Source organism: Hemiscyllium ocellatum, chromosome 20 (genome assembly GCF_020745735.1).
Source record: "Hemiscyllium ocellatum isolate sHemOce1 chromosome 20, sHemOce1.pat.X.cur, whole genome shotgun sequence".
In the NCBI taxonomy this organism is placed as follows: domain Eukaryota; kingdom Metazoa; phylum Chordata; class Chondrichthyes; order Orectolobiformes; family Hemiscylliidae; genus Hemiscyllium; species Hemiscyllium ocellatum.
In genome coordinates this window covers 18,606,870-19,183,585 of record NC_083420.1, presented here as the reverse complement: position 1 = coordinate 19,183,585, position 576,716 = coordinate 18,606,870, and the positions used below count along the sequence as shown (strand labels likewise).

General features: G+C 41.8%; 2 protein-coding genes across 2 annotated transcripts in view; one reads left to right on the top strand and one right to left on the bottom strand.

Moving 5' to 3' along the window:
* The window catches only part of pkd1a (polycystic kidney disease 1a), a 188,922-nt gene extending 8,720 nt beyond the window's left edge, over nt 1–180,202 (bottom strand). The window contains exons 1-46 of the mRNA XM_060840959.1: nt 179,908–180,202; nt 113,870–113,941; nt 109,940–110,011; nt 108,912–108,983; nt 105,859–106,037; nt 97,918–98,562; nt 96,909–97,083; nt 94,798–95,018; nt 94,079–94,194; nt 92,713–92,863; nt 91,632–91,888; nt 90,198–90,938; nt 89,122–89,253; nt 85,314–85,489; nt 81,653–81,789; nt 75,046–78,662; nt 69,479–69,616; nt 67,495–67,638; nt 66,318–66,594; nt 64,229–64,442; nt 63,158–63,317; nt 61,678–61,830; nt 60,107–60,251; nt 57,416–58,018; nt 54,759–54,921; nt 52,735–52,987; nt 47,155–47,350; nt 44,951–45,121; nt 44,462–44,605; nt 42,611–42,821; nt 41,500–41,626; nt 38,375–38,488; nt 36,202–36,242; nt 34,169–34,371; nt 31,682–31,790; nt 30,428–30,555; nt 29,066–29,268; nt 27,958–28,152; nt 24,972–25,123; nt 23,197–23,315; nt 21,499–21,652; nt 20,053–20,178; nt 18,055–18,229; nt 4,803–5,090; nt 2,769–2,903; nt 1,480–1,794 (exon numbers count right to left, since the gene is read on the bottom strand). Coding sequence (XP_060696942.1) covers nt 1,480–1,794; nt 2,769–2,903; nt 4,803–5,090; nt 18,055–18,229; nt 20,053–20,178; nt 21,499–21,652; nt 23,197–23,315; nt 24,972–25,123; nt 27,958–28,152; nt 29,066–29,268; nt 30,428–30,555; nt 31,682–31,790; nt 34,169–34,371; nt 36,202–36,242; nt 38,375–38,488; nt 41,500–41,626; nt 42,611–42,821; nt 44,462–44,605; nt 44,951–45,121; nt 47,155–47,350; nt 52,735–52,987; nt 54,759–54,921; nt 57,416–58,018; nt 60,107–60,251; nt 61,678–61,830; nt 63,158–63,317; nt 64,229–64,442; nt 66,318–66,594; nt 67,495–67,638; nt 69,479–69,616; nt 75,046–78,662; nt 81,653–81,789; nt 85,314–85,489; nt 89,122–89,253; nt 90,198–90,938; nt 91,632–91,888; nt 92,713–92,863; nt 94,079–94,194; nt 94,798–95,018; nt 96,909–97,083; nt 97,918–98,562; nt 105,859–106,037; nt 108,912–108,983; nt 109,940–110,011; nt 113,870–113,941; nt 179,908–180,170 — 12,582 coding nt within the window. The 5' untranslated portion in view covers nt 180,171–180,202. The remainder of the gene's footprint in view (nt 1–1,479; nt 1,795–2,768; nt 2,904–4,802; nt 5,091–18,054; nt 18,230–20,052; nt 20,179–21,498; nt 21,653–23,196; nt 23,316–24,971; nt 25,124–27,957; nt 28,153–29,065; nt 29,269–30,427; nt 30,556–31,681; nt 31,791–34,168; nt 34,372–36,201; nt 36,243–38,374; nt 38,489–41,499; nt 41,627–42,610; nt 42,822–44,461; nt 44,606–44,950; nt 45,122–47,154; nt 47,351–52,734; nt 52,988–54,758; nt 54,922–57,415; nt 58,019–60,106; nt 60,252–61,677; nt 61,831–63,157; nt 63,318–64,228; nt 64,443–66,317; nt 66,595–67,494; nt 67,639–69,478; nt 69,617–75,045; nt 78,663–81,652; nt 81,790–85,313; nt 85,490–89,121; nt 89,254–90,197; nt 90,939–91,631; nt 91,889–92,712; nt 92,864–94,078; nt 94,195–94,797; nt 95,019–96,908; nt 97,084–97,917; nt 98,563–105,858; nt 106,038–108,911; nt 108,984–109,939; nt 110,012–113,869; nt 113,942–179,907) is intronic.
* A 32,533-nt stretch (nt 180,203–212,735) lies between these two features.
* Nucleotides 212,736–575,045, top strand: LOC132825156 (ras-related protein Rab-26-like). Its single transcript, XM_060840180.1, has 9 exons — nt 212,736–213,244; nt 217,347–217,457; nt 432,820–432,861; nt 436,052–436,118; nt 455,328–455,380; nt 568,344–568,409; nt 569,213–569,269; nt 570,071–570,147; nt 574,305–575,045. Exons 1-9 carry the CDS (start codon nt 213,050–213,052, stop codon nt 574,405–574,407), a joined length of 771 nt encoding a protein of 256 aa, XP_060696163.1. The 5' UTR covers nt 212,736–213,049; the 3' UTR covers nt 574,408–575,045.
* Nucleotides 575,046–576,716: the final 1,671 nt, after the last annotated feature.

Below are 576,716 nucleotides of genomic sequence, written 5' to 3'. Positions count from 1 at the left end.
TATTCCATCAAACCCTTTAAAAACCTCCACCACAACACCAGTTTGTTTTTTTTTTCTCAAGAGCCTCAATTGATTCACTGATTGTTAAGGGTCCTCTCTTCTGAGTTGAGAAATAAACAGATAGGAATGTTATTCGGTGTCCACTAAAATCTACAGCAACACAGTAATTGAATCACTAGGAAAATTCAATATTTATAATCTATTTTTAACCCTTCGTGGCTGAAGTCAGGGCACCTGCAATGGCTTGCCCTGATGCATTTCCATACAGTATTAATTGACCGAGTTGTGCTTATGAAGGAGAGTTGGTGTTCAAGGGGACAAATTATCTTATTATCAATACAATTAAAATAAATTTAAGCATGCAGTAGTGGTGGTGGGGAGGGAAAGAGTTGGAGGCAGGCATGGGGGGTGGGGGGTGGGGGTGGGGTGGGGTTGATGGGGAGAAGAGAGGGAGGTGCAGCAAGTCTCCTGCATTCAGCTTTGCTCCTGGACAAAAATTGTTGATAGTCAGTCCTTTGGAACAGCACAGGAGGAGGTGGTTACACTTGGGTTCCTCCCATCAGCTGTCCATACATTGACACTGGCACAAACTGGACTCACTGGAAGGGTAGGGATAGGAGAATACATTTCTTAGGAAATTGGCACGTTAATAAACATATGTAATGCACATGGAAGTCCCAAACAATAGTCATAGAGACGTACAGCACGGAAACAGACCCTTCAGGCAAACTCATCCATGTTGACCAGATATCCTAACCTAATCTAGTCCCATTTGCCAGTACCCAGCCCATACCCCTCTAAACCCTTCCTATACCCATCCAGATGCCTTTTAAATGTTGCAATTGTACCAACCTCCACCACTTCCTCTGGCAGCTCATTCCATAAACGTACTACCCTCTGAGTGAAAAAGTTGCCCCTTAGGTCTTTTTTATATCTTTCCCCTTTCACCCTAAACCTATGCCCTCGAGTTCTGGACTCCCCCACCCCAGGGAAAAGATTTTGTCTATTTACTCTATCCATGACTCTCATGGTTTTATCAACCTCCATAAGCAATTTGAAAAGAATGCATCAATACTTCTTCAGCCTCCGATGCTCCACGGAAAACAGCCACAGCCTGTTCAACCTCTCCACATAGCTCAAATCCTCCAACCCAGTGCATTAGTCAGGGGAAATGTAACCTTTAGAGTAGGGGAATGGGTCTGGGTGGGTTACTGTTCAGAGGATAGGTATGAATTTGTTGGGCCTAATGGCCTGTTTCCACACTGTAGGGCTTCTATGAATGTCAGAGGATAATGACATGTCATACTGCAGGTCAGATGATACAATCACAATTCACGCAACTTGAGACAGCAACCAATGGGAGCTTTTGACAAAAGCAATTAATAGGAAGTTGTGTTGCCCTTGTAAGATTAGATACTCCACAATCCTGTCTTTTACCAGATAAAAATTGGCCCAAGCATTCAAAGACTGCACACTTACTTCTTTCTCTTTGCTTATACCAATCCACATCTTCAGCCTTTTGACGAATAATTCCACCAGCTCGTAGTCTTGTGGTTCAACTGCAGGCCTGTACATCTCCAACTTCATTGTTTTGTAATTCTGAATGAGTACCACCGCAAACAGTCGCAGTACAATCCATACCTCAATGGTGATGTAACTGGTGTAGTATACATAGCAGAGATTTGGGTACGCAAAGAGGCACTGCTTGAAGCAAACTCCTTTTTCAATCACAGCAAACAGGGAAAGAATGCTGCTTCCAAATGTCTTGAAGTCATCAAGGTTAGCAGAAAAAACCTGAGCGAGAGAGAATCAAATTTTCAGAGATCATTCTGCCTGTTCCTGGCAACATATTCTCCAAATGAAATACGCTGCTGCTTTTTGCTGCCGAGGCTGCACTGAGATGACATGTTAAAACTGAAGCCCCACCTCCCCCCTCATAGATCCCAAATCAACTGTAACATATAGTCTCTCCCTTCCCCAACTCCAAGGGCTACTACTTGATTTTCAGGGCCTATTTACTTCATTCTAACCCTTTTATGAGATGACAAAAGTTAATATCACTATTTGTTTGACAGATGTGATATTAGGACTCTCAGAAGCAATTTGAAAAGAATTCATCAATAATTACCAACTCAACTAAACTTTAAGACATGACATGCAAGGAAAATATTAATTTCCTAGATGCCACAGTACTTAAAATGACATAAGGAACTGACATTAATCAGCAAGGGTTTTTTTTTCCGAAATAATATGTGCATATTTCTACACAGAGCCACTGCCCTAAAAATATCTTGCAAAGACTAATGATGTCATAGCTTTGTTTCCATTGCATATTCATAAAGCGCAAGTATTTTAGCCAGGAGGTACTTTCCTTTTTAATGCTCCCAAGATCTCCATTTCACTTTTAAATTTTAACAATTTGTGTGCTTGGCCTGCCTTTTTACCACATCCCTACACTCAGACCCCTTGCGACTTGTCGTCAACCCCCTATATTGTCCAAACCTGCTGGCAACGTTCCTTCCCAATCCCTAGACCTGGTGTGCAGACAGCACATCCCAATGTGCTTCACAGGAACCTATTCAACATTTTACACTGAGGTATGAATACTACAACAAAATCTTGATCAAAGCTATGTGTTTTCTTAAGAAATATCAAATATAGAGACAGCTCAGTGAATTCCAGAGCTTAGGGCTTTGGCAGCTAAAGAAATAGTTGCCAATTGTGGCAAGTAATATAGATATAGTCAACATGTATAATGAAATACATACCAAGTAACCAATCTGTGCGTAGGCAAGGGCAAGACCAACCAATGTTGCACCAATTACCATCAGTTCCTTTGCAGAATTATACAGTGTTTTCCCAAAGATGGACCACTTTCTGATAAACCGCAGTTGTCGAGCAGCCTAATTTTTCCGTAGAAACCAGAAAATAAGTTTTAATTAATTCTGATTTAATCCATTTCAAGTTACTAACAAATGTTTCAAATGAATAATTGGACTAGTTTCTGGGTGGGAGCAAGAGTTAGAGGCATTCAGCCTCTCAAGCCTTCCCACCATTCAATTAGGCAGTTGCTGATTTGCTACAGGACCACAAGTTGTAGGAGCAGAAGTGCGCATTTCAGCTCATTGCAATTGCTCCATTATGCAATGAGATCATTGCTGTTCTGATCATTTGCTCCCCCCAGGACTCTCAATTCTCTTATTAGTTAAAGATCTGTCTATCTCAGCCTCTCAAAAGGTAAAGAATTCCACAGATTCACTACCCTCAACATAGTTCTTCCACATCTGTCTTAATTGGGCAACCTCTTACTTTTGAGATTAGACAAGGGGAAATAACCTTTCTACATCTTCCCCAAGAATCTCCTAAGATTTTATAAGGTTGCCTCTCATTCTTCTAAACTCCAGTGACAGCAGGTCCAACCTTCTCAAGCTCTCCTCATAAAACAGTCCCTCCTTACCTCATATCAACTAGTGAACCTTCTCTGCACTGTCAGTATATCTTTCCTTAGATCAGGGTATCTAAACTTTATCCATATCATCTAATGCTGTTGTCTAACAAAAACATATGGATCACAGTTTCGACACTTTCCAAATGATAAGGCATTCATATGAATATACACTGCGTAAGAAAAATAAATTTTGCTATAATTAGAAGCATCATTCACTTTTGAAGTAACTTTATTACTGGATATTCAAAGTGAAACTGAGAAGAATGAATTTAATCAACTGAGACCCATAGAGGGCGATAGGAGATGGAATAGTGTCCTTGACTAGTAATGCAGAGGCCTGGTTTAGCACCCTGGGGAATGGTTAAAAATCCCATTATGGCAAGTGCAAATAAATCTGGAGTTGAAAGCTAGTCTTAGTAATGGTGATCATGAAAACCATTGCTGCTTGTAATAAAAAAAATCCATCTCTTTAGGGAAGGAAATCTGCTATCCTAATTGGTCTGGCCTACAGCAATTTGTTGACTCTTAATTGCCCTCTGAAATGACCAAGCAACCAAATAGAGACTGGCAACAAACACTGACCTTGCCAGTGATGCCCAAATTCCTAGGAACCTGTCTGCAAACCATTTTCACTCAACAAATTCCCAGATCTTGTTTTAGGATGAGAAAACATGAGAGAATCTGAGGACATTAAGCCTTCTAAGAGGGTGAGTTAACGGGGGTCATTACACAAATATAGAAGACATTAAATATTGTGAACACAAACAATTCTGCTAAGATGGTCAAAAGGTTGGGATAGTGGGATTATGGACTAAACTGGGTGAAGTAACATGATCAATTACCACAAAATGTTTAATACTTATGATCTGAAATAACTTTCCTGAAAAGCTGTAGGAAGCACAGCTAATAGTAACTTTCAAAAGGGAATGAGAAATGTACTTGAAGGGAAAGATATTATAGGCTATGTCAAGTTCTTCCAAGAGGCTGACATTTGCTCAGGTGTGCTGAGATGAATGGCTTCCTTCTGGGCTGTGCCATAGTATGTTAGTCAGAATAGTCCCTTAGGACTGCAATTAAATACAGTAATGTGATGGCTTTGCAATTGATTGGTGGTGGGGTGGGGGTAGATGGTACCATAAATTTGTTCTTTGGATATATGATGGGCATCCCTCCTTTCTTTCACCTGGTGTTTGAATAATACAGTCACATTATTCTTTCCAATGTGCCGTAGCTCCAGTCAACCAAAGTGGAGGTCACCTTACATAGTATCAGTGAGTTGAACCTAAAGGTTTGCAATGCTTGTAATATTTATGAATGAACATTAGTTTCAGGCCAAAGTTTCTCTGGATCATACCTTAATGGTTAGCAGAAAAAGGAGGGTGGCAGTCACACTGGTGAATACGTAGCTCAAGTATGCCATCTCATAGAAGTTGGTGAAGCTGTTTGGACTGGAACGAAATATTGCCCACTGCTTGTCGCCAATTCTGGCACATTTCAGATGCAGAACCACACAACAGATACTGAGAATAATGATGCACCAGTGCAGATAGTTCCAGAACTGAAGAAAGTAAGATTTGCCCCTGCGGCTGATCAACACCAATTCGGTAACGGTGAAGTAAAGAACGAAGAGCATGAGGAAAATCTGCAAGGAAGCAAATAGTGAAGCATTTTCTTAATTGATAGCTAAACAAAACAAAAAGACCGATAACACAATTTTAAGGTTTTGCTGATAAACTTACTATCAACTTCACCGTTTTAACATGGTGAATGTATTTCAGAACGTATTTCATCCAGTGAGGTATAATTCAGTAATGAGAACATTGAAGGAGCAGCGACAACCAAGTATTTAACAAAGATGATATGAACATGTATGACCCCACATCCATACATGACTGACTACATTAAGATCACCCTTCCAGTTTATCTGACTGATATTACAGAAGAATCTCTGACAATATGTGGACCAACATACATTCACAAAGGATAACGCACAAAACTCTAGAGATGTAGAAAAATGTCTTAATTGAGTGCACCTTCCTGTTCCAATGTCCACGTCATGTTATCCTGCATGGCTCAATATCACTACAAGCATTTTGTTATCTAGGAGCAGAAGGTGGCTATTTAGTCCATCAAGCCTGCTGTGTCATTCAATTAGATCATAGCTGATTATCTACCTCAACTCCACTTACCTACAATTTCCACATCTATTGATGTTGATAGTCTCCAGAAATTGATCAATTCCCCTCTTCAGCAGAGTAATGATCAAGCTACGAAAACACCCTGATTCAACATCTTCACTAAAGGAATTCCTCCTCATTTAGTTTTAAATTACCCATGTTATCCTGAGATTATGTCTCCTGGTTTTGGACTCACCAGCCAGGGGAAATTCCTTACTTTCATTTACCCAGCCATGACCTGTATGCAATTTTTAATGAGGTCCACTCCATATTTTTTGAAACTGAGGAATATAGATCCAATCTCCTTAATTTGTCCTTATAAAACAATCCTGCCACCCTAGAGATTAATTTGGTAAACCTCCGTTGCACTCCCTCTATGGCAAGTATATCCTTTCTTCGCCAAGGTCTGACCAAGGCACTATACAACTGCAGTAAGACCTCTTTACTCCTGTAAAAATCACTCACGACGAAGGCCAATGTAGTAACTGCTTCCTAATTTTTTTCTGCACTTACCTGCTAACTTCAATCACATATGAACAAAGACACCCTTTGGATACCTACATTTTCCAATACCTCTTCATTCCACAATGTTCTGCCTTTGTTTTATTATTCACTTTGGCAGAATCAACACATATTCATCTCTTCACATACCTCTTCACATATTTCAACACATACCTCTTCATTCCAACTGACATGTTCTAGCCCACTCAGACTGTCCAGGTCCTCCTGAAGCCTCCTCAAATTGTCAGAATGTAAGTTCCCAGCCAGATTGGTAAAATTAACAAATTTGGAAATATTACAGGTTTTCTGTATTCTTTTCCCAGAATGACAAACTGTTCTAGAACATAGAATAATACAGCAAAGAACAGGCCCTTCAGCCCAAAATGTTGTGCTGGCCATTGATCCTCATGTAAGGTAAACCTAATGTACGAACCCTCAAATTTCTGTGACCATATGCATGTCCAGCAGTCTCTTAAATATCCCCAATGACCTCGCTTCCACAACTGCTGCTGGCAACGCATTCCATACTCTCACAACTCTCTGCGTAATCAACCCGCCTCTGACATCCCCTCTATACTTTCCGCCAACCAGACTATGACCCTTCGTGTTAACAATTTCTACCCTGGGTAAAAGTCTCTGGCTATCAAGTCTATCTATGCCTCTCATTATCTTGTACACCTCAATTAGGTTCCCACTCTTCCTTCTTTCTTCCAATGAAAAAAGTCCGAGCTCAGTCAACCTCTCTTCGTAAGATAAGCCCTCCAGTCCAGGCAGCATCCTGGTAAACCTCCTCTGACCCTCTCCAAAACATCTACATCTTTCCTATAATAGGGTGACCAGAACTGGAGACAGTATTCCAAGTGCGGTCTAACCAAAGTTTTATAGAGCCGCAACAAGATCTCATGGCTTTTAAACTCAATCCCCCTGTTAATGAAAGCCAAAACACCACATGCTTTCTTAACAACCCTGTCCACTTGGATGGCAATTTTAAGGGATCTATGTACCTGCACCCCAAGATCCCGCTGTTCCTCCACACTGCAAGAATCCTGCCTTTAATCCTGTACTCAACTTTCAAGTTCAACCTTCCAAAATGCAACATTTCGCATTTATCCAGGTTGAACTCCATCTGCCACCTCTCAGCCCATCTCTGCATCCTGTCAATGTCACGTTGCAACCTACAACAGTCCTCTATACTGTCAACGACACCTTAAACCTTTGTGTTGTCTGCAACCTTGCTAACCCATCCTTCAATCTCCTCATCCAAGTCATTAATAAAAATTACAAAGAGTAGAGGTCCAAGAACAGAGCCCTGTGGAACACCACTCACCACTGACTTCCAGGCAGAATACTTTGCTTCCACTATCACTCGCTGTCTTCTGAGGACCAGCCAATTCTGTACCCAGACAGCTAAATTTCCCTATATCCCATTCCTCCTGACATTCTGAACAAGCCTACCATGGGGAACCTTATCAAATGCCTTGCTGAAATCCATATACACCACTTGACCCTCATCAACTTGTCTAGTAACATCCTCAAAGAGTTCTACTAAAAGAGGCTGGATAAAGTGGACATATATTCTCTGGAATTTTGAAAAATGAGAAGTTTTAGGACAGAGATAAAGAGAAACTTCCTCAGCCAGAGTGGTGAGTCTATGGAAGTCAGGTCATTGAGTATATTTAAGACTGAGATAAATAAATCTTGAGTATCAAAGGGAGAAAGCAGGAGAATGGAGTTGAGAAACCTATCAGCCAAAATTGAATGGCGGAATAGACTCAATAGCTGAATGGCCTAATTTCTGCTCCTATGATTGAAGTGATGTCATTGAAACTTACAAAATACTTAAAGGGGATAGATGCTGTAGATGCAGGCAAGATTCTTCCCCTGAGTGGGGAGTCTAACACTAGGGGGCACAAAAAAAGGGGCGGGGTAATGGCACTTAAGTCTGAGATGAGGAATTATTTTACTCAGAAGGTTGTAAATCATTAGAATTAAAGCATTAAAGTAGTCGATCAGACAAGAATGGCCTTCTCCTGTTCCAATGTTGTGTGAAGACAGAGTGAAAGTAACTGTTTAGTTTCTCTGCTATTTCCTTGTTTTCCACTATAAATTTGCCAGTACCAACCTGCTAATTTTTTTTAAACTTTTCACTTACTGAGAAAGCTTTTACAGTCTACACACATGTGCCTTGCTTTCAGTACTACTTTCTTGATTGTCCCGTTCATGGATTTTAAATTGCTCCCTATCCTCAGCCTTGCCATTTTTCTTGCCATCCTTATAAACCATTCCTTTTGGATATATTGGAAATGTTTACTTAATTTGTTGACCTCAATCAATTTCCATTTTCAATTGTGCCTTGGAGAAATGTATATTGATTGTCCAATGATAGCCATTGTCTGTCTACATTCAAATCTTTTGGTGTGCTTTCCCAATCCATCATGGCAAGCCTTCCCCTCATTTCATAGAAAATAGAACATAGAATAATACAGCACAGAACAGGCCCTTCGACCCTTGATGTTGCGCCAACCTGTGAACTAATCTAAACCCATCCCCCTATGCTATCCCATCATCATCTATATCTTTATCGAAGGACTGTTTAAATGCCCCTATGTGGCTGAGTTAACTACACTGGTAGGCAGGACATTTCACGCCCTTACCACTCTGAGTAAAGAACCTGCCTCTGCCATCTGTCTTAAATCTAGCTCCCCTCAATTTTTAGCTACGTCCCCTCGTACAAATCAATATCATCATCCTTAGAAAAAGACTCACTGACCACTCTACCTAATCCTCTGATCATCCTGAATGTCTCTTGAGGGTCGATGTGGACTGGTTGGGCCGAACGGCCTGTTTCCATACTGTAAGGAATCTAACCTATTTAATCTAGGAATCTAATCTAATCTAATCTAATTTCCCTCTTAGTCTTCTTCTCTCTAATGAGAACTGATACAAGTCCCTCAGCCTTTCCTCATAAGTCCTTTGTTCCAGACCAGGCAGTATCCTGGTAAATTTCCTCTGCACCTTTTCTAACGCTTCCACATCCTTCCTGTAGTGGGGCAACCAGAACGGTACACAATATTCCAAGTGAGGCCACACTAGCATTGTGTATAGTTGCAGCATGATATCGCTGCTCCAGAACTCAAATCCCTCTACCAATAAAACCTAACACACCGTATGCCTTTTTAACAGCTCTATCAACCTGGGTGGCAACTTTCAGGGATTTATGTACATGGACAGTGAGATCTCTCTGTACCTCCACACTACCAAGACCCAATATTCTGCCTTCCTGTTATTCTTCCCAAAGTGAATTACCTCACATTGTTGTGGTTCTATTCGCTGAGCTGGGAATTTGTGTTGCAGATGTTTAGGCCCCTGTCTAGGTGACATCCTCAGTCCTTGGGAGCCTCCTGTGAAGCGCTTCTGTGATGTTTCCACCGGCATTTATAGTGATTTGTATCTGCCGCTTCCGGTTGTCAGTTCCAGCTGTCCGCTGCAGTGGCCGGTATATTGGGTCGAGGTCGATGTGCTTATTAATTGAATCTGTGGATGAGTGCCATGCCTCTAGGAATTCCTTGGCTGTTCTCTGTTTGGCTTGTCCTATAATAGTAGTGTTGTCCCAGTCGAATTCATGTTGCTTATCATCTGAGTGTGTAGCTATTAAGGATAGTTGGTCATGTCGTTTTGTGGGCTAGTTGGTGTTCATGGATGGGACCGTTAGCTGTCTTTCTGTTTGTCCTGCTGCCTGAACCCTGAGTCCATCACCCCTGGTCGGAACCCTGGCATACCAACTATATGCATAAGTGGTGAAGTCTTGGATAAGCAACCCTCACTCTGACACATCGCCCTCTGTACCTTGACCATACTAATAACACTGGGGTTCCAGCAGTGGTCCATAACTGTCCTCATCTTATCCATGAACAACAAGTTAATAAGAGGGCACTTTGCCTGTGAGGTCTCAATATCCAGCCATATTGAGCCCGGATCGTTACCTGCCCAATCACACACAAAGGACAGCAGGGAACTCAATTGATACGTCCTGATGTCTGGGAAAACAACTCCCACTCCCCCTTGAGGCATCTTCAATTTAGTAAGTTTGATGAGGGGCTGCCCACGATGTCAGACAAAGGAACCAAACCAACCCATATGTTTCTGCAGTATTGACCTAGGAACCACTATATGGAGCATACGCATAGGATAAAGAAACAATGAAGAACATTCAACTTAATTAGCGATATCTGGCCCAACCATAAAATTAGAAGAGCCTCCCATCTCTGGAGATCCACCTAATATTGTTGAGCAAATTTAGTCCGAAATAACCAATCAAACTTGGGGATGATAAAAATGCTGAGGTATCTGAATCCCACTCTGAAGTTGCCTCGCTGCCTCCAGTATTTCCTGAGCTGTCAAGGGGTCATTAAAGAGAGAGGCCTGTTCCAAGGTTACACCTGGGAGGTCCAGGTTCTTAAAAAAGGCCTCCATTTTAGCCTACCTGTTCTTACAACCTTCTGACCGATACAATTCAGAGTAAAACCTCCGAAAAGCCTCATTAATCCTTCTGGCATCCTATGTAAGGACCCTGGCGCTGTCTCTGATTGCAGTAATGGATTGGGGAACATGCTATTTCCTAGTCAGGTACACTAAATACTTCCCTGGCCTATCCCCATACTTGAACAGCCTTTGTCTAGCAAAAACAAGTTCTTTCTTTGCGTTTTGTGTCAGTATTGAATTTAAGGCAGCCCAGAGGGCTGTGATCCACTGTAGCCTAGTCACTGAAGGCAGCGCAAAATGTGCTTTCAACTGCGCCTCAAGTAGACTCTGCTGTGCCCCCATCTGTCATTTCAGGCTAGCCAAATAGGAAATATAGCTAATCTCCTGGCAAAGGCCTTAGTGGTGTTCCATAACACAGACAGACTACAAGCCGTGCCTGAGTTGATAGTCAAGAATTCCTGAAACTCCTTCAAAAGGTATTCTACAAATTTGGAATCCTGAACGAGAAAAGGATCCTGATGCCAGTGCTGCAAACCTAGTCCCTCACTTTTGGCCTTAACCTTCAAATATACCGCTGCGTTATCAGAGATAGCTATGTTCCCAATTTTACAACCCATAATTGAAGGGCTGAGGGAACCAAAAAAAGAGATCAATCCTCGTGTGACATTTATGTGGGTTTGAACAAAAGTGACGCCCCTGCTGATAGGGTGAAGACATCTCCAAATGTCCACGAGCCCCAACTCTTCCCATAAGTCAGTCACCTGCTTGGCCTGCAAAGGAATAGTTGGGGGCCCAATGGACATCTGTGTCCACTGTTGGATCCGAAAGTCAAATGAAACTCCCCCTATAATAATGTGGTGTGTTCCAAAGGCAATCAGCTTAGAGAAGGCACTAATCAAAACTTTGAGGGGATGTGCCAGAGGATAGTAGACATTTAAAATGACACATTCCTCCCCATGTATCAGGGCCTTAAGTATCACAAGCTGCCCTTGCTCATCTTTCACGTGCTCTAATAATGTGAACGGAAGATTTTTCTGGATAAATACTGCCACTCCCTTACTTTTAGTCGTAAAGGATGAAAAGAATACCCAGTCGTGACCCCCCTGTTGTAGCTTCAGGTGTTCCCTGTCATCAAGATGAGTTTCCTGCAATAGAGTAATATCAACCTTTCCCTCTTAAGTCTAGCAAACACCTTTTTCCTTTTAACAGGCAAATGACTTCCCTTGATGTTCCAGGTGCACCATTAACAAGACACTTAGCGATATCCCCTTTCGGAAACCCTTGAACCCCTGGGAGGGAGAACCCTGCTTACAATGCGCCAAGCACAAATAAATAAAGACTCCGAGTCGATGAATTATGTAAACAAAAACTGCTCTATCAGAACTACAAGCAACTATTACTACCAAAAAGCCTACAAAGAAAACAACTATAAAACCTTGAACGGAAGACTCTCCCACTTGGCCATAAGGGGCACAAACCCTACTCGTCCCCTCCTTCACAGGTCCTTCAAGCCCGGCTGGCTGCCACCTTCATCCCCCTCAGGAAGACTGACAACCTGCAGATTTGACCTCCGACCTCTATTTTCGAGGTCATCGATTTGGTCTCGTAAGGCTCACAGCTCTCACTCCAGCACCTGGATCCGACCAGATGAGGACTCCATCGCTGCTTCCGAGGTCTTGATTCCACCTCCACCTCCTCCATCCATTCCCCGAGTCTCTGGAGCCCCCATTTATACTTCTGCAGCATGGAAGTGATGGGTTGGACCTGGGCACAAATCTCCTCAATCGCAGCCCCAACCTTCGAGGTAAGTCACTCCATAGCCACCACCACACTAAGTCCTAGGAGTCTGTCAGGTCCCCGGCAGGGGGGGTTTGGGAGAGGCTGCTGCTGCAGTCTCTAGTGTGACAAGTGCTGCAGGGAAGTGTCCTCCCTGCTGCTGTTTGCTCGCTCGGTGTAATGGAGAAGGATTCACATTTTTGGATCATTAGAATCTCTTTTGGGGTAGAAGTGACCTGTACAAGAAAGACGGATTGCACCTCCCTAAATTGGAAGGGGACTAATATACTGGCAGGGAGATTTGCTAGAGCTGCTCGGAAGGATTTAAACTAGTAAAATGGGGGAGGTGGGACCCAGGGAGATAGTGAGGAAAGAGATCAATCTGAGACTGGTATAGTTGAGAACAGAAGTGAGTCAAACCGTCAGGGCAGGCAGGGACAAGGTAGGACAAATAATATAAACTGCATTTATTTCAATGCAAGGGGCGGGCCTAACAGGGAAGGCAGATGAACTCAGGGCATGGTTAGGAACATGGGAATGGGATATCATAGCAATTACAGAAACATGGCTCAGGGATGGGCAGGACTGGCAGCTTAATGTTCCAGGATACAAATGCTACAGGAAGGACAGAAAGGGAGGGAAGAGAGGAGGGGAAGTGGCGTTTTTGCTAAGGGATAGCATTACAGCTGTACTGAGGGAGGATATTCCCAGAAATACATCCAGGGAAGTTATTTGGGTGAAACTGAGAAATAAGAAAGGGATGATAACCTTATTGGGATTGTATTATAGATTCCCTAATAGTCAGAGGGAAATTGAGAAACAAATTTGTAAGGAGAAAGTGAGGACTGCAGATGCTGGAGATCAGAGCTGAAAAATGTATTGCTGGAAAAGCGCAGCAGGTCAGGCAGCATCCAAGGAGCAGGAGAATCAACATTTCGGGCGTAAGCTCTTCTTCAGAAATCAGGAAGGTGTGCCAAGCAGGCTAAGATAAAAGGTAGGGAGGAGGGACTTGGGGGAGGGGCGTTGGGAATGCGATAGGTGGAAGGAGGTTAAGGTGAGGGTGATAGGCCAGAGAGGGGGTGGGGGCAGAGTGGTCGGGAAGAAGATTGCAGGTCAAGAAGGCAGTGCTGAGTCAGAGGGTTGGGACTGAGAAAAGGTGGGGGGAGGGGAAATGAGGAAGCTGGGGAAATCTGCCTTCATCCCTTGTGGTTGGAGGGTTCCTAGGCGGAAGATGAAGCGCTCTTCCTCCAGGCGTCGTATTGCCATGGTCTGACGATGGAGGAGTCCAAGGACCTGCATGTTCTTGGCGGAGTGGGAGGGGGAGTTAAAGTGTTCGGCCACAGGGCGGTTGGGTTGGTTGGTGCGGGTGTCCCAGAGGTGTTCTCTGAAACGTTCCACAAGTAGGCGGCCTGTCTTCCCAATATAGAGGAGGCCACATCGGGTGCAGCGGATGCAGTAATTGATGTGTGTGGAGATGCAGGTGAATTTGTGACGGATATGGAAGGATCCCTTGGGGCCTTGGAGGGAAGTGAGGGGGGTGGTGTGGCCACAAGTTTTGCATTTCTTGCAGTTGCAGGGGAAGGTGCCAGGAGTGGAGGTGTGGTCCTGACGAGGGAGTCGTGGAGGGAGTGGTCTTTCCGAAATGCTGATAGGGGAGGGGAGGGGAGGGGAGGGAAGGGAAATATATCCTTGGTGGTGGGTCTGTTTGGAGATGGCGGAAATGACGAAGGATGATACGATGTTTCTGAAGGTTGGTGGGTGGTAGGTGAGGACCAGTGGGGTTCTGTCATGCTGGCGATTGGAGGGGCAGGGTTCAAGGGCAGAGGAACAGGAAGTGGAGGCGATGCGGTAAAGAGCATCGTCAACTAGATCTGAGGGGAAATTGCGCTCCTCCACCCTTGAACTGATAGGCAGAGCTGTCCACGGCAGTTCTACAGAATCGCTGCCATCTTGCTGAGTCCCACTTTTGTCTTTGACTGACGCTATTTCTACCCTAGTCATCGTTTTATTCTTCACATACCTATAGAAAGCTTTACGGTTCTCCTTTATTCAACTTGCTAAAGACTGCTCATGTCCCCTCCTTCATCTTCTTAACTCTCTCTTTAAATCCTTCCTAGCTAATCTGTAACACTCCATCATCTCATCTGAACCATCTTGTCTCAAAGTATCATAAGCCTCCTTCTTCCGCTTAACAAGAGATACAATTTATTTAGTTAACCACTGTTCCCTTATCTTATCACTTCCTTCTTGCCTGACAGGGACATATCTCTCAAGGACACGTGATAAATGTTCCTTAACCCAGCTCCACATTTCAACTGTCCCCATCCCCTGCATTTTGCTATCCTATTCCATGCCTTCTAAATCTTGCCTAATCGCATTATAATTGCCCTGTGACATGTTCCTTTTCCTTTCCATCGCTAAACTAAACGTAACCAAATTATGACTCCAAAGTGCTCACCTATGACTAGATTGAACACTGGCCTGGTTCATTACCTAGTACCAGATCCCCTCTTGTCGCCTCTTCGACATACTGTGTTAGGAAACCCTGGTGCACACGTTGGACAAAAACCGATCCATCTGACTAGAGTTCCAGCATTTCCAGTCAATTTATTCAGATAATGAACCAAAATGCATTCAAACTTTATATATAATTCTTTCTTATTATGGTCACTTCTTTCAAAAGCAATTTTACAACAGGTAGTTAATTATGTCATAGTGGCTGTGTTCATAACTCAGAGTCAGAAGGCTTGGATTGTTGCTCATCCCTAATTGCCCTTGAACTACCCTCTGAAGTGGCCTAGCAAACCATTCAGTTCAAGTCCCAACTGCTCTAGAGGTGTGTCATTACACAGAATTATAGAATCCCTACAGTATGGAAGCAGGCCATTTGGCCTATCAAGTCCACATTGACCTTCCAAAGAGCATCCCACCCAGACTGACATGTCTACTTATCCCTGTAACCCTGCATTTCTCATGGCTAATCCACATAACTGGCATACCCCTGGATACTGGGAAATTTAGCACGGCCAATCCACCCAACCTGCACATCTTTGGGCTTGGGGAGGAAACTCATGCAGACATGGAAGAATGTGCAAACTCCATACAGACAGTCGGCCGATGTAAGAACAGATTGATTAATTTCCATCAAAAGTATCGATTTACTGGTCCTTCCTTAGTGCACTAAATCCATAATACTCTGTTCCCTTGTTGGGTCCTTAAAATATTGCTCCAGACAGGCATCTTGTACAGACTGCAGGAATTCATCATCTACAGCACAACTTAACCAAATCTGTTTATAAACTGACGTCGCCATTACTATGGTATTATTCATGTTATACACATCTCTAATTTCCCAAATTATATTGTGCCCATTGCTTTTTCTTAGCTCCACCCAAACTGATTCCATATTTTGATTCATCGATCCAAGATTCTCTCTTACCTTGTCCCTTATGAGTGCTACCCCATCTCCCTTCCTTACTGCCTATTTCACCTAATTGTTAAATATCCTTAAATATGCAATTCTTAACCAGTCATGATTTCTCTGTAGCCATGTCTCTTTGATGGAAATTAAGTCGTACCCTCAATTTGTAGTCAACTCAACAAGCATTCACTTCTTCTACCACCAGCAATCTGAGCTGGCAGCAATGTGGATGATATACAAGACAAACAGCAGAAATTCACTCAAGATCTTTAGACAGCACCTTCCAAACCAACGACGAATGCAACTAGAAGGACAAGTGCAGACATCTAAAAGTTCCCCTCCAAGCCACTTACCATCCCCACCTGAAAATACAGAGGAACCTCGATTATCCGAATACCAATTATCCGAAGGAGATCCCGAGGTCCCGAAGGAAACATTACATCAAAGAAGTGTTTCCAACAGTGATCGTGTCTTTTGTTTAGCAATTAAACAGGCACCGTCTACAAATGACTGACCTCCCAGCCTGTCTCTCCCCACACTTTCCCTGGAGTTCTACACAGGGGGTACTCTAACCACCCCTCCCCCGCTTCCCCTGATGCAACCACAGGACAATGTTGGAGAGTGTAAGAAAAAGTTGTATGTTGGTGTGTGTGTATGCACGCACACACTATTTGGAGACTTTCCCCACAAAGGAAGCTGCAGCAGCAGCAGTCTTGTTGTTGATGTACAGTCCGGCAGCCAGCCCTGGAGAGGGGGCGAGGCAGGCAGAGGGCTGGACAGAGTTGGGGGCGGGGACGTGGTGTTGGATGGTGTTGGGGGGGGGGGGGGGCAGAGGCGGTGTTAGACAGGGTTCTGGGGCAGGCAGGGGGCAGTATTGGGGCGAGGGCTCGTGTGTTTTGTGCTGGGGTATGGGGGTGGTGTTGGACCAGGTTGGGGGGGGGTCAAGCAGTGTTGGGGCGAGGGCTCATGCGTTTTATGCTGGGGGGGTGGGGGATGCAATGTTGGAAGAGGTTGGGGGTGGGCGGGGGGGTAGTGTTGGACAGGGGCGTGGGCAGCGTTGGGGGTGGGGTCTCACGCAATGTGTGCTGCTAGTGTCCTGAACGGGGAACAGACTTTAAAAACTCCGAGTCCCAGAGGAAAGGCATTTAATCGATTAACCAAATGATCGATTATCCAAACGAAATAATGCCCTCCCATCCTGTTGGGATAATCGAGGTTCCCCTGTACATCGCTGGATCAAAACCCTGGAATTCCCTCCCTATGGTTACTGTGGGTCAACCAACTGCACGTGAATTGTAGTGGTTCAAGAGGCAGCTCAACACCAACTTAAGGACGACTAGGCACTGGCAATAAATGCTGGCCAGTCAGTGACACCCATGTCCCACAATTGAACTAAAAAAGTCAATCTTCTTTGCAAATTCCTCATACATTTAGAGTGCATTTGATTTAGTGTTTTTAAACATTATTCTCTATTCTGATTCTATTTGATGCTTGTCCATGCTTTGTCTGACTTCCGTTTTTGCTTTCCATTTTCCTAGTTCCTTTCCTTCCCTCAAATTGAAGTTCCTGCTCAGGTTCCTATTCCCTGGTGAGATATTAAATTTAGTTTGCTCTGCTGACCTGCAAGGAATTGAATGCCCCGGCTTTGTCTTATAGGTGGAATGTAGGAGGTTTACGTAGCCATTTCCTTGCCATTCAGGGATGATTTACATTTTCATCCAGAAATCAATAAGAACATTACAGTTAGAAATTAACTCCTCCCCTATACAGAGGAACCTCGATTATCCGAACGAGATGGGCGGCACTATTTTGTTTGAATAACTGATTATTAGGTTAATTGATTCAAAGCCTTTCCTCTGGGACTCGGAGTTTTCTGAAGTTTCCTTTTTCCTCAGCCTGCCTTGTTCCTTCTTTCTGTCTTAGGGTTTATTTTTGAGCAAACACACGCTTGAAGCCCCACCCACCGCCAACACCCCCCCCCCAGTCAGTTCAATGGGATTGACACAGTGAGCTCTTGCTAAGTCCGCTCCCTGTTCAAGAGAGTACGCAGCAGCACACCACGCGAGAACCCCCACCCTCCCATCTGCCCCTGCGAGACCCCTTCTACTCCGACACACCGTCTGCGCCCGCAGCCACTGACTATGTGACCCCCCCCCCTCCAAGGGCAGCAGGACTGGACACCAACAGTAAGCCTGCTGCTGCCTTTGGGGGGAATTACAACTTATGAATGTCACATGAGCAAGACTTACCATCATGATGAGCAGAAAATCCACTCCAGTACTCAGTTGAAGCAGTGAGAATGGTTTGATATCAATGCTGGTGAACGCTCCCCCCGAGAATGGGAACTCTAGGAGAAGGGTGACTACACTGTACAAATCCACATTTTGGAAATACTGGGTAAATTCAATGAAGACGGCCCTTGTCCTAGCAACACAAAATTACAAGTCTGTTTGAAACAGTATGTCTTTACATCAGCCTTTATTGTCTTCATAGAAAGCAGTGTATTATTGTCCTTTTGAAAAATAAATGATTTTGAACATTTTCTATTTTCTCGATGGCACTGACTGCAGGGCAAAGGTCTATGTATATGGCTACCTTTTGATACCTCAGCCATGTTCTCCTTGAGTGAGCCTCAAATTTAAGCTCCAACAAGCCTTGTGGGGTCTGAGAGCTAAGTCCAAGTTTGTTCTCACTTGCCAACCATTTATAACTTTCTTCTCGTACAACTGTTGGTTTCCCTTTTACTTTGGTGTTCCTGTGAACTATCGCAATGAGTGCAGGATCGAAAGCTTCAACAACATGTTATTTTTCAGTGGCGCTTAAGATCAGCACTGCCAAACAACAAGGTGCTTTCTGACATATTCACTGAGCAGCGCTTGAGAATTGTGGCATCCTTTCTTTCCAACCTAAACCGAGTATAATAAGCTAACCATGGAATCTTCTGAAGTGACAGCTCATTTACCAAAGACTTGGAATCAAAGGGTTAAGCTGTGGCTCAGGAAGTAGCATTCTAATCTCTGAATCTGAGTTTAGTCCCACTACAGGAATCCGAGGCTGATATTGCTGTGCAGTATTAAGTGAGAGTTTCACTATCAGATGAGACTTTTTTTTCCTCTTTTTATTCTTTCAAGGATGTCTCTCTCATTCTAAAGGCCAGCCATGCATTGCTCATCCCTAACTGCCCTGAATGAGTGGTTTGATAGGCCACTCCAGAGGGCTGTTAGAAGTCATCAACTTCATTATGGATCTGGAGTCACATATAGGCTAGATCAGGTAAGTACTGCAAATTTGCTGTATTAACAAACTTAGGGAAGAAGATGCATTTTTAAAACAATCTAGAATGGGTTTATGGTCACCATCAGATTAGTATTATATTCCAGATTTATTAAGTGAATTTAAATTTCACCAGATGCTATAGTAGAATTTAAACATGTGTCCCTAGAGCATTAGACATCTAGATTAGTAGTCTAGCGACAGATCAAGACTCAAATTTCACTCCAAGACTTCAATTCCTACCAAAGCAGCACCGAAGGAGTTAAAGGTAAAGTTGCCAGAGTCCCAAAAGTCTACAGGGTTGCTCTCTCGTTAAAGAAAGAGACACTTGGTGATTGTTTACAGAAGGTCACTACGCCTCAGGTGAGGGAAGAGGTTGAGAACTTTCATGGTAACCTCAGCCAGTGTGGAAATTAAGTCTGCGCTGTTGGCATCACTCTGAATTGCAAACCAGTTGAGCAAACTGATCCCAAGGAGTATTGTCTGTTTGGATGTGAAAGTCCTGTCCATTGTTTGAGGGTATTGTAAGATTCCATTATGCTATTCAAACAAATAAAAAAAGGGTACTTTCTCTATGTCGTGAAAAACCCATCTTGTTTTTGTATCTGAAATCTTGTTTCTGGGATCTTGCTCTGCAGACTTATTGACAGGACAGTCACTGCAACTCAAAAGTAAATCATTGGCTGTGAGGCATTTTATATTTTGGAGACTTTATGACATAGTTTTTAATTGAAAATTAATTCTTTAAAGAGCAAAATATCAAATTTGATGGTCATGTTGCTGACATAATAGTCACATCTTTTAAATTGGGAGACCATTCAATAATTGTATTTTTTTTAAAGTGAGTCTGACTTTGAACTAGCTTAACCAAAAATACCATGTTAAAAAACTACTTAGATCCTGAAGTCTCAGAGCTGCCAAACATTCAGAATCCTGTTTTATTTCTCAGTAACACTCAGTGTAATAAAGCTTACCTTACATCCAGCCAATTTCTTTCCTGTAAATTCCACAGCGTGTAATTACTCTGGTCTCTCGTCCTGCCAAGTTTCTGTATGTATCCACCACTGTCATACACAGCATTCTGGCCCCAGTACCACACCCTGAGAAGAGAAAAAGCCCCAGAAATTATAACACACAGACACATTGTTGTTTTATTGTTGAGGGCCTCATTCCCCCACCTGCATTGCCCAGTGTGCTTCCTTTCTGTATTGAATCTGCTAAATCCATTTGGAGATCTACCTCCTTCACCATTTAGCCCAGGTAGCCGGTCTATAAGTACAAGTCTATGCAACTTGGACAAACAGTCATTTAGTGTAAAAAATGTATCACATTCATGTGGAATCTATATGTGTTTTCCTCCTCCTTTCCTCCAGCACATGGATCACAGCCAATTGTAGAATTCAAATGATCCTCATGTTCAGCTCAGTAAATTCAGTCTAAATGGGATTCAAATCTAGGACCACCTCTTTGGTTTTATTCAGTACTGTACTCCAAGTTTGCATTCATTTATGAAGGGAAATGTCTTGCAAAGCAAAAACTATTTCATAACTACCTAATGTAGATCTTTCAAACAACAAAAAAGTTTAATAATGTACAGTCGGAGGAGATGCATGGGGCAGTCCCAATCTTGACGGTGTAATTATAAGATGGTCACTCTAAGGAATTCAGAAGTTTCTTTACCCAGTGTGGTGAGAATGTGGAACTCACTACCACAGACAGGAGTTGAGACCAACATTGTAGCTACAGTTAAAGATGCATGAAGGAGAAAAGAAGGATAAGAAGTCAGGTTGGGAGGAGTTTGATGTGGAAGGTTCACACAAGCACGACCTATTAGATAGAATGGCCTTTTTGGAAACTGTACATTCTACATACCATCCATTGAGGTTAATTGTAGAAGAAATAGTGTCATTAGCATGGTTAAATTAATACTACAACTAAAAAATCATGACTTCACCAGATTGATTTCAGTATTCCCCAAAATTGCAATAAACAAGGCTAGGAAATGATCTGTGGATGATGAGTTACTGAGGAAAAGTTTAAGCAGTTCCAGAATCGAAGAAACTGAAAACATTGGAAATACACAGCAGATTAGGCAATATGTGTAGGAAGATTCCGAGTTCACCAGTGAATCATCATCAGAGCACATTTGTTGGCCATTGTTCCTGTGTGGGCCTAGTCTGTGAACATGGGAGAGCTGTATCAGTTCCATGGTACTTGCAGCTGAGCCTTGTTCCATCCTCAGCTTCTTATGTAACCTTTCCAACACAAGGTGGAGGCTGGTTACTGGATTGGGGAAACAGCCCGTGCTGACTTTCATTTCCTTAGCTTGGAAGAAGTGTCTACACTCTTGCACTCAGTGATCATTACAAGGAATACACAGAATAAATCTCTCTGGTCAATATCCAGAGCATGTTCCTTACCCTGGTAGATCAGGTGACGAGTATGACCATGTATCGCTCAGATTTGTAATTGGACTCTTCCAACCAGCCTCATAATCACTGTTATCGTGAAGCCCAGGGTCTTGAAGACACTGTGTAATTATTGGTAACGACGAAGGTTGCTGAAGACATTGAACTGGTTAGACATAAGTATGAAAGAATAGAAAGTTCATTCAGCTGAGAATGGTTCACAAGAATTAGAATCATTTATGTCATTTACACGTTCTGATCCTGTAATGAATTCACTGGAGCAAAAAGCAGGCAGATGGAGTCTAAATTGGATAAATGCAAGATATTGCATTTTGGTAAAAATAAACAAAAGCAGGGCTCTGAGTCATGTTGTAGAATGGAAAAACCTAGGGATTCTGGTACATAATTCTTTGAAATTTGTGTTCTATCAGCTGTTTCGCACACTAGTCTTTATTGCTGAGACCTTTGAGTATAAGAGTTGGGATATCATGTTGAGGTTGTACAGGAAATTGGTGAGACCTCTTCAGGAGTACTGTGTACAGTTCTGGTGCTCTGCTATAGGAAACATATTAATAAATTGGAGGGGATTCAGAAAAGATTTACCAGGATATTGCCAGGAATGGAAGGGTTGAGTTATAAAGATAGGCTTGGACATTTTTCCACTGGAGTGTTGGGGGTTGAGAGGTGACCTTATAGAAGTTTATAAAATCCTGAGGGACATAGGTAAGGGGAACAGCAAAGACCTAGAGTGGGGGAATTGAAACCTAGAGGCACATTTTTAAGGTGAGACGGGAAAGATTTAAAGGGAATATGAGGAGCAACATTTTATTTTACACAGAGCAGTTCGTATATGGAGTGAACTGCCAGAGAAATTGGTGGATGCAGGTACAGTTACAATGTTGAAAAGACATTTGCAGAAGTTCATAAATTGGAAAGGTTTGGAGGAACATGGGCCAAATGCAGGCAAGGTGGGATTAGTTTGGTTTGGGAACATGGGCAGCGTGTACTCATTGGACCAAAGGGTCTGCTTCCATGCTATGTGATTCCAAGGCTCTATTGTGATTACTCATCTTGTCATATTATTTCAAAAAGTATGAGCCTTTAGAGATGTTCTATTCCATATCGAAATTTTAATTAAGTGGAACTCATTATATCCAGACTGGCCAGTCTGCAAATTGAAGCTTATGAGCTGGCGTGAGCTTTTCAATTTAAAGATCATTCTTCAACTATAATGAATCCACTTCTTTTCCTCTAACATTCTATGTTAAACTCTAAAATACATAAAAATAATTTATTGAGCCCTCAGTGTGAAATTGGTTGCAGTCTCAGCTGTGTCAAAAGTTCAAGTCCATTCTAGAGCCAAGCACATAATCAAGGTCAAGACTCCAGCGCTGCATTACAAGTGCCACATTAGAGAAGACACTTAAGTTATTCACGGGCTGCCCTTTCTATTGGATGTAAAACATTTCTTTGGGACTACTTTCTAGAAGAGCAAGAGGACTCTCCCTAGCTTCTGATCGGAACTGCAAACAATGTTACTAAAACAGACAAACTAGTCACTGTCATGCCGTTGCTAGTTGGAGATTGTTCTGTGCAAATTGTTTGAGAGCTTCCCTAACTTCAACAGCATCAAAAGTACTTTAAAAATGTGTTCAGCACTGAGACAGTAAGGTTATGCAAGGCACTTAAGAAATGTAAGTTTTATTTTACCATTGTTTATTTTTGAACGGATTTGGCGTATTCTTGGACATCCCAATAGCGTCCTACTTCTATTGTTATACAGGTACGGTAGGAGCACCTCTGCCATCCATTTCCAAAGCTCCCCTGATCTGAAAGAAAGCACCAATTTAGATGGGACTCCAACAGAAAGCATATATGGGTAGTTCTCCTATAACATGTGTCTCAACCGTAACGCGATTGATGAATTGTGGACCTTGTTTACACAACACGAACTTTCTGCTGAATGGGTATAGCAGAATTTCCATGGTGCGATTTTTCTACAGCGCGAGGTTACAGAGGAACACACCTGTCACATTATAGCAGAATGACCTGTATAAGAAATATAGGGTTACAACAATGGATATCTCTTCATTGTGCTTGAACAAGCCATAAAAATGCAGGATCTAGGCCATTTGAACCATGGAGAATGTTTTGTCATTTAATTCAGGTACCTCAAGCCCACTTTCCCACACCATTCCTACACCTCGTGTTCACTGATCTCAAAGCCACCACTTTCCACAGGCAATAAACAGCAGAATCAGCTTAACCATACTCCGACACATCAAAATGTTCCCATTCCTAGTGACAGAACAATTCCACTAGGTATTTGCGTGTTTCATTGAACTCCATTCATCGAACTCTTTGCCAAAGACTGAACTAAGTCAAGTACATTCTATTTCTTGTTGGTTTCCTCACTAGCTGCTGCAGACCTGGCTTTGCAGCCATGTCCTTCAGGACTTGGTTAGCAGTGGTGCTATAAGACTTTGTGAGATGATAATAAGGTTTTCTTGTCCACATCAAGAGTAACTTGTTGATGGGTAGTAGGCAGCCACATCCAAGAGTGAATAATTTCTGTAACTTGTCACTAGTTGAAGAGGTCCTTTGACCAGTCCTTGGCCAATGTTCAGTACCTCCACTTGGTGGCTTGGCACAGATTCCACTATCATATAGAAAACCACCACGATCAGGCCTTGTCCCAAAGCACTGGGCTGAATGTTACCCCAGAAACTAGGAAGTATCTTCACTGGATCCAAAAGCGGATCCCATGCCTGTACAGGCTCATGGCAGGACACAGGGCATGGTTTTACCCATGAAAGTCAATGCCCAGACTCCCATCCAAGTAATGTTTGTGATCTGCTTCTCAGAGTTGAGCGTTGTCAACTCAGTGACAGCACCACTGAGATGACTGGTGCTGAGGCTGAAGGGAGAAACGGATACTTCCACATTAGATGCCCTCAAGATCTGTTCTGATATTGGCAAAACGCCTTCAGGATAGGGAAGTGGTCATAACTTTGCTTTCATTCAAATATATCAATGAATTGGTAAAGTGCTGCAGGTGCTGATGGTCTGAAATAAGGACCAAAGTTCTGAAGAAACTCAGCAGGTCTGGTAGCATCTGAGGAGAGAGAAACGGAGTTAATGTTTCCAAGTCCAGTATGACTGCTTCAGAAATAGGATTCCAAAGAATACTGGACTCAATGTTGATTCTTTTCTCTCTTCACTCATTAGGTCATTTTATAGTCATGATCACACTGCTGATTGGAATAGTTTGCTGTGTGCAAATTGGCTGCCACATTTCTTGCAATACAACAATAATCAGATTGAAAACATGGAAATCCTATCGATATGGAAGTTGAGTCTTTCTTTTAATGGAGAAATATATTTACAACAGTTACAATATGAAGTGAGTAACAGGAGGTGTCAGAGTAGGATATGCTGTTTTCAATAAATAATACCTATTCTAATAAATCTGATAGCTGTCTTACCTTCTGATTTTCTGGAATTCAACCCCTTTACCGGGCCCTAGCAGGCTTTGTCTAATTGAACTATGCAGGAGTCTGCTCTGAGCGTCTTTGAATGAATCCCCATAATTGATCAACAGGACCACAAGCAGAAACAACATATAAATGATGAAGTTCTGAAACAGAAGGGATGACAATTCAGTCAGCTCTATTTAACATTAATGCAATAATTAATTAAAAAATGTAAGGACACCACAAAAGAACTCAAAGTTGATCTCATGTGCATCTGTCTGGAGTGACAGGAATCATCAACTAGCATTAAAAGTAAGAGTCTAAACTTGGAAATCTGAACAGTCTGTTAAAATAATCATCTATGTTTGTGCTTTTATTCTCTGGATACTCACATTTTTATTGCGAGTTGGAAAATTAACAGGATAGCCTCCAAAGTCTGGATATGTATTCTATGTACAACTTTACTCCAAGTATGTTATCCCGAAAGATTTGCAATTGTCTGGACAACGTATGTTCTCTCTCCTCCATGCCACTGTTAAATCAGTAAGTCTGGCTAGTGAAGGCCCTTTGTTTTTAAAGCAGGGATCCTACAAAATTGCCCTCTTCTTGAGCAGCTTGTGCCTGATGCACAAGTAAAATGTTGTTCTCACGCCCCAGGAAAGACAAAGTAGCACACAGCACTGGTTATTATTCATGCAAATAGCTCTCTTGTTTATGAAGAAGGTAGCAGCCCATTAATAATGATGGGAAAAGAAGGGTTATTCAAATTCCCTACGGTGTTGAAGCCATAGTAGTGCTAGACCAAAACAGGGGGAGGAAGTGAGAGAGGGATTAGCTACAGGTCCGAGTGAGGGAGAAAAAAGACAGGTACAGCAGCAAGGGACAGAGAGGATAGTCACAGAAAGGTGAGAGTAAAGTTATGTGAGTAAAGACAGAGAGAGGCCAGTTGTGAAAATGCTTAAGGAAGTGATGATCTGTGGTCAGTCTGCTGAATGTGATCAAACCTAAGATCATTTATTTTTCCTACAAGTGGTTTCCAATTTTAAAAAAACTTCTTAAAAGTCTATCAAATTTTTTAAAAATTTAAATAACTAAGTGGACAATTTTACCTTTAAATGTTTTTTCAGCAAAACATGCTCCATCATCTACATATCACTTATGTTGAGAGGAATAAAATTTTTGATTACGTTTTGTGCACAGCTCTACATTTCATGCTGCATTTGATGGTGTATTTGAATGTTTAACTGTAGAAGAAAATTCTGATATATTTAAAAATGTACTTTTTTTGAAAAAAATATTGCTTTTCAATTCCTTTTGGTGACTTGCAGAATTGCCTTCAGCTGCTGATCAATCATCCAGACAGAAATTAAAACTATATTATACAGGGAGGCAACTGATAGGTGTGTATTATAAATGGTAGAAGATTGATTAATCTCCTGGTCACATTGATAGTCAAGGACTCAGAAACACTGGGTGCCAAGACTAGCAATATATTTGGCCTCAGTCCTTTGATATCTTTGTTGCTTTGACACTGATGGATCAGCTGCAATGAACAGCTGGCCTCTGAACTGGAAAAATACTAATGTCAGCCACGATTCACTGAAAAAAAATTACTTTTACCATTTTTTTTCTCTCCGTATTTGTTTTGGCTGCTGCTGGGAATTTAAAAAGTTGTGTCCAAGATCAAGCAATATGCAATGCCCGGTCTGTGCCTCAGGAAAAATACATATTTACCTCAGCGATAACTGAAGTGAAGCACAAGTCATTTTTCTCTCGATTTGTCAAAGATTAAACATTTCACAATGAAAACATGTTTGCTGGGACTTCTGAAGTAAAACCAAAGAAGTGCTGAAAATATGTCAGCATGTCAAACTGAAACAACCTCAATTTGAGTGAGGATTTTTTTTTAGCAGAAGTCATCATTAATTTGTTCTTTCCACATACTAACTGACTTACTGTGTATTCTATTATCCTTATTTTCATTTTGTGTGGTTTGATGCATTTATCATGTTCTGGTAGTTAACTGAACAGATAATGGCTGAACAGATAATGGCGGCACGGTGGCTCAGTGGTTAGCACTGCTATGTCTGAGTGGGTTTCCTCTGGGTGCTCCGGTTTCCTCCCACAATCCAAAGATGTGAAGGTTAGGTGAATTGGCTATGCTAAGTTACCCATAGAGATGTTAGGTTAGGTGCATTAGTTCATGTAGAGTAATAGGGTCGGAAAATAGGTTTGGATGGGATACTCTTTGGAGAGACAGTATGGACTCACTGGGCTAAAGGGCCTGTTTCCACACTGTAGGGATTTTATGATTCTATAACATTTTGGACAGGAGCTTCTTGAGAAAAGTGCATAGCACTGCAAGAGCCCAGTCAACCGATCTGAGTTTGGCTGGTGTTTATTATTCATAGGAGTAAACCTCCCAGCTTATAGCATCTATTTCTTTTTCCCCTGTGTGTCTGTCTAGCTCCCTATTAAATGAATTCAAAGTAATCACCTCAACTCCTCCACAAGGACCTGTAACAAATTCCACATTCTAACCACTCTTTGTGTTGAAACATACATGAATCTTTGGGGATTTAACAGGTCAGATGCAAGAGGGTGTTCCCCCTTGTGAGAAAGTCTAGGACCAGAGAGCATAGTCTCAGAATAAGGGGTCACACATTTAAGACAGATGAAGAGGAGTTTCTTCTTTCAAAGGATTATGAATCTGTGGAATTCTTCACTGCAGAAGGCTGTTGAGACTGCATCATTGAGTATATTCAAGGCTGAAAGGGCTAGATAACCACTGAGGGAATCAATGGTTATGGAGAAAAGGCAAAAAAAGTGAAGTTAAAAATTATCAGATATGCCACGATTTCAATGAATGCAAAGCAGATGTAATATGCTAAACGCCTACTTCTGCTCCTATGTTCTTATGTTCTAAAGAGGCTTCATCTGAATTTTCCATTTTAGTGTTAGTTGAAGCTTTGAATTGATGGAAGTTTTCCATTTATACCTTGAGCATTCTGTGAAGAATCTGAACCTTCCTGGCCTCCTCCTTTGCTTGGAGAAGGCCATATCCTTGAGGAGGCCGCACTTTGCCAATTTTTTCCAAGGTCTGTTCAACACGTGGCTTTGCCACTAAATTGTCATCTTCATCTGGATGGATGCGCTTAGCAACCACTGTGAAGTAAAGTGCTTCAGTCAGAACCTGGATCACAAGGATCAGAAAGGGCATTGTCATTTAATGTGGAACATTTGTATTAAAGACAAAAAGTGATCACATACAATAGTAGAGATTAAACATTTAGTTTTAAAAGTTCGGACAAATTTAAGATCAGATAAACAGAACTTAGAGATTCAGAGTCAATGGCAATTCCTTAAATGCAGACTGCAAACAATTCATGAGAAAATTCCGAGTCTTTATCTTATTCTTTATCCAACTCCTTTTAATACTGAGTCGGATTCCAAGAAGCTTTCAGGCATTAAGAGGTGCTACACTGATACAAGTTGTTGCTGTATTGAAGATCACCCCAAAATACAACATTATTTATCAGATGGTCAAAAATAGACAACTTTATTGCCTGGTTTAATTGAATGTAGGCTGGAAAAAAATTAATGTCCAGCCTGGCTTACCCACAACATCCTGGTAAATCATGGATAAGACTTGAAATTACGTGATCCTTCAATATATCATATGACGCTACCACAAAACATCAGAGGCTAGAAATTTCATCAGATGTGTGCATTCTCTGCGGTGCAATTCAGCCGACAGTGTAACTTAATGTTCCTTTACGTCAACTAAATTCCTGGCACACTTTCAATGAAGGTAAGGTACAAGTTCTAAAGGTATTACTAGCCATGCAGACACACAGCAGAGAGTTGACAGTGTAGTACTAAAAAAGCATAGCAGGTCGGGCAGCCCTCTGGCCCACAAGCCTCATTCCTGCCGAAGGGCTTATGCCCAAAATGTCGATTCTCCTGCTACTCGGATGCCGACTGACCTGCTGCGCATTTCCAGCACTACAGTCTCGACCCACGCAGACACACAACCAGCCACATTTTCAAAGGAATCTAGAAAGGTTGAGACTCAAGCCATGGCACCCTCTTGTGCCAGAACCTGCCTTGAGAGGTTCCAGGAGGAAGAATGAAGAGAGAACACTGAAGATTCCTGAGATGAGCCACATGAGGGCAATCCTGGAAGTGAAGTTAACGCCAATCCATATGGACACAACGAGGCACCCAGAGAAGAGGAGCAAACAAAGGACATGGGCTGTATAACTACACCAGAATGGGAACAGACATTGTTGTGGAGGGTCAGTGAAAGCTGTTGAAACATAAGAGTATAAATTAACATTAATGGAGTTGACCCTGAATTATAATACCCTCGCAATAGTACTTAAAATGGATACAACAGACTAAACATTTGATATGAAAAGAAAAGCCATATGGTGGTTATTATAATTACAAGGTATTATACATAAAATGCATTTCCAGTATAGAAACAGGTCACTTGGCACACCAGACCCATGTTTATAGTCCACATGACCCGTCCCTTACATATCCTCATCTAACCCAGTCAGTAAATCTTTCTAATCCTCACTCCCTCTTGTGCTTATCAATCTTCTCTTTAAAGGCATTCAATCTGTTTGTCTCAACTACTCCCTGCAGGAATAAAACCTGACATTCTCAGGGTAAGGAAGTTTCCCCCGAATTCCCTTATATCTATGGCTCTGTATTCTGGTTTCACTGACTTATAGTTTTGAACTTTCGTGCAAGTTATTGCACTTCCTTGTACTCTGTATACTGGCTCACTTCATTAACAGACCAGTTTTTGTGCGAAATGTGTTTTCACCTGCCTTATGTCCAAAACATTGCAGAGCCCGGTGTTTAAACAGAAACCTCAAACTTTATCCTGGTCCATTAAACATTTTGCAGATCATCAGGCAGTCTCCTCTTCTTTGAGGGATGTAGAAGTATGCGCTTAATCAAACTCAGCACAGGCTTTAAACCTACAGCTTTCCAACTCAGTGCTAAGAATGCTGCCCTACTGAATCATAAGCAATAATAATTTAGCAAACTGTCCTTTCAAGTGTGGGATGCATGTACAGAATTTCTGTAGCACATCATAAACTCTTAATGGAACATTGACAATAGACCAACGCAAAGGTAAAGACTTTTACATCATGGGGTATGGAGAGCCAGGAAGGGTTTCTGCCGATCCTCTGCTAGAGTTACGACAATGAAGACACAGGGAGAAGCTGGTGGATTCGAGTCGACTTCAGAGTAGTGGGACTGGAGTTTCCACTGACAGTTGAAATGGTTCAAAGTTCGATAAATATAGGAGTCCTTCAACAGATACAGTAGGTATCCAGAACTTTACACCACAAAGCTGCAATAAGCATTCGAATAATTAGGGAGAATGGCTAATAGCACAGCCATGAGGCTTTTTCTGGGTATCCAGGATGTATAGTTGTAGATTTTACCTATTCTTCTGGTTGTAGATGATCTTGCAATGCCTTGGGAAGGTCTAATGATCTGACCATTATCATTAGTCTGGTCTAGGATTGGTGCCTCAGCTCGTGGTTGTTTACTCCCATCAATAATTTCCGTTCTGAAGAAGAAAAGGGAAAATGCAACTGTACCAATGACAGCTTGACAAATCTCAAGGGGAACATAAGAATTTTCTGTAACAGTAAATGCAGAACATTTTCCTATCAAGTCTGCTTGACAAATAAAAAAGATATTAGATATAAACCTTGAGGTCAGCAGACTTTTAGTTTGCCATGGACATACAAAGTTGTCATTACAGGACAGCTGCCAGTTACAGAAACAACAAAAAATGATTTACACTGATTTTTCAAAAGTCAGTTGATTTGTCAAGACAGCAAATTGAAAAATCAATCACATGATCTTTCCAAATTTTTAGCTGAGCCCAAAGAGAATATTCTGAGTGCAGAACATTAACTTGACAAGGAAATCCCAGGGGTCACTTGCTTGTCACAATTTTGTAAATTAAGAGTCACATTAGAAAATATCACGTTTTGACAAAAAAAGTGTGATTCAGGTTCCAAAGTTTTAAAAATATTAATGGGATTGAAATTACACAATGATAATAGGAGACTAAATTCATTTAAAATAAATTACTTACTGACTGAGCTAAATGAGTTATTTTGTAATTCATTAATGGGATGAGGACATCCCTGGCTAGGTCAGCATTTATTGCCCATCTCTAAGTACCTAGAGTGCAGTTAAGAATCAATCTCATCGCTGTGAGTCAGCAGTCACTGGTAGGTCAGACCAGGTAAGGACAGCAATTTCTTTCCCTAAAGGACATCAGTGAACCAAATGGGATTTTCCAACAATTGACAATGGATTCATAGTCATCATTAGACTGTTAATTCCAGATTTAAAAAATTGAATTCAAATTCCATCATTTGCCATATTGAGGTTCAAACCCGGGTCCACAGAACATTACCTGGGTCTCTGGATCAACAGTCTAGTCACAATATGACTAGGCTATCATTTCCCCAGTTGAGGAAGCACATTTCATAATAATGTTTGTTCCTGAAATTGCACCACATTATATTAACCCAAGTGAAAGGAATCCCACGGACTTGTATCTGCTAGCATTTTGGATAACAGTCATTTAGTTTCTCAATGGTAGTCAGACATTCCTGTCAAAACAATATAATTAAACCACTTTCAGTGTATTAGGGACAGATTTAAGACATACTCACAGGTTAGATATCAAGTGACTTTCGGCATCTAGTGAGACCCTGCCACTGTCATATGAGGTGGACACCTCATTGTTCTCATCAATGTTAATTCTTTGTATCAGGCGTTCATCTGAGGGAAACAAAGCATTAACATGTGTAGATGTGAAGATTCAATGCACAAGTAATTTACTACAGAAATGGGATTCCTGCACATTAGCCAGGGTTGCGCTGTGTATACAGAATAGGCCATTCAGACCAACCCTGCCAAAGCTAATGCTCCATTTGAGCCACATCCTACTTCTTTTCATTAACCAGTACAATCGTCAATTCCATTCTCCAACAATTAGTCTTTACTTAAGTCCATCCATGCTACTTGCTTGAATACTCTCTGGGTAAAGATGTTCTTTCTGAGTTCCTTATTAGATTTCTTGTGACTACCATATATTTATGGGCTTCTAGTTTTTATTCTCCACAAGTGCAAATATGCTCTGAGCCACAGACAAGGGGGAAATCAATGTTAGTAGGATTAGACGTATAGTGCAAGATTGTCGTGATTTAAGTACATAGTTATGCTTGATTTATTCCTTGTTTTAACAAAAACAGCCTGAATAAGCATATTATTACTACACAGGACAAGAAAATAAAGAGAACCAGGAAACCAGTCTTAAGACTCAGATAAGATGAGCTTGGATGAACGTGTGCTGAAAACCCCATTTTTTTGAGAAGTTTACTGGGTAACCGATTATATGCTCAAATAAAATAACATCCTTGCCTGAACTATGCAGACTCGAGAATGGTCATTCTACAGCACAGCCTTCTTTATAAACCTTTTCAACTAATGCCTTTCATAATTTGTGGATGGCACAGTGGTTAGCACTGCTGTCTCACAGCGCCAGAGATCTGGGTTCAATTCCTGCCTTAGGCGACTGACTGGAGTTTGCACATTCTCTGCATGGGTTTCCTCCCACAGTCCAAAGATGTGCAGGTCAGGCGAATTGGCCATGCTAAATTGCACGTAGTGTTAGATATAGGGATATGGGTGGGTTGCGCTTCAGCGGGTCGGTGTGGACTTGTTGGGCCGAAGGGCCTGTTTCCACACTGTAAGTAATCTAATAATCTTAAGGACCTCTATCAAGTTTCTTCTCGAGCCACCTCTTTTCAAGAGGAAGGAGATCCAGCTTGTTAATTTTTCTGATAGATACATTTTTTGTATTTCCAACATCATTCTTATAAAACACATTTTCTGACCCTCTTGACTGTCTCTATATCTTTTCCATAATGGCAATTTAATGTAGCACTCTAGCTAGGTCCAACCAAGGTTTGCTATAAGTTGCACCTGCTTTTAGTTTGCAGAATTGTAAAACATTGATCTTTCAAAAGAAAATCAGAAGGGCTTGGGTTTGAAAATTGACTGCATGTAGACAAACATTTCTATTATGTTATAGAGTTTAAACAAAAGTACCACCGCACAGTATAAACAGGAAACAAATTGAAGTCTCCGTGATCCTATTTAATTTGCTAGTATCAGTCAGTTCTGCTATAACATGTGTTTCTTCAGGGTGATTTGGTGTTAAAGCGATGGAAGAATTTAGATTGTTATTTGTAGAATGCGAACTGTCCTTATGTGTACTGGCTACGGCATGATTCTGGCCCCATTAGTTTAAATGGCATGGCTTATGTGTGATTTTCTTATAATGTGAGATCGCATGAGAGCGGAACTATCGTGCTATATCAGAACCGACTGTATTCAGGAATGAATAGCAAAGTCTGTGGTAATTGTTCACCTTGCTAAAATCAAGGAACAGTTGGGGTTTGGTTACAAAGGGTTTGAAAGTGGAGCCATGTCTTTATTTGTAGAATGTATTTCAGGAGCCAAATGGCAACTCCTGCTCCAATGCATCATATTCATTTGTGATTCTATGGCCTGGTGCTCGCAGGAAGAACAAGTTGAAGAAATGTGAGTACACAAGCACATCCATCACTTTTCATAGAACTAAAATCCTGATCGTGTGCTCCTTACTGGAGTGCTAGGTCTCATAAATAACAATCATGAAATATCTGGGCTTTTATACCCATTTGTGCTCAAGAAAGGAGTTACAGAAAAAAATTGCTAAATATTTTTTGAAATGAAGATATTGGCATTTGTCTTCTTTGTAAGTTTTTCCAAAAGGAGAGGGACCTTGAAGAAAGTTGCTTCATATTATTGTCAGAAGTTGCTAATTAATAAACATTTCATCATCCACGCAAAACATCTGAAAATGATTTTATCACAAAGCTTTTGAGTTCTGTCACTCTGCAAGAACTGGTCATTTTCACATTGCTGTTTATAGGAGGTTGCTGTGCACAAACTGACTACTGTGTTTCCCAAACTCCAACAGTGACTTCTAAAGTACTTTATCTGTTAAAGCTTTTTGTGATTGGCACTACAGATCCTTTGTACCACTTCATGGAGTCCTTGATTTCTCGCTCACAGAAGATCAGTGCTTTTGTAATATTATAAAAGATTACCTGAAGCGGAAAAATATTTGTTCCTGACTTGATCGAAGCCAAGCGAGAGGGGCTCATCATCTGAACTCAGTTGCGTCTCTATTCCGAGATGACGAGTTCCTCGGCCTCGCCTTAGCTTTGAATTGTTACTCCCTATCATGGGCTGATCGTTCAACAAATCTGGCCAATTCATCATGCTGTCATAGGCTGGCCAATTCGGCAGGCTGCGGGTGAACATGAAGTCTCAGCAGTTGTGTTACAGTAACTGGAACAAAGCCACTTAACTTTCCAACATAAACACTATCCACCTCCCAAGGGCTCTTTCTTTTCTTTTTGAAATGAAAATGCAGAAGTCCACAAATTAATAACAATTATGACTGTGTAGAGGGGGCGGAGGGGATGGTATCATTGGCCTCACATACCCTGAGCCAAGGCAAAAAGGAAGAAAGAAAGAAACTGATGTGACCGTTATACTCATGAAATTCGTGGCTGACTATATGTTAGGTTTCAACAACAACTTGTAAAGATATAGTGCATAATGCAAAACATCCTGAGGTACTTCACAGGAAAATCAAATTGGAGAAGTGAGCAACACAGGAAGGTATTAAGGCAGATGACAAAAAAAGCTTGTTCAAAGAGTTAAGATTTAAGTATCCTAAAGTGAAGTAGAGAGGCAAAGAAGTTTAAGAAAGGAATTTGTGAGATTCCAGCCTAGGCAGCTGAAGGTACAATCACTAATAGTGGAGTATTTAAAATCAGCTATCTTCAAGAGGCCAGAATTACAGGATCACAATATCTTGGGAAGGTGTGTGACTGGAGGGATGGGAAAGGATGAAGCCACAGAGAGAACTTGAAAATGAAGAGAACTTTAAGATCAATACTCAACTTGACCAGGACCCAAAGATAAGCAAACAGAGAGGCAACAGGGAATTGAGACTCAGTATGAGTTATGAGATGGATCACGTTTTGGGTGACCTTGACTTTCTGGAGAGTAGAATGTGGGAAACCAGCCAAGAGGGCATTGGAATATTCAGTTCTAAAAGTAATGAAGCCATGAATATAGATTTCACCAGTAGAGCAAGATAGGACCCAGCTACAATTCTGTCCATTAAGTAACAGCCTAGCCAGTGATGTTCACATCCCACAAATATAAAAAAATACTGAATAAGTAGTAAAGATCCATTGGTTAAGGTAACTGGGTGCAAGCTGCCACTTTTAGAACTGAACTTCAACATGAGGAGAAATATCAGGGGATAAAAAAGGATTGGCATTTTAACACTGAATATAATTAAATCCTTTTTTATATATGTCTTTTCATCTATGCCAAACTTTTTCTATGACAGAGGAGATGCACAGGAATGGTCCTCGGATATACTGAATTGTACTAGCAGATTGATCAGCACTCAGCAATTCCTCGCGAAGAGACAAGTGACATCTGATTGAAAGTGCCTGGGATTTCAGCCCTCCATTGCTGAATTGATCTCCTATATGTTCTATAATCAGATCAGGAAGAAAGGAGAGAGAGCTTCAGGCCAGAATTGACTCTACCAGGGATACTGTTCCACACTCAGGACCTCATCCAGACTAGAATTCTTCATGTGCAAACTTTATCCCCAGGTCCAATTGCCACTGAGTTAAGCTCGATCCTGCCCTCGACCTAGTTCAGCAATTGCAGGCCCAATCAGTGATTGCTATATGGAGAAGAGAGACAGCACTCTGAACTGGCATTCATTCCCCATGCCTGGTTGAGAGACACAATGGCCAGTTGTGGAACCGCTACTCCCTCACTGCTACTCCAACTGAAACTAACAGGAGTCCTGGGACCTTCTGTGGTCCTCGTGACACTTGATATGGGACACTGAACAGCCAAACAATTCTTATCTTGAAAGGAATGTGTTGAAGTTTAAGGAAAACCTGTCTTGTTCACAAAGAAACTCAGTGTGCTGATTATAAACAACAAGTTATCTTCCCTGCAAGAACATGAACCTCTTCCCCAACAGAAAAAAAAAGCAGTGATAAGACATAATTGAGATTAATATTTATGACACACTGACCTGCTGGTAATTATATCAGACTTCAGCTTCTCTTTGTAATCCTACAATGACAAAAGAAAATTATCCTTTAAAGACTTATCAATTAGAGTGCCTACAACTACAAAAGAGAAGGAAAAGTCTCTTGAGGGGCACATTTTAGGATGTAATTCACAGGCCAAGGGGTTGGTTAGTTCAGTTAACAGGATAGCTGGTTTGCAATACAAAGTAATTCCAACAACAAGGTTCAATTCCCACAATGGTTAAGGTTACCATGAAGGACTCTCCTTCTCAACTTCTTCCTTTGCCTGAGACACTGTGATCCTCAGGTTAAACCACTGCCTGTCATGCCTCGCTAATGAGAGAGCAGTCCTTTGACACCGTACCTTTTAATTTCACACTTTAGTCAAAAGTGTGTTCAGCTGCGCAGCAATGCAAGATGGGCTATTTTCCAATCTCACTCAAGCTCACTAAAACCAGGCAGTTTGAGGCACCCTCCATGCAGGTTATCTTACAGTGATAATAGTGTAACACCAGTTGAAGGTGAAGCCAAATTTTAAAACTGCCATGCTGGTCTACTGGATTACTTAGGGACTCTCAGCATATTGCAAACAGCAGCTTTCTTTCAGTAATGCATTGGAAGTGTCAGCCTGAATTGTCTGCTCAAGTCTATGGAATGGAATTTTAATGCAATTTTTTTGCTCATCCCACAAAGGGACAATGAAATGCATCTTTGCATCACTTGCAAGTAGGTTGTGTTGTTGAAATTTGAAATTGAGAAAAATAAATCGGCTTTAATGGCTCATTAAGCAACAAGAACAATTTTCTAAGCAGGAAAGGATTGTGAATTACTTTGTTATGTGGTTAAATGCATTAAATTACAAGATCAGATGAAGCTTGCTCCTCACTGCATGTAAAACATTAAGAGATCATCCAAGCGAGGTGTTTACATCATTAAAGGACTTTGTAGGGTAGGTAGAGGGAAATTATATTCCTCTAGTGTGGAAGTGTCCAGAACAATGGGACACAATGAAGCAGTCAAACACCAATAATTTCAGTAAATTTCTAATATGTACATGGCATGGCTACGACTGGTAAGTGTAATCTAATCAACTGAACCTGCGACGGGACTGGCCAGTTATCACGTGTTAAGCGTATGTTCAGCATGTACAGGGTCACAATTGCATATGCAAGGTTTACAAAGCAAAAGTCGGACAGGGCCTGTGAGGAATATAAAGAAAAGCAGCAAAGAACTCAAGCAGGGAATTAGGAGAGCAAGAAGCAGCTATGAAATTACCTCTGCAAGTACGGTTAAAGGCAATCCCAAGGCACTCTATACATACACTGCAAACAAGATGATAACTAGGGAGAAAGTAAGACCAATCAAGGATAAATGAGGGAACTTGTACTTGGAGGCAGTCGATATAGGTGAGATCCTAAATGAGCACCTTGCATCAGTATTCACCCAGGAGAAGGAAATAGAGAATCGTGAGATTTGTGTGGAGCATATTAATATGCTATGGCATTTTGACATCAAGAAAAAAGTGGTGTTAGGTCTCTTGCAGAGCATTAAGGTGGATAAGTCCTCAGGGCCTGATGGTATCTACCTCAGGTTATTGAGAAAGGCAAGAGAGAAGATGTTGGGGCCTTGACCAAGATCTCTGCATCCTCATTAGCCACTGGAGTGGTCCCAGACTGGCAAGTAGTTAATGTTATTCCTCTGTTCAAGAAGGGAATTAAGGATAATCCAGGAAACTGGAGCCAGGCCATTAAACAGTTATGGGAAGCACTTCCTCTTACAAAGTTGTGTTAATTAGCATCACTTCTCATATAAAAAACTGCTGAGGATGGGGGTCAATTAGCAAATTTCAGAGTGATGAGTTCAAGGTCAGGTTAAGTATAGGTCTATTGGAATGGCTGAGTAGGTTTCAGTGGCCTCCTCATGCTACTGTAGAGACAATGGCTTCCTTAAAATTGAACTCTCCAATATCAGCTCTCTGCATAATGGAGCGGCCTCAGCCTGGATGTTTGTTGGTTCCAAATAGGTTGGAGTTGTTTTGATGCCAGGGAAAGAGTGATACTGCACATGAAGAAATGTAATGAGAGAGAGAGACAGTGGAGTACAGGTGGTATTAACTGATTTGTGTACATGTATCAGATGATTAACTGCAGAATATACAGTAACTCTCTGACATACCTCCTCCACATTGTCTGCAAATGTTAAAAAAGAACTGCCTGCTGTTGAGGAATCAATATAATCATCAAGTTCCAGCACATTTGATTCGTGTTGACCTGGATCATGCATAGCTACCTGAGGAAATAAGATAGGAATTGGTGAGATCAAAATCGCATTATTCCCAATTTTTAAAAAATCTATCCTTTAAAATAATTCCAATACGTCACTGGAGTATGCATCTAGACCTGCCTCTGTATACGACTATAAATGTCAAGTAAATGTTTGTTAGCTATGGGATGCATTATGTAGTGTCACTGGGAAAATCCACCAAGCAAGAGTCTAACCATTGCCCCTTGATATTGAATAGCATTACTTTTGCTGAATCCCCCAACAAAATCAATGACCTAGACATTACCATTGACCAGAAAATGAACTGCATGATTCATATAAATAATGCATCTACAGCAGCAGGTCACAAGCTAGGAATTCTGCAAAGAGGAACCCTCCCAAAAACTTGCCTACTGTCCACAAGTATGGAAGTATATTTCCCATTTGCCTGGATGAGTGCAGCTCCAACAACACTCAAGAAACTCGACATCACCCAGAACAAACCATCCTGCTTGACTGATACCCATCCACTACTTTCAACATTTACTCCCTTCCTCAAAGACATATCGTAACAGCAGTGTGTACCATCTACATGATGCACTGCAGTGTCCTGCTCAGGCTCATTTACCACCTTGAAAGATAGGTCAGAAAATGCATGGGAAAACCACCAGCATCCATGGAGGTTCCCTTCAAGCAACATATCATCCAGAGTTAGAACCATAGCATTGTTCCTTTAGTGTGATTGGATAAAAATGCTGGAACTCCCTTCCCAACAGGACTGAAAGTGCCCCTACATGACAAGGGGTGCAACTATTAAAGAAGGCATCTCATCCCCATCTTCTCATGGGCAGTAAGGAATGGGCAATAAAGACCAATAACACCTGCATCCCTTGAATGACTTTTCAACAAAGTAGTTTCCCGATGACCACTGCAGTACAATAAACATCAACTCAACAGGAGGCATCTTGATTGCTTTCAAGTCTTTTTGTTGAAATCACTGGCATTCTTGCTTTTCAGACAAAGCTCTAATTCAAAAGCAGATTGACAAAGTAGATGTAGAAATTATGTTTCCTCAATTGGGACAAGCTAGAATGCGAGGTCATGGTTTTAGGTTAAGAGGTGGCAGATTTAAAACAGAGGTCAGAAATTACTTCCCTCAAAGGTCATGAATATATGGAATTCACTACTCCAGAGTTGGAGTGAATGCTTAGACATGGAGTAAAATTGAGGAGGAGCTAGACTGATTTTTAATTTTGGGTTGAAGGATTATGTAGAGTGGGCAAGGAAGTGGAGTCGAGGCCAAGATGAGATCAGCTCTGATTGTATTAAAGTAGGCTCAAAAGGCTGAATTTCCTAAGTCCTGCTCCTAGTTCTTATGATCTCTTCTATGTGCCTTAATTAATTGTGCCACAACCACAATCTCAGACAGTGCAATACAAACCCCAACCACTCAGTGCGTGAAAAAGTTTTCTTTTCTCATACCATTTGTGCTTCTTGGCTCATTACCTTAAATTTGTGCCCCTCTATTTCCTCTGTCCAGACCCCTCGTGATTTTATGCACCTTGATCAAATCTCCTCTCAGCCTTCCCTTCTAAATGGAAAGTACTGTCTCAACTCCTCCAATCTCTTTTCATTACTTAAGTCCTTCAGCCCTGGAACTAATCTTGAGAAATGGACCTTCATATTGTTCATGTATATTTATTTAATAACTCCAAAGTGGGCTAAAACTGGGCCTAATTAACATGATGAGCTTTGTTGAAATCCTGTTTTAAGAACCAGGGACCGGTGAAGGAATCATTGCACTTTTTAAAAGCAAGTTACATGACATTCATTGTAAGTGTTGTTTACACAGCTGTCTGTTTAAGCAGTCTGGGAAGTCTAGTTGCAGATGAGATTGAGTCAAGGGGTGTACGAATGAAGATTCAGTCAGAAAGAAGCAGCTGACTGGTCTGGGGAACGGTGATCCATTATCAATGACAAAGGACCTCTGTCTGCTAATAGCTATCTGATTGGCCGCCAACTAGCTGAACAGCTTGTGGGTGTGAATGTTAGGGTTAAAAGCCATCAGATTTCCAGAATTCTGCAGCAAAACAAAATCTCATGCCTGAAGAAAGCCAGTTTACATCTCCTCATCAGTTGCTGTAAACTGTGGCTTGTAACCACAAGTCAGGGATATTTTAAGTTGTGAATTAGTCACACTGCTTCCTGGAAGCAAATTAAAGTACCTGGAAAAGGAATATTGAGCAACAGCCAGTCCTGACAAGAAGAAAGGATCATTTCAGCAAACTCCGTGGGCAGGCACCATTGAGCTGCCTTCTTAGTCTTTCTCTCCGCCCTTGCCATCCACTTTTTATTTGTGTCAACTATATGTCTATGTATCTGTACGTGTAGGGGGGAGGTTTATAAAGGAGCTATAATTTTGACTAGAAGAGATATATGTCAATGGTCCATAATGTAGCTAGAATAAAATTATTTGTAATAAATAGTAATTATTATTAAGTATGGAAACCCAGCTAGACTTTCTATCAACCTGGATCTAAAAAGGCAGGTAAATGGGAAAATTTAGCTTACATTTATAAAAAATCTTGAACTTTTGAGTCAATTCTGGGAACCTGGGGTTTGCTAACTGCAAGCTATCCCAATGAGGCGTAACAGGGGCAAGTTGTGAGAAGACTTCCTGATCCCTAGGAGCGTTCAAGCAAAATCCAGAATATTCAACAATACTCACAACCTTACCATTCAGCTCTTGCCTCTACAGCCATTCTGATATACTAACTTCAAGGGAACAGGTGCAATCATATATAATGAAGTGTTTGATGGTCTGAATCTAAACCTATCCTTGTTATCATTATCCAAGTATTCACTGCCAAGTATTCATATAGCAACCATTTGAAGGGAATTGATACAATATGAATGCAGCCAGCTGTGAGAATGCTCTATTATTCCGCTTCTTCAGAAAAAGGTGATACTGAACTCCGAGAGAGAGCAGGATAAAGATTCACCTCCCAGTGGATTAGACAAGAGAGGATCAAGCTTACCCTGCTCCGGGCTTTGCGGAAAAGCAGAACGATGATCAGATAGAGTGGATAGATGATTATACTGGATACAATGCCAGCTGCTACACTCTCTCCACTCAGAGGAACCAATGTTGAAACTGGAACATCACTGGAAACATAAATTCAAATGGTGACACAATTATTTTGTTCAACCATAGTATAGAATCCTTGAACAAAATCTATCAGAGAAAAAGCCATTTAGGAGTGAAATGAGAAAGAACTTTTAACAAATGAAACACAGTGAAAATCTGGAACTCTCTCCTTTAAAAGGGTTTGGAAGCTTCAGTAGTAAAGAGAAGAACTGTGTTATGTAAGGAGATCAAGAATGTCATGTATGAAGGAAGGTTGGGGAGATGGAGATAAGTTGCAGCTCAGCCATGGTTTAATAGAATAGTAGAACAGGTTTGAGGGCTGAATGGCCTACATCTGTTTCTTTGCAAACAACCCTGAGGTATAGTCCACTCTCTTCTCATCACCATCCACTTTAAACCCTCTGGATGGATATTTTATGATCAACCTATTCAGGGATGTTATCACTCATCTCTGGAGAAGATGGAAACTTGAGCCTCTTGTTAAAAAAAAAGTGAAAATCATTTATCTGAGGCATTTAGCAGGAGTACTGTGTTTTACTTAAAACCTCAAGTGTTATAAATTCATGGCACGGTTGATAACAGGATACTCCATCTATACCCCAATGACAGAATAAAATGGGAGAAATAGATGTATTGGACGATGCTAGAAATGCAATTATTATTATGATGGAGTTTGAATCTGGACTTTGAATCCAGGTGATTAACAATCTGCAGCTTGTGGGTTCAAATCCCATCACACTAGCCTGTGAATGGCAGTTAATAAATCTGGCAAGTTATGAGTTGACAGCAGAGAGAATGACCATGAAAGCTAACAGATTGTCTGAACAACTCAAATGGTTCACTGTTTCCTTCCTTTCCACCCAGTCTCAAAGCTATGCCATTGACTCAATGCTTGTTTAAGTATTTTAGCAAGCCAAAGGAACATTGCCAAGGAGCCATCAGAGTGGTTGTCTGACAAACAGGGAAAGGGCTTTGATTAAAATAAGGAAGGATGAACATACCTTTTGCTTCCGTCACTTATCATTCCATACCACACTGCACTGGCACAAAAGAAGAGGAATATTAGTACAAGGCAGCAAGTAACCCTCTGGACTCTGGTGAAGCAGCTGCGAGGAGGACGATTCCAAATTGATAGCCAAATGTGCCCCTCCGAGAATCCTCTTTGGATTTCCCCAGTGAATATGCGGGAAAAGTCCTTCAGTTTGGCCTCCGCTATACAGGGAAATATGAATAAAATTACCACAGCCAGAACTCAACTCTGATTCTACGTTCATCTCACACAGAAAACTCTGGTACAGTTGGTTACAATAAAAAAACACCCCCCATGGAAATGTCCCAAATTCCACATGAAGACTAACCATATCTTACAACATCAGTAGTAAACACCTTTTAAAAAGAATCATTCACAGGATATGAGTATCACAAGATCAGCATTTATATGCCATCAACAATTACCCTTAAGAGAGCAATGCACCAAATTCTTCACAGCTGAGTGCCCTGCTAGACCATGTCAGAGGGCAGCTAAGATTGACCTGTATTGCTGTTGTTCTGGAATCACATACAAGGCAGATCAAGCAAGAAAGGCAGATTTCTTTCACTTTAAAAAACAATTGTGCAAACAGATGGGAATTTTAGAAAATGGGTACAAAACACAATAAGATTTATTTTATTAATTGAATTTCAACTTCCAGCTTGCATGGGATTTGAACTCATCATCAGATCATTAGTTTGTGCCTTTGAATTACCAAGGTGTAAACTCAGAAAGCTCAGAACTGAGAAATTCATCAATCTGGAATATAAGTCTTATTTTTCTCTCCAGATTTGTTGCATATTTCAGCAAATTCTCTACTTCAGACTCCCAGCACTGTTGCCCTTATGACTATAGACTTGTGACTGGACTCCTATACCCAATGTGTTTCCCAGACTTAAATGCATTTCTTTACATGTTTCTTTCTCCCAGATTTCTCTGGCTTTGTTTAACTGTAAATGACAAAACAGCCCTAAGTTTTACATATTCTGTGAATCACTGTATTAGATAATTTTACAGGCCTGGGCTATGAGGAAGTGTGGTTGTGCGAAGAGAATGGTTTTCAAGAGAAATGAAGTGTAAGAAGGTGTGCCAGACAGAAAAAGTGCAAAGATTGAATTACTGAACTGCCACACAGTTACAGCTCAAATAAAAGCATAGTACTGCATCTGCTAGAGATCTGGACTAAGAACAGAAAATGCTGGAGCAACTCAGTAGGTCTAGCAGCGACTGTAGGGAGTTACCATTTCAAGTCCAGTATGACCCTTGGAGTCACATTGGGTCTAGAGTCATAGTGAACTCGAAATGTTAACTTGGTTTCTCTCTCCTCAGATTCTGCCAGACCCGCTGAGTATCTTGAGTACTTTCCCTTCTTATTACATAGTTAGAGCTCATTGTTGACAATAGGGTGGTCTAACTTTCACTTGGCCACAGAAGATTAAGCGATCACATAATTACACATAAGATTAAAAGTTATGATAGAGTAGATAGGAACTATTCCCTTTAGTTAAGTCAAAGCAAGGGTGATATTACCTTAAAAATTAAAGCTCAAAAGGATCACAGATATCTAGGGTTCTCACCCCCAAAACATCTGTTGAGGTCCAAATGGAAATACTAAAACTGACATTGCTAAGATTTTTCATCAAGATAGGCAGGTGGAGTTAAGATCAGATGAAACATAATCCTTTGAACGGCAGAACTGGCTTAAAGGGTTGAATAGTCTCCTATTGCTGTTCTATTTGGGTGAATCCTATAATTGGTTGAGCAGACCTCAAGAGATATGACCATATTGGTGTCGATATTTCCTCCAAGCAAATGGACTTACTTGCAGCTAGGACCTCCTTTTCCACCAGACCTTCATTCTTCTCATTGTCAACAGCTAACCAGTCATTGACCAAGAAATAGTAACTGTTATTGGTCTGTAGATCCTTAATTATTACATGCTGAAGGTACCACGATGGGGTAAGACCTAATGAGGAAAAGGTCAGGCATAATCAACATTATGAAGGGCTTATGCTCAAAACATCGAATTCCCTATTCCTGAGATGCTGCCTGGCCTGCTGTGCTTTGACCAGCAACACATTTTCAGCTGTGATCTCCAGCATCTGCAGACCTCATTTTTTACTATAATCAACATTATGTTTACTGAACCTGGATTGAGGTAAACAATCATGTAAATATTCGTACCCTAATATCACAAACTATTATTTATGATTGAATGTTAATTTTCATGTCAGATTATGATGATTTGTACTTAGACACAAGATGTGACATTTGGCCATTGTTGCTGGTGATTAGACAAAGTATCTATAACCTTTATTATCGTGCCAGACCCGAATCTTCCAGATGTTACCAAGGCTGTTGTCAGTCGCAATCTGAAATAAGTCCACACTGTTCCTGTGAAAAGCATCCTCATTGTCCAGGTGTCTGTAACCACTCTTGTCCTCTCTGCCATACAGGCTGATTCCCACGTGAGATGATGTGCCTGTTGGTTTGTGAAAGGTAACTGCACATCAGACTCGTCAAATATAAACTTCACAACTCTTACTTTGATTCAGTACTATGTACAAGGCGTATTAACAGTTTTCATCACCTCATCAAATGGCAAGGTAGTTTTTCTAAGAGTATGCAGAATTAAAGAAAACCAAGACTTGCATTTATATGGCACTTTCTCACAACAATGGACGGCTCAAAGCACTTAACAGCTTTCGAGGGGAAGTTATGGTTATAATTTACGAAAGGCAGTACCCAATTTGTGCACAGCAAACTCTCAAAAACAGCAATGCAATAATGGCCAGATCATTGATTTTAATAATGTCGATTATGGAGTCAATACTGGCAAGAAGCCTTGAGGAAACTCCTCTACTCTTTGAAATAATGCCGCAGCATCTTTAAATTTTGAAGAGGGGAGGCAGTTGGGGCATTGATTGAATGTTTAATCTGAAGTATGGCATCTCTGAAAGTACAGCACTCCCTCCCCCTTCCCCTGAACTGGAGTGTTTGCCTTGAGACTTGTGCTGAAGCCAGGGGAGGGACTCGCACCCAGATCCCTGTAACTCAAACGACAGTACTACCAACTGAGTCATAAGTGACAAAGGGCTAACCAACGAAGGATATTTAGGCACCAGAAATTTTAAATAGGTGGGAAGCCAAGAAAACCAGATACACAGCTTCCTGAAAATAAAAAAAAATGACTTTGTGGTAATCTAACTGGGGGTTTTCAACATACTGAAGGGGATTCATAAAAGCAATCAAAGGAAACTTCATTCAGCCAAAGATTTGAATACCAAATTGTAACTGGTTTTGAAAATACCAGATAACTGACACAGAATGTGATTCTAGTCCAAGCAGTTCCAATCAAGAAATTATTAACTGTAAATGGTCATGCAGCAATATCTTTGACAGGGGGAAATGCTGGTGCAGAATGAAAAACACCTTTGTTTAAAACTGTTAATTAATTTCATCCCATCTTGAAATTTACAAATATCTGATCTTGGGGCCTCAATCCATCAGTGCAAACGTAACCGAGGAATTATTTGCTCCAAAAGTCTTCCTGAGCAGATAAAGTGAGAGACAGGGGTCTTTGGCTACCAGTTAGACATGGGAGGAATGTACTGGCAATGAAGGACAAGGTGGATATGTCTACATATCTGTTCTTCAGCTCTCTGAACAGAATCAGATCATTGTTGATTATTCACCAAACTGCAGCAAAAAGCCATGATAGTCTTACTATTTGTCAGTGTACAGGCAGATCCTTGGTCTGCTTCAGCCACTACTTCGTATAACAGATTTATCTGATCTTACATATAACAGACAAAGGTCTTCCCTTGTTTTTCAGTCTGATCTCAACAAAACTGCTCACTTCAAATGAGTTTCTGGTCTCTCCATTATAAGACAGCAGCTTCTGGTGCTACAACCTTGGCAGCAGTAGCTTTTTTGTACATCAAGATCCTTTGAAAATAGGATAAGCATATTGAAGCATCATAACCTCTCTTGCAGTCTTGATGTTAAATCAAGTTTCTGTCCACCAACTTTATTTCAGTGACCTTTACACCAATCTAATAGCTTTAAACTATCAACATTCTGTTAGCAATATTGAGCACAAGCTCAGGGTGTGTTTAATTTCACCCCACATTTACATTAAGGGGGCCTTGAAACCTCCCCAGAAGTTATCTGATATTTTGAAAGCCAATAACAATTTGGTAAAATAAAACGGCTTTATTCAGAACACAGATGCTTTTTACTGCAAAGCAAAAACCCTTAAAGTTTCCTCTTCGCTGGTGTTCCTTTCCCTCTTTCAAAGAAGTGGACCTCGGTAGTTAATCAAAATCAGGTCTAAACTACTTTCTAAAAGTGCACAGAACTGTTATCACTTCAACTAATTTGGGTTTACTATGCCTTTGATGGATTAATACTTTATCATCTCCTCAATGTAAAGGGCCTCCATGTCCTTCATTTCAGAACAGCTTAAGAAATAAAAGACACAATGACCACAGAATGTACAAAACAATCTCTCACCTGACCCTCTGCCCCATCCAGTTTTTACCAGGATCTCATACTTGTAGAATCCATCCTTTCCACAAAGGGGAATAATTCCAACTCGATTAATGTCGATCAGGTCCAGCTTACGAACGATGACAGCAGAAACCGCGTAGATGACAAAGCAGATACCACACGTTAGCAAGACGATGTAATTCTTTATAACAGGTGAAGGCTGATTGAAATAAAAGGAGCAGAGAGAAAGTAAGTTTCTCTTCATACTGTCAGCCTACCACATGTCTTCATAAAGCATTCTAACAGTGTGAAATTCAAACTTTTCTCTCATAGTTAGGGAGGTGCTGGAGGCAGATTAGCTACTTGTCATCCAACTCTCTGAAATACAATCAATAAATCATAGAATTATGCAGCAAGGAGACCACTTAGTCCACTGCATTTACACTCTCTCTTTTGCAGAGCTATGCAATTAATCCAACTCATCTGCTTGTTCCTCATAGCCCAGCAATTTTTTTTTCCCTTTAAGCACTTACCCAATTTACTTTTCAAAGTTATTATCAAATTGCAAGGTATGAATGGGTAGTCGAGGCAGATTCATTCAGAATTGGTTGGACAGGGAGGTTTTTTCACTTGTCTCTTTGCAAACAAAGAACACCTATTGGTCAGTTTTGACCTCCCATTGAAATGCTTTGTGGAAAAGGCCTGCAACCCAGGAGTCTTCTATTAACCTGTCTGAAACAGCTATTGTCTTCTCATGGAAGATATATCTTGGTCCTTTTTTTTGCCTTATACTCCTTGTGTATACGTTAAAAATGTTTTAAGAAGGGATTCATTTCTGATATTGTGTTCAGAGAAGTCAAATGGCCTTATTATTTATCTTGTGAATGGAGACCACTGGATCATATTCAGTTTTGAGATACCTTCTGCGATTAGTGAATGTGCTGGAGGAAGAAATGTTTTTGTGTGAAATATGTGAGTCAAGAGCAATTCCTCCTCAGCATTTCTAGGACTCATAACTGCTATAGTATTAGCTGTGGTTCAGTTAATAGAATGTTGCCTATGAACCACAAGGTCCTGGGTTCAAGTCCCACTTCAGGCTTGACTGCTTGTTCAACAAGCTTGGCAGTCCAATATAGTCTTGAGGGAATACTGTACTATTGGATATGCTGCCTTTCAAATGAAATCAACATCACAAACACAGATCATTATCTTATTTTAATCCATTCATAATATTTTTCAAGTGTCAGTGGGATAATTTATAGAGCCATCTGATGCAAAACCACTAAAATCAGAAATCCAAAACTAATTTCATACCATGATCCCCTTCCCCCAAAGGGTTGAGGGAAAATAAAAACACATTAAGTTCCAGGTAAAGAAGGGTTAATCTATCTTTCCATCTTGCGTATTGATTGACTAGAGATTACAACATTTGTAAAGAGTATGCCTTACCTTCCAAGTTTAGTATTGTGAACTTTTCATTTTGGAGTTAGGTCATTTTAGGGGTTGAGGGGAGGGAAACTTTGACCAACAACCACCACCTCCCTCCCCTCCACCAAAAGCACCCCCACTATCCCACACAGAAAGGAAGAGAACACATCCCCATCTACATCAGTGGAACTAAGGTTGAGAGGATGGAGAGTGAGCGTCAAGTTCCTTGGAGCGACGATAACTGACAACCTGTCTTGGACTTCCCAAGTAGATGCAACAGTAAAAAAGGATATCCTCAGACAGCCCAGGAAATTTGGCATGTCCATAAGGACCCTCACCAACACTTACGGATACACCAGTGAGAGCACACTGTCCGTTTGCATAACGGCCTAGTATGGCAACCGCTCTGCCCAGAGCCATAACAAACCATAGAAAGTGGTGTGCACAGTCCAACCCATCACAGAAGCCAACCTTCCATCCATGAACTTGATTTACGCGGCTCACTGCCACACAAAGGCTGCCAACATCATCAAAGACCCATCACCCCTGGTAATGATCTTCTACAATCTCTTCCATCAGGCAGAAGATACAGAAGTCTAAAAACACAAACACACACACACACCAGGTTTAGGAACACCTTCTTCCCGGCTGATGAATATACTCACTAGCCTCGAATAATACTGACCTTGCTAACGCTGATCTCACCTACCGCACACCCTATACAACGTAACCTTGTATACCTCAAAGTCTTTTTGATTTGTTACCCCCTTGCTTTCTATGATCTGCTTCTACTGCTCATAATCAAACCTTTTCACTGCACCTTGGTTACACATGACAATAAATCAATCAAACTACCCCAAACGTTTTCCAACCATGGATTGTGCTTCCCTGTCAGCAACAGCCTTTAAAAAGCTAACTCTTATAGGTCCATCCCCTGCCCAAGGAAAACAATTTTGGCATCAAGAAAGTTGGAGTTTGGAACAAATAACAAACAGCCCCAGGAAAAAAAGAGTTTGAACACATGCTACTCAGTACTGATGCAAAGGTAAACACACCATTTCTGCAGAAACGTCCGACTCCTACAAGCAGATGGAAGCCATTTGCTATGGCTTACTGCATTTTACTATGACTGATCCTCCCATTCTGTGCCTTTTATTAAAGCCTGGCGCTGCCACATCAAATACATTTTTTAAAGAAAAGAAACACAGATGTTAAGTCAATATGCTCCAAACCGGCACTTGGAACAGTTCACGTGGTTGATTTAATTGTTGAAACAAAAACTTGAAGTTATTGAACATCTTTAATATAGCGAAACCGTCCCACTGAATTTAATACCGGAAGGAGATGGTCAGAAAGACGACGCAAACATTAATCAAAGTGGTAAGTTTAAGGAATTTCTTGAAGGAGGCAGAAGTAGTTTACAGAATGAATTCCAGAACTTAGGGCCTAGGCAGCTGAAGCTATGGTCAAGTTATTGGTGATACTCAAATGTTAAGCTGAAGCTAACCTTGTAAATGAGATGGCTGCAATAGAACCATAAATTCTTATGAACTGTTTTTGTACATTACCGTAAATTTGCAAAAATGTACAATGTAGAATACGAAGTATGCTCAACAAGAGACAAAAAGCTACACAGGATTCTGCCATTCAACCTTGTCGAATGTATGTGAAAACAAGATAATCAGCCAAACTCTTTCCCAAGCCAATCCACTTCAATGCCAGGCAATTCCTCACCCAATACAACATCTCACATTGCGCCCCTCCCAATCATTGCCAGTATTATACATGTAATGAATACTTTTTCCTATGTTGCAGTGCCCAAATACACCTCCCCAGTCAGAACATAAGTCTGGAAGAACAGAATCAAGAAAAGGAGAGAAACCTATGTTCAATTTTAATATACATAGTTTAGTCCTTTTTGTATATCAGAGTGGTTTGCAATGAACAGTGAGGTGAATTGACACATGAATAATAAAAATGTGAAAAAAACATCAGAAGTGTTAAAGGGACAATGGCACCAAAAAGCTTTTTGGAAAATTTGGTGAGACGAGAGATTATACTGTATGTAAGAAAAGGCATCAGAACACATTATGTTGTGGTGCTGAGACTAAGAAACCAAGTTGAAACTACTGAACAAACATGTTTCCACCCTTAAGTGGAGTCTTGAATACTGACAAAAAATGTCCCACTACAGTGGAAGTACTTTGTTCGGCTTGCAATGAATCATTCAATGTCTGTCTCCTTCTGAAGCCTTTCATGTAAAACAGACTTTTTTGTTAAACAGACTGACATTATTTTAAACAACGTTGCTGGAGTTCTATGAAGTACCTGCAATTTGTGGAGTTACTTACTGAATTTCTCAGAATTTTCAGTAGTGTATTCTATGACCGGGTCAAAGACATTGTTTGGCAGAAAGACAAGGGTTGAGCAGGGAGGGGACTGATTGAGTATTCAGTAGGGTTGGGTGGAGTGGACCCTTAGGTTGGAGGCCTCATGCAATTGGCCCTTCTCCAGCTGCAGATGGAGCACATACATTACTCACTTGGATTGCCCTCTGTGCCCCAGATGTTTCATCTATATTTAAGGCAGCTGCACAGTTGTGGGAAGAATGTTCTTATGGTTAACCCTAAGATCTGTAAGCAGAGCTCATGACCTGTGGAACAGCCTGTGCAGCTTATAGGCAAATAAGCAGAGGACAATAAAGTTTGGCACTACACTGCAACCTTGATTTTACTTCCTTCCATGCAATGATAGAAATTGTGAGGTTTATACATATTTTTATGCAAATTTTTTAGAGTTTCGATTTTGAACTAGTGGCATGTAGTCTATGTGCATGTGTGTGTGTGTGTGTGTGTTTGAGCGAGAAGAGCTATAATGATTCATTTGCAAGCATTTGTGTAGCTATGGTGATTATTTTTTTTAAAAACAGACATGAAAGATAATTGTTGGGGGATAATGGGAATTTATATACATTCACAAGTTTCTGAGTGAATAGGAATAACAATTATGCATTAGATTTCAGTCAATAGATTTTGGAATTTCTTTTCTGGCTCAGGGGAAACGCCCACAGCTTGAAGAAAGCCTTTTTGGGTTGGGCAGTTTTGCAAACGTTGCTGCTAAAAGTGAATCTGGAAGACTGTTGCTTCGAAAGTGAGATAGTTTAAAACTGTTAAGCAATTGGTTGCAATAGTGTAAAGAGTTAATTTGAAAATTCCGAACCAGAGCTCAATTGTATAAAGATTCAAAGAAGAGTTTATTAGATTCCAAGGACAGGGAATTGAGGGACACAGTAGATTAAGCTTTAAAGATGGGAAAGAGAAGGAATTATCTCTGGTGAGGATACGGCTTTGGGGTTATTTTACACCGCGTTTGAAATCTTTCAACTTGTGTTATACATAAATAGAAAAACGGAAATTGCTGGAAAAACTCAGGTCTGACAGCATCTGTGGAGAGGAAGGCGAATTAACATTGCAGTCCACTAATCCTTCTCCAGAACTGAAGACTCCAGCATGAGTCACTGGGGCCAAAATGTTAACTCTGTTCTCGTTCCACAGATGCTGCCAGACCTACTGAGTTTTTCCAACAATTTCTGTTTTTGTTTCTGATTTCTAGTATCTACATTCTTTTGTTTTTTTTATTTTTGCAAATTACTTGGTTTTAACTACTATATCTTCATTTCTTATGCATTTAAACTTACTTTAGCATTAAAAAAACTGCAGCATTGCACGTTTGTATTTCTGGGAAAGAAGACCGCATTCAAACCAAAAATACAAAATACAATCCATCAAGCCAGATTTCAGTCTGAGATCTGACTTGTCCAGCAATAACATCAGTTGGAATTGAAACAGCGTATGGAACGACAACAAGTTTCATTTACATGTAATCGTAACATAGCAATCCATGTCAAGGAGCTCCATAGGATTATCAAAAACATTGCCAAACTGAACCATACCAAAAGATATTAGGACAGGTGACCGAATGCATGGTAATGGAGGTAGATTTTACAGAGGGACTTAAAAGGACAAAAAAGCAGAAGAGAGATTTGAGAAGAGAATTCCGTAGCTCAGGGTCCAGGTAGCTGAGCACAGCTGAACAGTGATAGAATTCAGTGATGGGCAAGGGGTTAGAAATGCAGGAGTTCTGAGATATTTGTATATTAAGACACTAAGTACTCACAGGATTGATAAATACAACTGAATTAGGAGGCACAAAAAGGCTTGCTCCAAATGCTGTCAGGTGTTGTGTTAAGCACACGGCCATATCTGGTGTTGTATCTTCTAATGGTAAAATCCCATCAGTTTTCCAGCTCATTGCAGTCATATTGAAATACTGGCAGAGTGATGTGTAGACTCCGACAGCAACTTGAACAGAGGATGAGGTATAAAAGTTTGTGATATTCAAATAGTAATCTTTTGTTGTGTCATCAGTACTGGGGAAAAAAAAAATGAAATAAATAACCATTGGATGGTAAGCACTTTGATTATTACAGTTTAAATTTCAACAATCTGCCAATGTCCTTTTCTTACTCTATTACCTACATTCTGACCATGTCATAAGCAGATATCATAGACTATAGCTCATCCCACTCAGGAATAACCTATCAAATGACTGGGGTGGGTAGAGGGTGAACAATTGGGGGAACTGGTAAGGCTTGACAGATTTGCTTTTTTTCTGCCTCCACTGGTGTTTTATCAGCAACACGTTAGATGGAAACACACTGAGATCCATAAGAAGCAAATTATTCATCTTGTCTCACAAATACTGTAACTTTACAGGGTGGGAGAGGGCACACTATGTAGCAAAGCTTGTCAAGCAGTTTACAGGCTTGTGGTCAGATCATCATGCACCCTTGCCACTCCCCTCCCTCCACTGTACCTACTGCAGAAAGGCCTTCCTGTTTTGACTATTCTAACTCCCAACATGGCAGGGCCTATCTGTCTACAGCCAACACTTCTGCCTATTTGCCCTGCTCTGTGGGCTCCCATTGTTACCCTGCTGCAGTCCAGGACATAGCCACCTTTCTCAGTGGTGTTGCTGGGAGCTTAAGAGTTGCTAGGTATCTGAATGACTGGCAGCTCATGTAAGGTGGATACCTGGCTTTGAGCAGGCACAGAAGCCCATGAATTCAGGTGACTAATTGCCTAATGACTTCTGTATCTGATTGTGGCATGCAAACTCAATGGAAGTGGGGTTACTCTCCACAAGCTCTGTGCCGATGGAGTCACTCACTAAATCCCAGTATAGGGACGGTGATTTTCCCATCTGGGATTTTTTAGCTCACGGCATGGATTGCCAGCCCAGTCTTCTGGGAGACAAGCAACGTTGAAGGTAGCACAGGCACAGTGGGCAGGTTGAGGAGATGGGAGTTTTGCCTGTGTGGGCAATCTTCACATGCCTGAAGTTAGAATGTTACTGAGGGGAGTGGGAGACAGATGAAATGGAACAGTGCATTAGCTTAAGGAAACCGCATTTATATCTTTATGACTAGCACCAGCCATGACATTAGTCTTCAGAAGATAATCGTAGCCTTGGGTGACGATGACATGGTGTTAATGTCGTTAGTCTAGTAATCCGGCTGCCAAGCTACTCATCTGGAGCACAAGTTCAAACCTCACTACAGCTGCTGGAGGAATTTTAATTAATTGATAATGATGGCTATATAAACCATCATTGACATCCTTAAGAAAACCTGCCATCCATACCTGATCTGATCTACATGTGACTCCATTCTCTCAGAAACATCACCGATGTTTGACTGTTCTCTTAAGTGGAAGCCTGGCCACATCTTTGATGAAATGATAATAAAGCTTGCTTATAAAATTTAAAACTTGCATTGCCATGGACTGCAGCTTCATGTCTTTCTTAACTTCCTTCCTCCAAAATGTCATTAACCTCTGTGCAATCTCCTTAGAAACAGGGATTAAAAAGGCAAGGGTATGGTTGCCAGGAGATGGAGAATGACTTATGGATGAACATGCAATGACGTTCAAACCAGCTGCTCAGTTTTGCCAATCTTCCCAACTCCGTCAAATCATGCTGAACAAGTTTGTCTGGCAATTAAGAAGCAAACTTTTTCACATAAAGGACAATACATTTTCCCAATGAAAGCTCTCAGGCATTCCCTTACGGTAGTTTTGGGTTAATGTTAATTGCAGATTTTGATAGAAACATTTCAAAATACATATTTGAAGAAAGCTTACTCTGGTGACAAGAAGAAGGTGTAGAGCTTATGATCTGATCCTTTTACTGATTCTAAACCAATCTTCTTTCTGGCTTTGAAATTTTGCTCATTTGGGTTTGTTGAGTTGTGGAGGAGCACCAAAATGAAGGGCTCAGCTTCATTGGCAATGACAGCTCCTGAATCTGCAATAGAATTAACAGAAATACCACAATTATATTATGTAACGTGCTATCACATATGTGACGTGTTGCAACTGCAGAACTAGCAGCTCTTGCATGTCATTATATTCCAGGGAAAACATGTCTGTGATAAGTGTCTGCAGCTTAAGGAACATCAGCACAGAGTTCATGAGCTAAAGAACAAGCTGCAGACTGACTAGGGAGGGGCAAGTTACCTGGACCCTTTTTTCCAGAAGATGGCTGCATCCTGCAGGTTTGGGATTTATAATTTGGTCAGTGGTCAGGGAAAATATTGTGAGCCTGCAAGTAAAGCAGGTAAGAGGGCTCAGAGGAAAGCTATGCAGATACCTTGGCCTTTGAAACTGTCCAACAGGTCTGACGTACTGTCAGCTTGATGATTAGGGCAGGGGCAACAAAGCAAATGATCTTACAGACCATGGTTTCATCGTACAAGAAACCATTCAAGTAGGAAGACTGGAGGGTAGCAAACGTGGTGCCACTGTTTAAGAAGGGCGGTAAAGACAAGCCAGGGAACAACAGACCAGTGAGCCTGACCTCGGTGGTGGGCAAGCTATTGGAGAGAATCCTGAGGGACAGGATATAAATGTATTTGGAAAGGCAAGGACTGATTAGGGATAGTCAACATGGCTTTGTGCGTGGGAAATCATGTCTCACAAACCTGACTGAGTTTTTTGAAGAAGTAACAAAGAAAATTGATGAGGACAGAGCGGTAGATGTGATCTATATGGACTTCAGTAAGGTGTTTGACAAAGTTCCCCATGGGAGACTGATGAGCAAGGTTTGATCTCATGGGATAAAGGGAGAACTAGCCGTTTGGATACAGAACTGGCTCAAAGGCCAGAGGGTGGAGATGGAGAGTTGTTTTCCAGACTGGAGGTCTGTAACAGCTGAGTGCCACAAGGATTGGTGCTAGGTCCTCTACTTTTTGTCATTTACATAAATGATTTGGACGCGAGCATAAGAGGTATAGTTAGTAAGCATGTTTGCAGATGACACCAACATTGGAGGTGCAGTGGACAGCAAAGAGGGTTACCTCAGATTACAACAGGATCTGGACCAGATGGGCCTATGGGCTGAGAAGTGGCTGATGGAGTTTAATTCAGATAAATGCGAGGTGCTGCATTTTAGTAAAGCAAATCTTAGTAGGACTTACACACTTAATGGTAAGGTCCTAGGGAGTGTTGCTGAACAAATAATCCTTAGAGTGCAGGTTCATAACTCCTTGAAAGTGGAATTGCGGGTAGATAGGATAGTGAAGAAGGCGTTTGGTATGCTTTCCTTTATTGGTCAGAGTATTGAGTACAGGAATTGGGAGGTCATGTTGCGGCTGTACAGGACATTGGTTAGGCCACTGTTGGAATACTGCGTGCAATTCTGGTCTCCTGCCTATTGAAAGATGTTGTGAAACTTGAAAGGGTTCAGGAAAGATTTACGAGGATATTGCCAGGGTTGGAGGATTTGAGGTATAAAGAGATGAACAGGCTGGGGCTGTTTCCCCTGGAGCGTTGGAGGCCGAGGGGTGACTTTATAGAGGTTTACAAAATTATGAGGGGCATGGATAGGATAAATAGACAAAGTCTTTTCCCTGGGATTAGGGAGTCCAGAACTAGAGGGCATAGGTTTAGGGTGAGAGGGGAAAGATATAAAAGAGACCAAAGGGGCAACCTTTTCACGCAGAGGGTGGTACGTGTATGGAATGAGCTGCCAGAAGAAGTGGTGGAGGCTGGCACAATTGCAACATTTAAGAGCCATTTGGATGGGTACATGAATAGGAAGGGTTTGGAGGGATATGGGCCGAGTGCTGGCAGGTGGGACTAGATTGGGTTGGGATATCTGGTCGGCATGGAAGGGTTGGACTGAAGAGTCTGTTTCCATGCTGTACATCTCTATGACTCTAGGGGAAGCAAAAAAGAATGTAGTGGGTATAGGGGACTGTACAGTGAGAGAGGCTGACACATTTCCCTGCAGCAAGGAGCAAGGGTGCAGAAGTAAAAACTGAAAATGCTGTTGAAACTCTGCAGGTCTGGCAGTTGAAACTCTGCAGGTCTGGCAGCATCAGTAGAGAGAGAAATAGAGTTGCTATTTGAATCCAATGACTTCTCTCAAACTGGAGAGTTCAAACAGTTGTTTTACCATGGTTTGGGACATCTGCTCAGGACTGGTGAGGAACCTCCAAGGCAATAGGAAGGATTCTTTTCCTTTCTTATGGTGGGGATGGGGCTCATCAATCTATGGGACTCATTTCCTCAGAAAACTGTGTAAGCAAAGTCTTTGAATATTTTTAAAGGCAGAGGTAAGTTCTTGATGAGAAAGGGGGAGCGTGGGCTGAAAGAACATCTGGGTAGATGAGAAGGTGGAATAATCAGATCAGCCATGATTTTACTGAATGCCAGAGCAGATTTAAGGTGACCCCTATTCCGACTGTTTATATATCCTCTTGTCCTCTTTAGAATTATCTCAATTTTCTTATACATACCGTTTAAAACTGTGTATGTGACTTGAATGTGAAGCCCAGCCTTTTCATTCAAATTTCCAGAGGTGACATTCACAGTTATTGATCTCCTCGCGGCAATAACAGTTGTATTAACAGTGACATTTCTGATGGCAGAGTTGGTCGACACGCTAACAGTAATGGCCTTCTCTGAACCCAAGCTTTCAATGGGGATCTGCGACCCATTGTCAGTCTTGAACTCAATGGAAGCCACTTTGCTGGAAATGGTGTAATTCTTTATGTAGCCATAAGGAAAGGGATTGGAGTCCACGAGGAACATGACCTGTGTTACATCACTAAGGTTGGAAAATATGCTGTTGAAGGATGGCGGGATGGAGAACTGGCAGCCTGACTTGTTGGCAAAGCACAGCAGATGGCCAGGGTCAGCCCTCTTGCCCTGTGCCCACATCCTTGCACCCGACACACTCAAAGGTTCTTCATTCAGGACCCGTGTACCCATCAGTATCTGCATCAATTTCATGGACAGATCATAGGCCTTTGTCGCCACCAATTCGGGTTTGTACATAGATGGCCTGGAGACCTTATTCATCACTGGAACCAACTGATTAGTCATATCGATCAGACCTCCTATAGAACAAACAAATTGCAATGTGAAAGACATTCATTCAGTAGCATTGTCTGCTGCTAGGAAAATGGTTGAGAGAATGATTCCCCTCCTGTACATTGTTGACATTAGAGAAAATGTGATTCCATAAAGTGAAGATACTAAGTTGCCGACTTGTTTTACATCTTTGCGCAAAGCTGAGACCTTTTTTTAATTTTTGAGAAAGACCAATGCAGTCCAATCGGATCTCAATGTTCACTATATTTGCCACAAGGTACAAAACACACACAAAGAATGGGCAAGTTTTGTCACAATCTCCCAAGGATGATGTGGGATAGAGGAACAAGAATAAAGGTGAACAGTAGTGTACTGCATTGTGACAGCAGTTCTGTCAAAAAATAGTATTAGTAGCAGCATCTAATCAGTACATAGTGTTTAGTTGTAATGTAGCAATTAATGTATGTCAACATGTTTTCACTTCTTTAACAGAGGCCTTACTACTTCATAGCATAATTAAGTCAGGCTCCAAATTTTCTTTAATGTAAGGGATTGTTTCTCCTGTAGGACATTATCAAGGACCTTAGGCTCATCCGAGAGAACGAGATCTTTCTGGACAGCATGGATTTATGAAGGGGAAATCATGCTTGACTAATCTTCTGGAATGTTTCGAGGATATAACTCTGAAGATGGACGAGGGAGATCCAGTAGATGTAGTGTACCTGGACTTTCAGAAAGCTTTTGATAAAGTCCCACATAGGAGGTTAGTGAGCAAAATTACGCGCATGGCATTGGGGGCAAAGTACTAATTTGGATTGAAAATTGGTTGGCTGATAGGAAACAAAGGGTAGTGATAAACGGCTCCATTTCGGAATGGCACGCAGTGACCAGTGGGTACCGCAGGGATCAGTACTGGGACCGCAGCTTTTTACAATATATGTTAATGATATAGAAGATGGTATTAGTAATAACATTAGCAAATTTGCTGATGATACTAAGCTGGGAGGCAGGGTGAAATCTGATGATGTTAGGAGATTACAGGGTGACTTGGATATGTTAGGTGAGTGGGCAGAGGCATGGCAGATGCAGTTTTATGTGGATAAATGTATGATTATCCACTTTGGTGGCAAGAACAGGAAGGCAGATTACTACCTAAATGGAATCAATTCAGGTAAAGGGGCAGTACAGAGAGATCTGGGTGTTCTTGTACACCAGTCAATGAAGGTAAGCATGCAGGTACAGCAGGTAGTGAAGAAGGCTAATAGCATGCTGGCCTTCATAACAAGAGGGATTAAGTACAGAAGCAAAGAGGTTCTTCTGCAGCTGTACATGGCCCTGGTGAGACCATATTTGGAGTACAGTGTGCAGTTCTGGTCTCCAAATTTGAGGAAAGACATTCTGGCTATTGAGGGAGTGCAGCGTAGGTTCACGAGGTCAATTCCTGGAATGACGGGATTACCTTACACTGAAAGACTGGAGCAACTGGGTTGTATACCCTTGAGTTTAGAAGACTGAGAGAGGATTTGATTGAGACATAGATTATTATTAAAGGATTGGACACTCTGGAGGCAGGAAACATTGTTTCCGCTGATGGGTGAGTGCCGAACCAGAGGACACAGCTTAAAAATACGGGGTAGACCATTTAGGACAGAGATGAGGAGAAACTTCTTCACCCAGAGAGTGGTGGCTGTGTGGAATGCACTGCCCCAGAGGGCAGTGGAGGCCCAATCTCTGGATTCATTTATGAAAGAGTTGGATAGAGCTCTCAAGGATAGTGGAATCAAGGGTTATGGAGATAAGACAGGAACAGGATACTGATTAAGGATGATCAACCATGATCATATTGAATGGTGGTGCAGGGTCAAAGGACAGAATGGCCTACTCCTGCACCTATTGTCTATCTACTTTGGTCGGACAAGTTGGAACCACATCCTTGGTAGAATATGCCACTGCAGAATCCAAATGTCAATCTTATTGAAATCTCTCACCTTGATGAAGAGCATCAATTTGCTATGTGTGTGTTGAGTGGCAACAGTATTGGACAACACTGATTTACACCCACAATCACTTTATAACTATACTTGTGTTTCCATTTACCAGAATTTTGAACTTACCCACAGTGACAAGGATATTATCCCCAATGGAGGTGGGTGTCATTTTACCCTGTCCAGTTTCCTTTTGGAGAACTGCTATCATGTTGTCCAGGGCAAACAATGTCTGGTTCTGACATTTGCTACAAATTAATTCTTTGCTGATGACCTGGCAAAAAGAACAAAAGAAAAGTGATTAAAGGATGAGTCAAACTTTTCCTAAGATCTTCCAGAATCCTTTCATCTCAGTAACATGTTGCAACTAATCTTAGGAAAGGCACTCGAAAGGTTTGCTAGCCCTCAAAGGTTAATTCAGCTAAAACCAATCCACTAAATTATTCAAGCAATGAATTACAAAACTGAAAAATTTTCCAATTCCTCAAATAATGCAGTTCATGTCCATGTACAGCAAGATTAGACCAACATCTGGATTTAGCTGATAAGAGGTAAGTAACACTCATACCACCCAAGTACTGGGTAATTAACATTTCAAAGAGCGAGAATCTAACCATTCACCCCTTTATGTTCAAATGGCACTACTATCATTGAATCCCCCACTATCAACATCCTTGGGGTTACCAATAACAAGAAATTGGAGTGAGAGCGAAGGATCTTCAAGGAGAACCGTTACTGGTGTTTTTGAATCTGTAGTCTGTACTATTTGTCCTGTTCAGTTCTGAACTCTGCTGGTTTAAAGGTGGTCAGGAGTCCATGTGGGTTGAGCTCTATTCCTGACGAAGGGTTTTTGCCCGAAATGTTGATTTTCCTGCTCCTTGGATGCTGCCTGACCCGATGTGCTTTTCCAGCATCACTCTAATCTAGACTGGTTTCCAGTATCTGCAGTCCTTGTTTTCACCAAGAAAATGAAGTGGACTGGCCATAGTAATACTGTAGCTACAAGAACAGAGGGCAGAGGCTGGAAATTTTGTGATGAGCAACTTCCCTCATGTCTCCTGATGTATGTCCATTATCCACAAGGCACAATTCCGGAAGTTGACAGAATACTCTTCACGTGTCTCCATGGTTGCAGATCCAATAACACTCAAGAGGCTCAATAACATTCTGGACACAAGAATTCTGCTTGATTAGCACTCATACAATCATCTTCAATATTCACTCCCTTCGCTCTGATGCATGATGGCAGCAGTGTGTACTTTTCACAAAATGCACTGCAGGCACTCACCACAGCTCCTTCAACACCACCTTCCAAACATGCTTCCTTTCCTACTCAGAAGCACAAGCACAGCAGACACATAGGTATACCCCCATCTGCAAGTTCCTCTCCAAGCCGTATGTCATCTTGACCAGGCTCAAAGAGCCAAATGGTTTCCTTCCCTGCTGTATGGTCCTATGATATTCAAAAATTATTAATGAATTTGCTTCTACCATCTTCTCAGGCAGTGCAGATGGTAGATATATGTCATGTCAAAAAAAACTCCCCTATTCTGTGGTTCTTTTGCCAAAATCATGTCATTTTAAACTTAAACCACTTAATTGCACTCTCTGAATGAATTTCCAAGTGATCGCTCCTGTTTGATGAGGTTACTAAAGGCACTATTTTTTATTCTTGAGATAGAAAATGAGCAAGTTCTTACCGTACACTGTGCCAATGCTGCAGAAATCTGCTGGATGTCATCCACAGTGCTGACCTCCAAGGAAGTAAGGGCCAACGTGATGTTACTGCGGATGTTAATCCTGCTAATTGTGTCATTTGTCCACACCTTTTCAAAGACTTTGCTTCTCTCGTACTGCAGGGGACATATTTAAAACATGAAATTGACATAATTTAGTAATGATCAGATGAGGTATTAACACTTCTTATTGCAGGCTAATGTCTGGCTCAAGTGTAACAGACCTCATGCCATCTTCACACCTCGTGTTCAATGATCTTTTAGACTGGAACTTCCTGTTATAGGGCTGTAAATTGCTCAAATCTTTGTAATTTTTGCTCATTTTTCTACTTGTTTGTTACAAGTTCAGCCCAGATTAAAGTACATTCTACAAGCTATGATTTCAGCCTTCTTTTAGTTCATTTATGTTTCAAATGTAAGTGCCGCCAGAATTTTACTGCCATACTTAATTACCCTTAAGGAAGTCTGGCTGATGCACCTTAAACCAGGCACAAATCTCAAATTCCTTCCCTAATCCTCAATGCCCCACAGCTCAAACTTTCACTCTGTGTGTCACATCCTGAAACCCACCTCTCTGACCAAGCTTTTAGTCATCTGTCCTAATATGTCCTTATGTGGTTTGGTGTCAAAGCACGTCACATAACACTTCTATGAAGTTTCTTGGGGGAATCTGTTAAAGGTGCCATATAACTAAAACTTGTATCAAAATAATTTTGGCAAAGGTTTTTACAAATTATTCTGATTTGATATGATGGGAGTGAATTCTTCCCATTAATAACTTAAAGTAAATATATAAGATCTACATGGTTTCCCACTCAAGTTACTAGCAGGAAGGACTTCCTGCTAGTATGAGATTAGGAAATGGTTGTGAGGCTGGTGGCAAATAGATTTGGGACACTCTTGTGTTGTGTTCTGGAACCTGACTGATAGCTATTAGCTCGCTTTGAAGGAGGCAGCACAGGTCTCATAATAAAAATGGCACATAATATCATACTAACTCTTGGCCTTACTTGTCAAGCCCATGTGAATGCCTAGTGTAGGAAGAGGGCAGCTGATACCTCTTCTGATACATGTCTCAACTCTGGAAATTACCAGAAATATATTTGATAAACATTGCTGTGTCATTTATTAAGTTTCATGCTCTTTATGAGATGGTGCAAAAGCCTCAGACATTGCTTATGCTACTGATACTTCTCACTTAATTTAGCAATACAAGCTTGTATATATCTTGTCCTGTTAAGGTTGTGAATGCCCTAAGGCATCACAGAGGAGAATAGTCAAAAATCTCCAGAGATGGCAGCATCAGGAACAGTGACCCAAAGAGGGTAGTTTTAAGAGGAGAGATTTAGGTATTTGATTGTAAATTAAGTGGCTAGGTAGCTGAAGGCAAGGCCATCAAAGGCAATAATAAGATAGTGGAAGAAATTAGTGAGCAGTACCCTACCTCATTGAGCACTGTGACCAGGGCAAGGGCATACTCCACAGTAGGCTGTGGATCACCTTGTTTCAACAGCTCCTGCAGTTTAGTCTCAGTCTCGAGCTTCATCCAGTCAGTGAAACTTTGGAACCCTTCAGGAGTATTTGTTATATTAATAACCACGGACCTGCAGATACCAATGGCAACAGTGGATTAAATACCTTGTCATGCAAACTTGGAAGCAGAAAAAGCTTACTGGAAATACTATCAACAATCATGCTCAGTCAGCTCCATTGTCCACTCTTTCCAACTACTTACTCTTGAATGGCAGAACAGAGCCCTAAATTTGAAGATATTAATGCCAGGCTCAAATCCTCCAAATTAGAATCTAAACCAAAAGAGCTGCGGATGCTGTACAAAACTAGAAATTGCTGGAAAAGCTCAGCAGGTCTGGCAGCATCTATGGAGAGAAATCAGAGTGAACGTTTTGGGTCAAGTGACCCTTCCTCAGAACTGAGCTTTCATAGTAATTTCTGTTTGTCCACAAATTAGTAGGATGTCATCTGATTATAACATTGTATGGGTGAAAAATACTCTTCTGCTCATTTGATCTAATTTGCGCTAATGCTATCCTATTGTTTTTCCAAAGCAATACTCAGCTATATTTTAAGTTCAACTCCCTACCTCTCGCAGCTTTTCCTGGCAATGGGACCCCTATGTTAATCTCTCCCACTATTCGAAAAGTAGTAACAAAACCTCAAGACAAGAGACATCAACTAATCAAAACTCCAGTGACAACTTGATTCAGTATGATGATTACAAAATAAACTTTAACTTGGAACATCACTGAGGTTTAGCCTTAAATTTAAATTTGAAACTAATGCAAACTATGTGTAAAGAAAGTAGCTTAAATAGAAATGCTCTCTCATTTTTATGATACAAAGTCATATAATTTTATTACATTATATTGTATTGAAGCACTTGGGATTTTTGGATAACATACTTCAATTCAACATCATTCATTGCAAATAATTATGACACACTCTTATTCAAAAACAATTAAGTCCAATGAAAATATAGATACTACCACCTACTTACCGGTTCAGAGCTATTACAGAGGCTCCCTGCTGGTTCTGAACAGTGACAGCAATGTAAGCAATGAATTGATTTGAGCTAAAGCCAGGGGGAAGGACTGCACTGTACTCAGATCTGCTGCCTTTATACACATAGAACTCATCACAGTGAGTTCCTCCAACACCACAGCGAGTAAGGATGAAGCTATACACGAGAGGAATCCCAGTAGTCTCCCAACCTACAAAACATAAAGCTAGATCACTGAAAGTAATCTTTAAAACCTGTGTAAATCTCATGTTGGGGCTGGTTTGTAAACATGGATAAAAATCAGCTCAAAGAAAAAAACTGATGAGTCGCTTAATATTAGATGTATGCCTTAATATCCGAAACTCAATCTTTGTTTTGTAGACAGGCAATACTTATACGAGTCTGTACTATTGAGACCAATTCAATTGTAAAATAGTGGGAGACTTTTCAACTTGCCCACCAACTCAGACAGTAAGAAGTTGGATCTAGAGATAAGGTTCTACGCTGACAGAACCAAACCATTATCAGGTATGATGGATGACAGGTCCAGAAGTTAGGAGGGTTTGTTGGGTCATGATGGAGAGGAGTGAGGGTACACCAGCAAGGTTGGACTTTTGGGAGGGGTAGGGGTGTCAGGGTAGGCGTAATTGAACTGGTCAGTGGGTCCGTTTACAGTTTAACCTACAGCTAGAATGGTTTTTAAAATATTTTTCATCTCCTGAATTACTATTAATATTAATGAGCCAAGACTTTCCAAAGTTTCCAGATGTAAGGATCTTTGTCAGAGGGTTCCAGACAGAGGGGAATTACCCTTATAGAAGTTTCAATTTCCTGCAGAATTCCTCTGGGTCTGCTGCATTGGAAATTCCACATGGTTACAATGTGAAATTCCAGTCTATGCTGCTACAATGGCCCTTGAAATATCAGGGTTCACGAGAAATGTTACCAGACCCTTTCTGGAGGCATCAACTTTTATCTTATCCACTCTCTGGGCTGACTTGCACGACACTAACTCCCTTGGTCCAAAGACGGTTATGGGTTACACAACACGAATCGGAACCTTCGACCCAACTAGTCCACAATGACTATGTACCCACCGAAACTTGTCCCATCTGCCTGCATTTAGCCCATATCCCTCCAAACCTTTCCTACTCATACACTTATCCAAAAATCATTTAAACGTTAACTGTACCTGAATCCACCACATCTTCTGGCAGTTCATTCCATACACTAACCACTCTGTGTAGAGTGGTTGCCCCTCATGTCCTTTTTAAATCTTTCTGCTCTCACCTTAAAAATATGCTCCTTTGTTTTGAAATCCCTCACCTCATTGTTCACCTTATCTATGCCCCTCATGATTTTATAAACCTCTACAAGGTCACCCATCAATCTCTCTCACTCCAGTGAAATAAGTTCCAGCCTATTTTTAGAACTCAAACCTTCCATTCCAGTTAATGTCCTGGTAAATCTTTTCCGAACCTTCTCCAGTTTATTATCCTTCTATAACAGGGTGACTAGAACTGCACAGTACTCCAGAAGAGGCCTCACCAATGTTCTGTATAACTTCAACTTCTATACTCAAAGGTCTGTCCCAACTTCTTTACTCAAAGGTCTGTCCCAACTTCTATACTCAAAGGTCTGAGCAATCAAGGCCAGCATGCTCAATGTTTTCTTAACCACCCTGTCTACCTCCAATGCAAATCTCAAGGTTTATGACCTGAAACCCAAGGTCTCATATCCAGGGCTTTACCATTAATTGTATTGAATCCATAAGCTGAGAATAGTACCAAGGAAGTGCAGCATTTGTGGACATTAAGCCAAGGCTCTGGCCTACGGCAAAAAGAAGAGGTTGTGATTAACTAATCCTTTGTCCATATGCCATTCATGGAACCTTGCTTTGTAAAGCTCATTGGCGCATCACAAGAGACATTTACATGAAGTACTTTGAGATGTCGCTGAAAAATATGAAACACCTTTGAACTGTTATAGAAGTAACCAAGGCAATTGAGAAATACTGGGGACATTGCTACCCAAGTCCTGATAAAGAAATTAATTACCTCTTAAATTTGCTCAGCCTGGGACTTACCTGTACATGTAAAGGTGACGCTGGTAGTCAAAGCACAGATGTTTTCTGTTGGAAAAATCACACAGTCACCTCCAGAAGGAAGGTGAATCGGTGGGATATATATAGATGCAAACCCCACGTTTTCCATCAAAGGATCAGTGACATTCAGGCTAAATGTGTACCCATCTCCATCCTCCAGAACCCCGTGTCTCATGACTAGGTTCATTCCAGTGCTCCCAGTAGAAGTGGTGGCATTGTCTAGGGTGAGCAACTGCTTCTTGGAGTTTTCTACTTTCCACTGTTAGGATAAGGAAACAGTCAGATTAAAGATCACGTGAAAGACACTTCTGAATGGTGATTTGCCTGGGGATGCTGAAATTCTAACAGTGATAACAAATGATCCAATTACTGTTTGCAATAATAAGTGGGTGATGTAAGTGGTAAGGATTGGACAGCTTCTGAAAAATTGTATCTAGGAGTCCAATGCATGGTCAGATTCAGAGATGAATGATCTTTCTGACCTTACTTTGCTTTATGCCTTTACTAGTATTTGAGATTTTCTTGATGTGCTTGTTTGGTAGGCAACTGTTGTTAGCAGCTTCTGGTGATTATGTTGCTGGAGGGAACTGTCACATGAAATTCCTTTTAAGTGCAGAATTGGGATCATGGTGGCCTCAATGGAAGCCATTAGCATTGAACCATTTGGCATTTTCTGCCTGTGTGAAGCTGGACTGACCCAACTCATTCCAATGATCTTGTATTCTTCCTTGAACATGCTTTCCTTGAAAACAGATCTACCATTTGAAGCAGCTGCAATAAACTCTTCCAAATTGGAATCCGTTTGTGAAGACCTGGATTGTACAGGTGGACATATTTCTGGACTCTTCAAAAGATGAAGTTCTACCTGAAAGCATCCTACTGGTTCCTACCTTGTGAATTGCTTCCACATGGACAATAATTCAGCCAAAAACGATAACAGTTGATGTTCTCTATTAGACATTTAGGAAATGGAACAAGAGAGATCGATTGAGGTGGACTTGAGGGCTAGAATGTATTCTATTTCCCTGCATCTAACTTGACCAACTAAAATAATCGATTCACTGTGAAATAGGTAATTCACTGAAAGCACAAAGTGATTGTTAACTACACCCCAGTATTTCTGTACTAAGTTAGAAGCAGCACACACGTTTGCTCTTACCACATATTGAGGACTGCTTTCACAGTTGCTGCAACTTCCAGATAAGGAAATATAAGAGCTTTTGCTCACTCCATAGACCTCCTGCGCTTTACAGGAGACACACTCCAGTGACACCAGTGGTGAGCTGCCTCCCTTCACCGAAATCTGTCAGGATGAATTTTTAAAAAGCAGTTAATCGCGTAGAGAAGCTACAGTTGTTCACTTTGCTTAAGAGAAATTTTAATAGAATTGATGAAAATGAATGGCTTTGACAAAGAAAAATGAGAGGTCGGTTTGCTCAGTTGGCTCGATGGCTGTTTTGTAATTCAGAATGACACCAACAATGTGAGTTCAATTCCCACACCAGTGGAGGTTACAATGAAGGACTCTCCTTCTCAACCTCTCCCTCCCCACCTGAGGCACAGTGACCCTCATGTTACACCACCAGTCATCTCCCTCTGGAACTATGACAACTTTATGTTTAATGGGCCAAATGGCCATCTCTGGTCCTGTTGTAATCGATGTTGCTACATATTTAAGTACCAGCAGATATGCAAGTGTCAGCCACATGCTACAGCATATTTTCTAGACCTTCTAATCCATAAGCATGGATACTACTACTGCATCATAAGACATCTCTAAAATAAGAATATCCTTCTCTCTCGGGTAGGAGGCAGTGTTTGAGTTCTAATTCCAGAGATTTTAACACATAATCCAGGGCTGATGCTTCAGGGCAATATTCAGAGCCTGCTGCACTGAAGTGCTGACATCTGTCCTCTCATATGGTTGCAAAAGACTCCTAGCATTGTTTTCAAGACAACTGGGAATTAGTCATACAATCCTAGAGTCAAACAGCACAGCCCTCCAACCCATCAAGTCTGCGCCAGTCAAAACCAAGCACCTAACTATTCTAATCCAGCACTGGGCTCATAGCCTTGTATGCTATGCTCACACATACTTCTTAAACATTATGAGGGTTTCTGCCTCTATCACCCCTATAGAAAAGTAAGTTCCAAATTCACATCAACCACTAGATGAAAACATTTCTCCTTATATCCCCTCAAAACCTCCAGTGCCTAACCTTAAATCTATGCCCTTCGGTCAATGATTCTATCACCAGGGGAAAGGTTCCTTCCTGGTTACCCTATCTACTCCCCTCGTCATTTTACACATTTCAACCAAGGCCTCTCTCACTCTCCTGCGCTCCAAGGAAAACAAACCCCATCTATCTTCACAGCTAATCTCTGCAGCCCTGGAAACATCCTGCTAAATCTCCTTTGCACCTCCTTCAGTGATTTCTTCTCACAATCCTGGCAAATTGTATTTTTTTTAACTTTCTAAACAATAGTTTCATTTATTATTGAGGCATACTAATAGTTTAGTCAGTGCTGCCAACACTGGTCTTTCAACTAATATTGTAGCAGATTACCTGGTCTTTATCATACTGTTATTTGGAGGATGTGGACCTGCACTAAATACCCACCACTTTTCATACATTACAACAGTAACCACACTTCAAAAGTAGTTTCAGATGTTCTGAGGTTGCGAAAAGCATTACATAAATTCAAATCCTCCTTTTTTTCGAAATTTCTATCAGGGTTATTGCTCAGACTATTTGGTTAGCTCAGTTGGCTAGATAGTAAATGCGTTGTTCAGAATAATGTCAACAGCATAGGTCCAAGACTTGTTACAGCTGAGGGAGTCTTAGGACCTACCTCCCCATTCCACCCCTGAGAGCGAAAAGACAACAGCAACTCACCACTGACAAACAATGGCAAGAGAAACATCTCAAGATGAAATGCTAGCAGATAAAAAGGCAAAGCACTTGTGAATAAATCAATTTTTTTTATCAAGCCAACCTGTTTTGGTGATCATTACTAAATGAGCAAATTCATTAGAGCGTTTGACAACTTAATCACTGAAGTAACAAATTAATCAACTGCATAACATTGCGAGAAAACACTTTGCAACGACAAATACGGCTTTCTATAGCACTTTTACTTACATATTGTTTGACTGACTGGGATTCCCGGCCAGGTTTACTGACTCTCAGACTGCACGTGTAGGTTGTATTCCGTTTCAGTTCTTCTCTAAAAATAGAGAAGACACTTCCCTTGCCAGATATATAGCAGCCAGAAAGTTCCTGAAGACAAAAGAACAGGACAGTGATTACTCTCAGCCATTTGTCCTTCCTAATTCCCTCCTACAAGTAATAGCATTACAACAATGCGGGTCTCCTCCATTACTGCAGTGACTATGCTTCAAACATGCTTCATTGATTGTAAAGCACCTAATGACATTCTGAAATCATGAAAGGTACTACATACATACACATTTGTTATTTCTTCTTGTACTTAAACTAACACTTTTTCAAGTTGAATGCCACAGAACAAGATGCTAGATTTCTGGTCATCTTTTCAAAATCTATAATGATATGTCACCATAAGATAACAATGAAAGCTCCCATGACAGGCATCATTTGTACTGAAGCCTAATATTCCAGTGCCAGGTCCCTACTATAACAAAAGATTTTAACTCATTCAATATGGTCACTGTTTTAATGTTTATATTATGAATGCGGACTAAGTTACTTGAATATCAGCATAATGCATGGTGGTCATAGCAGTGGCTCTCAATTTGGCAATGGTCCACTTCAAAATCCTCATCCCTCAATCTCTTCACCTCTCCTCCTATCTGTAACCTCTCCCAGCTCTACAGCCCTCCAGTTAGAGTCATGAAGTCATACAGCATGAAAACAGACCATTCGGTCCAACCAGTCCATGCCAAACATAATCCCACACTAAACTAGTCCCACCTGCCTGCCCCTGGCCCATATCCCTCCAAAGCTTTCCTATTCTTGCACTTATCCAAACGTATTTTAAACATAATCATATCCACATCCACCACTTCCTCAGGAGATTTATTCCACACGCGAACCACCCACATTTGCCCTTCATGTCTGTTTCAAATTGCTCTCCTGTCACCTTAAAAATGTGTCCTAGTCTTGAAATCCCCCATCCTAGAGAAAAGCCAACTACCATTAACTCTATCTAACTTCCTCATTGTAGGAGGTCGCCTCTTAACCTCCTACACTCCCAGCCTATCTTTATAACTTAAGCCTTTCAAATCTGGCAACATCTGAGTAAATCTCTTCTGAACTCTCTCCAGCTTAATAATACCTTCCTGTAACTGGATAAGCAGAATTGCACACAATATTCTAGAAGAGGACTCACCAATATCTTCTACAATCTCAACGTGACTTTCCAACTTTGATGCTCAAAGGACTAAGCAATGAAGGAAAGTATGCCAAACACCTTTTTAACCACCCTGTCTATGTGTGAGGCAAACTTCAAGGAATTATCAACCCGAACTCCTGGATCCCTCTGTTCTAAAACACTACCCAAGGACTTACCATTAATTGTATAAGCCCTACCCTTGTTTGTTGTATTTATCCAGATTGAACTTCATTTGCCATTTTTCAACCCTTGATCCATTGATCAAGATCCCTTGGTAATCTTAGAAAACCTTCTTCACTGTCTACAATGCCACCAATTTTGGTATCATCCACAAACTTACTAACCATACCTTCTATATTCTCATCCAAATCATTTATATAAATGACTGACAAAGAAAAACTGTCTTCCTTCAATTCTGGCCTTTTGCATTTGCTGATTTTCATCAAACTCCTATTGGTTCCACAGGAATCCATGCTGGAATCATTGTTGTTTGTGATACACATAAATGATCTGGAGGAAGGTATAGGTGGTCTGATTAGCAAGTTTGCAAATGACACGAAGATTGGTAATGTAGCAGACAGTGAAGGGGACTGTCAGGGAATACAGCAAGATAAATATATAGATTGAAGAGTTGAGAGGAGAAATGGCAGAGGGAGTTCAACCCAGGCAAGTACAAAATGATGCATTTTGGAAGATCCAATTCAAGAGCAAGTTATACAGTAAATGAAAAAACCCTGGAAAATTGATGTACAGAGAGATCTGGGTGTTCTGGTCCATTGTACCCTGAAGGTGGCAACGCAGGTCGACAGAGTGGTCGAGAAGGCATATGACATGCTTTCCCTCATAGGACACGGTATTGAGTGCAGATCATGTTACAGTTGTATAGGACATTGTTTTGGCCACATTTGGAATACTGTGTACAGTTCTAGTCGTCAGGAAAGGGCTGATGAAGGGCTTATGCCCGAAACGTCGAATTTCCTGTTCCTTGGATGCTGCCTGACCTGCTGCGCTTTAACCAGCAACACATTTTCAGCTCTGATCTCCACCATCTGCAGACCTCACTTTTTCCTAGACAGGGTGGATAGCAATAAGTTTTTTTCCCAGAGGTGGGACTCAATTTCTTGGGGACAGGAGTTCAAGGTGAGAGGGGAACAGTTTAAGTGAGATATGCATGGAAAGTTCTTTACACAGAGGGTGGTGGGTGCCTGGAGCGTGTTGCCAGCAGAGATGGTACAGCAGGCACGATCACGTCATTTAAGATGTATCTAGGTAGACACATGAAAGGGTAGGAAGTAGAGGGATACAGATCCTTAGAAAATAGGCGACAGGTTTAGATGGAGGATCTGGATCGGCGCAGGCTTGGAGGGCCAAAGGGCCTGTTCCTGTGCTGTAATTTTTTTTGTTCTTTGTTAGCAGTGTTTCAGATTGCCTGAGCCCTATTCTTTCATTATACATATCCACCTCAGTCACTTCTCCTCCTTTAAGTCATTCCTTCAAATTATCTATCCAACAAAGATGTAAATCCTTTTCTCTATATCTCATCAACGGTGTTGGTATCCTATTTTACTCAATAATCACTCTTGTATAGTGCTTTGTTAAATTTGCTGTGTTAAAAGTGCTTTATAAATGCAAATTATTATTGTATAGCTTGCTGTGTGACTCATCAGTATTCATGATTTAAATATTAAATTATAGATAGAGGTGATGTCTGAGGCTCTGTTCAAATGTTTTTTTCAATAAATGAACCCTTTTTCAACAGGCCAAAATGTATCCTTTCACCCTCAGTAAGCTTGTGGTGCTGCTGTTGTTCTGAATAGGAATTTGTATTACCGCCTTTGGTCAAACAGTAGCAATATCATGATCAGGGAAAGAAAGGAAAATCCAATATGTGGACAGCTTGCAACATGGACACATCTGCCAAAGACCAGACAGCAAAAGTTTAAGGTGGTGATTTAGAGGAAATCTGAGAAAATCTTATTTTCACCCAGCAGATGGTTAAAAAATCTGGGATGTGCTATCTGAGAGTGTGGTGGCACTAGGTACTCTGGAAAAAAAATTCAGAAACATCTGGATGAGCATTTAAAATGCCACAGCAGAGTAGGCTATGGACCATGTGCAGGTAAATAAGATCAGTGCACTTTGATGTTTGTTGGTTGAATTGTATTGAAATGAATTGAATTTATTGTCACGTGTACTGTGGCCAACATTTTATTGCCCATTGTATTTGCCCTGTGAACGGCCATGAATCCTTACAGTCCATGTAGTGTCGTGCACGCCCATACTGTAATGATAGGATTTTAGCCTAGTGAAGTTGGGGTGGTGATGTAGTGATGTTAGCCTAGCAATTTTCACTGTTGGTACATACATAGTGGGGAGTACAGCCATCGTAATGCCATATAACTCTATTGCATTACTTAGTTTGGATGCATTTTTTCTGAAAATGTACTTCGTATTTTTATTAACAAGCTTGGAGTATGCTTAATCAGATTAAAATCCACTTTATGAAAAATAAGTGCAGACTTTTACAAAACAATCAACATTGAGATCCATAATATTGATTGAAAGTGGGAAGGACACAAAGATTTGTAGTGAACCTTCAATGAATGAAAAATGTTTTGATGGGTTTGAGGTCTATAGTATGAAAAGTGCACCTAAGTAAGAGACGGCTGAAGGATGGGATAACACTGCAGATATTACTGTAACTAAAAAGAGCATTACCCACATCTTGTCCATCTAAAAATAAGAAATGCAATTTTTCAGTAATCCTTTCAGCAATGTCTGTCCTGAATCAAGACCATGACATAGAACTTATTTCAATAATACCATGGTGTCTCCAATCTTTCTCAGAAGGAACGGGAATAACTTAAGATATACTTTCTTCATCAATTGCCTGTCCCAAGGCAATGACTGCCATGCCCTAGAAGGTAGCATGTGCAAGGAAATATCACCACGTCCCAACTCCCCTCATGATACACAGCATCCTAATGGGGACACATATCGTCAATTCCCCAACATCACTAGGCTAAAATCCTGAAACTTCATTACAGTATGTGGATGCATGACACTACGTGGATTATAAGGATTCAAGGCCACTCACAGGGCAAATACAATGGGCAATAAAATGTTGGCCTTGACAGCAACTCCCACACCCTGTGAATACATTTTAACAAAACTTTTGGCAACTTTTGAAATTGAACAAAAACGTATCTCTCTCAATCATATTAGACTAACAGATATTAAGAGAATGCATATTACAGGGATGTTCATTAGCCATGGGCTAAATGGATAGATCGCCTTGGAGAATCTAACTTTAGCTAGCAAAGCTCCATTTCTCAAAATTAAAACTCGTGATATAGAAAAACAAAGGGACTCCGCCACAAAAATACATTTATCAAGTTCATGTGACAGGTTTCTTGAATTTCTTACAGATTGGAGGTAAAAATGCATTTACCCACACATCTGGATACTTGAACTTTATTTATCCCAAGCCAAAAGCTACATTAACTGCTTCTATGAGTTGCGATCAAACTTCAGGGGATTAATTTTGCATAAATGACAATAATTTATGCAGCCTACAAAAGGCAAGCCATCAATAATTAAACATTAAAGGGATGTATTTACATCTGCTAAAAATATGTAGTTTCTATTAATCTTTTGCATTTTGAAAGCACTTCCCTTTTCAGTGAGTTTGTCAGATTGGCTAATAGCATAAAAATGGGGAGAATACAAAGACTGGGGTAGCGTTAAGTGATTTACCGAATGACTTTGATGTCCAGACCAGGTGGCAGATGAAACTGAACATCGATACAACAGTGGAAAGTGAATTATACAGTGAATGAATTGATAGACAAACTGAGAAAGAGACCCTGGATAACTGTCTCATCAAATTCAATGACAAAACAATGTGACAAGGCAGCTGGAAATCCAAGCGGGAGGTTAAGACAAATGACAAACCTCCTGAGGCTATACTGCAGTTGCCATTTGTAGTATTGTCTTTAGTTCTGATCATTCCTTAAAAAATATGTACATGCACGGTCTCTCGTGTAACAGAAGTGGAACTGACCCCCAAGTGTAAATAGGTATACATTAAACTAAAATATACAGGATAGCCAACAGGCCTTTCAGCTTTTATGCTTCACAGGAGACTCTTCTAGAATTCCGTGTTCAGTCTAAAATTCTTTTCCAGCTTCTGCTTCAATGTAGCAAATCTGCGAGCATGGGATTAAAATTAGTGATAAATAAAACACTGCTTTGGTCCAGGTTTTATCCTGCAACAAAAAGTTATGTGACATTTGGCTCAAAGATGAGGTCATTTGAATTTGCAACAGAATCTTACCAGACATGAATATGTACACAACCACTCATAGTTCAGAGGTGTTTGACTGTCAGCCGGCTGGTCAGGATCGTAAGACTTAGTACCATCCATCACAAGATCCTGCTTTGTGGACCATGACCTGTATGTTCCTCCTTCTATTATTGGGACAAGTGCACTGGGAATGACCATTATGCTGGAATGTGTGATCTTCACATATGAGGTACCCTTAAAGGAAATAGTAAATACAATGCAATATCTTCCAATATCCAACACGAGGTTGGGCAGAAGCAGTCGAGGTCTTTTCAAGTCTACATTTGGAAGTTGAACTTGTTTCACTTCTTGCAGAGTCAGGCACCTGGAGGTCTTGTAAATCTCCCACAAATATTCTACCTGATACTCTGTACATCCTCTGAGGTCAATGTCTGCCTCCAAGTAATTTCTTTGAGATCGCTGCATAGTCTCACTGAGGATCATGCTGACCTTGGGTGGATCACATTTCAACAACAAGATAGTCACTGTAGCCTGTGCAACATAGAAGCTCACCAGGTTGGATGCATTAACTTCTACCAGGTAATTTCCAGGACACAAATAAGAGTGAGACACAACGGATGTATTTGCAAAGTTAATTTGGGATCCATCTCCAAACTTCCACGTGAAAGTTGCTTGGCTGAAACTGGGTGTCACAGCGAGACTCAAATGGACTGTTTCATTGACTGCAGTGATGGATGGCATCACTGTAAGCCTAGCTTTTAAAATTTGATTTTGTACCAGGATCCCTGCTGTAATGTCCTCCCCAGATACATTGTTGAATGCTTTTAGGAAGATGCTTAATCGGCCTTGCACCTTTGGTGTATATGAAACATTTTGCCCAGTGATAATATCAGAATAGTCTCCTAACACAAAGTGCCACTGGTACATAACCTGAAAGCCACTGGAGACTGCAGCAGTAAAGTTTTTCATTACACCTGTTGGGATGGCTTGTTCATTACAATTCACCAGCCTTAAATCTGCAACAGGTTCCTGCACATGAATCTCAATGCTGGTGTGTTCACAGCTCACTTGATTCTCTGCTTTCAAGGTTATTTCGTATGTTCCAAGGTGTGAAAAAAGGTACCTACAGTTTGTGCTGTTTAGCAGCATCGTAAAATTATCAACACTTAACCAAAACCTGGGATCTGTCCCAGAGGACAACTTAACTGAAAAAATCACATCTTGGCCTGGTGCAACTGCCCATTTAGAGGCTTCGAGCTGAAGTCCTTGTATTTTGTCTTGAACTGTGAAGTTCATCGAAGCTGTTTCCCAGCTTACATCATTTGAGGCATTTAAACTGATGTTGTATACACCAGGTAAAGGGAATGACTTATTCATTTCCTGGCCAAAGTGCTGTTCTACCATGAATGGAAGTGTCCAGAGCCAAGAGATGTTGGATCCACTGGACGTGCTGCCTTGGAAGAACACTGTGGTGTTGGTGGCTGCATACTGTTGGTTGGCTGAAGTACCTGCAGTGATCATCACATCAGCCACTGGCTCCTGGACACGGATCAGCAGAGTTACACTCTGAGAGCTGAGCTTGTTTGATGCAGTGGCATTAACTCGCTTCACCCCAGGACTTTGGAAGCTGTAACTGATAAAAGAGAGGTTGGTGGAAACCGTGGCAATTCCATCCAGTGCCCAACAGTAAGTCACCTCTGTGCCACTGCCCATGATGAGGGTGATGCTGGTGGATTTGTTCACTGCCACTGGTTCTGGTGAGGCCCACACTGAAACAATGTCAACGGGCTCCAGGACTGTGACTGACCTGTTCACACTCACGGTCCCCAGAAGGTTGCTGGCATGAAGGACAATCGCATAGAAGCCCGCTTCCTGTAAGTATATTTGAGAGGAGGTGGTGTTAGCTGACAGTAGGACCACGTCCTCCCGCAAAACAGTCCAGTTGTAGGAGACCTCAGTGCCAAACCTGCTCGCTGCTTGGAACCACAGGGTTTGGTTGACGGCCAAGCAGCAGCCCTCCACCAGGTGACCCAAGCTCATGTCCAGTCCTCGGATTTCCTCCAGCACGTGGATCTGGATGCTGGCCTGCTCAAAGCTCACTCCGTTCTCCACTCGCACCGTCACGTTAAAGATGCCAGCGTGGGTGAAAGCGTGCGAGATGTTGGCTGAGCCTTCAGTCGCCTCGCAGCAGCGGCAGAAAGACCAGGAATACCGCGCGAAGTCGCCCTCCTGCAGGCTGGCCTCGAAGCCCACCGAGAGGTTTACCGGAGCCACCGTGGCGTTGGCGGTGAGCTGCAGCCGCCGCAGCGGCGTTTTCACCGTGACCTGCTCCTCCTTCAGACGGTGGCTGACGGCGTTCGAGGCGAGCAGCCGGACTCGGAACGGGCCGGCCGCGGCGTACGAGTGTGAGAGGTTGTTGCCGGTGCCGTTTGTGCCATCGCCGAAATCCCAGCTGTAGCGGACCTGGGTGCCATCGCTCACCGCCAGGAAGGTGTACGGCCGGCGCACCACCAGATCGGCCAGCGACTGGGCACCGTGCACGACGATCTGGAGCACGGTGAGCGCCTCCTGAATCTGCACCGAGGCGCTGGCGTCGCCCCAGGACACGTTGTTGAAGACGGTCACGTTGACCCAGTGCAGACCGGGCTCGGCGAAGCTCAGGTTCGCCTCGCGGCCGTGAAGTTGCGGCTCGAGCTCCCACAGGTAGGTGTACTGGCCGTCAGGGCGGACGTCCACGCGCCACGTGCCCTCGTGGCGCGCGGCCAGGAAGCTTCTGGAAGGGCTGATGGTCACGTGGCTGATGACGGGCTGGACGCAGACGTTGGAGTAGTAGTTGACCTGGTTGACGCTGCTGGACACCACCAGGTAGAGCGGGAAGACCCCGCTCCTGGTGTAGTTGTGGCTGGCGCTCGGCTCGCCCGGCACCGTCTGGTTGGGCGAGCCGTCGCCGAAGTCCCAGAAGAAGACGTAGCCGGCCGAGTCGCCCGGCGTGTAGGCGGTGAAGTTAACGTCGAGCAGCTGGCGGACGCAGCCCGCCGGCCGGACCCTGCTGACGTGCAGCACGAAGACTCGCACCACCCGGGTGGCGTTGGCGGCGCTGACCGCGTTGCGGGCGGTCACCGCCACCGTGTAGTTGCCCACCTCGGAGTAGGTGTGGTTCATGACCGAGGAGCTGGTGGCGGTGGGCGCGCTGCCGTCCCCCATGTCGAAAACCCAGAGCAGCCGGCTGCCGGTCTGGGCCGAGGCCTGCACGATGGTGGGAGCGTACAGCTCGGTGGGGCTGTTGTCGGCGATGTGCAGCCCGGAGATCTCGTCGAGCACCTCCAGCCAGCGGTGGGTGCTGATCATGCTGATCACGTTGCTGGCCTGCACGGTGACCTTGTACCTGTCCGCCCTGCCGAAGGTGTGTGTCACTCGGCGCAGGTCGCCGGCGAGTTCCGTGGAATTGTCGCCGAAGCTCCAGCTGTAGGTCACCCCGCGGGGGGACGGCAGCAGAATGGCCTCAAATTCCGCCGGCTTGCCCGTGGCCAGGACCTCGCTGCTCACGTTGATGGATAGGTTGCTGAGGTAACTGTAGACACTCAACGGAACCAGCTGGCTGGCGTTATCGTACTTATCCGAGACAGACACCGTGAGGTTGTATTCACCTGTGGAGCAGCAGACAAGACACTCGGTTTTATTTCACACTCGGCTGAAGTGACGGACTCTCTTCCCCCCCTCCTGTGCTCCCTGCTTCCCCCTTGCAAGCACTAACCCAGATAGCGCAGCGGGAACAAAACCAGACATGGGTGGAAACATTCAGCAGGTCTGGTAGCATCCGTGGAAAAAAATCGAGAGTTAAATTTTAGGGTTCAGTGACCCTTCCTCTGAACTTTGCCCAGAAGGAAGCTGTTCAACCCAGCATGCCAATTCTTTACAAGGGCTCTCAAACAAAACCCAGCCGCCTCCACTTCCACCTTGCAAACGTTTTCCTGGATGGACCCACTCAATTAAGGGGTGGGGTACATGCAGAATAAAAATTCCGCATTGTGGAGTGCATCATTTCCCCCTCCAACTCTATTTTGATTTAGTCCCTGCCCTCCCCTTCACTGTTTGTTCACACAGCATTGCCCTTTGATGTGAAGGGCACTGCTTGTCACAGGCCACTCGGGTGTTTTCCTACTTTTTCTGGTGGTGGATATTGAATAAAGATTTGTGCACTTTGCGTCTCTCACTGTGTCTCACAAACTACACACACACACCATGGGTGCTGGGGAAAATAAGCACTAAAAGAAGAGAAAAAAAAATAAAAATTCCACATTTAATGGAAGTGGATGGCAAACACAAATTCCAGTTTTATTCTTCAAAGATATGCAACCCTGTGATTTTTGATGGACCAATTTGTAATTGTGAAAAATAGCCACATCACTTTCTATTTGAAAAAAAAACTTGCAAAAATCATATCTTCACGACTTTACAGCCAGTGAAGTACTCTTAAAATATATTTACTTTTTGGAGTATCTGAAATGGAGCAATCACTTCGGATCCAGCAAGTTCCCCTAGAGGTAATGAGCAAATAGCTTATTTTGTTTTAAATTAGTGTTGACTGAGGGATAAATAATAAAGGAAATCAGCCAATATAAATCAATGGAGTTCAGTATTTATATCAATTGCTTCTTTTTGATTTGGTAGAATGTCCAAAGAAATGGGGCATAGCATCTATCCACAGACAGGTTTGCCCAGTTGTTGAGGGCTCTGAAGGATGACAGATTCTGATGCACTTATGAGTCTGTCACACGACAGAGTCAGGTCGGGCTAGAATCAGAAATATTGCTGGAGTGCATCCTAAAGCTGAAAATGAGGGATGCTGAAATTAAACTGTTTGCCAGGGCTGCAGTCAGAGTTGACTGTCTTGCTGCTATTGATTCACCTACCCACTTAAACCTAAGGATTTCCCTCTACTCCTGGCAGTCCTAATCTCTGTTTGATCTTTACTCACACAATTCCACCAATTCAATCATTGTTCATTTGCTCTTTAAAGCTGGTCTTTGTGAGAGTGCTGTTGTGGAACAGTAGCAGTGCCCCTATCTCTGGACTAGTAGGCCTAGGTTCAAATCCCATCTGCTCCATATGTATGTCATAACATGTCTGAACAGACCGATTAAAATATCTTCCCTTGTTCTTGAACGTTTCTAAAACAAACACCTTGTCTCCGATTATAAGAAAATATAACCATTTGTCCTATCAAGACTGCTGTGCCATTCAAAAAGATTGTTTCTGATTTGTGCCCTGTTGAGGCCGAGGCAGAAGTGGGTACTGCAGATGCTGGAGATTAGCGTGATGCTGGAAAAGCACAGCAGGTTAGGCAGTATCCTGATGAAGGGCTTTTGCATGAAACATCGATTTTTCCTGCTCCTTGGATGCTGCCTGACCTGCTGTGATTTTCCAACATCACTCTAATCTTGACAATAATGATGCAGAGTCCACTCCCTGTCTGTGGAAGTGGATTCCAAAGGCTGATGACCTTCAGAGAGAAGAAATTTCTCTCCAGCTCACTCTTAAACAGGAGACCATTCAATTTTTAAACTGTGCTTCTTAAACCTGGCAAGTCTGTTATGATCCTAGTCATACTAAGCTTGCCTTAGGGCTCTCTTAATTGTTCCTCACCCACTTGTCAGTTCACATCCTTTGCTACGCTCTATGATATTCTGCAGAGGGACAGGTGCAATTTAACCTTGAACTTGTCACTGTGATCTGGAGTTTGCAGTCTGCTTGTCAATATGTGCTGTTGTGTCATACAGAATGTTCCAAAGAGATTGTATGTCCCTCTGAGCCACTGACTAACTAAAACACTTCTAAACTATCACTGACTTAAACTAATTGTTTCAAAGAGTGTCCAGTATACATAGCGTGTTTGATAAAGACTGGACATCTTAAACTACTGCACAGCTGCGGAAATACTTTTCAAGTGTGGCCCTTGCTGTAATGTAGCAAATGTAGAAAGTTATAATGTGTTGGAAGAAATTAATACAATTAGAGAAATGACCAGAAGCTAAGTGGCCCAATACTGGATTGTTCAGAAAAATACAGGAAAGCACTCAGTAATGAAATAACAGGGACGTGTGGCTTTAAAAATTGGAGAGCAGAAAGATAAGTAATTTTCCTATGCCCTAGGTGATATACCAGAATAGCTGCCCATTGTAGAAACTGTCTGATGATCACTCAGTTGTGATCAGGAATGGACTCCTATCAAAATCATCATACCATCACTAACAACATTTTTGCCAGATTCAAGGAGCATATGATTTCCCAACCCTCTCCTCACACTGTCATTCACTTCTGAAAATGGAATTTGAGAGTTCTGAAACAAAATACCACTTTCCCATTTTTAACTACAACAATTAAATCCTTTGACCCCACAGGGGGGTCAAGGGTTTTGAGGAACAAAAATGGAACTCAGGTCATTATCACACCAACCATGATGGAAGTGAATGGCAGAGGACGCTCAATGGTTCTAATAGCTCATTCCTGTTCCTACTTTCTGCTGATGTTGATAACAGCTAAACATACATTATTCTGACAAGAAGCAGCATTTGAACAAGTCATTAGGCACTCGGCACTTACCACTCACCAGGGAGTCTCAAGTTCACCATCTTACCTGGCTTTTGGTATATGTGGGTAACATTTTGTTGCAGCATGGCTTGCTTGGCTGTCAGCTGAGGGACTGAAAGGCTGAGGTTATACGGGCATGTGAACTGATAAACCTGATCGTAGCTCCCATCTCCAAAGCCCCACCTGCAAAGCAATAGAAACATTCAGCACAGATTCTGCACACCTGACGTGAGTTTCATTATGTACAAGCACAGCTAGTGCTCTAAGTTTCAGAAGCTACATTGCAAACCCCCACACTCAACTTCTTAAATACAGCTGAATGCTTAGCTCATTTCAGAGTCACGTGAAGCATCATCTGCATTGCTATAAACCTGGAGTCTAATGTATATGACATTGGGTAAGGATGGCAGATTTTTCTCCCTGGAGAATATTAGTGAACCAGATAGGATTTTACTATAATCTGGTAATTACTTGATCACCCTGATTCACAGCACATTTTTTGTTCAGGATTTATTTATTTCATTAAATTTAAATTGCCCTGGTGATATGGCAGGATTAGAACTATCTTTAAGTCTTGCTCCAAGCATTCGGACTTTGAGTCCAGGAGTCTAGCTATTATGCTACATCTGTAATCTTTTACAACCAAGAAGGCAATGGCATTGGGGTAATGTTATGGATTTGTAATCCACAAATCCAGGTGAATGCTGGATCACTCTGTGGCATATGATGTGATTTGAATTAAAAATTTTTAAATCTGGAACTAGACAACCATCCAACCACTGCGAAAGTTGTAAAAATCCATCTGGTCCTTCAATGTCATTCAGGAAAGGAAATCTGCAACTCTTACCTGTCTCCATGTGATTCCATACCCACAGCAATGTCGTTGACACTTAACTGCTTTTTAGGAATCCAGAATGTGTAACACATGCTAGTCTTATCAGTAAACCCACATGCCATGAATGAATAGAACAAAAAAAATTACACTGTAAATTCAAACCTTGTTAACCAAGCATCATAGCAAAGTCTAATCCCTTCTCCCTCAGCTGCGCAAGTAGAAAAGTAAACTGTATCGATAAAGAAAATTTCAGCAAATATTTTAGGATAATCCTACATGAATGAATCATTACTTAGAAAAAAATCAGGCTCCTATCCATCAACATTCTGCCCATTAAGTCCATTTCTGCTCCCAATAGAGCAATCCAGTCATTATCTTATCTCTGGTCTCTGCAACCCTGCAAATTAGTTTCCTTAAGGTGCCTATTGAATTCCCTTTTCATCTTTTCTGCATCCAACATTTAAAATGGCTAGTCAGCTCCAGGTTATTGCCACTCCATGCATATAAAGTTCTTCCTCGCATTGCCTCTGACTTATTCAAACTTTTAAAACTGTGTCCCCTGGATCTGGTACAATCAGCTAACAGGAAACCATTTTCCTCATCTATCTTTAACAAAGTCTGCATAATCTTATGCTGCTCTATTAAATCATCCTTCAATCACCTCTGCTGCAAGAAGAATAGCCACAGCCTTGCCAACCCAACCTTTAATTAACCAGCTATCTCTGGAACCATTCTGGTAAATCTCTATTGTGGTTACCAAACTGAGTGCAGTAATCTAGTTGGTGCCTAACCAGATCATTCAAAAAGGTTCAACTTAACTTCCCTGTTTTTGTACTCAATGCCTCTATTTATGAGGCCCAAGATTCCACATGCTTTGTTTTTTTTTAAAGATATTTTTATTAGAAATTTAATATTTTGACAGATTTACAAAAATAAACAGAACTTTCAAGCACAAACATTAATATAAAAATAGATCTTAAATATATAATCATCAAAATTCAAAGGAATGATACTAAAGAAGAAAGAAAAACAATGAAACTCAGTTAACTACTAATCTAATCCACAATTATCCAGAGTGTATAGTTGAGTCACTTACATCCTTCAAACAAGAGAAAATGTTCTCTAATACACTCATAACAGTATAATAAAAAGGAAACTATTTCCAAACAATAAGAACAAAAAAAACATGTTTGAATGGAGATCCTCCCCCTTGTTCTCAGGGGGGCTTACTTCCTTTCTAAAGGTCCACCATATCCTCTCCCAAACAGTGTCCCACCCTTGACCCGGGCGCTCCTTAATAGGATTTAGTTATAATACCGAGCTAGAGTTAACAGTGAGCGCCCCACCCATACCTGAGTATATCTGATAGCATCAATGCCACGTACAAACACACATAACTATAAAATTACAACTCCAACAAATTACAGTTAAGTATAATAACATAAAATAGCAAGGGAAAACAACCCTGCTCCCAGAAGCAAAACTAAAGTAGAGTAAAGTATCCACTTCTCCCCACGGAGTGTGGAAGAGGCAAGCCAACATAAATTGTCTCTTACAATTTATTTAAACGAGTCTAAAAGTTCCTTAGCCTCTTCTGGTGATCTAAAATTATACTCGGATCCTTCGTGGTTAAAGCATAACGTCGCTGGGTAGCGTAAGGTGTATTGAATATTTAAGTTCCTTAGACATTTCTTCACCTCATCAAACGCCTTCCTCCTTCGTGCCAAAGCCGGGGAGAAGTCCTGAAATAACATAATCTTGGATCCTTCATGGATCATGGCTTTAGGATCCTTTCCAAGATTTCTGGAGGCATCCAGGAGTATCTGCCTCTCCCTATAACTCTGCAGCCGGAACAGGACCGGGCGTGGGCGCTGGTTTAGGCCAGATCCGCGTACTGCGACCCGGTAGGCCCACTCCACCCGTACCCGGTCAATTTCAGCCCCCAGGTTTAAAAGCTGGGGCAGCCATCGCTCCAGAAATACTGCTAACTGTCCTTTCCCTTCTTGTTCAGGGAGGCCCAGAAGACGGATATTCTTTCTCCGATTTCTATTATCCAGGTCATCCATGTAGATTTCAAAGGCCCGGACTCTCTGCTCCAGAGCTCGCACCTGTTCTGCAGCTGTTTGTGCTGCAGCCTCGGAGGTCGTGGCCTTTAGCTCCGCCCCCTCCACTCGGCCCTGTAATTCCTCAATATCCTTGCTGTGCTTTTGTAACTTTTCTTCGAATGAGTTCCATCTCTGTCTGGATTCTGCGATGAAATTGACGAGTGTCGTTTCCAGCCTGGCAATCATCTCTTCAAGGCCTGTTTTTACATCAGCTGCAGCCGGAGGAGGAGAGGAGGGTGGGGGAGGGGTCTTTGTTTTCTGAGAGCTGCGGGATCCCTTTGGTTTACTCATTATCCACTTAATATTAAACTGCTTAAATATAATAGTAAGCAGCTAATTAAGGTTAGAAATTTTTTTTGGGTGGTTTGGTAAGTGTGGTGGGGGTGAGTAACTCACTTTACCCAGGTTTTGGGAAGAGCACTGTAAACTCAGACTTGCTGAGTCGCCGCCATCTTGGATCTCCCCACATGCTTTGTTAACCACCCCCTTGATATGTTCTCTCACCTTCAGAGACCGATGCAGTTCCACCCTCAGTGTTTTAAAACACTGCCATTATTGACTCTCTCCATCCTTTCTGCCAAAAATGAATCACATAACACATCTCTGTCATAAATTCCATGTACCAATTGTCTGCCTATTCTGCTAGCCTAATTGTCTTGTGCGCACTTTGTTCCCCTGATAACCACACTGCCAAGTTTGGTATCAACAGCAAATTTTGAAATTTTACATGGTGTTCCGATATCCAAACAGCAGTTTTCACTTCTTACCTGAACGTAGCATTGACAGCTGCATCTACCTTCACACTGGCAGCAAATGTGTATGAAAAGCCTCGCACAAGGATGGCTGGAACAGCAGAGACGTTGAACTCGGCTAAGGGATTCCTCCTGTCCACTGTAACATTGCAAATAATCTTTTGGTTGCACACATGATTGGATGCGATCAGCTGCAACAAAGCAATACAGGTTTTAGTAGGTACTCCAAGAAAGTGTTTCTTTTTGTCTATTGCCCTGGCCAATATTAAATCCTCAAACAGTATCACTAGGATGGAACATTATCACACTGCTGTCTATGGAGTCTTGCTGTGTGTAAATTGATTGTCACTGGTACAGTTCAAAAGTCTTTTGCTGGCTTCGAAATGTCCTTAGGTTATGCTGTATAAATGCCTGCAATTTTTGTGAAGATTTGTGCTCAGATTGTGGTTCAGGTTGTAAGTTTGTTCGCTGAGTGGGCAGGTTTGTTTTCAGATATTTCAGCACCATGCTATGTAACATCATCAGTGAGCCTCCAGTGAAGTGCCAGTGTTCTGTCCCACTTTCTATTTATGTGTCTTGGTCTGTTGTGGTCGATGACATTACTTGAGGTTCTTTTTCTCAGAGTTTGGTAAATGGGGTCCAAATCGATGTGTTTGTTGATGGAGTTCTGGTTTGAATGCCAGATCTTTAGGAATTGGAAGAAATCCACAAACACAGAAGCAACATCCATATGGGTATAAAGTTCACCAAAGAGGACAACAGTCTCCTCTTCCTAGAGTTAAAAACCAGTGGAGAGCTACAGACCAGCGTCTTCAGGAAAGCGACACACAAACCAGATACTCAGCTGTAGGAGCAATCATCCCAACACCCACAAATGGAGCTGCATCAGGACATTATTTAAACGAGCCACAACACACTGCAGTACCCAGGAACTACGCCTAAGAAAAGCACTTATACAACGTATTCAAAAACAACGGGTACCCAATAAGCACAGTTACAACAAACCTAAACAAGAGACACAATGCACCCAGAGATTCTAGCCACACTACCAACACGTTAAAGGCATCTTAGAGATGATGACAAGACTACTCCGGCCCCTTGGCATTATGGTAACCCACAAACCTACGAACACACTGAAAGAGCTCTTGATGAACCATAGACGTACAGGTTAGGTGAATTAGCCATGCTAAATTGCACACAGCATTAGTCAGGGGTAAATATAGGGTAGAGCAATGGGTCTTGGTGAGTTACTCTTCGGAAGGTCAGTGTAGACTTGTTGGGCCGAAGGTCCTGTTTCCATACTGTAGGGAAACTAATCTAAAAAAATGAATCGAAAAGACCCTGTATCAACAACCAGCAGAATGAACGTCAAATACAAACTACCCTGCAAGGACTGCAATAAACATTACATCAAACAGATTGGCAAGAAACTAGCGACCAGGATACACGAGTACCAACGAGCCACCAAAAGACATGACCAACCATCACTTATATCCGTACACATAGGTGATGAGGGCCACCAGTTCAACTGGAACAATATATCCATCCTGGGACAGGCTAAACAAAGATGCTCATGGGAATTCCTAGAGGCCTGGCATTCAACCTGGAACTGCATCAACAAACACATCGATTTAGACCCCATGTACCAAACTGTCAGAAAAAGAACCGGAAGTGATATCACCTACCACAACACACCAAGACGCATAAATAGAAAGCAGGACAGAACATCAGGGCTTCAATGGACGTTCATTGATGATGTTACCTAGCATGGTGACGAAATGTCTGAGAACAAATATTCCAGGTCAGCGAGCAAACATACAACCTGTATAAATTTGTTTCTTTCTATTAAATCAGTACTTGGTACAACATTGCATTAAGTGGATGACATTCATTCTACACGATCATAGCTTGCGAACTTTCTGTCCTTCTGTTTTCAAAGCTTTATGTTTCACTCACATTTGCACCTTTTCCTGTTTTAATAGTGTTCCAGTCACAAGATCTCAGGATAGGTTTATTTGGAGCCTTTAAGCCCAATAGACCTCATCCTGGCAAAAAAAACAACCCTACTGTTCACCAAAGATATAATTTCATTTGGCTTTGGTGGTCTCCTGAAACTGAGTGGGTTTTAAATAATGGTATCTTGCTCATATGTTTTGATTATTTGCTGCTCAGGTTTCTTCAAAGAACTCAAGAGTGTCATTATAGGTATGCATTGTCCATTCCTCTAACTGTTCAGCGTTTGTATTGGCATAAGATCGTACAGTAGAAAGAGGAGAATATGACCTCTGCTCTTGCTCCACCAGTCAATAGAATTATTGTTCTTTTATCTCAAAACCGTTTTCCTGCATTATCCCCATTTCCTTCGTATCAAAAGTCTATACATCTTAGCCTTGAACATACTTGACTGAGCAACTGCTGCATTCCAGGATGAAGAATTAAAGATTCATAATTTTCTAAGTAAGTATAAATTCTTCAAATCAGTTCTAAAGCCACTGCTTAGACTGCTGAGATTGTGTCTCTGGCTTAAAGTACTCCAGCTATGGTGAAACAATGGCTCAGAATATACCCTATCAAGCCCTCTAAGAATTTTACTTATTTCAATTACATTCCACAGAATTTTCTAAACTCCAGAGAATATTGACCCATTCAATCTGTCCTCATGGGACAGCCTCAATCCTATCCCAGAAAACAATTCAGTGAATATCTGTTACTCCCTAAGTCTAGAATCTCTTTTCGATAAGGACCCAAAATTGTACACAGTATTCAAGCTGGGATTTCAAAGCCTTAATATATTTGTAGTAAGAAGTCCATGTTGCAATAACATATATATTATAAGAGAAAGGGAATATAAAAGTATGACTGTTTTTCCACAGCTGTTCAGAGAATTGGTGATACCACACGTGGAGCACTGTGTACAGATTTGGTCCTTTTTTAGGCAGGACATAACTGCATGAGAAGAAGTTGACAAGATTCACTCAATTGACTCCTAAGCTAAGGGAGTGATCTTACAAGGAAAGATTGAATAGGTGATGTCTGTATGTTAGAGTTAGATATATAAATGTTAGATATACAAATATTTAAGGGGTAATTAAAGCAAAGTGGGCACTGAAAATCTGAAATAAAATCAGAAATACCGGAGAACCCAGTAGGTCTGACAGCATCTGTAGAGTTAATGTTTCAAGTCCAGTATGACTGTTCATCAGAACTCAAAGAAGAATCACATTGGACTCTATTCAATAACTTTGTTTCTCTCTCTGCAGATGCTGCCAGACCTGCTGAAGATCTTGAATGAAACTGACAGATTGGATGCCAAAAGGTTGTTTCCTCTTCTGGAAGAGACTAGAATTAGAGGACAAAGTTTGAAAATAAGAGGCATCCCATTCAAGAAGGAGATGTGGAGCAATTTTTATCTCGGTGTCACAGGCCAGGGTGTGGTGGAGGGAACATCATTAAATATTCAAGGAAATATTCTTGACTAACAGTGGACAAAAGGAAGCTCTGGACAAACAGGAAAATGGAATTGAAACCACAATCAGACCAATCAATCAAACATACCACTTGCCGTCCCTTTTGCTTAAATATGGCCCACTTCCTTGGTTTACACATTTAACTCAGTGGCCATGGAGGTTCAGAGCTATTTGATTGACTGAGGAACATTGGCACTACAGAGGACCCTGAATACTTCATGTAATAGAGCTTCAAATGAACCTTTTTACAATGACCAGGACATCCAACTGCTTTGGTAAAGACATTGAGAAAGTACAAGGGCATATGCATAATGAAGACCAGAGGAACAGCATGAAACGTTCAGGCCACCACTTACTGACAGTTTGTAAACCGCTTCAGTTCGGTAAATGACTTTGTACACTTGATTGTAGTGTATGAAGGAAGCTTTGTCATCAACAGTCCATTTAAATATGACATTTGTTCCAGAACTCACTCTTGCTGTATAGGTCTAGACACAGAAATACAATTTTTAAAAATAGGAAATGAAATGGATGCTTTGTTAACCTGTTAAAGGGTTTATTGTTATAAAACTACTCCAAATACAAGGAATTCGATTTTGATGACTTCCATACAATTTATCAAACATAATCTTCTTTCTTTAATGTTGATTCCACTTAGTTTGTATGATCATACCAGCTTTGTACACTGCAGAATGAAATATAATACTTCTCAAATTAGTCTCCTTTGAGCAAAGAAGGTAGAGTGGAGATTCAACTGATGCATTTGAGATCCTGCAAGTTTTCAGTCAAGTTTATAAAGAGAAACTGTTTCCACTGGTAGAAGGGTTGGTAAAAGAACAGGTGGAGATGTAGAGAAATTTCCTTGATGTGATATAGTATATACAGTTTAAAAGGGTTCAATAATAGCAGGTGGTCTTCATAAAATGGAAGTTAATAGCCCAGTTAATTGGATCAACTGATCACCCATTCCAGTCTCTCTCTTGCTCTTGATTTCTCTCTCTCTCTCTCTCACACACACACACACATGCGTACATACACATGCCTTCTGCTACACTCTCAAAACACCCCGCAGGTCTCTACAGGGTTGGTTAATAAGCCAGCCACCAATTCCACTACAAAGATCTATTTCCCTTCTGTTGAGATTGGAACTCTGTATAAAGTAGAAATTAAAGATAAACATGCTTAATTCAATGCATTATCAAAATTCCCCAACCTTTATCCATTAAACATGGCAACCTGTTGTAATATTGGAAGACAGCCTGCACAGTGACATCTGTTGCTCTGAGGCTGACTAGTATTTTCAACACTCCACCATTGTGACTCACAATAAATCAATGTAGGCAATAAACATGGCTGGGTGTCTGATTTATGATAACATGAAAAGTGCTAAGGATTAAAGAAAGACTGACCAAAGCTATAAAATATATCTTACCACTAGAGAGTTGGACAACACCCGAATACTTGGATCAGGCAAAATCGTCAGACCTTTGATTGGATCTTCAGCTCTCACTGCTAGAGTCTTATTAACAGAGCTAACCTTGTTCTTTGCGGTGATGACGATGTTGGTTAGATTGCAATCTTTGACAGTCAGCAAGATACGTGAAAAACAGGTATTATCATCCTTTTCACAGTTGGAGGAAAGCTCTGAGGGGCAAGTTATCTCGCAGCTGAAGTTTTGATTGCTCCCAGACCAACTTGTTAACGTCTTTTCAGATGACTTAACCTTAACAATGATGACAGGTCGATTCCTTGGCACATAGAACACGCCATTTTGTTTCAGCGGGTAAATAACACTGAAGTCAGTAATTGGGGCCATGACCTGAACATTGCAAGATGCATTGCTGTAAAAAGGCCCACTTTCCACCATTGCTTGGTAAGTATAAACACCTGGCAATTGCTGCCCATTGCGAAGCAGTGGGCTGCTGGCATTAATTTCTTGTCTGTGAGTATACAGCACACGGAGGTTGCACACAGTACCATCTGTCCAATTGGTATCGGTCAGATTTATCCAAAGGCCCCTGCTCTCACCAGAGTAAACTACACTGTAGTAACTCTGTTGCCAGGGTGAGGAATCATTCTGTTGACATTGAAGGAAGCTTCCAGGCTTGCCATCATGTTGAATGGCAATGATGTCATTGGACTGTACTTCAATTCTTTCATTTCTCAGCAGGAGCTGAACATGAAGAAAAATTAGAAACTTAGTCTTATAACATTTCTCTAATATTAGATGCTAAATTCAGTGAAAGGATAATATGTGGATTGCAATAATGGTCAGGTTCTGACTAGGGAGTTTAGAGAGACAATCTCATGGGAGACTTGAAATTAGAAGGATCAAAGTTGCAGGGGTGAAGGGCGGGCATGTTAATAGATGCAGGGGAATGATTTTGGGTATCACCCTGACTCCGAAGGGCCCATGCTTCATGTCTGTTCGTGCCAAGGCGCTTTGAGGGCCAGGTTGGGTAGTTAGTGAGAAATTGGCCCAATGCAATTTCACCTGGTTGGCAGTCACATTTCAAGAGTGGGGAGGGGTGTGGAGAGGGGCAGACCTGCAACAGGATGCAGTCACTTTGTGGTTAGGAGTGGCAAATGCCAAAAGAATAATCCCTGCTGAACCCCCATTCTTCCTTTAAAAAATTAGAAGCTTCCTAGGCTACTTTGTAAATGATTTCAGTAGTGTCATTAACGATTGTTGGACAGATTATCTATTCAGTACAGGAACTTCAACTTGCATATTTATGCAATTAGATCCTTGTTTCATGTGAATAAGCTGTTTGCCATTGACTGATTCACAATCTTACGAGGATCGCGATAATTAGTTACAGCCTGGGCTATGAACAGATATAAAGTTAACAAAAGATGATCTTACTACATAATGAGTCGAGCTCTCAGCTGGCACTGTGCAAGGAATTTCCTTCACGAGGTCGTAAAGTGGATGGCTTTCGCTGAAGTGAGGTGGGAGTAAATTCGGACACTTAATAAAGACATCGGTACCACAGGGTCTTTTGAGTGGTAAGCAAGTTTCAGCCAAACTGCACCATTTGGTGTCACTGTTACAGCCATGGGTGATGTTGCTGGGAGTTCGAGGTAAGCACAAAGCAAATGACGAACATATTTCTTCATTGTCTGGAAGATTAAATTGTCCAATGATTTTGAAAGTATGTAATATATATTGGAAATCTTTTCCAACTCAGTTTCAAAGAAAAAAATGCATTTTCAATTTACATTTTATTAACATTTCTAATCCGACCACCGTGAATGTCTTTGTGTAGAATATAAATCTGTGGAACTTGCTATAAATTTAAAGTCATTTATTGTGTGTACTACGGGAAGCCGTTGAAGTAAGTAGCAGGAAACTTTCAAAAGGAAATCAGACAAGTACGTGACAGAGAAAGGAATATGAAGTTACACTGAAATGTGGAGGAGGTCAGATGGAATGGAAGGAGACTTCTGTGAAATAAAAACACCATCATAGATTACTTAAACTGAACATCCTGTCTTTGCACTGTATATTATTCCTAAAATATGCACATAATGCTGATAAACATGTGCAAAATGCACATAATTATTATCTAGTTAAGGTATGAATTTGAGGTTTCCTGAAAAATTTATTTGGAGAATATACACTGCTCTGATTATATACATAAGGTGTTTTGCAACAAACACAGAATGCTGCAGATCAGCAGGTCTGACAGCAACTTCTGGAGAGAGAAACAAACTTCAAGTTTCGAGTCTGGTATGACTCTACTGGGAAACACTTAATCAGTTCTGAAGAGGACTCATTCCAGAATTGAGACATTAACTCTGTTTCTTTCCCCACAGTTGTTGCCAGACCTGCTGAGTTTCTCCATTGTTCTCTGTTTGTTTCAGACTTCCAGCATCTGCAGTATTTTGCTTTAATGAGGTCTGCAAGTTTTCTGACACAGTAACTTGCATCATTAAGTTGTTACCTGGTGTCACAAGGTGCATGTCTTTTCCAGCACATCTTGGTCGGTAGATCTTAAATTTCACTTGGATAGTGTGGTTCAGATTTTGTGTGGCCAACTCGAGCACTGACACAAAACCTTTGTGATTGAACCAAAGACCTGGGAACACCATGAGCTATGAGATCAAAGTATAAACAAAAGGATTAGGAACCAGTTTGATACAGAGAAGGCAAAACATATTCAAGTCCCTTCTCCCATTTCTAGTAATTTCTTCATTTGAAATTGCACTTGCCTGTGGTAAACACTGCAAGCAAAGTATAGGGAAACACTTTCTATTTTTCACAAACCAGAGTCAGGACCTACAACTCTTCAAGCCATGTCTGTCATCCACCAGGAGAGTAATGGATCCACTTTGGCTCAATGCTAAACTGCTTAACTGTAAATTAGCTGTTTCAGGTTTTAATCATGGGATTTGAGTATGCAATTGAAGCTGATAATGTTGTACAAGGAGATTATCGTCTTTCTAATGAGATGGTAAACAGAGGTCATGCCTGTCCCCGTAAGGGTAGAAAATATCTCATTGCCCTATTTCAAAGATGAGATCATCCCTGTTACCCTGGCCAGTTCAAAAATTGGCAACGGCATTTCCTGACATTATAGTTACTGCACTTCAAACATCATTCACTTGCTGATACTTGGAATGTCCTGAGTACACAAAAGGTGCCATATAAATGCAAGCTTTTCTTTTCATGCTAAACTTCCCTGTAATGTGCCCCAAAATGTCCAGGCTGAGTTTCATTATTACCACCTGTGTGGTATCTCAGTCGGGTGGATTTCCAGGTTTCTAAATTATGTGACAAGTTACTGCCCAGTTGGGTAATTGAAGACTCCCCTTGTATTTCAGCTTGAATCTTGGATATCCATTTCCCACTGGAATAACTTTCCTATACTCCTTAAGCACATTATCAGTGCATTTATCAGGGCACTATTCATTTACTGCGCCAGCTATCTTGTGGCCTTGGTCTGCATTCAAGATAATTTTGCATTTTTCTCAAAAGCAACAAAAAACTTTCTTAATTTTGATGATGTGTTCATTAAATCATTACTGAGTATGGCAGCTTTGCATGAGTAAATTAGTTGCTGTGTTTCTTACACTACAATAGTGATTACACTTCAAAAGTACTTAACCGACTGTAAAACACTGAGATCACCCGAGAGCTGTGACTGATGAAATAGTTTTTCATTTTTTTCTGCACACAGTGTAAGGAAAATTCAGCTTTCAAAACCTGTCTAGTATGAAGTGGACGTCTCAAAAACACATTACCATCTTTTGATGCACTCCATTGGAAGCTGACTGCACCTAAGAATAGCAAGGGAGACAAAAACTCACCTCCACCAGTCCTGACGGTGTCGATGAACTGTAGTTCACAGTGATATTTTTTACAGGTAAGTGGGTGCTAAATGCTGGAGATCCCAACAGATAGTAATTGGCACCTGGAATCTTTTCTGTTTTATAAAACAAACACACAAAAAATAAAACTTGTCAATGTAAAGTTCATGAACACTTACAATATGACCATCATACATTGTTAAAAAGAGTTGAGGTGTTTCCAATTTAAAAATGAGTTATTAATTAAAGATATTTATCAATGAATGATTTATGTCGTGAGGCTAAATTGTGGATTGTCATAATGAACAAACTGTACCTTCAGCTAATTATGAACTTGTCATGGTGTATTGAATGATAAATATTGCAGGAAGGATAGTGATGAGAAGATAGCTTCTCACTTAGTAACTCTTATTCCAGTTACTATGAAATTAATTCTCTTAAACTGTAACCATGCTTGCTTGGGGCTGAATTAGCTGAGCTCACTCCTAAGAACTGAGCCTAATGCTTCAGCATAGGGTACAAAAACACAGCAGTCAAGACACCGTGCGTAAGCATGCATCAATATCTTCAGAAAGAAATAGGGACTCAGGTGGAAAAGTATTGGGAGAAAAAGGAACGAAAATTGTTATCATCTAAAGACACAGCAAGGAGCCCCAGACTGTTACTTTGTTAAAAAAAAGAAGCCTACCATCGGCCATTTGATAATTTTATCCACTAACCTCCAGCTTTGTATTCACACACAAAATTTCTTTTCGTGGTACAGAGATCTGTTGTCCATTCTCCTGCAAGGTTTGCACACATCAACACACAGGTATTACTGAGTAGTGTATTATGTTGCCCAGGCAACCATTCCTGAAAGATTTCAAGGGTGGACCCGTCCACCCACTGCAGTGTTCCAGCACCCGCAGTATCACTAAGACCTATCCACACAGAATGCTCGCTGCAATAAGAGAGGGAAAAGGCCATTAAACTGATCATAGAACTTACAGCACAATCTAATGTAATAGAATATAAAGGCATCTTTGGAATGTGGTCACTACAATCCCAATAGGAAAGCAATGTAAATGTAATGTCAGTAGTTAACTAATATCACTGGCCAGGACCAACTTACAAATTTTCATTATAATGCATATTTTACACTAGAAAAGAGAAAACTGATTAAGGTTTTTAAGGTAATGGACGAGCTTGCAAGGCAGAAGCAGAGGAAATATTTCCATGAACAGTGCAAAAATAGAAGTAACACATAAATACAGCATTGACACAAATAAATGCAGCAGAGAATTCAGTGGAAACCTTTTCACCCAGACATCATTGAGAATGTGGAACTTGCTATCAGAAGGAATGGTTGATGGAAAGAGCATGGATGCATTGACAGGAGAGCTTGACAGCTATCTGAGGGAGAAATGAATAGAACCGATATGGTTACATGAGGTAAAGTGAATGAAGGCTCATGCACAGTATTAATGTGTACAGGCCACTTGGTCTGAATGGCCTATTTCTGTATCAAAGATCTGAGATAACTTGATATAAAAACGAGGTCCAACTGGACATGATTAAGTGCCTTGCTATATAACAGAAAAAAATAAATGTTTGGGACCACCAGCTATTGAATGATGAATTACAAGTTAGATGCATTAAAAAAATTTGTTTCTCGTTTCATGTTTTGACATTCAAAATACTTTGGTTTCATTTTGACTCTTCCTAAAGGCCCATTGCTTAGAAAGTGGAATGTACATTTAACAGGGAATCCATCAAAATCAGCTGAATTGCAAATTTCAAGAATCTCACAATAACAACAAATACTTGCATTTGACTGTGACAAATCATTGCCAATAAAGGTTTCACTGAGCACTTAAGTAAGGAAGTTGAGAGTGTGGTGCTGGAAAGGCACAGCTGCTCAGGCAGCATCCAAGGAGCAGGAGAATCGACATTTCAAGCATAAGCTTTTCATCAAGAATGAAGCTTGTGAGCCAAGGGGTCTGAGAGATAAATGGGAGGGGTGTGGGGCTGGGAGGAAGGAAGCTGAGAATGCAATAATAGGTGGAGGTGGGAGTGAAGGTGATAGATCAGAGAGGAGGGTAGAGCAGATAGGTGAGAAGGAAGACGGACAGGTCAAGACGGTGGTGCCAAGTTGGAAGGTTAGATCTGGGATCCACTTTCTCCCACTTAAGTAAGGAAATTGAGGCACTCATCATTTATGTTGTTGAACAGAATGTAGATGCTCAAAATATTCAATGGCTTTTGAATACATCAGAGATTTTTTAAAAATCATGCATACAATGGCTGGGTCTTTGACCCTAAAAGCACTACCGACAATCTATACATTTCTTTTGGCTGTTTATTTGATTTCTGCTTCTGTTTTTAATCCTGTCTTTTATATACTAAGATGGTGCCAGAGAATGGCAACTTTATACACTTTCCACTGTACTTGAGCATACATGATTAAATCTAAATCATTTGCTGTGCAGATGAAATGGAGTTCGAGCTTCCTCCTCAGGGAAATAGCAATAACTTGCTTTTCTGTTGTATCTGTACTGTAATTAGAATGAAAGGAACTTTACAGGATTGATTAACAAACTAATTTTGAATCACAAGAGGAGATATTTGGAAAGATGACCAAAAGCCTGGCCAAAGAAACAAGCTTTGTGGAGCATACTAAAGGATGAAGAGAGAAGCAGAGACATGTAGGGAGAGAATTCCAGACCTTTGGGCTTGGTGCAGTTGAATGCAAAGACTTAAAGGCTTATACAAAGAGTTACTGAAAAGAAGATGGATGCAAAATGTGAGATCGCAATTAACAACAACCTTAAAGCACTTTTACGAAGCTTACCATCCTGTAATGTTTGCTATAAAATTCTGAATTTCTGGACTCTTTACAATTGCCAGGTCACCATCGCTGTCAGATTGACAAAAATGACGAGCCATTTGCCATGAGGAACTATTTGTAACCAACCTGTAGCAGTGATTATTGCGCTGATATCCACCTAATGGACAAAATGGAGCATCTGTGGATAATAAAAATATTAGAAAGATAAATAGGGAGCCTTTCGGTATCTGAATGCAGAATTGACAAGAATAGAGTTAGTGCAGTTGACTCAAGTAAAATGCAAAATAATGCCAATTTGGGTTCAGTCCTTGCATAGTTACAATAGATCCTGTGACCTACCTCTCCCCTTTCACCATAATGATGTTATGGCATAAGACAGGATTAGCAACCCTTGGACACTGAAGATGGGATGAGTGGAGAGGAAAATCCAGTCCCACATCGTTCCAAAGCACAGGAACATAAGGAGGCTATTCAACCTTCAAGCATGTTAGACCACATCTGAGCTACACCATCTCCTTTGGTCTGTGCTCCAATTCTCTTGATACCCTTGACCATCAGAAAACTCAGTCTTGAATTTTTTTTTTAATCAGAGGGAAATGGGTCTGGGTAGGTTACCCTTCAGAGGGTCGGTATGGACTGGTTGGGCTGAAGGACCTGTTTCCACACTGTAGGGAATCTAATCTAATCTAAACCACGATCAAGCACCTTTGTAAGCGGGAAGGGTGGTGTCAAGCAAGAAATGTTCAAGATTTCTGTTACATCTTTTGTGAGAAAGATACCTCCACTTCTGAATGTTCACTCTCTGAATTTAGGATCATGCTCCCTTGCTTTGAATAAATAGGGATGAATCTTCAAAGCAAAATACAACTATCATTATCTAGACTGTCAATATAAAGAGGATAATCTGGTTAAGAGTTATGACAGTCTTTGAAAATATCCAAGGGAGAGTTAACATCTTCAAATGGAGATTGGAAAAAAGGAATTTATTAATCAAGTTTGTTTTTTCACTCACCTTTTATTGTGTCATTATTAGATGTTGTAACACTCCACGATGCTATAACACTGTTGGTGTTCCAATTTTGGATCTCAGCATCAATGCTTTTATTTGTCTGCACAACAGGAGGACAATGCAACTCCAATCTTCCTGGAGGAATGGTGACATTTATTTCTACATGCAGTGACGTAGGCTTGCTGCCTACACAGAACGCAACACTGACCAGGTATGTTCCTGGGAGACTATATTTGTGGAACACCGTTTGGCTGGTAGTGTTGAAAGGTGGAGACAGATCTCCAAAGTCCCACTGGAAAGTGCTAATGTTAACTAAAGTCTTAACAGTCAGGCGTGCAGCCTCAAAAAGGCTAAAAGTGCGTAGATCAGCAAAATTCGCAACTGTAACTTCAAATGCTTGTTCGATAATCGTGCAGCCACAGACCTGAATAAATTCTCTATCGATTTCTCCTGCTATACAAATAGAATCTGAATCTGGTGCCAATTCAGAACCGCATAGACAATGACTTTCATTGTCCAAGGCAGCGTATCGCTCACCCTCAATGAAACATAATGCTGTGCAGTTTTCTGTGCTGGAGATCCAATTTGACATCAAGGATAAATTGACTAGAGATTGTCTATCAGGTGAACAGGCTGCAAACTCAGACCCTAAGAAAAAAGATAAGAAATTTTGGTGAAAAGCCCAGTATTTCATCTACAACATTGTGAATATTGCCAAAACATATTACAAAATATATATAAACTTTAAATGTATCAAATACAGTCAGCAATTACTGAGAGGCTGGAATTGTCTTCCTTAGAATTAAAGATATTTCACCACGAAAAGAAGTCATTTGGCCCATTGTGTCCCTTCCAGCCAACATAATAGTCTTGCAGCTAAATTCCGCTTTACAGCTTTTGATCCATTACATTGTAAGTACTGGTAGTTCAAACATGTATTCTAGTGCTTTTTAAAAGTTAAAAGGATTTCTGGCTCTGACCTTCAGTGTTCCAGTTTGTCATCACCTTCAGACTGAAAAGAGTCCCCTAAAACTCTAATTTCTTATATCTATGCCTCATCATTTTGTATTCTTCAACAAGGGGTGAAGAGTCTTCCTAGCCACTCTCTTGATCCTCCATCATTTTCTGTACACCAATTTAGTCTTTGCTCAGCCTCCTATATTCCAAAGAAAATAAACCTAGTCTTTCATCATAATTAAAATTTCCCAGCCCAAACAATACCACAAAAATCTCCTCTGGACCCTCTCGAGCAATTATTCTTATCAAAATGATCCAGAATTGTACACAGTATTCTAGATGTGGCTTTTTAAAAGTTCATTCACAGGATGAATAGAGCGGCGAAGAGAGAGGGCAGAGAGAAACAATAGCTGCCGAGTAGATCAGCTTTTCCCACTTAAAAAGGGACTTACCTCGAGAGTCGGGCCTCCATTTTGAACAGAGCGGCGAGGAGAGAGGGGGAAGAGAAACTAGGGCAGCTGGGAAGTTTTTAAGGGGGTGAGATCTAAACCCGAGACCTACGCCATAGGGCCTCCCCCCCACCCACCTCCTCTAAACTTACTAAGAGTCTATAAAATCGGCATGTTTTCAGGTTTTCTCTTTTTTTTTCTTCTCTTCCTTGTTTAATCCTGTGTGGGCTTTCAGATTAGCAGGGTGTGGCTAATAGGTCAGTTGCATGTTCCTCCTGCAGAATGTGGCAGAGGAGAGACACGACACATGTCTCTACCGACCACATCTGCGGGAAGTGCACCCAACTCCAGCTCCTCAAAAACAGAGTTAGGGAACTGGAGCTGGAGCTGGATGAACTGCAGATCATCTGTGATGCTGAGGGAGAAATTGAGAGGATGTACAGGAAGGTAGTCACTCCTCAGACACAAAATAACAACAGCTGGGTTACAGGCATGGGGGGGAAAGGAGCCAACAGATAGAGCAGAGATTCCCTGTGGCCATTCCGCTCAGCAATAAGTATACTGTTTTGGATACTGCTGGTGGGGATGGCACACCAGGGGAAAGCCATAGTCGTCGGGTCTCTAGCACTGAACCTAGCACTGTGGCTCAGAAAGGAAGTGGGCAGAGTAGAAAAGCACTAATGGTAGTGGACTCAATAGTTAGACAGATTGCCAGGAGATCTTGTGGTCAGGAACGAGACTCTCCGGTGCCAGGATCTGGAATATTGCCGATCGGGTTTACAGGATTCTGAAGGGGGAGGGGGAGCAGCCAGAAATCGTGGTACATATTGGCACCAGTGATATAGCCAAGAAAGGGATTGAGGATCTGAAAAGTGACTACAGAGACCTAGGTTGGAAGCTGACGAGCAGAACAAATAGAGTAGTGATCTCAGGTTTGCTACCAGTGCCACGAGGCAGTGAGGTGAGGAACAGTCAGCGAGTGCAGCTTAACATGTGGCTGCAAAGCTGCTGCAGGAGGGAGGGTTTCAGATACTAAGACCATTGGGATGCCTTCTGGGGAAGGTGGGACCTGTACATGAAGGACGGGTTGCACCTGAACTGGAGGGGCACAAATGTCCTGGGTGGGAGATTTGTTCATGTGGTTTGAGAGGAAGTTTGGCAGGAAGTGGGAACGGGGGGGGGGGGGGGGGGGAAGAGTTGATAGATATGGGGAAGTGACAGGATGTACTGAATCTATCGGGAAGGTTATTCATGTGATGGAACAAAGGGATAGGTTGAAGTGCGCCTGCTTTTAATGCAAGGAGTATCAGAAATAAGAGTGATGAACTTACAGCATGGATCAATACTTGGGACTATGATGTTGTGGCCATAATAGAGCTGTGAGTTTCATGGGGGCAGGAATGGTTGCTAGATGTTCCAGGGTTTAGAATGTTTTAAAAGGACAGGGGTGGGGGCGGGGTGGGGGAAGGTAGAAAACAAGGAGGGGGTGTAGCATTGCTCATCAGAGAGAACATCACAGCTGCAAAAACGAAGTTTGTTGAGGAAGATTTCTCTACTGAATCAGTATGGGTGGAAGTTAGGAACAGCAAGGGATCAGCCACCTCATTGGAGTTTTCTACAGACCCCCTAATAACAATAGAGAGATTGAAGAACTCATAGGCCGGCAGATTTGGGAAAAATGCAGATGTAGCAGGGTTGTTGTTAAGGGTGACTTCAACTTTCCCAATATTGACTGGAAAAAGTGAGGACTGCAGATGCTGGAGACCAGAGTTGAAAAGTGCAGCAGGCCAGGCAGCATCCAAGGAGCAGGAGAATCGATGTTTCGGGCATAAGCCCTTCTTCAAGAATGAGGCTGGTGTGCCAAAGCAGCATGAGATAAAAGGTGGGGGGGAGGGGAATTTGGAGGAGGGGTGCTTGGAGTACGATAGGTGGAAGGAGGTGAGGGTGAGGGTGATAGGCCAGAGAGGGGGTGGGGGCGGAGAGGTCGGGAAGAAGATTACAGGTCAAGAGGGCGGTGCTCAATTCGGGGTTTGGGACTGAGAACAGTCCATCCTCCGCAGCTACACTGGCACCATCCCCCACCTTTTCCTCCACTTTCTATTGGCACTACCTCATGCTCCGATGAGGTGGTTGAATAGTTCATCCACTTTACTAACACCTTCCACCTCGGCCTCAATTTTACCTGGACTGTCTTAGACCTCTCCCTCCCCTTCCTAGACCTCTCCATTTCTATCTCGGGTGACCGACTCAACACAGACATTTACTACAAACCGATCGACTCCCACAGCTACCTAGATTACACCACCTCCCACCCTGCCCCCTGTAAAAATGCCATCCCATATTCCCAATTACTGCCCTCTTGACCTGTAATCTTCTTCCTGACCTCTCCGTCCCACCCCCTCTCCGGCCTATCACCCTCACCCTCACCTCCTTCCACCTATCATATTCCCAGCACCCCTCCCCCAAACTCACCCTACCTTTTATCTCATGCTGCTTGGCACACCAGCCTCATTCCTGAAGAAGGGCTTATGCCCGAAACGTCGATTCTCCTGCTCCACGGATACTGCCTGGCCTGCTGCGCTTTTCCAGCACCACACTTTTCAATATTGACTGGAACCTCCTTGGTGCAGATGATTTGGACGGAGCTGTTTTTGTCAGGTGTGTTCAGGAGGATTTCCTACACAATACGTAGACAGGCCGAAGAGGGGAGAGGCCATTTTGGATTTGGTGCTCGGCTATGAGTCAGGACAGGTGTCAGATCTCGCAGTGGGAGAACACTTTGGTGACAGTGACCACAACTGCCTCACATTTACTGTAGCTTTGGAGAGGGAAAGGAGCGGTTACCAAGGGAAGATATTTAATTAGGGAAAAGGAAGTTATGATGCTATTAGGCAGGAGCTGGGAAGTACAGATTGGGAGCAATTGCACCACAGAAAGGGCACAACAGACATGTGGAGACTGTTTAAGGAGCAGTTGTTGCAAGTGATGCACAAATTTGTTCCTCTGAGACAGGCAATAAGGGGTAAGATTAAAGAGCCTTGGATGACAAGAACAGAGGAGCTTCTTGTCAAAAGGAAGAAGGCAGCTTACATAATGTGGAGGAAGCAAGGATCTAGCACAGCATTAAAGGATTACAGGCCTACTAGAAAGGAGCTCAGAAATGGACTAACAAGAGCCAGCGCAGGACACAAAAAGGCTTGGCAGGAGGGATTAGGGAGAACCCAAAGACACTTTACTCATACATGAGGAATAAGAGAATGATCAGGGAGAATGTAGGGCTGGTCAGGGATAGAGTAGGGAACTTGTACGTGGAGTCTGACCAGATGGGGAGGCACTAAATGAGGTTTTTGCTTCGGTTTTCACTGAGAAAAGGGACCTTATTGTGAATGAGAACTTTGAGGAGCTGGGAAACAGGTTTGAAAAGATCAAAATTGATGAAGTTGATGTACTGGAAATTTTGGCAAACATTAGGATTAATGAGTACCCAGGGCCAGACCAGACTTATCCTTGGTTGCTCTGGGAAGCGAGAAAGGAGGTTGCTAAGCTACTGGAGAAGATCTTTGCTTCCTCGCTCTCCACGGGTGTTGTACTGGAGGATTGGAGAGAGGTGAATGTTGTTCCTCTTTTCAAGAAGGAAAAGGGAAATCCCTGGCAATTACAGACCAGTCAGTCTTACGTCTGTGGTCAGCAAGGTTTTGGAAAGAATTTTCAGGGATAGGATATATGATTATTTGGAAAAGGAATGCATGATTAAAGGCAGTCAGCATAGCTTTGTGAAGGGCAGGTCATGTCTCACAAATCTTATTGAGTCCTTTGAGGAGGTGACGATTCAGGTTGACGAAGGTCAAGCAGTGGATGTGGTGTATATGGACTTCAGCAATGCATTTGATAGGGTTCCCCATGGTAGGCTCATTCATAAAGTCAGGAGGTATGGGATACAGGGAGATTTGGCTGTCTGGATTCAGAATTGTTTGGCTGACAGAAGGCAGAGAGTGGTTGTAGATGGAAAGTATTCTGTCTGGAGGTCAGTGGTAAGTGGTTTACCAGGATGCTGCCTGGACTGGAGGGCTTGTCTTATAAAGAGAGGTTGACTAAGCTCGGACTTTTCTCTCTGGATAGAAGGAGGAAGAGAGGTGACCTGATCGAGGTATACAAGGTAATGAGATGATTTGGAGATGCCGGTGTTGGGCTGGGGTGTACAAAGTTAAAATTAACACAATACCAGGTTATAGTCCAACAGGTTTAATTGGAAGTACACTAGCTTTCACACCTGATGAAGGAGCGTTGCTCGGAAAGTTAGTGTGCTTCCAATTAAACCTGTTGGACTATAACCTGGTGTTGTGTGATTTTTAACAAGGTAATGAGAGGCATGGATAGAGTCAATAGCCCAAGACTTTTCCCCAGGGCAGGATTGACTGGCACAAAGGTCATATTTTTAAGATATTAGGAGGAAGGTGTAGAGAAGACGCCAGAGGTAGGTTCTTTACACGGAGGGTTGTGAATGCATGGAATGGTGGAAGCAGAATCATTCGGGACATTTAAGCGACTGCTGGACATGCATATGGACAGCATTGAATTGAAGGGGTGCATAGGTTAGGTTATTTTATTTTAGGTTAGGAATTATCCTCAGCACAACATTGTGGGCTGAAGGGCCTGTTCTGTCCTGTACTTTTCTATGTTCTATGAGGGTGTCACTTGTGAGGCCAGCATTTATTGTTTTTCTAACAATTAACAATGGTTTATGATCAGCATTAGCCACTTGATTCCAGATTTTCTTTTATTGAATTCAAATTCCACAGTGTGCCATAGCAGAATTCAAACCCATGTACCAAGAACATTACCGGAATGTCTGGATAAACAATCCCGCAATAATACCACAAGGTCATCGCCTCTCCTCATATCCAGTGTTTTATATTGTTTCAACATGACATCCCAGCTCTTGAAATTTTATACTTGGGCTAATAAAGACAAGTATCATATAGGCCTCTCTGATCTCTACCTGCCCAATCACCTTCAGGAACCTGTGGATAGGAACTCTAATGGCATTGTTCCTCTGCACATCTGCTATTCCTTGTGTACTGTATTGCCTTGCAGCAGTAAGCTGAAGAGGAGAACTGTTTGAGATGCTCAAAATTCATGAACAGCTTTGGTAGAGGAAATGAGGAAAAACTGTTTCTAGCAGCAGAAGGTCAGCCATGGTGAGCATTTTGGAAGAGTTTTCTAGACTGAGGTGTCACAATTTGAATGTACTTCCTGAAAAACTGGTGGAAGTCGTCACTTTCAAAAGGGAGTTGGATACACACATTTAAAGGAAGAAATTTGCAGGAATATGAGGAAAGAATGTGGAAGTGGGACTAACTCAAAGAGTCAGCGCAAGCATTATGGGTTGAGTGGACTCAATCTGTTTTATATCATTCCATACTTCTTTGATTTCACATGCAGTCTCATAGCATCTGTTGTTTGAACATTTATGGCATGCACAATGAATGGCTGGTATGTAACCGAGAGTGTTTGCTGTGAGAGATCATAAATACCAGAGAAAAACTAATTTTCCCAAATCTCAAGAGTTAATCAGTTGTATGATTGTTTAACTTAAGAATTGTTTAAAACTGTTCCAATGGCATTAATATGAAAGTACTTGAATTTACAGTATAAATTTTCAGTGTTCTTTTCTGCCATCTCTCTCACTCTGTCTATAAAGTTAAAACATTGGTGGAGATACATCAAAGATTTAAGTAATCCCTCCTAGCCTGAGTTTTTTTTGCCCACTTGGCACTATCCCTTTTAATAATGATGGACAAGACTACAGCCAATGAAAATAATTACTTTTAGGATCATGCTCCAATCCCCTGTAAAAAAAACTGAAAGACACAAAATGTGCTTCAGTTCCTTGATCACTCTCACAACCTCAGGATAACCCCATTACTGTCTGCCTTTATAGCAACACAGTTACTCAAAAGAAATTTTAGCTACAGTTTTAAAGGCTCCCAGCTTTCATCTTTGTCTCTTTGCTGTTGTCTTCTTTCGGATCCTGTTAAGTGGATGAGCCGATAACAGCCCCCAGCTTTCAGTTTGATACTGATTAAGTGTTGCCAACCCTCCAACCCTCCAATCCATGATCTGGAGTCTCCAGGAAACAGGGGTGACCAACAGCCAGACAAAAACAAAACAGGATGCTTTAAAAAATTGCATTTTTTCCCACTGTCTTTGATTAATTTTGGTTTATCAGTTCTAAAAGTAGAAGAGATGGAGTAGAAGCTGTTTGTCTGTCAGTCATGAATTGGCCAATCAGGTAACAAAATCGTTCCAATTAGGCAGCCAGTGGCAGTGAAATGGAGAACTTCCAATGTACAGTCAGAAAGTTAACTCTGTTTTCTCTCCACAGATGCTGTCAGACCTGCTGAGTTTCTCCAGCAATTTATGTTCTTGCTTGCTCTATGCTTGTTGCCCTTCTTGATGGAGTTCAATGTTTTTTGAGCGAAATCATAAGATTATAATTGATGGACTTCAACATGTTGATAGAGTGACTGCTACTTACCGTAGAGTAGGCTTGAAAAATTAACATTTAACACAGACACGTCTTTCAGCTTTGAAGGTTTGGCACACTTTATGAACTCACTATCCACGATGATCACACCATTTGCTTCCTCCTCATTCATCCAGGTTGGTAACCAGGAAAGGTTACAGTCACAGACAAACTCATTAAAACTCAAGTTTCTGAAATACCAGAACAGTAAGAATTAGTGTTATTGGCTTACTTGACTTGTAAAAAGCAAAAGAACTAAAGGCAATCCATTAATGAGTTCTTTGAGTCCATAAACTCATGACCGATTCACATCTTAAGTACTATGAAATATTCACAACACTTTATTCAACATATAATACAAAGTGTGAAAGTAATACATACCATAGTTGTGTTACAGAGGTAGGTACTGAAATAACATTACTGTTGAAATGTAATATGTTGGGAAATATATTTAATTCCTGATGAAGAAGGGCTTATGCTCGAAACGTCGAATTCTCTATTCCTGAGATGCTGCCTAACCTGCTGTGCTTTGACCAGCAACACATTTGCAGCTGTGATCTCCAGCATCTGCAGACCTCATTTTTTACTCAAATATATTTAATTCCCCGACAAAGTAAAGTTGTCTTATTTCCACTCTCACCAAAGAGCTGAGGCTCACCATCTTCAGGCAAGGGGCGAGGTTGAGAAGGAGAGTCCTTTATGGCAATCTCAGCTGGTGCAGGAATAGAACCCACACTGATGGTTTCACTCTGCATTATAAACCTGACATTCAGCTAAATGAGCTAACCAATCCATTATCCTCAATATATATCAAAACACCTCCATGTTTGTGTTGGGTTGCTAAATATAAAAATAATAGGATTAAATAAAGAAGGGTTGGCAGAGGTTCACGTGATGTATAACACTAGCATGGAGTAGCTGGACTGAATGGTCTGTTTCATGCTGCACAGTTGAGGCATTCTGTGTAATATCTTGGGACCTAAAATTCACAGATTGTTGCCCTCCTTTATCTCTTTGCAATGTCAAACATAAATGTAATTTTGTGTGGCCAGATAAGCAGTTAGAGTTTGATATTGAAGTTAACAATCCATTGAATAGCTTCAGCAATTGGGATGCCCCCAAGGAATGAACGTTTCCAGGCTGAAATTCAGAGTCTTGGCGATGGCAACACTCCTAATTTCAGGTGATCATCCCATTCTGTGTGTGGAGCATGTGATCACATTTTCCCTGGCCCATCCTCAAGCAATTGAGTCCAGATTCTCTGCAGAAAGTGAAAACAGGAAGCTTGCATTCACTGAGGCTTGATGGCATTACCAAGAGTTGCTATTACTGGGAACAGTTCACTAGCATCATTGGCGAATCCTTCACCAGCCTCCCGACAATAGGATCTTAATATCAGCTTCCTGAAGCAGCAGATTAGAGGTGCGTTTTTTCCCTTAGGATACTGATGCTGATGCTGTTTATTTTGGCATCAAAGAATACTCCCCACTGTAAATACAAATGATGCATTTGCTATATCAACAGCAAGCTGCTGATTCCTTACTCTCATATTATCATCTTGCAATTTCAGTGCAATCTATCTATTGTCTCGGGATTTTTACTGCTCAGGGAAACAGGGACCGGGAGCCCTTCAGGATTATTTCTGGGATGTGGAAACCAACACGCTTGGTTGATCTCCTGTACTAACATACATTTAACCCCTGCTGTCCACACAGAAAACAGCATTCACAAAGAACGCCAGTGGCTGATAGTTCGCAAAGCACTCCCGTTGACATTGCTCGGTTTTTTTTGAAGTCTTAAAGTCCTGGAGCCCTTACTGGAACACACACCAGACTCTACAAACTGATGACAGCATCACGTCTCAATGACACTCCTCCTAGGTGATTGCAAACATCATTAACTGCAATCTAGGTAAGGAGCCAAGTGATGAAGTCTTTTGAATTTCTACTTTCTGCAGAGAATCTGGACTCAATTGCTTGAAGATGGGCCTGGGAAAATGTGACCACATTCTCCATACATAGAATGGGATGATCTCCTGAAATTAGGAATGTGACCATTGCCAAGACTCTGAATTTCAGCCCGGAAACATTCATTCCTTGGAGGCATCCCAATTGCTGAAGCTATTCAATGGATTGTTAACTTCAATATCAAACTCTAACTGCTTCTCTGGCCACACAAAATGACATTTATGTTTGACATTGCAAAGAGATAAAGGAGGGCAACAATCTATGATGACTGACTGACTTATGTCCAATACTGGTGGGAAGTGAACCCATTTCAGGGAATGTCAGACATGTTGTTTTGGTGAAAACTCTGCTCAGAATACTGCAGATTTGGATCAAGCTGCACCCATTCTATTAGGATTCTTCAGAATCTGGAAATGTTCCATGCCAGGCTGTAAATTTTGCCCAAAATGGGATATAACAAACTAGTTCAATAATATTTAGGATACTCCACATTATTACTTAAGTAGAAAACTATCTTGATGAAAATTAGATTGGCCATACAGTTTAAAGGAATAACAACTCATGGTTTTTATTTCCCAGCTTCCAGATTGAGTCTTGACTTAGTGATTATTTTTCCTCATATGATTGTCTCTTGCCTCACATCCTGTCAAGTTCTCTTTTTTTGCTTCCCATGGGGCGAAGAAGAGTTGCTGTGTTGATCAATGTTTGATGCGTTTCCATAGAGAAGATCAGACTTTCTTACCCCAAGACGTAGTATGACACAACAGTGATCTATTTTAACTTTTGTGTCTTATTTGTGACAACCAAGGATGATGGGGCTTGTGGGAAGGAGTGGATGCTTGCGGGAAAGGAGTTTTGCAGATGTTGATGGTAGGGTATGAGCCAAGTTTAACATGATGTAAAATCAGGCCAGTTACCCAGCAATACAGCTCACTTTCTCCAAAAAATTAGTGATTCAAACAGGACTTTCCACAATGTTTGAAGGTTATTCGTTTGAGCTGCTCTTCCTATTTTACTTACTTTAAACATATGTGTCAAATTCATTGTTGTACATAGTAAGATCATCAATACTGCTATAAGGAATTGCAGAAAACTTACATTTTAGTTAAATTAAATAAATCTGCAAATATTCCATCTTCTAAAGTAGATATCTGATTGTTGCTTATGTCTCTGCAAGGAAATATTTGAAATGATTAGAATTTTGGCCTAAAAGAATTCCTCATATCACATGGCTCCAAACATTTATCATGCAAAAATAGTTTGTTCTGTACTGCACACACTTCCAGGAACAATATCTGAATACTGTTGATAATAGTTGAATCTAAACTGCAAGTAATGTCTTTGCTTTCTGTAACAACATGTCACTTTCATAATCTGAACCTACTTCTGTGTCCACAATGTGTATATCTACAAAATCCACCACCAAGAGGAACAATGACAGCTGGTGCACTGGAGCACCAACAGGGGAAGTGGCCAGAAGTGAAGGCCACTGATAAATGCCATGTCTTCCAAGAAGATATCCAAACGGAGTTGGTAACCCTAAGTGGGAAGAGGGTAAGATAATCGTCAACATGACTGGGTAAAACCGCAAATAGAAGTGGTCCATGTTTTATTTAATCTGTGATCAGGCAAGGCTGCCCCCTTTATCTTAAAACAAAACCTTCAGTCACTGGAAACACTGGAAAGACAATGCACTGCAAAAAATATAATGGCACAACATACATCAGATGATGCCAATCTCATTAACCTATCAACTGATTCTGCGACCCTAAGTATGGGTGTCTGTATTCATTGTCTGCCATCATTCAGTGAAAACTCTCAGAAGTGACAGCTGATTTTGAGAAGTAGCTAAAAGACTCCTTGTGACATATTCTTTCTGCTACCATCCTAGAAACTTGCCCTATAATGGGGTTTCTTACCATTTGGTCATCAGGAACCTTGGACTCGATACATTAATTTGAGTAATGAAATCCAATTAGAAAGAAAGATTACAAAAGTTGTCATTTTGTTTTTACTGCCCAAATAAATTGACAGATTTCGCAATGTCCCAGCCCTGGATGAGTTGTATAGTGTCCAAAGGGTACGATGTTTTTCAGAGGTATGAAGAAAATTTCCTGAAAACTTACATATCTGATAAACATCTTCTACCAGCGAAGATTTCTTTGAAAAGAATACTAATATTATTGCCCTGAAGATACCTGGGGAGCAAACAGAAAATACAATGCATTAACTTACAGCAAAGATTTAATCTACTTTTTCCAATTGATGTGAACTTCTATTAAAGCTAATAACAAATGTCTATAATGCTGGATCTCCTACTGGTTGAAAGGAATTCTCTCTATTTTATTTATGCTACCTCAACACTTAAGTAGAATAGATTGCCGCTATAATTATTTGAACTGATACATTAAGAGGCCTTCATCATGTGTACCCCATGTTCATTGCAACGACTGACTGAGAGGTTTGGCTTTGAAAGCACTTGTTTAACCATTTGAAGTTTTTAAACAATTGGAAAGTGGTCCCAAAAGAGGCAAGCATTTCAACTGATGTGTTTACATATATTCTAAGTTACTAACATCAACTGTATTTACTCATTTTTGGACCTTGATCAACTGGACAGTGAACATTTGGTTTGGATTTTGCTGTGATTGTGATGGTAAAATTGTCTGTGTTTGTCTTCATGACTCCACAAACTGACTGCAAGCTAGGGAATGTTCACATACAAAATGTAATGCGGAAATCCAGAAGTTGTTGTTATTGGATCAACAGTCATCTGTAGGACATGGTTATAAAGCCAATGTAATTATAAGCAGATGAGAAGGTCTTCTATAATGCTGTTCATCAACAGTTATCTATTAATTTCACCACCTGAAAATTTAAGTTAGAAGTGAAGAATTTTAAGCACTTCTAACTTCCTGCTTTGCTGTGCATGAATAACTTATTGTGGTTGGCTGCATAGCCATTGCATGCAAAGTCATGCCCTTGGCTTGGCACAAGATTAAATTGTTATCGGGAAAGGGGAAAACCATGACATGTCTATCACCACTGGCAAGAGGTGACCTTTCTTCACCACTGACTATGAATTCCGAACCAATATTTTCATTTTTCAATGGGTGAGATCCAACTGAGGCCTTCCATGTTTGATGACATGTGGACAGACCTTCCCTATAGTCAGGTAGGTAAAAACAATGACTGCAGATACTGGTTTAGTAGTGCTGGAAAAGCACAGCAGTTCAGGCAGCATCCGAGGAGCAGGAAAATCGAAGTTTCAGGCAAAAACCCTTCATCACGAATACAGGCAGAGTGCGTGAAAGGTGGAGATATAAATGAGAGGAGGGTGGGGGTGGGGAGAAAGTAGCACAGAGTACAATAGGTGAGTGGGGGAGGGGATGAAGGTGATAGGTCAGGGAGGAGAGTGGAGTGGATAGATGGAAAAGAAGATAGGCATGTAGGACAAGTCATGGGGACAGTGCTGAACTGGAAGTTTGGGACTGGGGTGAGGTGGGGGAAGGGGAGGAAGAACGCCTCATCTTCCGCCTCGGAACACTTCAACCCCAGGGCATCAATGTGGGTTTCCTCATTTCCCCTACCCCACCTCACCCCAGTCCCAAACTTCCAGCTCAGCATTGTTCCCATGACTTGTCCTGCCTGCCTATCTTCTTTTCCACCTATCCACTCCACCCTCCTCCCTGACCTATCAATTCATCCCCTCCCCCACTAACCTGTTGCACTCGATGCTACTTTCTCCCCATCCCTCTTGTATCTCTCCACCCTTCAGGCACTCTGCCTGTATTCCGGATGAAGGGCTTTTGCCCGAAACGCCAATTTTACTGCTCCTCGGATGCTACCTGAACTGCTGTGCTTTTCCTTCCTTACAGTCAGCAACCCTGAACATACTCCATGCCCTTTTATCACAATGACCTCTAAATACTTAGAATTACTTACTTAAGAATATTTTTGCATTGGAAGTCATTCAGAGAAGGTTCACAAGGTTGAGTCCTGAAATGGAGATGTTGCCTTCTGAGGAAAGGTTGACCAGATTGTGTCTATTCCAATGGACATTTGAAGGTTAAAAGGGGATCTTATTGAACCACATAAGATCTTAAAGGGCTGCTGGGAAATAAGGATTCAAATTTCTTGTATAACTTACACTAGTGGCCTTGGAAGAGATGTACATAGGGTCGTAATCTAAGGCCTTTCTGATTTGCAAGGCACACAGGGGCAGAAAGGGAGAGGACATTTCTTTTTGCAATCAGAATCTTCAATGTTTTAGCTTGCCGACCCAGTACAACCATCCCCCTCAACCCTGTTTGGAGCTGAAAATCTGGCCAACCCATATAAACCTGAACAGTCTAACAGGAGTAGAGGATGAATTAGCACAGGAGAAGCTAGAGGTTTGTGTAGTTTCATCAGTTAAGTTTACTTTTGTTATGTAGTGTAGAAGATATTTATTTTTCAGTATGAAAACTGCATTTTGTTCCTTCATGTACTTTATGATAAAGTAAATCCATTATTCCCAGGCTAAATCTGCCTTCTTTGAATTGCGTGAATACTCAACGCATTGACACAGACAAGTGATGCCGTATGTGCACGATGGGCTATTCAAACGATCCCTCAGGCTTCGAGTGTAGGATGCTGGTCAGAAATGAAGTTGGAGTTACAAATTTCCAACAGTGTTAATCGTCTGTTTAGAAGTAGAGAGGGCTTTGCAACAGAGGCAGACTTTCTGCTGATATTGTGGCTGCCGAAGGAGGAGAAAATACCCTCAAATTCCTGCTCTCACACTCTGCCTCCATCCATGGAAACACTACAAAGGAAGGAGGTGGCTGTCCCAGAAAAGAACAATAACCTACAATCCAACAGCACCTTTGACATAATGGAACTTTACCCAAGATACTTCACAGGGAGAAGAACTAGGAAACTAAATGGCACCAAGACACATAATGAAACAATAGGTCTGGAAACCCTGGTCAAATTGGTAGGTTTTAAGGAGTACTTAAAAGGAAGCAGGATAGGTGGAGAGCCTTACAGAAGGATATTTGGAGCTTATAGTTAATTGGAGTGAAGGAACTCAACAAAGTACAGCTGAGCATTGGAGGAACCCAAAATTCTTGAAGGATTATAGGTCTAAAGAAAGGGAACAAGATTTCTTGGGGATAGGGGGTGATGAAAAGTGAGGTCATACACGGATTTGAACACAAGAACTTGAATTTTAAATTTGAGACATAAGGATGTAGATAGTGAGAAACTTTTCACCTTAATAGAAGAGTCAATAACCAGGGGCACAGGTTGAAGTTAAGGAGCAAAAGATTTGCAGGGGATTTAAGGAAAAATATATTCACCCAGAGGGTGATAAATATTTGGAATTCCCACCCTAACAGGGTGGCAGAGGCAAGAACCATTGAGACATTTAATAAATATTTAAATGAGCCTTTGAAATTCCATGGTAATTCAAGGTTACTGGCAAAGTGCTGGAAAATGGGGATGGAATTGATAGATGTTTGATGACCAGCACAGACATGATGGGCCAAAGGGCCTTATTCCATGCTGTAAAAACTCTCCAACTCTCTGACACTGGGGCACCAGGAACCAGTGTAGGTCAGCAAATGCAGAGGTAAAGTTAGGGCATGGGCAAGAACAGGAATGAGCTCAGGTTAATGGATGAAGAAAGATGGGGGGTTAGCCAGGAGACCAAGCAGAGGTAACCAAAGCATATAAGGAATGTTTTTGTTAATTAGATCTTAGGAAAGGCCTGTTTCTGAATGTTCTAAGAATAGATCTGTAGTGTTTGTTTTGCCCTATGATAAGAGTAAAATATTTGTCTTTGTGAGAACATTATATTAAACTGTATCTGAGCCAATGTCAATAGGTGAATTGTTATGATTATTGTAGGATACATGCACTGTGACCTTTATACTGAACCCAAAGAATTCTGGGTGCAGCTACAACAGTTTTGTAGATCATGTGAAATATTAAACTGTTTGACTGAGCAAAACTATAACTTATTTTATTATTAACAGTATCATGACAAATACATCAATAAGTGAATCACTTACAACTTCTCCAGGGAAGTCAGATTGTCCAAAAGGTTATCATCTATCGAGATAATGCCATTGTATGAAAGATCCCTGGAAGATAACAAAAAGACATTTAAGCTTTAATGACCATCGCTGCTTGCTGATTTTTCATTGGCTCTCAATAATACAAACTTTTGATATTAAAATTTTCATCTTTATTTTCAAATCATTCCATGACCTCACTTCTTTCCAAGGCTCTAACCTCCTCAAGCCCTATAACCCTTTGAGATATCTGTGGCTCATTAATTCTGGCCTCTTGAGCATCTCCCTTTTAATTGCTCTACAATTTTAGCCATGCTTCAGCTGTCAGGAACAGGAGGTAGGGAGTTCTGGCCCCAGATTCCTCTATCTCAACTTCCTCCTTTAAGTCATACCTTATAAGATATTTCTTTAACCAAGGTTTTGGTCATCAACTAGTATCTCACGTGATCCAGTTTGCTTTATAAAGCCTCTGTGAAGTGCCTTTGGATGTTTTATCACACTTCAGGTGCTATATAAACATAGGTTGGTATAGGAAGATTCAAACGTACTCCATTTATAGTAAAGGAAGATGATTAAGACCAGGAGCAATAGGATCAAGAAAAGGCCACTCATTCAGCCCCTTGAGCCTGCTCCACCATTCAATATGATCATGGCTGAAACTTCACTTCCACAAACAAAACATTGTTGATGAATACTATAGGAGCAATTTCAATCTAACCCACTCATCAGGGCCCTGATGGACTCAGTGTAATGCTAGTTTCACACGCTAACCCATTTCATGCTGGAGAGGGAAGTTGGACAAGATGTAGTGTTCCACCCAATCCTAGGGGATTTCAGCCAGCATGTTCAGTTAAAATTACTCCCCATGTAATTGTTTAATCTCAGATTTTGGCTCCTTAGGAGCTCTACATGTTTATCTGGTGTGTAACAGAGTCGCTGAACTATAAAGTTCCCAATACCAGTTCCCAGGCTCTCCTGAGGAACCTCACTTTAAACAGGGAGGGTTGATAAAGTATGCAGGGTAAAAACAATGACCTGCAGATACTGGAAACCAGATTCTGATGCTGGAAGAGCATAGCAGATCAGACAGCATCCGAGGAGCAGTAAAATCGATGTTTCGGGCAAAAGCCCTTCATCAGGAATAAAGGCAGAGAGCCTGAAGGGTGGAGAGATAAGCTAGAGGAGGGTGAGGGTGGGGAGAAAGTACCATAGAATACAATGGGTGAGTGGGGGAGGGGATGAAGGTGATAGGTCAAGGAGGAGGGTGGAGTGGATAGGTGGAAAAGAAGATAGGCAGGTAGGACAAGTCATGGGGACAGTGCTGAGCTGGAAGTTTGGACTAGGGTGAGGTGGGGAAGGGGAAATGAGGAAACTGTTGAAGTCCACATTGATGCCCTGGGATTGAAGTATTCCGAGGCGGAAGATGAAGCATTCTTCCTCCAGGTGTCTGGTGGTGAGGGAGCGGCGGTGAAGGAGGCCCAGGACTTCCATGTCCTCGGCAGAGTGGGAGGGAGAGTTGAAATGTTGGGCCGCAGGGCGGTGTGGTTGATTGGTGCGGGTGTCCCGGAGATGTTCCCGAAAGCGCTCTGCTCGGAGGCATCCAGTCTCCCTACTGGGGAGACCGCATCGGGAGCAACGGATACAATAAATGATATTAGTACATGTGCAGGTAAAACTTTGATGAATGTGGAAGGCTCCTTTAGGGCCTTGGATAGAGGTGAGAGAGGAGGTGTGGGCGCAGGTTTTGCAGTTCCTGCTGTGGCAGGGGAAGGTGCCAGGATGGGAGGGTGGGCTGAAGGGGGGCGTGGACCTGACCAGGTAGTCACGGAGGGAACGGTCTTTGTGGAAGGTGCAAAGGGGTGGGGAGGGAAATATATCCCTGGTGGTGGGGAAACCAAATCATCCGACAACCTTCGCATAAACCAAATCATCCACCCACCCTACCAACCTTCACATAAACCAAATCATCCGCCGACATTTCCGCCACCTCCAAAAAGACCCCACCACCAGGGATATATTTCCCTCTCCACCTCTTTCCGCCTTCCGCAAAGACCGTTCCCTCCGTGACTACCTGGTCAGGTCCACGCCCCCCTACAACTCACCCTCCCATCCTGGCACCTTCCCCTGCCACCACAGGAATTGCAAAACCTGTGCCCACACCTCCTCCCTCACCTCCATCCAAGGCCCTAAAGCAGCCTTCCACATCCATCAAAGTTTTACGTGCACATCTACCAATATCATTTATTGTATCCATTGCTCCCGATGCAGTCTCCTCTACATTGGGGAGACTGGACGCCTCCTAGCAGAGCACTTTAGGGAACATCTCCGGGACACCCGCACCAATCAACCACACTGCCCTGTGGCCCAACATTTCAACTCTCCCTCCCACTCTGCCGAGGTCATGGAGGTCCTGGGCCTCCTTCACCGCCGCTCCCTCACCACCAGACACCTGGAGGAAGAATGCCTCATCTTCTGCCTCGGAACACTTCAACCCCAGGGCATCAATGTGGGCTTCAACAGTTTCCTCATTTCCCCTTCCCCCATCTCACCCTAGTTCCAAACTTCCAGCTCAGCACTGTCCCCATGACTTGTCCTACCCACCTATCTTCTTTTCCACCTATCCACTCCACCCTCCTCCTTGACCTATCATCTTCATCCCCTCCCCCACTCACCTACTGTACTCTATGCTACTTTCTCCCCACCCCCACCCTCCTCTAGCTTATCTCTCCACCCTTCAGGCTCTCTGCCTTTATTCCGGATGAAGGGCTTTTGCCCGAAACGCTGATAAAGTATGCAGCTCACCTTGACATACTTGATCAAGGATGGCTGGAAATCAGCCAGTGTTCCTGGGACTGGGTGGTTATCTCAAGCCCTCAACAATTTGAAACATCAATATGCAGTGTCAGTAACGTTGGAAAGACTTCTATTGCTATAACACCTTTACAATTTCAGGATTTCCCAAAGTTGCCAAGTGAGCTTTTTTTAAAAAAAAATTCACTAGATGTAAGTGTTGTTGGCAAAACAAAGATTTATTTCCCCACCCCTTGATGGCCTTGAAATAGTGGTGGTGAGCTGCCTTCTTGACAACTGAGTAACTTTGCTGTCTTTTAGTCGTCAACAATGTTGCTTAGTAATTGTAGACTAGGTTAGGTAAGGACAACAAATACTCTTCTCTAATGGCATGAGCCAGGTAGCCTTTTGTTTCAAAAGGTTACGAGGTCAACATTAATGAAATGGCTTTTGAATTCCAGATTTATTCAATTTAAATACCTCAGCAGCTGTGGTGGGATTTGAACTCATATCTCCAAATCATAACTCCAGGCCTCTGGATTACTAGTCCCGTAATGTAAACATCATGCTGGTGTTACATCTTTATCATGAAATCACTGCTGTAATTCAGGAAACGTGGCACTGAACAGTGGGATCCCACACACAGCAGTTAGTCACCAAATAACCTTTCTCAAAGCGCCCGGACAGCTGTTTTGCTCAGCGTTCATGCCAGGAGACTGATTTGCTGTGTGCAAATATGCTGCCATGTTTACAACAATATTACAGCGGAGGTCAATAGCCTGTGATTGGGATTACAGTCAGCTCACTGGTCAGCCAGTACAACTGTAGGAAACATTAAGCAATTGATTTTAGTGCACAAGCAATCGCATATATCAGAAAAGCAAAATCAGAAGGTAGCCTCCTACAGAGACAAGGTTTGAAGCTGAACCTTGGCCGCCATAGTGCAGTTATAGTGTCGCTATGTTTGAGCCAACAGGCATGGATTCAAGTCTAAGCTGCTCCAAAAGTGTGTAATTATATCACCGAACAGGTTGGTTAGAAAATATTCCCCACCTCTCGTGTGGGCTGTTGTAGTGCTAGTGTCTCTACCTTTGGGGCAAGAAGCCTGGGTTCAAATCCTGCTACAAAATTACATAATAACATCTCTGAATAGATCAATTAGAAAATATCTCCACCTTCAGGGGAAGAAGATTCTGACTCAAGTTTCTGGGAGGTAGGAAAAGGTTAAATGCAATTTGCTACAGCAGGTTTGTAATGTTCCTTGTGTTTGGTGTAACAGGAGTAGGCCTGATTTCCTACTTTGTGGTAAATCTGATGTCTCTGTAGCCACAAACTGCATGTGACTATAAGAGATTAATTGAGTAATACAAATTGACTAAATGCTAAGTGTTCCTTCACCCATTGACCAGCAACATAGCTCAAAGCCATAGAAATTGGCACAAAGAAGAGAAATTTTACACAAGTCTGTTCTATTCAGTAGATGATGAATTGCTGTTTTCATGGCCATACTACACCCAACACTCCTTCCTGCGAAACCACCTCAGCAAATTTGGTGGCACTGGTGGGAGTTCTCAACTTTTGCTCTTGCTGCCCAGCTTAAACATAAGACACTAAAAGAAAATAACCATCAGGAAGGGAAACAGTTTTTAATTGCATGGGTAACAGATGCACCAAGCCTTGTGTGAGCAGCAAGTTTGTGGTTTAACAGTCAGTGCCCTCTTCTCCAAATCCTTCAACGAGTGTGCAAAATCTGGGCAGGGATTTCCAGTACAGTACTGATGGAATGCTGCACTCACAGCTGTCTTGTTTTTTTTTGGATGTGGCATTACATCTGTGCTGTTAGATAGATGGAAAGTTTTTTTTCAAAAGGAACAGGGCAGTTCCCTCTGGCATCTTGCTCAGGATTTAATCTTAAAAACGAACATTAACGTAAAACAGGATTATCTGTTTTTTTTATCTTATTAGTATTTGTGAGACCTTGCTGTGTGCAAATATGCTGCCATGTTTTCTACATTATTACCGCGGAGGTCAATAGCCTGTGATTGGAATTACAGTCAGCTCACTGGTCAGCCAGTACAACTGTAGGAAATATTGAGCAATTGACTTTATTGCAGAAGCAATTGCATATATCAGAAGGGCAAAATCAGAAGGCAGCCTCCTACAGAGACAAGGTTTGAAGCTGAACCTTAGCTGCCAATTTCAATTATAATACCTAACCTGATAAGATTCGCAGGTTCTCAGGCTGATTATAACCACAGGTGGATTTAAGATAATTGTGAAGGAGTCTACATTATTCTAAGCATGTAGATGTCTGCTGTGGACTGTTGGGATACTGACTGTACTGCACATCTTCAGATCCATGGCAAACATTCTCCTGGCTATAAGAAGCCCATACACACATGCAAAGGCTGTGGAGGAAGCTGCAGAAAGAAGCCACCCCTTGGTTGTTTAAACTCAATTGACCATCACCGTTGCATTCAATTTGCAAATCTTAGGCACACTGGTCAACCACTTTGTTTCTACAAAGGGGTGCATCCATATGTGTATATTGCTTTTTAATCTGTCCTCTCCAAAATTTAGATTATTTCAGAGAATTAAAACAGCAAGCACAAAATCCAGGCTAAAATTAAAGACTGGCCACAGTTAGACACAGATTATCCAGTCTTAAATCTTATGCTCAATCTAGCTAACTGTTGGTCTATTATCTTTTGCAGTAAAACTCACATCCGACTGTTAACAATCAAACTGTTGTATACAATTCTGAAGAACAGTCATACTGGACTTGAAACATTGCTGTTTCTCTTTCCACTGAAGCAGCCAGACCTGCTGAGTTTCTTCAGCAGTCTCTGTATTTGTTTCAGATTTCCAGTATTCACAGTTTTTTGTTTTTATTATTATGCTGCATATATAACTCTATACTTGTAACGTCTGAATGATTATGTTCCCCACTCTTTATTTGAATAAGTATTTCACATTGCATACATTAAATGCCCAAGCCGAGGTAAAGTATAGCACACGATTCATATGGTTGTCATATTTGAACATATTGGCAAACAATCAAACAGAATGTATCCATAACATATGTTTTATGCACCTGGGTTAATGATTGCTTGTGCATAGCATCATAAGGGAACCTTACTATGTTCCTCGATTGGCAAACATCTTTTTAGAAATGAATGGGTTAAAAACTTTTATTTCAGAAGCTACTGCTGATATTAAGTCTGAAGACACTGTACAATCAAATTCAACCAAGTCTGAAATAGAAAAATTATCCGATTCACTGACCTGCAGTTTTGGCATTGTCCTGAAATATTTTTTTCATAACGTTAGGAGGGGTACAGAGAGAGGGACAGGAAAAGCCAGGCCTGAATCAAACAAAGTCTGCTTAACAAAGAAGCTGAATTCAAATCAGCTTCAATTCCAGGCCAGGATTTGTATCAGTCCCTTGAAAGGCCAAGAAATAGGTTATGCAGGACCAAATGTGTGTTTAACTGACTTCCACTCCAGATGATTAATCTCAATTCCAGTGATAGCTCAGCCAGTTTATTGAGGCAGAAGCTGAGAAAAATGTAATACAAAGTAAACATCGCAATATTGTTCCACATAAAAGTAATTTATTTTAAAGAGATATGTGTTCTCATGACAGGCAATAGGGTGCCACCATTTGTTATTTTAAAGGTAAAGCTGTGTCTCCTAACATCCCCAAAAGGTTCACATTGCATATTCAGAAGGTTTTGCACATGCCCATGTAGTGGAGGTGTTCTACCAGGAAAAAACATTGCAGCATCCAAATAGGCGCAATAAATATGAATGAACTGGATGGAATGATATCATGGGCAGTACTGACAAGGCTACTGCATATGAATACTCTACATGACTGCAGAGAGCATTTTGAGGGTATCAGCACTGAGCAACACTGGCACCCATTTTGTGCACAGCAGGATCCCACAAGCAACAACAAAGATGGACGATTAGTTTTCTCAATGAATTTCCCTGCTATTGGAGAAGGCAAATAGATCTTTTGTCTAATATCTCAACCAGTATGATGGCACATTGAATGACGCACATGGGAAATGCTCAAAGTTATTTTTAATTTTGATTAATAACTGGGTTTATTGAAGATTTACTGCACAGTTTTCTGTCAAAAAGTAAATTAGTGCTAAAAATCCTAATGTATTTGTTTTATGAGAACAAATCCCTAATTTTACAAGTTTATTGGTTTTGATATTGTGTGTTTGGTTCCTGGACCCCTGTGTTCTTGTTGTCAATGTGCAGATGATGGGTCTGGGTTAACAAGGGCCCTCTGTTTCACTTGCCCACCACCGCCCCTACCCAGGTATACTTTAATGAAACCTACTGTTGTACTCCCCAGTGCCCAGTCCCATATTTATCTCCAGCCAAAATCACAAAAACAGCTGCAGTAGTATGTCACAAAGATATTTGCACATTTCGTTATTTTGCCCTCTCTTATGGGAGGTGAAAATAAAGCTTTGAAGGAGAGTCTTATCGGACTCGAAATGTTAGCTCTTGTTTCTCTCGTCATAGATGTTGCCAGACCTGCTGAGATTCTCCAGCACTTTGTTTTTATTTCAGTTGTCCAGCATCTGCAGTATTTTATTTTTACTCATAGAGTCATACAGCATGGAACCACACCCTTCGGATCAACCAGTCCACGCCAAACACAATCCCAAACTAAACTAGTCCCACCTGCCTGCTCCTGGCCCATATCCCTCCAAACCCTTCCTATTTATGTTCTTATCTCTGTGTCTTTTCAATGTTTTAACTGTGTCTGCATCCACCACTTCCTCAGGAAGTTCATTCCACATGAGGATCACCCTCTCTGTAAATAATTTGCCCCTCATATCTTTTTAAAGTCTCTCTACTGTCACTTTAAAAATATGCCCCCTAACCTTGAAAACCCCCATCCTAGGGAAAAGACACCCAGTATTAACCCTATCTATACCCCTTGTGATCTTATGAACTTCTACAAGGGCATCTCTCAACCACCTATGCTCCAATGGAAAAAGTCTCAGCCTAACAAACCTTCCATACCCAGCAACAGCTTAGTAAATCTCTTCTGAATGCTCTCTAGCTTAATAGTATCCTTCCTATAACTGGGTGACCAGGCTGCACAGATTACTCCAGAAGAGGCCTCATCAATGACCTGTACAACCTAAACATGACTTCCCAACTCCTGGACTCAAAGGACTTTTCTGTTGTAGAAATAAAGTCAGTTCAATAATAGCTATTGAGATATTAGCTATTGATATAGCTATTCAGATATTAGCGCAGTTCCGCTGATTTACTCATTTACTGTGTTTACTGTGAGTTGGCTGTACCATCCCCAATAGTACAATAGCGACTACAATTTAAAAATTAATTGGCTTGAAAGAACTGTGGGATATCCTGAGGTGGTGGTGGACAGTGCAATTTTCCTTGGCATCCAATGATACACAAACATTCTATATAACTGGCAGTTTTGCCAAAATACTTTATTCAATAAACAATAAAAGGATAAAAATAAGTACCAACATTTTGTTGGCAAAAAATATGGAAAGGCTTTTATTTCTTTCAGAATTGGAATATTGCCATATTTCATCATGGGGTGGAATTTAATGTGTTTTCCTGAGGTGAGTATGAACATAGGAGGGCATTAAATTGAGCGTACAGGGAACAAAAAGCAAACCCCATTCCCAAGAGTGAGATCCCTCATTGTCAGGCATTCCATGCCTGATTAAGGGACCAAGTGCTGGGTTCAGAAGGAAAGATTTGTAAAAACGTGTGAATGATGCGCACAGGTCGTAACTTGTTTTGTATACCTCAGAATAATGCTCCAGTATATTTGTTTCCCAGTATTACTGGTTTTTCACCTGTTTTTCGGTAGTGTCACCACTGCTGACAGCCAGTTCCCACTCCCCTGCTGCTCAAAAAGCCTGAAAATGCCTCCCTATGACCTCCCCATTCTGCCCTTACTCACCTGTGGCTTGGCACAGATGACCCTGAGACTCTGTGGGGTTCATTGCCACCAGCCCCCTAGTGACACTGACAGACGTGAGAAGCTGCCAATTGACTCTTGCCACTGTGGTCGTCATTGATCTGGGAAGAACTCACCATCGGTCATTTCAATTGGCATTAGACCTCTGTTCCCTGGATTAAATTCCACTCATCATCTAATATTACATGAGTTCTGACAATATTGAAAAGAAACTGATCGCAAGTCATGTGCTCAATGGCTTGCCCTGCAGCACCATTTTTGGACAATAATTGACAATTTATTTGCAGCAAGCTCAGCACAATGTTAACTGCACAACTCCATTTTCCAGTAAGAGTTCCTGAAGAGTTGGTTTAAGTGGAACTTCTGATCATTTCCCTTTCACTTGGATTTTATTTTTCTCTTTGTCCCAATTAATATTAACTTGGATCATTTCCTGTGTGGGACAATTGAACCATTTATAACCATCCTTGGAACTATAACTATTACTTGGACTGTGTTTGGTGCAAACATTAGACTTTGGCTCTCCTAATCCCAGTGTCTTGCCTGTTCTCAACTTAAATCTCTCCACTGTCAGTGGCAGTGCCTTCTGCTACCTGGGTTCTGGAATTCCCTCTCTAAATTTTCACTCTTCTCTTCTGAGACACTTCTTAAAGCTTACCTCTTTGGCCAAAATTTTGGGAACTAACCTAATATTTATTGAAGTTTTTTTTTGCCTGAGAGGTGTATGAGATAATTATTTGGCGGCACGGTGGCACAGTGGTTAGCACTGCTGCCTCACAGCGCCTGTAGACCCGGGTTCAATTCCCGACTCAGGCGACTGACTGTGTGGAGTTTGCACGTTCTCCCCGTGTCTGCGTGGGTTTCCTCCGGGTGCTCCGGTTTCCTCCCACAGTCACAAAGATGTGCGGGTCAGGTGAATTGGCCAAGCTAAATTGCCCATAGTGTTAGGTAAGGGGTAAATGTAGGGGTATGGGTGGGTTGCGCTTCGGCGGGTCTGTGTGGACTTGTTGGGCCGAAGGGCCTGTTTCCACACTGTAAGTCTAATCTATTTTATGTATGCTAGATAAATGCAAGTTGTTTCTGTAAACTTGGAGGATTAGCTGAACAGATGTAAGCCAGTTTGAAAGTGTCCCATTCTGAACAGCTGACACCATTCCCAACATTGTGTGACTGGGTTTCAGACTTTGCAAATGTTGACTTGAAAGAGGATCAATTGTGTTGTGTGTTTGTTTTAGCGCAGTACTGGAACAGATGCCTTTTGTATCTCTTTCCAGCTTGTCATGTTGCCTGGTTGCAAATGTCCAGGCTCCTGCTTAATCAACCTTATTGAATTTTTTGATATAGACGGGTTTCTTTTGAGTGAGGTTACAGTTTGCAGATGAACAGTGGGTGATTATTGATAAGTTTGTATCGGGAGAAACGCTCTTCAGAGGTTTGATTTGGACTCATTGGACTAGTTGGCCTCTTTCTGCACTACCATATTCTGTTCTATACTCTAAAAGCCAAGGCCAGGAAGGTTATGTTAGCTCTGACTCTGTTGCCAGCACTGTCTCTATCAAAGACCTGCGGGTTCAAGTCCTTTGTCACCTTCTCCAGGATAATACACACAGATTGTTTGGAGGAGGAGATATTCAACTGGTATCCTCCAGGATGGATATAAAAAAATCAGCCACCATCTTAGTGAATAGTGCAGCAAACTCGAGGGGTGGAATGGTCTACTTTTGCTCTTGGTTCACATGTTCATATCCCACAGCCCTATTTTAAAGAAGAGAAAGGCTCATATTTGTCCCTCAACCAACATTTCTAAAATACACTCTCTGATCACTGTGGAAGCTCCCTGTGTGTGAATTGGCTGTTGCAACAGTCATTATGTTTCAGCGACTGCAATGCTACAAGATGGCAGCTCACCTGCACTTAAGTAATAGTAATTTATGGTTACACGTAATGATGAAAATACTGTAAAATATGGATAAGTTGCCATAAGCTGCCGCCATTTTATTTACATAAACTATAAAAAGAAATAAATTATACAAAGCTAGGACAGGAAATTCAAGCAATTTTTCAAGTTAGAGGGGATGAGTAATGAATGCTGGCCAGGCTGGCAATGCCCACATCCCATGAATGAATAAATGGCTTTGAGATGTCCACAGCTTGTGAAAGTTGCTGGACAAATGCAAGTCTTTTTACATTGTTGGTGCCATTCTCATTGAGGACTTATGCAAAATGGAGAAATAGAACAATGCATGATTAAAAATTAACGGGGCTTTAGGAAAGCGAGGGGATGTGTACCATTCTTTCCGTCGGATCATCAGACACAAGTCATGCAACCGTGAGTTTGTAGTTTGGTCCTAATGTAAATCATTTTGACCCATTTGCGTGTCTGGTGGAAAAACAGAGGACTCAGTAAACATTTTCTCCAATTCCCATCAACAGTGGAAACAAACTCATGACCCTTCTACAAACCACCTTTTCCTCCTATCTGTATCATGGAATTTGAATGCCATTCAGTGTTGACATAGCTAATTCATACTTGAAATAAAGTAGCTGAAAAGCAGTTTCTTGGTTCCAGCTGTGCTGTGTTACCACATCTGGTACAAAGCTTACAAACTGGCCTCCATCAGCAAACACCTGCAACAATATCTCTAGACCACGAATTGCCCCCAGAGGGGGCATTGCACAGAGTCTGTACTGTTGAATTCCCGACGCCTTTTATGTTCTGGCTGACTGCTGGACTTTTATGAATATTAATGTCTGCCTCATGCTCAAGATGTAAATTATATACTTTTTCTTATTGCAAGTGGAAGCCAATAGGTGAGGTCTTGACAGTGAAGCCACAGAAAGTATGAGGCAGAGTGTCTGCCAAAAATTAGGTCATTTTTTAAAAATCGATTTCCACGGGCTTCATCCAAAGTTTATGAAAGTGGAAGGGAAACGAGGGCAAATTGCCAAGAATGAAACCTTCCCTGTATTATATATACACCATGTCATTTAGGAATACAGCCAGAGGGTTAATGGTAATGTGCTTAGTTCTCGTTCAATTACTGCATGTAAAAAAGTTCATCCTACCTTCTTTTTCCAATTGACTCTACAGCATTTCATTTTTATTAAGCCTCTGCTTTCATCACTTATTACATTTCTACTGTGCTCCAAAATGGCTGTTAAAAGCGATACAATTATCCGTTGGTGTCAGCCATGCATGGCTCAGTGGGTTGCACTTTCACCTCGCTGTCAGAAGGCACTGCTTCAGACACCTGAGCACATAAACCAGGCTCACCCGCTCATTACAGAATTGAGGGAGAGCAGCACGACTGGACATGTTGTTACTTGCATGAGATGTTAAATGAGCTTCCATCTCAGGTAGATGTTAAAAATACAGACTAGGGAAGTACTTCCTGATGACCTGGCCTACATTTATCCCTCAACTAACACCACTGTAAAAAAACTTACATAGTTCTTTTCACATTGCAGTTCATAAAACTGTCCTGGACGTGGATTGCCTATACGTTATATATATTACATTACAACTTCAAACTATCCCGGTGGTTGCAAAAGGCCTTGGGATTTCCTGTGGTTGTGCAAGGTGCTATAAAAATGCAAGTCCTTCTATCTAACTCTTCCAAAGCTTGATTCAGTTTCTTTTCTTGACAGCTTTGTTTTCAGCTTAAACTCTGGCATTCCTCTCTTCAACCTCACCATCTATCCCCACTTCAATCAGACTCTCTGATTCGGGTCCTGGGGACACACCACCATGTCAAAAGTACAATATGAATGCAGGCTGTAACAATTGTGAAGAACCTTTCATGGTTGCATTCTCCTTCATTGGCACAGTGTGTAATAACAGGTAAGATCCATCTCTAAAAATGAATCCAACACTAAATAAAGGGATCCTTCTCCCAACTCAACCTTATCTCAAACAATTGATCCTTTCTTTCAACTCTGGATACAGATGGTTAACCTTGAATTCAGTGCCATATACATATGGCTTGCAGATGTCATGGGAGGTTAGAGAAAGGTGGATGTGTTCCTGCTGATCAACCATTGATGGACTTTAATAGCAAATGCATCAGTTTACCAAGGCTGCACTGCTGCGCTGTTTTCCGTTGTTGTGGCAATAAATCTCTAAGTGGTAACTTTGTGCAATCAGCTGGATAATGAAAAAATTGGGGAGATGGTCCAATACTCCATGAACATTCAGTCCTGAGTTTCTGTGCTCAATCCAATTATGTTCTTAACCACCCAGAAACTGGACTTTGACTGTTATCACAAAGCTTAGCCGCATCTTTCATGGACCATGACACACTGCAGTAGTGGATGAAATGGTGTTTATCCACCATTATTACTCAGTGGTGTGCAGGATTCCTCTTAAAACTACAGCAATAAAAGATTAGGGATTAAATATAATTAGACATTTTAGGATTGAAACAATGCAAAGGTTCAGTGTAAACAGCACAAAACAAATCCATTCATAGAACATTAAATGGATTACAGTTTGGAAGATATGAAAGATATGAAAATATTTGCTGGCTCTACAAACAAACATTCTAAAAATGTATTTAATTTCTAATCAGAAGGAAGTGGTAATGCGGTAGTATTGTCACTGGACAACTACTCCAGAGGCTAACGATGCTCCAGGGGTTATGTGGTCAAATTTCAACACGGCAGGATAAAACAAAAAAAAATTTCTGAATTGTTTAAAAAATCTAGTTTAAAGATGACCGTGAAACCATTGTCAATTGTGTAAAAAGTGCATCTGGTTTGCTAATGTCTTTTTGGGAAGGAAAACTGCCATCCTCACTTGACCTGACCTATGTGTGACTCCAGACCCACAGCAAAATGGTTAGCTCTGAAATGTCCCAGCAAACCACTCAACTGTATTTAACCACAGCTAAGTCTGACGGAGTAATGAAATCAGCCAGATCAACTAGCATTAACCAAAGCAATGGAAACGACAACACCGCGCCCAGCTCTGTGGACACTGCAAAGTCTTCCTTATTTACAAATGGGCATTTGTGCCAAAATTGAGAGAATCCTCTTTAGTCAAGCAACAGCCTGACATAACCAAATCTCACAATGTCCTAGATAATACCACCACCCTCCCTCGGTATGTCTTGTTCCACTGACAGGACAGATTAGCAAGAGATAGCAGAACATGGTGTACAGTCCGGGGAGTTTCCCTATGTGTGCTCAAAATTGACTCCATACGATCTCATGGTATCAAATCAAATATGGACAAGGAAACTTCCTGCTGATTACCTCCCCCTTCAAACATGCCCTTCCCCCAACCCACCTCAAGGTGATGAATGAGCTCTTCTCTATATTGAAAACCACTTGGAGGATACATTGAGGATGTCAAATGGATGGAGTGTACAATATCCATCACCAGGACTGGCTTGTCTGCACCACCAAACCAGTTGGGTCCTAAAGGAAACAGCAGCCTTTTTGGATCTGTGACAGATGAGGATGGAACCAGCAAGAGGAAAATACCTACTTTGCCTTGTCCTCACCAATCTACCTTTTTTCCAGGTGCACCTCTCCATGACAATATCAGCAGAAGGAACCACCACATAGTCCTTGTAGTGAGAAAGTCCCACCTTAACACTGAGTATACCCTCCATCATGATGTGTCAGTCTACCACTATGAAGAATGGGATAGATTTCAAACAGAGTTGTAACCCAAGATTGAAAAACGAGAGAAGCATAATCCCCAACATGGATCAATTAATCTGAATGATCCGTTGTTTCAATATTGTGAATTTTACATAATCCTTATGATTCTCTGAGTCATATGGACAAGTTCTAATCTTATTTAATACATACCAAAACAAATGCCAAATGTTGTTATGTAGTTAGCACCAAACAGGCAAGAACCATCATCATTATCGAATTACTGTAAGTTATGGTGTCATTATCTTAACTAGAAAATCCAGTTTGATATCTTTTCACTGTTCTTTGAATCAGATTCCATACAATATAGAATTATTTTTCTAATGTTTGTACACTTCAGATTTCATATAACTCCCCCTGTTGTTCAGTTCCAACATATCCAACCATATACATATTCCCTTCCATTCCAGCAATGTTTGTGATATCATGGTGTTAACAAGATGACACTTGCTGCATTACAGAATCATAGCTTTGTAAAGGGGTTCAACACAAAAGTTCACCATCAGCTTGCAATTACAAAGAACAATCCTGTTATTTCCACATCTCCACTCTTTCCCAATATCTCTAAAACTTTACCAGTACCAAATGCATATCCAATTTGCTTTTGAAGGCTAGTATAAAGTCAATTTCAACTGTCAAATTTAGTGCAGTCCAAATCCTAAACATTGTAAATAAAGACCTATTGTCTCATGTCACCTCTTTTCCTTTTTGCAATGCACCTTAAATCTATGCATAATGATTATCAACCCTTCAGTTATTAGAAATAATGATTCTATCTAAATGCTTCATGATTATAAATGCCTCTATCAAATCTCCCCTTAACCTCCTCTGCTATAGGGAAAACAACTCAAACTTCTCCAGCCAATCCACACAACTGTAATTCTTTATGTCTCGAACTGTTTGAGTAAATCTCTTCTGTACCCTGCCCAAAGCCTTCATGACCTTTATAAAATGTTGTGCCTAGAACAGGACAGAATGCAACCATCAATGCATCTGAAGTCCTAACTTCTAACTACCACTCTCCTCCTCTGGATTAAGTTTCAAACCAAAATAAGTTGGAGCCAAGGCTGCTGGAATGGATTATGCTTCTGCCCAGAATCTTCACTCACTGTCAAACCCAATTATTCTTTTGACCTTGCTGTAACATTGAGTTGCTGACCTCTCTCTTAAAATTTTCCTAGACCTGCAATTGGAATTGAAGTTTGGCAGAATTTCCATTAGGAAACTCTGATCTCTGCATTACCCATGAGGCAACGCCAATGGTTTCATTGAACCTTTACTACTCCTGGATCAGGATTCATTTTGACATTTCCAGCAAGAAACCAGTTTGGTTCCAATATTGCTGACATTACTTATCTTGAACTATCTGAAATTCAATCACTTACAATATTAAGAGGAATAATGCAATCCTTACGGTGAATGACACACAATGGAAGTAGAAAATCATAACAGTGCTGTTCTGGCCGAAGTGGGAGATCTTCACAGCAGGGCATGATACTGATGTTGATACAAAGTGTCTAATCATGGCAAAGGTTATGTATTAAAGTGGCAATTTCACCCTCAGGCAACTATCTGTGAGGAGCTCGCACATTCTCCCTGAGTCTGTGTGGGTTCCCTCCAGGTGCTCCGGTTTCCTCCCATAGTCAAAAGGTGTGTAGGTTAGGTGGATTGGCCATGCTAAATGGCCCATAATGTCCAGGGCTGCGTGGTTAGGTGGATTATCCATGAGAAACACAGGGTTACAGGAGTAGGGTTGGGGTATGACTCTTTGGAGAGTCAGTGTGGACTTGTTGAGCCAAATGGCCTGCATCCACATTACAGGGTTTCTACAAAAGCGACCAGAGTTCTTGAGTGTAGATATTTTGGCACTTATGTACTTGTCCTTCATCTGACTTTGAGTATTGTTGGACCAAATACAGAAATCAAATCCCTTCACCGCCTCAGACCTTCCCATCTCTGTCCCTTCTTCCAGCCCCACAACTGTCTGGGATCTCTGTACATCCAGTTCTGGCCTTTAGTGCATCCCTGATGTTCATTATTCCATCGCTGACAGATGTGACATAAGTTGCCTAAGCGTAAGCCCTGGCATTCCTTCCCCAGACTACTCCATCACTCTGTTTCTCTTTAGTATGCTCTTTGACACAACTCTTTGAATAAGAGCTGAGTGACCAGTCCTAATGTCTTGTTAAGTGCCTGAGCATCACATTTTGTCAGATAAAGCATTCTATAAAGCTATCTATGTAAAAAAAAGTACCAGATAAATGTCAGTTGTAGATGGGGACAAAATCCCTTACAACTGTTCACAGTAATTTTGGATGCCCTATACGTATGGAAACACCTTATCTACGTCTGCCCTATCAAACCCTTTAATAATACTAAAGACTGTCACTTTTCTATAGAAAAGAGCCCCAGCTTCTTCAATCTTTCTTGTTGGTGATAACCTCTTGGTTCTACAACTTGTACATTACTATGTAAAATGTTCTGACGAAGGCCAATTTCACTCAATTTTTAAAATTAGAGAATGATACTCTCTGTTGCAAACTGATGTAGTATTTCCCCAGACTAAGAAAGATGCCTAATCCAGATACGACAGTAAATCAATCATTACGTTTATCATTTTGGTAATGGGACAGGACAAAGCACCTGATCAGTGCCTGATCCATCACCTGAAACATTCACTCCCTCTATCACCCATGCACAATGGCAAGTCTGTAAGGTGCACTGCAGAAATTCACAAAGTCTTATTCAATAGTACATTCCAAATCCATGACATCTACCACTAAAACAGGACAAGGCTAACAGGTACAAAAGTACACACCAGCTTCACACTCCCCTCCAAGTCACATTCTTTCAGTGTCACTAGTTTAAAATTCTGGAACTCTGCACCTAACAGCACAATGGGAGTACCTATACCCCAAGGAAGGCAGTTTGACATCACCTTTTTGGAGACCATTAAGAATGGGCAATAAATTCTAGGCTTGACACTTCTTTTCCATTAACACTTCATTTTAAATCATGGTTGCTCTGTAACACTCAACCATATTTCTGAAGAAGGGTCACTGGACCTGAAACATTAACTCTGCTTTCTCTCCACAGATTCTGCCAGACCTGCTGAGTTTCTCCAACTATTTTGTTTCTATTTCAGACTTACAGCATTGATTGTTGAGTGTTTATTTTTCTTAAAAAAAAAGAGTTGTTCTGAGCTAGAATGTGCTGCAAGATTCTTGGAAGTTGATTTGACAGAAGCTTTCATAAGTTAATTGGCTAAATGCTCAAATGTGGAAAAAGCTGGAGAATTACGGGAATGAGAGGATGGGGAGCGGTTGGTGGTGCCAATTGGTTCATTCTTTCAAAAAGTCAGTGCATACACAAAGGACCGAATGGCCTCACTCAGTTCCATATGATTCTAAGAAACCTTTCTTCAGCAGAGTCCCAAAAAGGTGAAATATGAGGCAACTTTTGAAATTCATTTCTGTCGTTTAAGGTTGCATTAGTTTTATGTGTTTCTTTTAGGTTGTTTTATAGAATGGGATTACTGTAATGCAGGATTTTCAATGCAGAAAGAGAGTGAGGTTTGGCAGGATGTGTCACACAAGACAAAATGTTAACCCTGCTACTGTAATTCCAGTGTGGGAAGTCTTGATTGAAAAGACTGCAGTAGAACCATAAGAATCTTGTATCCAGAAAGGCTTTAGAAGAATAAACTATATAGTTCAAGAAGTAAATCCATCTGCTAGACATTTAAGAAAAACTCACACACTAACCACAATCCATCAACAACCATCAACATGTTCCTTGTGGGAGGGTGCAGACATAATAAGCTGTTGAGAATTCTGACAATCATTGTTCTTATAACAAGATGTTTAGGGAGAATGGTAACTATTATACAGCAGGTACATCTTCATTTGATTACATTAAACTTACAGCAGGCAAACAGACTATTTGGACCACTGGACAATCTTGGTGTTCATACGCCACATGAGCCTCCTAGCGTTCCCTCTTTATTTCACCGAATAGCCTTCTATTCCTTTCTCCCTGATGTGCTTATATAGTTTCCCCTTAAACATATATGTGTAATATTCCTCAACTATTTCATCTGGCAAGGGGTTTCACATTCTCACCAGTCTGAATAAAGAAAGTTCTTCTGTGTTCCCTTTGGATTTATAGTTTACAATTATGGCCCCAAGTTCTTGTTTGGCATAGAAGTGAAATCATCTCGTCTATGCCTACATTGTCAAACTCCTTCATAATCTTGAAGAACCTCTAACATGCTAACTCGCTGCTTTGCCTTTTCTAGATAAATGAGCCACATCTCCTTATTCCAATGCAATGATTACATTTATTATAATATACGCAAAATAAGCAATCCCTATATGTTCTCCTGGTTGGGAAAAAAACTAACCAAACTTGTCATAAAATTGTATAAACCAAGACTGACTAGTATTTCATTAAGATGGACACGCTGAAGCTAACAATATCAATATCGAAAGTAAATGCAAACTTATCAGCTAGTCCATTCCATTTTGGAATGGTAGGAATAGATCTGAGTTGGTCTAGGATTAAACAAAGAAAAGTCTCGAATAGGCTCGAGTCCGGTCCAGTTTAGAATGGGATACATTTCAGTTCAAGTATGCACCAAAAGAGTTTCCTCTGTACAAATGCTATGTTATATCAAGGCTTTAGTAGCACCAGTAAAGGAGAGCAGGACAAGCCAGGATGGCTATGAAATAGGGCTGTTTGGAGTTTAAGCCATGCAACTGTTCCCAAGAAATCAGTCATTTTACAATCAACTGATCATTTTTACAACTTGATGAGGACATATTTGATGAAAGACAGCCCCAAGTTTTCAGGAAACATTTCTTTCTTATATAATGGAATTGAAAAACAGGAAATGATTTCACCCTTTTTTTTGGCAGTCTCATACTAAGTCACTTCTCAGGGTGCAAGGGTTACTGATCTATCCTCCGTTGATGTCAATTAGCTGTCAGTATCAAAAACATTTTCTCACACAAACCAACTTCTTTAGCCAATTGCAATTTAATCCAGGGATATGATGAATTCAACTATTTCTGCAACAAGTAGCCATCTGATTGTGATCTCCTGCACAGGCAGAAACAGCTGGGAAGATTTATGAGATCAAATATGACTTTTTAAATTCCATCATGGAATGTAAGCAGCACTGACTGTGCCAGCATTTATTTCCCATTCTTAATTGCCCTTAAAGAGGTCCTAGTGAGCTGCATTTTTGAACCATTAAGAAATCTGTTCGGCAAGTCAGGATTTTTCTTTTAGTCAGTGACAGAGGAAGTCATAATGGAGACCAAAGAAGTGGCAAACAATTAAATATATATTTTGGTCTTTAGTCATAAAAGAAGTCACAAATAATGTCCCAAAAATGTTGGAGAACACAATGTCTAGTGAGAGAGAGGAACTGAAATTCATAACTGGAGGAACCTGTTTAGGAGAGGTCACAGCACAGAGACAGGTAAGTGAATAGTTTTAAGTGTGGCCTTGGGGCCTTGCTATAAGACTGCAGTAGTGAGTAGAGAGGGTTCTTCCTTGATTATATGTTTTATTGAGATATGTCTCTTGATTAAACTTAAAAATATAAGGCATAAGTATTAAGTGAGTCTGGAGCAGTGTTTTGTAGAGGAATAAGACGATGCTATTTTCTGGGTCTGCTGAATGGAAGAACCAAAAATGGCCCTTAGTAGATGATATGCTCTTCTTGTCTGATGTGGGAATTGAGGGAGAGTTTACGTTTAACTGAGGATTATATGCCATTGGTTGCAAATCCTATCAGATCAAATGGATCGATTGGAGAGACAGGGGCAATGAGGAATTTATAAGAACAATGGGGTGTGATGGATGGCAGCTATAGGAAGGGAGAAAAGCCACAGATACAGTCACATAGATGGGTTAACTCCAGAAAAGGTAAGAGAGGCAGGCAGGTAGTGCAGGAGTCTTCTGTGGCTATCCCCATTCTCAAACAAATATGCTATTTTGGAAAATGTAGGGGGTGATGGACTTTCAGGGGAATGTAGCACGAACAGCCAAGTTTCTAGCATTGAGACTGGCTCTAATGTAATCAGGGGTACGTCGGATTCCAAGCGATCGATTGTGTTAGGGGACTCTCTAGGCCAAGGCACAGACAGACATGTCTGTGGCCAGCAGCGAAAAATCAGAATGGTGTATCTCCACCCTGGTGCCAGCATCAAGGATATCTCAGAGAGGGTGCAGAATGTTCTCAAGGGAGAGAGGGATCAGCAGGAGATCATTGTACACATGGAATCAATGACAAAGGAAGGGAAAAGGTGGAGATTCTGAACGGAGAATATAGAGAGTTAGGCAGGAATTTAAAAAGGAGGTCCCCAAGGTTAGTAATACCTGGATTACTCCTGGTGCTGCAAGCTAGTGAGGGTAGGAATAGGAGGATAGGGCAGATGAATTCATGGCTGAGAAGCAGGTGTATGGGAGAAAGATTCACGTGTTTGGATCATTGGAATCCCTTCTGGGGTAGAAGTGACCTGTAAAAGAAGGACAGATTGCCCCTGAATTGAAAGGGGACAAAGATACTGGTAGGGAGATTTGTGAGAGCTGCTCAGGAAGATTTAAACTAATAAGCTGGGGGTGTAGAGCGGTGATTTGGGGGTTGGGGGTGGTGGTGGTGGTCGGACCTAGGGAGTTTCTGAAGAAAGAGATCAATCTGAGACTGGTACAGTTGAGAAAAGAAACGACTCAAACAGTCAGAGCAGGCAACGACAAAGCAGAGAACAAGTTAGGACTGATAAATTAAACTGCAATTATTTCAATGCAAGACATCTATCAGGGAAGGCAGATGAACTCAGGACATGGTTAGGAACATGGGACTGGGATTTTATAGCAATTACAGAAACATGGTTCAGGGATGGACAGGATGTTTAATGTTCCAGGATACAAATGCTATGGGAAGGATAGAAAGGGAGGTAAGAGAGGAGGGGGAGTGGCGTTTTTAATAAGGGATAGCATTACAGCTGTAAACATGGAGGATATTCCCAGAAATACATCCAGAGAAGTTATTTGGGTTGAACTGGGAAATAAGAAAGGGATGATAACCTTATTGGGATTGTATTATAGACCCCCTAATAATCAGTGGGAAATTGAGAAACAGATTTGCAAGGAGATCTCAGTTATCTGTAAGAATAATAGGGTGGTTATGGTAGGGGATTTTAACTTTCCAAACTGCCATAGTGTTAAGAGTTTAGATGGAGAGGAATTTGTTAAGCATGTACAAGAAAATTTTCGAATTCAATATGTGGATATACTTGCTAGGGAAGGTGCAAACCTTGACCTACTCTTGGGGAATAAGGCAGAGAAGGTGACAGGGCAGGGGAGCACTTTGGGGCCAGCGACCATAATTGTATTAGATTTAAAATAGTGATGGAAAAGGATAGACCAGATCTAAAAGTTGCAGCTAGAAATTGGAGAAAGGCCAATTTTGAAGGCAAGAACTTTCAAAAGTTGATTGGAGGCAGATATTCACAGATAAAGGGATGGCTAGAAAATGGGAAGCCTTCAGGAATGAGATAACGAGAATCCAGAGAAAGTATATTCCTGTTAGGGTGAAAGCAAAGTCTGGTAGGTGTAGGGAATGCTGGATGATGAGAGAAATTGAGGATTTGGTTAACAAAAAAGAAGGAAGCATATGTCAAGTATAGACAGGAGAGATCGAGTGAATCATTAGAAGAGTATAAAGGCAGTTGGAGTACACCTAAGAAGGAAATCAGGAGGGCAAAAAGGGGACACGAGATAGCTTTGGCAAATAGGGTTGAGGAGAATCCAAAGGGCTTTTACAAGTACATTAAGGACAAAAGGGTAACTAGGGAGAGAATAGGGCCCCTCAAAGATCAGCAAGGCAGCCTTTGTGTGGAGCTGCAGGAGATGGGAGAGATACTAAAGGAGTATTTTGCATCAGTGTTGACTGTGGAAAAGGATATGGAAGATATAGAATGTAGGGAAATAGATGGTGACATCTTGAAAAATGTCCATATTACAAAGGAGAAGTGCTGGATGTCTTGAATTGCAGAGAAGTGGATAAATCCCCAGGACCTGATCAGGTATACCCTAGAACTCTGGGGGAAGCTAGGGGAGTGATTGCTGGGCCTCTTACTGAGATATTTGTATCATCGATAGTCACAGGTGAGGTGCAAGAAAACTGGAGGGTGGCTAATATGGTACCATTATTTAAGAAAGGCGGTAGGACAAGCCAGGGAACTAGAGACCAGTGAGCCTGACGTCAGTGGTGGACAAGTTGTTGGAGGGAGTCCTGAGGGACAGGATTTACACAGGTCCGTCTCGGGATATGCAGAGATGAGTTCATTGGGGCAGGAACAGGCTGACACAATGGGTCGGCCGGGACAGTCAGGTTTGTGGATTTTGGGCAGCAGGTAGCAACGGCGGTGCGGGGTTGTGGGACTATGAGGTTGGAGGTGGATACTCTCCACTGCATCTCCTCCACTTCCCGCTCCTTCGCCTTTGAGCCCGCCCCCCCCAACCGCCACCAGGACAGAACCCCACTGGTTCTCACCTACCACCCCCCCCATCCGTATCATCTGCCGTCATTTCTGCCACCTCCAAACGGACCCCACCACGAGGGATATATTTCCCTCCCATCTCCTATCAGTGTTCCAAAAAGACCACTCCCTCCATGACTCCCTCATCAGGTCCACACCTCCCACCAACCCAACCTCCACTCCAGGCACCTTCCCCTGCAACCGCAGGAAATGCAAAACCTGCGCCCACACCTCCCCCTTTACTTCCCTCCAAGGGCCCAAGGGATCCTTCCATATCCGCCACAAATTCACCTGCACCTCCACACACATCATTTACTGCATCCGCTGCACCCGATGTGGCCTCCTCTATATTGGGGAGACAGGCCGCTTACTTGCGGAACGTTTCAGAGAACACCTCTGGGACACCTGGACCAACCAATCCAACCACCCCGTGACTCAACACTTCAACTCCCCCTCCCACTCCACCAAGGACATGCAGGTCCTTGGACTCCTCCATCGCCAGACCATAGCAACACGACGGCTGGAGAAAGAGCACCTCATCTTCCGCCTAGGAACCCTCCAATCACAAGGGATGAACTCAGATTTCTCCAGTTTCCTCATTTCTCCTCTTCCCCACATTGTCTCAGTCCCAACCCTCGAACTCAACACCACCTTCCTAACCTTCAATCTTCTTCCTGACCTCTCCGCCCCCAACCCCACTTCAACCTATTACCCTCACTTTATCACTCTCACCTTAACCTCCTTCCACCTATCACATTTCCAACGCCCCTCCCCCAAGTCCCTCCTCCCTACCTTTTATCTTAGCCTGCTTGGCGCATTTTCTTTATTCCTGAAGAAGGGCTCATGCCCGAAACATCGATTCTACTGCTCCTTGGATGCTCCTGACCTGCTGCGCTTTTCCAGCAACACATTTTTAGCAAGTTTAGATCTCATGGAATATAGGGAGAACTAGCCATTTGGATACAGAACCGGCTCAAAGGTAGAAGACAGAGGGTGGTGGTGGAGGGTTGTTTTTCAGACTGGAGGCCTTTGATCAGTGGAATGCTACAAGGATTGGTGCTGGGTCCACTACTTTTCATCATTTATATAAATGATTTGTTTATGAACATAGGAGGTATGTTCATAAGTTAGGAAGTTTGCAGATGACACCAAAATTGGAGGTGTAGTGAACAGCAAAGAAGGTTACCTCAGATTACAACAGGATGTTGATCAGATGGGTCAATGGGTTGAAGAGTGGCAGATGAGTTTGATTTAGATAAATGCGAGGTGCTGCATTTTTGGAAAGCAAATTTTAGCAGGACATATACACTTAATGGTAAGGTCCTGGGGAGTGTTGCTGAAGAAAGAGACCTTGGAGTGCAGGTTCATATTTCCTTGAAAGTAGAGTCATGGATAGATAGGATCGTGAAGAAGGTGTTTGGTATGCTTTCCTTTATTGGTCAGAGTACTGAGTATAGGAGTTGGAGGGTCATGTTGTGGCTATACAGGACATTGGTTAGGCTACTTTTGGAATGTTGTGTGCAATTCTGGTCTCCTTCCTCTCAGAAGGATGCTGTGAAACCTGAAAGGGTTCAGAAAAGATTTACAGGCATGTTGCTAGGTTTGGAGAGATTGAGCTATAGGGAGAATTTGAATAGGCTAGGGCTGTTTTCCCTGGAGCGTCAGCGGCTAAGGGATGACCTTATGGAGGTTTATAAAATTATGAGGGGCATGGATAGGATAAATAGACAAGGTCTTTTCCCTGGGGTGGGAAGTCTAGAACGAGAGGGCATAGGTTTAGGGTGCGAGGGGAAAGATATAAAAGAGACCTAAAAGGCAACCTTTTCATGCAGAGAGTGGTGCGTGTGTGGAATGGGCTGCCAGAGGAAGCGGTGGAGGCTGGTACAATTGCAACATTTAAAAGGCATCTGAATGGGTACATGAATAGGAAGAGTTTGGAGGGATATGGGGCAGGTGCTGGCATGTGGAACTAGATAGGGGTGGGATATCTGGTCAGCATGGATGATTTGGACCGAAGGGTCTGTTTCCGTGCTGTATATCCCTATAACTCTATGAAGGAAATCGGTATTAGTAGGGAAATGGGTTTGGGGAAATTGATGGGATTGAAGGCTGATAAATCCTTAGGGCCCAATAATCTACATCCCAGTGTATTTAAGGAAGTCAGCCTAGAAATAACAAGTGCAGTGATAGTCACCTTTCGAGATTCTATAGACTCTGGAAGAATTCTTAAGGATTGCAGGGTTGCTAAAGGAACTACCACAATTTTAAGAAAGAGGGAGAGAAAAAGAAATAAGGAATAATTGACTGGTTAACGGGACGTTGGTAGGGGGAAATGCTACAATCTATGATAAAACATTAATAGACAAGCACTTCAAAAGCAGTGACATGATCAGATAAAGTCAGCAAGGATTTATGGAAGGGAAATCATACTCGACAAATCTACTGTAATTTTTTGAGGATATAACGAATAAAGTTAATAAGGGGGAGCTAGTGGATGTGGTTTACTTGTACTTTCAGAAGGTTTTCAATAAGGTCCTACAGATGAGATGAGCATGTAAAATTAAAGTGTGTGGGATTGATATAAAATTGGTTGGCAGACAGGAAACAGAGAATAAACTGATCTTTTTATGAACGTCAGTCAGTGACGAATGAGGTACTGCAGGGATCAATGCTTAGATACCAGCTATCCACTATATATATTAATGATTTAGATGAGGGAACTAAATGTAATCTCTCCCAAGTTTGTAGTTTACACAAAGCTGGCTGAGAGGGTGAGCTTTGAGGAGGATGCAGAGATCTTTCAATGTGATTTAAACAAGTTGAGTGAGTGAGCAAATGCACGGCAAATGATGTAATGTGGATAATTGTGAGGTTATCAAATTAGGTATCAAAACAAAATGATTATTTTCTACATGCTGATAGTTTGGGAAATGGAGAAGTGTAATGGTGCCTTTGTACACCAGTCGCTAAAAGTAAACAGGCAAGTGCCATAGGAGATGAAGACAGCAAATGGTATGTTGGCCTTTATAGCAAGAGAATTCAAGTGTAAGGGCAGGGATGTCTTGCTGCAATTGTACATGGCCTTGGTGAGACCACACCTGGAGTATTGTGTGCAGTTTTTGTCTCCCTTGGGGAAGGATGTTATTTCTGGCTATTCAGGGAGAGCAACAAAGATATATAAGACTGACCTCTGGGATGGCAAGGCTGATATATGAAGAGATACCGGTGTGTAGAAAAACGAGGGGGATTCTCAGAAAAAAATGTCTAAAATTGTAATAGGACTAGACATGGCAGATGCAGGAAGCATGATCCTGATGACTGGGGAGTCCAGAACCAGGGATGACAATTTGAGGATGCAGACTGGGTCATTTAGGAGTACGATAAGGAGAAATTTCTTCACCCAGAGAGTGGTGAGCCTGTAGAACTTTTGTTGAGGCCAAAGCATGGAATATTTTCAAGATGGAATTTGAGCGAAAGGATTCAAAGGTTATGGGGAGAAAGTGTGAACAAAGTCCTAAATTGGATGATTAGCCATGATCAGATTAAATGGCAGTGTAGGCATGAAGGGTCAAATGGCCTACTTCTCCAACTTTCTACATTTTATTTTTTTGACCCAGTAACACTGAAAGTACATCAACCCAAGTCAAGGTGGTGTTTGGCCTGAAGCAGAACTTGTAGGTGGTGGTGTTGCCATATGTTTGTTGCCCTTGTTCTTTTAGAGACAGAAGCCTCCAACTCAGAGGTTTCTGTGGAAGGAACCCTGGTGAGTCTATAATGCATCCTGTACACACTGCTGCCATTTCAGGTCAGTGGTGGAAGGAGTGAAGGTTGAAAGTGGTGGATGGGCTGCTGATCAAAAAGTTATTTGGTTTTGAATCATGTTGAACCTCTGAATGTTGTTCATCCAGCCACATGGATAGTATTCTATTATACTGTTGACTCAGGAGTCAGAAGTCTAGATTAGAGTGGTGCTGGAAAAGCACAGCAGGTCAGGCAGCTTCTGAGGAGCAGGAAAATCAATGTTTCGGGCAAACGTCCTTCATCAGGAGTCAGGAGACTAGTTATTCACTACAGAATTCCCAGACTCTGAGCTGGCCTTAAAGCCACAGTATATATATGGCTGGTCCACTTAAGTTCCTGGTCAATACGTGAGAGATTGGTCCAACCTTAGCTTGTGAGACTTCAGGCTCAGGAGGAAATCCCCCTCATACTTGATTCAAATTACTGTAGGTTCAAATAATAGAACTGAACTCGTAATGTCAGCTGATACTTCAGTGCACTGGAGTCATGCTGTCATCTTAGACTTAAGTGAGGCCCTAAAATGGAGGATTCTTTTGCTTGCTGAGATGTACCTAAACATTCCTGCCAATCATGCATTTTGCATGTTTATGATTGCTCAAGCACAACATTGCACAGTTAATTAGTAAAACCAAAAGAACTGTGGATGCGGTACATCAGAAACAAGAACAGAAGTTGCTGGAAAAGCTCAGCAGGCCTGGTGGCATTTGTGAAGAGAATACAAAGTTAAAGTTTTGGGTTGGTGACCCTTCGTCAGAACTGATGGTAGCTGGGAAAATATCAGTTTACATGGAGAAGATAGGATCGGAAGAGGAGGTAAGGAGTAAACAACAGGTAGGGATAGAGCCCAAACAGAAAAGAACAGTTGGACAGACAAAGGAGTCAATAACAATCTGGCTGGGAGGGTGAATAGCTGTTAATGGAGACTGTTAATGGCTAACATTAGGCAGCGTGTAATGGCAGATTATGTGATCACAAGACCTGCTTTGTGTGAGGTAGGAGGCTAAGACATGGGGGAGTTCAGGCCCTGAAATTGTTGAACTCGAGATTGAGTCCAGAAGGCTGTAGAATTCCCAAGCGGAAAATGAGGTACTATTCATCCAGCTTGTTCTGAGCTTTGCTGGAACAATGCAATCAGCCTGAGACAGTGATGTTGGCCAGGTGGTGTGTTAAAGTGGCAGGCAACTGGAAGTCAGGATCTTTTTTGCGGGCAGAACATAGATGTGCTGCAAAGCAGTCACCCAATCTGCACTTCGTTTCCCCAGTGTAAAGGAGACCACACTGTGAATAGTGAATGAGGTAAACTAGATTCGAGAAGTGCAAGTAAAGTGCTGCCTCATCTAGAAGGTATGTTTGAGCCCTTGGGTAATGAGGAGGGAGAAGTAAGAGGACTGGTGTTACACTGGTGGAAGGTGCCATGAGGTTATGGGGTGGCGTTGGGAGAGAAGGAAGAGTGGACCAGGGTTGCCCAGAGGGAATGATCCCTGTGAAAGTGGTCAAGGGAGGAGAGGGGAGTGTGTGTCTGGACTAGATTACTAACAGTGTGGAAACAAGTCCACACCGATCCACTGAAGCGCACCCACCCAGACCCATTCCCCAACATTGACCCCTGCATCTAACACTAAGGGCAATTTAGCATGGCCAATTCACCTAACCTGCACATTTTTGGACTGTGGGAGGAAACCGGAGCACCCGGAGGAAACCCAAGCAGACACGGGGAGAATGTGCAAACTCCACACAGTCAGTCGCCTGAGGCGGGAATTGAACCCAAGTCTCTGGCGCTGTGAGGCAGCAGTGCTAACCACTGTGCCACCGTGCCACCCACAATGTTATTTAATGCTCTGTTACCATGAAACCCACTCTGCCACGTAAACAGGAGAGTATGGTGAGGAATTATTTAATAATGCAACTTGAAATAGTTAAAGGGTAAGTGAATACAGTGACACAAAATACAAAGGTCTCACATGCTATGCATGGATTAGCTGGTCACAAGTTCATATCTAGAGTTCTCACCTCTTCATCCAAAGAGATGTCTGCAAGCAAATGAGTCCTCCATTTTCAGGACTTACTCAAACCCAAGATGACAGCTCTTCCCTTCTGAAATGTCAGCCTACATTATGAGCTTTAGTCAATGATGTGAGACTTGAAACTTTAGTTCTTTGAATCAAGTCGCAAGAAGTTCTCCCTTTCAGCCTATATACATTTGATCTAAAGTTGGACCAACTTCTTATACATTGTCCAGCATTTGCCACAAACTGAACTGGACCAGCCATATAAATACTGTGGCAAGAACAGCAGGTCAGAGATTGGGAATTCTGTGGTGAGCAACTCACCTCCTGGCTTGCTAGTACAGAGTATAGTACTCCCAAACTATTCTTTCTTCTCACCTTTTTACCAACAGTTAGAGGGCAGCAGTGGTGGACAGCTGATAGTGTTGATGCTGCCCATCCATTCAATGAAGGATGTGGGTCCTATAATACAAGGGGGATGATGAAAGGAAATTTTTATTGATAATATACTTCTATTTCTACAGAACCTCTCATTGCATCCCAAATACTTCACAAACAAAGTTGCTTTGAAGTACAATCCGTGTTAGAATGTAGGAAATATCATAGCAAGTTAGACACACAATAATGTCACATGACTAGCATTGTGATATTGGGGGTGATTTCTTAAACAGTTAAATATTGTTAAAGGAACCAGGATAAATTCAGCTGCTCCCCTCTGAAATAGTGCCATGCAATCTACTATATCACCAAACACAGATAGGGGCTCAAGATCAACATCTGATCATTTATCCATCTGTGCAACACTCCTTCAGTAATATTCTGGGGGGCATTTGCATAGTTTGCGCTCAAATTACTGGAGTGAAACTTGAACCTAGCTCCTTCTGCCTTGCATGAACTGAACCACAGCTGACAACTGAATGAAAAATTTTGAAAAGAAGAATAAGTGACCAACTTGTACTTGTGTTCTTTTGCTGGAAAATATTCTGTCTCAGTCAGAAATGATGTTTTGTGCAGCACCAACAGATTATCTTTCGTTAATCATTTACAAGTGCTACCAATGTAGCACATGGCCCCTGCTTCCTACACATGGGACTATTCTCACTCAGTGCCTTTAGCAATTAGCTAAGCAAGTCTTATTAATATAACAACCTTATCTAGTCTGTACCTCAGCAATGCACCGAATCTGAAATACCTTTCAGTTGGGAGTGTACTTCAAGAATTCTTTTGATGACCTCTAACATTGAACACTCCAGGCCATTTTAGCATTAAGTCAATTGTCAATCACAGCATACTGCTTTCTCAGTAAAACTATAAACTGCAGCTTGTACCTGAATAGCCATTTTTTTACCATTCCAGAAATTCAGATCTTTAGTTCCATCTTTCCCAATTTTCAAAATAGCATCAAAAGAATGAAAGTCCATACAAAAGGGCTGGTAATCAGAGGACAGGGCTTCAAGGTGACCAGGAAATAATCAGAGGAGACATGAGTAAATGATTAATTTTACACAGCCAGTTGTGGTGACCTGGAATGTGCTGCCTGAAAGGGTGGTGGAAGCAGTCTCAATAGGGAAATCCAAAAGAGAATTGGATAAGTAATTGTCAGGAATTTGGTCAGGACTTACACAATTAATGGGTAGGGTCCTGGGTGATGTTGTAGAACAGAGAGACCTAAGGGTTCAGGTACGTAATTCTTTGAAAGGTGCTTCATAGGTGGTTAATAAAGTGCTCAGCATGCTTGCCTTCATTGCTCAAACATTTGAGTAGAGGCGTTGAAACGTCATGTTGAGGTTGTACAGGATGTTGGTGAGGCCACATCTGGAGTACCGTGTCCAGTTCTGGTTGCCCAGGGATAGGAAGGATATTATTAAACTGGAGAGGGCTTAGAAAAGATTTACCAGGATGTTGCTGGGAATGGAAGGTTTGAATTATAAGGAGAGGATAGATAGGCAGGGACTTATTTCAATGGAGTGTGTGAGGGACATGGATAAGATGAATAGCAAGGGTCCTTTCCCTAGGATGGGGGAGTTCAAATGTATGGGGGGCATATTTTTAAGGTGAGAGGTGAAAGTTTTAAAAAGGACATAAGAGGCAACCTTTTTACTCAGAGAATGGTTCATATGTAGAACGAACTGCCAGAGGAAGTGGTGGACGTGGGTATAGATACAACATTTAAAATACATTTGGATACGTACATAAATTGAAAGGTTTTGAAGGGTCGGGGCCAAATGCAGGCAAGTGGAACTCGTTTAGTTTGGGAACATGATTGGCATGGACTGGTTGGACCGAAGGGCCTTTTTCCATGTTGTTTAACTTTTTGACCCAGCATTTGGTAGGAGCAGGGCTGGAGGTGAAGATCAACTGAACAGCTCTACCAAAGAGTCAGCAAAAACATAATGGGCTGAGTGGCCTCCTTCTGTGCCACACCATACTATGATTTTTTGTGTTAAAGGTCTGAAGTGGGGGGGCAGGGGGAAGAGAAGGGAAATAATTAACAAATGAAGCAACAAAGTAAAATTTGGTCCACTTCTCTTGATCTTAAAAATAATTCATTCCAGACCTGTCATTTATATTAGTAATAATTGGATAGGTTAAGTACCAAATACATGGTACAGAACAATCACCATTCATGCATTGTTACCTCAGCACATTATAAAAAATCAAACTGACATACAAAATAGATTGCAATGAGCATTTTTTTTAAATCAACCTGTTCCGACATATTATGAAATACGCAAGAAAATTCTTTAGACAACACTTACAAACCCAAACCATTACCCATCTAGAGATCAAAAGCAGCAGAAACATGGGAATATTATGTATGTTCCCTGTCAAATCATGCATTATCCTGACTCAGAAAGATTATCGCCTTTTGTTCAGTGTTGTTGGTTCAAAATCACGGAACTTTCTTCTTGACAGCATTGTCAGAGTTCTCACCGTCAAGGGCTGCAACAGTTCAAGAAAGCAGCTCAAACCGCCTTCTCCATGGCCATTTGACATGAGCCACAAATATTGGTCCTCATAGGTGCTTACTGACCTGCTGGGTGGTTCTGACTTGCAAAGAAGAACAAGATAAATGGTCATTGCAGTGAATGTTATTTCTAACACTATTTATTTTATTAAAGAATGATCAAGTTGGCTGTATGAGAATGACCTTTAAAACTGATTCTGTAGCCAGCATTTTTTTGAACTGTCTGTTTTTAACCCAGAGAAATGATATTACAGATGGCTTCAGTCTGATGTGTTTGTCAAGCCAAACAGTTAACAGTTCAGTGCTGCTACTCGAATGCTCTGAAAATAGGCATTTTTTATTTGAAAAATATGCTTTAAAAGTTCAGCCTAACTTCAAGCAAATGTGCATTAAAGATTGATTGCTTCCCAATCGAAAAAACTGGTTTAATCAGGCAAAACACTTGAAGAGCAAGGGACAAAGAAATTGAAGTGAGTCACACAAAGGGGCAGGAGTCAGTAGCAGCTATGAAAAAGTGGGCCAAATGATCACTCATGTACATTTTGGTGATTCTGATTAGTAATTGTTAGAACTGTACTCATAAATTCTTACATGATTTGGTAACAGTTTTGTTCAATACTATCCTGTGAAGTGCCCTGAGATGTTTGGCCATGTTAATAGCAGACATGTCAGACATTAGATCTGTGGCAAGTGCTGAATCAGTCTCATCTGAAGATTTGATTAAAGCTTCATCATTGCAATCCACACTTTTGAATAGGTTCCATTCTCTGATTATGGCATTTTTGACTGCCCTTTGTTCCAAGGATGACGTCCACTGAGGGGCTCATATTTCTGCTGTGGATCTTCACATCACTGAATCAAATAATTGTTATAGTGCTGCAGATGGCCATTCAGCCCATCGTGCCTGCACTGCTTCTATTGACGAGTGCCAACCTCCTGCCTTTTCCCTATATCCCTGCACATCATTTCTACCCAAATAATCATCCAATATCCTCTTCAATTGAACTAGTGCATTCCATACCCCAACTGCTCACTGAGTGATTTTTTTTTCCCTCAGATCACCCTTTCTTTGTTTGCACATCACTTTTAATCTATGCCCTCTTGTTCTTTTTCTCTTTTTACAAGTGTAAAAGCCTCTCTTCCGGTCTACTCTATCCAGTCTGTTCATGGTTTTTTTTTCTTCCTAGAATCCCGACAGTGTGGAAACAGGCCCTTCAGCCCAACAAGTCCACACTGACCCTCTGAAGAGTAATCCACCCAGACCCATTCCCCTACCCTATTATCCTACATTTCCCCTGACTAATGCACCTAACCTATACATCCCTGAACACTATAGACACTATATGGCCAATTCACTCTAACCTACACATCTTTGGACTGTGGGAGGAAACCGGAGCACCGGAGTAAACCCACATACACACAGAGAGAATGTGCAAACTCCACACAGACAGTCGCCCAAGGCTAGAATCGAATCTGAGTTCCTGGTACTGTGAGGCAGCAGCGCTAACCACTGAGTCACCGTGCCGTCGTTTTGATCTCCCATCTGGTTCACCGAAGTAGGTTACAGGCATTGTTGGCTGACCAGCATTTTTTGCCCACCCCTACATGCCCTTAAGAAAGTAGTGGTGAACCCCATTCTTGAATCATTACAATCTACCTAATGTAGATAGATGCACATTGCCATTACAAAAGGGAGTTTCATTACACTGACCCAGTGACAGTGAAGAAATGGCAATATTCTTCCAAGTCAAGGTGGTGTATGGAAACTTGCAGATGGTGTTTTTCCCATCTTTCTGTATCCTTGTCCTTCTCGATGGTATTGGTCCTGGATTTGGACGGTGCTGTTCAATGAGCCTTGATGAATGTCTGCAGTGCAGCTTGTAGATGGTACACACTACTACTACAAATCATCAGTAGTGAAGGGAGTAAATGTTTGTGGATGTGGTACCAATCAAGAGGGCTACTTTGTCCTGGATAATATCAAGCTTCTTCAGTGTTGTTGGAGCTGTACCCCATCCAGTCAAATATTCTATCACAATCCTGACCTGTTTCAGTAGATGCTGGACAAGCTTTGGGGAGTCAGGAGCTAAGTTACTCACTGTCCTAAAGCACCTTACCACTAAAAAAATACTTTTGAAGTGTAGTCACTATTGTAATATGGGAAACATTGAGAACAGTCCATCGTACCCGGTGATAAAGGTCAGGTCCCAAAATTTCAATATAATTTATTACAGGAAGCATCCTAGTTTTGGTCAGCTCTTCTGTGCTAAATAAACCATTAACAATTTGTCTCAAAGTTTCTGAACAGTGGCCACTGAAACTCTGTCCCTCTGGGGTCTGTTGCAGATCGAAGGTACAAGCTCATTTGGAAGAAATGGCTTTTGTTGCCCTTGAGTAGAGTCAATTCGCTGGTTGAATGTCCCAAGCCTGATCATCATCCCCCTCCAGCAACACCTGGAAGAGGATTATGCTAAATGAAGATGTTTTTAATGTTTAATTCCTGTTACAATTCAGCTGTTACAGCTGGATAAGTCAGCTTCCCGAATGAAGTCTGGCCTGATTCATCATAATTTGTTTTGTCTTTAATTTAACGATGCAGTCTTTCACCGAAATATTATCCCTCAATGCTACGGATTTGGTTTTAACAAGAAAACAGAAGTTTATTACACAAAAGAAAGAAAAGTAAATCAAAATAGGCCAAGCTTTTTGTATATAATACTGTTTGAAAGATTTCAAAATGCACAGAAAAACCAAATACCCCCTACTCACCACATCATTTTACAATTGCTGAAAAATCCAGAGAAATCTCTTCTCTTTAAAAGTTGCAAGTTCACCTTAAATGCTTCTTCTCAATTCCAGTTCTGAGACCTGAGAGGATTTTCACATTGATCATCCACATAACTGAGAGTTTAACTTCCTCAGTTTCTCCACAACCTGCAGTGTTCTAACCAAATACTCCTTGTTACAAACTGCACCGTTTCACTGAGGTCTTATACCCTTCATTGCTGTGAACAAACTCCATTTCTAGCAGATATGAGACTTGTTGCTGACCCCAATCTTCAACCTACCCCAAAATTAATTTTTTTAAATTTTGCTCCTCCTGGATTCTGCTAATAGTATGATGTTTTCTCTCTCCAGTCCTAAACACACAAAAACATAAACAAATTTCCATTAACGCTGCAGGAAGTACATATTAATTGAGCTCATGGTTCCCGAAAGTCTGTCCTAGTTAATTGTTAAACCCCTTCCCAAAAATAGACCAACATCCATATATCATTAGTTTAAAATGCAAATGGTGAAACAGGCAATATTTATCGTACTTACAAATTGCATACTTTTCAATACAGTGCGACTATCACCTTTATCTCCATTTGAGCAAAGATAGAATCATACAGTAAAGATTCATCATTTATCCAATGGTACTATGCCAGGAGTTATCCAATGATCCCAGATGAAATTCCTCATTGTCATACACTTTATTCTCTTCCAAGTATCTATCCAGTTCCATTTTGAAAGTTACTATTTAATCTGTTCCCAGATAGTGCATTCCAGATCACATTTCACTACATGAAAACAAATCCTTATTTCTCAGCCAGTTCTTTTCCCAAATGGTGTTACCTGTGGCACAGTGGGTAACAACTCCAGCCAAAAAACTTCATCCTTCCTGATGAAGGGCTTATGCTCGAAACGTCGAATTCTCTATTCCTGAGATGCTGCCTGGCCTGCTGTGCTTTGACCAGCAACACATTTGCAACAACTCCAGCCACTCAGTCAGAAGGTAATATGGTGCTCCCGTGCAGTACTCGTGGGAGTGCTGTGGTGTCAGAGGTACAATCTTTCAGCTGAGACTTTAAACTGAAGTTTAGCCTGCCCTCACAGATGGCTGGTGTATGTGCAATATTTTGAATTAATATGAATAAATGTTGCTTTGCATAGATAATTAAGTTGCAGGGTTTAATTGTTTAAGTGATTAAGAGGGAATGAACCTACAATGGTGTTACTCAGCATTTAATACCAACACATTTCAGCTTTTAAATTGATCTAATTTCCCTGCTGATGCTTCAATCTGTCAACTGTGACTCTGCCTGTAGCACTTTTGCCTTCTGAACCAGAAGGCTATTGCTTCTGCTAACACTTCGGGGATTTGAGTATAAAAATCGAGGTTGATTTATAATACGACATTGACGGAGCATAACACTGTCTGAGGTGCTGTCTTTCTCATAAGATGTTAACCTGAGGTCCTGTCTGGGATTTTGTTTGGCAAACTGGGATCTTGCTACTGAACTGCGAACTGGGAGGAGGGGGTCAGAACTGACCCTGCTCACTGAGAAGTACCAGATCAAACCGCAGGCAACTCACATCACCAGTGCCAGGCAGACCAGCACTGCATCGATCAGAGACCCAGAATCACTGAGAGGAAGCAGGTCACAGGTTACTGAAGGTGGAATGGGGGCCAGGGGTCAGGGTGGCAGAAAAGTAGGGGTGGGGAGGAAGAGGAATTGGAGCCAAGAGCAGAGGCCTTCCTTCCAGCAGCACCCCTGCCCACTCAATATTATATCCCTCAATCAGACCCAGAAACATCGAAATTGGGAGCAGGTGGAGGCCATTCGGCCCTTTGAATCTGCTCCACCCATCTAATATGACTACCCAACTCAGTAGCCAGTTCTCATTTTCACTCCATCCCTTTTGATCCCTTTAATCCTTAGAATTAAGTCTAACTCCCTCTTGGAAACATTTTTATCCTTAACCGCTTCCTGTGGCAGAAAATTCCACAGGCCCACAAATCTGGGTCAACAAATTTCTTCTCATCTCACTCCTAAATGGCCTACCCTGTACACTTAGGCTGTAACTCCCTGGTTCTGGGCTCCTCAGCCATCAGGAATATCCATTCTGCATCTACCCTGTCTAGTCCTGTTCAAACTGAGACACAGAGCTTGCTGTATACAAATTGGCTGCTGCATTTCCTACAACCATTTCTTTGCCTTGAAAGTACTTAATTGGCTAGACAATGATTTGGAAGGTTATGAAAAGGTTCTTGAGAATGGAAATCTAACTTTCTCTGCTTTGTCATGTCCATCTGACTTGTGCACAATGCTTATTTGCATCTTGGTTGAACTGCAGGCAATGCTTTGATATGTTTGCCTATGTGAACAACTACAGCTAACTATTCAAGTGTCACTAGCGTTAATGTGGTGGAGGAGGAGATATTAGTTATGTGTTGAGTGAGGTAAGGGTGGTACTGTCAAGTATTGACAAGTGAATAATTGACTTTTCACTGCATTTTTATACATTTGCAAGTAGTACATAAAGTAAAATGCTTCCTGCTGTATGTTTTGCACTAAATTTCCAATTTGTGTTAAATTTGTTGCTTAGTTCAGTTGATTAGAAAATCCAACTTGTTTTAGCATGAGTCATTTTCTCAAGTGTGCCACAGGAAATTCAACACATAGACTTATTGGATTCCACGCTTCCAGCTGATACTGTGCTCTCTTGAAGCAAAGGTGGAAAAAAGAATGATAACATAGTCCTGATTTCCCAATCCATGGACTGTATGAAAACATCTCCCCATTGAGGGTGTGGCGTACATGGCGCAAAGTTGAGATGCAGCAGCAAAAGGACAAAGCAAGGTATGAGAAGTTCAAGACATTAGCAAACTCAAAAGGTGCTGAAATAGTGTGAAAAATTAACAATTTAAACCATTTAACTATGCTTTTATTGACATTGTAATTTGCAATTCAAAGTGATTCATTGGTGCTTGCATAAAGTGCCATAAGGCATTTCAATAGAAGATGTTTTACATGCATCCAAAATTTTCACTTTTATTATTTTACTTGGTCAATTTCAAGATTTACAGTTTGACTGGCGTTCACTTGCTCTGCACCAATATGTGACTCCCATCCGACATCAATGTGGCTCATTCTTTGCTGCCCTCTGAACTAACCTTGTAATCCATTCAGTTGCATTGTAAACTACTTGGATTAACTGGGGACAAGCGATAAATGCCAGTCTTGCTGGCAATGCTTGCATCCCAGGAATGAATATTTCTTTTTTAAAGGATTAGGAAGAATGTTGGCAGGAATCATTTTGTGGAAGGAATCATTTTGTGCCTTAACTGAAGGCAGCTCACCACTAAGACTAGACTTGTAAAATGACGGATTTTATATATACATTATATTTATATATATATATATATAATACATACACACACACACACACACACACACACACACACACACACACACACACATATATCTCCTACAATAGGGGGGTTTTGTTTCCTTTTCACTTGGCCAAGTTGAGGGGGTACTTTCCAATCAAGTTTCTGTTCCCTGATATTTCCTCTCCTTTTGTATTAGAATTGCAGAATTTCCACTCCAACAGCAAACTCTGAGTATTGTGTTTGAGAGACACTGGGAGAAAATGTCTGGAATTTTAGGGGAGATATATGTAACAAAAGACATGATTTTCCTGGACTCATGGTTTTCTAACATGTGGACAGTTAATACTGGTAGAAATAGAAGAACTTAATTGGAACAAGAAAGGATACCAGATTGCTTTAGTACTTTAAATGTTACCAGGGCTAAACAGTTGTAATGTTCATAACTCACTAGTTGGAGTAAAGTGGTAATATCACTGAACTAGTAATCCAGAACCCCAGATTAATGTCTGGGGCTAGGGCTCAAAAACCACTTTGACAAATGGGGAAATTTGAATTCAATAATGACTGTTTTTAAAAATCTGGAATTAAAAGCAAGTGTAATGCTGGTCATGTAACCATTGTTACTTGTAAAAATTACCTTTAGGGAAGGAAATCTACATGTATGTGACTCCAGATCAACAGCAATTTGCTTGACTCTTAACTGCGTTGTAGGTAATTAGGTACAATCACAAACAAATAAAGAATTCTCAAATGTTCTGCTTCTCCTAGGATTTTGCCTCTGTGGCAAGGCATTTCACCTGACCCAGCAATTCTTGTTATTCCCTGTCGCACAAGAAATGAGTGGAGGATAATGTGGTATTGAAAGATTCAACAAATGTTGATTACAGCTGGCTATTATATACAATGATTACGTTCACAAACACACAAGTGTATTGCCTAATACTAGGCTATTTTATTACAAAGAGCACGGTGCTTTCCGTAGCATGTTACTCTTCAAGTGATCTGAGTTATAATAGAGTCTAACAATTAGATCATATGCTATGATATAGAAAGGATATCACGAGCATGCCTCCGAAAGGCATTCTGACACACTGACTCTGGGATATGCAACATATTTTCCTGGTTAAACTCAAGTTTTCTGACTATGCATATTTTGAAACAAAAAGAATGCTTGCTCATAGCAAGTTTGAGCTACATATTGTCATTCCCCAATTTCCATTTCCTGAAAATTATAAATTCAGGCTTAAAATCAGCTTAATGCCACCCTACTTCTGTAATGTCTTTCGATTAGACAACCCTTTGAGATCCCTATACTCCTCCACATCTGGCTTCTTGTACATTCAGGTTTTACATCTTCAACTGCCCAAAACCTTTGGAATTTCCTGCCTAAACTATTATAACATTCTTCCTTTGCATTCTTTCATAAAACAAAGCTTTTGGTCACTACCCCTATACTGCCCTGTATAGCTTGGTATCAAATATTGTTTGAAAGTGTCGAGAGTGTGGTGCTGGAAAAGCACAGCAGGTCAGGCAGCATCTGAGGAGCAGGGGGATTGATGTTTCAGGCATAAGCCAAAAGACTTATTGTAAATTCCATGTGAATTGTAATGTCTTATTGTATAACCTTGGACAAGTCTTACAGAATCTTGATCAGTAAGGAAAGTCAAGGGTTATTGGGAAAGGGCAGGAAGGTGGACGTGAGGAGTGTCAGATCAACCATGATTCTATTGAATAGTAGGGCAGGCTTGAGGTGCTGAAGGACTTCCTCCTGTTCCTATTTCTCATGGCCTTATCCTCTTGTGAAATGCTTTTGAAGCACTTTTACTAAATTAATAGTATTGTAAAAAATATAAGAGGCTACATAGTTCCAGCTAGCTGTTAGTATATGGGTGGAATTCGAAAATGTGACACAGTAAGTTTATTTAATTGTGATTTTGAGAAGGCAACGGTCACTTTAGGACAGTTCAATTATAGCAAGCATCACCATTTCCTTTTATCTCATGGTGTAGATGAAAGATTTTCATATTTCCTTCCACCTACCTCAAGGAGGTAATGCAGGCACTGCTTCCCCCTAAAGAGGCCCTGTATACCTCCTGCAAAAAAAAATAAAATTAGATCCAGAACTATCCTCAGCGTCCAGACTGAGGTTTATTTCATCACTACTGAATCTAACAAACTCCAAATACTGTGGAGGAGATGCCATTAATCCCTATTGAGCATTTTCACTCAGACTTTACCCACTCCTAACCTACCCAAGAGGAGAGATGATACATAATGGTAATAATCATAATGACAATTTTGCTGAGTTAACCAGTGACTGGAATAGTATGCACTGAATTCACATGGAATTTACTGCACAGCAATTGGCCATTTGGCCCAATATGACTGTGCTGGCATTGTGCTTCAGATGAGGTTCCCCTCATTGTCCTTCACCTAAACTTGTCCTCTCTCTCTAACCCACAGCAGGTTTCCATGTGAGACCTTGTTTATTGATCACAAATGGGAAAATAGTGTGTACAAAAAGGCTTGCTCCAATTCTGTTTTATGCAACTTTCAAAACAAGGTCTCTGTTTTTGTGGTTTTCTTTGTGCTGTTGCTTGCAAATCTTATTCTTTTTTTTCCATCTTTATCTCATGTCACTTTAAATGCCTCTGTGTTATTTAGCTCAGCTATTTCACATGATAGTTAATTTCACATTCTGTCACAAGGCCCCTCAGTTTTCTCCTGTCCTAAGGAATCAGTACAATCTTTTCAATCCCTCCTGATAGTTTACTCTGGTGGAGAGTTACAACTAATGTCCATAGTTTTTGACTTCATCCACAGAGGCACTACCTTCACTTCCTTTATTTTCCCTTATGCCACTTCCCTCGTTTTCCTGTCAAACTCCTCTCTCTTATTACACTTGGCCTTCCCTTTCTCTTCCTCTCTTCTCCTCCTTTCTCCTGTGCTCTCTACACCTCCTCTTTTCTCTTATCCCTTCAACCACTTCTCTTTCTTTCCCCTTTCTGTCTCATTCCCACCCTCTAACTCTCCAGCGTCTCCCCTTCTCCCCATTCATACATTATCATACAGTGTGGAGCAGGCTATTCAGCCCATCAATACCACAGTGACGCTCTGAAGGGCATCCATACTGACCCAGCCCCCTACTCTATCTCTGTAATTCTGCATTTACTGTATCTAATCCACCTAGTCTACACATTCCCTAGACACAATGGGCAATTTTGCATGGCCAATCCACCTAACCCTCAACACCCCGTTCTCTTTCTCTTCTCTCTCTAACTCACAGCAGATCTCCACATGGGGTCCTTGTTCATTGATAACAAATGGAAGCAAATACATACAAAAAGGCTCGCTCTAATTCTGTTTTATGCAGCTTTCAAAACCAGCACTGTGTTTTTGTGGTTTCCTTTGTCTTGCTGTTTTAAACCTGTGGTGTTTATGGTTTCAAGAACAGGAGGGCAAAAGCAGAGGCCAAATGTACTAGACCTGTTGGTTGCTGCTCCTGTGCTTGTGACATTACCAAATGTTTATGGTGGCAAAACACAAGTGGTTTCTGGCAAGTTTGACTGTTCAGTGGATGCTCTGCGAAAATGACTGATGCTTTAATAGAACCACAGTTTGCCACTACATGTACCAAGTGCCAGAGTAGTTAATCCAGAATTAGTGCTTGCATTAACTACTTGTAGTCATCTTGTTTGAGATGGGTCTGATTTTATACATCATGGACTGCTGATCCTGTACTGCTATAGTTATCGTCCTGAGTCTCTCTCTTATTGTCTGAGCCATTACAACTGCTTGCAACCCTTCCATGAGAAATACTCTGCATGTGGTCACACATACAAAGCACATTAGATGAATGGCAATTGCATCTTTTCCAGGACAGTTTACAGTTTATTGGACTTGTTCACAATTATATTCTCTATGTTTTTCAAATTCTTAGTCCTAACTACCTTGAGCATGCTTTAATGATGCCAATGTAGCTTTATAAAAGAGGAAAGCAAGGAAATGTAATGAGTACATTGAAGAAAGTAAGATGCAGCAAATTAGCTGACTTGCATTCATATATAGCCTATCACCACCTCAGGATGTCCCTACGGGCTTTAGAGTCAACATTTAGATGCAGCTACTGTTGCCATGCAGAAACTGGAGCAGTCAGTTTGTGTACTGTGAGCTACCAATAGAACAATAAATGAATGAGCGAACTTTCTGATTTTACTGACCTTAGTTGAGAGACTAGATTTTGGACAGGAGACTGGGTGAAATCCCCTGCTCTTCCTCAGAGCAGTGTTATGGGATCTTGTCATTCTTTCTAGGTACATAAGGAGGTTCATCAGAGAAAGAAAGCCACTACTTTCACAGTTCAGTCCCTTCCTCACTGTTCAGACCAGAGAATATGGATGGAGAAAATAAATAAAGAAGCACTAAGACAGAAAATGTCATCCAGCCCTTAATTCCACAGAGACTATTCTAACCATGGACATTACCACACTCCTACAAACCCTAGTGGAGTATGTTGTGGCCTGATAATATCTGGTAAATTATCTCTTGGGTCTCTAAGGTTAAGTGTCATCGTAATAATCAAACAAAAAGATGGACAGACACCAGCTGATTGGACTTGGTTGTTATGGTGTAATCGAGGAAGATGAATTTTGCTCAGTCTCTTTAGATTGGTAATTCCAACTACATTTCTATACTTTGTAAAAAAATCATTGGATTGTGATGTTCCATTGCTCCAATGAGCAAATTCTATATATCAAAACCCTGCTCCACAGTTAACATGCATTTTCCTGTGACTGAAAATTGGCCTCATTTTAGAATAAACATGAAGATGGATGTAATTTTATTTTTTATGGTCTGCTGTGCTTCAAAGTTCATGGTAGGACATTTTAAACTTCGATTATTCCAATGAACAACAGCTGTGATAACCCCATGGAAACCAGGAGCTGTTTATATACAAATAATCACAGATGCGTTCTCCAAGGCACGCATGACTCCTAAAAGGAAGCTTGATGGAAGCAGCTTTAAAGCAGCTCTGTCTTTATGATTTACCAAACTTTTGAGGAAGGCAAAAAAAAGAGAAGGAGGGAGAACAGCTGTGTCTCATTTTTGCCTCAAATACATATTGGTCACAATATAATTTCACAAGACTTTGCCTCGTTGTAGAATTGTCTTGTGAGTAGTTTCATTAGAATGCAACGTCTGTGAGGTTAAGGCCTTTTTCAGGTCTTTTCTCATCCATAAAATTACAAACAAGCAGACTCCTTTGTGATTCATCTGTTATTCTTCAATACAATCAGTATATCTATCTGGATTCTAACAAACTTGATTGTGACCTGTTATCTACTGGAATTTTGTTATGATTCCATAATATTTGTCATTTGGAAAGTAGATAATGCTAAGTGCTTCAACCACTTCTCCCAGGCTAAAATAATCAATTAAATCTATTTACATTTAAAACTACTCAAAAGCAAATATAACACAGAAGAGTACCACAAGCGTGCATAGGAAAAGGACAGAAGACAAATCAGTAAGGGATTGAATTTCCCTAATAGACGTAAACAACTCAGTAAACTAGAGTCATAGAGATGTACAGCATGGAAACGGACTCTTCAGTCCAACTCATCCATTCTGACCAGCTTTCCTAAATTAATCTGTACCATTTGCCAGCATTTGGCCCATATCCCTCAAAACTCTTCCTATTCATATTCCCATCCAGATGCCTTATAAATGTTGTAATTGTTCCAGCCTCCACCTGGCAGCTCATTCCATATAGGCACACTCTCTGTGTGAAAACGTTTCCTCTCAGGTCACTTTTAAATTTTTCCCTTCTCTCCATATTCCTATGCCCTCTAGTTTTGTACTCCCCCACCCCAGGGAAATGACCTTGGCTGTTCACCTTATCCATGCCCCTCATGGTTTTATAAACCTCTATAAGGTCACCCTGACTGTCCAGGGAAAATAACCCTAGCCTATTCAGCCTCTCCCTTTAGCTGAAACCCTCCAACCCTGGCAACATCTTTACAAATCTTTTCTGAACCATTTCAAGTTTCACAAGATCTTTCCTATAGCAGGGAGACCAGAATTGTATGTAGCATTCCAAAAGTGGCCTAACCAATGTCCTGCACAGCCGCACCACAATGTCCCAACTCTTATACTCAATGCACTGACCAATAAAGGCAAGCATACCAAACACCTTCTTCACTACCCTGTCTACCTCAACTCTACTTTCAAGTAATTATGAGCCTGCACTCCAAGGTCTCTTTATTCAGCAACACTCCCCTAATTTGTGTTCTGCCTTCAACATATGTTGTTTCGTCAAAGTTACCTTTGGCTAGATTCTGAACAAATCTCTAGTGTATTGAATTTTAGGTTTCAGCATCAAAATAAATATACAATTAAGCAAATTGCAATTTTACTTGTTCTTGAGCAAAAACTGTTGCCTCCAAATATTAATAGATGTGCAATTTTCCTGTTCCTGTCTTTGTCTCTCCATTCTTCTCTCCAGCCTTCCCTTTCTCTCGTTCTCCCTTGTGATTAACAAATATGCATCCTTACACAGGAGAGCCTAACAGGAAATTTCCATTCACACTGTAACTCCCCGAACCTTGAGATAGTTACATTTCAGTGAATACATCTGGAAATGGGCAAAATAAGTTATTGTTTTGTAAAAGCTTTAGTTGTTTTAAGATATTTCTTTTTGCTGTCTAACAATGTTGAATGATAGTTGAGAACGTTATATTTCTTTGCAGCCCTGTGTGTCGAATTTTCAGAGAATGTTACTGAGCTGAACTCTTTCCCAGTTTTCACTCATGGCCACTAATAAACTACACTCAGACAAAGCAATGTTTGGAAAAACTTCAATTGTTTGAAGAGGGCTGGTTATAATAAACTCATCGTCCCTCGGTGATGTGATGTTACATGAGGAGAGGCCACATGCAGATTTATAATCAGTTTGCTGTGCTGTCAGAATGGAAATGAGATGGAGAATTAAAATGCCAGGTAATAGGGAGTGCAAGAATACTGAAGACGTTAACTCCAATGTTAGCTCCCTGTTACCTGCCACTATAAATCTCCATCTCACTCCATCTGCTTGACTTTCAGTGCTCTTCCAATGAATTTCCATAGAAGCATGGAGAGCAACAACTCCTCCTCCTACTTTACAGCCACCAGCCTTAAACATTGACCTTTGCAACTTCAAACCACAACCAGTACACCCAATCTTTATTTACATATAGTTGTTGTTAGCTTAGAGTAGACACAACTAGAGGTTCTGAAGATAGGTAAGGTTGCAAGTTGGTGCTGGGGATTGGAATTCCCATTGTCAGGCAACCAGCAGTATGCTCTGCAGCTGCTTTCCTTGCACTGCTGCATGTTATTGGCTGTAGACGGTTAAATTATGAGGACAGATTGCATAAACCAGTGTTTTATCCCCACGACAATAAGGATTGAGTGTACTTTATACATTTCCAAGATGTTGGAACTGGCTCTGCTCTAACCATTCAGAGATCCTCTAGGTCTCAGGTTCATATATTGTATTTCTCTTATCAAAATCTCCAGAATTTTTTACTGCAAAGGGCTGTTGAGGCGAGGCCATTAAAAAATTCGAGGCTGAGAGAAACAGATTTTTAATCGGTAGGGGAATCAAGGGGTATAGGAAAAAGGCAGGAAAGTGGAGTTGAGGATTATCAGAGCAGCCATGATTTCATGAATAGCAGTGGGCTTGATGGACTGAATGGCCTATTTCTGTCCCTACGTCTTCTGCTCTTATGCTTCCTTTCCTTTTACACTCATGTTACTTGTTGTTTATTGCGCTCTGTTTTCCCATTCCCTTTCCACCCTATGTCATCACTTCTTCTTCTGCCTACCCCACATCTTTGAGTCTATGCTTCTGTTGCAGAAGAAAAGCAAAACACTACAGATGCTGGAAATCTAAAACAAAACACTGAGCAAAATGAGGCAGCAACTCTGGAGACAGAAACAGGATTATTGTGTTGAATTGATGGCAGCAAAGAACTGGAAGAACTTACTGTCCAAGGCCATGGGATGGGGTGCAGGGAGGCAAGGGGCATGGCATTAGATTAGATGAGATTCCCTACAGTGTGGCCCAATAAATCCACAACGACCCTCCGAAGAGTAACTCACCCAGTCCCATTTCCCTCTGACTAATGTACCTAACACTATGGAGAACTTAGCACAGCCAACTCACCTGCCCTGCACATCTTTGGACTGTGGGAAGAAACCAGAACACCCGGATGGAACCCATGCAGACATGGGGAGAATGTGCAAACTCCGCAGAATGTTGTCCGAGGCTAGAATTGAACCTGGGACCCTGGTGCTGTGAGGCAGCAGTGCTAACCACTGAGCCACCATAGGATGGAGTAGAGGGAGGAATAACTCCTTATAAGCTCTAAGCTGCACCATCTTTCAGTTCTGGTGAAGGAACATTCTGATGTCAGACTGACCTTCCCCTTCTCCTCACAGTGGATACTGACCTGCTGAGCATGTCACCACTTTCTACTAACTTTCAGATATCCAACAACTGCAGTTTTCAAGGCAAGTACATGAGGGAAAGAGAATAAAAGAATGGACTCTCTGGATTAATTCAAGTGGTTATGGAGCGAGGGGAGAAGATTAGGCTTCTGTAGAGCATGATGGAAACTTTTGTTTTTAAAAATATGTTTAAATATGATTTATTTTAAGTTTGCGATTCAGGTTTTTGAGTTAGTAACTAACAAGTTTTCTATGTGCCTGAAATTAAGAATTAACTTGTAAGTATTTCTGTAGCCATGTTGAAAAGACAACAAAGCATTTGCACTAATTTGCTCCACAAATTGTGTTTAATCGAATACCATGTCTTTTTGAAGAATGCTTACCCTGAAGAAGTTTTGCTCTTCCCTCCAACAGGAATTCTGATTATCTCTCTCCCATCACTCCAACTCCCCCTTCCCCACTATTGCATAAATGCTGCCTCCTCCACACTTCACATCAGCTCTGATGAAGAGTCCTCCAAGCTCAAAATGCGAGCTTGCTTTCCCTCAATGGATGTTGTCTGACCCACTGTGATCGCCAGCATTTTCTGTTTTCAATCTCTCCCTCAATGTCAGCAAAATGAAGGAGGTGATCATTGGCTTCAGAAAGCAGATTGGAGGACACGCTCCTGTCTGTATTAATTGGGCTGAGTGGAGGTGATCAGAGAGCTTCAAGTTCCTAGGAGTAAATATCACCAACAATCTGTGCTGGTCCAACCACATTCACACTACATTCAAGAAACCCCATCAATGCCTCTGCTTATTCAAAAGACTAAGGAAATTTGGCAAGTCCACAACGACTCTTACCAATTTTTATAGATGCACCATAGAAAGCATCCTGTCCGGATACGTCACAGCTTGGTATGTCAACTGCTCTGCCCAAGACCGCAAGAAATTACAGAGAGTTGGGAATGCAGTCCAGTCCATCATGCAAACCAGACTTCTATCCATTGACTCTGTCTCTACTTCCCACTGCCTTAGGAAAGTAGCCAATGTAATCAAAGACCCCTCCCACCCCAGTTATATTCTCTTCCATCAGGCAGACGATGCAAATGTTTGCAAACACATATTGACCGAATCAATAATAGCTTCTTCCCTGCTGTTACCAAACTTTCAAATGGACCTCTTACATATTAGAGTTGATCTTTCTATGCACCTTCTCTGTAACTGTAAATATATGTTAAACATTCTGTTCTATTTACTCTGACATACTTAATCAAGGTATGATTTGCCTGTATAGCATGCAAAACAATACCCTTTTTTCCTATCTCAGGAGATGTGACAATAATAAGTCAAATCAAATCAAACTAAATGGTGATTTTTTTAAAAAGGTTTTTTGAGACCTGGCTTTAGGATGCATGGCTGAAAATGTGTTGCTGGTTAAAGCACAGCAGGTTAGGCAGCATCCAAGGCACAGGAAATTCGACGTTTCGGGCCAGAGCCCTTCATCAGGGCTCTGGCCCGAAACGTCGAATTTCCTGTGCCTTGGATGCTGCCTAACCCGCTGTGCTTTCACCAGCAACACATTTTCAGCTCTGATCTCCAGCATCTGCAGACCTCACTTTTTACTTTAGGATGCATGGGTTTGTGTGCGCCACTAATGGACTCTGGTTTATTTTTGATTGTTTTGTGACCCAGCTGGGTAAATAAAGGGGCCTTAAGGCTTGTTAGAGTCTTCCAGAACTTGTTTTTGTTTTCCTATTCCCATAGTTTAGAGATAAAGACTTTATTTTAGTTTTAGCTTGTGTTTGGGGTAGCCCATTGAAATCCGTGGATTAGGATGGCTGTTTAGACCAATGCTTCTGAGAAGGAAAGGATCGTGAACTATGTGATCCTAGAATGAAGAATCAGTGTTAGTTGGAATAAAACCCTGAAGAGGTTTCTTAGAGTTTTGTCCATTTAAATAGATGTATTAGGTACAGGAACTCTGATGTGAGTACTGTATCAGTGGTGCTGTGGTATTGTACCAGGATGTGTTTGAGTATTATAAAAAAACTCTTTTGTTCCTTTTCAATTCATAAAAGAGTATTTTGGGATCAATGGGATTATACTTTACGTTGGTTTTAAACTCTTTGAATTTGTATAATGATTAGATAGTTTGGTTTGTTTTATTTTATCTTCATTTATTATGTTAATAAGTGTCTGTCTTACTGACAAAGCAAAATCTGCAGCATTTCATGCTTCTGTATCAGTTTTAAAAACAAAACCAAATCAAAATTTGATCTATCAAGCCAGATTCCCGTCCAAGGCTGAATGAACAATGGCATGGTCCAAGTTGGCCTTTTGCAATGTTGTAAAATTCTATGCAACTCAACATAATTTCCCTTTTTGATGAGACTGTAAAAACAAGCAAAACATCTGAGTCATTGCCCAGGGCGGATTCTGGGCTTACCAATGTTAGGCCTAGATTGGACCTCCCTTGTGTATAATCAGTTGCGTTTAAGTATCATGTATTACGATTGGACTTGATTTACTGAGAATGTAGACATTACATGCATCTATTTTTTCTAGCATTTTATTCTCTGCTTATGCTTTAATATATCAGAGAAGGCTGTGGGGCAGATGTGGAGCGTTCTTGAATGTTCCTTTCAGTGAAAGTATCTGATTCTGCATCATAACCTGCTCTAATAGATCAATTTCCTCAGTTACATGAGTCATTACACTTCAAGGGCACTTCACTGGCTGCCTTGGGACACACAGGTTGTAAAAGGCACTACAGAAATGTAAGTCCTTTCCATTCAATTGCTTTCATTATTAACAGCTACCACGACGAGGACTGCAACCACAATGAAACAAGTTGATAACTTTTTTTCCGAAAAAGAACAAAACATCTTTTTAGTAGCATCTTGAACTGCAGTTATTGTTGTAATGTAGGAAGCGTGGCAACCTGTACGTCCACAGCAAGATCTGCATCTCCCAATATGATAATAGCCAGAAGATCTCTTTGTATAATATTGGTCAAATGATAAATATTGAGCAGGGTATCAGGCATAACTGATCTCTTACTCTTATTTGAAATAGGTCCTTGGGATTTTTTTTTGTTCACCTGAAAGGGCAGATGGGGGTTTCGTTCAAATGCAACAGACAGGCATCTCTGGCAGTACAGTATTCCTTCTTTATTGTGCTCGGTGTGTCAGCCTTGATTTTCTGTGATTACATTATGGAGTGGGATTGAAACCTGCAGCCTCCTAACTTGAGACTCAAAGAGCTAACATGGGCCATAATAAAGTAAAGAGGGAAGAGCATTTGAAATGTTGAAAGAGCTAAAGCCTCCAATTTGTTTTTGAAAGAAGGTCTGTCCAATTTCATTCAAAAAATAATGTGTTCAGAAACTAAGTTACCTATTGAGTGTTTGCCCATTTTGGCATGTTCTCTTCTAAGCTGAGGGTGGGGGAAGGGTTGGTTTATGGTGCATTCTGGGAAAGATAACATTGTTGGAACCATCCTGCGCTGCCTGTCTACACTATCAAACATTCCTGAGGTTTCTTCTGGAATCCTAAGCAAAGCAGACATTTTTTTTTCTTCTTTTACAAAAAGGTACGAGCCAACTTTCAGTGGAAAGTTTTACAGCATCTGTAATGTACTAGCTGGCTACGATGAGGTAATCCTAAAACAGAGCGGACTGAAATGGAGAAAGGGAATGGTAGCTCCCTGGTGGTAAATTAGCCACCGTATTACAAACCAGACTTTTCCATAACCCAGGCTCCAGAAATAGTTCAAATAAATCTTTGATATATGACATTTGCTTTGCATCTGCTCAAACTCATCTATATATCAAGAAGCAAGGTCATTATGACTGAGCTACATTTTGTAAAGGAGTATACTGGTCATGGAATAAGCCTTCTTTTTAATATCTTATAACCAGTTAAAGAGTATAAAGATATGAATTATGTCACAACATTGTTTGCGCATCACATCATCTGCATGTCACAACTCCATTACAACAAAAGACAACACTCCTGAGGACAACCAGATAAAAATTGGTCAAATAATCTTTTTCTCCACCTGATGTTTTTAATGTTTTCCTTTTCTTTTCTGTTTGAAATTTTATTCACCATGTTCCATTCACTCTGAGTTTTGCATGCTGAGAATGGGAACAACAATAGTTTGCATTGTAATAGCACTATTAGCCAAGCACTGACCCACATAAGGAGCTATTAAGAGAGTGAACCAAAAGCTTCACTAAACAGTTCATTTTAAGGAGCATCTTAGAACAGGTGAGAGAAACAGAGAGGTTTGGCCAGGGCATTTCAGAGTGACCTAAGCAACTGAAGGCATGGCAATCAATAATGAGACAAAGAAAATTTGGCTTGGTGAGCCCTCTTGTGAAATGTGCCAATATGCTTAATCACATTAAAAGTACTTTATAAGTGCAACTTGATGATGAGTATGACTCACCCCAACTCAAGTCTTTAGGGCAAAACCTGACAATCAAGTCATAATGATTCACTGTCAAGTTCAATGAACAGCACATGTAAATGTATTTACTTCATCCCATATTCTCTCAAAACTAATTTAGCGATTCCACAAAAAGCATTGTCATCCACACATATGCCAGCAGGGAACCCCCAAGTGTGGAGCAAATCCAAATGTGAAGGCTCATCAGACATATTCCTGGAACAGTCCTGATGGGATTGTCCGAGGAGGAGAGGTTGAAGAAATTGGGCAATTATTCTCTGCAGTTTAGAAGTAGGAGAGATGATCTCATAGAAACTTTCAAAATTCTTTAAGAGGTTGACAGAAATGATTTTTGTCCTGGCTGTGAGGCATGGAACCAGGGGACACAGCTTCAGAATAAAAGGCAAGCCACTTAGGGCTGAACAGAGGAGGATCTCCTTCACTGAGAGCATGGGAAATCTACAGAATTTTGTACGTCAGAACATTGTGGAAGGCATTTAAGACAGAGACTGATAGATTTCCAGTTAGCCAATAACATCAAGGATGTCGTGTTGAGGTAGATGTGCCATGAGTATCACTGCTAGGACCACAATTATTCACAATATATACATTAATGACTCTATATACATATTCATGAGGCAAACAAATGTACCATAGCAGGTTTGTGGATGACACAAAATAGGTGGAAGGACAAGTGATGATGACAACACAAAGAATTTACAAAGGGATATACACAGGTTAAGCAAGTGAGCAAAAATTTGGCAAATTTGATTTGATTTATTATTGTCATATATGCTGAGATATGGTACAATGAAAAATATTTGTTTGAGAGCTAACCAGCCACTTCATAATAACATCAGAGTTATAGAATAGAAACAGACTGTAGTGTTACAGCTACAGAGAAGGTGCAGAGAAAGATCAACTCTAATATGTGAGAGATCCATTCATAAGTCTGATAACAATGGGGAAGATGGAATACTTTGGCCAGAAAAATAGAGGAGCTCAATATTATTTTACTGCAGAAAGACTGTTACAGGCTACAGAAAAGGAGGATTTTGGAGTCCTCATCCATGAATACCAAAAGGCTAGCATTCCGGTTCGGCAAGTAAGAGGGAAGGCAAACAAAATAGAGTTGTAGATTCATACAGTACAGAAACAGACCCTTTGGTCCAACTCATCCATGTCAATCAGACATTCTGACCTAATCCCATTTGCCAGCACTTGGCCTACATCCCTCTAAACCCTTCCTATTCATATACCCACCCTGATGCCTTTTAAATGTTGTAATTGTACTTCTTTTGGCAGCTCATTCCATACGCGCACCACCCTCTGCGTGAAAAAGTTATGCCGCAGGTCCTTCTTAAAGCTTTCCCTCTTTCCTTAAACGTATGCCGTATAGCTTTGGACTCACTCACCCAAGAAAAAAACACCTTAGCTTTTCACCCTATCCATGCCCCTCATGACTTTATAAACTGCTACAAGGTCCCTGCTCAGGCTCCAATGCTCCAGAGGAAAAAAACCCCAATCTAGTCAGCCTGTCCCAATAACTCAAACCCAGCAATCTCAGCAATTTCTGCATCCTCTCAAGTTTAACAACATCCTTCCTATAGAAGGGTGACTAGAATTATATGCGGTATTCTAAAACTAGCCTCACCAAAGCCTCACCACAATATGATCTCCCAACTCTTATAATTATTGTTCTGACCAATGAAGGCAAGCATGCCAAATGCCTTCTTCACCACTCTATCTACCTGTGACTTCAGTTTCAAGGAGCTAAGCACTTTCACCCCTAGGTCTCTTTGTTCGGCAACACTCCCCAGAGCCCTACCATTAACTGTATAAGCCCTGTCCTGGTTGCCTTGCCAAAATGCAACTCCTCACATTTATCTAAATTAAACTCAATCTGCAACTCCTCAGTCCATTGGCCTATTTGTTCAAGGTCCCATTGTACTCTGAGATAATCTTCTTCATTGTCCACTACACTACCTATTTGGTGTCATCTGAAAAATTACTAATCATGTCTCCTATATTCACATCCAAATCATTTATATAAATGTTGAAAATCAGTGGACCCTGCACCAATCCTTGTGCCACATCACTAGTCATAGGTCTCCAGTCCAAAAAGTAACCCTCTATCTTCTATCTTCAAGTCAATTTTGTATCCAATTGGCTAGCTCCCCTTGGATCCCATGTGATCTAACCTTACTAACCAGTCTACCATGTGGAACCTTGCTAAATACTTTGCTTAAGCCCATATCGACAACATCCACAACTCTGCTTTTATCAAACTTCTTTATCACCTCTTCAAAAAACTCAATCAATTTAGTGACGCATGATTTCCCAGACACAAAACCATATTGACTATTCCTAATCAGTCCTTGCCATTCCAAATATGTATAAATCCTGTCCCTCAGAATACCGTCCAACAATTTACCCACCACTGATATAAGACTCATCGGTCTGTGGGTCCCTGGCTTTCCTTTCGGCCTTACTTAAATGATGGCTCACCATTAGCCAACTTCCAGTCTTCCAACACCTCACCAGAGGCTATCAATGATACATATTTCTCAGCAGGAGGCCCAGCAATCTCTTTGCTAGCTTCCCACAAAGTTCTGGCAAACACTTAATCAGGTTCCCAGGATTTATGTATTGTTATGCGTTTTAAGACTTCCAGCATCTCCTCTTTGTAATATGAACTATTTTCAAGACATCACTATTTATTTTCCCAAGTTCCCTAGCTTCCGCATCCTTCTCCACAGTACATATTTTGTTGGCCTTTATTTGAAAGGGAATGGAGTATAAGAACAGGGAACTTTCACCAAAACTATAAAAGGCACCAATACGACCACAGCTGGTTTACTGTGAACAGTTTTGGGCTCCTTATCTAAGGAATGAGGTACTGTGTTGGAAACATTCTCTAGTCAGAAAGCAGGTATGAGGAGAGATTGAGTAGATTGGGCCTGTAAACACTGTAATTTAGGAGAATGCAAGATCACCTTATGGAAGCATGAAAGATTCTTTGGGGATGCATAGGGTAGACATGGAAAAGTTGTTTCCACTTGTGGGAGAATGTAAGACCACAGGGTGTGATCTAACAATCAAACACTGAGAGGAGGGAAAATTTCGTCTCTCAAAGGGTAGTAAATCTGTGGAATTCTTTATCACAGAGGACTATCGAGGCTAGGTCATTTAGTAAATCCAAGGCTGCGATAGATTTCATTAGTAAGGGAGTCTAGGATCGTGGGAAAAGGTAGGAAAGTGGAGTTGTGGATTATCAGATCAGCCATGTCTCACTGAATGGCGGAGCAAACTCAATGGGTTGAATGGCCTACTTCTGCTCTTATGTCTTCTTGACGGAGAAATCCCTGAACTGAGCCAGTTGGTGGGCAAACAAACAGGCTGAAGTTATAATAATGCAACTAAAGGCAACAGATATCCGAGCAAGGCCTGGCCACATACACTGAATCTTCCAGGTTTATGAAGTAAAGAAAATCAGAAACAGTACTTGGTGTTCTGAGTTAGTTTTCATTGGGGTTGGTCAACCCTGTCACTGGGTCAATCTGGAATCAGAATCCTGTCAAATTGAATTTGTTTAGCCTGTACCCCAAGTTGTTGATAATTGGCCTTCATGGAGTTAAAACTGAAATGACTGCCTCACAGATACAGCCATTAAATAAGCATAATGCCAAATGCAAATTCCAAAGACCTGATTCCAGGTTTGGCAATGACTTGTAAGATGACCAAGAGGCAGCACTTCAAATCCTATCCATTTGACAGGTAAAAATATCCAACAAAATGCTACTTGTCAGGAATGAATCCTGATCAACTTCAAAGAAACATGCTACAAGCTACACACCTTTTCACAGTGCAAGGAAGTGCAGCCCTTAGTCAAGTAGGGAAGCATTCTTGCATCTGTATTACAAGAGGCTGGGTTCTAGTCAAAATCGAGGTAAGAACATAATCTGGGCTGCATGTACCAGTGCAGTCCTAATGGTGTGCTTTATTGCTGGAGTACCTGCCTTTTGAAATAGTCATTAAGCTCAGAGACCCGATTACATTACTTTGAAGAAAAGCAAGAAAACTTTGTCCAGTACCGTGGCCAATACTTATTCTTCAACCTATATCACTTAAAACAGATGCTCTTGCCAATTAATTTATTGCTGTTGGTGGACAATTGCTGCGGGCAATTTGATGGTTGTGTTTCCAACATTACAGTAGCAAGCATGTTCTCATAAAGCACTTAACCGATTGGAAAACACTTTGGAGTCGTGAGGTCACAATACAGAACAATATAAATGCAAAGATGTTCCATTGTTTTGTGGGTTTACATGACATATCCCTTTCAATGTGCCCACACATTGGAGTCCACATGCAAAATGATACAGTGCTTTTTACAACCTAAGTTCAGCTTTACTATCATGTATTTAGCCCAATGTGCTCCCTTCACAGTATACAAGTGCTTATGTACATCAGTTGCACTCTATTTTATTGAGTATAGCTTAACAAATAATCCTTCATTTTTCTTTTTATGCTTAATCTGCACTGACATAATCTCTCCAGTGGACCCTGATTTAAATCAGTGACTAATTCAGATTCACACTGAATAAGTCTTTGTAACCAGAGCTTATTAATTAGTTAGTGAAGGCAGGAATGATTGTAGCTGAAGCACAAATGAGGATTGAATTTTCGAATGAAACAGAATTGTGTTTACCAAATTAGGATATTTATTATTCATTATTTATTTTAATCACTGTGGGACATGGGCTTAAATGCTGGCATTTATTGTCCTTGAGGAGGCTGCAAGTTGCCAATTTGAACTATTCCAAACCTAATGGGGTAGTACAACCGAGGGCTTGCTGGGGATATTTTAGAGGACAAAGAGTCAAGCAAATTGCTGAGGGTCTAGAGTCATATGTAAGCCAGACTGAGTCAGGATGGCAGATTTCCTTCCCAAAAAGCAAAACTGAAACAGATGGAATTTTTGCCTCCCTCTGAATTATCTATGCTTAAGTAATTCTGGCCTCTTCAGGATCCTTGATTTTAATTGTTCCACCAATGGCCTGTCACCTGCCTGAACTCTGGAAAATCCTTCCTGAACCTCAAGAGGCACTTTCTTCTTTAAGATGTTTTTTCAAAACCTACCTTTCAGACCAACTTATCATCCATATGCTCTAATATAACTCTACATGGTTTGGCAACTAACTTGGCTTTATAGCAAAGCATTTTGGGATATTATATTACACTAACCATAAATTGTTGATCCTGGTAGTCATACAATTGCCATTTCTGATACTTGTTTTATTCCAAATTTATCTCCTAACAAATTTAAGTCCTCCAACTACTATGGACTGATGTCTCCATATCATTAGATCAGGTGACCTGTCTAGCATGCCACAGTACCAGCTAAGAAAGCAAGCTTTCCAAATGTTTTAACGTGAGTGTAAAACTACACTTTTCTTTTAAATACACTCCTGTTCAGTTAAACTTGTATTACCACATCATTTCATTACAGGGAGGTGGTGTGTTGTTTGTCATTTATATAAATAATTCAGATGAGAATATAAAAGCCATGGTTAGTAAGTTTGAGGATGATACCAAAATTGGTGGCATTGTAGACAGTGAAGGTGGTATTCTAAGGTTACAAAGGGATATTGTTCAAATGGGTAATTTGGTTGTAAAATGGCAGATGGAGTTCAATCTGGATAAACATGAGATATTGCATTTTGGTACAACAAACAATGGTTGGGCTCTTACAATTAATGGTAGGGCCTTGGGTAGTGTTGTAGAACAGAGAGACCTAGGGGTGCAGGTACATATAGACAATTTGCCTCACATATAGACAGAGATTTTAAAAAGGTGTTTAGCACATTTGCTTCATTGCTCAGTCCTTTGAATGTAGAAGTTGGGATGTCATGTTGAGGTTGTGCAGGACATTGGTGAGGCCTCTTCTGGAATACCATATCCAGTTCTGATCACCCAGTTATAGGAAGGATATTATTAAACTGGAGAGAGTTCAGAAGAGATTTTTGAAGATGTTGCCAGGTCTGGAAAGTTTGAGTTGTAAAGATAGGTTGGATAGGCTGGGACTTTTTTCACTGGAGTACAGGAGTTTGAGAGGTGACTTTATAGAAGTTTATAAAATAATGATTTGGAGGTGCTGGTATTAGAACGGGGTGTACAAAGTTAAAAATCACACAACACCAGGTTATATTCCAACAGGTTTATTTGGAAGCACTAGCTTTCAGACACTGCTCCTTCATCAGGTGGTTGTGAGGGGTATAGAAAGAGTTAACAGTAGTTGTCTTTTCCCAAGGATGTGGTATTTGAGACAAGAGATATTTTAAAAACACATTAAGGACAAACTTTTTTTACACAGAGGGTGATTCGCATGTGGAATGAACTTCCTGATGAAGTGGTGGATGTGGTACAATTGCAATGTTTTAAACACATTTAGATGTGAATAGGAAAGGTTTGAAAATATATGGGCCAGGAGCAAGTAAGTGGGATTAGTTTAGTTTGAGATGATGTTTGGTGTGGACTAGTTGGACTGAAGGGTCCGTTTCATGCTGTATGACTCTATGACTGTGAAAGATGTCCAGATGCTTGCTGGAACAGACACGTCCAGTCAACGTGCACTGAATAACGTGCCCTAATGCTGAACATTTTCTTTTTCCCAGAACTGGGGAATCCAGCTCCAGTGAGTCTGTGGGCAAGGAAGTGGAAATTTGCTCACTCACGATGAATAAAACAAAGCTTTCCTGGTGAACAAGCCAGTGAAAATCAGGCAGATGATCCCACGCATGAGTTAAACTTTATCATTTTTTATTTTGCTTTTAAGTGTTTGGGCTATGCCATAAGGTACATTCATTATCGAGTTTGTAGACATTACATCATGTTCCAACATCAGACCCTGTATAATCCTCACTTCATTTTAGTCTGCACAGTCTCAGTTTTTTTGGCTTCCATGTCCGTGCTATTTCCTCTTCATATTCATCGGGATTTTGAGTGCTCCAAATGTTTCCTATTATATTTCTTCTCACATTCTTAAGTGCTTGCGAAAAGCATTTCTTTCCTGTTACTATAGTTTGGAAACCACATTTAATGCAACAAGTTCCATTATTACAGCACCTTTTATCCACACACTTTGCAGGAAAATAATTGGAAAAATATTGATACCTGATCAAAGCATAAAACATTAAGTGACCAAGAATGTTGGTCAAAGAGGTACGTCCTACCCAGCACCTTAAAGGAGGAAAGAGAGATGTAGAGGTTTGGGAAAGTAATTCCTGAGTTTAGGAAATAGCTGGAAACTGGGGGACGGACAAAGGGCCTGAATTGGGATGTTCCCAACTCCAACAAATGTGTTTCAGAAAATGTAATGTGAATTGCTGAAGTACTGCCTTTGCATATAACAGGCTATGTATGTTTATAAAACATAAAATCAGTACTCTGATATCCTAACAGCAGAAGCATATTGTTTTATGTATTTTATGGATCTATAATGCCACTGATTTCTGGAACCTGAGATGCTGTGCACAGTAAAATGCAAGTCGCACAGAGAGATCTATATGTCTGTAGCTTTCTATCCTCCTTTCCGCTGCAATGTTAAATCAAGACCCCATCTGCCCACTAACTGGGCATTAAAGGTATATGTGGTGCTGTCTGAAGCGCAAAGGCGTTCTTCCTGATGCCTTGGACATGAGTATTCCAAAAGCAAGTCGTGTGGTTCTTAACCATTGGCACCTTAGGAGCTTACTGTTTGCGAATTGGCTGTTGATTTCCAACAGGTCAATAGTGTCTGCAATTCAAATGCATTTATTTGGATTTGTCGGTATTTTGAAACAGCCGGAGGTAATAAAATCACGAACCTTTCATTCAAGAAATAAAAACGATGTTTAGCAAAAGAAAAAAATGTCAGATAGCAATCCACCACTAAACAATCTCAGATATCTGCGCCCACCTGCTAGGCAGACAGGAGGCAGGCGGGAGGGAGGGAGTAGCTGATGAATAACTATTTAAATAAAGTTTAGAGTACTGCACATTCCATGTTCCGTTTACGGCAGATTCATCTCATTCTGAAAATGTAAACACTAATGTGGGTTGTAGATTAATTATTTAAAGAAACATAAAACAAAGTACACGATATGTCATTCCAGTCAGAACGTCACGATTCAGTGGCAGTCAGTTTGCTCCCCTGTGGTTGTGCTTAAACTGCTATCAGTTCCTGTATCCTAAACATTTGGTTCCTGTTGAGCAACTTGATGAAAATGTCCTCTTCCATTCCAAAGTCTATCCACAGAGGACTCTTAGTCATCCACAAGGAAATTATTGCAACGGCACAAGTGGTGTCAATGCACAAAGAGCATATGAAGTGATGGAACAACCTCTCAAGATTCTGTGTTAATTGACAATATTCAGACCAAACCTGTCATAAAATTCAAAAGGCATCCTTCCCTGGATGGGCCTTTATTCCAATTTTAATGGTTGGGTGAGGATTACTTCTGGGGACTTGCCGATGTGCTGTATTTTTATTCTGGTCACAATTTGCTATTCTTCATAACTTCATGTCCAGCTTCTTCTGTTTAGCATACAGATCACAACTGGTGCAGCTAAGACCTTATTAAATAGTGGAGCAGGCTCAAAGGGCAAATGCTAACTGGTTGTGAGTAACTGGTTGGTAACTACCAATGAGTAACTGGTTGTGTATGCCTCCTAGTGGATGAGGAGATGAGTATAACATTGCAATTAACTGTGGCTTCAAGGTAACACTTATGCCTCTGAGTCAAAAAGGATGTAGCTCCATTCAGGAAGTTAAGCACCAACTTCATTTTCATTCACTCGTGGAACATGGACTTCACTAGCTGACAAGCATTTTATTACCCCATTGCTAGTTTCCCTTGAGGAGATGATGGGGAGCTGCTTTCTTTAACCATTGCAATCCATGTGTTGTAGATACACCCACAATGCACTTAGAGAAGGGAATTCCAGGATCTTGACCCAGCGAGAATGAAGGAACAGTGATATATTTCCAAGTAAATATGGTGAGCGGCTTGGGGAGGAACTTGCAGGTGGTGGTGCTCCCATGTATCTGCTGCCCTTGTCCTTCTAGGTAAACATGGTTGTGGGTTTAGCTATAGGTTGAAAACTCAGTCTGGTCCTCTCATTTGCATAAGACCTTGTCTGTCATTACACATGAATATGAAAGATCCTATGACACAATTTGGAAGATCAGGAGTGGTTTTCTCTTCACTACCCTGATCAATATTTATCATTCACTCGACCAGTATCAGTGAAATAGTTTATCCAAATATTATTACATCACTGTTTGTGCTTGCTGTACCCAAATTGACTGCTGTGTTTCCTAAATTAGACCAGCCATTACATCTCAAAAACGATTTGTCTGTGGAGTGTTTTTGCCTGTTGAGGTCATTTGAGATGCTAGATAAAAGCTAATTCTTTCTTTAATGGCACTTGTAATTTAATTGGCAAAGTAATTTATTTGGCACTGCAGCTGAATGATCAAAGCTCATTGACAAAACAGAATATCAAAAACACATCGTTGAGCAAACCTATCAATCACAGCTGTAGAGTCCACCTGATCTCATACAGTACCTAGAATTCATACATGGAGGAACTTTATTGCCACTCACTTGACAACGTTGAACTCAACTTCAAATAAACTGGGATTCACATTTCTGATTGGCAAGTTCTTGAACAGTGGGAAAGCAAAGATTCTTATAGTTGTGTGACATATATTGTGATTTATTAACAGCTTTGCCTTCACTCCAACAGATTCAAATGCCAAATGACCATCCTTAATTTAAGGGAAATGGATTTCTATCAGTAATTAATGATAATGTAACCACTGTATTCTGTTATCACTTCTAGATGAGCAATCCTAAACAGTCACAAAGCAACACATTTAATGGAATTCTTTCTCACACTCTGAATGTGAATTGCACAATATTTTAAGATGCTTAATTACCACTTTAAATAATAAGTACTTTTCGAAAAATATAATTACGTCAAAGATATATCAACATTTAGTTCCCACCCCAAAGGCATCAGTGCATGGAGAAAATGTTCAATTCTTTCATGTGCTATTTTCTCATGGACAATATTCTTATATTTTGATGCTAACGCAATAATGTGAGCATATAAAGGAAATTAACACTGAATGGGGAGCAGGGAGAGCTGTCAATGATAAAAACAATATTTTTTTCATTCCTGTCCTGAAGGCTCCCCAGAGCCTGTTCATTATTTACAAGACTCAGGCCTGAAGTGTGAGGGAGTACTTTCCACTTTCCAATAATACTGAGGAAGCTTGACACCATCTGGGACAAAGTAGCCTGCTTGATGCACACCTTATTAATTACCCAAAACATTCGCTCCCTCCACTACCAATGAACTGTAGCTGCAGTGTGTGCTATCACCATGATGCACTGCAGCAACTTGCCAAGATTCCTTTCAGAACACCCATCCCTCCAACTCTGGGCCACCTATAAGAGCAATATAAACACCTGTAATTTCTTCTCCAGGTCACACAACCATCCTGACTTGGAAATATATCAGTGTTCCCATTGTAACAGCAAGGTGGGTGTACTGAAACTACATGGACTGCGGTGGTTCAAAGCAATTGCTTCATCACCACCTTCCAAAAAGCAACTGGAATGGAAAATAAATATCAATCCTTGCCAGCAATACTCACAAATAAATAAAATAAAACCTTTGATATCAGTTCCAGGAGACCATCTGTCAAGTGTCCAAAGTATAAAAGCGAGTCCGTCCTAGCTTGGTAGACAATGTTTCATTTCCTGCTGCTTCTCACCTCAAAACAACAGATTTCCCTCCAAGAGTTCAAGGAAAACACTAAGTGATTAGTACATTTTATTTGTCTTCCTCGGTAACACCTTTGAGGCTGAACAGCTCTTTTGAGCATTTTTCTACTCTTGAACTCAACGTTACTTTAATAAGTCATTGAATATTTTTGAAGGGTTGAACGATGCCTCATTAAACTACTGGATGTCTTTGAGACGTCAATTATTGGCAGAGTGTCCGGTGGAAAATGACTGGTTTTGTTTTCAAATGGCTTTTAAATAAGGTTCCACATATGGGACTTTCAAAGAGGTTTAAAGAACTAGTTGGTCCCAACTGGGTAGTGAAGAAAGCTGGAGATGCATGCACATAGAATAAAATAAATGTTTTGAGAAATATGGAACAGTAACCCACAATGTATTAAGGGAATCTGTTCTGAGTTCAATGCTTATCTCACTTCAAAGTTCTTGGGGTTACACTAAGCATTCTTCAGAAGACTAGTGAGGTGATTAGAAACGTGATTGTATAGATTATATACGGTCTAAGGAAGGAATTAAATTGATGAATGAAATGGCTATTTGTCATTGCCTGTTAGTTTTCTGAAGATTATAGGCAGTTAGCCTGAAAAGCAAAACTTCCAACTAACATAATCATCTTGAAGATTGCTACGAATCTATTGGAAGCAACAATATCCTGTTTTCTAAATCAATGTTACATTTATACAGCAATAGCCATTACAATACACATAATTAATGATGATAAAAGGAAATTATGTCTACTCAGTTATATAATGCCTACTGAGATCCAATACCGTAGCACATTAAAATTCATGCAATTTTCTGTTTATTTGATGATTCGGTGATGTGTATTGTTGGATACCACTGAACAGCAATGTGACTATGACTGCTTAAACATATATGCAGACATTCATTTAATCTAACCACAGCCTGATAGTCAGCAGTATGAATCAGGTGCCTTTGTTTGGGTTATTTCTAAAGCACAGGATCTACAAGTTACAGTTATTCCTGCGTTGTATTCTATTTTAAATTTTAGTTTCCCATTCTTGTTGGAAACCCCTGCTCAAACATTCATCATGGCGTTGCTGCCCTGAAAGCATCTTGCCCCATTTTTCAAGATTCTCAACATTGTGATGAAATAATTTGTTATCAAAAGGAGACACAGAAACGGACAGTTGGATAATATAGTCACTCATAGTCACAGGGTGAACTTCAGCTGTGTAGAAGGGACCCTTATTATTCTGGGATCTTTATGTCTTATCACAATTGGTCCAGGAGTGAAACAACTATGGTGGCTCAGTGGTTAGCACTGCTGCCTCACAGCACCAGGGTCCTAGGTTTGGTTCTAGCCTTGGGCGACTGTCTGTGTGGAATTTGCACATTCCCCCTGTTTCCTCCCACCGTCCAAAGATGTGCAGGTCAGGTTAATTGGCCATGCTAAATTGCCCATAGTGTTAGGTGCATTAGTAGGAGGGGAATGGGTTACTCTTTGGAGGGTCAGTGTGGACTTGTTGGGCCGAAGAGCCTGTTTCCACACTGGTGGTAATCTAAACTATTTGTACATGTGTGCTGTTATTTTTCCCCAGCCTTGGCCCCACTTTAATTCTTTCAGTATAGAATATGTTTCTGTGTTTGCATCATGGTATATTTATATTGCATAGTGGTTAGGTCACTTCATAGACTCATAGCTGAAGGTGACTTCACTCCTGCATCACACACTGTTCCCATCATGGAGCATGGCTGGTAGGAGAATTTCCATCATGGCTGTACACTTCCCTTCCTATCATAGGGTCAAACATGTTTTTCACCATGAGAAAGATTGTGATGGCAACCATTTCACAGAAGGGCTACTGTACAGAAGGAAGTCATACAGCCTGTTGTGTCTGCACTGACTCTCACAAATAAGAATCATGAATTAGTATAATTCTCCTGCCTTTTTGCCATGCCCTTGCACATCAGATGATTATTTAAATAGAAACAATGCCTTCCTGAATGCCTCAATTGAATCTTCACTTCCAGGAGATGCATTCCAGATCTGAACCACTAGTTATGTGAGAAAGTTTTTTTTCTCACATCATAGTTGCTCCTTTAACAAATCACTCTAAATGTGTGCAGTCTCATTCTTGATCCTTTTATGGACAGGAACAGTTTCTCCCTTTCAGATCCCATCATGGCTTTCTTCTCTCCCAGGAGAACAGCCTGAAACATCAATTCTCCTGCTCCTCGGATGCTGCCTGATCTGCTGTGCTTTTCCAGCACCATATGATCTCTATAAATGCAGTCCTCATTTTCTCCAAACCTTTCCAGTCTGTCCTCCGAAGTTTCTGATCCCTGGAACAATCCTTATAAATCTACACCATTGCATGTAATGTTATGATGATCTATACTATAAATGGCAGGAGCACAACAACAATATTGTCCCATACATGTGGTATACGGTCCAAGATGCTTCACAGGAACATAGACAGACATTAACACTGAGCCACAGGATGAGACACATTGAGACAGGTGACCAAGAGGTAGATTTTAGTGCATGACTCGAAGGAGGAGAGAGTGGGAAGGCTTAAGGAAGAGGAATTTCTGATCTTAGTTTCTGGGCAGCTGAAGGTATGCCAGCTAACCGAAGAGTCTCGGACACTGGGGTCGAAAACAAATACAAACATAATCCAAGTATGCAGATGAAACATTATGTGAGGTTTCAATGATCTGTTATTTTCCTGAGGATTATTAAAATTTCGTCAAAGTACTGCTTGGATAGTTGTCACTGGAAATATATCAGTTTCAAAATGTGCAGTTTGGGGTAGGATAAATACTCAGCAATTCGCAAACAAAAGTCAAAAAGCCTAAACAGGATTCTGCCAATCAACCTTGCTGAATAGATTTGAAAGAGGGAAAATAAGCTAAAGTCATTGCCGAGCCATTCCACTTCAATACCAGGCCATTTATCACTACCCGCTCCCTCCCCCGCCAATTATTGCCAGCATCAGACTTGTAACCAATGCTTCCTCTGCTTCGTCCCCAAATATACAACGCTCTCCCTACACCCAGGCCACAACTCAAGTCTGGAGGGAGAAACTCGTTATTGGGAGGACACATTCCATAATTTCACACAACCAACAGTACTCAGAAACCCTGCTGCTTGCATGACATGACTTTGTGTGTGTGTTAAACATTCCACCTGGCTCGATTCAGTTCCCCTAGTGATTTCTCCAGTAAATAATGCAGATTTGTTTTTTTTTAACGCCTCCAGTTTGTCGCTACGGAAAACAATGAAATGAAGTGGACCTCACCAGCATACAGCAGGCCCTAAACACTGAAAAGTTCTCCAAGTCTTATATCAAACAATAACTACAAAACGGGATAATAATTAACAAAACAGAATGGTCGATCCAGGCAACAAACTGTGATTGAAGGGAAGGCACAGAGATCGGAATGATGGCAATTTAGAATTACCATCTTAGGTTTGGACGGATACTTTGTGTAAAATTTAAATCTGTTTATGATATTTCAAGTTCCTTCCAAATTCTAGCTCTAATACAGGAAAACGAAATATGACACTTATTTTCCCAAATTGGTTGTATCTGTATCACACCTTCCTCCCCCCAAAACCTACTTTATAGAGAGAAAAAAAACATTTTTGGAATTAAGTGCCGTCCTCAAATATCTCCCAGTCTGCTCCTCGAAAACAATTTTGAATGTTTTTTTTCAAAAAAAAGAATGCTTTTAAAACTCACACACCAACTGCACAGCCAAACATGGTGAGTCACACACTACAGACCCCTACTGAACGCGGATTTACCGATCCCCATTGCAAACTACGCTCTCACTCAGCGCCCTTGTTAAAATCGTGAACAACTCTGTGTGAACTTTTCTGAACGCCATCGCAGCCGCCGACCAAGGCTTCAGGGGCAAACAAAAAAGCTCCACTACAGCCGTTGTCCAAATATTCCGTTCGTCTCCAAACACGCCCAGCTTTTAAGATACGGCAGAGAGAGCAGAAAACTCCCGGACGGTCGAGACAGGAGTTCACCTCAATCGGTGCATCAGGATTCCAGCCGAATGGAAAACAGTGCCCGGGTATCAGGTTAAACCTCTGGCCACACCAGACGACTTTGAAAATCCGAACACTTTTGACACAGCGTGACATCTCAGAATATCATGTAATGAAACAAACTGAACGGGCAGTTGGATATTGTCAAATTGCCACCCACTTTTAGAAGTTAAGGGTAAAGTTCTTTATTTTCCGGGCAACTTTAAATTGTTAGAAGACACAATCTGTGCAAAAAAAAGGAAAAAGAAAGAATCACATCATCTGATTGATAAGAAAACACAGCGACTTACAGTACAGTGGTGTTGGGAGGCAGGTCCATCATTGTTGGTGCCTGTTGAAACCCAGCCTTGGAGCAGTTAACCGTACAGGAGGAATCCCAACGCAGGCAGCGGCAGGCTGGGGGACAGGGTAGACAGGCAGGCAGGCCAGCCACTGCTCCCAGGCACAAGGCCAGCGAGAGGAGGCAGAGGGGAAGCAGGCTGCACAGTGCAGGCTTCGTGGGGACTGGGGCGCCATGTTGCTTCGCTGAAATAAGAACATTTCTATAAGGCATAGCTCTCCGGCATTACATCGCCGCTCGGATCTCCTCGATACTTTCTCCTGAGCAACTCTCACCCCCCCCCTCCCCCCACCCCCCCTTCCGCACACCCAGACAGAAAGGCACACTCTTCACTCTCTCCCTGCAGGCTCGCTCAGAGTGGACTTCTCGCTAATCCCAGCTATTCCCCCCCATCCTCCCTGCTCTCCCACCTCCCCTCTCCATCCCCTTTCCCGGGGGAATGTGTTTTCACTTCTCCCTCCTCCTCCTTCTATCGCGTGTGAACTTCCTTTTCTCCACATTCCCGTTTTTGTGTGTGTGTGTGTTGTTTAAAAAAGGCGATGCTGCGTCCGGACACTAGGGTGTGCTGAGCATCACAAACCAGGAAATTAATCCGCGTAAATTTCCCCCAAACGCAGGAGAGCGGTGTTACTAAATTGTCTTTATCATCCATGGAAAGAGGAGGGGAATATATGGAACTGTGCATTTTGTATCAAGTGTGATTTTTAAAAGTTGATACCATTTATTTAAATACAAAACGCAATGTAATTTGTTGGATGATTAAGGAAACGTTTTATATATATGTACAGATCACATCGGTGTATTGTTGATAAATACCAGAAAAAGTTTTCAGTTTTGAATTTTTCTCAGGCATTTTTTAGTTATCCACGTAGAAGGTCGACTGGGTAATAATGAAAGGCATTCGGTTTACGTGGATGGATGGGGAGCGAGTCCAGTTCTTTTGAGAAGACTAAGAAGGGGTTGCAGCAGAGATGTTCAGAGTCACAAGGGGACCTGGACAATGTAGATGGGCGGAGACTGGAGGAAGTACCGAGAATCTTAGGTGATTGACAAAAGAAAATAGAGGTGAAACCCCGCGATTCGATTCTGGGGTGTGGCAGAGGCACATTCACCGCGGAGCTTTTAAATGAGAATCCCACGAAGGAAAATGAATTTGAAATATTTCCGACGAAAGAAATGGAGGGGAGGTGGACAGTGGGAGATGGGGTTTGCTGAATTGCTGTTGCAGAGAGCGGGCACCACGTCGAAGGGCCGATTGGTCTCCTGCGCTCGAAGCATCCTCTGATCCTAATCCCAGCTTTGAGAATGATACAAACTGTTAGATTTTTATTTAAATATGATACACCAAACAAATTAGCTGTAGCTCAGTGAGTAAGCACCCTTATTTCTAGGCTGCGGTTCTGGGGAGGATAAAAACTTAAGAGAAAGTGAGGACTGCAGATGCTGGAGATCAGAGCTGAAAATGTGTTGCTGGAAAAGCGCAGCAGGTCAGGCAGCATCCAAGGAGCAGGAGAGTCGACGTTTCGGACATGAGCCCTTCTTCAGGAACCTATGATAAAAACCTAGGTTGACACTGCAGTAAGGTACTGAAGGGGTGCTACACTGTCTTGTAGTTGAAACATTAAACTGAGGCCTGTTCTTCCCTCTCTGTACCACTTGCTCTTTCTTTTCATCTTTCTCTTGCTGTACTCTCACTTTCTCTTTCTTTCTATCTTTGTCATTCTTTCTCTATTTCTTTCAATTTCTTTCTCTCTGGCTTTCTCTTCTCGCCCTGCTGTCTTTACTCTCTTTATCATTCTTTTCGCTTTCTGTATTTCTTGCTTTCAATGCCTTTCTCTCTTTTATTGTCCCTTTTTTCTTGGTTTATTTTCTGCACTGTCTTTCCGTTTCTCGTCCTACCAGTCTCTTTTCTTATAATTTTCTTTCGATCGTTCTTTGTCTCTCTGTCCAACTTTTCTTTTTCCATCTCCCGCTTTCCTTTTCCCTCTCTTTTTCTCTCTTTCATCTTCCCGTCTTACTTGCTTTTGGTGTTTCATCCTTTCTCTCTCTCTCTCTCTTACTCTATTTGGACACCTCTCTTTCTGTATTTTTCTTTCAATCGCTCTCTTTCTTACTTTCCTTTTTGTGCTTTTAATCTTTCATCCTTATCTCTCTCCCTCCTTTACAAATGTCACAGCTGAAGGAAATGGACGCGATGCACACTCAAATCGCAGCTGTAAACAAGCCTCTGTTTGTGCAATACCTTTCAGATAATAAAATGTCCCGTTGCATTTCATAGCAACTTGATCGGATACAAAATTTACCTTGTAAATTTCCATTAAAGTGAAATTAACAAACTGATCAAAGCGGGATCTCAACTAGTGTGATTAGAAGTGGAGAAAGTGGCAGGCTCAACGTGAGTTCTGTGTGAGAAAACCACTCAGAACCAAACAGGAGGTTGTGTGGCTGGGTTAGATGGTGGACGGGTGGCAATCTGAGGATTTTCAGCGCGTCAGGCAAATTCTGTGTACAAAATAATAAAATTCAGTCAAGATTTCAGACCGCAAACAAAACCAGTCCTCAATTCCCAGAAAGATGGAGAGAAACTGTGAGACAGACTCATTATTTCATTGACCACCACCCATCCCACCAATTTCAAAACATTTCCACAAGCCAGCAGTGGAAGGGCCAATGTACAACCTTAATTTCGGATCAAATGAGCACCAGATCGGGGAGTGTTAAATACCTGTGTAACATACACTGCCAATTTTCCTGAGAAGAGAATTGTGAAGTGGCCACAGAGAGGACTGTAAACGAAATTGTATAAGCAATGCACCACCTTCAAAGGATATGACTATGAAGGGGTATGCAGGGATTGGTCTGCAGTTGGGTGGCTGAGTGGGTATAGGGGGTCTGTGTGCATAGGTGACTCTGTGTTTACGGGTCTGTGTTTATGTCGGGATCTGTGTTTAGGGATTTGAGTGTCAGTATGCGTATGTGTTGGTGTCTACATATAAATAAGTTGCTGCGTATTTAATGTATGTGTTTGATGTAAGTTGGTATCTGCGTGCACTGATTATGTGTGTAAGGGTCTGTTTGCTTAGGGGTCTCTCTGCATGTAGACATCTGTATATGTGCAAGGTTCTGTCTATAGGGGTCTGTACATATGAATGGATTTGTTGATATTTGGGGATGTGTGTGTGGAACCATGTGACTGTGTGGGTCTCTACATGTGTACTGCTGTGTGTAGGGGACGCTATGTGTATCGGAGTGTGTGAGGTTTCTCTACGTGCGTAGGAGCGTGTGTACAGGGATCTGTGGGCATGAGTCTGTATGTGTCTGTATGTCTGTATGTTTGTATGTATATACAGGCCTGTGTGAAGGGGTCTCTACATGTAGGAGTGTCTGAGTGTTTGTGTGTAGGGGTGTGTGTGGAGGAATCTCTACGTGTGTCCGATGTGTGTGTATGAGTCCGTACACGTGTAGGTGTGTGTGTTGTACGTGTGGACATTTGCTTGTGGAGGGCAGGGATTTGTGTGTGTTTGAGGATGGATTTGGTGTGAGGGAGTCTTGCTAAAATGGAGGGAACTGGCGTGCTGAAAGAATTGCTCGGCCACCACTAATCATATTTTATTCTGTAAAAGTACAGAAAATACTGTGATGATTTACCATGTACCATGTGATTGATGTACACGGCTGTGGGCGAGTGGTGCCGATTTTGGGATGTTCACTGTGATAATCATGGAGGGTGAAGGTAGTTAAAAAAAATAGACCATCTTTACAACTCAGCAGCAACAAGGAAAGGGACTTTACTGTTACTACACTCAAGTTTTTTTTAACAGAATACCTGCGGCAGCTAACTCTTGGTTCAGGAACTGGGAATGGAAACAGATTAAAAACAAACTACACATTGCTCCTCATTTCCAAAATAAACACAGCTTGCATCCACGAGATGTCGGTCACTTCTGGTAACTGCCAAAGTGAGGTTTATTTGTAGATGCTTTTGATGCATTATAATATTTGCCTGACACAATTAGTCCATTGATCGGATTCTGAGCTGAAAATGTGTTGCTGGAAAAGCGCAGCAGGTCAGGCAGCATCCAAGGAGCAGGAGAGTCGACGTTTCGGGCATGAGCCCTTCATCAGGAATGAGGAGAGTGTGCCCAGCAGGCTAAGATAAAAGGTAGGGAGGAGGGACTTGAGGGAGGGGCGTTGGAAATGCGATAGGTGGAAGGAAGTCAAGGTGAGGGTGATAGGCCGGAGTAGGGGTGGGGCGGAGAGGTCAGGAAGAAGATTGCAGGTTAGGAAGGTGGTGCTGAGTTCGAGGGTTGGGACTGAGACAAGGTGGGGGGAGGGGAAATGAGGAAACTGGAGAAATCTGAGTTCATCCCTTGTGGTTGGAGGGTTCCTAGGCGGAAGATGAGGTGCTCTTCCTCCAGCCGTCGTGTTGCTATGGTCTGGTGATGGAGGAGTCCAAGGACCTGCATGTCCTTGGTGGAGTGGGAGGGGGAGTTGAAGTGTTGAGTCACGGGGTGGTTGGGTTGGTTGGTCCGAGTGTCCCAGAGGTGTTCTCTGAAACGTTCCGCAAGTAGGCGGCCTGTCTCCCCAATATAGAGGAGGCCACATCAGGTGCAGTGGATGCAGTAAATGATGTGTGTGGAGGTGCAGGTGAATTTGTGGCGGATATGGAAGGATCCCTTGGGGCATTGGAGGGAAGTAAGGGGGGAGGTGTGGGTGCAAGTTTTGCATTTCTTGCAGTTGCAGGGGAAGGTGCCGAGAGTGGAGGTTGGGTTGGTGGGGGGTGTGGACCTGACGAGGGAGTCGCGGAGAGAGTGGTCGTTTCGGAACACTGATAGGGGAGGGGAGGGAAATATATTCTTGGTGGTGGGGTCCGTCTGGAGGTGGCAGAAATGACGACGGATGATACGCTGTATATGGAGGTTGGTGGGGTGGTAGGTGAGGACCAATGGGGTTCTGTCCTTGGTGGCGATTGGAGGGGCGGGGCTCAAGGGCGGAGGAGCGGGAAGTGGAGGAGATGCAGTGGAGAGCATTGTCAATCACGTCTGGGGGGAAATTGCCGTCTTTGAAGAAGGAGGCCATCTGGGTTGTACGGTATTGGAACTGGTCCTCTGGGAGCAGATGCAGCAGAGACAAAGGAATTGGGAATATGGGATGGCGTTTTTACAGGGGGCAGGGTGGGAGGAGGTGTAGTCTAGGTAGCTGTTGGAGTCGGTCAGTTTATAGTAAATGTCCATGTTGATTTGGTCGCCCAAGATAGAAATGGAGAGGTCTAGGAAGGGGAGGGAGGAGTCTGAGATGGTCCAGGTAAATTTGAGGTTGGGGTGGAAGGTGTTGGCAAAGTGGATGAACTGTTCAACCTCCTCGTGGGAGCACGAGGCAGCGCCGATACAGTCATCGATGTAGCGGAGGAAAAGGTGGGGGGTGGTACCAGTGTAGCTGCGGAAGATGGACTGTTCCACATATCCTATGAAGAGGCAGGCAGAGCTGGGGCCCATGCGGGTGTCCATGGCTACTCCTTTGGTTTGGAGGAAGTGGGAGGATTGGAAAGAGAAGTTGTTCAGCATGAGGACCAGTTCAGTCAGTCGAAGGAGGGTGTCAGTGAAAGGGTACTGGTTGGTACGGCGGGAAAGGAAGAAGCGGAGGGCTTTGAGGCCTTTGTGGTGGGGGATGGAGGTGTACAGGGACTGGATGTCCATGGTGAATATAAGGCGTTGGGGACCTGGGAAGTGAAAATCATGGTGGAGGGTGTGGGTGGTGTCCCGAACGTAGGTAGGGAGTTCTTGGACTAAGGGGGACAGGACCGTGTTGAGGTATGCAGAAATGAGTTAGGTGGGATAGCCAAGTTCAGTACCCATGGGGATGGCCTCAACTGGGACCTTGGGTTCATGTCACACTACAGGTGACCCCACTGCACTAAACAGTCTCTCTGTCTCACACACACACACACGCACACACTCCTACCGACCCATACAGGCAGACCCTTTCTCATACACAAACTCTTTCTCATACGCTCACACATACACACCCACACTCACACCCACACACGCACCTTCTCACAGACTTAAAACCCTTTACACTCACACACACATACACATAAACACACTCTTTCATGGATACTCAGACACCACCCCCCCCACCCCCCACCCCCACCCCCCCGCCACACACACACCCACATGCACACACACATATAAGTTTGTGGGGTGAATTTGTACTTTGGAATTTTATTTCGCTCAAAAATTGCATGAATCCATGTAACATTCTGTAAATCCCTGTTTTAGAAAAGAATCATTCTGAACATTGGGACACAGACAGCCTCACACAGGGAACCTCACACCTTCAATGTCTGGGCCAATGTGGCACCTATTGAAAGTTCACTTGAGAATGTAACTTTTAAAAAAAAAGCTCTGGGATTTATATATGAAAGAACCGAAGCCAACATGGTCATTCCAAAAGCTGAAAGACTTAACAAACAATCCAGGTCTTTTTCAATGTATAATTTCAGTTAGATCACATTGTACTTTTGCTGTAAATTCTGTGCCTTACGATCTTACACTCCACAACCACCTCATAAAGGAGCAGCGCTCTGAAAGTTAGTGCTTCCAATTAAACCTGTTGGACGATACCCTGGTGTTGTGTGATTTTTGACTTTGTCCACCCCAGTCCAACACCGGCGCCTCCATATCATCCATTGATCTTGCTGCAATTACGCCTGATTATTACTTCAAACGGCTATTGTTCCTTCAGAGCAACAAAAAAGCATTACATCTGGACTCATTTGCAGAATAACAGCTACCACTGGAACTGCACGAGTTAGTGTCGGGGGTTACCACTGTACCTTGACATTAACCGCTCAATTACTGGTTGAATTAAGAGAACTTGTATAACTATGAAATCAGATAAAGTTGCCATCGTCTTACCAAACCATGGGGCTGCTCTCTCATTGGAGAGAGATGACTGGTGGCGGTTTGACCCGAGAATCACCATGTCTCTGGCGAAGGGAGAAGCTGAGAAACAAAGTGAACTGTGCAGTACATTGAACTGTTCGGAGTATGTGTCCGATACTGTGCGCTAGAAAATGTCGAGGATGTGATATTTCGCTTCCCCGAATGGGAAGTTTGAAATGATTTATTGAACAGAATGTCAGCGAAATTATCAAACACCCTGCAGCTTCGTCTGTTTTGGTATCGGGATGGTTTCATTTTAAAACGTCGGATTTATCAAGTTCGAATAGGAAACCCCCTTACTCCCCCCCCAACTGTAAGTGCTGTTTGATTTCAGTTCCAGCGCTGGTCTTGAATACAGCCAATGAGACGTGCGTTTCTGAGTGGGGTAACTCAGGGGCAGAGAGAGAGAGAGAAAGGCGCGACTTCTGCACCGCTCCCAAGTCCCTTCTCGTTCGTAGCCAGATATAAGAGAGAGAGAGAGAGATCATTCTGCAGGGTGTAGTTTACCTTATAGCTTTTCCCAATCTTCCAGTACCATTCCCATTTATATATAAAATAACTAGGGGAAAGTGAGGTCTGCAGATGCTGGAGATCAGAGCTGAAAATGTGTTGCTGGAAAACGGCAGCAAGTCAGGCAGCATCCGAGGAGCAGGAGAATCGACGTCGATTCTCCTGTTCCTTGGATGCTGCCTGACCTACTGCGCTTTTCTAGCAACACATTTTCAGCTCATATATAAAATAACCCCAATATACATATAAAGTTCTTTCCCACAAATACATATACCCAACTAAGCCAATTTTCCCCTCCAAAACTGACAATTGCAATGGATGAATTATTATTCCGTATAATAATATATTATGATTAAATTATTATTTAATAATAATATTATTAAATCATTGAAACTGGGAATAAGCATCAGGTCCATATGACAATAAATTGGATAGAATGTAGATGACGCTGTCTCCTTTGCTTGTGTGACCGGAATCCATGTTCTTTCTTAACCTGTTGCAGTTGGTTTCCTGAAGATATGTCTTGCTTTGTTCACTCAGTAGAAGGGGTCTGCCTCTGGGGATATATGGGTTTCTATTTGCAGCAATTTCCAATCATTTCCTCCGGTTAATCGCCCGATTCATTGGCCTGTTAAAAAAAAATTGGTCGGTTTTAAAATGATCAGGGGTCTCGGCAGGGAGTAGACACAGATGAACCATTTCTGTTCCTGATAGGGTCTAGACTGAGAGGGAAGGGATTCCAAACGAATTTGTAATGCAAAACTGACGTTGGAGGATTTCCTTTTTATTTCACCGGGTGTTTCGGGTCTGGAATGCACTGTGTTGTGAAAGCAGCTTTAATTGAAACACTGAGGAGGGCATTAGACTGAGTTATAGTCATAGGGTCATAGAGATCTACAGCACGGATACAGACCCTTCGGTCCAACCCGTCCATGCCAACCAGATATCCCAACCCAATCTAGTCCCACCTGCCAGCACCCGGCCCATATCCCTCCAAACCCTTCCTATTCATATGCCCATCCAAATGCCTCTTAAATGTTGCAATTGTACCAGCCTCCATCACATCCTCTGGCAGCTCATGCTATACATCTCCCACGCTCTGCCTGGAAAAAAATGCCCTTAGGTCTCTTTTATAACCTTCCTCTCTCACCCTAAATCTATGCCCTCTAGTTCTGGACTCCCCAACCCCTGGGAAAAAGACTTTGTCTATTTATCCTATCCATGCCCCTTATGATTTTATAAACCTCTATAAGGTCACCCTTCAGCCTCCGACGCTCCAGGGAACAGCCCCAGACTATTTAGCCTCTCCCTATAGCTCAAATCCTCCAACCCTGGCAACATCTTTGTAAATCTTTTCTGAACCCTTTCTTGCGATCTTGAAAATGAAGAATGTGCGGGCGATTACTCAAGAAGGCAAATGGCACTGGTGACTTGTTCATTGAGAGAGCTGTTGCAAACACGTCGCCTCATTCTTCCTTGTAACCATTTTTAAAGTGACAACATATTAATAACCTGGAGTGGATGTGCTTCACATATAAAGGGAATCCCTTGCCTCAAGCTGAGTGCTGTTGGATGCTGCTCGGTTTAGGAAGGACAACTCAGGCCTAACACCATCCTAAGGTCTTTCTGTACAATGGGGATGGGGGGGGGGGGAGGTCTGTTCATTTGTCAGACCCTCTCGTTACCTCGTTGTAAATACTGTCCTGCATAATCAAGAAATGCTTTTGGCTTTTGCAACTACTGGGAATGTCGATTCAAAGTTTGTTTTTCTTGATATGCAAACTACTTGATATGTATCGAACTACTCTACTTATCTAAAGATTTTTAAAATGAATAAAGTATATGTTTGCATTAAAAATGCTTCACCAGCACCTGCAGTCCAGCGTTGCTTGATGGATTCCTGCAGTGACAATCGCGACAGTTAACTACAGCACAGACGGAGACCCATTGTATGTGCATCTAACCAGTTACCCAGTGCCAAACACCAAATTCCCCCCAATTTTCCTGCATCCCATTTTCACCCAGGTAATAGCCCAAAAGCCCTCTTTAGAAAGCCCCAATTGATCTCGCCTCCATCACATTTGAGGCAATTCCTTCCAGCCCCTAAACGCCTGCCTGTTTGTAAAGCACTTTTCCCTCCTTTCACATCAGCCTGGTTTCATTTGCAGGTCGCCACCACTGGGGTGATACACAGAGAAATCATTCTCACCGAACTCGTCGCCGATTTTAATTGTCAAACAGAAAGTGTGATTTGGACCAAATATGTCATTTACCATTTCCAAAGAAACAAGATAAAGTTGACAATACTCAGGCCACATTTAACACAACCCTGTCAAAAGCAGTTCTGACTCGCTAGCGCGTGAATTAATAGCTTTAAAAATTCGCAGCTCACTCACTGCAACGTCAACACGGTTTTATTTTTAAAACCTGCTTGATTTTAGTGTGTTTGCGCTTTGAGCTTATTTGCAACCTTCCTGAATTGCAATACTCAAGCAGTTGTTGCAATTCTCCACAACTACTTTAGCTTTCCAATAAAACATTAATGGTCAAACTGATGAGGCGATTGAATTTCCTCCGGGTGCTCCGATTTCCTCCCACAGTCCAAAGATGTGCAGGCTAGGTGAATTGGCCATGTTAAATTGCCCATAGTGTTAGGTGCATTAGTCAGGGGGAAATGGGTCTGGGTGGGTTACTCTTCGGAGGGTCGGTGTGGACTGGTTGGGCCGAAGGGCCTGTTTCCACACTGTAGGGAATCTAATATCTCATAATATTCGGATAAGTTTTAGAATGATGAGCACAGAATTTGCAAGTGCGTGAAGCGAGTCCCTCTAACACGTAAATGAAGCGAAAAACTGCGGGTGCTGGAGATCTGAAACAAAACCATTAATTGCTGAAGAAACTCAGCAGGCCTGGCAGCATCTGTGGGGGAGAAAACAGAGTTAACATTTCAAGTCCTGTGCTTCGAGTTCTCCGTCCACAGATACTGCCAAACCTGCTAAGTTTCTCCAGCAATTTCTGTTTGTGTTCTTGGGACACTTGTCTGCTCTGATCCGCACAGAGCTGCGCAGCTACACGCCAGCAACCTCTTCGCTCCAACTCCCAGGGGTGAGGGGCTTGCTCGCTTGAACGACTCAGTTCAGAATGTCAGTCTACAGCAATGTCCTGTCCACTCGCCTTCAATGGCGTATTTCACCGCTCTCTGATTCTTTCCTTGAGTGAGTTATTTCAAAACGAGCTGATACTGTCGGAGTTTTACCATAGTATTTATCTAAAATGTTAATTTCCCTCATTAAAAAAAAGGAAAATTTTATCCCTACCTGATCGGGTGTTCCAATATTTTTGAAAGTATCATTAGGTTCTGTGATTCTTGCTAAATGGAGATGCAGCGCCTCCCAGCGGTATAGTTCACTGTGGGCCTGAACTTTGACACATTCGACAGCAGAGAGACTAATGCAATGTTTAGTCTGAGTTGACCAATTCAAAAGAACCAACTTGCATTTCTATAGCGCCTTTCATGACCTTAGGAGTCTAATACATTTTTGTTCTGATTTAAAGCTAGTGACTGTACACAGGATGATCAGCCTTGATTATTATGAATGGTGCAGCAAGCTTGAAGGGCAGAATGGCCTAATTCAGCTCCTGTTTTCTATGTTGCAGTGTAGGACAGAGCGCAGCCAATTTGCATACAGCAAATATCCACCATCAGCTGTGTGACAGTGGCACGTTCATCCATCTTGGCCATCTTTGTTGAGGGGGCAAATACTGGCTTCAGGACTCCTCTCTCAGCACCCCCATTCCCAAACTTGTAAAGTGAAATATTTTACACCCAAGCAAGAAAGCAGATGGGCTTAACATATCAACAGAAAGCAGCACTTTGAATAGTGCTGCACTCCCTCAGTTTTGCATCAGAATGTCAGCCTAGCCAAATCACTGAAGGAAGATGTCAGCCCACAACTGCCTGGTGGAGAAAGGAGAGGATGGCAGTGTGGAGACACCTAGAGGTAGCTCAATATCAACAGAACAAGTGCCTTCACTATGAAGAGGGTAAACAACACCAACTTCCACTGACATTGTATCTTTGGGGTAATAACATGTTTCCAATGACACAATAACTTAGGATCCAACAAAACAAAAATACTAATAAATCTCGGTCGTAGCGTTATTGTGAAGCAGACACATTATTCCCTGTGGCTCTCAAGCACCTGACTGTTCTGGGAGGCACTACTGGGTCTGTGAGTGAGGACACGCCTGAGGTCCTGGAAGAGAGGGATGCAGTCTGAGGGCCGTGTCCTACTGTAGGACACAACTGGGATGGTCAAGTGATGCAGACCCATATGAAGGCTCTCTGATTTGCCTGTTCCTGATGCACCAGTTAGCCAAGAATCAGAACTAAGCTTGTGATTCTACTGTGATTTTCAAGGTGATTAGAAGTGTTGACAGATTGCATTGAAATAGACTATTTCATCAGGTAGGGGAGTTCAGAACAAAGGAGCGTAACTTTAGGTTGATGTCTGGAAGGAGTTCTTCGTATAATATTGAGACTGCGCATGTTAGTGACCTGATGATGTAACATTGATATCAGCAGTCACCTGCTATTGAGACTCTGAGAATAGAGGCTGGAATGATGTGTACTGCATTATAGAGATCAATATTGTGTATGATGTGGAGATGCTGGTGTTGAACTGGGATGGACAAGATTAAAAATCACATGATGCCAGGGTATAGTCCAACAGGTTTATTTGAAAGCATTAGCTTTTGGAGCGCTGCGTTTTCATCAGGTAGCCTGATGAGGGAGCAGCACTCTGAAAGCTAGTGCTTCCAAATAAACGTGTTGGACCATAACATAGTGTTGTGTGATCTTTAATATTATGCATAAGAGCGTGTAAATAAAAGAGATTGCTGGAGCTCCAAAGAATTAGACAACAGTCACTCTTCAATATGGCAGAGAATGAGATGGGGCCCAATAGAGTGGAGATTGTAGTACAATTGAACATTCTCTCAGCACAGAATCCCAAAACCCAAAACTCATGTCGACTAACCCAAGAGGATTAATCAGCTAAGGGGTATATCCGTAAAGACAGCTCAAATCATTCTTTGCCAAAGGGAGATTGGAATCCAGAGCTTCCTAAAAAAATGGTGTTTCACTTAGGGGTTAATTGAAGACTTCAACATTGAGATTGACATGCTTTTATTAGGGAATGGTATTGAACATCATGAATCAAGACAATAGAATGGATTTGAAAAACTAATCAGTCGTGATCTAATTGAATTGAGATTGAGTGACCTCATCCTTTTTCTATATCGTCTGAATGGAAGATCAATAGTTAGAAGTTCAATAGCAAAAGATTTTTTAGTCCAGTTGCATTGGGCAAGCTGGGAACGGTCTTGAATTATGTTTGTTGCAACTTTATATTTTAAAAATTCAATGTAGACACAAAATCAATACATTTCACATTCAGTTTTTAAAATTTCAGTTCACTGTGTTTTCTATGGCTGACAGCATTTAATTCCCAGCAACAGCTCTCTCAAAAAATATAGTACACTTGTTAGTTAATAATAAAATAATATCCCAATTATTTGATTTAAAAACAAAGTCTTCAGATGTACGGTTTAATCACAAATGCTGCCTGACCTGCTGCGCTTTTCCAGCAACACATTTTCAGCTCTGATCTCCAACATCTGCAGTCCTCACTTTCTCTCAGTTGTGAGATTACCATTATTATCATCAATTGTCTCAAGAATCCATCAGGTTCATTAATATCCATTCAGGAGGAAAATCTGCCATCCTTACCTGGTCTTAACTACATGGGATTCCAGACCCACTTTAAAATGGTTGACTCTTAAACGTCTTTTAAAATGGTCAAGCTAGCCACTCAGCTCCCAAACAATTAGGGATGGGTAACAAATGCTGATCTTGATGGCAATGCTCATGCTCTATGAAACGATGAGTTAACATTGACCTGCATTCAACTTCCTGCTAAATAAAGAAAGAAACCAGCTTGATTTTTCCAAAATTAGGTCTTTGACAATTCCTCAAGTGATAAGCAGAGAGACAAATACTATTCTTACCAATACATCTTCATTGTCATAAACACTTCCTCTTGCATTTACTTACACATTGTCATAATCAGTTACTCTCATCACTACAGCCATGTTTACATAGTTATACGCTTCCACATATATATTACCATAATTACATTCATTCTGATATGATTAAACTCCTGCACTTGCTCATAATTTGATATAGAATGATGAGCTTGGGTAAGAGTTAAGGCTGAAGTCAGTTATTAAGTTGAGTTCTGTGTTTCTTATAGGACTCACTATATCTAGACTCCAACTGTGTACTGCAGGGATAGTGACATGGAGTTTTACTTCACAGCAACTGGGACACTGCAATAAATAGGCACAGGCTCTCACACAGACACAGCAATGCATAGTCAGACATAAAATCAATAGTCCTCGATATGTTTACTCTCACCTACATAACTGCATTAGTTTTCCTTTTGTCAAACATTATAACAATAACACAAAAAGTTACATTATGTTTTTCTATTCATTCATACACAAAAACTCATAAACAAAGATTAGAAACATTTATGGGTCAAATAACATTTCCTCACAATCTCAGTCATTGTCTCTTAAAAATACTATTCTTACCAATACATCTTCATTGTCACAAACACTTCCTCCTTCATTTACTTACACATTGTCATAATCAGTTACTCTCATCACTACAGCCATGTTTACATAGTTATACGCTTCCACAGATATATTACCATAATTACATTCATTCTGATATGATTAAACTCCTGCACTTGCTCATAATTTGATATAGATACAGTTATTTGCATAATAATAAAACAAAGAACTACAGATGCTGAAAATTTGAAACAAAAATAGGAATTGCTGGATAAACTCAGCAGGTCTGGCAGCATCTGAGGAGAGAAAGCAGATTCTCCGGGAGAGCTGGGAGGCACGGTGGCACAGTGGTTAGCACTGCTGCCTCACAGCGCCAGGGACCTGGGTTCAATTCCCGCCTCAGGTGACTGACTGTGTGGAGTTTGCACGTTCTCCCCGTGTCTGCGTGGGTTTCCTCCGGGTGCTCCGGTTTCCTCCCACAGTCCAAAGATGTGCGGGCCAGGTGAATTGGCCATGCTAAATTGCCCGTAGTGTTAGGTAAGGGGTATGGGTGGGTTGCGCTTCGGCGGGTCGGTGTGGACTTGTTGGGCTGAAGGGCCTGTTTCCACACTGTAAGTAATCTAAAAAAATTAACGTTTCAGATAAGTTCCGACTTGAACTGGACACAAAACAGTAACTCTGCTGCCAGATCTTCTGAGTTTCTCCAGCAAAGTCTGTTTTTGTTTCAGTTATTTGTACAGACTGATTTGCTTTTGTGTTCCCAACCAAATAAACTCATAGCCGTATATGTATATGCAAACCTTACCAACTCTTCTGCACTGTCTCACAGTGGATTTGTTATCTTTCTGCTTTAGTACTATCACCTCCAGCCTTCTGGTATCTAGGCTATTGTCTTTAAGATACGTAATCATTGAAAACTATCACTGTCACAAAGCTAGTCTCTTTTTCTCTAAAAGTTGTTCCTTGTCTCAAGGAGACTCTGACCTTGATGTTTTTTAGAGGGGAAATAAACTGGGTCGGACTCCGATCAGTCTGGTTTGGTACAGAGATGAAAAGGATTTTAAGAGGCTTTTTGTTTATGTGTAAACAGATGAGACTACTGGCCAAGGTGGTCATGTTTTAGAAGTGACCTGTACAATGAAAGGGGAGTGGTCAGCTCTTTCGCTGGGATGAGCAGTTTTGGTTCAGTCTTGAACTGAGAATATCAACAAGGAGCTGTGTGAAAACTCTCTCTCCTTTCTGCCCATCAACTTCAATCTATTAGTATGTGTTTCATTTATACTGGGTTTTAAAGGGAGGTTGCTTATTGGGACTGTTGTGTATATTTGGAATAGCATCTTTAAGTTTAGTTGAATAGATTGACTTCTGTAGGGGTTATTTATTCTGTTCTTTATGGTTCATTGTGTAATCTTGTGAATAAATCTTTGTCTGTTTTAAAATCTAGTAGTCAACTCAGCTAACTTATTCCGGGTAATTTTCACTGTACACTTGCTGAAACAAATTGCGTAGGTATGGTCTGGGGCTGCTTGCTTAAGAATGCTTTGAGGGTCTGGTCTAGTCTATAACAATGCCACAATGTTTATGTGAATCAGTCAGGACATCAGACAGTTCCAGGAATACGAATATGAGTTGGGAACAGGAATAGGCCATTTGATTCCTGCTTTGCTAACTGTTTGATACAAGTTAAATATTGTATAGACCTCTATATTACAAACAAAATACACCTAAAGACTTGTCTTTAGCTATCATGAAAGAATATTTAAGAATACATGAAGGACAAAGAGGGTAACTAGGGAGAGAATTGGGCCCCTCAAATATCAGCAAGGCAGCCTTTGTGTGGAGACACAGGAGATGGGAGAGATACTAAATGAATATTTTGCATCAGTGTTTACTGTGGAAAAGGACATGGATGATATAGAATGTGGGGAAATAGATGGTAATATCTTGAAAAATGTCCATATTATAGAGAGGAAGTGCAGGATGTCTTGAAACACATAAAAGTGGATAAATCTCCAGCACTTGATCAGGTGTACCCCAGAACTCTGTGGGAAGCTAGGGAAGTCATTGCTGGGCATCTTGCTGAGATATTTATATCATTGATAGTCACAGGTGAGGTGCCAGAAGACTGGCTAACTTGATGCCACTATTTAAGAAAGTTGGTAGGACAAGCCATGAAACTACAGACTGGTGAGCCTGACATTGGTGGTGGGCAAGTTGTTGGAGGGAATCCTGAGGGACAGGATGTACATGTATTTGGAAAGGCAAGGACTGATTAGGAATTGTCAACATGGCTTTGTGCGTTGGAAGTCATGTCTCACAAACTTGATTGAGTTTTTGAAGATGTAACAAAGAGCAGTAGATAGGCAGAGCAGTAGACGTGATCTATACGAAGACAAAAGTGAGGACTGCAGACGCTGGAAACCAGAGTCTAGATTAGAGTGGTGCTTGAAAAGCACAGCAGGTCAGGCAGCATCCGAGGAGCAAGAAAATTGACATTTCGGACAAAAGCCCTTCATCAGGAATGGAGGCAGGGAGCCTCCAGGGTGGAGGGATAAATGGGGGTCGGTGGGGGGGCGGGGTGGGGGGGGGAGGAGGTTGGGTGAAGGTAGCAATGTGTACAATAGGTGAATGTTGGTGGGGGAGGAGGTAATAGGTCAGGGAGGAGGGTGGGGGAAGGTAGCAAAGAGTACTATAGGTGAATGGGGGTGGGGTGGAGATGATAGGTCAGAGAGGAGGGTGGAGGAAGGTAGCAAAGAGTACAACAGTTGAATGGGGGTGGGGATGAAGGTGATAGGTCGGAGGGGAGGGTGGAATGTATAGGTGGGAAGGGAGATTGGCAAGTAGGACAGGTCATGAGGAGTGCTGAGCTGTTAAGTTTGGAACTGGCATAAGATGGGGGGAGGGGAAATGAGGAAACTGGTGAAGTCCACATTGATGCCCTGAGGTTGAAGTGTTCTGAGGCGAAAAATGAGGTGTTCTTCCTCCAGACATCAGGTGGTGAGGGAGTGGCAGTGGAGGAGGCTCAGGACCTGCGTATCCTCGGCAGAGTGGGAGGGGGGGTTGAAATGTTGGGCCATGGGGCGGTGGGGTTGATTGGTGCAGGTGTCCTGGAGATGTTCCCTAAAGAGCTCTGCGAGGAAGCATCCAGTTTCCCCAATGTAGAGGAGACCGCATCGGGAGCAACAGATACAATAAATGATATTAGTGGATGTGCAGGTAAAACTTTGATGGATGTGGAAGGCTTCTTTGGAGCCTAGGATAGAGGTGAGGGAAGAGATGTGGGCGCAGGTTTTGTAGTTCCTGCGGTGGCATTGGAAGGTGTCAGGATGGGAGGGTGGGTTGTTGGGGGGCGTGGATCTGACCAGGTAGTCATGGAGGGAACGGTCTTTGTGGAAAGTGGAAAGGGGTGGGGAGGGAAATATATCTCTGGTGGTGGGGTCTGTTTGGAGGTGATGGAAATGTCGGCGGATGTGACTATGATGTGGTTTATGCGAAGGTTGGTAGGGTGGAAAGTGAGGACTGGGGGTTCTGTCCTTGTTATGGTTGGAAGGTTGGGGTTTGAGGGCGGAGGTGCGGGATGTGGTTGAGATGTGTTGGAGGGCATCTTCAACCATGTGGGAAGGGTAATTGCAGTCTCAAAAGAAGGAGGCCATTTGGTGTGTTCTGTGGTGGAACTGGTCCTCCTGAGAGCAGATATGGCGGAGGCGGAGGAATTGGGAATATGGGATGGCATTTTTCAGGAGGTAGGGTGGGAAGAGATGTGGGAGTCGGTGGGTTTGTAAAAAAATGTCAGTGTCAAGTCGGTTATCATTAATGGAGATGGAGAGGTCTAGGAAGGGGAGGGAGTTGTCAGAGGTGGTCTAGGTGAATTTAAGGTCAGGGTGGAATATCTTGGTGAAGTTGATGAATTGCTCAACCTCCTCACGGAAGGACTAGGTGGTGCCGATGGAGTCATCAATGTAGCAGAGGAAGAAGTGGGGAGTGGTGCTGGTGAACTTCAGTAAGGCGTTCGACAAGATTCCCCATGAGAAACTGGTTAGCAAGGTTAGATCTCATGGAATACAGGGAGAACTAGCTATTTGGATACAGAACTGGCTTGAAGGTAAAAGATAGTGGATGGCGGTGGAGGGATGTTGTTCAGACCGGAGGCCTGTGACCAATGGAGTGCTACCAGGATCGGTGATGGGTCCACTACTTTTCACCATGTACATGGTGGATTGGGCGGCACGGTGGCACAGTGGTTAGCACTGCTACCTCACAGTGCCAGAGACCTGGGTTCAATTCCTGCCTCAGGCGACTCTCTGTGTGGAGTTTGCACATTCTCCCTGAGTCTGCGTGGGTTTCCTCCAGGTGCTCCAGTTTCCTCCCACAATCCAAAAATGTGCAGGTTCGGTGAATTGGCCATGAGAAATTGCCTGTAGGGGAATGGGTCTTGGTGGGTTACGCTTCGGCAGATCGGTGTGGACTTGTTGGGCCGAAGGGCCTGTTTCCACACTGTAAGTAATCTAATCTAATCATATAAATGATTTGGATGTGAGGATATGAAGTATAGTTAATAAGTTTCAGATGACACCAAAATTGGAGTTGTAGAAGGTTACCTCAGATTACAGCAGGATCTTGATCAGGTAGGTCAATGGGCTGAGGCAGATAGAATTTATTTTAAATAAATGCGAAGAGCTGCATTTTGGGAAAGCATATCTAAGCAGGACTTAATGGTAAGCTCCCAGGGAAAGTTGCTGAACAAAGAGACCTTGGAGTGTAGGTTCATAGCTCTTTGAAAGTAGAATTAAGACCATAAGACCATAAGTCATAGAAGTGGAAGTAAGGCCATTCGGTCCATTGAGTCCACTCTGCCATTCAATCATGGCTGATGGGCATTTCAGAATTGTAGGTAGATAGGATAGTGAAGAAAGTGTTTGGTATGCTTTTTTTTGGTCAGAGTATTGAGTACATGAGTTGGGAGTTCATGTTGAGCTGTACAGGACATTAGTTAGGCCACTTTTGGAATATTGTGTGCAATTTTGGTCTCCTTCCTTTTGAAAGGATTTTGAGAAACTTGAAAGGGTTCAGAAAACATTTACAATGTTCTTGCCAGGGTTGGAGGGAGAGGTTGAAAAGGTGGTGCTATTTTCCCTGGAGTGTCGGAGGCTGAGTGGTGACCTTATAGAGGTTTATAAAATCATGAGGGGCATGGATATGATAAATAGTGAAAGTCTTTTCAATGGGTGGGGGAGTCCAGAACTAGAGAGCATAGGTATTTGTATTCAGGAGCATCTCAAGGATGCATTATTGAACTTGGCTGTTGGAAATCAGATGGGAAAAGTGGATCAAGTATCAGAAGTGATCATTGTGTTGGAAGGTTTAGGATGATGTTGGTGAATGACAATGGTCAAACCAGCGGAAGAAAAATCAAATAACACAGAAGGACTTGTGGCAAGGGAGGAGCAGGACAGGATAGACTGCAGGGAAGGATTAGTGGAAAAAAAACTGCAATTGTAATTGGTGGTAATGCTAACACTGTATCACCTCTAGTGAAACTCACAAATTTTTGATTTCTTGTCTGCTTCCTGTTTCATCACATGCTGTGCTACTTCTAAGTACTGTCTAGCCAACTCACCCGTTATTTAATCTCTGTCTAAACTTTGACACATAGCCCAAATATGTGGTCTACGAACTCTGACTCTCCAACTTCTCCTTAATTAATTTCAGCGGTCCTCTGACTACATTCCCAAAAATTAATTCAATAGACTGAATTTAGTTGGTCCTAAGTTGTCAAAAGGACAAATGGAATTCATTTATCCCAATCCTCAGGATAGTTTTGATTATAAGCCCTCAACATGGTCTTTAAATTTGATGCCACCATTCTAATGGGCTCCCTGCAATTCTGGATGGTATACAGTGGATTTGAATTGTTTTGTTCCTAAGCTATCTATAACTTCCTTGAATGACTTTGATATCAAATTGTATGTCTGTGAGTAGTCTGTTTTTAGTTAAAAAATTAAGTAAACCTTCTGTAATCCTTATAACTGTGGTATAGAATAACCTCTGGAAATCTAATTATTACAGTCATTATGGCCAACAAATACTGATTCTCACTTATTGTTTTAGACCCTTGATAACTGCCACCTACAATGTTTATGTCAATCAGTCAGGTAAGACTCTAATAAAAGTTTCTTCAAATGTGGGAATGTGTATTATAGGTGCAAGTTTTATCACTGCCTGAGCTTTTCCAATTACCTGACATGTTAGACATGTCTGGCAAAAGTCAACCACACCATTATACAGTCCAGGCCAATAAAAATGGTTTTGTAATTTAGCTTGACTTTTTCTTACTTCCAAATGACCTGCTACAGGCAATTCATGTGCTACCCACAACACCTCCTTCCTGTAACCCACCAGTAACACCACTTGATGCACTGCTGGCCATTTCTCATCCACTTGAATATGTGATGGTCTCCATTTCCTCATCAAGACTTCATTTTTAAGTTAGTCACATTTTGGGATACACTCAGGTACTTCTTCTGTGTATACTTTTTAGTGCAACTACTTTAGCTTTTCATTTCTCTGTCGTAATTCAGCTACTTTCTCTGAACTAAAAATATCTACTTTGTCCTCCACCTGTTCCTATTTTTTCTCAACCATTTGACCAACATAGTTTCTGATAATTGAACTTCAATTTTCTTACCTTTACTCTTGTTTCAATCTGTGGCTTTGTGAGCTTGTTACTACATAGTCAGGGAAAATCCCAGGATATCCTCCTGTAACATCTCAGTTACCTGATTTTCCACTAGCTCTTTAACCACAGTAAGCATCACTCCCATCTGTGATTCAACTACATCATTACGAAGGATGAACTGTATTTCCAGAACAATGATTTCTCTATTACTCCTATCACCTCTTCATCAATTTTCACTGGACTCTCCAAACTCACTTTATATAATGGAAAGCAACTCCTCTTACCATGAATTTCATATATTACCACTTTTTCTGGCAATACTCCTTCTTGCAAATCTCTTCATCTCTCACCATTGAAGATTGACTTGCTCCTCTATCCCCTAAAAGTTTAATTTCTTTACCTGCTCCTCCTGACATACATGAGTAAACTTTACCCACACAAGTAAATACATTAAAGAGACCCAGCATTTTCTTCTCAACCAACCTCTGATCATGTTGTACATTCTTTTGCAGCTTTTTAGCTTCCACTGTGCTTTCCTTTACCACTCTAACAGAACTCACTGGCTTATCCATCTTCCCAGTGCTTTTTCTAAACCATCAACACAGCAACTTCATGTGGCCTACAGTATTTCCCCCTCATGGGTTTGCTTATTACCATGAGATAAGCTATCTTTACTATTTTCAATGAGATTACCTTTTCTCTTACCACTTGAGGATTTCTCTTTTCCCAATTTCTATCACTCACAGATTGAAATTGACGTTGAAAGCCAAACTTTGATTTATGAACTCATAATCATCTGCCATTTCTGCTGTTAATCTTAAAGTCTCAACTCTCTGCTCTTCCATATGAGTTCTCATTACTTCAGGGAGTGAATTTTTTAACTCTACTAAAATAATCGCCTAACAGCGTCATATATTTGATCTATTTTCAATGTCCTTGTTCACTTACCAAAATTAATTTGTTTGATCCTTTCAAACTCTAAGTATGTTTGACCAGGGACCCTCCTTAGACTTCTAAAATGTTGTCTGTAGGCTTTGGGTACTAGCTTATATGCACTTTAGGTGGCTTTTTTCACCACATCATACTCCCCAGATACCTCCTCTGATAGTGATGCAGATACCTCATTAACCCTACCTATCAAAGCCTCCATTTAGATCAACAATATCCATATTGTCACCTACTATTTCATTTGTTTAGCCACTTTCTCAAATGAAATTAAAATTTTCTATACTCTTTTTGTCAAACTTAAGCAACACCCAGATCCCCACCAGCCCATTGGCTATGATGGGATTGCTCTCCCTCACTGTCCTCGTCCCCATGCCTACCTTTCACCTCTACCTCCGGCATTTTATGTCAACTTTGAGTTTTCAGTTCCAACCTCTGAAGTTCAAAAAGTCTCTGCTTCTTCATTTCTTCTGCTAGGGCCTTCCTTTCCTTTTCTCTTTCCTCTGCTTTTAATCACAATTCAAATAATTTCATTTCATTTTCTCTTCCCCTTACCGATGATTCAAGCTGCTTCTTTTGCAACTGAATTTTAGCCATTTCCAACGATTCTGATTGCATTCCTGGCAATTGTAAATGCTGCACTTTTGCCACAATTATCTCTCCTATCCTCACAGACACAGGCAATTCCAACTGCAATGTGTTTGCCAAAACTGAAGATTTGCCTTGCTCACTTTCTGCAAAATACCTAAAGTGACTTCTTCAACTCCCAGGAAACTCTTAGTGACTGAAAAATCCACTGTTACTCACACTCTGCTTAAACCAAACAAATAAAAAAAAACACCAACACTCACCACTCACTGCCTTTGAGTCCTATAAACTTGACCCATCCTGGAATTGGAGATTTTGATCCTAACAAGAGCCCCCAGTTTATTATGGATCAGACCAAACCCCCTCAAATATATCAAGGAGATAGACTAGACCCTAATTTTTCTTACTTTAAAGGCAAGTGCCAGATATTGCATTCCAGATGCAATTCAATTGGTCAAACTACAGGCTTGAAACAAGACACACTTTATTATAGGCTATAGTGAATTACAACAAAAGAGAGAATTAGATTAATTTAAGTCTATTTGAAAACTTAATAGAATAAAAGATTATTTAACCACTGAACAGCAAGTTTTTCCAATATACTAACATCCCATAAGCACACCCTTGGCAAAGGCAAATTCAGTAAAATAGATCGCCTGACATGCAATTCTAGCAGAAAGAAGAGAACATAAGCTTTTAGCTATATTAAGGAGAAAGAGAGAGAGAGAGATGTAGCAGCTTTCACAACCCCAACAGCTAGTGAATGCTAAAACCAAAATCCTGGTTCTGCCCCACTGAAGCCCACCCATTCAGGCTGCTTCTATTATTCCAAATTTTAAAAAGAACCTGAAGGCCTCACAAGCTGTTTACTGGCTTTGAGCAGCCTTTGTCTCAACATCTCTTCATGAAAAAGGAACAGGTCAAAATACGTCTCTTAAAGACACAGTACCATCACACGGATATTAGGTAGAAAATACTATTGGGACACATGCTGAAAACAGAAGGTTCAGAAGAGAGGTGAGAAAGTATCAAAGAGAAATTATGAGAAAAGTCTGAAAGCCAACATAAGTGGGAATCCCAATGTCTTCTATAGCCATATGAATAGTAAAAGAGTGGCAAAAGGAAGAGAAGGTCCAATTAGGGAGCAAAAGGTGGTTTATACAAATAGGTGGTGGCAAGGTGAGGCATTAAATGAATACATTGTATCTGCCTTTAGCAAGGAGTTAGATGTTACCCAGGCCATGATGATGATGAGGGAACATACCATTAGAAGGGCCTAAAATTGATAAAGAAGTGTGGATAGACTATAGGTATTTTAAGTAGAAAAGGCACTGATAGCAGATGAGATGCATGTATGATATGCAGAGTGATATTGCAGTGCCTATACCATAACTGGAGTTTATACCATAATTGTTCTGACACAGTTGGTAAGCGTGCAGTAATAATCAAGCCCCACTGATCCACAACCCATCACAAATGTGTAAATACTTCAACTGAATCACCAAGTTAATCATTTTGCCCATCAGACTGTTACTACTATTCAAGACAAAGTAAATATTAAAACAAATACACCATGCTTGGTCATTCAGAGGAAAATTGCTCTTTATTATTAAAATAAGCAAATTTATTCTTTAACAGATGGCAAAAACTGACTAATTTACTTCCGTGAATTAAAGTATACTCCTCTAAACTCCTTACATGAACACACAGACAATTTGACAATTATCATGCATAGAAAAATATAGACAGGGCAAATAATTTCTGTAGATCTAAAGAACAGACCCAAAGGGTCACAAGTTATTTCTCACATTTCTTTTGATGGAAGTAGGTTTGCTCACTGAGCTGCAAGGTTCATTTCCAGACATTTCATTACCTGACTAGGTAACATCTTCAGTGGGCCTCAGGTGAAGCAATGCTGAAAATTCCTGCTTTCTGTTTATATGTTTGGGTTTCATTGGGTTGGTGATGTCATGTCCTGTGGTGATGTTATTTCCTATGGTGAAGTAACTTCCTGATCCTTTTCTCAGAGGGTGGTAGATAGGGTCTAACTCAATGTGTTTGTTGATAGAGTTCTAGTTGGAATGCCATGCTTCTAGGAATTCTCATGCATGTCTTTGTTTGGCCTGTCTGAGGATGAATGTGTTGTCCCAGTTGAAGTCAGATCCCATTTCCCTGAGAAAAGGAACAGGAAATAACATCACCACAGGAAATGGCATCACCAACCCAAAGAAACCCAAACATGTAAATAGAAAGCAGGAATTTTCAGCATTGCTTCGCCTGAGGCCCACTGAAGATGTTGCCTAGTAGGGTAACGAAACGTCTGGAAATGAACCTTTCAGCTCAGCGAGCAAACCTACATCCAAAACCTCAACCTGAGTTACAAATCTTCTCAAAACTCACTTCTTTTGATTTACTAATGATGACAGGATGTTGTAATTAGATTTACAGTCAAAATTTGATTCAATATTTGATTAGATTGTCTTAGATATTTTCATGTGTTAGAATCCTTTCTTTTGTGTCTCTAGGTTTTTAAAAAGTATTTCATTCACACAGTTTTAAGGGAGAAACAGAAGCTCCCTATTTACAGGTTTCTGGCTGCCCTGGACTGTCAATAGCTCTATAACAAACTGGCTGCATCAATCTGAAGGATGTTCCTTAGCAGATTTCCTTAACTCAAAGACTCCAACGTCACTGTGTCTCCTTTATTTATTCACCAGAATGCTCTGTCAATTATTCTATGGCTGAAGTGTCCACCATACAATTCCATCCAATCTTTAAAACTCTCCTGATGGTTTTTAGTGGTATCTAACTTCCATTTTCCAGTTTATAGTCCAAAAGAAAATATGCGGCCCTTTATAAGATAGTGTGGTGCTGGAAGTGCACAGCAGGTCAGGCAGCATCCGAGGAGCAGGACTCTCTAAGCATCACACTCTCAACACTGACCTCCAGCATCTGCAGTCCTCACTTTCTCCTTGTAAGATAATGGCGTGTATATTACATAATCACTGTACATGGGTGCTTTTGGATATATTGAGATTTGTACAATAAGACAATTAGAAGTTTATTGAGTGTGCAAATACTGAACTCCGTGTGGAATCTTCAGTGTGTGAATGTGTGTTGGGACTTGCAGGTATAGCATGTTGGGTATTTTGCTATAATCTATTCTGATGCAAACACCAAAGGTTAATTATGTTGTCATTTAATCTGAGAAGTGAATATGTTCCTCATTCAGTTCACTGTTAGGTATTTTTGTATTTCCTGTGATGTTGTGACGCAGCCTGTAGAGGGCATCATCATAATGCAATTCAATAGTAAGACTCCACTGGGAGCCCTGTGAAGGTGGTTAACCTTAAAGAGATGACTTCCAAGCAAGTATAAAATTTATTTCTGGTCACTGATATATGGCAGCATATTTTAATGGATGTTTGGAACAATCTGTTAATAGTAATAAAGACAAGAGCCACTGGCTTATTTGGTAGCCTGGGTAGAATGGGCCGCATGGTGCCTTAGCAGTTAACACTGATGCCTCACTGTACCAGGATCCAGGTTCAATTCCAGCCTCAGACAATTGTCTGTGTGGAGTTTGCACATTCTCCCCATGTCTGCGTGGGTTTCCTCTGGGTGCTCTGGTTTCCTCCCACCATCCATAGATGTGCGGGTCAGCTGAATTGGCTACGCCAAAATTCTCTAGATTAGCGGGGTGCTGGAAGAGCACAGCAGTTCAGGCAGTATCTGAGGAGCAGTAAAATCAACGTTTCGGGCAAAAGCCCTTCATCAGGAATACAGGCAGAGTGCCTGAAGGGCATCAATGTGGACTTCAACAGTTTCCTCATTTCCCCTCACCCCAGTTCCAAACTTCCAGCTCAGCACTGTCCCCATGACTTGTCCTACCTGCCGATCTTCTTTTCCACCTATCCACTCCACTCACCTTCATCCCCTCCCCCACTCATCTATTGTACTCTTTGCTACTTTCTCCCCACCCCCACCCTCCTCTCATTTATCTCTCCACCCTTCAGGCACTCTGCCTGTATTCCTGATGAAGGACTTTTGCCTGAAACGTTGATTTTACTGCTTCTCGAATGCTGCCTGAATTGCTGTGCTTTTCCAGCACCACTCTAATCTAGACTCTGGTTTCCAGCATTTGCAGTCATTGTTTTTACTTATGCCAAAATTGTCCATAGTGCTAGGTGCATTAGTCAGAGGAGGGGCTGGGTTACTCTTCGGAGGGTTGAGGTGGACTTGTTGGGCCGAAGAGCCTGTTTCCACACTGTAGGGAGTCCAATCTAATCTAAAATGTCAGGCTATTACATGCTGACTCCTATTCTTTTGAAATAAAATGAGGGGCATTTTGATTGTGGGACTGAGATGGAGGGTCACAACAGTTGTGTGGGTGGGGTGAGGGGGAAGATGCTCACGCCTCCTCCTGGTGGCCAATGGCTATAGTGCACTTGCTCCCATTTAAAACATGGAGGTGATGACAAGGGAAGAGCCCTCTCAGCTCAGCTTCTCAAAGGCCATCCTAGGAATGAGACAAAACCAAGACTGCTACAGGAAGCAAGAAAGGAGGTTGCTAAGCTGCTGGCAAGGATATTTGCATCCTCCCTCTCCACAGGAGTCATACCTGAGGATTGGAAGGAGGTGAATGTTGTTCCTCCTTTCAAGAAGGGTAATAGGGAAATCCCTGGCAATTACAGACCAGTCAGCCTTACATCTGTGGCCAGCAAAGTTTTGGAAGGAATTATGAGGGATAGGATTTATGACTATTTGGCAAAGCATAGTGTGATTAAACACAGTCAGCATGGCTTTGTGAGGGGCAGGTCATGCCTCACAAATTTTATTGAGTTCTTTGAGGAGGTGTCAAGACAGGTCGATGAAGGTTGAGCACTGGATACAGTGTATATGGATTTCAGCAAAGCATTTGATAAGGTTCCCCAAGGTAGGCTTATTGATAAAGTCAGGGAGTATGGGATACAGGGAGATTTGGCTATCTGGATTCAGAGTTTGGCTGGCTGACAGAAGGCAGATAGTGTAGATGGAAAGTATCCTGATTGGAGGACAGTGTTGAGTGGGGTCCTGCAGGGCTCTGTTCTTGGGCCACTGCTCTTTGTAGTTTTTATAAATTACTTGAATGAGGAGGTTGTGGTGTGGGTTAGTAAATTTGCAGATGACACAAAGATTGGAGGTGTCGTCGATAGTATCGAGGGCTATTCCAGGCTGCAGCATGACATAGATAGGATGCAGAGCTAGGCTGAGAAATGGCAAATGGAGTTCAACCTGGATAACTGCAAAATGAAGCATTTTGGAAGGTCAAACTCGAGTGCTGAATATAGGATTAAAGACAGGATTCTTGGCAGTGTGGAGGAACAGAGGAATCTGGGTGTGCAAGTACATAGCTACCTCAAAGTTGCCACCTAAGTGGATAGGGTTGTTAAGTAAGCATATGGTGTTTTGGCTTTCATTAACAGGGAGATCGAATTTAAGAGCCGCAAGTTTTGCTGCAGCTCCACAAGTCCCTGGTGAGACCACACTTGGAATATTGTGTCCAGTTCTGGTTGCCCTACCATAGGAAAGATACAGAGGCTTTCGAGAGGGTGCAAAGAAGGTTTACCAGGATGCTGCCTGGACTGGAGGGCTTGTCTTACAAAGAGAGGTTGACTAAGCTCTGACTTTTCTCTGTGGAGAGAAGGAGGAAGAGAGGAGACCTGATCAAGGTATACAAGATAATAAGTGGAATGGATAGAGTCAATAGCCAGAGACATTTCCACAGGGCAGGATTGACTGACATGAGGGGTCATAGTTTGAAGATCTTAGGAGAAAGGTATAAAGGAGACGTCAGAGGTAGGTTCTTTATGCAGAGAGTTGTGAATGTATAGAATGCGTTGCCAGCTGTGGTGGTAGAAGTGGGGTCATTGGGGACATTTAAGTGACTGCTGGACATGCATATGGATAGCAGTGAGTTGAGGGGTGCGTAGGTTAAGTTGTTATATTTTACATTAGGATTAAACCTCGGCACAACATCGTGGGCCGAAGGGCCTGTTCGGTCCTGTACTTTTCTACGTTCTATGTTCTATAAACTGCATTCCTTAAGGTTGCAGGAGAAAAAGTTAAAATCAAAGAGAATCTCCTCAACTATAGAATGGGTGATCACCTGACAGTCATTCTGAAATGTAGTGGAATCATCCCTGGGACTCTAGTAACATAGGAAAGTAGGTCTTAGGAGCAGAGTAGATCATCCAACCCTCTAAGCAAGCTACACCAGTAAATAAAGAGTGGGTTTGGTCCTAGCTCCGCTTTCCTGACTGACCCTCCCTCCCCACCCTCCATAAACTTCATTCCCAAACCCACTCTTGCATTAATTCAACATCCCAGCTTCCACTCTTTTCTGGGGAAGAGAATGCCACCCTCCAGTGATCCTCTGAAAGAAATTCTCTTCATGTCTGTCTTAAAATTGAGACTATATTCTTAACGTATTTCCCCTTGTTCTAGTCTCTCTCCTACAAAGGAAAATATATACCCAAAACCATTCTGTCAAGTGCCCTCAGAATCTGAGACATTTCAGGAAGACCATCTCACATTCTTCCAAACTCCTGGAGGCAAGTTCAGGAGCAAGATCAGAGATCAGGCTTTTGGATCTGTGCCACAATGCATTCCTGCCCCATCTCTTGTTGGTGTCAGGTGAATATTTGCAGCAGCTGCCAGTCTGACGGGTAGAGTCAATGATGATCAATGGGTGAGAATAATGAGGAGAATAATTTGGGGAGGGGTCCCTCAGGATCCAAATGGCATTGTGGCAAATGTGCCAAGTCTGGCAGCTTTGTGAAGACAGTAAGCTCTGCGGCCCTTGATTCTGGACACTCGATGACCCAATGATAATGCCAGAGATAGGAAAATCCTAAACCATACCAGAAACTCTCTGGAATGGGGTGGGGTGGGGGGGTGGGGTAACCGTTCAGAAGATCCACCAGCTTTGGGCCTCTTTACCATTGCAATTATATGAATACTTCCACAGGTGCCTCCATTTTGAGGCATCATGGAATTTCTACAGTATGCAAGCAGGCCATTTGGCCTATCGAGTCTACACTGTCACTGCGAACAGCATCCCGTCCAGACCCACCCCCTACCCTATCCCTGCATTTCCTAATCCACTTAGCCTGCACATGCCTGGACACTATGGGCAATTTAGCACGGCCAATCCACTCCAACTCTGCATATCTTTGGACTGTGGGAGGAAACCCAAGCAGACACAGGGAGAATGTGCAAATAGTCACGCAAGGATGGAATTGAACGAAAGATTGTTATGACTATTTAGGAGTTATTTCTAATATACTTTACAATTATAATCACTGATTTATTTTGAATCAAACATGGGTGTTGTTGTTAATTTGACTGGACAAACTTATATGGCCCTCCTCTCTGTTACATTAACAAAGATTTTAACCTATTTAAAATAATGCATTGTCCTAGAATCACAGAGAGTTTACAGCACAGAAGGAGGCCACTTTGCTGCTTGTGTCTGTAAAATAAGCGACAGCCCATAATCCCAGTTCTATTTGGTCCAAAGTCCTACAGGGTACAACTCTTTGAGGTGCACACACAGGCAGTTTTATACTGATTCAAGGACTTGTGTCCCAAATACCCTTCCAGGCAGAGAGCTCCAGTTCTCTACCACCCTCTGGATGAATAAAACCTTTCCTCATCTCCTCTCTAATTTTCATCAATCACTTTGAATCTATGCCCCCCAGTCACTGAACTCCTGTACTCATTCCTAAAATTGCCACCTCTGGAACTCACTGAGCTGAAATGACAGTTACCAAATTAGGTAAAATAAAGCCAATGTTTTTGTCTTCCTCCTTATCTGAAAACACTGATTACTGATATCCAGAGGTGGGTACCTTGTGGCAAAGGGTACTGGATAGCACTCAGAAGCAGGGATCCTGGTTGAAGTATGTTATAGTATCCTACAGTCATTCTACTTGTGATTAGCTAACTCAACTCTGTTCCAGGATCGATTCAGATTCATTAATTCTGCAGGCAACACTTCCATTGCCTTTGCTTTGTCACTTTCTCTAACCTCCATCAATGTGACAGCTCACCTTCTGTATCCCAACCCCTGTCACGTACCATTGGTTGCTATGTTCTCAGTTGCCTGCACCCATGCTTGCCTTCCCAAGCCCCACCATTTCTCATCCTTTTCGTCCCTTGTTAAGAATATCTTCTTCCTAAATGTCTTCTTCTTTAGCTCAGCCTCTACTTTTCCCCTTGCTAGGTTTGGGAAATAACCTGGTCGTTTGGCTGTGTTACATATCAATGCAAGTTGTTGCTATTTACTGATTGAACTTCAGTGAATCTCTAATCTGTGATGACTGTTAGCTGCTCATGGAAGATAAAGGAAGAAAAAAAGACAGAATTTGTATTTACATGACACCTTTTAAAATCTCTGTGCACACCAAATTAACTGTTGCAATGTAGGAAATGTGATGGCCAATTTGCACACAGCTTTTGTAACATTTGTTGAAGGATGAATACATGTCAGAGACAGTTGCACTGCTTCAAAACATGCCATGGTCTGGCCTCATATACACCCAGCTGGCAGAATGAACACAATCTTGGTTTAATGTCTGAAAGATAACACCTTGGACAGGATAGCACTCCCTTGGTACTGCTCTGACTTATGACTGACACCTACTTTGAAAGATTTCCGTGACACCCAGGAGCTAACAACACACAAGTGAATCTTTATATGACAAGGTTAGAAAAACAAAATTAGATTGTAGCAGTGAACTCACACAGGGTTTGCTGGAGTTTACACCCCATTTGCCAAGCAGCAATGATTGAGAATGTGAATCCATTTACCAGTACATCATATGCCACTGATCTGCAATGATGCAGCCATTGAAGGGTTAATAATCTTTAACAGGTTACTGTACATCTGTCAAGTATCCGCACTGGATTGCCAGGAAACGCTGTTGTCTGCTTGCATTATACAGCAATAATGGACAACTGGGAGTGATTGCAGAAACTGCAACATAATCAAGTGACTTAAGCATTACAAACTGGGAGGATGAAACACTGGCAATTTACAACCAATAATTGTACAATAATGTGTAATTGAGGCTTTGAGATTATTTCAAGGAACGTGTTTGGTTCTTACAGCATGCAATTTCGGATTGTGCTTTTCTACTACTTCCAGCCTGGACTTTTTGACTGGTTCTAGCTGCTGCATTATCCTGTTATGTGACTGCAGAAAAATAACACTTGCAATTATACAACCGCTTATCACATCAAAACATCTAAACTTGGCTCTGCACAATGAATGGCATTTTGAAGTGCAGCCACTATCGATATAGGATTATGGAGAAAGATGAGCTACTGTGAAACAATTAGTGATTTTTTTTAATGATAATCCAAGCTGCTTAATGGAGCACAGCCAGTGTGTACCCGACAAAAAGGTTCTTTACAATGAGAACTTTAAAAAATCTGGTTTGCAGTCTTTTTAAAACAGTCATACATCAGAAATCTTCAGATTTTATGGAAGGAAAACATTTTATGGGTTACCAAGATGGTATAAATAATAGAAAAACTGAATTGGAAACTCAATTCTTTAGAACTCTGAAGAAGGGTCACTGAACTCAAAAGGTTAACTCCACTTTCTCTCCACAGATGATGCCAGACCTGCTGAATTTCTCCATTAACACAGGGGTAATTTTCAGCATCCGCACTTCTTTGTTTTATTTACCTCAAGTACAGTCCTGAGGGAGTGCTGCATTGTCAAAGATGCTGTTTATTGCATGTGACATTAAATCCAGGCCTGACATGCATTCTCTAGGTAGATACCAAAGATCCCTTCAGTGACAAAGTAGAACAGGAGTGTTCTCCACAGTGTCCTGGCTAACATCTATCCCTCAATTATCACCAATAACAGATAAAATCTTGTCATTGTCAAGTTGCTGTGGGAAAATACGGTGACAGTACGTTCTACTATAATTTCTGGAGGTTTTAGTAATCTGGAATGTGCTGAACTCATGAAACTAGCATTCTTTTCCTAATGACCTGTGCTGCAGATGCTTCCTGGTCTGTATCCTTATCGAACAAAGGCATGACAGCAATGCCAAGTACCTCTTCAACACACCTGAACGCTGCAAATAAGACTCTCACTGGACTCAAAACGTTCTCTGTTTTTCTCTGCTGCCAGAGCAGTTTCCCCAGCAGTTGTGGTTTGCAAATCAGATCTTGGTGATAATTTGTTTGCTTTCGCCTCTTTTATGAGGTTGGAGTGGGGACACAAGGGAGGGGACTGAAGCGGACAAGGGGTTAAGAAGCAAAAGGTGTTTTTCATTGTATAATCTGGCCCCGCCCCCCCACTCACCTCTCTGCGTCCATTGGCGGACTGTGTGGGAGGAGTCTCCCACGATTGGCTGTCTCACCCGTCGATCAGGGTTGGAGGTGGGCGTGATTGTCCCTGTGAAGCTGGGCAAAGCGTGCAGGAAGCAGGAATCCGGACTGCTTGTTGCTGCTGCTGATGGGGAAGTAGAGAGTGGTTGTCTGCATGAGCTGACAAAGATGCACATCATCCCACTTCTGAGAGCAGGCATGATCCCCACCGCCAGGTGAAAGAACCAAACTGCAAAAAAAAACACACTACAACAGCTCGGAAGTTCAGCTCCACTGGGTGAAGAGATTGCAGTCAGCGAAAAAAAAACAAGACAGGAGCACTTCACCCCAACCCTTACCCCCCCCCTTGTTCCCCCAACCCCCTCCCGAATCTGTCAGACCCGCGGACCCGGTTCGAGATGTCAAGGAAAAAGACTCTGAAGAGTAAAAGTCACACGTCTCCCAGCACCACCTTACCAGCCAGCAGGGGGAAAGAACAAGAGGCGAAATCACGGAAGCTCAACTCCAGCGGCCAGGCTTTGATAAACGGAGTGATCCTGCCTAACAGACCCTCTCTGAGCAACAGCAGCGAGTTCTATGACCTCGCATTTAAGGTTGGTCCTCTGGAAACGGGAAGAAACCTTGCACGGAGTGCTGGCTGAGCTCAGTGCGCTGGCAAAGGGGGCAGCTTATATCCTTCTGATATTTTACTGCATGCACACTTTGCATTGTGTTGTGAGTTGTTTTGTTGGTGAATTTGAAAGCTGTCAGGAACAGTCTGGGGCAAACAAACATTCCCTGCACTTCCAGACGCGCAAAAGCAGAATTTGTTACACTCAGGTTTGCTGTCTTTGCGACTCAGGGTGCGGGTCCCGGCCGTTCGGGCCGTCTGACGCTGCTGTACATGGCTCGTTATTTCAGGGTTTGCGCTGTTTCTGGTCTGAAACATTCAGATCCGGGAGTGGAAAGATGGATCAGTCTTCACAATCACACCCCCTTCGGTATTTTCTATCCCAAAGTGATGGCTGAACCCCAGCAAGATTGTAACAATTAATTTATTTGTACTGTAACTGCACAGATCATGCCCGTGTCTGTGCGGGTTCTTCTGAAAGGGTTATCGAATCGTACTGGAAAACTGCCCGCTCTTTCCCCAGAGCCCTGCAAGTGCTTGTCTTTCGAAGTATGTAATCCAATAACTTCTCTGATCCCTTTCCACCCCATCAGTACTTTTTCCTGTGTGGAATTTCACCTAAACCCTGAACCCCAGATTGTAAACTGCATGCTTCCAGCTTCCATTAATACTAAATAATAAAGGATTTGGAATATGGATTATGTAATAGCCACTCCAGCCTCCACTGTCGAATCCTCATGGGTTAGAGGGCTTTCGGGATGGTCTCATTGCTTTCAGGTTTTGATGCTGGTTTCTATGAAGGTTGCAGAAAGAATGGGGCGCATCGCCCCTCGATTCAACGCTTGACCCCTTTCAGATATCCTGAATCAAGGCTGTATTGTGCACAACACATCTCATCTCACAAGTGTTCACCCTATTATAACAGAAGGTGTCACTTGTAGGGGAAAGGAGATAAGTCAGGTTTACCTGATAGCTGTGCTCAGCAGACTCAGTTGCTTACCCCGAAGTGGTGTGTTTTAACAGCAGCTTGCCCACAGTGCTAGCTGCAAGGAAAAGTTTTTCCAAATGTTCTTTTATTTAAAAAGAAGAATTTCTGTTGTTAAACTGAATGGAAGGGTTTGGAGGGATATGGGCTGGGTGCTGGCAGCTGGGACTAGACTGGGTTGGGATATCTGGTCGGCATGGACTGGTTGGACCGAAGGGTCTGTTTCCATGGTGGCTGTTTCAGTACTTATGTAAGGCGTTGATTTTTGGTTTGGGGATAGGAGGGGGTTAATAGGTGGGGGAGACGGGTGATTATGAGTGTGGTGCTGGAAAAGCACAGCAGGTCAGGAATCCTGATGAAGGGCTTCTGCCCGAAACGTCGATTCTCCTGCCCCTCGGATGCTGCCTGACATGCTGTGTTTTTCCAGCACCACTCTCTCTACTCTGATCTCTAGCATCTGCAGTTCTCACTTTCTCCCAGACGGACGGTGATGTAAACTAACAGTTTTGTAAAGAGGTCGGGAGAGGGGGAAGTGAGGTATCTCAATAACATAGCTGAATTTGCAACTGGCTACCTTGACGGTCCTGAGTTATAATCGTCCGTTTTCTCGAGGGAAGTAGTCTCTATTTGATTGCTTTAAAATTAAAATACAAATACATAAAACAAACAAAGAGTGAGTATCGGGAAAAATAGTCAAAGAAATGAATATTTTTGTTTCTGGTTTATTCACTGGATGCTGTCCATGTGTTTATCAGTGCAAAACCAATTTTGCCTGTGTTGCTGGCTTTCAAGATGAAAAATGTTTCTTCTCACTCATCCGTGTGGTGGAAGTTTTGAACCAGTTGTCGAGTGATGCCGAGGCCCACACTGAAGCATTACATTTTATGATGCATAAAAACCAAAATAACTGCAGATGCTGTTTATTAGAAACAAAAAAAATTAGAAATTGCTGGAAAACCTCAGCAGGTCTGGCAGCATCTGTGGAGAGAAATCAGAGTTAAGGTTTAAGGTCCAGTGGGTTCGGTTCTGAGGAAGGGTCGCTCGCCCCGAAACCTTAACTCTGACTTCTCTCCAGAACTGCTGAGTTTTCCCACAAATTATAGGGTCCTGGTTAAGGATGGTAACATGTTGGAGGAGTTCCCAAACCGCACAGCGTGAGGATGTGGAGAATTGATGGAATGCTCTTCCCAATGGGAGAACAAGAATTTCAGGATTGTTGTCCCTGAGCCGATACATGTACAGGTACATGGAGACCTCAAGCCAATGGGAGAAAAGGCACTTCGGCCTTCAGGCCAATGGGAGAGCGGAAACAATAGGGCTGTAGCTTCCGAGCCAATGGGAGAACAGAGAGTGTAAGACTTCAGGCCAATAGGAGAGTGGGACCGTTAGGACTGCCGTGCCGAGGCCAATGGTAGAATGGAGATATTAGGATTTCAGAGCTGAAAATGTGTTGCTGGAAAAGCGCAGCAGGTCAGGCAGCATCCAAGGAACAGGAAATTCGAAGGGCTTATGCCCGAAACGTCAGATTTCCTGCTCCTTGGATGCTGCCTGACCTGCTGCGCTTTTCCAGCAACACATTTTCAGCTCTCATCTCCAGCATCTGCAGACCTCACTTTCTCTCCATGTTAGGGTTTCAGGCTAATGAGAGAGCAGGTATGTCAGGGTCTCAGACCAATGCTAGACAGATACAGGAAGATCTGTACAGTTGTTATCGACCAATGAGAGAATAAGACATCTTGACTAAATATGCGAAAGAACTGACGATGCTGTAAATCAGAAACATAAACAGAAATTGCTGGAAAAGCTCAGCAGGTCTGGCAGCATCTGTGACCAGAAATCAGAGTTAATGTTTCAGGACTGATGACCATTGCACAGAACACTCGTCCTTGGCTCATTGTTCCATGATTGTTAATGATAGGTTTAAAGTATCCTGGGTTAGTGAGGGACTTGTGGGTGAGTGGGCACATTCTCCTTGTTTCAGGATGTGCGTGACCCTGTGGGCTGTATTTGGAGTAGAGTATCAGCCAACAAGCACAACTTCTGCTCTTGTTTATCCAACTATACTGCTCCCAGTAATCCGAGATGGTTCATTCCCTAAGCATTTCCCATATATTCCCAGCTGCATAAACTCATGCAAACACAGCGTTGGATTACTCTCCAGTAGCTGAGCAGCTAAAAAAGGTGACAGAGTAGACATAAGAGGTGGAAGATAGCAGTTTTGGAATGTCTTAGCTTAGAACTGGCCCAAGTCACCTGATGGGCTGCATGAATTCTCTCTGCACTGCAAGAGAGTTTTAAACATTTCAGTAATTAAGGCCTTGCAGCCGAACACAGTCCTCCCTATGCCCATAACACAATATGATGTGTTTTCTGGTAAGGATCACTAGTCAGGGAAATTATTTCTAATTAACCTGTTCACACATGTTATGACACACCTCTGGGGCAGGTGGATCTTGCCTGACCTTCAGGCAGGAGGTATCACTGCCAGTGTAACACGAAATGTTGGAGATAAAGTTTCTCCGAGATTTGAACCAGGATTGCTCAATTCTGAATCCAGACTGACCACTGTTTTCCACCTATGAGGAGAAAGGTCGGACCGCAGGTCAGAGTCGTGAGTGTGGTGCTGGAAAAGCACAGCAGGTCAGGCAGCATCCAAGGAGGAGGAGAGTTGACATTTCAAGCATAAGCTCTGTCATTCCTGAAGAGCTCATGCTGGAAACATCAATTCTCCTGCTCCTCTGACCGGCTGTGCTTTTCCAGCACCACACTTTTTTTGACTAGTCCTAAACCAGCTTGGCTGAATGGGCTGTTTTTTTTAAAGTTTCTTTACATTCAAAGTATTATGTAGAATACATGTTTTGCTCATCTTTTATACATTGCATCGCTCATTGAAAGCTAAATTTAAAAAAAATCACAAACAATCTGGTGCAGTTTTGTGGTGTTATTAGTCAATGGATTTCAAACTGAGATTCCCTAAGGTGATCATTCCTGGCAGCTGCTGGCATGTTGAAAAAAATGGGGGGATTTTTAACAACTCATTAAACAATTGTCACTGATTTATGTATGGTTGTCTTAGTAACAACCTGTTGTTTTATTTTAGGTGATGTTGGTTGGAGACTCTGGAGTGGGGAAAACTTGTTTACTGGTGCGCTTTAAGGATGGTGCTTTCCTAGCCGGAAGCTTTATTTCTACAGTGGGCATTGACTTCAGGGTGAGATTCTCTTATGTTTTATATTTCCTCATGTGTTTAACTGTGCTACTCAGACCATTGTCAGCGGTACAGTACAGAACAAGGCCATTCAGATCATCTTGTTTTTGAAAGAGTTGCTCAGTTAATTCCACTGCCTGCCTGAACACACGCATAGTCATCAAGTGTTTGTATTTACATTGCATTTGTGTTGGGAGCGGGTATTCCTTTTTATTTATTGGTTTGAATTTGTGCCAGTGCACATGGAATCCATTTGGCTAAAGGCACTATTTTTCACCCACTGCTTTGATAAACGCAGCCTGTCATTGAACGACACATAAAAATAAATGTGTAGCTTTACATCACTTTTATCACATCCGCACAAATAAACGGAAGCAACTGAATCCTTGGTGCACGTATGAAACTTGCAGTGCTTTCTAAGCTTATTTTTCTCACCCACTGTCAACTCATTTCAAGGGTTGAAAGTTGCCATCGCCTCACAGTGAGAGCTGTGGTTCTGGGGCGAGGCAGGAGCAAGGAGGTCAAGTTATTAATTTACAGGGTTTTGTTTGAAGAAAAAGTACCTTTTCCTGTCATTTTTGGAACAGGAATCAAGCCTCTGACATTGGTTAATTCGGCCACATCCACCATTAAAGTAACATCAAGAATTTAAAGGGGCCTGGCAGCCTCAGTCGCACCTCCATGGCAGCTATCGCTGTCTTGGAACTCGGGACACCTAAATCTTGTCTCATTATCCAACTGGAGTTTGTGGCCCACAGTATAGGAAGCTCTGCATTGGGGGGTGTGGGGGAAGGTGGTGGGTGGTGTGGTTGTAACTGCTGACCAATTGTATGTATCCACGAAGGACCCACATAGGATTCCTGGTCAGTCTCTGAATTAGCCGATCTCTGTGGGTTTATTACGGGGAGGTTCCTCTGAGCTCAGTGCATGGATGAATCAACACATTGCGACTGATGCTTGCTGGAGATTGTATTTGTATATTTCACCAGAATCCACTGCACTGCCTCTAGAGTCAAATAGCATGCTCGCAATCAGTCTCCTCTCACATGAGAAAGCATGGCTGAATGCACTCTGACACAAAATGATCACATTGTCAGGGACAGGAGACATCACCTTCAAAGGATCTTAAAAATTATACCATAACAGCAGCGTTAGTGCAAATTGACCTATTGCAATGGTTCCTAATGAGATTTATTAATATAAAGCATTATTTGCAAACTGTAAATTGGAGCTGTTTTGGTAAATGTATTGCAGTAAAATGAGGTTTGAGTGTATACAAATGAACCTTGAAAAAAAATGAAATGTAGATGTAAGAATTATAAAACTCTGCATGGAGGGCATTAAGATTGCACATTGAGAGATTAGATAGCCCTCTTTGGGATAATGGAACCTAAAATAAATATATTTCAACAGCTGCAAATTTGCAGCAAAATGACTGAACATTGGAATGGATTTTTGCTGTCTGACTGTGAGGTGTTCAAGAAGCAGGGTCATTCCTTTCACTGTGCTGTACAATAAATTGGAGTGGGTCCTGTATATCAGAAATACACAACCCTCACAGTTTGGCATTGAAAAAGCTCAAGGCAAGGTATTTTAAACATACAGCAGAGATGAAGGCCACTTGGCCTTTTGTACCAATTTCTGGCACTTTCCAAGAGCAAGCTAATTGATCCCAATTCTCTCATTCTTTCCCTGTAAACCTGTAATTGTTTCCTTTCCAAGTATATATCTAATTGCCTTTGGGAAGCTACTAGTGACACTGCTCCCAACAGCCCAGGGGCAATGCATTCCAAGCTTTGCTGGATAATAAAATAAATTCTCCTCATCTTCCTTCTTTAGCCAATTATCTTCAATCTGTTTCCTCTGGCTATCAAACCTCCTGCAAATAGAAATAATTTCTCCTTATTTACTCTAACAAAGCCCTTCCACTAGGAAGGAGAGTTGGTTGTTATTATTCCTGATGGAACAAAATGCATTTGGCTGTCAACTCTCTCTCTCTTCTACCTCCTGTGGGAATTGATTGGGAAGTGGGTCTATAGATGTCCCACAGCTTTCAGTGTGTTGCTCCAAGTGAGTTGGCAGTGAGTGTTCGCACACTAATCAATGACAGAGAGCTTCACAATGGAGCCTGATATTGTTCATGTTATATCTCAATACACTCATACAATTCCACACCAAATTCTGAGAGAGTGCCAACCTCTGACTTATTTTCCTACTTCCTAGTCCAGGAGTGCTGTTTTAACTAACTTTTCAGCTAACATTGGGGTGGCACGGTGGCTACCTCACAGTGCTAGTGACCCAGGTTAGATTTCACACTCAGGTGACTGTGTGGAGTTTGCACATTCGCCCCATGTCCATATGGGTTTCCTCTGGGTGCTCCAGTTCCCTTCAGCAGTTCAAAGGTTAGGTGGATTGGCCATGCTAAATTGTATTCTGTTGCCTAGGGATGTCCAGGCCAGGTGGATTAGCCACGGAAAATGGAGGGCTAGGGGGATAGGGTCTGAATGGGTTGCCCTTTGTAGGGTTGGTACAGACTTAGTGGGCACAGTGTAGGAATTCTCTGATTCTAACTTGACAAAAATGTGCCCTCTAATCTAATCTGTTCTATTTCGCAGGAATTGGTACAGTAATAAAAAATGACTATCGTCAGGTCAGCTGACAAAGTATGTATCCACAGTACAAGCAAAGTATGCAAATATATACAATACCATGACACACCATGCAATCTTCCTCAAATAACTACAATAAATTAGGTATCTAACGATTTCCACTTCACAAAGCCAAGTTGACTGTGCTCATTTCCCTTGAACATTTTAGCATCTTCCCTATGACTAATTTTAAGCTAAGTGGCCTACAATTTCTTACTTTTTTTTATCTCCCCCTCTTTCAGAATCCAGTGCATTTTGGGAAATTAAATCAATGCATAATTATCTCAATAGCCTCCTCTTTTAAGCTTGCACTTGCCAGCTTCCAGCTGCAATAATTTGTCAGTGCCACTTCACTAGTGATTGTAATTTTCTTGAGTCCCTCCTTCTCATCTACTTCCTGATTTACAGTTATATTTGGGATGTTACTTATATCCTCTATAGTGAACACTGATGAGTAATATCTGGACAATTAATTTGCCACCTCCTTATTTATCAGGATTAATTCCACGGTCACACTTTATATAAGACCAATGCTCACTTTATTAACTCTGATAATTATCTATTCTACTATCTATTTTTATCTTTCTCGTTAGTTTTCTCTCATAGTCTAATTTTTCCAATCTTCATCTTTTAGTTAGTCTTGTGGCTTTTTTAAATGGGTAGATCAATTATCTGTGTCAAGAGTGTGGTGCTGGAAAAGCACAGCAGGTCAGGCAGCATCTGAGGAGCAGGAAAATCGACTTTTTAGGCAAAAGCCCTTCATCAGGAATGGCAGAAGGGCTCATTCCTGATGAAGGGCTTTTACCTGAATAGATAATTATCAAAGTTAACTAATCTCCAGCATCTGCAGTATTCACGCTCGCCTAGATCAATCATCTGACCTACTGCCCTAACAAGACTGGAGGTCTTGGGTTGTTGGGAGAGACCAGATAAGCTGGAACTTTTTCGCTGGACCATAGGAGTTGAGGGGTGACCATATAGAGGTTTATAAAATCATGAGGGGCATGGATAAAGTGAAAAGCAAAGGTCTTTTTCCTAGCGTAGGGGAGTTCAATACTAGAAGGCAAACATTTAAGGTCAGAGGAGAAGTATTTAAAAAGGTCCTGAGGGGCACCATTTTCTGCACAGTGGGTGGGTCATACGTGGAATGATCTGTCAGAGGAACTGATTGATGCAGGTACAGTTACACCATTTAAAAGACAGGTACATGAATAGGGAAGGTTAAGATGGTTACGGGCGAAATGCAGGCAAATGGGACTAGTTTAGTTTGGGGAAACCTGTTCAGCGTGGATGAGTTGAACCAAAGGGCCTGTTTCCATGCCTTATGATGTGGAGGTGCCAGTGTTAGACTGGGGCGGGGGGGCAGGGGGGGGGCATTGACAAAGTTGAAAATCACACAAACCAGGTTATAGTCCTACAGATTAAAAGTACAAGCTTTCAGAACACTGCTCCTTCATCAGGTAGCTCATGGGGCAGGATCTCAGGACACAAAATGTATAGTAAAAGATCAAAGTCTCTCAGGAATGTGACTTGAAAGAAGTTCGGGTATTTACATATTAATGAATCGAAACCTGCAACCCATTCTAAGTGATTAAGACTTAACAGCAATCTGGGTTTGTTTGATACATTGCATCAGTTGTATGACACTTTGATCTTTTACAAAAACTTCGGTGTCCTATGATCCTGCCCCACTAGCTACCTGATGAAGGAGCAGTGCTCTGAAAGCTAGTTCTTCCAAATAAATCTGTTGAACTATAACCAGTTGTTGTGTGATTTTTAACTTTGTCCATGCTGTGTGACTTTATCACTATATGCCCAGGCCCTGACCTTGGCACTTGATGTTTATGAAGTTTTTGCTATCGCTTTTTATTTATGCTATTTGTTTAAAATGATCTAGGGCTGATGTTTCTAAGGTGGTGATGGAATAGGGTTAGAAACTTCCAAAATCTGTGTCACAACACCACCTATTATTCAGAGCTTACAATTACCACGTGATTGTTGACACAGTAAAGCCAAACATGATGTGCTGAAACCAGAACATTTAAGTTTTCAGTCTCATGCTTTCCCAACTGAGCGATTTCAACTGATGAGCATTGACACCACAATTCACAGTGGGAATTAATGACAGAAAAATATGTGATCCTGAATTATGACAACTAGGAATAAGTCAGTGCATGCCCTAGCAATTTTCTGCGGAGTCCAGAGTGATGTACCGAAATTGTGGCCTTAGTTGTGTCATGCTGAAATTTCACGTGAGACTGGAGGCTTTGACCTGCTGACCCCAGAGGTGAGGGAGCTACTAACTGTGTCATGACTGGCAGAGAGTTGCTGAGTTTGAACAATGTGCCTTTATATATAGGAACTAAGAGTGATCGGTGTTGACTCTCACCTGCTGAATTATTTAGGGAAAAACAATGACTGCAGATGCTGGAAACCAGATTCTGGATTAGTGGTGCTGGAAGAGCACAGCAGTTCAGGCAGCATTCGAGGAGCATCCTTTACTACTCATTACTTCCCTTGGTGGTACAGTTGAGACTGAATTTAAAATGTGAATGCTGAGAGCTGTTTAGCATGAATGCACACCCGACGATTACATTGTATACAGAATCCACACATCAGTTTTTAAAAAAAGTTTTAGATAATACCATTTCCGTCTATTCCCCTTTGGACATTCAGAGTTTTTACTGTGGTTACAACAACTTCAGATAAGCTACTTAGCACTATGAATAATCACTGTGGCTGCAGGGTAATCATTGCTGCTATAATCAACTTGCACTTATTCCAGAAGAGCTCCTGATGGCTGAATCATAGCCTAACAATTAACAGCATGGCTGGACAAAAGAAAGAAGTGGCCTTTGAGAGACTGTGGCTTCAGGGCGTGGGTGGTGGTAAGGTGGGGCTGCTGTAAGGTGTGAGGGAGAGAAGGGAGAGAAAGTAATGAGCTTTCAGTTGACCTGGGCAATGTTTTACAAATATTGGCCGATTGCCACAGTAATATGAGGTTGAACTCATCCCATAGATAGTTCTGCTTCTTTTGAAATGTTCCCAATGTATTCTTCTTTGCCTAAGACAGCAAATTGCTTAAGCATTACCCTGAGGTTTGATTTGCCTGGATAGCAAACAAAACAATACTTCTTACTGTATCTCGATACCTGGATCAGTTTAGGTGCATTCTCTCTTTCACCAAAAGTGAAACCTGCATTTCCATTGTATATGATATTGTGCAAAGAGTTTAGATACGTTTGCATGCTCCATGAACTTGACTTCACAGAAATCTCTCATCCTAGCCCACACCAAATCCCAATCACCCATTGTTCCCTGTCTTGCTGACCTACATTAGCTCCATATCAGACAACATTTCAGGGTGTAATTCTAATATTCCTTTTCATGGCCTTACCCCTCCATATTTCTGTACCTTTCACCCACCCCAAAATCGTCTTGTTTTCTGCTGTCCCGATCTGAAGCTCAGGAGTTCCCTTCCTACTTCCCTAGCTCTTTTGCATTCCTCCTTTAAACTTTGGTCACATTTGCCTAATATTTCCTTTTGTGGCCCAGTGTCACATTATGTTTGATAACACACCTGTCAAGTGCCTTGAAATGTTTGACTACATTAAAGGTGCTATCTAGGTGCAAGATTTGTTGCTGCTGGTGTTGTTTACAGTTGTTTTTGGTCTGTTGTGATTTGTCAGAGGTGGTGACTTTTTACATTAATTTCAGTGCTCAGTTGGCTGCAATGATGAATCTAATAACTAAACATCCAAACATTGTCCCTGCACATGTCAGACAGACATAAATGTTATATTTCACATTCTGCAACATTACACGCCAGAACAGATCTGCCATCTGATTATGCAATCCAGTTGAATATTGTAGATGACAAGTGCATTGCATGAATAATAAATACAATGTTCTCATTAAATACTGGTGAGCTTTTGAAAAGTTTGAAATATGGAAATTTGAAATAAAATGTAAAATCTCTCATCATGACCTTTATCAAAACAAAGAATTACAATTGATAAAGTAAGGACTCTGACGAGTCTCAAATATATACTTTAATAAAGAATTATATTGATATTTGAACCATTGTTTCTCAAATACTTCTTCACCTCTGTTTCTCCATATTTGAGCAGCCCTTAACCTTAACATTTCAAGCCCACCCTTTGCTTCAATAACCCCACAGGTAGAATGTTTCTTAATTCCCTTTTCTCTAGGAAAGTTTCAGAATTGTCGCCTCTTGTCTGCAACTTCTCCAACTTGACATTATGGTTATTAATCCTACAATGCTGCATGATGCTCTAACATTCCTTTTCTTATTGCATTGAAGATCCATTAAGGTATGTTAGAATTTGGAGTCAATACATTATATATAGGCTATAGCCTATATATACAGCACCCAGAATGTTTACCAATTAGTATCTGTTCTCTTTATTTCTCCTGGAAATAACAAATTCTTCTCATCATTCCAGCTTGATTTACTTCAATTGCTCTTGCCTTGTTTGAGCTTTTGCAGTCTCCTATGCTATGAACCTAAGTCATTCCCTTGAATTTCCCAAATCCAGTTGTAAGCTTCTCTGTGGTAGAATCCTTAAGGTTCTCTCCTTTATAGTCAGTCATGAAAGCATGAAAATGTTCATTTTTAACATGGGGTGCAATTATGCTGTTGTGACATGATTCCGTCTGTATTTGCTCCTAGTGCCAATATTTTATTGATCAAGTTCTCACCCACTCATACTGCCAGCCATTGGCATATTGGAAAGATCTCTAGATTGATAATCTGTTTGGCCACATTGTGAAGGACCTTCTTTCGCTGCCAAGACCTGAGGTGAAGCATGAACTTGGCTCTTCAGGCCCACAGACAGGGAATAAACTACTTCAATACAAGATTGCCCCAAGCTACAAGTAAAAAATGAGGTCTGCAGATGCTGGAGATCACAGCTGCAAATGTGTTGCTGGTCAAAGCACAGCAGGCCAGGCAGCATCTCAGGAATAGAGAATTCGACGTTTCGAGCATAAGCCAAGCTACAAGGCCAAGAGAGAACGTGAAGCACAGAACTACGTTACACTACACTACCACTAAGGCAGACTTACTAGCGCTCATTAACTCCTTCTGTGAGAACTGAATCCAATCCCAACCTGTCACTCACAGCCTCTTGAAATGTGGCCAATGATGACTACACTAATAAAACCTCTTGTTAAGTGACCGTAGTTAGATCTTACTGTTTTGAGTTGAGCGATGTCATTGTTCATGGAATCATCAACATAGAACATAAGGTTTAATGTTTATGAAGTAACTCGAAAGCCATCGGACATACATCCATAAATATGCAAATAAAGAATACTTAAAAAAAGATAGGGGTGGTGGCAAATTTTCTATCCTTTCTTGGTTTATTGCATGTTGCGTAGCTGCTTTATGGTTGAGTGGCACATTAGTATGTAATTCCAGAATAACGAGTGACTTTGGCCCTACATATGTAGTTGCCCAGACTATTACTACTGGCATTTATTGGTAAATGTAAATGCTTGGGATGAGCACAAGAGATACACTTTCTAATGATGTATTTAATAATGTAGAGTTCTATTTTGACTGCCAAGTAACCATATCTGCTAAGCCCCATAAGATTTATTATCTACCCAGGTTTGCTTATTGAAGAGTTTGCAAGGAATTTCATTTCTTAAACAAAATCACTACAGAAAATACATAGAAAAGAGTTTACAATAAATTGACTGTTATGTCAGAAACCCCACAAGCTTTTACCTTCTATCAAATGCTCTTTAGATTCCTCATGTAGCTATAAGGATGGTATATTCTGAGAAATCATTAAGATATGCCTTTAGTTTAGATGTATATGTATATTATTAAGATATTATTGCACATTATGATACAATATTATTACACTGACATTAGGACCAATGAGCTCTTCATATTGGTGTAATTTGACTATCATTATTACATCAAACTCATTGCTGCCTAACCAATCCTAGAGAATAAAAATAACCAAGCAATTTTATTTTATTCTGTCAACAAACACAGTAAAGTACAAAAGCAGAACATCACCAGGAAGCTTCATGCATCAACACCTGCAATTTACATTTATGTTGCATCTCTAAGGCAATTACACCTTCTATGCCGCTTAACAGGAACATTATCGGACAAAATTTTGTGTCAAGCCATCTAAAGAGACATGTTGAGACGGGTGGTCAAAAAGGCAGGTTTTAAATCGTGTCTTAAAAATAGAGAGAAATATGTAGAGGTTTAGGAATGGAATACTGTAGAGGTTAGGTTTCGTCAGCTATTGAGAAAGGTTTGTGTGTTTATGTTTGCCCCTTGTGCTAATGTTTTAAATATTGTATCAATCCAAACTCAGCAGGTCTGTTAAGGTTTGTGGAGAGAAAGCAGAGTTAATATTTTGGGTCTGACATTTTAGCTGCCAAACCTACTCATCCTTTTTACAACAATTTCTGATTTTGTTTCTGATTTCTACATTCAGATTTTATTTGCACTATATATGCATACTCAATTTGTGATTAAGAGCAGCTAAGGAAAGATTAGGGCATATATGAACATCATCCTTCACCCGAGAAGCTATGGACATGGAAGAGAAATGCAGTCTGCACTTATGCAGTACATAGTATTGTGAATAAATGTATGCGGTAGGCAGCTCTCTTCTTCCTTTTCTAGATGGATATTGAGCAAATTAGCATTCACTGTCCTTCTACCTGATTCTGCTTCACAGCTTCCTCTTGGTTTTACATAGATTCAAGTTCTTCTTCAACAACAGCAAAGTCTGTTCCGGTTGGGAAAGTTGTTTGCAGGTGTCTCTCTCTTTCTCTGCCTATTAGTACGCCTGGCACATACTAATGGTCTGGTAGATATGGATACTTCCTGTGCTTTAACAATACAGCACTTTATGATGATCTGCAGAGGCCAATAAAGACTGTGCTGAAACGATCCTGGTGAGTACATAACCTCAAAATGGGCTTTATTAGAGCTAATACAATGCACTCTAATACAGAGACAAAATAGGAGAGAAAATAAAGGCTTCATTGAAGGGTTACTGCATAATAAAGTTGACTTCAATTGCTACATCATTTTTTAGTCATCCTCTATTTTAGAATTGTGTTGATATTCTAGGGAAGCAATGTGTTATTGTGTGTGATTTGGCAGTCAATCATACACAACAGCATCCCACAAACAGCAATGTGATCATATTCGAATCATATGTTCTATTGATTACAAAACCATGAAGTACTGGAGATATTCAGCAGGCTGGACAGCATCTGTAGAAAGAGAAAAACAAAGAGGATATTTTAAGATGGTGGCTCAGTGGTTAGCACTGCTGCCTCACAACACCAGGGACCCGGGTTCAATTCCTGCCTTGGGAAACTGTCTGTGTGGGTTTCCTCTGGGTGCTCTGGTTTCCTCCCACAGTCCAAAGATGAACAGGTCAGGTGAATTGGCCATGCTAAATTGTTCGTAGTGTTAGGTGCATTAGTCAGAGGGGAATGGGTCTGGGTGGGTTGCTCTTTGGAGGGTCAGTGTGGACTTGTTGGGCCGAAGGGCCTGTTTCCACACTGTAGGGAATCTAATCTATTGACTTCTTATGTTCTCATGAATTTGGTCAAGGGATGGGCCAGGAAGGAATGGTGACAGCATTGGAGTAGTGATGTTAATGGAGAGGTAGAGTTGTTGTCAACTGACTGTGGTTTCAGCTGAGGTTGGTTCAGGGACATATAAAAGGGGAACCTTGAAGTTCCTTTGAAGTGGGAGACTGACTGCCTCTAGGTCCTCACTCTAACAGTGAATTGAAGACTTGGATTACACCAGAAATGTTTACGGACGAAGGAGATGTATGAATGCAGTCCTGGGAATGCAAAGCCACAGAAAAACAGAGAAAGTTTATGGCAGTAGAAAGGTTACTCCTGTAATCACTTACATCAACATAAGAATCAAAAAGGAACAAGGGAAATAGGAGCAAGAATAGGTCATTCAGCCCACTGAGCTTGCTGTACCTTTTCAGTTGACCATCGCTGATCTCCTACCTCAATGCTATTTTCCAATGTTAACTCCATATTCCTCGATGTCTTTAATATCTAGGAAATACCTTTAATATCTAGCAAATCACATTTTCAAGTTTGATTGTGCAAATGTCAATGGCAGTTATGAATGTTTGATTGTTAAGTAGTTTGCTGTGCAAATTAAACGTTGATTGTTTGGTCATGCTCTAGTGCAGTTCTTTGGATTTTAGTTCAAGCTCAGGTCCCGCTTCTAAGTAACTGTCAAACTCTGTTTATTACTACACTGTACATGGTGGTAAGATGACAATGTAATATGCTCTATATGCGCACATAAGGGTACAAATTAGAATGGGAGGCTGCTCTGCCATTCAACAGGATCATGGTTAATCTGATTGTGGTCTCAGCGTTACACTCTTGCCAGTTCCTTGACTCCCTTGTCAGTATAGGTCCAATCTCTTTGCAGAAAACTCACAACTAGTGTTACAGTATCATCTACATATTTACTAAACCCAATCAGTACAACAGATGCCAATAAATGAAGTAAAATTTGTTCCGAGGAGGACTTCCATTAAATTGCCTCATGCCTTTTCAAACATCTGAGCCAAGCTGTGATCTGCAGAGTAAAAGATTAGCAGTAGTAATTTCACTAAAGGATTTCTGAATGAGTAGTAAGGGAGGGCATTCCATCCTGCCAATGTGAAAATGCCCTATTTATGTTCACTCTCTACTTTTCACCAATTCTTTGTCCATGCTGATAGATTACACCCAATTTCATCAACTCTTTTCTTTTGTATATGAGATGCCATTTGAAAACAGAGCTATTATTACAACTACAAGTTTCCCTAAAACTACCTTACAAGCTACATCCTCAAAGAACTCCAGTGAATTTGTTAAACAGGATTTTTCTTTTGTAGGGAATTGTTGACTTCTTCTTGATGATAAGATTCCTACAGCATGGAAGCAGGACATTTGTCCCATCAAGTCCAGACCACCCCTCCAAAGAGCATCCCAACCAGGTCTACCCACCAAGTCTATCTCAATAACACTACATTTCCCAAGGCCACCTAATCTGCGCATCTTTGGATTGTGGGGAGGAAACTGGAGCACCTGGAAGAAACCCACACAGACACAGGGAGAATGTGTAAGCACCACACAGACAGTTGCCCGAGAGCAGAATTGAACCCAGATCCCTGGTACTGTGAGGCAGCAGTACTGACCACTGAGCTACCATGCCACCCATGGCTGTGATTAGTTGTGTCAAGGCATCCCATATAATCCCATGAATTTGCCTGATTAAACCACCTTCCCAGTTATTTTCTCTCCTCACTTATGTCCGGTTGTATCAGAAGATGGTGATGTCAATAAGCTAGTAATCCAGATGCTCAGGCTAATGTTCTGGGTTAAAATCCCTTGCAAGCCATAGGTAGAATTTAATTGCAATTAATAACTCGAGAATGCAAAGTTGTCTCATTAATAATGACCATGGGAACTGTAGTTGTTTGGCATAAAAACCCATCTAATTCTTCAAGATTTTAACAAGAAAAGACAGGGTAGATAAAGATTTCCATTGGCTGGGGATTCTAGAACCAGGGGCCTGAGAATTAGGGCCAGACCATTTAGGAGAGATGTTAGGAAGCACTTCTACACAGAGTGGGTTTGAGATGTAGGGAGGAATCTCCCACAGCTGGATGCTAGGTCAATTGATAATTTTAAATCTGAGGTGGATGAATTATTTTTAATTATTATTGAAGGTATTAAGGGACATGGCCCAAAGGCAGGTATATGGGGTAAAGTCACAGATCAGCCATGATCTCATTAAATGGCAGATAGTCTTGAGAGGATGAATGGCATGTTCCCATGTTTTTAATGTGCTGATGTTCTTTTCTATTTCAACATTGAGAGAGGCATTTCGATGGTTATTGATAGAACCTGACCCTACAATATTTTCTCATTTGAGGACATATGAATACTAGAAATAAGTGATGTGGTAGACCATTTGGTCCTTTGAACCTGATGTACATCCAACAAGATTATGGCTGATTTTTGACCTTAACTTCAGCAACCCTCACAACCTTCAGTCTTTTAATTGCCTCACAGTACATAAACCGATCAACTTTGAATTGTATATACTCACTCAGAGCTCTCAGAAGTACAGAATTCCAATGATTCACAATCTTTTGACAGTTCTCCTAACTTCAGTCAGACTATTGGGATCCATTACATTTTGTACAAGCTCAGCTGATTCCTAATAATTTATTGAAATAAGATAGACACTTGTCCAATTCCTGTGCCTACCTATCACAATAAGCATGTTTATTCTTATAACTATCAAGGAAGCAATTTTAGCACAGGTTTCCCAATATAGTAAAGGCTTGTGCAGAATTTTGATCTCATGCAGGTAAGCATTTCACTTGAAAAAAAAACAGTGCTAAAAGCATGCAACATGATGTTACCTGAGTCTCGGAAGGTTAAGTCAATCAATCTGTTAAAAAGAATTGAATGCATTTTTGTCTGCCAGCTTTAACTCAGCAAAATTCACAATTTCTCTTCAATTACAAACCCTCACTTGATAATAACATGGAACTTAGTGGTAGATGTAGGCTATTCAGGGTTCAAGCCTGCTCCACCATAAGTTAAGATCTTGGCTGATCTTGTTGTGATCCCAGTCCCATTTTTCCCATGTGCACCCAAAAGCCTTGATTCCATTGTCCAGAAATATCTGTCTAATTCTGCCTTGAATAAACTCAATGATACAGCTTCCCCAACCTTATAGAAATAGAATTCCACAGATGAACAACGCTCAGACAAAAGATAATTCTCCTCATCTCCATTAAAGAGAGACCTCTTATTCTCAAATTGTCTTATTGTCCTAATCCTAATCTCACAAGAAGAGACTTTCTCCCAGTATTCACCCTGTGAAGTCTCTTCAGGATCTTATAAGTTTCCACAAGATAACCTCCCATTTTACTAGAATCCAATGGGTTCATGTTCACCTTGTCTAGTCTTTCCCCAGAGGAGAACCACCAGGCATGAGCCCTGTGAGCATTCTTTGAACTTGTTGAATGTGGTATTATCCTTGGGCACATAATGACATGCTGCAAAGAACTGGTGAAGGTGGCTAAAAACACTGGCGACATGATCATAACCACCTGCTGAGTTTGACCTCCTGCAACACTGCTAATAAGAGCATTGGTGTTGGAGTAGCCAAGCATTGTCATTCAGTAGATGAAAGTTATCATTTGCTCAAGGAACAGTTCAGTACAAAGTTATGAAGGCCAGCAGCACTGAGGATATGTGAAAAGGAGGGAAGAGAAGTACAGAGGTGGAGAGATTAAGGGAGAGAGTTCCAGAGTTCAGGGCCTTGCCAGTGGAAGGCATGTCAGGACTGGAGTGATGAGAATCTGAGATGTCAAGAGGCCAGAACTTGAGTGGTGCACACATTGCTGAGGGTTAGAGAGGGAGGAGCGAAATGCCTTTTAACACAGCCAGCAGTGTGCCATTCGCTGTGAATACACTTAATTTTGGGGAATTTTGGGATGATAGTCGATATGGATTGGTTGGGCTGAAGGGTCTGTTTCCATCCTAGTTGACTCTGAGTCAATAATCTATCCAGCTCCCTTTTGAATGCTTGTGGTGAATCCATTCTCATTGTCTATTTCTCCCAGAGGTTGACAGCTCAACAGAAAAAAAAAACTTTCTGGTATTTAAACCTTTCATGGATTTATTCAGTTCCATTTGTAATTGCTCTCACTCCGACTAATTGTTTTTTTTATCTGGTGTGCAGACCTCCAAGGTCCCTGTGCAGCATTGAATTCCGAAACTGGAAGATAATGCGGTGCCATGCCAATCAGTGTGCATGGAACTGCAGAGGGACCTCGGAGTTGCTGCATAGCTTAGAAGAAATATTGCTCAGATATCAGTGCACCAAGATCTAAACAGCATTCATGCCTGTGCTAATAAATAGCAAGGAATATTTTATTGCATGAGCGTTAAATAATGATCATCTCCAGCAGGAGAAAGTTGCATCATCATTTCTTCTTGACATTCAAAGACATTGGTACCACTGAAGGCCACCATAGCTTGCTGGGGTATGACTAGACCAACCACATAAACACCGTGGCTACAAGTATGTGTCAGATGTTGAAATTCAATATCAACAGATTTAGCTCCTAACACCCCTACTGCCTCTTCATCACATACGAGGCACAAGTGAGGAGTATGATTCAATATTCTTCACTTACTCGGAAGAAGTCAGCTTAAACAACACGCAAGAAGCTCAAAGGCATCCAGCATGTAACAATTCAAGTTATTAGCACTTCATCTTGACATTCACTCCTTTCAACTCACAGTGTAAGGTGGCAGCAGATTTCACTATGTAGAAGGTACGCTGCATCAACTCGCCAAGACAGCTTCAACAGCAATTTCCAAATCTGATGCCTACCAACCAGAAAGACAAAGGGAGCAAATGCATAGGAGCACCACTATCTGAAAGTTCCATTTCAAGTCACATGCCATTCTAACTTGGAACCATATAATCCCACTGCTCCACTGTCACTGAGTCAAAATCCTGGAGCTTCCTTCCGAACAGCACTATGAGTGCTCCTACAATGAATGGCCTGCAGCAAATCAGGAATGTGACTTACCAACATCAACAGCAATGAATGATGGACAAAGCCCGTTCCATCAATGAGTTATAAAAAATCTCCTGGTTTTGACTGACTTCTCTCTTTTTAAAGAACAGTCATCATGGGCGTCTTCTCTCCTAGTCACTGGGAAAAATTCCAGTTTTCAAAGAGCAACTAAATATAGCAGCCCCCAAGAGTGAATACCATCAGGACTGGAAGCTGATCAGCTTTAACAGCTCCAAATCTGGCAGGATCTATTTCCGCACCTACATTTAAATGTTCAATTTTAGCATCAACATATGCTGCGATATAGGTAGTAGCAAAGGCTGATGCTGTAGCTTGATCTTTCTTTCTGCTAAAGTTACATTGCAATATTCTGCACACGTCTGAAAAGCCTCCAGTAAAATTTGAGTGAGGTGGTGGGATCACTCAGTGTGTTAAAGCATCTACTCAATAAATAGGGTGATCAGGTTGATTAGCTCAGTTGGTTGGACAGCTGGCTTGTAATGTAAAGTGATGCTAACCGCATGTGTTCAGTTTCCACATCAACTGAGGTTACCATAAAGGACTGTCCTTCTCAACCTCACCACTGACCCCAAGGTGTGGTGACCCTCAGGTTAAACCACCACCCCCAGATGTCTCTGTTGAATGAAAGAACAGCCCTATGATCTGGTAAGGCTAGGGCAACTTTTTACAGTACATTATGGTGTTGTGTTTGTAGTCTGTGAGAAGCAAAGAAAGAACTTGCATTTATGTAGCATCATGATCTGAGATTGCCCCAAAATGCGTTACAGCCAAAGTAGCACCATTGATACATGGTCACTATCAGAATGTAGGAAAGATGGTGACTGTTCCCACACTGAGCTGCAACATTAGTGAAAAGGTCACCTGGTTTTAAGTATTGGATGAAGGTTAAATATAAGACAGCAGCTCCCCTAGACTTTTCCAATCATCGATCAACTCTTATACAGTCACCTGAGAGGACAGTTGGAGCCCAGTTTAAGGTGTAACCTGAAGGATGTTATCTTGTTCAAGGATCTGGCAGCAGTCTTTCTGATGGAAATGCATTGCCCAAGCCCCTGCTCTGTATATTGGCACAAAACAATGGGTAGACACAACAGTCCTCCTTTTCCTTAAACTCCAGTGATAGTTTTGGGGATTGCTGCTGGGGATTGTTGTTGACGCTTGGACTCAGGTGGGAGTATAGTCTGCTGCTATCGTCCACGAGGTCAAGCCACATTACTTTCACCATTCTTGCAAGTCTCCTCACAAGATTAGTGTAGTGCTGGAAAGCACAGCTGGTCAGACAGCATCCGAGAAGCAGGAGAATCGACATTTCAAACATAAGCCCTTTATCAGGCCTATGCCCGAAACGTTGATTCTCCAGCTCCTTAGATGCTGCTTGACTGGCTGTGCTTTTCCAGCACTACGCTCTTCAACTCTGATCTCCAGCATCTGCAGTCCTCACTTTCTTCTCGCAAGATTTGTACAAATAGTGTGTCATCTGATGGATGTATTAACGCTACCACTTGAGAGTCAAAGGAAAATTAAGGAAGAACTGGGTAATAGCCGACATGTCTGTGAATGATGTTACAGTCAGATCCCAGATTGTAAATAAGTTCTGTTTGCAAGTTCATTTGCATGCAACTCGCAAAGCAAAGCAGGACAACATAAAGCAGCTGTTCTTAAATATAGGAAATGTTCATATGCTGGGGGCTTAAAATTACACCCCTGTATGGGATCACATTTGTAAGGATGAGCATTCATAAAGTGGGCATTCATAAGGTAGACATATCTGTAGATAAGGAAGTGGGAGATGCCTGGGATGGACCTTTGGGGGAACGCTATGGTGAAGTGATAGTAACTAACAATCAACAAGTTTACTTCTGCATTTTCCTTTGTAACTTGTGGAAATATTAAAATAAGGATACAATGTAAGAGTTTAGATTTGATCTGAAATAATTTTCCATTCTTAATATTTTTATTAACCTATTTTTCGAATCAACCCATTCAAAGATATTTTTACAGCCCTCAGGACTTGAATTTGAACTTACTGGTCCAGAGGTAAGGACACTACCACTGCACCGTCTTGTCTTCTAACATACTTTCTTCCGAAAACCACACTTAATGGCATAATTGTTGCAGTAGATCTTTAAGTTAAATTAGATATCATTTGAAAATGTTCGCTTAGTCTGATCCAGACCCAGAAGATACCAGACAGAGAAAGTTATCCAATCATGCATACATTTAACATTAATTACAAACATAGTGGAGAAAAACGTTTGAGTGGATTTCTTTATGGTTGAGTAGTAACAGATAATACAAGGCACTCAATTGATTAAATAATTCAAATAGTTTTGTAATCTGCACAAGGTCAATGGATGACTATGTTGGGTGTGCCGTCAGGTCTGTTACAACTGGGTGAGGTGAGGGGATCAGCTCCCTTTTCTTTAACCACCTTTTTAAAATAACTCCACAGAGGCCAGTATCTCATCACCCAGTCACTATTTAGTGACACTTATCCAGTTCCCTCAGAACCAGCACTCAAAGTGAACAGGATGTCTGATACTCTTTATCTGTCAGCCAAGGCTCCCTCATTGGGACTGTTAATCTGGTCCAATCAGAGAACTCAAATTCTATGAGAACCTCTTGGCTGACCACATTACAATCACAACACCCTTGATGAGTTGTAATAAATATTTTTACTTCCTTTTAGCACAGAGCTTTCACACTTCAGTGAAGATATGATTTGTTAGAGAATAAAGGAGTCAATTACCATGGTATTCTTCTGTGAAAAAATGAGGAATTTTATTGTCTGCTGACTCTGCAAAAAAAAATGATATCAAACACACAGACACAAATACAAAAAAAAACACAGGTAATAAGTTTGAAAGGAAAACAGACAGGCAAAATAAAGCTGACATAGTTAGAGAGCTTAGAGTCCTTGGGGTGCTGGATTTATAACTGAGACCACAGTTCAGTCGCTTCCCTTCGTCATCAGCCTCTGCATGCAGAGGATCACTAACTGCCATTTCCATGACCTCTAGTGGGCTGTGACTACCAATCACATGTTCCCCTCCCTCACCTTGTCAGCATTCCCAGGGACTTTTCCATATGCAACATTGTGGTCAACTCCTCCTCCACTTCCAACATTTCCCCACACCCCCACAACACCTTCCAATGCAACTGCTGAAGGTGCAATGCTTTGCTTATTTAACTCCACCCTCCTCACTAGCTAAGGCTCCAGACAGACCTTCCAGGTGAAACAATGCACTTCATTTAACCTAGTCTCCTGCATTTGTTGCTCACAATATGGTTCTTCCTTATTTGGAAGCGATGGAACACAGACTGGGTGACCACTTTGTGAAACACCTATGCTACATCTGTAAAAATAACCCCAAGCTTCCTGCGACCTCAGAACACTGTCATGTTCCCATACTGACATCTATATCTCAGGCCTGTTGCAGTGCTCCAGCAAATCTCAGTGCAAGTGGAAAGACCTCATTTTACATTTAGGTACCTTACAGCTTTCAGGAGTCAATGTTATGTTTAACAATTTCAGAACCTGAAAACCCTTCTCCATGTTCTCTATCTATTCCCACACCCCAATGCCCGGTTTATATGTGTTGCTTCGAGCACAGTCAAACTATTTTGAACCATTTACATTCCCGTTAGCACACTAGCCAGCATTTATCTCTTTCAGCTTATCTTCAGCAATCCCTTTGCCTGCCTCTCTTATTTTCTTTCTCTCTCAGCACTGTTTCCATGTGTTCAATTCACTTTTCTCCCTACCCTCCCCAATCATCAACATAAATACCAAACTTTACCAGCTGCTTTCAGCTCTGACAAAGGTCACTGGATTTGAAACATTAACTGTTTCTCTCTCTACAAATACTGACAGACCTGCTGAGTTTCTCGAGCACTTTCTGTTTTTTTGCCACAGTTCAGTGGTTGACTTGCACGAGCCGAATCTGCAGTGGAACATGTAGTTCTTTGAGTTCTTGGAGAATGTGTTTTCACTGTTTCACAACTTGTGTCTTCACAGAACGCTGTTTTCTGAAATGGTGAGAGAAACAGGCAGGGAGAGAGAAAGTTCTACCTCTTGTTACAAATTCATTTTTCCTTCTCCCTGCTCTGCAGCTTCAAAGCATCTGTTGAAATATAATTCAGTGTGTATTCCAGAGTCTAGCTCCAATGTCGTTGCATGTAGACTATCTGCCCGTGAATTTATTTCACCTCTCAGACATGCCAAATTATCATATGTATGTGAATTAAACAGGATATGCAAATTCCTTTGTGCTTACTCATTTATCTAGTTTCAATGTCTTGAAATAAAATGGCAATTTTAATGGAGACATACTTGTTTCTTCCACATGGGTCTGACAAAGTTTGCGTCAAGTGACCACTGAAGCCCTTTTAGATTCATGTGTCTTCCTTTTCAATCGTCATTTTAACCCATGAAACATTCAGATATAACAGGCTGTTGTTGGAAGTAAAAATTTGGTAGTCATTGATTGGCCAAAAGTGTTTTGTCTAAACCTGATGGAATTGCAATGCAGAATCTGTAGCCACCAAATATGCTGCAAAATATTAGTGCCCTGCAGTTTCTTTCCTAACTCTATTGGTTAACAAGTGGCTTGTTACTGCATCAGAGTTATTGAGAATAGGAAATATTTGGTGCAGCTATATATTTCAACTTACCTTTTATATGCAAAGGCTATGTTTAGTCTTCTCAAGATAAGAAACATTCAATTGTCATACTCAATGATCCCATGAAAATGGCAATCAAGTGATTTCTACAGTAGAAAACCTGCTGAGCTTGTGTAAGTCTGCTGCGTGTATCTGTACATATGTGTATTTGAAAATTGTTTGTAGATATGCATAAAATGAAAGACTTGCACTTTGTGCCTCTTAGAATAGGGTGACCAGATTTTCAAAAGCTATAATTGAGACCTACTAAAATTTATGAGAGGGCAGGTCTCTGTGAGGGTTGACATGTTGGGTGATCCGTGCTGAGAGTTGGAGGTCAATTTATGAAATCTCTCAGAATTTGGCCAGCCAGAGTTAGTGAGCCTATTCTGTCGGCCATTTGAAAGGCACCCTCAGCTGTTGGCACCAAAATGGCTGTGACATCTCACTCAGAAACATCAAGGGGACATTGCGTGGAATGAGGTGGAAGATTGAGAATGTAAGAAAAATGGAGAATAGACTGGTCTGGGCAGTTTCTAAAGTTATTGAATTCAATATTGAGAACTTGAGGTTGTAAAATGTCCAAGTGGAAAATGGGACGTTGTTCCTTGAGTGTACATTGTGCTTTGTTGTAACATTACAGCAGGCTCAGGATGGAAATGTGAACATGCAAGCAAGGTGCTTTAATGAAATGGCAAGCAACTGGGAGGTCAAGGTCATTCCAACAAACAGAGCAGAGTTGTTCTATGAAGCAGTCACTTAGCCTGCATTTGGTCTTGCCAGTGTAGAGGAGACCACACTGTGAGCAGCGAATGCTGGAGCCTAGATTGTCAGAAGTACAAGTGAGACACAGCCTTCACCTGGATGTTGTGTTTTGGGCAGAAATGTTACACTTCCTGCCGTTGCCTGGGAAACTGCCATGGGGGAGCGAGGAAGTGAATTTCGCCCAGACTTTCTGCACCTGGTTTATATTTGACCAAAAGGGAAAAGGTAAATGCCAGAACATTTGAATTTCTTTTCTCAGGAAATTGTTGGGATGCCGGAACCATGCCTAAAAAAACTGGGGCTACCCTGGCAAAATAAGCTCGAGTGATCACTTGAGTGAAGCATCACTGCCATTGTGATATGGCCTTAGTGCTTCCCAATGTTAAACCCATGTACTTTGTGCCACAACAAATGGTTTCTTACTGAGGCAAATGTCTTGAGGCTTATTAACGACACCAACTATTTATAGTGTTACAAGAGCTAATTTACACATAATCTGTGTTTATGAGATTACAGGAATGTTACATGGCTGTAACAGTACCCGTCGTTGACTGGCTGATTACATATTGCACTGAGACAACTGAATCTGAGGACTTCTATACTGGAAAGTCACATGTTATGATCAGTTAAAAATCACACAACACCAGGTTATAGTCCAACAGGTTCAATTGGAAGCACCCTAGCTTTCCGAGCACTGCTCCTTCATCAGGCAGTTGTCTGAGCAGTGCTCCTTAAGCTAGTGTTTTCAATTAAACCTTGGACTATAACCTGATGTTGTGTGATTTTTAGGAGAAAATGAGGACTGCAGATGCTGGAGATCAGAGCTGAAAATGTGTTGCTGGAAAAGCGCAGCAGGTCAGGCAGCATCCAAGGAGCAGGAGAGTCGATGTTTCGGGCACGAGCTCTTCTTCAGGAATTCCTGAAGAAGGGCTTGTGCCCGAAAGGTTGACTCTCCTGCTCCTTGGATGCTGCCTGACCTGCTGCGCTTTTCCAGCAACACGTTTTCAGTTGTGTGATTTTTAACTTTGTACACCCCAGTCCAACACTGGCGTCTCCAAATCATGACATGTTGTGATGTAATTGAACTGTCTTAAAGATACACTGCCCACCACAATAATACAGCAGTTGCCCTGTTTCAAAACCTTAGCATACCCCAAAGCACTGTACAGCCAATGAAGTATTCTTGAACTGCAGAGGTTATTGTGATGTAAGAAGGATGACAGCTAATTCGCACTCTTCAAGCTCCCAAAAAGAGGCAATATGGTAATTGTTATTCTGACGAGGTTGAGAGATAACTGTTGGCACGGTCACAGGGAAGAATTCACACTCACATCCTTTGAAACATTGCTATAGGAGTCGTTTATGTCTATCTAGAAAGGCAGATGGAGCTTTTGATTAATATCTCATCTGAAGTTGTGTACCTCTGGCAATGCAACACTTGCTCAGTGCTGCTCCAGCAGTGCCAGCCTCACATACTGTCTATAGCTGGACTTGAACCCACTATCTCTAAACACAAGAGAGCTGCCCATGACACCAGAGTTGGAAAACAAATGCACACTTTTGCAGCGATTGTAACGAGGTCATCCAAATGGAACTCATAGAATAGGACTTTCCTGATTGGGGCTGTTAATCTGGTCCAATCAGAGAGCCCTGATTGACAGATACGATCAGGAATGTCAGACATCCTGTTCACTCTGAGAGTTGGCTTTGAAGGAGTTGGATCAGTGTTAAGGACTCTCCACGTGTAAATAAAGGGTGACTTGGGTCACAGAACACCGGCCTCTGTGGAGTTATTCCAACTTGCAGCTGCATATCACTATAAGAGCTCAACTTGAGATGTACTTTCCTCAAGGTCTGATATAAACACAAACTGTTATTGAGGAGGTAACTAAATTAAATAACAGAAAAATAGCACTTACATGAAAAAGTGCACCTGTGAAAAAATAAACATGAAATTCCCAGTGGTTGTTCTTCATGATAAATTGACAGCTTTCCTCCATGTTTAGAGGAGGAATAGTTTGTTGAAAAGAATTGTTTGCTTGTTGGAAATAAGTATTTAAAAAATGAGCATGTCGTGGATTACACTGTGGGAAGACTAACACCTCTGCTAGTCAAGTTGACTTTGACGCACTTGAGAGTTGTTGGGTTCATTTTTCCAATTGCACTGTTGGCCTTAATATAGCCCTGAGTCTGTTGGGAATTTAATGCCTGAACTGTTAAAATGAACAAATACAATGTGCTAGTTTTTCTCTCCATTGAAATATGGGAAAAATGGCAGAAGAATTGAATTGGTACTTCAGATCTGTGTTCAATAGGGAAGACACACGTAATCTCCCTGAGGTAACAGTGGCTGAAGGACCTGAACTTAAGGGAATGTATATTTGCCAGGAATTGGTGTTGGAGACACTGTTAGGTCTGAAGGTTAATAAGTCCCTGGGGCCTGATGGTCTACATCCCAGGGCACTGAAGGAGGTGGGTCGAGAAACTGTGGATGTGTTGGTGATTATTTTGCAGAGTTCGATAGATTCAGGATCAGATTGGAGGGTGGCTAATATTGTACCACATTTTAAGAAAGGTGGGAGAGAGAAAACAGGAAATTATAGACCAGTTAGTCTGACCTCAGTGGTGGGAAAGATGCTGGAGTGTATTATAAAGGATGAAATTATGACACATCTGGATAGTAGTAACAGGATAGGTCAGAGTCAGCATGGATTTATGAAGGGGAAATCATGCTTGACTAATCTTCTGGAATTTTTTGAGGGTGTAACTCTGAAGATGGACAAGGGAGATCCAGTAGATGTAGTGTACCTGGACTTTCAGAAAGCCTTTGTTAAAGTCCCACATAGGAGGTTAGTGAGAAAATTTGGGCACATGGTATTGGGGGCAAAGTACTAACTTGGATTGAAAGTTGGTTGGCTGATAGGAAACAAAGAGTACTGATAAACGGCTCCATTTCAGAATGGCAGGTGGGGTACCGCAGGGATCAGTACTGGGACCGCAGCATTTTACAATATACATTAATGATATAGAAGATGGTATTAGCAATAACATTAGCAAATTTGCTGATGATGCTAAGCTGGATGGCAGGGTGAAATGTGATGAGGATGTTAGGAGATTACAGGGTGACCTGGACAAGTTAGGTGAGTGGTCAGTTGCATGGCAGATGCAGTTTAATGTGGATAAATGTATGGTTATCCACTTTGGTGGCAAGAACAGAAAGGCAGATTACTACCTCAATGGAATCAATTTAGGTAAAGGGGCAGTGCAGAGAGATCTGGGTGTTCTTGTACACCAGTCAATGAAGGTAAGCATGCAGGTACAGCAGGTAGTGAAGAAGGCTAATAGCATGCTGGCCTTCATAACAAGAGGGATTGAGTATAGAAGCAAAGAGGTTCTTCTGCAGCTGTACAGGGCCCTGGTGAGACCACACCTGGAGTATTGTGTGCAGTTCTGGTTTCCAAATTTGAGGAAAGACATTCTGGCTATTGAGGGAGTGCAGCGTAGGTTCACGAGGTCAATTCCTGGAATGGCAGGACTACCTTACACTGAAAGACTGGAGCAACTGGGCTTGTATACCCTTGAGTTTAGAAGACTGAGAGGGGATCTGATTGAGGCATATAAGATTATTAAAGGATTGGACACTCTGGAGGCAGGAAACATGTTTCTGCTGATGGGTGAGTGCCGAACCAGACAACACAGCTTAAAAATACGGGGTAGACCATTTAGGACAGAGATGAGGAGAAACTTCTTCACCCAGAGAGTGGTGGCTGTGTGGAATGCTCTGCCCCTGAGGGCAGTGGAGGCCCAGTCTCTGGATTCATTTAAGAAAGAGTTGGATAGAGCTCTCCAGGATATTGGAATCAAGGGTTATGGAGATTATGCAGGAAGCGGATACTGATTAAGGATGATCAGCCATGATCATATTGAATGGTGGTGCAGGCTCGAAGGGCAGAATGGCCTACTCCTGCACCTATTGTCTATTGGGAGAGAGGAGTATCATATTAAATATTCAAATGCGAACATTGCATCTTATCATTTCTAGGTGTCTGTCCTTAGTGTAAATGTGACGTAGGATGAGTTCACACAATTGTTGCTACAGGCTGGGCAGCTTTTCCAATGTCAGCTTGTCTGAAAATCTCCTGATCCAAATGCAGAATATAGGTTTGTGCCTTACTCGTCTGATGGGGAGATGCAATATTTCACTGAGAGTTCTGTTCAGCTTTGTTTAAAAGACGAGGTGAAGTCAGCAGAGGATGGGATCCAAAGGTCTGTTGATGATGATTTTATTTGCAGTCCCATGGAGATTGGTTTGGAGATGAGACCGGGAGCAAAATGTACGAATCTTGCATCGGGTTGCTTCCGTGTGATGTTGCTGGAGGTGTGACCTGAACAGAAGGCAGCTAATTAAGATCAATGAAGTACCCACTTTGGGGCAAGTTGCTGATTCCACTGGGATCTCCCTGCCTGTTGCCTGCATGTGGCCTCTCATTGGCAGGCCAGTGGAGGAGCAGTACTGTTCCCCTCCCCCATTAATCTGCACCATTCTTGAGCCCTGAAATCAGCAGCTCACAGTTTTTTTTAGATTAGATTACTTAGTGTGGAAACAGGCCCTTCGGCCCAACAAGTTCACACCGATCCACCGAAGCGCAACCCACCCATACCCCCACACTTACCCCCTACCTAACACTACGGGCAATTTAGCATGGCCAATTCACCTGGCCCACACATCTTTGGACTGTGGGAGGAAACCGGAGCACCCGGAGGAAACCCATGTAGACACGGGGAGAACGTGCAAACTCCACACAGTCAGTCGCCTGAGTTGGGAATTGAACCCGGGTCTCAGTCGCTGTGAGACAGCAGTGCTAACCACTGTGCCACCGTGCCGCCCACTTGTGGAGACGCTGCATCCCAGAACAGTGATGGCTTTATAGCTGTGACTACACTTCATTGTAACAATTTCAGAAGTCATCAGAGGACACCTCTATCAAAGTACTGTCTGCCCAAAGCCTTGGGCACTATGTTTGGCCAGCCCCATCTGCCTTCCCTAATTGAACGTGAGTTCCCATATTTGGCCTCTTCATTGCCTCCACCAGGAAAATTATCTGGAAAGACAGGACTTGGACACAAGTGGCATATGTGTGTGCACGTGTCTTTGTGTGTCTGTGTGTGCGTGTATGTCTGTGTGTGCACGTGTCTGTGTGCACGTGTGTGTCTGTGCATGTGCGTGCACGTGTGTATCTGCACGTCTGTGTCTGTGTGTGCATGCGTGTATGGGTGTGCGTATGTATAGAATCAGGACATGTTTGAATGAGGCTACTTTGTCTTGCATGTTCCAAAAACCTGCTGACCGCATTGTTTATGAGACATGGGAGTGGTTAGCTTAGTTGGCTGGATGGCTGGTTTGTGATGTAGAGTTTAATTTCCACACTGGCTGAGGTTACCTTGAAGGTTCTGCCTTCTCGACCTCGCCCCTTGCCTGAGGCATGGTGACCTCAGTTGTCATTCTCTAATGAGAGAGCAACCCCTGTGGTCATCTGGGACTTAAGCGACTACTCTGTGAGACCTGGCTGCTGAAGTGATTTAAAGGAGATCTTAGATGTTGATGGAGCCAGCTTCATTATGTTCATATCTACAGGGCCACTTAGACAAAAATTTGAGTAACTTTATTGCATTTACAGTAGAATCCATTCAATTTATATGGATCTATAATGTAGACACAGCAATTAATTAGTTGTAATTCATTTTGTGACTTTACTCAAAGTACAATTCAGGCTTAATGGTCGCTCTAAGTTGCATTAACCCAAATTCGCAGAAAAAAGTATTGGATGAGTATTGTGTACATTTGAAACCAAGCAACTCACTGGGAGCTTAGGCATTAATATTCTACACTACGTGGTGTGCATAAAGGAGGTTCCAAGACAATGAAAATTTATCTCCTTTTTGCACATGTTATTATTTTTAAGAGTGGCTGTCCTGAGATATTGTATGTCCATGATCACAGCATAGTTTACAAGCCTTTCCCAAGGTAGCTGGAATGATTGTTTTGAGCAGCAGACTGACACCAGTGTTGGTAAACCTTTTGGTTCAAATGAAGTATTATTTCTGGATTGCTTTTACAATCATATTTTGTCTTTGCTGCTCTTGTGTGAGAGTACAGCCATCGGTCTTGGTCCAGTTCCACAGGGGCTGACTAGCAATGCATGCCAAGTCCAAGTTCTCATTTTTCATGTATTTTCTGCACATATTTACAATTAAATTTTGTGGGAACTGATGGCAAAACCACATTTATAGTCCACGGTGATCCCTAAGAAAGCTATAACGGGTGACCTTCTTGACTGTCTGGCACTTCTTGTAGCTATGTCACCACCACAGTAATGTTGGAAAGAAATTTCTGGATTTTTTTTGTGGCAGTGAGTGGTGATTAATGGCCAAGTGAAAATGGTGCAATCTCTGGAGGAGATGGTGTCCCCATCATATTGTGCTTTTGGCAGAGAGAGCTCAAGTAGATGAGAAGGTACTATCAAGTTCAACTTATTGAAGTGTGGCCTATAGATCAATGGAGGGGCTGTTAGGGAGGGAGTTCCAGTGGTTATGAAGGAACAGTTATGGTTCGGGTTAGTCAGGATGTGTATTATGGAACAGAACTTTAATGTAGCAGTATAATGCTGCCCTTGTCTTTAGAATATCCTCTGCCCAATTGTTTAAAGTCCTGTTGCTGGCCCTTTTGGCTACTGGCTATTGTTGGTAACCTGTTTGACCTGAAGCCAGGCCTGCACTCAGGTCATGTCCATTCAGGAGTTGATCCTGAGATGGACTTAGTCGATATCATGTTGTACTCATTGAATCATTCAAAGAGACACAGATGTACAGCATGGAAACAGACCCTTTGGTCCAACCTGTCCATGCCAACCAGATATCCTAAATTAATCTATCCTATTTGCCAGCATGTGCCCCATATCCCTCTAAACCCTTCCTATTCATATACCCATACAGATACATTTTAAATGTTGTAATTGTACCAGCCTCCACCACTTCCTCTGACAGCTCATTCCATACACGCACCACCCTCTGTGTGAAAATGTTGCCCCTTAGGTCCCTTTTCAATAGAACATAGAATGTAGAACAGTACAGGCCCTTCAGCCCTCGATGTTGTGCTAACCTTTCATCCTACTCTAAACTAATCTACACACCCTTCAGTTTACTATCATCCATGTGAATATCCAAGAATCACTTAAATGTCCCAAATATATCTGACTACTATCACTGCTGGCAGTGGATTTCACACACCCACCACTCTGTGTGAAGAACCTACCTCTGACATCTCCCCTAAACCTTCCTCCAACCACCTTAAAATTATGCCCCCTCATGATAGCCATTTCCACACTGGGAGAAAGTCTCTGGTTATCCACTCTATCTATGCCTCTCATCCTGTTGTATGCCTCTATCAAGTCACCTCTGATCCTTCTTCACTCCAATGAGAAAAGCTCTAGCTCCCTCAGCCTATCTTCATAAGACCTTCCTCCAGTCCAGGCAGCATCCTGGTAAATCTACTCTGCACCCTCCCCAAAGCTTCCACATCCTTCCTATAATGAGGCAACTAGAACTGAACACAATATTCCAAGTGCGGTGTAACCAAGAGAAGTGGAGAGTGCACAATATAGGGGATTGTGGGCCAGTGGTCTGCCTTTTCATCCTTATCTGTAGCTAATCTCCTATGTATTATCTGATAATAGATGTTTCATTTTCAAAGCATTCACTTCTCTTGAAGGGTGTTTTGCATCATTAGATATAGGAGCAGAATTAGACCATTAATCATGGTTGACATATTTCTCAACCCCATTCTCCTGCTTACACCCCAGAACCTTTGATCCCTTTACCAAGAATCTATCTATCTCTCTCTTAAATAGACTCAATGAGTTAGCCTCCACATCCTTCAGTGTCAACGAGTTCCACAGATTAACCACCCTCTGGCTGAAGAAATTCCTCCTAACCTCATTTGTAAAGGGTCATTCCTTCACTCTGAGGCTGTGCCTTTGGGTCCTAGTCTCTCATACTAGTTGAAACATTTTCTCCACATCAAGTCAATCCAGTCTCTCAGTATCCTGTAAGTTTCAATGAAATTCCCATGTAGCCTTCTAAACTCCGTTGAGTATGAACCCAGAGTGCTCAACTGCAGCAGATACAGCAAGCCCTTAATTCTGAGGATCATTCTTGTGAACCTCCTCTGGGCCTCTTCAACACCAGCACATCCTTTCTTAGTTCCAGATTCCAAAACTGTTCACAATATTACAAATGTGGACTAACCAGAACCTTATAGAGCCTCAGCACTACATTCCTATTGTATTCTAGCCCTCTTGAAATGAATGCTAATATTGCATTTGCCTTCCTAATTGCCAACTGAGCTTAAATCCTGAACTAGGACTCCCAAGTCTCTTTGTGGTTCAGATTTCCGAAGCTTTTTTCCATTTAGAAATAGTTCTCACCTCTATTCTTCCAACCAAAGTGCATAATCTCACACTTTCCCACATTATATTCTGTCTGTCACTTCTTTGCCCACTCTCCTAGCCTGTCCAAGTCCTTCTGTAGCCTTCTCACTTCCTTAACATGACATGTCCCTCTACCTACATACATGTCATTTGCAAACTTAGCAACTTCGCCCAGCTTGTTAGTGTATAACAATCCCAACACTGATCCCTGCGGAACTGCACTAGTCACCAACTGCCACTCCATTATCCCTACTTTTGCCTTTTTCCAGTCAGTCATTCCTCTCTCCATGCCAGTACCTTTCCCCTAACACCATGTGCTCTTAGCTAATTTAGCAGCCTCCTATATGGCAACTTGTCCAAAGCCTTCTGAAAAGCCCATATATATCATGTCCACTGGTTCTCCTTTGCCTAACTTGCTCATTACATCCTCAAAGAATTCTAACAGATTCGTCAGGCATAACCTCCCCTTGAAAAAGCCATACTAACTCAGCTCTATTTCACCATGCATGTCCAAGTACTCTGCAATCTCATCTTTAATAATGGACTCTAAAATCTTATCAGCTGTGTGCTGCTTCACTTCCTTTTGAAACAGAGGTTGTTACATTAGCCATTTTCAGGACATTGGGGTTTAGAATAAATTCCCTGCAGTGTGGGAACAGGACCATCGGCCCAACTAGTCCACACCGATGCTCCAAAGAGTAACCTACCCAAACCCATTTCCCTCTGACTAATGCACCTGACACTACGGGCAATTTAGCACGGCCAATTCACCTGACCGGCACATCTTTGGACTGTGGGAGGAAACCGGAGCACCCGGAGGAAACCCACTCAGACATGGGGAGAATGTACAAACTCCACACAGACAGTCACCTGAGTCTGGAATCAAACCTGGGACTCTGGTGCTGTGAGGCAGCAGTGCTAACCACTGAGCCACTGTGCCGCCTGGGTCTGGGTGATTTATCCACCTTCAGATATTTCACCTTCCCCAGATACCAGCTTTAGCTCCTTACTTTATCATAGCACATATTAAAATCATACCTGGTAAAAACAATGACTGCAGATGCTGGAAACCAGATTCTGGATTAGTGGTGCCGGAAGAGCACAGCAGTTCAGGCAGCATCTGAGGAGCAGTAAAATCAACGTTTCGGGCAAAAGCCCTTCATCAGGAATAAAGGCAGAGAGCCTGAAGGGTGGAGAGATAAGCTAGAGGAGGGTGGGGATGGGGAGAAAGTAGCATAGAGTACAATAGGTGAGTGGGGGAGGGGATGAAGATGATAGGTCAGGGAGGAGGGTGCCTGAACATCCAGATAAGAATTAATTGTGACCTGATAGTTTTGAAATGCCCGTCAGGATGTGAAGTCTGCTTTTAAGGCACAAATATTGAAAAATTTACATGCTTCACATGAAAAGTTATTGTTTCGTAGCTCTATACTCATAAAAGTATTGAGAGGTGATACACAAACCTTTCAAATTTCACATGAATTGAGAAACATGATTTTTATGGAGTTATTTGGGTAACTTTACCTTTCTTTATTGCTCTTTGGCTTAACAATTATAGCTAAGAGCCTAGGCACCCAGTCCTTTTTTGTTATTCACTTATGAAACGTGTGTATTGTTGGCTGGCCCGCATTGATTGCTCATCTCTATTTGCCCTTGAGAATGTGGTTTTGAGCTGAAAATATGTTGCTGGAAAAGTGCAGCAGGTCAGGCAGCATCCAAGGAACAGGAGAATGGAAGTTTCGGGCATAAGCCCTTCTTCAGGAATGGATTCCTGAAGAAGGGCTTATGCCCGAAACGTTGATTCTCCTGTTCCCTGGATGCTGCCTGACCTGCTGCGCTTTTCCAGCAACACATTTTCAGCTCTGATCTCCAGCATCTGTAGTCCTCACTTTCACCTCGAATGTGGTTGTGAGCTTGGACTGCTGCAGTCCATGTGCTGGTTGACACACAATGCCATTAAGGAGGGGATTCCAGAATTTTGACCCAGCAACAGTGAAGTCTGGTCCAATATTCACTATGGAATACCCAACTGTGTGAGTTCCCTCCTCAACCCTCTTCATATGCATATGGGTTGTGGGGTTGGGGGTTGGGATGGTGGTGACCTGCGAGTGGGATCCACTCTTGAAAGTCCCCAAATGTCCAGGAAAATTCGCACACATGGGATACCAATCAGAGAAAAGGTACCCCTGTAAATGGAATGGATAGACGTGATGTGAAACTCCCCTTCCAATCACAGGCTGATTCTGTCTTGGGTTTGCCCCTGATAGACCCATTATAGTGAGGTTGAGACAGCTGGGAGACCTAAGCTGGGAGAATGCTTGTTGGCAGGTGTGGACAGGGAATATAAGCTGCTGTTGTGGAGTGAAATTGGGATGGATGGGGTAGAAGGGTTTGGGGAGGTGTTGCTGAAGGCTGCTTTTGTCTGGGATACAGGGCCTTTTGTCATCTTAGAGTCATAGAGATGTACAGCATGGAAACAGACTTCTCGGTTCAACTTGTCCATGCCGGCCAGATATCCTAACCTAATCTAATCCCATTTGCCAGCACTTGGCCCATATCCCTCTAAATCTTTCCTATTCATATACCCATCTTTTAAATGCTGTAATTGTACCAGCCTCCATCATTTCCTCTGGCAGCTCATTGCATACATGCACCATGCTCTGTGTGAAAAATTTGCCCCTTAGGTCCCTTTTATAGCTTTCCCCTCTCTCCCTAAACCTATGCCCTCTAGTTCTGGACTCCTACACCCAGGGCAAATACCTTGCCTATCCTATCCATGCTTCTTTATAAACCTCTGTAAGATCACCTCTCAGCCTCCGACACTTCAGGGAAAACAGCCCCAGTTTATTCAGCCTCTCCCTGTAGCTCAAATCCTCCAACACTGGCAACATCCTTATAAATCTCCTCAGAACACTTTAGAGTTTCACAACATCTTTCCGCTAGGAAGGAGACCAGAATTGCACGCAATATTCCAGAGGTGGCCTAACCAATGTCCTGTACAGCTGCAACATGACCTCCCAATTCCTATGCTCAACGCTCTGACCAATAAAGGAAAGCATACCAAAATGCCTTCTTCACCATCCTATCTATCTGTGACTCTATTTTCAAGGAACTATGAACCTGCCCTCCAAGGTCTCTTTGTTCAGTAACACTCCCCAGGACCTTACCATTAAGTGTATAAGTCCTGCTCTAATTTGCTTTTCCAAAATGCAGCACTTTGCATTTATCTAAATTAAACTCCATCTGACACTCTTCAACCCATTGGTCTATCTGGTCAAGATCCCATTGTATTCCGAGGTAACCTTCTTCGCTGTCCACTACATCTCCAATTTTGGTGTCATCTGCAAACTTACTAACTGTACCTCCTATGTTCACTTCCAAATCATATATATAAATGATGAAAAGCTTTGGACCCAGCATCAATGCTTGTGGCACACCACTGGCCACAGGCCTCCAGTCTGAAAAAACAACCATCCAGTACCACCCTCTGTCTTCTACCTTTGAGCCAGTTCTATAATCAAATAGCTAGCTCTCCCTGTGTTCCATGAGATCTAACCTTGCTAATCAGTCTCCCATGAGGAACCTTGTTGAACACTTGACTGAAGTTCATATAGCTCTGCCCTCATCAATCCTCTTTGTTACTTCATCAAAAAAACTCAATCAAGTTCGTGAACCATGTTTTCCCATCCACAAAGCCATGTTGACTATCCCTAATCAGTCCTTGCCTTTCCAAATACATGTACATCCTGTCCCTCAGGATTCCCTCCAACAACTTGCCCACCACCGAGGTCAGGCCCAGTGGTCTATAGCTCCCCAGCTTTTCCTTACCAACTTTCTTAAGTAGTGGCACCATGTCAGCAACCTCCAGTCTTCCGGAACCTCACTTATGACTATTGTTCTATCCTTTGTGGAAGTGTCTAGAGGGAAGTTCTTCAAAGGCTTGAGGGAAGGGTTGCATGTTTGAAGAGACTAAGCCTTCAAGAGGGGAATGAGGGAGAAAGAGGCTAAAGGAGGTGTATGTTGGAGGGTGAAGGGGCTGCAAAGGATAAAGCTGAAAATGTGTTTTTGGAAAAGCGCAGCAGGTCAGGCAGCATCCAAAGAGCGGGAGAATCGACGTTTCGGGCATGAGCCCTTCTCCAGCATTTCCTGAAGAGGGGCTCATGCCCGAAACGTCGATTCTCCTGCTCTTTGGATGCTGCCTGACCTGCTGCGCTTTTCCAGCAACACATTTTTAGCTCTGATCTCCAGCATCTGCAGTCCTCACTTTCTCCTGCAAAGGATAGAGAACAGTTTTAAACCATTAGGTTAGCAGAGATTCAAAAGAACATCAGAACACTGAGGTAATGAATTCCTTTCAAATGAACGGGGAATGTTTACATTAGGATTATGTTAATTCAGGAGCTACTTACTATTCTTGGATAAAATGTGGTGAATTCTACTGTAATGAACACTGTCAATTGTTCAATTTAAATCTGAGATTGAGATCCAAGATGCAGTAAATAGGGCTATAACTGCCTGTTTAAAATGTTCCAGCTTTATTCATGAGCAATGGAAATGCATTAGCTATGACTAGCAGTCTGGAAAGTTGTGTTTAGGGTGATGGCTTTTTGTGTGTGGAATTGTGTGTGCATGTCCTAGGTCCAACTGTCTTCAGCTGCTTCATCAATGACCTTCTCTCTATCATTGAGAAGTGAGGATGTTCATTGACAATTGCACAATTTTAAGCAGCTCCTCAATTACTGAAGCAGTCCATGTCCAAATGCAGTAAGGTCTGGACAATATCAAGGCTGTATCTGACAAGTGGCAAGTAACATTCATGTGACATAAATGCCAGACAGTGACCAATAAGGGACAATGGCATAACTATAATTGAATCCACCACTATCAATATTTTGGGGTTGCCATCGATCAGAAACTCAACTGGAGTCACTATATAAATAAAGTGTCTACAAGAGCAGGTCAGATGCTTGGAATCTTCCAGTGAGTAATCCTCTTCCTGACTCCCCAAAGCCAGTCCACCATCGACAAGGCACAAATTAGGAGTGTGATGGAATACTTCCCGCTTGAGTGAAGGAGTGCAGCTTCAACAACAGTGAAGAAGCCTGATATAATCAAGGACAATTGCCACCAAATCCACAAATATTCACTTACTCCACCACCACCACCACCACTCAGTAGCAGCAGGTTGTGCTACCTACATGATGCACAGCAAAAATTCACTAATGCCCCTTTGACTGAAGTAGGGGAATAACGGGTAAATGGAATTGGGTTGCAGATTAGCTAGGATCTCATTGAATGAAAACTCAGACTCTATGGGGTACAGTGGTAATGTTCTTATCTCTGAGTCAGAAGACCCAGTTTCATGTCCTACCTGCTTCTGAGTTGTGTAAGAACACATCTGAACAGGTTGGATAAGAAATATCTCAAACAGGTTCTAGGAGCTAAGCAACCCGCTCCTGTGACCCTCCTATTGCAGGACTGTGCGAGTGCTACAATATTGGAAGTGCTGTGTTTGGATGAGGTATTCGCTCATCAAATTCATTTAAAAGGTCCCATGGCATAATCTTAATTAACATGTTTCTGCCAAACCATCATTTTTATTTTACTGAGAGATTCAAATCCCACCTGGCCTTGAAGTGTTTTGTAATATACCTGAACAGGTGACTATGATGACAACAGTGACTACTCTTTGAAAGTAATTATTGGTTGGAAAAGGGCCAAGTGGATTTCTGAGGTCACAGAAGGTAGAATACAAGTGCAAGTTGTCTCTTTCATCTTCTGTCATGTCAAACAGTGACTCTTGGTGCTATCACAAATAGCAACCAATTTTAAGATGCCTTATTCTTAAACAAATCCACAGCTCCTTACAGGTAAATGGCTTGACAATCTGCTGTGCACATTTTGCTTATTAATCTCACACCCAACACTTCACTGAAGTTGAAGGCTATAATGATTCTTTCCATGCCCACTATTTTTAGTTAGCTGCCTTATTATCTGAGCAACAGATGTCCTTTGTGAAATTTTGTAATGACGTTAACAAGAGAACTGCACAATAATAAGAGAGCTGCTCAGATAGGCTGCTGCCCGAGTAATTTAGAGTCTTCATCTGCCTAAGTGATAATTGCATTCAGTGTCAAAGCTGCAGCACTGCAGTTTTCCGCAGATCACAAATATACCCATTGTGTGCATGTTTCTTTGAAAAAAAGGGTCTGTCAGATGAGTCAACAACAGTTAGATTTTGCGTCCCTTTGGTGCTGAGATTTGGAAAATTGTGCTCCAGCCTTCAACAAATTACATTGCAGAAGTCCATTCAGATCATGTCCATGTTAATTAATCCTAGCACATCAGCAGTCTCCTGTAGGCTGTTATCTTTGGATTCTGATTTATGAAAGAAGGGCACTGATAATTGATTAGTTGGGAAGTTTATTTATCATGACACATTTTCAGGTACATGCAAGAGCACCTGGAGGTGATTTGCCTTTTCACCCCTCCCTCTGTGGAGGTAGAACTGAAAGTGTCATTCCCTACATAGGTGATAGTAGTATATAGATACTACATAGGTACTACATAGGAGATAGTAGAATAGATGCCTATAGTATATAGGCATGTCATAACACAGTATTTGTAGTATATCTAGTAACCCAAAGATCAAATTGCACATGCCTTGTAGGGTATTTGATACCAGCTGATCAAATCTGGAATTTAAAACAAAGTTAATATTAGTAATGGTGATAATTCATGAAACTAGGTATTTTAATTTTTAAAAATCTTACCTGTTTCACCAATGCTCTTTAGGGAAGGGATTCTGCTCTCTTACCCTGACTGGCATTCATCTGAGTTCAGACCCGCAGCGATGTGTTTGTCTTCTAAATACCTTCTATTCAGTTCTATTCAAGGAGGTAGTAGTCGATCAACACCCTTGCTTTTATTCACTCAGACATGGAAGTTCCTCACTCTGAGCATTTATTGCCCATCCCTAGTTACACTTGAGAAGGTGTTGGTGAGCTGATCTCTTGAACCACTGCAGTCCACTGACTGTAGGTAGACCTACAATGCCTTTAGGGAGCTAATTCCAGGATCATGACCCAGCAACATTGAAGGAATGGCGATATAATTCCAAACCCGGATGGTGATTGGCTTGGAGGGGAACATGCAGGTGATGGCGTTCCCTTGCATCTGCTGCCCTTGCCCTACTAGATGTAAGTGGTTATGGGTTTGGAAGGTGCTGTCTGAGGATCTTTGATGAATTTCTGCTGTTAATCTTGTACATGGCATACATACCTGTTACTGAACATTGATGGTGGAGGGAGTGGATGCTTGTGGGTGTGGTACCAATTAAGTGGCTGCTTTGTCCCAGATGGTATCAAGCCTCCTGAATGTTGTTGGAGCTACATTCATCCAGACAAAAGGGGAGTATTTTATCATATTCCCAACCTGTGTGTTATAAATAGTGAACAGGTTTTGGGGAGTCAGGGGATGAGTTACTTCTTGCAGTATTCCTAGCCTCAGACCTGCTCTTGTAGTTATTGTTTCATATGGCAACTCCAGTTGAGTTTCTAGTGAATGGTAAACATGCAGGATGTTAATAGTGGGGAACTCAGTAATTGTAACACTCTTAACATTAATGTCATGAGGCGGTGGTTAGATTATTTCTTAATGGAGATGGTCATTGCCTGGCATTTGTGTGGTGTGAATGTTTCTTGCTACTTGCCAGCCCAAGCCTGGATATTGTCTACATCTTGTTGAATTTGAACATGGACTGCTTCAGTATCTGAGGAGTTGCAAATGGTGCTGAATATTGTGCAATCATAGACGACATCCCCACTTCTTACCTTATGACAGAGGGAGGGTCGTTGATGAAGCAGCTGTAGATGGTTGGGCTGAGGCCAGCAGAGAGTTTATACTCTGGTACCCATTGATTCCAGTTTTGCTAGGGTGCCTCGATGCCTCACTCGGTGGAATACAGTCGTGATGTCAAAGGCTGTCACCTCTTCAATTCAGATCTTCTGTAATTGTTTGAACCAAAGCTGTAATGAGTTCAGGAGCTGAGTGGCCCTGGCGGAACCCAAACTGGGCATCACTGAGCAGGTTATAGCTGAACAGGTGCTGCTAGTTATCACTGTTAATGATACTTTCCACCATTTTACTGATGATCAGTATCCGTGAGAGTTTTCTTGAACAGTATGTAATGGAACTGACAAGAGAGCAAGCTATCCTAGATCTGATCCTATATAATGAGTCAGGAATAATTAATGACCTCATAGTTAGGGATCCTCTTGGAAGGAGTGATCACACTATCCAGCTGTATTTTAATTTCAACCATACTGTGAAGATAAAATCCAATACCAGGGTCCTATGCTTGAATAAGGGGGACTATGATAGAATGAGGGAGGACCTGGCTCAAGTAGACTGGAAACAGAGACTTTATGGTGTGACAGTTGATGAGCTGTGGAACACCTTCAAATAAATTTTTCAAAGTGTTCAGCAAAAGTATATTCCAGTGAGAGGGAAGGACAGTAAGAGGAGGGATAATCTGCCATGAGTGTCCAAGGAAATAAGGCAGGCTATCAAAGTGAAAGAGAAGGCATTCAAAGTGGCCAAAAACAGCAGGAATCCAGAAGATTGGGAAACCTTTAAAGGTCAACAGAAAGTCACAGAAAGAGCTAAAAAGAAAATAAGATAGAGTATGAGAAAAAAAACTAGCACAGAATATAAAGACAGATAGCAAATGTTTCTATAAATATATGAAATGAAGAAGAGTGGCTAAAGTAAATGTTGGTTCTTTAGAGGATGAGAAAGGGCAGTTGGTTATGCGATATGATGAAATGGCTGAGGCATTGAACAGGTACTTTGCATGAGTCTTCACAGTGGAGGACACTAATAACATGCCAGTAAGTGATGACGAGACAAAGGTAGGTGAGGACCTGGAAACAATTATTATTATGGAAGAGTTAGTGTTGGGTAAGCTAATAGAGCTAAGGATAGATAAATCTCCTGGCCCTGATGGAATGCATCCCAGAGTACTAAAAGAGATAGCAGGAAAATAGCAGGTGGACTGGTGGTAATTTTCCAAAATTCACTGGACTCTGGGCCAGCAGATTGGAAAATAGCAAATGTGACGCCACCGTTCAAAAAGGGAAGTAGACAAACGATGGGGAATTATAGACCAGTGAGCTTAACCTTTGTAGTGGGGAAGATACTCGAGTCTATCATCAAGGAAGAAATAGCAGGGCATCTCAAAATAAATTGTCCCATTGTACAGATGCAACATGGGTTCATGTAGGGCTGGTCGTGCTTCACAAACCTTTTGGAATTCTATGAAGACATTTCAAGCAATGTGGACAATGGAGACCCAGTGGATGTGGTGTACTGAGATTTCCAAAAGGCCTTTGACAAGGTGCTGCACATGAGGCTGCTCCATAAGATAAGGATACATAGTGTTAGGAATAGACTATTTGCGTGGATAGAGGATTGGTTAACTGACAGGAAGCAAAGAGTGGGGGTAAATGAGTGCTATTCTAGCTGACAATCAGTGACTAGTGTGTCTCAGGGATTGGTGTTGGGATCGCAATTATTTACAATTTATATAGATGATTTGGAGGTGGGGACCACATGAACAGTGTCAAAATTTGCCAATGGAACTAAGATGAGTGGCAGAGCAAAGTGTGCAGAGGACTGTGAAACTTTGCAGAGGAACATAGACACATTGAGTGAGTGGGCAAAGGTCAGGTGGATGGAATACAATGTTAGTAAATGTGAAGTCATACATTTTGGTAAGTGTAACAGCAAAGTAGATTATTACTTGAATTGTTAAAAAGTTGCAGCGTGCTGATTTGCAGATAGATCTGGGTGTCCTTATCCGTGAATCACAGAATGTTACAACAGGTAATTAGGAAGGCAGATGGAATTTTATCCTTCATTGCTAAAGAGGTTGAGTTTAAAAACAGCGAGGTAATGTTGCAGCTGTAAAAGGTGCTGATGAGGCCACACCTAGAGTAGTGTGTGCTGATTTGATCTCCTTACTTGAGAAAGGATGTACTGGCACTGGAGGGAGTGCAGAGGGGTTCACTAGGTTGATTCTGGAGTTGAGGGGGTTGGCTAATGAGTAGAGGCTGAGTTGATTGGTATTATATTCATTGGAATTCAGAATAATGAGGTAGGATCTTATGGAAAATATAAAATTATGAAGGGAATCGATAAAGTTGAAATAGAAAGGATGTTTCCACTGGTGGGTGAGACTAGGACAAGAGGGCGTGGTCTCAAGATTAGAGGGAGCAGATGGAGAACTGAATGAGAAGGAACTTCTTCACCCAGAGGGTTGTTAATCCATGGAATTCCTTGCGCAGGGAAGCAGTTGACGCAAATTCAGTAATTGCTTTTAAAGGTAAGGTTGGTTTTTTTTAAAAAATAAAGGCATTAAGGGATAGGGTGATAACGCGGGTAAGTGGAGCTGAGTCCACGAAAAGATTGGCCATGATCTTATTGAGTGGCGGAATGGGCTCGAAGGGCCGAACAGCCTATTCCTGCTCCTTGTTCTTAAGTTCTTATGTTCTACCAGCAGTAATCCTGATAAAGGGCTTATGCCCAAAACGCCGATTCTCCTGCTCCTCGGATGCTGCCTGACCTGCTGTGCTTTTCCAGCACCAGACTCTTGACTGATGATCAGCAGTAGACTGATGGGGCAGTAATTGGCTAGGTTGGATTCGTCCTGTTTCTTGTGTACGGAACTTAGCTGGTAAACTTTCCACATTGTTGGATAGATACCAGTGTTGTAACTACTGGAATAGCTTGGCAAGGGGAATAGCAAGTTCTGGAGCACATGTCTTCAGTAGTTGTCAGGGCCATAGTCTTTGCAGCATTCAGCGCCTCTAATTATATCTTGAGATCACATGCAGTGAATCTGAGCATTGACATCTGTGACCACTGGGGGAGAGTGAGATGGATCATCCGCTTAGCACTTCTGGCCGAAATTTGCTGCAAGTGCCTCAGCCTTCTTTTGTATTGATATGTGGGGCTCTGCCATCATGCAGGATGGGGGGTATTTGTGAAGTCTCCACCTCCACTAAATCACTTAATTATCCATCACTATTCAAACCTGGATGTGGCAGGACTGCAAAGTTTAGATCTGACCCATTGGTTGTAGGATTGGTTAGCTCTGTCTAGCGTTTGCTGCCTTTGTTGTTTGGCATACATGTAATCCTGTTTGATAGCTTCACTCGGTTCGCATCTCATTTTTAGCTGCTGCTCCTGGCATGCCCTTCTGCAGTCGCCATTGACAGTGCCACACAACACAATGGAGAGTATTCTCAATGTGAAGGTGGACTTTGTCTCCACAAGGTCACTCTTACCGATGCTGTCATTGACAGATGCACCTGCAGCCAGGATATTGGCAATGATGAGGTCAAGTATGTTCTTCCCTCTAGTTGGTTCTCTCACCATCTGTTGCAGACACAGTCTAGCAGCTATGCCTGTTAGGAGCTGACCAGCTCAGTCAGTCGTGCAGCCCCTCTTGCTGGTGAGCGTTGGAGTAGCTTTTTTACATTTGGCAGTAGCCCCACTAGCAGGGTCAACAGGGCTGTTGTCTTTTCTGGTGCCTAGGTCAATGCCAGCTGGTCTGTCCAGTTTTATTGTTCAGACTTTGTGAAGCGATCGCTACAACTGAGTGGCTTGCTAAGCTATCTCAGGGGGCAGTTGAGAGTCAACCACATAGCTAGAGGTTGGATTTACATTTAGCCAGACCAGGTGGGAATGGCAGATTTCTTTCCCTGAAGAATATTAGTGAGCCAGGTGAGATTTTCCTTGTCAATGGTTTCATTGTCATCAATAGATTCTTAACTCCAGATTTATTTTTCATGGAATTCAAACCTGGGCCTCCAGAAGTCAGCTGAGTTCCCGGATTAATAGCTGAAAATGTGTTGCTGGAAAAGCGCAGCAGGTCAGGCAGCATCCAAGGAACAGGAGATTCCTGAAGAAGGGCTTATGCCCGAAATGTCGAATCTCCTGTTCCTTGGATGCTGCCTGACCTGCTGCGCTTTTCCAGCAACACATTTTCAGCTCTGATCTCCAGCATCTGCAGTCCTCACTTTCTCCTTTCCGGATTAATGGTTAAGCAATAATACTGTTAGCTATAGCCACCTCTCCAAGCAGTTAGGAGATAATGTCCACATTTCATGAATGAATAGGAAACGTGCTTGAAATTCCTTCAGTGAGAATTGCTTGTATCAACTGCCTTTTTGTGATACAGTTTTTGAATGCACCTCCTTGTTAGTCTAACATTGTGGTTTTGCATTGTGCTCCTAAATCTTCCTTATCAGCTGTCATCAAAAATAGCTTAAAAATACACTAAAATAAAAATAGAAAGGGCCAGGAAAATGCAGCAGATTTGGCAGCAGTTGTGAAGAGAGAAACGGTTAACATTTTGAATCTAATCTCTTCGAATCCTGAAGAGTCATAGCGGATTTGAAATGTCAGTTCTGTTTCTCTCTCTACAAAATGTTGCCAAACCTGCCAAGTTTCTCCAGCACTTTCTGTTTTTATTTCAGATTTCCAGCATTCACAGTATTTTGCTTTTTACTAAATTACCTTCTGAAACGTGTTAGAAATTAGATTAGTTTTTCTCAAATTGAGACTAATAGGAGCTTCTACCAGATTGTGCGAGAGAAAAACATGAAAGCTGAGGGATTACTGTTGGTAGCGTTTGACACTTACTTCACTCATGTGTTTCTATACTACTTTAACTAACCTGTCAGCAATTTCTCATCTACTGTAACTAGACAGAAAGAATCAGGTCTTTCTGTTGGGATGAAAAAGCTAGGTTTATGCCCAGTACGGTGAAATCTCATCATTGAGAACATGAAAGAAATCCATTGAGATTAATGACTCACATTAAGATTAATTTTCTTTTCCTGAAATCACCTCATTTGATTTTAATAACATGGTGGTACAAAAATAATTACAAATATCAATAAATGTTACCTCCTCAATGGTGTGAGGAGGTAGTTCATGGGGCCCGGCTCTCTTGTGATAAGAAATCCTATAATTTCCAGTCACCCTCATTGCAATGGTTATGTGGATTTTTTAAAATGCCCAGTTTAGTACAGAGCTACATGCAGGATTGAAAACATACTCCATGCTTAATTAAAAAAGAAAGAGAATCAAAGAAAGATTTGCAGTTCTTAAACAAAACTTATTTATATGATGTGGACATTACTGTCCATCCCTACTTGCCCCTTAATCTGAATGGCTTGCTAGGACCATTTTAGAAGGTAGGTAAGAGTCAGCTATTTTGCCATGAGCCTGGAATCCATGTGGGTCAAACCAGCTAAGGTTGGCAGATTTCTATCTCTGAAGGATATTGGTGAACCAGATGAGTATTTATGAGTATTTAACCTACTGCGAATCCTCTTGCAAGGATGTCTTCCTTGAAGAAGCTCTCTTCCCCCACTCGAACTCAGCACCGCCTTCCTAACCTGCAATCTTCTTCCTGACCTCTCCGCCCCCACCCCACTCCGGCCTATCACCCTCACCTTGACCTCCTTCCACCTATCGCATCTCCATCGCCCCTCCCGCAAGTCCCTCCTCCCTACCTCTTATCTTAGCCTGCTTGGCACACTCTCCTCATTCCTGAAGAAGGACTTATGCCCGAAACGTCGAATCTCCTGTTCCTTGGATGCTGCCTGACCTGCTGCACTTTTCCAGCAACACATTTTCAGAGTATTTATGATAACCAACAACAGTTCCCAGGTCAGCATTAGGCCAGATTTTAATGGATAGACTTTTAAAAATATGCCATGTTGGGATTCAAACCCATTCCCTCCAAAACATTCACCTGGGATGCTGGATTACTGACCCAGTGGTATTACCACTATGCTACTGCCTTGCAACCAAAGATGTCTCAAAGCACTTTATAGCCAGAGAAGCACTTTTTGAAGTGTTGTAATGTAGGAAATGCAGCAGTCAGTGATGCGTTGCCAGTTCCCAAGAACAGCAATGTAATAAGGCAGGATATTCTGTTTTTTCAATGTTGATTGAAAGATAAATATTGACTAAGCCATGTGGAATAATTCTGCTGCTGTGTTTGAGTAGTGCTATGGGATCTTGGGTGTCCACCTGAGAGGACAATGGGGCTTCATTTCAAGTTTCAGCTGAAAGAGGCAGCTCCAAAAGGCAAATCAAACTTGATTACAATGAGAGGTAATAATGAAAGTTAATGAGGGTGGTGTAGCTGATATTATGTATATGGACTTATAAATGCATTTGCTAAAATCCCACTGAATAGGTTTGTTAGCAATATTGTCAGCAATATAGAATTAAAGGGAAGTATAAGGGTGTATATAAAATTGGCTAAGAAATCAAAAATAGAAAGTGCAGTGAAGAATTGATTTTCACTCAGCCAGGAGGTAAACAGTGCTGGTGCCAGTTCATTGTGCTGCATTGTCAACCATTGCCAGCTTCTGGTTGGGCTAACTTGCTGCCAACGTAAGAACTTCCCTATATCAACCTAAAATTTAGAAGGTGGCCATTGACATAAATGATGTGGTCATTCTGTGTTGTTTATTGCAGGTTTTCCAAAATGTTTGCAGTCAAAATGGATGATTTCCTGTTTTCTGCAGCCAAATAGAAGCATTCTGTGTGCAAAATTCTGAACCACCAATTTCTCAGGGTCAAAATGGATGATTTCCTCCCTTTCATAACCCCATAAACAATGCCTGTCATTCTCTACAGATTTCAAAAAGAAAACCTGCTGCCTACAGCCTTAATACCTTCTTTCTGCCTGAACTCTGGTTTAAATTATGGTTTTCTTGCTCTTATTATGGCCTTCATAGTCTACTTATTGTCTTCATTTGTTAGAGTTTGTCTTTTTAGGCTTTTACATTTCCCCTTTATCTCCTTAATTCTGGCTTTGTGATGTCACCAGTGTTGCGAACTTGACTAATGTGCGTCTATAGTCTTGATTTCCCATCACGGCATCTGCTTGCAAGGTCAGCAAGGCTTATTGTGAATTGTAAGCACTGCCTTTTAACTTGTAACCTTCTCAGCATGTTCAGCACTGCTAATTTAAAGTTTTCCACTTGCCTCACTTTAATCAAGAGTTCTGATGCATCTCTGTTCCCCCGCTAAATTCCACTGCTTACGGAAACTGTAATGACGTGATATGACTAAGTTCTCGCACATACTTGTCTATGTGATATCCTTACTACACCTGAAGCAAAATAATTTACATTAAATGCTGTTCTTTGCTTGTTGATCTTAGCACGAGTTTGTCTTTGGGGTATTTGACTGTTTTAGCTGCTACAACTGTCTGAAGGGATAGTTCTTAAAGCTATAACGTTTTTAAAACTGTAAATATTCAGTACTGTATCTGGATCCATTGTATTAACTTTTCTTTCTGAGAATTGCCTTTGAAGACTACATTTTTGGTGTTCCAGGTGTTGCCTTTAAATTTGCATGGACTTGTGTATAAGGTAATGAAGTTATGTAATAACACTATCTACTTTTAGCACATTTTGAGACAATTTATAGCTCAGGTTGAGGTTCTGGAAGTAAGTTTGCTGGCTGAGCTGGACAGTTCATTTTCAGATGTTTCGTCATCTTACTAGGTAACATCAACAGTGAGTCTCTGGTAAAGCACTGGTGTTACTGACCCACTTTCTATTTATGTTTCTGTTAACACATAATTAGAAAACAGGTCACTAACACCAGTGCTTCACCAGAGGCTCACTGATGATGTTACCCAGTAAGATGACTAAACATCTGAAAATGAACCTTCCAGCTCAGTGAGAAAACTTACATCCACTGCCTTTTATATTTTGTAGCCTTTTAGTCAGGCCACACTTGTATATTGCTGACAGAAGACCCATTTTGTCTAAGGCTTCTGTTAATAGACAATGGACAGTAGACAATAGGTGCAGGAGTAGGCCATTCTGCCTTTTGAGCCAGCACCACCATTCATTATGATCATAGCTGATCATCCTCAATCAGTATCCTGTACCTGCCTTATCCCTATAACCCTTGATTCCACTATCCTTATGAGCTCTATCCAACTCTTTCTTGAAAGTATCCAGAGACTTGGCCTCCACAGCCTTCTGGGGCAGAGAATTCCACACACTCACCACTCTCTGGGTGAAGAAGTTTCTTCTCAACTCTGTTCTAAATGGCCTACCCCTTATTTTTAAACTGTGTCCTCTGGTTTGGGACTCACTCATCAGCTGAAACATGCTTCCTGCCTCCAGAGTGTCCAATCCTTTAATAGTCTTATATATCTCAATCAGATCCCCTCTCAGCCTTCTAAACTCAAGGGTATACAAGCCCAGTCACTCCAATCTTTCAGCGTACGATAGTCCTGCCATCCCGGGAATTGACCTCGTGAACCTACGCTGCACTCCCTCAATAGCAAAAATGTCTTTCCTCAAATTTGGAGACCAAAACTGCACACAATATTCCAGGTGCGGTCTCACCAGGGCCCTGTACAGTTACAGAAGAACCTCTTTGCTTCTATACTCAACCCCTCTTGTTATGAAGGCCAGCATGCTATTAGCTTTCTTCACTGCCTGCTGTACCTGCATGCTTGCTTTCATTGACTGATGTACAAGAACACCTAGATCTCGTTGTACTGCCCCTTTACCTAACTTGTCTCCATTTAGGTAGTAATCTGCCTTCCTGTTCATGCCACCAAAGTGGATAACCACATATTTATCCACATTATACTGCATCTGCCATGCATCTGTCCACTCACCTAGCCTGACAAGGTCACCCTGTATTCTCCTATCATCCTCCTCACATTTCACCCTGCCACCCAGCTTTGTATCATCAGCAAATTTGCTAATATTACTTTTAATACCATCATCTATATCATTAATGTATGTTGTAAAAAGCTGCGGTCCCAGCACTGATCCCTGAGGTACCCCACTGGTCACCACCTGCCATTCCGAAAGGGAGCCGTTTATCACTACTCTTGGTTTCCTGTTAGCCAACCAATTTTCAATCCATGTCAGTATTTTGCCCGTAATACCATATGCCCTAATTTTGCTCACTAACTTCCTATGTGGGACTTTATCAAAGGCTTTCTGAAAGTCCAGGTACACTACATCCACTGGATCTCCCTTGTCCATCTTCAGAGTTACATCATCAAAAAATTCCAGAAGATTAGTCAAGCATGATTTCCCCTTCATAAATCCATGCTGACTCTGACTTATCCTGTTACTACTATCCAGATGTGTTGTAATTTTATCCTTTATAATTGACTCCAGCATCTTTCCCATCACTGAGGTCAGACTAACTGGTCTATAATTCCCTGCTTTCTCTCTCCCTCCTTTCTTAAAAACATTAGCCACCCTCCAATCCGCAGGAACTGATCCTGAATCTATAGAACATTGGAAAATGATCACCAATGCATCCATGATTTCTAGACCCACAGTCAAAGGTAATGGAAAATGATATTTGTATTGTGTGAGAGGAGAGTGTTGATTGATTACTCTGATTGGTAGAGCATTGCCATGGAGAATGCAGCTGGGTAATGTGGACTGACAGTTAACTGACAAGCTTTATTTACATTTTAAATTGGCAGATTGACTCTCATTGGTTAAGATATTACCATGAGAAATGAACCAGAGAACGGCTAAAGCCCATTTATTGCAGTGAAACAAGTGTAATGTATGTAACTGTTCTTTCTGCCTGCAGGTGACAGTGCCCTATATGTTAATGTATGTACCTTCCAGTATATGCATATGCATCATACTGTGAAGCCAACCTGTAATCCTAAACTGGTTGTCAATGTATGTTTTGGCTGTTAGAGCTATTTAACAAATGTTAATCATGGAATCTTAGCTAATGTTGGACACTGTGACTATAAACCTAGTATGACACCAACACTGAAATTCACCACTGTCAAACCAAAATTGGTGTTCTAAATAAAACCAAAAGAACTGCAGATGCTATAAATCAGAAACAAAAATCAAAATTGCTGGAAAAGCTCAGCTGTCTGGCAACATCTGTGGAGAAAGATCACAGTTAACGTTTTGGGTCGAGTGACCCTTCCTCAGAAAATGATGTTCTGCCTCACACAGAAATGAGTAATAGGAGTATGAATCTCAGTTCCTTTGTGTTGCTAGGTCTATAGGCTAGTGATATTTATGGTAAAGACTGAAGTGGGGATAGGGTGGAGGACAGCATGGGGATAGGGCCCAGAAGATGAGAAATATGAAAGGTATAGGTAAACAAAGAGATTATAGCTAGCAAGAAGAAAAGCTGAATGAGTGTTATTAAGAACTAAGAGCAGGAGATAATTTATTTTATTTTAAGTGAATGGTGGAACAGGCTCAATAGGCTGTGGTGTTTTTCCAACAATCAAACAACCTGAGTGATCAGGCAACATTCAATAATATTCGAGTGAATTTTATCAGGTGATGATAGAGTTCTGTAGGTTTGTACCATATGTGTGGGCTGTACTCAGAATCATGAGTAAGATGCATATAATCCTCCACAGCATCCTGCAAGGTTTGCTTCTATCACATTGAACAGTAAAAGTGAGATGTTATATATTTAGATTGGAACTGAGCTGAAGTATAATGTAATGAAGCTTATATTGCATAGGTTTTATGTGGATCATGCTTTAGTGGTCGTTAACTTCTGAGATTAAATGAGAACTCAATCTTATCTGTATTTAATCAGGTTTGAAATCACTTCACACTTAATAGCTCTAGGTAAATTACAAGTTCCATAAACTAACCCATTGCCTAAATGGAAGTATCTCACCTGCAGTTTGCGATAGGAATGTCTATATAAATGGCCATGAATAGAGGTAGGAAAATATTTGGGCACTACATTTTGGTGGGGTTGAAAATGAATGGGACTATTTACCCACTCATGATTATTAAAGAAAGACGTACATTTATATAGCATCTTTCATTGCCTCAGGATCAAATCACTTTGGAATCAAGAAAGTAATATTATACTGTATGGATTTGGAGGAGCCAGTGTTGGACTGGGTGGACAAAGTTAAAAATCGCACAACTCCGAGTTATAGTCCAACAGATTTATTTGGAAGCACTAGCTTCATCAGGTGAATGAAGAAGTAGCACTTCGAAAATTAGTGCCTCCAAATAAACTTGTTGGACTATAACCTGGTGTTGTGTGATTTTTAACTTTATATTGTATTGGAGCCTCTTGCAGTGTGGGAAAACCAACTTGCACACTGTAAGCTCCCACAATAACAATTTTTTTTGTGATGTTGGGTAAAGGATAGATATTGACAGAGACATCACGAGAACCTGCCTCCTCTTCCTGAAATAATGCTGAGAGACAGAGATCTAGCAGAGAGTGTGGATTGGGGCTTTGTCTTATTTAAAGGCAAGACCTGTGAAATTGTAGCTCTCCCCTCACTACTGCACTAGAAGTGTCAACTTAGATTATGTATTCAAGACTCTGAGGTGGAACTTGAATCTATAACCTTCAGACTCTGGTGAAAGTGCTGGGCACTGACTGATACCAAGCTGGTCATTCATTGAGATGGGGAAATTTGTACAGTCAATTTTTGTGTAATGCCATAGTTACGTTCTTGTACACCCCTGCATTATAGAAAAATCACACTTTAGACATAGTGCTTAATGTGTTGGCGCTGTAATCACGTTACAGCTAATACATGTTTAAATATTTTCACTTGAGAAACAGTGTTGCCATTATTTCAGTTTCATTACAGTGAATTTGGGAATTGACGAAACATGCCTTATAACAGAACGACCTGTATTTTAAATCTAAAAATATAGACAGAAAATTCTTACTTTTAGAACAGGAATATTACATGGGTTGCAAGGTGGTGCCTTTCTGCTGTGTGGTTACAATATGCACAAGGTCAAGAGAGAAACTTGGAAATGGTGAATTTCTTTGGCAGGGGTTCACACTTTCCAACTAGGATTTGGCTGATTTAACTGGAGGCCGTCAACTGAGTTTGGGATTCAGGGGCAGGCAGCCTTTATACTGTTTGCAGCTTTCTTTTTGCCTTTGCATCCCATCTGTCACATGTCCCAAGAGGAACACTTGGGGAAATGGATGTTGTTGCTGTTCAGGATTTGCTGATGCATGCATCTCTATGGCAACCGTTGAGCACCATTCCCATCTCTGGGCAACTGTTCCCATTCCTTGTTACACTGAACAGAAGGGTGATATTCAGGCATGTTGTTGCCTCTTTTAACTCACAGAGGCCACACACACCTTCTGCTGATCGTTTCAGGAGGGAAAATGTCTTGAAGAAAACTTATGGACTTAACAATAAAAAGAATGAAAGCTCCTGTCAATTCAATATTTGCAAGATTTGTTTGGGTTCGTCTTTTTACTTGATGTTACTCCTGCCATTTTCTCTCAGAAGAGCAGAGCAGGACCAACTAAATGAGAACCAGTACCTTAGATATGTTCTTTTTTAGCAAATTTAAGTCTTTAATAATTGCCACCACAAAGACTGAATTGTGGTTTTTTTAAGCACTTCCGTGACAAATACCACAAAGTCTGGAGCTTGTGGTGATAAAGTAAAGGTATAATGTGGCTGTACAGCGCCAAAAAATGTTAAATTCAGAACAAAGTTAATTTCAAACAAAAAATTCTCAGGTGATTCACAGTGGCCTGGTAAGAGATACAGCCAGAGCCGAAGTTGCCAGGTCTAGCTACTACTCTGAGGGTCTCCTGCAGAAATGTCTGCTGCCTAAGAAATTGACTTCCAACAATCATGGCTATCTTCCTTTGCATCAGGAATGACTCCAATCACTGGAAGGATTTCCTCCCCCCACTATTCCCGTTAACTCTAATTATTCCAGGGCAACTTTACTTCACACTCAATCAAAAGTGAGTGTTATATTAACCTTGACCTCTAAAGTTCAGCTGTTTTTTCATATTTAAACTAAGGCTGCAATGAGGTCAGGAACTGAGTGGTACTGGTGGAACCCAAACAGAGTTTCATTGGCAGTTTGTTGCTAAGGAGGTGCTGCTTAGTAGTACTGTTACTATCACTTTATGGATGATCAAAAGTAGACTGACAGGGTGGTGATTTCTTGTGTTGGATTTGCCCTGCTTTTTGTGTATAGGACATAGCTGGGCAATTTTCTACATTTCCAGGTAGATCCCAGTGTTGCAGGTGTACTGAATTAGATGTGCCAAGTTCTGTAGCACATGTCTTCAGTACTATTGTGGATTATTGTCAGGCCTCACAATCGAACGTCACCAAAAGGAAAACCGATTTGAGAGAAGTCACTTCTGAAAAGAATTTCAGGAAATGGTAAAGAGTTCCTCCTCCAATGCAACAATCCTTCAGCCTTAACATTTGCACTGATATACTGGGCACTTGCATCCTTGAAGAAGGTTTGTGGGGCTTCCTTCTCTAGTGAGTTGTTCAGTTGTCCACCAGAGCTTAGATCTGATCTGATGGTTGTGAAATCGCTTGGCTCTAGGGGTTGATCACTTGCTGTTTATACTGTTCGGTCCTGTTTAGTAGCATCACCAGATTGGCGTGTCATTTTGAGGTATCCTATCAGCAGTGAGCATGGGACAGAGCCAGCCTGTGATTGGAGGAGGAATTCTTTACCATTTCCTGACATTCTTTCCAGAAGTGACTTCTCTGTAATTGGTTTTCTTTTTAGTGACTTTCAGGGGAAGATTCATCAGCTACGTCCACATATCTTGAGTGTTGATATACACACAAATACTTATGCTCACAGTTTCAGGAAAAACTGCTTCATGTGGTTTGAGCAGTCTGAGGTGTGGAGCTGGGGACAGTGCGATAGAGAAGGGGCTGGGGTTGTTGGTGGTCACTGTATAGGCCAGCAGATATTACTCATCCTAATTACTCTTGAAGAGAAGGTGGTGAGCCACTTTCTTGAACCGCTGTGAATATAGATGTCTCTCCATGCTAACGGTTCACTGCCTTTATTCCTGATGAAGGGCTTTTGCCCGAAACGTCAATTTCGCTGCTCATTGGATGCTGCCTGAACTGCTGTGCTCTTCCAGCACCACTGATCCAGAGTTTGATACAACAGTCTGGCTTGGCAGGTCATTCCAGAGGGAAATTGAGAGTTCAACTCATTACTTTAGGTATGGACTCACATATGGGCCAGACCAGATAAAAGCAACAGATGTCCTTAAGTTCATTAGTGATTTTTTTTAATTGCCATATCACTGTTTTATGATCGCCATTGCTCACAATCCATTTTCAGTGAGAAATTGATTTTAAATTACTACTCAGAGGTGCTGTCTTTTCAAATCGAGACCCTCCTGTGTACTTCTAGGGGATGTAAAAGCCCCCAACATTGTACTGAAGAAGAGCAGGAAGGTCTCTCCAACGTACTGGCCAATATTTACATCTCAATCAACATCACTGAAGCAGACCGTCTAGTCATTATCACATTGGTGTTGTTGGGAGCTTGTTGTGTCAAAATCGAGCCATCGCAATCCCTCTGTTACAATGCTGACCACACGTCAGAAATGTATCTGTGATTGTTGCACTTTGGGATAATTGGTGGGGTTCTGGATGACTGGTCTCATATTGTAATCATCACGCAACCGTGTTTGATAAATCTGCCGCATTCAAGACAAATTGGAACCAGTTGCCGCATTTCTTATGATTGAGGGTGACCCTTGCAGTCTGAATAATAAGCAACTGGCAGTGGGGCAAAAAGAAGAGGAAATGGTTGTTTTCCTCTATAAGGCAAGTCACCACAGAGGGTAAAATCATCATTCTTGCCAACCAGAATTAATCAGTCTCTGCATAACATGCTTTGCAGGACCTGAATACAGTTGACGTGAAAAAAAGATTAATCTGTTGTCAAGCAGCATAGCACTGGCTTTTTGAAAAGTTACTTTTCTTTCTGCTGATAAGTACTGAGAGTGATTCTGTTACAATCAGGCTGTTGATGCATTTTCACATGCAGCATTAAGACTCTCATGACAGAAAACAAAACAGAGCACTGCGGATGCTGGAAATCTGAAGACGGGTCACTGGACCCAAAAATTTAATTCTGCTTTCTCTCCACAGATGGTGCTGAGTTTCTCCAACAATTACTATTTTTATAATGAATCACATCCTGAATTTAATATAGCTTCACTGATGGCAGAAGGTTAAATCAATATGTAGTTTCAAAATTACTTTGAATGTATTGTCTTAAGCAGAAAAAAATAAGTGCTTAGGTTATGTCTTATTATGGATTCAAGACGTTTTAAAATGCTTTCTAGGCAATAACTGACAGACTTCACTCAATAATGGAGCTTCAATGATTGCCAATCAATACTTTTGGTTGGAAAGGTTTTGGAGTGAGGTGACTTAGTCATGACACAAGGAAGTCTACTGGTTCTTCCTTTGGTGGAGCCATGGACTCCTCTACATTGTGAGAATAGACTAACACAATTCAAAGGATGACAGAGAACTGAAGGAGGGAATAGGTTATTACACTTTCCTTTCACTCTGATAAGTGAGCACAGACTGAACCAAAAGTCTGCTTTCCCTTCTGGCTGTAAGGGTCCTGCCTCAATTTGGACACCGTGAGACTCTAAGTTAAGATTTAAGGTATTCAGAAAGTATTTCTAACCAGCTACAATCCTAACCTCAGTGCCTTAAGCACATAATCTAGGCCGTGGCGTACTTCAGTGGTGCTGTCTTTTCAAGTCGAGGTCCCTCACTGTCCTTCTAGGGAATATAAAAGACCCTGCAACATTGTATTGAAGAAGAGCAGGAAAGGTCTCTCAAATATACTGGCCAATATTTAGCTCTCAATCATCATCACTGAAGCAGATTGTCCGATCATTATCACATTGGTGTCGGTGGGAAATGATTGTGTGAAAACCGAGCCGTCACAGTTCCTATGTTACGATGTTGCCTAGATGTCAGATGCCTCTGCATTTGTTGCGCTTCAGGGCATATTGAGTAAGTGGAAGGGATTATATAAGTCTCAGAACTTTCTTCCCTGACAGTAATGACACAAAATTGATGATCTCATTTCAAAATTCCAAACAACTTTGTGCTGTGGAATAGAAATATCAGGAAGGACATATTCCGTGTTGTGGCTTGAGCAAAATGGGAAAAAAGGGTTATAAGAGATAGGATTTATAATCATCTAGAAAGGAATCAGTTTACTAGGGATAGTCAACACTGTTTTGTGAAGAGCAGGTCGTGCCTCACAAACCTTTGTGAGTTCTTTGAGAAGGTGACCAAACAGGTAAAGCAGTTGATGTGATTTATATGGACTTCAGTAAGGCGTTTGATAAGCTTCCCCATGGTAGGCTATTGCACAAAATATGGAGGCATGGGATTGAGGGTGATTTAGTGGTTTGGATCAGAAATTGGCTAACTGAAAGAAAGTGGTGGTTGATGGAAAATATTCATCCTGGAATTCAGTTACGAGTGGGATACTGCAAGGATTGCTTTAGGTCCACAGTTGTTTGTTATTGTATAAATGACCTGGATGAGGGCCTAGAAGGTTGGGTTAGTAAATTTGCGGATGACACTAAGGTCAGTAGAGTTGTGAATACTGAGGAAGGATGTTGTAGGTTACAGAGAGACATAGATAAGCTGCAGAGCTGGGCTGAGAGGTCGCAAATGGAGTTTATTGCGGAAAAATGAGAGTTGATTCACTTTGGAAGGAATAACAGGAATGCAGAGTACTGGGCTAATGGTAAGATTCTTGGCCGTGTACATGAACAGAAGGATCTCTGTGTCCAGGTACATAGATCCTTGAAAGCTGCCACCCGGATTGATAGGGTTGTTAAGAAGGCATATGGTGTGTTAGATTTTATTAGTAACGGGATTGAGTTTTGGAACCATGAGATCATACTGCTGCCGTACAAAACTCTAGCGCAGCCACATTGGGAGTATTGCATACAGTTCTGGTCACTGCATTATAGGAAGGATGTGGAAGCTTTGGAAAGGGTTCAGAGGAGATTTACTAGGATGTTGTCTGTTATGGGGGAAGGTCTTATGAGGAAAGACTGAGGGAGTAGAGGCTGTATTCGTTAGAGAGAAGAAGGTTGAGAGGTGATTTAATTGAGACATATAAAATAATCAGAAGGTTAGATGGGTGGACAGTGAGAGCCATTTTCCTTATATGGCAATGGCTAGCAGAAGGGGACATGGCTTTAAATTGAGGGGTGATGGATATAGGGCAGATGTCAAAGGTAATTTCTTTACTCGGAGAGTAGTAGGGGCGTGGAATGCCCTGCCTGCAACAGGAGTAGAGTCGCCAACTTCTAAGGGCATTTAAATGGTCATTGGATAGGCATATGAATGAGAATGGAATAGTGTAGGTGAGATGGGCTTCAGATTGGTTCCAAGGATCGGTGCAACATTAAGAGCCAAAGGCTTGTATTGTGCTGTGATGTTCGATGTACTATTATTGCCTGATAATAACACCGACGTGAAAGTATTGTGCCACTGCTTAGAGATGCTACAAAATGTTTGAGAAGAAAATCTAGACAGACTCCTATTCCTTACCAACCCTCCCAGCTCCCTAACAACAGAACCCCACCATAGCTGTGTTTAAACATGCTCCATCAGAATAGATCAAATTAGTTCTGGCTGGGATTGAACCATTTTAGCTTGTTGAGTGTACCTCAGTGAAACGGAGATGCTTTATATGTGCCCATTTATTGATTGCTGTAAAACCTTACTATTTATGATGAAACTCAATATAATAGCTTGTGCCTCTGCACTTGAATACTATTGTGATTGACAATCAGGAAAGAAAATCGAAGCATCTTTCCTCTTGAGATTCAAAAATGGAATGAATTAATATACTCCAAGGTGTTCTCTGTTATTTTGTATACTTCCACAAGAATTATCGAGGCTGTCCTTCAAATAATTCTTTAGGGGCATGTTAAAAATAATATTTTGATGTTTTCTACTGGATTGGATTATTTTCCAGATTCATCAATTAATGATAAGCTTACAGTAAGGATGCAAGGTATAGTATTTCACGAAAGTGGACTAGTTTCAGTGGCAAATCTTGCAGAAGATTCACTTAATTCTTTGACCTTTTAAACCCACAATCTCTATTAAAAAGAGGGCAAATGGCAGCAGGTATATAGGCATATCATACCTGCAAGTTCCCTTCCAGTTGTACAACATCCTTGCTTGGAATTATATTGCACTGTTGTTGGCATAAAACACCACTGTGGGTGTCCCTACATCACATGCAATGCTGCAGTTCAAGATTCAGTTCACCACTATCTCTTCAAGAGCTGCTAGAGATGGACATTAAATGTTGGCATCGCCAATGAAGCTCATATTCCATGCACAAATAGATCTTAAAAATTGGTCAGTGAAAGTTTCTGTTTAATTTTTGTCCCTGGGAAATACTCCTTTTGCACACTACAGATTTGATGGGTGTCAGTGCTAACGGTAGAACATTTTGCTTTTTCTTTCATATCCATCATCCACGCCAAGGTAAAATATAACATCGTGTGGACACATCATAACAACTTCTCTGCTTTGTTCCCATTATCCCAATTCTTCCCCTCCAACCCCATGAAAGAAAAGATGATGTATCTTCCTACAGTTTCCAACAGTTCTTGTACAATTTTCCATCCTTCCAAACTTGGCATCAGTAATAAATTTCATTATGCAATTCATTCAGTCTTCAAGTCAAGATTAAGAATAGATATTGAAACCTCCCACTTGATTTGTGGCAGGAAATCAAGAGAAAACGTAGAGATTCAGGGCCATAATAAGGAAATTGCAATCCCTATTAAATCCCAGTGGAACATCATTCACTGTGTCTTCTGAGTTTAAGAAACTGCCTTTTATTCCTGGGTTCTCCCTTCAAACCTCCCCTCCATCAATTTGGTCACATTCCATTTTGTATCAAATTCCATTACTTTTTCATTCCGTCTTTTATATTGTACCTTGTCACATATTGCTGAATATCTTTTTAAACCACAGCTGCAGTATTTACTTTATCCATCCCCTGTTTATTCTTCAAAGAATGCAGAGAGCATGATGAGTCTTCTAGAAATCAGAGTTGGCTGGCTTGATTAACTCCTTCTCAAAGTGCTTTTTTTTTAACTTCAAAAATGTACTCTATTTCTAAAAATATCTTTATATATAAGGTCCCTAAAGCAGTTTGTGTACAGTAACATATGAAGGAACAAACAAACATTGGAGATTATATCCAGCAAACAAATAAAAGGCATTTCTTTCTTGTGCAAGATCTTTTTTTGAGGCATCAGGAGGGTGTGATAACTGAATGAACACCCCTGTTTAACTTTGGCAGGAAGTGCATATTTCTATATTATAGGCCTCAAAGTAATATTCCTGAGTCTGCAAACTGGTGCATTAGATTGCCTGGATGCAGAAATTGTCTTGCGGTGTGAGGCTGATTCCATTCACAGGGGTTTCTAACTGTCTTAGTGCTGCAAATTTACCTTATACCCTTTTCCTTACTTTGTGTCTAAGCACAGTTCATTGGAGATCTTTCTTAGTTGCTCTGGCCAATAATCCTCGCTCCACTATGAAGGAAACAAATTGGCTGCTATGCTTATCTGTACAAAGCATTGGAGTAGTTTCCAAGAGCTGAACAGGTACTGTGTACAGGATAATGTTTTTATGACTCCATTAACTGTGGATTGTTGTGTATTCCTGAGCTTTGGTACGTTCCTCTTGGATGTGTGTTAGTCTCTCACTAAGTCCAGCATGGATATTAAACGTAAAAGACTGATTCTCCTTGCAATAACTTATTACTTCAGAGCTGGCATGCTTCAATCTACAAGAAGATATAGTAGAAGGAGTAGGCCTTTTACCTCACAAGTCTACTCCATCATTCAGTAGGATCGTGATTGTGGCCTTAGCTCTACCTTGACTCCCTGACCCTAATCCTTGAAGCTATTGTTGATCAAAAACCTGTCTAATTCAACAGCAAAACATATTGAATATCTCAGGCTCAACTTCTCTTTATGGAAGAGAATTCCAAAAGCTTATCATTCTCTGACAGAAGAAATTCCTCCTTTTCACTATCACATCCTTATTTTTAAAATGAAGAAATTAATTAATTTTATGTTATTACCAAATCTAAAATCATCTGTTTCCTGTTTAGTTCCAGAATGTATTGCTCTAAGAACCCAGCCCCAGTACATTCTATATGCTCATCCTTCAGGCTACTTTGCCAGTTTGACTTGTATAGTCTATATGAAGATTAAAATTCCCCTTCATTGTAACAGTTCCTTTCTGAGAAGCATTATTTCTTAATTTGATGTCTGTCCTACAGTATGACTACTGTCAGAGGCCGATGAACCACTCTAAATTGAGACTTCTTTCCTTTGTTATTTCATTTCTTCAATTCCATGTTTTGTTCCTCTTAGCAACAATCATTTTTCATGACAATTATAATTTCATTCATTATTAAGAGAGCCACCCCATTTTTCCCAATACTCCTGAAATATCACATACTCTTGAATAATCAGGTCCCAGCTGTGGTCTGTCTGCCACCATGTCTCTTTGCCAGCGATCATATTATGCTTATTTGTTTCTAATTGTGTTATCTGTTCATTCGTCTAGTAACGAATGCTGCTACATTCAGGTCAAAAGCTATTAACACTGTCTTTTTAACCATATTTCTCTGATCTGTCCTTACTTGCTGGTGCACTCAAGTCTATACACTCTATACAGTTCCAGCTACATTCCAATTATCATTGCTTGTATCTTTACCATGCACTTTACTTTTGAAATCTTCCCTCCCACGAATGCACCAGTCCCCCATTATTTAGTTTAAAACCTTCTTTACAGCCCTGGTTAAATGATTCATCAGTACCCTGGTCCCAACATAGCTCTGGTGAAGGTCAACTCAGCGGTACAGATCTTTCCCCGATACTGGTTCCAGTGCCCCATGAATTGCAACCCATTTCTCCTATAAAAAGCCAAATAACTGCAGATGTTGAAAATCAGAAATTGCTGGGAAAACTCACCAGGTCAGGCAGCATCTGTGGACAGACCCTTCTATTCTGAAGAAGCGTCACTGGACATGAAACATTGACTCTGCTTTCTTTTTGCAGGTGCTGCCTGATCTGTTGAGTTTTTCCAGCAATTGTTTCCCCTTTCTCCTACATCCCGTCTTTGAGCTGCATGTTCACCTCTAATCTAATTTGCTGTACGCCAGTCTGCTGCAGCCTCATGTAGTAATCAAGATATTACTCATTTTGTTGCTCAGCTTTTTAATTTAGTCCCTAGCTTGTTCATGCGCTTTTAGTTGAACATTCTATTCACTCATACCTATGTCATTGGTATTTACATGGCTTATGACAACTTGTTCCTTCCTCCTCTCACTCAAGTTTCCTTCCAGTGCTGAGAAGCTATCCTTAAGTCTTGCATTGGGCAGGCATAGCAGTCATTGGCACTTGTGCTGTTGGCTACAGAGAACAAAGTTTTCCACCCTAAGATAATTCCCTTGTTATAATGTTTGCTTCCCATTCCCCCTATTCTCCCTGAAGACCTGGCTTGTGTCAACACAAACTGCAAGAACCTCAGACTTGTGGACAGTTGCGGGGGTTGAGTCTTCTCCTTTGAAACATTCTGGAACCTCCATACCTGTCCCACTTGTAATCACACCCTCCCTGATCATGAACTATGTCTGAAGCATCCAGCCTAGAATTTGAATCCAGGCTGATGCTAGCTCCATTGAAATTCAGGTCAGTTATTCTTAACTCGCTGAAGAGACTGGGGGTCACTTTGCTCTTCTTTATGTATTATCTATGATGCCTGTGCAGCAGTTCAAGTTCCAATCTTCAGATGCCATTCGCTACTGCAAACCAATAGAGATTCCATCATTTAATGCAGACATTCTGAGGTTGTGAAAGGTGCTACATTATTGCAAGTTTTTTTTCAGAGAAGGGGAAAATACCACTTAGGCTGTGAGGATCGGGGTGAAAAATATTTCAGGAAATAAGGTGTAAATTTTATTTCTTCTTATCAGAGGTTAGGAATTTGTTTGTATTTTGTTTACACTGCTTGTAAAATCCACCGGTCTCCAGCATGTCAGAGAATTCCAAATATAGATTCAAAATCAGTCTGAAAGTAGCGTACAGATTCTACAATTCATTTTTAGAACTCTGGGCTTGAAGTTAAGGTTGATATTTGTTAATGATGTAGTTGTTGATACAGGCACCTTTCAGCTACAAGTCTTACTGCACTTTAACATCAGGCTGTAGAATTACCTCAGTCTCTTATATTCTCCAATACCACTTGAAAACTGACATTTATTATCAGGTTCTGTTAAAGGTCTGACAAGTTATAGATTTAGTTTAATAAGGCAAGTGCTATAACCATGGACATGCAACTTGCCTGTCAGGCAAATAGTAATTTCAGATTCCTTTCCCCTCCCCTGCTCAAAACGCATGTAGACTTTGGTCAAAAAATCCTGACAAATTGCTGTAGATTATTTCTGGAGGCAGTTAGGGTCATAGAGATATACAGCATGGAAATAGACCCTTCGGACCAGATATCCCAACCCAATCTAGTCCCACCTGCCAGCACCCGGTGCAAATCCCTCCAAATCCTTCCTATTCATATACCCATCCAAATGCCTCTTAAATGTTGCAATTGTACCAGCCTCCACCACATCCTCTGGCAGCTCATTCCATACACGTACTATCCTCTGCATGAAAAAGTTGCCCCTTAGGTCTCTTTTATATCTTTCCCCTCTCACCCTAAACCTATGCCCTCTAGTTCTGGACTCCCCGACCCCAGGGAAAAGACATTGTCTATTTATCCTATCTATGCCCCTCATAATTTTGTAAACCTCTATAAGGTCACCCCTCAGCCTCCGACACTCCAGGGAAAACAGCCCTAGCCTGTTCAGTCTCTCCTTGTAGCTCGGATCCTCCAACCCTGGCAACATCCTTGTAAATCTTTTCTGAACCCTTTCAAGTTTCACAACATCTTTCTGATTGGAAGGAGACCAGAATTGCACGCAATATTCCAACAGTGGCCTCACCAATGTCCTGTACAGCCTCAACATGACCTCCCAACTCCTGTACTCAATACTCTGACCAATAAAGGAAAGCATACCAAACGCCTTCTTCACTATCCTACCTACCTGCAACTCCACTTTCAAGGAGCTATGAACCTGCACTCTAAGGTCTTTTTGATCAGCAACACTCCCTAGAACCTTACCATTAAGTGTATAAGTCCTGCTAAGATTTGCTTTCCCAAAATGCAGCACCTCACATTTATCTGAATTAAACTCCATCTGCCACTTCTCAGCCCATTGGCCCATCTGGTCCAGATCCTGTTGTAATCTGAGGTAACCCTCTTCGCTGTACACTATACCTCCAATTTTGGTGTCATCTGCAAACTTACTAACTGTACCTCTCATGCTCGCATCCAAATCATTTATGTAAATTACAAAAAGTAGAGGGCCCAGCACCGATCCTTGTGGGACTCCACTGGTCACAGGCCTCCAGTATGAAAATCAACCCTCCATCTCCACCCTCTGTCTTCTATCTTTGAGCCAGTTCTGTATCCAAATGACTAGTTCTCCCTATATTCCATGAGATCTAACCTTGCTAATCAGTCTCCCATGGGGAACCTTGTCAAACGCCTTACTGAAGTCCATATAGATCACATCTAATGCTCTGCCCTTATCAATCTTCATTGTTACTTCTTCAAAAAACTCAATCAAGTTTGTGAAACACGATTTCCCACGCACAAAGCCATGTTGACTATCCCGAATCAGTCCTTGCCTTTCCAAATACATGTAAACTTGCCCACCACCGAGATCAGGCTCACCAGTCTATAGTTCCCTGGCTCGTCTTTACCACCCTTCTTAAACAGTGGCACCATGTTTGCCAATCTCCAGTCTTTGGGCACCTCACCTGTGACTATCGATGATACAAATATCTCAGCAAGAGGCCCAGCAATCACTTCTATAGCTTCCCACAGAGTTCTCAGGTACACCTGACCAGGTCCTGGGGATTTATCCACTTTTAACCGTTTCAAGACATCCAGCACTTCCTCCTCTGTAATCTGGACATTTTGCAAGATGTCACCATCTTTTTCCCTACAGTCTATATCTTCCATATCCTTTTCCATAGTAAATACTGATGCAAAACATTCATTTAGTATCTCCCCCATTTTCTGTGGCTCCACACAAAGGCCGCCTTGCTGATCTTCGAGGGGCTCTATTCTCTCCTTAGTTCCCCTTTTGTCCTTAATATATTTGTAAAAACCCTTTGGATTCTCCTCAATTCTGTTTGCCAAAGCTATCTCATGTCCCCGTTTTGCCCTCCTGATTTACCTCTTAAGTATACTCCTACTTTCTTTATACTCTTCTAAGGATTCACTCAATCTATCCTGTCTGTACCTGACATATGCTTCCGTCTTTTTCTTAACCAAACCCTCAATTTCTTTAGTCATCCAGCATTCCCTATACCTACCAGCCTTCCCTTTCACCCTGACAGGAATATACTTTCTCTGGATTCTTGTTATCCCATTTCTGAAGGCTTCCCATTTTCCAGCCGTCCCTTTACCTGTGAACATCTGCCTCCAATCATCTTCCGAAAGTTCTTGTCTAATACCGTCAAAATTGGCCTTGCTCCAATTTAGAACTTCAACTTTTAGATCTGATCTATCCTTTTCCTGAGAGGACATCTGATTTTCCTTGCTTCTCTAGATTTCAGCTTTGGGAATAAGGAGGTCTTTTCATTTTAAACGTCCTGTTTCGAAATTGAGCATTCCGCTGTCAGTGTGGTGTGACCAGGTTCACAAGAGAATGGGGCTTGCTGTGTCCTAATGCTATGTTGTACTCTCTACCTCAGAGGAATAATCCTTACTGCACTAGTGGGCGGCACGGTGGCACAGTGGTTAGCACTGCTGCCTCACAGCGCCTGAGACCCGGGTTCAATTCCCGACTCAGGCGACTGACTGTGTGGAGTTTGCACGTTCTCGCCGTGTCTGCGTGGGTTTCCTCCGTGTGCTCCGGTTTCCTCCCACAGTCCAAAGATGTGCGGGCCAGGTGAACTGGCCATGCTAAATTGCCCGTAGTGTTAGGTAAGGGGTAAATGTATTGGTATGGGTGGGTTTCGCTTCGGCGGGTCGGTGTGGACATGTTGGGCCGAAGGGCCTGTTTCCACACTGTAAGTAATCTAATCTAGTTTGAATTTCGATTAGAAATTGTACTACATTCCTTGTCTTAGGTTAGTAACAGTGATCCGGTGTGGCACTATTTCTGATTACATAGTACTTACAGTAAAGAAATCAGCTATTCAGTCCAGTTACTCTGTATAGTGTAATTATACTCCACAAAACTATTCTTCCAAGCTTCTTCATTCCACCTCAGCAGAACAAATCTAATCATTTGTAGTATCTTCTAATATTACCCTCAGCTCCCCCAGAATGAGCTCCACCTGGTAAACATACTATGGCTAACAAAGTTTCTGTTGAATTCTCCACACTTATAAGTGACTATCTTGTATTTATGGGCCCTATCTGTGGACTCTCCCTCAAATAGAAGATTTTTGTCGATGTCTACCTGATCAAATCCCTTTATAACTGTAAAGAGCTCTAATAGATGGATGAAACTTATTTCCCAAAGAATCTTTGCAGCTGACAATGAGAGATGATTGTTATGTTTGAATTAAATCCAGACTGAAAACATCCTAAGGTGAAATTAAACATTAGTTATTGTTCTGTAATCATTCAGTTTGGCTCAGAACATCAAAACTATGGAATTAGATTCCCTACAGTATAGAAACAGGCCATTCAGCCCAACAAGTCCACAAAGGCCCTCCGAAGAGTAACCCACCCCACCCATTCTCCTACATTTACCCCGACTGACACATCTAACACTATGGGCAATTTAGCATGGCCAATTCACCTGGCCTGCACATCTTTGGATTGTGGGACACATGCAGACACAGGGAGAATGTGCAAACTCCACACAGACAGTTGCCTGGGGCTGGAATCAAACCCAGATCCCTGGTGCTGTGAGGCAGCAGTGCTAACCACTGAGCCACCATACCACCCCAATTACTTGTCTTCCTCATAACCTTTCTAACCGTAACCCTCTTGAAATATCTTCACCTCAAAAATACAACATCTGTGCATGGTATTAGCTAGTCCTTGCTGCTCTTTTATCTTATTCCTGTCCAGTTTGGTAGTGTAAAGCACATTTGGTCTTGCCCCTACTTCAACTAAATCTGGAGTTCAATCCTTAAGGGTTTTGTGGGTTTATCACATAGACTGTGGTGGTTCAAAAAGGCAGCTCACCACTACCTTCTCAAGCATAACTCAATAAATGTTGGCTCAATCACTGACATCCATGTACCGTGAATTAATTTAAAAACTAGGCTTCTCATTAGAAAATAAGACGGTGACAATGCTAAGATATATACTTTTTGCCAAGTAATGCTGATTTTTACCCAGTTGATTCACTATTTTGGCAGCCTTTGTTTCTCCTGGTTGAGATAGTACTTTAAAACTATGTAGAGGCATGTTGGTATAGTGGCAATGCTATTGAACTAATGAGCCAGCCTAAAGCTCTGTAGAGACAAATTAAATCCCACGGCTTGAAAATTTAAATTCAGTTTAATAAATTTGGAATGTCAAAAGCTATGAGTCAGTAATGGTGACCATGAAAATATATCATGAAAATATCATTTAGTTGCCTTAAAAACCCATCTGGTTCACTAGTGCCTTTTAAGGAAGAAAATCTGCTTTCTCTACCAGACCTACATTCCCATTCCTGATGAAGGGCTTTTACCCGAAACGTTGATTTTGCCACTTGACCTGCTGTGCTTTTCTAGCACCACACTCTCGACTCCAGACCCGCAGTTGATTCTCGACTGTCCTTTGCAATGGTCAAGGGCAATTAGGAAATGGCTACAAGGTTGGTAATGTCCACATTCCAGAAAGAATAATTAAACAAAAGGATTTGCAAAATTTCCCAAACCCTGCTGCCTCTATTGCTGAGAAGAACAAGGGCAGTTAAAGCATAGAAGCACCCATCCATGTAAGTTCTCCCTTAAATCGCACAGTGTGTCAGCATGGTTTTAGCTCAGCCATTTTTTCATTGTTGCTGAGTCAGATGTCTGAAGCACCCCTCCAACAGCACTGTGAGAGGACCTAGCTCACCACCAACACCACCTCAAGTAGGGATTGCCAGTAAATATTAGCTTTGCCAGCAACTGCCAAGTCGAATTTCAAATGCCTTATTCTTCACTGTATTCGAATGTTAGTTTCCCTGTGACAGCAGCTTGGAGCACGTTGACTCATCTCAATCACTCATACGCTCGTGGACTTCTCTCCTGCTCAATTTAGTGAATTTTCAAGTGGTCATTTTCACTTACACATAATTGAGGTTAATACAATTTTTCTATTGACCTATTCAATGTCTAAAAAAAACTGTTCATGAATACTGAGAAGGAACTGAAGTTAATAAAGAACAGAACAATGATAAAGATGTAATGAGCTCAGCATGCAAAATATTGTATTGTACTCGGCTGTATCCTACAGTCAGCAGTGCAGTCAACTGCAGATGATGTTTGAATTCCACATAATGTATGTTTGATGCATTTAGTAATTTGTCTCTTACTGTGTTTGCTCACTTTCCCTTAAAACAGAAGCATGCATATACACATTCATTCTCTCTGGAGTACAGTATGGATTACATGTGCAATATGTTGCATCCTTGGTTTGGGGAAGTTGGACAGTGATTCCAGCATTACCACCAACATCATTCCAGTTCAGACAAATTCAATATGAACTGCTCAGTCTGATCCTTTGTGGTGTTTTTTTACCCACTGTGCCGTCCAAGAGATGATATCTCTAAGCTCTGACTCTCCACATCTAGTCTGTCTGGTCCTGTTAAAATTTCATGCATTTCAATCAGATCCCCTTTCATCCATCTATTGTATTTACTGTGTCACCATAGTCTTACCAGACCATAGAGCTGTTCTCTCATTACGGGAGAGAGACAGACAGAGACAACTGGCGTGATTTAACCTGAGGTTCACCAGACTTCAGGTGATGGGAGAGATTGAGAAAGAGAGGCCTTCATGGTAACCTCAGTCAGTGATGGGAATTGAACCCATGCAATTGGCATCACATTTCGCCATCTGAACTAAACTGGCCCCTCATCCTTCTAATCTCTAGTGAATACAGGTCCAGTTGTGCCAATCCCTCCTCTTAGGACAATCCTGCAATTCCTGGTATCAGCTGAGTGAACCCTCTATGGCAAGTGTATCATTGACATGTGAATGTAATATCACCCAGAATGGAAAAGGTAATGTAAACTGAACAGATCATTAGCAGTGAGAACAAAAATATAAAAGCCCATTCACAACTGCAATCCTCAACCGATGCCCTCATCCTTTTATTTCTGTGTGTGGGACAGTGCTTTGTTCAAATTGGCTGCCTTGTTTCCAACAATTTAACAATGATGTATTTTGTAAGTACTTCATTGACTTCAAGTGCTTTAGGGATATTTTAAGGTTATAAAAGGTGCTGTATAAATGGAAGTCCCTTCTTTTCTTTTATAAACACTATGCAATGTGTAATTCATTCCACCCCTATTTATTTGCATGCAATAAATAGTACATCAAATGACATAGAATGTAAAAGAAGACCAATTGAGCCAACCGATTGTGCCTGTGTTTATGTTGCAAAGGTATCTTCTCTCTTCATCCAACTCTGGTACATATCTTTCTCCATGTTGTGTTTATCCAGCTTCTCCAAAGCAAAGTCATTCAGGGACTTCTCCTACCCAGCTTTCAAACAATCCACCATGAACACAATGCCCCTTCAAGCAACCAAACCCACTCAGAATAGCATTAGTACTCAACATCATTCTGCCTGTCTCAGGAATAAAGCCATCCAATGAGCAGTGAAATCTTGGATGCTGCCTGAACTGCTGTGCTCTTCCAGCACCACTGATCCAGAATCTGGTTTCCAGCATCTGCAGTCATTGTTTTTACATCATTCTGCCTGTATTGCTGTCAATCTATTGCACACTAGTTCCTGTCATAAAGTGTTGAGATTTTAGGACCCCCTTCATCCATATTCTCCCATTTGTCCATATTCTTTATCAGGTTGTGAATGCTTTGGTTCAACTACATAGTCAAATCAATGTGCATATCCAAAAAAAATCTAACATGTTCTGGCCAATAATTACAACCCAATCAATTTCAGTAAAATGAGTTAACTGATCCATAAAATCATGAGAGGCATAGATAAGGTAGATAACCAATAGTTTCTCCTCATAGTAGTCTGAAAACTAGAGGGCATAGGTTTAAGGTGAGAGGAGAGAGATACAAAACAGTCTAGAGGGGCAATTCTTTCCACACAGAGGGTGGTGAGTGTCTGGAAAGGGCTGCCAGAGGTTGTGGTGGAAGTGAATACAATTTTGCCATTTAATAAACATTTAGACAGGTACATGGATAGAATAGGTATGGAGGGATATGGGCCAAATGCAGGCAAGTGGGACTCATTTAGTTGTGAAAACTAGGTAACTTGGGCATGTTGGACCAAAGGGCCTATTTCCATACTGAAGATCTCTATGGTTGCCATCATATTTGGATGCCATGTTTTCTATGTTACACATCAAACAAACCTCATCAGCAATAAAGCATTTTAGGACCTCCTGAAACTGTGAAAGACATTATATAAATGCAAGCTTTTCCTTCTTCTTTTCCTTCATCTTGACATTTCATTACTATTCTCTGTCCCATATTGAAAATATGCTGACTGGCAACCATTCCAGCCAGAAAAAGGTGATGGTAGATATATGTCTGCTTCTTATTGAGTTGCACCAGGCTGTTGACATCCTTCCCCCTGACTTCTGCCTGCTCACTAGGCCATTTTACAGAAATACTTAAGAACGTAAGAACTAGGAGCAGGAGTAGGCCACCTGGCCCTTTGAGCCTGCTCCGCCATTCAATAAGATCATGGCTGATCTTTCCATGGACTCAGATCCACTTACCCACACTCACACCACATCCCTTAATGTTTTTATTGTTCAAAAAAAATCTACCTTAGCTTTAAAACCATTTACTGAAGTAGCATCAACTATTTCACTGTGCAAGGAATTCCATAGATTAACAACCTTCTGGATAAAGAAGTTCCTTTTGCAATTCAGTCCTAAATCTGCTCCCTCTAATCTTGAGGCTATGCTCTCTGCCCCACCCTCACCTGCCAGTGGAAACATCCTCTCTACTTCTATCATATCTATTCCCTTCATCATGTTATATGTTTCTATAAGATCCTCCTTCAATCTTATGAATTCTAATGAATATAAACCCAATCTACTCAGTGCCTCCTCATGAACCAACTCCCTCAACTCCAGAATCAACCTAGTGAACCTCTTCTGCACCCCCTCCAGTGCCAGAACATTAGTTCTCAAGTAAGGAGACCAAAACTGAACATAGTATTCCAGGTGTGGCCTCACCAGTACCCTGTACAGCTGCAACATAATCTCCCTGCTTTTAAACTCAACCCTTTTAGCAATGACATCATTGGCCTGAACCTGATAGGAAAAAAGGCTTAAATCACGTGAAGATTCACCATTAAAAAGCTCATGTATTTACTTTTCAATAAAGTGCGAAATAAAAAAGTGAAATCAAATGTTTGATAGTAGTCCATTTCTTTCAAATTTGGAGCCGACTTAAACTTCTGACTGATTTCCCCATATTTTTATCAATGGATCGGGGTGCTAGCACCTTAAGGTTTCTGTCCAGGGATTGAAAGTTAGAAGGAGCTTTAATGTAGCATTCATAAAACCAAGGAGCAGTTGTAGTTTGCAGATTCCAGAAATGTCCAGAATGCAAATTTGTAAAAATTACTTCTGCACTTGCTAAATGGTAAGTAATTATATTTTTAATACCCATGTCAGATTCTCATCTGAGTACTACCGTTCTGTTTAATTCTTAGTGGGAAATATTGCCAACATAATCAATGTTTACATGTTTTAGTGAGCCATCTTTAAAGGAATGGAGTTAGCCCTCCTTCCAAAAAAACATTAATTACCCCATGAGTTGTCAGGTGCCTTATAATTTACTCCTGAATTTGTGAACACTATTTTCTAAGCTGATCATTTTATAATGCAGGTCTGTAGCTATGGTTTCTTGGGAGAGAAGGAGATAGTGCATTACTGTGATAAACACTTCCAAGCTGTCAGTCATTTTTTTCACCATAATCACTCATCCAGTATACTATCACTGCACCAGTATTCCCAGCAGTCATCTGAAGATGACAATGTGCAACATCCAGTTTGAAGGATGAATTGCTGAACACAGAAAATGTTTGTCTTAAATGAAATTATATACCTGAATTGGTAAGTGTTGATAATGTGATTTATTTTCTCTGACAGATACTATTTATGTTTCCTCTCAAGTTACAACAATTGGGAATTAGTTTTATGAATGCTGCATTAGAGTAGCATGTGTAAAATGGGGTGAACGCATATCCGTATTCATTCATGGGATTCGAGTATTGCTGGCCAGGTCAGCCTTTATTGCCCATCCTTAATTGCCCAGGCAGTAGGAAAGATTCACCCACATTGCTGTGAGTCTGGAGTAACATGTAAGCCAGCTGTTTCCTTTCTTAAAGGGACATTAGTGAGCCAGATGGGATTTTCCAACAATTTATATAATTACATGGTTAATTCCATATTTTTATTTTATTCAAATTGTACCCCATGCCTTGATGGGATTTGAACCCAGGTGTTCAGAACATTTCCTGGGTGTCTGGATTAATAGTCTAGTGGCAATATCACTCAACCATCACCACCACCACCACCCCCCCCCCCCCAACTTCTACTCTAGGTTTCTTACAGTTTCCAGTCTACATTGAATAGCACCATCGCCCTCATGGAATCATATCATTTTAAGCTTGAAGACGGTCCATTATGTCTGTTTCACCTTTTTGAAAGAGCCAAACAATTCCTCTTGCCTTGCAGCCCTGCAATTTTCTTCCCTTAGAGTTTGTCCAGTTATTTTTTGAAAGTTACTACTGACTCTGTTCCTGTCACCCATTATTAAGGAGATGCATTCCAAATCTAAAAACATTCTCCAAATTTTCCTCCAGCTCCTTTGTCGGTTTCTGTCTGTGTGCTGTGGTTAGCAAACACTCCTTTCATTGCTTTCTTGGAGCCTGTGTACCACACCACAGCCCCTGCTATGTTTGCAGTATTTGCTTTCACCTTACAGTGGACAATCGTAGCTCATATAGATTGGCATTGGAGATCCAAAGGTCAGTACATCTATATAACTATCTGTATGCCAGTGCAAACAGGCTGGATGCAAAAAAGATTCCATGATACTGTGTTGAAAAGACACAGACAACTAACCTGATATTCCAAAAATTGCCAACCCTGATTTGACCTTGAAGTGCCAGCACATGATAACCCACTGGTAGTCACCCCTTACCCAAACCCTTGCCATTGATCACTTAACACCATTGTGTTCCACCTTCACAAGATTGATTGAAAAGTGAATCCTTTTCATAACCTGAATAAATGGTTCTTGCTGTCAGTCAAACAGCCCTTTCTCGAGTTTTCAACATTTACAAAACATTTTTTGCTTCCTCACCTGATTTTTCGTATGTGTTTCTCACTGCACTCATTGCTCGGGAGACAAATGTTTAATTCCTACAGGAAGTTTGACATACTGAGATATTGCCCTTTGACACTGGTGGCCAAAGCCAGAAACACCCTTGCTGAGTTTATGAGAACAAATCCATGTTATTTCACTACCTAATGAAGACGTGTGTCACTGTAACCAGTTGATATTGACACTTATAGCGGCTAATCAGAAACAGTTGATGCTCAGCCTCAGCTTTGTGTGGAGAGTCCAACACACAATGACTGAGGCGTTTGTATCTACATAGCATTGATGGCTCATCTTTCTGTGAGAGAAGTTACCTGAACCAACAACTGCTGAGTCCTGTATTACCAATGGCGTCAATTGTTCTTGCGAACTCTTGTCACATGAATCCTTTAAGCTTCACATTCATTCCTCTTTGCATCTTCATTGTGTCAATATGAAGGATCATCTCTTATATTATTGAGTAGTTCTCTGGATGTGGTCCAGTTGGGAACACTCTTACCTCTGAGTCTCAAGATTCTAGGTCCAAATTTCTCATCAGGACTTGAGAATAAAAAATCAAGGCTGATATTCCAGTGTAGTGTTGCAGGGAAGTGCTGCATTGTTGAAGTGACAGTATTTGGATCAGTCAAATTACTGAGGTCCATTCTGCCCTCTTGGGCGGATGTAAAAGGCTCTTGGCTACTATTTCAAAGAGGAATGAGGAATGTCTTCTTGGTGTCCTGGTAAACCAATCAGAGCTGTTTGTGGGATCTTGCTGTACATGAATTGGGCCCTGTGTTCCTTATGTTACACCAGTGATTACACATCATACACTGCAATATACATTGTCTGGTGGTTTTAAAAGCTGCTTTATAATTGCAATCTTCTTAACTCTAATTTTCCCTTGTTAAATTTTAACACAATGTTTTTGAACTTTATTGCTGTCCCATCTCTATAATTTTACTTTTCTCATTAAATAAGGATAGCAACAATATCTCTTATTTGCAGAACAGACTGATGCTTTAATTAATACCTTAACTCTGGTTTAATCTATCTACCAGTATTAGAATCCTTAGAGTCTTTGTGAGTGAATATTCAATTGGGAATAAATTGATACAAACATGTGCATAAATGCTTGACATTATGAAAGAATGATACTTTAATTTTGTTGCCATTTTCTTCAATATTTATCAATATGATTTAAAAATGGAGCAATGATTGCCAATAGATTTAACCAAAGAAAAAGAATATTCATTAATAACACCGCGTCCCATTTCTCTCAGCTGTCCCAAAGGATTTTGTACACAATCAGTATTTGTGACATGCAGTTTGTGTTATGATACAGCCAAACGCAATAGTCAATTTGCAAATAAAGTGCAGAAATGATTTGAATAATCAGGTAATTTGTTTGGAATGGTACTGGTTACAGCCACCAGGGAGCAGCTCCCCTGCTCTTTGTTGGAATTGTATTATGCAATCTTTACCATCTTTCTGAGAGGGCAGATCACAGTTTAACATCTCATCCAAAAGACAACACCTCCACCTGCACAGCACGCCCTAAGTCCTGCACTGGGAGTGTCAACATAGATATACTCAGAAATCTGTAAGGGGACCAGAACCCACAAATATCTGACTCAGATGTAAGAGAGTGATAGACTGAGCCATGGTACCTCTGCAACATCAGAATGGGCTACAAAAGTGGTCAACTGCATTGAAATGATTGGTCATTCTATGAGAAAATTTAACAGTTCATTTAGCATGTTACGAAAGGTCAGGTCTAGTAATACTATTCTATCATGTGAGGGTTCAACTATATCTGGTAGGTTCATGAATCACAAATCCTATGGTTTAGCTTCAATTGAGGATGTTGATTGATTTAAAAACTGAAGCCAGTGTCAGTGCAGGTCGTTGTGCTATAACGTACATTTCGTTAATGCAAATTCGCTATAATGTGATTGATGAATCGGTGACATTGTTTCTAGAGAGCACAAACTTTGAAAGCGTGTGTTGGTTAGAATGCGATTCCGACCCCATGAGTTTAAGTAGTGCTGCTCTTACGCCATTTTCTTGTAACACAGCATTGCACAAGAACAGAACTACCGCATTATAGCAAAATCAACTGTACTAGCAGCAATAACATAGAAGAGGTCATTAGCTTTTCCATCTGCAGCTCAGGTAAAGCCGCAACTGGCTCATCCTTAAGTTCATCTCAATTTCCCTTGGTTTATGTGAGAATATTGTACTAAATGTTTACCACCTTCAAGTCTCAGTTGTCCATGTTAATTTGTAAGACCTTTCAATCTTACTTCAGACATTTCTTAAGAGGCTGGAGTCAAAAAGGAATCTTCCCTTCCCAGTTTTGGTCTCCATTGTTAAGGATTGATATTCTTAAGAAGTGGAGAAAGTGAGGTCTGCAGATGCTGGAGATCAGAGCTGAAAATGTGTTGCTGGAAAAGCGTAGCAGGTCAGGCAGCATCCAAGGAACAGGAAATTCGACGTTTCGGGCATAAGCCCTTCATCAGGAAACTTCATCATACTTAAGAAGTGATTAATGGTAGGTTCACTAATATATCCTTGGGTGGGAGCATTGTTCTTTCAATGACAGGCTATGTAAATTGGATCCAAAGATTTGTCAAGCTTAGACCAATGAGAGATGAGATCATTAAGATTCTGAAGAGGCTTGACAGAGTAGATATTGACAAATTGTTTTACTGGCTGGGGAATCTGGAAAACGGGATATGATCGAATTTACTTAGTAATGAGATGAGGAATTATTTCTTCTCAGCGGGCTCTGAATCTTTGGAATTTTCTTCCCAGACGAATATGGATGCTCCATTAAGTGAAAGCAAAATATTGCGGATGATGTGAATTCTGAAATAATAATCGAAGAACCTCAGCAGATTTGACATCCTTTATGGAGAGAGAAACAGAAAATGATTCAATTCCAAACACATTTCTTCAGAATTGAAACAAGCTAGAGAAAAATATTTTTTATCATATGGAGGATGAGTGGCGAGAAAGGTACTGAGGATTCCCTGAGCAAAAGATAAAGGGAGTGCTAATGATGGTAAAGGAGAGATTGAAATGCAAAGTAAGTGTTAATAGTAAAATCAGAGGTCACATGACACCAGGTTATAGTCCAACAAGTTTATTTGAAATCACAAACTTATGGAACGTCGCCCCTTTGTCAGGTGTCAATGATAAGTATGATTGGTATTTCAGTTACCAAGATATAACAACTCTCTGAGAACAAAGCCACGGAAGAAGTAGCAATGATTATGTATCAGTGTACTGGTTGAAAGCATTATTGGACGTGGCCTGAGTAGGACTTGCATAGGGAATGTTCCATTTACACCACAAAGAGGCAGGCATAAGCTGGATCTGCACGGCCATGATTTGAAGAAAGTGGGGGATGTTAAAGGAGGTGTTGTTCAAAGTGAGAACAAACTCAGCCAAGTGAAGGAGAGAGGGGGGAGATGGGAACTGTTCACATTACTTCCAGGCAAAGAAGCAAAGAACCTGCAGGCCATCTTGATTGGGAATGAACATGTAAGAAGTATTGCATGTTCACGATAAAGACAAGGGAGAGGCTGGGTCCAGGAAACTGGCTACTCTAGTTGTGAGAATGAAACAAAATTATTGAAGAAAGTCTCAAAGCATAAGAATCTACAATGCGCCATTGGCATGAGTTGCAGTTTGCAGTTAATCTTCTTGGCCAGTTGGCATGGCGTTGGCTCAGCATTAAAATTCTCAGAATGGGAACCTGGTCAGTATTTGCACAAAGCCTTTAGGGAGAAAAAGAAATCACATCTGCTGACAGGTTGACAACAAATCAAGTACTCTTCTTCTGAAAGTATTTAAGTGCAGTTTACTTAGCAGTGCCTATAATAATGTACAGTATGTACTGTCCAGTGTTCACTTTTTGGTGACAAAGTGATTTAGTGCCAGTCAAGGGACAAATTATATTTTGTGGCCAGTGGTGCAGTATTCTCTATTCCATTGGCAACACGACTTTGTTTCCCTTTATGTTGTAGATGAGCATTTTAAAGGTCTTAATAACTCTGAATGATTGTCAGAGTAATTATATTGTGTTATGTAACAAAGGGAAAATATCTTCAGAGAAGAGCGTCTTTTCAATTGTCAGTCTGTTCAGCTTTCAGTGCAATTTTCATGTTGCATATCCTAAAATTAAATGGGAGCTGTAGAATAGGAACAAGGCAGCACAATGTTTTTCGCAATTATCAATTATTCCCATTTCTCAGCAATTCTCCAGGAGGTCCTGACTCAGGTTGTCTCAATGAGGTGAGAGCGAGCCCTCTGCTGAAGCATTGTAGGTGGGCCCCACATTGGGGGTTTTGTAGGGAGGATAGCAAGTGTTCAGGCCAATGAAGCTGACTGGATTTACAAAGATAAAACAAAGAATTACAGATGCTGGAAGTCTGAAAGGAAAAACAGAAAATCAGCAGGTCTGGCAGCATCAGCAGAGAGTAAAACAGGGTTAATGTTTTGAGACCAGTGACCTTTCATAGAACTGGATTTACAACTAATTTTTTTTCAAATGACCTATTCTTCATGTGTGGCTTAGACACTGAGAGTCAACCTAACAACCATGGAAAAACATCACATCCAAATTAAATTGTTTCCTCACATTGTTCTCCACAGTATTTACAGCACAGAAAAAGGCCATTTGACCCATTAAGTCTATTTAATCTCAAAGAAAACCTTCTCCAACTCCCTCTGCAACTAACCTCAAGACAATATCCTGCTATTCCTTTCTCCCCCATATGTTTATATAACTTGCCTTTAAATACACCTATTTAATTCACATCAACTACTACTTCTGGAAGCAACTTCCACAATTTCACCCTCTCTTTGATTGATTGCTAATTTTGAATTGGACTTATTTGTGACTGAATCACATTTGTGGCGTTTAGTTTTAGTCTTGGCTGAAAGTGGAGACATATTTCTGTGTCTACCAGATCAAGCCTTTTTACCATTTTAAAGATTTCATTGTGGACATGCCCTCAGTGTTCCATCTTCTGGGGAAACGAGCCCAGCTGAATGAGAGAAGACACTTGATGAGCTGAATGGTCTACTTTGCTTATACATCTTACAGTCTGACATGAATAACCAGTCACTTCAGATATCATTATAATGATTCCTCAATCACTTTCCACACAGAAAGACATTTTATAGTATGGATAAAATGCAGAACATTTTTCTTTCCCTCAAAAGCCACTGAGTCTCATTTTTCCAAAGTAATCTCTGGCCAAATTGAGACCAGTTAACAGAACACAAGCTGGTCACTATGATTTACTGAAGGGGTTGGGATCTGCAGTCTTTAATGTTGATATGGACAGGGAATTGCAGGGTGGAGATGGAATCTTTACTTGAGGTTAAAACAGGAGCTGCTTTAAGTATCCTTGAGCCCTTTGCTAAGGGGAACTGACCTCTTACAGATAGAATGTGCAGAGATTGTCTTTCGAAGCTGCCTTCAAATTTCCAGCATCTGCAGTTCTTTGTTTTATCCTTGAAAATGCCATCAGCTTCATTGGCCTGAACACTCGCTATCCCCACCACACAACCCCCTCCCCCACTCTGTAGAACCATTAATGTGGAATTCTTCAGGACGGCAATATCCATTGAGCCAACATGAGTCAGCACCTTCTGGAGAATTGCTGAGAAAAAGGGGCAATTGAGAGCATGAAAACCATTTTGCCAGTTTTTTAGACTGTTGCAAACAGATCATAGTGGAATCAGCAGACCATTCCAACATTTCACCCAAATTGAGCACAATAGCAATAACAACTGGCATTTTTATCATGCCATTAACAGAGCCCTGGACAATGGAAATAGAAACTGGCTGAAAGGTAAAACAACCCATTGACTTGCAGTCACTCATTTTTGTGCTGTTTCACAAAGAAAAGATCGATCCTTCTGTCTGATGTGCTTCCAAATACAGACCACAGGACAAAGCAGATTAATGTATTCAGATGTGAGTGGCACTTGCAGGCATTGTATTAACGTGAATATGTCGCAGTATGATTGTCCAAAATAAAGCAACAGAGGACTTTGTGGCCGTGTGTGGAGAAGACCTTTTGTTTGTCCCAACAGTGATTCGAACTGTCAATTTTAGTTTGCTGAAACCACCGCTGTATAAAGTGGCATTGCTATAATATTCCTTCCTTTTATCTTCGTCACATCACCTAACTTAAATAGAAAAGAATTGATGAAAATATAAGAGCCAGAATCCATGCTGAGTGCAAGTTTTACAGATCAGGTAGGAACAACGAATTTTTCATGTGACTGATGCCCGAAGGGATGTTTACTCTGTGATTCGCCTTTAATGCATTCTTCTGCCTTCTCCAAAATAGGTGTTTCTATCTATAGTCTCTGTTTCTCTCCAAAATCTTCAAAAGCTTTTCTCATTTCTTTCCACATAGGAACTTTAAACAAAAATCACCCAGCAAAAATGATGTTGTATAAAATATTGATATGGTAAGGTATTTAGGAATCTTCAGAATAGTAATCTTTTTGGAGAGGACCCTTTCGTCCATTTTGTGTGAGAAGTAAGTTGTGTAGACTTCAGTTCTATCGGAGTAAATTCTGTGTTGTGTAGTGACAATTAATGCTCTACATTAACAAGAAAAGAAATTAATGAGATAAATCCAACATTTTTTCCAAGCATCGAGCACTTAGTAATATGCAGACTCTTCTGTTATCTGAGTAGAGAAGCCACAAATGTACTCAAATCTTTTGCATCCCAATTGTGGCCTTGGTGAGCTCTGTGTATACAAGCAAAGTGTTCAACATAATCAGAAAAGAACGGAGGGTTAAAATTCCACATCTGCAGAGGTGCAAAAAGAACAAGAGTGGATTGTTATATACCATATTAGGCAGAACATATGTAATCTAGGCTGGCAGGATGGCTTAGTGGTTAGCACTGTTGCCTCACAGCACTAGAGACCTGGGCTTGATTCTACCCTCAGATGGTTGTCTGTGTAGGTTTTCTCTGGGAGCTTTGGTTTCCTCCCACAGTCCAAATACGTACAGGCTAGGGTAGTTTGGCCATGGGAAATGCCAGGGATGGGGTGGGAATGCTCTTTGGAGGGTTGGTGTGGATTCAATGGGCTGAATGTCCTGCTTCCACACTGTCGGAGCTCTATGTTGTGTTTCAGTCTTGAATAACTTTGGATATGTGGCTGAAGCAAGCGACAGATAGTGACTAAAACAGAATTCAATTTTTTTTAATGAATGTTTTAACTATACTGATAATGCTGAGACACACTAAGGATGGTGACAGCAAGAGGAAACGTAAACTGTTGGAAAAGAGTTTTGAGTGATGTTTTGGATAGTAGTTGTGCCAAAGTGTGGAAACTTAAACTGTATGGTTACTAAAGTTTAAGAAGGTTTGAATAAGGACTTTGTAAATATCCTCATATAATGGGCAACCCCTTTCCACCTCGACTGAATATTCAGTTTTGATTTGACCTTGGTGACAGAGATTTGAAGATGAGGAAATATTGCAAGAGTTTTGTGTTCTACAGCCTGGAACCAAGTGAGAGGGGAACCTTGGGCAAGAATTTACTTTGACCTGCAGTAAAATTCCTTGGTATGTAACAGAGTCTTGTTAACAAGAGTTTCTTACTGATTGGAAAACTATGGAATTTGAAGAAGTCATCACTTCTGTTATTTCGCCAGTTTGAGGAAAGGCAAAAGCGTAAAAAATGGACGAAAGTGGGTACTGCAGATGCTGGAGATTAGAGTCAAGATTAGAGTGGTGCTGGGAAATCACAGCAGGTCAAACAGCATCTGAGGAGCAGGAAAATCTATGTTTTGGGCAAAAGCCCTTCATCAGGAATAGGTCAAAAATGGTTAAACTAAGTTGGTCTCCATTGCACCATTGCCTTTAAAGTACCAAAGGAATTATCTCAAAATTTAGCCCAGGATTCAGAATGTAAGTGTCTCTATTGTAGGAAAATTCTGGAATCAAACATTGCATGTCTTACTTAAGGTGTGTTTTTTATTTATTATAATATGGTTATTTTATCATGCAATGTACTAAGACAAGCAGAAAGTGCATGTAAGTAAATTTCTACATGATAACCATAATGATAACATGACAAACTATGTATCAAACTAACTGAACTCAAAGTAATTCTCCCAGTTCATTGCCAGCAATTTACTGATATCAATACTGCAGCTATTAAGATTGGTCTGCGACATGATTTTCTAAATGATGGCCAGCTTAAATAATGCAGTAAATATTGATGTTTAGAAATATTTGCATTACTGAAGAGGAAGTGCTGGAGGTCTGAGAAAACATAAAGGTGGATAAATCTCTGGGACCTGATGAAGTGTATCCCAGGACATTGTGGAAAGTTAGGGGAGAAATTGTGGGGTCCCTGGCAGAGATATTTGTATCATCAATAACCACAGGTGAGGTGTCAGAGGACTGGAGGATGACTAATGTTTTGTCTTTATTTAAGAAAGGCTATAAGGAGACGCCTGGGAACTATGGACCTGTAAGTTTGATATTGGTGGAGGGCAAGTTGTTCAAGGTGATTCTGAAAAATAGGACTTACGTGAACTTAGAGAGACACAGACTGATTAAGGATAGTCAGCAAGGCTTTCTGTGAGGGAAATCATGTCTCACATACTTGATTGAGTTTTTTGAGGAAGTAACCAAAAGGTTTGATGCGGTAGAGCGGCAGATGTTGTTATCATGGACTTTGATAAAACCTTTGACGAGGTCCCTCATGGTAGACGAATTAGTAAAGTTAGATCACATGGGATTCAGGGAAAACTTGCGAGTTGGATACAAAATTAGCTTGACAGTAAGAGATAGAGGGTGATGGTGGAGGATTGTGTTTTGGACTGGAGGCCTGGGACCAGCAGTGTTCCACAGGGATCGGTTGTGGATCCACTTTGTTTTGACGTATTACATGAATGATCTTGATGAAAATTTAGGACACTTGGTTAGTAAGTTTGTGGATGACACCAAAATTGGTGATATAGTGGACAGTGAAGAAGGTTATTTAAGAAAACAAAAAGATTTTGATCAATTGGGTGAATGGGTTGAGGAATGGCAGATAGAGTTTAATTTTGATAAATGTGAGGTATTGCAAAATAAACAAGGGCAGGACTAATACAAATAATGGAAAGGAATTTGAAATTTGCATCACATGTAGATGGGACAGTTAAAAAGGCATTTAGCACACTAGCCTTCATTGCTGAGACCTTTGAGTATAGGAGTTAGGATGTCATATTGAGGTTGTACAGAACATTGGTGAGGCCTCTTCTGGAGTACTGTGTGCAGTTTCGGTTGCCCTGCTATAGGAAGGATATTATTAAAATGGAGAGGGTTCTGAAAAGATTTACCAGGATGTTGTTGGGAATGGAGGATTTGAGTTGTAAGGAGAGGCTGGATTGCCTGGGACCTTTTTGACTGGAGCATGGGACATTGAGGGGAGTCCTTTATAGAGGTTTACAAAATCATGAGGGGCATAGGTTAGATGAATAGCAAGGGTCTTTTCCCTAAGGTGTGCGAGTTGAAAACTAGGGGACATATTTTTAAGGTAAATGGGAAAGATTTACAACGGACATGAGAGGCAAGTCTTTTACATGGAGTATGGTTCATATGTGGAATGAACTGCCAGATGAAGTGTTAGATGCAGGTACAGTTAAAATGTTTCTGGGAATCCAAGATGGCTGCGATCTAGGAAGATCCCATTGCAGAGTTTTGCACTGCATCACAAGTGGAACAAAGTTCTAGCCCACTCTATCCAGACCACCTCGATATCCTGGGGCTCCGGAAAGGTCATAAAGTCCCAGGAAACTGTCAGAGAGCAACTTACCTTAGTTTTCGCCGTCCTGAGATGCCTAAGAAGGGAGGAGGTGTGTCTGAGGCTGGGCCCACGGCCCAGCTTCCAAGATCCTCAGACTCGATTTCTTACCAGGTCCTGCTGAAGGAGCTCATGAAATCTTGCAAGATGTTGGGCAAGCAGGTAGAGGATAAGCTGGCCCCGATCTCTATCATGCTGTGGAAGCATGAACAACAGCTGGGAGACCTGGAGAAAAGGACGGATGAGTTAGAACACAGGGTCACAGTGGTGGAAGCTAATACCGGTTCCTCCAAGGATTGGATCCAAGCCCTGGAGACGCAGTCCGTAATTTGCTTGACCAGTTTGATGACCTCAAGAACACGGGGAGGAGAAAACATATTCAGATCATCGGTCTGCTGGAGGTTAAGGAAGGTGAGCGGCCTGTGGAATTTATTGGGTTGCCAAAATTCTTTTATTTGGAGGCTGGACTGAGAAGTTTGAGGATTGAGATGGCTCACCGGGTCACGGCACAGAGATCAGGTCTGGGTCAACATATAGAGATAAGGAGAGAATCATGGAAGCTTCCATAATCCAGGGGAAGGATCCAAAAGCCCTAGTTTACAAGGGCTCTAAGATCATGTTCTTACAGGACTTCTCAGTGGCGGGGATCTGGAAAAGAAAATCCTATGATGAGAAGACTGAGGGAGCTCAGGACCCAATACTCTGAGGTATCCGGCGGTGCTTTGGATCACCTTAGATGGATCTGTACATCTTTTTGATATGTCAGAGAAGACAAGAGACTTTGTGGACGAATGAACTTAATCTGAACAACTCAGTATGTACAAATAGTAGTGTTGTTTGGGTATGTCGCTGTTTTCTTTTAAAAAAGCGAAAGTCCGGTTGGGGCTTTCTTTTCCTTTTTTTTTAAATTGGTAACAATCTGATCTAAACTATGTTCGCATGTGGTTGGGATGTGTATTTTCATATTCTACATTATCCCAAAGAATGGGTGGGGTACTTATCCTCTCTTTTTCAAAAGTTCTTTGTTCACATTGTTATTCCATGGTGTATTTTGTTTTCTGCTTGTGTTTGCAGCTAGGAGGTGAGAAAATGGTTGGGATGGCTAGATGCCTATTTACAGGCAGTTTATGTCTGGTTCAGAAATTTAAAATGCCCAGGCTGCAATATTGGCAGCAGGATGGGAAGTTGGGTTCTGGGATGTGGAGATGCCCCGTTTGCGCAGGGAGTGAACTTCCCTTTTTTTTTAGTTTTTGTTGTATTTAATCTTTGACAGCTTTGTAGGTTTGTTAACTGTAGTGGTTTTAGTTTATATAGTTTTTATTTTCGATAGATCTTGTGACACTAAGGCTCGGCGATTTGTGGCTCGAGTTCCTCCTGTCTGGAATCTAAATGTTACTGCAAAAGGTTATGGCTAATGACTTGATTAAATGGTGTGCCTGGAACATCAAGAGGAATCACTCACCAATTAAGTGGAAGAAGGTAATTTTTGAGTCTTAGAAAGGAAAAGGATATTGTTTTATTACAGGAAATAGAATTGGATGATCGGGAACAGTTGAAACTACAGCAGAATGACTTTGATCAGGTTTACTTTTCATCTTTTAATACCAGATATAGGGGAGTGGCTATATTGGTTAGGAGGAATTTCCCATTAAAGTTACTAGAGTGTGTTAAAGACACACACGGGAGGTTTGTAATTCTCAAAGCCCTGATAAACAGGGAAGAATGTGGTGTTTTAAAATGTTTACTGCCCTCTGGCCCACGTCCTCTGCCAAGGTTAGGGTTGGTGGACGTCTAGAGGCATCTCCACCCTACAGGCAGGGATTTTACGTTTTTTTCCAACTCACACAGATGTCACACCAGGATTGATTTTTCTTTTCTGACCCTTGTGGCAACCCCAGACTTGGTGTTATATTGTACGATTGGTAATATTACCACCTCTGATCATGCTCTACTGTACCTGTTGGTTAAGATTAAGGAAGCTATAGTGTGGCCAAGGCACTGGTGAATGGAACCCTTTATCCTTAAGGATAATAAATTTGTGGAGTATGTCTCTAGGGAATATTGGGCATTCCTAGACATTAACTCTGGCTCAGTTAGTAGGCTGTCCATCCTTCAGGAAACTGTCAAAGCCTGTGCCAGGGGGTTTGTTTTCTCCTACTCTGCAAGTAGGAAGTGGCAGAAGGGTGAGCAGCAACGTCTCCTTGAAGCATGGTTGAAAGCAGCTGAGAAGGTTCACTTTGACAGGCCCTCATTGGCCAAGCTACAGAGGATTACGGCACTGTGATCTGCATTGAATTTTATGTATTTGGGCATATTCATCACTCCTGTTCTTGATCGGTTATTTAAAGCTAATTTTGTTCAATTATTCAATAAAATCAAACAAGACCTTCAAAGATGGGAGGTGCTTCCAGTCTCATGGTTATGTCTGGTAGCGCTTATTAAGATAAATATTCTCTCTCATTTGTTGTATACAGATGCTTCCCCTGATTTTCAATAAACAAGTGTTCAGGAGACTGGACGGTTGGTATACCTCTTTAATTTGGCATTGTAAGTGGCCCCTTATTAAATTAGCTAAACTGCAATTGCCTCAGAGACTAATGGGAGTGGATCTCCCGGACATTAAATACTACCAACTGAGCTCACTTTTATCTTATGTGAGTGATTGGGCTTGTGGGGACCCTTTTTCAATATGTTTAGACATCAAAACCTCTTAGATAAAAAGTGCCCCCTTACTAGCTTGCTGTTTTTGGACAAAATGAGGACAGTTAAGGAATTTTGCCATAACCCAATAGTTATCAATACTGTTAGAGCATGAAGGGCAGTTCAGCAGAGGGAAGGCAATATTGGCAACACATCCTCTCATACACCTACAGTGGTTATACCAGGTTTTCAACTGGGAATGATGGATTCAGGATTCAAACTTTGGGCAGCTAGGGGTGTGTCTTGCTTGGGTGATTTATTTGAGGGAGACACAATGATGTCCTTTGATCAGTTTGCATGGAAATACGAGCGAGCTAGCAGGGATCTCTTTCATTTTTTTCAAGTTAGGGATTTCTTTCAAAAAAAAGACGACACTTTTGACTGATCCCTACAAATCCGACATAGAGAGGAAGGAGCTCAGTGCTAAGAGTACACTTTCTGTCAGCACTTGATGTCATCAATTGGGGGGGTGCCCCCTCAGATGAGTTTGGTCGACTCTGCAGGGCGTGGGAGAGAGAAGTAAGTGTTGAGGTCTCCTCAAGGCATGGGAAGATATTTGGAAAAATGCAAGAAAGATATCAATTTGTTTTACAGTTGAAGATCCTCCACAAGATCCACTTGGCTCTGGACAGTTTGTCAAAATTTAAACCAGTGGTATCTTCAACATGTCCTGAGTTTAAGGTTGGTATGGGCACTCTTACCAATTGTCTCTGGTCCTCCGGTAGGCTTCAAACATACTGGAGCACTGTGGCAGGTGCAATGGAGGGGATTTTGGGTGTAAGGGTGGAGAAGGACCTGATCTCTCCTCTTCTTGGCCTGCCCAATGTGTTTCCTGCAGATGCGCAAAAGAAAAAAACTTTTCAACGTCCTCACTTTCTGTGCAAGAAAGAATATCTTGTTAGGTTGGATATCCGAAAATACCCCTGGCCTGTCGGGTTGGTGGAAGACGGTTCCCCTTGGATTTTCTCACAATTATGGTACACCACAAAACTGAGAATTTCTATAAGACATGGTGGTCCTTTTTGGAATACCTGGACACAGATTTGTCTGCCACACTAACAAGGGCTTTTATATAGCTGTAACAATTGTGCTTTACGAGTCCAATATCCAGAGAGGGGGAACCTGTGAACATATGAATTGGTGAAAATTAATGCTCTCGATATTCAAGAGTTTGTGTTTTGTTTGGCTGAGCTGTATTCTTATTATTTATTAGTTTATTTAGTTAAGTAGTTAGTTGGGTTTTTATATGTATTTTTGTATACATATTTAGACATTTGTACATGAGGGTGGTTTGGGTTTTTTACATTGTTGGTGTTCTTTCTTGGTATCATCTTGAATTGCATTGCTTTATATTTGTTGTAATATTTAAAAATCTATTTTTCAATAAAAATATGTTTAAAAAGAATGATTTCAAAGACATTTAGATAAGGACATGAATAGGAAAGGTTTAGGGGGATGTGGATCAAATGCAGGTAAATGGGAGTAGTTTGGCTTGGGAACATTGTTGGAGTATGGACCATTTGGGTCTGTATCCATGCTGTATGACTCTATAACTCTAAATCATTGAATCCTCATCTGCTTTCAATGTTGAAAATGTAACTCTGTCTGATGCAGTTCAATATCATATGAGCTATCACGAGGGCTGCTGTTTGCTTGATGTCTCCTTTTGGTCTATTTTCTGCAACTAGCACTTGCTCCTTCAGTTATCTTGACAGGTCCTGTGATGGTGAACTTCAACGCCTTCGGTTTTTATTATGTTATTGTCACTCATGTCTTGTGAGAGGCCACCTTCATGCGGTAAGCTTTTTTCTGAACCCATGCCTTTGATAATATCAAATGTTGCTTCTGTCAACCTGGCCACCTCTTCTCAGAAACTGCTCTGACCTGCCAGCCTCTGCAACGTTCCCTTGTTCCAGATGACTTCACAAGTCACTCAAGTGTCAACTTGCTCTACGTGTACATGCAGCTAAACATTTCTTTGCAGAGTTTAGGAGGGAAGCTCACGTCTGCCAGGGAGCTGGGAAGCTGACTGCCTGGATGCCTCCTGTTTTAACTGGCTTGCATTCCAAAATGGCCATAATGCTCATCATGTCCTTTGTGCATAATGATTTAATCACACTGTGCATCTACTTTTTTGTGCTGAACTTAACTTATTTTGCCCATGGGGTTAATATGCAGTCACTGATCCCACTAAATCAAGATTATATTAAGAGGGGTTTGAGAATATAAAATAGAGTCATAGAGTTGTACAGCACAGAGAAAGATCCTTCAGCTCAACTTGTCCGTGTGACCAGATATCCTATAGAAATCTATCCCAGTTGCCAGCATTTGGCCCATATCCCTCTAAATCCTTCCTCTAAATGTTCATATACCCATACCGATGCCTCCACGAGTACCAGCCTCCACCAGCTTCCTCTGGCAGCTCATTCCATACATGTGCTACCCTCTGCATGAAAAATTACCCCCAGGTTCATTTTTACACCTTTCCCCTCTCACCTTAAACCTATGCCCTCTATTTTGGAATCCCCTACCCTGGCAAAAAGACTTTGGCAACTCACCCTATCCTTGCCCCTTGTGAGTTTATAAACTTCGATAAGGTCACCCCTCAGCCTCCAATGCTCCAGGAAAAGTAACCTGCAGCTATTTTGTTTTGATAAAAACTATTGTGCCACTGAGGCTAACTTGACCAAAACCTTGCCAGGCAGAGGGATGAAGCCCTGTTCTACTGTTCCATAGTGTAATTTATAGCACCAGATACAGAAATAAGACAGTAGTATTTATATCAGGATTATTGTCTGGCGAGTAGAAATGACTCCAGGGTTGAATTTGAAGCAAATGCAAATCAGTGAGCCAGTGTGTAATCTGCCACAACTCCAGCAGCATTGGCTACTTTACCGGTGCTTTATAGCTTTTCTGATCTAACTGTTCAGAGATGTTATTATACACCTCTGAACAGTTGGGACTGGAATCCAAGCCTCCCGACCCAGAGGCAGGGATACTACCACTGCACCAGAAGGGTCCCAGTACAGTGTACACCAGCTTGCTCATTCACTCTGTGTGTGTTTCAGATACTTTCTAATTACCCTGTACAGAGATGTTATTCCATACCTTGGGAGAAGATGGGACTTGAACCCAGCTCTCCTTGTCTGGATGTACAGATGTAGCAAAAGGGACATCAAGGTATAATGTGGGGGAATAAATAGAACAGCATTGGAGGAAATGGTAGGCAGGGAGGTGGGGTGGAACGTAGAGGTGCAGGGTATCATTGAGATGCAACGTCTGGGCTTGTGTCATGTGAGGTGGGAAAGGATGGCAATGAAAGCCATCAATGTGGTGGGCCCCATGTTGGGAAAGATGTTTGGTAATAGGCTGTCAGGGTTGTGCAAGGGAAAAGGGAACTCTGACAGAGGTGGGGGGAGGGTGTTGGTATTGGTATTGGTGAGCAGGTGGAACCTGATGGTGATGGGGTCCATTGCAAACTACATTCCCTGCCATCACTCACTGTTCACTGATGCTCACTGTAACTGGGAAATAGCTGGAACAACACTGAGGATGGGCAAAGTCGTGACAGTTTGGGTGAAAGTGCAGGGTCCATACCTGCTGGACACTAGGACAATTTGAAGGGACAAATACATGAAGCATGCATTTCAAACTCTGCCGACAAATGGTTTCCAATAATCTTTTTGTTCATTTGTAACGCAAAGTGAATGTGTACTGGATTCCAATGCTGGTTGAAGGTGATTTGTAACATGTTGTTAGTGTTTGCAAATCCAACACTGACATTTCAGTGATGTAGAAGTTAACAGCAATGATTTTAAAAAGGGGTAAATGCTGGCCTTAAGCATCCCATCCACTTGGGAAACTTCCAAGAGGTTATGAAATGTCGGAGCAGCATTACATGTTGTGTCAGTGCAATTGTGGATAGGGGTCTGGATTGCAAAGGGAGGTCTGGGTGCACAGGCATTTCTATTTTTGATATAAAATGTTGGTTACTCAGCTGGTGCGGCCCCTTAACCAAGTCAGTGCACAGGCTGGGACCAGGGTCTGGTGAAGTAGAAGGTGGGGTTGCTTGGGGACCTTTCAGAACAGCGTGCAGCAGCATTGTGGTATGCCATGCTTTGCACAGTAGGAGCAATGTGCTGGATGCTGAGGGACTGGGGCAATGAGGATTGCCTTCTGAGGAGGAGGAGGAGGAGAACTTGGGAAAGGACGTTGCTCTGTCCATGACAGAGCTCGTGATGCAGGATGCTACAAACCAGACAAGACCCGAATGACAGCCAGTTCCAGTAGATGAGAGCCTGATGCAGTAGGTCACCATGGAATGTAGACTGGTTGTTGGTCATGGTGCTCGTGTTTAGTTCACATTGTGCAGTTGATCTGCAGATTCTATTCATTTTAATTGATTTGCTATTGCTGGCTGTAAATATAAGCTCACTTTTGGAACTAACTGTTTGTCTTGTTATGATGTTCTCCTACTGGACAGTGATGAGCTGTGAGAATCCATTGTGCACTGTGAATAGTGGTGATTTAGAGAGGGTGTGGAGACAGGATGTATCTGAGGACAGGGAAACTGTGTGGTCTGACAGTTTAACAGTAACTAGGGCGAGAGAATGGGATGGTATGTGTGAGGGAGTGTCAGTTATGTTCCTTAGCAACTTGGTTTTGTGGCTGCTGTGTCATTATATTACTAGTGAGGGGAAACACCAGATCGTCAATACTTGGCTGGGTACACAGTGACCTTTTAAAGGTGGTGCCAGCGCTGGTTTGTTGATGGATACTTGGTGAGTGGTGAATTGTGCTAGGAATGTTGTGTGGTAAATTGGAACTATAATCAGATGAGAGGGAAGCTATCAGAGTGAGGCAGGTAATTAGTTTGGTAGGTTTGGCAAGACATAATAAAAAATCTCACAGGGCAATGTGGCAAGAAACCTTCCCAAAAGTCCTATGCGACTGCAACCAACAACAACATTGATTCCATCCTATGGTTTGCAACTTTTGAAGGCATAAAATAAGGTGAGTGATTCCAATACTGCTGATAGGACACGGTTAGAGATGCTAGACCCAGTTAGTCTTGGTGTTGACCTGACCTGGAAGGTGATGATTGTGCTGGTTGCATTGTGGTCGGAGTTCTTTTCAGGACCTGGGTTTTGTTCCAGGTTTGCAGTTGAGGTTTTGTTCCAGTTGATCATGAAGTTGGAATTCTTCCCAAATATTCACGTCAAGGAAGAGCATGTTTTGATCCACATTACTCAAAGTGGGAACACATGTCCCAATGTTGTTGCCATTTATTTGTCAAATTACAAATGAGTCATAAAAGTCACACAAAGTTGAAATCACTTGTTGTTTATAATAGATTATTTTCAGAAAGCATTTCCTTCCCTCTCTGGGGTCTCAAGATATAAATTTTGGCATTAGTTTCCACACTGTGCTCAAATGAGCAGGAATAGCAATTCCATAATTGAGATGATTTGTCTCCTATTCTGTCCCTTCTCCTTTCACTGCTTTCTCCCCCTTTATTACATCACTTAACTGATCTCCTTGACCAAGCTTTTGGTCACCTGTCCCAGTTCTAATGTGACTCTGCTCTTTGATACTCACTTCCAAACACTTTGGGACAATTTTTCTGCAGGAGAGGTGTTATATAAAACAAGTTGTTATGATAAATGTGTCAGAACGTGACAGGACTGCAGCACTGTGGATGTTGATGCATCTGCTTGTTTCTGTGATTCAGGTACAGAATTATTAGATATTTTACACTAAGGTGTAAAGAAATCAGCTAAAGTTGCAATAAATATAAGGGTTCCACCTTCACAATAATACAACCACTACCCTTTGTAGTGTAGTGGCCCAGATTAGACACACACACACTGAGGCCTGCCAGTTAAGAGAACAAAACTGTCAAAGGATCAAAAATACATGTCACACCACAACCAGGCAGCTGGACTCATTAGCCTAAGACTCCGAGATTATAGAGCAAGAACTTGATGTGCTTTTTAACAGATTAGAATCTCATCCCTACAGTGCAGGTGAACGCCATTGACCCTTTGAGACTGCACCAATCCTCTGAAGAACATCCCACCCAGACCCAGCCCCCTACTCTATTCCCATAACTTCCCATGTAGAATGGCTCATCCACCTAACCCGCACACCTTCCGACTGTGGGAGGAAACCTGAGCAAACCCAGAGAAACACAGGGATAATGTACAACTCCACATGGACAGCCACCCAAGGCTGGAATTGATCCCTGGTCCCTGATGCTGTGAGGCAGCAGTGCTAACCACTGAGTCACCATGCTGCCCTATGAGGCAAGATTCTACAAACACCAATGTGAGAAATTTTAAATGTTTTTCTTTATTTGTTCATGCGTTGTTGGCCTCATTGGCCAGGCCAGCATTTATTGTCCAATCCCTAATTACAACTTAAACTGAGAAGCTTGCTGGGGCCATTTTTGAGGGCAGTTAGGAGTCAGCCACATTGCAATGGGTCTGGAGTCACATGGATGCCAGTCTAGGGAAAGACCGCAGATTCCCTTCCCCAAATGGCATTAATAAACCAAATAGGTTTTTAACAAAATTAACATGGTTATCATTAGACCAACTTTTCATTGATTAAAATGTCATCATCTGCCAGGGTGGGGTTGGAAGCCATGTCTCGAGAGCTGTCAAAGTTCAAAGTTTGGGGATTCCCTCTTAAAAGTTTTGCAACTCTCCCTGCAATAAGATACATCATCAAATCTACCACCTTGTTCAAGCTTTCCTATCTTTCCTCATTTCTCTAGATGCTGATCAGTGTAACATTTTGTTTGATATTTGCCCTTCTGAGACGTTTCATCTATTGAAGGTGCTACAAAAATACAGTTGTTGCTTTAACTTAGCATGGCAAGAAATTGGGTGCAATTGAGGGTAAATTCTCAGAGAATTAATTTGTGCTGTTAGAGAAAATTGAACTGACCTGCCTGGTATGGCTTGGTTGGAAATAGAGCACTTAACAAATGATAAATGGCTTCTGCTTCAGAGTAGATAATGAGCAGTTTGCTGATTAATAGGATTAGCAGTCCAAGCACATAGGTAGACTGTGTTGTCTTTCTCTACCTAAGATTAAATGTTCAACATTCAAATGTCGAACAAACAAGTTTTGAATGAATCACAAAGTTACTGACAAGTTTGATTTTAACACTGGAAAGCTTAGAAGCCGCATATTTGTGTAGCTTACAAAAGTTTGTTATTTACCCATTGTGAGTGAAGAAGTACTTTTAGTTAGCAAGGTGAAATCCGATTCCTCAAGTGTGTGAGGCTTGCCGACTAAGTTAACATCCCAGGCTCTGACAATGATGAAATGAATAAATATCATTACAGTTCACATTCCTTGTGCATTGGGAAAGCAACGAACATAATCAAAGCCTCTTCCCACTCCAGTTATACTTTCTTCCACCCTCGTCCCTTGGGCAGAAGATATAAAAGTTTGTATGTATGTATGAACAGATACAAGAACAGCTTCTTCCCCAATGATAAGACTTTTTAAATGGATCTCTTTAATGTTAATGTTGATCTCTCTCTGCATTTTCTCAGCAGCTGTAACATTGTATTCTGCACCCTGTTCTGTTACCCTGATGCATTTGTATGATTTGATCTGCCTGTAAAGCATATAAGACACCATTTCTCACCGTACCTCAATATACCTGATAGTAATAAATCAAATCACTTGAGCAGCTGCTGAAGTGAAGCTACAACTGATTCAGCTGATAATTTTTAGAAGCAGATTTGTGTTGTAGAGAGAGGTGTGTGATGTGGAGAGGACACTGGTTGTAATGAACATTTTTGAAATGATTGTGCTCAGGCCCACAAACAAACATTACAGAGTATAATGCAGCAACGCTACCAAATCATTATCAGACACTTATTATGCTTTTCCTTGCACAAAAATGATCAAAGACCCAATGGAAGGTTTTGCAAGTGATTTCCCTTTCAACTCCCATGCATGAGCTGTCACAGAATTTTCATGAGAAACATTGACCAACGATCACAGGACTGTTGGTGCTGTGTGATATGTTAAAGGGAGATTTGCAACTGGTTTGGGTATCAGCGGTCGAATCCGTACAGTGTGGAAACAGGCCCTTCAGCCCAAGAAGTCCACACTGACCCTCTGAAAAATAACCCACCCAGACCCATTTCCCTACCCTATTACTCTACATTTACCCCTGACTAATGCACCTAACCTACACATCCTTGAACACTATGGATAATTTAGCATGGCCAATTCACCTAACCTGCACATCTGTGGATTGTGGGAGGAAACCGGAGCACCCAGAGGAAACCCACACAGACACAGGAAGAATGTGCAAACTCCACACAGACAGTCACCTGAGTTTGGAATCAAATCTGGGTCCTTGGCGTTGTGATGCAGCAGTGCTAACCACTGAGCCATCATGCCGCCCGTGGGTTCAATTCCCACACCAGCTGAAGGACTCTTTCACAGCCTCTCCCCTCCCCTGAGGCACAGTGGCTCTCAGACTAAACCATCACCAGTTATCTCTCTCTGACCATGCCATGTGATTGCACTGTCAAACTTTTATCTTTTAAGAGTCACTGATTTGACCAAGGCTAATGAGCAGAGTGAATGCTGGGAGCAGCCAACATGCTAATACTTAAAAATTGCAGCAGTGTGCTCATGTCAGGAAAGGGTCATATATCACATTGTACGTGAGGCTCCTAGCAATTTTTGGAAGAGGATTTGACCGCTGTTCGAAGGCACCAGTCAAGCAGAGCTGGATGGTACATTCTGCATACTTGTTTTGAGGGTGGGGGTGTCCAAAAATAATGCACAAACCAAGTTCATTGTGATAGATGAAAAAAACTTGCATTTATGAAGCACTTTCCATGACCACTAAACATCCCAAATTAATACTGAGAATTTGTCCTTTACACTTTACCAACAGAGTACTTTTGAAGGATAATCACTGTAGTAATGTAGGTTGCATGGGAGACAATTTACACACTTCAAATTCTCACAAATAAAATATGAAAATTCTACTGCTCATGTATTAACTCACTCTCATATAATGTCCTTTTCATCTATCGCCCTTAATCCTTGCTGACTTACATTTCTTGGTTGAGCAATGTTTTTAAAATTCTCAACTTTATTTTAAAATCTCTCCATGGCTTCAGCCTCCTTCCCATTTGTTTAATCATTTTCAACCCCACAGTATTGTAGTAAGGTTACTGAGCTAGTGATCTAGCAGCATAGGCTCATATTCTAAGGACATTGGTTCAAATCCCACCACAATGGTTAGTGGAAAGCTAAATCAATAAAATCTGGGATTTAAAACTATTTCAGTAATAGTAAACATTAAATTATCAATAATTATAACACAAAACCCATCTGATTCACTAATCTGCAACACCTCTATCTCTAAGTCCAGCCTCTTGCACTTTCCGAGTTTTAGTCATTGCACTTTTATCTGCCTGGATCTTAACATAGCAATATAAAAACATTCAAGATAAGAACAGGCGTAGGCCATTCAGCCCCTTGAGTCTGGTTCCCCTCTTCGATATGTTCATGGCCGAGCATCAAGGTCAATGCCCTAATGTTACCCTTCTTCTGCTCACGTTATCCACAAGAGCTATATCTACCTCCTTCTTTAAACATAATGTTTGAGACACAGTCACTTCTGTGGTGATGAATTCCACAGGGTCACCACACTCTGGATGAAGAAATTTCTCCTCATCTCAGTCCTAAAAAATGTTCCCCTTATTGTTGAACTATGACCCCTTGTCCTGGACTCCCTTATTATGGGGAGCACCCTTACTGCATTTATCCTGTCTAGTATTATTAGAATTTTATACGTTTCTATGAGATCCTTCAACACTGATTCCGGTGAATACAATTCTGATTGAATCAATCTCTCCTCTTACCTGAGTCCTGTCTTCCCAAGAATCAGTTAGGTAAACATTCCCTGCGCTCTCTGTATGGCAAGAACATCCTTCCCCAGATAAGGAGACCAAAATTGCACCCAGCATTCCAGGTGTGGCCTTACCAATGCCCTGTATAATGCAGCAAGACATTCTTTTTCCTGTATACTTCAACTTCATAAGCTCTTTCCAAATAAGAGGGGTTTGAAAAGTGTGGTTTTGTTTTCTTCGGTTAAGAGAAGATTGAGAGATGATCTAATAAAGTTTTAATATAGTTAAAAACCAACAACACCAGGTTATAGCCCAACAGGTTTATTTGGAAGCACTAGCTTTCAGAGCGCTGCTCCTTCATTAGGTGGTTGTGGAACTGGACCATAAGACCTCACACCTTTAATGCATTGTCTGAGCTGAGAAGACACATTTTGTTATAAAACCTGAAGTTATCTTGAGAATGTGACTTAAAAGGAGTTCTGGGTTTTACATATTAACAAACCAAAACTAGGAACAACCATTCTAAAAGGTGAAAGATTTAATCTAAATTTGTTTAATATATTTCAGCCCCATGACACTATAACCTTTTGCTACAAATTCTGTTGGAAAAGCACAGCAGTTCAGACAGCATCCGAGGAGCAGGAAAATCCAGAACCTGGTTTCCAACATCTGCAGTCATTGTTTTTACCTATAAATTCTGGGTCTTATGATCCTGCTCCACAACTACCTGATGAAGGAGCGTCACTCCGAAAGCTAGTGCTTCCAAATAAACCTGTTGGACTATAACCTGGTGGTGTGTGATTTTTAACTTAGTTCACCCCAGTCCAACACTGGCACCTCCAAATCAAAGCTGAATAGTGTAGACACAGAGATGGTGTTTTAACTTTGGTTGAAGAGCAAAACTATTGCTACTAGGAAACAAAATAACAGTAGAGTTGCCATAGTCTTATCAGACATTCGGCTGCTCTGTCATTAGAAACAGATAACCAGTGGTGGTGGTGAAGGGGAGAGGTTGAGGAGACTCCTTCATGGTAATCTCAGCTGGTGCAGGAACTGAGCAATGCTGTTGTTGTGATTTGGAGATGCCCATGTTGGACTGGGGTGTACAAAGTTGAAAATCACACAACACCAGGTTATAGTCCAAATGCTGTTGTTGTCACTCTGCATGACAAACCAACCAACTAACCAACCGAGCTAACCAACCTCCCACTGTTATGCTGCAAATAAACTAACAGTGGAATTTAAGAAGTTCTTTATCCTGAGAATGATGTGATTATGGAATTCGCTACAACAGGGAATAGTCAAAGTAATGAGTAGAATGCATTTAAGGAAAAGCTGCAAGGGTATAACGGAGAAGGAAATGGAGCGTTTTGTTGATTGAGTTAATTGAGATCAGGAGAAGACTTGAGGGAGACATAATTATCAGCATGGACTGTTTGCACCAAAAGGCTTCATTCAACGCTGGATATTCCACATAAACTTTTCCAGATCTCTATCGGTTTTCCTTTGTTTAAAATGCTGCTTAAAATCTATGTGGTCAAGCTTTTGATCATTTGCTGTGACATCCCCTAATGTGGTTTAGTATCAGATTTTGTCTGATGATTCCCCTGCAAAGCATCTTGGCATGTTTTACAACATTAAAGGCACTATATAAATGCAGCAGTCATGAATATCACTGTATGAGTCAGAACTTTCACTTCTAACAAAAAATAGGCTATACTAATGAGATCCATTAATGAGTTGCTAAGAGGTGACACACTGACGACTATTCATTCTACGAATAAACTATAGCTGAGTGGCATTTTACTTCAGCATTAAGTAAAGGGATCAATGAGAATTCCATTATCTTTCAACTAAACACAGTTAAAAATTCATAATATATTTTTGCATAAGATAGTCAATTTGACTCTACTCTAGGCCAGTATGAAGTTAATGTTTTAGGGACATGAGCTTTCTGCCAGAACTGGAAACATCTAGTGTCTCAACATCTCGTAATTTGTTTATGTAGTGTTATAGGCTAGGGTTCATGCTCCATAAAAGCCTTTTCCCAACCTCCTTTCCTATCCACGTAAGAACTAGGGCCAGGTGAAGGCCTTTCAACCCCTTGGGCCTGCTCAGCCACTTAATACAATCATGCCTGATCTCATCTTGGCCTCAACTCCATGTTCCTGCCTGCTCTCCATAACCCTTCAACCTACTGCTCATTAAATAAATTTAAGGAGATAGACAGATATTTAATGTCCAGCCTCCACTATACACTCTGGAGTAGTAAATTCCACAGATTCACGATTCTTTGAGAGAAGTAATTCCTCCTCATCACTGTTTTAAATCTGCCACCCCTTACGCTAAAACCAAAATCTCTCATGCTAGATTGCTTCACAGGTAGGGAACATTCTCACCACATTTTTTGGCCAATCCCTTTTAACATCTTACATATGTCAATTAGATCTCCTCTCATTGATCTAACCTCCAGAGAGTATGGACCTAAACTGCTCAAACTCCCTTCATAAGACAAGCCCCCTCATCTCCGGAATCAATCTAGTAACCTCTTCTGAACAGCCTCCAGTACAACTAGATCTGTGCTCAGGTCAGTTAACCATGTTTTGCCCCAGTTTCTCACACAAACCTGCAGAGTTAATCCTGGAAGCTGATAAATTAGCCATGTCTGGCTTCTGCCTCTCGTAATTGGACTCCGAGTCACAGCCTGTTTTAATTGGCTTATTCAGGAATCTTGCTTTTATCAAAAAAAAGGTTAAGACTTCAGTCCCTTTATCCAAAACATTGGTTGATACTCTCAAACAGTGCCCAGCATTTCCCTTTATCAAGTGCACAATATTTTGGACTAGACCAAACCCCCTTCAAATATATCAAGCAGATAGGATCCAGGCCAACTTTTAAATTATTTAAAGGTAAGCATGGAGGTGCTGTGTTCCAGATGTAATGCAATTGGTTACACTACTCAGCTTTATCATTTCGTGCACCAACTCTACAGCAGAAGCCACAACCTCGAAATTCAGATGCAGTCCACACGCTCATCCTGCGCTCAGTATACAGCAGTACAATTATGCGACATTGCCACACAGACAAGGTGACAAAACTACATCACAGACATGCACACCAAGAACAAAAAACTGGAGAAGCTTGGCATTCTCACCAGTAATAGCAAATCCCACCCTGGCACCACAGTGGATAACATTATCATTGTGGGGAAGTCTATTATCAACTTATCGGACTACACCCTTCGACCGGAAGCGATTGACGTTCTGAGCAGGGGTCTCAACTTCTGCCCTACCACCAAAATGGACCCATTGGTTCTTGCAGCAGACACGGGGGAGTTCATCAGACGAATGAGACTCCGGGAATTCTTTCAAGGTGCCAGCAGTGATCCCAATGAGCCTACTGATGAACTGGAACAGGGATCTGTAGAGGAGCGACCAAAGAAGGTGTCAACTTGGACGCCACTGGACGGCTGCTTCCCTGGGCTTGACATGTATGCTCAAACCATCAGGAGATATATAAATGCCAGATTCATCAGCTGTACCCACAAGGTAGAGTAAATTATCACCCGTTTACAACGCCATCCAGGTTCTCAAAACCAATCACAACATTGTCATCAAACTAGCAGATAAAGGAGGAGCCATTGTCATTCAGAATAGAACAGATTACTGCAAGGAAGTGTACCGACAACTGAACAACCAGGAACATTACAGGCAACTACCAGCTGATCCGACCAAAGAACACACCCAAGAATTAAACACACTGATCAGAACTTTGGATCCAGTCCTTTAGAGTTCCCTACATGCCCTCATCCCTTGTCCTTCTCGTGAAGGTGACTTCTACTGCCTTCCAAAAGTACACAAAGCCAATACATTAGGACGTCCCATCATATCAGGCAATGGGACCCTGTGTGAGAATCTCTCCGGCTATGTTGAAGGCATCTTGAAGCCCATTGTACCGGGGATCCCCAGCTTCTGTCGTGACACTACGGATTTCTTATAGAAACTCAGCACCCACGGACCAGTTGAACTGGGGATATTCCTCGTCACAATGGATGTTTCTGCACTCTACACCAGCATCCCCCACAATTATGGCATCACGGCAACAGCCTCAGTAGTCAACACCAACAACCATCAATCTCCAAACACAGTCCTACAACTCATCTGTTTTATCCTCGATCACAATGTCTTCACCTTTGACAACCAGGTCTTCATCCAGCCATGGGGACCAAATTTCAACCCAATATGCCAACATCTTCATGCACAGGTTGGAACAAGACTTCTCTATGCAGGATCTCCAACCAACATTATACACCAGGTACAGTGAAGACATTTTCTTTCTCTGGACCCATGGCGAGGAGTCACCGATAAAACCACACAGTGACATCAACAAGTTTCATCCCACTATCAAACTCACTATGGACTACTCTCGACTATCTGTCTCATTCTTGGACACCTGCATCTCCATCAAGGATGGACACCTCAGCAGCACACTCTACCACAAACCCACAGACAACCTCACAATGCTACACTTCTCCAGCTTACACCCAAAACATATTAAAACAACCATCCCCTATGTACACGCCCTATGTGTACACCAGATCTGCTCAGATGAGGAGGAATGTGTTGGACACCTAGAAGTACTCAGGGATGCCCTCATAAGAACAGGGTATGATGCTCAATTCATCGACTGCCAATTCCGACATGCCACAGCAAGGAACCGTAATGACCTCCCCAGGAGACAGACACATGCTGCAACCGACAGGGCACCCTTTGTTATTCAGTACTTCACAGGAGCTGAAAAACTGCACCAAGTTCTTCGTGACCTGCAACACATTATCAATGAGGATGAGCACCTCACCAAGACTTTCCCCACACCTCCACTGCTTGCCTTTAAACAACGGCCAAACCTCAAACAGATCATTGTTCGTAGCAAGCTGCCCGGCTTTCAGGACAACTCCATACAACCCTGTCACGGTAGGCGCTGCAAGACATGTCAGAGTGTGGACATAGATACCACCATTACACGTGGGGATGCTCCCACCCTGTACGTGGCAGGTACTCATGTGACTCAGCCAAATGTTGTCTATCTTATACGTTGCAAGCAAGGATGCCGTGAGGCCTGGTACATTGGGGAAACCGAGCAAAGCGTATGGCAATGGATGAATGGGCACTGCACACAGAAGGAGTGTTCCCTCCCAGTTGGGGAACACTTCAGCGGGTCAGGACATTCGACCTCGGACCTTCAGGTGACCATCCTCCAAGGTGGACTTCGGGACAGGCAGCAGCAAAAAGTGGCCGAGCAGAGGCTGATAGCTAAGTTCCATACCCATAGGGAGGGCCTCAATGGGACCTTGGGTTCATGTCACACTACAGGTGATCACCATTGCAGTATATACACACACAGACACTCCTACACACACACACACACACACACACACACACACAACATGCATATACATTTGTGGGGTGAATTTGTACTTGCAGGGTTACATTGTACTTTGCTCAAAAACTGCATGAATCCATATAAGACTCCATTATCTCACTTTTTAGATTAGAATCATCTAAACATTATAGCACAGACAGAGAACACAGGGGGCTAACACCCTCAACATATTGTCTAGCTAACACCAATTGTTGCAGCTAACCTGACAATATAACTTTTAAAAATGTTTTGTGATTTACACATGAAAGAAGTGAAATTATCATGGTGTCCAAACAGATGAAAGACTCAACAGACAATCAAGGTATTTTTCAATGTATAATTTCAGTTACATCACACTGTAAATTTTTGTTATAAGTTCTGTTTCTTGCAATTGTGTCCTCCACAACCACCTGATGAAGGAGCGGCGCTCTGAAAGCTAATGCTTCTAATTAAACCTGTTGGACTATAACCTGGTGTTGCGTGATTGTTAACTTTAAGCAAAATAATTCTTCTTTCTTTTGTTTGTATTTTCAATGTAGGATAATAATAAAGAATTGGTATAATTTTAACTCTATTGGAAACTTAACAGCATAATAGATTATTTAATTACTGAAGAACAACTATTCCAATATAGTAACATCCCATAAACACACCCATGGCAATAGAAAATTCAGATAAATAGAATGTTTCACATGTGATTTCTGACAGCAGAGAGAGAACTCTAGCTTGTCGCTGTGGCTGCTTTCACAGCCAACTTCCAAATCCCGAGCAACTGCTGAAAGCTAAACTAAAAGCCTAGTTCTGTGGGAGCCTGACTCCACCCATTCAGGCTGCTTCTATTTTTCTAACTTTAAGAAAAATCCCAAAGCCTCACAAGCCATTTACATTCTTGGCTTGGAACAGAATGTCCAGCAACTCTGTCTCAGCCTCTCTTCAAACACAAAGGACAAAATACACCTTTAAAAGCCATAGTATCATCACAACAGTTATATATTGGAAATAGGCAGACTCTGCAAGAAGTCTTCCATCACTCCCAGGAAATGCACCATAATCCTCACCCTCCATTTAAATGACAAATGCTGTTAAAATATTGAAAGTGTTGGAAGGGAGAGCTCTCTGGCTTTCTTCATCCAACTCATTAACGGTCCTCGCCTACACCTAAACTCGATGTAAATCTGAAGGTGGCATGGTGGCTCATGGGGCGGCAGGGCCGAGGACCCAGGTTTGATTCCAGCCTCGGGCGACTGTTTGTGTGGTGTGTTCACATTCTCCTCATGTCAGCGTGGGTTATCTCTCGGTTCTCCAGTTTCCTCCCACAGTCCAAAGGTGTGCAGGTTAGGTGGATTGGCCATGCTAAGATTGCCTATTGTGTCCAGGGATGTGTAGGCACAGTGGGTTAGCCATGAAAAATGCAGGGTTACAGGGATGGAACAGGCATTCTGTTCGGGGGGGATGTTCTTCGGAGTGTCGGCGTACACTCAATGGGCCAAGTGACCTGCTTTCCACACTGTAGGATTCTATGATACAATTACATCTTTGGCCGAATAAAGAAAGAAAGACTTGCATTTACATAGTGCTTTACACAACTGCCAATGTCGCAGAGTCTTCTACAGTCAGTGAAGCATTTATTTGCAGTCTTGTTACTGCTTTAATGTAAGAAGCACAGCAGTTGGTTAGAATACAGTAAGCTCCCACGAACAGCAATGTGATAGTGACCAGATAATCTGTTTTTGTGATGTTGATTGAGGGATAAATATTGATCAGGAAATTCATTCGCTGAAATAGAGATATGGCATCTCTTACATGTCGAAATGGGAGGCAGTAGAAATTTTTGATTTTATGTCATATCTCAAAGATCGTAACTTCAACAGTACAGCGCTCCCTTAGTATCGCTCCAGAGAGTCATCTTTGATTTTTATGCTTGAGCGATGGAGCGCATTTGAGCCCAGACCCCTTCATAAAGAATATCCTCCAAGTCACTTTCTGTCCCTGCATTGCTCCAACCTGCTGCTTAAGGAGGTGTTTAGAGAAACTACTTCCTCATCCCAAAAGGAGTGAGTATCTTTATCCAAACGTAGAATCATTGTTCACTCGCTGACTTGTGATTTTAATAGGAAAAACAATAATAATTAGGTGGGAAAGGCTAATGAGTATAATTAATTTGCTGAGTTCCTGCTAATGCAGCAGATATTGACCATAATATGTTAATTGGAGTCGTACATAACTTAACTTAATGGCACCCAAGTCGTAATCATATGTCTTACCCTGTGGTAGTGAAGGATTAAATTAAGTGTTTGCTTATTTGAATTCCAGTCAAACTGGTTTTGTTATACCTTAGGCTTAATTTTCTTTGACCACTAAAGTATCTGCGTGTATTCACCAAGGGAGTTGTGCTTACTCACTACAATGGGACCAATTTAACTTTTCATTAAATTTCCTGCCTTACTGAAGGTACTGAATGTAACGGAGGTGTGCTTCTTTGGCTACTGACTTTGCTTCCTCGTAAACAGGAAGAGAGAGGTTGTAGGGCACAACATCACACATACATGAGCCTGATTGTGTTCACTTAAATCTTTGGAATTCTCTCCTATAGAGATCTGTGGATGTTCATTCATTGAGTATAAAAGCAAATTACTGCGGATGCTGGAATCTGAAACCAAAAGAGAACATGCTGGAAAATCTCAGCAAGTCTGGTAACATCTGTAAGGAGAGAAAAGAGTTGACGTTTCGAGTCTAACTGATTCTGGGATTCCTCTGATGCCTTGTGACACATTGACAGCTTTCAATTCACAGGCCTAACCACCTTTTATTCACCATGGATGTGCAATCTCTTTACAACTCCATCCCACACCAAGATGGCTTGAAAGCTCTTTGCTTCATTCTCGAAAGGAGGCCCAAACAATCTTTATCCACCATCACTCTCCTCCGCCTGGCTGAACTTGTCCTCTCTCTCAACAACTTCTCCTTCAACTCATCCCAGCTTTGACAAAGGGTCAGTTAGACTTGAAACGTCAGCTCTTTTCTCTCCTTACAATATACTGCCAGACCTGCTGAGATTTTCCAGCATTTTCTCTTTTGCATTCATTGAGTATATTCAGGGTAGGAATTGATGAAATCTTGGGTGCTAATGGAATTAAGGGATAGAAGGAAAGTGTAGAAATATTGAGCTGAGGCAGAAGATCTACGATGATTGTATCGATCGACAAATCAAGACCAAAGGACCAATGACTGAGTCAAATTCCTACTTCCTATCTTGAAGTAACAGTGACTGGGTAGGGTTGTTGACCCTGCTTGAGTACATTGCACTGACTCAGATCATATCTATGGGCGGAGTATCTCAAGATCTCAAAGCAGTGAGAACAGACATCCCAAAGTCTTTGTAATGATGTCTATCAGATCAGTATAAGTTGTTCACATGCAATAAACTATATCTTATGAATTATAAGAGATTCTTCTACTTAGACCAGGAAATGGTTTCCCTCTACCGCAATGGAACAAGCAAGGCCAGAGAAAATGAAAAGAAAAAACGCACGTTTGTTTCTTCATAGCAGCCCATTACTTTTCTCCTGAGTTGCTTTTAGCAATATTCAGGACATGAATATTTAATTCTTGGAGACTCCAGGAGAATGCTGAAGATAATCTGACCGATGGGATATCGAGCCGCAGCAGAAACCCTGACGGATTTATTTCCAGCCCAGGGCTTCTGAAAATAATATCAACAGCTCGATTGTAACCAGCTAAGACCTGTAGAGACTGAGACAAAATCATTGTTGACATAATACATAAAGTCAGTTGGCATTTTTCATGTAAGACAATACAGATTTTGGCCATTCAGCCCATTATGCCAGGGCCTGCTTTAGAAATGGAGCACCCATGTTAACTGATTCACCACTGCTTAATTGCTTGACTCTCAAAATCCTCATGCAGTACAGAAATAATAATTTCAATACTTTCATTGTTATCTAGCTAAATGTACTTGCCTCCTTAATAGAAATGTTAAAAGAAAAGCCTTATACTTATATGGTATCTTTCTCAACATTGCAAGGCATCTTACAGTCAATACAGTAATTTCAAGGTCCATAGATGCTGCTTTGTAGAAAAGCTCACTCCACAGGTTGAGTAAGGGAAGCCCGTCCAGGGTAGTGTCAATTAATGGACAGCATTGGCTGGTGGCACCTCTAATTGGATAATCTCACAGGATATTTTACATACATCTGAGAGCAGAGAGTGGGCCTTAGTTTGACATCACACCCAGAAAATGGTTCCTGTGACAGTACAGCACTCCCTCAGTACTGCTCTGAACTGTCAACCTCGAAGATGCCCAGAGGTCATAAGAATTACGGAATCTAGAGAAAGACTCCCACTTGGTTTACTTGGAATTGGTGAAACAATTTATATTCCTTCAAATTGTCATTTAATTCCATTTTTTTGGCAGCAGATTAATTATACATTGATCCGCATGTTAGCTCGTGTACATGGGCCTAAAGCTATAATGCACTAATTTACAATATGGCTTGCAAATTCAGTAAGACAGCAATTACATCTGCGTGTTCAGTGCTGATTATAATTGGTACAATCAAAGGTGGAACTAAAAGAAAGGCAATTACCCATGTGTGTTATTGCAACAGAAACAAATGCAGAATACTCTCAGGAAAAGGGAAAATGATTGCTATTACTATTACTAACATTTACAGCTAATCCTGGATTAAAAAAGAAAGACTTGTGTTTCCTTTCCAGGTCTCAGGACTTCCCAAAACACATTACAACCAATGAAGTATTTTTGAAGTGTCATCGCTGGTGTAGTGTCAGAAATGTCACAGTTAGCTTGCACAGCAAGGTCCCACAAGCAGCAGTATGGTAGTGGTTAGGTAATCTGTGACAGTGATATTGATTGAGGGTTAACTATTGGCCAGGATATCTGGAGTAACTTCCTTCAAAAGAGACTGAGACAGGAGACAAGGCCCATTTAAGGGCCTCTTTCTGTAGCCATGGATGTTAACCCAGTGCCAGGTTGGACACCTACCAGGAAGGAAACCATTGGAAAAGGCAGAGTGGATATCCACAGTTACAGAATATCCCTCTTACTGCCAACCACTTTACCCCATGAACTTCACTCTGTGAGATCCCCAATTTACCATCACTCACTGCACCCTGAAATCTGTAATGCCAGGCCTCTGGCAGATGCTTTACCTGAAGCAGCCAAGCCTTCCTGATGGAGCTGCAGAGCAATGAGGATGCGCTGGCCTCTGACTGACTGACAGCTCTCAGTACATGGGAGGTTCACCCCTAAAGTACTTTTATCTAAGGAAGGCTCACTATTGTCACGTTAGATGCTTGAGTGGCCCTTACCTCATGGATCTTCCTGAAAAGGGGAAATGTACAATTCTCACTGGCTGTCCAACCCCATTAAATTAAATTCCAGCTGTTGGGTGTTTTCAGGCAAAACTCTCTCATGGATGTAATCCAGGACCTTGTGAACCAAGCTGAAGGCTGAGGTGAGGATTGTGATTGGATTTGTCTTGGATTTGCCACATTAACCATTGGGAGATGAGAACTCAACACATTAATCTAATTAATATTGACACTGAATATGTTAAATAGCCCGGAGCTTGACAGGACTGAATAGAGAGCCAGAAACACTGCCAACAGAGCAGGAAAGGGACACAAAATGGTTTACTGTGAAGAGCCAGCACACAACCATGTCTAAAACCCAGAGAACAACCAATATTGTCTACTTAAAGCAGGACTCATTTCTCAGGGTGAAATTTGAAACCCCTCTGTGTTCTCCTTTAAACTGATGTTGCTTTTTGTTTTCCGGAGGTTTATTACATAGAGGTTTTTCAAAAATTCGTTCATTGGATATGGGTATCACAGGATGGTTTAGCATTTATTGCCAATCGAGCAGCTTGCTGGATCTGCTTCAGAAGGCAGTTGAGAGTCAATCACATTGAGTGAGATGTGAGAAATTGATTTATCAATTTACAAACTTCCTGTTCTCCAAATGGTTATTATTTTGATTTGAGGTTGAATTGTATAGCCCACAGTCAGGGTATTTCAACGCTGAGGGTGGGGGAAATGGGATAAGCCTTCTCACCACTTTCCATAAGACTGTAAGACATAGGAGCAGAAATTAGGCCATTCAGCCCATCGAGTAAACTCCACCATTCAATCATGGCTGATATGTTTCTCAACCCCATTCCTGCTTTCTCTCCATAACCCTTGGTCCCTTTGACAATCAACGACCTATCTCCGCCTTAAAATATCCTCGATGACCTGACCTCCATAACCTCTGTGGCAGGGAATTCTATAGATTCAGCACTCTCTGGCTGAAGAAGTTTCTCCTTATCTCCATTCTAAAAGATCTTCCCTTTACTCTAAGACCCTTGGGGCCTTGTCTCTCTTACCAATGGAAACATCTTCCCAACATTTACTCTGTCTAGGCTATCCAGTATTCTGTAAGTTTCAATTAGATCTCCACTCATCCTACTAAACTCCAACGAATATAGAACCAGAGTCCTCAAACATTCATCATACGTTAAGCTTTTCATTCCTGGGACCATTCTCATGAACCTTCTCTGAACATGCTCCAGGCCCAGTGTATTCTTCCTGAGATATGGGACCCAAAACTCCACAAAATACTCTAAATGTGGTCTGACCAGAGCCTTATAGAGCCTCAGAAGTATATCCCTGCTTTTATATTCATGTCCTCTCAAAATAAATGCCAACATTGCATTTGTCTTCCTACCTACTGACTCAAACTGCAAGTTTACCTTGAGAGAATCCTGGACTAGAACTCCCAAGTCTCTCTGCACTTCAGATGTCTGAATTTTCTCCCCATTTAGAAAATAGTCCTTGCTTCTATTTTTCTTACCAAAGTGGATGACCTCACACTTTCTCATGTACTCCATCTGCCACTTCTTTGCCCACTCTTCTAACCTGTTCAGATCCTTCTGCAGCCTCCCCACCTCCTTAGTACTACCTGTCCTTCTACTTAGCTTTGTATCATCTGAATACTTAGCCAGAATGCCCTCAGTTCCTTCATTTAGATCATTAATGTATAAAGTGAAAAGTTGTGGTCCTAACACTGAGCCTTACGATAAACCATTGTCACCAACTGCCATCCTGAGAAAGACGCTTTTATCCCCACTCTCTTTCTGCCAAACAGCCAATCTTCTATCTATGCTAGCACCTTGCCTCTAACACCACGGGCTCTTAGTTTACTCAGCAGTCTCCTGTGCTGGACCTTGTCAAAGGCCTTCTTGAAGTTTAGGTAGACAACATCCACTGGCTCTCCTTGGTCTAACCTGCTTGTTAATTACAGTCATAGAGATGTACAGCACAGAAACAGACCCTTTGGTCCAAATTGTCCGTGCTGACCAGATATCCCAACCTAATCTAGTCCCATTTGCCAGCACTTGGACCATATCTCTCTAAAGCCTTCCTATTCATATATCCATCCAGATGCCTTTTAAATGTTGTAATTGTACCAGCCTCCACCACTTCCTCTGGCAGCTCATTCCATACACATATCACCTTCTGTGTGAAAAAGGTGCCCTTTAGGTCCCTTTTAAATTTTTCCCCTCTGACTCTAAATCTACGTCCTCTAGTTCTGGACTCCCCCACCCCAGGGAAAGACTTTGTCTATTTACCCTATCCATGCTCCTTATGATTTTATAAACATCTATAAGGTCACCCCTCAGCCTCCGACACTCCAAGGAAAACAACCCCAGCCTATTCAGCCTCTCCCACAGCTCAAATCCTCCAACACTTGCAAGATCCTTGTAAATTTTTTCTGAATCCTTTCAAGTGGGGCAACACAGTGGCTCAGGGGGTGGGGTGGCACAGTGGCTCAGGGGGTGGGGGTGGCACAGTGGCTCAGGGGGTGGGGGTGGCACAGTGGCTCAGTGGTTAACACTGCTGCCTCACAGCACCAGGGATCCGAATTCAATTCCTGCCTCAGGTAACTGTCTGTGTGGAGTTTGCACATTCTCCCCATGTCTGTGTGGGTTTCCTCCAGGTGCTCCGGTTTCCTCCCACAGTCCAAAGATGTGCAGGTTAGGTTAATTGGCCATGCTAAATTGCCCGTAGTGTTAGGTACATTAGTCAGGGGTAAATGTAGGGGAATAGGTCTGGGTGGGTTGCTCTTCGGAGGGTCAGTGTGAAATTGTTGGGCCAAAGGGCCTGTTTCCACACTGTAGGGAATCTAATCTAAAAAAAAAGTTTCACAGTGTCCCTCCAATAGCAGGGAGACCAGAATTACACACCAGAATTCTAAAAGTAACCTAATCAACGTCCTGTACAGCCGCAACATGACCTCCCAACTCCTATATTCAATGCTCTTACCAATAAAGGAAAGGATACCAAACACCTTCTTCACTATCCTATGTACTTGTGACTCTCCTTTCAAGGAGCAATGAACCTGCACTCCAAGGTCTCTTTGTTCCTCCAAGAATTCCAGTAGATTTGTCAGGCATGACCTCCCATAGCTGAAAGCATGCTGGCTTTCCCCTATTTTACCATACACTTACAAATATTCAGAATTTTAATCCTTCACAATGGAGTCCAAAATCTCTCAGAATTGCAAAGGACCCACTCTGCACTACATCCTCAGGAGAATTCATAGTCTCAACAAACAGTATTTCAACTCCATCTCAAACATCAAAAACTGTAAGTACAACAAACTTTTATCTACCCACCTCCATAACCAGCGCTCCTCAAATATTCCAGAAGATTCCCCCAGCCTTTGCAACTACTTGGACTCCATTAACCATGGGGCTGATGCAGCTGCCACCCCACGCTGATTGATGATGTCACTTCTGCCCCCATCATGGCCACTCCCACAACCACATCCGCCCCTCACAATTCCTCATGCATCACACGTGACATCACTTCCGCCCCTCACATTATCGCTGATGCCACACGCTCAGTGACTTCCGCCATCCCTACTGCCGTGGTCACCACCACTTCTGCTCCTATCAACGCCACTCACGTACATTCTGCTGACACGCCCCCCGCAAACCCCACTGTCACTATCCCCACCTCCCAGAACCCCGGGGGGAACACTACCCCTGCTCATGACTCCACCCCATTCCCCCCACCATCACACCCACTCCAGTTACAGGTTCTGCCCCTACTCCCAGCTCCACACCCATACCAGATCCCAGCTCCCAGCCCTGCCGAGTTTTCACCATCCCTCTAGACCTTCCCCTCACTGAGGACGAATGATCAGTCCTCAGCAAAGGACTCACCTTCATCCCCCTCCGTCCACGCATCAATGAATTTAATACACGCTGTGACGTCGAACGGTTCTTCCGTCGCCTCCGCCTCTGAGCTGACTTTCACAATCAGGATTCCCGCCCACCTTCCGAGGACCCCTTCGCCCACCTCCAACACATTGCATTCAACTTGGACACCCCGCGCTGGCCTATTACCTGCCCTCAACCTCCTGATTTCCAACTGCCACCAGGACATTAACCGCCTCAACCTGTCTACCCCCCTCCTCCCCTCCAACCTCTCACCCTCACAACGCACAGCCCTCCAATCCCTCTGCTCCAATCCCAACCTCACCTTCAAGCCAGCGGATAAAGGGAGCGCAGTGGTAGTCTGGCGCACTGACCTCTCCACTGCTGAAGCCAAACACTAACTCGAGAACACCTCTTCCTACTGCCCCCTTGACCATGACCCCACCCCCCATCACCAAACCATCATCTCCCAGACCATACAGAACCTCATCACCTCAGCAGATCTCCCACCCTCAGCTTCCAATCTCATAGTCCGGGAACCCCGCACTGCCCTGTTCTACCTCCTTCCCAAGATCCACAAGCCTGACCACACTGGCCGATCCATTGTCTCAGCATGCTCCTGCCCCACTGAACTCATCTCTACCTACCTCGACACTTTCCTATCCCCCCCAGTCCAGGAACTCCCCACATACGTTCGAGACACCACCGACGCGCTTCACCGCCTCCAAGACTTCTGTTTCCTCAGCCCCCAACACCTCATCTTCACCATGGATATCCAATCCCTCTACACCTCCATCCGCCATGACCAGGGCCTCCAAGCCCTCCGTGTTTTCCTCTCCAGACGTCCCCAACAGTGCCCTTCCACCTGCACTCTAATTTGTTTGGCCGAACTGGTCCTCACCCTTAACAATTTCTCCTTCGAATCCTCCCACTTCCTCCAGACCAAAGGGGTAGCCATGGGCACACGTATGGGCCCCAGCTATGCCTGTCTCCTTGTTAGCTACGTAGAACAGTTGATCTTCTGTAATTACACCGGCACCACTCCCCACCTCTTCCTCCGCTACATTGATGACTGCATTGGCGCCACCTCATGCTCCCGCGAGCAGGTTGAGCAATTCATCAACTTCACCAACACATTCCACCCTGACCTTAAATTTACCAGGACCATCTCTGACACCTCCCTCCCCTTCCTGGACCTCTCCATCTCCATGACCGACTTGACACTGACATTTTTTACAAACCCACCGACTCCCACAGCTACCTGGATTATAACTCTTCCCACCCTATCTCCTGCAAAAATGCCATTCCGTATTCCCAATTCCTCTGCCTCCACCGTATCTGCTGCCAGGAGGACCAGTTCCACCACAGATTACACCAGATGGCCTCCTTCTTTAGATACTGCAATTTCCCTTCCCACATGGTTAAAGATGCCCTCAAATGCATCTCGTCCACATCCCGCACCACTGCCTCAGACCCCAACCCTCCAACCGTAACAAGGACAAAACGCCCCTGGTGCTCACCTTGCACCCTACCAACCTTCGCATAAACCAAATCATCCGCTGACATTTCCGTCACCTCCAAAAAGACCCCACTACCAGGGATATATTTCCCTCTCCACCTCTTTCCGTCTTCCGCAAAGACCGTTCCCTCCATGACTACCTGGTCAGGTCCAGGCCCCACTACAACCCACCCTCCAATCCTGGCACCTTCCCCTGCCACCGCAGGAACTGTAAAACCTGCGCCCACACCTCCTCCCTCACCTCTATCCAAGGCCCTAAAGGAGCCTTCCACATCCATCAAAGTTTTACCCGCACGTCCACTAATATCATTTATTGTATCCGTTGCTCCTGATGCGGTCTCCTCTACAATAGAGAGACTGGGCGCCTCCTAGCAGAGCACTTTAGGGAACATCTCCGGGACACCCGCACCAATCTACCACACCGCTCCGTGGCCCAACATTTCAACTCCCCCTCCCACTCTGCCGAGGACATGGAGGTCCTGGGCCTCCTTCACCGATGCTCCCTCGCCACCAGACACCTGGAGGAAGAACGCCTCATCGTCCGCCTTGGAACACTTCAACCCCAGGGCATCAATGTGGACTTCAACAGTTTCCTCATTTCCTCTTCCCCCACCTCACCCTAGTTCCAAACTTCCAGCTCAGCACTGTCCCCATGACTTGTCTGGACTTGTCCTACCTGCCTATCTCCTTTTCCACCTATCCACTCCACCCTCTCCTCCCTGACCTATTACCTTCATCCCCTCCCCCACTCACCTATTGTACTCTATGCTACTTTCTCCCCATCCTCCTCTAGCTTATCTCTCCATGCTTCAGGCTCACTGCCTTTATTCCTGATGAAGGGCTTTTACCCGAAACATCGATTTCGCTGCTCCTTGGATGAACTGCTGTGCTCTTCCAGCACCACTGATCCAGAATCTGGTTTCCAGCATCTGCAGTCATTGTTTTTACCTCCAAAATCTTACCCATTACTGAGGTTAGGCTAATTGGCCTGTAACTTTCAGTCCTTTGCCTTACTCCCTTTTTAAACAGGGGTGTCATGTTAGCGATTTTCCAGTCCCCTGACACTCAATTCCTGAAAGATCACCACTGATGCCTCCACTATCTCTGCAGCTATCTCTTTTAGAAGTCTGGGGTGTAGTTCATCTGATCCAGGTGATTTATCCACCTTCAGGCCATTCAGCTTTTCTAGCACCTTCTCCTTGGTGATGGCCAGCATACTCATTTCTGCCTCCTCACTCTGTTGAATTTTTGGGATATTACTCATGTCTTCCACTGTGAAGACTGATGCAAACTAATTATTCAGTTCCTTAGCCATTTCCTCATTCCCACTACTATCTCCCCAGGCATCACTTTCCAGCATCTCTTTTGCTTTTATGCTATCCCAGACTTCCTTAGTCAGCCATGGTTGCCTCATCCTCCCTGTACCATACTTCTTTTCCCTAGGGATGAATTTTTGCTGTGTATCATGAATTACTCCCAGAAACTCCTGCCGTCGCTGTTCCGCTGTATTTCCTGCTCGGCTCCTCACCCAGTCAATTCTGCCTAGTTCCTCCCTCATGCCTCTGTAGTTGTCTCCGAACCGCCCTCAGAAATTACTTAGCAAGCCTCTCAGTTCAAGGGCAATTAGGAACAGGCCAGATATACTGACCTTAACAGTTATGCTCACATCACAAGAAAAATTTGACATGTCTTAGATTTATGTACTGTTAGAATTGCATTCCAAAACGGCCAAATCAATGCCAGTTTCCATAGCCTTAAATTAGATCTTTGTGTGATTCTACACACCTCTAAACAATTGCTGTGGCACTCTACTCTTTGCATTGGTAATGGTTAGACATCTTAAGCATTGCTTGTTGTACAGTAGCCGTGGTTGTTATGGGGATAGGGTAGGGGAGTGGGTTTGGATGGGATGCCCTTTGGAGGTTTGGTGCAGACTCAGTGGGCTGAATGTATACATGACTCTGCTTCCAGCAACAGACCCCACAATAACTGAGCTGAGTCTGTTGATTGAGTGGGAGTCTCCATTATCTCCTGTAATTATAAGTGAACATCAAGTGAATAGCGAACAGTTAATTAAAGTAATTATTGCTTGTTTTGATTACCATGAATTATCATTTGTTTAAGCATTTGTCAAAGCCTAAGTGCTATATGATTGGATGCACAAACAACAAATCATATGGTATTTACAGCATTGAAACACGCCATTCGGCCTAACACCAATCATGTGTTTGTGCTTCTCACAAGGCTTTTCATGACAGTTAATCAACATATCCTTTCATTCATTTGAGTCTCCCACATTAGTCTAGCTTCCCCTTAAATGCAACAGGGCTATTTTCTCCATGACTCCTTCTTGAGTCATTAAGTTATGTTTCATTCGTTCTTGGGATATGGGCATTACTAGTTGGGCGAGTGTTTATTGTCCATCCCTAATTGCCTGTGACAGAGTAGTGTAGAGAGTGTGGCGCTGGAAAAGCACAGTGGTACAGGTAGCATCCGAGGAGCTGGAGAATCGACGTTTTGGGCATAAGCCCTTCATCATGAGAGGGTAGTGTTAAGCCGCCTTGGAGAATATCTGCAGCCCATTTGCTGTAGGTAGACCCACAATGCCATGCGGGAGGGAGTTCCACGATTATGACCCAGCGACAGTGAAAACGAGGCATTGTATTTCTGAGTCAAGATAGTGAGTGGCTTAGAGTAGGTGCTCCTAATAATTTGCTACATTTATCCTTCTCGATTGTAGAGGTTGTGGGTTTAGAAGGTGCTGTCTAACAAGTCTTGGTGAGTAGTTTCAGTGCATCCTGTAGATGTTGCCACTGTGCTTTGGTGGCAAAGGGAATGAATGTTTATAATTATGGAAGGGTTCCAAATAAGCAGGCTGCTTTGTCTTCAATGGTGTCAACCTCTTTGAGTGTTGTTTGAGCAGCATTCATCCAGGCAGTGGAGAATATTCCATCAATTTCATGACTGGATGATGGAGTCAATAACAGGAGGCAAAAGGTGAGCTGTAAAGTTCCCAGCCTCTGACCTGCTTTTGTAGCCACAATATTTATATGATTGGTCCAGATTTTTCTGGTCAGTTCTAACTTTCAGGATGGTGATGATAGAGGCTTCACCTAGTGTAAGGCAACTGTCATCTGAACATACAAAATAGGAGCAGAAGTAGATCATTTGGCCTCTCAAACCTACTCCACAATTCAAGAAAATTACAATTGGTCTATTTGTATTTGGAATTCCACATTCCCAACTACCCCCGATAACCTTTGAACCCCCTGCCCAATAAGAATCTATTGAAATCTATCTATAAAATATTCAATGACTCTGTTTCCACTGCCTTCTGAGGCAAAGATGCACAATACTCTGAGAGCAAAAGGTTTCTTCTTTCCTGCCCTGAAAAGGTGACCCAATTTTAATACAGTGCCCCCTCGGTCTGATCTGACTCACACATCCACATCCACCTTGAAAGGACAATTCAGGATCTAATACCTTTTAATCAAATCACCACTCAGTGTCTGAATTCCATTGGAAACAAGCCCGCCTAATCCAACCTAAGATAACCTGTTTGTTGCAGCTGTTGTTCTAGTAAAACGCCTTTGTCGTTGTCCAGGTCTTGCTGAGTTTGGACATGGGCTGCTTCAATATCAGAGAAATCATAAATGATGTTGAATATTGTGCAATCACCTGCAAACATCCCCAGCTATCACCTTATGATGGAAGGAAGGTCATTGATAAAGAAGCTGAAGATGGTAGGGCCCTGAGACAATCTTCTGACACTTAATGAGATATCTGCATCCTCTCCAACATTGCACCATGTCCATCCAATATTGGTCACTCCACATTCCCAATTTTAATCCCTTTGTCATTGGGCCTGTGCCTTCTGTCACCTGGGCCCCATAGTCTGGAAATCCCTCTCTATATTTCTGTCTCTCTCCTTCTCTTTACACTTTAAAGTTCTTTAATTAAAACCTACTTCATCATCATCATCATCATCATCTTGTGTGGTGTGATATCAAATTATGTTTAATTTTTTTCAGCCAGAGGGTGGAGATTCTGTGGAACTCAGTGCTGCGGAGAGTAGTGGAGGCCAAGTCATTTAAGACAGAGATTGATAGGTTCTTGGTTGGTAAGGGGATTATGAGATATGAGGAGAAGGCAAGTTTGGGGTTTAGAAACATATCAGCAATGACTGAATGGTGGAGCAAACACAAACCCAAATGGGCTAAATGGCCTCATGCTGTTCCTATACCTTATTGTCTTAATGTTTGCTCCTGTGAAGCAACTTGAAGTTTTTACTGTGTTGAGAGGCTATATAATTGGGAGTTGCTATGAAAGACATGTGCTACCATGATTAGTGGCCCCGCATGAGTCAGAACCTTCAGATTTCTGTCTGGTGCACTTTGCTAGTCTGCCCTAACAGAGATTGCTCACCTCTTTATCCCAGGGTCATTTGAATGTTGAATGTGACAATCCCCCCGTCATTGCCAGGAGTCCACTCTGTATCTCATTGTTGCACAAATCACTCGCTGGCCAAAACAAAAGCCCTGTGACACTCCGTCTGCTGTCAGTAGGACTACCAACTCTGGTTAGACTAATGCCTGGAGGCTGGATCGTGTGAACCCTTGACCCCCTCAACCCATTAATTGTCCAATTTGTCCTATATTGTCTGACGCACCCCATTCCCAACCCCAATGAACAAACGTCTTTATTCCCCAATTAGCTGCTAATATGTTCATTAAGCAGCCCCCTCTCCTCTCACCAAATGCTCTTATGAATAATGAACTGTAGTGGCCAGAGAAATTTTTTCAGAAGTCCCAATGGTTTTCTTCCAGGTTTGCTTGCAGTATTGACCAGGAGACGAATCTCAATCCACGGAGACTCCAGGACAATCCTGGAGGATTGGCCGCCTTAGCTAGGAAGTAACAAGTTATACATCCTTTTGAAAAGGGTGGGAAGAGAGGAACTGATGCCAGAGATTTGGCGGAGCACCGTTCTGATGTGTACTGTTATAATGCTGTGCTTTAAAATATGTTTTGTCCTGGTTTGTTTTACAGAGAGGTTGGGGGACAGGTAACAAGCAGTCCATGAAAAGATAAACAACTTGTGAGGCTTTGGGTTTTTTTTGGAAGTTGGAACAGTAGAAGCAGTCTGAATGGTGTAGTCAAACTCTACACAGATCAAGGACTTTTAGTTAGCTTTAGCAGTTGCTGTTATAGACTTGAAGAAGTGGAAGCTATTTTTCCTTCTCTTGATTAAAGCCAAAAGATGGGGGTTCCCTTCCCAGGCTGCTAGATTACATGTCAGACAAAATCTGTTTTCTGAATTTCCCTTTCTGCCAATGGGTGTGCTTATGAGGTGTTACCATATTGGAACAGTTACTTAGTAATAGTTACCATATCTATTATTCTGTTAAGTCTTCCAATAGAGTTAAGTTTTTCTAAGTTATTCTTTCTTTTGTTGTATTTTAACTGTATCATTTGAATAAATTGTGTTCTACTTAATGTCGGGTATTTTGACCAGTCGAACTGCATCTGGAATACAGTACTTTATAATCGCCTTTAATATAATAAAAGTTAGGGTCTATGCTACCTTTTTAAAAATATTTTGAGGAGGCATCTGGTCTGGTCCATAATAATATCCCTTGGTCAGCGTGTGGCCTGTTGGTCAGTGTCAATCTGTCTCATCCCCCTCTGCTTTTTTGTCATTTATAAACCTATTGGATCAAATGCACAAAAAGATCAGAACAAAGCTTTGCTGGTGTGAAGCAAATAATTGGTATTAATTACTGTCAGATGTCCTCATGCATTTAGATGTTTACACATCACTGGATCTACATACAGTCTCTGACGATCTCTAGTCTCTCCAGAGTTGAACCATTGATTCCAATTTCACCTTTTCACTTGTTGGATGACAGCTCGATGCTTATGCTAAACAGATTCTGTGTTTAATTAGACTGGCCCCTGTTGCGTCAATGGTCCAGACCAATTCTTCTTAATTAGCCTCACGTCTGCTTTCTCTCACCTGATGCTATATTTAGATAGCCATATTTTCACAGAGCTGACTCAAAGGACTGATTAGCGGATAGTCTTCCTGTTACAGTATGTAAATGAGCAAACCTTGCATTTATATAGTACCTATTTAGGTCAGCCACCTTGAGGACATTTCTGAAATTCTTTTAAGGCTAATCCTATGCTTTTGATGTATCAGAAACATGGATGTCAATTTGTGCATAGCAAGGTCCTACAGATTGACTTGAAATAATATAAATAATTAATACATAAATAATAGAAACAGGATGAGGTCATTTAGCTCATCTAGCCTGTGTTATCGGTCAATGACGTCCTAGCTGATTAGAGACTTAACTCCTTATCCACCTTTGGTTCATACAAATCTAATAAACAGTGACCAGGTTATCTGTTTTATTGGTTTTGAATAAATATTTGCTCAAATATGAGGATGCACGCTCCCTCCCTCTTCAATTAGTGTGAGAGAATCTTTTACATCCTGCCATGATGGCAGACTTGGTCTCCCTCAGTACTATGCTGCGAGTGTCTGTATAAATTAGTCTTAAATCTCTTGAGTACAGGTTGAGCCTACTGCCTTCTGATGAGGTGAGAGCCAAGTCTGACACCAAACATTAGGCGCCTTCTTTCTTTTTGTTTCTCCTCTGGATTTTTATCCCTTCATCTCCTGAATGGCCTCCTGTTCTGGGTTCAAAAAGCATGGAGGTACCTAGTGAATTCACACTTGGGCGCCCCAGAGGTCCGTAGAAGATTCAGTCACTTAGGTGGCCAATGAAGTAAATGCCACCATTGTATGTGGGAGAGACAGAATCTGTGAGGAGCTCTGAGGAGACTCTGTCCTTTCCAATCATACTGCTCTTTCAGGGCCATAATCTCCGATTGGAGGGCAGCAAGCAGGGGATAACCTTCCCCCAAGGTTTTTTTCAGTCATGGGACTGCTTTTCCAGTTCCCTCTTGACTATTTGTTCAAGTATCCCTTAATTAAAGCTTTATTAATCTCCATTAGTGCTTCCTACCTTGATTGGGATTGACAATCCAGGCCTGATTGTTTTACCCACTCCTTTAAGCCTAGGACTCTCACCACCAAGGTCTGATTGACATCAGCTAACTTAGACCGAGCAAAAATTAGGCCATTCAGCCCATTAAGTCTGCTCTGCCATTCAATCATGGCGGGTAAGTTTCTCAATCCCATTCTCCATCTTTCTCCAACATGAAGAGGCCTAGTTAGTATGGCTCCTGGTTTTAGACTTAATGAGACAGAAAGGAAAGATATTCATTTCTAAATTGCATCTCAAATGCAAGATTGTCTCAAAGCATTTTGATTGCCAATGAAGTACATTGGATATCAGGTTAAACCTTCAGTGAAATTCACCAATTCTCAAATAATTCTTTCTTCAGAACTGACCATGGTTGCATTTTGGTATTGGGCTTTTTTAATGGAGATGCTGATCACTTTGTAGATGGTGGAGAGCTGTTTTTGATGAATTAACTACCTGTTAGCCACTCTTACTGACCTACCTCTCCATTTAGCTACTAGCACCTGAACCAAAGGAAGTAAAACAGCCCATGTTTGCCTTAGCTTCAACAGTGTCTCTCGCTTACCTCATGTCCTAATCGTAACATTTTAGCTATTTGGTGCAAATCCACTGTGGCTGGGTTTTGTTCAATGCAGAAATGTGAACTTGAAAATGGAAAATGGAGCTGCCAAGTGACCAATTCACTGTAAGCAGTGACCATTGCAAGATGGCTCCTCACCACTACTCATCAAGCGATAAGATTCATCTGATGCTGCTAGCATCCTCTTTCCGAGTAGTGATCTACACTGCCTCGGTCAAGAGTGGGGAGGAAAATCATCTGGTAGTCTGGTCATGAGAAGCTCCTGTCTTAAAGAAGATAGCAGCTAGGTACAAGTTACATTGGTATGAAAGACTTTGTTACTGAGATTGTGCTGGAGAATTTGATGTTAATTCTGATTTCTACCTGATTCAAAGCTGTTTCCCTTCTTGAATCCATGAAACATTATCATTTCGGGTGGTGCTTAATACACTCCTCAGCATTAACCCTTTCAGATTTTTGCACACTTGCTAACAGTGACATGGGCATATCTTAACCAGGAGCCTGGACAGAGGGTAACTGTTCATTAAGACAATACCCGTAACATGAAGCTGCTAAGCCATAGGTCAAAGGCAATCAGTCACTGACAAATTTTAAGCACAGAGTGACCTTTTCGCCTGAGGGCCATATCACTAATTGATTGTGAATAGTAAAGGCACTGGAAACATCATTAGTAGCAACAGGTGCCTTCGGTCCTCTTGCCAACATGAAATGCAGACTGAGTCCGTTTTGCACCAAATGGCATGACTTGAGAGGGTGCGGTATGGTCTGAACATATATGTGATGAAGTCTGAAATGGATAAGAAGTGGAGATTTCACTGTGATTCTTTAGATGTAGACAGCTGACAAGGTTTGGCTTACTCAGCACATGCCTGTCAAAAATGGGCTGCTCAGTTGGCCGTATGGCTGGTTTGTAATGCAGAGTGGTGCCAACAGTGTGGGTTCTGTTCCCACACCATCTGAGCTTACCATGGATGTTGTGCCTTCTGAGCCTCTCCCCTTGCCTGTCGTGTGGTAACCCTCAGGTTAAACCACCATTTGGTGTCTCTCCAATGGACATGTATTCCATTAGGACAATGGTAAGTTTGTATCTTGCCTCCAGGGTATTAAGGACTCTTTAGCAAAATGTTACTTCATAACCAGAAATGAACAAAGTGCACAACTCAGTTAAAATAAAATATTCTATTCAATGGCATTTGTTTGAGAGATGTAGATGATTGATGCTAGCTCCATCAGTGGATGGAACATATTTAACGGAGAGTATACACTGTACTGATTTACAACAGGTTGCAATTAAAATAATTGGGACACAGCTTCATCATAGAATCATACAATGGTTGAAGATTAGTAGGAGGTCCATTTGGCCTGTCAATTCTCTGCTGGTACCCCATTCTGGGTCTTTTTAACCACTTTACCTAAATCCCTTTGGAAAGCCACAATGGAATCTGTCTTTTTTTAGCTAAAGGTTTTTTTTTGTTCTTCCATATTGACTTCTTGAAATATTGCAAAAGTATGACATGTTAAACTGGACAGTTATTTGTAAAATGACAAGTTAGATGAAATTATTAAAAGGTTTGAGTTAAAGGGAGGCTGAATAAGCTGGGGCTTTTTCCCTGAAGCATGGGAGGCTGAGGGGCGACCTTGTAGAGGTTTACAAAATCATGAGGGGTATGAATAGGGTGAACAGCCAAGATCTTTTCCGAGGCGGGTGGGGGCTGTCCAGAACTAAAGGGCATAGGTTTAAATTGAGAGGAGTAACATATTCATGAAGAGAGTGCTGCCTGTATGGAACAAGCTGCCAGAGGAAGTGTGGAGGCTGGTACAAATTTTCCACCACTGTCATATATGCCTTCAGCTGCCTGAACACTAAGTCCCTGAGAATCCCTCTCTAAAACTGAGTGAAGGAAGGGTGCAGACATTGGTGAGATAAGTTCTGGTTAGAAACAATATTAACTGCTTTTGCCTTCTATGTGGGTGATTTGAAAGGAAAGCATTTAGGATGGCCAGCAAGAAATTCTCAGTTGACGAACACAAGTTTAGAAATGGAAAGTGAATGTGACAGACGACTCTCTGCCCTCAAGAAGCAGTTCCAACTAATGCAGCATTGTTAACACTGTTAATTACATAGACAGCTCATACAATACCGACTATTTATAATTAACTACTTTGCCATTTGCCAATTTCAGATAACTTGTTTTAAAATCTGACAGACAAGATAAAGTGTTTTTGCATTGTTGGAAGTATTTTGCTTATTGTATGAATGAATAATTAGAGACTTCACAACAAATTGATGAGAATTCATTAGCTATTGGACAGTAGTACATTGCAATTGATTGAGATGTTCAAAAAACTTGCAGAGCTTGTCAAGTATCAGAAGGTGAAAATAAATAGACAACTTTTCACGTCAACTCATGCTGTGTTTTATATGGAATTTGAGCTGATAGGGCAGATGGAGAGAATCCTTTTACAGTCATAGAGTCATACAGCATGGAAATAATTTGTCCACACGAACCAGACATCTCAATCTGACCTAGATCTGTTTTCCAGCATTTGTCCCATATTCCTTTAAACCCTTCTTATTCATATACCATCTAAAAGCTTTTTGAATGGTGGATTTGTACCAGCCTCCACCACTTCCTCTGGCAGCTTGTTCCATACAGGCAGCACTCTCTTCATGAATATGTTACTCCTCTCAATTTAAACCTATGCCCTTTAGTTCTGGACAGCCCCCACCCGCCTTGGAAAAGATCTTGGCTGTTCACCCTATTCATACCCCTCATGATTTTGTAAACCTCTACAAGGTCACCCCTCAGTCTCCAATGCTTCAGGGGAAAAAGCCCCAGCCTATTCAGCCTCTCCCTTTAACTCAAACCTTGTAGTCCAAGCAACATGATTGTAAATCTTTTCCGCATGCTCTCAAGTTTAACAACATCTTTCCTATAAAAGGGTGACCAGTATTGAATGCAGTATTCTAAAAGTTGCCTCACCAATGTCCTGTCCAGTCGCAACATGACATCCCAACCCCTTTACTCAACGTTCTGATTAATGAAGGCAAGCATGCTAAATGCCTTTCTCACCACCCTGTCTACTTAGGACTCCACTTTCAAGGAACTAGCCACCTACACCCCAGCAACACTCCCCAGGGCCGTAATATCAACTGTATAAGTCCTGCCTGGTTTGCCATACCAAAATGCAATACCTCACATTTACGTAAATTAAATTCGATCTGTCACTCCTTGGCCTATTGGCCCATTTGATCAGAGTCCCATTGTATTCTGAAATAATCTTTTTCACTGTCCACTACACCATCTATTTTGGTGTCATCTCTACACTTACTAACCATACCTCCTATATTCACATCCAAAATGTTTGCTGAGAATCTAGAGGTTGAGATTATAACTTCAAAGGTGTTCCTGAGACAGCTCAGTGTCTCAGGAATGAAGTCAGGAAATAGTTCCCTGTGGAAAGTGTCCTTAGCCCAAACAATCCTCAGCTGCTTCATCAATAACCCTTTCATCAATGACCCCCCCTTCTTCATAAGGTCAGAAGTGGGGATCTTCTCTGATGATTGCATAACGTTCAGCACTATTTGCAGCTCCTCAGATACTGAAATAGTCTATGAGCAAATGCAACAATATCAAGTTTAGATCCAGGCTTGGATTAAAAAGTGCCAAATAAATTCACCACACAAATACAGGCAATGGCCATCTCGAATAATAGAAAATCTAACCACTGCCCCTTGACATTTAATGGCATTACCATTACTAAATAACTAACTAGTGACATCCGGCCCCTGGGGGTTACCATTGACTAGAAACTGAACTAGATTAGCTTTACAAATACAATGGCTACAAGAGCAAGTCAAGGATTTGGAATACTGCAGTGAATAACTCACTTCCTGACTCCCAAAGCCTGTCCACCATCTTTAAGGCACAAGTCAGGAGTGTGATGCAATACTCCCCATTTGCCTGGATGAGTGCAGTTCCAACAACACTCGAGGAACTTGCAAATACATGACCACTTCTGACTAGGAAGACAAGGGCAGCAGATGCACCATGCTGCAAGTTCCCTTCCAAGCCACTCACCATCCTGACTTGGAACTATATCACCATTTCTTCACCATCGCTAAGTCAAAATCCTGGAATTCACTTCTTAAATGCATTGTGGGTCAACCCACAGCAAAAGGACCGTAGCGGTTCAAGAAGGTAGCTCACCACCATCCTCTCAAGGGAGCAACTAGGGACAGGCAATAAATACTGGCCTAGCCAGTGACCCCCACTTTGGCAGCCTAACTCTAGAACTCTGTTCCTCAACTGCCAGTTGATGTTAGATCAAATGTTCATGTTAATCCTGAGATTGGCCAATTTCAGTTAAAGTGGAGGCATTAAGTAAAAGAGGGGTATGATAGATAAGTGGAACTACATAGCAGGTCACTGAATTGCAGAAGAGGCTGAAAGGGTTGAATTTCCTTCTCCTGTTACTATCAGCACCACAGGGAGAAATATCTAATCCCAAAGCATCAGCTGCTTTTGTTGATTAAGGAATTTCTTCCAGCATTGGAAGATGGGATTTAATTTTTGGGTACCATCAAAGTGGTGGATGGAGGGGGCAGGTGGAGTAAGCAATTCAACCTCTCTAGCCTGCACCACTAGTTGACTAGACTAGATTCCACTCCCTGCAGTGTGGTAACAAGCCCTTTGGCCCAACAAGTCCACACCAACCCTCCAAAGAGTAACCCACCCAGACCCATCTCCCTCTGACTTATGTACCTAACACTATGGACAATTTAGCATGGCCAATTCACCTAACCTGCACATCTTTGGACTGTGGGAGGAAACCCACACAGACACACGGAGAACATGCAAACTCCACCAGACAGTTGCCCAAAGCTGGAATCGAACCTGGGACCCTGCTGCTGTGAGGCAGCAGTGCTAACCACTGAGCCACTGTGCTGCACCATAATCTGAGTAACACCAGCCCACTCCCCATAACATTTTAAACAGTGACTAATTAAACATTGGTGGATGAGGATTGAGCACTCCAGGCAGGTCAAAAGGCACTCTCTGGTCAATGAAACCAAAGACCATCGGTATATTAACAATCCCTTCCCCAGGGATGTATAGGCTGGGTGGATTAGCCATGGGAATTGCAGGGGTACAGGAATGAGATGGGTCTGGGTGGGTTACTCTTTGGAGGGTCAGTGTGGATTTGATGGGCTGAATGGCCTGATTCCACACTGTAGGTATTTACTTCTATGATCTGCCTTCCCCAATCCCCAAATCTAGAGGGATGTCAAAACCATTTTCCTCCAGGATAACTGCCTCTCTGTACCTTTAACAAATAAAATTCTCCAAGGTGCTTCCCAGGAGCAGTGAGCCACTTGAGGAGACATTAGAACAGGCAGTCACATTTGGTCAAAGGGCTAGGTTTTAACACTCGCATGAAATGGAGGAAAGAGGCGGAGATGTATAGGAAAGGGATAGCTCAGTACTGAGGCAGCTGCAGGCAAGGCCACCATTGATGTGCAAGAAGCCAGAATTAGATTCAGGGGATGTTAAAGAGATAGGAAGATTAGGTTAGATTACTTACAGTGTGGAAACAGGCCCTTCGGCCCAACAAGTCCACACCGACCCGCCAACATTTACCCCTCTACCTAACACTACGGGCAATTTAGCATGGCCAATTCACCTAACGTCTTTGGACTGTGGGAGGAAACCCATGCAGACACGGGGAGAATGTGCAAATTCCACACAGACAGTCACCTGAGTCAGGAATTGAACCCGGGTCTCTGGCGCTGTGAGGCAGCAGTGCTAACCACTGTGCCACCGTGCCGCCCACAAGAGATGATGCCATGTAGAGTTAGAGATATACAACATGATGGCCTTTCTTGTAGCAATGTGAAATAATGAATGGGTCAATGGACCCAATTTCCTGGGTGTCAGAAAAAAATGGCTGATTGACTTTTGATGTAACTGGAATTTACGAAAAGTTTTCAGGAAAATTTAGAGACTGTTTATTGTCAACAACTGGGATAGTCCTTTCGATTAGAAACGAGACAGAACTTTTGAACTTATGATCAGAAAATATGTTCAAACAGCTCTGTACCAGCGCATGAGATCAGTGCAGAGTTGTCATTACATCTTCAGAACCTGTCAACTGTGAATGTGACACTCTGTGACTTCAAGTTGTAGCATAAGGGGAAAGCAAAAGACAAATTAACTACATTAAACTCTGTATCTAAATTGGCTTGGTCATGGTCTGAAACAGTGGTGAAGTGTTATATAGTTAATGCTTTTGATAATTGAAGTGGAAAAATTAGCAGTATCAAAAAATGATCACTTAAAGCATTGATGTCTTTAATATAATTAAATGCTGCAAATCCCATCTTTGCAATTTTTTTTTGCATTGTTCTCGACAGGTGTAACGCATGCTGGGAAACCATTTGCAGGCTGTGTTACTGATGATAAACACAGTGTCATAGTGTAATGAAAAATGTAATCATTGCAGGGAGCTAGGCTCGATAGCTTGGCTTCTGCTCTTCACAGTAACATTGATTTATGTTACAATTCCACGCATCCTAGTTATGGAACCAAATTAGTTTTGAATACATTAGATAACATGCAGAATAACTAATGGTCAGAAACAGATTGAAGTGCCAGTAGAATTGAACAAGACAGACCGGAATGAAACACTAATGACAGGGTCCAACCCTCAAATGTGAGGACATTTTCCAACTCGAATATTTCAGATACAATAATAACCAAGTTATTTTTCCTTTCCCATTAGGACATCAAAGGTAAAAGACTGGCTTTATTACAACAGTGGTGAAGTAGTAAGGTCACTGGGATAGTTGCTGTGAGGTCTGTGTTAATGCTGTAGGGACTTAGATTCAAATCCAACCACAACACGGGGTGGCACGGTGGCTCAATGGTTAGCACTGCTGCCTTACAACAACAGGGACCTGGATTTGATTCCATCCTTGGGCGACTGTATGAAGTTTGCACATTTCTCCCTGTGTTTGCATGGGTTTCCTCCGATTGCTCCAGTATCCTCTCACAGTCCAAAGATGTGCAGGTTAGGGTGGATTGGCAATGGGAAATGTGTAAAGTGTCCAGGGATGTGTAGGCTAACTGGGTTATCCATGGGAAATAGAGGGTTACAGGGATTGGGTAAGGGGATGGGTCTGGCTGGGGTGCTCTCTAGGCTGTTGATGTGGACTCAATGGGCTAAATGGCCTGCTTCCACAGTGTAGGGATCCTGTGATTCTACAGCAGTTAGTGGAAATTAATTCTGGTCAGTAAAGTTGGAACCAAAAGCTAGTCTCAATAATAGTTGCAAAAACCTATCTAGCTCACAGATATCCTTTAGGAGAGGAAATTGACAACCCTTACTTGATCTGATCTATGGGTGACTCAGATCCATTGCAGTGTGCTTGGCTGTTAACAGCTCCTGCCACTGAATTATTGGTTCAAGGGAAATTAAGGATGAGCCACCTTTGCCAGGAGCACCAAACAACCAAGGAAAGGAAAGGATAAAGAAACGCGAGTTGATCTTGAGAAGGTGATTGGTGTGAGTTTGTCTGCAGCTGGGTGTTTTACCTGAAGCAGCAATGTCCACATTATCTCCCGTAATATAAGTAACTGGACGTGGATATGATAGTGTGATATTGGTAAATAGACATTTATTATAGTTAACTATTACATACAATCATTATATTTGCTGAAAATGTGTTGCTGGTTAAAGGGCAGCAGATCAGGCAGCATCCAAGGAACAGGAAATTCGACGTTTCGGGCTAAAGCCCTTCTCAGGAACAAAAGGTCTACATTGGGCTAACATTCAGCTAGGTGTTTGCAACAGAGCAGCATTCATTCAGTAGCGTATTATGTTTCACGTGATCTGAGGTGTGATGAGTATGAGGTCTTTAAACCCTCAGGTCACATACTCTGGTATATAATTTGGAAGAAAACTTGTAGCTAACTTTCCATCGACCTGCTATCCCTGTACTTCCAGCTGCTGGTGGATGTGGGCTTGAGAAGTGCTTAATGTGGAATTCTGCCATGTAACAACAACAGCAGCACCCTAGACCTTGTATTTATATCGCGCATTGAAGCTTCCAAAGGTGCTTTATGGGATTGTTATAAATTAGAATGTAACACCTGGCCACATATCATAATATTAGAGGAGATGGTGAAAGGTTTAATCAAATATAAAGGTTTTGTAGAGTGTCTTAAAGGAGGAAGGAAAGATGCATAAGTTTAGAGAAGGATTTGGATAATTTTAGGGAGCAATTTCCAAAACATTGGGTCTTATCAGCTGAAGGCATGACCACCAGTGCTGGAACATTCAAAGTCATGGAAGGCAGATTAGATGTGCACAGATGTCTCAGAGGTTTGTGGTGCAGGAGATTACAGAGACAGGGAGGAAAAGGCCATGGAAAGATTTGAAACGAGGATGAGGAAGTTAAAATCATGATGCTGCTCAACCTGGAGCTGGTGTAGCTCAGCTAGCAGAGTGATGGATCGGATCGGGTGTGCTTTGGCACTGTATAAGTAGCAAGGGTCTGGGTGCCTTTGGAAACCTTGCGAGGGCAAACTTGTGAATGATTATTAGAACTCTATTTGCACAACTTACAGAGAAAGACTTTAGCATTACAGCCCTCTTCCCTCAGCTTCCAATGTCATGCAAACTGATGTTATTAGATTAGATTAGACTTACAGTGTGGAAACAGGCCCTTCGGCCCAACAAGTCCACACCGACCCGCCGAAGCGCAACCCACCCATTCCCCTACATTTACCCCTTGCCTAACACTACGGGCAATTTAGCATGGCCAATTCACCTGACCCACACATCTTTGTGACTGTGGGAGGAAACCGGAGCACCCGGAGGAAACCCACGCAGACACGGGGAGAACGTGCAAACTCCACACAGTCAGTCGCCTGAGTCGGGAATTGAACCCGGGTCTACAGGCGCTGTGAGGCAGCAGTGCTAACCACTGTGCCACCGTGCCGCCCACATATTTAATATTATCTGACATCATTGACAATGCTCTGAAGTTATTAGCAATGAACCTCATACTGCAGATAGGAACAGCAGCAATTTGAGTGATCTCAAGTTTACTAATGGTTAAATGAGCTAAAATTACATTGGAACCAGGAAACATTTTTTTGGGAAGCATTCGTGAATAGAAAAATGACAAAACTGTTGTATTTCATGATGAACCAGAAGCAAATGAAAATCTTCTTGGTGAAAATATTTTAATTAAGTGCTTCACTTAATGGAAAACTGTTCAGTGTGTATTCCATACTCCCCTCTCATAAAATCATTTGGATACCTGTCGTGAATCTGAAATAATATTGTGCTTTGTAAAACCTGGTGTTTGAAGGTCAGCCGGGAATGTGTTTAAAGATGAGTGCGATTAAAGGCAGCGAGAGGAGAGTGAGGGGAGAGACAGAGAGAGAGAGAGACCAAGATGAAAGGCAGTGAGAGCAGAGAGAGAGCAGAGTTAAAAGCAATGGGAGGAGCAAGAGAGAGAAAGTGATTAAAGCTAGGGTGCAAAAGGAGAGATGGCATGCAGTGAAAGGCAACGAGAGAATGAGAGCTCGGTTAAAGTCAGTGACAGGAGAGAGAGAGAGCAGTTATAGATGGCAAGAGGAGAAGGCGAGAGAGCTGATAAAGGCAGCAAGAAAGGCCTTTGCCAATAAGACACAACTCACCTTGAATGCTGCTGCTCCAATTAAGACCATGACATTCCCACGTTTACTGCTGATTGAGTCATTTGATAAAGGTTAAATAAAAAAGGTTATTGTCAAGCTGCCAACCTTTATTTTACAAATTAATTACTAGGATTTGGACTTCACTGACATGTCAGACACTTTGGTCTCCCGAGTTGCCCTGAGGAGGAATGAGACAGAAATTGCATTTCTTTCTCCACAGTGGTTGGCTGGCCCAGTGGGACTTCTGTTTTGGTTTCTGATTTCCAGTATCTGCTTGTATTCTGTACTGGGTCTACCATGAAAATACAAACTTGAGCAATCCCGGGCTTTATAAATTTGGCTATGAAGACTTCTTTTGAAATCTTGTGAATCTGAATGGGTCTGAAAATAACTTGTTTGCTTTGTCACTCATTGCATTGCACTTCTTGTACAAGTTTCACATCTTTATATAAATTACTAAACTGTTAATATTTTTCCTTGCTCTTAACAGAATGCCAGTGACAAGAAATGATGCTGCTTTCTTTGTCCTTATTAGTTAGACTGACTGAATAAATTGGGTAACTTAAACAGAGAAGCTTGAGGGGAGGCTTAATAATGGTCCTCAAAATTCTGAGTAGCCTTGGTTGCAGAGACTGGGAAAAATCTTTCTGTGTGTAGGACGGCCATTAAGCAAAGAATACACAGATTGAAAATAATTGGAAAAAGAAACAAAGGTGAGATGGGGAGGGGTAAGTCGTTATGATCTGAATGGTTTTGGAAGCAGATTCAGGAGTAAGTTTCTGAAAAAATCTTTAACTAAATACTTGAAGGAAAGTGTTTTGTGGGGTTTAGGGAAAAAGCAAGGGAGATGGGTTAATTTTATAGCTCTGCCAAAGAGCTAGTATAAGAGTGATGGTCTGAATGGTGTCTTTCTGCCTTGTATAAATATATGCTTCAAGCTTAACTTTTTTTTTAATGGAAGTTGGGATGGTTCTAAACAGACAGATCAGCTGTGATAGGAAGTTAATGTGTACTGCAGGATTTTGTTTTCTATATTGGACATACTGAATAGATTATTTACCTAAACATCATTGCTTGGCTCATCAATATGACCTTGGCTGCATAGGTTTAATGTAAACATGTTGGCTAGGATTAATTTCAGTCGAATATAAAACTCCATCATTCTGGTACACAGTCCCATGTTGGTACATGCCATTTTTCCAATATGTACCTACATTTACTGACTGGAAGACACACACTACATCGTGGTCTTGTGCAAAGTACAGTGGCACGTTATGAAAGAGGATGCTCCAAGGTATTTGGACCACATCACAATTTAGTGGACAGCTCCTTATTATCCTGGACTGAACAACTGAACCTATATTGGTTAATCCTGGGTCATCCAGCTGACTCTAGTGGGTGAATAACATAGCTACCTCTCCTTTTAAAGGAAAAAAAATCAATTGATAAATGCACTCATTAGCCTTCTTATTGCCTCCAGGAGGTTTTTAATTTCAGTCTAATTACCCAGGGAAGTCCTGCAATCAATTTTGCGTGTCTTTCCGAAATAGACGAAAATATAATCCAACTTGTTGCAGTTAAAAATTGTGTTCCCAATCCAAAAGTCAAAAGTTTTCCAATGGCTAGTAAACTTAGCATGACAATCACTAATTCGAAGTTCGTTATTACATTTCGGAGATTTCAGGGCAGTTTTGAAGCAAAACCGCAAATAACTTCAAGGCCAGTTTATTCTGCTCTATTCATTGACATTAAATCTGCCATCTACCCAAAAGTGTGCTGACATTCGTACAACAAATGGACAAATGAGGTGAATGATCAGTTATCCGTTCATGCAGAGGATTTATTCATAAGCATGCAGGATCGCGCCTGATGAATATTTAAAGAGTGGCTCCCGTGGGAGATGTTTCCTTTGATGTTTGTTCTGCTGCTTGAATTAAGAGTATTTGAAGTTTCTTTCAGTGCCACCATGACTGACACACTTTTACTTTCTGCGATAATTGCACTTCGTGAGTTTAAGGCTGTTTGAGTTGACTTAAAGAGAAGCAAGAGTGAAGAGACTTTTTGTAGGCCAGAGCAAGGTATTTTGGACAGTTGCTCTGGACCATAGGTAGACATGGTTAATACTTTAAGTTGTTGCTTCTCATTAACATTTTGAAATGGACGTCTTCATTTGCAACTAATTCTGAGAGAGCCCGGGTCCAGAAACTGCTGCTAGTCTGACAGTAAATTGAAAATCTCACTCAAAATGGTCTCCAGAATGAGTAATGTGAGGGGTGGAAAATTGTTGCACAAGTGTATGTAAGATTAAGTTTGAACTAAAGGCACATTGTTGGACCACAGTCGAGAGGTCTTTTGCTAACAAAAAAAAACATCTCTTTACTTCCCTTTGATTTGCTTGGAACTTAGTACTTTTTTATATGATGAAATATACCTGGTTGGAAACGTTACACAGCTGTGTTGTGTCGTGATTCATTATTCAAAAGATGAATACTTAATTTTCCAAAAATGCATAATGACAGAACCAAGCAGCACAGAAGGAGGTCATTTGGTCCATTGTGCCTTTAAAGCTCTTTTTCAGCTAGTCACATTCTCCTATAGTTATTATTCAATGCTACATTTCATATGCTTGATTCCCTTCATTAGTTTGCAAAACAATTGGAGATATAGCAATACTGAGGTTTGCTTTAATTGTGTTTTTGTAATTGTGCCTTGTGGCACAGTGGTGGTATCCTCGCCTCTGAGCCAGAAACTACGAGTATAGCAAGCAAAACAACACTTTTCACTATATCCCAGTCCATGTGACAATAACCAACCAATCAATCACTCCAGTTCTTGTGGGCCATGGAAAGTGCATTTGTAGCATGACCAACCAAGCTGATAGGCAAAAGTGAGGACTGCAGATGCTGGAGATCAGAGGTCGAGAGTGTGGTGCTGGAAAAGCACAGCAGGTCAGGTAGCATCCGAGGAGCAGGAGAATTGACGTTTTGGGCAAAAGCCCTTCATCAGGAATGAGTCTTGTGGGCTGGGGGGTGCTGAGAGATAAATGGGAGGTGGAGTGGGGTTGGGAGGGAGAAGGTAGCTGAGAGTGCAAGAGATGGATGGAGGTGGGGGTCGGAGAGGAGGGTGGAGAGGATAGGTGGGAAGGAAGGTGGACAGGTAGGATAGATCATGAGGGTTGGAACTGGGATAAGGTGGAGGGAGGGGAAATGAGTAAACTGGTGAAATCCACATTGATGCCATGTGGTTAGAGAGTCCTGAGGCGGAAGATGAGACACCCTTCCTCCTGGTGTCAGGTGATTAGGGAGTGGCGATGGAGGAGGCCCAGGACCTGCATGTGCCCGGCAGAGTGGGAGGGGGAGTTGAAATGTTCATCCATGGGGGCAGTGGAGTTGGTTGGTGCAGGTGGCCCGGAGATGTTCTCTGAAGTGATCTGCGAGTAGGCGTCCTGTCTCCCCAATGTAGAGGAGACCGTATCGGGAGCAACGGATACAGTAAATGACGTGTGGAAGTGCAGGTAGAACCTTGATGGATGTGGAAGGCTCCTTTGGGGCCGTGGATGGAAGTGAGAGGGGAGGTGTGGATACAGGTTTTTCAATTCCTGCGGTGGCTGAAGAAGGTGCCGGGAGGGGAGGGTAGGTTGGTGGGGCGGTGTGGTCCTGACAAGGGAGTCGCGGACAAAATGGTCTTTATGGAAAGCGGATAGGAGTGGGGAAGGAAATATATCTCTGGGTGGTGGAGTCAGTTTGTTGATGGCAGAAATGGGAGAGGATGATGCGACGCATACAGATGTTGGTGGGGTGAAAGGTGAGGACCAGAGGGTTTTGTCTTTGTTGCGGTTGGAAGGGTGGGGTTCGAGGGCAGAAGTGGGGGAAGTGGATGAGATGTGCTGGAGGGCATCATCAACCACGTGGGAGGGGAAATTGCAGTCTTTAAAGAAGGACACCATCTGGTATGTTCTGTGATATAATGAGATGCGGCAGAGGCAAAGTAATTCAGAATAAGAGATAGCGTATTTACAGGAGGCAGGATGGGAGGAGGTGTAGTCCAGGTAGCTGTGGGTGTCAGTGGGCTTGTAGAAGATGTCAGTGTTGAAATAGTCCCGTTGATGGAGATGGAGATGGAGAGGTCCAGGAAGGGGAGGGAGGTGTCTGAGATTGTCCAGGTGAACATAAGGTCGGGGTGAAATGTGTTGCTGAAGTTGATGAACTGTTCAATCTCTTCGTGGGAGCATGACGTGACGCCGATACAGTCATCAACGTAGCGGAGGAAAAGGTGGGGAATGATGCCAGTGTAACTGCGGAAGATGGACTATTCTACATACCCGACAAAGAGGCGGGCATAACTGGGGCCCATGTGGGTGTCCATGGCTAGACAAGACAATAGACAATAGACAATAGGTGCAGGAGTAGGCCATTCAGCCCTTCGAGCCTGCACCGCCATTCAATATGATCATGGCTGATCATTCCTAATCAGTATCCGCTTCCTGCCTTATCTCCATAATCCTCGATTCCACTATCTTTGAGAGCTCTATCCAACTCTTTCTGAAAATGAATCCAGAGACTGGACCTCCACTGCCCTCTGGGGCAGAGCATTCCACACAGCCACCACTCTCTGGGTGAAGATGTTTCTCCTCATCTCTGTCCTAAATGGTCTACCCCATATTTTTAAGTTGTGTCCTCTGGTTCGGCACTCACCCATCAGCGGAAACATGTTTCCTGCTGCCAGAGTGTCCGATCCTTTCATAATCTTACATGTCTCAATCATATCCCCTCTCAGTCTTCTAAACTCAAGTGTATACAAGCCCAGTCGCTTCAGTCTTTCAGTGTAAGGTAATCCCTCCATTCCAGGAATTGACCTCGTGAACCTACGCTGCACTCCCTCAATAGCCAGAATGTCTTTCCTCAAATTTGGAGACCAGAACTGCACACAGTACTCCAGGTGTGGTCTCACCAGGGCCCTGTACAGCTGCAGAAGCACCTCTTTGCTTCTATACTCAATCCCTCTTGTTATGAAGGCCAGCATGCTATTAGCCTTCTTCATTACCTGCTGTACCTGCATGCTTGCCTTCATTGACTGGTGTACAAGAACACCCAGATCTCTCTGTACTGCCCCTTTACCTAAATTGATTCCATTGAGGTAGTAATCTGCCTTCCTGTTCTTGCCACCAAAGTGGATAACCATATTATCCACATTAAACTGCATCTGCCATGCATCTGTCCACTCACCTAACTTGTCCAGGTCACCCTGTAATCTCCTAACATCCTCATCACATTTCACCCTGCCACCCAGCTTTGTATCATCAGCAAATTTGCTGATACCATCTTCTATATCATTAACATATATTATAAAAAGCTGCGGTCCCAGCACGGATCCCTGCGGTACCCCACTGGTCACTGCCTGCCATTCCGAATTGGCGCTGTTTATCACTACCCTTTGTTTCCTATCAGCCAACCAATTTTCAATCCAAGTTAGTACTTTGCCCCCAATACCATGCGCCCTAAGTTTACTCACTAACCTCCTATGTGGAACTTTATCAAAAGCTTTCTGAAAGTCCAGGTACACTACATCTACTGGATCTCCCTCATCCATCTTCAGAGTTACATCCTCAAAAAATTCAAGAAGATTAGTCAAGCACGATTTCCCCTTCATAAATCCATGCTGATTCTGTCCAATCCTGTTACTACTATCCAGATGTGCCGTAATCTCATCCTTTATAATAGACTCCAGCATCTTTCCCACCACTGAGGTCAGACTAACTGGTCTATAATTTCCTGCTTTCTCTCTCCCACCTTTCTTAAAAAGTGGTATAACATTAGCCACTCTCCAATCCTCAGGTACCGATCCCGAATCTATCGAACTCTGGAAAATAATCACCAACGCATCCACGATTTCCCGAGCCACCTCCTTCAGTACTCTGGGATGTAGACCATCAGGCCCCAGAGACTTATCAACCTTCAGACCTAACAGTGTCTCCAACACCAAATCCTGGCAAATACAGATTCCCTTAAGTTCAGGTCCTTCAGTCACTGTTACCTCAGGGAGTTTGCTTGTGTCTTTCCCAGTGAACACAGATCTGAAGTACCCATTTAATTCTTCTGCCATTTCTTTGTTCCCCGTAATATATTCCCCTGTTTCTGTCTTCAAGGGCCCAATTTTAGTCCTAACCATTTTTTTGCCTTGCACATACTTGAAAAAGGCTCCCCCTTTTGTCTGGAGGAAGTGGGAGGATTCAAAGGAGTCTGGAGGAAGTGGATAGTCAAGTTGATAGTTAATCTAGAAATCCTTACACTACACCTATAACATATGATAAGAATGGAAGGGTATGCTTGTTGGTCACACTTGATGCCAGTGGTGCCCTTAGAAATCCGTTGTCTGGTGAAATGTTGGTGACTTGTTCTAGGTGAACCAAGCTATGGAAACAGCTACAAGCATGTGCTTTGTTGCCTCATGTGCCACTTGTAGTGAGAAGAAGAGTTCTGTGGTAATCCCTATTGTACGCATAAAGAATTTGAATATAAGTTGTTGCATTTAGTTTGCAAGTGCAGTGATGCAAACCAGGACACAAATTGTGCATGCAACTTGATGGAACTGCAGGGCTTTTTTATTATTGAACTACAGGGCAGAACAATTTGGACAGATCTTAATGTAACAGGACAGTTCTAAATTGAATGAAGGAAGGCCGGAACGGATATCTCAGTGAGAAGTGGTTTAATAGCTGTCATTAAAAAACACTTGCTGTAAAATTCCTACTTATCTACTGCTGAAGTTCTTGAGTAGCAATAACAATGCCATTAAGCCCCCTTTGTCTTTGTGTACAATGGTTATAAATATTTCACTATTGTTTCATTGCATTAAAATCTGTTTAGAATATTTCACTATAGTTCATCTGTATACACACACACACACACAAGAATGTTAATGGTGGGGATAACAAAATGAAAGAAGTAAGCTTATATGAAGTTAGAATCAAGAATGTGGTGCTGGAAAAGCACAGCAGGTCAGTCAGCATCTGAGGAACAAGAAAATTGATGTTTCGGGCAAAAGCCCTTCATCAGGAATGAGGCTGGGAGCCTCAGGAGTGAATAGATAAATGGGAGGAGTTGGGGCTGGGAGGAAAGTAGCTGAGAGTGCAATAGGTGAATGGAGGTGGGGGTAAAGGTGATAGGTCGGAGAGGAAGTTGGAGTGGATAGGTGGGAAGGAGGATGGACAGGTGGGACAGGTCATGTCTGAAGCTAACTGGAAGGTTGGAACTGGGGTAAGATGTTGGGAGGGGAAATGAGGAAACTGGTGAAATCCACATTGACACCATGGGGTTGGAGGGTCCAAGGCAGAAGATGAGACGTTCTTCCTCCAGGCGTCAGGTGATGATGGAGTGGCAATGGAGGAGGCCCAGGACCTGCATGTCCTTGGCAAAATGGCAGGGGGAGTTGAAGTGCTCAGCCATGGGCCAGTGGGGTTGATTGGTGCAGGTGTCCTGGAGATATTCTCTGAAGCACTCAGCAAATAGGCATCCTGTCTCTCCAATGTAGAGGAGACCGCATTGGGAGCAACAGATAAAGTAAATACAGCTCAGCAACGTCCTCATGACCTGTCCATCTTTCTTCCCTCCTATCTGTTCCACCCTTCCCTCCGACTTATCACCGTTACCCCATCTCCATCCACCAATTGCATTCTCAGCTACCTTCCCCCGAGCCCCACCCCCTCTCATTTATCTCTCCACCCTCTAAGCTCCCAGCCTCATTCCTAATGAAGGGCTTTTACCCGAATCGTTGATTCCCCTGCTCCTTGAATGCTTCCTGACCTGCTGTGCTTTTCCAGCACCACTCTCTTGACTTTAATCTCCAGCATCTGCAGTCCTCACTTTTGCCTTATATAAGATTAGGTCATACACTTGACGATTGGCCCAACAATGGTGTACGTTTATTGATATCACCAAAATAAACATGTTGAAAGGACATCTGTCATGTGTTGGAAGTAACTGCTGCCAGGAAGGTTGCAAAAAAAATTATATTTCTAGAATTTTTCATAACCAAATCTCAAAAGTATTTACACCAATGAAGTGCTTTTATAGTGTAGTCCTTGTTGTAGTGTAAGAAAAGTGGCTGCCAATATATAACTAACTCTCTCAAAACTGCAATGTGATAATTACCCAGCAATCACATTGGAAGAGTGCTTCCAATTGAGCCACACATGATACTTAATCAGGTAAATGGAAGGACTGCTATGTTCTAATTGAGCCAAGCTGCTTGATTCAGCTAATTGATACAGGGCCTGGAATTACTGGAATTTATTCTGCAATTAAGTCACTTCCCTTGCAGAAATTTGTCCACATATCTCCAGATTGAGCTTTGACACCTCATTTCCCAACAAAATTGACTTTTTCTTTCCCCTCTGTTTCAGCTTTGGAAAACCACTGGGCTTCTTTTCCATATTTACATCCGATATTGACTTTGCATCAAGATGACATTTTCACACTTATGTAACTTCTCATTTCAAAGTGCCTCCAAGTAAATGAGAATTTTGTGAAACAAATTTCAAACCTTGGCAAAAATGTGCTAATTGCTGTTGTCAGTGTTGTGCGTGTGGTTTAACCCTGTCAGAGCTTATATAATGGTGTCGGTCTGTCGAGATTACAGAGAAATGAAATGTGAGTGTCCTGTTGGTAGACTGATGAACTCATGTGTTGCTAAGGCAAATTGATAGAGTGCAAGACCTTCTCAGTTCCTGCTCAACTTAGAGACAAAAAAACTGCAGATGCTGGAATCCAAAGTAGACTGACAGGAGGCTGGAAGAACGCAGCAAGTCAGGCAGCATCCGTAGGTGGAGAAGTCAACGTTTTGGGTGTAACCCTTCTTCAGGGCTGGGGTAGGTGTAGGGGGAGCTGCAGATAAAGGGGGTGGTGGTGGCAGGGTGATGTAGTGGGGATAGGTGAAGACAGGCACGACCTGGTTGGTCAATGGGAGGAATTAATCCAGGTTGGTGGCAGGGAGCAGTGGAAGGGAAGGGGGAGGGGCTGGGAGGGAGCCAGGGGATGGGAAGGGAGGTTATTTGAAATTGGAGAACTCACTTTCTATTCCAATAAGTGCAACAATGCATGGCTCTCTTTTGAGGGTGGTATCTATTTAGGTTTGTTAGTTCCTGCTGTGGGTCTTCATGGGTCTGAATAGACAAATTTTGGATCTGCAGGTCTTTGGGCATAATGGAGAGGCCATCTCACAAGCTAAAGGGATCTGCAGTGCAAGATTTACTTTTCTTTCTTACCTTCTCTGCTGCCATTGAGGCTTTTGTTAAATTCAAGTCAACGTGGGCATCACTAGCTGGGTCAGCATTTCTTGCCCATTCTTAATTACACTGGAGAAGGTGGTGGCAAGCTGCCTTCTTGATCAGTTGCAGTCCATAGTGTGTAGGGCTCACCAGCAATGCTGTTCGGATTTTGACCCAGCAACAGTGAAGGAACAGTGACATAGATCCCAGTTGTGGTTGGGGGAGATGTTTCAGGTGGTGATGTTCTCATGAATCTGCAGCCTTATCCTTTCAGGTGATAGAGGTTGTGGGGTTAAAAACTGCTGCTAAAGCCGTCTTGTGAGTGCATCCTGTACTTGGTGCTCACTGCTGCCTCTATGGGTTGGTGCTGGATGGTCTGGGAATCAAGCAGACTACTTTGTCCTGGGTGGTGTGGAGCTTCTTCAGTACTATTTGAGCTGCAACCATCCTATCAAGTAGAGACTATTTCATCACACTCCTGATTCATGTCTTACAAATGGTGGACAGGCCTTGTGAAGACTGGAGATGAGCTACTCCCTGCAGAATGTCTAACTTTCGATCTACTTCTGTAGGCATGGTATTTATATGGTTGGTCCAGTTCAGGTTGTAGTCAGTGGTAACCCCCAGGGTATTAAATATATAGGATTCAGAGATGTTAATGCCATTGAAAGTCAGTGGGTGGTTAGATTCTCACTTGTTGCAGATGATCATTGTCTGATACTTGTGTGACTTGAATGTTAGTTGTCACTTATCAGCCACAGCCTGGATGTCGTCCAGATCTTGCTGCACTTGGACGCAGGCTGCTTCAATAATTGAGGAATTGCAAATGGGCTGAATATTATGCAATCATAGTGAACATTCCTGCTTTAGACATTATGAGGAAAGAATGTCATTGATGAAGCAGCTGAAGGTGATTGGCTGTAGGATATATCCCTGAGGAACTCCCGTAGCAGCATCCTGTGGCTGAACGAGGGAAGATGTTGGGTCTCAAAGAATAATACAGCTTGATGGACAGATGGATGCTATTCTGGACACTTAGTAATATTTGATGTGATTTTGCCTCAGACAAGGTTTTTTATGTTCAGTAATGCCTATATTATCTTCTATACCATAAACAGGACATGAACATTGCAGAATTGAAGAATCCAACACTCATTACAACTAACAATCGTACATTTATATTTCTTAGACATCTAATCTATATGATATCCCTCCAAACCCGTCCTATCCATATACCCATCCAAATGCCTTTTAAATGTTGCAATTGTACCAGCCTCCACCACTTCCTCTGGCAGCTCATTCCACACACGTACCACTCTCTGTGTGAAAAAGTTCCCCCTTAGATCTCTTTTATATCATTCCCCTCTCACCCTAAACCTATGCCCTCTAGTTCTGGACTCCCCCACACCAGGGAAAAGACTTTGTCTATTTATTCTATCCATGCCCCTCATGATTTTGTAAACCTCTACAAGGTCACCCTTCAGCCTCTGATGCTCCAGGGAAAACAGCCCCAGCCTGTTCAGCCTCTCCCTATAGCTCAAATCCTCCAACCCTGGCAACATCCTTGTAAATCTTTTCTGAACCCTTTCAAGTTTCACAACATCTTTCCAATAGGAAGGAGACCAGAACTGCACGCAATATTTCAACAATGACCTAACCAATGTTCTGTACAGCCGCAACATGACCTCCCAATCCTGTACTCAATACTCTGATCAATAAAGGAAAGCAGACCAAACGCCTTCTTCACTATCCTCTCTATCTGTGACTCCACTTTCAAGGAGCTATGAATCTGCACTCCAAGATCTCTTTGTTCAGCAACACTCCCTAGGACCTTCCAAGTGTATATGTCCTGCTCTGATTTGCTTTCCCAAAATGCAGCACTCCGCATGGACCGTGTGCTGGCAGGTGGGACTAGATTAGGTTAGCATGGACAAGTTGGGCCGAAGGGTCTGTTTCCAAGCTGTACATCTCTATGACTCTAAGTAAGCGTCTTGGCTAATATTAAACTATTCAGTATGACAGAAAGACATGCCATGCTTCAAGTGATTTCAAGGTAAGATAAAGTATGAGATCGTTATAGCTTCAGGTCACATACTATGATATAATGAGCATGCCTGTTAAATGCACACTGGCTGTGTGACATAAAATGAGAGCAAGCTGGTCCATTTTGTTAATGTCAACATTGCTGCACTTAAGATAGAGTATTTTAAACCAGTTTGAGGGATGTTTTGGCTGTTTGTACATAGCGTCTGGTCCATTGAAGTTGCTGTTGCAGGTATTTTGATGAAATACTCATGGAACTGGCTTTAGGAAGGACGCTAGGATTTGTTTGACTGTCCTTTCACTGACACCAGAGGATTCATCGGAGCCATTGTCTGCGCTTCAAAAGTACTTCATTGGCAGTAAAGCCTGTGTTCGTGAAGAGTATGACCTAAATGTGAGACTTTTGTTTATTTTTAAGAGATCATTTGGACCAAGTTTTACCTACAAAGACACTTAACTTCAGCTTCCCTAGCTGTGAGAACTGGTCTAGCTGTCATTAAGACAAGCAGAGAATCAACATGTGTCAGGGATATCATTCTTACTGTACACAATCCCAAAACACCTACAATTCTTCTTCCAAAAAAAAAAGACTGATCAATTGGCCCTTATTATGGCTCCATAGCAGCTGATAATGTACAGGAATGCATTTTTGAGATCACTTGATTGTAAACTGATGGAGTTGAGTGTGTTGCTGGAAAAGCACAGCTGGTCGGGCAGCACCCAAGGAGCAGGAAAACGACGTTTCGGGCCAGAGCCCTTCATCAGGCTGCCTGACCTGCTGTGCTTTTCAGCAACACACTCTCAACTCTGATTTCCAGCATCTGCTGATCTCACTGTCCTCTGTAAACTGATGGAGACTGCCTCCCTCTAAGTCATGGTTTCCTTTTGGCCATTCCCCCCCCCCCCACTCTGTTCCTGTAAGGAGAGATGAAAGAAGACTGATAAATCTACTACTTACAATTGTAATTTATGAAGAGAGGCCTGGGATTTGACTTGCTATTTCTGTTGGTAAAATGGTAGATTTTTGAAGTGCTGGGAAGTCCAAATAGCATGAATGAAAGAAGAATTCACATCAAGAGTGCTCCTGGCAAGGAGAGAGTATTAAATACTTTTGCAGAGAATAGACTCCTATCAAAAGCAGTTAATGTTATTTTGATTAAGTCTTTAAAAAAGGATGGATCGATATCCCATTAAGAATGCAGTTCAAGATTTAAAGAAAAGTGTATTTCGACACAGCTTCTCGTGACCTCTGGGTGTCCCAAGACACTGACTAACAAGCCGAGCACTGTCTGAAGTGTGGGCGATGCAGAAACCAATTTGTGCACAGTAATTTCTGCTCTTACAATAACAGTTTGATAATGACCACTTAATTTGTTTTCAGACCATAAGACATAGGAGTGGAAGTAAGGCCATTCGACCCATCAAGTCCACTCTGCCATTTAATCATGGCTGATAGGCATTTCAACTCCACTTACTTGGACTCCCCCTGTAGCCCTTAATTCCTTGCAAGATTAAGAACGTCTCGATCTCTGTCTTGAAGACGTTTAATGTCCCGACCTCCACTGCACTCCATGGCAATGAATTCCACAGGCCCATTACTGTCAAGCTGAAGAAATGCCTTCTTGTTTCCATTCTGTGATGTTGGCTTAAGTTAAATACTGAAGACAGGGTGCTGGAAAGAATATTTTCCAAAATAATACCTTGCCATGTGCAAATTAAGAATGTAGAAAATGAGAGGAGACAATGAGCCCCTCAGGCCTGTTCTGCCATTCAATAAGATGATCAGCGTAACTTCATGTGGCTTGGGCCCATATGCCTTGATACCCTTTCTTAATAAAAAAATTGTCTATCTCAGATTTAAAGTATCAATTGAATTAGCATTGACTGCTGTTTGAGGAAGAGAATTCCAAACTTCCACTACTCTTTGCATGTTGAAGTGCTTTTTATCATCTCTCCTGAATACCCTTGATTGTTGGGCTGTTCCCCTCTCATTCCAGAATTTTCAACCAGTGGAAATAGTTTTTCTTTACCTATCCTGTCTTTCCCTGTTAATATTCTGAAAACAGGGATGAGATCACCCCTTAACTTTCTAAATTCTAGAGAATAAAGGCCGAATGTGTCCAATCTCTCCTCTTAACTTAACCTCTCACATCCAGATATAATCCTTGCTAACCTGCATTGAACTCCCTCCAGGGTCAAAACATCCTTCCTAAGGTGTGATGTACACATATGCTTACAGTACAGTGGAGTCTATCTAGGGTTTTGTATCACTGCAGACTAATATCTGCATCTTTATACTCTAGCCTTGTAGATATGAAGCCCAGCATTCCATTAGCATTCTTGACTTTTCTGTACCTTGTTGTGGCATTTTAAGCACCTATGCACCTGAGCGTTGGGCTCTTCTGTTTCTTACATTACAACTGTCTGCATTTCAAAAGATGTAAGAGGTTGTGAAAGGTGTTACATGAATGCAAGTCTTCTTTATTTATGTGCTTCACAACTAAGATACACAACTAACTGTGACACATACATTATTTGCCATTTCTTATTTATGTTGCATATAGATGAAAAATTGAGACTAGCCCACTTTTCGGGATATAAAGGATGTTCAACAAAGCACGAAGCAAATACTGATTTCTGGCTTGCCCTGCATCATTCATACCTAAAATGAAACATTGCCAGCCATTGTGTTGACATTAATGATTAACACTGCAAGGCCCTGAATGGAGGTTGGTGAAAGAAGGAAATAGTAAGAGTAAGAGGGTAAGAATACAAATCAAACAGGCAAAATTGAGCACGCTGGGAAGCATGTCTTTTTTTTTTGGAGATTCAGTAAATTGTATTTGTACTGAGTCAGGTTGAGCAAGACAAGATTCCTCAGGACTTCATGAGGATAGTCAAAGAATTTGCAGACAAATCCATGTTTGCTTGAAAGGGTGACAATGGGGAGAGGAAGGTACCAGTGAAAGGGTATGCGTGCTGGTGCTCTTTCAAACTGAGTTTAAGAAATGGCAACATCGAGACAGTTTGAAAACACATGATTCATTCCTTCATCAATGTTATTTTTCCTTTGCATGTTTCTGGTCTTGAATCCAAAATGACAGCACATGACCCACTACCCACATTCCTTTGCTCATTGTATTTTCATTAGGAACCATAGAGTCATAGGAATCATGGAGATGGCGATGCACATTTGATGATGAATTTGATGATGGGAGATTTGCCATAAATTTTCTGTGTATCTTGATTCCATCCTTGGGCAACTGTCTCCGTGAGGTTTGCACATTCTCCCCGTGTCTGCATTGGTTTCCTCTGTGTGCTCTGGTTTCCTTCCTCAGTCCAAAGATTAGGTGGATTGGTTAGGCTAAATTGCCCATAGTGTCCAGGGATGTGCAGGCTAGGTGGAATAGCCAGAAGAAGTGCAGGGTTACAGGGATTTGGTAGAGTGGCGGGTCTGGGTGGAATGCTCTTTGGAGGGTTGATATGGATTCAATGGGCCGAATGGCCTACTTCCACACTGTAGGTATTCTATGCTTCTATACGTTGATCTTTGTGTCATCATTTATTTTCCCAGCTGACCAAAACCAATGTTTTTTCACCTCAGTGTTTGTATAGGCCACAGAGCAGATGTCAGTGCTGTTTCCTTCATGCTCCACACTGAGATAACTGACAGTGTTTTAACAAGTTTCTCCCCAGCGATACCAATATATTTTCTTTATCCAAATCTTTATTTGTATTTTATAATCCAGGGCCGTTAAGAAGATTATATTTTATCAGTACGGCATGCGCCAAATTCAGCGGGAATCTTGTGCTTAACGATGCTAAGCTACCTTGCAAGTTTATTTGTGAATAATACTGCCTGCTGTAGTGTCATGGCAGCAGCCTAACAACTGAATTTGAGCCTTGTTCCAGGCTAGAGTACATGCATTAAGACTGACAGTACAGTATTGAGGGTGAGCTGCACTGTCACTTGGTACTGTCTTTCAGATGAGATATAAAACCATGGCACCCATCTCTTTGCTCAGATGCAATGATCTCGTGGCATTATTTTCAAAGACTGTGGGGGAGTTATCCCTGGTCAACAAAAACCAAAATCAGAAATAAAAACAGAAATTGCTGGCAAAACTCAGCAGGCTTTAGAATCCCCAACCAGTAGAAATAGTCTACCTTTAGGGTGGAATGGTGGCTCAGTGGTTAACACTGCTGCCTCACGTTACCAGGGACCCCAGTTCAATTCCAGCCTTGGGTGACTGCCTGTATGGAGTTTGTACATTCTCCCTGTGTCTACATGGGCTTCCTCTGGTTTCCTCCTGCATTCCAAAGGTGTGCAAGTTAGGTGGATGCCCAATGCTAAATTGCCCATAGTGTCCAGGGATGTGTAGGCTAGGTGGCTTAGCCATGGGAAATGAAGGTTATAGAGTGGGATGCTTTCCAGAGGGTCGGTGCAGATCCAATGAGCTGAATGGTTGCTTCCACAATGTAGGGACACCATGATTTAACTGCTTTGTCTTTTCCTGTTAATGGCTTGAAGACTTCAATCAGATCACCCCCTAACCTTCTAAGTTCCAGCAAAAACAGGCCTAATTTGTATAATCGCTTCTCATACCTTAACCTGTGGAGTCCAGGGAACATTCTTGCAAGGTGGCATTGTACTGCCTCCAAAAGCAAATGCCAGGGACAAGCCTTACATGTTTACAAGGAAAATAAATCTTCCTGAGCACTCCAGAACTAATTTAGTTTAGAAGTAAAATTTCTGTCAGTTTTCACAATCCATGATGTGACACTACAGATGAGTATCACACCTCTAAGTGTCAAGAAAATGGTTGCTGTGGATAGATAACTTCTAATCCACAAAAGAAGCAGATTTCATTGATTCAAAGACTCTCCAATTTGTGCACATTGTATAGGATAAATGGCACAGAAACAGACCATTTAGCCCAACCAGTCCATGCTGACATTTATACTCCAGTTTCCTCCAGTCATTAATCATCGAACATTCTCAGATTGGTCCTCCATTCCCTTCTCTCTCAAACACTCATTTAGTCACTCACTCTGGTTGTGAGTTCCACGTCCTAATTGCTTTCTGTGTGTAAGTACATTTCTTCTAAATTTTCTATTCAAATGTTTGCCGACTGTCTCATATTGTTTGCCTTTAAAGCATTTTCGGGGTCTACCCTATCAAAACCTTTCAATAATGTTGAAGACCTCAATTAGTGACCCTCCGCTGTCTCCTTTCAAGAGAAAAAGAACCCAAGCAGTTTATCTCATGACCAGTGTATCCCCAGATTCCAGATGTTATTCTAATGAATCTTTCAGGGTCTCTCTCCAGGGTCTCAATCTCCTTTCCTTAAACAAGATTGTAGAATCCCTACAGTGTAGAAGCAGATCATTTGGCCCATCAAGTCCCCACTGACTCTCCAGAAAGCATCCCACCCAGATCTACCCCTGTAAACCTACATTTTCCATGGCTAATCCACCTAGCCCACACATCCCTGGACATCATGGGGCACGTTAGCACGGCCAACCTACCTAACCTGCACATCTTTGGACTGTGGGAGGAAACCAGAGCACCCAGAGGAAACCCGCACAGACAGTCATCCAAGGCTGGAATTGAACCTGCGTCACTGGTGCTGTGAAGCAGCAGTGCTAATCACTGAGCCACCGTGCAACCCATGAGAAGCCAAATGAGGCGTCTTCATAACTGGGCAGAGAAATGCATTTGACAAACTATTGAGTCCAATAAACTGAGAGTTCTTCCTGCCTATCCAACTGCAAACAGAAACCTTACACCAGCCAAACAAACAGGTTACAGCTTGCATGCAGTTTGAGTCAACCTGTTTGGACAGGTTATTATACACCCCTGGGACAGATAGGTCACGAGCCCTGACTTTCTAGCCCAGAGGCATCGACACTACCACTGTGCTACAAGAGACTAGCTTTCAGCTTGTACCACTGCCTGATTTAGAGAATCATTTGTGTGTGCTTTGCATGTGTCGCCATCAAATCAGCTTTATAGAATGCTGTATTCCTGATGAAGGGCTTTTGCCCGAAACGTCGATTTTACTGTTCCTCGGATGCTGCCTGAAGTGCTGTGCTTTTCCAGCACCACTAATCCAGAATCTGGTTTCCAGTATCTGCAGCCATTGTTTTTACCTTTATAGAATGGTACAATGCTGACTTGATCCCGAATACCCACAGGCCTAGTGAGAGAGAAGGGAAGAGCAAATGGAGGGAAGGAGATACAGGGGGGAGAATGCTTATTCCCATTAACATTCACTATGAATGGAGAATGAACTGCTGCACTCACAGCTGCGAGATTTGCTAAGCACACAGAACATTTAGGAACATGAAAGCAAATGTTTTGCAGCAAAGTGAGAGATGTACTATCACCGGCTAGTGCATTCAGCCATCCTTGACTCCCAACAGCAGGGCTGTAAATGTCAAAAAGGCTCTGGTCAAAACAGGGCCTGAGCTTGATGTGAAAGCCACTTTGTGCAGAATTGCAAATCGGGATCACACAGCGTTATTGCTGGACGTGTGATCATAGCCATTACTGTTGTGCTTTCATTTAAAAGGAGAGACATGTTCGAGTAAATATATTCAGCCAACCTTTTATTTGTTTGCGACAAAACAATGCAGTGACTGATGTCCTGATTGTGGAAGCCACATGGTTCTGAATGAAAGCACAAGGTGGAGCATTTCCAACCCTTAATGTCCCTTAATTCATCTGTGAAGGGTGGCCCAGTGGTTAGCACTGCTGCCTCACAGCACCAGGGTCCCAGGTTCGATTCCCACCTTGCGTGACTGTCTGTGTGGAGTTTGCACATTCTTCTTGTGTCTGCGGGTTTCCTCCCACAAGTCCAAAGATGTGCAGGTCAGGTGAATTGGCTATGCTAAATTGCCCCATAGTGTTAGGTGCATTAGCCAGAGGGAAGAGGGACTGGGTGGATTACTCTGCGGAGGGTCGGTATGGACTTGTTGGGCCGAAGGGCTGTTTCCACACTGTAGGGAATCTAGTCTAATCATGAGATCCTATTAAACCTCCACCTTTCCCCAGAGGTTGCTGCATAAAATGAATTTATCCAAGTTGCTGTTTCCGGCCACTGATCTTTAATCTTCTTTTCCCAATAGTGTGCAAAACAAATTCAGCCAAATCCATGGAATGAGAACATGGCAACTTTGCATATGCACACTAAACCTCATCTCTTAGTCTCTGTGGGATGTTGAAATCTGTTTTTGATCACTTGTGTGTGTCTGCAGGTTGGCCAGCATTTATTTTCCTACCAAGTTCCCCTTAAGAAAATGGCAGTGAGCTGCCTTCTTGAACCTCTGCAATCCAAGTGCTTTCAGTTGAAATCGACACACTCAGACATGACCAGGTTTAAGATGAAATACAGTGTTCACAAGACAACACAGTTAGATACGCAATGTTCAAGGCACAGTAAAGAAATGAAAATAATCAGCAGCAATGCACAATGTTAATCCATAGAATAATGAAGCCACTATAACTGAGTGGTAATTGGAATATTGATGTGCTTCTTAACATATGCACAGTAATAACTTAGCAAATGGGACCACACTTGGAATTTTGTGTCCAGTTCTGGTCGCCGAACTATAGGAAAGATACCGAGGCTATGGAGATGGTACACAGAAGGTTTACCAGGATGCTACCTGGACTGGAGGGCTTGCCTTATGAAGAAAGGTTGAATAAGCTCGGACTTTTCTCTCTGGAGAGAAGGAAGAAGAGAGGAGACCTAATCGAGGTATACAAGATAATAAGAGGAATAGATAGAGTCAATAGCCAGAGATATTTCCTCAGGGCAGGGTTGACTGGAATGAGAAGTCATAGCTTTAAAATATTAGGAGGAAGATATGAAGGAGACATTGGAGGTAGGTTCTTTATGCAGAGAGTTGTGAATGCATGGAATGCGTTGCCAGCTGTGGTGGTGGAAGCAGAGTCATTGGGGACATATAAGCGACTGCTGGACATGTACATGGATAGCAATGAGTTGAGGGGTGCATAGGTTAAGTTACTATATTTTACATTAGGATTAAACCTCGGCACAACATCATGGGTCTAAGGGCCTGTTCTGTGCTGTACTTTTCTATGTTCTATGTTCTAAAAGCGCTGAAATGAAAATGGTAGCTGGCAGTACTATTTGACAAAGTTCCCTAGAATAAAAGCTGCACTAATACAAAAATGCTTATTTAAGATGTGTTCTAAACTAGAGCTATCTTTATTGTATCTTGTTGAATTTAGCAGGTGACACAGTGATAATTAGAACCTCCCTTGTGTCTCTTCAAAACCACGGTGATTAGATTCCCTACATTGTGGAAACAGGCCCTTCGGCCCAACAAGTTCACACCGACCCTCCGAAGAGTAACCCACCCAGACCCATTTCCCTCTGACAAATGCACCTAACACTATGGGGTATTTAGCATGGCCAATTCACCTGACCTGCACATCTTTGGACTGTGGGAGGAAACCTGAGCAACTGGAGGAAACCCAAGCAGATGCAGGGAGAATGTACAAATTCCACACAGACAGTCGCCAAAGGCTGGAATCGAACCTGGGACCCTGATGCTCTGAGGCAGCAGTGCTAACCACTGAACCTCTGTGTCGCAAAAAGCGGCCATTTGGCCCATTGTGCCTGTACTGGTTCTATTAACTAGTGCCAATCTCCTGTGTTTTCCCTGTATGCTAACACATCATTCCTATCTACATAAATCATGCCTTCTTGAATGTCTCAACCAAACATCCTTCCACCCAGTACAGCCAGTGCATTCCATACCCTAGCTATTCACTTTGTGATTCTCTCACATCATCTTGCTTTGTTTGTTGATCATCCTAAATCCGTGGCATCTCGTTCTTTTCTCTTTTATGAGCAGTAAGAGCTTCCCCAAATCCAGGAGAAAATGAGGACTACAGATGCTGGAGATCAGAGTCAAGAGTGTGGTGCTGGAAAAGCTCAGCAGGTCAGGCAGCATCCAAGGAGCAAGAGCATCGACATTTGGGGCAAAAGCCCTTGCCTGAAACATCGATTCTCCTGCTCCTCGGATGCTGCCTGACCTGCTATGCTTTTCCAGCAGCACACTCTCAACCCCATTCCAAATCTACTCTAGCCAACCTGCTCATGATTTTGAAAACCTCTGTCAAATCTCCTTTCAGCCTTCTTCTCTCCAGAGAGCAGGCCCAACTTCTTCAATCTATCCTCAGAACTGAAGTTTCACATTCCTGGAACCATTCTTGTAAATCGTTTCGGCGCATTGTCTGACACATTTGCCTTTTTCATAGAACATAACACTCATAGCTTCACCGATGCTGCAGCTGAGGTTTGACAAGTGTCTTGTACAAGTTCAGCATCATCTCTTTATTCTAAGTCCCTATTAATAAAGCCATGAACACTGCTCTCTCCCACTGTCCTGTCACTTTCAATGATCTGCACACATTTCCTTTACGCTTACTATAGGAAGCTATTTCCTAGATTTATCTTGGAACACTGTCATAGTTTTTGCACTTGATTCAGGGTGCCTAACTGTCCCATAATTTAAGGGATTGTCCCTGACTTTGACTGTTGTCTGTTGTCTGTTAAGGGTGCCTTATGTACCTGATTTCTAGGACAGCTCATGAGAGTCTCTAGATTGAGTTGAAGTGGTTTGAGTGACACCGCTGGTGAATGAGTCACCAGCAAAGAGATGATAACGTTCTGGCACAAAAGGTAAATTGTGTGGATTTCATTGATTATAAATCACCGACCCTTCCAGTAATATTGGCTGAAGAACACCCCCCATCCTCCAACCTCTGTCACGTTGAATGCCCCCCCTCACACTGTTACACTTACCAACCCTCTCCGCTCTGTTCTTACAGTCAGCAAAACCTTATCAAAGTGTTGATCAGCTTGCTTCATTGCCTTCTGAATTTATTTCAACCACTTGTAAATTTAATTTCAGCAGAAATGTGTTTTTGTGAAGGTCAAGGATTTCTTCGTGGCTGAGTCGTAATGACATTCTGTATAACGGAGAGGTACTCATGCCAGTCACACACAGTGTAACACTCAATTATGGACGAGTGTTTGTCGGGGGGGATATTGCACAATTGAACTAGATTTGTACCCATCAGCAGGGATGATATGAACATGTCAGGTGCATATATTGGATCCTTTCATCCTCTTTGGATGATTGTGCAGTTTGTTCATCCCAATCTTGATGAGGTGAGAGTCTTGCCTTCAAAAATGAGACAACCGCAGCAGTGAAAGCCCTTTATGAACATAACAAGCCTAAGATTTGAACAACGTTTGCCACCGCTATATGGCCACTAACTCTGATTGATTCTGTATCTGGAGGCTTGATCGTATGACTTCTTGCTTCCAACTGCTTGCATTCATAATCCTGCTATTGGTCAACTGACATGGCCGCTCTTGTAGTGAGTCAAGAGTGTGGTTCATTCCTGATGAAGGGCTTTTGCCCGAAACATCAATTTTCCTACTCCTCGGATGCTGCCTGACTTGCTGTGCTTTTCCAGCACCACACTCTTGGCTCTAATCTCCAGCATCTGCAGTACTCACTTTCGCCACTCTTGTAGTACCCTACCTACCTTTAATTTTGGGTATTGTTGAAAAAAAAGACACATTCTGTCAAGGTGTTTCCCCTTGTACTTAGTAAGAAAAATCAAAATAAATGGGAAACAATGTTTATACTGTAGAGAAGAGCATGATGATTGGTTGGCAAGTGGACTTTGATTGGTAGAGATGTCACTATAGAGAGTACATCAGTTAATAATGATGGACAGTTAACTGCTAAGCATTGGTTTAAGTTTAAACAAGCCAGGTTGACTTTGGTCAATTAGACACAAGCTGCCTTGTTTAAAACTAGGGATGGACAATAACTACAAGTGTAACCTGTGATGTTCATACTTAATGCACATGAAAAAGTAGCTTTTGGTCATACAGAACTTGAACTCATTTCTAATTGCCTTGTAGAAGATGAGTGTGAACTGCCTTCTTCAACAATACACGGAATGCAGGGACATGTGCAATGCTGATAGGAAGATACCTCAAGGATACTGGGGAGATGATGATGCAGTGGTAGTGTTATTACTGATCCAGAGGTTCAAACTAATTGTCCGGGGACATGGGTTCAAATCCCACCATGGCAGCTGTTGGAATTCATTAATAAAATGCATAGTTTAGAGTGGCACAGTGGCTCAGTGGTTAGCACTGCTGCCTCACAGCGCCAGGGACCCAGATTCGATTCCCGCCTTGGGTGACTGTCTGTGTGGAGTTTGTACATTTTTCATGTGCCTGCGTGGGATTCTTCTGAGTGTTCCGGTTTCCTTCCTCAGTCTAAAGATGTGCAGGTTAGGTGAAATGGCCATGTTAAATTGTTCATAGTGTTTGGTGCATTAGTCAGGGGCAAATATAGGGTAGGGGAATGGGTCAAGGTGGGTTACTCTTTAGAGGGTTGCTGTGAACTTGTTGGACCAAATGGCCTGTTTCCATATTGTAGGGAATCTAATCTAATCTAAAGTCTGGAACTGAACATTAGTCAAGTTGGTGACCATAAGTCTATCATTGATCTGTTTTTTTTTTGCCCTTAAGGTGAAGAAATCTGCTGTTCCTACCTGGTTTAGTCTCCATGTGACTGCAACCCACAGTGATGTGGTTGATTCTGAAACTGTGTAACAAGCTGTTACATTCAAGGGCATTTAGGGATAGACAGCAAATGCTGCCCTTAGCAGTGACACCCATGACAGAATAAAAAAAATAAAACTTTGACTCTGTGTAACAGTGAAGGAACAGCGATATAATTCCAAGTCAGGATCATGTGTTGCTTGGAGGGGAACTTGCAGTGTGTACATGCTTCAGCTCCCCTTGACCTTCCACGTGGTAGAGGTCATGGATTTGGAAGGTGCTGTGGGAGGAGCCTTGATGACTCTCTGTAGTGCGTCTTACAGCTAGCATACCTGCCTATCACTATACATCATTGAATGAGGGAGTGAGTATTTAGGATTGTGGTTGGGGTTCCAATCAAATGCACTGCTTTGTTCGGGACGGTGTCGAACTTATTGAGTGATTTTGGAATTGCAGACATGGAAGTAAATAGAGAGTATTCCATCCTGACTTGCGCCTAATAGTTAGTGGAATTGTTTTAGGATATTACAAAGTTACCTACTTGCCACCAAATTCCTAGTCACTGATCTGCTCTTGCAGCCATAGCATTTACTCTGATCAGTGATAAACCAGGATGTTGAAAGTGGGGAAATTGGCAATGGTAACGCAATTGAATGTCGAGGGGCAATGGTTAGATTCTCTCGTCCCTCAAAGAGGTGAAAAGAGCCTGGTGAAGGGAGATAAAAGAGCAGAAAATTCGATCATGCAGAAGGATCTTATTAGCAAACCGCAAGACACTGAGGCTGTTGAACTGCTTTCCCAGTTTTGTTTTTCCTCCACTCATAATACCAATTTTTTTTTTGTCTGTGCATGGTTGGGGGTTGGCGGATGGTTTAGAAAGGAGTTAGAGTTTTAGTTAGTACAGTTACATGTCAGTCATTCAAATTTGTTTACTTGTGGTTTAATTGCAGTAATTCGTGATTATTTTAAAGTATAGAACCCTGGTCCATGTTTTGTTAAGTAATTGCCATAGAGAGTAGACATTGTAAAATACAGAATCCTGGTCCACAATTAGCCTGGGCCTATCTGACAGATAAATTGGGGACTGAGTGGACTTTGCTGATTTTGTTTTTAACTTTGTCAGGGAATAGCAGGGCTTGAGATCCAACTTGAGGCACGACACAAGTTGGAGATGGCCATTGCTTGGCACTTGTGTGTTGTGAGTGTTACTTACCACTTATCAGCCCAGATCTGGATGCTGTCCAGGTCTTGCTGCATTTGGGTAAGAACTGAGGAGATGCAAAGATGCTGAACTCTGCCAGATATAAAGCAAACAGACCCTTTGTAAGTCCAAATGGATGGCACTTGATAGGTTTTTTTTAACTGCTTGTTCCAAATGTTTATAACTAAACGACCAGAATGAAAAGAAGCAGGCACTTTATTTTTAATGCTTCAATGATGTTTTTCTCCTGGGTTGCTGACAGCAGTTTGGTGAAAATTAATCTTCAATTCATGAAGATATAATACTGGCATCTTTAAACTGATTTATAGTCCACCTCCAGAGAGGGAAGGGAAGACATTACACAACCAGGAAGACTGTGAACAAAGGAAAGAGTACAATAAAAGAAAGCAAACAAAGGGAAGAGCAGGAGATGTTATCTGACTGACCCAACTTGTTGCTTTAGTTATGCTTTGGAGATGCCGGTGTTGGACTGGGGTATACAAAGTTAAAAATCACACAACACCAGGTTATAGTCCAACAGGTTTAACTGGAAGCACACTAGCTTTCGGAGCAATTGCTTTTGCTACAAATTCATGGTTCAGATGTAAAAGAAAGACTTGCATTTGTACAGTCCCTTTTCCAACCATAGGAGATCCTAATCCACTAGGGCTGGAAGATCTCTTGTGGCTGGCACAGAGAAAATGGGCTGAATGAACTTTCTCCATCCCCATAAATCTCCCTTTGTTCCTAAAATATCTTGCTGACATTTAAATGACACAGAAAATGTTATATCGGCCACATAATTCCTTCTCGAGTGACGGTGTTATGGAGACGTTCGCCAGTATATTAATTTAGAATATCATTGACTGAAGAAGGACACTTTCCAAGGCAAAGAGACTGGCTGCAGCAGGGTGTTAATGCTACAATTGCAAAGAATATAATCTGCCTGGCTGGAGTCACTCTGTTCCCAATACTTTTCAGGGGTAGGCCATTTAGGATTGAGATGAGAAGAATTTTTTTTTACCCAGAGATTGACGAGCTTGTGGAATCTTTACCACAGAAAGCAACTGAAGCCAAAACATTGAATGTTTTTAATAATAAGGTGTTAGACATAGTTCTTAGGACTAAAGGGATCTAAGAGTATGGGGAGAAAGGAGGAATAGGATACTGAGTTTGGTAAACAGACATGATCATATTGGAGACACTGGTGTTGGACAGGGGTGTACAAAGTTAAAAATCACACAACACCAGGTTATAGTCTTACAGGTTTATTTGGAAGCACTAGCTTTCAGAGCACTGCTCCTTCATTAGGTGTCCACAACCACCTGATGAAGACGCAGTGCGCTGAAAACTAGTGCTTCCAAATAAACCTGTTGGACTGTAACCTGGTGTTGTGTGATTTTTAATTATGATCAGATTGATTGGGATACAGGCTTGAGGAGCTGAATGGCCTACTCCCCTTCCTATGGAGAGGATGCAGAATTCAGACAGACACCAGATTGTTAGAAATCTCAGTGACAATGTCTCTGGGAGACTATATCCAGAACCAGTCTAAAGATTTGGGGTAGGCCATTTAGGACTGAGATAAGGAGTTTTTTTCACCTAGAAATAGGGGAGCCTGTGGAATTCTCTGCCACAGAGTGTGATTGAGGCTAAAACATGAAATGTTTTTCCAGAAGAATCAGATGTAGTTCTTAGGACTAAATGGATCAAAGGGTATGAGGAGAAAAGAGGAATTGGGTACTGATTTGGTTGATCAGCCATGGTGGAGCAGACTCAAAGGGCCAAAGGCCTACTCCTCCTTTTTTCTATGTTTCAAAGAGGGGTCACATGACCCAGTCTGTGCATGTAATAAAGCTATTGAATTTGTTTACATTTAGAGAGGTAAATCATCTGGAGCAATAGCCTCACCCTCTCTCGCTTTTGTTTGAAATCCCTTTCATCAGAGTGTGTGAGTTGAAAACACATTGGAAGGCCTCATTACTTCACATGGAGGGTTCCTAAAGAAATCTACACTATGTCTCTTGAAAAGTGGATTTCGCCAGTCAACACTGATTCAGGAAGATACCTTAGTGCCACTAGCTTGTGTGCATAACTCAAACATTTAAGCAATCTGTCAATAAGTATTTTTCCTGAACTTAGCCATTACTTGGCCAAAGTACTTCCATGATAATATTCTGCAATGTTTTCACTTTTTTTCCTCAGCTTTAGTTGTTGAATTACAAACACAGAAATTGTGCAGCAGCTCAGCAGTTCTGCCAGCATCTGTAGGAGAAAAACAGTTAACATTGAGTCTAAAAAACTCTTCTTCAAAACATGGCACAGCAACAACACTTGCTTGGCTTTAAATATATTTGTAGCTCCAAAACCTCAAGCCATTGGATGCCAATACATTGCGTGGTTGAAATGCCCTGTTCTGAAGAAGAGTCATACTAGACTCAAAATGTTAGCTCTGTTTCTCTCCCGAAACTTGACAAGTTTCTCCAGCAATCTCTATGTTTGCTTCAGCTTTTCAGCATCTGCAGTATTTTTGTTTATAAGATGTTGTGTGTGTTGTGTCTTTGTTTTCAAGAAGGCTGATTATATGCCCTCGCACAGTTTAAATCCTTTAGTTAATGATCTTTGCTTGAATAAGTTTTAATTGCAATAAAGAAGTTCTAACGCTGAGCTACATACACTCTTTTATATATATAATTTGCAATATTGGACACCTTTTTGAATTCAAATGTTGCTGTGACCAATGGATGTGTGGGACAATGAAAGCGATCATCTCATCCCTCCCAACTTAGTTGTGAAAGTGGTTATTAAGGGATGAATTTCATCATGGACAAGTTGGGCTGAAGGTCTTATTTCCGTGCCATAAGAGTCTTTCAGTATTGGCCAGAATAGCTCCCCCTCTCTTTACCATGAGATGACTAACACTCTTTAAAATGCTATTTTAATAGAACACTTGAGTGTCTGCCTGGGCTTTTGCATTTATGTCTCTGGAGTAGGAGGAGTTCAACATACAACCTTCTAATTCAGAGGTGAAACTGGTCCCCACTAATCCAGAGACAGCTGACCCTGTTTGACAGTACCATAAGCAAGGATATGCACTTCCACCTCAAAGTCACTTGAAGAGTTGATTCATCATTCATAGCTCTGAATGCTCCATTTACGTTGTGAAAGGGTTTATCAGTTAGATCCATCTTTCAGATTTCCATTTTATGAGCAATTGCCTATATGAACGTGGGTCACTGCTTCCAGTTGACTCAAATTAGACCAATGGCATTACAGTAAAAGTTTGCTCAGCCTGAAACACACTTGCTACACAAACTCTCAGGCCACTGCATTGTGTGGTTGCAATGGAATTGGTCATTTTTAAGGCAGAAGTTTACTTTGTCCAATAATAACTCGCGATTTATATCTGGAGTGGTTTGATTTAATCAATTGTTTGTATTAAATTGTCACCTTATCATGTTGAATCAGCTCAGTTAGAGGACATGTTTTAAAGCCAGTTGCCAATGAGGGTTCTTGTCCATTTCACCCTTCAGTTAATCATTGTGTGAAGTGGGTTACTCCTCTACAGTAGCTGATTATCCTCCTATTGAGTTCAATGGAGTTGGTTCTACAATGAGTCAGTCCAACCTTTACCGGATGGGTACGCTAGACAATGTGTCAACATCCTTTTGGATAGGAAAGAAGCTGTTAATATATGAACATAATATATGACTCAGGAGAAGGAGAAAGTCATTTGGTAAGATCATGGCTGATCTGATTGTAGTCTTTACTGTTTAGCCCTAAACCTTTCACTCAGTCATGAATCTCTCTTAATCAATATAAAAATACCTCTGCCTCCATTGCACCCTAGAGATAAGAATTCCACAGACTAACAGCCTGCTGAAAAAAAATTCTCCTTATGTCCCTCGTAAATGGGGGGACTCCTCATTTTTAAACTGTTAAACTCTTGTCTTTCACATAAGGGGAAACATTTTTTTAGCATCCACCCTTTCAGGTCTCCTCAGGATCTCTGATATTCCAATTGATTACCATTGTGCTTCCAGACATCTAAGGATGTAAAGTCAACTTGGCCAACCTTTTCTCATAAGACAACCCTTTCAAGCCAGCAGTCAGTCTAGTGAATCATCTCTGTACTTTTCCAGTGCAGTGACTGATGTGCAGGGTAATGTGTTAAACCAAAGCCCTGCCTGCATTCCCAATTGAAGTTTAAAAACGTCAGTGCTATTTCAAAATAAAAAAAACAGTAATCAATATTTATTCCAGCTCTGTCAATGGCTACTAATCTGACCATTAGTGAATCATTATTTGCTGTACACAGATATGTTCCTGTGTTTCCATGTTACAAATGTACCTACAAATCAAACGTACTTCATTAGTTGTATAGCACTCCTGTGGCTATGACAGGTGCTAATACAAATGAAAGGCTTTCTTTTTCCCCAGCATAATCTCACATTTTGTTTCCTTCAAAACCTGTAAAGAAGGCGGGCCATCTCACCAGTACTTCATCCGGAGGCTCACTGATGATGTTACCTAGTATGGTGACGAAACATCTAAAAACAAACCTTCCAGCTCAGTGAGCAAATCTACATCTGGAGCCTCAACCTGAGCTACAGATCTTCTTAGGACTTGCTAACCTGTAAAGGCTATATGATATGCAAATGAAATTAAAGAAGCGCCTGATGTACACGTGAACTATCATCTAGCAGCACCCAGAGCAGAAACATTCACTCTAAGTGCTGGAAGGATAGAATTGATAGAGTGCATAACAATATATTTCCATTACTCTTTCTGGTTTGAGAAAGCATTTGCATTCTTGACTCATGGTTAATGTAGATAAGGATTGGAAACACAGCACTGCTGACAAAATTTCTGACATTAGCTCTACTGATGCACTCTTTGCTCTTCTGTTTCACATCTGCTTTTTTGTATTTTACTCACAAGGAATAGACATGTTCATAACAAACAAAAGTCATAAATGTGGAAGAGAGGCAAGAATTTATAAAGGAATTCTTTATAAAAACTCCTCCAGAGGCAGCCCCATTTCTGCAACCGCTGTGGGACAGGAAGCTGGCATTAATCTTTGCGGATACATCTTTGGTTCTGCAGTGAATTTGAGCCCAAAGGTTGCCACAGCTGAAAATGTGTTGCTGGTCAAAGCACAGCAGGCCAGGCAGCATCTCAGGAATAGAGAATTCGACGTTTCGAGCATGAGCCCTTCATCAGGCTCATGCTCGAAACATCGAATTCTCTCTTCCTGAGATGCTGCCTGGCCTGCTGTGCTTTGACCAGCAACACATTTTCAGCTGTGATCTCCAGCATCTGCAGACCTCATTTTTTACCCAAAGGTTGCCACATCAATTCTTTTTTACATTAAAAGGCAACGCTTGTTCAAGTTAGTCAGAATCACAGAAATGCAAACAATAAACAGACATGATTGTTCTTACACTGCTAAAGTTCAGATGCAAAGCTGTGAATATTTGGGTTAGGATCCAATAAGCAAGTTCATAGAATTCATTCATTCATTCATAGAATCGCATTTGGCCTAACATGTCCACACTGACCCACTGAAGAGTGTCCCACTCAGACTAAACCCCCCCAACCCGATCCCTGTAACCCTGCATTTTTCACAGCTAATCCACCTAACCTCCACACCCTTGGAAACTATGGGCAATTTAGCGTAGCAAATCCATCTAACCTGCACACCTTAGGAATCCCCTACAGACACGGGGAGAATGTGCAAACTCCACACAGACGGTCGCCCGAGGCTGGAATTGAACCCGGGTCCCTGGCACTGTGAGGTAACACCTGAGCCACTGCTGTGCCAAATCTTTAGGTAATGCCCATTAAGTCCAGTTGGCATCAAAAATGGTGAATTCCTGCTTTTGCTAACAAAGGTAAATGTGAAAACAATCCTGTTTTTCATTTGAGTTCTCACTTTGCTGCAGTCCTTAGGACACCATGGATAGAATCTTCTGGGCAGCAGCATTTAGAATAGGGGTAGGTGAGAGAACCTTCTGGGCATGAGTACTGAGTGTCATTAACACTGGGATATGAGTAATGTTACATTGTAACTGCGATGAAGTGATAGGCATTGATTACACATGAGGCATGTGATGGAGGAGGTTGACACCTGACCTTTCGCGTTGCAATGCTGTGCAGGCACAATGTTCCGATATTAACTCACACTTTGAGGGGCAGGAAGAATAGGGAAGATAGTGGTACCTCCTCTGGCAGACTACAGGAATTTATAAAGGAATTTGTTGTACAAACTCCTCCAGAGGCAGCCCCATTTCTGTAACCGCTGTGGGACAGAAAGCTGGCATTAATCTTTGCGGATACGTCTTTGGTTCTGCAGTGAATTAGAGCCCAGTTTTGCAGAACTGGAGCCAAATTCTCTTCACCCAACCATGGGCGCTGACCTCCAGAATCACTGCATCAATCAGGATGGCCTCTTATAGCTGCCATAGGGAAAACCACTTCTCTTCTCTCCTGGACAGGGTTCAGGAGAATCTCTAAGGATAAGTCACTAACATATAGTGCTGCTTTTATCCTGGTCTCTGACAGCTCTTGGGCTGGGTGGGGATGATAAGCAGAGGTTGAGGGATGCTTCAGAATTGCAGAGAGTGAAATGCTTTTTTGAATCACTTGTAGGACATGGGCATTGCTGGCTTTTATTGCTCAGCCCTAGTTGTCCTTAAGGAGGTGGGTGGTGAGCTGCCTTGAACTGCTGTTGTTAGACCCAGAATGCCTTTAGGGAGGGAATTCCAAGACTTTGTCGCAGCCACAGTGAAGGAACGGAGATCTATTTCCCAAATCAGGGTGGTGATTGGTTTGGCGAGGAACATGCTGGTGGTGGTGTTTCCATGTATCTGTTGCCCTTGTTCTTCAAAATGTTAATGGTCATAGGTTTGGAAGGTGCTGTTGAAGGAGCTTTGGTGAATTTCTGCAAAGCATCTTGTAGATCGTACACACTGCTGCTACTGAGCATTGGAGGGAATGGAAGCTTGTGGACGTAGTATCCTGGATGGTGTCGAGCATCTTGAGTGTTGTTGGAGTTCCAGACAAGTGGGGTTCCAGGTACCTTTTAAATACAGCACCATCAAATTATTGGGGGATGAGGTGTTCTTGCCCACCTGCACATAAAATTCAGCATTTTACCTGCCCATGTATATACATTGAGCTGAGAACAATGCAACTGCAGAGAAAACACATTCTGTACCTCAAGTGGAGGTACCTCCTGTTTTTAAGCCCAACAAGAAACTGATTCTCCAAAAAGAATAGATTCCACTCCAAGTCACTTCCTATACCTAGAACTATTCTGTATGACTGAGGTCTGAACTTATGCACTCTGCATAGGGTTCCTGTCATTCACTCCTGAATAACCAGCTGCCAGTTTGTGAGATAAAACTTATCCAATGAGGCCTCTGTGATAGGTTTGTGCATGATAGTACATCCCTGGTGTCTGACAGTGAAATGAGGAACTTCTGAAATGGCATGCACCGTGATAACATAGCAACTAAACAGCAAGCAGCAGCAGCAAAGGCTAGCGGTTCGCTCTGCTGCCTCACAGCACCAGGAACTGGGTTCAATTCTACCCTCACATACTTTGTGGAGTTTGCACGTTCTCCCTATGTCAGTCTGGGTTTCCTCTGGGCGCTCTGGTTTCCTCCCACAGTCCAAAGATGTGCAAGTTAGATGGATTGATCATGCTAAAGTGTCCATTGTGTCCGGTGGATTAGCCGTGAGATATACAGTGATAGGGTAAGGGGCTAGGTGAGATGCTCTTTGGAGGGTCAGTATGGGTTGAATGGCCTGCTTCTACACTGTCAGGATTCTGTGTCTAATCCTAACATGAATGAGCAGATAATTTGCTTGAGGGATGAATATTATTCAAGACTCTGGGGATAGTTTACCTTCTATTAATATTATGGGGTCTCTCCTGTCCTACTGAGGACATCTTGATTTGATGTGTTATTTGACAATTAGTACCTTTGATATTGCAGAATTCTCGGCATTGCGCTGGAAATGGAGTGGAACTTGACCACACTGATCTGACGGATAGGGTCAAACATCAGTAAAGCTGATGTTTGACCCCATCCATGTTTTGTACCATTACTAGTACACTGCTAGTGAGTTCAGTGCAACATGCAGCTTCTTTCAGCTCTCCCAGCTCCTCTCCACCACCAAGTAAGTAAAAGCTGGCAATGTTACTTTTCCCCATCAGGTTACTTGATGACTCCTGGCAATGTGCTGTTTAGCCCAGGTGATAGGCGCAAATAGACATCGAAAAGAGAATGGAAGGAAAGCATTTCCAGGATGGGAGAAGGATAGGAACTCAGCCATCTGGTCCTCTCATCAATAAATGTGGCAGTACTTGGACAGTACCATCAGAATCATGTATTAGTATTCAACTGCTGCATTTGAACATTAATATTCAATATGCCACATATGGCACATGGCTCAGTGGTTATCACTACTCCCTCAGAGCATCAGGGACCTAGGTTCAATTCCAGCCTTGGGTGATCATCTGTGTGGAGCTTGTACATTCTCCCTGTTTCTGCTGGGTGCTCCCCTCTCCTAACACAATTGAAAGGTATGCAGGTTAGGTGGATTGGACATGCTAAATTGCCCTAAGTATCCAGGGACGTGCACACTAAGTGCATTTGCCATGGGGAATGAGAGGTTAAGGCAACAGGGTGGGGGACTGGGTCTGGGTGGATGCTGTTTGGAGAGTTAATGCAAACTCAATGGGCCCAATGACCTCTTCCCACACTTTCGGGATTCTATGATTCTCACTCACTTTTTTTACAACATTCCTAGAACAGACATGATTCAGTATGGTTCTTGAACAAATACAATTGAGTTGGTTGGCATTGGGCTGATGATAAAATTGAATATCTAAGAGATGATCTGGCCTCTCTGTCTGGTAATGAATCTTTCAGTGCAATTATTAAAATTTATTCTTTCATCAGATGTCAGTGTCACTGTCACATCCTTAATTGTCCTTGAGAAGGTGGTGGTGAACTCCTGCTTGAACTGGTAAAAGCCATTAGTGAGGGAATTCCAGGACTTTGATCCAGTGACCTTGAATGAATGGCAATACATACTTTGATGTAGAAGGATAAGAACACCAGCACCAGCAAGTTCCCCTCCAAGGCATTTGCCATCCTGACTTGGAAATATCTTGCTGTTCCTTCAATGTCGCTCAGTCAAAATCCTGGAATCCTCTTCCTACAGCACGTAGACTGTAGTGGTTCAACAATACAGCTCACCACCATCTACTCAAGGGCAACTAAGGATGGGCAATAACTGCTGTTCTAGTTAGTGTTGCCCACATCTCACAAGTAAATAAAAAAAATATTTCAATCTCAGGATGGTGAGGGGCTTGGAGGGCAACTTGCAGTTGGTATGTTCCAATGTACCTCCTGTCCTTGATCTTTTAGATGGAAGTGGTTGTCAGTTTAGAAGGTGCTGTCCAAGTATCTTTGGTGAATTTTCTGTATTGCATCTTCTAGATAGTACATACTGCCGATACTGAGTGTTGGTAGTGCAGGAATGGATGTTTGTGGATGTGGTGCCAATCAAGCAGGCTGCTTGTTCTGGATGTGTTAAGCTTCTTGAGTGTTGTTAGAGCTGCACCCATCCAGGCAAGTGGGGAGTATTCCATTACACTCCTGACTTGCAGATGGTGAACAGGCTTTGGGGACTTAGGAAGTGAGTTATTTGCTACAGGATTCCTCGTCTCTGACCTGCTCTCATTTATATTGCTAGTCCAGTTCAATATCTGGCCAATTCTAACTACCAGATGTTGATGGTGGAGAAATTAGTGATGGTAATGCCATTGAATATGAAGGGGAGATGGTTAGATTTTCTCTTACTGGAGCGATTGTTGTCTGGCACTTGTGTGGTGCAAATGTTACTTGCCAATTACCAGCCCAAGCCTGAGTGTTGCATATGAACATGGACTGGTCAGTAACTGAGGATTTGCAAATGGTGCTATGCATTGCGCAGTCATCAGCAAACATCCCCTTATTTGCTTTTCTTTTGGAGGGAAGATTGTTGGTAAACCAGTTGAAGATGGTTGTGCCTGGAACTTTACTCTGAGTAATTCAGGTTCTTATGGTGCAGTGGTAGTGTCCCTATATGTGAGCCAGGAGCCTGGGGTTCAAGTCCCACCTGCTCCAGTAGTGTGTAAAGATATCTCCAAACAAGTTGATGAGGAAAATAAAACACGAAAGAACTGTGGATGCTGTAAATCAGAGACAAAAATAGCAATTGCTGGAAAAGCTCAGCAAGTCTGGCAGCATCTGTGGAGAGAAATCAGAGTTAACGTTCCAGGTCAAGTGACCCTTCCTCAGAACTTCTGTTCTGAGAAAGGGTTAGTTGACCTGAAACATTAAGTTTGTCTCTGATCAGGAAAATACACTGATGAAATCCTGCAACAACGTGTTGGGACAGAAATGATTAACCTCCAATGACCATAGTCATCATTTCTTTATACTTGCTGTGATTCCAGCCAGCAGAGACTGTTCCCTTGAATTTCCATTGACTCCAGCTTGGTTAGGGCTGTTCGATCACAGTTGCTTTTATGTCTGGGGCAGTCTCTCTCATCTTGTCTCTGGAATTCAGCTCTTTTATCCATTTTAGGACTCTGGCTGTCACAAGACCAGAAGCTGAGTGGCCCTGGCTGAACTCAGACTGAGTGCCAGTAAGCAGGTCACAGATGAGCAAGTGCTGCTTGATAGCACTATCAATGACCACTTTCCATCACCTTGTTGATGATGAGAACCAACTGATGGCGCAGTGATTGGATGAGTAAAATTTAAACTGCTTTCCAGCCCGCGATTTATTTCTGATCTTTAGGGTTAGTTAAATTTGCAGAATAGGCCTCCTTTTGAGAAGGTCATTAACAATGTGCATAGATTTAATACAATTGACAGACAAGTTGGGGAATAAATTTTCATGAAGAGGCAGAGAAAATGGTTAATATTCATTATTGGGGTGGCGATGGCCTAGTGATATTGTAGCTGGAATGTTAATCCAGAGATCCAGGTAATGTTCTGAGCAACCAGATTAAAATCCCACCATGGCAGGTAATGGGACTTGAACTCAACAGTAATAAAGAAAATCTGGAATTAAGAGATTAATGATGACCATGAATCCATTGTCGATTGTTGGAAAAACCCATCTAGTTCACTAATGTCCTTTTGGGAGGGAAACTGCCACCTTTACTTGGTCTGGTCGATGTGTGACTCCTGACCCACAGCAATGTAGTTGAGTTTTAGAGGTAATTAGGGATGGTTAATAAATGTTGGCTGAGTCAGCAATACCTGCATTCTGTGAATGAATAAAAGAAAGTGATGTGGTGCAACATAGAGGCTTAAAGACCAGGAACCACAAAATTCACTGAGACTGGATAGTCCATTCATGGCTAGCATGGGCAATATGGGCTGAACTGTCTTCTTCAATACTGTAAACGTATCTTGTTTTTATTTTTTCATGAGTTCTGCGATATGATTTCTTTTCCCTTCACCATTATTTCACTGAAATGGATTCCACAGAAGGTTTCATCTGAGCACCATTCTGTGCACATTAGCTGCAATTCCCTAACGCTGTATTATTAAAAACCACAGAGTCGGAAGTCCTGAATGCCTTTTGTGGGAGAACAGTTACAGGTTGCTAGGATATGAATAGATTTTCATCATTTTAAAACACGGTAAATATATTCTGTCACAGGATGGAGGAGAGTATTAAAGTGAATTATGAAGTGATAAATGCAAAACCAACAAACTGCTCTGATGCACATGTGGAGTTGCATATTCTCTTCCAATTCGGAATGATAAATCTTCAATTTTCTCGTCTTCACTAACAGCTTTGGGGACGACTGATTCTGACCTGTTCCTGTCTGCAAAGTCTGAATTATTTTGGAGGAAATAATAACGATGGATTTTGCGATCCAAATTTATTGTTCAATGTTTTTCATATCAATTCTGTGTATTATTAAAAATGTTCAGATGAATGTCCAGTTCAAGGTCAACACCAGTCCTGGCAGGAGCCGGGTGATAGAAGGAAATTGATGGAGCGTGATTATCCTCATGCACACAGAATCGAATCCACCATTTCCCCTAACCTCACTGCTTTCCATTACCTCCCAGTGAGCAATGCCTCCATTTTCAGATTTTTACTCTTATTTTCAAAACAGCTCAAGGCCTTATCATTCTCTGTGACTGTGACCTCTTCCAGATTTAAAACCTGCCGCCTCCATTACTGATCTCTCTCACATACTGATTTGTCATCACCCCCATTCCTCAGCGGTCTGAGCCCTAAGCTCTGGAATTCCGTCTCTCAGTCCCTCCAATCCTTTCTCATTCTTTCTTAAATAACAACTCCTTTGCCCAACATAAACACATCTTGCAATATCTGCTTAGATATCTCAGTGTCAGATTTCTGTCTATTACTACTTCTACAAAGTCCTTTCGGATACTTCACCACATTTAAGGATGTTACGTAACTGTAGTTTTGTGGTTCTCTTTATAATTGCGGGACCGTTCTTCAAGGCAAGATGTTTGAGGAGTAATCTGTACAATACAACCCATTTTGTTCTTCTAGTTAATTCCAGAACTAAGGCCACTTTTAGGTGTGTGTTATTGAATTGGCCAATTAGAGATGCCTTTCAGCCTCCAAAAACTAAGTGTAAGAAGTAAGAACAGGAATGGACCATTCAGCTCCTTCAGTCTGCATTAGAGTGGCGCTGGAAAAGCACAGCACGTCAGGCAGCATCCAAGGAGCAGGAAAATCGACGTTTCGGGCAAAAGAAATAGAGGCAGGGTGCCTGCAGGTTAGAGAGATAAATGAGAGGGGGTTGGGGGTGGGGAGAAAGTAGCATGGAGTACAATAGGTGAATGGGGGAGGGTATGGAGGTGATAGGTCAGAGAGGAGGGTGGAGTGGATAGGTGGAAAGGACGATAGGCAGGTAGGACAGGTCATGAGGACGGTACAGAGCTGGAAGGATGGAGCTGGGGTGAGGTGGGAGGGAGGGGAAATGAGGAAACTGGTGAAGTCCACCATTCAGCTCCTTCAGCCTGCTCCAGCATTCAGCATTCAACAAGATCATGCCCCTCAATTACACTGTCTCGCAGTATCCCTATATTGCTTGATTATCCTCTTATCAAAACATCTATTAATCTCTTCCTTGAATATATACAATGACTAAGCATTGTTGTGGTTCTGTTCGCCGAGCTGGAAGTTTTTGTTGCAAATGTTTCGTCCCCTGGCTAGGCGACATCATCAGTGCTCTGGAGCCTCCTGCGAAGCGCTTCTTTGATGTTTCTTCCGGTATTTATAGTGGTCTGTCCTCGAGCACCCGAGCTACAAATCTTCGCACAAACCTTGATTAAGCATCCAGAGCTCTGGTAAAGTAGATAATATCAAAGGTTCCTGACCTTTTAGTGAAATAATTTCTCCTAATCTCACTCCAATAGGCTGACACCTGCGACATCTGCAGATACCCTGCTAAGGAAAACATTCTCTCAGAATCTACCCAATCAAAGTTTCCCAGAATCTGACAGCTCTAAAAAATACATTCTCATTAATTCAACTCAAGAATATAGACCTCATCCACTTATTCTCTCCTCCAGGACTGTTTCCATATCTCAGAATCAATCAGCCCAACCTTGTTACACTTCCTGTGGGGTAAATGTAGGTAGGGAACTGTACAAAGCACTCAGGGTGTAGTCTCAATAGGCCCTCATCAATTGCAGGAAGATTCCATTACTTTTATATTTCGAGCCTTTTGCAATACAGGTTCACATACTCTTTGCTTTCCTAATTATTTACTGTGCTTGCAGATTAACTTGCTGTGATTTGGAATCCCAGTTCTCTCTGAATACCAACATTTTATGTCTCTCACCATTTAATGATATTCTGCCTTTTAATTTACTCTGTCCAAGTAGATTATTTCAAATTCTGCTCACTCACTACTTAATTGATTTCGCAGTTTCTTTGCATCGTCCTCACAGCCCTAGTTTCCACCTAACATTGTATCATCAGCAAATGTGTATGCATTATTTGGCACTGAAATCATTAACGATTCTAAGAATGAATTCAGAATTTGCTTTATTGTCATGTGTACTCAAGTACAGGAGTACAGTGAAAAGTTCGCATGGAAACATCTAGGTACAAAGTACCTTGGTACAAATCTTAGATACAAAATAGAGAAATAAAGAAAAAAGTTACATTACCTTACAGTTATTCATGTGTAAGTTAGAAAAATAAGACATAAAGTTAAAAAAGATATACATTCCATTCTTTCTATAAGAGCTTGCAGTAGATCAGTGCAGGGGACTTCCACGCATGATCTTGCAATCTGCTGATTGTCCACGCCCTAGTCCAACAACCACTGGGCATCCCACTCCACTCAGACCCCTAGCCCAATGGGCATCCCACTCCACTCAGACCCTTAGCCCACTGGGCATCCCACTCCACTCAGGCCCCAGCCCACTGGGCATCCCACTGCACTCAGGCCCCAGCCCACTGGGCATCCCATTGCACTCAGGCCCACAGCCCACTGGGCATCCCACTCCACTCAGGCGCCCAGTCCACTGGGCATCCCACTCCATTCAGGCCCCCAGCCCACTGGGCATCCCACTGCACTCAGGCCCCAGCCCATTGGGCATCCCATTCTCCTCAGACCTCCAGCTTACTGGTCTACTGACAGAAGCTGAGGCCCTGGCACTGATTCCTGTGGCACTCTGCTAGTTATAGCTTTGCAATCTGAAAATGACCCATTGACAATATTCCTATGCTTTCTTTCCATTCTACTTTCCTCAGTCCATGTTAATCTACAAACACCAAATATATGAGTTTTGATTTACTTATAATTGCACTTATTTACATGATTTACTTATCATGTGATACATTATTGAATTATTTTTGAAAATCCAAATACATTGTATCCAATGGTTCTTCCAGAGACATCCTCTATCTTATAACCAGAAAAATCTCTTGAATCAATTACAATTTTGAGCCATTAATTCAAATTGACTTCTGTCCAATCACAAATTTTTTTTTTTAAGTACCACAGTCTCATTTTAGATTAGATTCCCTAAAGTGTGGAAACAGGCCCTTCAGCCCAACATGTCCACACCCATCCTTCGCAGAGTAACTCACCCAGATCCATTCCCCTGCATTTACCCCTGACTAATGTACCTAACACTTTGGGTAATTTAGAATGGCCAATTCACCTAACCTGCACACCTTTGGACTGTGAGAGGAAGCCCATGCAGACACAGGGAGAATGTGCAAACTCCACACAGTCGCCAGAGGCCAGAATGAAACCTGGGTCCCTGGCACTGTGAGGCAGAAGTGCTAACCACTGAGCCATTGTGCCACCTTTTAAATTGGTTTGAGCATTTTTCTGAAGACTATATTGAGATGAATTTGGTGATTTATCTAAGAGATTTCTTGCTAACATACTTTTTGTGTGCAGCTGTGTGGAGGAACTACTGGTCTGTATTTCTGACATGAAGAACATGCTAGCTCTTTGTTTCTGAAGCTGATATAATGTGTTAAACCCTGGAAAATGGGCCTGAGCTCCTAATGACCTTATTGATTGTGGTGAAAGGTTAAGATAAAAGCTTTGGTTTAGGATTTAATGTTTAGCTGCGTTTCAAGGTGTAAATGAGTTGATTTCAGCTTTGCAATACTTCAAGATTAGCAGTAGCTCATTGAGTTATATGCTTGAATTACAAGGTAAAGGGTTCAAATCTCAGCTCCTGATCTTGACCAGCAAAGTGGTAATGAACACTCAAGGACAACAATGGGGATTTAGATATAGACTTGAGAATGTTTGGAGGCAGTGGAACTAATGAGTTTAATTAGATTTCTACTTCTGTACTATATCATTCAATGATAGTTTCCTCAGAGCCAAAGGCAGTGTGAGTTACTGGACCAGTCCCATCAGAGGAGGGTAGTATTTCGTCAAAGAATATTTTCTACAAAAGTGGTCTGGGTCTGGCAAACTCTTTTTTCTCACGTGGTCACTAAATGCTGACACATTGACGTGAATCCTGTGGGAAAGGTGATTTGCATTTTTTGAGCATGATGTGGCAAAATGTGACATGCAACTTGTTGACTTTAAACTTATTTTCCTTGGTCGACGTTACCTCTTTAATAAAGGTAATAATTAAGCGTTCAGAAGCAATAAAAAAGTAATCCTTTTAAAGCCTGTAGTTTGCAAATAATGCACCCAAGAGACAGATGTACAGTAATTACATTTGCTATTAATAATTAACTGCTTCAAGGGATCTTTTATGCAAATATGGGTGCAGTCATTTCCCTAATCCAACACAGTGTTGCTGGTTTTTAGTTTGACTTTTGTTAAATAAAATCCTCCAGTCCTTGGCTAAGCTCGAAGTGAGTCATCTACTGTATTCCCAGTGATATCGAAAGGCTGTGTTTCCTTTTTTTTATATAAAAAGATGCATAATCACAGAATAGATTAAATCTACTAACGAGCCTGATCAGGAATGAAATAAAATGGAGGTATCACGGAAGAGGAATTTAACAATATCCATGATTCCTGATTGAATCAACACAGGTCAATTATTTAATGCCATGCTGAACCCAATTTAAGATGATGGTAATATAGTTACGGCACAGAAGAAGGCCAATCAGTCTATCAAGTTCAAATTAACTGCCTGCAGGAGCAATTTAGTCACTCCCTCAAACCTATAATCCTGAAAAACTTTTCCCTTCAGGTGCTTATCCAATCCACCTTCAAAAGACATGATTAGCTTCCACACTGTCAGGCAGTACCTTCCAGGTCATTAACTCACGCGATATTTTTCTTCTCATAGATTTTATTATTTTGAGTGAAAATTTGGTTTTTGATCCTTCTACTGCTGGAACAATTTTACCCCATCTCTTCTATCTAGTCTGACTTCTGAATACCTCTTTCGAATCTTCTGTCAACCCTCCCTTCTCCAAGAAGAACAAGCCCTGCGTCCTCATCCCTGGAACCATTCTTATGAATCCTTTATACCTCGTGAAATCCTTCCCCTTTCCTAATTTATGGAGCCCAGAAGTGGGAGCAGTTCAGACTGAACCAGTGTTTTCTGAAGCAGAGTCATTCTGGACTCGAAACGTAAACACTGTTTCTCTCTGCGTAGATGTTGCCAGCTGTGCTGAATTTCTCCAGTGTTCTCTGTGTTTGTTTCCAATTTCCATCATCTGCAGTATTTTGCCTTTATTCCACTCATTTCTACAGGTTTCCCCATCACCTTCCTGGCTTCGTACGGGGCTATATGCACCAGTTTATGAAGTGCTGGGTTCTGTATACATTGTTTCTGCTTGCTCAACTTGTCCTGCCACGTATAAGGATAGCGCCAGGTTCTTCTTATTTTAGATCATGACCACTTCTGGTAGTTTATTCTTTGTTTAGGCTTTGATTCTTTGGTCAGTCACTTTAACTGATTCCTTCTGCCAATGGGAAGATAGAAACATAGAAACTTGGAGCAGTGGGAGGCCATTCAGCCCTTTGAGCCTGTTCCACCATTCAATATGGTCTTCCAACTCCTGCTTTCCTCTCATAACCTTTGATTCCTTTAGTCCTACAAATTATGTCTGACTCTTTCTTGAAAACATTCAATGTTTTGGTCTCAACCACTTCCTGTGACAGAGAATTGCACAAGCTCACCATGCTCTGGTTGAAGAAATTTCTCCTCACCTCAGTCCTAAATGGCCTGCCCCGCATATTTAGACTGTAACTCATAGTGCTGAACTCTCCGGTCATCAGGACTGTGACCCATAGTGCTGAACTCCCCGGTCATCAGGAATCCCCTTCAAACACAAGAGGCTAATCTGAAGAGGGAGCAAGGATGGAGGTGGGAATTTTCTGTGAGGTGGACTAAAATCTTGAACACTGACGATTTCAACATCTAATCTGCTTAGCCACACTGTCCTTTTAAAGGAGAGAGTAAAATTTCATTGAGTAGACCAAGACTTCCTTCAGCTGCTTTTCTTGGTTTTTCCACATCCACATTGCATTTTTGCACAGGATATGTTCATGTCACCCCACGTGTAGATCTGTTGGTGTGATCACACATTCTGGCTCACATTCACATCCCTTTCCCTTCCCTGCCACTACTTTAACCCTCCACAAGATTGAACAAATAGCAAACTAGTTCAAACACATGCGCTTACATTCCTGAGTCACTGCAACTCGTCACATCAGGTGGCTAACTGTCTCTCTGTCGTGATGGCAGCTCAGGCAAGGATGAGCAGCAATAAATCCAGACTGCATTTTGCCTCCATGCAGTTTAAGAAAATGATTGTGCTATATGTGCATGTAAGCAGAAAAAGGCTATCACTAGTGTTGTTGTCATGACAGCACCAGGAGTCATATTCTGTCAGAGGCTTTTTAGTAAAAATGTTAGCTTGAAATTTCCCATGATCCCCATAGCTGCTGTTCGGCACCTTGACCCCCATGTGTGTACCCCACCTCCAGTCAGGATCAGCCAAGTTGGGCCTCATTTGTTGGGTTCTAATTTTGCAATATATCGATAGAAAATAATAGGATATAGATGCACTGGAACTCCAGTCACATTGTGTAGAATCATAAAACCGGGAAAGGCATGGCATTGTGGTATTATTGCTGAACAGTTCATCCAGAGACCCAGGCAATGTTTTTGGGACCTGGGTACAATCCCACAATGATTGATGGTGGAGTTTGAATTCAGCGAAAAATTTGCAATTAAAAGTCGAATGATGACCATGAATCCATCGCTGATTGTTGAAAAAAAAAGCTATTTGGTTTTATTAATGTTCTTTCGGGAAGGAATCTGCCATCCATACCTGGTCTGGCCTACATGTGACTCCAGACCCACAGCAATGTGGTGGACTCTTAACTGTCCTCTGGGCAATTAGGGATGGGCAATAAATGCTGGCCAAGTCAGCTGTGCCCTCATCCTGGGAACAAAGCTTTTAAAAATATTTATAAACAGTGTCCTAAAACAATTAATAAAGAGAAAAGAGTACAGGACTTGAATTTGCAGAGCGCCTTTCATGGCAACAGGATGTTTCAAGTGGTTTTAACCCAGTGAAGTACTTCTGAAGGGTAGTCATTGTTGTAATTTATGTTCTTGTGGCTCAGTGTAGCCCAGGAGCCAATGGCCTAAAAAAATGATGCGCTCAAACAGCTGGTTTGAGTACTCACCTGCGGATCCTTCCAACACAGGCCAATGGAGGTGATCAGAGTGGGACAGACTGCAGGACAGTCATATCATACTCAGAGTCATAGAGACATACAGCATGGAAACAGACCCTTCCATCAAACTCATCCATCCCAACCATATTTCCAAAATTCATCTAGCCCCATTTGCCAGCATTTGGCCCATCCTTCCTAATCATAGAATCCCTACTGTGTGGAAACAGGCCCTTCAGCCCAAAAGTCCACACTGACCCTCCAAAGAGTAACCCATCCCAGACCCATTCACCTACATTTAACCCCTGACTAATACACCCAACCTACACATCACTGAACACTGTGGACAATTTAGCATGACCAATTCACCTAATGTACTCCTCTTTGGATTGTGAGAGGAAACCAGAGCACCCTGAGGAAACCCACGCATGAACGGGGAGAATGTGCAAATTCCACACTGACAATTGCCCAAAGCTGGAATTGAACCTGGGTCCCTGGTGCTGTGAGGCAGCAGTGCTAACCACTGAGCCCCCACCGTGCCACCCATTCAGGTAACCATCAAGATGCATCTGGCAGCTTATTCTATACACATACCACCCACTGTGTGAAAATGTTGTCCCTTAGGTTCCTTTTAAATCTTTCTCCTCTCACCATAAACCTAAGCTGTCTAGTTTTGAACTCCTCCACACCAGGAAAAGACCTTAGCTGTTCACCCTACCTATGCACCTCATAATTTTACAGACCTCTATAAGGTCACCCCTCGGCCTCTGACGCTCCAGGGCAAACTGCCCCAGCATATTCAGCCTCTCCTTATAGCTCAAACCCTCCAACTCCGGCAACATCCTTGTGCATCTTTTTTGAACCCTTTCAACATCCTTCCTGTAGCAGGGTGACCAGAATTGAACGCAGTGTTCCAAAAGTGGTCCAACCTGTACAGCTGCAACATGACATCCGAGAAGCCTTGACCATCACGATGTGTGGCTCCGCATTTCAATATCCACATAAAAAGGTGCATGTTGACACAGTAACTTAGACTCCCTGAATGAACTGCAAGCCTCCACGACTGTTGTAAGATAGAAAATGCAACAGCTAGTTAACACACACAAGCTCCTGTAATTTGTGAGTGTCATCATGATCAGATAATCTACTTCATGGCATTAACTGAGAGATTAGTATTGGCTGCAGGCAGAACTCCTTTGCTCTGGAGATAGTAGGATAGGATATTTTAAATTCACCTGAAGATAGCTTCTCCAACAGTTCATCATTCCCATCATATGGAAAGATTTACAACCTTGCTATAAAAGCTGCTACAAACCCAGGAGTGGGATTTCAACCTGCATCCTGAGAGGGGCTAATGCCAGCCACTGATCGAGCTTGAGCTAATGATGCTAGAAATCTGAGAGTGCTGGAAATATTCAGATGTTCAGGCAGCAACTGAGGAAACAGGACCCAGACTCGGATTAATGTTTCAGATTCCTGAGCCTTTGGCAAAAACTAAGAAAACAATGGAAGTTAGTAAGAAGGAAGAGAATCTGGGGAAAGTTGGGGTGGAGGGTGGGGGTGGATTGGAGCTATTGATTCGGGAAATGTAAAGAGAGCTCTGTGTTGAGATGGAGGAGGGGAGGGAATTCAAAGACAGAGAATAATGATCCAAAAAGTGGACAGAAATTGAAGAAACAAAAGATGAGCCTGAGATACAAAGGATATGTGAATAGGCACAGCCATTTCATAGTCAAGATTAGAATGTTGCTGGAAAAGCACAGCTGGTCGGGCAGTATCCAAGGAGCAGGAAAAATCAATGTTTCAGGCAAAAGCCCTTCATCAGGAATCTTTTGCCCAAAATGTCGATTTTTCCTCCTCATCGGATGCTGCCTGACCTGCTGTGCTTTCCCAGCACCACTCTAATTTTGACTCTAATCTCCAGCATCTGCAGTACCCACTTCTGCACAGCCATTTCATAATCTGGCTGAGATAGACAGTAATCTGGCTGAGATAGGCAGTAATCTGGCTGAGATAGACAGTAAGCAAATGAAAGGCTTTGCAGATAAGGCTGAAAAGTGGAGTTGAGGATTTTCATATAATTGAATAATGAAGCAGACTTGGTGGACCCAAAGGATCCTTTCGGCTTATGTTTTTATCTCCCATCCTTCACTCACACACTAATTCTATCTCTCCCTGTCCCCCTGCTCCCTTTCTCTGAGGTTTTCTCCCTAAACTGTTTTTCCCTGACATATTACTCCAGTCTCCCTAAAATCAATGTGTCTGACTATACTTCTGTTCAGTTCACTTAGCTCCCCCGACACTCCTCTTCAATGCAATGTATTGGCACATTTGTGATCAGAGAGTGCTGTGCAGACATGAGCCGATATTTTCATCATTAACCTTCCCCATCGCCCATTTTCACCCCAGCTTCCCGCAGTTGAACATATTCTTATCGTTGCTTCATTTCATACCTCTCAAAATCTCCATTAATTGCCAAGGATTTGACCCAGGGCACCATCTGTACCCTGAACATTTCTTGCCAACAGTCACACTGCAGGGAATTTACTTTTGCTGCCAGATTCATCTCTCTGATAATTCTTCCACTCTTCCTTAAGATGAGTTTTCATTTCAGACACAAGTAGCAGCTTTCAACCTGGGGCATGAAATCGATGAGCAAAGATTACGCCTGCTACACAGGTTGGTTATACACGACATGGTGGAATATAGTCATCAATAGAAATGGGAGGCTTGGTGAGGCTGGCAATCCAAGGGAGACAGCAGCAAAGTTCTGCGGAAGCTAGCATTAAAGCAGAAAACGCAAAGAATCGCTTGGCACGTCGGACGGAGCCTGTGGGCTTGGGAGCGAAATCTTGCGTCAGTGCTATCTGCAGGTCCGAACCCCCTGTTCCTCATCAGCATGCCTGTAGCCCCCCCCCCATTTATGGGAGCACACCCCAAAATTCAGAAAGACGGTCATGTAGTGGGAGAGCTGGCAGCCTTGTTGGGAGAGTTCGGTGCAGTTGAGAGAAGAGGAAAACCGAAGGGGGGCTCCCCCAAAAGTGGAGGCTGTCACGAAATGTTAACACTGTAATTGGCCCAAATGCAAGGATGGCTGCCAAAATGGCTGCTTGCTCTTGCACAAGGCAGTGACCTGAGTTCCCCTGAGCCAGAGTGCCTCCATGCAGACACTTTCACTGTCAGCACTTTTTGCGTGTATTAACTTCACTGAGTGCTCATGCACAAAATGGGAATCACACGAAAACATTGTGTTCCTGTGCACCTAACACACAACTGTAAAGCTAAGGCCAAAGGCACCAGGCTGCCCGTTTCTCTGGTTTGATCCTTCTTCTATTGGTTTGTGCATAGAGGGGCAGCACTCCACCTTTTGATTAGAGCCTGGGGGAACAATACTTTGTAACCCACTCCGTCAAATGTACACCCTAGTCCAGCAGATGGAGCTGCAAAACAACACCAGCAGTTTATCACAGAGATTTGTCCACTACGAGGGAAAGTGGTTCCTCAGAAGGGAGGGAAGACTCCATCAGCCAAGGTCCCATGGAAGCCTGTGATGCTGTTTCTCTGCCTAGTGTGTACAATCATAGTGTGATCATATGGTCAGCGCCATCTTTGTGATATGGAGCTGCTTCTCCATCTCTGGGTAGTGATGCCACACTGCCATGCCTTGTTTCTGTGCGTGCGTACACTTTGCTGCACCTGGTGGTGGCATCTGCAACAAACCAGCCTTTAAAAAAAACAAGGCCTAGACCTGAGAGTGCCTTTGTTTCAGAGGGGATGCTCCTCCAAAAGAATGAGTTGGTTCATGATTGAACCTTGGCCGTGGCTTCAGAAGGTCCTCTGCCCTGCCACTGTGAGGGCACCTCATAATGTTACCTGGCTCCAAGTCCAGCATGAGATGGAAAGGATTGAGGAGTGGGGCTTTGGATTCAAGTGACCATAGGTAAAATGGCATCACTGGCATAAATGGCTTCTCCATGAGGCCTACATTCTCACGATTAGCTGCCTGCCTCTCCTGCCTAGAAATGAAGCAGCCATCCTCATGAGATTTCCTCTGCCTTCAATCCAGCCTCCACAGGAAAGTTCCCAGCAATGTTTCAACTTAGTGACCTTTTGTTGGACAAGGTTAATAGACTGCTCACCATTTCTTCTTTTTGTCATGTAAGAATCCAGCAGGGATAGCCGAGGAAGGGGTGATCAGGGTGGAAGGCAGGAGTGATTAGATGATAAAAGGGGTTATTGGTGCGAGGGGAAATGGGAAGTGAACAGAAACAAAAGATGGGTTCTGAGGAAGCATACACAGTTAAAACAGGACTGTTACCAGAAACTAGTGCCTGAGCAACTGAGAGGGATTAGTTATCAAGCAACTACCTTTCAGTGAGGAGCTTTAGTGTGGTACTTTATGACTTTGGGATTATCCACCAGGAGGTTAGAAGCAGCAGCTCTCACCATTCTCCTCATCTCTAGCATAGGCTGGATTGGTTTACGTGAAAGTGCAATGATATAGCCCTGAGTTCTGATCCTGTTCTTTATCATTCCGGTCAGGCTTACTTATCTTCATGTTTTTTTAATATATTACTTATCCTCCTTGGTTATGAGTTGCACCTGAAGCAAATACAGAGCAATATATTGTGCCTTTGAAAGAATTAATGGTCCTGTTTCATTAACTTGGAGATTCAGTATCCAAGCGTCTGAAAAGCAGGATGTGTAAAGTGAATACTCCAATTGCAAAAGTTGGCAACTTTGAATCCAAACTTTCACGTGAAATCTATATCTAGAAAACAGATTATTTTAATGACAGATGCAGCAATGTTTCAGGAGGTTAGAAAATATTGCAGGAAACTTTTCATTTTACAAATCCCATGCCCCGACGAGAGGGTTATGATGAAAATCCTGACTAGAATTTGCTGCCATTGTCCCCTGTATGGATGGCACAGTGGCTCAGTGGTTAGCACTGCTGCCTCACAGCGCCAGGGACCTGAGTTCAATTCTAGCCTCGGGTCACTGTCTGTGTGGAGTTTGCACATTCTCCCCGTGTCTGCGTGGATTTCCTCTGGATGCTCTGGTTTCCTCCCACAATCCAAAGATGTGCAGGTTAGGTAAATTGGCCACGCTAAATTGCCCATAGTGTTCAGAGATATGTATGCTAGCTGCATTAATCAGGGGTAAATATAGGGTAGGGCGAATGGGTCTGGGTGGATTACTCTTCAGAAGGTCAGTATGGACTTGTTAGGCCGAAGGGCCTGTTTCCACACTGTAGGGATTCAACGATTCCTAATTAAAATACAATAAGCAAAGGAATGAGGGCAGTGGGTAATGGGGCTGGTGGGATGCTCTTCTGAGGGTCGATATGGACTTGTTGGGCCAGAAGGCCTGTCTCCACACTGTGATAACTTGTCCCTTGCCCAGCAGCTCAAAAAAACATTATGCTGTAAATTGCAACAAAATGCAAGCCGATAGTGGGATAAAGACGGCAACAAGGGCATCGGGATATTGGGAAAAGATGAATCTCCCAATCGTAACCACTGAGATCTAAGGATTGAGAAAGAAATAAGGTTGAATAGAGAAGAAAATGGAAGGAAATGGAGTCAGATTAGATTCTCTACAATGTGGAAACTGACCATTTAGCCCAACAAGTCCACACCGACCCTCTGAAGAGTAACCTACCCAGACCCATTCCCCTACCCTATATTTACCCCTAACAAATGGACCTAACCTACACATCCCTGAACACAATGGGCAATTTAGCATGGCCAATTCCTCTGACCTGCGGGATTGTAGGAGGAAACCGGAGCACCCGGGGGAACCCCTGCAGTCACGGGGAGAATGTGCAAACTCCACACAGACCGTAGGTGGAATCAAACCCGGGTTCTGGTGCTGTGAGGCAGCAGTGCTAACCACTGAGCCACTGTGCTGTCAAATCAGGTACGGAAAATGAAATAAAGAAAGGGAAAGAAGGGTTGAATGAAAGCGAGAAAGAAAGATCATATGCAGAGAGAAGGAAAAAAGAGAAGTGGAAAGAAAGTATCAAAAACCAAATATGTGATGAATACAGCACAGAGTGAGACCTTTCAATGCACTTATCCTGTACCAGCCCTCATCAAAGCAACTAAATTAGTTCCCACTTCCTTATCTTTTCCTGGCACTCTGCAATGTAAGAAAGAAAAAGTAACGTAAAAAATCTTTTATTCAATAGCCAGGAGGATGGAGGAGTCCTTATGCTGTTACGTTAATGCCGAAATTTTCCATTAAAGCACAGATATGCCACTTTGAAACACATGATGACGATCATAGTGAGCTGCCATTTTCAACAGGCTAATGATAGAAGGGTATAAATCATCCAACAGTTCATGATAATTTATAATCCACAAGGTATTTTCTTTTTGTTATTAAAGTTGCTGTCTTATTCACATACTAATAACAGACAGTATATTGACTGTCTGTTAATTCACTAACTTGTTCTATGCTAATTATGTCGTTTCTTAAAGAGATTTCATTTCGCATCAATGGAGCAGGTTGAAAATTTAAAACTTACTCTCTGGAACATAAGAAATAGTAACTCAAAGAATCATTTTTCAACAAAGCAAACTATTGATTTTACATGAAAGTCTGTGTCTACAGTCACCTTTTCGACTGGAGCATTCATTTTATAGGTACTGCCTTTTAGCTACCTGAACTCTGAATTTCTAAACTGCTATTAGTTCTTTACAGGCCGACAATATTGTTGGAGTTGAAATCAAAGAGTATTTCAATCCTACTCTGCCATTCAATAAAACTTTGGCTAAGGTTTCATCTCAACTTTATTTATGCATTTTCTTCTATATCCCTTGTACAGGGAAGGGTTGGGGTATTGGCTTTAGCTAAATCGCTCTTATAGAGAGCCAACATAGTCTTGATAGATCTTTTTTATCTCCTGCGCTGTAACCATTCTCTGTTTCTAATGATCCTGGTCTTTAAAAATCTCACGACTACAGTCTTGAACATACTCAATTACCAATGAACATTTTCCACAGATTCACAACACATCAAGTGAAGAATTTCTCCTCATCTCAGTCCTAAATGGAGAACCCCAATTTCTGTACTCTCCAGCCAGAGGGAAATAGTCTATCACCATTTACTCTGTAAACCCATCTAAGAATCATATATGTTTCAATGAGATTGCTCTCTGAACTTGAGAACACACAGGCACTGAAGACTTCTACAAAAATAATGTAAACGAATTCAAGAAATATTATTAATTAATGGAGCCACCAGCTTAAAGTGGACTTAATATAACATCACCCTCTTAAATGGATAATGGGAAAAATAACCTGTTTTTAAGGCTGATTAAATTTGAAGGGTTAACCATTCCAATTATTTTTAGAAAGCAAGTAGGATTTATGAAATTAAATCTTGTTAATAGGGAGGAGAAGCTTCATTCTGACAACTTAAAGGGATTAGGTACATTGACATTCTGCCTCAGGCAAAAAATATCTTTTTATATTTGCTTGGCACTGTTCTTCTGTACTGAAATAATATGATAATTGTGGCAAGCTTTGTTACTCAGACTTCAGCAGCAGATGGCAACTGTTCACTCACAACCAATCTTTTATCATGAGGATCTTTATGGTACATGTTGCAAAACACTGACAATTGTACATAGAGCAATCTCTTTGCATAAATAGTGCCATGTTTTCTTAACAGTGCAAGCCAGGAGATGAAAACTAGCTCAGTCGATCCAAAACCACATTACGGCAAAAGTAGAAAAGTGGCTTAGTATGAAGGACAGGACATTGGCTGCGGACCCAGTCAGTGTCAACATCTCAGGTGTGCATTGAAGAGTACTTGCACAGGGTCTACATCCCCTGTACTGACACTGGCCAAATTGTGGTCTGTCAATTTCAGTCTTCTGTTCAACCTCTTTGAGGATTCAAGGTCTGAGCAGTTAATGGTTGGGAAAGTACAACTTTGTCCCTCCAGACCTTAGTATGTAAGAAAATGTCTTGGCACAGATGTTTGACTGTACCCAAGCTCAACTGACTATCACTCATCTGAATGGTCAGAAGCTTCATGGGAAGGCAATGTGTGTGACTATGTCCAAACACCATTCAGCCCATCGAGTCTGCTCTGCCATTCAGTGAGATAATGGCTGATTTGATGTACCTCAACTCCAATTTCCAAGCTATTCCCCACATCCCTCGATTCCATTACTGATTAAAAATTGTCCATCTCAGCCGTGAATACACTTAATGACCTAGCCTCTACAGCCCTTTGTGGTAAAGAATTCTCTCTGACAGAAGAAATTTCTCCTCATCTATGTCTTAAATGTGTGATCCTCTATTCTGAAATTATGTCTATGAGGGGAAACAACCTTTCCATATTTGCTTTGTCACGTGTCCTCAAAGTCTTGTATGTTTCAATGCCTCTCATTCTTCTAAACGCCAATCAGTACAGACCCAACCTAAGCAACCTCTCAGAAAATAACCCCTCCATACTCAATATCTGTGTGAATCTCCTCTGGACTGCCTATAATGCCAGCATATCTTACCTTAGAAAAGAGGCCCAGAACTGTTCGCAGTGTTCCAGCTGTGGTCTGACTTGGCAAAACCTCCCTAATTTTATACTCCATTCTCTTTCAAATGAAGGTCAATGTTCCATTTGCCTTCACCATTACCTGCTGGACTTGGATGCTAGCTCCTTGTGGTTTATGGATAAGGACTCCGAAATCCTGGTGTCCTGGTGGTTTGTTTAGTAATGGGCAGAAATCTAATCCATCACATAACCCACTTTCAAGAATTACCAAGGTGTGAATACATTTGAGTTAAAGTTCTGAACTTCTGTGGGCATGTGAACTGATCTTTTTCCAGTGAAATTAGCAGCCAGCTTTGACACAGATTAATTGAAACTTTGAGACAAATAGGATATCACATCCTGAAATCTTCAAGAGTCCTCTTTGGGCTATTTACTTTTATAGTTTTAATTATCATGACCACCATTTCAGTAGATCATGCCTGCTTAGCTAGCAGTATCCATATAACTGTTGGTGGAATACAATTGCTAACACAACTAAAGCAGACGAGCTTGGTGGTGACTTTGCAATTAAACTTTGCTTCCTATCATTCTCCCTGAGGTCTTCTGTATTTCAAAATTAGGGGAAAGGGAAGATGTTTACCTTTAGCTAATAAAATAATTCACTATCATGTTCCAGCTGTTGATCTTTGACAAAGGAACTTTTGTGCAGGACTGGTAACTCTCATTTGTTGAGATGACGGGCTTCGGCCTGAAATGTCGATTTTCTTGCTCCTCGGATGTTGCCTGACCTGCTGCGCTTTTCCAGCAATGCACTCTCAACTCTGATCTCCAACATCTGCAGACCTCACTGAAACTCTCATTGTTCATTTTCTTATTGAGGATATATAGTTCATAGGATCCCTACAATGCAGAAGAAAGCTATTCGGCCCATCAAGTCTGCACCATCCATCTGAAGAGCATCCTCTGACCTACCATCCACTGTCAAGAGCTTCAGTTTAATATATTACACCAATAACAGCCAGTTAATCTGCTTTGGAAGTGCAATATTGGGAACCGGTGTTGGTCAAGAAACACCTATTTGACATCAAATATCACTATGGGACCTTATAAGCACAGGCAGATAGAGCCAGGGTTAGCATCCCATTGAAAAGACAGCACCTACAACAGCGCAGTGCCTCTTCAGTGCTGCATTGAAGTTTCAGCCTACTGTGCATTTAAATTTCAGGGGTCTTAAATTTCTAACTTAAAGGACAATTCCTTGCATCATGTTCACACTTACAAAATCAAATGACTGATTATAACCTCGTAATGAAAATAATACAAATCAGAAAAAAGGTTGCAAATGATTAAAAATATGTCTCCAGGATTATCTTGCCTTCCCCAGTTTTACTAGGTTTTTTTTGTGAGTGAGAGAATGGTAACTTGTAAACTTAGTTTTATTTTTAGCAATGTCACTTTAGGGCATAGATTCGGAGCATTATTCTCTCATCTTCCATCTTTCCATAGGAACGGTGGTGAGAAATGGCATTTTTACAAACCCACCGACTCCCACAGCTACCTGGATTACACCTCTTCCCACTCTACCTCTTGCAAAAATGCCATCCCGTATTCCCAATTCCTCCGCCTCCGCCGTATCTGCTCCCAGGAGGGCCAGTTCCACCACAGAATACACCAGATGGCCTCCTTCTTTAGAGACCGCAATTTCCCTTCCTACGTGGTAAAGATGCCCTCCAACGCATCTCGTCCACATCCCACACCTCCGCCTCAGACCACCCCTCCAACCGTAACAAGGACAGAACATCCCTGGTGCTCACCTTCCACCCTACCAACCTTCGCATAAACTAAATCATCCGCCTACATTTCCGCCACCTCCAAAAAGACCCCACCACCAGGGATACATTTCCCTCCTCACCCCTTTCCTCCTTCCGCAAAGACCATTCCCTCGTGACTATCTGGTCAAGTCCACGCCCCCCTACAACCCACCCTCTCATCCTGGTACCTTCCCCTGCCACCGCACGAACTGCAAAACCTGCGCCCACACCTCCTCCCTCCCCTCCATCCTAAAGGAGCCTTCCACATCCATCAAAGTTTTACCTGTACATCCACTAATATCATTTATTGTATCCATTGCTCTCGATGAGGTCTCCTGTACATTGGGGAGACTGGACGTCTCCTAGCAGAGAGCTTTAGGGAACATCTCTGGGACACCCGCACCAATCAACCACACCGCCCTGTGGCCTAATATTTCAACTTCCCCTCCCACTCTGTCGAGGGCATGGAGGTCCTGGGCCTCCTTCACCGCCGCTCCTTCACCACCACATGCCTGGAGGAAGAATGCCTAATCTTCCACCTCGGAACACTTCAACCCCAGGGCATCAATGTGGACTTCAACAGTTTCCTCATTTCCCCTTCCCCCACCTCACCCTAGTTCCAAACTTGCAGCTCAGCATTGTCCCCATGAACTGTCCTACCTGCCTATCTTCTTTTCCACCCTCCCCCTGCCCCCAACCTATCACCTTCATCCCCTCCCCCACTCACCTATTGTACTCTATGCTACTTTCTCCCCCATCCCCACCCCCCTCTAGCTTATCTCTCCATGCTTCAGGCTCTCTGCCTTTATTCCTGATTAAGGGCTTTTTGCCCGAAACATCGATTTTACTGCTCCTCAGGTGCTGTCTGAACTGCTGTGCTCTTCCAGCACCACTAATTCAGAATCTGGTTTCCAGCATCTGCAGTCATTGTTTTTACCATATTTTATTTCCAGTTAGTGCAGTGCTGTGCAGGAGAATAAAGTGTCCCAGAATGATGCCACACACATTTTTCTTGGCATCACAATTCAATGAGAAGACTTTGGACACTGTCCAGCTAACAACTGCTCAAATTCTGTGAAAACAATTAAGACTTGTTTGGTTTGGAAATGGAATGGAGTTGTCAGTCAAGCATTTGCCAAGGGCAGGTTAACCCAAGTGTCTGAAAGACATGAGAAGGAAAGACAGACAGCAAGGCTTCTGGAAAATTCTAAACTTAACAATCAATAATGTATCACCCATAATTAATTGCAAACGGTGATTGGCAATGGCAAAATTAGATAGAGGAGGACATTCCATGAACATTCCTATACTCAATCATGGTAGATCCCAGCATGTGAAAGAGAATGTTAAAGTGTTTATCTTCAGTCAGATGTGTAAAGTCTGTGATCCATTTTGGCTTCCTTCTGGGATTTACGGCATCAGAGATTCCACTTTTCAAGCTAGTTAATTGAAACCAGGTGATATCTGGAAATGCTGAGGAGTTAGATACAGCCTTCTCTGTGGGGTCCAACAATATCTGGGCTGTAGTGCTGAAGAACTAGCTATGCTCCTATCTAAACTGTCCCAATGTACTGCAACACTAGCATCTTCCTGAGAACATTGCCCAGGTGAATGCTAACCGCTAAAACAGAAAAAAAATCCCATCTGGCTAACCATTGCTGCATCAGCCTATTCTTACTCATCAACCATATTATAGAAAATATCATTGATGCTGTGAAGCACCACTCATACAACAATGATCCACTCTCCAGCACCCAGTTTCAGTTCTGCTGAGATCACTTGACCTCATTACAGTTTTGGTTCAAACATAGACAAAGATATGAATTTCAGAGATGAGGTTAGAGTGACATCAAGGCACTATTGATCAAATGTGGCATCAAGGAGTCTTGTAAAATTGAAAACAACATCTTCACTGTTCAGAGTCACAGCTCAGAGAGATGGGAAAAGAAGATGGTTGTACTTGTTGGGGCACCAATCATCTCAGCCCCAGAACAACCCTACAAAAAGTTCCTCAAAGTTACATGCGAGGCCAAACCCTCTTCTGCAAATGTTCTGATTTTCAAAGGTTGCCCTTTTATTCTCACGAACTCCTTTGCTCATTGATGCAGTCATATAGTAACATTGCCTCTGTGTTTGTGACAACTTTTAGTGTAGTTGGACTCACATGGAATCAGATTTATAATTAATATCCCCAATAATGGTCAACCCAATTAAACTTGAAGCCAAAACATACTTGGAAAGCATTAACTTCCTCAACACCACATTATTTAAATTGGCACACAACAGCAGCCATAAGTCATGAAATATTTCTGTAGATTTATAGAATTTTACAGTGCAGAAGGAGGCCATTCAACCCATAAGGCCTGTACTAGCTTCTGAAAGAACTACCCAGTCCCATTTTCCAGCCCTACCTTTGTAACCCTTTGAATTAATCTCTTTCACATACATAGATAGCTCTCTTTTGAAACCTCCTGTGGAATAAACTTTTATCACTCATACTGACACATATTTCTGCACACACAAAAAAAAACCACCATCCAAAATGCATCTTCCACGGAACTGGTGAGATCACAGTTAATATGTTACACGTTCCCAAAACTGGAATACTTTACCAGGCAGCTACAACCCTTCTTAACGTATTTAAGATATCAATCTGAGATTTAAATTTAACAATTACCGCAATATTCACTAGAATATTTCCCCACAGATTTGGTCCTGAACAAATGCAGCCTCTAGTTAGAGTTACCATGTTCATTAGCAAGTGATTCTTTGTCTTGCTGATTTCAAGTTTCCAAAACCTCTCGTGAGCTGACTGGTCCTTCATTGGCTGGTTTGGAACATTTCTGCCTTCTTTGCAACTTTCCCCTCACTTCCCCCTTGCAGCCTCGCTGCTTCTCCCATGGCCTCAGTGTTGGGCACCCTTTCTCCCTCAAAGTCTTGTAGCCTCCCCCCCCCTTTCCAAATCCCTTTGCAGCCTATATCTTCATTCTGAATTTTATCTCTTCCCTTTGACCCCTGCCCTATCTCTGATCCCATCAGGCAAGAAGCTGTCTTGGCCAAAAAGGTGACTCCCAACTTCTCCTCCCAGCATTGGCAAATGGCAGCTGATTCCCAGCTGCAGCCTTTGAATGCCTTGCTCCCAGACTATGCTCAGACCTTAGCTTACTTCTCCCCAATTGACTCCCTCACCCCTCACCCCTCACCCATCACCCATCACCCATCACCCATCACCCATCACCCATCACCCATCACCCATCACCCATCACCCCCTCACCCCCTCACCTCTCACCCCCAACACTTCATTGTTATCTGCTTGTTGCTGTTCCAGCCGCAGACCAATAGATCAATTCTCTCACATTGGTTGTCGATAGGCTCATGGGTAAACCTATTAGTGACAGACATGAGGGAGAGCTAGCCTGTGATTGGAGAAACAGTTTCTCACCCTTTCCTTACATTCTAATTTATGGGGGTGATTTTTTTCTGATTGGCCAACCTGCCTGAGTGAACTGTCACAGGCAATTTGGGATGTTGGAGGAGTTCTTCCTCAGTCCCTATGTACTTTGAACATTGGCATAATGTTCATAGGACCACTCTCATCTCCACAGGTAATAGCACAATACGACCATAAAAAATAGGAACAGGAGTAGGCTGTTCCGCCCCTCCAACCTATTCTGCCATTCAATAGGACCATAGCTGATGTGACATTCCTCACATTCACTTACCTGCATTTTTTCCCATAAACCTCAATTCCCCATGGTGAGGTTAGTGCAGAGAGAGAGAGCGGGAGAGAGAGAGAGAGAGAGAGAGAGAGAAAGAGAGAGAGAGAGAAACCTGCATTGCTAACTGACAGAATTTGCGTTGAATTCATGTATCGCTGGACATTGGATTGCATCTGGGAAAATGTTTTAAAAAGTGAAGACCTAAGAGGCAACCTTTTCACTCAGAGGGTGGTACATGTCTGGAATGAGCTGCCAGAGGAAGTGGTGGAGGCTGGTATAATTACATCATTTAAAAAGCATCTGGATGGCTATATGAATAGGAAAGGTTTGGAGGGATATGGGCCAAGTGCTGGCAAGTGGGACTAGATTGGATTGGGGCGTCTGGTCAGCATGGATGGGTTGGACTGAAGGGTCTGTTCCTGTGCTTTACGTCTCTATGACTCTACTCCAATCTTTTTGAAATAATGGCCAACATTCCATTAACCTTCCTGATTACCTGTTGTATCTGTGTGACAGTTTTCTGTCATTCATGCACAAGTACCTCCAAGCTGCGTTGGGTTGCAGCCTTCTACAAGTTTTCTGTACAAAATAACATTCTGTTCTTTTGTTCTCCTTTTGTACAGCAAGTTACAACCTTCAGTTGTAATCTGTGCAGATTAGGTGAATTGGCCATGCTAAATTGCCCACAGTGTTCAGGGATGTGTAGGTTAAGTGCATTGGTCAGGGGGAAATGTATCGGTTCTGGGTGGGTGACTCTTTGAAAGATTGGTGTGGACTTGTTGGGCCAAATGGCCTGTTTCCACACTGTAGGGATTCTATGATGATTCTATGATTCAGGCTTGTGGAGGTAACATTCAATTTACAATAAAAACCATGATGAGTTGAAGTCAACAACAACATGTTGCAAGTCATCCACAATAATGCAGAATTGTTATATGACAATTGTGGCAATGTCAAAGGCAGTCATTTTGACCTTCTCTCCAAATGTATTTATTTGCTCCTGTTTGCACTACAGCAGTCATAAATTCTGGAGTCAGGTGGTCCCAACAGAATCACAGCAGAACATTGGTGAGCAGTTTAGTGTATGATTGTTGCTTGATAGCAGTGATGATGACTCCTTACATAACTTTGTTGATAATTTTGAGAGTAGGCCAATGTGCCTGCAATTGGCCAGACTAGAATTGTCCTGCTTTTAGAGGTCAGGATACACCTAGTTAATTTTTCGAATGTCTTTAGAAGGTGCCAGTGTTGCAACAATACTGTGACAGCTTGGCAAGGGTGCATAGTTGGTCCTGGAGCAGGAAGCATCAGCATTATGGCTGGAATGTTACTGAGATTTATAGACTCTGCTGTACCCAGTGCCTTTAATGCTTTCTGGATATCACGCGGAGTAAATTGGCAGCCTATAATTGCTGCACATCGATCGATGCAATGTCATTGCTTGCAAAAGTATTTTTGTTGAGGCATGTTGAGATTCTGTTAATGCAGATGCCACTATCAATTGTATGAAAGTACTAAGATGAGCAGTCATATAAATGTTCTTACAATGATTTTGGCAAAGGGAAAAACGGTGCCAAGATAATGAGAATGAGTAGAAGTTGTACTCACCGATCCTTTTTATGGTAAATGCAACATACAATTTTTGATAGTGACTGAAACCATTGAATGCATTATTCTCCCTCTAAAATGCAGCTTTTTTCCACATTAAATACAAAAAGTAATTTCTTTTAAAATTTATTAATTCATGGCATACAGGTCACATTGGTCAGGTCAATGTTCACTGTCTATCCCTAATTGTCTTTGTAAAGTGGTAATGAGTGATTTGTTGAACTGCTGCAGTTTATGTGTGGTGCAGGTTCACCCACTGTGCTGCTAGAGAGGGAGCTCCAGGATACTCACCCAGAGACAGTGAAGGAACAATGATACAGTTGGAAATCAGGATGGTGTGTGGCTTGGAACTTGCAGGTGATGACAAGCTGTGATTGCTTGAGGTTTCTTGGGTATAAATGGGTTGTTTCTAAAACTTATGTAAAACTGATGTTACAGATCAGACTCCCATTACAGAAACCAGCTTCAGTTTTGTTATTCAGACATTTCAATGAATGTTTGTGTGGTTTCTTTAAGGGGCCCCTGATCTTTCAGTATACTGAGGCAGGAAATAGAAATGTGTAGCTAACTGCTTTTGGTGAGGGACAATTGTAGGGACATGCAACATCAGAAGAAAGTCATACTTCTTAATCTCCTGACGTTTTGAAAAATGACATTCAAAATATGATTGACTTGACTCTTTAATGCTCAGTATATAGTCTGCTAAGGACATGTCAAGTCAATCTGTCATCCATTATTATTGAATTCAGTTTAGAAGTTGGGTCTACAAAATATGAGGCGATAACTGTCTAAGCTTTCCTTACCAGCTCATCCGAAACCTGTATCCTCAACCAGCCGGAATGATGAAAGTTGCATCTGCTAGCCAAATACTGTTGCCGTGGAAATATATCAAAGTATTTTCATTGTCGATGGGTCAAGATCCTGGAATTCACTACCCAACAGCAGTGTGAGTTGACTATATGTACTGCAGTGGTTCAGGAAGCTGGCTCATTACCGACTATTTGTGGACAATACATGTAGATTTTGTCAGTGATGCCAAGAGCATAAAAAAAATCAGTGCTTACTCCTACTGGGTTGAAGTAACATATTTCCATTTTCTTAAAAGTCACAACAACATTGAATTTGTTTTTTGTCCTTCTCCTCTTTGAATAATGAGCTCTAAAAACCTATTTGTCATCAGCTTTAACACTGTGAACTCATTTCTTATATTCCATCTTCTTATTCCTGATGAAGGGCTTATGCTCGAAACGTCGAATTCTCTATTCCTGAGATGCTGCCTAACCTGCTGTGCTTTGACCAGCAACACATTTGCAGCTTATTCAGTCGATATCCTGTCTAAGATTTAAATAAAGTAGCATGTTCTGGTTCTTTATGTTCATCCTTGCCTGCTCATCCCACTGATGAAGGGCTCTGGCCTGAAACGTCGAATTTCCTGTTCCTTGGATGCTGTCTGACCTGCTGTGCTTTAACCAGCAACACATTTTCAGCTCTGATCTCCAGCATCCGCAGACCTCACTTTTTGCTCATCCCACTGATCAAGACTAGAAACAGCCTCTGAAAGTCAACCATAACCAATCTTAAGGATGATCAAAACATGCCGTTGTGACCAATGCAGCTTACCTCTAGAAAATGTCAGCTCCCTGCTGAAGTTACAGCTTGTTTGTCCTCACAGGTCTAAATACAGCTCCCCTGAATAGCAATCAGCCCTATGTGAACTTTGTTTGCACATTATCACTGCTGATGCTATTTTGCAGAAATCCCCAATAGCACGTGTGGTTTGATAATACCACTACTAACCAAAATAGCCAAGTGCTGACATATATATTTGGAAAACAATACTCACAACAGCAGTGAGGGAATCAGGAAGAGGGAGAAATGGTTGATGGAAACTGCAGTCCCCCTTGCAGAGTGCAGTCGGTACTCTTGGTATCCTCGGTGTTCTTGGTATCTTCTGTACTTTTTCCAAGTGGTGCTTTCTTATAGTAATGACATGGAACCTTTTACACCCTTCTGAAAGGGCAGGCATGACATCATCTGACAGTGCAACACACCTTTGGTAATGGCATTGTAAGCTTAGTTCCCTCTAATTTTTGTTACTGCTGCATAGACGTGTCCCTCTGAGGTCTATCTGCATCAGCAACATCTGCAACCAGAGGTCAGTGCCGGTTGGCATGCCAATTGGCATTGTGTGCACCCTCTGTGCGGCTCTGCGGCCACTTGCTTTGCAACCCGCCTTCACCAGTCCACCTGTTGAGATGCATTTGTCCATGACCGTATTGGCATGAGTGACTACCACACATTCATTGTGGAGACAAAGTCCCATCTTCAGACTGAATATACCATCCATCATGTAGACTCAGAACAGATTGACGAGGTGCCATGGGTAACAAAATTGTATTCAATGGCAATATGTAACCACATGGACCATCCTATCCCTCAATCTAGTATTATCATAGAGAGTAAGTTGGAGTGTGTCTGCACAATTCTAGCATTCGACGTTTCCCCTGTATTGGCATCAATTCAGGACGTCAGCCCTGGTTCAGGAGAAACACCAAGCATACCCAAAAATGAGACCCTGACCTCGGAAATCCAGAGTTTGCCAAACAGTAGAAGCAACAGGCGATAGACAGCCCTGTCCATTATTCCAGAACCAATGGTTCAAATCTAAGTTCTGCAGTCCTGCCCTAGAAAGTCACAGAGTCACAGAGATGTACAGCATGGAAACAGACCCTTCGGTCCAACCCATCCTTGCCGACCAGATATCCCAACCCAATCTAGTCCCACCTGCCAGCACCTGGCCCATATCCCTCCAAACCCTTTCTATTCATATACCTATCCAAATGCCTCTTAAATGTTGCAGTTGTACCAGCCTCCACCACTTCCTCTGGCAGCTCATTTCACACCTGTACCACCCTCTGTGTGAAAACGTTGCCCCTTAGGTCTCTTTTATATCTTTCCCCTCTCACCCTAAACCTATTCTCTCTTGTTGTGGACTCCCCGACCCCAGGGAAAAGACTTTTTCTATTTATCCTATCCATGCCCCTCATAATTTTGTAAATCTCTACAGGGTCACCCCTCAGCCTCTGACGCTCCAGAGAAAACAGCCCCAGCCTGTTCAACCTCTCCCTATAGCTCAAATCCTCCAACCCTGACAACATCCTTGTAAATCTTTTCTGAACCCTTTCAAGTTTCACAACATCTTTCTGATAGGAAGGAGACCAGAATTGCACGTCATGGTGAATAATTAAATACCTAGACAAAGGAGGACACTTTACAATCATCTTTATCCTCAGCAATGGAGGTGTGATCATGTCAGTGCAAAAAGTTATTACTTGCAGCCAGAGGTGCCGAGTGGATGATCCATCTCACCCTCCTCCAGATAACCCCACCATCACTAATTCAGCAATTTGATTCCCTCCACATGATATCAAAAAACAACTGAAGGTACTGAGTGTTGCAACAAAACTATGGCTCCCAACAGATTCCAGCTGTAGCACTGGAGACCTATGTTCCACAACTTGCTGTACCCTTAACCGAGTTGTTCCAGTGCATTAATAACACTGGTATCTATCTGATAATACAGAAAATTACCAGGTTCTTTCCACTAAAATCTAGACAATTACGTCTACCCAATCATCAGCAAAATGACTGAATATGTCATCAGCAGGGCGAACAAATGGTACATACACAACAGCCTGCTCACTGATGCACAGATTGGGTTCTGCCTGGGCCATTGGGCTCCTGACCTGACTTGCTCTAAACAGAAAAGCTGAAATGCAGAGATCAGGCCAAAGTGACCACCCCTAACATCAAAGATGATTAACAACTCCTGCGTGCGGATGCATTCTTTTTTCATCAACATCAAGATCTGTCTAACATCCAGGTTTGGGCTGACGTGTGGCAACTAACATTCAGGCTCCACAAATGTGAGTTGAGATAATTACCATCTCCAACAAGAGAGGGGCTATTGATTTTCCCTTGAAATGCAAAACCATTACTGAATCTCCCATTATCTGCATCCACAGATTAGCATTTACCAGACGCTTACTTGGACTAGCCGTATAGTTAATAGTTACTAAACCAAGTCAGGGGCTGGACTTCTGAGCTAGGTAACTCCCCTCCGACTCTCCTTAGCCTGTCCACTGTCTGCACCATCCAAATCAGGAATGTGATGGAATTCTCTACACATGCATGGTTGAATGCAGTTTTAACACACTTGAAGTTGATGCCATCCAAGATAAAGTAGCCAACTCCACTAACACACCATTGACCACCTGAAGTATTCACTCCTTCCAAGCACTGATATAGTGTTGGAATGTGTGTGTCACACACAAGATAAACTGCAGCAACTCATCAAGACTCCTTCAACAGTACCTTCCAAATCTGGGACTTCTACCCAGAAGCACAAGGGCATCACCAACAAGGGCAACTCGAGCTGACAGTACATGCTTGCCTGGCAGCAATTCCAAGAATGAATAAGTTAAAGACAATGAGTTCTTCTTGGTATTCTAACTGATCTTTATTCCTCAACAAACAACTCTGAAACAGATGATCTGATTGTTGTTATGTTGGTATTTGTGGGAACTTCCTGTGCATAAGTTGGCTCAGCTTCTTCCTCATGACACAGCGCTGTATCTCAAAAATAAAACACCAAGGGACATCCTGAGTTTGTGAAAGACTCTACCTAAATGCAAGTTTGCTAATTTATCGTTTCACTTTTGCAAGGCTGAAAAATTGCGGTAAACAGGAGCCCATTGGACAATTCAGAATCTCACCATGCACTGGGTACCGAGCTCAACAATGCTGAACATTTGTTCTTTGCTACTGAATGCTCTGAAACTTTAGGCTCATGTTTTCATTAAAATTTACATCCTTTGTCAGCAGCATTGATGAAAAGGACAAAAGTGTTTTCACTCAGTGCCATTCTGGACAACACGGTTGGAATGATTAAGAGAGGTGAATCTGGCACCAATTGATTTAGTGTCTCTTTGTTTCATATGCCTACAAATCAGTCCAATGTCACTACAAGATTCATCCACAGATCATCCATCAAGCCAGCATACAAAATGTTCCCCAGCCTCCTTTCTTTCATCTGGAGGGTCACTGAGCCAGACAGAGAGAGAGAATGTGTGTGTGAAATAGCTAAATCCTGCTCAAAATCCTGCCTGAGCTTTTCTTTGTGAATATTTATTGTGGTATCGGAACGCAGGGGAAGGAAGGGGTCAGTACAGGTGAAATGTCAAGGCTTAACTAGTGGCCTGTGACCATGGCTGAAGGCTTGAGGCTGGTGGTTAACATTAATCAAGTATTAATCAAAGATCAGCAAGGCGGCCTTTGTGTGGAGCCACAGAAAATGGGGGAGATACTAAATGAATATTTTGCATCAGTATTTACTATGGAAAAGGAGATGGAAGATATAGACTGTAGAGAAATAGATGGTGACATCTTGCAAAATGTTCAGATTACAGAGGAGGAAGTGCTGGATGTCTTGAAATGGTTAAAGGTGGATAAATCCCCAGGACCTGATCAGGTGTACCCGAGAACTCTGTGGGAAGCTAGAGAAGTGATTGCTGGGCCTCTTACTGAGATATTTGTATCATCGATAGTCACAGGTGAAGTTCCAGAAGACTGGAGGTTGGCAAACGTGGTGCCACTGTTTAAGAAGGGCGGTAAAGACAAGCCAGGGAACTATAGACCGGTGAGCCTGACCTCGCTGGTGGGCAAGTTGTTGGAGGGAATCCTGAGGGACAGGATGTAAATGTATTTGGAAAGGCAAGAACTGATTCGGGATAGTCAACATGGCTTTGTGTGTGGGAAATCATGTCTCACAAACTTGACTGAGTTTTTTTGATGAAGTAACAAAGAAGATTGATGAGGGCAGAGCAGTAGATGTGATCTATATGGACTTCAGTAAGGCGTTTGACAAGGTTCCCCATGGGAGACTGATTAGCAAGGCTAGATCTCGTGGAATACAGGGAGAACTAGCCATTTGGATACAGAACTGGCTCAAAGGTAGAAGACAGAGGGTGGTGGTGGAGGGTTGTTTTTCAGACTGGAGGCCTGTGACCTGTGGAGTGCCACAAGGATCGGTGCTGGGTCCTCTACTTTTTGTCATTTACATAAATGATTTGGATGCAAGCATAAGAGGTACAGTTAGCAAGTTTGCAGATGACACCAAAATTGGAGGTGTAGTGTACAGCGAAGAGGGTTACCTCAGATTACAATGGGATCTGGACCAGATGGGTCAATCGTCTGAGAAGTGGTAGATGGAGTTTAATTCAGATAAATGCGAGGTGCTGCATTTTGGGAAAGCAAATTTTAGCATGACTTATACACTTAATGGTAAGGTCCTAGGGAGTGTTGCTGAACAAAGGGACCTTGGAGTGCAGGTTCATAGCTCCTTGAAAGTGGAGTCGTAGGTGAATAGGGTAGTGAAGAAGGTGTTTGGTATGCTTTCCTTTATTGGTCAGAGTATTGAGTACAAGAGTTGGGAGGTCATGTTGCGGCTGTACAGGACATTGGTTAGGTCACTGTTGGAATACTACGTGCAATTCTGGTCTCCTTCCTATCGAAAAGATGTTGTGAAACTTGAAAGGGTTCAGAAAAGATTTACAAGGATGTTGCCAGGGTTGGAGGATTTGAGCTACAGGCTGAACAGGCTAGGGCTGTTTTCCCTGGAGTGTCAGAGGCTGAGGGGTGACCTTATAGAGGTTTCCAAAATTATGAGGGGCATGGATAGGATAAATAGGCAAAGTCTTTTCCATGGGGTGGGGGAGTCCAGAACTAGAGGGCATAGGTTTATGGTAAGAGGGGAAAGATATAAAAGAGATCTAAGGGGCAACGTTTTCACGCAGAGGGTGGTATGTGTATGGAATGAGCTGCCAGAGGATGTGGTGGAGGCTGGTACAGTTGCAACATTTAAGAGGCATTTGGATGGGTATATGAATAGGAAGGGCTTGGAAGGGTATGGGCCGGGTGCTGGCAGGTGGGACTAGATTGGGTTGGGATATCTGGTCGGCATGGACGGGTTGGACCGAAGGGTCTGTTTCCATCCTGTACATCTCTATGACTCTAATGGGGAAATGACAGTCAGCCGAGGGAAGGTTGTGTCAAGAGTACAGTTAAACCTGGTGACGTGGTCTGACTAACAATTTGTAGTGTTACAAAATCCAAGAAAATTCCAGATTCATTCCTCTAGGTTTGTAACTGAGCTCGGGCTGGAGTTGTATGGGGACATCTGGGGAAATACATGGAGTGCTGTAATTGCATTCATACTCCAGCTTAGTGGCTGAAAGTCAACTAGATCTTGTGATCTTGGTTGTTATTGGAATCTGTGTTCACAAATGTTAGAAAAATAAGATAGACATGGTGCAACTCTCTAAGAGAATAATTTGCTGACGCAATCCTATGTTCAACAGGTTTTAAGTCCTTGGAGTCTGATGAAAGAATAATGCTTGATCATCTTAATCTGAATTATTTTCAATGGGTTTGTTTCAAAAGAGATAAATGTTACTTTCATATACGAAACAAGAGCAAGAAAAATTGCACAGACTGTAATCTAATTCTCTTTTGCAAATATATTTACTCTTATCTATATTTAGATTCTGTTTTTGTTTCTTCAGTCATATTTAGCTTGACATTTTTCCTATCAGCTGTTGAACTTTTAGTGATTTTCAAGTGGGAATTAACATGTTAACTTATCTCTGGCAAAAGATAAATACAAGTTTCTTCTTTCTATTCTACCATTTTAGTTTGTCAAAGATTGTGAAATATTCATGTTTGTTGAAATTATACAAAAAAAGTTCAATTTTTAATATAAAACTTTGCCCTGTCCTGAGTTAAAAGCTATTTTGTTCAGAATTTAATGAAGTAAAATAAGAGAAATGAAAACCTATAGGAATATTTCTGACCCTGAATTAGGCAACATCTGATCAGCAGTCAACAAGATGCTGGGTTTGCAATTAGGTTAAAGTATTTGAATAAATCTGAATAAACTATGAATAATGGAGCTTCAACACTTCAGGAATGTATATTTCCAAATTGTGATGCCCTTGACAGTATATAAATGAGGAGTACTCCCACCCAAACCATTTCACTGTTTCTCATCCACAAGATCTCTATTCAAAGAAAAATGTAATGTGCTTAGCTCCAGGAAGGGTATAAATCATTCCTGTGATGCATTTGTTACTTGTTTTAGATGAATCATTGCAAGAAAATGGGGCCAAAGTTATTTTTATTCTTCGAGACAGGTTATTGTTGAGCAATTAAGACAAAACACAAATTTCATAGAACAGGACACCTTGAAGGTTGAAAGGAAGAGGAGAGGAGCTAATGGAAATCTCAAAATAATGATAAGGTGACAGCAACACTGGACTGCTAAGAGGAAGCGAGGAGTTCTATAAGACCATAAGATGATAAGACATAGGAACAGAATGAGACCACTTGGCCTATTGATTCAGCTGCACCCATTCTCCTGTCTTCTCGTAGTAACCCTTGATCACCTGGCCAATCAGGAAACTATCTACATCTGTCTTAAATACACTCAATGATTTGACCTCCTGTTGAGTTGCACAGATTCACCACCTTATGGCTGAAGAGATTAGAACATAGAATAATACAGCGCAGTACAGGCCCTTCGGCCCTCGATGTTGCGCCGATCCAAGCCTACCTAACCTACACTAGCCCACTTTCCTCTATATGCCTATCCAATGCCCGTTTAAATGCCCATAAAGAGGGAGAGTCCACCACTGTTACTGGCAGGGCATTCCATGAACTCACGACTCACTGAGTAAAGAATCTACCCCTAACATCTGTCCTATACCTACCACCCCTTAATTTAAAGCTATGCCCCCTCGTAATATCTGACTCCATATGTGGATTCTCATCTCAATTCTGAACGGTCGTCCCTTTACTCTGAGGCTGTGCCCTCAGGACCTAGTGTCTTCTACGAGTAAATTCATCTTCTCCATACCCACACTATCCAGGCCTCTCAGTATTCTGTAAGTTTCAACAAGATCCCCCTTCATCAATCTAAACTCCATTGACTGCAGTTCCAGGTTTTCAGTCCAAAGTGAAAATAATTTAGAATTGACTAAAAAATATCATCAACCTGATAAAGGTGCTTGTACCACAGTGGTAGTGTCCCTACATCTGAACCAGGAGACCCAGTTTCACATACTAGAGTTGCGTCAGAACATTGCTGAACATTCATTACAAATAACAGAAAATGAAGCAGTCCGTGTTCAGATGTGGGCAACATCCAGGCTGGGGCAGACAAATAGCAAGCAACCCTTGCACTACACAAATTGCAGGCAATGACCATCTCCAATAAGAGACAATTTAATGCTCAGTAGCAGCAATGTGTACCATCTATAAGGTTCACTTCAGAAATCCTCAAATAGCATCTTCCAAACCCTTGTTCACTACCATCTAGAAAGACATGGAATGAGCACTACATGCAAGTTCCCCTCCATCTGCTCACCATCGTGACTTGGAAATATATTACCGTTCCTGGGTCAAAATCCTGAAACTCCCTCCATTAATAGCTTTGTGGGTGTCCCTACACCAAATGGATTGCATGCTTCAGCAAGGCATCTCACTATGACCTTCTCAGTGGCAACGAGGGATGGGTAATACATTCTGGCCCAGCCAGCCTTGGCCACATCCCATGAATGTATTAAAAAAAAACGCAACATTAATTGGGTGCTCCTTTTGCTTCAGTTCGGTATGATCAGGTAATTCTATTAGCCTATAATAAAAATAGATGTAATTTACTGTTGTCAGTTAACCAATGAAATAGAAATTAAGCATTCAAGGTTCTGCTTTTTAATTTGAATTATACACCCTTCATAATCTAGCTCCTGTTGAATGTGCATTTCCCCCTGATGTGGCCATCCTCCTGGACAAATGGAAATATTTCTAGTCAGTATCTCTCAATGGGTGGGGTAGGGAGTCACATTATCATGTTGAAAAGCTTTTTAAGAGAGTTTTAAGAACGTTGGAAATAACAATAGCATGAGAGATATATTCCTGCCTCTTACCTAAAGCTACAGTTCAGGTGTGATAATGGGGAAGACACAAAGAGATATGTGAATAGAACCACAACAACTTGTTCTTAACCTTTGGCCCTTTTACATAGTCACATGTCCTAAGGCAGTTTGCAGGTGGAATGTAATTCTCAGTCATGTAAAGGAGCATTAAGGCAGATAACCAATATGTGGTAGAAGTGTCGAAAAATGTGGTGCTAGAAAAGCACAGCTGGTGAGGCAGCATCCGAGGAGCAGAAGAATCGACGTTCCGGGCATAAGCCTTTCATCAACATAGATTCTGCTGCTCCTCGGATGCTGCCTGACTTGTTGTGCTTTTGCAGCACCACACTGTCGACTCTGATCTCCAGCATCTGCAGTCCTCACTACCTCTCTTTAGTGGAAGAGGTCAGTTTTAATCGATGTCTTAAAGGAGTACAGGGAGGTAAAGAGAGCTGGGAAGTTTCAGAGAAAAAACTCCAGATCTTAGGATCATTAGCTGCTGAAAGCATGAAGATTGAGTCAAATTAACCAAGTAAAGTATCAAAACCCAATAATATGTTGAACTTCTCTTGACCTGCAGCTGAGCAGTACACCTTTGAAAGTATGAAGGTTGAGTTACTAGCCCTCAGATGGAATTTGAAGTGTATCATAGTGGGAATGAATTGTTATTTTCTCTTTAGTTTGCACCACAAATAGTGTTAACTCATTGCTCCCATTCAAAGCTTCACAGCTGCACTAAGACATATTGTCCTCCGACTATTCAAACATGGAATGCGTCACAACTGAGCTGCCCCTGGCCTCACCTGATGTCGAACCCATTTAAATTGACACATTGACACATTCATATGCACGTGCATACAGACACAGCAGAAGAGCAAGACCTCCTTACCATTAGTGTTTAAACCTTTCATGGGAAACATTCACACACCTCCTTGGATTAGAGGTGGAAGGGTTCAATTTTCAAAAAACTGTGATGGTGAGAGTGGAAGTGGCCAAGCAGAAAAATTTCCATGAGAAAAGAGAATGCAGGTTTGTCAGGAGCATCCCGACTCTGGGCCATGTTCAAGGAGATTTGGTCAGTGGCTACCTGTGGTTAATTGAAACAATTAAGGGACCTGGAATTTTTACATCACATGAATGAATGTATTAATCGTTCATTAATTTCCACCATTGCTTTCCCCATGGCTATGCCTCCATCAGTCAGTCAATCTTCCATCTGCTGTGGTATAAATTGTTGTGATTGTTTGAATTTGGGCATTCCTGAGTTTGTCCTGAGGGGCGCAAGATGCAAAGCTTTAGCAACATATTTATTGGCAATATTGATTAGTTATTATTATCTGTATTATTTATTTGTTGATGAACAATTTGGCAGAGCATGCGGAAATGTTCTAAGCACTGTGTTAAACAGGGGAAGCACCTAACTAGTGCTGGTCTGTCACTGACTTCATCCAACAGTTAACAGGAAGATCTCAGCAGTGAAAGGAATCAAAATACCTAGTTTCTTTGTAGAAAAAAAACCCTGCAAAGTATTATGGAAATAGTTTACTGTTTGAAGGTCCTCTGACTGCATCCCTCTTGGTCATTTATAAATCATTGTGCAACTACCAAAGTGTTCTATTATTAATGATTAGCGAAGAAATTATGTCCCATTTTTTAAAATTAAAAATGTCAACGGTGCAATCATAGTACCTAACTAAAGGCCAGTTTACAAATTAAATTCGACAGAGAATGAAATTAGACTGAAATAAGGACTCATGAGGGGATAATATAGCAGCATGGACACTTGTTTCTTCATTTGACCATTGGATGTGGGCATCACTGGCAAGGCCAGTGTTGGTTGCCCATTCCTCATTGTCCTGGTCCCCATCTTCCAAAGGGCAGTTAAGATCAAGCACACTTAGGAGTCCCATGTGGGCCAGACAAGGTAAGGAACATAGGATAGGAGTAGGCCATTCAGCCCCTAAAACCTATTCCATCATTCAATGAGATAATGGCTGACCTGTAGCCTCACTCCATATGTCTGCCTTTGGCTCAGATCCCTTAATACCTTTGATTTACAGAAGTTATGGATGATAGATTTCCTTCAGGACATTGGTGAAGTCTCTTCTGAAGTACAGTGTCCAGTTCTAGCATCCCAGTTATAGGAAAGATATTATTAAGCTGGAGAGGGTTCAGAAGCGATTTCCAGGATGTTGCCGGGTATGGGAGGTCTGAGTTATAAAGAAAGGCTGGATAGGCTGGGACTTTTTTCACTGGAGTATAGGAGATTCAGAGTTGACCTAATCAAAGTTTATAAATCATGAGGGTATAGATAGGGTCAGTGATAGGTGTCTTTTGCCTATGATGGGGATTGCAAGACCAAGGGGCACATGTTTAAGGTGCGAGGAGAGAGATTTTAAAAAGACATGAGGGGCAAAGTTTTTATATGGAAGGTGTTTCATGTGTGTGGAATGAACTTCGTGAGGAAATGGTGGATGTAGGCATAGTTACAATGTTTAAAAGATCATTTGGATAAGTACATGAATAGGAAAGGTTTGGAGGGATCTGGGCCAGGAGCAGTCAGGTGGGACAAGTTTAGTTTGGGATGATGTTCAGCGTGGACTAGTTGCTGTGTGACTCTATGACATTCATGAATTTAATTATTTTTTGGAACAATCAATGATCACTTCATGGCTACCAATACTGGGACCAGCTTCATATTCCAAACTTTATTGATTAAATTCAACTAGCTGCTCCCATGGTGGGATTTGAACTCATGTCCATAGAATAATACCCTTTGGATTACTACCCAACACCACTATCGTCTCAGTTGGTGAGAGGAGAGTAAGAATAAATGGTGTTGAGTTTTGCTCTCCTTTCACTGTCCAGCTAATTAACATCAAGGTACCAACCATTGACAAAGGTTTTCTTTAGCACAATTTCAGAAGCTTATTTATGAAGGAGTGGAGCAGTTGGTGGCAGGAGGAGAATTTTGTACATGTCTGACCTGGCTTTTCCCTCACAGCAGACTGAGACATAGTCTGAGACATGGTCTGAGTCTGAGTGATAAGTTACATTACTGCCCTTCCAGTAACAAATACAGAAACCATTTAACCACACCCAGCTAAAGGTGTGTCTTTATTATAAACCTTTAACCAGCATTGATTATACCCTCAATGGACAGGGTCATTTTGAGGGAGGCGAACTGGTACATGTGAGGTACCACAAAAAACTCTACTGGGGCTTCAGCTATTTGCAAGTTATATCAGTGCCATTGATGAAGATACCAATGTAATGTTAGCTGATTATGGAAAAACTAGGTAAGCTCTGAGAAGGAAGCAGGAGACTTGAACTTACTCAAAATCCACTCACTTTGACAAAATTTAAACTGAGCGCAAGGAGTTTATCAGGTAGGTTAATGAGAAAGTAAGAAAGTGAAAGGATACAAGACGAGTAAATGTGGAATCATTAACTTTGCTATGAGGAACAGAGAAACAGATGTTTTTGTTAATTGTGACAAATTATTAAATCAGAGAGATTTGGGATCCTGAAATACACAAAGTTAACAAGGTGGTACAACAAGAGAGTAAAAAATGAGGCCTGCAGATGCTGGAGATCACAGCTGCAAATGTGTTGCTGGTCAAAGCACAGCAGGCCAGGCAGCATCTCAGGAATAGAGAATTCGACGTTTTGAGCATAAGCCCTTCATCAGGAATAAGAGAGAGAGAGCCAAGCAGGCTAAGATAAAAGGTAGGGAGGAGGGACTAGGGGGAGGGGCGATGGAGGTGGGATAGGTGGAAGGAGGTCAAGGTGAGGGTGATAGGCCCACCCCACTCCGGCCTATCACCCTCACCTTGACCTCCTTCCACCTATCCCACCTCCATCGCCCCTCCCCCTAGTCCCTCCTCCCTACCTTTTATCTTAGCCTGCTTGGTACAACAAGAGAGTCTTGTTGGATGTTGGCCTTTATTGCAAGGAGGTTGGAAGACAAGAGTAAGAATATCTTGCTGTAATTGTGAGAGTTTTGTGAGACCAGGAAATACCATGTCTTGTTTTGATCTTTTTATCATAGAATAAACATGCCTTTGAAGAAATGCAACAAGAGTTCAATAAAGGATTCCTTGGATATGAGAGTTGTCTTATGTGGAAGGTTTGAATGGAGATTTACTGTCTCAGAGTTTAAAAGAATGAGAGGTGATCTGAATAAAACCATTGGGATTCTGAGAGAGATCAACTAGATTAATGCTGAGAGTTACTTTCCCTGCTTGAGGACTCAGAGGATTGCAAATCTGTTACATTCTCTACCACAGAAAGTTGAGTTTATTCATGGCTGAGATCATCAGATTTTTTTAATTCTAAGAGGGTCATGGGGTTTGGGGAAATGGTGGGAAAGAGGTGTTGATGGAGAAGGTTAGCTGACTGAATGTTGGAAGAGGCTTGAAGGAGCAAATGCTTTATTCAGGCTCGTGTTTCTTATGTTTATGGAACAATGTTATGTCTGAATCCCACTCTGTTTTTTGTCTAAAGTGTACACTGCATCAAGTTGCTTGGAGAAATTCTTGCCATGAGTTGAAACTTCCCTCCATACCCTACCAAACACACCTCACTGACTTCCTGCCCTATAGTATCCCACACCTCCAATCCTATCCACATCTTCTGCCTTTCCCAGAACAAATGCCACTCAGCAGATATCTGCTAACAGACCATGGGACCTCTGAGAGGCTGCTGTCAATATGGTGTAGTCCCTCATTGGTAATGCATTGGCACTGCAGCTACTTAGGTACACTGCCTATAGCACAGAGCTAGCAGAGATAACACTCCCTCACACATTCAAACCCATTCTTGCACCTTAGTTGCACCTTTTACCTGACCTTAGATAGATCCCTGGCTGAAAACCCTTTCTTCCCAATGCCCAGTGATTACTCACATCTTGTCATTGTCCAGAAGGGAAACATCACATTCAGACAAGAATTTGGACAAGTTCAAATGTCATCTTTTATTGACAACCAGGAAAAGGGAATACAGAGGAATTGAGTATAGGCTGAAGGTCACAATTCTGAATTAGTGGTGCTGGAAGAGCACAGCAGTTCAGGCAGCATCCAAGGAGCAGCGAAATCGACGTTTCGGGCAAAAGCCCTTCATCAGGAATAAAGGCAGTGAGCCTGAAGTGTGGAGAGATAAGCAGTTTCCTCATTTCCCCTTCCCCCCACCTCACCTTAGTTCCAAACTTCTAGCTCAGCACTGTCCCCATGACTTGTCCGGACTTGTCCTACCTGCCTATCTCCTTTTCCAGCTATTCACTCCCCCCTCTCCTCCCTTACCTATCACCTTCATCCCCTTCCCCACTCACCCATTGTACTCTATGCTACTTTCTCCCCACCCCCACCCTCCTCTAGCTTATCTCTCCACGATTCAGGCTCTCTGCCTTTATTCCTGATGAAGGGCTTTTGCCCGAAACGTCGATTTCGCTGCTCCTTGGATGCTGCCTGAACTGCTGTACTCTTCCAGCACCACTAATCCAGAATCTGGTTTCCAGCATCTGCAGTCACGGTTTTTACCACCTTGAAGGTCACAATTGCAATGCCAACCAAATACTCCATCGATATATTGGAGAAAGAATTGTGTGTGAGGGCTGGGATAGGACTGGAACAAGGAATGTCCCACACACCCCACGAAGAGACAGGCATAATTGGATCTCATGCACATACCCACGGGCACCTCTCTGATCTGAAGAAAATGAGAGGAATTAAAAGAATATTTGGGAACAAGTGAGGACTGCAGATGGTGGAGATTGGAGTTGAACAGTATGGTACTGGAAAAGCACAGCCTGTCAGGCAACATCTGAGGAGCAGGAGAATTGATGTTTCGAGTATAAGCTCTTTATCTGGAATGAGGAGTTGGCCCAAGGGGGCTGAGAGATAAATAGGAGGGGGTGGGGCTGGGGGGGAAGGTAGCTGGGAATGTGATAGGTAGATGAAGTTGGGGGTAATGGTGATAGGTTGGAGAGGAGGGCGGAACAAATAGGTGGGCAGGAGGATGGACAGATAGGACAGATCAAGAGGTTGGTTCCAAGTTGGAAGGTTCATCTTCCGTCTTAGGACCCTTCAACCCCATGGCATTAATGTGGATTTCACCAGTTTCCTCATTTTCCCTTCCCCCACTTTATCCAACCTTCCAACTCGGCACCACCTTCTTGACCTGTCCTACCTATCCATCTTCCTTCCCACCTATCCGCTCCACCCTCTTCTCCGACCAATCACCTTCATCCCCACCTCCATCTTCCTATCATACTCCCAGCTACCTTCCCCCTCAGCCCCACCCCTCCCATTTATTTCTCAGCCCCCTTGGGCCAACCCCTCATTCTTGATGAAGGGCTTATGCCCGAAACCTCGATTCTCCTGCTCCTCGGATGCTGCCTGACTGGCTGTGCTTTTCCAGCACCACACTCTTCGACTTAGAAGAGAAGTTGTTGAGGGTGAGGACGAGCTCGGCGAAGTGGAGGAGGGTGGTGTTGGTGGCTGGGGATGGTTCAGGCCTTTGCTCCAGCACCTGATTGATACCCAGTTCTTACAGATGAGAGCTGAAAGGAGGGGAGACAACTCATAGTAGAGACTGTCAGCACTGGAACCCTGCTGTTCATCGGCTATGTCCCTGCATGTTCCCTTTCCCTTCCACTATTCTGATAGGCCATTTCCTTCCAAGTGGAGAGCCACCACATTGTACTTTGGAGCTTTTCTCTCCATTGCCTGAACCCTGGCATGGTACTTTAATGACACCACTATGCTCCTCAACACTCCCCCTGTGGAGGCCACGATGATGGTCAACTCTCAATAACCAGCCCCTCTCGTAGCTTACCCTGCCCTCCTAAGCTATTTCTAATAGACACCACCTACCCAGGTTGAGATTTGCTCCATAACCATTCATGTTCCCACCTCCACAAATGACTCTGCTTTGTTCCCACGGCTGTGACTCCCCCACACTTTTTGGCAGGGATGCCCCTGTTGCTTCTGTAAGTCCCCGTTGCACCTTTCTTAGTGATCTCTTGGTGAACTGTGTTTGACCCAGACCTCTGACAGACCTCAATGAGCAGCTCCTAGACACGTCTGACCAGACCCTTCACCTACTGCCCTTCACCTCCCGGGTTGCTGATTCCCTTTGACCTTTGGTGCTGAATACTGCCCACTCCCCAGACTGCAGTCAGACAGATCCCCTGAAGTGCGTTCTCAGCTGATATGACCACCGTCAAACTGTGAACTGGATGGGGATTGTGCTGTAAGAGGACGCTGGAACTCCCTGACCGATAGCTGCCCTGCACCATGATGGGTCAGAGAACCAGTCACCCACAGTTTCGGCAATGGTGGTTTGGTTGAACAAAATGAGCACTGTGTTTTCCACACAGGCAGCTGACATGTGCTGTCAGTGTGAAACCAGCGTTTCTGTGTCTGCTATACATCATGTTGCCCCCACCCTGGACAGATACCCACTGTCAGCATGATTAGCAGCCTGTCAATGCAAAAGGGCACATCACTTGGCCTGTGTTGATAGCCTGGAGCTCTGGCTGTAGTGCCAATGTGCACAATGGGCCTGGCAAGGTAGGGATGCTCTGAGTGAGCAGGTAGGCACTAATAGGCAAGAGCTAAGAGAGGTGAGCTCCCCATGAAATGCAGCCTGGTCCAATCCCAGAGCTGGGTTCCTGACCCTCAGCACAATGTGTGCCTGTAGCAGCCTCTCAGCATTAGTTATTGGATGTGTCCTTTCTAAGTGTTCTGCAAAAGGGGTGCCATGTTGTCAGTGAGGACATGGCAGGTGTTGGATGCCAGTGTCCATGGACAAGACATGTGTGCAGCTGGTGCCCAAGATTGTGCCCTGAGGTGTTGCTTGGTGCTGGCCAACATCAGTCAGAGTTGAGCTCAAGTACCCACTCTGACTTCGAAGCTGAGAGTTCTTGAAATCTATTTTGGCCAGTGCATTTGGTCAGATAGGAAACTGAATATTAATGAGGCAGGATGGGCCCTCAACAAGGTGTTTAACCTACTATAGTCCCCCATCATTGACACAAGGCTGTTAGCCAGTAAAAAATGCTTCAAGATAGAGGCAGTGGAGTAGGCAGAGTCTGGGCTTCCACTCTCAGGGCTCATCCACTCCGACCACTTCCAGTTTTTTCTCCTTTATTTGCTTTTTATCTTTTACTTTGTACTCCTACTTACCTTCTGGGAAGAGCTCGGTTGTGATGGCATTAGCGGTGGTGGTATCGATTGGGAAGGTGGAAAGGCCATAGGAGGGTGACTTTGTCAGGGTCCAGAGCATGGCATCTACTGGTGTGAAGGTGAGGGGGATAGTGGACCCGGAATGGGAGATTGCTGTCTGACGGTGAGGGTGATGGTGAACCCGGAATGGGACATTGCTGTGTGATGGTGAGAGGGATGGTGAACCCGGAATGGGACATTGCTGGCTGACGGTGAGGGGGATGGTGAACCCGGAATGGGACATTGCTGGCTGACGGTGAGGGGGATGGTGAACCCGGAATGGGACATTGCTGTGTGACGGTGAAGGGGATGGTGAGCCCAGAATGAGACATTGCTGTCTGACGGTGAGGGGGATGGTAAATGTGGAATGGGACATTGCTTTGTGATGGTGAGGGGGATGGTGAACCCAGAATGGGACATTGCTGTCTGACGGTGAGGGGGATGGTGAGCCCAGAATGGTACATTGCTGTCTGACGGTGAGGGGGATGGTGAACCCGGAATGGTACATTGCTGTGTGAAGGTGAGGGGGATGGTGAACCTGGAATGGGATATTGCTGTGTGATGGTGAGGGGGATGGTGAACCCGGAATGGGACATTGCTGTGTGATGGTGAGGGGGATGGTGAACCCGGAATGGGATATTGCTGTGTGACGGTGAGGGGGATGGTGAATCCGGAATGGGACATTGCTGTGTGATGGTGAGGGGGCTGGTAGTGTGGAATGGGACATTACTTTGTGATGGTCAGGGGGATATTGAACCCGGAATGGGACATTGCTGTGTGACGGTGAGGGGGATGGTGAATCCGGAATGGGGCATTGCTGTGTGATGGTGAAGGGGACGGTGAGTGTGGAATGGGACATTGCTGGCTGACGGTGAGGAGGGGTGGTGAGTGTGGAATGGGACATTGACGTGTGATGGTGAGGGGGATGGTAGTGTGGAATGGGACATTACTTTGTGATGGTGAGGGGGATGGTGAACCCGGAATGGGACATTACTTTGTGATGGTGAGGGGAATGGTGAACCCTGAATGGGACATTGCTGGCTGATAGTGAGGGGAATGTTGATCCCGGAATATGACATTGGCAGCGGCAGCGAGGAGGTGGCTGGCAAAAGGCTGAGCATGAGACCCAGTATTGGCTGCTTTGTCGAGGTAGGCACAGCATGAAAGTTGGCGCTGAGGAACGATGACTTCAGTGTTGGTCAGGCATGGCACTGGCGGTGGTGTAAGGATTATGGAATGTGTTTAAACTATTTTTATTTATTATTCTTAAACTATTCCAATTGTGCCAGAACCATGGCAACAGTTGAAGCTTTTCAACGTACTTTTCACTGTAAAATACAGTTGACAATAGAATCATTCCTAAAAACTTGCTGCACTACTTGGTAAAAGCATAAAAGGTGGAGTGAGAGGCTCCCAATATCCTGACAGGCCTCAGCACACTCCACATCCAATTCCCTGACAAATCGTGCAATTATCTACATTGCTGAAGTTCCTAAAGATGGTGTATTAACCATCACCAACCTGAAGACATTGTATAAATTTTGTCAGTTAAGTAAAGTTCAGGCAGAGAAAATTTCACGATTATATCCAAAAATGAGCAATAACTTTAATAGAAATAAAGTAATCAAGAAAGGTAGAACATTTGATCTCTCACTACGAGACAAATAAGCCCCATTGTCTTGTTTTCTCTCTCATGTACAAATGCTAACAGATGCATGCTTAAGTACTTGACTACACTGCCACTATCTCTCTTTGTCCTACCTCCATTATTCCATGTAGCAAAAGCTTCACTCATGCCGGTCAAGGGTTGATAAATGTGTTCGACCGTGTCAAATTAGTCAGCCTGACTAGACGAGCTCAGAACAGCAGCATTCATGACGTGACCTACTTTGGGAGTTAAGTGCTCCCACACTTGACCTGCAGGACTGTTCTGACAATGCCTTCTGCTTTTAATAGATGTGCATGAAAATGTGATTGTCAGCCTAGTCCTAAATTACAAAAAGAAATTATAGGCCACTTCAGCTTTTAGTAGACTGTACAGATTAAGAGCTACACATGCTTTGAAAGAACATTTCTTTGAGTGAATTAGGATTGACGGTTAATTTCTTACTTCAATGGATAACAATTTATTTTCCACAAAGTGTGGCAGGACACTTGAAATGTTGGTATTTCAAGCAATTGGCATCCATTGTTATAAATTACATTGATCCAGTGGGTAGATTGACTGACATATTTTGATTTCCTCTCAGAAGGCCATAAGAAATAGAAGCAGAATGAGGCCATTGGGCCGATCGTGTCTGCTCTGCCATTCAATATGGCTGATGTAGCAGCAGAGCCTATAATTGTGAAAGGATGTGTGGGCTTTCTGTTTTGTTCATTGATCTACTCTGTCCATTGAATAGCAGATGGAGTTTAATGCAGATAAAAACAAGCTGTTGCATCTTTGGTAAGACAAACCACAGTAGGACTTACACAGTTAATGAGAGTGTTGTCAAACAGAGGCTGAAAGGGTGCATGTTTATAATTCATTGAAAGTGGCATCACAGGTATACATGGTCGTTAAGAAGGCATTTGGCATGCGCGTTTTCATTGATCAGAGTATTGAGTACTGGAGTTCAGACATCTTGTACTGGCTGCATAAGACATTGATAAGGCTACATTTGGAGAACTGCATCCAATTCTGGTCATACTGTGTGCAAAAGAGATTTCCTAGGAGACTGGAAGGTTTGAGTTATAAGGAGAAGCTGGATGGACTGGTACTTTTTTCACTGGAGGAGTGACCTTACAGAGGTTTATAAAATTATGAGGAGTGTAGATAAAGTTTCTAGCCAAGATCTTTTCCCTAGGGTAGTGGAGGCCAATACTAGAAGGTATAGGTTTGAGGTGAGAGGGGAAAGATTTAACAGGGACCTGAGGGGCAACGTTTTCACACAGATGGTGGTGCATATATGGAACAAGCTGCCAGGGGAGCGGTAGACTTGGGTACCATTACAGCATTTAAAAAACAGTTTGAAACATTTAGACAGGTACATGGATAGGAAAAGTTCAGGTAGATGTGGACCAAACACAGGCAAATGGGACAAGGTCAGTTTAGCAAACCTGGTTGGCATTGATGAGTTGGGCCAAAGGACCTATTCTGTGCTGTATGACTCGCTGACTTTACAGAAAGTGTTTTACAATTCTCACCCCTCTGTTCAGTACCCTTTCCTGCCTTTGTCTGTTTCTGTCTCTGTGAACTCCTCCAACTATTCAAGCACCACCTCTTTCAACCTGCCACTCCTGCCTGATCTTAGCCATGAAATGTTCTCTGTTTATCTCTCATCTCTCTCTTCCAAAACGCTCTGAGGGTTGGGCATCATTGAACACTTGGAAACTGAAAGTGCGAGTTTTTTAAATTAAATGAGGGTGTTAAAAGTTAAGGGACTACCACAGTGTGTGGAGTGTATTATTTCCCCCTCCAAATCTATTTTGCTTTCATCCCTGCCTTCCCCTTCCCTGTTTGATCACACAGCATTGCCCTCTAACAAGGGCACTGCTTGTCACTGGCCACTTGGGCGTTTATTTTCTTCCTGGTGGTGGAAATTTGAATGAAGATTCGTGCACCTTGTGTCTTTCACTGTGTCTCACACCTGCATACACGCAACATGGGTGCTGGGGAAAAAAATAAGCACTATCACAGTTCGGCGGTAGTGTGGGGGTAAAGAGAAAGAAAAGTTGGGAAAAAAAAGAAAAAAGTTAAGGGATCAATGTGGGGAGATGGGGCTAAGATTTATAACTAATTGATTGGGATTCATAAATTGAATGCCCCTTCTCCACTTGCTATGTTCCTTCTAAGGTGCTTCTTAAAATCTACCTCTAACCCCAAGCATTAAATTAGATTAGATTCCCTACGGTGTGGAAACAGGCCCTTCGTCCCAACAAGTCCACACTGACCCTCTGAAGAGCAACCCACCCCCATCTGACTAATACACCTAACACTATGGGCAATTTAACATGGCCAATTCACTTAGCCCGCTCATCTTTGGACTATGGGAGGAAACCGGAGCACCCAGTTGGAAGCCCACGCAGACACGTGGAGAATGTGCAAACTCCACACAGACAGTCACCCGAGGCTGGAATTGAACCTGGGACCCTGGTGCTGTGAGGCATTCATGGTCATTTGTTCTAATATCTCCTTTTGCAACTTTCTGACAGATTTTGTCTGTTCAGACTTTTTTGATGCAGCTTGGGATATTGTACAATGTTAAAACTTTGTAAAGATTCGAGTTGCTTTTTGGAAAAAAACTGAGTAAATCTTTATAAAAGGCAAAGTCATTCTAACAAGTGTGGGAAGCAAAGTGATACACACCACAAACCTTCTGTGTTTCATCCAGCTGCCTGTCTGTTGTTTTGTACAGCAATGTAAAGAAAGGATTACTTATGGTTGGAGTCTAGTGAAGGATGAGTTTTTGAAGGATTTTTTAACCATGAAATCTTTGTCCTCAGCATCAGAAATGCAGTTGCTGCTGTGTGTTAGTTGCGAAGTGGTGCAGTACTGAGGGTGTGTTGCATTGTCTGAGGGGCCATCTTTCACATGGGTGTTTAAACCATCTGCATGTTTGGACGGGTGAGGCAGATCCTGTGGCAGCATTTCAAACATCACAAGAATTGATTACCTGTTCACGATCAAATGACATTTTGAGGGAGTTTGTTGAGTGCAAATTTAGTGCTGTGTAACCCAGATTGTAACAGTGATTACACATCAAGTAAAGACAAAAGATAGGCTGTAGAGGTTAGGAAAACTCTAGATAAATGCAAATCTTTGTTATTAATTACGGTGGCCTTGAATATACAAAATAAAGTCAAAGTCATTTGCCCCAAGAGGCCTATGTTTCATAGAATCATAAAATCCCTATAATGTGGAAACAGGCCCTTCGGCCCAACAAGTCCACAATGACCCTCCATTCCCCGACCTTATTACTCTACATTTACCCCTGACTAATGCACCTAACTTACACATCCCTGAATACTATGGGCAATGTAGCATGGCCAATTCACCTAACCTGCAATCTTTGGATTGTGGGAGGAAACCCACGCAGACATGGGGAAAAGGTGCAAACTCTTCACCTCAGCCTGCGCAAAATACTCCTTAACTTGCTACATCAGATTCTTTCTCCTTTTTCCTGTGAATAGTCCTTTCCCAGTGAATTCCCCTTCAGTCTATCCACCTCTATCCATTGATTTGCCTCTCAATTCTGCACTCACTGTGGTAGCAAGTTCTAAATTGTCTCCACTCTTTTGTGAAATAGTTGTTCCTGAATTTATTTTATTTACAGGATGAGGGTGTTACTGGCTAGGCCAGCATTTATTGCCCATCCCTAATTGCCCAGAGGACAGTTAAGAATCAACCACATTACTGTGGGTCTGGAGTCACATGTAGGCCAGACCAAGTAAAAATGACCGTTTCCTTCCCTAAACAACATTAGTGAACCAGATGGTGTTTTTCCAACATTTCACAATGGTTTCATGGTCATCATTAGACTCTTGATTCCAGATTTTTATTAACTTCCATTTCCACCATCTGCAGGATTTCAACCCAGCTGCCCAAAACATTCTGTGGATCTCTGAATGACTAGCCTAACAGCAATATCACTAGGTTCTGAATTTCCTAAACAGCTTTATTCATAACTATTTTATATCAGTTTGCTAATAAACAATAATACAAATGCACCTAACCAATGAAATGGCACTTCTGAGCAAGATGAATTTGCAAATAGATTCACTGTTATTCCTGATGCCCCCGTATCTCTTTCAGATGGGTGGAAATGAATATTTATTTGCATTTTTATTCTGCGTGATAAGAGACAAACAGCTGACTTCAAACATTCACCTTGCATCTGTGACAGGAACCGCTTTGAATTGAGTCCAAAATAAATTATTAATATCTTTACAATGACCTGTTTACACATACACAACATTAAGTATTTGCAAGACATTAGTTAATGGAGATTGCTGTTCAACAACAGCAGAAGATCAATGGTGCACTGTACAGGCACTGCTCTGACAGACCTTGGCTGACTCCCTCCACAATACCCTTTCCTCTCTCAAGTTTCATTGATTAAATTTGGACTTTCGAAAGAAAGGTCTCCAATCAGGTTTCTAACCTTGTCACCGCTCTAAACCATTAATCATCAAAGTAAAAATGGTTTCCACTGTGACAGTTACTATGGTGCACTACGTCCCTTTGATCTTTCTTAACCTGATTGTTACCTTTGGTCAAGTTGAGCACACAGTCCTCCTTTCTACTTTCCTCTGTAGAGCTGGATACCATCAGAGGATAAGGGAAAACTAATGCTCTGATCTTGGATATTGTTGCTGAGGAGCAACATATAGATCATGTGGAGGAGGCACTGATGGATCCATGGGTGAGGCAATGACATTGGTAATGGTGTAGGAGCAGGAAGAGAAAGGTGGCAGGGGATACTCTGGTTTCATTCAGACAGATAAGAATGGATCAAAGTGAGAGCAGTCCCACCTAGCTGGACGAGAAGGAGGGGAGGCTGGAGATGGAACCAGATCTGGGGCTGCAGACAGGTCAAGAGCAATGAGGCGAGGTAGTTCAACTTTGTCACTGTCATGTGTCATTGGTGACTTGGATAAGAACCATTTTGGTTTGGTGTTTGCTGTTTAGACCAAAACTGAGCCACGGTGGGCTCTTACTTTGCCCTGGGTCCAAGATACGTGGAGCTGAAACCATGGGTGAATGCAAATTCAGGCATATGTGATGGTTCACAGGGATGGTCAGCATTTTCTTGGTGCCAGCCTGCGCCTGAGCTATTGTATTGGGAGCACGATATGGAGCTGCAGGCTTCCTGAAAGTAATGGTTAGCCGATTGATGTTAGTAAATTGCATATGAAGCCAATTGATCAAGGCCAACTAGAATTTTCCAGCCACAATGCTGACCCAAGCGCTGAGGCCAGTTTTTAATTTTAAACTTCTAAAATTTACAGTGCATGTTGTGTAACATGGAGAGCCTTCTTTTTCTTTTTCTTTTTTTCTCTCTCTCTCTCCCTCCCCCTCTCTCCCCCTCTCTCTTATCTGAGTTGCTTCTCAGGAGAAGGATCTCCTATTGGCCAATTTGGGGAAGCCACTGCCAAAGGCCAATCAGCCCCACAGTGCAGACCTCTACTTGACCTCTCATTTTATCAAAATACTGCAGTCCCAACCATAGACCCAAATTTCAACCCATGGTCTCTTGGCTACCAGGGATTCCCAGAGACTGGCAAGTGCCAGTTTAAAAACAAAAACTTTTCAAAGGAAAGCAAAAAGCAGAAAACGCTGGAAAATCTCAGCAGGTCTGGCAGCATCTGTGGAGAGAAAGTAGAGTCCAGTGACCTTTCTTCAGAACTGATGGAAGCTAGGGTAAAAGTCAATTTACACACAGCAGATGGTTTGTGTGGGGTGGGGGGTGGGTGGGTACTAAACAATAGTTTGGGATAGAGCGCAAAGAGAGAGAAGAACAGTTGGACTGACAAAGGAGTGGGTAACGATGAGCCTGGAAGAATGAATAGTTACTAACAGGGACAATCAGTGGCTAACAATGGGTTGTGTGTAATAACAGACCATGTGATAACAAGGCCAATGTGTGTGGGGGTTTGGGGTAAGGACATGGGAGAAGGTACCTCAAGCCCTAGAATTGTTGGACTCAATATTGAGTCAAGGGACTCAATTGTTCAAAGGACGAGAGTGTCACTGGCTAGGCCAGCGATTGTTGCCCATCCCCAATTGCCCCGAGGGCAGTTAAGAGTCAGCCATGATGCTGAGGGTCTGGAGTCACATGGAGGTTGGATAAGGACAACAAATTCCCTTCCCTAAAGGATATTAATGAAGCAACTGGGTTCTAGTAACACTTGGCAACAGGCTAACCTTTTATTCTGGATTTGTTTTATTAAATTTAAATTTCACCATCCGCCATGGTGGGATTCAAACCCATGTTGCCAGAACGTTAACCTAGGGTTCTGGATGAGACATAACCAGTACACCTTCAGCTCCCCTCCTGTGCCCATTGAAGCCTCATGTGGATGCAGTGCACCTTGTTTCATTTTTTGATCAGTAGCTGCTTGCTCTGACAGGATAAACTGGCTGGCATTGAGAAGGACACTGCCCATACCCCTCTTGCCATTACCTTGTGCGACTATCTGACAGGCTGCCAGCTAATCGTCTTCGATAAAAAGACATTTAACACTTTTCATGAAAGTCAGACCCAGTGACGGTAGGCCTATCGGGAGCAAAATCAAGAGGGACTTCTTCATGCAAAGGTTTGATGGAAGTCTAACCTTCAAAGGCAGCGGATGCTGGGTGTTCTACTAAAGATAGATGGAGTTTTATTGGAAAGGGGTACACTGAGTAAATATGGCTAAACACAAATCTAAAAATCACACAACACCAAGTTATAGTCCAACAGGTTTAATTGGAAGCACTAGCTTTCAGAGCGCCGTGCCTTCATCAGGTGATTGGAAGCTAGTGCTTCCAATTAAACATGTTGGACTATAACCTGGTGTTGTGTGGTCTTTAACTTTGTACACCCCAGTCCAACACCGGCATCTCCAAATCATAAACACAAATCAACCACCATCTGATTGAACAGTGAAGCTTGCTCGAGGGACTGTAGGTCAGATTTCTTCTGTTCCGGTGTTAAAACCTTGAGGTGCTTGGCAGCTGCTTTGGAGAGAGAGGGTTAACCTTTCAGGTCAATGGCCTTTCATGCTCTCTGTGTGTGACTGGCAGCTTGATCCAATGTATGTAATGCCCTTGTGCCGTGTCAAAATCGTGCTGTGGGCAGACAGCGAGATGGACAAATATTTTAGAGATTGAAGTGATTTCCAAGACCCCTAAAGTTATGCAAATGGGAGAAATTTGCTTCAAACTGAACTTGTACTATTTATCACAAACTGACAATGGCAGACATTACTCGGAGACCTGAGCCAAAAGGCACTAATCTCACAGTGGCTGAAGCGAACATAAAAAGGGAAAGTATCAATGGCCATAGAGGAAAGCACTTTAATTGGATTTGTTTTTTATAAAGCTGCTTCTTAAATGGTGAGTAAAGATGTAAATAGTGGTCTGCCTGTTAGTGATGCCTTTGCATTTTGCAGTTGGAGGGAAAAATACTCCCAGAACACCATATGATTTGAATGATTAGTGCACGATATAACATTGTGATCTGGTGGCTAATGATCTCCCTTGGGTGGCTGATGGCTAAGTGGAAATCATCCACACTGAAACATTTTGCTTTCTGCCTCTGATGAAAGATGAAAGGGATTGATTGCTTCAAAGCTGTGTATCTAAATGAAAATTCTCCTTTTGTTCGGTTTTATATGAAGCCACAGTTCCCTTCCAACCTGTTTCTTGAGCCCCTCTGCTGGAAGATAGCATTTTTTCCTTCATTTTAAGTTGCATTTAGTCATTTAAAAAATAAAGTTTTTAAGGAAGGCTGGATTATTGTTGGGCATTGATGAATTGTCACTGCCATAATGGCAAATCTCTGGAACTTGGGTTTGTTTTCCATAATCTTGTCAATATTTAGGATCTACATGAGATGTTTCATTCAAAATGGTGGTGTCACCCACCCCAAAATGGTCAGAATGTCTCAGGTTGAGGGGTCCGACAGCATTGCCTGATATCTACTACACAATAGGCCAACCTATGGACGACCTTGTGATTTTCGTTGCACATTTTCAATCTTTTCATATTTGGCTGGAGAAAACATTAGTAAAATAAGACCATATCTGAACCATTGCACTGCCTAATGTTTCAAATGTGCTAACTTAACAAAGAGTGCAGTTTGACTCATTGCATAATGTGGGCTAATGAATCCAGAAAGCTTCGCTATATCATTAGCCCACATTATTTGATAAAATAAAGTGATTCCTAATAACCCTTCTACATTCTCCATATACCGTGGCAAAAGCTATTCCTTCACAACTCAGTTAAAAAAAATTGATTACTTGCAGCCCTTTTTATTCTCTTGTTTCCTTGGTGACAAGATGTTAGGTTTACTCCTGACCCCTCTGCACACCTGATTGGTCAACAGGCTGTAAATTCAAGCTGTACCTAGCACCTTATTCATCTCAAGAGGCCTTAGTTTGAGATAATAAGGACCTCTTGTTCCTGATTGCCAGGGATAATACTGTCAATTGGTCTTTGGTGCAGTGCATAGTGTCCCTAGGGACTTCTGCAGTGCAGTGGTAGTGTCCATATCTCTGAGCCAGGATGCTGGATTCACATCCCACCTGCTGCAGTGGTGTGTAATAACATCTGTGAACAGGTTGTTTAGCAAATTATCGAAGTAGTCTCCCTGTTTCTGAGCCAGGAGGTCCAGATTCAAGTCCCAACCCAGGACTTGTTGGCCAAGGAAGATGCATTCATGACATGGCCAAAGAGAGTAAATGCTCCCAATCTATACACCAATGGTGACAGCAGGAGAGATTCCCGCTCAGCCATGTCACAAAAGGAAAATGGGAATTTCTGCCATCACTATTCACAGATCAGGACTATGGCATCCAGGTATGTTGCCATGGCAACTTAATCTGATTGGATGGTGGAGTGGTTGTTTCCTCAGATGGCTGGATAATTGGTGGTGATTAGATTGGTGATAACGGCACAGGGTTCAATCCCCATCCTGGCTGCTGCAGTGAATTCAGTCCCTGCCTCCTTACCTTCTCCTTGATAGAGGTTTCGGTGCAGTAGGTCAGATCTGCCTTTGGGCGGACAACTGAAGATGAAGAAGAATGGTCTTAGTGTCTGCTATTAAAATGCCTAAGACCTTTCTTTTGAAACAAATGGATTTGATTTTAAAGTGGGTTTCTATTGCTCTTTTCAGGTCAGTATCTTCTTTTTAATTCATTGTCAGGATTTGGCCATCATGAACAAGGCCAGTATTAATTGCCCATCCTTTATTGAACTGAGACTTGCATGTGTTAAGAATCAAGCACATTGCAATGAGCCCGGAGTCACATTTAGGACTGACTGGATAAGAACACTTAGTGACTAAGGAGACGTTAGAGAATTTTTATGACAACCTAGGCAAAGTGACAGAGTTGTACAGCGCAGAAACAGACCCTTCAGTCCAACTCGGTGTGTTATGGTCAACATTACTGACATTAGTTTTGGATTCCAGAGTCTTTTTAATGACTTGACTTTAAATGCACCAACTGTTGTGGGATTTGAACACATGCTTCTGTATCATTGGGTTTACCACTTCATGGACAATGTGATAATGTAATCACTGTGCCACCACGTCCTGAATAGTAAACAGCCAATGGTAGGACTATGGAACAATAGGAGCAAATTGGCTGGTTCTTCACTCAGCACAAAATAAATCTGGTTTAAAGACAAGCTTTGTCTCTAGCAACAACTAGCAACTGTATTTATATTGGTGCCTTTAACATCATAAACCATCTTAACGCACATCAGAGGAGCTTTTTGGAAAAAATGACGTCAAGTTATGCAAATAAAGAAATATTGGATTGGTAATCAAATACATAGTGTTGCAGTGGAGGTAAGAGGGAGATTAAAAAGTTCAAGGAGGGAAATTCCAGACCTTAGGGTGCAGGCTGCTGATGCAGGTCCATTAATTGTGGAGCAAAAAATGAGGTCTGCAGATGCTGGAGATCACAGCTGAAAATGTGTTGCTGGTCAAAGCACAGCAGGCCAGGCAGCATCTCAGGAATAGAGAATTCGACGTTTCGAGCATAAGCCCTTCATCAGGAATAATGGAACAACTACAACTAAAGGAGATATCTCAGTGAGATCAAGGCAGGAAAAGGTCACAGAGTTTGGGAAGGGGTGGAGGCACTGGCGAGGTTGAATCTTAACCAGGTATCCAGCCTGGAAATAATGAACAAATACAAAATCACAACGTTTTTAAAGATGATTGGTCAGTTGTTGCACAAAGCATGTTGTAACTTTGCAATTCAAATACATTGTTAAAAATCACACAACACCGGGTTGTAGTCCAACAGGTTTATTTGGAAGCACTAGCTTTCGGAGCGCTGCTTCTTCATCAGGTGGTTATAAGATACATTAAAATGTGTTTCTATTGCTCTTTTCAGGTCGGTATCTTCTTTTTAAATTCATTGTCAGGATTTGGCCATCATGAACAAGGCCAGTATTAATTGCCCATCCTTTATTGAATTGAGACTTGCATGTGTTAAGAATCAAGCCCATTGCAATGAGCCTGGAGTCACGTTCAGGACTGACTGGATAAGAACACTTAGTGACTAAGGAGACGTTAGAGAATTTTTATGACAATCTAGGTAAAGTGACAGAGTTGTACAATGCAGAAACAAACCCTTCTGTCCAAATTGGTGTTTTTTGGTCAATCATTTTATATTCTCCTTTTCTTTCTTTCAGAATAAAGTATTGAATGTGGATGACGTGAAAGTTAAGCTGCAGGTATGTCTGACCTCAGACCTCTGATCTTTTTAGTGTTGCTTTCAAAATGATGAGGGAACAGCAACCTTTCAGCATTCGGTGCGACCAAATGATAAATTAATTTTTAGACTCAACAAAATTAAAATCCGTTTCAAAACTACTCAAGTGGGTAATGTTCCAATTTTTCTCATCACAGCTGCCAATAACAGTTTGTAAAATTAAGCTCAATGGGCTTCTTGTGTGTTTGTGATTAATCTTAAAGCAAAAAAAAGAAACATTTCTAAAAGTCTGACAAAAACGTGGGAGCTGCAGTGACTCAGTTGGTAGCACCATTACTTACAAACAGGAGTATGTGTTTGTTGTATAAGGGAATGGTTCTTAAAGTGTTCCTGTTGAATTGGTTCCATGCAAACTGTGGATGTCACATCATCTTTGGGATCTTGATGTGGTCAGGAGAAATAACTAGACCGGGTAACTTATACGTTTTGCTATCTTCCCATTAACCACTCTTTGTTATGTAAGGCCTGTTCTTGTAAAGACAATCCTATAGTCTAATCAGTACTGCTGATACTCAGTCAGGACTTTAGACTCAGCATAGATTGGAAAATTTGTGGCAGCACTCTATCTAAACCACCAACAGTCGTGAGTTCAAGACCTACTCTAGGATCTCAGCACAAAAATCAAAACTGGGCAGCATAGAAAGTGCTGTGTTTTGAATGGTGTTAAATCAAGGTTTCTTCATCCCTTTCAGATGTGGCCAACATCTCTTACAACACAATTTGGAAGAACAAGGCAGTTTCCCTTCACTATCCAAGCCAGTCAATTTGCCAGAAGAAGATGATTATGCGATTGTTACATTGCTGTATGTGGGATCTTGCTGTGTATCACATTGGTTGTCTATCTTTTCTGTTTTACAAAGTGACTACACTTCAGCAGTACTTCATTGGCAGTAAAGCACTTTGGGATGTCCTGTGGTCATGCCGTTTGCTATGCGAATGCAATTTATTTTTAAGGGTGCTGCACTGTTTTCCCTGCTAAATCATTGCAGTAAAATTAAGCCCTCTGTCCAGACAGCAGAGAGAGACAGGGAGGTGGAGGAAAGGGAGCATTCCACATTGGTACTTGACAGGAAAAGGAACGTGTTGATTGCTCATTGGGATTGTTCATCTAACAGTTACTGTTGAGTAGGATGGTCCATGTAGAGTTCTGTGGGGCCCCAGATGCACATCATCCCAACCTAAGCACTTTCTGAATGATAAAGCCTGGCCTGCAGGAATGTCATGATCTGAATGCAGGCTGCATACACTCTTAACAGGGTTTGACAAATGCTGAACTTTAATAATTGGCAAAGCCACATTCATGTACATTATCAGGCAACCTTGTGAAAGACTTTCAAGTCCTGCTACATTCAACAAAGCGTTTTTTTTACCTAAAGGAACCACTTTTTATTATTGGTTGGTTATTGGCCTGTTTAGTCGTCGATTAGTCAGGTTCTCTTTCCCTACTGCCTTTAAATCAAAATCCATTATACGTAAAGAGTTTGTTGCTTTTCTATTGGAGTTCAACACTAGCAGCTCAGCCTGTAGTTTTATGTCTTGGGATTTGTATGGCACGGTCGTAAACAGGAATGTTAACACTTGTTAGAGTCTGTTGTCAGACGGTAATGGCTGAGAATTGTAACATGCATTACATTATGTTCCCCATGGATAACAGTTCAGTAAGCAGAAAGGATGGAACTCTACCTTGTAAATGGGCACTAAACCTTCCCCCGCAATCAAAGCAGAATCCGTTATGTAATACTGCCTAGAGCTAACAAACCCCAGTCACATTATTCATGTGAGATACTATTCAAACATTTCTTCAAAAAGAAAGTGGCTGCCTTGCATTCTGTAGCTGAGTGAGGTGCACATTGATCCTGGACATTGATCCCAGATATCTCTCAAACAAAACAGACAAAACTTTCCTATCAGTCACACTCTCATTATCTAAGGTGTGTGCCCAGGAGATTAGAATAATTTCTTTATATTTGATTGCTTGAACATTTAAATAGCGGGACTCTGAATATTAAACATGAATAATTCTAATCCTTATCTAACCAAGTCTTATTGAGGTCTTAATGAGTAAAATTACTAGATTCAGCAAGTTGATTTCTGAATTTACACTGGGCTGGATAATTTGAAATCATGACAAAAAAATCTCAGATGAATGAATGAAAATTGATCTCATCCTAATGTTAATAACATTGCTGGGCCTATCTAAACTGTTTAAAATTGGCCACATAAGACAGCATCTAAATCATCTCCCTACACATTTAATATAAGGAAAAGAGAGAATTGGGTGATCTGGAGATGGTGTGGAAAGGTAGAACTCAGATAGGAGATCAGCTGTGACCTTATTGAATGGAGGACCAGACTTGAAGGATCAAATGGCCTACACCTGCACCTATTTCCTATGTTCTACATACTTAATAAATATCTAAAGGGCTACATGTCAATTTACAAGAAGCCTTATCCATCAAGAATGAGTTGAGAAGAATTAGATTTGCAATGTCCATGGTTTTCAAACTGTTCGTACTCGTTGCTAATGCAACAACAACCTAAATTGTGGTTTTTTAACATTGAAGCATGCCCGTTCTGTCTTGATTTACTGAGGCACAATCTAAGAAAAATGGACAGGGAGTGAAAGAAGGTTATGGAGGAGGGCTTCCCAAAAAGCTTGTTCAAGGATTTAGGGTTTAGAAAGGAACTTGAAAGATGGTGAAGGGCAGGATTCTCTTCGTTGTACATCGTTAGTGTGCCATTGTATAGATCCCAACAAATTGTTTGCTGCGTATTTTGGCCACATGTCTTTGGTAAGTTAATAACCTGGGTGACTGGTGTGGTATAAGGGCTGTGGCAGTTCAAAAAGAAGACCTAATCTACCAGTGATCAGCTAAAGCTAACATTCCCAACCAGTAACAAAAATGGTACCACAGAAACATCCAAGTGATGTCACTCATAAATAGCTGAGCTTGATCATCTCTAATCAGTCTGATACAGTGTTTGCTACGCTGGTGTATGTCAGATATGACTGTACTTTTATTCATGTCCGGATCTGAAATAGCAGAACATGATGGGTAGGGAAGTGAATTTGTATCAAGCTGATGGAAGGCTCAATGAAAGCATTGATCTTTCGACAGGAATAACTCACAGGCTTTTGCTTCTGATTTCAGATCTGGGATACTGCAGGGCAAGAAAGGTTTCGCAGCGTGACTCATGCTTATTATCGAGATGCCCATGGTAAGGATTACTGCCTCATGTCAATATGTGTATAAATGAGTTTAGTAACAAGTATTATTTGGAAGTACATTGGGGTTCCAGTCCAGAAAAAGGCTGTTCTGCTCAATGCTCCATGCCAATATTTATGGAACATATTGGTCTCCTTGCACCCCTCTTCATTTTATCCTATCATGCATTAATCCAATTTCCCTTAAAATGCGTCTGTACCAATCACCCAAACACAAGGTGACCAATTCTTAGGGAATAAATTAAGGGACACTTTCAACCATGGGGGTCAGTGGTGGTCATAAGGGCTTTATGGATGTGATTGGTGGGGAAAGAAAGAGAGGGTGATCATAACTCCCTCTGGTGGCCAATAGCCACAGTACACATGCAAACAGAAAACAATGATTAGATGAGATTCCCTACAGTCAGGAAGCAGGCCATATGACCTGACAAGTCCACACCGACCCTCTGAAGAGTAACCCACTCAGACCCATTCCTGTACCCTATATTTACTCCTGACGAACACTATGGCAATTTAGCATGGCCATTTCACCTGACCTGCACATCTTTGGATTGTGGGAGGAAAGCGGAGCACTTGGAGGAAACTTACTTAGACACGGGGAGAATGCGCAAGCTCCACACAGACAGGCGCCCAAAGCTGGGATCGAAACTCGGTCCCTGGCACTGTGAGGTAGCAGTGCTAACCGCTAAGCCACCCCGCTGCCCGAGTGAGGCAAAGACAGTAGAAGGCTATCCAAACTGAGTTTCATGCCGCCCCGTCAGTGCTAACATCTTGTGAGCTGTCTCTGATGGGCCTCTGAAGGTATCCTTCCCACCATTTAAAACATTTATGTTGACTCTTAAAAACGCCAGCTGCATTAAAGTATGGATGGGGTACAATCAGGGAATGTTGAGCTTTACACATTGCAGATGGCTGCTGATTTTGACGCCATCTACACTATAGGGGTGAACATAGGAATGGGTGAGGAGGCAGCGGGCTGAGTACCTGTCCCCTTGTGGTGACACGTAGTATCCTGGCCTTGGTGTGTAAAGGAGTTTCTCCTGATTCCCTTCAGGTTTTTCAGTGACTGTAACTTATATCTATTGCTTCTGTTTGGTCTATCAAAACCAGTCATACTTTTGAAGGTATTTTCGTCGGTCACAACTTGGTCGTATGTTTTTCTGGAGAAAAGAACTCCTTCAAGTGTAAATTTACCTTTTCAGTTCTGGTATCATACTACTTGCATCTTCTCCAGTATTGGTAAGATAGATAATTGTCTAGGGCATTGGCTGTTTCACAGGATATGTAACATTTTTAATTGCACAATATTTCAGCATTAATCCCACAGCCCCTTTCCTTTGCCTGACTCAGCTGAAAGCCAACGAGACAGAGGGAGGTTCTGGCTTCATTCTGAATGTTTCATATGATCAAATGATCCAGAGCGAATCACAAAAGAGTGGGACAAATCGATCACATTAACAGTAATAACTGATCAAGGGAAAGGTACATTTTATACTGAAGCTCCTCCACAAACACGTTTACCTGATGAAAGTGCATAGAACATACAACATGACAGTGCAGTATAGAGCCTTCGGCCCTCAATGTTGAGCTAACCTGTGAAACCAATCTGAAGCCCATCTAACCTACACTATTCCATCATCATCCATATGCCTATCCAATTACCATATAAATGCTCTTAAGATTGGCGAGTCTACTACTGCTGCAGGCAGTGCATTCCACACCGCTACTACTCCCTGAGTAAAGAAACTAACTCTGACATCTCTCTGATATCCATCACCTCTCAATTTAAAGCTATGTCCCCTCGTGCTAGCCATTACCATATTGAGAGTTCAGAAATGGGGCTCAGTCTACAATTTCAATTCTCATTCCTCTGCTATGATTTCCAATCACATAATTGGTTGGCTGATAAACATAGGAAACTTGAATGTTATTTTCCAGAAAGCCAGATGGAGAAGGATAGAACTAGATCCAATCTTTACACATTTTGTAAGCATTTATATTAGCAATTACAGAGATACAATTACAAGCATGCACCTCCTAATCTAACCCCCACCTTCATTCACTGCTACCAATTTCCACAATTAAATAGAATTTAGAAAACAAAGCATTGCAGGCCTATCAACCATGTGGTGTTTGCTGCTTGAGTTCTGAACCATATTTACTAAAAATGTTCAGAACAGTGTCTTATGCACGAATGTGTATCCACCTGAGAAGACAGAGGCCCCATCCAAAAGGGCAGTTACTCTGAACATGCAGCACTTTCTCATTACTGTCCTGGAACATCAGCCTAGATTGTAGGCTTATATCCCTGGAGTGAGACATCAAATCCACAACCTTTTGACTCAGAGGTAAAAGTGCTACCAACTGATCCACAACAATTGTGCAACTTCATGTGCAGCTCAGAGAAAGCTTCAAATATTCAGCCTTAATATCATTTTCACAATGTAGCTGACTCAATAGATATTATCCCTGCTTCAGTTGCTCTCATCCCTCAAAGAGCAATGACTGTGTCCCATATATTTTCTTGGCTCAGATTGACTAACCCGATGTAGGGAACCAAAAATCATTAAACCTTGATAAGATTAATTGGTCTTTCCTGTCAAAATAGATATATTTCACAAAGCTAGCTGGCTAATATTTATTGGCAAACAGATATTTTCACTTGTTCGCTTCTTCAAAGTGAAGGCAGGTAAAGAATGCTTTGATTATCCTCTCTATTGACTCTCAGAACCAGTGCAATAAAGAGATGTATTTTTCTGGAAGTGTTGCCAGAATATTTCCTTTGCTCTCTCATTCTTTGCTTACTTTTTGCCCCTTATTTTTGTGTTTCCCTCTCAGGCTCTTTTTTGACTTCTGTCGATTCAATATGCATTCTTGTACTCTCTCTCTGTCTCCCTGTTGCTTTTAAAATTATTTCTCTTTCATTCTCACCTTCTGTATCACTAACCTTGTCATTCCATCAGTTTCAATTTTACTTCCTCCTGCTCTTTTTTTATATGTTTTTCTCTCTCTCTTTCTTCTCCTGTCTCCCTCATTCTTTTTTCCTGTTGTTGTTGTTTCTCTTGCATCCTCATTGCATTTCTCACTTTTTTTTGTGCAGACAATGTTTGGTATTATATTCTGTGTATGAGAATATAAAGATCTGTCTGTTCTGGTTCTGAGGAGATGAAAAAGAAATATTTATATAGTTAAAAAGAACTGTAAAGGTATCTTATTCTAAATAGTATAAATTGTAGTGTCCAGCAATTGGCACAAAGTAGTTGGAAGCATAACTAGTAATAGCACAATTCCTCACGATACAAATTGCCAAAGTTGTTTCACAAATAAGGCGCCTTCTTATTCCAGAAATCTTATGGATGTTTTAGTTAATTTCCACCTTTTCTAGTGTTTGACATAGGAAAGAAATGATGGCAAATGGGACGCAGCAGCTTAACCTAAATCAAAGGGCACAAAATACAGAGCAACAGATAGAGTGCCAGCTTTAACCCCTGCCCACTCTTGACTCACTGGCCATGTATAAACCCAGCAGTACATCTGATCCTGAGGGTTTCACATAAGATGGGATAAGACTCAGCATCCTATGAGGAATTACTGTGTCTGTTGTGTCTTACTGAGATGGAGCCATTGATAATTGAAAAGTGTGTTCACCCACATTTCCCCCAAATGAAACCGGGGTAAGATAAAAAAGTATCTTAACCTCTGCTGATTTCCCTCTGCACTGATTCCCAATAAAGATTGTCACAATGTTGAGCTAGCTGTATGTCTGGTAGTGTGGCCAAGCGGTCTAAGGCGCAGTTTTTACCTTGTGAGAAATACAGCTGGAATGTTAGAAGTGACCAGCACCAGATATGTGTGTTAGCATCACTAAACATGATAATATCTCGAAATGAATTATTGGGAACAGGAGATTCCTCATTGTAAATTGGAGATGCTTTATTTTCAGGTAGGACTTTTCACTAGAATGTAAGTTCTAAGGAAAACATGCTTTAGTCTGCTTTCATTTGAACACTTGTAGCAAACGGAGTTCTATGTCCTCTTAATTTGTTATTCTTAATCTATTGCTGAAATGGTATTGATTATTTGCCCTGTTTTCTGATAGCTTTTCACCTGAAAGCTTGGATCTAAGCAATTAGGAGCACGGTACATAAATCCCATTGTTCAATGATGTCAAGTAAACAATGTGCTGATCTGAGTTTAAGGTGTACATTGCATTCGTGTTTAGAATGTTAATACCCTACATGTTGTGCAATGGTGAGACGTTCAGAGTGGCATTTAATTAGACAGATTTTCAAGGTTATGAGCAGTTTGAATAGAGACTCGTGCAAGTCTTCGTATTAAACCCTCACTCAATAGTGCAGCACCGAGGTTCCGAAAAGCGATTTTTAAATGCAAGTCTTTCAACCAGGATATTGGTTAGCCCACTTTTGGAATACAGCATTCTTGTCTTCCTGTGGTAGGAAAGATGTTGTTAAAATTGGAAGGGTTCAGAAAAGACTTACAGGGATGTTGCTAGGGTTGGAGGTTTTGAGCTATAGGGAGAGACTGAACAGGCTGGGGCTGTTCTTTCTGAAGTGTGCGAGACTGAGGGGTGACCTTTTATCGAGGTTTATAAAATCATGAGGGGCTTGGATAGAGTGGATTGTCATTTCTCCAAGGGAGGAGAGTGCAAAACTAGAGGGTATATGTTTAAAGTGAGAGGGGAAAGATTTAAAAGGGACCTAAGGGGCAACTTTTCACACAGAAGGTGGCGTTGCGTGTATGGAATGAGCTGCCAGGGGAGATGGTAGAGGGTAGTACAATTACAACATTTAAAAGGCATCTGTATAGGTATATGAATAGGAAGGTTTAGAAGGTTTTGGGCCAAATGCTGTCAAGTGGGATTAGATTAATTTAGGATATCTGGTTGGCATGGACGAGTTGGACTGAAGTGTTGTTTCCAAGCTGTATAACTTGTTGACTCCATAGTTGACAGTCTGCTGCTGGAAAGCCACAGCAGGTCAGGCAGCATCCGAGGAGCAGGAAAATCAACATTTCGTGCCAGAGCCCTTCATCAGGAATCGCACACTCCTCGTTGATGATTCTATAACCTCCTGTGGCATTGGTAATTGTGAATTGGCAGGGGTGCTGCTGTTTAACAATGGAAATGTTTTACCCTGGAGGAAAACGATCATTAGTTCATAATATGATGTGACGGAAGAAGGGAGACTGGCTTGTTGAATTCTAGGAATATAATTTCTTCTATTTCTCTGCATTTTTCCACTTTGACTTGATACAGGAACTAAAAAAAACAGATTGTGTCGAAGCAGTTAATGAGATCCAGGCTGCCACATCCATTCAGCTCCAAGTGACGAACTCTTTCATCATTATTAAACAATGTCAGCACTAATATACATTAGCAACATTTCTCCCCCAAACATATTGGATATCTATCAGTCTGTCAGGTATCTATTTGCAGCAGTTGGCCAAAGTGACTGTGCAATTAAAGCAAACATCTTCAGGGTCGAATGTCATCAAGCATCAGACAGAGCGTAACTCTTATTCAGAATAAATTTAAAATGAATCACCCTTTAAATCTCCTTTATTCAACAAAACCAATGTAAAATAATCTTTTTCTAATCCCCTTACAGAAACATTTCATTAATAAATAACTTGTTGTGTGTGGAAGTGTAGCAGTTATAAATCACAGTGCTGATGTATGTGTCACCCACAATTAAAAACCTCATTAGTTTCCCTAGTTGATGCTCAACACCTTTTTTAACTAACTGTGACTACAACGCTTTTTGTCACACACTTTTTCACAAAGCTTTGAAGTGGATTTTGTGTTATATTTACATGATTATACACAACACTTCAAGTGTAATTGTGCAGCATGATTTTGTTGCTTTTTCATTGAATTCCCCCAGTGTTCATGGCTTTTGTGAGAGCCAATATGTTTGGAGCCACACAGACCTGAAACACTTTGCCATCACAGATGGGAACAGGTTTAGCTCCAAGTCCCGAAATACTCGAAATTACTCAACAACAGAAGTGGCAGCTGCATTGGCCTGTGCGGAGTTGTAAACACACGCTTGTAAATGATGGTAATATTATAGAATATGACGGCCTTCTCCAGGGTAATCAGGGTTGGGCAGTAAATGTTCTCCTTTGACAGCCACCACCCATGTCCCCTGAATGGAGAAAAAAAAGACTTTCTGCCTAAAGCTGCGAAAATGATTCAAAAACAAAGTGCCATTTCCAAAACACTTTTCACAGTCTCCACTTTCCAGCCAATTGAATAATTTTGTAACACGGCAAATGTGGCAGTCAGTTTTTGAAGACAAAGATCTCACGAAAGGCAACGTAAAAATGAAAAGATGATCATGGCGAGGTAAATATTGGCTGAGACACTAAAAATAACATCCTTGCTCTTCTTTGTAATACTGCCAGGTATCTTTTACACTCTCGTTGAGAGCTTCAGTTTAATATCTCAGCCAGAAGACTACACCTCCAGCAGTGCAAATTAGCAGACTGTATCTTTCAGGGAAAGAGGAGGGGATTGAGACTAATTGGATAGTTCTTTCAAAGATGAGAAACTAACATGATAGGCCAAATGGTCCCATGTGCCCTGTGCCATTTAGTGTGTAATCTATCCATATAAAGCTCACATGTTGGTGAGTGCTGTAGATTTACTGAAGACTAGATTGAACAGACAGCACACAACAACATACAAGAGGCTAAGACTAAAGTTACCTGGCTTCCTAACACAACTAGAGGAATATACCTGATACAGACCTATGGTTGCCAACTCTCCAGGATTGACCTGGAGTCTCCAGGAATTCAAGATTAGTCTTCTGCTCAGAGCAATCTGGTTGAATAATGTCAGGGGTGTTGACAAACACTTCTTTTCAATTTCTTGGAAAACTTTTTTTATTAATATCAAACTGCTCGAGTTTGGAGGAGTGTGAGGAATAGGTGAAGATGAGGTCTGCAAATGCTGGAGAGCAGAGTCGAGACTGTGGTGCTGGAAAATCACAGCAGGTCAGGTAGCATCCAAGGAGTGGGAGAATCGATGTTTCGGGCATAATTCCTTCATCAGGAATAGGTATTTTGACTGACAGTGAAGAGTATTCAGTCAGCTAATGAAGATTCTGGTCATTTTCTAATTGGTGTGGGAAAATGGGGGACTGTGAGGATGGGCTACCAGTGAGGGTGTGGAGCAGGTCAAAATGGGAGGTTTTATGACGAGGCCTCTGTGAATACTTTTAGCCCAAGTTGGTAACATACTGGGATCCTACACACATGAAACCGAATCAGATTGGTTCAGTTTTGTGTGGTCAAAGGTGTTTTAATGTTGAACAGAAACAACTTGAATTGAAATTCCCACACAGCAGGAAGATTTTCACCTCATTTTAGTTTTCACCTACTAATTTATCTTTGTCCTTCAGTGATTTGGAGGCGAATCAAAATGACTTCAGGATGAAATTAGTCTTTACACTGAGACTCAACCTTAGAAGCTATATTTATGGTATACCCAGATTTTCAGGCAATGATACTGAGATCACTGGGAATTATCTTCACCTTCTATCATTTTGTAATTTATTCTACTCCTGCCTTGTTAATAATCCCATACGAAGTGCACAGATGGTTGATTTGCAACATTCAAGTTTAGTGAGGTTAGCATCCTGTGTGCATTCTCAAGATCTCTGTGCCTCTCTACTCCTTAATAATAATTAAATGAAGTTGAGATGCAATGGTTTGGAATGGGTCTGAATTGGAAAAACTGGCACTTATATGGCTGCATTGGACTAGCAAACGTTTTTATACATGTAGTTACCATCACTCTTTTGAATTAAACTATTCACTAGCTTTGAATTGAGAAGATATATATGTAGAGTTAAGACTCATATTGTTTAACAGTATAAATAAATTCCTCAGTGTATTTGTTTGAACACTTGAAATAGCTTCTAAGATGCGAAAATGAATAATGATGACTTCAGTAGTAACAGAGAAGATAGTGGTGCACTTGGTAATGTGGACAGACTATGAATCCAAATGCCTAGGCCCTGCTTAGGGGACGTGCTTTCAACTCTCACCATTGCAGCTGGTGAAATTTAAATTCAGTTCTTAAAATCTGCAACTGAAAGCTAGTCTTGTCAAACCTGACCATAAAATTGTCATTATGATTCAGAAAAGCCCTTTAGGAGAGGAAATCTGCTGGCCATATCCGGTCAGGCTGACATGTGACTCCAGATCCATAGCGATGTAGCTGATTCTTAACTGCTGTCTGGATTGGCAACAAAGACTTGCCAATACCATGTGCATCCCATGAAAGGATTAAGAAAAAGAAAGGGGTAAGTTTACTACATGGATATTGAATAGAGAAGAACAAGGACGGCAAATATATAGGAACACCATCATCCAAAGATGTGCAGTTAGGTGAATTGGCCATGCTAAATTACCAAAGTGTTCAGGGATGTGTCGGCTCAGTCAGGAGTAAATATAAGATAGTAGGGGAATGGGTCAGGGTTGATTACTCTTCGGAGGATCGATATGGACTTGTTAGGCCAAAGGGCCTGATTCCACACTGTAGGGCATATGAAAAAAAAATCTGCAATTTCCCCTCCAAGCCACTCGCCATCCTGGCTTGGAAATATTTTGCTGTTCCTTCACTGTCACTGAGTCGAAATCCTAGAATTCCTTCCCTAATGGCATTGTGGGTCATCCCACAGCAGTTCAAGAGCAAGCAGGGATGGGCAATAAATACAGGCCCAGCCAGTGACGTCCATGTCCCTTGAGCAAGTCAAATAAATCTCCTGAACTTTAACTTACATTGACTTTATCCAAAATCAAATTACCCCTCCTCACAGTAAAAGTGGAAAAAGGTGGGGTAATTCAGTGGGAGTGGTTTTATATGGCCCTGACAAGTCCAAACTTGAAAGAATAATGGGGTGATGTGATCAAACCAAGACTTGTTGGAAATAACCTGTTTGTTTGTAGAAACCCATGTATGGTTTAAACAAGGAAATACTGATAGAATGCAGTTCCACAATTTGCAAATGCTGGGAAAGCCTGAATAAAGCCTGGGAAATGGTATACTAGGCTTTATTTTGTTGAGGAGAATGCAGGGCAGCTCTTGCTATAATCTGTAGAAGCAAATGGTAATTCTTGTTTCCAATATTATGTTAACTCTTGATTCTTCCCTTCCTTTCCAGAACTTATTTTCCATACACACAATTACAAATCTCAGCAGGTTGGGCAAAATCTGTCATGAGAGTCAGAGCTGATGTTTCAGGTCAATGATCTTTCGTCATTACTGTATGAAATCTCCTCAACCCTGTTTGTAGGTACAATGGATCCTGTAGCTCTAAATTATATGGGCCTGTGTGACCCCACTCTCTGCACCAGAGCCTTTGATACATAAAATGAATTCCTGTTTTAGAAACTGTAGCATTTACAATGTATATTCAATTGAGCAATTAAAGTAGAGTCCAAAACAAAAATGGCCAATATGTAACACTCAAAGCTTCTCAGTCAGAGAGTCATAGGGATGTACAGCATGGAAACAGACTCTTCAGTACAACTCTTCCATACCGACCAGATATCCCAACCTAATCTAGTCCCACTTGCCAGCACTTGGCCCACACCCCTCCAAAACACTCTCATTCATACACCTATCCAGATGTTTTTTAAGTGCTGCACCACTTCCTCTGGCAGCTCATTCCATACACATACCACCCTCTGCATGAAAAAGTTGCCCCTTAGGTCCCTTTTGTATCTTTCCCCTCTCACCCTAAACCTATGCCCTCTAGTTCTGGACTCCCCCATCCCAGGGAAAGGACTTTGTCTATTTATCCTATCCATGCCCCTCATGATTTTATAAACCTCTATAAGGTCACCCCTCAACCTCTAATGCTCCAGGGAAAACAGCCCCAGCTTGTTCAGCTTCTCCCTATAGCTCAAATCCTCCAACCCTGCAACATCCTTGTAAATCTTTTCTGAACTCTTTCAAGTTTCACAACATCTTTCCAGTAGGAAGGAGACCAGAATTTCATGCAATATTCCAACAGTGGCCTAACTAATGTCCTGTACAGCCGCAACATGATCTCCTAACCCCTATACTCAATTCTCTGACCAATAAAGGAAAGTATACCAAACGCCTTCTTCACTATCCTATCTACCTGCGATTCTATTTTCAAGGAGCTATGAACTTGCACTCCAAGGTCTCTTTGTTCAGCAACACTCCCCAGGACCTTACCATTAAGTGTATTATTCCTGCTCTGATTTGCTTTTCCGAAATGCAGCATCTCGCATTTATCTGAATTAGACTCCATTTGCCACTTCTCAGTTCTTTAGCCCATTTGATGAATTTCCATTGAACAAAAGCTTCTGGAAGAACAGAGAAGCTTTTGGATTCAAAAATCTATTCACCATTACATATTTTAATATTGTCCAAAATGTACTGCACTGTAGAAGGGACTGCAGTGCACTGGAAAAGCAGCATTTGATTACATATGATACTAACACCATCAGCAGCAATAATTTACAAATTGCTGCTTGTATCCAAAGTACATTGTTAATTCTGTGCATCATTTCAACTGTAATCATACTTAAGTGATAAGTAGGAAGCTTGAATGTAAGTATAATGGATGACTGGTATTCAATGGATTTAACTTGTGTGGTATATTGTGCAGAGTATTTCGAAAATAATGTCTACGCTGCATTTTTTAACACATTGAGCATGAAATTAATCTTCTGCAGCAATTTCAGCAAACAAGCAGAGACCTGTTTCAGATCCTGCCGAATATTCATTCCCATTTAAGTTCAAAGAAGAATGTTAGATGTGGTTAAAGCAGTCCATGGATCCACCATTTTACAAGATGCAGCTAGAAAACTATCATCTTCAATATCTATTATTTAACTAATAACTGTGATCTTATACAAAGAGTAGAGCTCTAGCTATGCCCCTCCTCCTTCAAACAACGTGGAGTATTCTGTCAAGTACTGTGAAAAAGGATGTGGAAGATATAGAATGTAGGGAAAGAGATGATGACATCTTGAAAGATGTCTACATTACAGAGGAAGAAATGTTGGATGTCTTGAAATACATTAAAGTGGATAAGTCCCCAGGACTTGATCAGGTGTACCCAAGAATTCTGTGGGAAGCTAGAGAAGTGATTGCTGGGCCTCTTGCTGAGATATTTGTACCATCAATAGTCACAGGTGAGATGCTGGAAGACTGAAGGTTGGATAACGTTGTGCCACTGTTTCGGAAAGGTGGTAAGGACAAGTCAGGGAACTATAGACCAGTAAGCCTGACATCATTGGCCAAGTTGTTGGAGAGAATCCTGAGGGACAGGATGTACATGTATCTAAAAAGGCAAGGACTGATTCAGGATAGTCAGCATGGCATTGTGCAAGGGAAATCATGTCTCACAAACTTAATTGAGTTTTTTGAAGAAATAACAAAGAGGATTAAAGAGGGCAGAATGGTAGATGTGACCTATATGGACTTCAGTAAGGCGTTCAACAAGGTTGTCCATGGGAGACTGGTTACAGGAAGAACTAGCAATTTGGGTACAGAACTGGCTCAGAGATAGAAGAGAGAGGGTGGTGGTAGAGGGTTATTTTTCAGACTGGAGATCTGTTACCAGTGGAGTGCCACAAGGATCAGTGCTGGCTCCACTACTTTTCATCATTCATATAAATGATTTGGATGTGAGCACAAGAGGTATAGTTTGTTAGTTTGCAGATGACACCAAAATTGGAGGTGTAGTGGACAGCGAAGAGGGTTACCTCAGATTACAACGGGATCTTGATCAGATGGGCCAATGGGCTGAGGAGTGGCAGATGGAGTTTAATTCAGATAAATGCAAGGTGCTGCATTTTGGGAAAGCAAATCTTAGCAGGACTTATACACTTAATGGTAAAGTCCTAGGGAGTGTTGCTGAACAAAGAGACTTTGGAGTGCAGGTTCATAGCTCCTTGAAAGTAGAGTTGCAGGTAGATAGGATAGTGAAGAAGGTGTTTGGTCTGCTTTCCTTTATTGATCAGAGTATTGAGTACAGGATTGGGAGGTCATGTTGCGGCTGTACAGGACATTGGTTAGGTCATTGTTGGAATATTGTGTGCAGTTCTGGTCTCCTTCTTATCTGAAAGATGTTGTGAAACTTGAAAGGGTTCAGAAAAGATTTACAAGGATGTTGCCAAGGTTAGAGGATTTGAACTATAGGGAAAGGTTGAATAGGCTGAGGCTGTTTTCCCTGGAGCGTCAGAGGCTGAGGGGTGACTTTATAGTTGTTTACAAAGTCATGAGGAGCATGGATAGGGTAAATAGACAAAGTCTTTTTCCTGGGATGGGAGAGTCCAGAACTAGAGGGCATAAGTTTAGGGTGAGAGGGGAAAGATACAAAAGGGACCTAACAGGCAACTTTTTCATGCAGAAGGTGGTATGTGTATGGAATGAGCTGCCAGACGAAGTGGTGGAGGCTGATACAATTGCAACATTTAAAAGACATCTGGATGGGTATATGAATAGGAAGGGCTTGGAAGGATATGGGCCGGGTGCTGGCAGGTGGGACTAGATTAGGTTGGGATATCTGGTTGGCATGGATGAGTTGTACTGAAGGGTCTGTTTCTGAGCTGTATATCTCTAAGTCTCTGACTATGACTCTAAGTCTCTGAATACACTTGTCCCTTTCTTCAAATATTTATCTGCTGCACCAAGCCTAGCAACCCTGGACCTTGATCAGACACCAATATCCCTGGCAAAATATATATTCCTCCCAACTTATTCCTCAAAAAATACAACAAATCTCTGAAATAGTTTTTACAGATGAGATGATATTAATGTAATGTTTTACATATCTGTGTATGTCTCAAGCCTGTTCGCATAGTTGCCATTTGGGTTTATCTTCTGTGTCATTCTTGTTAACTATAGTGTTTGATAAGACAGGGGGCCTAATGTACGCCATGTTATTTGAGTGAACTTGATCTTTATCAGGTGTGTGAGATGGGAACAGTGTGAATTGGGACTCCATTCATACATTGGCCACGTTTCTCTTATTGAATAGGAAAAATACTATAGTTTGTTCACTCTACAAGTGTTGTGATTCAATTGATATCTCTGAGGTTGTAGGTTCATGTCCTACTCTAGGACTTGCACACAAAGCCAAAGTCAGAAAGGATGCCCCAGTGCAGTGCTGAGGGAGTGCCATGGTGTTGGAGCAGATGAAATTTTAAATCAAAGTTCATTCTGTCCCCTGTGTTGGATGTAAATGGTTGCACGGTACTGTTTTTGAAAGGCAGCAAATCCTGCTGAATTGGCCAATATTCATCCCTCAATAAACATCACAGATATTATTTATCACAGTGCTATTGGTGGGAACTTGCTATGCAGGGGAAGGCTGCAATGTCACCTATCTTCCCCAGAGTAACTGTACCTCAAAATTACTTCAGTGCTCATAAAGACTTCAAACGTGCCGGGGCAGTCATGAAAGGTGCTTCATAAATGCAAGTTGCAAATCTCACATGCCACCAACTGTGTAATCTCAATGGTTTGATGTTGCAAGAGTTGGACTGTGAAATGCATTGAGCCAGAATCTCCAGGAGTGGCATGCTTGGTCAGATTACCACTCCGACCCCTCTTTTTTTAATGAAAGAAGGGAGCTCCAGTTTTCCAAGAGGAGAGTTCCTTCAGGTCTGCCTTAGAGAGGCAGAGCTGTATTTCCATTCTGACAGTTCTTTTGCAATGTAGAAAGGCAAACCACATCCCATTTTCTCAACAACCAGCTGCTGGATTTTGAATTGTAAATGTTCCCAGATCTGTTGGTAAATGATAAGCATATAAAGTGAATGTGAGGCTAGGGTGCTGGATGGGTAGGATGCCAAGTGGATTGGTGACAGGAACCAGCTGGGGAAGGCTGTAGGGGCCACTGGTTAAAGGGCAGGTAGGGAGGGGGTGGGATGGCGATGGGATCTGGTTAAGTGATGCAGTGTTCATGGTAGCTTGGGGTGGGCTGGAGAAACTGCTGCGGGGTGCAGAGGGTGGGTGGTAAGTCTGGTAGGAGATTGGGATGCAGAAGGGGTTGGCGGGGGAATAGATGGTTTGGTCCAGAGGAGTGAAGGGAGTGGGTGGTTGTGTTTGGCAGCAGGGTAGGGGTCTGGTCCTGTGCTGACAGTATTGGGGAGAGGTACTGGGTTGGCTTGGGTTTCGTGGGAGATCTGATCAGATGGAGCTAGTGATGGGTGGGGAAGAGAACAGGACTGGAGGTGGTAGTGGGGGGCTAAAGGGGTGGTCTCCTGCTGAGAGAGGTGTGTTGGGCTCTGGGGTGAAGAATAGGTCTTCAGGAGAGTGTCAGCTCCTGGGGTTGTCAGGTGTGGGCTGAGAGTGTGGAAGTCACTTGGAGGAAGTGTACTTGGACTTGTGTGTTAAGTATGGGATCAATTTAACAATTACAGGAGATTGACTATGCATTTAACAGTTTACCTTTTCCTGCCAAACAACTTTCCCAAATGTCATTGGAACCATTTGAAGTCTTGTGGAGACTTCGGAGGGCTCCAGACTTAGGAAATGCCCAATGGAAGATTGAATTGCCTCGGCTATTCAGTTGGAGTTTATTTCTTGGGAATTCCACAGTTTCCCAAATTCCATTTAAACTGAAGTAACACCTGCATGACCTGTAGAAAATCTGCCTCACTGTTTTTGTTTGTGAATACCCTCCCATTTCAGCTCTGTCAAAATGCTCTGCATTGCAATGACAATCAGCCAGGAAACCATCCACAAACAAGGGACACCCCAAACACGTTCTCACAAGGTACTGCAGCATGACATCCTGAGCAAGCAAAGAAGTTGGAACTGATTAAAAGAAATTGCAAGTTCTGTTTCCAAGCTGCAGTGATAATGAAGATAGTTAATATCTGTTTAACTACCTACTGGGCCCCAACCTGGCTTTTGTAGATCTCACTATAGCAGGCAGTGGGTATGATGAACTTTAGTCTGAGCAAAGACAGAGAAACTCATTGGAAATGTTAGAGTTGTGGTGCAGGATAAAAAGGTAAAAACTGCTGGAAACCAGATTCTGGATCAGTGGTGCTGGAAGAGCACAGCAGTTCAGGCAGCATCCAACGAGCAGCGAAATCGACGTTTCGGGCAAAAGCCCTGCAGGAGTCTGCCTCTTGTCAAGTTGATCAGCACTTGTGTCTTTTGGAAGTTTTAACTGTACAGTTCTGAAAGGCTCTGAAGGGAACACGTTTAAGGTATTTTTGAATTAATACCAGGTTAGTTGGTCTGCAGTTAGCTCTCTTCTTTTAAAAGTTGTGTGATTAATATTCCAAACTAGTGATAATGTTTGATCAATATTAGAATCCTGGACTGGTTACAGGATTGTAGAAGACTAGTTGGACCTGCAAAAGCAAGCTGGCTATTTGCAAGAGTATTTTGGCCAGCCCTGCTCATTCAGCTATATCCCAATGCTTTGAACACGTTTTCCATTCAGGTACTTACCCAATTTCCTTTTGAAACCCACTGACTCTCTCTCCACCAGCCCCTGGAGGACTGTGCTGGGATTGTAGCTACCTTGTTGAGTAATACAGCTTTTCTTTATGCCTTAAATTCTTTGAACCAATCAGTTTAAAATTTGGACTCTCCAGTTATCGAACCCTCCACCAATGGTTCCAGTTTCTCTCCGACTCCTCTGTAAACAACCCTTGTCATTTTCATGATGTTCTCGTAAAGGGAACCAATCAAGGCTGCATCTACCTCCATTTTACTTCCACATGGTCTCCTAGACATGAAATCAAAAATGGGGCCAATTAATGATCATTCAGTCTATGAGTCGCAGTGGGAGGAGGCCCACACATCACAAGAAGCTCATTAATATTCACTCTGTTGTCAGCCCAGGAGGCTCCTTGGCCCATCAGAAACACATCCCCTTTTGTTTAACCCACCACTTTTAATCCTTCAGGCAAGTACCCTGAAGCTGGAAACCTAAACCAACTCATCTCAACCCACCCCGCCCTACCCATACCAACACCCTGGACCCTGTACTTGTTATGTCAGTCGGGGCTGCTGGGCTTCAGGAACAACTTGTAGGCCCAGAAGTGGCCATTGTTCCTGACTGGCTGTGGTGTGGACAATCACATGTCCTCCCAGGAAAGGGACGGAAGTCTCGCCTCGCTGCCATCATGGGTGGACTTCCACACGCAAACCCCACCCCACACCAGCCTTACAGCATGGAGGGGAGATGGGTATCACAGAATCCTGTAAAATTCAGTCCTGTGGTGACATTCAATTTTTTAAAGATTTCTGTCTGCTCTTAACACTGGACTTCATCTATTTTCATCAATACAGTTCGTTCCGCTATAACGTGTGTTTTGTTAACACAAATTTGCTGAAACACGATTGACAACTTGGGGACATTGTTTCTAAAGTGCAAACTTTTAAAACTTCTGTTGGCTGTAACATGATTACATTGCCAATACTTCAAGCACTATTTCTAAAGCGTGACTTTTCCATAGTGCGGGATTGGACAAGGACACAACTATCGTGTTATAGATGAGCTATCTGTAGACAGGACAGCCTGATGGTATTATCATTAGACTATTAATCCAGAGACCTAGTTTTTTTTTCGAGGGACTTGGGCTAGAATCCCACCATGGCAGTTGGTGGAATTTGTATACAATAATAATTTGGAAATAATGATGACCATTGCCAGGAAAAACCCATCCGGGGATTCTCATTCACTAATATCCTTGAGGGAAGGAAATCTGCCATCCCCACCTGGTCTAGCCTACCTGTGAAGCCAGACCCACAGCAATGTAGCGGATTCTTAACTGCCCTTTGAGCCCTTAGGGATGGGCAATCAACACTGATCCAGCCAGTCATACCCACTCCTCATGAACGAGTTAAACAAAAGTGACAGTTAAGCACAAATAAACATACAAACAATGATGGACAAACTAGATCCTTTAGCCCATAAAGCCTTTTTACATAATCATGATAAAGTTGTGCATCCTAAAATATACACTTGCCAATACACCCACAATGTTGTGATCTGAACAGCTAAAGAAATTTGTCACAAAAGCATTGAGCATTGTATAATGATATTTATTCCCCTGTCTGATTGGTGAAATTTTTGCTATTTGCTTCCTGTTAGTGTTTACTATTTAAACAATTAATGGATTGCATTTTGTGGTCTGCGGCAAAGGCTGGGTGCTCTCCTGTGACTATTAAAAGTAGCTCCTCACTAGAATCTAGATTCTCTACACTGTGGGCCTCCCCATTCCTGACACAGTTTAAATCTGGTGTGAAGTCAAAGATGCGGTGATTCCAGCTGGACCTCATAGAATATGAGTTCTTTGATTGAGGCTGTTAATTTGGTCCAATCAGGGAGCCCTGGCTGACAGATAAAAAGTGGAAAAAGTGAGAGAGCTGACTCTGAAGAAGCAGTGTTAAGGTCAAGGAGGGTGGTTCTTCTGTTTAATGAGCTTCCTAAGGAAGTGGTGGATGTAGGCACAATTATAATGTTTAAAAGCCATTTTAATAAATACATGAATAGAAAAAGTTTGGAGGGATATGGGCCAAGAGCAGGAGGTGGGACAAGTTTAGTTTGAGATTACGCTTGGGATGGACTTGTTAGACTGAAGGATCAGATTCCATGCTGTATGATTATGACTCTGATGGTTCATGTGTGAATGAAGGGTGACTTGGTGATGGGATCAGCTTCAGTGTGGTGTTGGAAAAGCACAGCAGGTCAGAGAGCATCCAAGAAGCAGGAGAGTTGATGTTTTGGGCATAAGCACTTCATGAGGAAACTTTATGCCGGAAATGTCGATTCTCCTGCTCCTCAGATGCTGCCTGTCCTGCTGTTCTCTCAACTCTGATCTCCAGCATCTGCAATCCTCACTTTCTCCTCAGCCTCAGTGCAGTTATTTTCAAAAGACATATCCAGCAATCCAGCCAGCCACACTGAAGAACTCATTTATTCGGCAAATACAGAAGTTAAAAGCATTGAATTCCTTCCCTTTTAAATTTCAGATGGTGAACAATTAGAATAAGAGAGAAGCTAAAAAAGAGATAATTTTTTTTGAAATTATGTAGTTTTTTTATCTTTATGGAGAATTTTGAAATTCCACAAATATAAAAATCAATTGTCAGTACCTGTGAAGGTATTCATAAATAATAATAAGCACTGTGAAAAACCCAACTGTACTTCTTACAACAAAATGAGATTTGTTCAAAGGATTTGACAGTGAATTAAACAGCACAGAAAAGAAATACTGTTCATTTTGTTGATTTTCCAAAGGAACTGGGGTGTCTCACCTGGGAGTTCATCATCATTACCATTGCAAAACCTGCATCAACTTTTTTCACTTCATAGAGTCACAAAGTCATAGAGATGTACAGCACAGACACAGATCCTTCGGTCCAATCTGTCCATGCTGACCAGATATCCTAAATTAATCTAGTCCCATTTGCCAGCACTTGGCCCATATCCCTCTAAATCCTTCCTATTCATATATCCATCCAGATGCCTTTTAAATGTTGTAATTGTACCGGCCTCCACCATTTCCTTTGGCAGCTCCTTCCCTATACACACCACCCTCTACGTGAAAATGTTGCCCCTTAGGTTTTTTAAAAATCTTGCTCCTCTCACCTTAAAGCTCTAATATTGGGCTCCCCCATGCTGGGGAAAAGACCTTGTTGATTTACCCTATCCATGCCCCTCATGATATTATAAACCTCTATAAGGTCACCCTTCAGAATTTGACACTCCAGGGAAAATAGCCCCAGTCTATCCAGCCTCTCCCTCTAGCTCAAACCCTCCAACCCTGGACAACATCCTTGTGAATCTTTTCTAAACCCTTTCAAGTTTCACAACATCTTTCCTGTAGCAAGGAGACCAGAACTGAATGCAGTATTCCAATACTGGCCTAACCAATGTTCTAAGCAGCTGCAATGACCTCCCAAGCCCTGTACCCACTGCTCTGACTAATAAAGGAACACATATTAAACACCTTTTACACTATCCTGTCTACCTGCGACTCCACTTTCAAGGAACTATGAACCTGCACTTCAGGTCTCTTTGTTTGGCAACACTCCTGACTAATTTCAATACATTACTCATGCAAGCCAGCTAGATAAAATCTCTTTTGTATGGCTTAGAACTTAAAACCTCAATTGATTTGTGAAGTAATTTTATCAATTATCTTTCTTCCTTTTACAGCTCTTTTGCTGCTATATGATGTCACAAACAAAACATCATTTGACAACATTCAGGTAGGTGGATCTGTACGTCGAGTGAAAAGATCAGACCAAATCATGTATAGGTTCATGGGTGTAATGTCCAGCACCCAATGCATGATATTATGGGGCACTCGAGTTAAATATGAGGCTTATAGAATGGGTGTGTGGCATCATTTTGATACTGTTGTCTTTATAGAAATACATTTTCTGAGTTGGCTCTGCCCAAAATCATTTCATTGCTGAGAATATAACTAACATCTGACTTGTATTAACGAAAATAAATAAAATAAATGGTCAAATTAGAAAACACTAAATTGGTACTTTAAGCATTGAGGAAATCATTATGGAAGTTATGTTGAAAGATATTATTGCACAATACTTGATACCGTTGTATTAAATCTTTTTACTAATTCAATTGAAACTTAAAATCCACTAGAAGTAAATGGATTAAATCCTCTGATGAGTAATATACAGGGAAGCTTAAACTTTAAGAGTAACACGTTATGCTATTATCAGACAAGTTGTTCTGAATTTAATGAACACAAAAGCACATACGACTGGTAGAGGTGTGATTTTGGGAGAGATTTGAAAACTAGTTGCTCCATTTGTTCTATTTATTTTCATCAATGGAGTGATACACTAAGATTTCTCATTGATTGGATATTTAGATATGGGGCTAAAATGATCATTTTAAGGAGCTTGACTACAGACTGGCTTGAGCAAGCAGTGAATTTTGGACACTTGGCATGGATTGACACAACTGAATACTGTATATCAGTTTTCCTAGCAATGAAAGGATGAAGCAATAAACTGTGAACTGTGGGTGGATTGTTTCTCAGGCTCCAGTTTAATATTGTTAGCCAACTCGTGGCAGTGAGAGAGATTTTCATGATCTTGTGAAGTGATAAATTCTTACAATGGGAAAACAGATGATGGTGCATATATGTGTGACGGGCTCCTTAATCGTCATTTAGCCAATGCAGGATGGCCTTCTAAAAATCAGCTCATTAATTGTGTGGATCAATCTCTGCAAGCTATTAAAATTGCCCTGGTGGAATTGAGTTAACATTTTATCTCTTGGACGAAAGGAACCATTTTGTTATGTTTTTCCTGTAGTGTTTTTGACATTCTTCAGAGGTGCTCTTTTTCAAGATTCAGTGAATGTGGCCAGATCGCTGCTATTTGCTTTGATTTGTTTGAACTGAAGTTTAGTTTTACTGCGGATTCTCCCTCCCCTTCACTGCGACGTGGAAATTGGAGTGAAGTTGCAGGGGAGTGGGTTGGTGCAGCTCCATGGTTGCAATGGACTCTCTGTGAATGTGTAGCACTAGATATGATATTTCACACGCTTGGAAGAATTTTCAGCTGTTCAGCTGAAATATTTCCACAGTTTGCAGATACCCTTAATGTTTTGACCCTAAAAGTTGATTGCCAAGAATACAATTGTACAATGTCAATAGGGGATTTTCCAAGCAGCTTCCAAACATGATGAAGAATGCACACTGTGAAAGACTAGCTGTAAGTTCACTCGGTCACCTCGACCTCCTGCAACCCTTCAATAATCTGACTACTCTTTGCTCCTCTAACCCTGACCTCTTGCCCAGCTCTCCCTTTCCTTACACCATCAGAACAGCCATGCCTTCAACTGTTCAGGCCCTAGATACTGGGATTTGCTTCTTAAGTCTGATGCTTCTCTATTCCTCTCTCCTCTTTCTCTTGCATCATCATTTGCTGTGTTTCAGAGGTAGAACTGCATTTGGTTTGGCTTTCCTCAGTGATGTTGTTGACATTGTCGTCCAACCCACTTTATTTTCCCATCTATCCATATGCATAAAGACTCTCTTTCACCTCTTCCTCTGTTCTTCAAATATATTCATCCTTTCCTGCCTCATTTGCAGAGAGGCTGTCCCTCCAAGCATAAGATAATAAGACATCGGAGCAGAGACAGGCTGGAGAGGAGTTGAAAAATTCCTAATGAAGAGCTTATGCTCAAAACGTCGACTCTTCTGCTCCTCAGATGCTGCCTGACCAGTTATGCTTTTCCAGCAGCACATTTGCAGCTCACTTTCTCCCAGAGAGGAGTTAAGGCTGAGATGAGATCAGCCTTAATTGTACTAAATGGTGGATCAATCTCAAGTGGCTGAATTTCCTTTTCTGTTCCTGGTTGTCATGTCCTTACATTCTTATTCAACCCATCAACTCTGCTGCACCATTCAGTGACATCAATGATCTGATAATCTCCAGCTCCAATTTCCTGCCTTTTCCTGCCTGACTCCCTTACTGATTAAAAACGAGTCTCTTTCAGCCTTGAATATACTTGACATCACAGCATTAACATGCAATGGTAACTGTTCAGACATTCTCTTCTTCCAAATACCCTCAGGCTTATATATAGACTGTTATGGACCAGATCAAACCCACTCAGAATATATTAATAAGATTGCCTAGACCATACCATTTTCTTATTTTAGAGGTAAGTGTAAGGTGTTACATTCCAGATGCAATTCGATTGGTCAAACTACTCAACTTGAGGCAAAACACACTTTAGTTAAAATACCGACAAAATACAAATAAAAGACTTGGATTAACTCTAACTCTATTAGAATGCTTAATTTTTTAAAAAAAAACTAATTAACTGCTCCAACATAGTAGCATCCCATAAACACACTCTTGGCAAAGGCAAATTGTCTCTCATGCGATTCCAGCAGCAGGAGGAGAACCCCAGCTTTTAGCTGTAACTGAGAGAGGAATAAGGGCTTCCGCATCCAGCTTCAAGACCCCAGTAACTGCTGCTGAAGGCTAAAAGTTTAAAATGTCCTGGTTCTATGGAAGCTTAACCTCACCCATTCAGGCTGCTTCGATTGTTCCAACTTTTTTTTTTAAATCCCAAGGCTTCAGAAGCTGGTTATGTTATTGGCTTTGAGCAGATCATTTGATACCTCTGTTTCAATCTCTCTTCATAAAAATAATCAGGACAAACAAATACACCTCTTAAAGCCATAGTATCGTCACACACCCATTCTATCCTCCACTGACACTGTCTGTTCACAGTCGGGGCAGGATGATCTGGCTTGTCTCCTGACATGTTGGGCAATATTGCACAGACAAGAAGCAACAAGAGGTGGTGGTAGAAGAGCCAGGCTGGTGCTATGGTATGAGCCCTGCTAACATGGGCATATCTGCAGTGCCTGCGGAATGCTGTCTTGCCACCGCTAACATGGCCACTTGACATGCTTGAGGAACTTCTTTAGTTGCATGGGAACATGCTGATGCAGTTTAATGGATAAAGTGGCAAGCCCATTCATGGTACATGGCTGACATTGAATTCAATGTCATTAGTAAACGGTAGGGATTTCATAATGAGGTAGTGATGTCATTCCTCAATCATGACATGACTGAAGCAAGAGTCTTGCATCAAAAAATGGCGCTGCTTTAAAGCACGAGTATGAGGCCTGGGAGATGTGGGTCCTATTGCTACATTTCAGATTGTGTGAGCAAGCCAGCTGATTACAGTTCTGCCCAGTGGTTGTAACAAGGGACTAATTCATTGCCAACTTCACTTTTTAGTGCCTCTATCTCTTCTCTCTCTTGTGGAGCAGCATCAGAATGTGGAAGATATGAGCTCCTCGTGCTCATAATTCATAATCATTGCTGAAATCTCTCTGTGGGCTGCAGGGTGCAGCCTTACAAGGCTAATTAAACATTACACCTAAGTCACAAATCATCACTAATATTGCACATGGTTCAAGAGATCACTTGTGGTATCTTGCTGATGGATTGTCTGGAGGACAGAAGACTAGGCGGGAAAGCAGAGAAGTGAGGAAGGATGATCTTTCTGGTGAGATGAGACATTAAACTGAGGCTCCAGCTGCTCTCTCAGGCTGCAGTAAAAGATCGTTATTTTGATGAAGAGCAAGAGATTAATCCCTGGTGTCTCAAGCTAACATTTATCACCAAACCATCATTAATAAAACAGCTTGACTGGCCCTTGCCACATTGCTGCATGTATTAAATATAATTCTGTTTGCTTTTTGTTGCTGCCTTTAAACATAACATTTGCTCAATGTGATCCTGCAGTAGTTTATGTCTCTTTTTGTACGTCCCTCTACCCTTTAATATCACAGATGTCACAGATGCTTTAAAGCCAGAGATCTGAGCAGAGTAAAAAGGCAAGGCTTAATAGTGAGGAAGGAAAATTGGTGCATTTCTGTGCAATCTGGGGGCTAACCTTATTCAAATTTCCTGGAGTAACTAACAATTTGTGTGACAATCAGTTCTTTTCTGCCTTTGATGAAACACTTCAAGGTCTTAAAAATTGCTGGCAAATGCAGGATGACACATTAGATTCTGCAGTCATCCTTTGCAAGCTGACTGCTTCATCATTGGCCTCATCTATAAAAGTGAAAATGCAATACAAAACATCAAAACCCACAGTAAACCCATCGGATATAAAGTGTGGACTGGATTCTCTGAGGACATGGTGCTGGTGTGCTTTCTTTGATAAAATCATGTTTGAAATAATTTTGTTTTGAGTGACGAATTGCGTGAAGATTGAGAAACCAGAATCCTCACAATGATCAGATCATGAGTATTAAAATTCTGAATGTGTTTTATGTATTTTTTTGTATTCATGCACAAGATGTGGTCATCGATGGCTAGAAAAATGTTTCTTGCTCTTGTGAAGGTGCTGGTGAGTTGCTGTCTCGAACTGCTGCAGTTCAGATGAATCGAATGGCAGACAGACAGAATTATCAATCATTAATGACAATAATTATATTTACTTAGCTCTGATTCTGTGATTCTCTTCCTAACATTATCCTTTAACTGTGATGCTCAAATTTATAATTGTGGTATTTCTACCGTTCTTTCTGGTGATTGGCTGGATGTACCATTCCCAATTCTTTTATTATTTCATAAACATTGTGAGATCGTGAGAGCACTGCCACCTTCACATTCTGCTGCAGGCCACACACCATCCTGATTGGGAATTATATCGCAATCCGTTCACAATCTTTGGATCAAAACTGTGGAGTGTTCTTATTTGTGGAATAATCGCTTCTGTAGGTAATGCACACACCACTACCTTCTCGAGGGCAATTAGGGATGGGAATCAAATGCTGCCACTTGCCAATGGTGCTCACATTCTCTGAAAGAATTGCAAAAAAAATCTCTATGTTACTTGCTCCTAAAACCCCAGGTCTCTTTTTTTTTGTCATAGACTATGGCTCATCTTTGCATTGTCTTAAATTTCCCCCTGATTCTTGGCAAACAGAACAGATTGCAAATGTCAATGTGCGATCAGACAAGAGCCCTATAATCCTCTGGCTTGTATTTATTCTGGTTTATGTAGTGGTATCATGCACTGGTCACATGCTTGACCTTCAGCCAAATGAACTTGGCACGTCATATTGGATGAGACTTCAGTGAGGTACCAAAGGTACAGTCAGCCTGCTCAGCTGGAACTAGAAGATGCCTTTGAATTATTTGAACAAAGAAAAATGAGTTGTGTCTGTCCATTTCATTGGCCAGCATTAAACCTGCAAGCAGCACCATGTAAAACGGATTATCTGGTGACTAGTAATGGAAGTAAATTAGATTTCTGGAGTCTTGCCACACATCACCTGGCAGTCATTTTCATATATCGCATCAGTGATGACACCTCAAAAGTGTCGCCTTGGCCTTAAAGCAATTAGCATATCTTGAGATCATTAAAAGCGCTATATAAATGCAAACCCTTGCTTTTTCTTACTTTTGTAACAGTTGGTCTGCATTTAATGCCTTACACTCTTTTTGAAGATGTACAAAATGCATGACAATGAGAAGCCCATAGAGAAACATGGAGCTCTGAGCAAGTGGGTTAAATAGAAGCACTCCTTCAAATGCCACTAAATGACTTGTTACATTCAATCACACTCAATCTTCAGTGACCGTCATCTGCTGGTTTCAATTCAAGGACACATTCAATTCAACCTGCTGCCAGATCCTGACAAGCTGATACACCATTTCTGTTAGATTACATTCAACCAGTGTGAACACAAATGTGTCATTCACCTTGTCGCTGTCTCTCTTTTACTCATCTAGAGTTAGTGAGCAAAGTTAGCAGTGCAACCATTGCCATGTCACTGTGATATTTTTCATCAAGCCTACAGACAATAAACATCTCAGGGTAAAAGAAGCAAAGTACTGCAGATGCTGGAAGTGTGAAATAAACCCAGTGAATCTCAGCATCTGTAGCTTGAGAAACAGAGTTAATGTTTCAAGTTGAGTATGACAACTCTTCAGAATTTCCCAAGACCTTCTGTCATCTTGTTGCTGGCTATAACAGATTAATCGCAATCTATCACAAGTACTGGAAATGTGAAATATTTCTTTATATTGGCACAATCTAACTACAGTTTGCATATTATAGATAGAAATCATTGACAGGTATCTACAATTTATGGCCTCATTTTGAAAGCCCAGAGACTAACATTTACAAATCTAGAATCTGTAGTGACTGTATTCTTCTTTTCATTCAGTGGCTTGTGAGTCGTTGGAATTCTTCTCTCCTCTAAAAAGGTCAACCCTACTTTCTCTAGTCTCCCCACATATTCATCCTTGTCACGGTTCTGGTAAATCTCCCCTGTGGTCTCTCCTTGGCCACATATTGAAGTACTCACACAACCTCTGGCCTATCCTCAGTCATACATATCCTCAGTTTGAGCCTGTGTTCATTTGATCTGTTGCCACAATTTGTTTTGAAGTACTATACCAGAGGTAGCTTCAATTTGCATATTGTCAGCAATTACTTGTTCATGGGTTTCTCAGTTAAGCCCTGGGCAAGGCATTGCTTTCAAAATCCACAAGCAGTCAATTGTCTATGAATCATTTTATTTCCATGACTCTTCAAATGAAACAATGAAAGTTTAGATACAACTGAGAAAATGAATCATTTGCAATGAATTTCTGTGTATTGGAGATAGTTGTATTACTCTTCAAGGAAACTTTGTTCCTGTCATAGTGTTGGGCACCGCAAAGTTAACATATATTGTGAATTTTGAGTTGGCTTAAAATTTCTGAGGAGTTAAGGTACTTAAGGGTAACCACATCAGTATGGGGTCTGGAGTTACACGCAGGATGGAATCAGTGAAATACCTTCTTCAGGACATAAGTACATTCAGCTACAATATTTGATTTCTCTTTCTTTTTCTCTTTCTCTCTTTCTTTTTTCTTTCTCTCTCTCTTTCTCTTTCTTTCTTTCTCTTTCTTTCTTTCACTCTTTCTCTGTGTCTCTCTTTTTCTCTCTCTCTCTCTTTCTTCCCTTCACTTTCTCTCTTTCTTTCCTTCTCTCTTCCCTTCTCTCTTTCTGTCCTTCTCTCTTTCTCTCTTTCTTTCTCTCTCTTCTTTCTCTCTCTTTCTTTCTTGCTTTCACTCTTTCTCCCTTTCTTTGTCTCTCTTTCTTTCTTTTTTTTCTCTCTCTCTCTTTCTCTCTTTCTTCCCTTCACTTTCTTTCTTTCTCTATCTCTTTCTTTCTTTTACTCTTTCTCTCTCTTTTTCTCTATCTCTTTGATGTTTTGTTTCTTTCTTGAGAACATAGAACATAAACTGTACAGCATGCTTTCTTCCTTTCCCTCTCTCACTCTTTGGTTGTATTTTGACAGAGAAGAAAATGCCCTTTAGAAATTGCCCTTGACGTTGCATAATAAATGAGCCGTCTGTTAAACAAGAATAAATTGTAACAATATCCACTCAGGGATTTGTCAGGAAGTCTCAGAGAGCAAGGCTGTTTGGAAAGGATCATCTGTTAGCGAGTGGATCGTGCAGCCCAAGCTTCATCAGTATGTTGATGCTGAGCTGCAGTTGGTTGAATTAATTGCGATAGGAAAGTATGTCAAGTTCCTAAAGTACTTTGAAAAGTGTGGGTGCTTTTAGAAAACTAATTTTGTGAATTTCGTATTCATACGGTTCAAAGATGGATAACTATTTCAGCACTTACCATCTCAGTTCAGTTACGCTTATCAGTGGATGGGTTTTGGGAGTCAGGAGGTGAGTTACTCACTGCAGGATTTCTAACCTCTGACCTACTTTTGTAGTCGATGTGGTGAGGCTAGTTCAGTTTTTGGTAAATGTTAGTACCAAGGATGTTGTTAGTGAGGATAAAATAATGGTAATGCTGTTGAATGTTAAGCGGCTAAGGTTAGATTCTGTCTTGATGGAGATCATCATTGCCTGGCACATGAAGGTCACTTGCCACTTGTCAGCGCAGGCTTTGATGTTGTCCGGATGTTGTTGCATTTGAACATGGTCTGCTTCAGTATCCAGGGAGTCGTGAATGGTGCTGAGCATTGTGCAATCATTGGCAAACATCCACTTCTGAGCTTGTGATGGAGGGGAAGCCATTGATGAAGCTGCTGAAGATAGTTGGGGGCCTAGGACACTAATCTGAGGAACTCCTTCAGAGATGTCTGGAGCTGACCTCCAACAACCACAACTATTTTTCTGTTTGCCAGGTATGATTCCAATTAATAGAGAGTTTTCCTCCTAATTTTTCCATTGATTCTAGTTTTGTGAGATATCTTTGATACTGCACTCAATTAAATATGGCCTTGATGTCAAGGGCAGTCACTCTCACATAATATCTTGAGCTGAGCTGTTTTGTTTATGCTTGAATCAAGGCTATAAGTGGTCAGGAACTGAGTGGCCCTGGTAGATCCCATATTGAGTGTGCATGCGGATGGTTATTCCTGAGTAAGACCTGCTTAGTTGCAGGTTGGTTACATCATGATCATGAGATATTGTCATGGCCAGTCTTGAAAGAAGATTTTAATGCTGATATAATTGTCTGGATTTGAACTCAAATGCCAAAGATGAAAAGCCGGGATTTAATTCAAGGTACCACACAAGAATACTGGAGCAGTGGGACTTTGGGGTTCAAGTGCATAATTCTCCAAAAGTGGCCAAGCAAGTTGAAACAGGTGTTAAGATGACTTATAGAATCCTTGGGTTTCAAAATAGGGACATAGAGTTTAAAAGTCAGGAAGTAATGCTACACCTCTGCAAATCATTGGTCAGTCCACATTTGGAATATTGCATACAGTGCTGGGCACCTTACTTCAGGATGGATGTTAAAGACCTGGAGAGAGTGCAAAGGAGATTTACTAGAATTATACCAGAAATGAGAGATTTTACGTACAGGAAAGATTCAAGAAATTAGGCTTGTTCTCCTTGGAGCAGAGAAGCTTAAAAGGTGACCTACTTGACGTGTTCAAATTTAGGAACAATTTTGTCAGGATAAAGAAGGGCATTGTGTTTTCACTAGTTAGTATGTCAGTAACAAGGGGTCACAATTTCAAGATTGTCAACAAAAGAGCAAGGAGAGTTGTTAGTGAAATAACTTCACAGAGGCCGGTATCCCATCACCAAGTCACTCTTTACTGACATGTGGAGAGTCCTTGACACTGATTCAGTTCAAATACCGGAAGAAACATCAAAGCAGCGCTTCACACGAGGCTCCAACAGCACTGATGATGTTCCCTAGCCAGGGAACGAAACGTTTGCAGCAAAAACTTGTAGCTCGGCGAACAGAACCACAACAACTGATTCAGTTCCCTCAGAACCAGCTCTCAGAGTGATCAGGATGTCTGACACTCCTGTTCTTATGTATCAGCCCGGGCTCCCTGATTGGACCAGGTTAACAGCCCCAGTAAGGGAACTCATATTCTATGAGGTCCATCTGGCTAACCTCGTTATAATCACTACAGTTAGCATTTGGAACATGCTGCCTGGCAGAGTGGTAGAGGTGGATTCCTTGGGAAGGTTGTCAAAGAGACCTAGTTTTATATTTGAGAGTGATGAATTTCAAGGGCTATTGAGATGGGGCTGGAGAGTAGGTCTTTCAGAAGCCAGTACAGACACAACATCTGAATGGCCTCTTGCTGTCCTGTAAAATTCCATGATTCTATGTTTCTTCTCCCAGCCTGACTTCCTTAAAATATCCAAGATCCAGGAAAATCTATGGCCTTTAAATTTTCATTAGTGTAACAAGCAATTTTCTCTTCAGGAAGCAGGGCGAGTTTTTATCTGTCTGTCCTTTACCCTGATGCTCACATTTTTGTTCTCTTTCTAGACCTGCTCAAAAGGCAATTTTACGTTAATTTTAGTAACTGACTGGCTTTGGTGGTTTTCTGGATGTGATTGTCTGCTCATGAGTTGCTCTGTTTTTGCTTTCACCATCTGATGTTCATGGCCGGAAGGGATGAAAGACCTGTTGGACAATCTTGGCTTGCAGCCTGGGCTCTAGTCAGTGGCCAACCTTGCAGAAGTGTAATCTTTACCAAAGACCAAGTGAGGATAGCAAACTGCTCTTTTTGCTCTGATATTCAGGTTAAATATTAGTCATGATCTTATTGAGTGATTCAAGGTGCAATAAGCTGGCGGTATACCTATATATATATATATGTATGGGATATACTTAACAGGGGAGGATAAACAGACTAGGAGATTTTTTTTGAGCAGAGAGGCTGAGGGATGATCTAACAGAGGTCTTCAAACTTCTAGAAAGCTATGTTAAAGTAGAGTAAAGTTTTCACCTGTAGGGAAGAGCAAAAGTAGAAGGCTCCAATGTAGGTTAATCGCCAAGCAACAAAATAAGAAATTCAGAAAGGACATTTTAACCCAGACAACGGTGAGATGATTGTCCTTGCTACTCCAGACGGTGCTGAACTGGATGTTATACAAAGGAGTAATTAGACATGTTTATGGGGTAGATGGGAATAGAGAATCAGGCTGAGAGATTCAGATGAGGAGAGATAAGAGGATGCTGAAGCAAAGGATAAACACTGGTATGGCTCGGCTGGATTGAGTGGCCTGTTTCTGTGCTATATTTGCAATGTAACCCTGTTTAAGGCTTCCTCTTGCTTTCATTCCTTTTATTCTTTTGTCAGTTGCACACATTTAGGAAGGCAAATGAAACCTACCTCATCATTGCTTTAACCATCTTTCAATGTGGCAAAAAACACTTCACATTTTCTTCAACCTTTTTGTGCGTCTGAGTTCTGAGGTGTGACATTGATGTGAACTTTGTAATAAAGCGGATGACTTATTTGTAAGATATTATATAAGCAGTGCTGCTAGACAGCTTTACTATACCAAGAAGTGAATTAAATTGATTGAGCCAAGCGGAGTGCACTGTAAGCGATCACTGATGAATGGTTTGAAACCCTTTTTTAAAACCGATCCTATTAATGTGACACATGCATATGGATTAATCCATATAGGCAATATAATTTGACATATAATGATGCAGTTTCCTTGTGGGAAAAACGTTTTTAAAGAGAGCTTTGCACTGTGAGTATTGAGGACTTAATGGCTGTCTGGGAGTTCTGCTGTGTTAGAGAACAATGGAACTGTCAGTACAAACAGTCCAGGCACTGATGCACTTAAAGGGTTGAAGGAAGAATTCTTATGAACTAACATTTCATGGTGGATATTCAGAATGAGACAATGGGCTCATATGACATTATTGTCTGTAACATTATTGCTCATTTCTTTTAAGCTGAATGATGTCTCAAACATTCTGGGAAATTTTTAGGGAGGATGCTATTAAATTGGAGTGGTTTCAGAAAAGATTTACCAGGAAGCGAGCTGGGCCCATAGGGTTTGATTAATAAGGAGAGGGAGGATAAGCTGGGACTTTTTTCACTGGAGTGTGGGAGGTTGAGAGCCGACCTTATAAAGGTTTATAAAACTATGAAGGGTATAAATAAGATGAATAGCAAACGTTTTTTCCATAGGGGGAATTCAAGACACAGGGTGTAGTTTTAAGGTGAGAGGAGAAAGATTTAAAAGGGACCTAAAGGGCAATTCTTTCACACAGAGGGTGGCGCGTGAATGGAATAAGTTGTCAGAGGAAGCAGTAGATGCAGGTACACTTACAACATTTAGAACACATTTGGGCAGGTGCATGAATAATAAAGGTTTAGAGGAATATGGGCCAAATGCAGGTACTTGGAAGTAGTTTAGTGTGGGAGCATGGGGACCTTTATGGACTGGTTGGACCGAGGGGTCTGCCTCCATGCCGTATCACTGCATGGTAGTTGAAACTTTCTTGACCTTCGAATAGAATGGGAAGTGTTTATATTCCAATGTCCATGCTATCATCATTGAGCGGGATAGACTGTATACAGTACAATCTCGATTATCCAAACATCAATTATCTGATTTTCAGATTATCTGAACAAGATCTCAAGGTCTCATAAAAAAGGGCATTAGGCAACTCAGCATTCAGTTATCGGTTAAATGGCATTATGGTGTGTGTTGCCGGATAACTGGGAAATGTTCGATAACCAGCACTCAAATTACCACTTGTTTATGATAGATCACTTATCGGTTAAATGGCATTATGGTGTGTGTTGCCGGTAACCAAGTAACACCCGGATAAACTGCATGCATAAATTACCACTTGTTTATGATCAGATCGATTATCTGAACAATCAATTATCCAAACAAAATACTCCCCAACCGTCTCATTCAGATAATCGTGGTTCTACTGTAGACCAGAGTCAATAAGAGTGGTGCTGGAAAAGCACAGCCGGTCAGGCAGCATCCAAGGAGCAGGAGAATCGACGTTTCAGGCATAAGCCCTTCATGAGGAATGTATAGACCTGGGGTCACTTGTGAAAAAGAGTTGTATCAGACCCGAAACATTAATTCTGTTTCTCTTTCCATAGATGCTGCCAGACCTGCCGAGTTTTTCCATTGTTTCTGTGTTTGTTTCAGATTCCCAGCATCCACATTTTGCTTTTATTCCGCTCGTTCTCCATCTGTCCTTATTCATATATGCGTTTTTGATTGTGGATAAATATATACTTTGAAGAGGTTTTTGATTGTTGATTTTCAGCGGCAGCTTTTTCTCTCAATCACAGCGTGAAAGGAAAGAAAGAACTCGCGTTTAAGTAGAGCCTTTCATCACCTCAGGGTTTCCCAAAGCACATGGCAGCCAATGAACTAATTTAGTCCTTTCACTTTTGTAACATTGTGTCCAACTTGTACTCAGCAAGGCTCCACAAAGATCAACTCATCTGCCTTGTGATCATTCTGTCTAAGGGTTAAATATTGATCAGAAAACCACCTCCTTCTCCAAATCGCCACAATCTCCTTACAATAATGCCATGGGATCTTTTACATCTGAGATCCGACTTCACTCTAATAGCTCATAGGACAGATGCCACTTTGTGACCAGCACAGGGCACGTATGTATGAGAAGGAATGAGAGGACAGTGCTACTTTCAGCACTAATACATTTTGCTGTCACCAATAACACATTTACCAGGGTTTGGTGGGAATTGAGCGTTTGAGTTATTAAGAAAGAATGAATAGGCTGGGAGTTTTTTCACTGCAGTGTAAGAGGCTGAGGGGTGACCTTACAGAGGGGCATAGATAAGGTGAATGGCAGGTGTATGTTCCTTAGGATTGGGGATTTCAATACCCGGGGACATATTTTAAGGTGAGAGGAGAAAGGTTTAAAAGAGGCATGAGGGGAAATTCTTTTTACACAGAGAGGGGTTTATGCATGGAATGAACTGCCAGAGAAAGGGGTGGGTGCAGGCACAGTTGCAACATTTCAAAGACTTTTGGATAAGCACATGAATAAAAATGTTTGGAAGGATGTGGGCCAAGTGCAGACAGGTGGGACTAGTTTAGTGTGGGATTACGGTTGGCATATGGACCGAAGAGTCTGTTTCCGTGCTGTATGACTCTATCTAAATTCTATATAATCTAAATGTAGATACTTTGGAATTACCAACCATATTTAATGGGAGAATTACCCATTCGCTGTCACTAAACTAATCCTCAAATAATGACCATTTTTAGAGTTATTTATGCACTCATTTCCTTTTTCAGCAGCCCCCTTTGCTTTAGCTGAGCATGACTCGAACATCTGTGCGTGAATCAATGGCGAGCTGGTGAAGAGCTGAGCTCTGTCGTAGTGCTGGAGACGCAAACTCCTGTTCTGTTTCTGTGTATCAGTGCTTCCCAATCCTTCTCCCGGTCTGACTCCATTTTCATGTCTCAGAGATTGGATAACCTCAGAGTTAAAATTTGGGCTGTAAATGGGTAAGAAGGTGGAAAAGGACTGTGAGTTATCAGATTCTGCAAGATACCACCAGCATGAGGGCTTAAACCACACTGAACACACATTGTATTCCCAAGTGTAATGTTCATGTGTCCTGAAAGATTTGAAATCACAGCGTCAAACTGTACCTCATTGCTTTCAGAGTCACTGCTCCCATTATATTATCTGAGTGGGCTAGGGTGTACAATGGGGTAAAAACAATGACTGCAGATGCTGGAAACCAGATTCTGGATCAGTGGTGTTGGAAGAGCACAGCAGTTCAGGCAGCATCCAACGAGCAGCGAAATTGACGTTTTGGGCAAAAGTCCTTCATCAGGATGATGAAGGGCTTTTGCCCGAAACGTCGATTTCGCTGCTCATTGGATGCTGCCTGAACTGTTGTGCTCTTCCAGCACCACTGATCCAGAATAGGGTGTACAATGGGGTATAATGTTGGTAAATGTGAGGTCATCCATTTTGGTAATTATAACAGCAACATGTTCTATTATTTAAATGGGGAAAACATTGCAGCATGCTACAGTGCAGAGGGACCTGGGTATCCTTGTATATGAATCACAATAGTTGGTTTGTAGGTGCAGCAGATAATTAAGAAAGCAAATGGAATATTGCCCTTAATTGCTGGAGGGGTGGAGTCTAAAATTAGAGAGATTATGCCGTAGCTTATTGGGGTGCTGGTAAGGCCACACTTGGAGTGCTGCATGTAGTTTTGGTCTCCTTACTTGAGAAAGAATGTACTGTCACTGGAGAGGGTTCAGAGGAGGTTCACTCAGTTGATTCCAGAGTTGAGAGACTGAGTAGACTGTGACTGTACTGAATGGAATTTAGAAGAATGAGTGGGGATCTTTTAGAAACATACAAAATTATGAAGGGAATAGATCAGATAGAAGCAGGGAGACTGTTTCCACTGGGTGGGTGAAACTAAAAGTGGGGCATAGCCTCAAAATAAGGGGAAGCAGATTTAGGACTGATTTGAGCAGGAACGTCTTCATCCAAAGGGTTGTGAATCTGTGGAATTTCCTGCCTAATGAAGAAGTTGAGGCTACCTCATTGAATGTTTTTAAGGCAAAGATTGATAGAGGTTTGAAAAAATAAAGGAATTCGGGGTTGTGGTGAGTGGGCAGGTAAGTGGAGCGGAGTCTGTGAAATGCTCAGCCATGATCGTATTGCATGTTTGAACAGGCTTGTTTGGCCAGATGGCCTACTCCTGCTCTTGTTGCTTATGTAACATTCAAATCAATTGTAAAACTAAGCAATACGTTGACATTTCCACTGAACTGAATGGAAGTAAATATAAATAACTTTAAATAGAAAGCCATTTAATTGCTAACAAAAACAGAAGGTGCTAGAAAAATGCAACAGGTCTGGCAGCATCTGTGAAGAAAAATCAGAGTTAACGTTTCAGGACTAGTCACCGAACCTGAAATGTTAACTCTGATTTCTCTTCACAGATGCTGCCAGACCTGCTGAGCTTCTCCAGCAACTTCTGTTTTTGTTTTTGATTTACAGCATCTGTGTTCTTTTAGTTTTCATTTTGCCATTTAATTGCTAATTGGGTGCCAGTTGAAAGTTCAGGTTCTGGGATGTAGGTAAAGCCAATGTGAATAAACTGAAACTTCCTTAAGTACAAAGAGTAAATTTTGATTGTTTATAGATCTGGTCGTCTATCTAACACAAGAGGCAATCTGCTGAGGTGTGAGAACAGAGTTGCCAAGACAAATATAAATCCCCAGGTTTGTATTCCTTTGAATGCCGACCTGCAACAAATGCATTAGTGGGTTGTTCGTCAAAGATTGGGTACATTTGGGTTGAAATAATGAGATGTGATCCAGTTTTAATAAGCCCCGGAATTCTGCTGTTTTAGTAAAGATGTTTATTTTAAATAATTTAACACCTTCCCTAAATTATTGGGATTGAGCAGTTTTATTGGAACGCGTTCATTGGTTTATAGATAATGAGACAGTGCCTGAGTTAGAGTAGCAGATGCTTTGCAGTGCAGTTCATGCACGCCCGTACTTTAACAGCTCGTGTGTGATGTGACTCACTCATGGGTTTCAAACCCGACTTGTACCAAAACAAAGGAATTGGTGAAAAGGAAATTAGCATGCAAATAGCAATAAATTAAATGAGTTTAATTGGTAGTTGACAATTTATTTGATGACAGAAAATGTATAATCATTTTGTTATATGAGTGGTATCACCATAGCAACATTGCATGGAACCCAAAATATTTAGAAATGTTCATTATAGATGGGGATTAATTAATGTGTGTAGAATGCTAAATATCTGCATTGTATGTTTATGTATTCTTGTGATACGTTGTGTTATTGTTCATTAAAATATAACATTAGAGAAGGACTATGTTTATTAAGTTGAAAACAACTTTGTTTATTTGCAGCTCCTGTTCACTTCTAGCAGACTGCTGAGTTTTCAGGTTAGATTGAGCCCTGTTTCCTGGCCGGAATAGTTAACTGATTTTGGTGGTTAAGAGACTGCTATTAAAAACAATTCAGTCATATGAAGCATGAGGGCTCTTGTGATGCAGTTTTAGTGTCTGCTTGATTCACTTGTGGGACATGGGCAGTGCTGGCTGGCCTGCATTTATTGTCCATCCTGAGCTGTCCTTGAACTGAGTGGCTTGCTCGGCCATTTCAGAAAGCAGGTGAGAGTCAACCACGTTGCTGTGGGTTTGAGTCACATGTGGGCTAGACCAGGTGAGGATGGCAGATTTTCTTCTCTGAAGGACATAAGTGAGCCAGATGGGTTTTTCTGACAATGACAACGGTTTCACAGTGATCATTAGTCTTAATTCCAAGTTTTGATTTTTCTTAAATTCAATTCAATTTCCACCATCTGCCATGACAGGATTCGAACGCAGGTCCCCCAGAACATTAGCCAAATTTCTGGATTAATATCCTAACAATAATATTAATAGACCATCACCTCCCCCATAGTAGTGTCACTACTTCTGAACCAGAAGACCTGATCTGTAATAACATCTCTGAGAATCTTGATAAGAAATTGCATATAGTAAGAAGCATGAGGACTCTTGTGCTGTGGTGGTTATGTCCCACCTCTGAGCCAGGAGCACAGTATGCCATTCAGCCCATTAATTCTGCTGTGCCATTCAGTGAGACCATGGTTTGATTAGAATAGATTAGGTTCCCTACAGTGTGGAAACAGGCCCTTCGGCCCAACTAGTCCACACCGACCCTCCGAAGAGTAACCCACCCAGACCCATTTCCCTCTGACTAATGCACCTAACACTATGGACAATTTAGCATGGCCAATTCACCTGACCTGCACATCTTTGGACTGTGGGAGGAAACCAGAGCACCTGGAGGGAACCCACGCAAACACGGGGAGAATGTGCAAACTCCACACAGTCAGTTGCCTTCGGCTGGAATCGAACCTGGGACCCTGGTGCTGTGAGGCAGCAGTGCTAACCACTGAGCCACCATGCTGCCGATCTGTTGATCTGTTAATCTGTTAATTCTCAACGCCACTTTCCTGCTGTGCTCTCATAAACCTTGATTCCCTTAATGATCAGAAATATGTTTGTTTCACTCTGGAATATGCTTAATGACCCAGCCTCAGCTGGAGATTCACTCATCCCTGAGAGAAGAAATTCCTCCTCAACACTGTCTGAAATGCGTGATCATGCTGTGTGGTTCTGTACTCTCCCAGAAGGGGAAGCAACCTTTCCATATGTACCATGTCAAGTCCTCTAAGAATCTTATTTATTTCAATACGGTCACCTCTCAATTTTCTAAATTCCAATGACTACAGCCCCAACCTACTCAATCTTTCCTCATAGGACAAAGCTCTATGCCTGTCCTCAACCTAGAGAACCTTCCCTGGACTCTCTCCGATGCCAGGACATCTTTCCTTAGATAAAGGGCCTCAAACTGTTCACAGTATTCAAGTTGTAGTCTGACGAGTGTTGTTTAACAAACCTTCCTTCTTTTATATTCCATTCCCTTTGAAGTAAAGGTCAGATGGGATTAATTGGCTCATTGTACCTGAGTGAGCTCATTGAGAGAGCTGTGCCATTTGTTCCAATGCCTCACTCTTACCATGGCAAATTTCCCTTTGTTGAACATTCCAGTTCAGCAGTTACTATTGCTTGTGCTCCAACCACCTTTCAGACAATGCACTCCAGATTGTAAGAACTCTTTGAATAAAAAGCATTCTCCACTATTTTGTCAATTCTTCAGAGAGCTTGTGCACACTCGATGGGCTGAATGGTCTCTGTCTGCATTGTATGGATTCTATAATTTTTTAAATCTTTTTTTGCTGGTTACAGATCTTCCCGTCAGTGCCAACAGTTTCTCCTACTTACTGTATTGTAACCCTTTGTCATTTTGAAGACCTCTATTGAATTCCCATCAACAACTTTGCTCAAAGGAGAACAATCAAAGCTTCTCTAATCTCTCTTTAAAACAGAGGTTTCTCATCCATGTTATCTTTCCAGTAAAACATGCTCCTTTTCTGCCACAATGGTCATACATCCTCAGTAAGCAGAAATCATGAGCAGGTATCTTATAAGAACACAAACTTTACGCTGGGAGAGGTACCGAAAGCTGTGAATCCAACTTGCAGTATCCAATGGAAAATCAAAAACAGTACTGTGTGCATTAACTTACAACAAAGCATGTAATCTTCTCATCCTTGCCCTGAAAGCTGGCTTTAACATTGAGCATTGTTCAACACAATAAAACTGGGGCTACAGTCTGACTTTTGCTTTTTCGTTGTGAACTGTTCTATTCCTAAGTTCTGCTGCAAGGTTAAGTTGAGAGATGTGTATATTTGTACAGAGTGACTTTGTGAATATTTAATGAGAGTGTGGATTATTTTTGTTGATTGAGAAATGAAAAATTAAAATTAAATTAATGAACTTGAAGTTGAATACTTATTCAATTTCGTTGAAAAGTAATTTAAATAATTTTGAGACAGATGGGTTGATGTTGCGAGACAATTAATATTTTCACAGTTTCCCAGGCATACCTTAGGAGTTACCATCATGTGGAAAACTGTGTTTAATCTTTCCGTGGAATGATATTCCTTGTTAATTGGGCGTGATTGGTAAAAAAAACTTGTACGTTGGAGGGTGACATTGAGCTTTCAGTTTTATAATTTATTTAATTTTAAATGAGAGAAGTATCAGAACAGTAATTCCTGTAGATAGCAGATTTGAACAATCAAATTGAGAAGCTGTGAGGGCTTGAATCTTTGTTGGGAAGTATCACATCAAATATTCTTGACATTGTAATTGTTTCTGACAAAAATCTTGCAACATTAGATTTTCTAATTCTCAAGACAGACATAATTCCACATAAATCCTTTAGAGTTAATTTTTGTTTCTCAGTTTCTACGAATTAATTGGCTTAATAAATAATACATATGAAGAAACACTGCTTCTGATCTGCAGCATAATCAGCCCTAAGATAGATATATTTTCCAACTAACTTCTTCAGAGACCTTTTATTGGCTGTACTTTTGTTAGCTTCTTTACCCTTGGTTTGAATTAAGAGTGACTCACTGTGAGTTAATCATGGTCCTCTCACCTCAAGGAACTTGTGTTTCAATTCGGCTCACATTGCCAGTTGAAAGTTTTATGTGAGTTTGTCAATTCTACTGTACTTGTGAGTCAATGTGCATTCATGCCACGTAACTGCATAAAACTGGTTATTAAATTGCAGCCTGGCAACACCACCTGAAGGTTGGTGTGAGAAGGGAGGAGTGGAATCCCACCGCAGATCAGTGGGAATTCTTTTGAGGAGCAAGTTGAGCGGAGGCAGCATGCTTGGGCAGAGTAGCGAATTAATTTGTATTTGACTATGCAGGAATCGATATTGGCCATGTTGACTATGGGATGACCGGCTCTGCTGACTCTCATAGTCACAAAGACAGATGTATCATTCTAGTACACACACAACTTCATCTGGTAGGCATTTTAGTCAAATATACAGCATGGGTCATAATGAGACGGACGGTTAATGGATAAATGGAACAGCTTATGAGTATTAGCTGATGAGCTCAGATGAATAAGTCAAGTGGACATGACTAGAAAACAGACAGAGTTACCAAATGGTGTTTTTGCACTAAAGACACCTTCTTGATGTGTGTTTGTTCATGGGCTATTGTTTACACTTTTGCATACAAGCTCCTTTAGGATGAGCATGTGGGAATCCCTTAGATTGAGTATGTCACTTGCTCGCACCTAAAGACCCCATATGGAGTATTACATGATTCTGGCTGAACTGGACTACTCTTGGTTCCAAAGGCACATCATATGAATTTCAGATGGTTAAGCAACCGGTCTGGTTGTAATGTGACATACCTTCATGGCCAACTAGTCCAGAGGTGGGGCTCGAACCTGGCCTAAAGGTAGTGACATTATAACTGTGCACAAACCCTCCTCAAGAAGAGGAGGAGGAGGAGCACTACACTAACCCTGTTGAAAAACTCTGGTGATATTCTTTGAAATTAAATCAAAAAACATTATTTACAAAATTACGAATGCAGGTCTCTTTAATTGAATCTGAAAGGTTTTGAATTGTTTCATTCTTTGCTTAATACTGTTACGAGCCCAGTTCAACAATGAAGCCAAAGAATGCTGTTTAATTTTGCAGAACACAACCGACTATTCAATGAATTTTGGTTAATACTTATTAAATGTTGTCCATGAAGCTCCACGAGTAATGCTCAGGTATGGTTTGTAATCATTTAACCAGTTTGCGTTTTATCTAATGACAGTAGAGGCTTAGTGGGTTATGCTTTCGTCTCCCAATCAGAATAGCATGGTTTAACTTCTTACTCCAGAGGTTTAAGATCAAAGAGTAGTCCCACTCCAGGAGTTCACTATAATTCAGGGAAAACATAATTACCTCAGTCAAAAAATTTAGTTGGTGCAGCTTTCAAACCATTAGAGTTTGCTTAGAAATCTGCAGGCTGTTAGGAGCTGAGAATGTTTAAGCTCTCAGTTCTGTGCATATTCTTATAAGAAGATTCCACAGTTCACAGGAAAGATATAAAGAGGTCAGTTCTCTGGATCTCTGTAAATTGATGGTGCTGGGAAATATGTTGCAAATTATGTTTTGCTGTGTATTTTAAGATTCTTTTAAGTTGTCTTTTATACCTATGTAGCTCATCTTTTGTATCATAAATTTCTGTTCTACTGTTATGACATTCTATAGTTTTGTATGACAATATTTCCATGGCAGTTCACCACATCTACTCAAATCAACAAAAGTATATGATCCATCAAGCCAGATTTTATGAAGGAAGATCTTGCCATCTCAGTGATACCATTAACCGGGAACATTACACTGCCTTCATGGATGAAAAGGGTCTTGTATTGTGTAAAATCATATCAAATAGTGGCAGTATGAGTTAGGTATGTGATGGACACCTCTTGATGCTGACTCAGTAGACTTGTTTCAATACCTTTGGCTAAAAAGTAATTTGAGTGCAGACAATTTCATTTATTCCACATGGGTGTCATGAAGCTTGCCTCAATCTGTGGTCATGTGATCACTAATGTCATTTTAGTCAATTTTTCTTCCTTTTTAGAAAAAAAATCATTTTCATTCATGAAAGGTCTCAGGTACATCAATCTGCTACTGAATGTTAAAATCCAATTGTCCTTGTTGACCACTATTGTAACACTATGATTAGATTAGACTTACAGTGTGGAAACAGGCCCTTCGGCCCAACAAGTCCACACCGACCTGCCGAAGCGCAACCCACCCATACCCCTACATTTACCCCTACCTAACACTACGGGCAATTTAGCATGGCCAATTCACCTGACCCGCACATCTTTGGACTGTGGGAGGAAACTGGAGCACCCAGAGGAAACCCACGCAGACACGGGGAGAACGTGCAAACTCCACACAGTCACCTGAGTCGGGAATTGAACCCAGGTCTCAGGCGCTGTGAGGCAGCAGTGCTAACCACTGTGCCACTGTGCCGCGAATGAAGATTATTGAAAGGACTAATACCTGCAAGGAGTAGATTGCCTTATGAAGAAAAGTTGGACAAGCTGTGCCTGTATTCTCTTGAATTTAGAAGTGTCAAAGTTGACTTAACTCAAACATATAAGATCCTGAGGGGTCTTGACCAAGGGGGTGGTGAAAAGGATGCTGCCTCTTATGGGAAAATCTAGAACTAGGAGTCATAGTTTAACAATAATGGTCACTCAGTTAAGATAAAATAAGGGGAAAAAAATCTCTTCAAAGGTTGTGAGTCATTTGAATCCCCTTCCTCCAAAGACAATGGATGCAAACTCTTAAATACGCTTTAAGGAAGAGTAGATTCTTGATTACCAAGAGGATTAAATGTTTTCAGGGGTATGTAGTGTTGAAGTTAAAGTCAGATCAGCCATCATCTTGTTGAATGGCAGAGCAAACTCAAAGGCTCTACCCTTTCCTAGTTTAGGTGTTTTACAAACACTGCTTCCATGGCTGTATCATCTGTTAACAAACAGAGAGATTAATCATATAAAGCAGGAAACTGTTAGGGATGATTGCTCACCCATATCCACCAATATAACAATCCCACTGGATAAGAATCCAGAATTCAAAGTCGAAGGAAAGACTTCCACCCTGATGTGGGGAGCAGGGACAGGGATGGGACAATGTACACTTGTACAATACTGGCTGACTTGCTGTTTTCCTGGCATCATTCCCAGCCTCAGGACATTGTTCTGGAGGTTGGACCGGAGCTAGGGAGTGGGGCTAGTCACTGAGTATTCCATCAAAGGAGTAAAAGAAAAATTGAATCAATTGATCAGAAGGCTTGTTCTTGCTTCTCCAGCATTGAAAGCATGCCTGCTGACATTAATTGGATGCTGTGCCCACGTCTGGTCACTAATCGACCAATCCAGGCAAAGCCAATGTGCTGTTGCTACTCCCTCACTGGGCAGGAGCCTGAAACCTCTGACTAAGAGCCAAGGAAGATATCACTGAGCCAGATGCTTGTTCTAATTGCAATATTCACTTCATGAATCCTCCTGATGGTTGAAGAAGCTGTCCACAGTGGAATTAAATGACTGCTGCACTGTCGGCTCATGTGAGCAAATTAGATATCCCAGTCCCAGCCAAAACCAGAAAATAGCAGCCAGCAGTTGCAATGTGCTCTTGCCTGCACTGTACATTTGGAAAATTACTTCACAGTTTAGCTCTTGTCTTTTGTGTCCTGAAGACTGTACATTTGCCAACACAACAATGATTGAGAGGAACACAAAATGGTCGAAATGATGAATGCAAAACAGAGGCTGATATTTTTGAGGAAGTGAGGTAGGCTCTGACCACCTGCTGAATTGTTGGGGGTGAGTCCACTTCTGCTAGCTCTGGGAGACATCACCATATTTTATGGTCATCAGACGGTTAAATGCCTGAGGCTGTGGCTTTTGACTCCATATGGGAAGATGTGCTCCCTCCCCCTCATCCAAGAGCTGCCAACCAATCAGAGCACCAAAACGTCCCCAATCTGAACAGCGCCATATGGAGTGGTGCCAGGTGCGATGCAGCTGGAGAGAGGTAAGCCTGAGGGGTTTTGGTGGAGCGTGCAGGACAGACCCAGGGCTGGCCACCACAGGGAGATGGTGGGGATTAAGATGGAAGTCATCATTTATGTTTTGTGGGGGTCTGGCACCTCTCTTGGGGCACAGTCTCAAAAGATTTAGGAAGCCATTTACTTACACCAAATGACAGCGATTCAAGAAGGTGCTTGGCTTATCAACACCTTCTTAAGGGCTCTTAGAGATGGATACATCTGTGATTGACCACAGAGCCCCCTGGGAAAATAAATCTTTGGTCAAGTGGGGACAATACTTTGATGCAGCAGGGGTAGATGAATGCACATCTTCCAAAGGGAGAGAGGGAAATCAAATAACAATAGCAAGGAAAGAAAGTCATTTTTAAGTAATTGAAAAGATGCTACTTTGAAAGCTGAAGACTTTACTGCCACAAACCCACTTTGTTTGATTGACAAGCCTGCAAATTTGTTTTAATGCACTTTTTTTTAAGGTGACTGGACACAGCTCAACTCTTTGACCATTAAGCAATGTTCTCTGTGATACTAAAAAATATTGGCGATTTCATTTCAAATAACCCAGCCAAACTGGAAGTAATGAAAGCTTAATTCCCTGATACTTGAAGTGTGACCACTGCAAATTTAGATCTTCCTCTATTTGATCCTATGTCACAGGGTCATGGTCTGCAGTTCATGAAAGGATTGCAAACTGGATTTGCAGGAGCTGAGGGAGACAGTGGCAGGGTTTGGCTGGGAGTTAGTGTACTATTTAGAATACAGATGAATCTGCAGCGCCATCAGTATTGACAAGTTGGATATTTCTTTGTGCTTTATTTATTTTTCTTTTGAACACTCTATTAAACTCCCTCCTGGCACTAATTCCTTGTGGATGATAACCCCAAAGCATCTAAACACGAGAGATTAATGTGGACATTTGTTACAGTGCTCCATTCCCTGTTAGAGGCCAGGTTCAAGTCATTCTCTCTAACTGGTCTGTGCTGGTGGTTTTTGCTATGTATGAACAAACTCACTTTCTCAATATATCCTCATTTCCTTATGCTTGCATGTACTTATTTATGAAAGCCACGCTTGGTATCAAGTTCCACATTCTCAGCACTCTCTAGGTACAGAGGCTTCTCCTAAACTGTTTCATCTTTAAGGATCCCTCATGTTAGATTCCAAAGCCTAAAGCAGGCCTTAAGACCACTGTATACGGATAATGTTTGACATTGTCATCACTCACTCAGTCTACATAATGTGGACTGGAACCAAATTGGGCAATGGACAACATTTATTTTCCTGGAATATATTAACGACACTGTTCTATTTGCACAACAATCCAGCAGCTTTAATGGTAATTTCATATTTTGGCACTGTCTAGAATTTAGCAGGTTTATTAGAGTTCAGTTCATCCCTTGTCAAAGTCAGTTTGAACTCATGTGGATAGTTTTTCAAACTGCCATCTGGGTGTAAAGCATCATTTATGTATTGACTGTTCATTATAGAAATTTGACTTTTTATGATGTGTTCAGCAAAAGAATATGACAGCAATGTGCTCAGCTACACTCAGTGTGACCACCTCTGCTACTCTTTCTAGTTCTGGATCATTAGTACGTTCCAGCACTGACTACTATGAGCAGGTAGAGTGGAGATGTGACTTCGAACCACACTGCAGAGGCTTAAAGGGCTGGCTGCAAATATGTAAATGAGACTGTGCCTTCGTTAGCAAAGACAATATTGGAACTCAATACTTCTGCACAGCGATGGATTGGTAATCGGGTGAACACCCTTCTTCTGGCTGAAATTGTGTCTCCACTATTTCAGAAAATGGGCAAATGAATCACAGTGCCTTTGGGGTGCACTTACCCATGAGAGGACAGAATGGATTGCCTGCAGGAACGTGACACAAATGGTCAATGTTGTCTTCACTCCTCAGACAATGTGAGAATGAAAGGACAATGAATATTTTTCTGATCTCAGTAGGTCAACTTAGACTGAGGAAATGGACAATGTATCTCGGGGACAAAATGTTTCCTTGAAGCTTGCCACACTTTGCTGAACGTTTTGTTTTTTTTTTAGCTCTAACACGTACAACCATTCTGCTCCAGGACAGATTGCTCAGCGACAGTTCACGAAAAGAAGTCTTGCTGCTTCCCGTTCTGAAGATTTCGACATAGAAAGATCTCTCAACTAGTTGGAACTGCATGATCCATGTTCTTTTACAAATTCTAGAAGACAGCGTTTAGCTTTCACTGCACAGGCTACAGGTCACCCATGGCTCAGTAGGGAATACTTGTTACTTCTAAGTCAAAAAGATATAAATTCTTGTCACACTCCACAAGTCCAAGCTGACAGCCTAATCAAATGCAGATAACAAAAGTAGCTGCAATTGTTTGGAATGTCTGTAGGTTTGGATTTAAGTCCCACTCCTGGACTTCAGCATGGAACTCCAGTGGCGTGCTGCACTGTCAGAGATTTTATCTTTTCGATGAATTGTTAAATCAAAGCTTTGCCATCTCAAATGGGTGTAAAAGATCCCATGACCCTGTTTGAGAAGAACAGGGATGTTAAGCCCAGTAACTTGGACCAATGTTTATCACTCAATCAGGTGATAATCTGGTCACTGTCACAATGCTGTTAGTGGGAGCTTGCTGTGAAGAAATTGTGTCAGATTTCCTGCATTACAAACGTCGACTCATGGGCTGGAAAGCACTTCCCAAAGCTGTGAAAGATGCAATGAAATGCAAGTCTTTTCAACTTATTATGTACAGCGCCAGAATGATTCCAGCAGGAATGATCGTAAAACTTTAAGTTTCTGCCATTTATTTCCACTCTCAAAATTTACGCATTGCTTTCTTGGCTTCTCTCAGCATGTTTCTTTTCTCTAGGGGAGAAGCAGAATGTTGTCTCATACCAGTCACAAATATAAACTATTTATTTTGACATGCCATTGGTCTGTAAATCAAGGTTGCTTCTGAGCTTTTAGTTTTTGGAGTGCTGTGCTAGCTCTTCCTTTGGAGTTCTTTGTCAGCTTTTTCTGGATTTTTAAGGTGTTATTTGTGCACACACCTTAGTTGGAGCTGATAACTTTTTTTTTGGAAGACAAGTGAAAATTAAAATAGATTGGAGTGGATAAGAGATCAACACAATGGGGATTAGACAAGAGTGAAATAGACAAATTAATGATGTTTCACTATGTTTACTTAGGAGAAAGATTCTGCAGAATTTGATTGAAGTTTCACAGTGGTTTAAATGGAATAGTCTTATGTACTTGATGTTATTTCATTTAGAGTTGCACTGTCAAGACTGCAACTACAATGTTAAATGAGGAATTATTGCGCTATTATTTCTCAAGCTGATACTGCTTTCAATCTGACTTCATTTAATCCACAAAACATTAAAATATGTCAAGAAGAATACTTATCACTGATTGCTACAGAAATATGCAAATCCAACAAATTATCAAATTAGTCTGGCAAAACATGAACAGATTGCCTCAAAGATTAAAGTCATTTTCCTTTGTGTAGATTTTTATGTACTCAGTGTAATCATTTCCCTTATATGAGAAACAGATATAACATTGACTACTATTCCCTTATTGAGTCCATTGAATTACACCCGATTCAATGCAATACTCTTTCAGTTACTTAGATTGGAAATATAAACATCTTCGTGCTGAATATATTATTGAGATTTAATTATCCTTTCCAGCTGTTATCCCCTCAGCTCTCTTATCCACCTTTGAAACAAAGTCAATCAATATCTCATTTTGGTGGAAATGATCGAAGATCAGACAGACATTCAGCAGTGAAGGTAACAGGACCTCATGACATATAGAAGTGTTTGAGGTTTACAAATTCAATTGCTTCAATCGCGCCATTTCTCAAACCTGACCAATGTGATTTTAAAGTTTTTGAAGAACTGCATAAGTCCTGCCTTGATTTGCCTTACCAAACTGCAACATCTCACATTTACTTAAAATAAACTCCACCTGCCACTCCCCAGCCCATTGGCCCATCTGATCAGCGTCCCATTTGGTACGACTTGGAGTAAACCTTCCTGCTTTGTTTAAACCATCAACACAGAAAGGTTTATCCTGTGCAGTAATCTGAAAATTCGAGAGGCCAAGAACTATTTAAAGTAAAAAATAACAACTTTATTTCTTCAAGTATATCAGAGAATAATTAACTAACAACTATATACAACTCCTTTCTCCACAATACTAATCCAATAAAAATCTCAATTAAGGTTTACAAAACAAAACTTAATTTCTCAAATCCAGGTAGCTTTCAGTTCTTCTCTATATTCCTGTCTTCTTTTCTTCTTCTTGGGGGTTCTGCTTCACAGGTTACTGATTGATAAAGGTACCTTTAAGAGAGCTGTTTTTGGGGCAGTCTTTACATGCTGGTGGCTTGGCAGTTCTCCTCCCAACTGTTCAATTTTCCCTGGTCTTATACTCCCATCGATTATGACATTTGGAGGTTGGTATTTTGGGGTAAAATTAAAACTGATTAGTCAAATTCAAATTTGGTTTTGTCTCCAGGCAACGAGCTAATCGAGTTGTTTGGTCGAATGTTACATTTTATTTTTCAGAACACTTGGTTCTGTCAGGCAGTTCTACTAGCTAATAACTTTCTTAATGGTACAGTACACCCACATCTTCATAATACACTGTACCTCTTCAGTGTCCTCTACATTACCTATTTTGGTGTAATCTGCAAGCCTACTAACCATACCTTCTTATATTCACATCCAAATCATTTATATAACTGATGAAAAGCAATGGAGCCAGCACCAATCCTTGCGGGCACGTCGCTAGTCACAGGCCACCAAAAAGGAATCCTCTGTCTCCTACCTTAAAGCCAACTTTCTATCCAATTGTCTAGCTCCCCACGGATTCCATGTGATTTAACCTTACCATCATCATGAGGGCATCAGTTGGGTGATTGGCTAAGGTCTTTTTCCCAGGGTGGGGGAGTCCAAACTTAGAGGCCATAAGTTAAAGGTGAGAGGGGCAAGTTTTAAAAAGGATGTGAGGGGGGACCTTTTCCATGCAGGGGGTGATATGTGTATGCAATAAGCTGCCAGAGGGACTTATACACTTAATGGTAAGGTGCTACGGAGTGTTGCTGAACAAAGAGACCTTGGAGTACAAGTTCATAGATCCTTGAAAGTAAAGTCGCAGGTAGATAGAATAGTGAAGGCGTTTGGTATGCTTTCCTTTATTGGTCAGAGCACTGAGTACAGGAGTTGGGAGGTCATGTTGTAGCTGTGCAGGAGCACCTTTGGAATATTGCGGACAATTCTGGTCTCCTTCTTATCGGAAGGATGTTGTGAAACCTGAAAGGGTTTAGAAAAGATTTACAAGGATGTTGCCAGGGTTGGAGGACTTGAGCTATAGGGAGAGGTTGAATAGGCTGGGGCTGTTTTCCCTGGAGTGCCGAAGGCTGGGGGGTGATCTTACAGAGGTTTATAAAATCATGAGTAGCATGGATAGGATAATTAGACAAAGTCTTTTCTCTGGTGTGGGGGAGTCCAGAACTAGAGGGCATAGGTTTAGGGTGAGAGGGGAAAGATATAATAGGGACCTAAAGGATAACGTTTTCACACAGAGGGTGGTGCATGGATGGAATGAGCTGCCAGAGGAAGCAGTGAAGGCTGGTACAATTGCAACATTTAAAAGGCATCTGGATTGGGAGATGAATAGGAAGGGTTTGGAGGGAAATGGACCAAGTGCTGGCAAATGGGACTAGATTAGGTTGGGATATCTGGTCAGCATGGGCGGGTTGGACTGAAGGGTCTGTTGCCGTGCTGTATATCTCTATAACTCTATAACTGTATAGTGGAGCAGGGTACAATTACAGCATTTAAAAAGCATCTTGTTGGATAGAAAGGGTTTAGAGATTTATGGGCCAAATGCTAGCAAATAGAACTAGACCAGATTAGGATGTCTGGCCTGCGTGGATGAATTAGACTGAAAGGTCTGTTTCATGTTGTATGACTCTATGACTGGAAGAACAGGTATGCAGAACTGCTCTGGGAAAGCAAAATGAACTGACACAAAGTGACCAACTATTTGAAAGAGTCATAGAATTGTAGACAGGGAAAAAATCAGAATGAGACTACACTGTGTCCAGCCCCTAGTAGCTTTCTCCAATAGCAATTTAGTTAGTATCTCTTCCTGCCCTTTACCCATAGTCCTGCATTTTTATTTTCTTCAGCTGCTTATGTAATTCCCTTTTCAAAGTGATGATGGATTCTGCCTAAATCAACCTTTCAGGACTTGCAATCTAAATTGTGTCTTTCACTACTTTAAAATGTTCATCCTCTTTTTTTAATTTGCCACTCACGGTGTTTGTGTCTTTTACTATTCAATCCTTCTGTGAATGAATTCTCTATCAACTCTGCTGAGTGATCAAAACTCCTCTCAGTAAGGAGATCAATTCTAACTTCTCCAGGTTGTCCTCTCAGCTGATGTCCCTCATTCTCGCAACCATCTGTGTATATAGAGTCATACAGCATGGAAATAGGGCCTTCGGCCCAACCAGTCCACACTGACCATATTCCCAAACCACACTAGTCACACTTGCCTGTGTTTGGTCCATATCCCTCCAAGCCTTTCCTATTCATGTCCTTATACAAATGTTTTTAAATTGTCGTTATTGTACATGCATCTACCACTTCCTCTGGTAGTTCATTCCACATGCAAACCACTCTCTGTGTCACCCCACCTTGGCAAGGGAAGAGTACAAGCACTGACATGGAAACTAAGACTGAATGGCTTCCTTGAGTATGATAGTGTTTGGTTTCCATGCTAACCTACTTACCCTTCATGTTGAAATAGAAATTAGTTTAGCTTCCCTAATGTTATGAAAAGCAAACTTACTGAATTGAGATGAAAGTTTATAAGATTAGATTAGATTCCCCACGGTGTGGAAACAGGCCCTTCAGCCCAACCAGCCCATACCGACCTTCCAAAGGGTAACCCACCCAGACTCATTTCCCTCTAACTAATGCACTGAGCACTATGGGCAATTTAGCACGGCCACTTCACCTGACCCACACATCTTTGGACTGTGGGAGGAAATCTGCGCAGACACAGGGAGAATGTGCAAACTCCACATAAACAGTCGCCCAAGGTTGGAATCGAACCCGGGACCCTGGAGCTGTGACGCAACAGTGTTAACCACTGAGCCACCGTGATATTGTCATTATTTTGGAAACTTGAATGCTAAAGGACAGGTAAGTGGGGTTGTACGTTTCAGTGCTGTGAGTTTTGGATTTTTTAAATAATGAGACAGAGAGCCATTTCAAACAGTGTCCTGAAGACATCCTTTTCTAGAGAACATATGATCTAATATGATCATAAATAACCAGCAATCTCCTCAAGGAGATAATTGCTGTGATGTTAACAAAGTGAAATATTTATAACCTAGAGATGGCTAGGGGGTCACAACCAGATTAAGTCATGATAAAATATCCTTACCAGCACACAGTCAGTTTCTTTAGTTTGTGGAAGTCTTCCGGTTATCAGAACTGGAAAACAATTTTAGTAGCCTCAAAGTCAGAGAAAAGAGTGAGGTTAGCCAGTCTGTGCTTCTTGGTATAAGACAACAACAGGGGATCACACCTCATGAACGTGCAGGAAGTTAATGTAAGGAACCACTTGTGACTTCTTCAGTTGTGCAAGTAATTTAACAAGTAAAATGAATGATTTTTCATTGGGATGGAGTGTCTGTTGAAAATATTGCTGGGAAAAAGTGTTGACTGTTTTTTGCTGTTTGTGATAAGATCCCTCAAAATTATCTTACATATCTAAATTTTCTTTTCTCCCTTGTGTCACAAACTTATGTTCTTTTACTAAAATTATATTGACAGCCACATGTAAATATGTTCAGGAACTAACCTAAATGGAAAATTAAAACCTATGGTTTTGAAGACAGATTTCAATCTGATATCCAGTTTGAGGATTCTTGGCTTTGCTGCTTCTTTAAAATCCTTGTGCCCTATTTTCCTTCGACTGGCTTGTTAGCCAGCACTCAGAGTGAGAGAGATCATTTCTCTTCCTTTTACCTGCGGAACAGGAGTGTGTAATGGCTCTTCTCAAAGCTGTGATCTGTATATCACCCCAAACTACACGTGATACACACTGACCAGGGTTGAAGTTCGTTTTTAACTCCCAGCCCCATGTATTCTTGCAAAGCAAAGATAGAACAATGTCTCTCATCTAAACTGTTCCCTTCTTTTGGTGATTATATTCGCAGAATGAGAAACTGACAGGAATTCATTTGCTCAGTTTGTCACACATTTTTCTCCCTTTTAACTCTATCCCTTTGTAGCTTCATTGACTCTTGTTCAGGTGTGATATTTCAAGGTCCTACATATGAAGTCATATGAATTTACATGTGCAGTCATTTGTTTGGTTGTAGCAATCCTCTTTTAAAATAAAAACACATGTTGGAGTTTAAAAACTTACAAGTAAGTGGCCTTGGGTTGTGAACGTAGTCAGTGAATGTAGGAAATGTGACAAATAATTTTGTGCACAAGCTCCCACGTAAAACAACATCACAATGACCATATCATCTGTATTTTGTCATTTTAGTTGATGGGTATATATAATTCAGGTCGCCAGGCAACACATCCCCGCTGTTCTGCAAAATAATAACACGGGATCTTCCATATCCATGAAGGATGGCAGGCAAGACCTCAGTTTCAGGTCTCTCTGAAAGAAATCAGTGCTTCATCAGTACTTTGTTAGAGCTTAAGTCTAGATATTTCTGCTCAAACCCACGAGTGGGATGTGAATTCACAGCATATTGCCTTAGAGGTAAGAGTGCTACCAGCTGATACCGGAGGTAGTTGGCGGATGAGATGATGATATGTTGAAGTAGTTGCTTTTTTGAGTGGTTCATTCCATGGTCAGTGAGATGATTGGCACCCTCCATCACTGAACCCACCAGAAAAATTTGCTCTGTTGGGAATTACACAAGAGGGATTGAATACGTGACAGGTTGACCATTAACGTGTATTGTTTGAATTGTAGATGTTGGCTACAATCCTCCAGGGCAACTAAACATATCCAGAGCAATTGTGCCTTTGCAGATTGATCTAAACCTGGGCCTTGGATGATATTTTGCAGTGCTGCTTTAAATGATCAATGTGGTCCTTCTCAAAATAGATCATTAATATTTTGATAACACACCTTAGCTGTCTGACAAAAACAAGCTTAGAAGGTTCACAGAGCAATGAGTTAGTACATGTCTTGGTACCTTCTGAATGTTTGATGTCAATTACTATTAATTGATATGCTCCTTAAGAGATAGTCCCACTTGCTAGCTTTTATTGATGAGAATGTAAGATTGTCTTTGAATCATTTATGTGATACGCAAAGTCAATTAATCAGAGCTCGAGGAAAGTCAAGGTTTTGAAGCATTCTCTTTGTCAGAGGAGCCTGCAAAATCACAATCTCTTCCAATGTTGGTTCTTCCATTTCTTTTCATTCTTTGTTCAGATGGTGACCTTGATAAGTGTAACTGTTGAATTCTGTTTAACAATTTCCTTTGCTTAATGGGGAAGGTCTTATTGAGCAAGAAAGTTTGAGGCTGAAATTCAAAATGAGGTTTCTCTATTATGTCACTGACATGATCCACACCATTGGGACACCGGTGCGGTTTATCATAGCACATTGCAATAATTGCAGAGTTGGATGGCACTGCACGTTTCACTCAAGTGCAGGGAACAAACCCAGTCAGACAAGCAGAATGTGTGGTTTAGTTAAAGTGCTGGATCAACATGCAATGTAAAATAAAATTTCAGCAAAAGAAACGAAGAGGCTTTTGCACATGGTGGAAGGTGTGATTGTCAATGGTGGAGCAAAGGGAAAATGTCAAAAAAGCCAAAATCAGAGAAAAAAGGATTCAGCTGGCCTGAAGCAGGTTACCACAGTCAATTTTACTTGCTACTGTAAGTAGAACCATAGAATAAAGGCAAAGCTGGAGGCCATTAGACAATAAAACTATTTCAAAGAACAATCAAATTAATCCCACTCCACGTGTACCTTTTGGTTGTTTTTTTCTTCAAATCTTTTTTCCAATTCTTTTTTGAAGGTTTGCTATTGAACCTGTTTCCATCATCTAATAAGGCAGGTGAATTCTAAATCCGAACTACTTGTGTTAAAAAAAATCCTCAATCCACCTCTGATTCTTTTGCCAATCTCTTATAAATCTGTACTTTCTGGTTGTTGACCCTTCAGCTATTGGCAGAACACTCTCTTTATTTGCTCCACATAAACCCTTCTCCTCCTGACCTTCCCTTGTTGTAATGAGAACAACCCCACCTGCACCCAGGTAAGATTAACCCCTCATTCCTGGTAAATCACTTCTGCGCCCTTCACACTATCTTCATATCCTTTCGAAACTGTGGTGTCCACGCATACTTGAAAAGGGAAGAGCTGGATTGAGACAGGTTTAAGAATGAATCATAGAGTCATACAGCACAGAAACAGACCCTCAGTCCAACCAATCCATGCCGACCATAATTCCACACTAAATTAGTCCCATCTGCCTGTGCTTGCCCATAATCCTTCAAATTCTTGGTCATGTATCTATCCAAATGTCTTTTAAATGTTTTAACTTTACTGACATACACCACCTCCTCTGGAAGTTGAATCCACATCCAAACCAGTCTCTGTGTGAAAAAAATTACCCTCATTTTCTTCTCACCTTAAAAATACACCCCCTGGTCTTGAAATCCCCCAATCTAGGAAAACACCTGCCATTTGCTTATCTATGCCCATTATGATTTTACAAACTTTCATAAGGTCACCTGTCAACGTGCTGTGCTCGAATGAAATAAGTCCCAGCCGATCCAGTCTCTCCTTATAACTCAAGCCCTCCATTCTGGCAACATATTTTCAGAATCGTCTCCAGCTTAAAAATATCCTTCCCATAACACGGTGACCAGAACTATGTACAGTACTCTGGAAGAGGCCTCACCAATGTCCTCAACATGACATCCCAACTCTTATATTCAAAGATCTGAGCAAGGAAGGCAAGTGAGCTTAAATGCCTTCTTAAACACCCTGTCTACCTGTGACAGAAACTTCAACGAATTATATTCCTGAATCCCTACTTCTCTCTGTTCTACAGTACTACCCAAGGCCATACTTTTAATTGAATAACTCCTACCCTTGTTTGTTTAACCAAACTGCTCTTCAGAGGGTCGGTGTGGACTTGTTGGGCAAAGGGCCTGTTTCCACACTAAGTAATCTAATCTAAAAAAGGCAATACTTTGCATTTGTGGAAATAAGTATGATTACTCCATAGAAAACAATGGTATTGATGCTTCTGAGACCACTTCTAAATATTAACATGCCATTGTTAAATACTGGAAGGTGCACGTTCGTCAGGAGTGAATATTTCTTTCTTTCACCAACTCCATGCTGGACAATGTGGTATATCATGAATAGAAATACATACCTCAATGAATCATTTATCGTACCACACATTAATTGCCTTCTTACATCAGAACATCTCCTAATAGAAGTGATTCAAGGTTTGGGCAGCACTTGCTGTCACTAGACTAATAGCCAATTTAAAATAACCCAGTCAGGCTTGTAACGTGGCTCATTTACACTTGCCAGAAGTGATGTGTTTTGTAAAAAGGGACCCATTTTCTGCAAACAAAAGGAATATGCTCAGGCCATGTGTTTTTTGAATTCACGGAGAGCTTGAGGAGCCTTTTACCATTGTTGTCACCATGGCAACAATTCAGCCAATTGATTCAGCCAATCAATCAGCGCACTTTTTGCCTTTGTAAATATTGTGCTCTGGAACAGTCTTACACACAGCAGTTGACTCTGTTTACTGCAGTAAAGCGATGTGTATTTTTTTTCCCCTTACACCATACATTATTTTTAGGATCTTTATTTAATTGCATCTCTAAATGAGTTAATTTACATTCCTGTCCCAGATGGAACATTCCCTTTGTTATAAAATTTACCCTAATTGAAATTACGAAAGACAAAAAACAATCAGAATATATTAAACAAAATGTCCTAGAGATTCAGATTTAGATGTAATGGTTTCTCAAATTGCACGAACTGTCCAAGTCTAAGGCTACATGTGTGCATTCTCACATGCTATAAACCTTTCATTCCTTGTGAACTTAGTGTCAATACACAGGACACTCTTAATTTAAAGCCCCTAAGACATACCCTTCCTGACATCTTTCACCTTTCAAGTGTCCAATTTGGTCTGATTACCAGTGGACTAAACATGTCATGTTCTTGTTGATATTTCCCAGTACCATAGCAACAAAGCCGAGCAGTGATTATCGCACAACCATGTCAGAACGCAGCAGCTGTGAGCTGGTGCCATTAGCAAACACAGAGCAATCAGCACTAACAGCCAGTGGATAGTACGCTTGTCTCTGAATCCAATAGTTGTGCATTCAAATCTCTCTCAAGGACTTGAACACAAAGTGGCTGATTCTCCATTGCAGTTCTGAGGGGGCCTTGCATAAGTCAAGGTCCGGTTTTCAGGACTAATTTAAAAAATTAAACCAAGGTTCCATCTATCCTCTTGGGCTGATGTATAAGATCTCTCACTTCCATTTCAAAAGCAGAGCATTCCCTCACTGTGTCCCAGGCAGTGTTTCTCCCTCAATGACCATCACAAAAATGGATAATCTGACCTAAGTAAATACATTGAACAAATTGACTGCTGTACTTTCTACTGTCCAATCCTCCAAGAAATACATGATTGGATTTGAAGCTCTTAAAGGTGTCCAGAGGTTGTCAAAACGTATACTCTTTCCCAAACACTAACATGTCCTGGAGTGTAGCTGACTGTGCTTACCTAAAAGAGATAGCATGACCCATCATACAAGGGAATTTGAGGGTGTGCGGGAAATACACCATTGTAAGAGATGGGGAGAGTGCGGAATGAACTGAACTCTGTAGCTTTAATTACAAGTTTAGCAAATGGTAACTTGCTGGTAAACTGATTTATAGGGGAAAGTCTGCCCAGAAAGGATTGAATCAACCTCTTTCAAACTGCGGCCCATTCATCATTTTCTCTGAAACCCAATTCACAGTCAGAACACTCGTGCAGAGAAATGAACACAAAATAGAAAAAATTTTCCAAAGTTATTATCACTGGGAGAGCAATGCTTTGTCACATGTGAATGCCACAAAATCTCACACCACTGAGAGAACCAAGCCAATCTTCAGTGAAGATTTGTCACATCATTGTCATTTGAAGGAATGACTCATAATGAAAGCCAGTTGGGTTTCGTCACTTGTTATAATCAGTTTGCAATCAGTACAAATGGAACGTGTATGCATTGGCCTTTTCAGGCTCAGATTGGTGCTGTGCAGTCTGTGTACAGCCTGAAATATGGTTTCCAATTTTGTTTGAACAGCTGACCTCCAATCCCCATGACCTCTGACCAGAAATGCAATTGGACCAGGCAGGTAAGTACTGTGATTAGAGTGGTGCTGGAAAAACACAGCAGGTTTTTCCAGCATCTGAGGAGCAGGAAAATCAATGTTTCGGGCAAGAGCCCTTCATCAGGAGGCTTTTTGGCTTTTGCCCGAAATGTCGATTTTCCTCCTTCTCGGATGCTGCCTGATCTGCTGTCCTTTTCCAGCACCACTCTAATTTTGACTCTAAGCTCCAGCATCTGCAGTACCAGTTCCACCTAGGTAAATACTGTGGTTGTTCTGCAGCAAGCAACTCACATTCTGATTCTTAAAGCCTCTCCAGTATTTATAAGGCAACGTCAGGAGTGTAACGAATACTCTCCAATCACTGGGATAGGTGCAGAAGCCCAACACCATCCAAGACAAAGCAGTGATTGGTGTCCCATCCATGGCTGTCAACATTCACTCCCTTAACCACCAACACGCAATGGCAGCTGTCTGTACCATCTACAAGGTGTTCTGCAAAGCTCCTTCAACAGCACTTTCCAAACCCTGACCTCTACAGGACCAGGGCTGCAGATACATAGGGACACTGACAAATTATCCTCCACACCATCCCGACTGGGAACAATGGCCAAATTTAATACCCTTCTGGAGGTCAGTTTGGAGATGAAATTGGACAGGCGCATGCTGAATAGAAACCCACCACCTTCTTGCCCCTGCCCTAACTAAGTCAGGGGTAGAAAAGCACATGAGTGGCCTCCCTACCCTTGGCACCAATGGATCTCTTAAACCCTGTAGGACTCCTGGTTGAGGAGTGGAGGGGGTGACTCAATGTTTGACTGAATGGGCTTGGCATTGGGAAGTTGGGGGAGAGGGCTGTTAAAGGCCAAACCCCTGCATTTGGTGGTGACCCCCTTCCTTCTCTCCTCTCCAATAAATCCCACACCATGACCCCATCCCACTCTTATTCAGCTGGGGCATGGGTACTCAGTCTCTCCTTGATATAGAACAGGCAGTAGCTACCGCACTGGTAGCCAGGAGCTAAATTCCCTGGCCAAAGGTCCTTAATCTCAAGGAGGCCACCCTACAGTCTATTGAAGAGCCTGGGATGAGACATAATTTGAGTGAGCTTTCCCAAGGAAGGTGATGCAGAACTCCCAATGGCCCTCCAACTAGTGAGTGAGACCCTCACAACCTACATTAAATACTGGCCTAGACTATGGATCAACTGCTGTGTTCCTTTACTGTTACTGAGCCTAAAACATTGGATGTACCTCCACCAGATTGGCTGTTGCTGCTGCTGCTCAGGAAAATGACTCACCATCACTTTCTCAGCAGCAATTACAGATGGGCAAGATTTCCAGTGACACACAGATTCCATAAAAGAACATAAAAGAAAATCCAGGAGCTGTGAGCTAGTGTTATGTACTGAGGATTCCTTCGAAGTAACAGGAAAGCAGCACATGATGATTGAGTTAAGCAGATTTATTGCAGTCTTAAAATAATGAGATTTTCTTGAAATTTCTGTTGGAGCAAAAAAAACCTCTAAATCCAATACTATTATCCAGTTACTGTGATAACAACTAATGAAAAGCAGCTTCTCACAGTGAGAAAAGAGTAAAGTGAGAACAATAGTAACTGACTTTCCACACTGTTATAAAATAGAAAGATAGCTGCTTAACTAGTCAACACATAACCACTAGGGAAAAATAAACCAGCAAGTCTGAACATTGTGGCACAGACAGTCTCACATAGGGCACCTCACATCATAAATGCATTATCTGGGCCGACATACCACCAACTCTGAAAGTTCACTTGAGAATGTAATTTTTAAAAAAGTTATGTGATTTACATATGAAAGAACTGAAACCAACATGTTCATTCTAAAAGATGAGAGACTTAAACAATCCAGGGCTTTTTCATTATATAATTTCAGTTGCATCACACTGTAAACTTTTGCTTTCAATTCTGTGTCTTATGATCTTATACGCCACAACCATCTGATGAAGGAGCAGCGCTCTGAAAGCTTGTGCTTCCAAATGAACCTGTTGGATCTGGTGTTGTGAGATTTTTAACACTGAACTGGTGGGAAGAGTTCCAAAGGATAGAGAATGGCTGTTAATAGTGCAGCATCAAATGAGAAGTCAGAGAGTGGAAAATAAGCAGAGAATGCTCAGGAGTGTGAAGTCTGTTTGCTGCACCTTCCATCACATGAACTGAACACAAGCCAAGATTTCAGTGACAGGCCTTCAATTCTCTGTGGCCCGGCTGAATTGTCCTGTTACCGATTAGGGAAGCTCCTGGTTCTTCTACAATTTGGCTTTTGCACAATTTACAAGATTTTGACTCCCCAAATTCTCTGCACCATCTATCAGGCCCAAGTCAGGACTGTGATGGAATACTGACAATTTGCCTGGATAGGATAAATGCTGGAGATCAGAATTGAAAAGTGAGGTGCTGGAAAAGCACAGCGTCAGGCAGCATCCAAGGAACAGGAGAGTCAAGGATGCTTCCTGACCTGCTGTGCTTTTCCAGCGCCACACTTTTCAGTTTGCTTGGATAGATGCAGCTCCAGTAACACCATCTCGAAACTCAACACCATCCAGGACAAAGTACTCTATACTTAAGCACTGAGACCCTCCCTCCACCACCATCGCACAGCAGCAGACGTGTATGAAATGTATAAAATGCAACTTGCAAAAGTTTACACCTCTCAAATATCTGCAACCTGTACCAGGAGGATAAGGCAGCTGATATCGGAGCGCATCACCAGTTTCCCTCCAAGTCACACAGCATTCTGACTTGGAAATATATCGTCACTTCCTCAGTGTCACTGGGTCACCTATACCTAACAACATTCTGGGTGTGCCTGGATCAGATGGCTGTTGAAGAAGATGTTTCAGCATTACCTCCTCAAGGGCAATATGAGTGAGGCCCCTTTCGGTCATGGCTGACCATGGGTTGCATCCTCGTTGTTATAGCTTTCTGCTTCCCTGAAGCAATGTTGCTTGTGACTGAAGAGACCAGTGTTGGAGTGACAGTCCCAGTCGCAGAGGTCACATCTGTATGTGGTCGTTGATCTGTTAGAACTGCTGCACTCTTTCCTTGGTGCCCACTTGTCTGCCTCAGTGCTCATCAATTTCTTTTCCCCTGTGTTGAGGTGTTGGTTCAGGGTGCTTCTTCATCTCTTTCCCAGGACTCTGTAACGATATCAAGCACCTTCATGCCCCTCATGCAGACATTATTGTAGCGCAGCTGGGGACGCCCAGTGGGTCTGTTCCTGGATGTGAGCTCTCCATAGAGGATATCCTTTGGGATGAGGCCATTCTCCATGCTGTGGGCATAGCCCACCGCTGCCTGAGCAGATTGTACATGCTGGGAAGGACCACTGTGTTGGAAACTCAGTCTTGCCAGGACATCTCCAAAATAAATGCCTTGTCAGTGATGCTTACATCCAAAGGCAAATAACAAAGTTGCACTCAGGGCCCCCAGTTGGCTAGAACTGCCATGATTCTGCATCAACAGGTGAGTTGTATTCTGTCTCACTGAGCAGCAGCTTAAGGAGAGGGAGCTTGTTGCCTCCAGTCTGACATGTTCCTGGAGACCTTGTCACACAATTCCCAACCACAAACCTTCCCCGCCCAATGAAACAGCCTTCATCCATCACCAATATTTAAAACTGATCAACAAAGGTATTCCAAAAAAATGAAAAGGAAACATTGTAATTTAATTGCCATGGTGATGTTTCTTCCTGGCTGCCTGTAGCAGTGACCAGATTAATCTTTAATTCCTGGAGAGGCCATAGCAGTCCTGGGGTATTGGCAACGCTAAAGTGAACACATCAGAATATTTCACATCCTGTTTTATTCAAACAATTGCTGGAATGAATGAAGCCCAACAATGCATCAAATCTCTGAATTTCTTTCTCTTAAATGAAGGCTGAGTTTTGACTATTGAAATAAACCATCATCTTGACTCTCAATTAACGATTTACTGTTCTGTATAATCTACTTCTCTCTGCCAAGGAGACCCTAATTTGATTTTGTTCTGCTTTAGCGCACTTGCACTGAAAGTGATTTGTTCTTACTTTCAATTGCTTTTTACTAGCGCTGAGCTCTTGTTAAAATCTCCCACTGTAGGGCTTAAAGAAATTCTGTTCCCTGACTTCTGGAAGTTATTTAAAACTAGATACGTACAAGCTCAATTTTAAGAGCTTCTTGTCACTTTTAGGTTTGGGCACAGGCCAAAGCTCACCCTTCTACAATTTCTCATCTAGTCTCTAGACAGCACAGTACTCCCTTGGTTGAACAATGTGACTCGGTGGCTATCATTGAGCTGTAACTCCTTGTGATCACCTTGGGTCTTCTGATGCAGTGGTAGACTCCCTTACCTTTGAACCAGAAAGTCTAGATTCAACAGCCACTTGTTCCGGTGGGACATAATATGTCTGATAAGAATGATTAGAGTAACCATCGTTTTGATCAATGTGTTAGTTGGTTTGTGTGATGTTGTTCCTAGGTTTAAAAGTCTCATTTGCGTGATGATCATCTCATTTGTAGCATTTATGACAAATCCTGCTTCTCACTGATTGCTCTCTTAAGCAAAAGTGTGAAGGGAGGCTGGATAGGTTCAGGTTGCTTTATTTAGACCAAAACAGGCTGAGGGGGTAACCTGACTGAAGTGCATAAGGTTCTGGGGGGCATGAACAAGGTGGGGAACAAGCAGCTGTTCCTCTTAGTTGAAGGATCAATAATGAAGGGGTGCATTCTTGAGGTGGAAGACACGAGGTTTGGGGAGGAGGGGAATTTGAGGGGAAGCTTTTTCACCCCAAGGCTGGTGTGAATCTGGAATAGAGAGCCTGGGACAGAAGTAGAGTTTGGAAACCACACAATACGCCGATGAGTACTTGAAATGTCATGACATCAAGACTCTGAGCCAAGTGCTGGAAAGTGAGATTTGTATAGATTTGGAATAACTTTGGTGTTACAGACTCGATGGGCCAAAGAGCTTCTTCTGCCTATGTGATTCTATGGTTCTATGAAACAATCCCATCCCCACTGGATCTCCTGCCCATCCATCATGTTAAGGTGATGGAAGAACGCTGATGACTCCATTCATGCATTCTGGGATGGAAAGAGCTGTTTATAAGGACACAGCAGACCATCGTTGAATTTTCACAATCAACCTCACAACCCCAGCCTCATTTTCTTCCCATCTCTATCCTTCCCCATTACTTTGCCAAAGGAATTGTAATCCTACCCAATATATCAGAGCCCTTTGGATAATAAACTATTACATTGGGATTGTCAATAAACATTTTGTTGTCAATGAACTTGAATGGGAGATAATTCTTTGTAATAACTGATTACAACAGAGAATTTGTGGCTGACTACCAGTTTCACTTTTCACTGTGTCCATAATAACAGTCTGCTGATAGATATATACGGTGCACTTAAACCATGCAGATTACTCTCTGACAACATTAACGATCAGAGAGGAGTGCTTATTTACTGTTACAGAATCAGGAGGGCATCATTCAGTCCTCCAGTCCTCTCTGGTTGACAAAGAGCCATCCAGATTAATTCCTCTTTCCAACCCTGTGTATTTCAGCACATTAACTGCATCTTCCAGCATGTTTAAAATGTTATAGGCATTTCTGGCTCTACCACCTCCTCAGGCAATGAGTTTCAGATTTCCCATTAGACTTTGAGTGATACAGTCAGCCTTTGAAGTCCTTCTAATGTGTGGCATCATGAGCATTCCAGTAAATTGTGTGGATGCAACTGATCAGAGCATTCTGATATCTGTAAGAGAGAAAACACAAGTCTAAAGTGAGCGTATAAAGAGAGAGGTCTTAGACACTGCACTATCGTAGTGTAGTTGAGAACCCACCATGTGCAGAAGTAATTAAAGGAATTATAGTGTATCAGGGGTTGTACATCCTCACTTGGAAACAGTGTCTGAGATATTCCAGACAGATATTCCAAAGTGTGGGAAGCATCATTGGCTTAAAGCACAAGGTAAAGCAAAGCCTCCCATTTCTTACCTGATGTCACTCTCTGAAACACATACGAATGTGATCCTTTTAGAGCGTTTTCAGTGATAGTCATTGGTAACACATTAGGCGAAGTTGCAGTTTGATGTCAAGTGCCACATATCAGAGTCAACATAGATCTTATTTTAGCTCATGATCCGCAGGTATCCTACTGGGACAGGCACAATCAGGTTTATAATCAGATTATCACCATTTTCTATTCATTCGGGGAAATAAGTGCAAGGTCAGCATTTGTAGTCCAACCCTTGTTGCCCTATCACATTAAACAAATATGTTCAGGAATTGTCCCCTTAGCATCATTGAACCCGGTAAACAGATGCTGATAGACTTGGACCTCATGCTGATAGGTGTCTGCTTTTGATGACATGAGGGCACCATTTGGCCAGGAGGGAGCAATATGTTCCAGAGGCAAAAGGACGAGTGCTTGACCCAACCCTCGCATAATTTTCTGCATGCGTGTGAATTTTTCGCAGTTTATGTTAAAAATGCTTGAGGGGTTTTCAATAGCCCGTGTTATCTAGTGCAGCAGACCATTTACTGTGCCAGCTCAGTGAAATTGAGCAAGTTCCGATCCTCCCTCATCATCCTGCAAATCGTTCCTTTTCAGTAACCTATATGGCTGCCAACTCTGCTCGGGGGAATTTGTGCAGGTTTGATTAAGTGTCAGTTTGCCTGTATGACATTCAGACTTGTGACATTGGATCACATGATATGTGATCACATGATGACTTCAGACATTTTATGGAGCTTGGACCCTGGTTAACTGAGCATTTTTGCTCATGGTCTTGCTCCGGATACTGGTGTATGAGAAGTCCCATGAAGCAGCTTAAAAGCTGAGAATGAAGTCAGGGAGGATTGGACAACAATTAGAGGAGAAGATAACTGTGGGAGCAGAGGGTGCGAAATGGGGAGGTTGAAAGGGGAGGACAATAAGAGGGGAGGGGAGGGGTGGGCTCCACCATTTCAGCTCCACCATTTCAGACCCTACAAATATTTCAGATATTCTCTTTTCAGGAGCTGTAAATATCACCACATATAAACAGATTTCTCCTGTTGGGAACGAGTCAGGATATCACAGCTAGAGATGGCCCTGTTGGTGTCTCATCTACATATTACATAAATCCAAGTATGATAAACAGAATACTCAGTCCAAGAGTTGATGGGTGATCTAACTGGAGAGCAGAGCCGGAATGTCAATGATTTAATCCACACCTGCTAGCATATCTTGTTTTTGTCTCTGTTTGCAGCTCAATAATGCTGTCACTTTGGTGTGAATTGTAACACAGATCCCAAAGAGTGGTCACTCTAATTGAGACTCTGCCATTGGTGAGACAGGATTGCTAACTCGCACATTTCCCAGTGCCTTCCACTTCTGATACCACAGCATAGGGTGGGCTAACTGACTTTCTCTTAGTTTACAGGTGCATCCTTTATTTTGACTGTTTTTCCTGTGCCCTACATGGTGATGCCCCTTTGCTCCAGTTTTTCCAGGGCAATGATGTGGGAGACTGCAGCATTGGCATCTCCTCCTATCACTCACTTGACACTGACCACTCAGGGGAGACCCTGTGCTGTGAGGTAGCTGGCAGCTGGTACTGTCTAAGGAAGTTTAAAGCCTGGCACTGCCTTGCTGCCCACTCCACCCTCCTCCACACCCTTCCCCCCCCCCCCTTGTGTGGGGTATGCTGACAAATACGTGATCATGTTTATATTGTGGTTTGATGGGAAATCACAGTAAATTAATTTTCTTTCCAACTTTTTGGGTGGATGTTTGGCCCTCTATTAATTCAATGTCCCATGGATTGATGGTTTAATTCAATCCTCCTGTATTGTACAGGCGAAGAATTTTCACAAGACCATGAGGTGCTCAGTCTGGTCTTAGGTATATGTAATCAGATTCACTGAGCAACATCACCTTAGTCTACGTTATGTGTGGAAAGAAGCCAAAATTGATCTCCAATGAGGAAGCTGAATTGTGACTGTGTCGGCTTGGCTCAGTTGGTGCTATTGTTCCTCCTGGGCAGAGCATTGTGGGATGGTGGCCCACACCAGGATTTGACCTTATGGTCTGGGTCAGAAAACTCCACTGCATGACTAAGATTATTGCAAGCTGTGTCCTTAGGACAAGCGAGGAAACTGAGTTTTAAAGCACTCATGTTCCTATCTTGAAGTCAGGAGTCACAAGACACCAGGTTATAGTCTAACAGGTTTATTTGAAATCACAAACTTTAAGGAATGCTGCTCCTTCATCAGGTGAATTGGAGGGAAGCGCACAGGCACAGAACACGAAGGTGAAGAGATAAATTCTAGGTAATTAAAAATGTCAACAGATAAGTACAAACAGTGAGAGTTCCTGTCTCGAGTAGCAGCTCGATAATAATGTTTGGAGAATTCTTACATTGTCTTGGAAATAACAGATGAACTTTAGAGAATATACTTGGTGTGAAATAACTGCCAGGTTTATCTTCATTACTTGATTTAAATTAAAAGGGTGAACTGCTTTGACATGATAGTCTTCTCTGTTTTTAGACATAGAATCCGTATAGTGTAGAAACAGGCCCTTCAGCCCAACAAATCCATACCAACCCATTCCGCTACCCTATATTTACCCAAGACTAATGCACTTAATTGACACATCCCTGTACATTGTGGGTAATTTAGCATAGCCAATCCACCTAACCTGCACATCTTTGGATTGTGGGAGGAAACCCACACAGACACGGGGAGAATATGTAAACTCCACACAGACAGTCACCTGAGGCTGGAATCGAACCTGGATCCCTGGCACTGTGAGGCAGTAGTGCTAACCACTGAGCCACTGCACTGCCCAAATTTTGTCCCAGTATCCAAGTACAACATTCTTATTTTCCATACAGTTTCTAACCTTTCAACGGGTAATGCAAGTATGCATAGAGAATGTGAATTTATAGTTATATTTATAATTCTTTGAAGTATGCATCGCATTTAATAGGGTGGTTAAAAAGGTGTTTAGCACACTTGACTTCATTGCTCAGACCTTTGAATATAGAAGTTGGGACGCCATGTTGAGGTTGTGCAGGATGTAGGTGACGCCTCTTCTGGAGTAGTGTGCAGTTCTGGTCGCCCTGCCATAGGAGAGATATTATTAAACTGGAGGGGGTTCAGGACAGATTTACCAAGACATTGTCAGGAATGGAGGGTTTGAGTTATAAGGAAATGCTGGATAGGCTGGGACTTTTTTCACTGGAACGTAGGACTTTGAGGGGTGACCTTATAGAAGTTTGTAATATCATGAGGGGTATAAATAAGGTGAATGGCAGGTGTCTTTTCCCTAGGGTTGGGGATGTCAAGACGAAAGGGCATATTTTAAAGGTGAGAGGAGAAAGATTTAAAAAAGACATGAGGGGCAATTTTTTTTTTACACAGAGTGGTATGTGTATGGAATGCAGAGAAAATGGTGGATGCGGGTACAGTTATAATGTTTAAAAGACATTTGGATAAGTTCATGAATAAGAAATATTTGGAGGGATACAAGGCAAACGCAGGCAGGTAGAATTAGACTGGGATGAGAATTTTGGGATTGTGGTTGGCATGGACTAGTTGGACCAAAGGGTCTGTTTTTGTGCTGTATGATTCTATGACTCTATATAAATAACTTCTGATTTCATTTATTTCCACTGCTGGCTTGCGGGGGGACTGAAACTCACAGCCTGAAACTCTCATTGTATTTAAAAAATACTTGGCTGTGCACTTGAAGTCTTGTAACCTGAAGAATCTGTAAATCATAAGTTCGATAGTGGGCTTAGACAAGGTTTTTGCCAAAATGGACACGATAGTCCAAATGGCCCCCTTCCCTGTTTGTTTTCAATTTTACAGATAGAAATTGATATACATGAGATATATGTATGTCCTTACAATGTATCAATACGTATAGATCCAAATATAGACGTAATGAGCTAAGCATATAAATTCACAGCTGGCTAACTAGTTTGACCTACATGGACTCTGTTCCTCCTTTAGAGACAGACCAGAATAAGTAAGCTTTAGTCATGCAAATATGCAGAAAAGAGCATCAATTCCTTAAGCGGTACTTCACACCCAAAGCATTACTTACTTCAACAACCAGGAAGTCACCCAGCGAAGGATAGAATTACGCAACAATAATGGTCTTTGGACTTCAGCTTGTGGGATTCATTTTAAGTGCCTTAGGATGTTAATCGTATTTATTTATGAACTCCCCAGTTTTCTAAGCAGTAAGGAAGTGAGACAATAAATTGTAGTTTGAACTGCAGCATGATGCAGTAAACTCTTGTCAAGATTCGAGATCAGCAATGGCTCAGGCTTCCCCTGAGAATATTAAATACTTTCCACCCAAGCAGTCTGTCTAACGTGAGACAGGATGAAGAGGAAAACACAGGCAAAATTCACTTGGGAAATGTGCTGACAACTTCAAGAAAGTGAAAAAGCTGAAGTGACGTCTTAAAATTCAGCAAGATGGATGACACTCAGTAGTACATTAAATCTGGTGAATGTTTTAAAGCAACGCTTTGAAAATTCCCAGTGTAAACTATTCATGCTCATGATATTTGCATTCCAGGACTTCGTGTGGCATCAGCGGGTGGACAACCTCTAGTTAAAACTCACACAACACCAGGTTGTAGTCCAACAGGCTTATCCGAAAGTACAAGCTTTCAGAGTACTGTTCGTTCATCAGGAAGCTACTTATACTTTCAAATAAACCTGTTGGACTATAACCTGATGATGTGTGAGCTTTAACTTTGTCCATCCCAATCCAACACCAGCACCTCCACATCATTCTTGAAGATCAGGAGTGAGAGTGTCACCTCTTTTCAGGAAGTTTCACCACATCTCGCACCACTTGGAACACTTTGCAACAGAATAGTGACCCCCTTTTCCTGAATCTGGGACTCTGGGGGCAGAAGGAAGGCCTGAGAGAGGGTTGAGCCCTCCGGGGGAGGGTCCAACGTTCCATTGCATACTCCCTCCCCCATGTGGTGACCAAACTGAACAAGGCCAGGGAGAGAGAGAGACAGAGAGAGATTCTAGAATGCTCACACTCCTCCAATCAGAGATTCTCACTCACTCATGTTCCTCCAGTCAGTGATCGGGCTTGCTCATCCTCCTCCAATCACAGGCTACTTCTTACTAGTACTTGCCAGTTTGTGATTGGTGGAGCATGAGAGAGCAAGCATCTCTTATTCATGGAGCGGTTTCTTACAGAATCGCACCAGTGGGCCTATCAGGAGCAAACACTGAAGATAACCAGTCTGCCATTAGAGGAGCAGCTGGGAAGGTGATTGGCTGCAGTGAGCAAGGAGTCAAAAAAACGTGGAGCTGAAAAAGCACAGCCTGTCAGGCAGCATCTGAGGAGCAGGAGAGTTGATGTTTCGAGCATAAGTTCTTCATCAGAGATGGGGGGTGGGGCAAGGCGTGAGCAAGAAGTTGGGAACTTGAACTGTTCTGAAGAGGAGTCATCTGTGAATCAAAACTTAAATATTGTTTTTCTCTCTCAAAAGATGCTGCCAGACAGGCTGAGTTTCTTCAGCACTTTGATTTTATTTAAGATTTCCAGCATCCACTGTATTTTGTTTTTAGTCAAGGCTATGAGGTTTTGGGATTAACTAATTGTTAGAAATTGCTTTGACTTTTCATTATGTTTTATGTTTTATTCTTTTATCAGTTTTGGTTGGAATTGTGAACTGGCATGTTGCGTTTAGTCCAGCTGGTGGTCTAAGGAAAAGACCAGATTCCTGATGAAGGGCTCTGGCCCGAAACATCGAATTTCCTGTTCCTTGGATGCTGCCTAACCTGCTGTGCTTTAACCAGCAACACATTTTCAGGTCTAAGGAAAAGAGCAGATCAAACAGGCTTGTTTGTGACACCAGGCCTGGAGGCTAATTGGAGGCCGATTCTTGACTAAAAAGGTTCTAACGTACATGACAATGCTGGGAAGAGTGCTGTATTTAAACAGAAAGGAGAAGTTGGCTATTAATAAGGTCAGTACCTGGGAGGCAAGTCTGGAAGAGACCTTATGTTCTAGCAAATGTTGAATAGTAATTGGGGCTCTGGAAGAGATGATCAGTCACTCAGGGCAGGACAAGAACTGAAGTTCTATTTTTAACCTATGTTTTCTGGAAGACAAGCTTAGCTGCTGACAAGACAACCTGAAGATTTGAAAGCTCCCTACCTAACCAGCTACACCAGCTTCTGGAAACCCAGAGATTAGAAAACTGAGTTAGAATTATTACAATCAATACGTGAGTCAACTGAGAAAGTGACCTTAATCAACAGTCCCAGAAAAGCAAACAATGAGTCCACATTTATGTCTGTGAAGCAATGCATCATGAAAGCCATTTAAGTAATCTGGCCAATGTTGTTATTTTCTTTTATTTATCCCTTACCGACACTTGTGTTTTTTTGTCTGAATGGGACTGAAAACAAATGTTTTGGATTTAAAGCATAAACATTAATCAACTTATCCTGTAATTTAATGTTTCTTTTGATAAAGGTATTGCATTTTTAATAAATAGGTCCACTGCTTGTTCTAATTTTATATAAATGATTTGAATTTGAACATAAGAGGTATAATTAGTAAGTTTGCAGATGACATCAAAATTGGAGGACAGTGAAGAAGGTTACCTCAGAGTACAATGGGATCTTGATCAGATGGGCCAATATGTTGAGGAGTGCCAGATGGGGTTTAATTTAGATAAATTTGAGGGACTGCATTTTCGAAAAGCAAATCAGAGCAGGACTTATACACTTAATGATAAGGTTCTGAGGAATGTTACTGAACAAAGAGGCTTTGGTGTCTAGGTTCATAGTTCCTTTGAAGTAGAGTCACAGGTAGATAAGATCGTGATGAAGGTGTTTGGTATGCTTGTCTTTATTGGTGAGTGCATAGAGTATAGGAATTAGGAGGTCAGGTTGCAGCTGGAAAGGATTTTGGTTAGGTCACTTTTGGAATGCTGCATACAATTCTGATCTCCCTGCTATAGGAGGAATGTTGTGAATCTTAAAATGGTTTAGAAAGGATTTACAAGGATGTTGCCAGGCTTAGAGGGTTTATGCTATAGGGACAGGCTGAATAGGCTGTGGCTGTTTTCACTGGAGCATCGGAGGCTGAGGGATGACCTTAAAGAGGTTTATAAAATCATGAGGGGCATGGATAAGGCAAATAGACAAGGTCTTCTCCCCAGGATCAGGGAGTCCAAACCTAGAGGGCATAGGTTTATGGTGAGAGGGGAAAGATATAAAAGTGACCTAACGGGCAACTTTTTCATGCAAAGGGTGGTGTGTGTTTGGGACAAGCTCCCAGAGGAAGTGGTGGAGACTGGTACAATAATAATATTTAAAAGGCATCAGGTTGAGTATGTGAATAGGAAGGATTTGGAGGAATGCTGGCAAATGGGACTAGATTGATTTAGAATATCTGGTTGGCATAAGCAAGTTGGGCTGAAAATGTGTTGCTGGTTAAAGCGCAGCAGGTCAGGCAGCATTCAAGGAACAGGAAGTTTGACGTTTCGGGCATAAGCCCTTCATCAGGAATGCAGCATTCCTGATGAAGGGCTTATGCCCAAAACGTCGAATTTCCTGTTGCTTGGATGCTGCCTGACCTGCTGCGCTTTAACCAGCAACACATTTTCAGCTCTGATCTCCAGCATCTGCAGACCTCACTTTTTACTCATAAGCGAGTTGGACCAAAAGTCTGTTTCCATGCTGTACAACTGTATGACTCTAAGTAGTGAGGTTTTGAAAATGATTTGGAATTTCTAGATTAATAGTTCTATAAAGTTAGGAGTTACTATGTGGAGAACAATAGGGAGGACACTATTGTAATAGAGGATTGATAACTGTGATATCGTGGATTGTTTCTAATTCCACATCAGTGCGAGTCTAATTACTCCATATGTCAACACCAATATGGAAGGTGTTATTACCATGAGATTGTAAAACCTAATAAATGAGGCAGTGAGAGTGCAAGTGAAACCCCTGAAAACCAAAAAATAAAAGAGTAGCTCTCAAGAAAAGTCCAATAAAAATTTTTGACCCCCAGCATAGGACCAGATTCAATGAAAAGGAACAGGTTGCACAATAAGAATGACTAATTTCTGTACAGTTGTTTGACAAAGCTGTTGTTGAAAAGTGTATTGTACCGAAATCCATATTTTTGATGGTCTTTATAATGTACAAAAGATGAAGCAGTTATGCCGAATCAATATCAAACATTTTGACCTGACTGTGACTATGGTTTCCAATTCCAGGCACCAGAAAGATGTAAAGGCTTTGTGGAAGGTTCAGAGAGATTTCTTGGAACAACCGGAGGGATAAGGGATTCCAGAGAGACTGGGATTGTTTTCCTTTGAGCCAAGAAGCTTGAGGGAATTGGATGAATGTGTAAAAAATTATGAAGCATTTGATTGAAGAGGGAGAAGCCATTTAATCACATAAGCTCGCTGATGAGCTAGGGAATATCAAATCAGTGATAACAGATCCCCTGCTATAACCATCACTTGTTGTATGTTGCAAAACCTCATGAAAATACCTATGTCTACCATTTTTGGTGCTGAGTGATGCCTAGTCTTTAGGTTACCAGGAAGGGGAAGATGTCTCAAAATTTGACATTTGGTGCTAGTTCAATTCATAATTTTAATGAATTGCTTAATTTTAGTTTCATTAATTTTTTTTTGAGTTTTAGGCATAGGAAGCCAAGGTATTAAATAGTTTGGTGATAGAGAAGCCGCGCTGTGCTCAACTAAGTTGCAGCTAACTAACAGTCACCATTTCTCCCATGTTTTGATACCAGACTGTCAATTTCCGTGCTGTGTAATACTGCATAATAAGCTGGTATTTATGTAGCAATTTTCATACCCACCAGATGACTCAAAGCACTTTATGGTCAACGGCGTGCTTTATCGAAGCATAGTCACTCTACTATGTAAGAAATAGTCAACTTCCACAAATAGTGATGTGATGATGGCCAGATAATGTGTTTTGTGTGAATTGAGAGTCACAGCTTTGTCAGGAGACCAGAGATGACTTCCCTGCTCCTCTTCAAAGTAATGCCATGGGATATTTGATATTCACCCATGCGGGCAATGCCAATTCACCCACTGCCTTGGTTTCACATCACATTTCAAAGATAAAAAAACACAAATGACGAGCAGAAGTAGTCCATTCAGCCCCTCAAATCTGTTCTATCATTCAATAAGATCATGATTGTAACCTCAAATCCATAACTCCCACCTACCCAATTACTCTTGCTTCACAAAAATCTACCTTTGCCTGAAAAATATTTGAGGACTCTGCTTCTGTCACTTTTTTTAGGAAGACAGTTCCAAAAACCCATGACCCTTTGAGAGAAAAAAAATTCAAATCTTGGTTTTTAAACTATGATGCTTCATTCTGGATTCTGTCATAAGAGAAAACATCATTGCCACATTGACTGTGCCAAGATCCATCTGGATTTTATGTTTCAATCAAGCCATCTCCTACTTTTCCACTGGATACCAGTCTAACTTGTCCAACCTTTCCTCATAGTCAACCTACTGATACAAGGTGTTTGGCTAGTAAATCTTCTCTGAACTTCCTCTAACACAGTTAAATCTTTTCGTAAATAAATGGGCCAATCCTATAAACCGTACTGTCCGATGTTGTCTCACCAGTGTCCTGCATTACTGAAGAATAAGCTCCTCATTTTTGCAGACAATTCCACTCACATTACATGGTTACATTCAATTAGTTTTCCGAATTACTAATTGCTATACCTGCATATTAACCTTTCCAATTCATGCACTAAGACACCCAGATCCCTCTGCATCTCAGATCTCTGCACTGTCTTACTATGTGGATGTGTTTCTTTTGGCAGGAAGAATAAAAATGGACAATTTCACATTTTTCCACATTATACTCCATAAGCCATATCTTTGCCCATCCACTTAACTTATCTTGTTATAACCAGCTTATGCTCCCTTCACAACTTGTCTTTGTTTCAACAGCAAAGTTGGCAATCATACCTTTAATCCATTCTGCAAGTTAATTATATAAATTGTAACCAGTTGCGGTACCAGCATTGATTCCTGTGACTTATCATTGTTACATCTTACCAATCCATTTACACCAACTCTCTGCTTCCTGTTAACTAGCTAATCTGATATCTGTATCATTATGCTGCCTCTGCACCACAACATTTTACTTTCAGCAATGAACTTTAACATGGCACTTTATCAATGTCGTCTAGAAATCTAAGTGCAGTACATTGACTGGTTCTCCTTTATCCACAGCATGCACCAAAGGCATCTCCAACAATGAGGCACTTCTTTTGTGCTGTCAGCCTTGATTTTTCTTTTTAGTTGAGAAACCCTGATTTTGGACTTAACCTCATACCATTATGACTCAGAAGCAACAGTTTGGACAACTGTCTAGCACACCAAGTAAACTTTCCATTGTTTATAAAACTTCTGTTAAGATGCACTGAGGCAGTGTTCCAATTAAGAGTAGCTAACTGTGCGGAATTGGGTTGGCAAAAGTTGCATTGTCATTTTGATTGGCAAGACCTACCCATCCATCATAACTGTTAAATCTTTGTGCGACTCACTTCTGGGAGAACATATTCTGATGAAATTATTTTTTGAGTAAACATGGAGCTGTTGTAATGATTAGCAATCAGAAGGGAATTCTTTATTTGAATGAATGTAAAACTCTAAATTGCAATTTTCTTATCTGCCTGGTGACAATTTGCTGTTACTGAGATTGCAAAGGTATTAGCTTTGAGTACAAATTAATTGGTGAATGCAGGGTAGTTTGCTGATGTCTCATTTGAGGCAACCCTCAAGGGTGATCATCGTTGTGTTTTGATGGGGCCTTCTGCCTGGTTTGATTGACACATTATTTAAACTGACCTCGGAAGAGTCAAACAGAAACAGCTGTACAATGTCTGCATCCAGTCAATGTCATGATTTAGTCAGCAGCTCCTGCTTGAGAAATTGCATCTGTTGTCCTACTATTGTGAGCCTTAATTACAAACTGTTTTAAAATGAACGGCTCGATATTATTTATTACGATTAATCACCATGGTCACATTAGCGATTGTTTGAGCACTAATGAAACATTCCAAGGTCAGTGATTAATTTAACAATTAAAATGTCTACCGTAATACAGTCAATAGCAGTCTCACCTCAGAGTCAGGTGATTCATGACCCACTTTAGAGATTGAATGCATGGTCTAAGATGTCACCCGCAGTCCAGTGCTGGAGGGAGTGCTGCAGGCTGAGATGCTGTCTGTGTTTCAAACAAGATGTTGAACTGAAGCCACGTCTGGTCTCCCAGATGCATACAAAAGATCTCATGGACATCTTTTTCAAGGAGGAGCTGGGGAGCTAGCACTCCCTGGTGGCATAACCAACACCCACAACCAAGCGTTACCATTAACACATTGCTTTTTTTTGGAATTTTGTTGTACAGCAGTTGAATCCTGTGTTTTCTGTATTACAACTGCTAATCACATTTCAAAATTAAATTCATTGATTGTTGGTGCTTTAACAAGCGCCCAGAGGTTGTGAAAAGTTCCATGGGACTTCTGATTGTCACTATGTCAGTCAGACACAAAACAAACCCTTGAATTATTCATCAGTCAACACCAAGTAAGAGAGCCTATAACCAGTTCTAGTTTCTAAACTGGGTTATGGTTAATTGCATCACCTACCTTGAAGGATGGTCCTGTCGAGTGTATCATATGTACCCAACTATCAGGGTTCTTGGTTTTGCTGTTGTGGCTGAGAAGACTCTCACATGCTGCCACCTGAAGTTGGATAATGTCAATTTAATCTGAAGGAATAGCACAAAACAACAGACCATTTGGCCCAATAGGTCAATGCTGGTGTTTATGTTCCATACAACCATCCTCTCTACTTCACCTCACTTTCTAATCCTTTCACCCTTTCCTCTTAAATGTAACTGCACTATTTGCTTCACCTATCCTATTTGGTGGCAAATTTTACATTCTCACTACTGCCTAGGTAAAAGCATTTCTACTTGATTTATTAGCGATTGTGTTATATTTATGTCTGTCCCCTGTAACGAAACATTTGGGCTGAATTTTATCCCAAGTATCCAAGAGTAAGGAGCCCACACCCCATGGTTAGGCATGACGTGAAGCAAGCTCCAAATGGGCCAATTCTGAGTCCTATCTAATTAACTGGTGGACAGGTTCCCAAGGCAGAAGATCCAATTAGACAACCACACTTCTGGAACGGAAAGGCAGGCACAAGGACACTTCAACATGGCAGCATTCCCAGACCTCTGCTGAAAGTTTAACGTTAAAGAAGACATGAAATTGTTGGTGTTGCCAATGTGGAGGGAAAGCTCTTTCACAGAAATGGTTTGGCCACAAATGCAGTGTTTCCATCCTTACAGATTGGTGTCTGGCCTATCATGAGAATCGGCTCCGAAGCTGCTGCCACCTTAGTTGGTATGTGTAAATGGCCCCTAAATGGGGCCTTGCTTAGCTGCCCATCTCCATGGAGCAGGTTGACAATATTCATGGCAACATGCCCGAGGAGACTCCCCGGGGGAAAGGGGAAGCAGTGTCACTGAGCTTGTCTGGAGTAATTCCTTATTTACATTTGGACACTCCATATTAATGGAATTTGGAAAATTCTAGCTAATTTTTAAATCTTTTCAAAAGCTTCTGCCAAGACACTCCTATTCATACTTTGCTGATAGTGACAGCCTTGCACCAGTCACCTTCGCAGGACATGGAGTATTGAGTAACTTTGAAGAATTGTCACTGTTATAATGTAGGAAACATGGCAGCCAGGATGCATACAACTTCCCACCATCAGCAACATGATAACAACCAGCGAATTTGTCTCATGATATTGATAGAGGAATGTTAGCAACCAGAGAAATGCGAACAACACCTCAGGTGTACTTCAGAATAGAAGTTCTTCTCAATAGTGCCCCTGTCTGAGAGGATAGATGGGGCTTCAATTTACATCATATCGTGAATGGCATTAACGGCAACTGTGCAGCATTCCCTTGGGTCCAGCCAGTGCAGATTTGACTTTTGGGCTCAAATCCTCAGTGGGCCTTAAACCCATAACCAAGTGAGGCCAACATTGAGACTCAGAGGATATAAAATGTGAAGGAAAGAGATAAAGATATTAGAGATTAGAAAAGAAGTAGGGACAGCAGTAAAAGAGCTGAATGTTACTTTCAGGGTGTGGAGGGAAAAAAGCCAACAGGAGAAAGAAGGCAGAGAGCAGCAGAGGGTGACCATGAGGAAGAAGGAGTCTGGGAATCAGAGGCAGGTTCCTTGAGATGATTGTTGGATGAGCACCCATGTAATGAACACAAAGAATAACCCTTCCTTCTTGTGAACGTTTTGAGGTATTTCCAACAGCTGTGAGAGTACAGAATTATCAACATAATTTCTGACATATTCACATGTGCAAGGCGCAGAAAGATGGTACAGAATTGACATCTGCACTGCGACAGAAAACCGTCATCAACCATAATGTTTGTCAATTAAGGAGAAAAAGCAAGGGAGTAGGATGAACTGAGTTGTTTTAACAGGGAGCTGTCACAAATGCATCAGGCTGAATGGCCTCATTCATTGCTCTAACCATTCTATGGCTTTATCATATAAAAGCAAACAATTGCAATATAGATTAGGTTAACCACAATGAAGTGTTCTTCATTGGTTCTGGATTCTAGATTGCCTAGGAGGCCTAACATTTCCTTTATTTTATCAAGAGACTTATTAGTTGTTTGGTACTTTGATGTTGAAATCAATAGCTAAAAATACATAATGTTAAGAAGAACAAGGTTAATTAAATTTTCCATTTTTCCCATTCTACAACTGCTCTTTCTGGTTATAATATTAAAGTGTCTGCAAAAATATGATTTTGTGCCAAATTAAAAAGCCTGGCAGTTTTAATAGGATCCCGAGGGTCATTTATTGGTTATTAACAATGCTATACACCTGTTCCCTTGGCGACAAGAGCTCAGATTTTATGAATAATCAAGAATGATCTTTCTATTATTAATTTCTAATTCATCTTTTAAAGGTTATTGTAGAATTTTTGTGTACACGTTCTTATCTAATGCTCTGAATGCATTGAAATCCTCTTCTATATTATTTTATTATCATTTGGCATTTTAACTTGTTTTTAACAAAAACCACTTTAGAGATCTGTTCAAAGAAAGAACTATTTGAATGAAAGCTGAACAAACTGTTGTGGTAAAAATTAAATCGCGCAATTAACCTTGAAGCTTTATAAACTAGTCATTAACTGGGTCACAGCCATTTCCTTGTAACTCGTAGACTCAAAGTCGTACAGAGCAGAAGAGGCCCTTTGGCCCAAGACATCTGTGCTGACCTATCCACAGAAATCCCACTTTTCAGCGCTTGGCCACATAGCCTTTAATATTATTACATTACAACAGCAAATCCAGGTACATTTTAACGGTGTCCTGCCTCTACTGCCCTCCTAGGCAGTGCATTCCAGATTATTACCACCCTCTGGGTGAAAAAGATTTCCTGAAATGCCCTTTAAAACTTCTGCCCTTCACCATAAAATATGAGTTCCTATTATTGACTCTTCAACTAAGGGGCGTGTCTACTTCCTATCCACACTGTCATTAACTTTATACACCTCAATCAGGGCCCCTCTCAGCCTTCTCTGGTCTGCAGAGAACAACCTGAGCCAACCCAGCCTGCCTTCACAAAGAAAATGCTCATCCCAGGTGTAATAACTCAGGAACCTAGACTGGAAAGGAACAGCCTTTCCACGACTCATGGTGTATCTAGGCTAATCCCAGTCCAGAACAGACAACTCTGTAGGCCTATCCTTGGGTCTGCTTTATAAAAGTTGATGAATTGCACAGACCATTGCTGTTACCAAGGCAACTCATTGTCCAGGAGCTCCAGAGGAAGATTGATTAGTGATTCCCCTTAAAGAGGTGATCACACCAGGTGACACTGTGAACTCCCCCCTAGTGCAAACATGTCTTTAGTTGGTGCGCTTGGTCTCGCAAACGTAGCACAATGGTAGCACTCTCACCTTTCAGTCAAGAGATTTCTGGACTCAAGTCCCATTCCAGTGATTTCAGCCCACAGTCCAGGCTGATCCACCAGTGCAACACTGAGGCAGTGCTACAGTGTCAAGCTACTGTCTCTCTGATGTGATACTAATCTGACGCCACTGTGCTGTCTTGGTGGATAGTAAAATTAAAAACCTGCAGCTCAAAGGCGGCCATGGGACTTTTCCATATGTCCTGACTAATACTTGTCCCTCAATGTTGCTGATCATTATCTGATTTTTATAGGGAGCTTGCAGAGTACAGATTAGCTGTTTCCTGTTTTATAAAGTAACTTCACCTCAAACATGATTTAACTGACATCATTTCTTATAATTTAACCAACAATTGACTAGTTCAATAAAATCTACCTCTTTATAAATGGTACTGTCAATATTTGAATTTGAAAATATTGGACAACACTTGGATATTCTGTAATTTAATATGGAACACTGTGCGGAGGATAAACTTTTCTCCGTGTTTCTGTGTTGTAGATTTGAATCTAATTTAGCCTGAGAGGATCAGAATCTTCTCTTAAGTGTTAGCAGTAAGATTTTGAGTAGGCTTAGCAGTTTCAATGCATCTTTTCACAATCACAGCAGCAAAACTATCCATTTTTAGCAGTAAACAGATTATTTTAGTGATTTCTCAGAGTGGCTCAAGACAGGCTGATTTACAAAATAGAAATGCAGTACTGGTATATTCAGGAATATCAGGGGAGCTTCTTGTGAAATTTTCAGCTATACGGAGAGCTTCAATTGTATTAATTCCCTGCTCGATCTAGACTAAGATTGAATCACTGGGAGCTCTCTCGATCGGCAGCTGTTTCTCCTCAGTTTATACAGAAACTGTGTTGAAGTAAAGACAAATGCTTCAAGATGTGAAATGAGAGCTGACTTTGAGATTCCACCTAGTTCTGATAACTCTCAGCCTGATGCACCATGCAAGAGAAACATGTTCTAAGGGCATCAGCAGAAATGTGATTCAGTTCCAGTAACAATTTCTCTATTTCTGTACAAATTAGAATCAGAATTCCTACAATTCCTGTGGAAACAGGCCCTTCAGCCCAACAAGTCCATACCGACCTTCTGAAAATTAACCTACCTAGGTCCATTCCCCTACCCTATATTTACCCCTGACTATTGCGCCTAACCTACACATCTCCGAACACTATGGGCAATTTAGCATGGCCAATCCACCTAACCTGCACATCTTTGAACTGTGGGAGGAAACCAGAGCACCTGGAGAAAACCCACGCAGACACAGGGAGAATGTGCAAATTCCACACAAACAGTCGCCCAAGGCTGGAAGCAAGCCAGGATCCATTGTGCTATGAGGCAGCAGTGCTAACCACTGAGCCACCGTGCCACCCAATGGATTGAATTACTCTGGGGGGAAATGTAAAGCTTAAAAGGTGATCATGGATCAACATTCCTTTTGGTTTGTTTTCAAGAGCAATTTCACCTTCAATGTACATAAAAGTTGTGTTGATGTCAAAAGAGTGCTGTAGAAAGGAAATAGAACAAAGAACAAAAACAAAGAATAAAGAAAATTTACAGCCCAGGTACAGGCCCTTCGGCCCTCCAAGCCTGAGCCGATCCAAATCTACTGTCTAAACCTGCCACCCAATTCCAAAGCATCTGTATCCCTCTGCTCCCCACCTACTCATGCATCTGTCCAGACGCATCTTAAATGAATCTACCATGCCTGCCTGCACTCTCTCTGCCGGCAACGTGTTCCAGGCACCACTCGAAAGTGTAAAGTCCAAACAAATGCTTCAAATTGAGCTAGAGGCACTATACTGAGTGGAGTTCCAGTGTGGAGGTTAAGTGTGAACACATACTAGTAAATTAAGTACATTTTATCCAAAGCCTCCTTTGAAGTCTGGTGCCAGGGGTCACCATCACACAGTGGAAGCCTGGCTTTTTCCTTTCAATGTTACACCATGGTGCTGGCTAGGGTAGAATTGTGGAGTGTTCCTGTTGCTGCCAATGGCTAAAACCTGTACATCCCTCCTCTCACAGTGCTCTCAGCACTTAATATGAATGGTGTGTACTTCAATGAGTTGTCACTAACATCGAATACTGCCCTCATTAAGCCAACTGAGCCACAGCAACTCAAATGGACAGTTCTCAACTGATATGTCACACCAACTGCATGCTCCTAAAGTTGCCAATGTGGAATAATGGACCTCAGTATCAGGATGATGGAGCATTTAAAATCTATTACCTGATTTACTTGATGATATTTTTAAGTTCCCAACACATGCTGCCAGTCTATGCCCTTAATTCATTTCTATGAAGAAGCAATGAATGAGAGCAATTATTTTGCGATCGGAATTAAGTAAGTTTTGATGAGAATAATGTAGAGTTATAGATGCCATGTAAAGCAGAAATTAATAAGTTGAGCTTCAGTCAAATTTTCCTAAGGTAAATTGAGAGAAACCATTTCCATCGATAGGAACACACAAACATACAAATTAGGTGCAGAAGTCAACCATTTGATCCTGCAAGCCTGCTGTGCCATTCAATAAGACGATGACCACTCTGATTAACAAAAGGTACAGGAGCAGAACTAAGCTATCCAGCCTATCGAGCCTGCTCCAACATACGATCATAGCAGATATGTTTCTTAAACCCCTCCTTCTACCTTCTCTCTGTAATGCTAGATCCCCTTACTAATCAAGAACCAACCAATGAACTTAGGGTTTACCTGTGATGTTACCTGTGCTAGCCTCCTAATGCTGGGCTTTAATTTATAATGTTAAAATAAAACTAACAAACTATCAACCGAAAATCACCCCTTCCTCTATGCACCAAATTCTCACGCTGCCTCCAAATTACCCAAACTATACACTCACTCCTTCTTAACTGTGTGAAATGTATTAATCGTGTGCTTTCAATAGGCCCTCTCTTAACTAAGCTGAGGTGACTCACACTAATTAAGCTTCAATAATAATGAACATCTATCAAGATTGGATTAGATTACTTACAGTGTGGAAACAGGCCTTCGGCCCAACAAGTCCACACCAATCCGCCAAAGCGCAACCTATCCAGACTCATTCCCCTACCCCTAACACTACGGGCAATTTAGCCTGGCCAATTCACCTAATCTGCACATTTTTGGACTGTGGGAGGAAACCGGAGCACCCGGAGGAAACCCATGCAGACACGGGGAGAATGTTCAAACTCCACACAGTCAGTCGCCTGAGGTGGGAAATGAACCCGGGTCTCTGGCGTTGTGAGGCAGCAGTGCTAACCACCGTGCCACCTGTTCAGGCTTCAGGTGATTCACTGATAACCGTCCCTCAGTCAGATGAATCAGCTACCTTTTTAACCTTTTCACTTGACTATTGAACTTTAAACTTTTAAAATAGAGAAGGAAAAGAAAGATTTACCAGTTCAATTCCCAAACACATTGCACTCCTGCCTGCATCCAACACCTTTCAACTTCTTCACTTTTCAAAAATCTAACTACCTCTGTCCTAAAAATATTCAAAGACGTTTTTCTTCTACCACCTTTTCCAAAGTTCCAAAGACTCAAGAACATCTATGAGAAGTAAAAGACTCCTCATCCCCTGTTTAAATTTGTAACAATGATCCCTAGTTCTAGATTCTCCCACAAGAGGAAATTTAAGACATAAGATATAGGAGCAGAATTAAGCCATTCAACCATTGAGTCTCCTCTGCCTTTCAATACTAGTTGATAGGATTCCTAATGAAGGGCTTTTGCCCGAAATGTTGATTTTCCTGCTCCTCGGATGCTGTCTGAACTGCTGTGCTTTTCCAGCACCACTCTAATCTAGAATCTGGTTTCCAGCATCTGCAGTCATTGTTTTTACCTAGTTGATAGGTTTCTCAACCCCATTGTCCTGCCTTCTCCCTGCATCCAATTATCCCCTTTCCAAGCAAGAGTATTTATTCCGGTTTTAAATACACTCAATGACTTGGCTTCTATAGCTCTCTGTAGCAATGCGTTCCACAGAGTCACCACCTTCTGGCCGAAGAAATTCCTCGTAATCTTAGTTCTAAAGGGTGGTTCTGTCACTCTGAGGCTGTGGCCTCAGGTCCAAGTCTCTCCTACTGGTGGAAACATCTTCTCCATGTCCACTCTACCTAGGCCTCGCAGTAACCTGCAAGTTTCAATCAGATCCCCCATGTCCTTCCAAACTCTATTGAATACAAACCAGAGTCCTCAGCCATTCCTCATATGACAAGCCCTTCTTCCTTGAATTCATTCTTGGAAATCTCCTCTGGACTCCCTCCAATGCCAGCTTGCCTTTCCATAGAAAAGAGGCCAAAACTGCTCACAATATTCCAAATGCAGTCTGACCAGAACCTTATACAGCCGCAGCAGAATCTCTCTGCTCTTGTTTTCTGGCCCTCTTCAAACTAATGCTAACATTACATTTGCCGTTGTTGTGGTTCTGCTCGCCGAGCTGGAAGTTTTTGCTGCAAACGTTTCATTCCCTGGCTAGGGAACATCATCAGTGCTGTTGGAGCCTCGTGTGAAGCGCTGCTTTGATGTTTCTTCCGGTATTTATATTGGTTTGTTCTTGCCGCTTCGGGTGTCAGTTTCAGCTGCAGTGATTTGTATGTGGGGTCCAGGTCGATGTGTCTGTTGATGGATGTTCTTGTCTTTTCCGGGTGTCAGTTTCAGCTGTAGTGGTTTGTATATGGTGTCCAGGTCAATGTGTCTGTTGATGGAGTTTGGGGATGAATGCCATGCTTCTAGGAATTCTCTGGCTGTTCTCTGTCTGGCTTGTCCTATGATAGTGGTGTTTTCCCAGTCATGTTGCTGGTTGTCTGAGTGTATGGCTACTAGAGATAGCTGGTCGTGTCGTTTTGTGGCTAGCTGATGTTCATGGATGCGGATTGTTAGCTGTCTTCCTGTTTGTCCTATATAGTGTTTTGTGCAGTCCTTGCATGGTATTTTGTAAACTACGTTAGTTTGGCTCATGCTGGGTATTGGGTCCTTTGTTCTAGTGAGTGGTTGTCTGAGCGTGGATGTGGCTTGTGTGCTGTTATGAGTCCTAAGGGTCGCAGTAGTCTGGCTGTCAGTTCTGAGACGCTCCTGACGTATGGTAGAGTGGCTAGTCCTTTTGGTTGTGGCATGTCCTCATTCCTCGGTCTATCTCTTAGGCATCTGGTGATAAAGTTGCGTGGGTATCCGTTTTTGGCGAATACCTTGTATAGATGTTCCTCTTCCTCTTTTCGCAGTTCTGGTGTACTGCAGTGTGTTGTGGCCCTTTTGAATAGTGTCCTGATGCAGCTTCGTTTGTGTGTGTTGGGGTGGTTACTTTCATAGTTTAAGACTTGGTCTGTGTGTGTTGGTTTCCTGTGTACCCTTGTGGTGAATTCTCCGTTGGGTGTTCTCTCTACTAACACGTCTAGGAATGGGAGTTGGCTATCCTTTTCTTCTTCTCGTGTGAATCGGATTCCTGTGAGTGTGGCGTTGATGATTCGGTGTGTTTTTTCTATATCTGTGTTTTTGATGATTACAAAGGTGTCATCAACATATCTGATCCAGAGTTTGGGTTGGATTTGTGGTATGGCTGTATGTTCTAACCTTTGCATAACTGCCTCTGCTATGAGTCCCGAGATTGGTGATCCCATGGGTGTTCCGTTGATTTGTTCGTATATCTGATTGTTGAACGTAAAGTGTGTGGTGAGGCACAGGTCCAGTAGTTTTCATTCGACGTGACGGCACTGTTCACTTCAATTGACAAAACCCTGGCCAGAGAAACAATAGCCAACCTACTGGACATACATAACAGAACACAGGAGGCCGAATCTATCAACAAGGACGGCATACTTAAACTACTGGACCTGTGCCTCACCACACACTTTACGTTCAACAATCAGATATACGAACAAATCAACGGAACACCCATGGGATCACCAATCTCGGGACTCATAGCGGAGGCAGTTATGCAAAGGTTAGAACATACAGCCATACCACAAATCCAACCCAAACTCTGGATCAGATATGTTGATGACACCTTTGTAACCATCAAAAACACAGATATAGAAAAAACACACCAAATCATCAACGCCACACTCACAGGAATCCGATTCACACGAGAAGAAGAAAAGGATAGCCAACTCCCATTCCTAGACGTGTTAGTAGAGAGAACACCCAACGGAGAATTCACCACAAGGGTACACAGGAAACCAACACACACAGACCAAGTCTTAAACTATGAAAGTAACCACCCCAACACACACAAACGAAGCTGCACCAGGACACTATTCAAAAGGGCCACAACACACTGCAGTACACCAGAACTGCGAAAAGAGGAAGAGGAACATCTATACAAGGTATTCGCCAAAAACGGATACCCACGCAACTTTATCACCAGATGCCTAAGAGATAGACCGAGGAATGAGGACATGCCACAACCAAAAGGACTAGCCACTCTACCATACGTCAGGAGCGTCTCAGAACTGACAGCCAGACTACTGCGACCCTTAGGACTCATAACAGCACACAAGCCAACATCCACGCTCAGACAACAACTCACTAGAACAAAGGACCCAATACCCAGCATGAGCCAAACTAACGTAGTTTACAAAATACCATGCAAGGACTGCACAAAACACTATATAGGACAAACAGGAAGACAGCTAACAATCCGCATCCATGAACATCAGCTAGCCACAAAACGACACGACCAGCTATCTCTAGTAGCCATACACTCAGACAACCAGCAACATGAATTTGACTGGGAAAACACCACTATCATAGGACAAGCCAGACAGAGAACAGCCAGAGAATTCCTAGAAGCATGGCATTCATCCCCAAACTCCATCAACAGACACATTGACCTGGACACCATATACAAACCACTACAGCTGAAACTGACACCTGGAAACGACAAGAACATCCATCAACAGACACATCGACCTGGACCCCACATACAAATCACTGCAGCTGAAACTGACACCCGGAAGCGGCAAGAACAAACCAATATAAATACCGGAAGAAACATCAAAGCAGCGCTTCACACGAGGCTCCAACAGCACTGATGATGTTCCCTAGCCAGGGAACGAAACGTTTGCAGCAAAAACTTCCAGCTCGGCGAGCAGAACCACAACAACGGATACCCGAGCTACAAATCTTCAATCAGATTTTAATTACATTTGCCCTCCTAAATGTCAACTGAACCTGTATGTTAACCTTGAGAGAATCCTGAATTAGGACTCCCAAGTCCCTTTGCACTTCAGACTTCCAAATATTTTCCCCACTTAGAAAATAGTCTACGCCTCTTCTTCCTACCAAAATGTACAACCTTACACTTTTCCATATTGTAGTCTGTCACATCTTTGTTCACTCCCCTATCATGTTCTTCTGCAGCCTCCTGACTTCCTCAACACTAGCTGTCCCTTCGCGTATTTTTGTGTCATTTGCAAACTTAGCAACAACGTCCTCTGTTCCTTCATCCAATTATATTGTGGATAGCTGTGGCTTGGTGGGTTCCAGGTTGGGCAGTCTTATCCTGCTGTGGAGGTCTTCTTTAGCAACAGCTTCCAGACAATCTAGTGTTCGTCATCTTAATCAACTTTCCCCAAAACCGAAATTGATCTGAGATTAACTCTGTCTTGACTCTTACTTTTTTATTCTTATCTATGACTTCTGCCATTAATACCGGTGCTATGGTATGGAAACTTATAAAACTTCTCACTGCATTTTCTTTGTAAAAAATACATATGACAATAAGTTGTTATTCATTTTCCAACACTGGCCTCTGTGGGATTCCACTAGTCACTGGCCACCATGCTGAAAAAGACCTCTTTATCCCCACTCTCTGACTTTTGCAAATCAATCATACCTCTATCCAGGAGAAAGTGAGAACTGCAGATGCTAGAGATCAGAGTCAAGAGTGTGGGGCTGGAAAAGCACAGCAGGTCAAGCAGCATCTGAGGATCAGGAGAATCGATGCTTCAGGCCAGAGCCGTTCATCAGAAATGACTCATTCCTGATGAAGGGCATTTGCCCGAAATGTCGATTCTCCTACTCCTCGGATGCCGCCTGACATGCTGTGCTTTTCCAGCCCCACACTCTAGACCTCCATACCTCTATCCATACCAGAACCTTGCCCCCAACACCAGGGGCACTTAGCTTATTTAGTAACCTCCAGTGCAGCAAAATTGTCAAAGGCCTTCTGAAAACCCAAATAAATCATGTCCATTGGCTCTCCTTTATCTAACTTTCTCATTATATCTTCAAAGAATTCCAACAGATTTGTCAGGCATGAGCTCTTCTTGAAGCCATGCTGATACTGCCTTATTTTACCATGCACTTCCAAGTCCACTGCAATTTCATCCTTAATAATGGACTCTAAAACCTTACCAATGACCGAGGTCAGGCTAACTGGCCTATAGTTTCCTGTCTACTGCCTTCCCCATTTCTTAAAACCTTCCTGAATCTAGAGAAGTTTGGTTTTAATTTCCCAATGCCTCAAATAGCTCACCAGGCACTTTTTTTTTAAGACCTTCGGATTAAATCAGTTGAGAACAGGGGATCTGTCAGTCCACAGCTCCAACAATTTGTTCACTCCCACTTCCCACTTCCCTGGTAGCTGTAATTTTCTTAAGTTGCTCTCTTCCACTTCCTGATTTGCAGCTATTTCTGGAGCGTTACTTGTATCCTCTACAGTGAAGACTGATGAAAAATACCCCTTCGATTTGATCATCGTCTTCTTATTTTCCATCACCAATTCCCTAGACTAACTGTCTGTAAGGCAGAAGTGGGTACTACAGATGCTGGAGATTAGAGTCAAGATTACAGTGGTGCTGGAAAAGCACAGAATGGTCAGGCAGCATCCGAGAAGCAGGAAAATCGACATTTCAGGGAAAAGCCCTTCATCAGGAATCTAATCTTAATTGTCTGTAAGACCAATTCTTAGTTTGTTAACTTTTTTTTAAAAAAATCCAAAGAAGCTCTTACTATCCATTTTTATATTTCAGCTAGCTTATACCTGCACTGTAATTTTTCACTACTTATTCATGTTTTAGATATTATATTCTTTCCATGAACTCCATTCAGTCTTATGACGTGCCGCTCATTTTTGCAGTTATATGGTTTCTTTTTAATTGATGCTGTCTTTAACTCTTTTTTTTTAAACTTTGGATGGTGGGTCTTCCCCTTCTGTTTCTCTTCCTTGTTGGCATGCGTCAATTCTGTATATTCTCAGAAATTCCATGAAATATCTGCCACTGCATCTTCATTGATCTACCCTTTAACCTAAGTTTACCAGTTAATTCTACTTATCTCTTCTTTCATACCCTCATAATTGCCTTATTTGAGGTTAAAATACTAATCCTGGTTCCACTCTGCTCTCCCTCAAACTGAATATGCAATTCAATCATATTATGATCCCTGCTACCTACAGTCTCCTCAACTGTGAGGTAATTAATAAATTCTATCCTGATGCACAATATCAGGTCTAATACAGCCTACTATCTGTTTGGCTTTAGAATATGCTATTCTAAGAAGAAAAACAAGAGGATCATTAATCAACATAGAGTTTTGAGATAATTCAGCAGAATCATAGGGAGATGAGGCGAAAGCTTTTTTTGTGAGGAGTGACAGGAAAGTTGTGTTGAAGCCTTTCATCAAATTTATCTCGACCTTAGCAAATGACAGAGCAAGCTTGAGGGATCGAGTGATCTATTCCTGCTCCTAATTGTTGTGTTTCTATGATTATTTGCAACCATTGAGATTTGGAAGGCATTGCCTGAAAGACATTAAAAAGAGGTCTTGTTCAGTTGGGTTAATGGGCTGAGGAGTGGTAGATGGAGTGTAATTTAGATAAATGCGAGGTATTGCGTTTTGGTAAAACAAACGAGGACAGCACTTATACAATCAATGGTCGAGCTCTGGGTAGTGTTGTAGAGATAACAAAGAGACCTTGGGGTTCAGGTGCATAATTTTTGAAATTTGCATCACAGATAGACAGGTTAAGGCAGCATTTAGCATGCTTGCCTTTATTGCTCAGATCTTTGAATAGGGGAATTGAGACATCATATTGAGTTTGTACAGGATGTTGGGGAAACCTCTTCTCAAGTCACCCTGTTGTAGGAAGGATATTATTAAACTGGAGAGGGGTCAGAAACATTTATCAGGAGGTTGCTGGGAATGAAGGGTTTGAGATACAAAAATATACTAAAATGACTGGGAACTTTTTCACTGGAGCATAAGGGGTTGAGGGTTTGAGGTTTATAAAATCATGAGGGACATAGATAAGGTGAATGACAAGGGTCTTTCCCATAGGGTGAGGGAGTGCAAAAGTAAGGGGTATATTTTTAAGATAAGAGGAGAAAGACTTAAAAAGAGCATGAAGGGGCAAAGTTTTTACATAGAGAATGATTCATGTGTGGAATGAGCTGCCAGGGAAAGTGATGGATGCAGGAACAGTTACAATGTTTAAAAGACATTTGGGTAAGTACATGAATAGGAAAGGTTTAAGAGGGGTATGGGTCAAGCGCAGGCAGGTGGGATTCATTTAGTTTGGGAACGTGGTCGTTATGGATTGGTTGGACTGGAGGGTCTGTTTCCATACTGTATGACTCTATGGCAGTGGGAACAGATTAGATTAAATTACTTACAGTGTGGAAACAGGCCCTTCCACAAATCCACACTGACCCGCCGAAGCGCAACCCACCCAGACCCATTCCTCTACATTTAACCCTTCACCTAACACTACGGGCAATTTAGCATGGCCAATTCAGATAGTAAGTTTCAAAAGAGTTTTATACTGTAAAAGGAAAAATTAGCAGGTCTGTGTGGAAATACCAGCTAAGTGGGACTAATTGAATGGATCTTTCACTGCCATGAGGGGCTGAACAGTCCCCTTCTCTACTTACGATTCGGTGTGTATTTCTAACTCATATTTAAGTTCTGATAATGACTGAGACTGGTAAATAGCAGTGGTTGAAAGCTCGTGTCTGTGTGGTTTTGGTTTAGTTACAAAGTAAGAAATTCAGCAGAAAGCCAAGTCTTCTCTAAAATGAACTTCACACATAAAAATAGTTACTTCAGATCTCCTTACGCAACTGCAGAAAAGCAATCAAAATTCATATGGTTTCAGAAATTGTATTAAGAAAATAAATACTATACTCCCTGTCCTCCAGTTTATTTGGGATGGTTAAATTACTTGTGGTTTTTTTGGCAAATAGATGAGAGTGTAGGTGACATGAGTAATCCTTAGTGTTTATTATACTGATTTTAAATATTTGAAGATATAACCATGGTAACACTTCATCAACCATGATCTACAAGCTGCAAGTGCTGAATCTGGTAGCTGTTCGCAAAAAAGTGTAGACACGATGCACTTTCACAAGTTTTGGTAACAGTGTATTTGGTTTTTATATCCAAGATTCCAGTCATGAGTGCAGTTAGGAAATGTTTATTTCCAATGGACAGTTGGGTTCATAGTTGCTCTAGAAAAGTTCTTATAAAGATGAGAAGGAAATCCTCCTGATGTCTTATTTAATGTGTTATGATCCAGATGATATTATTGCTGAAATCTAGCTTGATAGATCACATTTTGCTTCTTTTAGTTTTAGCAAGATGATTTTTCACTGAAACACAGGGATGCAATGCTGCAGATTATGGTTTAACAATTAGAAGATTATTATGCAAAAGCAATGAAGATAAAAGAGAATAAGCCAAACTATTTAAATATAAAATACAAATTGAGATATACAATCCTGTTAGTCTCAAAAATACTTATTTACAATGCTCATATCAGAGAGAATTTGCTCCTCTTTCATATCTAAAAGGCTTAATACAACAATTGCTTAAATACCCCTTCCTGAGAATCTGGTTGCTTCTTCCAGGAGTCTTCATATTCCTGAGCTTAGACTTTCTCAGCTTTAAATAAACCCTTCAGGTGTTTAGGAGAAAGTGAGGACTGCAGATGCTGGAGATCAGAGCTGAAAATGTTTTGCTGGATAAGTGCAGCAGGTCAGGCAGCATCCAAGGAGCAGGAGAGTCGATGTTTCGGGCATGAGCCCTTCTTCAGGAATGAGGAAAGTATGTCCAGCAGGCTAAGATAAAAGGTAGGGAGGAGGGACTTGGGAGAGGGATGTTGGAAATGCGATAGGTGGAAGGAGGTCAAGGTGATGGTGATAGACCAGAGTGGGGGTGGGGGCAGAGAGGTCAGGAAGAAGATTTCAGGTTAGGAAGGCGGTGCTGAGTTCGAGGGATTTGTTCGAGACAAGGTGGGGGGAGGGGAAATGAGGAAACTGGAGAAATCTAGGTTCATCCTTTGTGGCTGGAGGGTTCCCAGGCGGAAGATGAGGCGCTCTTCCTCCCGACGTTGTGTTGCTATGGTCTAGCAATGGAGGAGTCCAAGGACCTGCACCTCCTCCCACCCTGCCCCCTCTAAAAACACCATCCCATACTACCAATTCCTTTGTCTCCACCGCATCTGCTCCCAGGAGAACCAGTTCCAATACTGTACAACCCAAATGGCCTCCTTCTTCAAAGACCGCAATTTCCCCCCAGATGTGATCGACGATGCTCTCCACCACATCTCCTCCACTTCCCGCTCCTCTGCCCTTGAGCCCCACCCCCCAATCGCCACCAGGACAGAACCCCACTGGTCCTCACCTACCACCCCATCAACCTCCATATACATCGTATCATCCGTCGTCATTTCCGTCACCTCCAAACGGACCCCACCACCAGAGATATATTTCCCTTCCCTCCCCTATCAGCGTTCCGAAAAGACCACTCCCTCCATGACTCCCTCGTCAGGTCCACACCCCCTACCAACCCAACCTCCACTCCCGGCACCTCCCCTGCAACTGCAAGAAATACAAAACTTGCGCCCACACCTCCCCCTTACTTCCCTCCAAAGCCCCAAGGGATCCTTCCATATCCGCCACAAATTCACCTGCACCTCCACACACATCATTTACTGCATTCGCTGCACCCGATGTAGCCTCCTCTATATTGAGGAGACACGCCACCTACTTGCGGAACATTTCAGGGAGCACCTCTGGGACACCCGGACCAACCAACCCAACCACCCCGCGGCTCAACACTTCAATTCCCCCTCCCACTCCACCAAGGACATGCAGGTCCTTGGACTCCTCCATCATCAGACCATAGCAACACGACGGCTGGAGGAAGTGTGCCTCATCTTCCGCCTAGGAACCCTCCAACCACAAGGGATGAAATTGGAGAAATCTAAGTTCTTCATTTCCCCTCCCCCCATCTTGTCTCAGTCAAATCCCTCAAACTCAGCATCGCCTTCCTAACCTGCAATCTTCTTCCTGACCTCTCCGCCCCCACCCCTACTCCGGCCTATCACCCTCACCTTGACCTCCTTCCACCTATCGCATTCCCAACGCCCCTCTCCCAAGTCCCTCCTCCCTACCTTTTATCTTAGCCTGCTTGACACACTTTCCTCATTCCTGAAGCAGGACTCATGCCCGAAACGTCGACTCTCCTGCTCCTTGGATGCTGCCTGATCTGCTGCGCTTTTCCAGCAACACATTTTCAGCCCTTCAGGTGTATAACCAAACACTTCTGCTCTGAAAATTTTAAACAAAATTCCTTACACTGAAGTATTCTGTTTTTTAACAGTCCCCTAAATCTATCTTCCTTTCTCAGGAACAACTACTTTACAACAAGCAGTTTCAGCTAAGGTTTTGTCAAACTGCCCCAAACTGAAACTAAATAGTATTTTCAAAACTATGGATGTTGCCCCTAAGCCCTGACCACCAAAAAAATACAGAAGCTTCTACCTAAAAAAAATAATGTACTACTCTGTTTCCTTTGTTCACTCAAAAACTTTCCCAATTTAAGCTTCATACCATTACTCTCCAGAAAGTCTCTCTCTGATACTCTGTATTAATAGAAATTACTGACACTCCAGAAATACTTACAAGTTAATCATTTAGACATACAAAATACCCATGTGCCACGAGTTCAAAATTCAAAATGAATCGTATTAAAATATATAAAATTACCTATTTTGCGTCACAAATATTCTTATCTTCCTGTCTGCAAAAAAAACTATGGCATTCTCTGACATGACAGTGCTGACCATGAGCTGAACTTTTGTCTTGCTTCAGGGAAAAATAAACTGCACACATTATTAGCTGACAAGATGCACACTGGACTTACATGTGCATTTTGTAATTTCAGTCTTCTCTCAGTGCAGTTGGAAGATTTGTAGTGGATTCTGCAATCTAGATGAGTGCAGAGGTGGCCAGGCTTTGGTCTTCAACAGAGCAGCTCAACTCACAATATCAATTGCAGACCCTCTATATCTCATCCAAACCCCACTCAACTCACATGCCAACCCATAATCTCTCACAATCCTCAATATCCCACCATTTCATACCCTTGCCAACTCCATGCTCCCCATGTATTTTGTATAAGTACTCACCCAACATACATGAAGTGCAATCCTCTAGAGCTAATACGATAGCAATATAAATTATTTCAAAATCTTTGGAAAGACAATTAAACTCCTAAAAATCTAAATAAGTCCTGAATTCAAACACTGGCATTAAACCTGCATGAGAAACCCAAGGAAGAAGCAGTCGTAATTCTTTAAATGGCAATCAATGTGTAAGTCAATTATAATCTGTTTTATTATGGGCTTCTAAAATTGTTAATTGTTTTTGAATTTAAAAAAAACACTTTCTCAACTGAAGCGTTTAAAACCCAGCCAAACATTCATTATGGAACTACTGTCATAACAAATGCTTCCAGCTCCACTGACAGGACAAGTAATAATTTCCATTCTACAGCAAAGTGCCTGTTAATCAATGGAAGGGGAACAGATTCTAACATATCGCTCTACTTCAGAAGCACAGCATCTTTTAAACAGCCAGATCTGCAAGTCCAGTTGAACCCGAACACAGAAATGTGACAGGGGAGGGCAGGTTTTTTTTTGTTTTAAAAGGATTATGGTGTTTTCTCTGTCAAGTGCTTCAAAGATATTTGTTGAGAAGTGTAATAGTGGAATGTTTGTGTTTCCTGTCATCCCAGCAGCTGCTGTAAAATATCTGTAAAACCTGCTTCCAGCAGATTGCAAAAGTTCTGGGGCTGATCATATCCAGCCTTCACCATCAGCCCATCTGGCACTTTATGTTTTAAAATTGTACAGCCACGTACTTTGCTGTTTTATTGATGCCTCAGAAGTATAATATGTGTCAGTAGAAAATAGATATCCTAATTCCCAACATATTGCTCCAGGCTACTATAATTCCAATTGCTGAACCCAATTTTTTATAGTGATGGATTTATTATGATTTATGTTTATGATCTCAATATTACTGTTCCTTCTCTGTCATTGGGTCAAAATCCTGGAACTCCCTCCTGTAAGGCACTGTGGTTCTACCTACCAGCACTGAAGAGTCATACAGCACAGAAACCGATCCTTTGGTCCAATCAGACCATGCCGATCATAATCCCACACTAAACTTGTCCATATCTCTCCAAATTATTCCTATTCATGTATCTATCCAACTGTCTTTTAAACATTGTAATCGTACCCACATCTACACTTCCTGAGGAAGTCCATTCTGCACATGAACCACCCTCTGCATAACAAATTTGCCCCTCATATCATTTTCAAATCTCTCTCCTCTCACCTTACAAATGTGGCCCCTAGTCTTGAAATCCCACATCCTAGGGAAAAGGCAACTGCCATTAACTCAATCTATACCTGCAGGTTTCATCAGTTCAAGACACTCCGTTCTAGAGTGGAGGGACTGGACATGGACATGTGTGTGTCTGCTGAGAACCACAAACTCTACCCTCACTTCCAGCACCCTTATAGACCTCTCTGTCCACCCCAACCAGGACCATACCTCACCAACCTGGGTAACTCCTCTGTCCACTGCCTCCAATTATCTGGCAGTTTTTGCCACGTGGGTCTTAATTCCAGAATGAAGCTTGTCAGTGGTCTGGTCTGATTGATGAAAGATTTGGTGGGCTTTCCATGGAAGAGGCAGTGCGGGGTCTCCTGCCAACAAGACCCTCCCAAAATTTCAACAAGGTATTGCCCAGAGAGAAAACATTCCCACTTGTGGAGAAGTCAAAAACTAAGCATCACCAACACAGGATTATCTCAACTAAATCTAATGGAGAAGCCTCCTTGTGTGTAGAGTGTAGAACTCACTACCACAGAGGGTAGCAAAGGAGAAAAGAACAATTGAGTTTAGAGGGAAGTTAGTGAAACACATGAGGAGAAAGGAGTGGAAGATGATTCTGGTAGGGTCAGATGCTGCATAGTTGGAGAAGACCAGTGCAGAACATGAACACCAGCATGGCCCATGTGGGCTGCATGGCCTGATTCTGTGCGGTGAAGTTTAAGTGATCCATAGTACCGTGAAGATTTGGAGTGAGGACAATCACACTGCCCAGGGCAATGCAAAGGTAATCTTTTTTGAAAGAGTGAATCTTGCAGTCCTTCGAGCCTGTTGTTATTTTGATTTTCATTTTTAATATAGGTAACTTTGTTGCAGCTGATGGGATGTGCAACAGAATGGACTTCCTGAGGAAGTGGTGGATGTGGGTACAATTACAACGTATAGATGAAATGGAGTTAGAAGCTTGGGTTCAATGCCCAGGTGTGGTACTCTAATATCAAGCTCTGCCCAATGTTAACTAACACGGCATCAAATGGCACTGATCTATTTTCATTCACTGAAACCATATTTGATACGATTCTGTGGAATGATTAATGCTGTGTTATTTACTGGCTTCTTATGAATCAAAGGTGACATCTGTGCTGCACACAGTAGAAATCACCACTTTATTTGAAGCATAAGGACAGAAACAAACAGGAGCAAGAGTTGACCATATCGCTCCTTGCTTGAGCTTGTTCTGCCATTCAGAAAGATCTTCAACCTCAATTCCACTTTTCCACCCTATCCCAATATCACTTCATTCCCATGGCATTAAAAAAAATTAAAAGAACTAAGTAAAGTTTGTGAGAAGATTTGTAGCTCAGGTGCTCGTTGTTGTGGTTCTGTTCGCCAAGCTGGGAATTTGTGTTGCAGACGTTTCGTCCCCTGTCTAGGTGACATCCTCAGTGTTTGGGAGCCTCCTGTGAAGCGCTTTGTGATCTTTCCATCAGCATTTGTGGCACACCAACTAGCCACGGAACGACACAACCAGCTATCCTTATAGCCACACATGCAGATGACAAGCAATATGAGTTCGACTGGGACAACACTACTGTTATAGGACAAGCCAAACAGAGAACAGCCAGGGAATTCCTACAGGCATGGCACTCATTCACAGATTCAATCAATAAGCACACCGACCTGGACCCAATATACTGACCACTGCAACGGACAGCTGGAACTGACAACCGGAAGTGACATACCACCACAAATGCCGGAGGAAAGATCACAGAAGTGCTTCACAGGAGGCTCCCAAGCACTGAGGATGTCACCTAGACAGGGGACAAAACGTCTGCAACACAAATTCCCAGCTCGGCGAACAGAACCACAACAAGAACTAAGTAAAGTCAGAATATTCAGCGGCTTAGACTCTATCAGGGAGAGAAAGAAATAAAGGGATACAGTTAATGGCCTGGATTTTAACTCCACATGAGTGAATGATTTTTGTGAAAAGAAACACTTGTTGCAGAAACTTCTCATCTCGCATGCATCAGGCCAAATGCAAGAATGCCAAATTTCAAATGATCACAATAATTTAGATTCCCGCCTCTTTCCAATAATAACACAAGCTGACTTGCCAACTAATCAGCTCTCTTTGTCAACGAGTCAGCACCCATGTCTTCTCTCTGTCAACCAATCAGCATCCTGTTCTCCTGTAATATTGGGTGTTGTAATTTGGCATTTTTACATTTGTCCTGATGACTGTAAAGCTGAAAACTTTTGACAATATGTCTGTGTCTTGGCCAACACTCAAACTCTGTGCTATCAGGTGACTGCCTATTTTGTGAGCATTAACAATCTCACCCAATCTATGGTCTTTAGCTTGAACTGGTTGATATTATGGAATTGAATCGAACTGAATTGAATTTATTGTCAAGTTTACCAAGGCACAGTGAAAAGCTCTGTGTTGGGAGCAATACAGGCAGATCACATAGTTAAGTAGGATAGATATTAAATAATAGATAAACAGTGGCAAAGACAAAAATACAGCAAAGTTTAAAGAGTGTGGAACGGAAATAGGAAACTTAGATCTGCACGCAGGAGCTCGCAAGGAGTCAACCATGTCTGGTGCCATCTTTCTGAGGAAATAACATTCTTTCAGCAATTACAAGGGGGCCACTGGGGGAAAGCAGAAAATAAGGATCTATGAGGTTAACTAAAAATGAAGATGATTCAAGCAAGAGGAAATGATATTGGACAAGTCAGGAAGCAAGTGTAAACAATTACAATTCCCGATGATGAACCACTATGTAAACAAATTCACACTGACTCTTGACCAAGATTATATTTAATGGAAAATTACAATCTGGGAGTGCAAAAGTACATCTGCAATCATTTTGAAAATAATTTCTATGGAACTTTCAAACCTGTAAAACCTGAAAAAGATGGTCGAGAACAACTGCCAGAAAAAATGTCTGATTAATGTGCCCTGTTTAATTAATGTCCTAAAATGAAAGCAGAAGTAAGAATGAATGGAGCTCTCAGAGATTTAGAATTCAAACAGGATTCCTTCTGACTGTATGTCCGTTGTGGTTTAGATATTGCTGAGAGACCTTTTGTAGTGCTAATAACTGTCTGCTCATGCTTGAGTTTATTTATAGCTTATGTAACCTGTTCACAACAAGAGTCTCTCTTTAGTTTGGCATTCAAGGCAGCACCATGTGAAACCTAGGTGATAGTGATTGATTCACGCTGATCTGTGCAACCTGATGCTTCTCTTAGAACCCATCTTAAATCTGTTCCTTGCCAGAAGGAACAGTAAATCAATCTCAGGAGCCAGGTCATAAAAATAGGACTGTTTGCCCATGGGATTCTGCTCCCCCAGAGCTCACAGGCATATTTTACCCAATTAGACTCTGCGTTCGCCGATCTGAAGATTTCGGTTTGTTTGTAAAAGTGTGAGTTTTCTTGGGCATCTTTTCTACCCTCAGTGTAGGTTTGGATAACTCAGGAGGATATTTGGCCTATTGAGTGACTGTGATGGCCTTTAAAAGAGCTGTCTGAATAGGCCACTCCCCAACCAATAGGCAGTCCCATGTCTTCTCTGCTGAAAAGTGCTAACTTAAAAGAGTTTCACTTTTTACAGCCCAGCGAACCTTGACATTCTTTTGGATAAGAGGGAATGATGTTCATTTAATGAGCTGGTGCAGGCATGATGAGCTAAATGGCCTCCTTCTGAGCAGTAAAACCTACGCGAATCTATGAAGGACTCCATTTCACCAGGATTAATTGCCACAGGGCGCCTCTCATCTAAAAGGATAATATAGTAGTGTCCCTGTACTCGTGCGGGATATGTTCCAAGACCCACTGCAGAAACCTGAAGCTGCGGGTACATGTGAACCCATTCATTTAAAATGGGAAATTTACCTTCCCAGCAGCCCCCTGGTTCTCGAATGTTCACAGTAATATGTTCAGGTCACGGTAAACCATGGGTAACTGAAACTAATCCAATGAAGCTCATCATATGACTGCATGGCTGGAGACTGACAGGCTTGTGGTCAACCCCTTGCCTTCCATGGTCTCATGACGTTTCCCAGACTCTCTTCCCTCCCTTATTGGGGCCTTTCACAATGGACACTGTTTTGAAGTACATTCCTTCCCAGACATTTGCTTATACAGCTTATTTTCTGATTAATCTCATTACAGAAAACACAAAAGGATATTAAAGTTTACAAATTGTTATAAGATCAGATCAAAGTTATATGGTTACACCTAATATTAGAATTCTTTAGCTAACAAGTTGTGAACAGTTTCTTTCTTGCCTGATCTTGGACAGACACACCCCTTCTATCTTGTAGTGGTAATTATCACACCTTCTCTTCACATGCTGTGTGTGTGTTTGTGTAAATCTATAACTAATTCACAATATATACACATGACTATTTGAAGAATCTAAAATATATTATTGTAATAGTTTAACTAATTTAAAGACAAAGATAAAAGTTGCTGGAAAAGCTCAGCAGGTCTGGCAGCATTTATGGGAGAAATCACTCTGTCTTACTGAGCTTTTCCAGCAATTTCTGTTTTTGTTTGACTTACAGCATCCACAGTTCTTTCCGTTTTTACCAACTATTGTAAAGACTTACTAACTAAATGTAATGTGAAATGATCTTATCTATGTCTTCTGTGCAGGTGCATTTCTAACTCGATTCTGTTAACTTGGATCTCCAGAGCTACTATTGTTCTAATGTGTGCAGGCTACATTAAGTAAATATTTTCCCAAGCGCGCTCACCCTAATTAATGTCAGCCATGTTCTGCTGCTTTTGGCATGGGCAGCAGTTGGCCATTTTGTGCAGCTCAGTCATGGGTATCCCCAACATGAGTATCCAATTTCTGTTCCTATTCATTTCGCATGAGTGGTAACCAGGGGCACTGGGCTAATTGTACAACCACTGATAGTCTTACAGTCCAGGCCTTTTCCTGTTCCCATACCTCATAGCAGCTGACAGCTGCAAATTCAGTTCAGAACAGGGACCAAACCTGGAGTCAACAATCCCAATAACTTGCATTTAAATAATGCCGATCATGACCGTGGTGTCAGACACAGGTGTGCCGCACAATTAAGCCCCATACAAGAAGGTTAGGACAGTCATCTAATAAAAGTGATCATTTCAGAGGACCAATGTACATGAGGGAGAGGTAGAGACATTGAGGGGGGGAATCTCAGAGCTTCCTGAATTACTTCCCTACAAGAGCTGTGTAGCCAATTTGACCAAATACAAATCGACACATATCCTTCAATAGTTGAAAATTACACGAATAATTTTTATGTACTTCCACAACACCATGTAAGTTCAACACTATTACAATTACACAGCTCTTCCTTGAAACCTTTTTCTGCCAGGTTGATGTTCATAAATATAAAAACGAGAAAAATAATCTTTTTATTGGTGTTTTCATTTCATCGAGAGGTCTTCAAGCTAACCCTCAATTAACAACCTGCTCCAAAAGCTCTGCGCACAGTTTCACAACAGTGACAAATTTCATCACAAGTCAGGCAATCTAAAACAACCAATAACAGTGTAGAAAGACAATGTTAATTTGTCCTATTGCCCAATATTAAAATAATTCCAGAATCCAGATCCATATCTTCCTCTGAAAACAAATCCATTCTTCTTTGGGCCACACCCCTATCAATGTTACAAATTTTGTTGAAATCTGGCCATTATCTTTTGTACAAATAACATAATGTGTTGTCAAAAACATAACCTCGAGTCATCTTTAGTGACCAAGGTAAAAATCAAGGTTTCAGCAGAGACTGTAAGATTGTTGAGGAGGATGTTCATGAGACTGAGTTGATGTTCTAACTGTAAGGAGCACCGATTGATTATTGAATTAATCTTTGTACCTGAAGTCCACTGGGCCTTGAAACTAAATCAGTTACACACATTCAATCAGATTTCTCAGATTTGTCTCCACATTATCCTTTTGCTATTCTGTCCTAATTTGAAAAGCACACCAGCTCAATCGATTTCAGTGCACTGTTCAAATTGGCTTCAGTCTGGAGGGTGAACGTGATATATTTTTTGTCCTTCTTTTCCTGATTCTGTGAGTGTCAAGTTAGGAAATAAATCACCCAAGTGCTCCATTGCAGCTAAATTTACTAATCGTCAGTAAATAATTGTCAGGTAAATCCTGCTGTTGTCTTTCTTTAAACTAGGCTTAAAAATCACAACGCCAGGTGATAGTCCAACAGGTTTATTTGGAGGAATGCACTTTAGGAGTGCTGCTCCTTCATCAGGTAGATACAAAGGAGCAGTGCTCTGAAAGCTTGTACTTCCAAATAAACCTGGTGGACTCTAACCCGGGGTTGTGTGATTTTTAACTTTGTCCACCCCTGTCCAACACTGGCTCCTCCACATCATTTAAACTAGGCAGTAGGACATCACATTGAACCATAAGATGTAGGAGCAGGAGTTGGCCATTCAGCCAATTAAGACTAATCTGCTACTCAGTGGAATCATGGCTGACCTGATAAATCTCGACTTCACTTTCCTGCCTTTTCCCTATCATCCATGATGCTGTTACTGAATAAAAATCTGTCTGTGTCAGCCTTAAGTGTACTTAATGACCCAGCCTTAACAGCCCTCTGCAGTAAAAAGTCTCTCCTCACTCAGAGCAAATTCTTCCCATCTCCGACTTAAGTGGATGACCCCTTATTTTGACATTGTGCCCTCTGACCCTCGGTTCTGTGATCTCCTTCAGTCTCCTGAGTGCCAGCTGCCTTGGCCATTTATTCCCCAGCCAGCTGCAGAGCTATCCCAGTGAAGTGCTCACTCGGTTATGTTCCTTCATTCTCTATGTCTACATTGAGGTGTCATAGCTGGGCTGTTGAGGACAGTCCAGGAAGCTTCCTCAGAGGCCTCCAGACTCTTGTCTTCAGAATTGGAGGGTGGGGCATTGAGAAGATGGGGTGGGAGTACAGAACTGATCATTTCTCCACAGAGGTTATGGGGAGGCCAGTAGGAGAGAGAGAAGGCTTTGGTTAGAAGTGGTGTGCAATAATTGAGAGTGACAGTGGGGTTAATATGAAATGAAGTCAGTGGTAATTACAGGTTTGGTGGGTTATGGATATTTCTGCATCCCCACAGTAACAGTCTCAGTCTTCTCCAGCAAGGGTCAGGATTCTCACCTCATTGAGGGTGAGGACAGCGATATTGACCACCCTCCACTCTTGTGGGTTGGCCTCACCAGTAATAAGCCAGTGAGCAAGATGACAGTGGGTGACAAGGCAGTTAGTACTGGTGCATGTGGGGAAGAGGTTGTGAGGTGTACTGAAGGACAAAGGAGGGCATGAAGGGTCAGTGTGAGAGGGCTGGGGGTGTAGACAGAGAATTAAATCAAGTGAGGGAAGGTATTGCATGCAATAGCGAGAATGCTAGAATGTGTCTTGGTCGAGTTGGGTGTAGTAACAGAGTGAGAGTGAGTATGAGGTGGCAGAGAGCTGAGCGTGGCTCTTTACCCTGGCAGATAGGAGAAGGTTCTTGTGCTTTCTTCTGTGTTGTTGGCTCTTCCTCTACTCCCTGGAGACAACAGTGATGCTGACCTCAGAGCAAGTAGGCACAGTCTGGTGGAGCGACCCTCTCTCTCTCTCTCGTCCCCTTTCAAGTCACAAGTTTTATAAGAAAAGGTGACATCTCACCTCAGACAATGCATTAGAGGTGTGAGGATAGAGTCTGTCTGTATCCCAACCTTGAGTCAGACTGGTTCAATTTCCAACATAGGAATTTATAAAATGACACATGGACTGACTGCCTACAGATTCTGTTTTGTTCAAAAAACACACAATGTATCTGCAAATACAAATCTATAAATGCAAATTCATCCTGTGTGTGTGTGTGTGTGTGTGTGTGTGTGTGTGAGTGAGAGAGGGTAGTGGAGGGAGGGGGAGGGGGAGGGAATTTTGTGTGTGTGTGGGAGTGTGTGTGAGAGAATGTGTGCATGCATGTGAGAGAGTGTATAGTGTAGTGGGGTCACCTGTAGTATGATCCCAGTTGAGGTTATCCTCATGGGTACCAAACTTGGCTATCAGCCTCTGCTCAGCGACTCTGCGACTGGGAGGGAACACTTCATGCTAAAGCTGAATGGTGGAGCTGACACAGAAGGGAAATGGTCTACTGTTGTTCTTAGTTCCTATGTTAACTCAGTCAAGTGCTGGTAATTGTTAATTAAATATAAGACACTGGATTGGTTATGTCATACCTTTGCTCAGAAACTGCCTCAGAATTATTTTTTCACCTGAATTATGACATTTACATTGCAAACGATGCTACATTTGGAGTTCAGGTTTCTCACAGGACGTTGCCCTTTGACAGATGGTTCATACTGATTATCAGATAGCACTTGAGAGGGCGATACAGTAAACCAGTTAGTTTTCCTTCTATATTTTACCTACTACTAGAAAGACCAGTTGAGGCAAAGTACATAGACAGCAGGAAACTGGATAAACATAGTGGGGGAGACAGGAATAAAAGAATATGTTGGTAGGCTGAGATGAGCTATGCTGGGGCAAGGCTTAACACAAAACACAAAGTATTAGGACCAAATGCTCTGTTACTATGCTATATCATCCCATACAAACTCATGTTATGGTCATTCATTTTCTGTAACACAGCTCTGGTAACTAACATTTTTGACAAAATTTGTGGTTTTTAAGCATCTTGACTTCATGACAACCAGCTCCGTTTCAAGTAAGCAGTGAGCGTTTTCAGGCCAATACAAAATTCATTTCATTAAGCCAAGCCATGCCACTCCCATTGTGCCTCCTCAGTGCCATTCCTCAATACCACATCCTGCTGCCCATCTCTTCAGGGGATTGAGGACAGCTGTTTTCACAAGTGCCACCCTCATGTAACTTGATAGCAGTCTGTTTACACCCTACCAGGTGATGTGCTCATACACCCTGTGACCTCCTAATTGGTGTTTGGTTGATCCATTTTGTGCCTGGAAAACTATCTTTAAACCCTGGAAGGTGGTGTTCAGAAATCAAAGTAACTCTGTTAGTCAGTATTCAGAAGGCAAGGTCAAAACCCTGGCATAAAGTATAGGGCCACAGGAAAAGATTCACAGGGATTGAGACAATGGTATAATAAATAAAGAAATTGTCTCTGGATGCATATCAAATAGTTGTTACTTTGTTGTTCTTCAATCATTTTGTTAAATGGCAATTACAGGTTTCCCAAATTATTCACTTTTAATTTTTAAAAAGGTGCTCACGAGCTTTCATAAATCTCTGATGTAATTTAGCTATGATTTGATGTTAACGATCCTCTGTCACCCTATCCATCATTCTGGATAGGTAATTTTAGTCACAAAGATTAGCCATCGAGCAACCATGGTCTCTGAATATTAACATATACATCTTTAGCAAACTGGGGGTTTAGGAAGACATGGGAAAATTGATAAGATATTGTTACCAAACAGCCATTAGCTCAGCATTTTGTAATATTCACTGTTACTTATTTTCTTTCAGGTGAGCCAACATTTAATGATTTAGGCATTAACAGGGAAGCAGATTCCGATTTTTAATTAAACATTAGTGCAGAAATTTTTATTAGATAGCACAAGTACTATTTACTGCCCACACTTGGATTATAAAATTATTGATATAAGTTCAGTCTTCACATAATAATTAAAATAATCTGTGGTGTATAGGACTAAAATTACAAACAGTAATGTCACCAAAACCTTGAAAATATGTCACACATTATGTACTAATGATCAGGAAGGAGCTGTTGTAATAAATTCAAATTGCCATATATTTTTCCAAGTTCCTATTCCAATTCTCAGTGTGAATTTGTATTGATATAGCTCCTTTGAAGTAAAAGTAGATCCCAAGGGGTTTGTGCAGATAAAGCAGCTTTAATGCAAAAGTGAATCCCCAAGGGCTTTTGAAGGTTTGAGGGAAAATGTCTACTGTGTCAAAGTAGGAGTGGTTAAGGAGAGATGATCATGAGCTTTGTCAGGAGGTTATCAAGAGAGATTCAGAGGAGACCAAAGAGGTGAAGTAGCAGGAGGATTTAGGGTAGGATTTCCAGAGTATAGGAACTTGGTGCCATAAAGTGAGGTGGTAGGGAGGGGTTGGAGAATTGGGAGAGAGGGATGCCTGCAGCTGGGTGATGAGGATACATTCAGCTCTGAGACACGAGCAGTTTGTACAGATAAGATGGGATGGAGAACTGGTGGAAATTAAACACATGGGCGGAAGTTCCTATACCACAGTATCCAGACCATTTAAAGTGCTGCAGCTACTATCATGAAGCAACCGACGTCACTAGAACTGATTGCATAACAAAAAAAAATCACATTGCTGTTTCTGGGATCTTTCATTGTTCAGATGGATTGACAATTTGTTGGTGCATTACAGCAATGACTACACTTCCAAATTATTTAATTAGCTTTGAAGTTCTTTGCAACATAAAAGGACTATGTAAATGCTAATCTTTCTTCCTTGATCATATTCTTTTCAAGGCTCCTCTTTAAACAATTCAGTTCAATTTGTTGCCTTCTGCAGTGTACTGCTTCTGCCAATATTAAAGTGCATCTGAGGGAGCTCTTCAGCAAAACTATAGCTGTTTTTCTTGTCATTATAAGAAGCCTGTTTTGTATGGCTTGCTGGGTTTGGTTTCTGTATGAAGATCGTTTTGCCGTTGCTCTAACATGTGAGCCTGGGGTCACGTTATTGCTCATTTAAGATACATTATGGCTTGTATTGTTGTATTTGCTGTGGTTCAGTTGAAAGCCATCTTGCCTGTGACCCCAGAAAGGTCGTACCCTCAAGTCTTACTCCAGATACATTAGCACAACTGTCTAGACCTGCATTCTACTGCAGTACTAAATCAGTGTGGCACTGGAAGAGGTGGAGGTTTTTGGATCAGATATTGAGGTCCTAGCTGCTCTCTCAAGTGGGTATATGAGATCTGTGGTACTATTTTAAGAAGAGCAATTCTTAGATGTCCAGGCTAATATTTATCCTTCAAGCAATACCACTAGAACCAAAAGACTGTTTAGTCATGATTGGATTTTAAAAAATCATTTGTGGGAGTTGGCTGGCCAGCATTTATTGGCCATCCCCAGCTGCCCTTGAGAAGGTGGGGGTGAACTGCCTTCTTGAACCACTGCAGTCTACCTGCTGTAGGATGACCCGCAATGCCGTTAGGGAGAGAATTCCAGGATTTTCATCCAGTGACAGCGAAGGAACGATAATATATTTCCAAGTCAAGGTGATGAATGGCTTGGAGGGGAACATGAAGCTGGTGGTGTTCCCATGTATCTGCTGCCCTTGTACTTCAGGACAGAAGTAGTTGTGGATTTGGAAGGTGCTGTCTGAGGATCTTTGGAGAACTTCTGTTTGTGAAATCTTGTGTGTGTGCGCAAAGTGTGGTTTACAGCAGTAATAACATTTCAAATTTACCTTATTGGCTTTAAAACACTTCAGAATGATGTAGAAGGTGCTACATTGATGCTGGGCATTTTCCTGTTTCACTCCACTGCAGCTACAAATTCATTGGAAACACATCGCAAAGTTGCTGATGTGGATTATAAAATCAATAGCACTTTTAACTGGATTTTATCTACATGATTTATTCAGTTATTATTTTTTAGTTTTGCATTGCAATTTATGATCATGCAGGAATCAGATCAACCGTGAATTCTGAAGACAGCTAAAGTGAAGACCTGTTCCAATGGATTGAACAATTAAAAGCCAGACAGATTACACCAGATGCTATAATCTGAAATGGAGGCAGGAATGATCAGAAGAAAAAAAAAATCAGCAGGTTTGGCAGCATCTACAGACAGAGAAACAGTGTTAACATTTTGAGTCAATGACATTTCACCGAAGCGAGGCAAAGTAATTGGCAAAGGATGGATGGGACAAGATCATGTGGTAAGTCTAGGATCAAGTGGAAGACAGGAAAGATTAGATGACAGAGTCATGAGTCACACAGCATGGAAACAGACCCTTCGGTCCAACTAGTCCATCCCGAACATTATCCCAAACTAAACAAGTCCCACCTGCTCTTCTCCTGGCCCATATCCCTCCAAATTGTGCCTATTCATGTATCAATCCAAATGTCTTTTAAACATTGTAATTGTACCTATATCCACCATTCCTCAGGAAATTCATGCCGTACTCGAACCACCGTCTGTGTAAAAAAAACTGCCTCTTAGAAATCTCTCCTCTCATTTTAAAAAAAGTGCCCCCTAGTCGTGAAATCTCCCCCAGCTGAGGGAAAAGACACCGACCATTAGCTCTACCTATACCTCTCATTATTTTATAGACTTTATCAGGTCACCTCTCAACCTCCTATGCTCTGATGAAAAATTTCCCAGCTTATTCAGCCTTTCTTTATAACTCAAGCCTGCCAACATCCTGGTAAATCTCATCTGATCCCTCTGCAGCTTAATAATATCCTTGCTATAACTAGGCAACTAGAACTGGACACAGTATTCCAGAAGAGGCCTCCCCAATGTCCAGTATAACCTCAACATGATGTCCCAACTCCTAATCTCAAAGGACTGAGCAATGTGGCATGTCTACAAGAGATAGTCTTATAGATCTTAGCTTGATTGTACATTAAGTGCAGTTATGCGACCATCTCAAAGAATGTAGAGGATCTATTGAATCAGTGAAATACAAAGTTCTAATTCAATTAGGATGTCTTGAGCTACAGAAGCTAATCTCAAACAGTATCGTAATTGCATGAGATTAAATAACAGTCTTCCCCATGTATCCTTATTATGGGGAAACACTGGTCAAAGAGATTATCTCCAGCTGTGGGAAAATTAGATCTATGGGCCCTAAGTGTAGGATGACTACTAATAAATCCAATAAGCATTTCAAAAGAAACATTTTGATAAACACTTAAATTGCCATTGCATATAAAAACGTGTTGCAAGATGTCATCAAACTGGCATTTATTTTAATTCCTAATGCAGACATGATGAGTCGAAGGACTCACTCTGTCTTGTAAAGTCTCTGTGACATCCTCACCCAGTTAGAATGGTTAGAATGTGGAACTCGCCACTGCAAGGATTTGATTTGATTTGGTGTGAATTATTATTGTCACATGTACCGAGATACAGTGAAAAGTGTTGTTTTGTGTGCTAACCAGACAAATTATAGCTTACATAAGTGCATCATGACTATGGCGTTACATCTACAGAGAAGGTGCAGGGAAAGATCAGCTCTAATATCTGAGAACGCTGTTCATAAGTCTACTAACAGCAGGGAAGAAGCTGTTCTTAAATCTGTTGGTATGTGTATACAAACTTGTATATCTTCTGCCTGATAGAATAGGGTGAAAGAGAGTATAACTGGGGAGGGAGGGCTCTTTAGTAATGTTGGCTGCTTTCCTGAGATAATGGGGGGAAATGTAGATTGAGCCAGTGGGAGGAAGGCTGGTTTCAGTGATGGACTGATCAGCTCTCAGAGTAAGCAGGATGTCAAATACTCCTGTTTATTTGTTTACATTTTATGCAACTGTACAAAGTACAAACAGTTGACAGAAAACAAAAAGCTGCAGTTCACACGCAAAAACTACTACTTACAGCGGAAGGGGCAGCAAGGCCTAACCCTAAACCATTCAAGCAGTTCACAGGGAAATCAGGGTGAACCTACAATCCCATGTTAAGGCATCAGAAAGGAAACAGTAACAAACGTAGACAAGACAGTCCAATCAAATGGAAAACAGTGCACGGAACACAGAATCCGCACCCTCCCCTCCCACCCAGCAACAACACGCCCTCCCACCTTCCAGCCATGAGGCAGCCCACCCACTACACCCCTTCCGGCTCTCGGTCCACCCCATTTCCCATCCGGCTGACACTCCTATCTCATTAAGCAAATTACAAAACAGTTTACAAAAAAAAACATTTACAGCTGTACACAAGAGACAGCAATGTTACAAGGGAGAGGGGCAGCAGAACTAGGTCCCAAACCCTACCATTCAACCATTTTACAGGGAGATGAGGACAAACCTCAAATCCCAGTTCCACATATGACAAGACAGTGGCAATGACATTTGTATATTAGACAATACTGTTCCATACAAAAGTGCAGACAATACAGACCCAGCAGCCCCCATCACTCCCACCTTCCGACCACTCTAAGGCAGCCCGCCCCTACCCACCTTCCAGCTCTCGGTCCACCCTGACGCACCTTTCGACCACCTCTAAGACAGCCTGCCCCGGTACCTGCCCGGGGTGACAGCAGTCAGGATGGCCTACCCACCTTCCAGCTTCACTAACCCCCCTCAGCACATTTCGACCACCTCTGGGGCAACCCACCCCAGTACCCACCTGGGGTGACAGCTCTGAGGATGGCTACCCAACTTTTGGCTCTCTGTATGCCCCTACGTACTATTGGGCTCTCACCCACCCTGATACGCCATCCATCCTGGCACACCTTCCAGCCACCTCTAGGACAGCCCGTCCCCTTCCCTGGGATGACAGTGTGCAGGGTAGCCCACAAGCCTTCCAGATCTCAGCCCGTCCCTACGCACCTTCTGGTGCTCGGCTGCCCTGACACACCTTTCGACCATCTCCAGGGCAGCCCATCCCGATTACCCCTTCTTGGGACAACAGTGCTCAGAACGGCCTACCCACCATCTGGCTCTTGGGGTGACTGGCATCAGGATGGCCTACCCACCCTCTGGCTTTCAGGACAGCCTACCAACCTTCAGGTTCACAGGATGGCCTACCCACCTTCCAGCTCTCAGGGTGACAGCATTCAGGATGACCCATGAGCCTCCCAGCTCACAGTAAGGCCTACCAAACCCGGGGACACACAAGATGGTGCAGGTGATAGACCCAGGAAACACCACAATGCAGTTAGTTACCAAAAATCAGAGTTCTTTCTGGTACACAGTCCAAATCTATACAGTCTTCAAGATATAGAATCCATTTCCAGGAAGAGTCCACTCCAGTATACAATGTGCATTGTCAGAAATAGAGTCCACTCCAAACTGCAGAGTCCGTTGCTAAAAACAGAGTCCACAACCAAGGGCAGAGTCCACTCCTGGAGGCAGCAAACGCACACTCCACAGCACACAGTTGTTCAGTCTCGATGGAGTCCTGGTCCAGCCTTGGAGAGCCAGGCCTACTCACAGGAACACAGTACAGGTGCAGTTAACTCACAGGGGTTGGTCCACTCCTAAAGGAAAGGAGTTCTCCCAAAACTCCAGGATACAGCAACTGCTCACCTCCCAGCACACACACAGGTGTTCAATCTTCAGAGGCCCAGTCCCAGGGCTAGGCCTCCTCACAGGCACAGCTCCTGTGGTAAAATGTATGTCTTCCACAAGGGCTCAGTCCAAACACCAATAAAAAGTGAATACACATATAAAAAACAAAGAAAACTACAGTCAAAGGGCTAAGCCCTACCATAAAATTAACATTGTTCTTTTCTCAGAAAGAGAAAAGAGCAACACACAGACTGTAACCAGCTAGTAAAACAACAATCCCCTAATGAGAACTGAGCTACACCTGAAACACATTATGTGCATCAGGAGTTTAACAATCAGTCCTCACTAAAAGGAATGCCAGTTCACAAACTGGCTAAATAATTCAGCCAGTTCAGGAATCAGGTTTTTCCTCCCCTCCAAAAAAGAGAAGCAGAAACCAACAGTAACATACTGACTATAATACCAGCCAGCACAGAGTCAATCCCCTAAACTGAGAAGACCTCTGAATCTCCTGTTTATATCAGTCAGCCAGAGCTTTCCCGATTGTCCCAGGTTAACAGTAACATACTGACTGTAACACCAGCTAGCACAAAGTCAGTCCCCTCCTCTGACACAAACAAGGGAAAGTTCTTAACAGTGATCCAGCTCTCTCAGAACCTCTGACACTCCTGTTTCAATCTGTCAAACAGGGTTCTCTGGTTGGAGTAGATTAACAGCCCCAATCATGGAGTTCATACTCATTGAAGTTCTCCTCAGTGCAATCACTACACTGACATAAATCAAATGGGCCAACTGGCCTTTTCCTGTAAACACAAATACTGAAGATGATATTGAGATCTTTGTATTGTCAATATTTTCCTTACTTCAACTTCTATTTCAGTACAATCTTGCCATGGACCATAAGCAAGCAATTATAAATCCATCCTAATTTGTTATTAGCGGTAACACAATTATAGATCAAATTTCTTGCCTGTGGTTGGCAAAGGAATGCATCCATTCTGCTGTTTTTTTTTACTTTGCTCAATAATTCTGCTCTTTGTGACTGCCCTTGACAGACAGACAAGATAAATAAAGTCAGCTTCTGATCATTGATTAGCTTCCCATTTTGAGTAGACTGTTTCAAAAGTGATATCTGCATTCAGAGTATTGTTTCTGATGGGTATTGAAAGCATGAGCACATTGAATCAATGTGACAAACAGGTGAGGAAAGCTTTTCAGGCATGATGTTTCTTTACAGCATGTGGTCATGGATGACTGTGTTCCGATGTAACAGGACTGTGTTCTCTAACGTGGAACTCAGCAATGATTAATGCTCACTGTCTTTGAAATACAATAAATAAAGCTTGTGGACACTCCAATCAATGAAATGCCCCAAGAAATCATTGACAAAATGACCATGAAAAGCAGTTAGTATGCAATTTGGGATCATCCCAAAGAGATTTACAATCGATGAAGTACTTTTAGAGTGCCCTTACTGTGTATGTATGGGAAATTCAGGAGACAATTTACCCACAGCAAGCTACCCAAAGCAGCGATATGACAATGACCAGATAATCATTTGTAGTGAGGTTGTTTACAGGATAGATATTGACCAGAACTCCTATGTTATTCTTTGAAATGGGATTGGGTAATCTTTTGCATCCAACATGTGAAGGCTGAAGGAACCTTGGCTTCATGGCCCATCGGACAGGTGGTACGTTTAATACGACAGCTCACCCTGGTTACTGCAGTGGGAATACACCTTCTGTGTATCCTTTTTCTTTGAACTATCTCTTGCTGACTCAGGAGTGGCTATGCCACCCACTGAGATTGTAGGTGTTAGGAAAGACCAAGGAAGGTGACCTTGCCCAGAATTCCAGAGAAGAAATAAGTTAGAGTCAGAGACTTAGCGCTGAGAATTGCACTGGGAATCCCCTTAGTTTTTCATCTGGGCTACTACCATATCCTCTATCTGCCTAGCTCCCACTGAGATGATACTGTCACTTTAAAAGGTTATTTTGTCTTGTGACTTATTGAAGAGAGGCTGTAAAGGCAGAGGTGACAAATTGGCTACTGAAGACAGCTTAAGAAAACAACTTAGGAAGCCTTGGGGTTTTTTCATTGCCTGAATGGTTGTGGCCAGCTTTCACAAATCAGGATTTCTGGGTTTTGTTTTTTTTCAGCAGTCAGAAGGTGTTTGGGGTCTCAGAAGAGTTGGAAGCCTCAGTGAGTGATTTGCAGCTGCTATTTTCTCTGAAATTTCTCGATGTTTTTTTTCCTCCTGGATTGGAGAACTGCATGTAAGAATCTGTGTCTGAATTTGCCTTTTGCCAAGGGATTTATGGGATGTGACTGTATTGGAACAGTTAATTAGCAATAGTACTGTATTTATTATTTGGGTAGGTTTTCCAATAGGTAAGTTGTTCTGAATTCCTCTTTCTTTTGTTTGTATTTTAACTAGACTGTTTAAATAAATTTTGTTTTACTTCGAGTAGTTTGACCAATCACATCACATCTGGAACACGCAATTCACATCTATATTTAAAATAAGAAAAACTTAGGGTCTGGGTTACCTTCTTAAAATAATTTGAGAGGGTCTGGTCTGGACCATTATGCCACTAAAGCAGGAAGAGGCCCTGAGGACAATTTTAGCAGTGATGTCTAATCAAAGAAAAAACGTAAATGTAGGAATATTTCAATGCCACAAGAACAATTGACAAAAAAGACTGATCAAAGTACTTTTATTTAAGAAAGAAATGTAAGATCTGAGAAGAAAAACAGTTGATATAATACATATTGTAATTTAAAATCAATTTTTAGTGTTAAAGTTGCTATAGTAATGTCAATGTTTAAATTTGAGCAAAAATGAACTGTATTATTTGTTAATTAGCTCTTCACTGTACTTATTCCATTCAAGGTCATAACCATTATGGAGTGTTCAAAGTACATCAAAGAAGAGATTTTTAAGAAATAATGTATTCCTGTATTAAATTGCTTGGCAAAAGACTAATTATCTGAGCTAGCTAGGAGCAAGAAAACTGTTTGTCTTTTCTATTGTGTAATTATGACTTTAATTAAAACACTTCTATTTTATCCCCCCACCCCTGTGCCTGAAATCCTAATTATGATGTCCAAAGGGATAAAACTGAATGTGGATGACAGAAGATAGCATTAAAATCCAGCAAAGGGCACTAATCCATTCAAACACTGCATGTAGAATTAGAACACACAGTGTCAAATAATGTTGTAGTGGGCTTGTAAGGAATCTCTCTGGCAGTGCTCATTTCCCTGTGCATCCAGTCATGGACTTATTCTTCAACAAGAGAAAGGAACATGGCAAAACCCAGCAGCCAATTTGTACACAATAAGATAACCCATTTAGCAATGCTCAGTTAATCTGTTTTAGCTGGTATTGGTTTCAAAGGCTACAGGTGTGTGGAAAATTAGAGTTTTCATGGAAGAGAGCGATAAATTTTTGATAGTTAGGGCTTTCAAGGAAAATAGAGCTATGGTGGGTAAATGGTGTCCAATTTATCCAAACACCAATCAACATATTCAAAACAGATTTTCTGACCATTTATCCTAATGTTGTTTGTGGGAGATTGTGGTTTCATGTTGCACCTGTGACTACACTTGTATTAATTGGTTGTAACCTGCTTGGAGATGTCTTGTGGTTGTGACAGGTGCTATAGAAATGTATATTCTTTCTTCAGTGTTTCGATTTATGGATGTGGATTCTCATAGGGAGGAAATAAGTAAAACTGAATGCCTGTGAATTTCAGGATGAGGACATAAGAAACGAGGCTTCACAAATAAAGGTATTAAGTTAAAAAGCAGGAAGTTGTGCTGGATCTTTATTATCTGTTAAAATGACAGATAGACTACTGCACCCAGTTCAGGTCTCTGGAAGGATGTAAAAGTTTTTGACAGGACATTTACTGGAATAGTTCTAGGATTGAAGGATCTTAGCCACATCATTAGGGTGGAGAAGCTGGTGTTGATAAAGTGAAGGAGATTGAGGGGAGATTTGATACAGGGAACACGATTGTGACTGGGTTAGATAAGGTAGACAAAAACAGAGCTGTTCCCATTAGTTGATTGCATAATGAATGGGGCAGTGAGTTAAGGTTTTGGCAAGAAATGAAGCAGGTGGGATGTTGTGAAGAAGACCTTTTTCTTACACTGTGAATGGTAATGACCTGAAACTGACTAAGAGGCTAATGAAAGCAGACATTTCACAATGAAGTTGAAAGGGCAGTTGAAGGAGGTAAACTTGTAGAGCTATTTGGGCTAGCCAGATTGACCTACAGAAAGCTGACATGAACCCACTTGGCCAACAGTGTTCAGCACCATGATGACAGCATGATTTTAGGTGTGTAGCTGGTGGGAGTCCTGTTTGGGCAGCTTTCAAAACCTCCTTATTCCTGTCTGTCACTGCTCCCTTATCCCACAATGGAATATGGCAATTGTACATCTCATCCATTCATCTCCGTTTGTCACAGATTCTATATCGTTTCAAACTGTCACACTGTCAGGCCCTCAACCAGCTCTTTTGGCATGTTGTGTAGTAACTGTTGCAATATCCTCCCCTTGTAAGTCATCATTCAGTCACCCTGATAGTCCATCCCCACATGCTTAGCTTTGGCCCTTATACATCGTTCTTGGCTTGAAGAGAAGGCACAAGAAATTGTCCAAGGGTTATATATGTAATGTGATTAAAACGAAAGTTAGATCCATGACTCTCAGGTGTCACTTCAGAGTGAAGGTTTTTCTAACATCACCTTTATGAATAGCATTCTAACCAGAACTCCATCAATAAACATGTCGACTTAGATCGTACCTACCTTCCCTTGAAAACAAGAACCAGAAATGACATCACCCACCTTAAGAAACCAAGGCCTATAAATACGATGGTGGGATATATCACCAGCGCTTCACCAGAGACTCTCACTGATGATGTTACCTAGTAGGGTGACGAAGCATCTGAAAACAAGCCTTTAAGCTCAGTGAGCTAACTTATGTCCATATCATCAACCGGAGCTACAGATCTTCGTAAAAATCACTACCCGTATTTGTTTATGTGAAACAGATGGAAACTCGGGCAGTCTTGCTCGATGCTAAAATGTTCCATTGTGCGTATGTATCATCAGAAGCTGTGGGTGCAATGAAGTGTGAGACAAATATATTGATTCAATTTCCACGCAACTGCATTTACAGACAGAATCTGAAATGAAATCAAAGTGTCAGCTTCTTTCCATTTGTGAAAAATATGCAGCTCAGAGGAAACATATTAGATTACTTACAGTGTGGAAACGGGCCCTTAGGCCCAACAAGTCCACACCGACCCTCCGAAGAACAACCCACCCCCCTACATTTACCCCTTCACCTAACACTATGGGCAATTCACCTAACCTGCACATTTTTGGACTGTGGGAGGAAACTGGAGCACCCGGAGGAAACCCATGGACAATGTGCAAACTCCACACAGATGGTTGCCTGAGGCAGGAATTGAACCCGGGCATCTGGCGCTGTGAGGTAGCAATGCTAACCACTGTGCCAACGTGCCTCCCATATGCTTCTAACTCTCCTGCAATAGCACCAGCAGACTTTTAAAAATTCATTCTTGAGAATTTTCTTCTTGTGAATATCCCTAGCAAGGTCAGTATTTACTGCCCATCCCCAGATGCTATTGAATTAATTGGCCTCCTCGGTCATTTCAGAGCCAACCACATCACTGTAGATCTGCGGCACCAGACAAGGAAACGTAGCAGATTTCCTTCCCTGAAGGACATTAATGAACCAGATAGATTTTTACAACAACTCTCATGGTCACCATTACTGAGTCCAGCATCAGATTCCAATTTACTTGTTGAGTTTAAGTTATACCAGTTTTCATTTGAAGACAAATGCCCAAAGCATGAGCCTAGGCCTCTGGGTTATTAGTCCACTGCCATTACTACGGTGACAAGATCTATCCCTCTGGCTGTGTGGGCCCTGGTTATCCTTAAGAAAGCATAGACAACCAAATTTTTGAATCACCAGAGAAGAATTTCCCAAAATGAACAAAGAGAAAGGCTTGTTCAAAAATAAGACCTTGTATAATTTGCCAGACCTCGTAGACATTCAAAGCTGATGAAGTACTTTTGAGAAGTAGTCATTGTTGTAATGCAGTGGCCCAGCCACGTGCAGTGAGGTTCCATACGCAGCAATGAGATAATTATCTACATTGAGACTATTTCTTGATGAGCAAATAGGTCAGCAGAGAAAATGCCCCTTTCATAATTTCATGGGATCCTTTATGTCCAGCTGCCAGGCCAGATGGAGCCCTGGGCCTTATTCAAAAGGCAACAACAACTCATGCTTGTAGAACACCTTCAGCACAAACAAAAGGTTCAAGATGCTTTATGTGTAAGACAGAATATGGCCTCGAGTTACATAAGGACACATTAGGTCAGATGGCAACAAGCTTGGTCAAAGAACTAGATCTTAAGGCGTGTCACAAACAAGGAAGCATGGTAGAGAGGTGAAGGGGCAGAATTCCAGAACCTAGGTCTTGGATAACTACAGGCTTGGTCATCAATGGTGGAGTAATTAAAATCAGGGATGCACAAAAGATCAAAAATAGAGGAGCACAGATACCTCATAGGGTTACAGATCTGAAGATAGGAAGAGGTAAGTCCATGGAAAGATTTGAATACCAGGATGAAGATTTTGAAATGAAGACAAGCTGGGAGCCAATGAAGTTTAGCAAACACAGAGGTATTGGGGAAAGGGACTTGATTCAAATGTAGATGGGCAGCAAAGCTTTGGATGCCCTTAGTTTACATTAAGCAAATTTTGGGACATAAACCAGAGATGCATTGGAATAATTAAGTCTAATGGTAACAAAGGCACAAATAAAGGTTTCAGAAACTGATGAGCTGAGGCAAGGTTGAAGTCAAGCAGTTTTACAGTTGAAAAGGAGTGGCCCAAACGATGGTCAAAGATAACACATCTGGCCATCAAGTAGTTAGCTTTGATTTTTTTTTGTGTGAGGGGCTCAAGTCCTGGAATGGGATTTGACCTACAACTTTCAACCCATGGGTAAGAGTGCTATCCACTGAGCCGTGGCTGAAGGTTTTTTTGGTCCTATTGTGACTTCGCACTTTCAATAGACAATAGGTGCAGGAGTAGGCCATTCAGCCCTTCGAGCCTGCACCGCTATTCAACATGATCATGGCTGATCATTCCTAATCAGTATCCGCTTCCTGCCTTATCTCCATTTCATTTTTTTCTTACTGCTTTTGGTGAAATCATGTGATTACTTCATTTTGGATTAATACCAGGATGATAATGATGTTAAGATTATTGTTTAGAACCTGTGAGAGCACAAATGTACCCTTCCACTGTGTGTTTGTGTGTTGATGGGGCAACAGAATGGAGAGGTAGAGCAATCTCCATAGTAACTTGTGAAATCGCCAATCACAGTTGGATGCTGTCTTGACAGGGACCTTCTCTGAAGAAGTGGAAAGACTAGAGTTGGTCAATTTGCTGCCTCAGCAAAGAGAAACAAAATGAACCCTTAAACTCAGCCATTTAAACAAAGTCTTGTCAATATTTTCGGCAAATTGATGGATTTGCGAAATGTTATACAAATCTACAATTTCTGTTACCACCCACAATGTAAAGAGGAAATGTGCAAACCATTGCCTCCTCAATCAATTGTGTGAAGGTAACTTTTTGTTCAAGCCTCTATTTTTGTACCAGGTGACCAGACAGGTTCAGCAGTGACCCATTAGGGCCATTCCATTTTTTACAATGAATAAATTAATCTAAGGCAGCAAGGAATCTTCACGGATCCCCTCAGACAATTACAAAAACAAGGAGTAAGGTGGTTTGTAATAGATTGTAATTTTAATTGTAATTGTAATCTATTGTAGCAGCTTTCAGCTTCATTATTTAAACAGATTAGCATGACCTTGGGAGTTTCTGTTCAGGAATGAATGGCAGGTGGGATTTGAAACTGGGCTTTCTAGCCCAAGATTGGGAAGATTGTGAAGCATAGTTGCTAGGAATCCAAACTATATAAAGAGCTTTGACATATTTCATATTCATCACCTCTACATTAAGAATACAGGCTGTAGATATTTTCTAACCAACCTGTTCAGAGATGTTATTACACACCTCTGATTCAGGTGACACTTGAACCCATGCCTTCTAGTCCAGAGTTTTTCCAGAGTGGACATTACCATGGCAGCACAAGAGCTCGATATTTTAATCCAATCAATTCAGCCATGTTATGCGGGTGGGGTTGGAACTCAGATCTTTTGACTTAGAGATAAGGACACTACCATTGCACCATCAGGCTGTATGCACATCAAACACAAGTCTTTAATAATTCCTATCTACTTAAGCGGGAAGTTCAGCTTCTATTCACTAATCAATCAGGTTCATCAGTGTGCAGATGACTGTACAATTATTACAGGGTTCATGCTGTAGTGTCCCCATCTCTGAGCCAGAAGTATGGGTTCATATCTCATGTGCTCCAGAGGTGGATAATAACACAGCTGAACTGGTTGATGAGAAAATAGCTACACAATTATTGTAAGAATGCCTCTATCTCCTTCAATGGTTCTATCACCTTCGTGCATCAGTATTGCAGAAAACATTTCAAAGAATGCTAAGACTATTGAGTAGGATTTAGTGGACATGACAGCAGCTTTTGTTGTAAATTCAACTACTGTTGCAAAACTCGGGACCCAATTTTGTAGAAGTACAAAGGATTTCGATACATTTTGGAACGAGTGCAAGGTTTATTTGTCTCTGAAGTGTCTGGTGTTCTGTTCAGAAATTCTAACAGTAAACAAATGCTGATCTCTGAAATTGCAATAAAAGAAAGATTTGCAATTGTATAGCTTACCCTGTAGCCACGAGATACCCTAAGTTCTTTACAGTCAGTGAAATATTTTGAAATTAGTCATTGCTATGACATGGAAATACAGCAGTCAATTTGTGGACAGGATGTTCCCAAAACAGCAATGTGACCATGACCTGTTTTTGGGTGTTGACTGGAGGATAAATCATCATCATCACCGGCGGTCCCTCACCAACGAGGATGACTCTCTTCCACTCTCAGGGTGAGTCTGTACGTGATTGTACAGACTGATGTGGCTTGCACAGGCTCTGTTACACTTGGGGCAAAAGGTGGTCACAGGTGGGGTATTGCCGTGGCAGTGGGCTGTTTTCCGCTTTTACCGCTTCCAAGGTGCTCAATGCCTTCCCGGATGCTCCTCCTTCACTTTGGATGGCTGTGGGCCAGTGATTCTCAGGTGTCTGTGGGAATGCTGCACTTTGCCAGTGAGGCCTTGACGGTATCCCCGAAGCGTTTCCTCTGTCCCACCTGGGGCTTGCCTGCCGTTTCGAAGCTGGGAATGGAGCACCTGTTTGGGGAGTCCTCGTGTTGTTCAGCCCAGCCCATCGCAGCCAATTAAGGGTGGCCGGTGCCTCGATGCTGGGGATGATGGCCTGGTCGAGGACACTGGTGTTGGTGCATCTTTCGTCCCAGCACTTTCACAGAATCTTGTGCAGGCAGCGTTTGGTGGGACTGCTCCAGTGCCTTGGGGTGTCTGTGAAAAGTGTCCTTTGACTGGAGGATAGAAATTGACCAGCTCACTGGCATAGCTCCCTTGAGCTGCTTTGAAACAATGCCACTGAATCTTATCTGACCACCTGAGAAAGCAGTCATTGCTTTGTTTTAACATCTCACCCGAGAGGTAGCACTCCCGCAGCAATGTGAGGTATGATTATGTTCTCACGTTGCTGGAATAACCTTCTCACTCAGAGATCATAGAGCTCAGTAAACCAGAGCTGCAGAACTGGTCATGAATATGTTCCATTTTGTGCTAATTAAAGTTCAATTTTTCTGCTTGACTGATAGGCGAATGCTTTCTAAGACGTTTTCCTTGAATTTTCGATATTTGAAAAGTGAGCAATGACAACAGATGTTACTACATGAATTTGTCACTGGTGAAGTGTAATGGAGTTGAACAAATGACAAGGATTTAAGTTAACTGCGGTCGATTAACATCCATTACCAGAGAGTGGCACTCTCATGTATGACTCAGTAGATTGTGAGTTGAAATCCCACTTCAGAAAGTAGAATGCGTTATTTACCCCATGCCTTGTATAGTGCTGAGACAGTGGGGCTGTTTTGGATGATCAGACATTAAAATGAGGTACTTCCTCCCCTCTCAGGACATCACAGACCCCATAGCCTCACTATAAAGAAGAGTAAAGTTGTTCATACCATTGTACTGACCAATTTATATCCCTCAACTTACATTACTAAAGAAAGTTTATCTGGTCATTTCCCCCACGGCTGTTTGAGACTTGCTGTGCACAGATTGGCTAGAAATGTTTCTTACACTACCAGGAGAAGTACACTTCATCACTAATTCAGTGGCTGGAAAGGAATGTGAGATGCCCTGAGGCCGTGAAAAACAATGCAAATCTTTGTTTTCCAGATTTTTTTTATCTACACCCAATAGTTATTGAAGCATGGGGCTGCAGCGATGGTGGTGCAGTGGTATGTCACTAGACTGGTAATCCAGAGAGCCACATTAATGTTCTGAAGATATAGGTTCACATCCTATTAATGGACTTTAGATTTAAATGCTAAGGCCAGAGTTAAAAAAAAATGTCAGCAGTGATAGCCATCATGACAAAGCTGTCACAAAAAGACAAAATGCTCAACTAATGCCCTTTTGGGAAGGAAATCAACCCAGATAATGTCCTGGTTTCAAATCCTGCAGTGGCAGATGGTGAATTTTGAATCCAGTGAAAATCTGAAATTAACTTTAGCAAATAGAGTTAAGGAGAATCCAAAGGGTTCTTACGAATACATTAAGGACAAAATGGTAACTAGGGAGAGAATAGGGCCCCTCAAAGATCAACAAGGCAGCCTTTGTATGAAATGCAGGAGATGGGGGAGATACTAAATGAGTATTTTGCATCAGTATTTACTGTGGAAAAAGACATGGAATATATAGAATGTAGGGAAATAGATGGTGACATCTTGAAAAATGTTCATATTACAGAGGAGAAAGTAGATTTCTTGAAATGCATAAAGGTAGATAAATCCCCAGGACCTGATCAGGTGTCCTCTAGAACTCTGCGGGAAGCTAGGCAAGTGATTCCTGGGCCTCTTACTGAAATATTTGTATCATCGATAGTCACAGGTGAGGTGCTAGAAGACTGGAGATTGGCTAATGTGGTGCCAATATTTAAGAATGATGGTAAGGACAAGACCAGTGAGCCTGACATTGGTTGGGCAAGTTGTTGGAGGGAATCTTGAAGGAATGGATGTGCATGTATTTGGAAAGGCAAGGACTGATTAGGGATAGTGAACATGGTTTTGGGCATGGGAGATTTGTCTCACAAACTTGATTGAGTTTTTTGAAGAAGTAACAAAGAGGATTGATGAGGGCAGAGTGGTAGATGTGATCTATATGGACTTCAGTAAGGCATTTGACAAGGTTTCCCATGGGAGACTGATTAACAAGGTTAGATCTCATGGAATACAGGGAGAACTAGCCATTTGGATACAGAATTGGCTCAAAGTTATAAGACAGAGCGTGGTGGTGGCGGGTTGTTTTTCAGACTGGAGGCCTGTGACCAGTGGAGTGCCACAAGGAACAGTGCTGGGTCCACTACTTTTCATCATTTATATAAATGATTTGGGTGTGAGCATGAGATGTATAGTTAGTAAGTTTGCAGATGACACCAAAATTGGAGGTGTAGTGGATAGTGAAGAAGGTTATCTCAGATTACAACAGGATCTTGATCAATGGGCTGAGAAATGGCAGATGGAGTTTAATTCAGATAAATGCGAGGTGCTGCATTTTGGGAAAGCAAATCTTAGCAGGACTTATACACTTAATGGTAAGGTCCTAGGGAGTGTTGCTGGTAGATAGTGAAGAAGGCTTCTGATATTGAATACGGGAGTTGGGTGATCATGTTGCATCTGTACAGGACATTGGTTAGGCCACTGTAGGAATATTGCAAGCAATTCTGGTCTCCTTCCTATCGGAAAGATGTTGTGAATCTTGAAAGGGTTCAGAAAAGATTTACAAGAACGCTGCCAGGGTTGGAGGATTTGAGCTATAGGGAGAGGTTGAATAGGCTAGGGCTGTTTTCCCTGGAGCATCGGAGGCTGAGGGGTGACCTTATAGAGGTTTGTAAAATCATGATGGGCACAGATAGGATAAATAGACAAAGTCTTTTCCCTGGGGTGGGGGAGTTCAGACCTAGAGGGCATAGGATTAGGGTGAGAGGGGAAAGATATAAAAGGGACCTAAGGGGCAATGTTTTCACACAGAGGGTGGTACGTGTGTGGACTGAGCTGCCAGAGGAAGTGGTGGAGGCTGGTACAATTGCAAAACTTAAAAGGCATCAGGATGGGTATATGAATAGGAAGGGTACTGAGGAATATGGGCCAGGTACTGGCAGGTAGGACTAGATTGGGTTGGGATATCTAGTCGGCATGGACGAGTTGGACCGAATGGTCTGTTTCCATGCTGTACATCTTTGTGACTCTATGACTATAAGAGTCTAATGATGCCATAAAACCATTCTTATTTGTTGGTAAAACCCATCTGGTTCACTTTAGGAAAGGAATCTGTCATCCTTATCTGGTCTGGCCTACACGTGACTCGAGACACACATCAATGTGCTTGACTCTTAATTTGCCCTCTTGGCAATTAGGGATGGGCAATAAACGCTGGCCTAGCCAATGATGCCCAGATGCTCTGAATGAATAAAAGAAGACAAACACCGTTGTATCATTGCTCTTGGAAATTTTGGACTGGTTCAGTTACAATACAATTTACCACTAAAATTCTTTGCATAGTCACAATCAGGTTAATTTGAGAGAGGTTTTACTAAAATAAAAAGAACTGCAGATGCTGAAGCTCTGAAACAAATGAAAAGAGAAATTGCTGGTGAAACTCAGCAGGCCTGGTAGCATCCACGAGGAGAAAACAACGTTAGTGTTCAAGTGCGGTGACCCTTTTTAAGTTTGAACACTTCTGAAGAAGGGTCACTGGACTTGAAACATTAACACTGTTTTCTCTTCACAGATGTTGCCAGACTAGCTGAGTTTCTCCAGCAATTTCTGTTCTTTGTGGAGTTTTGCTAATACTGCTCAGAATGGGCTCATCCTCAAAGTAAAAACACGTTTTGAATAGTGAATAATCAGACTTAAAATATTTCGAAGAGAACTCCATTTCCAACCTGTGTGTGTCAGAAGGACAAGTTAAACTATTCTCCTAATCAACTTGTTCAGGGATATTATTACACACCTCTGAAGCAGGTGGGACTGGAATCTGGTCTCCTGTTCCAGGGGTAGGGACACTATCACTGTGCCACAAGAGGTAAGCAGCCAGACTGGGGGAGAATATGTGCTGCACATTATTTTAGATGTTCTGCCTTCCCTCCCTCCTCCCACCCTGCCTGTTTGGGTTTGATGACATTGGGGCTGTAGTTTCAGCAGTTATACAAGATATTTAGTGAACCAATTTCTCTCTGATTTTTATGGTATTGTATTCACTCCAGAACTTTGCATTTCTGTACCTGAGAGAGCTCTGGCTGTTCAGTGCTTGGGAACCCAGATGTTTGATGTTTGGATACTAGTGGATTTACGTGATATGGAGGTCAAACAGCATGACGCTGGAAAAGCACAGTTGGTCAGGCAGCATCTGAGGAGCAGGAGAGTTGACATTTTGGGTATAAGCCCTTCATCAGGAATACCCCCGGAACCCCGCGTCACCCGGCTCTATCATCCTGAAGCCCCTTAAGTGATATGGGCACAGTACAAGATGGAGTTACTCTAGTAGATCAGCTATAATCTTATTGAAGCAGGCTCAGGAACAAAGCTGCCCATCCAGCCCTTATTTCTTGGGTTCATATCGTAAAATGCTGCCTCAGGTTCATGGAATGCCAGTTATTCCCTTAAGAACTCTTCCCAATTATCATATATCCTGTACAGATAGGCAGAAAGTTGAATCAAACACAGAGGTGAGTCAGCAGGAAGATAGTGGCCATTCACAGAGTCATAGAGATGTACAGCACAGAAACAACCCCTTCGGCCTAACTTGCTCATGCTGACCAGATATCTTAAATTAATCTAGTCCCATTTGCCAGCATTTGGCCCTTAAACCTGTAAATCCATTCTATTCATGTCCCCATCCAGATGCCTTTTAAATGCTGTAATTGCACTAGTCTCCACCACCTCCTCTGGCAGCTCATTCCATACGCACACCACCTTCTGTGTGACAATATTGCCCCTTAGTTCCTTTTAAATCTTTGCCCTCTTGCCTTAAACCAATGCTGCCTGGTTTTGCATTCTCTTACCCTGGGGAAAAAACCTTGACTATTCACTCTATCCATGCGCCTAAGTGATAAAGAATAAGGAAACGGAAAAGACTTGTGTGTTATTACTGGTTATTCATCAACAGAAGTCAGTTGAAATGAAGCTGTTCACAAAGCAAATCAATCCATGGAGTGAATCTCAAGGGCATTTATTACAAGTTGAACAAGTTATTAATTGCATTGCATAGCATTAATGTGAATGCATTCAGCTTCTGCCCACAGATCTGGGCACTTTATCTTCCAAAGGACATTGATTCATTTGAGAAGCTTTCGAAAAGAGATGCAAGGCTAATTCTGAAGTATTAAAAAACAAGAAAGACTTGCATGCATATGGTGACCTACAGGACATTCTCAAGTGCTTCTCTGTTCATGAAGCACTTTTTGTAGTCACTGCTGTGATGCAGCGAGGAGAGATTATTCTGACAAATGACATGTTTTTATGAGCAAGGAGAAGATTGAGAAGGAAAATTGTCCAGGATCTGTAAAAGGCTGAAAGGCACTGATGACATAAATGATGCATTTTTAAGAATAGTTTTACAGCACTGCATAATAGATCCTTGAAGAATGATGCCTACTAAAGTTAACTAATGGTTAATGTCTTGGTGCAAAGAAAGAGATTGAGGAAATAAAGAAAGGATTAAATTAATACATATTTCATACAAGGCAATGCAGCGTATAATTTGATAAATGCAAAGACTGGTAGACCGATGTGTCATAAAGGTTAGATAGACCCCATACTTGTTCCTCAGCCCCTGCTGACTTAGATGATTGTGAAGCTGCTATAGCTAGTTTCCGGATTTTGGGAATTGTGAAGAGCGTGCAATCAAAGATTCCTCATCCTGATTGCAATCGAGGGAGTCTCAGTCGATAGTGCAATTGAGTGAGTGTCAGGTGAAGAAAATAAGTTGCCAGGATTTGCCATAAATTAGAGTGTAACACATGTTGCATTAAAGATTAAGACAAATAAAAAGGAATCATTAAATAGTCAAATCATGTACCATCAGCGTGTGATCATTCTTCAATTTATCAGGCAACGGAGCAGACTCCTTTTTCTTAAAATGTCTTGAGATAGAGACATTGCAGGCAAGGCCAATATTTATTGTCGATGCCTAGTTCCCCTTAAGAAGGTGGTGACCAGCTGCCTTTTTAAACTGCTGCAGTCTGTCTGGTCATTTGATAATGCTGTCAGGAATGGTGTTCCAGGATTTAGACCCAGTCACAATGAGGGAATAAGTGACACACACCCAAATCAGGATTGTGTCTGAGCAGGAAATGTTTGTGTTCTCATGTATATGCTGCTTTTGCCCCTCAAAGTGGTGGAGGTCATGGGTTTGGGAGTCTTGCCATCTGCTACAATCTATCGTGCACCTTATGTGCCTGCAGCCAATGTGTGCAGTCATGGAATGAATGGATGGTCGGAACAAGCTTTACCCCAGTTGGACTTGAAATCCTCACTAAAGATCCTCTGACAGCACCTTCCAAACCTATAACCACCTCCATGGAGAAAGACAAGGGGCAGCAGATGCACAGGAACACCACCACCTACAAGATCCGCTCCAAACCACACGCCATCCTGACTTGAACATATATTGCCATTCCTTCACTGTCGCTGGGTCAAAATGCCACAATTCCCTCCCCCATGGCATTGTGAGTCAACCCACAGCAGGTGGACTGCAGCAATAAAAGAAGGCAGCGCATCATCATCTTCTCAAGGGCAACTAGGGATGGGCAATAAATGCTTGTCAGTCAGTGATGCCCGCATTCCACAAATGAATTTTAAAAAACTGTTCTCTCTCCAAAGAAGCTGTCAGACCTGTTGAGTTTCTCCAGTGTTTTTTTTTTATCTATTTCAGTTCTCCAGCATTTGCAATAATTGACTGTTCTTCTTGTAAATGGTGTTGGGTTTCTGAAGAGTGGTTGGAGCTGCATTCATCCAAGAAAACAACACGTATTCCACCACACTCCCGATCCTTACTCCATGCTGTATAGAGTGCAGAAACGCTTAGTAGAAATGTAAAATGCTGAATTTATAACCTTTACAAAGGCATCCCTGTGACTGAAACATTCTTGGCTTGGCATTCAACCGAGTGCCAACAACGCATCCCAAATTATGAAATTACAACTTCCATTTTTTAAAATGTTGTGTGATTAATCTGAATGCTGATTTACATCAAAATATTGCATTAAAACACATGCCCTGTACCTAAAGTTGCATATTTCAATTCATTAATGTTGTCAGGCAGCTTCCAGGGATGCCTAAAAGCAGTGAAGACCTTACATCCAGAAATTAGTGTCAATCGAACACCCAAATGTTTGTCAAATTCCACCCCTCAGATGTATCAACTCAAGTTTCTGGCAGGGGCAGACCTGACAGAGACATAAAAGGAAAGACTGACATTTATAAAGTGCTTTAGTTGATCATTGAACATCTCAAAATGCTTTACAGCAATGAGGTACCTTTTGAAGTACTTTGTAATATAGGTACTGCAGTAGGCAAATTACACTCCACAAACTCCCACGAACAACATCTGTAGCCTATCCATATCATTTCTTTGGAGTTTGGATTTTAAACTCACGGTCTTTTTATGTGATGGGGTTTAATAATTAGTTAGGTCAATTTTTTCAGAACCATCGTTTTAAACATGTAAGTGTCAATGAGCAGATGACTGAAGGTTTATGACAGAACTAATGGAAGCTTGTTTGTACTGGAGGTTTACAACAGGAGAAACATTTCTGAAAGCTATTTGCATGGCAGAAGCTAGATTGAAAAAGTTTTTCTTTTAAATTTAGTGAAAAGCTTCTAATTCAGTTTGAAGGCGACCTGACAAGAGTCAGATGAAAGGACAGATTGTCCTAGAAAAAGAAGCTTGTTCGAAAACATTAATGAAATAACTTATCTCAGTGTAAGTTTTAGTTTGTGAAAACTTGCAGACCTTGAGCATTTCTTTAGAAATCCACATTGTTTGATCAAAGTTGAGAAATTCTAAGATTGCAGTTGTGCAATTAAAAAAAATGCTTTGCAGCTCACAGAACCAAAACTGAAAAGAACTTGTAAATAACCTACAGCTTTGATATGGAAGGACATTTTTCTCTATATTTTGGTTGGCTGTATTGTTTTGGGAGTGGGGAATAGATGGGATTTTGTTGAAATCTGTCTATAAGTGTTTTAACTAGACAGCTTGCATCATTTCACCTTCTGTTTCTATCTTTTATGTGATAAGCTTCTGCTTTATTGTTTAAACCAAATCTGCAACTTAATGGCTTTCATGGCAGGGTAAAGCAAAAATCAAAAATAGGATCCATCAAGCCAGATTTCATTTTGTAACCTGACTTGTCCAGGAGCATCATCAGCTGGGATCTTAGCATTTGCTAATCTATTTTTTCTGACTTTAATAGAAGGACAAATATTGGCCGGAGCACTTGCTTTTCTTTGAAACACTTTGTGACTTCTTATTTCCACCCAACCAGGCAACCAATGCCTTGTTTTACTATCTGATTTGAAAACAATACTTTTAACAGTGCAACATTCCCTCAGTACTTCACTGCAGCATCAGATCTGACTTTGTGCTCAAGGGCCTGAGGTGTGACCTGGTGATCAGAAATGAGCATGATATCAACTGAGCCACAGATACTAGTCTTCAGCCAATTTGATTCTTTCTACATGATATCAAGAAACAGTTAGAGGCACTGGATAGTGCAAAGGCTACGGGCCTGGCAACATTCTGACAATAGTACTGAAGACGTGCTCCAGAACTTGTCGGTCTCCCAGACAAGCTGTCCAGTACAGTTACAACATTGGCATCCACTCAACAATGTGGAAAATTGTCCAATATGTCTTGTACAGGAAGCTGGACAAAACCAACCTGGCTAGTTACCGACCCATCAGTCTATTCTCATTCATCTGTAAAGTGATGGAAAGTGTCATTAACAGTGCTATCAAACAGCACCTGCAGAGCAATAATCTGCTCAGTGATACCCAGTTTGAGTTCCTCCAAAGGCACTTGGTTCTGGACCTCATTACAGCCTTGGTTTAAACATGGACAAAGAACTGAATTCCAGAGGTAAGGTGAGAGTCACAGTCCTGGACATCAAGGCCACATTTGATGAGTGTTGCTTCAAGGGACCCAAGCAAAACTGGAATCTGTAGATATGAGGAGGAAACTCTCTGCTGGTCAGAGTCATACCTGTCACATCCGAAGATTGCTGTGGTTGTTGGGAGTCAGTCATCTCAGATCCAATACATCTCTGCAGGATTTCCTCAGGGCAGTGTCCTTGGCCCAATCATCTTCAGCTGCTTCATCAATGAACTTTCCTTCATTATAAGGTCAGAAGTGGAGATGTTCACTGATGATCTCACAATGTTCACACCATTCATGACTCATCAGATAGTGAATCGATCTATGTTCAAATGCAACAAGACCTGGACAAATATCCAGGCTAAGGCTGCCAAGTGACAAAAAGCATTGAAGCCACACAAATGCCAGTCAATGCCCATTGCTAATAAGGGACAATCTAACCTATGCCCCCATGACATTCAAAGACATTCCCATCATTGAATACCTCATCATCCTTGGGGTTGCCATTGACAAGAAACTCAACTGGACTCACCATATAAATACAGTAGCTAGAAGGGCAGGTCAGAGAGTAGGAATATTGTGGTGAGTAACTCATCTCCTGACTCCTCAAAGTCTGTTCACCATATACATGGCACCACTCAGGAGTGTGATGAAATACTCTCCACTTGCCTGGCTGGGTGCAACTCCAACAACACTCAAGAAGCTTGAGACCATCCAGGACAAAGTAGTCCACTTGATTGGCACTATATCCACAAGCATCCACTCCCTCAACCATTAGTGCTTAGTAGCAGCAGTGTGTACTATCTACAAGATGCACTGCAGAAATTCACCAAAGATACTTAGACAGTACCTTCCAAACCCATGACCAATTCAAATTAAAAGGACAAGGGCAGCAGATAATTGGAACACCAACACTTGCACATTCCATTCCAAGCCACTCACCATCTTGACTTGGAAATACATCACCATTCCTTGACCGTCGCTGGATCAAAATCCTGGGATTTTCTCCTTAATAGCATTAGGGCTTGACCCACAGTGGTGGACTGCAGCAGTTCAAGAAGGCACCTCACCACCACCTTGTCAAGGGCAACTAGGGGTGGGCAAGAAATCCTGGCCAAGCCAGTGGCACCCATGTCCCATGAGTGAATTTTAAAAAGTGGGTGGATTTTGAGAGAGGTACTTTAGATGCTGTACTCCTGCCAGAAGTGAGGCTTTTGAATCAAATAAGTGAGAGTCAATGGATAGAATTTGACCTGAGTGATTTTCCTAGTACTTTGCATTCACTTGAAGCCAAAGTAAACCAAGGTTAACTTTGGAGATTGTTCAGTAGAAATTTAGCTCTAAATGAACACACTCAAGCATGGCAAATTATGACTGAAGACCATGAAGAACATGTAGGCTTCTTTTCTCACCAATCTCAGAAATAATTGATTACATTCCTGTTGTAATAATTGCTTAATATGTGCCTAATTGCTTCATTATGAATGTTTGTAATGTGCTCATTTGAAGGCTCATCATTTATAATCGATCTGCAGTGGTTGACTGATCATTTTATAGCCTATGGAAATCATTCTGTTAATTTAACTTGTAATTTATTTTCACGGAATTCATGATGGACATCTTTGGAACAATCCACAGCTCAATTGACCTCTTTGCATCACCTCACACAGACTACAGTTGAGAGTGTGGTGCTGAAAAAACACAGCAGGTCAGGCAGCATCTGAAGAGCAAGGGAATCGACGTTTCGGGCAAAACGCCTTCATCAGGAAGGGCTCTAATCTCCAGCATCTGCGGTCCTCACTTTTGCCTCACACAGACTATGGTTGAAGGATTGTTCAAAAGGGGAGTTTAAATAGGATCATCACTGCTGGATCCTATTGCAAATTCAATCCAGACTGATGGAAGAAGTATAAACCGGGGCAAATTATGTAATAAAATAATGATGGGCATTGACAGGATTGACAGAGAAGCTTCTCCCCCTGGTAATGGGAGTAATGACTGGGGTAATTGATTTAAGCAAAGGGGCAGGAAGGGATGTGACTAAAAATGTCTTAACCAGAGGGTGATGAGAATCTGGAACTCATTGCCTGTAAAGTGGTGGCACAGTGGTGCGTCACAGCACCAAGGACCTGCGTTCAATTCCAGCCTCTGACGACTGTCAGTGTGGAGTTTGCACATTCTCTGCGTCTTTGTGTGGGTTTCCTCCAGGTGCTCCGGTATCATCCCATAATCCAAAGATGTGCAGGTTAGGAGGAATTGGCCAGGCTAAATTGCCCATTGTGTTCGGGGTGCATGTGTCGGGGTAAAATGTAGGGGAATGAGTCTGGATGGGGTACTCTTCGGAAGGTCAGTGTGGGCTGAAGGGACTGTTTCCACACAGTAGGGATTCTAATTTTAAAGATGGTGGTGGCAGAAACACTCATAACATTTAAGAAGTATTTAGATGAAAACTTGCAATGCCAAGTACTACAAAATGGGATTAACATAGCTAGATGTCTCATTTTGATTTGCACAGACTCGATGGGTTGAAGGCCTATTCTCTGTCCTGTAGCCCTCTATGACTCTAATGGACCCACTGTGTAGTCTAAATGCAGCAATCAACTTGTCTCAATGTTATTGTTGATCACTACTGAGAATGTATTGAGCATTGTCTATTTATTAAGAGACTCATGGTGATGTTTTACTCCACCATCTGCCAGCTAGAAATTAACTAGCGGGACAGTGAAAATGAATGATGAATGTCATTCTGAATCAGACATGTGTCCCATATTTTGTCAAAGTGAGATGATTTTCAAACCAATTGTTTTTGCTTCCATATAAAGACTTCTCCAAAGACTTATTCATAACAACACAACAGGATGAGTCAAAGAAATATAAAGAGGACCTTGATCTTAAACTGAGTAACTTGCTTAAAAGATGAAAGCAGATTCAGTGTCTGTCATAGGAACCAGGCTGGGAATTTAGTTATATTAGGGTAGCAGTACCCATTGGCATATCCAGGCAATGGACTCAATCCAGTGATTAAGTGATTCTATGTTCCCTCAAATTTTCGAGTAAAAAATGAGGTCTGCAGATGCTGGAGATCACAGCTGCAAATGTGTTGCTGGTCAAAGCACAGCAGGTAATTTTCACATTTTACCAGCCATTAATTCAGGAGGCAGCTTTCCTTGTTACTATTCCTTTAAACAATTTTTATCCAGTGTAACTACAGACTCATTTCCTTCATAGTTTAGCTTCTGAATTTTGATTGTTGTCAGTTGAGAATAAATAGAATAGCTAGGGTAAGAGGGGAAGGAGCATTTTCAAGATGGCAACCCATAACTGGTGGTGTTTCACAGGGATCAGTATTGAGGTCACAATTATTTACAATGTTTATTAGTGACATGGATGTGAAAAGTGAATGCACTAAAGCCAAATTTGCAGATGACGCAAAATTAGATAGGAAAGCAAATGATGAGGATGACAGAAAGAGTCTGCAGATAGATGTAGACAGGCTAAGCAAATAGGCACAAATTCACAAATGGAATATAATGTGGAAAAATGTTAGGATATGCACTTTGGCAAAAAATTTAGTGGAGCTGAATACTATTTAAATGGAGAAAGACTGCAGAAAGCTGTAGCACAGAGGATTTGGGAGTCCTTATCCATGAATCACAACAAGTTGGCATCCAAGTTCAGCAGGTAACAGGGAAGGCAAATGAAATGTTGGCCTTTATTGCAAAGGGAATAGAATATAAAAGTGGGGAGGTGTTGCTAAAACTCATCATCATATCACAACAATACTGTCCACAGTTTTTATTACTTACCTAAGGAAAGATATATTGGCATTGGAGACAGTCCAGAGAAAGTTCACTAGATTATCACCAGTTATGGAGGGACTGCCGTATGTGGTTGTGTGGGTTGGATCAGCACTCATTAAAGTTTACAAGAATGAAAGGTGATTTTATTTAAACAAACAAGATTCTGGGGGACCTGACAGGGTAGATCCAGAATGTTTGTTTCCCCTTGTCAGAGAATCCAGAACCAGCAGGCAAAATCTCAGTGTAAGGGGTTTGCGATTTGAGACCGATGAGGAGGAATCTCTTCTTTCAGAGGGTTAAACATCTGTAGAAGACTTTATTACAGAAGGCTGTTGAGGCTGAGTATTAAGTGTATTCAAGGCTAATACAGATTTTTAACCTGTAAGGGAATCAAGGGTGATGGGGAAAATTGATGAAAGTGGTTTTGGGTGTAGGTTTGCTCGCTGAGCTTGAAGGTTCATTTCCAGATGTTTTGTCACCCAACTAGGTAACATCTTCAGTGGGCCTCCTGGTAAAACACTGCTGAAAATTTATATGTTTGGGTTTCTTTGGGTTGGTCATGTCTTTTCCTGTGGTAAAGGAAAGTGGTGTTGTGGGTTATCAGATCAGCCATGATCTCATTTAATGGTGGAACAGACTCAAAGGACTAAATGGCGTACATCTACTCCTATGTCTTAAGGTCTTATACATTATGAATTAGAACATCTGTTATGATCCCAGACAAGACCAAAGAATTTGTATTACAATCCAAAACGAGAGCACTAAGTTCATGTTACATTCCAGTTAGGAAATATAACGTTTTAGTTTAAAGTTTTTTGAAAGCCCAGGTACATACTATGAGAATAAAGCCTGTTTTGAATAATTTTGAACACAAAATTGGAAAAGTAAGACAATCTACTAATCTGAACAACATATAACTCCATATACTCCAGCATTATCATGAGGTAGATGTGGGTTAATTGACAAATTGTTGCATATCAAATAGCAAATACAGTCCAAACAGATCTCATGGATTCCTCACCGGCCGTCCCAGAATTTACTGTCACTGTGAGTCACCAAATCTCATAAAAAAAACTTATTCCCCCTTTTATTATTAGTGTCTCAATTTTTAAGGTCTTGCTTCTGAATTTCTTCACCTTTCTACAGTTCAGACGGCTTTGATGACTGCTCACCTCCCAGGTGGCTCAGTCTCCTCTCTCAAGACTGTGTTACTTTGGACTCATGACCCTGTCCTCCTGCCTCTTGGTATTAATATTATTCTGGCTCTTTCAAACACTGTTTCACAAAACTGACATTGTGCCTATGGACTCCAGTCTCCTGAGCAGCTGCACCAAGCAAATACTGCTGGTGGGCTTCTTTGAGCACCAATGTTTAGCATCACAAATAACTCCTGGAACTAAATAGATTGTCAGCAGCAGGGAATATTTTCGGCTCCATCCCTGCTCCCTGGCTGAAACTGACATTTGTACTGCTGTTCAGTGATGTTTTAAGTTACCTACTGAACCATTCCTAGTGTGTCCCACTTTTACTACTAAGGAGAATCAAATGTAACCAGCAGTGAAACATCCTATGCCTGAAAGTTACAGTATCCAGCTGTCTATATCATTCAGCTCTGTTTTATTCCTTGGTTTTCGGGATTTATATCTCATTATTATAACACTTCCCTTGTTCTTTATAGGCCTGGCTGACAGAGATTCATGAATATGCAACACAAGACGTGGTAATCATGTTGTTGGGTAACAAGGTGAGTGCTAGCACTGCTCTTGTTATATCGGGGGCCAGCTTTTGTTTTGCCTCGAAAAGCATCACTTATATCAGAATATCAGTCCCTGGGTTTGGTTTGTGCATGACCAGGGGCAAGAACCATTGGGAGAAGCGAGGTGAGTGAGAGGACCATAGTCCTCTGTGCCATCAGGCTATAACCAGTGAACCCAAGATGTCAACAGAATGTGTCCAATGTGAAGAGGGTGAAACATCAACCTTTGGGATTCGGACATAACCTTGTGAGTATGGGAGAGACGCATGAAATAGGCATTAGGTCTCACTTTGCAATGGGCCCGTTGCTGTTCCAGTCCGACACACTGGTCAGTTGCGAGTATGGCACAGATCTGGTGCAGTTTGAGCAAATGCATTGGTCCCCTTCAGAGTCATTTAGACTTTTATGAATTAAATGCAGGGGTGGCACACTTTTATTATTTCTCGGCTTAACTTTATTAAATTGGTGTTTTTGCAATGTACAGTAGATAGTTGCTGCCATCTATTGATATTATGATGAATTGCAGCAGAAATCAAAAACACCACGTGGCCCCCTTCAGAAACGCCAAATATGAGATGGTGCTTGTTTTACTCTTCTCCAGGGGGAAAAAAGGTACAGGAACTGTATTTATCAGAAAACGTCAATCTTTCCAGTAAGTGAAAGTTTAGACTTCAGCAATTGGGAACTGTGCCACTTAGAAAGGAAATGCGCAATACTGCGCAGGAGAAATCCAGATTCATACTACAGCTATGACTATAGAACTTATTTATTACATTTTCTATCTTTTAAAGGCTGATGCAACTCAAGAGAGGGCTGTTAAGAAAGAGGCAGGAGAAAAATTAGCAAAGGTATGTTGCTTTTTAAGTCACTGGTAACGTTGACATTAAACTGTGAATCTGAGATGAAGTGATGCACAGTAAGTTACTAATCTGCTCTTGCAGGAATTTTTCATTTGTTATTTCACCTGTTTTCATGGTACAGTTCATTGCAGTAAAACAAAAATTTCAGTCCATTGCTAAAACATTCATGAAAGGTGTAACAAATTTCAGATGATTTAATAGCAGATTTTATGTTTCCCTATTACACCATCTGTACTTTTGTGAATTAGGATGTGACTGAAAGCCAAACATAAGACGATATAAGGGCTATTGTGGTATAGAGTTCAAAGCCCATCTGCTCCATAGGTGTGAGATAACCTGTCTGAAGAAGTAAATTAGAAAGCATCTATTATAAGACAAAGCATTTAATCTAAGTTTACAATCATGGGAAAACTACTCTAAGTGAAAATGGGAATTATCCTAAACTCATTACTTGGTAGTGATTGTACAGAGTGAGGAGAAAGTGAGGACTGCAGATGCTGGAGATCAGAGCTGAAAATGAGTTGCTGGAAAAGCACAGCAGGTCATGGAGGATCCAAGGAGCAGGAGAATCGACGTTTCGGGCATGAGAAGGGCTTATGCAACATACTTTCAGCATTGTACAGAGTGAACCAAGTAGCACCAAAAAGATGAAATTTGGAGGGTTCAAAAATTATATGTGTGATTCACTGGGCCAAATGTCTGCCCTGGCAGTCAGGATGAAAATCCTAGTGGATTGTGTTTTAGATGGATGTACCTATATACTACTGATTAGCTTTTATTTTATTTTAGGAATACGGAGTGCCCTTTATGGAAACAAGTGCCAAAACAGGTCTAAATGTTGAGCTGGCATTTATGGCTATTGCAAAGTAAGTTATGCAAGGTCAATCTTAAAATTTCAAATGCATTGGCGAACTTCAGTGACAAACAATATTTATCAAAGCATTGCTCAATCTTATGGCAAAATTAATATTTGACAGAAATTATCTCATGTTTTAAAAGGCACGTGTTATAGTCCCTGAAAATGAGTCTGATGACCCTGAGAACAGAATGATATATTGCTACAGGCAATGAGGGAATCAAATCAAAGCAACCATTTGCAGATGGTGGAAATCTGAAACAAAAACAGAAATTGCTGGAGAAACCCAGCAGGTCTGGTAGTATCTGTGGAGAAAGACAGAATTAACATTTTGAGTCCAGTATGACTCCTGCTCAAACCAGGAAGAATGCTTTTATCATAGGAATCAAGTTTGATGATTTATAACTAAAAGTGAGAATTCCCTCGTAGGTATTATTTATATTGTTCATTACAGTAGCCATCAGATAGCGGTAATAAACTATTGACGTAGTTACTTTTACTGGGATAGGGTAAACAGTATATCTCTAGAATTTGTTATGAAAATTTGCAAAAGGTCACCAGATTGTATCTATAATGAATACCTGAAATAAAAACATTGAATGCTGGAAATACTCAGCCGGTCAGCCAGCATTTCTGGAGGGAGAAACATAGAACATTACAGAGCAGTACAGGCCCTTTGGCCCTCGATGTTGTGCCAACCTGTGAAATCAATCTGAAGTCCATCTAACCTACACTATTCCATTATCATCTATATGTCTACCCAATGACAATTTAAATGTACTTAAAGTCGGTGAATCCATTACTGTTGCAGGCAGTGTGTTCCACACCCTTACTACTCTGAGTAAAGAAACCACCTCTGACATCACCCTTCAATTTGAAGCTATGTCCCCTCATGCTAGCCATCACCATCCGAGGAAAAAGGCTCTCACTGTCCATCCTATCTAACCCTCTGATTAAGTCATCTCTCAACCTTCTTCTGTCTAACAAAAACAGCCTCAAATCCCTCAGCCTTTCCTCATACAACCTTCCCTCCACACCAGGCAACATTTTAGTAACTCTCTTCTAACTCCTTTCCAAAGCTTCCAAATCTTTCGTATAATGCAGTGACCAGAACTGTACACAATACTCAAGTATGGCTGCACAAGAGTTTTGTACAGCTGCAACATGACCTCATGGTTCCGAAACTCAATCCCTCTACTAATAAAAGCTAACACACTGTGTCCTTTCTTAACAACCCTGTCAGCTTGGGTGGCAACTTCCAAGGATCTATGTACCTGGACACCAAAATCCCTCTGCTCATTGACACTACCAAGAGCCGTACCATTAACCCAGTGCTCTCCATTCCTGCTACTCCTTCCAAAATGAATCACCTCACACTTTTCTGCATTAAAGTCCATTTGCTACCTCTCAGCCCAGCTCTGCGGCTTATCTATGTCCCTCTGTAACCTGCAAATTCTTTCTGCACTGTCCACAACTCTAATGACCTTAGTGTCATCTGCAAATTTACTAACCCATCCGTCTATGCCCTCATCCAGGTCATTTATGAAAATGACAAACAGCAGTGGATCCAAAACAATTAGTGCAGTACACCACTAATAACTGAACTCCAGGATGAATATTTCCCATCAACCACCATCCTCTGATTTCCTTCAGCTAGCCAATTTCTGATCTAAACCTCAAAATCACCCTCAATCCCATGCCTCCATATTTTCTGTAATAGCCTACCGTGGGGAACCTTATCAAACGTCTTTCTGAAATCCATATACACCACATCAACCGCTTTACCCTCATCCACCTGTTTGGTCACCTTCTCAAAGAACTCAATATGGTTTATGAGGCACGACCTACCCTTCACAAAACCGTGTTGACTATCCTTAATCAGCTTATTCATTTCTATTTATTATAAATCCTATCTCTTATAACTTTTTTCAACACTTTACCCACAACTCAAGTAAGGCTAACTGGTATGTAATTACAAGGGTTGTCTCTTCTCCCCTTCTTGAACAAGGGAACAACATTTGCTCTCCTCCAATCTTTTGGCATTATTCTTGTAGACAATGACGACATAAAGATCAAAGCCAAAGGCTCAGCAATCTCCTCTCTGGATTCCCAGAGAATCCTTGGATAAATCCCATCTGGCCCAGGGGACTTCTCGTTTTTCTACTTTCCAGAATTGTGGGCGGCACGGTGGCACAGTGGTTAGCACTGCTGCCTCACAGCGCCTGAGACCCGGGTTCAATTCCCAACTCAGGCGACTGACTGTGTGGAGTTTGCACATTCTCCCCGTGCCTGTGTGGGTTTCCTCCGGGTGCTCCGGTTTCCTCCCACAATCCAAAGATGTGCGGGTCAGGTGAATTGGCCATGCTAAATTGCCCGTAGTGTTAGGTAAGGGGTAAATGTAGGGGTATGGGTGGGTTGCGCTTCGGCGGGTTGGTGTGGACTTGTTGGGCCGAAGGGCCTGTTTCCACACTGTAAGTAATCTAATCTAATCTAATTGTTAACACCTCCTCCTTGTGAACCTCAATTCCATCTAGTCTAGTAGCCTGTATCGCAATATTCTCCTCAACAACATTGTCTTTTTCTAGTGTGAATATTTGACGAAAAATATTCATTTGGAGCTTCCCCCATCTCCTCTGACTCCCTGCACAACTTTCCACTACTATCTTTGATTGGCCCAATCTTACTCTAGTTATTCTTGTATTCCTGATATACCTGTAGAAAGCTTTTGGGTTTTCCTCAATCCTATCTGCCAATGATTTCTCATGTCCCCTCATGGTTCTTCTTACCTCTTTCTTTAGATCTTTCCTGGATAACCTGCAACTCTCAAGCATCCTGAGCCTTCACATCTCATCCTAACATAAACCTTCTTCCCCTTGACAAGAGATTCAACTTCCTTAGTAAACTACAGCTCCTGCACTCGATAACTTCCTCCCTGCCTGACAGGTACATACTTATCAAGGACCCGCAGTAGCTCCACATTTCAATTGTGCCCATCCCCCGCAGTTTCCTTCCCCATCTTATGCATCCCAAATTTTGTCTAAATTTCATCGTAATTGCCTTTCCCCCAGCTATAACTCTTGCCCTGCGGTATATACCTATTCCTTTCCATCACTAAATCAAACATAACTGAATTGTGGTCACTATCACCAAAGTGCTCATTGACCTCCAAATCTAATACCTGGCTGGGTTCATTCCCCAGTATCAAATCCAATGCGACTTCGCCCCTTGTTGGCCTGTCTATATGCTGTGTTATAGGAAACCCTCCCTGCACTCATCGGTCAAAAACTGACCCAGCTAAAGTTTTTGCACTATAGTATTCCCAGTCAATATTTGGAAAGTTAAAGACCCCGTACCAACTACCCTGTCACTCACTCCTATCAAGAATCATCTTTGTTATCCTTCCTCCTATATCTCGAACTATTCAGAGGCTTATAGAAAACTCCCAACAGAGTGACCTCTCCTTTCCTGTTTCTAACCTCAGCCCAAACTACCTCAGTAGATGAGTCCTCAAATGTCCTTTCTGTAATAGTAATACTGCCTTTGATTGACAATGCCACTCAGCTCCCCCCCTCCCCCTGCCCTTTTACCATCTTCTCTGTTCTTACTGAAGCATCTAAATACCAGAACCTGCAACAACCATTCCAGTCCCTGCTCTATCCATGTCTCAAAAATTACCTCAGCACCGAAATCCCAGGTCCCAACACATGCTGAAAGTTCATCTGCCTTATTCTCAATGCTCCTGGCGTTGAAGTAGACACACTTCAAACCACCTTCTTGCTTGCTGATGCCATCTTGCGACCTTGAAACCTTATTTCGGACCTCACTACTTTCAACCTCCTGTATATTCATACTACAATTTGGGTTCCCACCCCGCTGCTGAACACAGGCTAATGACCTTTCTTCAGCAATGTAACTTCAATATCGGTAACACTTTACAATTCTGATGAAAGGTTTTGATCTGAAGTATTACCTTTATTTCACTTTCCACAGATGCTGCACATCCTGTTAAATATTACTGTACAGGATCTGAATCTTGTTAACCAAATTATAAGGTCAGTGTGAGCTCACTTAATTGTGTTGCTCCAATCCTTGACACAGGATAAGTATAAACTAACACAGCTGCACATTTTAGGAAAGGAATGACTATGACTGCACTGTTTGTTACAGAGAACTGAAACACAGGTCAATGAAATCCCCAAACCACCCCAAGTTCAAGCTCCACGATTATGTGAACTCGGAAATGAAAGGCACGGGTTGCTGCAGATCGTAACTGCCCCATTCTTTCTGCCGATACATTTGTACAAGACTGATTGGTGTTAAATTGCCAGGACAGATCGTCTCATGGTTCTGCCATTTTTTTTTGTGAAGTTCTTGCATGTCTGTACTTTGTTGTCTGTACATTGACAAGTGTTTATCAGCCAAGAACACCTTGAATTCATTTGGGGAGGTGAGTGGGATATAAATGGTGTTAAATCAGGATCGAAAGTACGAAACTTGATTGTTTACATAATCTAAATCTGCTTTTGCTGACTACAGTTTGTATCAATAGAAAAACATACCTGTTTTGTTCTGTAGGACATTAAATGAATGTACATTGATGTCCGTGATTGTACTGAATGTATGCTGTGTATATTTTTTTAATCCTTTACAAAGCCAGTTTTAATTTCATTTGGGGCACTGAGAAGAATCCACAAGGGTGAAAATAAATCAGGATGCCAGTTGCAAGGAAATGCCATTTGACCCCTTTATTGCATCTTGCTGAAATATTGTAAACTATTTTTTAAACTAATGCATAATTGTCAGACTTATTAGAATTTTTAAATAGTTGCAACAGCTGTAAAATAAAATGTTTTCCAAGAAACCACATTCCAAGAAGTGAATGCGAAAAAAAAGCCATGGTAAAATCGATTGATGGGCCTGTTGTTAATTATTGTGCAGCATATGCTTTTGCAGAAAGTAAAAACTTGAAACCAACTCTCCTTCCAGTCTCTTTTATCAAATGGTTGGCTTTATTTTAAGGTGTACATTTCTTCATTCGCAAGCAGAACTGCAAGCACGCTCTGGTGCTTTAGTCTCAGATCAGTTTTCAGTGATTCCTGACAGGAGCACGTGGCAATGGCTGTGCTGTGATGCTTCATTGGTTAAGGAGCCTGCTTTCTATGCTTTGAACCAACAGCTACTTCAACGGCTGAATTGTTCCCCACGTGGTCATGTTCATATTCATCAAAAGATTGTAATGTTTTCATTTAGAGGCTACAGAATCCAGAACTCAGTCTTTTATGGTATTCAGAAATCAACCATTGGGCAATTTAACAGCATAAGAGGTAGGAGGTGGCAATTTGGCCCTCTATTCTACCATTTGAAAGATCATTCCTGCTGTTTCACATCAGTTCAATTGTCTGGCTATGTATCTCCTTGGTTCCTTAATTTTCCAAAGGAATATCAATCTCGGTGTTGAATATACTCAATGTCTGAGCATCTATCGCAGTGCTTCCTTCCCCAAACCCCACTTGGAGGCTTGAAAGCTGTTGGGAGTGACTTTGGAGTTGCAGGGGTTGAGGAAGGCAATTTGTGAGCAGGTGTTGGGGTAATATAATGCACAATGACTTACCCATTCTGTCTCACTTGCACGCGCGCGCACAAACACACACACACACTCACTCTCTCTCTCACTCTCCCTTAAAATACTCACTTTCTCACATTCACTCTGGTGCTTTAGCCTCAGTTTTTGGCAATTTCAGCAACTAGACACCAAGGGCATGCAGCATTGGCTATGCTGTGATGCTTCAGTGGTTAAGTAGTCTGCTTTTCAAGCTTAGAACCAACAGCTACTTCAAGAAGGACTGTCTTTGACCCATGTGGTCATGTTTATATTGAATATGACTGCAGCATTACGTGCCAATTTATCTACTCCCTTAGACAAATGAACTGACTTAATAAACCATTTTTTCTCTACTGAAACAATTCCTATTATTCTTATTTCATCTACATAGTTTCAGTGTCTAATAACATATTAGGCCAAGATATTTCTGAACTGTCTGTAACAAAGGCAGTGTGCAAGCTGCCTATCATTTTGTGGAGCTTATGGCTGTAGCTGCTGATTTTGATCCCTGATTTGCTTTGTAAATTCACAATGGCACATTGCTGAAAATTATTTACGTTTTGTGTAACCATTTCACCTTATTACTTACAAGACAACTCATTTGAGCCAATAAAAAAGATATTTGAAATGTGAAGTTGTTTCAGGATCTGAATGAAAATACAATAGCTGATGTTCCAAGTGCATTTCAAGAACAAATCAATCGTCCTTTGAATGCTCAACCCTGTCACAAGATGTAATCAATGTGGAGCTGGAGTACCCTCTAGTGTGGATTTTATTTTAAAATGTCAAAAATCATTAGGCACTTTTAGATTTTGTCTCCTTAGATAAAGTAGTTATTACCTTGATTTCTTTGCATTGCAAACTATCAAACTAGGAGCAAGAGATGGCCACAGCACTATATTTTCAATTCTTAAAATCTTAACCGCTCAGAGGTCATTCATCTCAATTGGTCCATGCTTGGTTCCACACAAACCTCA

Coding starts and splice junctions, on each gene's coding strand:
- LOC132825156 (XM_060840180.1), top strand. CDS start 213,050: ATGTCAAGGAAAAAGACTCTGAAGAGTAAAAGTCACACGTCTCCCAGC. Junction 217,458..432,819: donor CAGTGGGCATTGACTTCAGG/GTGAGATTCTCT, acceptor TCTTTCTTTCAG/AATAAAGTATTGAATGTGGA. Junction 570,148..574,304: donor GCATTTATGGCTATTGCAAA/GTAAGTTATGCA, acceptor TGTTTGTTACAG/AGAACTGAAACACAGGTCAA.